This window comes from Mytilus californianus, unplaced genomic scaffold, assembly GCF_021869535.1.
Source record: "Mytilus californianus isolate M0D057914Y unplaced genomic scaffold, xbMytCali1.0.p SCAF_15, whole genome shotgun sequence".
NCBI classification, from domain to species: domain Eukaryota; kingdom Metazoa; phylum Mollusca; class Bivalvia; order Mytilida; family Mytilidae; genus Mytilus; species Mytilus californianus.
The window spans coordinates 14,390,817-14,931,548 of NW_026262637.1; the positions used below are offsets into that span (position 1 = coordinate 14,390,817).

General features: G+C 32.4%; 14 protein-coding genes across 20 annotated transcripts; 2 read left to right on the forward strand and 12 right to left on the reverse strand.

Annotated features, from left to right (window-relative positions):
- Positions 1-840: 840 nt before the first annotated feature.
- LOC127725486 (PHD finger protein 24-like) lies at positions 841-31,896 on the reverse strand. Its single transcript, XM_052232499.1, has 7 exons — positions 31,350-31,896; positions 10,813-10,998; positions 9,940-10,018; positions 7,105-7,304; positions 5,117-5,280; positions 3,041-3,136; positions 841-1,976 (listed from the first exon to the last, which is right to left on the reverse strand). Exons 1-7 carry the CDS (start codon positions 31,674-31,676, stop codon positions 1,820-1,822), a joined length of 1,209 nt encoding a protein of 402 aa, XP_052088459.1. The 5' UTR covers positions 31,677-31,896; the 3' UTR covers positions 841-1,819.
- Positions 31,897-46,808: 14,912 nt separating this feature from the next.
- Positions 46,809-282,734, reverse strand: LOC127725485 (leucine-rich repeat transmembrane protein FLRT3-like). Of its 2 annotated transcripts, none has more exons than XM_052232498.1 (2): positions 282,730-282,734; positions 46,809-48,284 (listed from the first exon to the last, which is right to left on the reverse strand). In XM_052232498.1, the coding sequence occupies exon 2, from the start codon at positions 48,275-48,277 to the stop codon at positions 47,054-47,056; it is 1,224 nt and encodes a 407-aa protein (XP_052088458.1). In that variant the 5' UTR covers positions 48,278-48,284; positions 282,730-282,734; the 3' UTR covers positions 46,809-47,053. The 2 variants fall into 2 exon arrangements, with proteins under 2 accessions (XP_052088458.1, XP_052088457.1); XM_052232497.1 differs by lacking the exon at positions 282,730-282,734 and adding an exon at positions 49,115-49,378 and having other exon boundaries at positions 46,809-48,289.
- LOC127725982 (slit homolog 2 protein-like) lies at positions 53,652-58,133 on the reverse strand. The gene is made up of 2 exons (XM_052233281.1): positions 57,570-58,133; positions 53,652-54,768 (listed from the first exon to the last, which is right to left on the reverse strand). The coding sequence occupies exons 1-2, from the start codon at positions 57,961-57,963 to the stop codon at positions 53,777-53,779; spliced, it is 1,386 nt and encodes a 461-aa protein (XP_052089241.1). The 5' UTR covers positions 57,964-58,133; the 3' UTR covers positions 53,652-53,776.
- Positions 59,918-61,316, reverse strand: LOC127725983 (insulin-like growth factor-binding protein complex acid labile subunit). Its single transcript, XM_052233282.1, has one exon. The coding sequence runs from the start codon at positions 61,314-61,316 to the stop codon at positions 60,075-60,077; it is 1,242 nt and encodes a 413-aa protein (XP_052089242.1). The 3' UTR covers positions 59,918-60,074.
- LOC127725489 (spermatogenesis-associated serine-rich protein 1-like) lies at positions 64,054-83,296 on the forward strand. Its single transcript, XM_052232502.1, has 8 exons — positions 64,054-64,267; positions 65,767-65,917; positions 68,166-68,278; positions 72,558-72,707; positions 73,241-73,364; positions 77,792-77,857; positions 80,085-82,478; positions 83,057-83,296. Exons 1-7 carry the CDS (start codon positions 64,225-64,227, stop codon positions 80,224-80,226), a joined length of 789 nt encoding a protein of 262 aa, XP_052088462.1. The 5' UTR covers positions 64,054-64,224; the 3' UTR covers positions 80,227-82,478; positions 83,057-83,296.
- LOC127725484 (uncharacterized) lies at positions 85,309-88,145 on the reverse strand. 2 transcript variants are annotated; one of them, XM_052232495.1, is made up of 2 exons: positions 88,005-88,145; positions 85,309-87,660 (listed from the first exon to the last, which is right to left on the reverse strand). In XM_052232495.1, exon 2 carries the CDS (start codon positions 87,656-87,658, stop codon positions 85,964-85,966), a length of 1,695 nt encoding a protein of 564 aa, XP_052088455.1. In that variant the 5' UTR covers positions 87,659-87,660; positions 88,005-88,145; the 3' UTR covers positions 85,309-85,963. The 2 variants fall into 2 exon arrangements, with proteins under 2 accessions (XP_052088455.1, XP_052088454.1); XM_052232494.1 differs by lacking the exon at positions 88,005-88,145 and adding an exon at positions 87,911-87,978.
- LOC127725478 (uncharacterized) lies at positions 97,732-106,192 on the reverse strand. Its single transcript, XM_052232488.1, has 12 exons — positions 105,866-106,192; positions 105,415-105,574; positions 104,210-104,380; positions 103,971-104,062; positions 103,323-103,549; positions 101,420-101,670; positions 100,757-100,979; positions 100,553-100,645; positions 99,918-100,126; positions 99,234-99,434; positions 98,477-98,651; positions 97,732-98,001 (listed from the first exon to the last, which is right to left on the reverse strand). The coding sequence occupies exons 1-12, from the start codon at positions 106,168-106,170 to the stop codon at positions 97,865-97,867; spliced, it is 2,244 nt and encodes a 747-aa protein (XP_052088448.1). The 5' UTR covers positions 106,171-106,192; the 3' UTR covers positions 97,732-97,864.
- On the reverse strand, positions 111,353-128,256 carry LOC127725479 (uncharacterized). The gene is made up of 12 exons (XM_052232489.1): positions 127,947-128,256; positions 126,539-126,698; positions 125,014-125,184; positions 124,188-124,279; positions 123,207-123,433; positions 122,533-122,783; positions 121,508-121,733; positions 119,877-119,966; positions 118,917-119,128; positions 118,570-118,770; positions 117,845-118,016; positions 111,353-112,792 (listed from the first exon to the last, which is right to left on the reverse strand). The coding sequence occupies exons 1-12, from the start codon at positions 128,249-128,251 to the stop codon at positions 112,689-112,691; spliced, it is 2,211 nt and encodes a 736-aa protein (XP_052088449.1). The 5' UTR covers positions 128,252-128,256; the 3' UTR covers positions 111,353-112,688.
- On the reverse strand, positions 139,469-175,535 carry LOC127725480 (monocarboxylate transporter 10-like). The gene is made up of 9 exons (XM_052232490.1): positions 175,380-175,535; positions 169,973-170,108; positions 166,151-166,204; positions 160,613-160,883; positions 158,022-158,629; positions 147,557-147,923; positions 145,198-145,304; positions 140,761-140,845; positions 139,469-140,161 (listed from the first exon to the last, which is right to left on the reverse strand). The coding sequence occupies exons 4-9, from the start codon at positions 160,869-160,871 to the stop codon at positions 139,710-139,712; spliced, it is 1,878 nt and encodes a 625-aa protein (XP_052088450.1). The 5' UTR covers positions 160,872-160,883; positions 166,151-166,204; positions 169,973-170,108; positions 175,380-175,535; the 3' UTR covers positions 139,469-139,709.
- LOC127725482 (sex comb on midleg-like protein 2) lies at positions 187,357-219,281 on the reverse strand. 2 transcript variants are annotated; one of them, XM_052232493.1, is made up of 12 exons: positions 219,200-219,281; positions 217,125-217,200; positions 215,858-215,928; positions 214,720-214,954; positions 201,218-201,306; positions 200,410-200,653; positions 196,942-197,127; positions 196,164-196,364; positions 195,338-195,514; positions 193,398-193,544; positions 190,189-190,334; positions 187,357-189,434 (listed from the first exon to the last, which is right to left on the reverse strand). In XM_052232493.1, the coding sequence occupies exons 2-12, from the start codon at positions 217,195-217,197 to the stop codon at positions 189,312-189,314; spliced, it is 1,692 nt and encodes a 563-aa protein (XP_052088453.1). In that variant the 5' UTR covers positions 217,198-217,200; positions 219,200-219,281; the 3' UTR covers positions 187,357-189,311. The 2 variants fall into 2 exon arrangements, with proteins under 2 accessions (XP_052088453.1, XP_052088452.1); XM_052232492.1 differs by having other exon boundaries at positions 214,720-214,966.
- On the reverse strand, positions 276,804-372,740 carry LOC127725495 (serine-protein kinase ATM-like). The gene is made up of 57 exons (XM_052232510.1): positions 372,669-372,740; positions 370,278-370,403; positions 365,668-365,812; positions 364,612-364,776; positions 363,868-364,033; positions 362,291-362,453; positions 361,623-361,727; positions 361,274-361,350; positions 359,206-359,266; positions 355,286-355,443; positions 351,776-351,883; positions 351,092-351,223; positions 349,599-350,526; positions 348,055-348,268; positions 343,897-344,117; positions 342,993-343,075; positions 342,325-342,480; positions 341,754-341,823; positions 340,978-341,108; positions 340,134-340,248; positions 339,459-339,629; positions 338,701-338,861; positions 336,941-337,193; positions 335,602-335,705; positions 334,736-334,862; positions 333,630-333,844; positions 333,014-333,113; positions 332,783-332,863; positions 331,936-332,094; positions 330,942-331,068; positions 329,775-330,012; positions 329,160-329,307; positions 328,386-328,571; positions 327,596-327,767; positions 327,184-327,274; positions 326,160-326,294; positions 325,510-325,722; positions 320,428-320,682; positions 318,818-318,919; positions 317,847-317,966; positions 317,267-317,480; positions 316,549-316,707; positions 314,987-315,109; positions 314,468-314,670; positions 311,943-312,153; positions 311,152-311,262; positions 310,114-310,278; positions 309,623-309,770; positions 308,948-309,039; positions 308,261-308,401; positions 307,573-307,689; positions 306,689-306,853; positions 305,927-306,095; positions 304,959-305,045; positions 302,498-302,612; positions 300,486-300,697; positions 276,804-279,645 (listed from the first exon to the last, which is right to left on the reverse strand). The coding sequence occupies exons 1-57, from the start codon at positions 372,735-372,737 to the stop codon at positions 279,461-279,463; spliced, it is 9,168 nt and encodes a 3,055-aa protein (XP_052088470.1). The 5' UTR covers positions 372,738-372,740; the 3' UTR covers positions 276,804-279,460.
- An 8,472-nt stretch (positions 372,741-381,212) lies between these two features.
- Positions 381,213-388,531, forward strand: LOC127725494 (c-Myc-binding protein-like). The gene is made up of 5 exons (XM_052232509.1): positions 381,213-381,306; positions 384,414-384,486; positions 385,255-385,303; positions 386,184-386,313; positions 388,490-388,531. Exons 1-5 carry the CDS (start codon positions 381,292-381,294, stop codon positions 388,526-388,528), a joined length of 306 nt encoding a protein of 101 aa, XP_052088469.1. The 5' UTR covers positions 381,213-381,291; the 3' UTR covers positions 388,529-388,531.
- Positions 388,532-402,947: 14,416 nt separating this feature from the next.
- On the reverse strand, positions 402,948-528,530 carry LOC127725473 (kielin/chordin-like protein). Of its 4 annotated transcripts, XM_052232462.1 has the most exons (58): positions 528,226-528,530; positions 503,206-503,702; positions 501,473-501,539; positions 488,303-488,463; positions 487,364-487,498; positions 485,010-485,058; positions 484,114-484,332; positions 483,694-483,836; positions 480,351-480,571; positions 478,488-479,374; positions 477,877-478,062; positions 477,204-477,443; positions 476,458-476,700; positions 475,771-475,929; positions 474,316-474,523; positions 473,497-473,606; positions 472,289-472,454; positions 469,763-471,577; positions 468,986-469,080; positions 464,490-464,582; positions 462,186-462,265; positions 461,849-461,942; positions 460,623-460,870; positions 459,746-459,839; positions 459,235-459,408; positions 454,164-454,349; positions 453,669-453,845; positions 452,300-452,479; positions 438,502-438,582; positions 438,061-438,233; positions 437,584-437,769; positions 435,298-435,477; positions 434,397-434,411; positions 431,819-431,995; positions 430,768-431,050; positions 428,906-430,179; positions 428,326-428,496; positions 426,449-426,625; positions 425,728-425,898; positions 425,117-425,210; positions 424,414-424,496; positions 418,723-418,884; positions 418,289-418,382; positions 417,501-417,674; positions 415,256-415,338; positions 414,527-414,635; positions 413,649-413,731; positions 412,936-413,038; positions 412,684-412,772; positions 411,111-411,263; positions 410,667-410,820; positions 409,999-410,122; positions 408,494-408,605; positions 407,534-407,635; positions 406,533-406,697; positions 405,268-405,378; positions 404,656-404,836; positions 402,948-403,750 (listed from the first exon to the last, which is right to left on the reverse strand). In XM_052232462.1, exons 1-58 carry the CDS (start codon positions 528,305-528,307, stop codon positions 403,518-403,520), a joined length of 12,306 nt encoding a protein of 4,101 aa, XP_052088422.1. In that variant the 5' UTR covers positions 528,308-528,530; the 3' UTR covers positions 402,948-403,517. The 4 variants fall into 4 exon arrangements, with proteins under 4 accessions (XP_052088422.1, XP_052088424.1, XP_052088426.1 ...); XM_052232464.1 differs by lacking the exon at positions 434,397-434,411; XM_052232466.1 differs by lacking the exons at positions 475,771-475,929; positions 476,458-476,700; positions 477,204-477,443; ... (9 more) ...; positions 503,206-503,702; positions 528,226-528,530 and adding an exon at positions 475,540-475,558.
- Positions 444,765-448,238, reverse strand: LOC127725481 (uncharacterized). Its single transcript, XM_052232491.1, has one exon. It carries the CDS (start codon positions 448,207-448,209, stop codon positions 446,497-446,499), a length of 1,713 nt encoding a protein of 570 aa, XP_052088451.1. The 5' UTR covers positions 448,210-448,238; the 3' UTR covers positions 444,765-446,496.
- Positions 528,531-540,732: the final 12,202 nt, after the last annotated feature.

Genomic DNA, 540,732 nt, shown 5'->3' on the forward strand with positions numbered 1-540,732 from the left:
TGAACAAGCTTTGGTGTTTTAAGAGGATTTACAATGAACTGGCGTTGGTGTTAAAGTGGAAATGAAAATGAAATGACTGCGATGTTATAGTGGATATTATCATTTTTGTACAAAAGTTATTAAAATATTTTGGTGACAATATTGAGCACAGAATATTTAAGAAACCGAACTGCATTATAAAATATCCCCTTGAGATGAACGAGTATGGTCGAATTTTAAATTTACACGGTCTAGAGATGTTCTTTCAGATAGATTCATTTGATAATATTTGTTAAAAAGACAATATATGTCGATGGCCTTTTTGTAAGTTTATTCAGATAGAAATAAAATATTTAAACTTGATCTTACATTGATACAGTGCTACCCAAATATAACCAGATACACGCTTCATAAAACAATATAGATATTTACTTTGTAAACATAAAAATGCCTCCATGTTTGCACTGCTTTAGTTACAGTTGATAAAGTGACAATAAGATTTCTAAAACTTTAATGGGACATTTTAGTTATAGAAAATATTCCTTGGTGATTAGTTTTTAAAAGTATTGATATTAACTTCCATCATGTTTTCGGTTTTGAATTGTTCGATGATACTATTGTGATAAAGTGGAATATAATGTTCAAAGGTTTTACTCTTCAATGAAAAGAGAATATGACATCGCTTGTATTGACCAGAAGTACCAGCGCTAGCGCAGATTTCTTTGGTAAGATTTTATTTGTATTTATATCTGTTATAATAATTATGTTTGCAAATGCTATGTATTGTTGTGACTTGTATCTTGTAGACAAAACATGTAGTTTCGCCAGTATGTTTAGATTCTTTTATTCATACAGCGACAATATATCTTGCATATTTATTAATTGTTTGTAAAATAAATTATAACAAAAAGACAAACGGTTACATGCTGTAGTCTGTACCATTATTTGCTATTCTGCATAACTATTTCTTTTCAAATTTACTGCTTGAATTGTATGATGAAGAAATGTACATTGCTAACATGTATTTATGTATTTACATGATATTCGTACCAGATTAAAGAATATGTTGCACGTTTGGAATAAAAAAAAATAGCCACCATAGTAAGTGGAATGGGTATTATTTCCGTAATCATTCTTAACACTAGGGATGTCAACTCGGTGAAGAATTACTAATCGAGTGCTCGTTGGTTTTACAGAGCGATACTCGAGTACTTGATCGGTAATATATCTACAAAATGGGAAAACAAACAGTACAATAATGTGTCAGGAACGTTACCGATATTGCGGGAATGGCTAATAGCTCACTAAGCCGACAGTTTCGGCCCAGAAAAGCTGTTCTCGTGTGTAGCCCACCACTTTAAAAGATACATCTCGTGACTCCGTTATTATGTCCAAACAGAAAATTTCTGAGGCATTTTTAAACGATAATGTAGAACAACACATGAAACATACTAGAACTACGATTAATCAGTGATTACTACTTGACTACTAGTATCTGGTTTGCGTTCACTAGAAACTCAATTTTATGAAAACAGGGACACTGTCCTAAACCGATTAGTCCTGTATCATTTTGATATTCTATACTCGGTTCTACCGAACGATACTCAAGTATTCGAGTACTCGTTGACATCCCTAATAAATACCAACAAAAAAAAAACATTGAAAATATATTAGATATTTGAACGATATATAAGCTAAATCTGTCATTTACTTTCTCATATATTAATGCATTCATAGTGTTAAATATTGCATAAAAGTTTAAATACTGCAACTGTCTTGGCATCATGGAATATTTTTAGTGTAACCTTGAATGTTACAATATTGTCAAGAGAAATGAAAATCATAACGAAGTCCGTTTAAGATCACAATCCATTTCTGTTGAAACAACTACAGATTTAGTCCATTCGGAACCTTCTACCGGCACTGGGCTTATATTTGAACGTGCCGCTATAATGTATATTGCTAACTCCAATAGGTAATCGTTCCATGACATTGTCCTGAAGAAAAAAGGAAAACATAGGATAATCTTGCTGAAAACGTCTGATGCAATATTTGAAGTAGCTGTCTAATTATTTTTTAGATAACAAGTACGTAATATACTAATGAAATAAAAAGAAGGAGGTGGCCTTAATATGTAAAATGTGAAGGGACAACGGTATTAAAATTGTGCTGTTGTTTCTTTATTCATATGTTCATATTCAAAGCCATGAACAAATGGTTGCTTATCAATAAGAAAATTGACACGAGATATAATAAAAGTACACAAGTATAATACATTAACCATGTTTTAAATGGTTATATCAGGATGTGAATTGTCTCCAGACTAATGTAGATTGGTCTTACATTGTTCCGTCTAGCCGTATCCTCTCAATGCAATTGATCCTAAATCTTAATTATATAATGTTGCAATATATAGACGACCCAGTTCATGGATATGTACTTAACGTAAACTCTTAAGTTGTCTGTTGTTCGAATACATCAGTAATATATGAAACTTGATTGTCAGTTTGTTAAGCATGCAATACCGAGTACGTGTAGTATATATTTTAGTGACTAATTCAATTTAATATCATATGCGGGTTGTCATAATTGTAACAAAAAGTCTCATTTTCATCACATTCTTTTACTTGAACGTATGGCATACGGTAGGGTTTGCATGCTTCTATAGCTGGATCTGTTTTAGCTGGATCTGTTTTAGCTGGATCTGTTTTAGCTAAATATTTCGTTTTTTCTTTTTATTAGACTTTACTTTTCAATAAAATTGAGAATGGAAATGGGGAATGTGTCAAAGAGACAACAACCCGACCATAGAGCAGACAACAGCCGAAGACCACCAATGGGTCTTCAATGCAGCGAGAAACTCCCGCACCCGGAGGCGTCCTTCAGCTGGCCCCTAAACAAATATGTATACTAGTTCAGTGATAATGGACGTCATACTAAACTCCAAATTATACATAAGAAACTAAAATTAAAAATGATACAAGACTAACAAAGGCCAGAGGCTCCTGACTTGGGAGTTTACTTGATTTTTATTCTACAAATAATCTAGTGTGTAAGATACCTTTCGCTGCTCGTTTCATCGTCCATTGTAAACGTTAGATTTTCTGTTATCACCTTTCCTATATCTTCTGTTTTCACTTGTGACATTATTGCATATCTAAATAAGTAACAAAATTGTACATCAGTTAAGATTATTCTATTGTTTACACCCAATGTAAAGCACCAAGTTATATTCCTTTGTAAAATTCTTTAGCAAATTGGCAATAGCGACTTTAGTGATTGAAATAAAGAAAGTCGTAAACAAATTTAAGACTCAACTAATCTTATCTGAAAAAAACGTATCAGAAGGGTCTGGACGCAGGAATATTCAGCGATATTCAGACAGTAATAATTTTTCAGACATTTAAATTATAAAACCATTTTCACTGATAGGGCCAGTCGATTGAGCCTAGCCGGGCCACCCCTTTTGTGGGAAAAATTTGGTTGATTATATAGGGAATCACTGAAGCATGACTGGAGCGGGCCTCCCCTTATAAAAAGTTCTGGATCCGCCACTGTGTCAACATGCATTTTTCAATAATGGATAAGCGTCTATATATTATGTCAAACTCTCCAATTGTCGAAAAAGTTGTAAATAAATATAACCGAGCCTATCGGAGGTCTACACCATCAAAACTGAATTGTCAAAAAAAACAAAAAAAGCTTTAAGAAATGACAATTGCATTCATTGACGAGTTTACTTGCCCCAAAAGGCACATAAAAATATAACAGATATGTCTATATATAAATAGTCGTCACGTTTGTCTTCGAACTACACTTGTTAGTATCTGTCTTGTCTAAGCCTTCTTAATATGTCTATATAACAAAAACGTTATGTCTCAAATCGTTTCTCATCGTTCGGTAAATTATATCCATCAGAAAGAACTTGGTCTCGTACTCTTTGGAGTTCATGTGCTTTCCTTGTTTTTAGTTATTTCTATCTTAATTATTATAATGAATTTACGGGATGTAAACATTGGTAAGCTACGGTTGTCTGTTCTTTTATTGGAAATACTATTGATGAATTTATCCTGCTTACTATTAAATCAATAAATAAACAAGTATCTAGAGGATAGAAGAAGCTTTTCCTGGGTTACGTTCTATTATATAACTTAATACATAAGAGTGGTAATATTACATTAACACGCTTAAAAATTCTAATATATCATATAAAAGTAAGTGCAATGTATGCGACCACGTCAACGAATCGTCTTGAAGCTTTAAAGAAACTTATTTTTTTTTACATTTACTACAAGTTCATTGAGATACTTGTAAATATTTTGTGAAATGTTTTAAGAAAATAAACGTCAAAGGCTATAATGAGAAGATATATTGAAGAAGTTACTGTGTATAGCATGCTGCCAACAAGCATAACAATTATAAACTTTAGGGTTCACAGCTAGGAGTATTTCCCCAGTTGTATAACATATTGGAATAGATTGCGAGTGCATTATGATCAACAATAGAGTAGTCATTTATTTTTCTCCAATAAGCCTTTTTCAAACTAAAGCTTTACAAAGTGCTTTTGAGTATAATTAGGCATACTCCAATTCTTCATTTCTATGAAAACAACAATTGTTTTCTCTCCGTCTGTCATGTTGTTCTGTCGCATGCTATTGCAAGGTTTCATATAACTTTTGGGGATTTTTTGTTTATAATTCTCTTTGACCTCGTAATTGATTCGGCCTTCAAAATGATTTGATTCAAGAGCCACTAACTAGACTTGTGTAAACGAAACGCACAGCTAGCGTTCTAAATAATTGCTTACTCTGGTATCATGAATAAATGTTTTTACGAGTGCTATATCTTGTAAGAAATTGAAAGTGGTTGGCAATGTAAATGTGTAGATATATTTCAGCGTTTTTAAAATTTACATCGGCTTGGAAATGATAAGTACATAGACAATATTTGCATGTTTGCAAACATGCAAATATTGTATTAAAATTAAATTGAATAAATTTTATTTATGAAATTAACAGGAAATATTTGATACTACATTAGAGAAAATGTGTATATTATTTGTGCAGAAATGAGTCTATATAAATTCAAATTATTCAAATTTTAAAATGATATCATAATATTTGAAATACCATATTACCCATTTAGTGCTTCATCTGGTTCAAGAAACAATGTATACCATGTTGCTATGGCCTTTCGTGCGTTGTGCTCTGATATCACACCACCATGTTCCTCGTCATAAATCTGGAATAGTCGTCTGACTAGTTCTATCTCCCGGTTGTGTAGTAAATGTAGCAATGAATTCTGAAGTTATATTAATATTCTATAAGCCATAAACACGAAACAACTATGAAAAAAATGTATACTTAACGCAATACAATGACAATGTATACTTTAGGGCTTTTATAGCTTACTATGCAGTATGGGTTTTGCTCGTTGTTGCAGGCCGTACGATGACCTGTGTTTGTTTTAACTTCTATGTCATTTGGTCTTTGATGGAGAGTTGTCTCATTGACAATCATACCACATCTTCTTATTTTAATATTTTCAATTATAAATTTTGTTCATTTGAAATATTTGATATCACTGTGGGCACTTAATGATTCAGTCAAGAAATACACAGTTTATTTTGTGAACTTGAAGAATAAATTTTGTTTAACTTTTAAGTGTAAACATAAATATTATTGTTTGTGAATAATACACATTACAGATATCAAACCACTAATTCTGGTCTGGTCTGAAAGAATATATTAAAAAGGGAGTACATATTTTAAACAAAATAGTTCCTACACATAGCTGTTACTTTATAAATAAGTAAAATATTTAGATAAATTTGGTATCAAATGAAAACCTAAGGATTTGGGGTCACTGTAGAACCCTTGTTGAAAGTTTCTTTTGAATAATAAAAAAAAATATGAAATTGAAGTAAGAGGGTATAATTTGCCCGTTTCTTACATCAGAAGTACCTGTGTTTGCACTACCAATATTTCAGGAACCAGTGCGCTCTTATAAAAATTAAAGGTATGCTCATTTTTTCATTTTTGTCATAAAATATAGTTTTGACATGAACGGACTGTCACTTTGTTTAAACTGAAGGAAAAATAACTATGAATGTCTGAAATTCGAGAATTTAACATAGAAAGCAATGGGCTATGCATTAATGGTTTTATACCTACTTTAAAGTGAAACATCTATTATTCATCCGATTACATAACAGAAGGCTATATCATTACTGTGACGTCACCAACCACTACTATAACTTTTGTATTTAACCTAACACATTGCTCTATTTTGTACTTTTATTTTCTCCGGAGCTAATTATCAGGTATATATTGGGAAGAGCATACATATATCAATGATTTATGATGCACATTGACACCTTTTGTTATATTCCATAATGTAAAATCTACTCAGACGTTAGAAATCAATATTTATTGCCAATGAAAGAAAATAAATGCTGACATTGTTCCTTAAAATAGACACTTAAATATATTTATGTTGTATTTAAACAGTAAAGTGTATTTTCGTCTGATAACATATATATGTTATGATCTATCTTGGGTCAAGTTAATTCTGATTGCCCGTCTGAGTGACAAACTCGTTTAAATCATTGCATTCACGTAGAGTACTACAGAAACGATATGTATTGACAAGGTCAAAGAAATCAAACTCGTAGTCTTTGAAACAAGTCTTGAAAACAAGATAATGTATTTCACAAGCAATAAAGAAAAGTATGCCCTTTTAAGGATTTAAGGCAACTAGTGATTATAAAATTATTATTTATATATAATACATATACAGCAATAAAAGCTCTGTGTCTTTGCTTTATGTGTGTTTTTGCTGTGGGTGTACTGATTTTGTGTCGATCATGGATGGATACCCCATTTCCTTTGTTTTTCTATTATATATATACTACAACTTGATCCTCTTTTTACACTTCTTGTCCCTGTGAAAATGTCGACAATAGTTATCTGTCCCTATGAAATCTTTTCACGGCAACTTTGTAAATTATCTTCAACTATATGCATGTGAAACTAGTAACGTGTCCTAATAAAGATTTAAATTCAATGTTCTGTCCGATTATCACAAAGACTAAAATTTACTGATACAACTGCTGCTTTTACTTACTTTATGTCTTTGTTGCAATATTCGCGTTGTTTCAAAATTAAGAAACTCCCACCACGTGATTGATCCAGTGTTATCTTTATCAACCCGGTGGTATGTCCTGGTTTCTTCTTGAATTTGCCCACGTTCCATTTCAGAATTAGTAAGTTCGTTAAACACTCTTTTTCGAAAATCTAAATAATCTTCTAATGATATACTGGAATCTGAAAATAGTAAATAACCGTACATGAATACTTTGCTTAAAAATTTTTGGAGGTGCTAAATCTACAAAAGTATTTGCTCTTTTGATGCAAGCGCCGATGTAAACAATTTGACATCTATTATTGGTAAAAAAACGATTTTCGGTCAGAGTTTTTCTCTTAATGAATATAACCCCCTTCAAATGTAAAGGAAAAACATGTAGATATACTAAGAAAAACATTGGTTTTGCTCATTGTCGAAGGCCGTATGGTTACCTGATCGTTTAGGTCTTCTTACTTTGTTTTTTGGTGGAAAGGTGTTTTATTTCTGTTTAAAAACAATAGTTATTGTTTCAAAAACTTCCGGTAGAAGGAAAAATTACTAGTAAATGACGTCATAAAAGCGTGTATGATTAAAACATTAATGAGATGAAAAAATATATTATATGAGCACTGTAGAGCAAGTTAGATGGTGGACTACATTAGCTTGGTAACCATTACCGAAATTGAAAATCATCATAAATATCCTATGGAAGATTTTCAACTAAGTATTAAGTGGAAAATATGCTTAACGGTGTGTAATGTTGGTACAGTCAAATCCGTATCCATGATATGCATTCGTTTATTTACATATTAAGTAAGTGGTGTAAAATCCCATTACCGGCGACAGAAAATAGTTTATGTCTGTCTGAATTATTTCTCATTTTTCCAGAATTATCCGTTCGTACGAGATTACTATACGAAGTACATGTACACTCCTCTAAGAATATAGACGGCGAAAGTAATTCATGTAAACGATGACAGAGCTCTTGTGTGAAAATAATTCACCTTTTCTGGGTTAACCAAACTCATCAATGTGTGTTTTTTTTTTCATACAATAATAACGCTGTAACCTCGAAACTTCCATAGATTGTACATATTTTTTTGTTAAGAATGTCAGTGGCGTAGACATTTTAGAATGTTTGAGTGACAGTACACTATTTACTACAAACCTAATTATCTTTGATTTTATTATCAATGAATGAATGTCTTCTTTGTCCCTGTTTTATCGGGGTTTTTTTCTGACCATCGATAAAATAGTCTTCTATTTTTTTCATAATTTTTTTTCTGTTTTTAGCTTACAGAACAATTACAAGTTTCTTCACTTCAAAATAAATCATTAGCAGCTGGATCACGCTGCACATATTTTCAATGATGATGGGATGATTTTATTATAAAACGCGGTTCTTCATTGTCAGACTAGTTTTCCTTTTTTTTTATCTATTTGTATATGCTTCTGTTCGTTAATAGTATCACAACATTGTTTCTTGTTCAGTATCTTGTGTATTTTCTAACTTTACCCTTTTTCTAAGATTCTAAATCTGACAACGGATCATTCTATTTTCTGGTCTTCTATTTATTACATCCACCAATGAAATGAATATATTTCATAAATTGTGAAGTTGTGTATCATGACGACCAAACCGAAGAATTCTTTTATAGGTACAAATATTTGGTGTAGTAGTTTGGCTGTACTTGTAGAAAACTTATTACAAACGTAATATCCCATCCTCATTTTTTTGGGGATGGTATTTATAGAGTCCGTAAACTAAGATACAATCCATGTAAGTTTATCGATCCGTTGAATAAACTTATTCTTGAAAGTTGTCAATTTAACACAGTGACTGTAATAATATCTTTGAATATTGTTTTATCGGTACTAACATTGACTTTAATGTTCTAAATTAAAGCATAACCAAAAATGCATTCTTATACAGTAATAAATATTTACGGTCCTCCATTTTGTCCATACTTATATTTTCGCATTGCACAAGGTTTGTGTCTTTTGTCCTTCTAATAGTTTTTTGTGCCGAGTAACGATTTCGTGAGCCCTTTCCAAATATATTTTAGTTTGATTTTCATAAGTGTCGTTACACCACTGTCAAAGGTTAGGGGAGCTCACACACATGTTTAATCCCGCTAGATTCTTTATTTTCCTGGCCGAAGTCAGGAGCCTATAATTTAGTGGTTGATGTTGGTTGCTACGGTTGCTACATGTCTGTCATTTTTGTGTTTCGTTTATGGTTTTCTTCATTTGAATTGTTTTACTTTTTATCAAGTCGCAATTTGGTCTCTGGTGGATAGTTGTCTCATTGACATTCATATTATGTCTTCTTCTTTTAATATTCAGACGAAAAAGTAAAAGAGAGCGTGGTCAAATTCTTGAAAACGATGCATGAATCTGTGTTTTAATCAGATTTGGAATTTCCATTTTAAAATCAAACCTAAGTATTTTAGTGTATTTTAATCGTTTAACTAAAGTAATATTCATTACACGATTAGTTAACCAATAGGGTTAGGTACACAGGCATTTGTCTCAGAAAAAGTGTTATATTAAGGTATATAGGAAATTTTTTTTCTGAGACAAGTGCCTGTGGTTAGGTAATAGCGATGAAGCATGCGACTTGTTTGACACTTTCTTGTTCTACAAGCAATAGAACAAAGACAGTTCTAATATCTTAACCTAAAACAAACAATGCAATAATTATATTTGTAATTTTGTAAAATTATTTACTGTTAGAGTACAGCAATTATAGTGCAGAATCTATTCCACATTACAAGGACAGCAAAAGTAATAATATAATTACGTCTAACATGAAATGTTGTTATACATGCCTACCTCGCATGACTTCGTGTCGTTCAAACAATGACATTAAATTACCCATTTCTTCTTCTGTTAAAACATTACTCAGGTTATCCTGTCAAAACAGAAGGAGATAATTATTCTGATTCGAAATATGGTTTAACCGCCATTTTTATGTTATTTCAACATTGCTATCACTAATTCAAATGTGTGGTGACTATGTTGATCACATCTTATCCCATTGAAACTGAAATAAATATACTACAGGTACAGTTAATTCATAAATTGAGAATGGAAATGGGGAATGTGTCAGAGAGACAACAACCCGACCAAAGAGCAGAAAACAGCCGAATTTTTGTCATTCATCTATCAATTGACAAATGAGAAAGCTGAGAACTAAACTTTACGACGTTAGAGATCTCTTCGATTTACCATTCTGAACTTTCCATTTCCAGCGGTTTCTCAAAGATCCTGTAATTGCCTTTCCTATCGTGATTAATTGATAGATGGTCGCTACTTACAGAACAAAGGGTTCTTATTGGCAAAGTTGATTTCATCTCTTCAAAAGATTTACGGACAATGGTATATACAATGGATATCCTACTAAAGACGTAACGCTACTTTCATTTTGGTGTACAACCAATGAAAAAAAGCCAAAGGTCCTTAAGATTCTTAAACGAAGAAATTTTATATAACCATTCGATCTGCAATTTTAATGATTGTATGGAAAAAGCACCTCTAAATAACTCATATACTTAATGGGTTGACTCATCTATCTAATGGGTTGACTCATCTTTTTGTTGATTTGACATCTGCAACACATTTATTTTTTTTATGTAAAGATAGTTTATACTTGTACTGTTAGCAGTATGAGCAAAAGACTGATCACGCTGGACATTTCTCACTTACACATTTATGACAGCTCCATCCAACAGGTTTCACGGCTCGTTTTAACAAGGCTGAGGAAGCAGGATCTTTGCACTGTCCTAGTTTCCTTAGACAGCCTTCGTGGTAAACTTTATAGCATATACGACAAGGGTACGTCTCACGACCGGTATAGACGCTGCATACATGACAAAGTTCCTCTGGCTGTACCTGAAAAGAAATATGAATGACAATTGTTTTATTCAATCTGTTTACGTCAAAATTATCTGTTTTCTAATGTGTATTTTCATCAAGGTCGAGGACAATCTTTTCATACATTTATGTTTGAGGGGGTGGGCAGGGGGTACCTTTCTCCCACCTCCCGCCCCTATCTCCCACCTCCCACTTTTAGAATCTTTTTTCTCTCCCACCTTTGTTTTGTCTCCCACCTACCGCCCCCTTCCTGCCACATCCTGCCCGCCCTTTTCCCACCTCCCGCTTCCCCTTCTCCCACCTCCCGCCCCCACCTCCCACCTCCCTCAAAAGCTGTCCACCCCTCATTTTTATCAATATTTTCTTTTTCGTTTCACGTTAATTGAGTATTTCTTACTTGATTACTGCAAAACTAATGCACTTTTTTTTTGGGAAGATGCAGAAAAGACTAATTACATGTTATTACTGTGCCGAATTGTTTTCGCTGTTTTCATTTCCATACCAAAACAATAACTCCACCGTAATTCTTGGACAGAATCCTTCATTGTTTGATCATCGTATAAATACGTATTCTCTTTTAGACAATATTACTTTTTTCGTAGATTAAAGATGAAAATTGCGTGATTTTATGTAATATTACATCATATAGACGATATAGGAATTCACTTAAGTGTTGCTGCAGTTCACGCGGGAATTAGTAATAATAAAGATTGATGTTTTGAACCTGTCGTCTGCTGAGGAAAAACATATACAATATTGCATAAATGAATTTAATCATTCCTCACGGGTACACGTCTTAGAATGGTGACTAGATGATTTATGGAACTACTGCTGTGTTCTGTTTTCTTAGAATTCTCATTTGTTATTCTTTTCTATTAGATAAATTAATGTGTCTCTATTTGGTTGCACCGTAAATGGTCAACACTGCTTTCACAAAAGGTCACTATGACAACATTGTAAAGGTTAAGAAAGACGAACTTAGCGTTTCCCGCTTTTCCTGGAATTGTTTTCTTTTGATAAATGAGTACCGCAATAAATACATCACTATTTCTTTCGTCCTTCAATTGTAAGATGAGCAGTTTTTTTCAGTAAGCATTCAACTTTCACCAATGGATTACTACATTTATACAGACAATATTTTGTTTGGCACTGATATGGAATTATTTCAAGTATTAAATTAATAGACTTATGTATCGTAATACGATATTTTTACAAAAAGAGATTGTCATGATAAAGAGGTTATTTGCTTGTTTATGCAATAAATAAGAGGAGATATTATTTAGACACGTACCATTCGTCTTTTGTGGGCATGCATGAAGAAAATATGGTTCGATTCAAAATTTCTTGGGAAAAAATAATTAATTATTAGAGGGAAGTGAAAAATAGTTTGTTTCTGGAAATTTAGGTAAAACAATCATTGATTTAAGAAAATGTTGTTCCTGTTATTGAAAATAAATTGATTTGATTTTTTTTTTTAAAGGGGGGGTGTCGGGGAAAAATACATCCGCCAAAGTTGAATGGTTGGTTCCTTATGTGTTTATGTGTTTAGGGAATTTAAACTTATTTTTCTTTAAGTCAATACCAGAATACCAGATTTTTATCCCGAGACTCCTAGATAATTTAAACCGAAATAATTGTCAAACAAGTGAAAGGTTTAGAAAGTTCTTGCTTCAAGACAGAACTATGTTTCCTTGTCGATCGTTTTAAAGTGATTTTTAAAGTGAGTGACCAGTGTTAATGGACATGGACTTTTTGGAGATTGAATATTTTCCTTCTAGTACTTGTACATTTGTTGATATTAAATTTGTTAAACTTGTCACAAAAACACAATGTGTGTATCTTTTAGCCATGTATGTATGACTGATAGATTCACATTTAAATTAAAGTTTTTCCGTCAACTGAAATAATACAAAAGTAAAGTGGCATTGTGAGTAAAGCTCACATATTGATACCCAACTCCCACATAAAGGAATGACAAAATATATGGCTCTCTTGGAAAACTTTAAAAATAATTCGAATCAAGAAAGAAAAAAGGGGGTGCACAATGGCTTTATATGGTTACGAATCTGAGAAAGTTTCACTAAATCATAAAAATGGTTTAGGAGAATTTGCAATATAAAAGGGGACAACAGAAACAGTAATGAAAAGTCCATGATTTGCTGTGGCAAACAAGAAAGAAAAAAAGAAAGAAAATAGGATTTACAAAACCATCATGTAAGTAAGATTCTGTTGAGAGTTTCAAAAAATTCTGCCGAGCTGTTCAGGAACAATTGCGGATACAAAAGTTGGACGGGAGGCCAAACGGACAAACAAACCAACTAACGGATTCCCCATTACCAAATGCCTTCTGGTTCAGAAAGTGGGGTACGAATGAGATGGGTAAAGATTGCAAGAATGACTATAAGTCCAAATGTCGAACATTATATATCAATTATATGTAATGATCACCATCAACTATCTGACTCTTTAATCCGAATTATATTGACAATGATGTATCAGCTGCCCAAGGAATAAGGCATCATTATCTTCGATCAACAATAGTATCAAGTATGGTAAATAAATCTGAACTAAACTTGGAGAAAAAAATCAAGAGTTAACCTGATGTCTGAAATGAATCAAAGATTGGGAAAAGGTGGTACTATTTTATCTCGTCCCGAGACATAATTTTAAATTTGAACAGACAAATTTAAAAGAGGAACAATATCCAAGGTGGTAATTAAATACCACAAGTCAACAGGCAGCGCCATTGTCATAAATAAAAACGACGAAAAGACAACAGTCAATAAAATAATTCAGAAAATGCTCGAAAATGTATTAAGATTACAATTTTGAGCCATCTGTAGGCATCTACAATATGACTATATATATTCGAAAATATGATTAAATAGTGTTAAGAATTCAGTTCACTATGATGCAGAAATAGTCTGAATTTTTATCCAATTTCAAAAACTGGAAAATAAATTTGTTGGTAAAAAATACAGGAAAAAAAATAGCTTCAATCTAACAACTAAGCATTCGATCGAATTCGACGGTTGAATATGATACTCTGCCTCTACGCACTAAGAACTAACATGTCTATTAATTTGCAGTGACGTCTCACATTTCAATGAATGAAATATAACCATCACTAAAACGCTTTTACAACGAAAAAATGAATATCAATCATTGGTCATAAACTTTCTTTAAATGTAATAACAAATATAAGGACTTATAATGGACGTGTAATTTTACTTGCATGAATGTATTGGCAAATTGATGCCTATACCAATTTTTTTTAATTATTTAAAAAAGAAAACAAGTACTATCTTAAAAAAAGATATCTGACGCATTCAGATGTGAGCATAGAGTTTAAAACAAACCATGAATCAAAACACATAATTCGCAATTTGGGACATGACCTTGACTTTTGACCTTATGACCTATGTCAAGGTCATTGGTCCACGATATCATTGCAAAAGAACCCATGGGTCTAGAATCTTTGGTTCAAGAGTTAAAGCTAATTTCGTCTTTTCAAAAACAGTTAACGGAGGTTATACCTCTTACAGATAGGTCAAATCTCTTCGGTCAAAATGTTAAAAAGTTGCGCCTTAACGACCCAAATATTTTTTCACTATTCATGATTTCTGTAAGTATAATGGTTTGTGAGATATCCCATAAAAAATGAAAGGTCAAAGGTCAAGGTCAACCTTAAAAAGCTTTAAATCACAGTTAAAACACTTTACGTAAGGTCAAAAACACATAATTTGCTATCTGGGACATGACCTTGACCTTGTGACCTTTGTCAAGGTCATTGGTCCGCGATGTCATTGCAAAAGACCCCATGGGTCTAGGACCTTTGGTTTAATAGTTAAAGCTAATTTTGTCTTTTCAGTAACCGTTCACGGGGGTTATGCCCCTTACGGCAAGATCAAATCTCTTCGGTCAAAATGTAACAAAGTTGCGCCTTAATGACCTAACATTTTCCACTATTCAAGACTTATGTAAGTATAATGGTTTCTGTGATCATCCCATAACAAGGTGTAAGATCAAAGGTCAAGGTCAACGTAAAATTTTTACCTTGAGGCATTTTCAAGGTCACATGAATTGATGATCATTGGTGAAGATCATAGGTGGTTACGACTTACGGTTTCTGAGTTTTAGTGGCCAACCGACATCGGTTAATTTTCAAATGGCATAACCCTACCAATGAGTCGTTAAATCTTTTCGATCCAAATGTAACGAAGAACCAGGGGCTGGTCCTGAACAAATTCCACCCTTTGGTTTTTTTCTACCTATAATGGTTACGGTGTTTGAATAATAACAAGGTTTTCGGTGTTAGGGGAGATAACCGCTATGAAGGAAATGTTACGGCGTGGTGCCCTAACCACAAAATAGCTTTTGGTCAACCAATACTTGATACCTAATATCATTTCAACATGTCGCGTACTTTTTTTGGGAAATGTCGTTAAAGTTTGGCGGAAAGAATAATAAAAATCAGAAGAAATTCAGTAAGGTCTTTTCTTATAGAGAAAGGAAAGACCTTAATTAGAGATACATGTACAACCTATTTCGGTGTGTATATCGGGAACGGACGGACGCCTGAATTTATTTTTTATTTATCTGGATAATTTCTTTTAAGTTTGATGTTATGTCCGTAATGTTTTCCTTTTATTGTAGAATATATCTTTTTGTTGGTTTTTGTTCAATTCCGTTATTTGGTCCAATCCGAGTAAAGATTTGTGACATCATGCATGCCGTTACCATACTGACTGCGTCAGAAAAAGAAGTTTAAATTTGTCCTTTAAATCTTCATTTTTAGGGGTCTTAAATCGACAGCGCAATAGGTATACCACTGTTGTTCAACCGTATTTTTCGGTATTGACATTATGATAACAATCTAGTGTGGACGTTATGAATGAGCGTTATGTCTACACAGTTTATGACGTAACCATTTATGAAATCTAGTTAGAAGTGCAGCGACCGATAGTTTGCTGTAAAGTGACTAAAATCATATCAGCTCGGTCGTATGTAAAATTTCTGTATAAAAATAAGGAGATGTGGTACGATTGCCAATGAGACAACTATCCACCCAAGTTCAAATGAAGTGGATGTATGCAATAATAGGCAACCGTGCGGCCTTCAACAATGAGAAAAACGCATACCGTATAATCGGCTTTAAAAGGCCCCGACATGAAAAATATGAAACAATTCAATTGAGAAAACTAATTGCCTAATTTATAACAAAACAATTTACGAAAAACAAATATGACAGATATGAACCAACGACATCCACTGAACTACAGGCTCCTGACTTGGGACAGGCACTTAAAATATGTGGCGGGGTTAAACATGTTTGTGAGCGCTCAACCCTCCCCTAACCTAAGACAGTGGTGTTACAGCACAACATAAGAACAAACTATATAAAATTCAGTTGAAAATGGATTAACTCATCAGATCGATACAAAGCATAAAAACATCTAACAAAAACACAGACCTGACGTGACAGGGTATTTATACCCCTAACAAAAAAGACACAAAGTACAGATCTGAGAGTACTCGCAATTACTGACTGCTAGTTCAAAGCCAATAAAAACTAATAAAAAAATCATGTATCTAAGACTAATATATCAATCAGTACACATCCAACATCCAATGGATTTAGTGTAAAGACGTCATTAACAGTCAGAGAAAAACACGATCTTGTGCAATGCCAAAGTATAGGTATCGAAAGATTGTAGTACGGTGAAAGTGCATATGTGTATAATAATACTATTCAGTATAGTTTTAATTTACTGATAACAAAATCAATATGTATACCAATAAACAAAATATTCAAATATCTAATTACAGTGTTGAATTGGTAACCTTTTAAAATATGCATGTTTCAAATAAGGAAAACCCGTATTTTGCCTCGGGTATATTTTAATTTTTTTTTTTTGTGTTATAATTTTTTAAGTTGATGTCTCATTGACGTATATGCATGTCTGTCGCATTCCTTTAAGGTGATTAATTGTTGTTTATTTGACGTCTAGCGGCAGATATTTCATGAATATTTCAATCTGAAATAGAATTTCAAAAGTTTCATTTGCAAAGTAAAATCAGTCTGTAATAAGCGAGATTGTGTTAACTGGGAAAAGTTAGCTATTTTATTGTACGCAATGTTAAGGTAAAATATAAAAATAATCTAAATTAAGTTATATTTAGTAAAAATGTCACATATATTTACCAATCAACGGAACCTTCTTTCAGCATGAACTCAGAAGAATTGATATAACCAGAAAATACTTTCCAGTGTCAAGGACATCTTGATTTAGAAAAATTACCCTCGTCACATACGAACGTAATGGACTGCTTTGCCATGTGAATAACTTCATTAATTGCGTAATTAATACTTTTTAATCTATTTCAATGACATCAAATTTCTATAAAGTCAAACTTCTGGTGTATAAATAGATCTATTAAAATGTAAGTTAGGTTGAATTTAACGTAAACTGCCACAAAGGGACCTCATTGCATTTAACTTCTTGATTTTTTATAATCCAATTTATCAAGCCTATACTTAATGTCGGTAATGTTCATTATTTAATGTATAATAAAAAAAATCTTTTATACAACGACTACTAGATAAATTTTTACTCATTTTGTTTGGCACAATTAGGTTTCCGGAAAATTAACACAACCATTTTAGGTTACGGCTATGTGTTTTACTGTAACGGAAAGACAACCAAAAAATTTAAACTTGATACACTAAATCATTATTGCTATACTGTACTATGCTTCACTGAAAAGTTGTAACATGTAATATTTCAATTTCTTTAAATGTGAACACTCTACATACGCATCTTTTAAATGTGAACACTCTTCATACGCATCTTTTAAATGTGAACACTCTACATACGCATCTTTTAAATGTTCACACTTGAGATACATACGCATCTTTTAGATGTTCACACTTGAGAAACATACGCATCTTTTAAATGTTCACACTTGAGATACATACGCATCTTTTAAATGTTCACACTTGAGATACATACGCATCTTTTAAATGTTCACACTTGAGATACATACGCATCTTTTAAATGTTCACACTTGAGATACATACGCATCTTTTAAAAAATAAAAAACACTCATATGACAAAAAAGAGGCAGAAAATACCAAAAGGGATAGAAAAAATCATAAGTAAAAAACAAGGACAATACAACGGCAAAAACCCGAAAAATTATGAAAAACAAATCCGTCAAAAGGAAACAAATCCGTCAACAGGAAACAAATCCGTCAACAGGAAACAAATGACAAGGATAATAATGCATGAATTTGGTCCTTAATTACAGTAGAAGCAGTAGTAGTAGCAGCAAAATAGTTAGTAATGGAATATTTGTAGAAATTGTTATAGTAGTAGTTGTAGTAGTTGTAGCCTTGGTTTGGTTACTTCAATACTGTTCTTTATTTTATATGGAGATTAATTCTCGCGTTTAAAATCATTTTATTACTTTTAATTTCATTTTTGCGTAATATTGTTTTTCAACAATAACCACTATTAACTATAATGTAATATGTTTATAATCATTGACGTCATATCTTGTACTCAACATCTCGAGATTCCAATCCAAGTAAAGATCACAGCTCTCAAACAAACTTTTTACTATCAATTGTTTGTATTTTGTCTACTTCGGAATTTCTGTCGCCAAAAATAATTGTGGTTTTGTGCCTAAGTTCACATTAGGCGTTTTTCTAAGAAATTATATAACCCTATTAATGAATTTTATCAAATTATGTTACCGAAACATTTTTAACACTTTCGTCATTTCAAAACCCACGGATGATCATTTGCAAAAGATTTTTTTTTAAATCTTTTCCCCATTTTGATATATAGCTGCTGTACATTGCATTTAGTTTTCAGAAGTTGTTAGTAAATTGCATTCATATTGTAGAAAAGCTTTGCCTTGAAAAAAAGTTAATTTGATAAGTAATTCGTATTAACAAGTGACTAAAGATATATGATTTGCGATATAGCCATGTTGACAGAAGTGAATTAAAATTACAACAAAGATGTAGAATTGTTATTAAGCCAATGGTTGATGAATGTCTACAACATCGATACATAACCTTAATTATAATAGTTATACTTCAAAAGGTTGTATTATTCTTGACCTCTGTCCGAGCAAAATATACATCTATGTCCAACGTGGTCAAATGATAGACATTAATAACTTCCTCTATACAATTAGGAATAGAATACAAGTAATCTCCTAAAAGCGTACAGTCAAGACATTGAATGCACAAAAGAGAACTTTACCTCAACATAACACTTGGTTCTGATTTATTAGATTTTCTTATTACTACAATAATAACCTTCAATGTTTATTCACATTCTTAATACACTAATGAAAAAAGGACGTTGAGAACTCAAAATATCAGTTAAACCCCCTGCATCTGTCCAAAATCAGTATCCTCGTTAAAGACCGTTTTTCTTTAGACATGATTGTATCTCGGTACTTTCTTGTAGTTTCGGGTATTGGGTTTTATGACATATCTTTGTGTAGTTTCGGTTATTTGGTTTTATGACAGATCGTTGATAGTCTCTGTTGGTTTTTTTCATATCTTTTTTTAAGATTCAAGGGCGATTTAGAGCCGATGTTTTGAATCATGATATTAAAATTCCCACTTTCTGTATTCTAAATAATGATGTTGAAATTCCTTTTTTTATTTAAATCATGATGTTGTTCCTTTTTATTAATTTTCTTCAATTCCTGAAACTATGTCATTTGTATTTAAGTTTATTAGTCATTGTTGTTTATTCCTTGTGTTTCCGAATACCATTTCGTGATGGCTGATTGCTTTATGACATAAAATAATGGTATCAGAAAACCTCACTAGGGAAGTAATATTATAAAGTAGGATGCTAACTTATTATTTTCATAGTTCTAAAATTTATCTTTCATTTTCAAAATGAATCACGACACGCACGAAATTAATTGAAAGAGTGTTTTCTGGCAATTGAGATAAAATCAGTTCTGTGACTTGAGTACATTTTTCAAAGGTTGATTTTTGACTTCTAATCGTCGAACATAGTTACTAAACACTCGCAGTGATTTTTTTTAATTTTTAAGCAGAATATGCATCGTAGACAATTTGTTAGATTCTTACAAGTAAACTCCAAAAATCTGTATGTAGTGGTGCTAATTAGAGAACATATTTCTGTACTTAAAAGTCATGGCAACAAATTGAATAAATAAAATTACAGAGTTTTTTTTCACTTTTAACTAGCTATAAATCATAGGAATACCCTTTACATTAGATAACTTGTTTAAATTTATTTTGAGTTACATTAACCATTAACTGATTTGATATAACTGGTACTGTAACTGATGAAACATTAAGTAGGAACAGAGATCTATTGTCCGTCGAAACAATACAAAAATAAGGCTATATTAGGATGAAAATGGTAAAAATAACTTTAATGATTTACTCTACGTCTATCTAATGATAACGGTTTAGGAAAGAGAATCCCATAACACTACTAAAAACAAACTGCAATATTGCTGTACCTATTGCTATCTGGTGTAACGAAATCAAATGTGATTAGTGTCTATTACCATAAATATCAATCAATAAAAGGTGTTTATCTACTGGAATGGTATACATACCAGACCAGGGTGATTATATTTTGACGAATAGTATTAGACTAAGTATGTTATTGATCTATATATGTATTTTTGTTGGGTTGCTAAACAAATTTTAGTAAATGTTTTGTTAATGGTTTTTTTTTTGTCTGTCTGTCTTTTCGTTTTTGTCATATGAGTGTTTGTTAAAATATTCCGACAATATCTTACAAGAGATTCCACCTACCATTAATTATGGGAATACCTTGAAATGAGAAGTTCCACTTTGGAACTTATACAAAATGCAAATTACATTGCAGTAATGAACAAGTCTTTAGACATACATGGTTATTTCACCAACTTAATGTATAATTTTTGTAAATTTTATTCGTTGAAAACTGATGTTCTTAAAATAAGTCCATCATAAGATATATCTTCCTGTTTTTAGCCCATTTAATCTAAATTAAATCTAAAGCGCGTGCAAACCTCTCATCTAACCCTTGACGATGGATGTCCTTCCTTCATTATAAGTACCATTTGACAAATTATCATATGTTTCAACTTCAACAAAAAGTAATTTTTTGAATAAGTATAACAAGTGTTAACATACATAGAATTAAAAACCAATTTTTGATTTCAATTATTATTGTGTTCTTACTTTTTTTTTATCAATCTCAAGAAAGTAAATTATTTTATTTTTCTTTACGTTCATAACTGATGAAATCACCTAGCAATAAGATTTCTTTGGAAATGTTTTGACCTAAATTTTGACATGGAATAGTTAAATTTCAAAAGGATGCGATTCCAGTTTTTGTATATCTATATATTGAAAGTCTAATCTTCGTTTGGGATTTTATAATCTGCATTAAAAACATATCTTGTTGAATTGATGTGATACTTTTCAATGAACCTTTAAAAATCAACAAATCAATTATCCAAAGAAGTAAAATCTAATGAATTGTGTACTGTCCTGGTGCAAAAAGAGCTAACTGCAAGGAGTTAGTTATGGTCATTGTACATTTGCCTCTGGGTAGTTTAATATGTGTTCTACAATGAGAAGCATAAAACATTGCAACGCTAACCGAATTCGAATTAAACTCGAATGTTTAGCGTGATGTTTTGTAAAGCTAATGACCTGTCTGTGTCAAATAGGTTTGTTTGACTGGTCTCGTTTTTTTCTCTCTCTCTTCTCTTTTTGTTTACATCATATCCCGTACGCATGCACTGCAATCTAAGTACGCTTAATACAGAAAACGAATTGATAGACAAATGCCCTGTATAACATAAAAGTATCAGTTGAAAAAAAATAAAGGTATTGAAAAACTTGCAACTTTCATCATGTAACTGTGTTATAACAAGCACCCATTCGTGCCTTAACTATTATTCTGCTTGAAGATCTTCAAAGTGTCAAAAACTAAACATGATAAATCAATATAGAAATAATAAGATGTGGTATGATTATAACATCAACCACGATATTATGTTGAATGAAGACGTTTCCCTTGGCGGTAGTGTACCGATATCAGTGGTGCGTTCAATAGCATAGCTACTGAACGTATAGCTAGCCTAGCCGCTAAATAGATCTAGATAGTCTAAACACTTCATGCTATCTAGAGAATCAAAAATGGCGTCGAATAGGTTATTATTAATGACCTAGCTACGTAGCATATCGTTCAACATAGATAGATATCTAAGACATAGCAGCTATACTAGCTGCTATGATATTGAACACAACCCAGTTGAAACACAATTCAAGATAACAGACAAGAAAGTCAAACAATCTATTGAGTATGAACTCATAAAGGAGTAAAACGAGACACACCCACAATGTAATAAAACATCACCGTCAAACGATCCCAAAGTCACACCCAGTACATTTGCGCTGGCTTTAGAAGTTTATAGTATACTTTTGTCAGCGAAATCGTCATAATGAGGACATTCCTTAGAGCCCTCAGAATATCAAGTACATTAAAACTGAATAAGACAATTTAGGCTGTGGAATATGATATGTAACTAATCAAAAGTAGGACATTTACAGAGGGAAACAGACTATATACCCTTGTTAACTCATTTATATAGATTTGACAAAGTGGTATTTTGTCTCGCAAAATTCAGAAAATATAATGAAATTTGAAAAAAATGGAGAAGATGTATTATACACAATGACATAATGTGGAAAGGTCCCACGGTTGAAGAATGTGTGAAAGGATCATATATCTTATTACATTGCCGGTGTGTCTTGTTTTAAACATTGCAGTTGATAGTAGTTGTCTTGTGTTTATGAATTCGTCCCGTTTTTCCAAGTTCATTCAAGGTCATTACATATTGAATTACAAGGTTATCTTATTCGATATATTTATGTATAATCGTTACATAGATATAAACACATTGTGATGAACATATAACACGGCCTTGAATCATGCTTTATCTCTAGACATCTCATCAACCCTGTACCATATTGGATATAAAAAAACTGTATTGCATTTTATTCAAATGTTTACAAAACGTTTTCATCAATAGATTTTTGTACTTAGTATAACATAAAAATATGAGAGTAAGGCGCTTTAATTTTATGACTCCAATAATTATTTCATGATTGATTAATCAACCAATAATCACTCCAATAAATAATAAAACGGAGAGAAAGCATGCCATTAGATACTAAATTTTCTCTGAAAGTTCAATGAAATCAAGTCTCTGGTTTGGAAAACGTGACAGCTACAGTTTGAAGACTGGCAAACGAACGAATAGACAAACAGGTGGATGAACGGATAAAACTATCACTGTAGACAGCTTTAGTAAGCTATCACTGTAGACAGCTTTAGTAAACTATCACTGTAGACAGCTTTAGTAAGCGGGCGTTATTCAAACTTTAGACTTGGAAATTAATAAATATATGACATAACAAAGAAAGATCAAGATAGACTGCCCAGAATGTATTGATAATGGAAACAATAATATGACAAATACAGCACCATGAGACAGACACATTACCTTGTACCAAGATAGGTACGAACAAATATAAGGTGGGGGATAACACGTTATTCAGATGATTAGAGGCAATACTGTTAGACAAACTATCTTGATGATAAACTCTAGTTCATGAAAAAGAAAACAGTATTGTGAATGTATTTTCAAATGCAAATTATGTTTAAAAATAAATGTTTTTTAAAGTAATTAGTGACATCTCGTAACATTAGCGAGAGGTTACACAAAAAGTACTTGAACTTTTCGAAGTTTTACTTATTGGTATATCTACCACTTTTCTGCATATGCATGAACTATTTGCAACTAGACGTGAACCGCAAATCAATCAAACCGTCTTATTATCTTTAAAGGAAGACTATTAGAATTAATATAAAAGTTAAAATCATCATTCTGAAAGCTGATACAGAGTCAGTAGTTAAAACCTTGCTCCCATGGTGAGTTGTGGTAATGTCTATATCGCCATTAATCTCATAAATTGTTATTTTATTGTTTACATATACAAAGTCATTCGTCATTCGAAAATACACATTGTATACCTATATAGATACAGTTATTGGCACTTAAAACTTTTGAATAGATAAGATCATAAAGTATACGTCTGCTCTGCCTTATCTAATTGATGTAATTATATCCTTTATAACTCATTTTAACAACATTGATTTCAAAGTTTCTGAAAGTATATAGGACTGATTTAAATTCTAGTTGTTAAAATTGAAGAAATTTTATTTTAAGGTTTTTTGTAGTGAAAAGAGTTATTGTCATTACTGTATTCTTAATAATTCGTCAAACATAAACAAAAAAGAAGACATAAAACTTCTAAGATTCCCGAAGACCGAAGGAGTTGTAGCTTTAGTTTCGTGAGAAAAAAAACTTAATATTTCAAATTATCATTTAAGATATATATCATTTTCGAAGCGTAAATATTCCAACATAAAAACACGCATCAAATAGGACGAGAACAGTGGCGGATCCAGAACTTTTCATAAGGGGGGCCCGCTGACTGACCAAGGGGGCCCCGCTCCAGTCATGCTTCAGTGATTCCCTATATAATCAACCAAATTTTTCCCACAAAAGGGAGGGGGCCCGGGCCCCCAGGCCTCCCCCCCACCCGCCCCTCTGGATCCGCCTATGGAGAACCCCCCTCATCACCAACCCTCACCAAAGTTTAAAAAAAGAACAGTCACAGCTGTTTATATCAATATAAGGAGATGTGGTATGATTGCCAATGAGACAACTATCCACCAAAGTTCAAATGAAGTGTATGTAAGCAATAATAGGCAACCTTACAGCCTTCAACAATAAGAAACACCCATACCTCAAAGTCGGCTGTTAAAGGCCCCGACATGAAAAATATACTATAGTCAACTATACAAGATAGATCTTTATGCATATATGTAGCGTTCCTGGTAAAGGTACATCCTGGCACTTCAAAGCCCACATGTTATTTATATTATATATTTATGTTCAGTAAATATAACCTGAACATTTTAAAATGAAATCTAGTACACCTGAAGAATCTCTGGTAATAACACTGAAAATTTAAGGTTTGATATGGCAAAATTAATTGAGTCTTTGTAGTATCAGCAAAAAAAGCTTTAAAATGGGGGAGGGAGGGAAAATATCATCTTAGTGTGGTGACCAAATAAAAAAACCAGAAAAATAGAACAGATATCATATAGTTATTTTATAACTGTTTGTTGTATATAACAACGTGGTTTTTTTATTTATTTTATCACTACTGTTATCATTATATCTTTGTTTCTTTGTTTTCTTGTTTAAAAAGTAAAATAGAACTTTTGTTTAAAAAGCAATATGCTTATCCCTATGCAAGAGAGAAACTTATACCTAAAAGGCATTCTTCAGTTAGACATGATTGGCACAATAACACAACCCTTTCTTTATGAATATGACATTGGATTTTGTAGTGTTTAAAATCTGATACATTTGTCAGAGAATACAGAAATAGCGTGATGAATGGTTATTTAAACTCATAACAAATGTAATTTCTTTCTAATATGATGTTTAGTTTCGGATTAAATCTTTTAAACAACATATAATAGTATCAGATAGTATTGATACAATTCAAATTATTAACTTTTTCTATTTTTGTGTGAAATCAATCAAGATTTAATGTCAACTTCACTCAAACCAACCAAAATGGATTATTTTGTTTATTTGTTATCGTACTTTCTTCGTATTTCAGATATTAAAATAGAGTTATCAGTTTAATATGTGTTCTATATTAGGAATTATAATGGTAAAAAAATACGGTCTTAGTGTTATATAAATCTCGAGCGGTGTCAAATTAATAGTCACGATAGTTATACATGAAGAAAAATTAAAAGAGATGTGAGATGTGAGAAGTACCCATCAAAACAAACAATCAAAAGACATCTAGAAATCAACAAAGAATCTTCAACAATGAACAGATGTTTACACAATATTTCAAGCCTTAAACTCATGCTCTAAATTGTCTACATTATGGTCCTACATTATCAATTCAACAGTGATGACCAAGATCTGGTGTAACAATCCTATAGCAAATTAAAAGTGAAACAGCGACTGCCGAGATGTAACGGTGTTCTTGGTATCCATTACTATCACTAATATTATGATCATTCGTTGACAGTTTTTAAAAAATTCTAAGTGAAACAAATGTAAGAAAATCAGTCAATCAAAGCAACCAAGTCTGTAACATAAGCTTCAGAGAGGACAAACAAATCTTAAAGGTATGCACAAAAAACTATAAGTAAGTTAAGAAAATGTTTGAATTCCTAAATACACTTGATCTAGTAAAAATGAAATCATGTCTTCTTATCATTCTGATATCGGTCACTGTATTTCTTAATTATATTACTTACAGAAATGTTATAAAATTATAGTGAATGAAAGTAGTACGTTGTGCAACGTTCATAGTTCTGATAAAAAAGACAATTCCGGAGAATTAAGGGTGTATCAAAATATTACTGAATCGACATTTAGTCCACAAACCCCTACATTATATAAGCTTTAAACGACATAGGCACAACTAATATCTTACAAAATTCGTTTTGAAAGTTTGTTAATCCGAACCACCTGTAAATAAAACTAAAAAGTCTAAATTATTCAAACAAGGTAAGCGTGTAACTGTCACGCTATTATATTGTATTACTTTCATCTTATCAATAGAATAATTCAGAGCGGATGGGACTTTGGAGGAGATGAAAAATACAAAAATGAAGAAGAAATTGATAATGGAAAGCTAAACCAATAAATCAAAATACGGAACTGAATTTAAATGATGCTAAGCTAAAGGCAAATTCGGATGAAGAGGTGTATCACGATTCAGATGGAAAGTCATATCTGCCCTGCATTTTATGGACTCGTTTCTTCAGTTATTGTTCAGTGGTCATATCCAGAAAAAGCCAAGAAAAAAAAGCAAAAAAATATTTAGCTATTTTCCTTGAAAAGTTTTTTAATGATAAGAAATAAATTAAGTTTTCGCACATGAAATCAAGATTAAAGAAAAATAACGCGGTTTTGAGTGATTTTAGAAATTGCATTTGAATTTTGTGCCAATTAATCAATTTGAACAGTGGTTTATTGCCGCTCAAAATCTAGTATGTCGATGCAAAATGAAGTTTTGGATACTTTTAAGAGGATCATGTTAACGATTTCAAGATAATTTCGGAATTGGGTATAAAATGTTCTGAATACGAAAAGAGCAGCATACATTTTACTCAGACTTCATTTATGATACATAATGATCCTTAAAATTTGTTTGCATTTGTTTTTATATCCAGAAACAAGTTAAACTTTACAATTTGGGTTTCTCCCGATCGTATCCATGCTTAGTGAAGCGGACCGTTAAGTCTAATGTTCTTCTGTCCGTCTATCCGTCCGTCCATATTGCAACTGATCATCTTAAACCAATGACGAGATAAAGCATGAGAAAACAAGAGCTTTGACTATGTACACAAGGGAGAAGGTTTTTCATATTGCAACTACTCCTATTTTGATTTCAAACAGCTTTCAATGTAACTTTCTAAAATAATGCCGAAATAATTCAAACAATCTACAAAAGAGAGAAGAGACTTTACTTCCGAGATTCTCTTATTTCAATGAAAATTTCGCAGAATCTTCAATACGAAATACCATTGTGAACAAGAGGAGACGTGCCGTATATTTGTATTCATAAGGAAGATTTTTTTAATTTTATCAATACATGTAGCTTTTAAGTATGTATAATTTAGCACACTCAGCATTGTTAGTACAGTTAAAGGTCAAAGGTCAAAATGTAACAGCTGGTATTTCCTTCCTCCTTTCCTATGACATTTCAATGTGTTGTACTGTTACGAGTATGCATCCTTATTTGAAATATAATTATCTTAGGCCTTGAATATGTACTAGTTGGTCTTACATCTGATTTTATATACTGAAGAACTTGGTTGTTTGTTAGCTGTCAGAGGAAATTTACAACCTTGTTTTCTCACATCTCATTCTCATTATATAAACATCAAAACAAAAAAGTCTTTTTTTTAACACAATATAATTTCATTCATGACACGAAAATCAATTGTTTGTTCCATGGCTTTCATCAACTACTATCTCATAATACTCCAGATTTCAGTGTACATATGAGCATACATATTTGTAGGCCTCATGTTATTACGTCTACTTGAAAGTACACCATTACTGTAACTGTCCTAGATTAGTGATATACCGAGATGCCTTCAATTTTCATCAGTCAAAAATGTGATCTCTGGTCTTTTTTCATTAAAAATACATTTATGGAATCGTTGCCTGCATATCAAAGTGTTCAGTAAGACAATACACAACTCTTTTGTGTTCTTTGAAGCGTCCAGTAGCAAATATTCCATCAATAGGTTTTAAAAAGGACAAAAGTATCATTGAAGATACATTACTTTGGGTTAACTATATATAATTTATCTCAATAGTCACAACACCTCGTCCATTAAAATATGTATTTCGCATAGTAAATACCTTTCCATAGATTAACCTTTACTTAAAAGTAATATTTCTAAAACCTGAAAGTACTTAACCAAGGATATTCAAACAATATATAAAGATTTAAATTCCTGTATAATAATTGTGAATAATCTTCAACCTGTCAGTGTTTGTTCAATTAATTGTCACTGGATATTATCGGTAGCAACTACTGTCGTCTCGGACAAATATGTAAATAAAATATAACCATATTCTTCTTCAATGGCACGAGGGAAGTTAAACTATTTAGTGTTTACATTCATAAATACAATTAAATATTTGTAAAATCAAGTGATATCATTACAATTTTGTAGAAATATATCAGTTTCTATGGGATTTCAAGGATATAGTCGTATTTGAAACAAATAAGAAAATAAATATTTTGACATCTCAACAAGTTAAATAAAGTTCTGCTAACGTTTGGCATAAGACCTTTTTCAAAAGCTAATATCGACAACCAATATAATAGAACAAACGTCACCTCTTCTGTACTCTGTCTTAACCGAATATGATTTGCTTGGTCATCTGTTGGACATGATAGATTTGTTTACTATGATTATGATTAGAATATATCGTTCCTATAATATACATTTCAGTCTGGAAGACAATGATTTATTACTTAGTTGTTATTGGCTCTGAACTAGCTTTCAGTATCTGTGGGTATACTCATAGAATGGTACTTTGTGTCTTTAATCTTTGTGCTATTATTTTTGTGCTTCGTGTCGATCTGACGAGACTAGCCATTTCCAAAATATTTTTACAGTTTGTTCTTATGTTGTGCTGCTACACCACTGTTCCAGGTTAGGGGAGTGTTGAGCGCTCACAAACATGTTTAACTTACCTCATTCTGTATGTGTCTGTCCTAAGTCAGGAGCCTGTAATTCGGTGGTTTTCGTTGGTAGCTTGTCTATTATATCTGATATTCGTTTATTAATTTGTCATAAATCAGGTCGTTGGTTTTTGTTGTTGTTTGAATTGAGATGATTATACGGTATGGGATTTGCTCGACGTTAAACCTCGTAAAGAGGCCTATATTTGCTTACATTGACGTCATTTTAACTCTGTTGAATAGTTGTCTCATTGGTAATTATATCAAAGCTCCTCATTTTATATTTTGTATTCTACTTGCATTATTTCGAATATTACATTGAAACACCAACAGTGAAGTAGATGGATAAGATCAAAATAAAATGAACTTGTGTTTATGGTTTCTCTATATGCCTCAATATACCGTTGCATACCCTTAAGTTTTTATTTGGACTTTCAGTAGGGAATCATGACAAAATTTCAGGTCTCTTCATAATTACAATCAATGTCAAAAGAATTAGCAAATTGAAAAAAAAACTTTCAATATCTAAAGCACCCTATTTCGTTAATCAGGAGTTTGCAGCATATGAATGTTGAAAATACTTCAGTATGTATTGCTTAATATGTTAAGACAAAACAATAAAACACAAGTTACTGAAGTTGACATATTGTAATCCCACCGCGTTCTATTCTACATGTACCTCAATCGCAAAACGTCAACTTACCGATTAAAACATGCTAAATAAATATTTGATCATTTGAATGTAATACTTTTTTCTTTTGATATCTAAAAAGTAGGCTGTTTTGGAGGAATCTGATATAGATATTGGTCTTGCATTGTGTAATAAAAAAAACAGTGTAAGGTAAGCAATTAGTTCAAATTACAGAATTACTCTGTGTAAATTTTTCTTAATCTGGGTGAAACTGACATGATACATAAAGATCTCCCAGAATTTGATTGGAATTTTGATACCATATCACTTTCCGTCTAAATCTTACTTTGGAAACAAAGGGTTTGGTTAATCATCCTTGTGTGCTGGTATTAAGTTCGTGACATTCAGAACATAGTACAGTGATCTCGGAAAGAGTTCTACGGAATCGTGAGATAACGATTAGGACACGTGTTAAGTCGACAAGAAGGATTAAAGTATATAATACACAAGAGGAAAACATAAGAATCATTTCAGAAAAAAAATCAACTGTAACATAAAGTCCTCTCCAAAAGTCAATAAAACAATAACAGCATTTTAAGACCAATAATAGAAACATTTATAATCTGATTACTCCGTGTGACATCGCTTAATAAAGGCAATGTCTTGTTGTTGTTGTTGGCTTTCACGACGTATCCAGAACTTGCTTTTGGAGGATTACACCAAATCGGTGATTTAAAGCAAAGACATAAAAGGTCAAGGCACGAAATGACTCTTTCTAATAATAAGAAAAGACATTTTTAACGACACGGTTAAAAACGACGATGAGATGGAAGATAATTGTATCCTTGTGTTTTAAGGAAGTAGTCAACATTTAATATTGAAAGGAATTTGATTTCTAAAGATAGACAACATATCGAATTCCGGGACTGAAATTTTAAACGGGAAGTTTTTACATAACTTGAATTAATATTGATTTTTATCTTGAAATGGTAACAAACTATATACATGTGTATAATAGAAAAGAAAGGGTGTATTGGTAACACGTGTTATACAGTCTTTGTATGTCAAATTATTCTGTTGAATTTGCAATGTATGTAAATTTATAATTATTTATTTCTTGTTATTCATTTTTATAATAAAGACTTGAAAGGAAAGATATACAAGACACACTCCAGAAAGTCCCATAAGGAAGTTCTAAACTGCCTTGCAAATTATAGTTATATATTTGAAGGGAATCCCTTATGTTACAACATCATATGTTAATAAATGTACCAAAATAGAGAAATAGTAAAGAAGAAAGATATAATTGGAAATAGAATAGATTACATATATGATAAAGAATAAGATCCATACCTTTTCTGATGTTATATATGGAATGTCAACTGGTTTAATATCATCCTCATCTAATTGAGTTTTGCGTGTAATCTTATTGAAATCACTGAGTCTTAAAGACGTATCCTTTACGTGTAACTTCGATAAACTTTTTTCTCTTGCACGATCCCATCCAGATTGTTTACTTCCTTCACTCTTTCCAATCTGCTTTGTTTTACGCTTATCCAGTGGAGATTTTCTTTTTTCCCTGTGTTTGCGTCCAGCTGATTCAAAAGCTGTCACTGCTTGAACTTTGACCCTGATATTTGTTTGTTTTTCTTCATCTTCTCTTGAAACTCCTGTACCCATATTTAATACACCATAGTATCCAAAAAAAATAATCACACGTGATTTGACGACACGCTTCACATAATCTCCTCCTACAACCTTCCGCTTTCAAAACGAACACTGTCTCTCTCCGTTGTTTTCCCAGTCACGATATTTAGATCAATACGTTGAATTCTGTCGGTAATATATAAATATTTTTAACCAATACAATTAACTGCTAAAGTCATGAAAACATTGTCAGAAAGGCCTTTGTATTCTATTGAATTAGTATTTAATTGAGTATCTTTAAATGTGATAATATAATTTCCGTTTTCAATGTCAAAATTATTTATAAAACGTTATACAAACAGCTCTTCAAATTTAATTTGATAGAAAATTTAAATGTTTCCGTGATTAAGATGAAAATATTTCTATAATATCAAAGCAGTGTGTTTATTGTTCACCCCACGTAAACAAATCAAAATATTGGAAATTTTGATATACATGTATTTGGTCTTGTATACATTCATTCATTCATTTCCACTATCAAAAGATTAATATTAATTAAGAATATACCACCAAGATCTTTCCTGCTTAAAGAGTGCTTTAAACACTTTCTTTACGTTAATTCAAAAGAACAATTATAAATCCAAGACTATGTGAGTGTTGACTGGAGTTATCGAATTCTCCAGATTCCCAAGTTATTTATAAGATCTTCAATTCAATTAGAACCGAGATGACACTGTAATTAAGAATGCTATAATTTTAAACTTAACTGAAATGCAGCTATGCAAAATAGAATTAACCGAGCTTAGAGTTAACTTTATTTTGTAGTTACTGATACAACTGAATGTATCTTATTTAGGTCAGGTTAAAGTAAAATGGTGTCATACATTTTCATCAGATTTTGAAAACCAATCAACTTAGCCACGCTCAAATTGAATTTAAAAAATAAAAAATAATACATTTTCTTTATATTACGCATGAATTCTAAAAAATAATATTTGATCAGAATGAAAATAATTTGAACTAGCTTAGTTCTACATGTTTTGTGCTTCGTGCCGCTATCATGAGTCAACCACGTTTTCCCTGAATTTCAGTTGTGCTGTTACACTCCCGTCCCTGGTTGGCAGGAAGAACGAACGCGAATAAACATGGTTATTTTTTTTTTGTGCTTCGATCTGATGAGTTTAGATACTGTTACATCACTGTTCCAAGTTAGGGAAGGGTTGGCGCACACACAAACAGTTTTAACCCGACACATTATGTATGTGTCTGTCCTAAGCCAGGAGCCTGTAATTCAGTGGTTGTCGCTGGTTGATGTCTGTATGTGCCTGTCCTAAGTCAGGAGCCTGTAATTCAGTGGTTATCGCTGGTTGTTGTCTGTATGTGCCTGTCCTAAGTCAGGAGCCTGTAATTCAGTGGTTATCGCTGGTTGCTGTCTGTATGTGCCTGTCCTAAGTCAGGAGCCTGTAATTCAGTGGTTATCGCTGGTTGTTGTCTGTATGTGCCTGTCCTAAGTCAGGAGCCTGTAATTCAGTGGTTATCGCTGGTTGATGTCTGTATGTGCCTGTCCTAAGTCGAGAGCCTGTAATTCAGTGGTTATCGCTGGTTGTTGTCTGTATGTGCCTGTCCTAAGTCAGGAGCCTGTAATTCAGTGGTTATCGCTGGTTGTTGTCTGTATGTGCCTGTCCTAAGTCAGGAGCCTGTAATTCAGTGGTTATCGCTGGTTGATGTCTGTATGTGCCTGTCCTAAGTCAGGAGCCTGTAATTCAGTGGTTATCGCTGGTTGATGTCTGTATGTGCCTGTCCTAAGTCAGGAGCCTGTAATTCAGTGGTTATCGCTGGTTGATGTCTGTATGTGCCTGTCCTGTCAGGAGCCTGTAATTCAGTGGTTATCGCTGGTTGATGTCTGTATGTGCCTGTCCTAAGTCAGGAGCCTGTAATTCAGTGGTGATCGCTGGTTGCTGTCTGTATGTGTCTGTCCTAAGTCAGGAGCCTGTAATTCAGTGGTTATCGCTGGTTGATGTCTGTATGTGCCTGTCCTAAGTCAGGAGCCTGTAATTCAGTGGTTATCGCTGGTTGTTGTATGTATGTGCCTGTCCTAAGTCAGGAGCCTGTAATTCAGTGGTTATCGCTGGTTGATGTCTGTATGTGCCTGTCCTAAGTCAGGAGCCTGTAATTCAGTGGTTGTCGCTGGTTGTTGTCTGTATGTGCCTGTCCTAAGTCAGGAGCCTGTAATTCAGTGGTTATCGCTGGTTGATGTCTGTATGTGCCTGTCCTAAGTCAGGAGCCTGTAATTCAGTGGTTATCGCTGGTTGCTGTCTGTATGTGCCTGTCCTAAGTCAGGAGCCTGTAATTCAGTGGTTGTCGCTGGTTGTTGTCTGTATGTGCCTGTCCTAAGTCAGGAGCCTGTAATTCAGTGGTTATCGCTGGTTGATGTCTGTATGTGCCTGTCCTAAGTCAGGAGCCTGTAATTCAGTGGTTATCGCTGGTTGCTGTCTGTATGTGCCTGTCCTAAGTCAGGAGCCTGTAATTCAGTGGTTATCGCTGGTTGCTGTCTGTATGTGCCTGTCCTAAGTCAGGAGCCTGTAATTCAGTGGTTATCGCTGGTTGCTGTCTGTATGTGCCTGTCCTAAGTCAGGAGCCTGTAATTCAGTGGTTATCGCTGGTTGATGTCTGTATGTGTCTGTCCTAAGTCAGGAGCCTGTAATTCAGTGGTTATCGCTGGTTGATGTCTGTATGTGTCTGTCCTAAATCAGGAGCCTGTAATTCAGTGGTTATCGCTGGTTGTTGTCTGTATGTGCCTGTCCTAAGTCAGGAGCCTGTAATTCAGTGGTTATCGCTGGTTGATGTCTGTATGTGTCTGTCCTAAGTCAGGAGCCTGTAATTCAGTGGTTATCGCTGGTTGATGTCTGTATGTGCCTGTCCTAAGTCAGGAGCCTGTAATTCAGTGGTTATATCGCTGGTTGCTGTCTGTATGTGCCTGTCCTAAGTCAGGAGCCTGTAATTCAGTGGTTATCGCTGGTTGATGTCTGTATGTGCCTGTCCTAAGTCAGGAGCCTGTAATTCAGTGGTTATCGCTGGTTGATGTCTGTATGTGCCTGTCCTAAGTCAGGAGCCTGTAATTCAGTGGTTATCGCTGGTTGATGTCTGTATGTGCCTGTCCTAAGTCAGGAGCCTGTAATTCAGTGGTTATCGCTGGTTGCTGTCTGTATGTGCCTGTCCTAAGTCAGGAGCCTGTAATTCAGTGGTTATCGCTGGTTGCTGTCTGTATGTGCCTGTCCTAAGTCAGGAGCCTGTAATTCAGTGGTTATCGCTGGTTGATGTCTGTATGTGCCTGTCCTAAGTCAGGAGCCTGTAATTCAGTGGTTATCGCTGGTTGATGTCTGTCACATTTGCTTTTCGTTTATTGGTTTAGCATAAATCAGACTGTTGTTTTTTCTCGTATATTTTTTAAAACATTTGTTTACGCCAGTGCCTTTTATTGCTTACTATACGATATTAGATTTGCTAGTTGGTGAAGGTCTTACCCGAGCTTATAGTTACTTTATTTCACAGTAACATACATTCCATCTAGGTCAAGTTTAAGTAAAGAGATGTCATACATTTCGATCAGATTTGGCGTACAACTTAGACACGTTCAAATTGAATTAAAAAGACTAAACGAATTGTTGTCTCATTGGCAATCATACCACATCTTCTTATTTTTATAAAAGATAATGCTTTTTCATAAATTGTAATCATAAATTTTGTTTAAAAACTGAACACTTGTATAGAATGAACATACTTTGAACTAGCTTTCAGTTACTACAAGGACTGTTAAATTAGTACTATGAGTTTTTTTTAATTTTTATTAGTTGTAGTTTGTTTTTGTTTTTTTGTTTGTTTGTTTTTTGTTTTCTTCATGCCGATCTCAAGTCGTTCCAGCTGATGTTTATTCTTATGTAACTGCTATTACATCTCTGTCCCAGGATAGAGGATAAAAAGCATGTTAAATCCCGACATATTCTTTATGTGTCTGTCCCAAGTCAGGAGCATGCAATTCAATGATTATCGTTTGTTGCTGTCTGTCATATTTATGTTTCGTTTATTGTTTTAGCATAATTTATGCCGTTGGCTTTTCTCGTTTAACTACATTCTTAAATTAATGTAGTCATTTTAAATAATTCCTCGAAAACCTTGGATACAAACTACCTCAGACATTTAACACTATTCTCCTTATGTCTGCTATGGCCATTATGTACATCGTTTTCTTTTCACTACATTTGTCTTAACATTTGTGAGGTTAACCCACTTTCCCATGTTTTGGGGAGACGAGTACCTACAATCATGTGAAATTCCGCCACATTCTTTTGGTCCCTTTTCAAAGCCAGAAACATGTATTCCAGTGGTTGGCGTTAAATAACGTCTTTTATTATAGTTTTTCGTTAAATGCTATATATAGCTTATCAGGGACATTTATAGCCTTCTGTACTGTTTTTGTTCATCGTTGAAAGCCGTACGGCTCCCTGCAGTTGTTTACATCGTTGCCGTTTGGTTTTATTGACAGTTGTTTAATTGACAATCTTCCACACAGTTTAATTTTATATTTGAAGATTATTTAAGGCAATCGCTTTTTTAAATTTATTTGTTTGTTTGTTTGAATTTTTAAGTCGTTTGTGTTTTATGTCTGTAATGTATGTTTACACAGTTTTGGCTGATGGATCCCAATTATTGTTACCTTAACCTATTATATCTGTTTTGGTTGTTAACCCAATTTTGTCAATATAACGGAACTATAAACAATTTGCCTTGGAGTTCGTTTTATTTTTTTATTATTACCTTTAAGTTAATAACCGGATTGGTGATGAGTAGTTTCAATAAGAACGAAGTTGTATACAAAATTTAGTTTAACACTTCTGGTCAAAAGTTGAGCAAAAAAGGTAACGTTATAGTCAGAATTCATAAATGGACAAAAAAGATCTAAATGTCAAAGCTTTGGAACATAAATCAGTTGAGTATAAAAGATAAAGTAGAAACCGTTCTTTTATTATTCGGGATTTCTCTTGTAGTTATAATCCATCTAATGGTGTCCAACACATCATGGATATTGTAGCTAAACTCTCCGGGAAACTATGTTATAGGTCTACTTGATTATTTTTCCAGGTGGCGAAAAAAATCTATCGAAAAGATACTATTGTTTGTGAATTGTCGTACCGAATGTTCAGATCCCTATCAACCACCCATAAGAATAATATACAGTTAACAAAATGGAAAGTTTGATTGATTGAAGATAAACTGCCTATGAAATTATGAAAAAGAACCATTCAATTCTTATAATAACAGTGCTATGCTACAAATTTGACAATTACGAGCTTTACTTTTGTTTTCATATGCATCGGGGTGACGTTGAGCATCATAGGATTGGGTCTGAATGAGGTTTACAGAATAGATAATAATGGATCCATACTACAGAATATTGGAACAAAGAATGAAAGAATAGAGAAAATCAGGCAAAAAATAAAGAATAGAGAATAATGGGTAAAAATTATAAAGAATAGAGAAAAATGGCTTTAAAAAGTAAAGAATACAAAATTGAGGGACGCATATCCAGACCCCATGGGAAGCGCTTGCAGTCTTGAATGTTGCATTTTATAGGGAATTCCATCGCGATCGTTGTCTACCAATTACAGATTATAATGAGGCATACATGTAAAGTAATTATAGATATCTAAAAAGCATTTTCCATATATGATCATGTAACAGCAGATGTCACTCAAAACAAGAATGAGAACTTAATCTCGATGGGCTGTTATATTTGTAAGTGGTTAAGGCTGGAAACATTGAAAACATCATGTTATTAACTATTTATCAATAATTCACCGTCCAAAAAAGTAAAGCTTGTGATTTCCGAGTTGGAAAAGTAATCTCTTTTGTCGTATAATTTAGTTTCCATTTTGTACCAATACAGTTATGTCTACAAATGAACAATATTAACTGTTATTCTGTTATTATTTGTACCCATCGGAGTTCCGATAATTTGACGATATAAAGTCTTGGTATAATAAACAAAAGTGTAGATCAAGCAAAACATTCGAAGCCTTGACCTGGAACAACTTATTTCTTTTATATTTTAAGAAGGACCAATTTTAAATACAACAGATGAATCAAGACCCGGTTTATGAAAAGCTCATTCAATACATTACAAAGATTATTTTTAGTGGAAGTGTTGTGTAAAAGGTAGAAACACCATAATGTTCTGTCAACTAAGTTGAATACATGATCAATAGAAGAATCCAGAATATCGTTTGACATGCGAGATATATACTTTATATGAAGTTACCGTTTAGAGTATAGTTTATACATATACATCAAATTGAAAGTTCACAGGTAAAACATCGAATTCATCTCTTGTATCATTTAGGTTGTTCTAAACCAATCTGCTCTATTGATTTCTATGTGTAGGTATAACGGATGAGACGTTCTTTAGTTTAATTTCAATGGAGTAGATGGAATTCGAATTTTTGAATTACTCATTGAATTGACATAACTTATATAGTATAGAGTGAAATCGGATAATATCGATAGCTTCTGTTTGTTTTTCTCGAAACTCGTGCATGAAGTCTCTTCAAATGAATGTAGAATCACGTCTGCGAAAAAATTAAAACACATTCTTCTGTTAGAATCCGAGGGTTATGTTACAAAGTAAAATTTGACCTTCTATTTGTATGTTACATTGATCGATCGTTCTCATGCAGTCGATCTGAACTAATTGTTTTAGCATGTCTTCATTTTGATTGAGGAATATTTTTGTAAAGGATATCGATATACTTGCTGAATTGATTTGTAATAATGATGAGCATTTATATCGTGTAATTTAATAGAATTTTAGATTTCTAAAAGTTTTTCGTATGATGTACACCATCCCAATAGAAAATACAGTTTTGAAATGCCTCTGAAGCTCAGCTTCTGCTTAAATATTAAAGTGATTTGGGAACATTTAGGTACAACATACGACAAATCCAGCAATGTATAAAGATGATATATTCACAGAATATGGGTTTCCACCAGAGTGAAGCAAGATTCCTTTTCCTTAATTTTGATTGAAATTCCAAGGAACAAAATAATGATTGTCCAGGATTTCCTTTTCGTAGGTCTCGTCGGCGTATATTTTGGATATTTAAACAAATTGTAACAAAAGAAAACATGTGCTTTTATAAACATTTCCATAAAACTGACTCCATAGCATAAGTAAAAGTAACATATAAGTACATCTATATGCCTTTACTCGCCACCAAAACACTCTCCAATATGGAAAATACTGTATGTTTTTCTGGAACGAATATCTCATTAAGTTAGATACCAGTAATCTTTTTTTATTAAGGTGATTTCAAAATCCAAGGCGATCTATACTTGAAAAAGGAGTTATGCAATTTTTTGTGTAAACTTTTTTTTAACTGTAACATAATTTCATAATAGAAGAGATGCTATTTTAATTTACTTAATAGAACACTGATTTAGTCCTACTCATTGCAAAATGAAACAAAATAAATATGACAATAATAACGCGAAGACATTTTATTGATTTGTTCGAAACAAAGTTTTGGCAGCTCAAATTTCGCATCCATCGTTGACTCTTATTTTGTAATTATGGAATTTGTTTGAATTTCGTAACAAGAACTGAACAGATGGTTTTTTTTTAATAAATCAGTCCGATTTGAAAGCATAATTATGTTTAGGAAAGTACAAAAAAAGAAAACTGTTAACATTAATTTTTATCAAATGCATGATATAATATTATTTCCATTTACTGGGTGTTTGATAAACAGTAGTTTTGTGCGTGTACAGCATTTTGCGTTAAATCGCTCTGAAGTTTATCAAATGAATGTAGATAAAGAGGACATATTTGCATCCGTTGGTTCGAAAATTGACAGTCGTAGATATTTATACAGTGGCAGTATTATGTTGAGTATTGTAAAGACTTTATTACTTTACTGTTCGATATTAGATTGTATTGAAGATGATGATTTGGTGTTTAACATCGAGTAGCAAATATTATATGCATATCCAACCGACAGCATATGCAAGTTAATAGGGTTTTAATATGAACTCTGTTGTGTACACGCTAAGATTCGGTAGGAAGACATGTCACATTACCAAAACACATTATTTAGGCTCGACACGACTATTCTTTGCTCATATTCCTATAAATACCGCTAGCTTTTCAATTTGTATCATTGAGTTTAATGTAAAATGTTTCATTTGAAAAGCTTAAGTAATTCTGTAAATTTATTGTGAACGAAGTTAAAAAAAAGATGTTAAAGAAGTAAAATAAAAAATAAAAAATAAATTAATCTAAATTTTTATGGAGAGAACAGTTTTTAACACACTTTGTAGGTATTTTGGTCAATGGATGATTCTGTTTTATAGTTCTCGTTGATTTAACAGAACAATGGTTCGGTTTACTCAATTTGGACATATCAGACCGTTGATTTGACCATCTTGACCATCAACTTAATGTAGCATTAATCAATGGCACATCCAAGTGAAACTAATATATATCATTGAATTATGAATAACAATTTGAGGGTCTATAATAGTATGATTAGGTTTCAAAATTTTATCATGAACTGGAGTTTAATTTGTTAGAAATATGACAGTTAATTTTAATTATTTCATCCGTGATGTCTGATATTATATACGGATTTTCCTACTGATTTTGATATTGAATTTTCTCTACATCTTGGATATTTTTCAACTTTGGTCTTGTCTGCAGATATTTTAAAAAACATGTTTTAAAACATAATTGATAAAATTCTAATATCTTCCAAAATAACCAAAGTAATAATGATGAAACAATTAAAATATTTGAAAAAAAATATATCCTAACTGAAGAAATAAAGTATTTAAAATGGTATTTTAAGCAAGCTTTTCGGGTGTGTTCATTTTATGGCTTTTGTTTTTCGATGCTAACTATATGATGAGTTTAACATGTCTATTTTCTAGATGAACTTGTATTATTAAGTTGTCGTCTCGTTGAATTTTACACCTCTTCTCCTTTAATTCATGTGTTTTTGTTAAAATTACGTGATTGCTATAATTTGAGTGGTTTAGTTTATTTTCACAGAATCTTACTCCTTTAAGGGCATTTTATTTAATATTTCTTAGTTTTTATTAATCCTCGATTTCTTTGATTAGAGATTTCTACTCAGAACAGAGGTTGTTATGAACATTAATTTAGTCATTTGTTTTTCGAGGAATCATATGACCGCAATTAATATACTGCGATAAATGATCCCTACTACATTGCAATACTATTGGTGATAAAAACATTGTAATAGATATAAGCATATACGTACAACGTATTTAATTCTGATAATTATAGTTTCTCGAAGTATACCCTTATGTTGCAAAGGAGTCTTGTTCATTTTTCTTCTTTTTTTTTTTTCTTTTTTCTTTTTGCATTTACACTTTATATTTGTCTTATGGCTTTGAAAAAACATATACTTGTCAACCGTACTTTAATATCTTTTCACCAATGCAAATTAACTTTACATCAGCATTGATGGTGGTTTCAAATGACTCCCCTCTTGATCCTAAGATATGAGATTGTCACTGTGGATAGTGTTTTCTTCTTTAACAAAGTATAAGTGATTGATTTCTGAAGTAAAAACTGACCATAATATCATTGATTTCTGAAGTAAAAACTGACCATCAGATCAAATTGAATTATAAATAAGATGACAATATTACAAATTATAGAAATAACTGTAGATATTGTGAATATATCGGATTTGTAATTAAGAAACACTTCTAGCGATCAGAGAATACAGCCGTATACCCCAGCGACTCATTTTACAAAAAAATCTTACGAGAAATTTCGATAATTAAAATCATTATATTGACAAAAAAATCATCATCACGTGTTCTTAATTACAACAATATGACCGTCAGAGTAACTGAAATTTGAAATCCATTACAAATATTCAATAAAAATGACAATAATGATCTCAATCTGCAGGGAATCACATTTTTCAAAAATGATTCTATGTTAGTGCTGTTACATCTCATTTGGAGTTGTGTTGTATGTCACCACGATTTTTGATTCCCTAGTGTAAATTTTCCCTTTTTAGACGGCGAAGTTCCTTTGGCTCCATCATACGGTGTTTATATATCCCAACTCGTTCGTTATGCCCGTGTGTGTAGTGATGTCATAGATTTTAACGAACGTAATCAATGCATCACTGGTAAATTATTAAGTCAGGGATTTCGTTACCATAAATTGCTTAAAACTTTTACTAAATTATTTCATAGATACATAGATTTGATTAGTAAATTTGGCTGTACCTGTAGAAAACTTATTAAAAAATATCACGGTAATTTTGTACTAAAAGCGCGGAAATCACTATGTGATCCGTGTAAACTCATCGAACCTTTAAACAAACTTATTAGTAAAGGTTATCTTACCAATGTTGTAATTAGATCTTTGAATGTAGTTTACATTGGCACAAATATCGATTTTGTCATCAGCAAATTAATACATGACTAAATTTGTATTCTTTTCAAACGGTTTTTTGGGATGTATAAATACACATCCACGTTCATCTTCTATATAGAGATTACTCTATCTATATATTACATTATTTATATAATAGTTATTGAAGAACTGGTCATTATCGTGATATTTGGACTGCCCACAGGACAGTGGTATTGACTAAGACAGCGATAATGACCGAGCCGTTTATTTCATTGAGGAACCATGTTTTTAAAAATTCTCATAAATTCAAATTGTTCAAAGCAAACTCGAGTTATTGTACGGTTTCTATAGGAAAGAGTGAAGACCAATCATAGTGATAACTATAAGTCACTGCCATTCATTTAAGTGCAATTTTTCAGTATTTGAATACTAAATAAAGTTTTCTATAATTTTATAATTCTTGTTGCTGAGTAGTTTGACTCTTCCAGCATCGGAAAGTACGGCAAAACGATCATTTGAGTTGTCTGTAGCAGACGTGCATTCCAGTTCAGCCATGTTCCAAACGTCTGAATCGCGATTGTGTTTTATTAAAGGGACATCACTCTAAACAGAGAAACCACGCCCCACTGGTCATTAACATGTAAAAGTCCGTTAACGACTGGTTTTTTGGTTCATTTTTTCTGTTAAAGACTGATGGAATTTTTTACTAAAGAAAAAAGAATGTCATGTGGCCCCTTGTTATCCAATAAGAGAAGCTTATTCTTAACCGATATGAAATAAACATATTTATTAACAGGTTAACTCCGAACTATCCCACTGCCTGTCGCTGCTTTTATTTTTGCATTGCACAAGTCATGTCTTCTTTGACTGTCCAGGACGTTAAAACACTAAATCCCTGGGATATGTCTTAGTTGATTTTAGTCTCTGATGCATGATTTTTTATTATTAATTGTTTTTGGCTTTTAACGAGCTTTCAGTAACTGCAAGTACTCTCAATTCGTAGTTTCGTGTTAATTTGACCTGTTGATACAAAGTGTTCAGTATGACGATAAATTTTCACTTTTGTTCTCGTACTAGAAACAACAAAATTATTTATTTTGTCAAAATTATTTCCGTACTCCATGTATACCTTTCAACAAAATTATTTTTATTTACCTGTGTACGTTATTTTTTTGGCGGCATTTTGTCCAAAGTTATGGTTGTCTTTTTGATATTGTTTTATATCTAACCCCCTTGTTTTATTATACCCCACGCAACGAGTTGCGAAGGGTATAATGTTTTTGACCCGTCCGTCTGTCCGTCTGTCCGTCCGTCAGTCCGTCAGTCCGTCAGTCCGTCAGTCCTATTTCTTGTCATCGCAACTCCTCTCAAACCACACAACAGAATTTCACGAAACCTTTTTAGATAATAAGGACATACTATGTAGTTGTGCATATCGACAGGAAATTACGATTCAATTTTTTTTCCAGGAGTTACGCCCCTTTGAACTTATTTGCCAAATATACTACTGCAACCTTTTGTCATCGCACCTCCTCTCAAACCACACAACAGAATTTCATGAAACCTTTTCAGATAATAAGGACATACTACGTAGATGTGCATATCGACAGGAAATTAAGATTCAATTTTTTTCCAGGAGTTACGCCCCTTTGAACTTATTTGCTTTAATGTACTACTGCAACAGTTTGTCATCGCAACTCCTCTGAAACCACACAACAGAATTTCATGAAACCTTTTTAGATAATAAGGACATACTATGTAGATGTGCATATCAACAGGAAATTAAGATTTTCTTAGTGTTACGCCCTTTTGAACTTATTTGCTTTAATGTACTACTGCAACAGTTTGTCATTGCAATTCTTCTGAAACCACACAACAGAATTTCATGATACTTTGTAGATAATAAGGACATACTACGTAGATGTGCATATCGACAGGAAATTATGATTCAATTTTTTTTCTAGGAGCTACGCCCCTTTGAACTTATTTGCTTCAATGTACTTTTGCAACAGTTTGTCATTACAACTCCTCTGAAACCACACAACATAATTTCCTGAAACTTTGTAGATAATAAGGACATACTATGTAGATTTGCATATTGACAGGAAATTATGATTCAATTTTTTTTTCTTACACTTATTTTATTTCTCCAATGACAATGTGGGGACGTGGGGAATGTGAGTGCGCTCACTAAGGTTCTTTAATTAATTTTATATTTACATTGTGTCATAGATCAAATTTATTCGTTCAGTGTATGTTCACTTTATTTGTTAATATGTCTTTGATTGAGTTAAGCCATTTCAATTGATATTTTATAGCGTGTCTTTCTATGTTGTGATGTTACACTATTGTTTCAGGAAGGGTGAAGGTTGGCGCCTAAACGTTTAAACCCGATGCATTTGTTTTCACCTGTTCTAAGTCAGGAACCTGATGTTCAATGGTTGTCGTTTGTTGATGTGGTTCATAAGTGTTCTCGTTTCTCGTTTTTTATATAGATTAGACCGTTGGTTTTCTACACTAGTTATTTTGGGGGCACTTTATAGCTTGCTGTTCGGTGTGAGCCAAGGCTCCGTGTTGAAGGCCGTACTTTGACCTATAATGGTTTACATTTACAAATTGTGACTTTGATGGAGAGTTGTCTCATTGGCACTCATACCACATCTTCTTATATCTACCTAAGTATTACTATGTTCCTCTTAATAAGCGACAACAGTAGCTAACCGGACAAACTGAAAATCGATTTTGAATATACATATTCTAAATAAATAAATTAACGGAATCGCATCAACTCAAACGCAGGGAGACAGGTGCTTTGACCGGGTTAGCGTCTTCTGCTTTTCTGCTACATTCTTGCATGCATCATCCGGCAAGCGAATCCAGCCCCAATCAAAGTCACAATAGAGAATATTATCACACAAACGGTAAATTAACAGATCAGATGACTTTTCTAGTATCTTAAGATCTAAGACTGCAAAAACATGTTTGTCATGAGTTTTCATGCAGACACATCGTTTCGATCAACCAATTTGTGCTGGCTACCTTAACACTTGCTTAAGTCGATTTCAGTTGTCCCTTCTGGTTCAGTTTTTTTTCTTCTTCAGTTTAGTGCATGTCCCTGTTAATGGGATCCGTTTAATGTGAAAATGCACGACCGTTACATATCATTTGAGATATGAAATCGTCTTACGACGGGACTGAGGGTATCTATTGGAAAATAAAGAGAATTTAAGAATAAGAAAACTGAAATCGTCACATTAATACTACTTTAAAGTTGTCTTTCTGTGTCAATTTCAAGAACACTACCTATAAAGTAGACTTTTGAGGTTTCGTTATAGCGTATGGCCAGGTTCACTAAGACGAATGATATTCAATCACTCAATAGTATGTTGGATAATAAGTGACAGGACATAATGAATTTATATAAGCGTTTAATGAAAGAACCCGGCAAGATGCTTTTTCTTTTGTCAATGAGATGGTTTTGCATTATTTCCATTTCATACAAATACAAAATCGAGAACGAGCTATACATAGTAGCTTTTAGATGCATATTAGCTCCTTTGGGCCCTCTACTTTTCAATTATCTTAATCTTAAATAACATGCTAACATTCGTGTATTGGACAATTCCTCAGTTAAATATATGATTTTTTTCAACAATGAATAGTTGTTTCATTGGCAATCTCCTTATTTTTATATTCTTCAAATTTCTCGAAAATCAGAACAATTCTCCTAAGCGATACTGACGTGAAGACGAATATAGCACTGCTTTAAGTCTAAATTTCAGTTTTTCATATATACATAGATTTGTGAGTGTGATAAATGTTTTGATTTGTTCAGTAACATTCGCAAAACACACATTTCTTTGACTGTCATATCTATAGTTCTGTATAGTTTAGATCCACACCATTCATCGCCATTTCAAAACATGTGTTTTTCAGTTGTCTTGGTGAATATTTCAGGCTTAGAAAACCAACGACTGATCAACACGAACCCCAACGAAAACCGGGAGTTAGTAGATCCTCTTTGTTGTTTTTCTATAAAATACGTTGAAATATTTTTTGATTAGGCATCAATCAATAGTGGATTGCCAATTGACTCTAATCTAACACTAACACATCACAAAATTCGTAAAACATTGGTCGGTCACGACAATTTTCCAACCAATGAACTTGACCGAAAGGGAAATTTCGATATTTAACACAATTTTTCATGACATAGGATAGACAAGACCATGATCAGTAGAAACAACACAGACATTGAAAAAATAAAACAGCACAAAGTAAAACACTGAAAACTTAAGCAACACGAACACGTCTTAGACAAAACTAAGAGCAATTTTAGGTACTCCAGAAGGGTAAAAAGATCCTATTCCACATGTGGCATCCGTTATGTTAACCGATGGAAATAAAATCTTTCTGTGTCCTCATTGTTGTATATGATACAATATATAATTTTGCAATACAATACCGTTCTTTAACAAAAGAAATGTTAAAAGTGACAGGTCGATTTTTAAAAAGGCAAGTTGTGTGCCAAAAAAATACAAGGACTGTAAGAAGTTATAAAATAAAATATTAAACTGATGGAACATTTTATGTTCATGTGAAGGTATCAATTTAAATGTTCAAGCATACAATAGCAAACTTTGGTTCGTTTATGATTTTTTTTTTTTTTTTTTAATTTGTAATTTGGAGTTATCATACCGTTAGAAATAACCGTATAATAAAAGTGATCTCGTTTAATGTTTAAAGAACGATAATTCATTTTCAACTATTGAAGGAAAAATAAAATAAGTTTGGTCTGCACAAAAATTGATTTCATTGTTTCTGATCTAAGAATGATATAATGAGGGCTAAGTAAAAACTAATATGTGTTAGATTTTATGCTTTGAAAACTGATATTGAAATGAAATTTATATGTAAAAGATATAAACCATGTTTTAAACACTGATTTCAACTTAACACTTTATTTGCATACGAAATCCTTTGGTGAGAGCACATCCCATGACTTGCCGGCAACTGGCGGTGGTCCACTGCAAACGGAAAGCCCTGTATCCTGAATCAAATTTGGATGATCATTCATCATTTGTCGGAGCCATCTTATATGACAGTCACAAATCCAAGGGTTAAAGTCTAAATAAATTACAGAAAGGTTTGGGTTGTATTTCAAATCAAATACTCCCTCTTCAAGTGTTGTTAAATTGTTCGAACTGAACCAGAGTTCCTGGATATCCGTCATTCCATGAAACGTTCCAACTTCAATTTTTGTTACTTGATTTGAATCAAAGAAAAGTTGTTTTAAAGCAGTGAGTCCATTAAAAGTGAGATTTGTTAAAACCGACGAGACGTGGTCTTCCATAAAATCTAAAATTGTTAGCTTATTAAGTCCATAAAATGCGTTGTCCTCGATTGTTGTAATAGCGCCTTTCCATACTTCTATAGTTTGTAGGTTTGTCAATGTTCGCAGCGCATATGATGGAATTACTGTTATCTGATTGCCCACCACATCAAAATGCTGTAAAGTTCTAGGGAAGTATGTTGTATTTGGGAAAGTCTTCAGAGCATTAAATCTGAATTCTAAATTCAATAACTTCTGATTCTTTACAAAAGCTAATGGAGAAAAACTACCATCTACAAGTTTGTTAAAACTGATATCAATTTCAGAAGCATTTACCAACGGATCAAAGGCATGGTCTTCAATTGATTTGAGTTGGTTGTATCTTAGTTCGAGGTATTCAATTGAAGATGCATTCACAAAACTATTGGCTGTTAAAGTTGTTATTGGATTATCAAAAAAATACAGTGTAGTAAAATTTGGGGGTAAACCTTGTGGTATTGTCATATATGATCCACCTGAGAGATCCAAAGTTTGAATGCTTGGTATGTTAAGGGCGCCATTGAGAAAACTGGTTTCTTTAAACTGGTTACCACTCAAATCTAGATTCTGTAGTTGTTTAAGACCCGTGAATGTATCTTTTGGTATGGAATTGATGTTGTTATATCCAAGGTTTAAGGTCAATGTATTTTGGGGTAAATCTTTTGGAACCTCTGATATCCCAGTTCCATTACAGAAAACTATAGTATTGTCAGCACGGCAATCACATGGAGAAGGACAGTCGTCTGCTATAATAAACGTCAACCTCAGTAATGATATCAACACGCATGTAAATGCAGAGTGCACCATGGTCATTTTGGTCCTTAACTGAAAATTTGGAAATTTGGAATTGTGTATTTTAAGTAACAATGACGTTGACTGACCTATGGTAATCTGTAAATCAGTATGATATCGATAAGAATACTTATCTATATATATATATATACATGAAGAAAAAGGAACATTTTTTCAAAATATATATTTGGCAAACAAAACAAAATACCTTTGCTTAAATTAATAAATTATCATAGAGAGGCGAAAGATACCAAATGGCCATTCAAAATCAGTTTGATCAAAACTGCGATTTGAAACTATTTATACTGTTTATCCATATCCGATTTGAACCAATTAAAATATTTTGCTTACCTTAGACACTTGACTTATTTATGAAGAAAAAAGTAAAATAACAAAAATACCGAACTCCGAGGACTCTGACTTATTTATGAAGAAGACAAATGCCTGTATATTGAGACAATAATGATACCGATTGCCCTAAAGTCACATTATTTACCTTACAACCTTACAACAGATAGATAAATACTAACAATTCTTCAAGGTTAATACATGTTCATCTTACCACGTCTAGTATTTAAAGTGATTCAACCTTCACAAATATAGATAAAATGTCATCAACACACAAGCATTCCCACAGTTTTATATTTACATTTATCATAAATATAACTATACCCCCTCTTCACAACTAACGTTCTGAATTTTGATAGAAAGGTTCATGTCAGTATGCTATACTCTATGATGCCTTTTTACATTGTTTTATTGATTCACACTTTTCTTGGGCAGCTTTGGTATGTAAAGGACCAAACGTATCCTGTGTCGTCTATCTTACCTTATTTCGACCCTGAATAAGCCACTTACCACTTGATCATGAGTGTGTGATAGTATGACTGGTATTCCGTTTAATGCAGGATATGCTTACTCTTTCGACGTTCCGGTTCTTACTGAGTTTTATCGTCATGCGATATCTGTTATTTTAAGTCCTATATTTGTTGTTTTTGTATATTTATACTTCATCTGTATTCAGTATTTGTACGTATGTTCTTGTCACGAATAATCATGAAATGTTTGTCATGCGATATTCAGAAGACAGTAGTTAATCCTTTTCCAGGTTCTATTTAAAAGAAATTCTAGCATAACTTATAATTATACGAAACAGTAGGCACAACTTTGTAGGATTTGATATCTTCAAAACAACGTATTTGATTGCATTTATGTTAAAAAAAATGCAATAAATACACGTATTGCTCTTACTACTTTTATTAATGTGTGATACATTTGAAAAGGTTACCTTTCATGCTTAACAATATTGACATGAAATTGATAGTCAATTTTAATATTACCTGTAGGCATACTGGTTTTGTCTGAATAACAAAATTAATTTATGTAACTCCTTATTTAAGTACATTAAGTGCCAATCTGCATTAGAATCAGGCAATGGTGAAAACTTGACAAACTAAAACCCACTCAAGTTGACATCAATTTATGTTCAAAATGTATAATGGTGCACGAATATAACACTCTTTTCCTTTTCCTGTTCTGGTAATTTAAGATATAATTTGGTTGAAACGCACGAGAAATTTACAATTAAGTGGAGCTAACTGCGTAATTAGCTATCATTCTAACTAAAAGATATCTTGAGATTTCTCGAATTACCAGACACGCAAAACGAAAGACCTACCATTTCTAACTCAGGATGAGGGTAACTCCAAAATAGGATGGTTAGGTTAGTGGGTTTTTTCGGCCATGTTTTGATTTTTTTTTCAAAATTACCTGATTCTTACAAAGACTGGCACTCAAAATCAATAAAAAAAAACCAATTTATATTTTTCCTGACTCTAAATCGCTCAAACTGTTTAAGTGTTAATTTTGTGATCAGCACAAACGAAGTCGTTTGGTTGTAAGCTATCCCAAGCTTTTCCAGCCACTTTTGGTGGTCCACTACACACTATAAGATGTGGATCCTGAATTACATTAGGTTCATCGTCCATTTTCTGTCGTAACCATCTAAGATGACAGTCACATATCCAAGGATTGTCGTCGATGAAAAGGGCAAATAACTGTGGAACAAAAGTTTTGTTAAGAACTTCTGGTACAAGTGATGTTAGTTTGTTGGAACTCAACCACAACTGTTGAATGCTTCTGGTAGATTGAAACGCTCCAGGTTCTATTTTACTTATATTATTCAAATCCAGGAATACATTCTGTAAACCAGTAAGACCATTAAATGTTAAATTTGTAATAGACGAAACATGGTCTTCCATCATGTCTAAGTATGATAGTTTATTCAAACCATAAAATGCATTATTTTCGATGTCGTTTATCGCCCCTTGCCAGAAAGCCATTGAAGTTATGTTTGTGAGGGTTCGGAAAGCATAAGCTGGAATAACTTTTATCTTATTGCCAACGAAATCCAAACTTTGAAGCGAAACTGGAAAATGAGAAGTGTCAGGAATTGTCTTCAAATTGTTGAATCTGAATCCCAAATTTATCAACTTCTGATTCTTTACAAAAGTCATTGGACCGAAACTTCCATCGACTAATTTGTTGAATGCAAGATCGATTTCAACAGCATTCACAAGCGGATCAAATGCATGATCTTCAATTTTGTTAAGTTGCGTGTTATCTAAGTACAGAAATTGAATAGTAGAATGATTTACAAAACTTGTTGCTTTCAACGTTGTTATTGGGTTGTAATAAAAGTATATTCTGATCAAGTTAGGCGGCAGTTCCTTTGGTATTGTTATAAAGGAATTATGCGTCAAATCTAACACACGAAGACTCGGTATATCCAAGGCTCCCTTTTCAATGCTACTTTCTTTAAAATTATTTCCTGAGAAATCTAGCCAAGCTAATTTAGTGAGGCCAACGAATGCAGTTTTTGCAACAAATTCTATCGGATTATTTCCAATATATAGAGTCTCAGTGTTTTTAGGTAAATCACTTGGAACATTTGTAATACCGGTCATATTGCAGTATACAGTTGTGTAGATACATTTACAAGGTGATGGACAGTTTTGTAACAATACAAAGTCGGGCACTAATATGAAAACAATGACAAGTAAGGAACCAGGTAACATCATCATTATTTATATCTGGAATGGAAAACATGTCCAGATTATATATTACAAATTCAAATATTTAACTTATTACAATGACTCAACGATTTCTACATTTGATATAAAGTTTATATTTCCAAGTAAGTAAAAACGATAATTCATTGGGGTGTGTCATTATCTCCATTATAGAGGACTTCTTTAAATGGAGGTTATTGAACTTAGGGTTCTTGATGGTGGAGATTAAGTCATCTTTCCGATAACAATCTAAGGACGCCACCATTATTTGTTGGATCGGTATGGAATATTTATGTCACAGATTACCACGGATTTGCTGAAGTTGTCGGTACCATAATCTCCTTCAAGTTGACTTGCATACATTGCGTAGAAATCATTATTCACAGCCATCTCTCAAAAGAAACATGTTTCGAAGCAGTTGAATTTTCAAATTAAAAAAGTCGTTACCAAAAAGTTTTATGCTAACAGATTTGTGTCAATTGATATATTTTTTTTCAAACTATCTTTCATCAACAAATACTGTATAATAAATAATGGAAAACTTGGTATGAAAACATTAATTCAAAATAAATAATATCATAATTGTTTAAGTTATAAAGACAAACTTACTATTGATTAAGTCTTGTTTCATTGAGTTATCTTTCAAAAGTCCCATTAAGGTATGTTTGTACTTGTTAAGGCCTCAAAATAGTTTCGTTGTCTTCAATAATATAACAGATAAATAAAGTATGTATTGTTTGGTTATTTGGAGATTTATATTTTTAACTTGTTATGAAATTCCAATGATATACGAAAGATACAAAATCCTTTAAGATACAAAATCGGAAATTCAGGGGTTTATACATATGAAAGTGTGAAATGAAATCGACAGAAATTATATGAACAGACATAGAGAGACGTGTATAGATCCAAGATTCTACTTTATTTAAGGTTTTGAAATAATAGTATTTATTGAATATAGGAGGATTTGCTTTAATAACATTTTGATAACAATATCTACAAGCTAACTCATTCGCTCAAACAATACTTCTAAACCAAATCGGTCTTCATGATATTTATTGTAGATATGTTCTATATTGATTGACTGGTGGCTGAATAACGTCCAGTGCATGGTATAAAAAATATGCTTATTCAGAGCATTAAGGTGTTAAGAATAAATAAATTTGGGATAGGGTCAGACATTTTGTCTTGCTACCGGCCAGCTACAGAACTTTGAGATAGTGGTTGTTCTAGTTCTTTATTGTGCAGAGATCGTGACACTTTCCTTACACGAAGCATTCAATGTCCCTATTGAGGCCGGATGTGACTACCAATTTTTACAACTCTTATAACCAAACGTTCAACACGTGGCGGTGTTAAACTAGTTTGTTGGCGCCAACCCTCACCTAACCTGGGATAGCGGTGCAACGGCACTACCCAAAATCGAACCATACAAAACAAGAAATGAAAAACAAATTTGAGAAACAGCAACAAACGACAACCACTGAATTACAGGCTCCTGACTTGGGACAGGCACATATAGAATGTGGTGGGGTTAAACTAGTTTGAAGGCGCCAACCCTCCACTAACCTGGGACAGTGGTGTAACAGTACAACATAAGAACAAACTATAAAAATCAGTTGAAAAAGGCTTAACTCATCAGATGGATACAACTAGAAAAACAAAAACACAGAGTGGACGTGGATGGGTACTTATACATCCCCACAGTAAAAAGTCACTAAGTACAGATCTAAGAGTACTCACAGTTGCCGACAGCTAGTTCAAAGTCAATAACAACTAATTAAAGAAGTCATGCATCTAAGACTAAGCCCAGAAGCCCAGGAATGACGATATGTATATGCCACAGTCAACCAGAAGATGACATGATTTTCAGCATGCTAGCTACAATGGTAACAGCCAATATTAAACCCCTATCACTATAACTGGAACCATTATACTGACTCTAAACCAACAAGTATCTGATCGCACTCTAACCTTTGTGTGCTTGGTGCAGAAAGACCTCTCACATTAATGGTTCGCACGCTATAACGAGAGAACCGAAGTAGTAAATTCCAGTTTGGCTCAGTCAGAAATCAACCCAATGACCTCTCCCATTTACGGTTACTAAGCTACAACGAAACAATCGAAGAAGTCCTTGAAATTAGGGAATTAACAATTGATTGTTTGTGTAATTCAAAACAGTGTATCATATTCTTTACAACGTGCGCTATTATCCTTTATATACTATAGCAGGAAAAGAAATAATATACAGAAAAAAATCTCGAAAAACTGAGTCTAAAATGTAGAACTTGACTACAAAATAAAATGTATATAGTGTTGTCCTAAACACCTATTAAGTAAAATTTCAACAGTCAGGTGTATTAACCTTCAAAATTACAATGCAGTATACTATTAATCACATCTCTATATACTTTTAATCAAAATACGATTTTTAATCAACAGTTTCAGTCTATTTGCAAACAAAGTCGCTAGGTTTAATATCGTCCCAGGCCTTTCCAGCTAACTTAGCAGGTCCATCACACGTAACAAGATGTGGATCTGGGATTCTAAATGGACCTTTGTCCAGAATTTCACGTAACCATTTCAGGTGGCAGTCACACATCCATGGGTTACCGGTGATAGACACAGCTACCAGATGTGGTAGAAACTGTGTATCTAGCACACCAGGTTCCAATGACACAAGTTTATTGAAGTCTAACCAAAATATTTTGAGGTTTTTTAACGAATTAAATGTTCCATTTTGAATTTTGCTGATATTATTACCCGACAACCATAATGTCCTCAATGAATCAAGACCGTTGAATGTCATATTTGTTATTATTGACACGTTGTCATCTGCGATGTCTAATTCGTACAGATTGTCCAATCCATTAAATGCGTTATCCTCTAATTTTGTGTAAGCACCTTCCCATAATAACAGGTGTGTGAGATTTTTTAGCCGCTTGAAAGCGTTTAATGGAATAACGGTAATATTGTTTCCAAGGATACTAAGCATAGTCAACGAAGAGGGAAAATATGACATGTCTGGGAGGGTTCTAAGCATGTTGATACTTAGATCTAAATGTGTCAGCTTGATATTTTTCATAAATATGCTTCTACTAATGCTGCCATCTAGTAACTTATTTCCACTCAAGCTTATTTCTATAACACTGGATAAAGGATCGAATGCATGTTCCTCAATAAACGATATGTGGTTGTCATTTACATACAAATAAATGATGGACGTAGCATTCACGAAATCGTTTGCTTTTAGACTGGTTATAGAATTATAGAAGATGGTCAGTCTCAACAAATTAGGCGGGAGTTCTCGTGGTATTGACGTGAACAAGTTCGATGACAAATCGAGAGTCTCTATAGTAGATATATTCAAGGTACTTTTTTCTATACTGTTTTCATTCAATTGGTTTCCATAAAGTTGAAGATTTTTTAGTTGATATAACCCTTGAAAAGCAGTTTTGGGTATATGACTGATTTGGTTGAAGTTTAGATTTAGATTCATTGTTTCTTTTGGTAAATCTTTAGGCACTTCGGTCATTCCTTTGCTGGTACAGGTGACAGTAATACCAAAGCAGGTGCACGGTTGTGGACATTTGTCTGCTATTATAGTCGTCGATATCAGAAGGCACAGGACTGTTTCTTTTTTTATAAATACCATCTAGAAAATGTGTAAGTAGATAAGAACCTGTAAGTAATGAAATTGTGATATCAATAACACTACAAAAAGTATTTAGTTATGCCCGTTCAAATATAATTGATGTTCTTTTCGAATATAGTTATACCTTATCACCAACCTAGTAGTCAGCACTTCTGGGTTGACATGAATTACCATTCATATGGTCATAATCATAAATAAACAGTTTATTTAACAAACAAAAAATAGAAATACTAAGGATGTTCTACCCCAGATATAGATAACTTTAGCTGCATTTGGCAAAACCTTTGTAATTGTGGGTTTTCAGTGCTCTTTGACTTCGTATTTTATTTGGTCTTTTACATTTTTTTTTATTTGAGCGTCACTGATAAGTCTTTTGTAGACGAAACGCGCGTTTGGTTAACTTTAAACCTGGTATGTACGATTAGTTAATTCGAGAATTGAATGCACAGTATCCTCGTTTTTCTTTTTTGTTATTTCAGCTCTTGTAAGTTTGACTATTCGGATGCCCAAATATTTTAGTCTAAGCAGGCATCGATGTCTCAAGAAACGTTATTTATCGAAATGCAACTCTGGTCCATCAGAATAGCTTCCAGATAAATGATATAATTGCAATTGGTTTAAACCTCTGGTGTGAACCTATACACCCCAAGGGTATCACTAGTTAGTGATTAAGCATTATTTCGGGTGTCTAAATACTAAATACGTATGTTACATTAAAAATGTATAGACAAAGTTTTTGAATTCATTTTTAATAGTTTTTTATCAATGATCACCCTGAATATGCAAAGCTCCGATTCTGAAATTTATATCGAACAATTTACCTACTAGTAGTTTGTGGTTTCTAAATACTATGACAGGTATTACATGCATAACAGATATTTGTCCAAACACCTGGTTCCAACTCCATTTGTAGGTAATGCGGTTCATTCTTTTTCGTTGCAACACAAGTAGCCTGATTTATGAGATTTTAATTGATATTGATCTACCAACATCAAAACAACCACTTACGTTTATATTTCTAATACTCCGTTTGTACCGCTGCTGTGAACTGTCAACATACCGAGGGTACCATACATCCAATATACAAAGTTGGTCCAACCAAGAGCTTGCACGAGGTCGATACCGCAGCTGGGGCATCATTCATCAAGTAGCCAGAGCTGGCCTTATCCGTCCAGGAGATTGCATGGGGTCGATAACAGTGCTGGTGGACTGTGGGAAAGCTATGGTACCATCCATACAATAGCCAGAGCTGACCTGATAGACTCCGAGCTAGCGCTGGGTTGATACCGCTGCTGGTGGACTGTACATAAACGGATAGTACCATACACTCAGTACCCAGAGCTGATCAAAGTGATACATTTTAACTGCACATTTACAGTTTATAGATTATGTAGCTGTTCTGTTTCAAATCCCTCTGGCAATGTTGATCGTAGATAATTCCGGTTGTTTATATGTCATTGTTTGTTTTTATTCACTCAAACGATTTACTTATGTCCTTAGTTTCCAAAATGATAGCATGTTGTGGGCACTAAAATGCGGTATTTTGCGTTTATATTGACTTACTAGTAGTATATTACCTTGAAAAACAATATTTCGCTAACGCTATCAACGCTTCAAAAATAAGTTTCTACTTACAGAAAAGGTTAAATTCTTCGGATCTACAACTGAACCAGTTTTGACAGCCTTACACGATACATTTGTCTTATCTCTTTACAGTATATAATAAGTCTTTAATGATATAGAACCTTTTCACACGTAGAACACTTTTTCTCTCCATCGGAATTGAAATATTAAATTCATAAATAGTTGTATGTCTCATATATAGCACATACTATTTTAACAGTAAACAAAAGTTTATTCGTCAAACTGTTGATACGTCCAGGAATGCTTAATAAACGTATAATAATGAAGATGTAAGTGGACGCATTTCTACATGTGCCGGTCCCAATTTTGTATTCCATGATTTGTTGTTTTTGTCATAATAACATTACTAAGATTATTGCATCAGATGCGCATTTCGACAATTAATGTCTCGTCAGTGAAGCGAGGTTAACATTTTGGTAAATCCAAAAAACCTGATACATACGCTAAAGAGCTGATCACCGAAAATTGTTCAAAGTATAATACTAAATTTTGTCATTAAAAGTCTTTTTTTTTTATTGTTTTCCGTTTGTTTTTGGTTTTTTTCGGGGTTTTTTTTGTTTGTTCGAAAGCTTTCATATCTTGTTATATTATGTGGGTATTTCCTCATCATTGAAGACCTGTAGAATAGCGTGTTCACTTTCCGATCCTCATCGAAAACTATGTCAAATTCATGTTTTAAACTGTAGCAAATCTCGTTAACTAGTATTTATGCATTTCTTTACAAAATACCATAAACAATGAGAACAATGTTCATACTACATGTTCATAAGAACCTATACATTAGCTTTAATTGGATTTATTATCATCTACTTACTTTACATAGGTTTTTTTAATGTTTTATTTTATAAATTATCTATAAAAACCAAAGACGCCATTCCAGCGGCTCTAACAAATTACTTTTCAAATAACTTGTCATTAAAGCATATGTAATTAAACTGAAATTAATTTTCGCATACAAAGTCATCGGGTTTCAAGACATCCCATGCCTTTCCTGCAACTTTGGGTGGTCCACTGCAAACAATAATATGTGGATACATTATAGTGTATGTTGCATTGTCCATCTTCTCCCTCAGCCATTTCAGGTGACAGTCACAAATCCATGGATTAAAATCCATGAATACTGAAGACAAACGTGGCATAAATTTGGTATCGAGGACCCCAGGGTCGAGGGTACTAAGCTTGTTATCACTCAACCATAGATCTTGTATGTTGGTCAAGGAATGAAATGCTCCTGTCTCTATTTTACTTATCTTATTGTCGGCAAGGTATATTGTTTTTAATGCTGTAAGTCCATCTAATGTATAATTAGTAATCTTTGACGAAATTTGATCGTCCATAAAGTCTATAATTGTTACTTTTGTTAATCCGAAAAATGCATAGTCAGCTAGCGTAGAAAGAGTACTGTCCCGAATCTCAATAACCTGGATGTTCGGAAGATGTCGGAAACCAAACGATGGTATTACAGTTATGGGATTGCCAACGAAATCAAAATTTTGTAAAGATGCAGGAAAATATGTCATGTTTGGAAATGTTTTAATATTGTTGTATCTCAAAGATAAATACGTCAGATTCTGATTTTTGAAAAAGGCTGTTAGAGGTATTCCACCATCCTCCAACTGGTTAAAGCTAATGGCTATGTTTATGGCACCGGTCAGTGGATCGAATGCGTGTTCTTCAATCTTGCTTAGATTTGTATTACTTACGGTTAAATACTGAATGGAAGGGTATTTAACAAAACTTGAAGCAGTCAATGTTTGAATTGGGTTATAAGCTATCGCAAATCCAATAAGTTTAGGAGGTAGTACTTGTGGAATTGAAGTGAAATCATTAATCGATAGATCCAAATCGGCAATGCTAGGCAAATCAAGTGCACCATCTTGTATACTACCTTCTTTAAACTGGTTATTTGTAAGATCAAGTGACTGAAGATGAATCAATCCTGTAAATGAATCTTTTGGTACTCCTTTTATCTGATTTGATCCGAGATTTAAAGAAATTGTCGTTATTGGTAAATCCTTTGGTATTTCAGTAATCCCTGTCCCATTACAATACACTTCGGTATTTGTGTTCTGACAAGTACAAGGGGAGGGACATTCGCCTGTACTCGTGGTAAATAACATCAGATGGAGGTACAGGGTAAACGTTTTAACTGTCATCATACTTACATTGACCGTTCAAGTGCGCTGAAATAAAATTAACTTTGACTCTAAATTATTTTGTCTATATCAGGCAACATTGAACTTGCACAGTTTTTACCGTTAGTAGGTTTTTTTTCCATTACAGCAGGGGTATAAATATCATAAATTGGTTAAAGGTTTTACCAGACAGTATCATAAAAGAGATTTTAATTTTATCTGCAGGAATTCACAAATGTCATATTTCGCATCAAGCTTTTGCGATCTTTAAGATATTTACAAAGTTTAGGAATTGCTCTTCAAATCTCTCCCATATGCCATAAAAACTAACTGGTATTGTAAATAGATTATAATGAATATACAATTGGTTGTTTTCAGTCTATGCATTTTTTGTATTATGGGGGATAATCAGAAATTCGCTAATGACTTGTTTGAATCAATACTACTGGTTGTACTCTCTAACGTTTAATGGTTTTAAATTTCTAAAGTTTTGGTTCCGAGCGTACTTGATAAAACACGTGTTGTAAAGTCATAGTATTTATTTTGATATCAATATATTTTTTTTGAAATATAAAATTACAAAGCAGAACATGTGTGCCTTCTAAAAATGTGCTTAATGCTCAATATGTAAACTACTCTTGAAATATGACGTTACAAGGTAAACCGATTTCATCAATATTACATTCACAGGAGCTTTTCTTCAGGGTGTAGTCGTCAATATATAAAATCGCTTTTAGTATAAAGTCGGTGATGGTTTTTTTTCGTAACTGCATTGTGACCTTTAGACAAATATCTACAATTTCAGTAGGACATAACACGTTAAGAGTATCTCGGTTGAAAATAAACAAATATTGAGCAATGCATAAAACTTTTTACTTTAGAGAAAAACAACGCGAAAACATAAACATATAAGTTACGTCCCTCTTATGCTGATTAACTTAAGATATAATGGTATATACATCGTAGCAAAATATTAGAATAACTTAATATGTACACTTACATTGTAAACTTGTGTCAAAATAGATGTGTATAGTATATACTATTATCTTTATTTGTTAAACACTCTTATTATAAATATATACACATATCTAAGATATATACACAAAACCCTAAGTTTATATATCACAAATTTAACATACCAGAGCTAGACCTTTTGCCATAAATTGCTTTACAAAAGCGATTATAAAACTTGTATATTTATGAAGTCTTTAAAACTTGTTGAAGAGAGCTTGTATTTTTGTTTGGGGCATTTTTAATTTTTTATTTTAACTCATAATTATAATAATAAACAAGAATTCGTTGTATTTTCTGTTTTATTTACATACAAAGTCACTTGGTTTAAGGTCCGTCCATGTCTTTCCCGCGACATCGGGAGGCCCTGCACAGTCCGTAAGAGTAGGAGAGCCTACTTTGTAAGAAGCATTGTCCATTTTCTCCCTCAGCCATCTTAAATGACAGTCACATGTCCATGGATTTCCGTAAATATAAACTGCTGATAGTTTCGGAATAAATGTTGTATCCAGTACAGCAGATTCTATAGTCATCAGTTTATTCTCACTAAGTCCAAGTTCTTGTAGATTTTTCAAAGGGTGCAAAGCTCCTGCTTCAATTTTAGAAACGTTATTTATGTCTAATGACAAGCCTTGTAGTGACACTAAACCGTTAAATGTTAAATTTGTTATTGTACTTGACAAGTGTCCTTGAGTTAAATCTAAAAACCTTAGATTTTGTAATCCAAAAAACGCGTTGTCTTCAATAGAGTTAATAGTTCCCTGCGCTATTGCCAGGTTTGTTAGGTTCGACAATGATTTGAATGCATGTGACGGTATAGTTGTTATCTTGTTACCATAGATACTTATTTTTTGTAAAGAACTTGGAAGATTTGATGTATCTGGTATTGCTTGTAGCTGATTATAATTTAACCTCAATTCATTTAGCTTCACATTTTTGGAGAACGCTTTAGGTCTTAAACTGCTATCGTTAAGACTGTTTGAACTTAAGTCGATCACTCGAACATTAATCAATGGATCAAAGGCATGCTTCTCGACTATATCAATTTGATTTGCTAGCATGTTAAGGTATTGTATGGACGTTGCATGTACGAAACTATTGGCCTTAAGTGTCGAAATAGGGTTGTTGTAGAAATTCAAAGTTAAAAGTTTTGGTGGAAGTTCCTGTGGAATTGAAGTAAATAGATTTGCTGACAAGTCTATCATGTCTATGCTTGACAAATTAAATGCTCCTCTTTCAATGCTATTATCTTGTAACTTATTTCTTGTCATGTCTATGTAACTAAGCTGGTAAAGTCCATCAAATGCGGTCTTTGGTATGTGAGAGATTTCGTTGGACCTAAGAAGCAATGCTATCGTATTTCTGGGTAAACCTTTTGGTATTTCTGTTATCCCTGTTAGGTTACACACAACAGTTGTGTTATTGTATAAACACCAGCATGGTGAAGGACAAGGATCAGATAAGCTGTACTGTAGACACAGGAGAACTAAAATGACTGCAATTTGCTTCAATACTGTGTACATTCTTGTTTGTACTTTGGACATTTCAAGTATCTGCAACAGATTATAATAACATGAGAGAAAAAATGCTTTTACATTTGGCAATACTAGTTTTTATCAGTATCAGTGTATATGAAAATATATACTCCGATAAAGTACCCTTGGAAGCTGGCACTCTAATTTTCCATACGGACTTTGGGCATTGGTGCATCCTTAAAATGTCAAGCTGCAATATCTAAAAATATCTAATGACATGTTTAAAGCATCTATACCATACATTCATTTTTATAAATCGTCTTGATTCTAGACAAGTTGTGGAGAAATCTAAAGAGACCACCAAAGATGTGTCATCAAACACCAGATTATTTAAAGAATAAACTCATTACGATATACATAAGACAACGCGTTGATCAGATCTCCCACTTTTTATATTGTGGGTCAGCTAAAAAAGTTTATGGAATAGAAGACAATAAAAAGGTATCATTTGATTAATGCCAATCTTTAATTATGTCAGCGTTGCATAGATGCCTCAGTCTCTGTTCAGTGCCTTCTTGGTTTTGGGTGCTTTTATATTGTTATTTAAAAGGTATACTTATTATTATTATTATTTGAAAGGTAGATGTTTTGATTATTATCATTAAATATGTAGATTTTTTTGTTATTATCATTTTAAAGGTAGATTTGATGAGGTTGACATTTTCACTCCTTAGCTTGAAAAATCTGAAGCAACGCCGCATACACGAGTCAGGTCTTCTGGCGAAATATTCTAGGCAGTGAAAAATTAAAATAATGTATCAAAAATCCCGTCAATGTCAGTTAAAAGAAACTTGGCCTTCTGAATAGCCGTGTATTGCTTACTTCAAGAAAAAGGGGTCTTTCTGGGACTACAAGCGTATTCAATCAATTACAATGTATGATTTCTATGTATATTTATACTTACGAGCCTTGTTTACACTTCTATTTCGTTTAATGTCTTATCTCTCTGAGTAGGTGCTTATCCCGTTATATTATAGATAAAGTTCTTAATTTTACAACGTGAGATGAAGCATTTTAGATTTTGTTTTTGAACTTTAGTTGAAATCCATAGGAAGATTTAGGTGTGTTTTTGGAAGTATGATACGCAAGAATATATATATTTTTTTTTTTTTTTTTTTTTTTTTTTGGAGGGGGGGGGGGGGGGGGACTTGTTAAGGAAAATCTGTCTTCATAAGTTGTGATCACAGCAGAGTGGAAGTCAGTTCTTCTTCACCCCTTTTTGAAACCCTGGATTTGTCGTGAATGTTCACAATTCAATATTTGGATGATTATGTGGAATATTGGAGTCCCTTTTGACACATCTTCCCTTATAAAATTAGTAAACGCTCAATGCAATTTAAAAAGCGTTAATCTTTGTTTCTCTATTACTGATATAAGATTGTTGCTTTCGATGGAGATTTTGTTTTACAGGTTTCCTTTACAAGTATTTAATAGATGATTAGAGATTGTAGCTGCCGAGGAAACAGTTTTACTTGGCTTCATGACCAGGGTTTAATTTCTTCTTACCAGGACGCTTTTGTTGAGATTTCATAACAGAGATAAATGGCCGAACAGAGGGGTTGCCTTTTCAATGGTGGAAGGCAAATGTCCATGTTATACTGGTTTTCAAGCGGGAAATTTTATGACTGCAACCAAGTGTTGATCAATCATTTCAGAATGTTATAATATACATAAGCAAAGTGAGAATTGTTTTTTTTTACATTTCACAATCACAGTAATTCTTATTTTAAAATACATTCTGCACTTAATACTCAATATTTATAAGTTTTATTTCAATTCAGACTCCAGTAGGGAAAAAATGCAAAAATTAAAATCCTTGCATACTTCTATTGTGGAGGTCACTAAATTAAGCATAATCAATCAGCTTTGTTTCGCTGAATAGACATTGAACGAAAAATTCAGATGAAATGGCACTAATATTAAAAAACGTCAAACGGGTAACACATTAAAAGCGGTGGGTTTTGTTCCAAAAGTATGTAAATAAATCCTAAAAATTATCACACATCCTTATAAATTCGTCGTTTTTATATTAAATGAGCAAATTTCGGGCGTCAGTTTTCTACAATCCAAGTTTTCTCCTTTTATAATTTTTATCCATCTTACTACTTCTAAATTGTCAAAAATTAGGGAGGTGTCAGTTTTTGAGTCTGGCTGTAGTCCCACCTAGGTTCTAAATGTAAAAATCCCTTTTCTATAACCATGCCAGTATAATCTCTTATGAAACCAGGGACCTGTATGATATATATCTCTGATAAAACCTAGGACTAGTATTTTTCTACATTACGGAGAGAAAAAACTATTCTGGGGCTTAAAGGATGAATCTACTAATTTGGTCCCATTACAAATACAGTAAAACATGCATATTATTATGTCTCTGTCTAATAAAAGCAATAAAGTCATCCATATGGGTGGTGGGATGACTGTTTAATTTGACGTAAGTTGTAAATATCTTTCATATTATAGATTTAAAATTTATGTATCCCTTTGGGAGTGCTCCTAAGAGAGGAGGAAATTACCTGTAACAGTATCAGTACCAGTAACAGCTTTCAATGAATTTACGTTATTGATTCAAAGCTTTTGAAAATAATCGCTTTTCTGCTAATTTCGGAATATTGTGTTAATAAAACCCGGGACTATAGATGAAACCTATATTTTATAAAGTTATTCAAATTGCGGATTTAGTTTGGAGTTACTTTTCCTGAAATCAATTAAGAGTGAAACGTCCGTCAGATGTCGTGAGTGAAAGTACCTGTTCATGCGTGTAAATCACCAAGGTCACGGCTTCCTTTCCGGCACATGGCGGTGTTTAAACTTTTGTTTACATGTTTACAAACGAACACGAATTAATTATAAGTAAAATCAATATGTAACGAGAGTCAATATTTAGGTTCAAACGTTTAAGTAAAACAGATACAAAATGTTGCACGTAACAACAGAAATTGGAAGACCGGGAAAGAAAGGTAAAAATAATATTTAATCAGCTGATCCAGTTGAATAATTTTCCTCCAGGTAAAAAGATAATTAACAAATAAGCTTCATTAAGAGTGGACATGGTTAACAAAACAAGGACGTAACATCAGCTCTATTGAGCTTTTTACCGACATATCAGCCTCGGCGAGATGCGGATCCACGATTTTGAAAAAAGGGGGGGGGGGGGGGGGGGGGGGGCAAACTAGGCAACATTAGGAGTGTTAAAGAGTAAAAAGTCTACTCATTAACCATATATGTAGCTCCATAAGAGGGACATGGACCCCTTGCTCCCCTTAATCCACCTCTGTTATAGCAAGTGAGGGAAATTTCATATGAATTTGCTCAAATTTTTTAACATGTTGATTAAATTAGAAACCCGACATGGCTTAACATGGTTTTACATGAAATTTGACACTAGTCGCATATTTCTGAGGGTATTTAGTTTTATGGGACAAACTTATCTGTTTTGGGATTCTGTGTTGGGATCTATTTTCTGACTTGGCCGCCAACTGAGTGAATCAGCAAATTGCTCCTGACAAGGATCTCAAGAAATATGGGCACAAACTCTTTTCAGATCCCACAATGTAACACGACAACAAGGAAAGAGTCATTCTACCCGAGGACCATCAGGAATTGGAATGCCTTACCCTCCTCAGTTACATCTGTCAGCAGCCTTGAATCGTTCAAGAGGCTCCTGACAAACTAATAAATCAAAAGCCCTTGTTTTTAATCCCCACTGTTAAATATTTGTATAGCACCTTTTTTGTTTGTTACTTTAATCAAAATTATATTTGCGCACACCCAAAAGTGACAGAATAGTCAACATGATGACGGTGGTCACTAACTGGTAGAAGTAGAAGTAGAAGAATCTCAGTCAGGATTAATGTCAAACAACCTATTTTCACTACAATTAGCTTCAAATTATCACCCAAAATATTATTATCATCATTCAACGAATTATTATTTTAGTAACTGTTTGTTTTAAAGGGGTAAACTATTTTTCGTTGATGTTATTTCAAGCAAAACTAATGTTGTCACTCTTATCACATGGCAAATGGGGAACCCCAGTATTACCCTCATTTCTTGTCTAATATTACATTTAACATGTTTATGAGTAGAAAATTTTATTCAGAAAACACTGGATATAATAAAATTCAGAATGGAAATGGGGAATATGTCAAAGAGACAATAACCCGACCAAAGAGCAGAAAACAGCCGAAGGCCACCAATGAGTCTTCAACACAGCGAGAAAATCCCGCTGGCCCCTAAATAAAAATGTGTACTAGCTCAGTGAAAATGGACGTCATACTAAACTCCAAAACATATAAATGAACTAAAATTAAAAACACATACAAGACTAACAAGGGCCAGAGGGAAGGGATTGAATAAATAATGATATGTACATTGTATATAAATTATAATATATGTGAAGTTAACTGGTAATCACAAACAGTGGAAAAGATCTTAAAAATCTATTTTTTTATTGCAGAACGTGAAAAGCGACACTATCCACAGCTACAGAATGTTTGTACTGATTATGGACCATATAAACCCAGAGGCAGACGATATATACCTCATGGATATGGATTCTACGATGAATGGACACCACATAACCAGAACATACAAGTTCAATATTCAGAGTAAGTTATATCTTGCACCATGTAAGCAAACCAACAAAGTTACAAAAAGGCAATTAGGTTTTTTTACTGCAGATTTTTTACACAATTTAAATGTGTATTTTACTACAGCATTTACATACATGTACAAGTACCATGTACAACATTTATAATAATATACATGTATATGGATATCAAAGTCTTGTCTTAGAAGATACATGTAATCTGATCAGTGTTCTAGTCAGGATTTGAAAAGGGCAGGGTGCTAGTCAGAAAAAGGGCAATTTTACGTGTAAATGTCATTGAAAAAAGGGCAATTATTTAAGCCTCATAATTTATTAGCATACGTCATAAAATACATATGTACATAACATTACAAACAAAATACTCTATATAACTCAGGCATTATTGTAAAATCAAGTTTCAGTTAAAATGGAGTAATAAAATTCAATACTTTTGGCACAATTTTCTGTTTGACTTTAAAAAACTTTGTTACAACATTGTCTAAAATTGAACAGAACATGTCATTATGACAGTTAATTTTGATATGTAGCAAGTTCTCAAGTGTTGATTGCTTGAGCCTATTTCTATGATCACATTTGATCAGCTTTACTTGAGAAAACACTCTCTCAACCTCAGCTGTGCTCAGTGGCAAAACTGCTGCCACACTCATAAGTTTCAAAATTTTTAGATAGAGCTCAGTCAATCCTAGTGTTTCATTCATGAGCACAGTTATGCACTTCTGGATTGATCTGAGCTCAGCTGAAGTGTCCCCAATAAAGGAAATGAAAGATGTCCATTCATGCATGTCATGGACAAGATTGTCACTGTCTATTTTAAAGTGGTCAGGCAGATCCATCATCTCAGTAAGACCATATGTGCAGGGAATTTCTTCAAACAAGGTCAGGTCAATATCTTTCATTTTTTTTTAATTTGGTGGAGTTTAGTTAAGCGACGTAAAACATTTCAAAATGATAAAAATAATTTCCACTTACATAGTAAAGAATGATGTCAAAGTTTTATTTTCGCTAGCATTCTTTTTGGTTTCATCTTTCAGGCGTCTATCTCGAGTCGACATTGTGAAAATAATGATTTAAAATTTATTTGGACTTAATTAAGTTCTCAGTTTAATTCTAATCACGAAATCGATCGATAGTCAAGGTTAACACTTTTTATGCAAATTTTTATGCTAATTAGTTATAGGTGGCACATTGCGCATTGTCAACAAGGAAGAAAAATGGCAACGAACATTTCGACAAAACTCATCCCAGAAAAAGCAAATTTCATAATAAAAACGACAGGGCACCCGAGAAACAGCAGAAAAAAGGCACGGGCGTCAATAAAAAAGGGCGGGCGCTGCGCCCTGTTCAAACTTTGTAGCTAGAACACTGCTGGTAATGTTTTGGACATCAGTAGTCTTGTCCTAGGAGAAACATGTAATCTGATAGTGTTTTGGACATCAGCAGTCTTGTCCTAGGAGATACATGTAATCTGATAGTGTTTTGGACATCAGTAGTCTTGTCCTAGGAGATACATGTAATCTGATAGTGTTTTGGACATCAGTGGTCTTGTCCTAGGAGATACATGTAATCTGATAGTGTTTTGGACATCAGTGGTCTTGTCCTAGGAGATACATGTAATCTGATAGTGTTTTGAACATCAGTAGTCTTGTCGTAGGAGATACATGTAATCTGATAGTGTTTTGGACATCAGTAAACTACTGTACCTGTACATACATGTAGTATATTTATTTCAGACAGATTTTTTCCTTCATGGTCTTTTTTAATTTTCTGGTTCAAAACATCTTAATATAATGTACCTGTTACATCTGGATGATTAACCCTATGTTACTTGTACTTCAATAAAACTTAAAAAATAAAAATTTAACTAGCATCTTAATTTTTAATGTGGTCTTTTCAAATTGAAAAAGAATTCAATAATGTTAAACTTTTCATCTGATAATATTTTTATGATTATCTGATTAAAATTCCAGTTTCATTATACACACATTTTTTCATGAATTATTTAAATTAAATGCAGTTAGGAATAACATAAAACATGATAGCTAGGAAATGTATGTAAACAGATAGTGTTGCATACTATTTTATAAATTAATATTTAATAAAGGAATTGATACATGTCATGTATTGAAGTTCATTAAATTTGAATATGGAATAGCTAGTGTGTATACTACACATGATTTCATGCTGTTGGCTTGTAAGTTATTGATTGCCAATAGAAAATAATCTTATGTTTTATTTATCACGAACAGAGCTGGTCCAGATTGGTCTTCCAAACTGAAGTATATAGATCATCCTCAGAACCCAAAATACCCAGCAGCAGAGATCTTCCCTGAGAACTGGAAAGCTATGAGGCCATACCCATGTAAGTACTTAGTGGTCTTTTTGAACTGTAATGATTAAGCCAAGTGTGTGTAATTATTCAGCTTTGAGGGGTGAAGCTGCATATACATGTACTGTCTGTTTTGATTTTTGAAGGTTGTTGTTCTGATACATGTATATAACATGTTTAAATGAATAATTTACAATCAATGAATGGTATTTACTAATGATTCTGCAATGATTCTTATATTGCATGTCAGTCAGTCAGCACTGTGTCAGTACAGGGTTCTCACTAGGAATTTTTCATGGTGAGTCCTGGGACTCATCACTTTTAGAAATGGTGAGTCCCAATAGATTTTGATGAGTCCAGGATGCATGTAATTTTTTGTGTCTTAATATAATGAAATATGACGAAATAAAACTAATACAATGCATGTTGGATTGGTAGCTTTTATTATATCAATAAAATTTATGATCTCTTTACTTAATAGTTATTGTTCATTACAACATATATGTAATAACAGACTTCTTTCTATGTCTATCAATTCTTGGTGTAGTGGATCATTGACTCTTGGTCTTTTACTTGGAACTGATGATTCAATGTCATCAGGTTTCCTTTTGAAGAAGGACTTTAACTTTGAACTTGACTGACTCATTGTGATACTGATGTCATTTTGTTAGACAAGCTAGTACCCAGTTAATTATTATTAATTAATTTTAATTATATTTGATAATTGAGTTACATGTAATAATCATTTTGATGTTTGCATCATTATAATTATTATAGTCTTTAATAAAAACAAGCAAATCTAAAGTGAACACTGTTCATAATAATGAGTTTGGCTTTAATCATTTTTTAATCCGATCTGTTTCAATTTCAATACATTTTTATACGACCGCAAAAAAATTTTGCGGTCGTATATTGGTATGACGTTGGCGTCGTCGTCGTCCGAAGACACATTGGTTTTCGCACTCTAACTTTAGTTTAAGTGAATGGATCTCTATGAAATTTTACCATAAGGTTCAATACCACAAAAGGAAGGTTGGGATTGATTTTGGGGGTTATGGTACCAACAGTTAAGGAATTAGGGGCCAAAAAGGGGCCAAAAATAAGCATTTTTGTAACTTCCAGACATAACTTGTGTGTTAGTGTATGGATCTCTCTGACATTGTACCACAAGGTTCCATATCACACAGGGAATGCTGGGATTAATTTTGGGGGTAATTGCCTCAAAATATTAGGAATTAGGGGCCAAAAAAGGGGCAAAAAACATTTTTTTAGTTTCATGACAATAACTTGTGTGTAAGTGTATGGATCTTTCTGAAATTGTACTACAAGGTTCCATATCACAAAGGGAAAGCTGGAATTGAGTTTGGGGGTAATTGCCTAAAACGTTTAGGAATAAGGGGCCAAAAAGGGGCCAAAAATAAGCATTTTTCTAGTTTCCAGACAATAACTTGTGTTCAAGTGTATGGATCTCTCTGAAATTGTACCACAAGGTTCCATATCACACAGGGAATGCTGGGATTGATTTTGGGGGTAATTGCCTCAAAATATTAGGAATTAGGGGCCCAAAAAGGGGCAAAAAACAAGCATTTTTCTAGTTTCAAGATAATAACTTGTGTGTAAGTGTATGGATCTTTTAAATTGTACTACAAGGTTCCATATCACAAACGGAAAGCTGGAATTGAGTTTGGGGGTAATTGCCCAAAACGTTTAGGAATAAGGGGCAAAAAAGGGGCCAAAAATAAGCATTTTTCTAGTTTCCAGACAATAACTTGTGTTCAAGTGTATGGATCTCTCTGAAATTGTACTGCAAGGTACCATACCACAAAGGGAAAGATGAATCATAAGGGGGTTCAAAAAATTTGGGGGGGGGGGGGGGGGGTTTTTTCCTTTTTTTTTTCTTTTAAAATTTTCCATTTTAAGTTGGTTATTTCTGTTTTATATTTAAAAGCAAATAATAATGATATGGTAGGAGATACACACCAAACAGGATGTGTAAATTATTATAAAATAAGTATTGTGCAATAGCAAGAAATTTTCAATTGCACAGTATTGCACAATAGCAAGAAATCTTCAATTGCACAGTATTGCGCAATAGCAAGAAATCTTCAATTGCACAGTATTGTGCAATAGCAAGAAATATCCAATAGCACAATATTGCGCAATAGCAAGAAATTGTCAATTGTACAGTATTGCGCAATAGCAAGAAATATTCAATTGCACAGTATTGCGCAAAAGAAGATACTTCGTATAAATTGCATATTTCTTGACCAATTTCAATGGGGTTTTATTCTTGAATTCTTGGGGTTCTTTAATATGCTGATTCTAACCGTGTATTAAGTTTTTGGATTTTGGGCCCCGTTTTTAAATTGGTCCACATTGAGGTCCAAAGGGTCCAAAATTTAACTTTGTTTGATTTCATCAAAAATTGAATTATTGGGGTTCTTTGATATGCCGAATCTAACCGTGTATTTAGACTCTTAATTTTTGGTTCTGTTTTCAAATTGGTCTACATTAAGGTCCAAAGGGTCCAAAATTAAACTTAGTTTGATTTTAACAAAAATTTAATTCTTAGGGTTCTTTGATATGCTGAATCTAAACATGTATTTAAATTTTTGATTATGGGCCCAGTTTTCAAGTTTGTCCAAATCGGGGTCCAAAATTAAACTTTGTTTGATTTCAACAAAAATTGAATATATGGGGTTCTTTGATATGCTGAATCTAACCATGTATTTAGATTTTTGATTTTTGGGCCCCATTATCAACTTTGTCCACATTGAGGTCAAAAGGGTCCAAAATTAAACTTTGTTTGATTTCATCAAAAATTGAATTCTTGGGGTTCTTTGATATGCTGAATCTAACCATGTATTTAGATTTTGGATATTGGACCATAATAGTTGAATGTCCAATTTAAAATTTTTAAGTTCTTAGACCACATTCATTCTGTGTCAGAAACCTATGCTGTGTCAAATATTTAATCACAATCCAAATTCAGAGCTGTATCAAGCTTGAATGTTGTGTCCATACTTGCCCCAACTGTTCAGGGTTCGACCTCTGCGGTCGTATCAAGCTGCGCCCTGCGGAGCATTTTATTCACCTTTGTTTACGATCGCGATGTTCAAAATGCACAATACGAGAAAATGTTATTTGAAGACCAGTAAAATTATTTTTAACCGTAAAATTTTATATCTGCAGTGCTCTATTTTATGCATAGTAGCAACAGTTATGAAATATTATATCATTTCATTTCAAATTCTCAAACAAAATTTACTTTTTTGTTTCAATCCATATGTACGTGATGTTCAACACGTGGAAATATTCACGCTTTTCAAATACTCGTAAAATTTTTAAAAATCAGTGACTATTTCATATTTATTAATTAGTTTGAACAGAATTATTATATTTAAGGATGAAATATGTTTAATTTTTAAAATAGTTATCAGTCAAGAAAAATATTGATCTACGCATCACATAAATTTTTCAACATAGACTACGGTTTAGTTTCGTGTCAAAACAATGTCGACAATCATGAATCTTCCAGGCAAACCGATGTGTTTGGGACTCAGGGGATACAATAAGGACGCGTCCCAGGGACTCACAGGTTTCCAAAATGATGCGTCTAGGACGCGTATACACGTCTTAACGAGAACCCTGTCATTATGTCTATTAAATTCCATTATCTGTGCCATCTGCAAGCTGCAGTAAAGTGTACTGGTGCAAGATCAAGGATTCAGCAGAGAATATTATATCCTCAAACAGTAATAAGATTGAGTCTGTTGTTATGAACATGATTAACTACATGCAAGAGATCACTGTTAGCTATAGACAGCAACCAAACAACACAAAGTAAACATATGTATGTGTAGATCTTTAGAATTTAGATTCATATTTATTGTACTAAGTACTGGGGATTCATTTTCTTCTTTGGGTACTGATTTTATTATTTTCCTGGATTGTAGAAAATTGTCTTTTCACAGATATGTAATTTTATGGTTGCATCAGAAATCTGCAAACAAGCCATTAGACAATCTATTTAAATTCTTGGTTTACCTGTACCTATAAAATTGATCCCCAAGAATATCAATGAATCCACAGTACACATAAAATGTCTTGTTTACTAATGAATAAAAGGAGTGTGTCAATGAGACAGCAACCTAAAAGCACAATAAACAAAAATACTTAGAGATCACCATACGGTCTTCATCAAGCTCTAAATTGCACAGGGTCTAAACAAGTTGTTGTATATTACTACATATCTTATAGTTATAGCCGCTTCTCTGTTGATGTAATGAATGAATGATTCTGTTTATTTCAGTTACTTATAGGAGGTCAGATAATGAGTGGTTATTAGACCCTGGACTGTCCAATAAAGGAATGAAATGTACATTTAATGGTGTTCATAGAGCAACTGATACTTCTTCTGATGAAATAACACATAGAATGTTATATGGAAGAGGCAGAAGGGGTAATTCTAATGGATAATGTAGCTTAAGTTGAAATTAAAGTTTGTTTGACACTCGAAAGGGGTAATATTGTTGAAAAATTAAGCTGTACCAGGTTTGGATACATAGTAAAATATGCTAAAAAGATGTTATAAATTGTGAAAAAAATGGACCAAAACTGACTTACAACATATAATACAAATAATGATTAATTAAAGGTCATAACTTAGAAATTTTTAATGAAAATATTGTTTTAAAAGTAATATAACAACAATTTTTTGTGAAATTTATAGTATTTTGACCTGATTATAAAAAAATCAAAATTGCTGTTTTAGTCATTTGTAATTAGAGAGAAAAAAAATATCAGACAACTTTTTATGATTGGAATGAGAATTTATGTTTTGAAAAAAATTGAATGTCTGAAAAACTTGAGTGATAATTTTTTTATGTACATTCTTTTACTACATGGTACTTAATATTTTAAAGGAAAGTATATCAGTAAAATACCAACTTCTTGGGAAAATATTTAAATCTTGTGTTTATTTTTTATTTACAGAAGTAACCATAGATAAGAGGAATGGTTTATCCTATGCCTCTGAGGGAGACAAGAATTATCAGGCTCCAGAATATAGTTCTGGCTTCCATAGAGTGGGATCTTCACTTCCACTCGCTCAGTTCGGGTAATTATTTATTGATATGTTTTATCCTAGTGTTATACAAGTATTTCCAAGTAAATTTTAAATTCAGAAGAAGATGATTCTTTTTGGTCTTAATGATGATTTCAATGTGGATAATAAACAAATCGGTGAAAACAATAAAATGTTTATGTTAAAAGAATTAATGTGTAAGAAGGGAGATAACTTGAATTATTCTATAAATTTTATTTTTGCAGCACTGTCAGGTAGTTACATTCTGTCAATTAACATACATTTGTTTGTGTCTGTGTGTTGTAACATAAGTAATCCCAGTTATTGTCCTTTTGTAGAACCAAAAAATGATATATTTCCCTTGTCTAATGAAACCACAATATTATAAATGTCTAATGACATAAATTATAAAATAGGCACTTGGTCACCTCACTTAAAATCGGTTCAGTTAATCAAATAAATTATCTCTTATTTAAAGCATAATTAAATTTTATTGAGAATGTTTTCAGTTCAAAATTCTTTGCTTAAACATTCATGGCAGTATTACTTAATTTTTTAACCCCAATATACAATGTATATTGCCAGTGGCTAAACCGATGACAAAAAACAATAGAAAATTCACTCTCCATATGATAAACTCTGAACGTCAATCCTACATTTGAAAGAATTATTTGTTAAACTCACTTTACAAGAAATATACATGCAAAGACACTATGTTTTATATAAAAATAAGTATGATTGCCAATGAGACAACTATCCACCAAAGTTCAAATGAAGTGGATGTAAGCAATTATAAGCAACCATACAGCCTTCAACAATGAGAAAAACCCATACTGTATAGTCGGCTATAAAAGGTCCTGACAGGAAAAATATGAAACAATTCAATAGAGAAAACTAACGGCCTAATTTAAAACAAAACAATTTATGAAAAACAAATATGACAGACATGAACCAACGACAACCACTGAACTACAGGCTTGGGACAGACACATACAGAATGTGGCAGGGTTAAACTAGATTGCTGGGGCCAAACCCTCCCCCTAACCTGGGACAGTGGTGTAACAGTATAACATAAGAAAAAACTATAAAAATCAGTTGAAAAGGACTTAGCTCATCAGATCCATACAAAGCAGAAAACATCTACCGGTAACAAAAACACATCCCACAACAAAAAAGACACTGAGTAAAGACTGTTTTATTATTTATAGAGATAAATGCACTAAAAGCTTTAACTGAAATTTAAAAAATGTTAATCTTTGCTGCATATTGATAAAAAAAAAATGGAAAAAATCCTGTATATATACAAAATCTAAAAATCTTTAAGGTAAAAAAATAATTTTGGAATGTTCCATATAGTCCTAAGCATGTTACAATTTCCCAAAATATACCTATTTTTCACATCTTAAGTTTTCAAGTACACTGTTCTGCTCTTGTCACATGATCTTTCAATATAGAAATGTTGTCTTTTTATAAATATTACAATTTAGATATCAAGTCTGTGCAGGTTGAAAAATAGAAATAAATATTTTTTTTAAAGTAGGTTTTCCTTTTAAGGATTTTTACTATTTTTTATACATTTTTAAGTAAAGGTCGTCTTGATATCTGTGCATGTATTTGCGGTTTTCTCGATATTCACATTCAATGTTTACATCAGGATAAAGTTTGTTTGAATTTGCTTAGTAACTTTATTTCAAAATTGTTAATCTTTGCTGCATATCAGTCAATTCCTTTGAATTTTTTCCCTGAACTTCTCTGATCTAGCTGCATATATATACAGATATTTGGCATGTTCCAGAGAGGTATACAGCCAGTACAAAAATAAATTGAAGTCGGTACTCCAGGAATTTATTTGCATAGCAACATTTTAAACCAGTTTTACATCAAGCTTCTATAGCCTGCTGTATTCTTCGTTTGTTATTAACAGAACGTTTTTTCTTGTGAATTTATAATTAATAGCGTCCTTGCTAAAACGAGACAAACATCGAAAAGATCAAGAATTCTGTGTTCACAGGGGAGGTAATATTTTGTCACTAGATTTCCCACTTTTGCTATTTAGTACCCATATTTTAAAGGGTTTGAATTTGTGGCTTTTAACTGACAACCTCCTGCCCCTACAAAAAAGGGAAATTAACAAAAAGCATTTTTAGATCACCTGACCTAAATGGCCAGGCCTAAAAGGCCAAGTGATCTGTTCTCATCACTTGGCGTCTGTCGTCGATAACTTTTATAAAAATCTTCTCCTCTGAAAATACTGGGCCAAATTTAACCAAACTTGGTCAAATTCATCAGAAGGGTATCTAGTTTAAAAAATGTATCCCATGACTAGCCTGCCAACCAACATGGCTGGCATGGCTAAAAATAGAACATAGGGTAAAATGCATGTTTGGTCTATTATCTTGTAAACCCCTATGAATTGAGAAAATCTGTCGGAGCAAAAATGTTTAGAATGATGAGATCTGCATATTGGCTATTTACTTCAAAACTGTCAGACAATTTCTTAAAGGAGTTACAGCCCTTGAATGACGAATTTCACTGATTTGTTTTTTAAAGTTTGCCTTATATCTAAAAAACTATAACAGATAGAGAGAAACTGTATGTACCAAAAATGATCAACAAAACAAGATCTACAAATAAGTCCAATGGTCGAAATCGTCAGACGACTCCTTATTGGAGTTGATGCCCTTCAATTTTTTTTCGTTTTTGCCAAATATCTGAAAATTTGGAGTTAATGCCCTTTGATAATGATTTTTACTATTTTTGCCTAATATTTGAAAAACTATAATAGATAGATAGAAATCTAAATTAGGAAAATGATCAGCAAGACTTGATCTACTAAAAAGTCAAATAGCTAAATCATCTCTTTAATGACGATTTTTACCAATATTTTATGCTTTTGACTACTGTCTTGAAGACTATAAAAGATAGATAGACATTTTGAATAGCAAACACCTTGCAGAAATTGTTGGTTTACTCTTTATAGGAGTGATTGCCTTAATTGATATTTTCTTGCTGTTTTTTGTGTTTTGGGCAAAAACCAAAGAAAATAGAAACTGTAAACAGAAAAAATGATAGCAATTCAAGATCAACAAAAAGAGATTTTTGTCATGAATTCTATTCTAGTCCACAATGCTAGAGAGAGTCCATTGTTGAAGATGCTCATAGACCTAGGTGAGCGACACAGGCTCTTTTGAGCCTCTAGTTTTATTCTGTAAAGAATTAAGCATGTGAAAAAGTACTTTTATTTTAAATAAACAAATCAATTATCATGCATCAATTTTCCATTCTCTGGAAAATAATATAAAAAAACTTATGTCTAATCTCACTTTCTTATTAAAACATGAGAATGACAACACATTACATTGATGTAGGCAACAATATAAATAGAATATAAAAATCTGATATGATTGACTTTGTAGTATATGTAGGTGGAAAACACCATGGCCATTTATTATTCACATCCATGACTAGTAAGTTCCTGTAGAGATCTACATTTATAGGAAGAAGGATAATCTATAAATAATTTAGTTAGACTTTTATGATTTATGGAATGTTTTTTGGAGATATGTTAATTTCTTAAATTCAATTTTATTAATATGTTCTTTTTTCTTTCTTTTTGGGGATTTAGATACATGTATTTTGTAATTTACAGATTTCCCTTTTGAATTTATTACTGATAATTGAACTTATTTTATATTAGATATTAGATTTGAATTAAAATGAAGTTAATAGATACTAATTAATTAGGTCTAATGATAACTACAATAACAACATCAATATTATATGTATTTATAATATCTGTAAAAGATAAATTGTGTTTGCAATCTCAGTTTTGCTTCTGAAATTATTTAAACCGTCCCATCAATTAATTAATGCTTCACAGTATTAAAAATTAATAAATGTTTACAATTATTGAAAATCGTTTCATTAATTTTATTTGAAAACAAAATGTTATTATGAATAAATAAAAGAAATGACAAGAATAGTCTACATTTAAGTGGATTCCAAACACTGGTCCCTTTGTAGAACATACATTTGTTTTATCCTTATGTTGAATGTTATAAATGTATTAATACCAGTTGTATTTCAGTCTCCTTTTGGTATACCAGGAATTTGTTGACACCTGAATTGTTAAATTATTGAAGACAAGTAACACAAAAATATATGGGATGTACAACAATGTAGCTTGTATCTGTATTAGAATAGAAATGCTGTACATCAATCTGTTTCTTTTAATGATCCAAGTGCACTGTGCTCTTTGTATTTAGAAGAAACCTTTTCAAAAGCATTTTTATTATCAGAAAGATATTAGCAATTTTGTTTATTTACTTTACTCAATGAAATGTGTGACTACTTTTGTGAAAAATGATAAATTCCTGGTTTACCAAACAACAAAACCATTCCTAATTTAACCTTGAGTATGTGTTTAATATTGCTTACCATGTGTTGTGTGTTTGTTGCAGTGCTAATTTTGGCAAAAAACAAGTAGATACATTCGTACCCCTCCAGCCTTTACCATCTGTCAAAAGGTACCATATCTTTCTTATTAGCATGAATTTGTAGTATAATCTTTTAGCATGCACATTTCCTCTTTCACATGTTATACTTTGTTTTATTTTTATTGTTACTCTTTACTGCATGTGCCATTCATATACATTGATTTATGTCAGCTGTATATTTCTTGAAGCCTCTGGGGTTTTCAAAACTGGTGGCAATTTGAATACTGCATTTTCTTACTTTCCTATGCTCATTTATGAAAAAAATACTTTTAAATCTTGGTGAATGTAACACATATATTTTCAGCTTACTTTTGACTTAATTAACTTCTTACTTCTGTTTGAAAACCTTGGTTCTTCAGTGTATTATTCTAGCATGATCAACAACTGCATGGTTAATAGAAGTTTACAGTATATAAATTGTGATTTAGATACACATTTTTATTGGTGGTGTATGGTGATTGATTATTTTGTACAAAAGTACTTTTATTTGTGACCGTATGATGTACCTCTATTTGAATACAGAACAGGAGGCAAAGATCTCAGAAAAATAGTACAGTTTTTTAGGATCATGCATGGTCAGTTTTGTTAAATTTCTATTATTGTAGCCCATTGTTACCATCTGTACTGAGAATGCTGAGGTACTAGGACAGTGCAGAGCATTATGTCGGCATGAAATTTCTACTATTCTTTGTTATATATCACCACCAACAGTAATTTTAACTGAATCACCATTTATGTACTTAATGGTATTAGTTAATCATATTATAATCAAATGCAAATATAAGAATTTATTTATATTACAACAATTCAAGTTAAATTAAGATATAAATGTTACATGTAATAGTCATGATTTTTAGTTTGATTTCAATGTAGATAGAATTGAAAAAAACTTTTATTCAACACTTTAGTCTAACTTATTCAAATTATTTTACACTTCAAACTTGGGTCTTTATTATCTGAAGTTTTAGTTAACATATCTAAACATTGCAGGATTACTGCCAAATTATATAAATATACATGTTAGCAAAATTGTTTTTTATAAATTATGTGGTTAGCTTTCCCGTTTGAATTGTTTCACATTCTTCATGTCTGGGCCTTTTATAGCTGATTATATGGTATGGGTTTTTCTCATTGTTGAAGTCCCTACAGTGGCCAATAATTGCTTACATCTACTTCATTTGAACTCTGGTGGATAATTGTCTTATTGGCAATCATACCTCATCTCATTATTTTTATATTAATATGATTTAAAGCTTGCTATATGGAAAAGACACTTGTTTATTGTTAAAGATTACCTTTTTTACTGCAGATGTTGTATTTTGGGGCTTTCTATTGTGTTGTTAGGTTTGTGTTGATGTCTCATTTGAGTGTACACAACATTCTCTTTTAATCATATTTAAATGTTCTTATTGCCCAAAATTTTATGAAAATGGAAGTTATCTGCCCCTTTATATTATGTTCAGGGTATCATTTCTGATAAACTTAATGTTGCTTTACAATGCCTGTTTACAGCTGATGAAGATGATGATTTCCCTTGTTATACAATTAACAGAACAACATGTCTTGGAATATTTTTGTTATACTGTTTGCATTGACTGGAGCTTGAAAAATGAATTATTGACATACCAAATTGATATCCATTATAGAAAATTTTAGAAAGAACTTTTTATGCCCCACCTAGGGGCATTATGTTTTTCGGTCTGTGCGTCCGATCGTCCGTTCATCCTTCAGTCCGTCTGTCCCGCTTCAGGTAAAAGTTTTTGGTCAAGGTAGTTTTTGATGAAGTTGAAGTCCAATCAACTTGAAACTTAGTACACATGTTCCCTATGATATGATCTTTCTAATTTTAATGCCAAATTAGAGTTTTGACCCCAATTTCACGGTCCACTGAACATAGAAAATGATAGTGCGAGTGGGGCATCCGTGTACTATGGACACATTCTTGTTTTATTAATAAATTCAATATATAATTACATCTTTTTTTGTCTCATGATGATATGACTGTTTTAAAAAGTTAATTGTTGTTTTGGTAAATTAACAAATCAGTTTATTAACCCTATTTTGATTATTTATACTTTTTCTTTCAAATTTAAATTTTGAAAACCATTACTTATATATATTTTTTTATTTATAACATAGTAAGGGAAATACTAAAAACATACACCAGTACATAAAAATTTGAAATAAATATTTGTTTTTGTTAAAGTATTTGTAATCAAAAAGCTTATACTAAATAGTTTCATTTTTTTTTATATAGAGACACATTTAGAGAAGTAGAGAGAAGAAAACAGAAAGAAGCAGAAATCAATGTAGTGAAAAATTTAGATGTATGGAAACCTGCCACACCGCTGAACATTATACAACACAACGAGGAAGTGGCTGCTGCCACCAAAAAATAATGATGTGCTACCACTATTAGGCCATATTATTGGTTTTGGCTGCCATTTAAATAGCAATGTTCTGCCATAGTTTTCTTATCAGTATTATGACATCCTATCAGCTATTTTTTTAAGTTTTCATGGCATCATGAAATAATATTATATTTTTGATAGCAAATGAAATGCAATTTGAATTTATTGATGTTTTGTTATCCAACATTGATTATGTAGTTTCTCAAATCTTTTTTTGCAATAGAGCTCGAAAATGAATTGAACATTCCCATTCTGTACCTTTTTCTTGATCAAATCTTCTTATTAATCATTTGGTGCAATGCATTTTGCTGTAGACTATCAGTGTTGACAATTTTCTTTTTCCAAATTTTAAATGCTAACGTAGATGTAATTAAAATTATTTGAAAAAGGAGTTAATATACATCCCCCATGGTAAAATACTGCCATATAGGGTAAGGCAATTCAGATTTTATTCAAAGGACGATAAACTTATTCTGACATAGATTTTGGTAGTTAGTGTTAAATTAGTGCTCACAATTACAGTGAAATTGTATATGTTGTCAGTTTCTGTTCTACCTTCCAACATCTGCCATCTGTTTTCTTTTTGTATTCAATTTTATTTTATGAAGTAACTAATTTATTGTCAAGAAAATGGCATTTGACAATATAAACATAAATGTAGCTATAAATGACTAAAATCAATGCTATTTGAGTGAGCTTTACAGCTTTTTACCATGGTTACTGCCCTTTTGAAACATAATACGTATTCTAGATTGTCCTCTTCATGAAATTTCCCTTCTATCCTAATTTTCTGTTTGAATCACTATAGTTCACAGTCTTCATACTGATATGCACAATAGTTACATATCATTGTATTCATAAAATACAAATTTACTTATATGATTTGCTCAATTATTTATTTAAGTATATAAGATATTTATGTGTTTATGAAAGATACATACAATGTATGATTGAAATAATTTTGTGACAAATGTTTTACATGGTTTAAATTGGGTTATGTAGATGTTTGCTTAAAAGTAATGATACAAAAGAATTTGTCAACACCAAGTGAATGGACTTCATGTGATAAAACATTATATATGTTCAAATATTGATTCGATGTGTGTATGTGTAATATAAAAAGATTAGGAAAGACTAGGTTCTGTCTTACTTTGGGCTACTTTAATCTTAGTTTTATGCCATATAATCTTAAACTTCTTAGACCAAAAGAATAAGAGTTTCTTATTTTTCATAAGTTGACCAACAATGCACAACAGCTTCCGTATAGAAACTGTAATTACAAATGACATTATACTTGTACTGATTTCTAACATATCAGTATATGAAATGCAAAAAAACAAATTTTACCATTTTTCATTCTTGAAAAAGTGACAAATGATCAAGATATTTTGTTATGGAGCCCGAGAAGTATACATTTTAATACTTTTGACTGACTGTATCATCAGTAGGTGAAATAATTGTTATGTTACTAAAGACATCAATGTTATATGTTTTATGACAATTGCTTTCTTGTTATCAGTATTTAAATATTGATATTACAATCTTTTAGTTATTTATTTATTCATTTATTTATAATTCTGTTTTTTATTTCCTTTTAATAGTGAAAATATTACTTTAGTCTGAATTCAGAAAAAAAAATCCAAATTTATTGTGAATGATTAAAGATGATTGAACATTTTGCGTGTTGTATTACGTTTTTGATTTTATAACATCTCCTTTTATTATTCAAAATACTTTAAGCTTATCATCAGTATTAAAGCTTTAATGTGATATATTTTATACCGATGTTATCATGTATGTTACAGGGTTTGATGTAAAGATAGAGCTCAATATTATCAAAATTTACAATGTGTGAGAAATATACTTTTCAAATCAGTTTGTTTGAATTTAGAAATCTTTTATTTTTGTATTTTCGTGTTATGTTTACATAGATGTGATATATTTACATGTTTGTTCTTTGTTGTTGTAAATAAACAAAGTTGTCTACCTATATTTACGATTTTAAACTATGCTGTTATTTATTTATAAGTATCTGTGATAAATTAAACCATTCTTTACAACGCAGTTTGTTTGTATGCTTTTGGAAAGTAAATTGCACTGGTAATTTTCATAATAAATAGATTTTTTATTGGTAGTGAAGTTAAAAGCCTGTACTGGCTCCCACTCAACTTAAAACTTACATTTGTTAGAGTTCAATTGAGAGTAAGATAATGACTTTTTATTGGAAAACAAAGGAGTTGGTCAGGTAAGGGCTGATTTTGGCCTCAAAATTCAGGTTCATCTGATGAAAGATTTTGGACACTTTTTAAACACTTAAGTGTCTACTTCAGTCGATTCAATTAGTTTATGTGAAAGATTTGAACTGATTTAGTCATTAAAGACGCTCAAATTCAAGCTTAAATATGAAAAATCTATCAAATATGCCATAAAATGTCACTTTTCAGATGGTTTATGTCAAAAATGAAAGTGGCCGCATTCGTGTTCATTCTCAACCTTTATATATGTTATGAATTATCATCAAATACAACTTACATTTAAATATGAAGAATGAACACAAATGCGGCCACTTCCATTTTAGACGGAAACTGTCTAAAAATTAACAAAAATGCTAAAATTTCGAAGATTTCAGTAATTTAGCATGACTTAATGATGCTAGTACCCGATACATGTGCATTGTATTGTCAAAAACAGCCATTATTTATGTAACAGAAGTATTCTTCTTTCCAATAAATAGCTAAAAATTTACATTTTAACAATTTTGTAAAACTGCTATATTTTGGGGCCAAAAAGGGGTCTTACTGGTCCTACTCCTTTATAGATGACATACTGAATATTCCTATATCTATCAAATTGATGAAAATTGCAGGAATAAATGATTCTCTGTTTTAGAAAAATGAGTGGATATTTCTTTAACTTACATAGGTCACTAAAGTTCTTCAGATTGTTTCTATTTAACGATTATATTTAAATATTTCTAATTATCTATGACAATGTATTTACAGAATGTATCTGATTGCTTATTATCATAATGCTTCAATCATTTTATTCTTTATTAAAATTTTAAGAAAATCAAAAAATTCTTGTTTTAAATAAAAAATAGGACTGGGATGGCAATTAGATAAGTTGAAATATCTAAGCATTAACCAGAAATGTATGTCTGTAATTTTTTAGAGTTGGATTTATTAGTCTGTGATAGATATGGCTGGTTATCATATATATATGAAAATAATAAGAGGTGGTATCATTGCCAATGAGACAACTCTCTACCAGAGACCAAATGATGTAGAAGGTTAGCAACTTATGGTCACAGCCTTCAACAATGAGCAATATAGTGTATAAGAATATATTTGATTTAAGCCTGATTCATGTTAAATCACAATAGTAAAATTTCTAAACCAATCTATCCCCTTATAGTTAAGAAATCTTTGCATTATGGGATGTTAACAATTCTCTTATTTAGAAAAATCTGAATCATTACAATGATTTATTGTCTCGCCTTGACGGAGTCAAAAAGCGAGACATAGGTATGCAGTTTCCGGCAGCTGCGGTGGCGTCAACAATGTTAGGTCTAGTTTATGGTGAACCACAAGTGGTAGGTCAATGATTTTTGGTATGCAGTTGTATTAGCATTGCCACATGTCATTTCCATGGAGATTATTTACCCCTGCCCCCTCAGTCATGGTCTATTGACTTTGAAACTTTTGCTTAGTTTACATGTATTAGTTTGTGATTAGGTCAGTTTATGGGGAACCACTAGTGGTAGGTCAATGATATTTGGTATGCAGTTGTATAAGCATTGGCATATCTTATTTCCATGGAGATTATTTGGCTCCGCCTCCTCAGTCATGGTTTATTGACTTCGAAAATTTTGCTTAGTTTACATGTATTAGTTTGTGATTAGATCAGTTTAAAATGAACTGCTAATGTTAAGTCAATGATATTTGGTATGCAAATTTCATGGCACTTGCAAGTATTGTTTCCATGGAGATTATATAGCCCCACCCCCTCATTGGATCATTTCATTGACTTTGAAACTTTTACATAGTTTACAAGTTAATGTTTGTGTTTAGGTTAGTTTAAAGGGAACAACTTATAATTAGTCAATGGTATTTGGTATGCAGTTGTATTAGCATTGGCACATCTCATTTCCATGGAGATTGTTTAGCCATGTACCTTCAGTCATAGTTCATTGACTTTGAAAATTGCATAACTTACATGTTCAAGTATTGCTATTTTAATTTCAACATTTGCATAATTAAAATTACAAAAAGGCGAGACATATCTCTGTGATAACAGTTTATAAAAGTAGGTATTACAAATGAGTGTTGTAAAATTTCAAACTATCTAGTTCTGCTAACAGAGTGGCTGTATGGCAGATGTAAACATTTCTTACCCACTACAACTCAACATTATGAAGCTGTAGACCAAATATAAAAACTTGCCCTTTTACAGAAGCCAAGAAAAGTTTGACGAATGAAGTGTGGTAAACACTCGGTAAACAGGCAGTGTCTGTACGACAGATGTAGGACAGTTTACCATGGAGTTTTGGTCAAATTATGATTTTGGCCCTCATTTCAGGGTTCATTAAACATAGACATAGAATAGTGCAAACGGGGCTTGGTTAGCCTGACCTTGTCTTCGTTTTCATGTTTTCGTGGCAAGGACATATTTTCGGTTATTATAGATAAAGGATAACTATATCAGGTAATAAAATTCGCTTACAGTGTACATTTCCGTCTAGCATGGTTAACTTGAAGTCATTTTCATACGATTGCTTATCCTTCCGAAGCACCTGATCACCCTTAGTTTTTGGTGGGGTTCGTGTTACTCAGTCGCAAGTTTTCTATGTTGTGTTTTGTGTACTGTAATTTTTCTATTGGTCTTTTTCTTTTTTTAGCCACGGCGTTGTCAGTTTATTTTCGACTTGTGAATTTATATGTCCCTTTGGTATCTTTCGCCTATTTTTTAACGATGATCCACAACACAACTTCTATAAGATTTATAAAGTAAAAATATACTAAGCGTAGAGAAATACGACTTTAACAACTCAAGACTTCATATCGACTAATACAAATTCAACAATTTAATTTAAAAGACATTTATAAGTACATGTAAATATGCAACTTGGTAGCCAAATAAAACAACGAACTCAAATTTATGGCTGAAGATAAAAACAACGTACTGTAAATACAAGGAACATATACAACTCATTAAAAGAATTAAATCTAATAGAGCATTTCTTTTGTGAACATTCAACATTTTTTTCTTATTTCTAAATGTATGTGGATAGACATATTTTATAATCGAGGTGTTTTTTCATCCTATATTCCGTAAGAAAACTGGTTACAAATTTTATGCACATGACGTCATTAACACTTGGTTAATAACAAACAAAACTGTTGGCCTGTTGTAAATTTACGTCAAACATTTTAAGTAAGAAGTAAGGATGAAAAACAATTATTTGTAAATATTAATATGAAGGCAACAACCACATGTCAAACTACTTGCGGTTCGTGCAAAGTTTGCTACGCAATCTGATTTATATAACTTAAATCTTCCTGATTCTGCGCTCAACCCTAACATTAAATTAGAAAAATATTTAGAAATCACGTTCATATTCACTTAGTAGTTTTTTCGGTACAAAATGTTATTTTAAAGAAATGACCGAACGAAAATTGATACTTTGTACAATTACATGTTTCTGTTTAAAATGGTTCATTATTACTCAGTTTTGAACATGGTAAACATATACACACTCCCCTCCATTACTAGTTAGTACCAGCTCATTTGTTCTGTTGTTGAAATTTACATGAGAAACACTCGCTATTCCATCCTTTTCTGTCAGGACAGTATTTCGTTCGCCAAATCGTAGTTTATATAGTGTATTTGTTATAGGCTCACACACGTAAACACCACCAGACGCATCGCTTGCAATGCGACAGTTGTTCCTAACGTCGCCGTTTTTGTAATATACCGTGTTTTCCCCAGTAACTGATACTTCTGAGATTTCTTTCCGGTCTTTGTGAGTGCAGATGAACGAATCGCAGCGAAAATTGATACACATATCACTTATATCAGTTTTTAAAGGGATCGATTTTAATATTTCACCATCAAAGTTTATTGAACAAATATAAGCGGAGTCTTCTCCTTTGATACAACACTGAATACACACCCATATCTGGAAGCCTCTTCCAAATATAAATGAACATTCGCTATTTTGACTTGTGTCTTTTCCAACAAGACTTTCAATGCATGGTCGAATATATTTCCTGTCTGTTGTAATTGATTGCACATCAACCACAACTATAGGTAGTTTGTTCTTACACGTTACTAAAACACGTGATTTCTCAAATGAACACAACTGGTTTGGTTCCTCGGGTAGTGATATTGAAACTCGTCCAGTCTTCCCAGATTTGATATCGAAAATGCTAAGTTTGTATTTTGAATCCCATTTTGATTCTGTTAGAACGATTCGATTGTCTTCAGTAAAGCAACATGCACCAAATATGAACCCTTTAGTAGGCGTTAGCGTCTGTATTTTGGTTGCTGATATGAATTCTGTAGATATTTTGCCATGGATATGCAATTGTTTTTCGTTTAACAAGGAATGATCGGTATATCCTGTTTCTTCTAACGATGAGATTAAATCGGTCAATTTCCTTGCAAAATTTGCTGGTATCATGTTAAGTTGAATTGATTCAAGTTCTTGCTTTGTTTTTACAATATCTTTTTCGTTTGCATCCTGTATTGTTCTGAGGTGTTGTAACATTAGGAAGAAATGTGTTTGATTAGTAATGTAATTAAGGTGATCTGCAGTTTCAATATTTGAATCTAAATCACTTTGTAATGTTTTTAACTTGTTCTCAATTTCTGATATTTTGTGATTCTGTTGGCTAAATCTGCATAATACACCTTTTTCTATTTGATCCAACTTTCCATTAACTAACTCACGAATTTTCAAAATTTCATTTAGGACTGAGATCTTCTGTTGCTGCAATTGTTCAGAACGATTTGATATTTTGATTACGACATCCTTTGCGTGTATGTTCAATTGTGTCAACCTTTCTTGTAAACCTTTTAAATCAGATCCATCTTTTCGTTCCTCTGAAGCATTTTCTATGGATTGTACATTTTTACATTTACTGTGATTTTCAGAAATACACATCTGACATAAAACCTGATCATGGCACTCACAGAATGCCTTTAATGCTTGACCGGCATGTCGATGGCATAACTTTGAAACAGTTCTGTCCATCATTGAAATTTTCTGGATGTCATTGACTTTATGAGGAGTTGAAAATTTTCTGTGGACTTTCCCACATGGTTCGCATAATGCTTCTAAACAATCATAGCACCATAAATTTGCCTTGTTCCTCTCATTGTCTCTAAGACAAGCCGCGCAATTCTCTGACTCTGGCATATCTGAAATGAATTTCGATGTGATTAACTAATAAAAAATTTAGTAGTTCAATGAGTATTCCTCGACTGATCAAAATATTCAACACAAAAAAAGGTTTGTATTATTAAACAGTGCATATGTTTACATAGAGATAAATATATAATGATTTATTACAACCATTGTCATATAACACAGTGATTTTTCATAACTGTGGCTTTTTTCTGTTAACAATACAGGAATATATATGATATATAAAATATTTGTCGTACTAACCACACATTCGATCATATTTTTGCGTCTAAAAAAGATGTTCAGAAATGTCACAGGTTCATCATGATACACAGTTATAGCAATTATAATTACTTACCTTCTACGGAGATCCTGCAATTAGTTCAGTCTAATATTCCAGGTATTCAGATATCAGTCCAGTACTGTGCTAAGTTAATTACCTATATGTTTGTATTTACATGTAACACGATAGAAAATTGTATTTTAATTGTACAGTGACGTCAATATAAGGAGATTTCAAATGTAGATATATAAAATGTATAATAGTATACAAATAGGGTATTTATAATTTACACACCTGAACAATATTTCATTTTTATGTAAATAAGGGTTAATAGCTAGCCATAATCAATCCTTAGATATTAAATATCGTTTGAGACGTAGTACAAGTTGGACGTTGGTTCTTGTGATATTATGTAAATCATTTTATTGTTCTTTGCTCAAATCATGACGCAAATGAAATATAGATTACATTATACGATTAATACCACCATGGTCACGTGTTACCTGGTTATCTTAGTCCATTTTTTTAAATGATTTATCATTTGATATAGTAAACGAAGTTAGAAAGTAAATCAAAAGTATTAAAACAAACAACGTAAGCCAAATGTGATTGTGATTAGATTAGGCTGGAGATATACAGCGCCATAATTTTTAATTTCCTTAATAATTTTTTATTTATTATCTTTGCTTATTTTGACAGGAAAAATTCAAAAGGAGTACATGATGTTATATTTTAACTATATGTATGTTAGGGCTTTGCACTCAGGGGATGAAGACGTTTATGATAGTACGTAGAACGTTTTTGACTGCGTTTTGTGTACCAGTAGTAAAAACCTCAGAGATTTGGGAATCTTGAATTATAAAAAAATCATAAATCATTCATTCAATGGAAATTTTAAACATACAAGTTACAAATGTGATATATGTACAGAACTTATTTAGCGAAAACAGAGTAAAATTGTAAGTGCAGAATGATATCTATATTGATGGACTGCTGTCTTATTGACGTTTACCCTGCCTGTACAATTTATTATCATGGCTTTCGGTATAGTTAAAAAGGCTATCCCATTAGTTACTGCATAATCTGTAGTCCGAGCTACAAGTATTTGTGAGACAAGTTGTAGTCTTATGCTCTGTTTTCCTAACTTTGTGAAATTTATTAAAATTAATTCCTTCGCAACTTGGGTCAATTAATGTGTATCCAATTTTTAATAAATCTTTTCACTTTTCCCCGTGATTTGTTGCTCCCATATAAAAATAAGGAGATGTGGTATGATTGCCAATGAGACAACTATCCACCGAAGTTCAAATAAAGTGGATGTAAGCAATTATAGGCAACAGTACGGCCTTCAACAATGAGAAAAACCCAAACCGTATAGTCGGCTATGTTTGTTACCTAATGGAATTATTATCTATGGTTACATGAAGTTTTTATTTGGTTTATCTATGAAAGTATTATTTATGGTTTCATGTAGTTCTTATTTGGTTTATCTATGGAAGTATTATTTATGGTTTCATGTAGTTCTTATTTGGTTTATCTATGGAAGTAACATAGACATATCGTCAATCAATATAATATTTCCATGGTTTAACTGAACTGTTGTAAAATCAAGGAGTCTTTTTTAACCTTTACCTTTTAGTCCCTTTGATGAAAGCTTATATAAACTATATAGCTTTTTTAGCTAGCCATAAAACCAGGTTCAACCCATCATTTTCCTCAGGAAAATGCCCATACCAAGTCTGGAACATGACAGTTGTTTTTCACTCGTTCCGTTCGTTGGTTGATAACGTTGCATTTTGTCAGTTTTTATTGAATTCCTTTTTTTGAATTTACACTGCAGTTCGGTATTTTTGTTATACTTTTATAAAAAAAAACCAACATGTGGTATGATTGCAAATGAAACTGCAGAGTCCACATGAAGCGGACATAAGCAACTATAGGTCACCACAAGGCCTTCAATAAATAGCAAACCCATACCGTATAGTTAGCAATGAAATGCCTCGAAATGATAAAATGTGAAACAATTCAAACTGAAAACAAAAAAGACAGACAGCAACCAACGACAACCACTGATTTACAGGCTTTTGACTTGAGACAGGCATATAGCTTGTGGCGGGATTAAACATGTTTGTTGTTGGTGTAGCAACACAGCATGAAACAAAAGATTCTTTTGGAACTTTGGTTAATAAAAGTCCGATGAAAAAAGCTCATGGGGTCATAAAGGGTGATAAACCATGGTTTGTTAAACTCATGTAAATTGGAAATAAAAAAAAATTCACTCGTCAAAATATAAATATAATAAACATAAAAGTATAAATAATAAGAAGTCACTGAAAAGAGCAAGTAAGGAATATAAAACAGAAATAAACAATTGTTTTCAAAAATATCAGTTTAAGACAGAAAAGGAGCATCGTAATATATAAAAAAAAATAACCGAAAGAATTTTGGAAAGTTTTAAATAGATTTTCCCCGAAACAAAAAAGGGAAAGTTCAATTTCACTACAAGTAATGTATGACCATTTTAAGAAGCCTAATGCAAGTGAGGTAAACGATGAGAGAGAGTTTCTTCATACAGAATTAAGTTGGTCGGTGGAAAAATACAGCAAAAGAGGATCGTATATGCTGTCATTGCGATTCAAATAAAATTGGTGACGAATATCATTATGTACCAATGAACAAATTATGTCATTAAGAGAAAGGTATATAGATATAAGAAGATGTGGTATGAGTGCCAATGAGACAACTCCCCATCCAAGTCAAAATTTATAAAAGGAAACCATTATAGGTCAAAGTACGGTTTTCAACACGGAGCCTTGGCTCACACCGAACAGCAAGCTATGAAGGGCCCCAAAAATTAGTAGTGTAAAACCATTCAAACGGGAAAACCAACGGTCTATCTTTTTAAAAAACGAGAAACGAGAAACACTTATGAACCACATCAACAAACGACAACTACTGAACATCAGATTCCTGATTTAGGACAGGTGCAAACAATTGCAGCGGGTTTAAACGTTTTAATGGTATATACCTACATATTACACAAAAAATCCTTCCCAATTAAAATTCATAGGTCTATTGTCACAATGTAATGTGCCAGTTCTAACAAAACTGGCACGTTTTTAAAACATTTAGAAAAGATATTTTATAATTTATTTCATGTTACAATGTAGTATTAAATTAAAATTTTATTCACGTTGCAATTCAAAATATTGCAAAAAAATCAACCAAATTTGGTATATTTCAATTCTACTGTATGCTATCGCTAATTTATTTATTGTGTGTTTTGCTTGCAAATATATAATTATGTAATTGTTAATGGATAATTATAATCCTCTTGTAGCACCATACGTGTGCCTAAGTTGTAATAAATTGTCTTGTCTTAGAAAAGGACAACTACTGCTGTTTATGTTAGATTTATTTAAAGTAAGTTCCTTTGGGTAAATTTCGGTAGTATATTTAAAGAATTCTGGATTATTTAATGAAAAAATATCATCAAGATAGCGGTGGGTTTTGTTGAATGTGTCAACTTAATGTAACAATGACGTGTCTTTACTGATTTTGGCCATAAACTGTGATTCATAGCAATATGGGAATACATCTGCTATTAAAGGGGCGCAATTAGTGCCCATGGGAATACCCACTACCTGTCGATACACTTACTAGAGATAAAGGATACAACAGTTAAGTCTGCCTCATATCATGACTTACATCTAGAAATTGACAATGAGGGTCGGTTGAAAACAAAACTTTACGACAAAAGAGATGATTTCAGCTTCCCAATTGTGAACTTTCCATTTCTGTGTATTAACATTCCAGCAGCGCCTGCATACGGAGTATATATCTCCCAACTAATACGATATTCCTGGGCTTGTATTTCCTATCATGATTTCCTTGATAGAGGGTTGCTGCTCACAAGTAAGCTATTAAACCAAGAGTTCCAAATGGTGAAGTTGAAATCATCCCTTCGTAAATTTTACGGACGCCATCACGAGTTGGTTGACCGTTATGGAATATCCGTTTCACAGATGATAGCGGATATGTTCCTAATGTCGTAACTACAATCCCGTTCCCTTTTCACGAATGTGACCTACCGAATTAGACTATTTACCGGGTTTGTACTTACATGAGCAACACGACGGGTGCCACATGTGTAGCAAGATCTGCTTACCCTTCCGGAGCACATGAGATCACCCCCAGTTTATGTAGAGTTCGTGTTGCTTAGTCTTTAGTTTTCTATGTTGTGTTTTGTGTACTATTGTTTATCTGTTTGTCTTTTTCTTTTTTAGCCATGGCGTTGTCAGTTTATTTTCGATTTATGAGTTTGAATGTCCCTCTGGTATCTTTCGCTCCTCTAGATCTTTTATCGCCGAAACGTACATATATGTCGTCAGGAAAAAAGTTAAAGCTTCAATCATATCTTCACATTTCCAGTAAGTGTATCTAGCATACTTTCCTTTTTCGTTACAGAAATAGGCTTTAAACGAGTTACAGCAAATAAATTTGCAATGAGATTTAAGTTCTTTTAAAACATTGAAAAATGCTTAGTATCGGCAAACAGGAAATTTGTGTCCGATAGGTCCAAAAAGTGCTCACATTATCAACGTACGATATCTACATACGGTCAAATTATCCGTGTGTTGAAATACTTGAAAAATGCTTGTATACTATTTTATCTGCAACATAACATAGAGAACACCGCTTAAAAAGTGTCACAAAGGGAAGTAATGCTAAGCTTACAAATGATCTTACATATTAATAAATGCAAACTTTTATGTAACACGTTGAGAATAGTTATGGCGTTGGTTGTTTCTTTCAGTCTGGACATAAAACTTATTTTTTGTATGCATGTCGCAATTTAAAATATAATTTTGCATAAAATACAACATTAACTGATTCAAAAAAGCTTTCATGGTATTTATAGAAAATGAGCGAATGAGATTATTGAGTCGCGTTAAAAATTACAATGATAGAGTGCATGCCTTTCCTTTGGCGGCAAATTTATCAAAAAACAAATGCCATTGACTTCAATGCAAACTTATTTAAATTTAATATATACCTGGTAAACCGTTCTTACTCTTACTCTAGTTCGTTCAACTCCCTCAGTTTGTGTTTGTTGCCTTGGTTTGTCTGTTCTCGATTGGATTCCGAGATTTGAATGTCGGTTAACTACTGTCGCTTTTCTCAACCTTCGGAAATCAGACGCTTTGATATATCATTAAAGAAAGCACAACTCGTCGTTTGCATCAAGCAAAGCATAGGGTGATGCGGCATTTTGGATAATTCACGTGGCCTCGTTTACAAACATGGTAGATTTGCACTAAATTCTTATATTGACCCCAATTACTTTCCAATCCTGTAGTTGAAATTAAACTGCATTCCGCATTCAATTTTATAACCCTAGTTTTGATTCATCTTATAAACAAATTTACATTACAAACATTATCTACAAATCAGTGGAGTGTTTTCCAGAAAGATCTCCAATTGGGTGTTCTTTGATGATGACAAATATTCATTTACTGAGTTTAGCCTTATATTCACTATTATGTTTTATTTCTGTTGTACTCAAAGGCGATTTCCATCTTTTCGTCTTCAATTATATCAGGGGTTTAATTTGTTTGTTTGATGAATTAACTATGTATAATGCAAATAGTCAGTCGATGTTTTAGACAACTAGCTATAAGTGTCATAAACGTTGACTTCGATGAGTTAAGTACGGTTGTTTATTTGCTATTTGAATTGAATTTAAATTATTTTTTTTTGTCTTCTAACTACAGTTTTAGTATATCTGTCAGGAATGATAATACAAAAATGATCTTTTAATGAGATTTCCATGTCCGACTTGTCTGGGATCTATGTAGTTTTAAGATAATTGTAAAGGAGAAAGGATTTCGAAGCTGTCAAAGAATTAACCATCTCTAATGTGCAATTATCAAACTTAACAAATTGGCCACGCTACATTGAAATAATTACATAAATTGACAATACTTTGGTATGGGCACCAATAATTTGGAAATATAACTTACTGCAATTCTCTTTAGCTTTTTCGTCAATGGTAGAAATCTACCATTATTCTTCAGAAGCACAAATGATTTCTTAGCGGCATCTAAAGCAATCTGTCTGTAATCCTCACTCTGGACTAATGACATATCAAGATAATTGTAAGGGTTCATCCTCAAAGGATCAAACTCTCCTAGCTTCATTCTGGTGTAAAATAATGGCTTCACTGATTCTAAAACTGTTTCTTTTGACAATTTTCCAGCTTTGATTGCTTAGTCTTTCGTTTTCTATGTTGTGTTTTGTGTACTATTGTTTATCTGTTTGTCCTTTTCTTTTTTAGCCATGGCGTTGTCAGTTTATTTTCGATTTATGAGTTTGAATGTCCCTCTGGTATCTTTCGCCCCTCTTTTATCGCCGAAACGTAAATATATGAACCTTTAATTCTGACGTAACGATCCTTTTTAATTTGAATCCAAGAAGGAAGGCAGAAGACAATTGAACTAAAATATAAAACCAAATACCTGCCCTCCCAGTAAATTGATTATGCTTGTAAATATAACAAGTGTGAACACAGAGTTGTGTTGTCTGATGAGATAATTTTTGTAATGACTTGTGCAGGGGTTGATTCTGCAATTGCCATAAAACGCTTCGTTTTATAAATAGTATTATTCACTACAGATGAATAATGTAAGGGTTTTGATCCACCACCTGTGTTCCCACGGTGATCCAAATTGTTTTAATCTTATCTTCAGTTACCACAATCTGTGGTAGTCATTTATATATATATTTGACAGTACGGTTGCCATAATCAGTGATTTGCCGGTAACCTCATATTTTCAGATATACCACGGACAGTAAAATTGCCAGCGATCTGCGGCACATACATATATTGAGATTACTTATATACAATATGTATAAATTTAAATAATATTAAAGGTTGTGGCTAAATACTGCCAAGTTGTTGTTGGGTTTTAACAAGCATCTGGGATAATTGAATATCGAAGACAAAAAAGTACACGCATTCCTCCAGATAGTAGCTGTATCTATATTTCGCCCAGTTTTATGCAAGATATCATGAACATTGAAAGAGAAGAGAGGTCCATGAAGATTGCACAGACCTTGACTTGATAAACTTGGTTTTCATCAATTTAGGAATCAAAATGACACTTTGGGTCTTCCATAATGAAGATAAAACGGAAAATCTATTCTGATAAGTTCTGTATTTAAACCATGTCAACTGGTAAATTCAGTAAAAAAATATCCCGTCCACCGTAGCACAAACCTACTTCCTGAATCAAATGTATACCTTGTTTGCCTATAAAAATCGGACGCTTTCAAATATCATTCTTTAAGTACAAATGAAGCCCCATCTCAACTGTCAATAACAAGAACTCAGACTGCAGAAATTGCTAATAAACCAACATCAAAGCGATTTCTTTGTCCAAAACGGGGCAACCAAAAATGAAGTAGAAAAATGTATAAAAAATGAAACCAAAACCGACTTTGACCAAACTGTGCATTAAAAAAATTAAAGAAAAAATTTACACCATCAAAAGCAAATTTAACACAGACATCTAAGTACAAATATTTCAACTACAGTTTTATAGTTAAACTTAAAGGCTTACTTATCCTGAAAATTTTTCCGAAATATCTTTCTAATAAGAAATGCAATGAATTATGTGATAAACGTACGATATCTACATACTCAAATTATCCGTGTGTTGAAATACTTGAAAAATGTTTGTATACAACTTTATCTGCAACATAACATAGAGAACACCGCTTAAAAAGTGTCCCAAAGGGAAGTAATGCTAAGCTTACAAATGATCTTACATATTAATAAATGCAAAATTTTATGTAACACGTTGAGAAAAGTTATGGCGTTGGTTGTTTGTTTCAATCTGGACATAAAACCTATTTTTGTATAGACCCCATGCTCCCTCTCACGGTATGCTTAGTGCGTCCATGCATGTCACAATTTAATACTAGTATATAATTTTACATAAAATACAACATTAACTGATTCAAAAAAGCTTTCATGGTATTTATAGAAAATGAGCGAATGAGATTATATTGAGTCGCGTTAAAAATTACAATGAAAAAGTGCATGCCTTTCCTTTGGCGGCAAATTTATCAAATAAAATTCCATTGACTTCAATGCAAACTTACTTAAATTTAATATATACCTGGTAAACCGGTCTTACTCTTTTTGTAGTTCGTTCAACTCCCTCAGTTTGTGTTTGTTGCCTTGGTTTGTCTGTTCTCGATTGGATTCCGAGATTTGAATATCGGTTAACTACTGTCGCCTTACTCAACCTTCGGAAATCAGACGCTTTGATATATCATTAATGAAAGTACATCAAGCAAAGCATAGGGTCATGCGGCATTTTGGATAATTCACGTGGCCTCTTTTACAAACATTGTAGATTTGCTCTAAATTCTTATATTGACCCCAATTACTTTCCAATCCTGTAGTTGAAATTAAACTTCATTCCGCATTCAATTTTATAACCCTAGTTTTGATTCATCTTATAAACAAATTTACATTACAAACATTATCTACAAATCAGTGGAGTGTTTTCCAGAAAGATCTTCTCCAATTGGGTGTTCTTTGATGATGACAAATATTCATTTACTGAGTTTAGCCTACTATTCACTATTATGTTTTATTTCTGTTGTACTCAAAGGCGATTTCCACCTTTTCGTCTTCAATTATATCAGGCGTTTAATTTATTTGTTTGATGAATTAACTATGTTTTATTTAGTTACAAACATTGCAGCTGCACAATTTCAAGTCAGCAGAAAATGAAAAAAACACATTAAATAATTTCATGCGTCCGAAGCGCTTTTCTGGATTTACCTTTATTTAGGAACGCTCAAAGCCGAATATTTGAAAGCCGAGAATGTATAAGAACCGAAACAGTTGAAGAGCTATGTGACAAAAAAAAATACCTAAAACATAGTCAAATCCATCTAAGGTCAACTTTGCCTGAGGGAGTTGAAAAAAGTAAAATCAAAAGCTCAAGACATCAAACGAATGGATAACAACTGTAATATTCCTGACTTGGTACAGGCATTTTCTTATGTAAAAAATGGTGGATTAAACCTTAGTTACTTTATAATTTCAAAATTTATAAACGGACAATTTAAAAAAAGTTTGTTATAAATAATGTCAGAAGAATCTGTTGGAGTTTGCTCTAATTCTGTAAAGCCGTCTTCAAGGAGTTTGGAATTCAAAAAGCGGACGATGATGTAAGACAATACAACTAGTGCCATCTAAACACTGTCAGACAACAAAACAAATAATAGAAATAATAATACTCAACAATCTCTTATCTATCTCCATTCAATCTGATTAAAATAAAGATCATGTGTCCACGCTTCGTTTACAAGGATCTGAAAACACTCCATTCTTCTTTCTGTTTAAACAAATTTTCGGATCCTCAGGGTTTCTCGTAATGATACACACCTTCAAAAAATTAGAGGCAGACATACATTGGTAGATCTAAACGTGTTTAGAACAGAAAGTAGAACGGAGTGTTGTCAGAACATTGTAAGCGAAGCGAGGACACAGGATATGTAGTCCAATCAGATTGATCTCTATTTAAATTTGAGAATTTTCCGATTATGATTTTTTTCGTTGACAAGTCAAATCTTGTATATTCTGTATACTTGTATATTCTGTATGAAAACCAAATCAAATATTGATTGCCATTAGTTGTACCCACTTTCAACTAAAACATTTCATGAACAAAAAAGAAGCATTAAAATACAGGTTGGAAATATACTTAAAGAATAACTTAAATAAATAAAAGATGTTTATTATATTGGATAAATGAATGAGAATTGGATCACATTTCCATCCATTAGTAATTTTCAAATTATATGTAAATCAATCTATATTCTATAAAACAAAAGTTGTTTAACAAATTCATATGCTACGAATGCTTTGGCATCTCACTGTATTTATTAAGGACTTTTCTGTCTATTATAGTGAATTGCCTGATAAGTATATTTGAAGATGTAACTCGAGATTGTCCAGGTTGCTGTCCGCCTATAAATAATTGTATCTTTCCTGAAAAAGAAATAAAATACTTTTTTCTTACACACTTTTCTACATTAATATGCATAACTGTAACCTATACTTGTGAAGTATATCGCCACAAATTCAGTATTGAACAGATTGCATCAGAGAAAAAATGAAATACCATTTTATATAGCTTAACATAAGGTTTATATTTTTTGCTCAAGTATTGAAAATATCTATACGTATAAAAAAAAAAGAAAAAAAAACAACAGCTTTAAAAGGGGTTTGGAACAATTCATATTTTTCAAGCCAAACACTTTCAGACAGAAATGATTACACACAATAGTTAATGCATATAATATAAACAAAGTACATTGAAGCACATTCAGTTTATAAATTGCCTTTTAATATACACATTTGAACGTTTCAAAGACAAAACAAAACATACAAGAACCTTGCAAATGATCTTTGTATTTCTATTATTCTTTAGCATTATAGCAATATCAAACAAAATAAGAAATACCTGGTTCAATAACAAATCCTTCCTTGTCATCCCACACAGCCATAGATTCAGGTGATATATATAACAGAAAATTCAACACCTGTTTTGGTTCAAGATGTACTCTCCTGAATGACACTAACTGAATATTTGGCATCTCTTGTGTGATGTTTGTCCATTTAAGGTAAATCTGTACTATCTGTAACAACAAGACTCAAACAAAAACAATGTCTGTTCGTTGTGTCCATACCCATAACGTTACTACAGTCAGTAGTATAATGTAAATCTATCTTTCTTATTTATTTCTTAGAGTGTTTGCAAATTACCCATAGATCTATGAAAATGTTTTTTTTTTATGATACACTAATTGCGTTTGCATGCAAAGTTCAATGGTGTTGTAATATATAAAAAGGAATAAAAGGATCACTCGGCTCCTTTGAAAAAAAAAGAAAATCAAACATGACATATGACGACAGAAGTAAATCCTGTTGCATCAACAAGATTTCCGTGGAATATAAAATCACTTATGTGATATACAAGTAAATGATCCGTTCTCTTTCTTGTAGAAGCGTTATAGTGGTTTTTATATTGCCAACTGTATATATATGTTGTGTGGGTCAAGATCTAAAAGAAGGTTTCTGTCAAATCTATTTTCTCGTGTTTTCTCAATTCATTGATAGACATATCTTGATACACAGAAATTGAAACATGTTTAGCATGTTCCTATTGTTTAAGTATAAGAATACTATACAGAGTATAAGTATACTTTAATTATGTTTACCTCATCTCCGGCATATGGACCATTATTGCCAACTTCAATTCTAATCCCTTGTTTGGTTCCAGCTGTGATAGATGGTTTCATCCATGCGTTGTAATAATAAAATTTGGAATATGATAATCCATAGCCGAATGGATATAGCGGTTTTCCTGTAAAATATCGGTAGGTTCTCTTGGACATGGAATAATCTGTCATTGATGGAATCTGAAATATTACATCTATATGGATTCAAATATTGGAGTGCTGTGAACTTCATTATCCCATAAACAAAACTACGACAATATAAGGAATTCACGAGATGTTTAGTTTCAAATCTACTTTGAAGTTGATTTAACACTTATAAATTAGCTTCATTACTCATCATTTATTGAATCTGTATTGCCATCACTATTAAAAGAGAATGAGGAGATACCAAAAGTGTAATGTCATAAAAGTTTTTCGTACACGTGATTACAGAGGGTTTCTGCGAGCTCTGTACCATTTCATGTCCTTTGTGCAGAATTGTTAAAACTGTTTTAAATCATGAATTACCTAGCAGCAAGTTCATACTTTATCCTTCTTTCTTTTAATATGTTTTGTTTTTAAAACAGTAGCTTGGTCACTATTGATGCCCGCAAAGTTGAAATATAAAGTTAAAGTTTATCAAATAACAAATATGTGGACGATGTGAATTAATAATAAAATAACCTGGTTCTTATACATATACCACGTAAATGGCAGCCTTCCTGCAGGATTGGAGTTGTTTCCACTGTTGGTTAAAACCTGTTTAATGGCCTCACCAGTCGCTTGAGCAGGAAAAAAGCATTCCATAATGGAATAAATACGCGGATGTTCATCCATCCAAGTTATATTTAATGGACCAGCATTGAATAGCAAAAGTACAATTGGACTTGATCCTAAAGAAAAATAGAACTAAAAATCTTAACTTAGATGTACTAGCGTTCCATCAACTTAATGTACATGTTGAAAATTAGGAATTCCTACAGTTTGAAATCACATTTATTTCAGATGGTGTATGTTTGTGTTTAGGTAAGGGATGTTGCCGGATGGAATGGTCTGTTGCACTGTCCAGTTGTTTTGGTACTTCATGTTATTATTTTAATGTATTTCTATTAATACTGTTGGTCAATAGGTCTACATATGTACATTGGCATTGTATGCTTTTCTGCAAATAATGTGGCATCCGTTACTAAATTTAATGGTCCTCTTTAAACTGAAAATAGATACTTTATATTTGTAAATTATATACACACTGGAATAAACTTGCTATTCATTGGCTGTTGTGACATTCTTATAAATGACATCATTTCTTATTCAATTACCAGAAAATCGAATGGCGTCTTTAACAATTTGAGACTGATTGACCGGAAGCTCCATGGACCTTCTGTCGTTATCTTCACTTTCTATTTCTTGTCCTGCAATAAAAGGTGTTGATAAACAAGACGAATTTATCTCAATATTCTTTTAACACGTTACATTATTTTAATATACAAAGTTAAATATAATACATAAATGCAAAAACCAACCTGTTCCGAGACAAATAAATATGACATCAACATTTTGCACTGCTGAGTTTATTGCTGAACTGCTGTAATGGGTGCACCTGTTGTCTTTACATCCGGCTGTGAAGTTAGTGACATCTGCCAACTGCTTCAGACCACCCAATGGAGTTGTGGTATACATTGGCATAACATCTGGGTTGTAGTTACCGAACTGCTGGTTTATATTATTTGCCATGGGTCCTAAAACCTAATTACAAAACAACAAACATCTTTTGACCATCAATTCAATCATGTCAAATAATGCAGTCAGTCGATGTTTTAGACAACTAGCTATAAGTGTCATATTCGTTGACTTCGATGAGTTAAGTACGGTTGTTTATTTTGCTATTTGAATTGAAATTATTTTTTTGTCTAACTACAAAACATCTGAAACTAAATTTGTTTTGGTATATCTGAATGATGATACATAAATGATCTTTTAATGAGATTTCCATGTCCGACTTGTCTGAGATCTTTTTAGTTTTAAGATAATAGTTAAGGAGAAAAGATTTTGAAGCTGTCAAAGAATCAACTATCTCTAATGTGCAAGAATCAAACTTAACAAATTGGCCACGCTATATTGAAATAATTACATGGAAACTGAAAATACTCTGGTATGGGAATAAATAATTTGGAAATATGACTTACTGCAATTCTCTTTCGCATTTTCGTCAGTGGTAGAAAGCTACCATTATTCTTCAGAAGTACAAACGATTTCTTAGCGGCATCTAAAGCAATCTGTCTGTGATCCTCACTCTGCACTAATGACATATCAAGATAGTTGTAAGGATTCATTCTCAAAGGATCAAATTCTCCAAGCTTCATTCTGGTGTAAAATAATGGCTTCACTGATTCTAAAACTGTTTCTTTTGACAATTTTCCAGCTTTGATTGCATCAACTGATCAAAATAAAATTGTACTAGTATATAAATCCCAGTTTTCGATATCGCAGAAAAACACGAAAATCATCTATTGCCAAACTTTCTACACAGTTGGGATAATTTCATACTAGACAGAAAATTAGCAAGATGTGTGATAACAGTGAAAGACAAATACATGTTTAAGACCTATTGAAAACCAAAATGAACTTGTTTTAATGTTTATTTGAAGGTCTCTTTATATCGGGACAAAAGTACCAACGAATTAGCTAGACATGTACTTTTACATCAAGATGGGATCACGGTCTGCTTCAAATAGAGTGTTGTAAATTGGAAAATTGCTGCGCACTTGTAATAGGAAATTCTAATTGTTCAAGAAGTTCTTCCCCTTAATGAATTCTTATAAAAACTGAGAGGAGTTATCAAGGGGCACTCAAAAATCATTGGTCTAATAAAAACAGATAACACCATGCTCAAAAATCATTGGTCTAATAAAATCAGACAACACCATGGTCAAAAATCATTGGTCTAATAAAATCAGACAACATCATGGCATAAAAGGAAACCGTCGAATGGACAAACGATAACAGAACATTAAACAGAAAACTAACACGAACCTCAATAAAAAAAACCGGAAGTGAACTCAGGCGCTAGGAAGAGTTAGCAGTCCCTACACCACATATGACATCGGTGGTGTTGCTCATGCAAGTAACAATTAGGTGATGAGTCGGATCAGTTAATGTCACAATCGAAGAACAGATGATGGAATTGTGGACAGGTCAGTGGTAATATGTGACAAAAACATTCCTTAATGGTGAACCAAATCATGATGGCGTTCCTGCAACTTTCGAAGGGATGACCTTAACTTTACCGTTTGGAACTCTTGATGCAATAGCTTCCTAACTTACTTGTAAGTACTAAAATAGAGGCGGAATATACTAATATGATACTCAAACTCATCAGTTGAAACCAGACTGACAACGTCATGGTAAAAAACGAAAAACGACCACCAGACTATTAAACAACATTCTACAAAACACAACATAGAAAACTTAAGACTGAGCAACACAAACCCCACCAAAGACCAGGGGTGATCTCAGGTGCTCCGGAATGGTATGCAGATCCTGCTCCACATGTGGCACCTGTAGTGTTGCCCATGAAAGTAAAAATTAGGTAGATCAGTAAGTAAAGAGGACGGGATTGTGGTAACGACAATTGGAACATATCCGTCCTCATCTATGAAACAAATATCCCAAACGGCCAACCAACTCGTGATGACTTCCGAAATACTCTATCAACGAAATCATGAAAAAGATACCACGCAAGCCCTTGAACAGCATATCAACTGGGAAATATATACCCCATATGAAGCTGCCAGTGGAATGTTGCAACAAAGAAACATAAAGTTCATAATGAGAAAAATTGAAATCCTCGCGTTCGTCGTGAAGATTAGTTCTCAACCGACCTTCATTGAAAATTGCTAGATGTAAGGATATTAGGCATACTTTACTGTATGTTTTTGTTTTGTTATTTCAAGTTCAATGCGATAAATGCAGGCAATATAGCCACCGAACTTTGAATCATTCAGTGAATGGACATCATCTATAACGGAAAGTGAAGTTAAAGGATACTTTAAATATCAGTGTTGTATTTTCATAGAAAAAAAATCTTACGCATAGAAAAATAGATAGGTTTCTCCAAGTTGGTTGACAATTCCAAGTTACACCCTGCATTTACACACAAAGCTACTGTGTCTATAGAGTTATTGGTGTAGTGGTGATAGTCTATGATGTTCTCTATAGCAGCCTGGTCACTCACCACGTAACCTGTAAATCCAAGCTCTTTACGGAGGATATCTGTCAGGAGTTTTCTGTTACCACATGCTGGCACCCCATTTATCCTTCAATATGACTGTATTCTTATAACATTGCATTTAGTTACACATTAAAATGTCATCATTTGGTAAATGATTTATAAATAAAAAGAGTTTTGGCATATAAATTATATAATCCAACAACACAATAAAAAAAAACATCTTGAGGTGAACATACGGTCCCACAGGAATAATGCCTTAGAGTATGTCAAGCTCAAAGTTGTTCCGTGTAGTGAATAATCTTAAAAGGGACAATAATATTTAATTCTCCCCAATGGACAGAAAACACCAAGGTATAATCACAGAAATTTGACTTTTCCTTTCATGAGATACCAAGCCTATTCCTTCAAATTACATTTTAAACAATTTTTTGTCGTTTTAATAAGCTTTAAGCAAACCTTTCGTCATAAGTTTATTTTTCAGCAAACTATGGCTTATTCATCTATACCTATTGAAGCTACACATGAAACTGTAAGTTCCAGCTTCCACACACTTTTTAAAAGCAGGTAGAAATGTCAATCTCCAATCCCTTTCCGTCACCTGTAAAGATAGATAAATATAATAAGTAACTTAATCAAAAGATTAGGATAATGATGATATATTCACAAAAATACATTAAGAAATCTTAACAATTCCACATCGCATTAATATAATTTTTTTTATTGCAAAATAGATATATTAGCAAACCTTTGCGTCAAATGAGAATCTAGATACAGGAATATTTTCCGGTCCCCCATGGACATCCAGGTGTTTACAGCCAGCATTAGTTCTGACATAACGTGGATTTCTTCCTTGTAATCCCTGGACAAAACTATAAGCTAGAGTTCCTGACAGGAGGGGATCTTCTCCATATGTCTCCTGAATTATGAACCAATAATTATAAGAAAAATATAAGCTTTTTTTTTAAATATAGCATTTTCATAATAAAATCAGTGATACGTGATAGATCTAAATAGAGTCTAGCACTCATGTTATTAACTACTGTGAAAACAAATACGCAATCGCCTTGACTGCTAATGTATCTGGTAGTAAAATCCATGTTTGGGGCGTTCATATGCATGTCCGTTACAGGAAGCCGATGTCTCCTGTAGGGAACACACTCTCTAAACGATACAGAACCCTAGTAAAAACTCTTTGATTCTTTTTGGGCCATGTTATGGTATGTTGGTCGGTAAAATTCTGCTCTATCCAACTGACACTTCTTTTTAGCAATGGGACTTTTAATACACATCTTTCGACCCACTTTGCAGAACATATCTGGTAGATTCATTGTTAATTTCTTCCCGTCCCTAATATAAATGTAACATTTGCCACTGTACATAGAACAAAGTACAAATATTTAACCTATCACAGAATTTAGCTATTAGAAATGCACTCTTATACAAGACCACCATTTAATTGAATTGTTTAAGCAGTAAAGACTAAACTTTTTCTATGTTATATATTAATATGATTTTAATGTCACCACGGAATGTAGTTAATTTAAAACAATTAAAGGAATGAAAAGTTGACAACGAAAAGATTTTTTTTTACTAATACAAGGTCTAAACTTAAAAAGACATGTGGTACACTATTAGTCAAACTATGATAATGAATTGATGTTCAGTGTCCAATGGCAAATATTACATGCATAACGAGACGAAAACATGTTAATTTGATATTGAAATAAAGCCTGCTTTGTACATGACCGACACGCTTTGTCGGAATTTTAACGTGCTCGTTATCAAGATTAAACAGAGGCATGTCATCCTATCATTATTCTTACTCCGGGTCGATCAGTCTCCTCTTCAAATGTTGCGTGCGTACTTACCATATACACAGAAAAAAGTAATTATCAAGACTTTGGTAAATTCAGTCGGGTATCGAATCTACGACCTTACTAAGAAACTTACCTGATTCCGTCCCCATAGTGGATGTCTCATAATATTAACTACAGGACTAAAACAACTGATTCCCTTGTGGTCACCATAATGTTTATTTTCTCGAAAGAAGTTATATTTAGCTCTAACTTCTATACTTGTAGCTTCAGCAACGTTGTGGATTACGTCTGTGCTACATGCAAATAAAAATTCAAACTTGTAAAGAAACATAAATGTACTAGTCTTAAATGAATAATACAAAATTACAAAACAATTAAAATACACGTACATTGTTGAGTGACAGTTATATGTAATATAATATATTGCAACATACCAGTTAAATTAGAATTAGCTAATCCAAGTCTGACTAGTACATGCGTTACAAAGTATTAGTTGTTTTCTAAACAGAAAAGAGAATGAGCGTCCACTCTATTTTCTATTTCTAAACACTTCTTACATATTTCTTTTAATATCGCGGACATACCTCCATGTAGCAGCTAATCCTAACGCCTGTGGAAAAGCCGTGGCATTACCAGAATTCCCATCTCCACGAAGACATTCGGTATTCCAACTCCAAGGATCAATCTTAAGTCTAGGTATAGCTGGTGCTGGACCACCATGGGGTCCGGACCCACCTCTACTCATCTGCACCATTATTTCTTCTATTGTGAGTCGGTTGATAAGATCGTTGACTCTGTCATGCCATGACAATGAGGTATTCCGAAATGGAAGTTCTCCGGCGGTAACTAAAGCAAGCGTTGTTACAAACAATAACAAAATATCCTCCATTATGAAAAATGTATAATCACATGATAATGAATTGATGAACAAAAGAAATGTGTAGGTGTCAAAATAAATGTCATTTCAGTTTAATACGAGTCAAGATCATCAATTATAAAACATTGTCACACATAAAACAATCATTTTGTTTTTATCCTACTTTACGGAAATTTTAATTTGTCTACTGACTAGATTTGTATATTGTGTGGAATTATATATTTTCGTTTCAAATGTTTCCTACTGGTTTGAATAGAATATTTCAGTCAATTTCCTTGATTATGTGGACTCTATTCTTTTGGCATCGTACCTCTTTACTTCTATGAAAGTAGGATTTGCTCTCTGCCAATTTCTCCTTCAATAGATTCCCTGTTATGAATTCTATGCGAAAGCCTACAGCTAGTTTTCAAATTTTTCTGATTACCAATGTAGAATTTGATCATGGATATAAAGCAATGTGTATGTGATATATATAATGGCTTTGCTCCTTCTTTTGAAAATCGTATGGGGTTCCGCGTAACCATGTGTCTCGCCTACGATTGCTGCTGTCAGTGTTTAAGTGTAATGTTGACTTAAAAAGTGAGTCCATTTATCAGTAAGATACAGAATTAAAAAAAATATTCAAACTTTTTCTTTAGATGCTATTTCTTGGTCTTGAAGATAAGCTTCTGTCCAAGTTTCATAACAATCCATGAAGGTTTACAAACTTATCATGTCAAAAAATTTAATCCCAGACTGTCTGTAAATGTTAACTGTAAAAAACTGAGTCCATCTATCAGAAAAATACTGAAAATGAAAGTATATTTTCAAAAGTTTGCTTCAGACATTATCTCTTAATCATAAAAAAAAGCTTATGCCAAAGTTTCATAAAATACTACAAAGTATTCGATGTGCAACAAACTTTAACCCCAGACTATATCTACTTGTTAACAGTTACTGTAAAAAAACTAAGTCAATTTATCAGTAAAATATGGAAAAATGAAGAATGTCTGGATACTGTTATTTAGTCATTAACAAGCTTCTGTTCAATTTTCATAAAATTCCATGAAGCCAAGGTTTGACAAAGTTAGTGATGACTGAAAAATTTCAACCTCAGACTGAATCTGAATGTTAAGTGTAAAGAAAAAACAAGTCCATTTATCAGTAAAATATCGAAAAATGAAAATAAATATTTTCAAAATTTTGCTCTGAATACTGTATTCTGGTCATAAAGAAGCTTCTGTCCAAATTCCATAAAAATCCACGAAGGTCTGACAAAGTCATTGATGTATAAAAAAAACTTTAACCACAGACTGAACCTAAATGTTGAAGCCGACAACGTAATCTAGGATCGCTATGTCTCGCTTTCGCGACATAAATGTCGCAGACTCGACAATAAACTGCTTTGCTGAGCGCAGCTGGATACGCCCGCAGAGGTCCAACCCTGAACAGTTGGGACAAAAATGGACACAATATTCAAGCTTGATACAGGTCTGAATTTGGATTGTATTAAATATTTGACATATTATAGGTTTCTGAATAAATGTAGTCAAAGAACTTGAAATTGGGTATATGAATTGAATTTATATTCAATTAAAGATTTCTTGATGTTGTGCAATACACTGTGCTGTTGCGCAATACTTAGTAAATCTGTTGTCAGACTATAAACAAATAAAGTTCAATTAATTCTCAATGTCATATTAGAAATTTATGAAAATGTAAAGGGAGCTTACATCAATAGATATGAACAATTCACCAAAGTTTCATGAGATTTGCTGACAGCATTTTTGAGTTATTGTCCGAAAACTGGAAAACCCCACAACTCAGAAACGTAAAATGTAAAATTTATAAAATTCTAAACAGAGCTTACATCAATAGATATAAACAATTCACCAAAGTTTCATACAAACTGCTGAAAGCATTTTTGATTTTTTGTCCGAAAACTGGAAAATCCCCCTTTTTTTATGAATAAAACCCTGTAACTCGGAAACGTAAAATCTAAAATATATAAAAATCGAAAGGGAGCTCATGTCAATAGATATAAACAATTCACCACAATTTCTTGCAAGTTGGTGAAAGCATTCTTGAGTTATTGTCCGAAAACAGGAAAATCCCCCTTTTTTTAATGAATAAAACCCCATAACTCGGAAACGTAAAATCTAAAATTTATAAAAAATGAAAGGGAGCTCACGTCAATAGATATAAACAATTCAACAAAGTTTTATGCAAATTGGTTAAAGCGTTTTTGAGTTAATGTCCGACATGTTGACGACGGACGGACAGACGGACGGACGGACGGACGGACGGACAGACGGACAACGGTAAACCATAATACATCCCGTAAACGGGCGTATGAAAAATTTCGAATGGTTCCATTTCTATAATATAAGGTCGAAACTATGTTTAACCTATACACAATTACTTAAACAACGTGGTCTTGGGTGTATTTCAAATAATCCAAAGGTTTTTAGCCTAATACTGCCATAAAGACTTATTTCGAGCAAGCTTGGAGTCATGTTTTTTTTTCCACTCAATACCTTGATTATGGGAAATACAAGACTATAAGAAGTCGATCTATAAAAAAAATTAAGATAACCTAACTATAAGTTGTTGATCATTTAAGCTGTTCGTTTTCTCTATATCTACATATCTACTATATAGTTCTAAAGCTAATAGTCAAAACGCACAAATAGGTAAAATTTGTCATCTAAGGCCAGAAACTCCTATAAAGATTTGACAGTTTCAGTTATGTTGACTTATTACAGATCAATTTTTACAGGGAACAGTCTGTTTTCTTATCCTATTATAGTTATCAAAATAGCCATAAAAAATGCAAATATTATTTTGGTGATCATTTTTGTTGCTTAGTCTCCTTCTATCCACCCCGGCACTGAAACATCAATTGATACCAGATCCCATCATATTTTTCGCCCAAAACACCTAAGTATCGGTTTTTACCGTCATATGAGGGCAATAAATGCAATGAGGTGACAATTACTTATTTCTGTCATGTTGAGGCATTTGTAGATCATCAGTTTGCTTTTCAAGTTTCTGATGAATCGTTTTACTTTTCAAGATAATAACCAAAAAAATCCAGAAACCAAATGTTAAAATCGTCATCTTATGGCAATATCTCTTAGTTGACTGTTAGCAATTTGATTTTATTCCTAGGTGTTGCCTTGCTGATCATTTTATCTCTTAAAGTTTCTCTCAATCGCTCTGTTTTCACCAAAAAGGTTGAAACAAAAGCATTCAAGTGGAACAGCTCCTATTTGACTGACAATTCGGTTATATAATTTTTTGGAGATTTTGTCTTGCTGTCATTTTCTGCTGGTGTGTTTCTTTATATCCATTGTGGTTTTGAAGATTACAGCTAGCACACAAAAATGATAAAAAAAATCAACATGTAAGGGCACTAACTCCTATAAGAAATAAATTGGAATTTCAATCGTTTTGATTTATTTGTCTTGCTAGTCATTTTTTTATCCATAAAAGTTCAAGGATATAGCAAAAAATTCTGAAATTTGGTAAAAAATTTATATCAAGGGGCAGTATCTCCAAAACCGATTTCTGATTTTTCTTATAATTTCAGGGTAGATACATCTTGATCTACTAATCATTTAGATAGTCAATTGTTCTTACTGTTTAGGTTTTGGAGATACTAGCCAAAACCGAAATTTTACCTCTATGTTCCATTGTCACGTAGTAGCCATGTTTGTAATCTGATAGGAACAAAATGAGGATCGTTGTACAGGACATGCCATACATTATTAATGTTAAACTTAAAAGTATTTGGCATTGTGTTTTCAAAAGGGGAACAATGTACAATGGATGCAAATTGATGGCATAAGCTCACATGGCCCTCAAGAGCCAGGTGAGGCATATATCATAAAAGTACAGATAGAAAAGCTACTGAAACAATCAGTTAATTACAATTTCTTCTTACAACAATAGTATTGACTAATAATAAAATAATTTGCTAAATAAAGAGAGGTGAAAAGTAATCAATAAGGTTTCTGTTTGACATACTGGCACAATGCTAGAAATCATTTTACTTTGAATCATGTCAAGTCAAAATTAAATGGTTTTTCACAACTTTATTGCCAGAATATAGAATAATCTTACAGTTCATCTTGAAAGATTTGAGTATTCTTTAATAGACTGATTATATGTTATATTGATTGATTGATTATTGGTTACTTAACATCCAGTGGCAAATAGTTCATGCATGATAAGGACGAGATTATATGTTATAAAGTTTACCCAATGCTTGGAACCACTAAACACAGACTGAGTTGTAATTTAACACATTTGATATTTGTTGTTCCAGAGTCTTCAATGATGAACTTAGACAATTTGCAAGAACTTAAACTTAAACACTTACTCCAATTGTTGTTGCAAATAAAATAATTTGCTGAACCCTGATGTCTATTGTATGCTGGAACATTCTTGTGCAAAGGCATGTTCTTTTCCTTGTTTATCAAAAAGTCAAGGTACAACAAAAGACCTGAAGAGTTAAAACTCATAAATTGTTGACACAGAGATATGTCTTTCCTGTATGTAATTTTTATAGTAAAATGCACATGTTGAAATTAAAATGACTATTTTGAAATATAAAATATTCAAAATCCATGAACTATGACTGAAGGCACAGGGCCAAATAATTTTCTTAGAAATAAGATATGCCAATTCTAATGCAACTGCAAACAAATATCATTGACTTTAATATCATAAGTGGTTCCCTTAAACTGACCTATAAATCACAAACTTTAACATGTTAACTATATGCTACAGTTTCAAAGCCAATCCCCCAAAACTGAGGGCGCTGGGCCAAATAATCTCCATGGAAATAAAATGTACCAACGCTTATTCAACTGCACACCATATCATTCATTGACTTATCATAAGTGGTTCCCCTTAAACTGGCACTTGTTTGAAAGTCTCTAGACCATGATTGAGGGGGTGATGCCAAATAATCTCTAGGGAAATGAGATGTGACAATGCTTATCCAACTGGTACCAAATATTGTTGACTTATCATAAGTTGTTCCCCTTGAACTGACCTAATCACAAACATTAACAAATTGCTGCCATCACCAATGACGTCACCAGAAACCGCATACCTAAGTCACATATTTTGACTCTATCAAGGCAAGGAGAGACAAAAACTAATGTTTTTTATTAATCTTAATATATATGAATAATCAAGTAAATAATTTCATCTTCATCAGTTTATTTGTTATAAAAAATATTCATTTAATAATTCATAACAAAAAATAAGATAAATCATCATTAACAAGATATGATTTCAGAATCTGAAGGACTGTAATTAATGTTGTTTGAACAAAATGAATACAAGATTTAATCATTGGATGATTATCTATTTTTTAGGGAGCTGCTGTTCTATTCAGAACTTTTTAATGTTTCGCTCATGAAAATATTACCCAGAATGCTTCAGAATCTGAAATGGCAAATTACAGGAATTATCACATAATAAACAGAGATCACTATAAAAGTTTAACAATAGAATAATTAAATAATCTTTAGTGAAAACTCTCACATACCACATACCCTCATATAAATTATGATTCGAAACAGCAATTTTGTAATGCAAAAACCTTTTTCAAGTAATTTAGACCTTGACCTGAGACAAACTGACTTGAAAATCAATAGGGATCTTCCTTTTCATCTTCTTATTATATGTGTTAGATTGCAATCCCATACATGCATCCTTAACCACTTTTTGCACAAATTTCTGTCATTTCTTTGTAGCTAGATTAACCTTCATATGTCTCTTGTATTCTGTGACACCTGTCACGGGTGAGACAAAAAATTGCACTTATCTTTACATTCATGATAAGGATTCATGCAAAGAAGAGAAAATATATGACAGCAAATAAATATTTGATTATTTTGTTCCAATCTGATATAAATAATTTGAGTTAGCATCATGAAACGAAAAAGACTGACAGACTGTCAGATAGGTCAAAAACTTTATAACCCACTACTACTTGGTATGCTAAAGTATGTCTATACAAGACTAGACCAGGTGGGATTGTGAGCATCTTTGACTAATTATGACTGGATGTTGTGTAATAATCTGCTGAATCAAGATTTTATTGCAAGTATCACAAATGCTTAACATTGCCCAATGAATAGAGCAAATAAAGACAAGATCAGGTGAAGCCTGTCATCCAATGAACTTATCTTACAAACATTTAATACACCAAATATGGTTGACTCATACTTATAGAATCTGAGAAACAGGTCAAATCACAAAAACTCCACGAAATGAGGTAAAGAGGTCAGGTGAACACTGTTTGGCAGACATGTATATACCGGTAGTTTGAAATGATTCTATATTAAATATAGTTGACCTATTACTCATCATAATTAAAAGGATAACAAGACAAATCATCTAATACAGTATATTTATGTAGTCACCAAACCCTAAAAATCCTTATGTCTTGTATTCCACAACTTTATGGCAGGCAAGACAACATAATACTTTAAAAAATATAAAAAAATCCCCTCTATATCAAATCCATCATTTTAGTGTCTTGCTTCCACAATTTTAAATGTAGCAGTGAGAACATTTGAAGGCACTGTCTTCTTCTGGTTGGGTAGCTGTCCACCAACATATACTTGTATAGAGCCTGTAAGTATAAAAAAAGACCTTATTTTAGAAGTTATAAGACAATGTGTATATTGTCATAAATGTATGCAACTTTTAACTTTGATCTAATATATTAGATATATATATTTGATAAAAACAATTTCTGTTCATTATGTTTCAGATATTATCTGCCTTAAAATAATGTCAAGCAGAAGGATGTAACTAAAACATCTTATAAAATTCAGCTTATTTCCATCCTTGAATCTGAACACTGGTTTATGTTTATATTTAATTTCAATTTAATTATTGTATTTCCAGTCTATGGAAGAAGCGAATCAATAAAAATGTTTCTTATATGAAATAGCGATATTGTCTAATATGAAATTGTAAATATGCACACACTCCATGTGGAAAAAGTAGTTTTTGGCAATGAAAAATATGTTTCATATTTTTAAAAATCATTCAATAAGTCTGGATTATATAACACGTCGAATGGAAGTTTTATAATAAATCACTAGAGCTTAAAATCGACAATACCCTGCTTTTCAAGGTCGTTTTGATGGGAAAAAATCAAGTGCACCAGTTCAACAAGAATTGAGGTAAGATTTTGTTAAGAAAATATCAATTTTAAAACATATTGTTCAAATACAAACAACAATTGAGTCTAAATATATATTCAATAGTTAGTTAAAAGCAAAAGTTTATGTCTGTGTAAAATTTGAAGTGCTGTGTTTTTCTTATGTACATAAATAAACAAATACTATAAATTCTAATATGGATGCGGTACTTTTAAAATATGATAGCAGTATTTTTTTAATGTCACTATAAGTAACATTGTATGTTAATAAGCAGTTTTAAGGTCACTGCTAAACGTCAAAATGTTTTTGGTAGCATCTTTCCAATTTCTTTTAAATTGGTTTTTGAAGCAAAATTAATCAAATTAAGGTTTTATAAACATCGTCGTAATTAAATAGCCAACTATCAAAATAATTGTTCACATATGTTACATCTATTAAATTTCTTTATGAACGCATCAAAACAATACATATCCGATATTCTCCCTACACGTATGGAAGCTTTTATGATTAATTTTTTTAATTTACAGGTCCTGGAAGTCTTTCTGTCTACAACTCAAGCTAATTTAAAATACAACTGTTTTTACGCTTGCAACAACACAATTTGAATTGCCATCATTAAAAACATTTACTTTTAGCAAAGTCCGAATAGATATTAAATCCGTCAATTCAGTAGATAGTCGCTCTTTTGGATTGGAAAACGTTGGAAAGTTTTCATAGCCAAAACAATTTACGTCTCCAAACTTTCCTCCTGTGTTCAGTTTTTTCAAGTCTATACTCAATTTATATGGACTATTGGAGTGTTTTCGTTTCTTGGCTATTGTTTGTATTTGTGGTAACATAATGCCTGGTTGTTTAGAACACTCTTTTATGTCAAAATCGACAGAATCAAGACTTTCTTTACTGGGAACAACTAGAGGCTCTAAAGAGCCTGTGTCGCTCACCTTGGTCTATGTGCATATTCAACAAAGGACACTCTCCAACATTGTAGACAGAAATAGAATTCATGAAAAAATCTGTTTTTTTTATCTTGTATGGCTGATAATTTAGCCTATTTAGTTTCTCTCTATCTTCTTTAAATTTTTGCTCAAAACACAAAAGAGGATAAAAAAAATCCTCATTTAAGGGCAATCACTCCTATAAAGAGTGACAGTCTACTAAACTATATCGGCAAAATTTGACTTGTTAGTAGATCTTGACTTGGTGATCATTTTTGTGATTTAAAGTGTATCTATTATAATTTTCTATCATATATGGCAAAATGCAAAAAAAAAAGTGAAAATCGTCTTTAAAGGGCAATAACTCCAGTAAGGAGTTGTCTGACCATTTCCTCCATATTGTCATCATTGTAGATTTTGTTTTGCTGATCATTTTTGCCTAGCTAAGTTTCTATCTGTCTATCATAATTTTAAGATATAAGGCAAAAACACAAAAAATTGGTCAAAATCATCATCAAAGGGCAATAACTCTAATAAGGAGTCGATTGACCATTTCAACCATGTTGACCTAATTGTAGAACTTGTCTTGCTGATCATTTTAAAGTTTCTCTGTATCTATTATAATTTTCAAGATAGTAAGCAAAAATGAAAAAAAATGGTAAAATTTGTCATTTAAGGGCAATAACTCCTATAAGAAGTCATCTGACAGTTTTGAAATGTACAGACAATTGGTAGAGCTCAACATTCTGAACATTTTTGCTCTCGTCAGATTTTCTCTCTTTATAATGGTTTTCAAAATAATAGACAAAACTTGCATCTTATCCCCTATGTTCTATTTTTAGCCATGTAGGCCATGTTGGTTGGCAGGTGGGGTCATCGGACATATTTTTTTAACTAGATACCCCAATGATGATTGTGGCCAAATGTGATTAAATTTGGCAAAGTAGTTTCAAAGGAGAAGATTTTTGTAAAAGATTACAAAAATTTACGAAAAAATTGTTAAAAATTGACTATAAATGGCAATAACTCCGTAAGGGGTCAATTGGTAATTTTGGTCATGCTAACTTATTTGTAGATCTTACTTTGCTGAACATTATTGCTGTTTACAGTTTATCTTTATCTATAATAATATTCAAGATAATAACCAAAAACAGCAAAATTTACTTAAAATTACCAATTCAGGGGCAGCAACCCAACAACTGATTGTCTGATTCGTCTGAAAGTTTCAAGGCAAATAGATCTAAGCCTGTTGAACATTTTATCCTATGTCAGATTTGCTCTAAATGCTTTAGTTTCAGAGATATAAGCCAAAAACTGCATTTTACCCCCTATGTTCTATTTTTAGCCATGTTGTCCATCTTGGTTGCAAGGCAGGGTCATCAGACACATTTTTTAAACTAGATACCCCAATGATGATTGTGGCCAAGTTTGGTTAAATTTAACCCAGTAGTTTCAGAGGAGAAGATTTTTGTAAAAGATTACAAAAATTTACGAACAATTGTAAAAAATTGAATATAAATGGGCAATAACTCCTTAAGGGGTCAATTGACAATTTTGGTCATGTTGACTTATTTGTAGATCTTACTTTGCTTAACATCATTGCTGTTTACAGAAAATTACCAATTTAGGGGGCAGCAACCCAACAACAGCTTGTCTGATTCGTCTGAAAATTTCAGGGCAGATAGATCTTAACCTGATGAAAATTTCCCCCCCCCCCCCCCGCGCCCCTGTCACATTTGCTCTAAATGCTTTAGTTTCAGAGATATAAGCCAAAAACTGCATTTAACCCCTATGTTCTATTTTTAGCCATGTCCGCCATCTTGGTTGGCAGGCAGGGTCATCGAACACATTTTTTAAACTAGAAACCCCAATGATTGTGGCCAAGTTTGGTTAAAATTGGCCCAGTAGTTTCAGAGGAGAAGATTTTTGTAAAAGTTAACAACAAACGACGGACGCAAGTGATTAGAAAAGCTCACTTGGCCCTTTGGGCCAAGTGAGCTAATAAAATTAACTTGTGCCAAAGATTTATCACACTGTCCTCATTTAATTTGATTCCACAAAATCTGACCTGTATTTTTCAATCCTGACATGAATCTTAAAAATATTCACTTAAATAACTGCTTTCCAGTCCTCCATAACTGTCTGACTACTTCATTGTATCGCATTGCACATGCATTTTCAGTAGTGAACCAGGTAAGAACATCAAGAAATAACTGATACAATATGTTGTTAAAAGGGAGAAGTTTATTGGCAAGACATCTGAAAAGAAGCGTTTAAGCGGCAAGCTGTTTTGTTCATAGAGATATCGAATTGCCAACAGGAAAAAGTCTTTGATATCTAATAAGAACTGATTTTCCTTGTCAACAAGTTTTTCAATGTTAATAATAAATACATCTTCTGTTTGACAACATTTTTCATTCGTGGTATCTGAAGTTGTTTTATTTATAGTCTGAGGCTGTGCTCAACTGGACTTTTATTACTTGTTTTAAGTTTTTTATTAGGATGACAGATGGTATCTTCAAAGTTCAGGACAACAGTAATTGTACATTTTTCTTTGTTTGGAATAATTATTTTTCCATTTGAATATTCATTTCCAGGTGTAATTGGGAACCGTATTGGATTGAATTTTTTGTCTGAATGTTTTTTTCTTTTAAGAAATAATATTTCTTTGTCTTTGTGGATATTTACAGCATGACCTATGATAGAATCAAATAGGTCAGTAGAATATTCGCAGTAGCCACATTTAAATTCGCCATAGCATCATCACTGAAAATAGAGTTACTCGGTATAACCATATGATCGAAAATAATGGACTTAGCAGGTTGTTAACACTGTCAACTATCGATAGGGTAAAACAACATTTTTTGACATAATTAGTACATTTAAGCGTTAATTTTGAAATTTTAGTGATACTTTGCCTATAACATTTAACCTGTCGTGAAATATAATTGTGATTTATGTTTCCGGTTTTCTTGACTTACATTGTGACTTGTTACCGTATTTATTTTATATGAGAAAACTATCGCAGTTATATTAGAAAAATATTGCATTCATATTATAAAATATAGCAGTATCATTGAATTATAGGTGATTTTGGTTTCGAAAACAATTGATTTCATCGAAATTGCATTCCACTAATTTGGTACATGATATCAATTGAATGTGTACATCTACAAATGATGAATAGTGCATTTATGTTTCATTTAATCAACATATCGATTTTCTCGTATTAATACAACTTGCTTGTTATAATATTACACAATTCATGAAAGTTATAAAGGCAGACGTTTGTCGTGTTAAATGTTACCCGGTTTTAAGAAGAATAGTCATTACTTTATACTGAGAAATCTTCCTTTCTTCATACAAATGTAAACATTCGTCTGTGATTTCCCACAATGCAACTCGTTCATATAAGACAATATTGCTATTTCATATAAGAAAAGTTTTTATCGATTCTCTTCTTCCATAGACTGATTCCAAAGTGCTTTTAAGCACAAAAGAACTTGTTTTACTTAAGGAATTTAACTTTGAATTAATGTATCCTTTCCCTTTTTCAAAACAATCTTATTCTGTACAAACCTGGCTCTATAACAAATCCTTTATCAGTCCACACAGCCAGACTTTGAGCATCTATTGTCAGTTTGACTGTAACATTGGTATGTCTTTGTATAAACACTCTATCTAAAGTTACCAATTGTAAATTAGGCATTGGTTCCTTTGTTGTCAACCAATGTAGATATACTTGCACTACCTGAAAATGTGAAATGTATTGAGCAGAGCACAGATAATAATCATACTCTCCCCAAATTTAAACAAAAGAGACCAAGTCATTGCTTTGATATTGGAAATCTCAAAAATCATTCAAATAAAACACTATAACAGGAGATGTCCATTGCTATTAAGGAGGAAAATTGTATAATATTCTTTTGAGAATATGTGTGCACTGCTTGCACTACCACATTTCCATGTTCAGTGAACGATGAAATTTGGGTCAAAACCCTAATTTGGTATATACTTTTTAAAAGTCACATCATAATAAACATATCTAATAATTTTCAAGTTGATAAGACCACAACTTTATGGTAAACTACACTAACAATTTTTACATGATACTGGACTGTGTATGCAAGCACTGCGCAGAAAATACAATCCCTCCCTTAAATGTTGTAGGATGGGTCTATAAAATCACTTAATTTAAGGTACTATAATATAGTTTTATATTTTTTGTGTTATTTCATTCTTTAAAATGGCATCAGCCAGAGGACATACTTTAAAACACATTCTTTAAAATACTATATCTTTACCTCATCTCCATCAAATAAACCCATATTGGTAACAGTCACTTGTACAGGAACTGGATCCCCAACTTTTACTGAAGCTGGTACCACTAAGTTGGAATAGTTGAATGTAGTATAGGTTAATCCAAAACCAAAAGGATACAGAGGTTCTCCAGTAAAATATCTGTAAGTCTTCTCCTTCATACTGTAATCAACCATTGAGGGTATCTGTAACAAACAGAATTTGACATGAATCTATTTTGTTGTTATTGGATAAAAAATTCTATATTCAATAATCTCAGGCATTTTTTGTCTAAAATTCGATTATTTAGAAGATAGAAGTAGAAATGCAACAGGTAAGTCTTTAATCTCACCTGATCAGCATACTTGTACCATGTGTAAGGTAGACGCCCACTTGGATTAACACTATTATTGACTGTTGTAAACAAAGTAAGTAGAGCTTCTCCGGTGGCTTGAGCTGGATAGAAACATTGGAATATGTTAACAACATTTTTGTTTTCCTCTGCCCATGTTATATTGACTGGTCCGGCAGTAAATAACAGTAATACTACAGATACATCACCACCTGGAAATAAAGTAAATATAAACTTTAGTGACCAAGCTCACCTACCCAATCCCCCTTCCCATAAAAAGAAGAAAAGCTAATAGTGACCTGATTTTTTCTGTTTACTTATCATGATTCATTTCTGTTATGATTTTACACAGTGATATATTGTCTTACACAATCTGTTTTTGGTTTTTGACATTGACCTTAGACCAAGTGACCTCAAAAGCAAAAGGGATTTCCTCTCATTATATGTGAGCACATATCAAAGTAAGGTTACAGTCCTATATGTAGTATTTGATTAAGCATCAAATATAAAAGACAAAGTGAAAAATATGAGATGAGACATCAATCTTAACAAAATGAATATGTGTCTTTTCCAAGTCAGGAATCCCTTCAGTGTTAATATACATACATGATAAATATGATGGATGATGAGGCTTACAAATACTTTGAATCTTACTGAAGAAATATAAGGATATATTTTTCAGCCAAATGTCACAAGTTTAGGTTTTACAAAGATATGCATTGTAAATTTTATCTTATCATTTCAGAAAATATAATTTGAAAACTTGAGAGGCAAGACTAGGAATCACATGGTTTATAATACTGTCAATACATACATATTATATTTTGCTGCTAGATGTTCTATAGACTGCATTTTATCAATTGTAATTCTGAGATTATTCAATGCCAAAATATTAATTTTATTCATGAACTTATTCAAGTTGAAATAATTTCAGCTCTTTATAATTCAGGCACACCTTACCATACTTAACAGCATCCTGTAACAATTGAAGCTGTTTCCCTGGTAACTCCATATCTCTTCTATCTTTTCCCTCTGATTCTATTTCTGTACCTGTAATATGAATAACAGAAGATGTAGGATATCTGTCAATGAGACAGCAACCCAACAAGATTCTATAAAATAACAAAGATACATCTAGAGGTCAACATATAATCTTCACCAATAGACAGGTGTAAGACAATTATCTTCACCAATAGACAGGTGTAAGACAACTAGATATCATTGAGATGGGAGCCATCTCTGTGGGCCCCGCTGTGAATAATGTGTGGTAAAACATTTGTATCTTTATCATTGGACATGGGGTTGTCAACTGAAACCGAAGTTTATGACCTTAACCTTTGACCTAGGAAGTTGTACATAAATTATGACACACCCTCTGGTGTTTGTTTATATACATGTCAAGTATAAACTTTGAAATCATAACGGTTCTCAAGATATAGAGCGGACACGATCTTAACCATAGAACATGGGGTTGTCAACTAAAACCAAAGTTTTTGACCTTGGCCTTTGACCTAGGAAGTTGTACATACATTATGACACTCCCTCTGGTGTTGGTTAATATACATGTCAAGTATAAACTTTGAAATCATAACGGTTCTCAAGATATAGAGCGGACACGATCTTTACCATAGAACATGGGGTTGTCAACTAAAACCAAAGTTTTTGACCTTGACCTTTGACCTAGGAAGTTGTACATACATTATGACACACCCTCTGGTGTTGGTTAATATACATGTCAAGTATAAACTTTGAAATCATAATGGTTCTCTAGATATGGAGCGGACACAATTTGTTACGGACGAACGGACGGACAGACTGATCCCTATAGGGCGTCCGCTATTCGTAGGGGCCCTAATTATCTTCACCAATAGACAGGTGTAAGACAATAATCTTCACCAATAGATAGGTGTAAGACAATTCAGTACATTTTGATACAAATGTCTGTTTTGATGTTGGACCTACCCTGCTATTTTTATTCAGGATTTCTTTATGCTATAATTTTTAAAGAAATGAACTAAAAACTGTAAAGTTTATTTAAAAATTGATGCGTCTTTTTATAATTTCATTGGGGTGTAAAAACATTGACCAAAGCACATTTTGTAGGAAACACAAAAGTGCTTCATTCTAAAAACATGCTCATGATCAATGCTTTAACAACCCTATAAAATCATAAAAAGAAGCATTCAATTTTTATAATCACATTTGTATGCTACAATTCATGATTCAATAGTTATATCAAATTTTTCTATGCATTGTTTTATCATTGTCATGAATAGCATGTGAAGTCCTAGCTGTTGAATTTTATACAGAAATAAAATTTGATATTGGAGTGCCTTCAGTTTGTTGTCAGCTGATCAAAATTACGTAATGAAACATACATGTAATGTAATTATTTTGTATTACAATTTAATTTATGTTCAGTAATTTTCTTTTTCTTTAATAAATGGTAAATAAACAGCTCTTTATCAAAATTATCTATTAAGTTTCTTTCACAAACAGTGTAGTAAAAATGATAATAAAAAAATTCTGAACACAGCATCTGCTTCAATAATCTATGAAATGGCATTAAAATCTATTTCATTTTTGTTTACCTGTCCCAAGACATACAAATACAATATATGAATCTTTAACAGCATTCTGTATATCTGATGGTGAATACTTGGTACATTTGTTACCATCCTTACAGCCTGCAGCATAGGAGGAATTTACTGCCACTTTACGGAGACTCGCCCAGGGTGTGGATACAAAACGTGGATCAGCATCTGGGGAATAATCTCCAAACAACTGTCCTGTGTTGTTAGCCATAGGTCCTACCACCTGAAAAGTTCACATTCTTATTTTCTTAACATGTGTATTGAGGTCTGTAAAAATTATTAAATATTGTCAAGTTTCCATTATTTTATCACTGTGTTAAAACATATCATTGAACATACATTTTCTCATTTAGACTGGCAGACTACCGTTATGCTTTGAACTAAATTTTGTATTCCAAATAAAGTACAGCATCCATATATGCACATAATGTATGATAAAATTTCTACAATGTTGGGAATATTTATATTAAAACAAATTAGAAGCTTGATTTAACTTGTAATTTCTTGTTTTAGCACCCAAAGGTTTTTTTTTTTTAAATTGAATGCTTCTTTTCTTGCAATTTCATAATTATAAATTAACTGTTTACAAAACTTTGAATTTTTGAAATACCAAGGCTTTTCTACCTCAGGAATAGATTACCTTAGCTGTATTTGGCAAAACTTTTAGGAATTTTTGGTCCTCAATGCTCTCCAACTTCGTACTTTATTTGGCCTTTTTAACTTTTTTTTATTCGAGCGTCACTGATGAGTCATTTGTAGACGAAATGCGCGTCTGGCGCAAATACAAAATTTCAATTCCAGTATCTATGATGAGTTTATTCATAGGATTGTATAAGTGATGACTAGATGTGTATTTAAAGGTAGGCATCATACAAAATGTGCTTTAGTCAAAATCTTTACAACCTAATTACACTACAAAAAGAAATATTCTATTCCTAAGTAAAGAAAAAGTATAGCCTTCCATATCAATTTGTGGTTTTCCTTCTAGGTATTTATCCTGCAAGAATAAAAAAAAAACTTACTGCAATTTTTGGTATTTGTTTAAATATTGGCAGCATAGTCTGTCCTCCCTTTAACATGACAATAGATTTAGTAGCAGCCTCTACAGCTAAATCTCTATGTTCTTTACTCTGTATAACAGACAGGTTTAACTGCATGTAAGGGTTTGTTGATGGGGGATCAAATTCTCCTAGCCTCATTCTGGTATTAAATAATGGCTTTACTCTTTCTCTCACAGTATCTTCGGTTAATTTCTTATGTTTAATAGCATCCACTAAAAGTAAAATGAGAAGAAAAACTTTTAAAGTTTTACCTCAAAATCTGTATGAAATTTGCACTAAATACCTATAATGTATTTTGTATTCATTCAACAAAAAGGTTATGTAAACCCTTTACTATAATATAAAAATGCCTTTTAATGGCTTAAAAAAACTTTGGAAATGACATTTTATTTGAAATATGAAAATTCAGCATGCTTAACAATAGAAGTTATAATTTCAAAAAGGGGAATTTCAAGATTGGGTTTAGTTATATAGCATGATTAAGCATATTTGCTAGAGATGTTTTATTTTTTTAAAGATGAATCACCTTTGATCAATGAATATTGCATAAATGTTATTCAATTATACATATCACTTACACATATATAGATACACAGGTTTATAAGAGTTCCCTGACAATTATACATATCACTTACACATATATAGATACACAGGTTTATAAGAGTTCCCTGACAATTCTAAATTACACCCAGCATTCACACATCCCGCCACTGTATCAATAGGGTCCAGATAATACTGGTGCCAAAACATTATGTTTTCTATGGCTACCTCATCACTGACAACATATCCAGTAAAATTCCATTCATCTCGTAAAATACTTGTTAGTAATTTACTGTTTGCACATGCTGGCACCCCATTTATACTGCAAAATATATAAAGCATCTTTAATCTCTAAAAACCATTTCTCTAATTCTTTGGCCATTTAACAATTTCTGGACCCATTGTATAAAAAAATTTAATCAATGTGTGGTTGCCGTTGATCTCAGAAGATGATTGGCTGAGTTTGAGGGTTATAACCTTTATCAGCTCACTGGATGAATCTAAATGTTCTAACAGGTGTTAGAGAAATTGACAACTTTGTGGAATGTGGAAGACGTTTGAAGGGGATTTTCATTCATCAAAAATGAAAATTTATTTAATAATCATTAGAGAAACAGATTCTTACATAGTTACTCGTGCATTATCGGATTTATCCAATCTCGATAGTTAAATTATCAATTTTAAAGTCTGAGCCTTCTTGATTGGATAAATCCTATAATTCACTGGTACCAATGTAAGAATCTTTATGTAACATATACAAAATAGATAATCAAATTTGGATGGGATCAACATTATTTAAGAAAAACTTCCATAAAAACTTTTTCAGATTTTATTGATTAATTTTGCCATAAATACAGTTGTTGTTTCAAAAAAATTACTGCTGAAAAAATCTGACTTTCTGTAGAAAATGTGGGAAAGGTGAAAGAAACAAACATGAAGGCTGTACGAATGCCGAATGCCGTTACATTGTTGTAATTGATTACTTCCATTTCATTTGAACTTTGTTGGATAGTTGTCTCATTAGCAATCACACTACATCTCTTTATTTTTGTACAATCATTAAGTTAGAGAACTACCTGTTATAACTACACATCAGACTGTAGGATCCAGCCTCTACACACTTTTTGAATGCTGGTAGAAATGTTAGTCTCCAATCTCTTTCTGATACCTAAATGTAATACTGTATATATCTACTTATCTTAGACTGTAACAAATACTACTACATAAAACATAAGTACACATAAGAAAGTTATAAAACCTGGCAGAAATTTTAGTCACACATATTTCTCTATGTTACAGTTCATTGAATTGGGATATATTTTGGCATTTAAGTACTATACAGTTGATTTATTCAATTAAAATTGACACAAAAAAAATAGCTCTGCAATGTCTATAAACCTTAATTTTCTAGAAATGTTAGAACCTTGACAGCTGATTTTGCTCTAATGGCGGCCAAATCAAAACTATGTTGAATGAAGACTGGATGAAAGACTACAGCTTTAAAGTATGAAAGTGCTGAAATACTGTAATAGATGGATATATAAAGAAAAAATAATGGCATTACTTCATGTTAGGAGGTACTAAAGCATCTACTGTGTTCAAGGATTTCTGGAAAAATAACTGTACTATAGAAGTATTCTAGAATATTTTTATGTTTGTTTTAAAAAAAAAGGATTTGGTTAAAAAAAATGTAACTATGATTTTTTTGTCCAGTTAAGTAGAAACATTTATAGTCATGTCACCACACAATTGCGAGTTGATGTTTCAAAATTTTGAACATTTGTAGATCATTTGAAAACTACACGTAATCTCCATATTTAAATGTAGCTACATAACAACAGTATATATACTTTTATAAATTCTGTTTCTGCGCCACAGAATTATTCAGTCAGAAAAACTTACCACAGCATTAAAACCAAATCTAGAAGATGGAATATCTTCTGGTCCCCCATGGACATCAAAGTGTTTACACCCAGCATTAGCTCTGATATATTTTGGATGATCTCCCTGTAGACCCTTCACAAAACTGGTGGCATACAGTCCACTAAGGTGGGGATCCTCTCCGTAAGTTTCCTAATATACAAAACAAAAATATCATAAGCATCTTAATGATTTAGTCCATATGATATAAGCCTAATAATTTTTATATTTATAAGGTGCACTCTGCTCATGCTTTCAAATATGTTTTATGGTAGTTAACCTTGTCTTATTCTTGAGGTAAACAAAATAATAAAAAGTAGCATGTGTTAATACATTACAACAGCAAACTTGTTGGTTTGCAGATTTTTGTTGTTGTTTATTTCTACTTTTCCCACATTTATGTAATCTGACAGCTGTTTGAAATCTGATGCATCTGACAACTATATATATACACAGTTTTGCAAGTTTGTGATTTAACTATGACAGACATTAATTTTGCAGAAATTTAAAAATATGGATAGTTTAAGCATGTATGAATAGATGATGTCAGACTCTTGCTACATCTTTTTTTTTTTTACCTACCTGTAACATCTATGTTATGTATGCACCTATGTGGTAATATTGTATTTATATTGTGTCATAGGTCAAACTTATTCGTTCAGTGCATGTTTACTTGTTTTTGTTTAAATGTCTTTTTGATCGAGTTAAGCCATTTCAATTGATATTTTATAGTGTGTCTTTTTATGTTGTAATGTTACACTGCTGTCCCAGGTTAGGGTGAAGGTTGGTACCTGTTAAAACGTTTTAACCCGCTACAATTTTATGCACCTGTCCTAAGTCAGGAGCCTGTTGTTCAGTGGTTGTCGTTTGTTGGTGTGGTTCATAGGTGTTTTATTTCTTGTTTTTTATATAGATTAGACCGTTGGTTTTCCTATTACACTAATCATTTTGGGGCCCTTTATAGCTTGCTGTTCGGTGTGAGCCAAGGCTCTGTGTTGAAGGCCATACTTTGACCTATAATTGTCAACTTTTTATACATTGTGACTTGGATGGAGAGTTGTCTTATTGGCACTCATACCAAATCTTTTTATATATATAAACCATTTTAGCCAATGCACTTCTGAACATGATTAAAACATAAAGCTTAAATTCATTTACCAATCACCTAATGAGATTCAAACTGTAAGAAGGCAAGTACATTGTTCATGTAAATATTCATATAAAAAAAAATGAAACTACAATCTTCAATCAATATAAATAGTAAAAAAAACCTATAAATTGAAATATACACAGAGTGAGACATATGTTTTTACCAAGACTTTCATCTATTAAATATACAGAACACTTTTAATAATGTCTTTTTTCTGTTTTCATTGTGTTCTTGTTTTGCTATGTTTTTTAAATATTTATATACTTCTCAGCTTTTATTTTCATCCTTAAACATGTTAAACAAGTACATGAAGTAGCAGTACAGTTACTGTTAAAAACATCATTCTTGTTTCATTACCTGGTTTCTTCCCCACAATGGATTCCTCATAATGTTAATAACAGGACTGAAGCAGCTGAGTCCAGTGTGATCATAGTAATAACCATGTCGTATGTCATTATTGTGTTTGGCTCTTACTTCCTTGGCTGTGGCCTCTGCCACACGGAATATCAAATCTGGACTAAAAAATGAAAGGTTAAATGTATTTTTCTAATTTGCATTACACATTTGTTAACTCTTTTCAGATCAAAATAATGCAATAATTTGTAAAATATTGTTATTTTAAAAATAGGATATTTCCCCATACAAAATGTGGGCATATCAGGGGCGGATCCAGCCATTTATAAAAGGGGGGGTTCCTAACCCAGGATAAAGGGGGGGTTCCAACTATATGTCCCCATTCAAATGCATTGATCGTCAAAAAAAAGGGGGGGTTCCAACCCCCGGAACCCCCCCCCCCCCCTGGATCCACCGCTGCATATAAATAAAACAGCATACACCACAAATTCTTATTTGAAATAAAACTGCCATTTGCATCAACAATTAGTTGCAGAATCATAGGTTCCTTGTGTTATCAACTACAATTCCTCAACTATTTGATATTATTATACCTCAGTATGTTTTTTCTATATAAAAAAGAATGAAAAATTCATGCTATTTCATTCCACAGACTATTTGCCAGTCAATAGTTTAATAAACATATTTCCCGTACTTTTTCATACTAATTTTTCATTGGACAACAATAACGTCATCGACTAGTCTGCTTTGATTTGTGCGTTTGGCAAACTTAAACTCTGAAATACCATAAACGGTATGATCTGTATGTGTCTGTCATTGTAATTTCAAATTAATATACTACTTACCGAAGTAATTAAAAAAGAAAAAGAAAATATCTGCGACATATTTTAACACAACTGTATGTTATGGGTCTGTCGTCACGGCATCTTCATAATTTGGGATTGCTTTGGTGTACGGTAGCTAGCGTTTATTATATGCACGGGAATTTTTACACAAGGATTTCTGTTCTTGATTACAGTAATCAAAATATTGACAAATACCACATGGGCAAAAACAACCCTGATAATTCATCTTGTGCATGTTTATGTGACTATTTTTTTCCTATTGGTGTATGCAGATCAAATTTTTAGAAAGTTGTTTTGTTCGGTATAATAAAACACTTAATGACTGGTTATGAGTGTAATAGCAAGTTTGTAGTCCATTTGATACTAACTATTGCCCTTGGCTTCGCCAAGAGCAAAAGTTGGTATCTTAGGGACAACAAACTTGCTATTAAACCTCATAACCAGTCAATAGGTGTATAATATTATCTTTTTCTTTTAAATTCTCCTTCAAATGAAATGATCAAAAGTCATATCATTCAACAGATGTTCAAACATGTCAAAAGAAGAAATAAAATCTGGACAAGTACCTAAAAGTTGCAGCTAAACCAATAGCTTCAGGAAACGCTGTGGCATTTCCTGCCATTACATCTCCCCTCAAGCATTCTGTATTCCACTGGTAAGGTCCTATGCCAAGTCTGTAAACTGCAGGGGCTGGACCCCCATGTATTCCGGCTCCTCCCCTAGCCATCTGATACATAATTTCTTCTATTGTCAGTCTACTAACTAAGTCGTCTACTCTTTCCTTCCATGATATCGATGTATTTCTAAATGGATAATCAGCTGTTATGCTATTAAACAAAAGAAATCCAAGCAGAAAGTAAACAACATCCATTCCGGTCTTATGACCAAATGAGATGGAAAACTCTAGAGAGATACCAAAATATGGCGGGATTCGGAGTTCACTCCCCTATTTAAAAAATTGAACTGACAACTTCTAATTTTAAGTAAAAACTGTTTTCATTAAAATTTTCTTACAGTTTCTTCAAATGATAAATCTTTATTAATAAGTAATTAGAAAAATCTGAGAAATACTTTCAGTTATCAATTCTCATTTGAGTTGGACACCTTGAAGGCTTATTGTAGACTAAATGATTGTCTATATTATGAGTCTAGCCCTTTTCAATGGATTTTAATAGTTTGCTTATATGTGTGCTGTTGCAATACTGCCCAAGTTTAGGAGGAGGGTTTGACGCCTTCAAACATGCTTAACCACAACACATTCTGTATGTGCCTGTCCCAGTCAAGACGCCTGTAATTCAGTGGTTGTTTGTTGTTATATACATAAATCAGGCTGTTGGTATTCTCGTTTGCATTTGCTTTATTTTTGCCATTTCTGAGCTTTCTATTGCTCGCTTAATAATGCAGTATGGGTTTTGCCAAACAGAGACCTATAGTTGCTAACATCTACGTCATTTGGTCTCTGGTGAAATTATATAGTTGTCTCATTGCCAATCATACCATATCATCCTTATGTTATATATTTGTTGGCTGAGTGGTCAAGGAAGGTATCAACATCTAATGTACTTATGCAGATCACTTTGGCCAATATACAACCTCAATTCACAGACATTTTTTTTATCTTCTCTATATAGCTTCAATAATATAACACAAGGTACTCAACTTTCATTTTTGTGAAATGACACTTAGTCAGGACTATTCAGTATTTTTCTTCTCCAAGGTCCTCTATCCTTGATAATGTTTGATCGCACTATTTATACAAGTTCACAAAAGTGAATATTGATCCCACCTCTTGCTATAGAAAAGGTGTAAAACTGTAATCATAATTATGGGCTTTTGCGTGCATTCATGCAGCTAGCTTCCTTGTCTTGGTCTTTTTCAAAATCATTGGTCATATCCATGCATTAAATCATGCTTAATGCTTTTTAAATATTGATGTTAGACAAACATTAACTTGGCGTCTTCATAGCAGTTCTGTCCTCTTTCTGTTAACATCGGCATATCATTCAATTTATTACTGTATAAATAATCATCCAGCATATTTACTTGCATGGGTTTGTTAAGCTTGATGAACTGCCCATTATCATATGGATACTGTATTATATCAAAGATATTTTCTAACAATATATTATTCAAGTGATAACAACAGAGATAAGCAGCATTGTGACAAGGAAGATAACCACCACATTGTGACAAGGGAGATAACCACCACATTGTGACAAGGAAGATAACCACCACATTGTGACAAGGGAGATAACCACCACATTGTGACAAGGGAGATAACCACCACATTGTGACAAGGAAGATAACCACCACATTGTGACAAGGGAGATAACCACCACATTGTGACAAGGAAGATAACTACCACATTGTTACAAGGAAGATAACCACCACATTGTGACAAGGAAGATAACCACCACATTGTGACAAGGGAGATAGCCACCAGTAAGCAACAATAAATCAATAAATTTTAGGATTTTTTGTTTTGCAGTCTTTCTAAAACATCTTTATATCCATCCCTTTTATGTATATAAGCCATGCTTAAAAACTGAGCATTGTTGCATTATAATTCACAATGCATTGCATTTTAAAGTTTTATTGTTTTGTATAATGCTCAATATACCACAGTTTGGGTCTTTTAGAAAATCTCCAACTTGAATTTGGCTTCACAACCTGAAACCAATATTTAGGACAAGAAGAATGTGTGCACTGACATGCTTAGCACACTTCAACTCATAATTTAAAGTATCAGAAAACAAGAAGTATGTCTCTGACGGAACGTTAGAGTGTACAACTCATCACTCTCTAACTAATGACCTAACATGAAGTCTGACTCTCTAACTAATGACCTAATATGAAGTCTGACTCTCTAACTAATGACCTAATATGAAGTCTGACTCTCTAACTAATGACCTAATATGAAGTCATTCTCAATGTAGTATTGAGGAATTATATGACTAAAAGAAAGTATCAGCAAACAGGAAGTAGATGTGATTAAAATATTTGTTGGATGAATGAACGTACAGAAAAACAGACAAGGTGATTGCAATATAGTAATCACAAACAATAATACTACATGCCTCCCCTGTTATTGCAAGTAATTCTAGGATACTTATACTAATGTATAACTAGAGGCTCTAAAGAGCCTGTGTCGCTCACCTTGGTCTATGTGCATATTAAACAAAGGACACAGATGGATTCATGACAAAATTGTGTTTTGGTGATGGTGATGTGTTTGTAGATCTTACTTTACTGAACATTCTTGCTGCTTACAATTATCTCTATCTATAATGAACTTAGCCCAGTAGTTACAGTGGAAAATATTTTGTAAAAATTTACAAAAATTTACAAAATTTATGAAAATTGTAAAAAATTGACTATAAAGGGCAATTACTCCTTAAGGGGTCAATTGACAATTTTGGTCATGTTGACTTATTTGTAGATCTTACTTTGCTGTACATTATTGCTGTTTACAGTTTATCTCTATCTATAATAATATTCAAGATAATAACCAAAAGCTGCAAAATTTTCTTAAAATTACCAATTCAGGGGCAGCAACCCAACAACGTGTTGCCTGATTGGTCTGAAAATTTCAGGGCAGATAGATCTTGACCTAATGAACAATTTTATCCCTGTCAGATTTGCTCTAAATGCTTTGGTTTCAGAGATATGAGCCAAAAACTGCATTTTACCCTATGTACTATTTTTAGCCATGTCGGCCATCTTGGTTCCCGGCGGGATCATCAGACACATTTTTTAAACAACATACCCTAATGATGATTGTGGACAAGTTTGGTTAAAATTGTCTTAGCAGTTTCAGAGAAGAAGATTTTTGTAAAAGATTACAAATATTTACGAAAAATGGTTAAAAATTGACTATAAAGGGCAATAACTCCTTAAGGGGTCAACTGACCATTTTGGTCAAGTTGACTTATTTGTAGATCTTACTTTGCTGAACATTATTGCTGTTTACAGTTTATCTCTATCTATAATAATATTCAAGATAATAACCAAAAACGGAAAAATTTCCTTAAAATTACCAAATCAGGGGCAGCAACCCAACAACAGATTGTCAGATTCATCTGAAAATTTCATGGCAGATAGATCTTGACCTGATAAACAATTTTACCCCACGTCAGATTTGCTCTCAATGCTTTGGTTTCAGAGATATAAGCCAAAATCTACATTTTACCCCTATGTTCTATTTTTAGCCATGGCGGCCATCTTGGTTGGTTGGCCAGGTCACTGGACACATTTTTTAAACTAGATACCCCAATGATGATTGTGGCCAAGTTTGGTCAAATTTGGCCCAGTAGTTTCAGAGGAGAAGATTTTTGTAAAAGTTTACGGACGACGGACGCCAAGTGATGAGAAAAGCACACTTGGCCCTTTAGGCCAGGTGAGCTAAAAATGAAAGTATTACATACATTTCTTGTGATGTGACAAGAGGCATAAACACAACTAAAAGATACCACAAAACTCTTTGTATAATTGTGACAAGGGAGATAATTTAAAACACAGCATATTCCCTTTCTTTGCATTTTTCATTTTTTGGACATAACTGCAATATTTTGTAAATACAGGAATGTATTGGTTTCCAATTCAAGATAAAATACTGCTAAATTATGCCTATGCTATGTCATATTTTGTTGTTGATGAAATGGTTGCAGTAATGTTATAAAATGTATGATATGTCTTCCCGATGCATAAGGGGGAAAAATTTTCCCCTGCTTCAGAGACTGCGGCTCCCTATACGACTTCTGTGTGCATAACATGTGTTTCTGGAATAACCGTCACATCAAATGGATGTGTAGTAATCAGGAATAATAAACAAAGCAATAGTTTATATATTTAATGTCTGTTAACTTAGACACCAGCAAAAACAAAAATCTGAATTCAAAATATAACATTATATTTAACATTTATAAAATTTAAGGTCATACGCAACAGTTTTCCTATATGGTACATATGTGTTTTTTTTTCATAGTTTAAAAAGATAAAAATAAAACCAATTCACTGAATCCTTATCCTTTAGTGATTAAACATAATTCCTTCCTAAATGAAACTGATAGTTATATCTGTTCTCCCATTTTCAAAGTATAAATTGACACTAAATATACACATAATTTTTTGAAATACTTTAATATATTTGTATAAGGTAAAAGTACCTATTTGGAACTGTAAATTTATAGGAAATTAGAATAGTGCACTTTTTTTTATAGTTTGTATAAAAAAATCTAGAAAAAAGTTAAGCGAAGTATTTACATGCAAGAATGTGTTTGGCCATTTAAAAATAGTGTTGACAATGTTTTAAACTATGATTTCCTCATATTGTACTTACTACTGTTATACAAACAAAATTTGAAATATATAACAATTGTCATTTGGCTGATATTACAGTAGGGGCAGCCGTCGCACAATAGTATATTATCCTAATGCAAGTATAAATTTTTTTTATCAATGAACAAATGAATAAATGGGATAAATAAATACCCTGCCACGTCAAGTCTGAGTTTATGTTTGATGTTTTTCTGCTTTGTATTGATCTGATGAGTTAAGCCTTTTTCAACTGATTTTTATAGTTTGTTTTTATGTTGTGCTGTTACACCAGTGTCCCAGATTAGGAGGAGGGTTGAAAGCTCACAAACATGTTTAACCCAGCCACATTCTTTATGTGCCTGTCCCAAGTCAGGAGCATGTAGTTCAGTGGTTGTCGTTGGTTTATGTCTGTCATATTTGTTTTTCGTTAATTGTTTTTGTTATAAATTAGGCCGTTAGTGTTCTCAATTGAACTGTTTCATATTTTTCATGTCAGAGCCTTTTATAGCCGACTATACAGTATGGGTTTTTCTCATTGTTGAAGGCCATACGGTTGCCTATAATTGCTTACGTCTACTTTATTTGAACTTTGGTGGATAGTTGTCTCATTGGCAATACCTCATCTCCTTATTTTTATAAACAGTGTATCATTTCAGGATAAAAGTTTTGGTCAAATTTTGTTATCTTTTGATATTTAAAGAACTACGAAGCTACGAAAAATATAAGACATCAATAATTATGAAGTTTGAAGTTACATTTATTGACAAAAATGCCCTATCAAATATATAATAAAAGAACACACAACTGGAAAAAACTTGTGTAAGACCTTAAAGCAAGAGGATTTCTTCTATAATATTCACTGCATATAATCATACAGGATCTATAATAATTTAAATTTACAAATCATTTTATAAAATAAAGGATTTCTTGAGTATACAAATTACTATATGTCCTTTCGAAATATTGATGGAAATAATATCACTGAATTCTATAGGAAAGATATGACAATTGTCAAACTTTTAACATCACACTAACACTCACACCAAATAATTGGAATTTCATGTTCACTTGATGTTTTGAAACAAAAACAATTATAAGCTCCAAATTATTTTCCAAAATGCTTGCAAAAACTCATTCAACACTGCATTTAAATAAAGTCAAAAATAGAAAAAAAAAATATCCAGTACATTGCTGAAGTCAGCACTATAGAAGGCAAATGATTCATGATTGATTGACAGGACTTAATGTGAGCTTTCCAAAATTTGGAAATAAATGAATAAGAATCGAATGATGTATGATCTTTAGGCTAGAAAAAGGATATATTAAGATTTTGAGACAGATTTTATTGCCATATACTTAATACATATATGTGATATGTCTGCTTAAACAGTTTCTTAGAACAATTTTGAAGAGAAACTCATTCAAACTACAAAAGTAAACAATCACATCAAACTGTCAAATTAAAGCTTGCCCTATTAATACTGACAAATCAAGGAAATGTAAACTAAAGTATGCAAAACTTAAAAAAAAAAAGATTAAAAATAAATGGAAATGTCTTTTATTTCTCATTTAATGAAAATTCCTTTACACACGAAATCAGCACCATTTATACATTTTCATCAATTATTTCTAACATTAAGTACTAGTATAAGAACATTTATTATGCCTTACAGAATGTTTTTAAAACACTTGTGCTTTACGATATGTTTTTAAAACACTTGTGCCTTACAGTATGTTTTTAAAACACTTGTGAATTATGTTCTGCTACTTAATCATGTTAATTGTTAAACAGTTACAGTGCATCGCCATATGTATCATCACATTCAATCTTTTATATGTAATTCATATCAAAAACACATTTGCTTTGAAGGCATTTATGGTTGGATTTTATCAAACTATGTGTTACAAGACCCAGAATTATTTGAAATTTATTTGTTTCCTAAAACATAATTTTGCCATATGTTAGGTTTTTTTTACCATTTAATTTGAATGAAATATATATAGCAAATTTCCATACAAAATATAATATTTGCGTTAATTTGAATTTCTCAGCTATAGATTTTTTTGTTTACATACATGATACAATCAACAGAAATACAGATAGGAAAACAATCACATCTGATGTATTTCTAATTCCTTTAAATTTCAATATTAGCTTGATATAAATTCATTGTTGCCGACCATCAAAAATTCAAATTTATGAAAATGTTGCTTCAATTTTTTCAAATACAGTATATTAGATTTTCGGAATCAGGCAAATAATGAATATTTTATCAAAACGATTCAATATTCAGAATTATTTTGTTCTTCCATCAACAATCATATTATTTTCTGTTGACAAAGATAATCTGCTTTTAATGTTTGAAGGACTATATTTCTTGTTTTAGGAAAAGTGCCTGCCAACATAATCTTAACTATACTGAACAGTAAACAAATAAGATCCAACTTAACAATTATATAAATATAGAGCACAATATTAAAATCAAACAATGATAAATTCAAATCAACATATAACACAAATAAATAATAAAATTATTAAATAGAAAAAAACTTCATAAAAATGAACATTAATAAAGACTTATCACATAAGTTTCAATTCTTTTTAAAATTTATTTCATACGATAAATTAAGAAATCATTGATTCTTTAAATTCATAATTAATAATCAATAAAATGTTAATATAATACCAAAAAAGCATCTTAAACATTCAGCACTGTGAACCAGCATTAGGTAAGGGCAATGTAGTTTCCATATATAAACAAGCACAAAATCTACAGTTTTAGGCAAGGTACAATTAAGACCGGTTTCACTGTATATTTCAGGAATTTTGCTTCTTAAACATACAACTCATTTTCATTTTTTACTTTATTTGAAAATATCTAAAAGGAAATAAAACAGAAAAATTTAAACAAAAATAAATATCTAATTTTAGAGCCCATATGAAACAATATATTCAACAACATATCTGTCAACTCTGAGCAAAATAGAAAGCAAATCAGCTTACACATGTTTCCATGTGAAAAACACAAATATAGCCATGTTTAACATTGTTCTTATTTCGTTTTTTACACACAAAGTCAAAATGGAAAGACTAGATACACAAACTGTCAATTCAGGGAAATGTAAAATAAGAATGCAAAACTTAAAATATTATAAAAAACAAATATAAAATGCCTCTTTCTTCTCGTTTAATGAAAATTTCTTCACACACTGAACCAGCACCAATGGATGCATTGAAAAAAAACTGAGTATTTTAAGATATGAGGTATCTTCCAAATAAAGAATGAACATAAATTAATGCCCATTGAGATTGACTGGACTTTAATATTTCACTGAACCCTTAAACAGATAGTAATAAATGGGCTTAATATGATTTTATAAATTTACACACAAACAAGAAATGATTGTAACAGGATGCTGTTACGAAGTCTCCCAAACAAAGTTCCCATAATAACAGTCATTCCCATGGTCGACGGACATTGGGCAAAGTCCAATTAAAAAATTGGTTTGGTCCAGTAAAGTGATATGCATTAGTAACCCCTGGGGACTGACCCTATATATCTTTCAAATCTTCGTGACATGACGAACAGGAATATATATGGTTTAGAGGTGGGGATCTTGACCATTTACAAGATATTTGAACATATTCAAATGACAGGGGGTGGGGATGACCCCTTGGGTCTTGCCCTGTATATCATCAAATCATCTTGGCATGACAAACCAGAATATATATGCTTTAGGGGTAGGGATCTTCACCATTTACAAGATATTAGAACTTTCTCAAATGGCAGGGGTGGGGGTGATCCCTCGGGACTGACCATATATATCATTCAAATTTTGGCAACATGACGAATAGGAATATATATATGGTTTAGGGGTGGGGATCTCGACCATTTACAAGATAGTAGATCATTGGGGGTCGGGGGGACCCCTGGGGACTGACCCTATATATCATTAGAATCTTTGTGACATGACAAACAGGAATATATATGGTTTAGGGGTGGGGATCCCAACCATTTACAAGATATTAAAACTTTCTCAAATGGCAGGGGGTGGGGGTGACCCCCTTGGACTATTCCTTTATTTCATTTGTTGTGCTGTATCATGACAAACCAGAATATATATGGTTTAGGGGTGGGGATCACGACCATTTACAAGATATATGAACACTGGTTTTGGGGGGCAACCCCAGGGGACTGACCCTATATATCATTCAAACTTTGTGACACGAAGAACAGGAATATATATGGTTTAAGAATGGGATCTCAACCATTTACAAGATATTAGAATTTTCTCAAATGGTAGGGGTTGGGGCTGACCCCTGGGGACTTACCCTTTATTTCATTTGATGTGCTGAATCATGACAAACCAGAATATGTATGGTTTAGGATTAGGGATCTCGACCACTTAAAAGATATTAGAACTTTGTCAAATGGCAGGGGGTGGGGTTGACCCCTGAGGACTAATGATGTGCTTTATCATGTAGAACATTTTCAATTAAAAAGATTGTGTCTATCACTAACTGTTTTCAAGTTATAATCATTTGAAAATAACAAAAATTAAAATCCCATAGGGTTCTATAGTAAATCCCTCTCTTCTTTTTGCCCTGCAAAGTACCCCTTTTTAGACCCCAATTCACAAACGAAACCCTGATTGCACCACTAGACATGTCAGTCTAATATATTGTGAAACCTCAAGTAAATCTGGCTAGAGGTTTTGGAGAATGGGTGCAGACAAGTTCATTTTAAAAAGCGGCGGAAGAAGATGAAATAATAAGTCTCCAATAACTTTGTTTGGGAGACTTAATAAGCAAGAATTGTTTCTGTTTTCTTAAAGGTAATTCTTTACACTTTAACATGTAGTCAGGTGATTGTTGTGTGAATGAGATAAAATTACCTGAGGTACATAAATCCTTATGATTGACAATGCAGGAAGGTAAGACCAATCAAATGTGTACAGTTTCACCACCTTGAAGAAAACATCATGGACACTTTGCAGGATTACGTTCTTTTGAGTCATTGCATGAAAATATTTTTTGGCACATATTTGATCTTGAAGTTTATTGTGTGCAGTCATTCTTGCATTCTACAATCAAGTACAGGGTTACATGTATCTTTACATCACTGAATTCAAAAATGGGGATTTACACCCCTCTTTTTAATGATTCCAGCCTAATTTCTGATGGCAGTGAGAATTATCCTGTTTGAAAACAAACAAAAATATTATATGAATAATTTTTTAATGCCTTAATTGTCTGACAAGGACATGATTAATTTCCAAAAAATATATGTTTTAGAAAAATTAAGATTATTTGAGCCTAGATGATTTTTGAGAACAAACATTAATTTCAGATTAACAAAAAATTCTGTATAGTCTGTTACTGACAAAAATGACTACGAAATAAATTATAATTGTGTCTGCATGGTCCTCCATACACAATAAATAAGGAATACAATTATTTTTGTTAAAAAAATCTTAACGATGTATAATAACTATTTACTTTTCAAGTACTTTTTATTTACACATGAAAGCACTCTTAATTGCAACATAAAAAAGACATTCAGAAAAAGTTATGATTCTCTATTTTCACACAGTACTAAAATTTAGGGATAACTTTATGGAAATATTATTAGAAGGGTAAATGGACAGAAAGTCACAAAATTAATACAACAAAAAGTAACAATTACTTCGTTTACAATTTTTTAATATTTAAGAGAAAATTCTGTAAAAATGTTATTGTTAAAATAATATGTGACAAAATATTTCATCAGAGGGATGGATGGAGAGAGGGACAGAGGTAAAACAGTAAACCCTCATCCCTTGGAGAAGGGGTACAAATATTAAGCAATGTCTAGCTGTCTATTTCTTATGAACTTAAACATTTGTAGTTTTATTGGTGCTTACATATATTTCTTTTATTCATAATATAAACATATAATTTGCTATAATGATTCTTTAAACATAATGACTAAAACATTCAAAAACAAAATAAGCCATAAACAAGGAGTAAAAATAAAACTACTGGAAAAAAGATTCAAATAAATTTGGAATGGTTATAAAAATAGTTGCTGCAAAAGTGAAAAAAAATTACCGGTATCCTAAAATTACCTGGGCAACATTCAATGTACATGTATAAATGGAAAAAAATAGAGGATGTTTTAATGATGGGAGCTAGTAGGAATAGGTGGTTGTGGTATATACATCTTTAAGTTAATAAATCTATGTGTCTCAATTTGTGAGGTTATTAGGTATATATGTAATATATATCAAAACACTTTTAACAATAAGTTTGTACTTACTAAGACCTAGGAATTGTACCATTTAACTCTATAAATATTCTTCCATTTATTTTTTTTTTCTCTCTGAATGAAAATTTTCCAGATATAAAAAAAAAACAAAAAACATGTGTGTTTAATGTTCCCTGACCAAACCAAATTTTTGAGAGCTAACCGTAGCTTTTTTCACTGAAAATTTGGCAAATTATATTTTTTGCTAGTATTTTAAACACTCAATAAATGCTTAAAATTGTCAACAATTATTGTGTAAACTGAGTTAAAACATATCTGACTGACAAAAACAACTTCGACAAATGTCAACTAACAAGAAATATAGGAAAATACAATACCTGATCCAATTGTGTAACGGAATAAGGCCATTTTGGTGTTTGCCGATCAAATGATTTTTTTTCTTTTTTAAAATTTTTGCCAACCTATAGACCTTTTATTCAGCAGGTGACAGTAAACACACATATATTAGGGGGGGGGGGGGGGGGATAAAGCATGATTCAAATACCATAAGTAACAATAGCAGAGATCTGAGACAGAAAATTCATTTCAAATAGTGTCATAATGTAAATAATGGTCAGATACACTGTCTGATTTACATCAACATGTGATCAAAATCTTCAAATATTGCACAATATGATTGAAATGACATAAACAAATATTTGGACAAAAGCATGTTTAACAACAAAAACATATAGGCAGTGACAAAAATGATGAATCAATAATTTTCTATGCTTCTGAAATTCCAATACTTTTTAAAATATCCTTAGCTAAACTGTCATCTGTTGTATCACTGTCAGTATGAGAAACATTTGATAATAATTTTTGTTTTTCCTCTGATTCGGCTGTGTTTTCCATTCTGTCCTTTATTTCTGCCTCATTGTTACTTTCAATGGGCTCTTCTGAAATTTGTTTGTCTTTTTCTAAAAGCTGCTCATTGTCTTCCATTTTCTCTAGATTTTCTACTGTGTTTCTTTCTTCATCTCTGTTGTGATTTTCTACTGTTTGACTTTCTCCCTCTGCGTTTTGATTTTCGTTGTTATCTGTTGACAGAGATCGATCAATGTTGGCAGATTGTCCTGTAGTTTTCTCACCACCCCATAACTGACTAGCATGTACAAGTTCCAGTTCAGTTTCTGCAGGTCCACCACCTGAACTCTTCTTACATCTCTCTATCTGATCTGTAATTCAAACAATTCAAGTGTATTATATATAACTATTTTTTCTAACACATACAAAAGATGGCATTTTAAACATTACATTATCTTCTATGTTAATTTCAACTAGACATGAACAGAACCTGAATATTTTTAGAACATTAAAATTACATTTACAAATCGGTAAGAACTGGTTTCTTAGCATGTTAGTGCAGGAAAAGAACTTTTAGCAAAAAATAAGAAGAAAATTATATAACACATGTGTTTTCTACTGATATGTTCATTTTTAACAATTGCATTTATATGATGAGCTGTTAGCATCTGCTTATAACACTGACCAGCTACTGATATGTTTATTAAACTGGTCATTAGAATTTTTTCCCTGTATTTTTTGGCATATTCAGAACTTGTTGTAATAACAGTTCTTCCTCTATGTGTGTTGAATTTATTCCCATTCCATCTTATCTAAAGAGAATGGATTTAACCACAGCCCATTGCTTAAGACTATAGAAACCTTTTAATTAGATGTTTATATTTGGAAACATGTTAATTAATATTGCTGTGTCATTTTAATTCATTCAAGATTCCCATTTATTCATATGTAATTACTAAAGCTACTATACCTTTGAAATGTTGACTACTGACGTGGTGAATATCTAACAGAGAAATGGATGCAAAAGTCTCTGCCTCAGTAGCTGCAGGGTAGTGCTGAAAATACATCAAGTCAAAATACATAATTCAACAGAGAAAAATATTTAAAACCCCTTTCACTGATTAATCAATAAACTTGTTTTTATTTCTTTTCATTTTTTGTGGTTTTGGGTTGCTGTCTCATTGTGGTATATCCTACATTCATTTTAATTAAAAAAAAACAATACATAACTCTATGGTGAACATAAGAACTCCACACTTTACAATCTGTAAGTAATTTAAAATAAATATTTTAGAGATTATACTTTCATTATTTTAAAACTATCTTACATGGTTCATATTAATGCCAAATGATCATTTAGAAGTCAAATAACGCCTGCATACTATACAATGAAATATTCTCTTATAAATCCTTTAACTTAATCTTCTCTTTACTCATGGGGTACCTTTTGTCATTAGAAAACCAACAACATGAAGTTTTAACTAATCTATTTTTATATGTTTCTATCTATCAACAGTGACAAGTATCTGAAGATCTCCTTCTTGAGAAATTTTTACATTCAGTTGTGTGATTTGTTAGTTCATAATTTCTTATCATCCAAAATAAAGTCAAGTAGATGTGAGTCACAAGAAATTCACCACTCACTGCATGCATTCCCTAAACACTACATTTCAAAAAACATTCCTGTGAGTTTTTTTATGACTTTTTATTTTACAATGAGCACTCTTTGTGAGATTTACTGACATATCAAGGTAAACACATATATTGATTTCAATCTATAGAGGAGATAAAATCAAAATCACATGCATTATCATTACTGACAGAGGAATGGAAAATAAAACCCCTGTAAATTGAAATTCTTATTATCTTCTATTGTAATGTTTCATTAGAATACAGGTTCAATTTACAGCCAAATGGACAAATCTAGGTTTACATTTATCAGTCCCGTATTAATTCTCGCCAAATACCCTTAATATTTTACAGCAGTTACCCAACAAGCATTCCCTATTCCCTAACCCAGCTGAGATCTTTTCCTTGCTTACAATATGGATCACATTACAGACATATTAGTAAATTTGGTATTTAACTACTTGTTGTTGAGTGCTCAACCCTCCTCTAATCTGGGACAGTGTGAAACAGCACAGCTTAGATACAAACTGTAAGAATAACTTTGAAAGGGCTTGATTCATCAGATATGCACAAAAACCAATTATAAAAAGACAAAAGAAATACAAAATACGAAAATAATGATCTAAGCCTACACACAGTCACTGAAAGTTAGTTCAAAGCCCAATTTCAAGAAATAAATAAACCATGTTTTCTCAGACTAAAATATCAATCAGTACACCTCTAATAGATTTAATGTGAAGACGTCATAAGCAGTTGGAGAAAAGCTAACCTTGTGCAATGCAAAAATAAGTGTCAACAGGATTTGTGGTCGTATAAAAATGATCCTGCAGCAGCTGTTATGAGCAGATTAAAGCAAGACTTTTAGGAGGATACAAAAATAATAAATAGGGAATGTGTCCATTGGACACAGATGATGCCCCCGCTTGCATATAACGTTAAAAAGGAACATAACTCAAGAACTGTAAAAATGATGCTACCCAAATTTGTACTTGATCTGAGTTTTGTGGTAATTAGCATTGTGTATACGTTTCATAACATTTAGTTGAGGCAAACTTAAGAGAACGGAAACGAGCAATTTTTCCATTTGTAAAGGGGCATAACTCTAGAACAGTAAAATGACGCCACCAAAATTCAATCTTGATCTGTGTTTTGTGCTAATTAGCATTGTGCATAAGTTTCATAACATTTGGTTGCCTCAAACTAAAGTTAAAGAATAGAAACGAAAAAATTCAACAATTTTTCCATTTATAAAGGGGCATAACTCTAGAACAGTAAAAGTGACGCCACCAAAATTCAAACTTGATCTGTGGTTTGTGGTAATGAGTATTGTGTATAAGTTTCATAACATTTGGTTGAGATAAACTAAAGTTAGAGAATGGAAACGAAAAATTCAGCAAATTTTCCATTTGTAAAGGGCATAACTCTATTACGGTAAAATTGATGCCACCAAAATTCAAACTTGATCTGTGTTTTGTGGTAATAAGCATTGAGTATAAGTTTCATAACATTTGGTTGAGGCAAACTAAAGTTAGAGAAAGGTAACCAATTTTGGGATGTACGTACGGACGTACAGACGGACAAGGGTAAAACTTAATGCCCCCTCCGCTACGGCGGGGGCATAAAAAATCTTACAGCATAGCTTGTTCTAGCTTAATATATAATACTAATCTTTGTTTTAAAGCATTTGCTACTTCTGTGTTGTAAAAGTGTATGCAAAAGTATGAAGAACAAAATAAAGAGACACTAATAGATTCTCAGATTTAATTGAATCATTTGCATCTTTTGTTATGTACATATTAATTCTAGCAAACATTTTTGTTAGCACTTCTTCATGGGCTAAAGTCAAGAACTTGCAACTGTAAACTTGTTGAGAATTTCCCTATATTTCACATAGAAATTCCCAGTAATAAACTTGAGTATGAACTTATTTTTAATGGCAAGAACTTTTATACTGTATATCCTACTTGAGTCAAATTCCCTTGACCATTATACATGTTATACTTCCATGTGTAATTCAAAAAACAAGCCACATCAGAACCAAAACTTTGAAAAATAGTGCACACCATTATGTCTCCTAATGTAGAGCAGGTTTTTTTTTACTTTAGGGTTCCTATTTCATATACAGCTAAATCTGAATCATGTAACCTTTAAAACTAAAGATCTTTATAAAATATAAAATCTGAAAAAAACTTAATCTAGTTTTCTGTAAATGATTTCAATTTTTTTCAGTTTATCAAAAGGTAAGTTGTAATACCAGCAAGCTTCTGTTATCATTGTCAAGTTTCATGAATTATTTTAAATGGAAGAAAGATTGAGAAAGAAAGAAAACACAGAATACATCGGCTTCAATCTTTTTGTGATGAACAAGCTGTTTACAAATGTGATGAGGATAATACACAAAATAATTCTCTTGGATGTCATGTTTACCTACCGATTTGTCTACCTGGAAAACAACTATATAATTAAATGTTTGTTTTAAGGAAAATTTCCGTCCAATGTTTATATTAAGGTTTCTAAAGGGAAATGTTTTGCTTAAAAACTTATTTAGAAGCAACTGTCCTGAAAATTAAGCCTATCTATACAAAACATTGGATGTCCAGTGAAATAATTCACACATGTATATACAGTGGTGTATATTATGCTGTCATATTTCAAGGTAGCTATATTGTTTTTTCTTTGACCTGTGATGTTTCTCTAATTTGAATACCAAGATTGAAATGAAAAAATGGTATAGGAAAAATTCTATTATTCGGGATAGTGCTCGTCAAAAGCCCTGGAAAATCAGTTTGTTGAAAAACCAACGGAAAGTTCTATCCTTTATTACAATGATCAATGACAAAAACTTGAAATGTTACCTATATTAATAGTGAAATATGTGAATAAATGCTTCCATAACTACCTTCATATGTTAAAGATAAAGTATTTTCAATTTTAATGGATTCTAAAAGGCAAATATGTCTTCTTCTCATTTCTTACCTGCTTCAGGTATATGGAATGGTGCTGTAGGCAAAAAGCACCAGTTCAAGGTCAGGTCATTGGTGAAAATTTTCCAAAATAGATTTAATAGGGCTTAATAAGGGATTCTGTGGGAGCGCAATAAAGAAAATTGTTTCAGACGCAGAATTCCGAAAGGGGTTAGGCAAACTAAGCATCTTACCATTTCTTTATAATTTCTCTGACATATTGTACTTCATCTTATCAAGTTTTCACTGAATTTACCCTTCATCAATAACAAGTCTTCATTTTAAGGTAGATAAAACAGGTTATTGTTCTAAACGTATATTTCATCTATTATATCAAACAAATGTCACTGACCATACTATTCAATAAGCTTAAATTGTTGATAATTTGTCACTGAACTGATCTTTAAGAGTGTATAGCCTTTTAAAACTATTTTTCAAATTATTGGTATTGTCATTCCTATCTATGTTAATAAACAGAATCTTACAATAATATTTATCTCCTTAATAACCTTTGTCAAACCATATTGATCTCTACAATCTTGAATATATTTGACAATTGTTATGGAAAATAAGCAAATTTTCCATATACATGAAGGTAATTTATGCCCGTTTCAGCTATTCATTAATAAACGTAAACAAATGTCTATTACTAATTTATAATGTGTGGACACTGACAAAGCCATTCTGTGAATGACTTCAGAATTTTAAATCTTTCAAAAAATTTGTTTTCCTTTATCTCCTATTATTCTTAAACCAGATGACAACCCTGCACTGGTAAGTATAATAGCACAAATATTATAAGAGAACTGACTTACCTGTTTGACCTTAGGAATAAGGAACATCAATATAGCACCAAGTATAGGAGGGGCACCTGCTGCATGGAAAGCTACTTTATAACTACCCATACTGTCATATAGAGCACCTGTCAAATATTGTAATGTAAAGTTAATATAGCACCAGGCCAAGTATCAGAGGAGCACCTGATGCATGGAAAGCTACTTTATAACTACCCATACTGTCATACAGAGCACCTGTCAAATATTGTAATGTAGAGTTAATACATCATCAAGTATAGTAGGGGCACCTGCTGCATGGAAAGCTACTTTATAACTACCCATACAAACATGTTTGTACATGTATATAATATGAAAATAAGATGTGGTATGATTGCCAATGAGACAACTATCTACCAAAGTTCAAATGAAGTTGATGTAAGCAATTATAGACAACCGTACGACCTTCAACAATGAGAAAAATCCATACCATATAGTCGGCTATAAAAGGCCTTGACATGAAAAATATGAAACAATTCAAATGAGAAAACTAACGGCCTAATTTATGATATAACAATTTATGAAAAAAAATATGACATACATGAACCAACGACAACCACTGAACTACAGGCTCCTGACTTGGGACAGGCACATAAAGAATGTGGCGGGGTTAAACATGTTTATGAGCGCTCAACCCTCCCCTAACCTGTCTGTCCCAAGCCAGGAGCCTGTAATACAGTGGTTGTTGTTTGTTGCTGTTCATCATATTTGTTTTTCATTTATTGTCTTTAAATAAATCAGGCCGTTAGTTTTCTCATTTGAATTATTTTACATTTATCATTTTGGGGCATTTTACAGCTCACTATGCAGTAAGGGTTTTGCTCATTGTTAAGGCCATACGGTGACCTATAGTTGCTAACCTTCTAGGTCAATTGGTGGAGAGTTTTCTCATTGGCAATCATACAACATCATCTTATTTTTCTAATGAACACCAGAAGAAACTATTATCAATGATAATCACTACCTATCTATAGTTGAAAAGAGTGAATACATTAAAATGTCTTGCCTGCATAACTGATTACGGTATGTTTGAATTTTATGCTGCAACTCTTTTATATCAAGGTCTTGTTACAGGTATAAGATGACGATGATGAGGGGGGGTTTTAATGACTTTGACTACCAAAGAGGGTCTCGCACGGTTGTCCCTGGCTAACGCCTTTTTGGGCATTTGATAATTTATTTTTATCTTATGGTAATTAATATAATTTGAGAGACAAAACATAACATAAATATTGTAATAAAAAGTAAAATATAAAAAATGTAAATGAATAAATAAATTGATGAATAATAATCATGATAATTGGTAGATTAAATAATAAATAAATGGGGAATGTGTCCATGGGACACAGATGATGCCCCCGCTTGCATATCATATTCAGTTATAAAGGGACATAACTGAAGAACAGTAAAAATGACGCTACCCAAATTTGTACTTGATCTGAGTTTTGTGGTAATAAGTATTGTGTATAAGTCTCATAACATTTGGTTGAGGCTAACTTAAGTTAGAGAACAGAAACGAAAAATTCAGCAATTTTTCCATTTGTAAACAGGCATAACTCTAGAACGGTAAAAGTGACACCACCAAAATTCCAATTTGATCTGTATTTTGTGGTAATTAGCATTATGTATAAGTTTCATAACATTTGGTTGAGGCAATCTAAAGTTAGAGGACGGAAACGAAAAATTTAGCAATCTTAATGTTTATAAAGGGGCATAACTCAAGAATTGTAAAAGTGAGGCCACCCAATATCGAACTTGATCTGTATTACTGTAAATTCAGAAATTATTGCGAGGTTTTTATTATTGCGAAAAATGCGACTGAGTTGTAAACGCAATAATTTAAACTCGCATTTTGAAATATTTTATATGAATTAAACATGATTTTTCTCAAAATCGTAAAAATTAAAATCGCAATTTAGTCTAAAATGACAAAATCGCAATAATAAATGCACGCAATAATTTCTGAATTTACAGTATGTGGTAATAAGCATTGTGTATACATTTCATAACATTTGATGGAGGCAAACTAAAGTAAGAAAACGGAAACGAAAAATTCAGCAATTTTTCAATTTGTAAATGGGCATAACTCTAGATCATGACCAGACGGACGGACGCCCGGTATTTCCATGTCCCCCACAACACGTTACGCTGGGGACAAAATAAGGTGCCACCAAAAGCCGGAACATTTGATTCGATCTAAATTTGATTTTATCTTTCCTGTTATAATTAATAAAAGATTTACAAATGTAACATAAATAGGAGCATAATAGTTTGGTCTTGATATTTCATGTGTCAACTGCTTAGTAACAAGAAAAAGTTTAGTTAATTAACACCCAATTACCTGCCACTGGAGGTCCAATAGTGAAAGGTATAGCAAATATTCCCAGCAAAAATCCAATAGCTTGTGATGCTTGATACTGTCCAACAATATCAAAAGCTATGGGACCAATCAAACAAACAAATACTCCGTCACTCAATCCTAGGACCAGACTTATAGCTATTAGACCACCAAAGCTTGACGAAAAAGGGATGCATGCTGTAGTCACACCCATCACCAAGAACGCTACTTGCTGCATTGTAACACGATTTACAAATTTCAAGTCTGCTACCTTGCCAAATACGAGGCGACCAATGGCTGATGTAATCTGAGTACATGTGATCAAGAAAGCTCCATTTTCACCAGGAAATAAATCTTTGGTATGTTTAACCTGCAATGAAAAAAACACATTTTTATGTATTGCACACATTTCTTCAAAGATTTATTGTGAGTTATTGTTCACTTATGATACCATCACTATATATGTTCAGTAAACAGGATGTTTATAACAGTGATGGATGTAACAAGGTTATAGCATCCTCACATGAAGCTTGATACCATATATGGCAATAATGCACAAGAAGATGAAAGTATTTTGTATATAAAAAGTTGATAAGCAATGGATATGACAACCCTTCTTATTTAATGCTCACACGAAGCTTGATTTGTTGTTCCTGAAAAATTTCATTGGACATACAGACAGACATATGAAAAATCTAATCAGGAGTACAAATGTATACATTCATATGTGGTGTGGGCTTTGCTCATTGTTGAAGGCCATACAGTGACAGTGTTCCAGCTTGAATCTCAGGGCAGAAGGGTGCTAGTTGTCTGAAAGGGCATTTTAGCGTTATAACCTAGATTTTAAGGGCAATGTTGGACAGTGTATAAATTACCTTGAATATTGCTAGGCTCAGCTGGAGACCATTAGTTGTATTTAAACCATATTAAAAAAATAATGTGTTCTTGATGTTGGTTCCAATAAGAATTTTTTTTATCAAATTATCATACCATGAAGCAAAGCATATCATTTTGATGTTAATCTAAACAAACTTGTACATTTGGTAAGGAAAATAGTCATCAGAAATTTCAATGTTTAATAACTTATACCAAAATAGACAAGCAGTTTTGAAAGATGGAGTTATACATGCAAAATTGAATGTTTAATGTAATTAAATTATCTACATTTAAATTACTTGTTCAAACATATAGTATATATGTTATTGAGAGTAATTTATTATCATTTGAATTGTTACAAAAAAGTATTTTTAAGTGCACACCAAAGTGCTCCTCAGTAAGGAGTTTTATAAATATAACAGGTTAGACAGGAGATGATCATATTATATTGATGCAATAATATATTGCAGAAGGTATAAACAGTTACTTTTTTCTCCATCATTGTTAAAAATAAGATTGTTGAGTGCTCTTATGTCAGGAGGATTATAAAATACAAGAAGTAAAACAGGAAGTGAATCTTGTTATGTTCAAAGTACAAATTTCTTTGATTCTTCTTTAAATTCATACTCATGGTTATGAAACAAAACATTTTTTTTTTACCAATTAAGTTAAAACTATGTATGCCTTTAAAATTGTTTAAGATTTTATTTTTTATGTTATGCCTACTGAAATAAATTTTTTCAGGTGTACATGCTGTACATAAACATTACAAATGGATAACATGTGGACATTTCATTCTGTATTAAATATCTAGTATTTGTTCAATTATCTTAAATCCACTAATTAGCAGTAAACAATCATTAACAAAGGTGATAAAACTGCCAAAGCATTAGGTATTTAACTTAATCCCATTGTCAGTTAATTAGTGTTACACAATCAGGTAACAATTTTACATGAAACGCCGGTAGGCATGAAATTTGGAAATTTTATTTTTTTGAAAAGGCAGAGGGGTGCATTCTTTTGCTTTGGAGGGCAGAAGGGCGGGGGTAAGGGCACCAAGGGCGGGCCGCCCTTCTATTTAGGGCAGGAGGGAACACTGAGTGACATATAGTTGTTAATTTCTGTGTCATTTGGTCTCTTGTGGAGAGTTGTCTCATTGGCATTAATCATACCACATCTTCTTTTTATAATTATTCTTTTTCATGTTTATACTTAAATACATCTTACCAAAACAAGAAAATCAAGATCTATTATGATCAACTTACCGGTATTATAAACAAGTTTTTTTTTTTGGTTTAGACAGATTTTCACTTGACAATGATTTTACTTTTTTTCAAATATAAAAAAAAATGCTTTTGTACTTAGTTGCTCATGCTTCTCAAATTTCATGATTAAAATATGTTGGATAGAGAATGTCAGTTTAGAACTTGATATGTTAATGTATTATTACTCTGATAAAAAGCAACTGACTTGAATTACATGATTATGTGATAGTTCAGGGCCATGGCATACATACATTTTTAATATGGTTAGTTAGAATTTCAGTAATGAATTTCTAATTCAAAATCATCTTTCTCAAAAAAACATTTTATTCAGTTTAGAAAAAAAAATGCCAGATGTTGGTTATTTTCACAATATAAGTGCTGAAATCCTCAAATAGGTCTTTTTTTTAATTTACATTTGAACTTTTCTGTAAATGGTACAAAAGTATGCATTTTACAATTTACACCAAATAATATATTTCTTATAAATGGGTCATCACAGTAGACAAAGGTAGAATAGTTTTTTATCGTATCTGGAAATTTAAAGTCTTTATTCATTATAATGGTCAGTGACCTTTCAAGTGAGTGATACATTTGTTTAACAGCCAATATCTAAATCTAAATGTAGGTTACTAGTGTGAAAGGTAGTGCAATCATGTCCTGTACGAAAGGTGGTCCACATGTACAACATGATGAATGCATGGTCTTTTAAAAATATGTTAAATACATTTGTACATGTATGTAAACGTTACCAAAATATATTAAATCCTTCATGTGAAATAAATATGGGACATAACTAGGTGTGGCTATGATCAGATATAGATCTGAGGTATGTCCTTCAAAAATCCTTTATTGTTACTTAATCAAAAATATGTCCTTGAAATTTCTTTGTGCTCTTAAGAGTTTATCATTCATTTAGTGTATGACAAAAGAAAAGTGCAAGATTTCAGATTTCAAATATATATGAAAATGCATTAATTGCAGCTTTAGTTTAAACAACTGATTATAATAGTGTTACAGTACACTTACCAGGTGAACAAAAGGAACAAAGTAACCAAACGGAGATTATCCTAGGGATACTTACCAGCTGAACAAAAGGAACAAAGTAACCAAACAGAGATAATCCTAGGGATACTTACCAGGTGAACAAAAGGAACAAAGTAACCAAACAGTGATAATCCTAGGGATACTTACCAGGTGAAAAAAAGGAACAAAGTAACCAAACAGAGATAATCCTAGGGATACTTACCAGGTGAACAAAAGGAACAAAGTAACCAAACAGAGATAATCCTAGGGATACAGTATACTTCCCGGGTAAACAAAAGGAACAAAGTAACCAAACAGAGATAATCCTAGGGATACTTACCAGGTGAACAAAAGGAACAAAGTAACCAAACAGAGATAATCCTAGGGATACTTACCAGGTGAACAAAATGAACAAAGTAACCAAACAGAGATAATCCTAGTGACACTTACCAGGTGAACAAAAGGAACAAAGTAACCAAACATAGATAATCCTAGGGATACTTACCAGGTGAAAGAAAAGAACAAAGTAACCAAACGGAGATAATCCTAGGGATACTTACCAGGTGAACAAAAGGAACAAAGTAACCAAACAGAGATAATCCTAGGGATACTTACCAGGTGAAAGATAGGAACAAAGTAACCAAACAGAGATAATCCTAGTGATACTTACCAGGTGAACAAAAGGAACAAAGTAACCAAACAGAGATAATCCTAGTGATACTTACCAGGTGAACAAAAGGAACAAAGTAACCAAACAGAGATAATCCTAAAGACACTTACCAGGTGAACAAAAGGAACAAAGTAACCAAACAGGGATAATCCTAGTGATACTTACCAGGTGAACAAAAGGAACAAAGTAACCAAACAAGAGATAATCCTTGGGATACAGTACACTTACCAGGTGAACAAAAGGAACAAAGTAACCAAACAGAGATAATCCTAGGGATACTTACCAGGTGAAAGAAAGGAACAAAGTAACCAAACAGAGATAATCCTAGGGATACAGTACACTTACCAGGCGAACAAAAGGAACAAAGTAACCAAACAGAGATAATCCTAGGGATACTTACCAGGTGAACAAAGGAACAAGGTAACCAAACAGAGATTATCCTAGTGATACTTACCAGGTGAACAAAAGGAACAAAGTAACCAAACAGAGATAATCCTAAAGACACTTACCAGGTGAACAAAAGGAACAAAGTAACCAAACAGAGATAATCCTAGTGATACTTACCAGGTGAACAAAAGCAACAAAGTAACCAAACAAAGATAATCCTAGGGATACTTACCAGGTGAAAGAAAGGAACAAAGTAACCAAACAGAGATAATCCTAGTGATACTTACCAGGTGAACAAAAGGAACAAAGTAGCCAAACAGAGATAGTCCTAGGGATACAGTACACTTACCAGGTGAACAAAAGGAACAAAGTAACCAAACAGAGATAATCCCAGGGATACTTACCAGGTAAACAAAAAAGAACAAAGTAATCAAACAGAGATAATCATAGGTATACTTACCAGGTGAACAAAAGGAACAAAGTAACCAAACAGAGATAATCCTAGGGATACTTACCAGGTGAACAAAAGGAACAAAGTAACTAAACAGAGATAATCCTTGTGATACTTACCAGGTGAACAAAAGGAACAAAGTAACCAAGCAGAGATAATCCTAGTAATACTTACCAGGTGAACAAAAGTAACAAAGTAACCAAACAGAGATAATCCTAGGGATACAGTATACTTACCAGGTGAACAAAAGGAACAAGGTAACCAAACAGAGATAATCCTAGGGATACTTACCAGGTGAACAAAAGGGACAAAGTTACCAAACAGAGATAATCCTAGTAATACTTACCAGGTGAAGAATAGGAACAAAGTAACCAAACAGAGATAATCCTAGTGATACTTACCAGGTGAACAAAAGGAACAAAGTAACCAAACAAGAGATAATCCTTGGGATACAGTACACTTACCAGGTGAACAAAAGGAACAAAGTAACCAAACAGAGATAATCCTAGGGATACTTACCAGGTGAAAGAAAGGAACAAAGTAACCAAACAGAGATAATCCTAGGGATACAGTACACTTACCAGGTGAACAAAAGGAACAAAGTAACCAAACAGAGATAATCCTAGGGATACTTACCAGGTGAACAAAGGAACAAAGTAACCAAACAGAGATAATCCTAGGGATACAGTATACTTCCCGGGTAAACAAAAGGAACAAAGTAACCAAACAGAGATAATCCTAGGGATACTTACCAGGTGAAAGAAAGGAACAAAGTAACCAAACAGAGATAATCCTAGGGATACAGTACACTTACCAGGTGAACAAAAGGAACAAAGTAACCAAACAGAGATAATCCTAGGGATACTTACCAGGTGAACAAAGGAACAAAGTAACCAAACAGAGATAATCTTAGGGGTACTTACCAGGTGAACAAAAGGAACAAAGTAACCAAACAGAGATAATCCTAGGGAAACAATATACTTACCAGGTGAACAAAAGGAACAAAGTAACCAAACAAAGATAATCCTAGGGATACTTACCAGGTGAAAGAAAGGAACAAAGTAACCAAACAGAGATAATCCTAGTGATACTTACCAGGTGAACAAAAGGAACAAAGTAACCAAACAGAGATAGTCCTAGGGATACAGTACACTTACCAGGTGAACAAAAGGAACAAAGTAACCAAACAGAGATAATCCTAGGGATACTTACCAGGTGAACAAAAGGGACAAAGTAACCAAACAGAGATAATCTTAGGGATACTTACCAGATGAACAAAAGGAACAAAGTAACCAAACAGAGATAATCCTAGTAATACTTACCAGGTGAACAAAAGGAACAAAGTAACCAAACAGAGATAATCCTAGGGATACAGTATACTTACCAGGTGAACAAAAGGAACAAAGTAACCAAACAGAGATAATCCCAGGGATACTTACCAGGTAAACAAAAAAGAACAAAGTAATCAAACAGAGATAATCATAGGTATACTTACCAGGTGAACAAAAGGAACAAAGTAACCAAACAGAGATAATCCTAGGGATACTTACCAGGTGAACAAAAGGAACAAAGTAACTAAACAGAGATAATCCTTGTGATACTTACCAGGTGAACAAAAGGAACAAAGTAACCAAGCAGAGATAATCCTAGTAATACTTACCAGGTGAACAAAAGTAACAAAGTAACCAAACAGAGATAATCCTAGGGATACAGTATACTTACCAGGTGAACAAAAGGAACAAGGTAACCAAACAGAGATAATCCTAGGGATACTTACCAGGTGAACAAAAGGGACAAAGTTACCAAACAGAGATAATCCTAGTAATACTTACCAGGTGAAGAATAGGAACAAAGTAACCAAACAGAGATAATCCTAGTGATACTTACCAGGTGAACAAAAGGAACAAAGTAACCAAACAAGAGATAATCCTTGGGATACAGTACACTTACCAGGTGAACAAAAGGAACAAAGTAACCAAACAGAGATAATCCTAGGGATACTTACCAGGTGAAAGAAAGGAACAAAGTAACCAAACAGAGATAATCCTAGGGATACAGTACACTTACCAGGTGAACAAAAGGAACAAAGTAACCAAACAGAGATAATCCTAGGGATACTTACCAGGTGAACAAAGGAACAAAGTAACCAAACAGAGATAATCCTAGGGATACAGTATACTTCCCGGGTAAACAAAAGGAACAAAGTAACCAAACAGAGATAATCCTAGGGATACTTACCAGGTGAACAAAAGGAACAAAGTAACCAAACAGAGATAATCCTAGGGATACTTACCAGGTGAACAAAATGAACAAAGTAACCAAACAGAGATAATCCTAGTGACACTTACCAGGTGAACAAAAGGAACAAAGTAACCAAACATAGATAATCCTAGGGATACTTACCAGGTGAAAGAAAAGAACAAAGTAACCAAACGGAGATAATCCTAGGGATACTTACCAGGTGAACAAAAGGAACAAAGTAACCAAACAGAGATAATCCTAGGGATACTTACCAGGTGAAAGATAGGAACAAAGTAACCAAACAGAGATAATCCTAGTGATACTTACCAGGTGAACAAAAGGAACAAAGTAACCAAACAGAGATAATCCTAGTGATACTTACCAGGTGAACAAAAGGAACAAAGTAACCAAACAGAGATAATCCTAAAGACACTTACCAGGTGAACAAAAGGAACAAAGTAACCAAACAGGGATAATCCTAGTGATACTTACCAGGTGAACAAAAGGAACAAAGTAACCAAACAAGAGATAATCCTTGGGATACAGTACACTTACCAGGTGAACAAAAGGAACAAAGTAACCAAACAGAGATAATCCTAGGGATACTTACCAGGTGAAAGAAAGGAACAAAGTAACCAAACAGAGATAATCCTAGGGATACAGTACACTTACCAGGCGAACAAAAGGAACAAAGTAACCAAACAGAGATAATCCTAGGGATACTTACCAGGTGAACAAAGGAACAAGGTAACCAAACAGAGATTATCCTAGTGATACTTACCAGGTGAACAAAAGGAACAAAGTAACCAAACAGAGATAATCCTAAAGACACTTACCAGGTGAACAAAAGGAACAAAGTAACCAAACAGAGATAATCCTAGTGATACTTACCAGGTGAACAAAAGCAACAAAGTAACCAAACAAAGATAATCCTAGGGATACTTACCAGGTGAAAGAAAGGAACAAAGTAACCAAACAGAGATAATCCTAGTGATACTTACCAGGTGAACAAAAGGAACAAAGTAGCCAAACAGAGATAGTCCTAGGGATACAGTACACTTACCAGGTGAACAAAAGGAACAAAGTAACCAAACAGAGATAATCCCAGGGATACTTACCAGGTAAACAAAAAAGAACAAAGTAATCAAACAGAGATAATCATAGGTATACTTACCAGGTGAACAAAAGGAACAAAGTAACCAAACAGAGATAATCCTAGGGATACTTACCAGGTGAACAAAAGGAACAAAGTAACTAAACAGAGATAATCCTTGTGATACTTACCAGGTGAACAAAAGGAACAAAGTAACCAAGCAGAGATAATCCTAGTAATACTTACCAGGTGAACAAAAGTAACAAAGTAACCAAACAGAGATAATCCTAGGGATACAGTATACTTACCAGGTGAACAAAAGGAACAAGGTAACCAAACAGAGATAATCCTAGTGATACTTACCAGGTGAACAAAAGGAACAAAGTAACCAAACAGAGATAATCCTAAAGACACTTACCAGGTGAACAAAAGGAACAAAGTAACCAAACAGGGATAATCCTAGTGATACTTACCAGGTGAACAAAAGGAACAAAGTAACCAAACAAGAGATAATCCTTGGGATACAGTACACTTACCAGGTGAACAAAAGGAACAAAGTAACCAAACAGAGATAATCCTAGGGATACTTACCAGGTGAAAGAAAGGAACAAAGTAACCAAACAGAGATAATCCTAGGGATACAGTACACTTACCAGGCGAACAAAAGGAACAAAGTAACCAAACAGAGATAATCCTAGGGATACTTACCAGGTGAACAAAGGAACAAGGTAACCAAACAGAGATTATCCTAGTGATACTTACCAGGTGAACAAAAGGAACAAAGTAACCAAACAGAGATAATCCTAAAGACACTTACCAGGTGAACAAAAGGAACAAAGTAACCAAACAGAGATAATCCTAGTGATACTTACCAGGTGAACAAAAGCAACAAAGTAACCAAACAAAGATAATCCTAGGGATACTTACCAGGTGAAAGAAAGGAACAAAGTAACCAAACAGAGATAATCCTAGTGATACTTACCAGGTGAACAAAAGGAACAAAGTAGCCAAACAGAGATAGTCCTAGGGATACAGTACACTTACCAGGTGAACAAAAGGAACAAAGTAACCAAACAGAGATAATCCCAGGGATACTTACCAGGTAAACAAAAAAGAACAAAGTAATCAAACAGAGATAATCATAGGTATACTTACCAGGTGAACAAAAGGAACAAAGTAACCAAACAGAGATAATCCTAGGGATACTTACCAGGTGAACAAAAGGAACAAAGTAACTAAACAGAGATAATCCTTGTGATACTTACCAGGTGAACAAAAGGAACAAAGTAACCAAGCAGAGATAATCCTAGTAATACTTACCAGGTGAACAAAAGTAACAAAGTAACCAAACAGAGATAATCCTAGGGATACAGTATACTTACCAGGTGAACAAAAGGAACAAGGTAACCAAACAGAGATAATCCTAGGGATACTTACCAGGTGAACAAAAGGGACAAAGTTACCAAACAGAGATAATCCTAGTAATACTTACCAGGTGAAGAATAGGAACAAAGTAACCAAACAGAGATAATCCTAGTGATACTTACCAGGTGAACAAAAGGAACAAAGTAACCAAACAAGAGATAATCCTTGGGATACAGTACACTTACCAGGTGAACAAAAGGAACAAAGTAACCAAACAGAGATAATCCTAGGGATACTTACCAGGTGAAAGAAAGGAACAAAGTAACCAAACAGAGATAATCCTAGGGATACAGTACACTTACCAGGTGAACAAAAGGAACAAAGTAACCAAACAGAGATAATCCTAGGGATACTTACCAGGTGAACAAAGGAACAAAATAACCAAACAGAGATAATCTTAGGGGTACTTACCAGGTGAACAAAAGGAACAAAGTAACCAAACAGAGATAATCCTAGGGAAACAATATACTTACCAGGTGAACAAAAGGAACAAAGTAACCAAACAAAGATAATCCTAGGGATACTTACCAGGTGAAAGAAAGGAACAAAGTAACCAAACAGAGATAATCCTAGTGATACTTACCAGGTGAACAAAAGGAACAAAGTAACCAAACAGAGATAGTCCTAGGGATACAGTACACTTACCAGGTGAACAAAAGGAACAAAGTAACCAAACAGAGATAATCCTAGGGATACTTACCAGGTGAACAAAAGGGACAAAGTAACCAAACAGAGATAATCTTAGGGATACTTACCAGATGAACAAAAGGAACAAAGTAACCAAACAGAGATAATCCTAGTAATACTTACCAGGTGAACAAAAGGAACAAAGTAACCAAACAGAGATAATCCTAGGGATACAGTATACTTACCAGGTGAACAAAAGGAACAAAGTAACCAAACAGAGATAATCCTAGTGATACTTACCAGGTGAACAAAATGAACAAAGTAACCAAACAAAGATAATCCTAGGGATACTTACCAGGTGAACAAAAGGAACAAAGTAACCAAACAGAGATAATCCTAAGGATACTTACCAGGTGAACAAAAGGAACAAAGTAACCAAACAGAGATAATCCTAGGGATACTGCCCAAATCACATAAGCCTTGTTCTTAAATATCTTCGTGTTCAGAAACGTTTTGGCAAAGGCACAACAATCGTTCACATGTTCAACTACACTCTCTTTGGAAAGTGTCAAAGCGGCCAGATTAGATTGTTTCGGTATCAATGGCTTCCACGTCAATGTACAGAATACCAGAATCAAGTACATAGCAGCTAACACAACGAATGTATATTTGACTTGTATGCCTTTCAGTAAATATGGTAGTGCTATCGATAAAATAATGGAAAACAATGAGCTTCCAAACGCTACAATGCCATTAACTAGTCCCATATGCTTGTCAAAATAATGACCAAGGATTGTAAGTGATGGTGAATAAATTAGTCCTGCTCCTATTCCTAGGAATACACCAAATGTTAAATAAAGTAATTCTAATTCTGTAACAAACGCACTTGACACCAATCCGACGAGGCCAAATAATGTTCCAACAAATGCAGTTGGTCTGATTCCAACTCGGTCACTGAGAATACTGGATACAATACTCATTAGAAAGGTTAGACCAGTCGATACTGAACCAACAAATGCTGCAATACAAAAGGAAATGAAATTATGAAATTACTTAAAAATCTCATTCTTTTGGATTTATATACATTGTCATGACTGCACATTAATTATATATTCAAAATGGTCTCATGCAAATAATACTGGTACTGGTTAGATTAATTATTGCAGCATTCAAATTTTGCTGTGTAAAGAGTCACAGCATGTTCACATCATGTATTGTACAGTTTTTTGTACTATAAATGCAGTTTTTTATGGTTCTATTTTATTTTGTTTTTCTTGATCAAATTTTATGAATATCGTAATTGGTGTTCTCTTCAACTTACAGGTTTTGAGATTTGCATGAAGAGGGCTAAGAATATGCTATAACACTGTAATTCTCACTCTGGTTGTATCAGAAATGTTTTTTTTATTTTAACGATACTGTCAATTTCAGTAACACAATATGCTAATAATTATCCAAAAATATCTGTAAGCCAGTGTTATTTGAAATATCTGGTGAGAACACTGTCATGAGTAAACTACTTTTTAATCAGTTAATTGTTTGTTTTTTGTTTTAAATATTTTTTTCATTCATTCGTCTTTCTTTCCTTTTTTTCATATAGGAAAACAATATTGTTTACCATATAAACAATGTATATAAATATATCCGTAGAAATGCCATTAAACATCATAAATAATTATAAAGCAGGTGCAAATCTAGGATTCTGAAAAAGGGAGGCCCTGGCAATCCAATGTTTGGAGTGATACTTGTAAAAAGTCCATGCATTTATCATATATGAAGCTACATAAGGGGGCCCGGCCACATGGCCCCCTCCCTAAATCCACCTATGTAAAGTCTTATTCACATCTATGTTCCACCTTAATAATACATGGTTAAATGATAATGATTCATTCATATTGAATTAATGCTGCATCAGCACACATGGCCAATGTCCATGCAAGAGAATAATTATATCCAAAAAGTATATTATTCAATTGGGCAAATTGACCAATCACACTTGTTGGATATTATACCCACCTACAAATCCAAATACATGTATTTATTCCAAATGACCAAATTTCTGATCAATTTAAGTAAACATATGATTGTTAATACCAGTATTTATTTCAAATGACCACATTTCTAATCAATTTAAGTAAACATATGATTGTAAAATATGTTTACTATCAAAATTGAATACTGCTTTTGACACTATGTATATAGATAATATGGCTTCTTCAGATCTATTTATATATGTAGATATATATGACATAAGATGACTTAACAGATGGACAAATGATTGAACACTGTCAACTAAGATAATACTGGTTTGTAAAATTTAACCTTATTGTCATATCTTTATGGATACATATATGGTGGAAAAGTTTTGGTGACCTTACTCCACTTTACATATAATTTATACTTTTAAATGCCTTTATCCCTGTAAATGGGAACTGGTAACAACTATTAGTCTCCATACAGAACTTTACACATTGAATCCTTAGTGATGAACTATAACTAGAATGCTCATTCTTTAATTAACTATCATGACAGACAAAACGTAAAACCACTGCATAAATGGACAATTATTGTAAGTCACCACAATCCGCTTATTGCATTTGCCAGTTCATTAAATTTTGTGGTAAATTTATCGTGTTCATGTTGCTCTATCTTCAGTTTATTGTGTAGTGTTTTGTAAACTATTGTTAAGACCTTCCTTGGCATTTAGACTTTTTTGTTTGGCCATGATTTGTCTTTCCTTCGTCAACATAAAAGAATTTTAAATTCATCCTTAGTCCATTTTTTCTGAAAAAAATGAACATTTCAAAACAACAACTTACATACTTTATTTCTGATTGGCTAATTTGACCAAGAAGTTTCAAGATAATGGTAGAAAATATGAGTTATTCTTCAACATCAGACCACAAGATACATTTGACATAAATTGGTAACAATAATTGAAACAAACTGACAGGGTTAAAAAGTTGTCCTATTCCTCCTTTTGAATTTTTTTCATACTTACAAGTTTTTAAGGATATCTCTGGATCTCCAGCAGCATACTCATCCAGGAGGAAAGTATACAATATACCAAATGTATTCATAATACTAAACACTGTCCCGTTACACAACATTGATGTAAAACAAACAACCCATCCCCATCCGCCATCAGGGGGAGTGAACTCTCTACTAACTGTCCTTGTCAAACCATTCTCTACATCACTTTTAAGAGCCTGCTTCTGTTCCACATCAGAGCTAAAAGAAAGTTTACTCCTCCTTTCCATGGCAATTTGTGTCTACAAAATAGAAATTATATGACTAAATCTGCAAGTACTCAGACATTCTTTATATGTACATTAAACATTGATTATAAGTGTAAAAATCTGCATATACTCAGACAGACATTCTATTTATGTACATCAAACAAACTTCATTACAGTGTTATCTTTTAGTTGATAAACTATTATGAATAAATATATAAATGATCGTATATGTGCCTTTTACCTGATGACTTGGGAGATGCAAAATCATAAATTTATTAAACGCAAATAAATAGTAAATCATCTACTTTTAAAATTAGTTTAAAGTTAAAAATTGCTGTTTAGCACTGAAACACAATGTTTGCCTATCAATAGCTCTTACTATGGAAAACTACACTAACTTTTTCTATTTATCGAAGATCAATCTGTTCCTATGAGCTGCAATACTATGAGTATAACATAAGATTGAAAGATTTTTCACAAATAACCCTGGTGTGAAATAAAATTCATGGGGAATTTGAACCTAGGTACCTCTAATATGTTCTATCAAAATCACTATGAACAAGCATTCTGAGAGTATAGCATGGCAATACATAGTCCCCTACCGGTTAAGAATCCATTGTACTGGAACAAAATGCTAACTTGATCTATAACTTGTCATGATGTAAACTATATAACAAATATCAAGTCAATATCTTCAAGCATGAAGAAAAAAAGTGTGGAAAACTGATTATTTGAGTGAATTTTCTAAGTCCAAGGATTGTAACTCTGCACAAAATCATCAGACCCGAACAAAATTCGAACTTGATCTATAACTTGTCATGATAACTCTATATACCAAATTACAAATCAATATCTTCAAGCACAAAGAAAAAAAGTGTGGAAAACTGATTTGCCGGACTGACGGATGGACAGACAGACAGACAGAGTGCAAACCTCGTGCCCTTTGTCGGTAGGGGACTAATAAAAGGAGATATGGGGTATATGTCAACAAGATGGCAATGTAATGACACAAATAACCAAAAGACTGATTAACAAAAGAGTAAAGTAAGTTATATCAGGTGTTATATCACAATTAGGTCAACTCAGAAATCTGCTAAATGGACATGTAATCAATGAGACAATGTTATAGTAAATGGTTATTGCACTACTATAGGTAATTTTAGTCCAAGGAAAGAACTAGAATATAACATTGTACATTCTTGAAAAAAAATCATGCTTAAAATTCCTCATTTGTATGTGAATAAGTTCTCATTTAACGGTTACCCAGTCTCAGCAGTATTTTCTTAACATTTTCAAATCATATTGTTTTATTTCATACATTTGTTTTTGTTCTTATGTCTGTGATTGGACAAATCATTTTTGCTAGGATGCTAAGAAACTCATTCTGAGAAGCATTTATCACAAAGACATACAGAATTGGCATACAAAAATTGTATCTACTTATTGTACTTTTTTACTTTGATTAAATTTGAGAATGATTATAAAGGCCATAAATTCTTCATAAAAATAATGTACATGTATTACATGTATTATGTATACTTAAAATTATTTAGTTTTACAACAATTTGCAATTAAAGTAAAAAGTGTTTAGAAGATGAAAATCTTTTAGGGTCTGCAATGTTTTACGTAATTTCTAATGCAAATTTATACTGATATAACTGTGTAGTGACTGAACAGTGCTCAGGCATGTAATGACTTAATATATATCTAGATCTGGAATCTTAATTCAAGTTCTTGTGTCAATCATAGGTAACTTTCTGTACAAAAACTAAGGTAAATGTTTAGGGAATGTGTTCCCTAACAAGAAAATGTGTCCATAATACACTAAGACTTGGTCCCACTATCACATTTACATGTTCAGAGGACCACTGCATGGTGAACTACCTTAAACTGGTTCTTTCAAAGGGGAATTCCCAAGCTACTTTTATATGGGTGAAAAGGTTTAACAAAGAAACCAAATTATTGTCCCAATATCAGTCTACATGTATCAATAGCTGTTGTGACATTATCATTTGACCCCAAAATCCAATGGAGCATTCCTTATCCAATTGGGCATTGTCAAACCAAGTTTTGTAAAAGTTGGACCTTTGATTAAAAGCAAAACAATAAGAGACAAAAGCTTTGCTTACATTTCAGTCTATCAGTTACTACCGCAACCTTGACCTTTGTCTATATAGTATATACCCAAAATCAAGGCTCTTTCTCATCTTGGGGCATTATCAATTTAAATGTTGTTTAAGGCTCAAAACGTTTTGTCCAGAAACTGTAATGTTGACAGCTGATCATCTTATTCTTTCAACAAATATTTTGGGAAATTGGTGTAAACAAGAATGTGTCCATAGTACACAGATGCCCCACTCACACTATCATTTTCTATGTTCAGTGGACCGTGAAATTGGGGTCAAAACTCTAATTTGGCATTATAATTAGAAAGATCATATCATAGGGAACATGTGTACTAAGTTTCAAGTTGATTGGACTTCAACTTCATCAAAAACTACCTTAACCAAAAACTTTAATCTGAAGCTGGACGGATGGATGAACGAACGCACAGACCGAAAAAACATAATGCCCCTCTACTATCGTAGGTGGGGCATAAAAATATTAATTATAAAATGAAAAAAATAAATGACACAGTTACAATTTGATTCAAATACAAAAAAGAGAGTGCTTATAATATGAGACAGATGTCACATGTGAAAGAGGAAAATCCTTTTCCTTACATAAACTTTTTTGGTAATTAGATAGATAGATAAATTTGCAGGAAACGTATATATGCTTCACAACATTATGCACGAATTCAGACAGGCCGGGGCACAAGCGGTGCGCGCCCATTAAAATAAGTTATACATAATTATGTACTTTATAGGTAAAATTAGTCACTTCTTGTCAAAATACGATTCTCTTATAAACTCCTAATTCTGTCTTGATAAATACCATGAAAGGTATATATAAATTGGAACTAAAACTAAAACAAAATCAGTGAAAATAAGCAAGACTGTCCCATATACATTGTAAAGTTATAAAATAAAGAGCTGCTCCATGAGCGCATGATACGCCCATCGCTTTTTCAAAGAATAAAGTTCCATAACTCCTCAATGTCATATCAGAAGTTTATAAAAAAAACTAAAGAGAGGTTATTTTCATAGATATAAATCAGTCACCAAAGTTTCATAAAAACTGCTCAAAGAACTCTTGAGTTATTGTCCAAAAACTGGAAAATCACCCTTTTTTAATGAATAAAACCCCATAACTTAGAAACATAATACCCAAAATTTATAAAAATTGAAAGGGAGCTCATGTCAATAGATATTAACAGTTCCCTAAAGTTTCATGCAAATTGGTTAAAGTGTTTTTGAGTTAATGTCAGACATGTTGACGACGGACGGACAACGGTATACCATAATACATCCCGTAAACGGGCATATAAAAATATAACAACAACATTTTTTGCAGTTCTTCTTGATAGTTCAAACAGTTAAGTTATAAATATAGACCTGTAATGTAAATTAGTGTTTCTGATAATGTCAATATTCTTAACAAATTTCTAAGTTAAGCTTTGTAATTTTCAACATCTTACAAATGTAGTTCCCACAGAAGAGAAACAATAATGAAATAAATCATTAACATGTAATATATATGATTCAATTGGTCCTTTTTCCAATCACTCTTACCATATAATAATGTCAGAAGAATACAATAGGGTGCATGTTTGATTATCATAAATTAATAACACTGCGAAAAACAGTCTAGTCAATTTACAATATTATTATGATGAACTTGAAGAGGAACATAACCATTGATAACAAAGCATTCATAAAACCACACATATATCACTTCAATGTCGTTCACTTTTGTCTGAAGATGAAAGTTCTCTATACCATTTTTACTTTATCATGAAATACATGTATACAAGTCTAAATTGAAAACAACTTTCAAACCTATGATTGCGTTGGATAAAAACCGCAATTTTTATATGTGTGCATGTAAAACAAATTTCTTGGTAGAGGGGTCTAAATACAGCACAAACAACATTTTTCAAAAGACCAAAACAGTGAAAAGTATATTTTAACAAATCGCATTTGACTAACAGGTCGAACAACTGATGTTCTTAAACCCTGCTGACTGCCATTGACGATTGCCAAATAAATTGATCACGAGATGTAACATGGATCTTAATTATTAATTTAATACCAAACAGAATACAATAAACTTGCGGAGAAGATGGTAGGTTTACCGCAAACATGAGGTGCAAAAATTTGTACACCATATCCGAATTTCGACAATTAATGTCTCTTCAGTGATGTAAGGGATCGAAACGGTATTTGAAAGGCCATATAATTTACCTCAACTAAGAATAGACTCTTGAGTCGAAATAGGATGAATGGATCATATAAACCCGAAGGAAAATACAATACAAGCCCAAACGATAAAATATAAACAAGTCTAAATTGAAAACAACGTTCAAACCTATGATTGCATTGGATAAAAACCGCGATTTTTATACGTGTGCATGTAAAACAAATTTCTTGGTAGAGGGGTCTAAATACAGCACAAACAATATTTTTCAAAAGACCAAAACAGTGAAAAGTATATTTTAACAAATCGCATTTGATTAACAGGTCGAACAACTGATGTTCTTAAACCCTGCTGACTGCCATTGACGATTGCCAAAGAAATTGATCAGCAGATGTAACATGGATCTTAATTATTAATTTAATACCAAACAGAAAACAATAAACTTGCGGAGAACATGGTAGGTATACCGCAAACATATATATATATATAAAAATGTTGTATATCATCACCTTTGAATAAAGACCAAAAAGACAAGCAAATGCATATACATACAAATTTACAGACAACAATATGACATTTAACAATTGGAAAAGATGCAAGGCAAGCTATAAAAGCAAACTGCATGGTAAACCAAAAATATAAAAAAAACTTCACTTAATTAAACAAAATGGAAAGGCATCTGTAACTTTAATTTTTATTTACGTTTGCAATAAAACCTGGAAAACTCAGGCCAGAACCCCTTAGAAGCAAAAAATATAAAAATGATATAACAGTACAGCTCATAGTTTAAATAAAAGATATTCTGAGTTACAATCTATTTCATGCAGATATCATCTAAATTTTTACATTTAAAAAATTTTTCATCCATATTTATAAATTACTAATGAATCAGCATTTCCAGTTTCCAAAGTTTAATTTAAATAGTTCAATAAAAAAAATGAAGTCATGTATGTCCATGTATATAACATTTTACTCAATGTTCATTATATCTTATTACTCACCTATTCTTAGTTTGAGCTGTATATAACTATATACAATATCTACCTTACATGTTCCTGAAACAGAAATAATATCATCAGATAAACTAATACATTAATCTGTATTGCAAACACGTAATACTATATATATATAATTAATATTGACAGACCTTAATCTCATTACTGAACTGTCTAGATGTGTATATATATGTACCATGGAAGTAATATGGATATGGATCACTAGATACATGTACATAACATAAAGTAATATTGTAGCAGTCTGTTCATAAGGATGAAAATATGCCTTTTAGATATCTATTCTCACCTTAACCTTTACACAGATTCAAATTATTTTGAATACTCAACTTTTCAAGCTCAGTGGGATATTCATGTTAAATCTCAATCCATCACATTATGACTTCAGTTTCAGAATCACATATTATTACAGAAAATCAAGATAAAAAATGGCAGCCATTGTTGGAAGATTGGAAGTAACAAGTTACAAAAAACACACAGGATTTGGTTCACAAACTCATTATTTTGGACCTAAAAATCAGAAAATGATTAACTGCATAATAATGTTGAGAAAATTTGATGAAAACATATATATTAAAATGTCCAATTTATTCAGTATGAAAGAAGATTTCACCAATGGCGTCAATAATGATGTATTGGTGAGGTCATAAATAAAGGTGAATTTCGTAAACACGTGACCCTTTGCATAATCTGGCAAAATATATGACAGTTTTCTGAAATATTAACAGTGGTGCCACCTCTCACCCAAATATTTTTGCTGAAATCTTCTTTATATACCAAATTCTTTACTCTTCAACCAAAAATTTAATAGTTGAAGGGTGCCACCACATATGAAATCATAAAAATTATTTAGGTTGAAAAAGATGACAAATTTCTACAACTAGAGGCTCTAAAGAGCATGTGTCGCTCACTTGCATCTTCAACAATGGACACTTTTTAGAACAAATCATCATCAAAGGGGAATAACTCTATTAAAAGTTAACTGACAATTTTTGTCATGTTGACATATTTGTAAATCTTATCCTGCTGATAATTTTTCCTTTTAAAAGTTTTTATATATCTATTATCATGATTATAGTTCATAAGTTAATACGCAAAAAATGCATAAAAATGTTCAAAATTATCATTTAAGGGCAATAATTCAAATAACGAGTCCACTGAAGATTTCATCTATTATGGCTTATTTACAGATCTTGTCTTGCTGATCATTTGTGCTATAAGAAGTCATCTGACAGTTTTGACTTCAACAGACAATAGTAAGAGCTCAACAATTTGAACATTTTTGCCTCTCTCAGATTTTCTCTATTTATATCAGTTTTCGAAATAATAGGCAAAACTTGCATTTTACCCCTTATAATGTTCTATCGGACACATTATGTAAACTATATACCATAATAATGATTGTGGCCAAGTTTAGCTTAATTTGGCCTAGTAGTTTCAGAGGAGGAGATTTATGTAAAAGTTAAAAGACGAGGACGCCAAGTGATGAGAAAAAGCTAACTTGGCCTTTCGGCCAGGTGAGCTAAAAACTGACATAAACTGTTATCACAGAGATATGTCTCGCCTTTTTGCAATTTTGATAATGCAAATGTTGAAATTAAAATAGCAATACTTGAACATGCATTAAGTTATGCAAATATTCAAAGTCGATGAACCATGACTGAAGATACATGGCTAAACAATCTCCACGGAATGAGATGTGCCAATGCTAATACAACTGCATACCAAATACCATTGACTTTAAATAAGTCGTTCCCTTTAAACAAATCTAAACACAAATATTAACTTGTAAACTATGCTAGTTTCAAAGTCAATGAACCATGATCAGGGGTGGGGCTATATAATCTCCATGGAAACGATACTTGCAAATGCCAATAAATTTGTGTACCAAATATCATGGACTTAACATTAGCAGTTCATCTTAAACTGATCTAATCACAAACTAATACATGTAAACTAAGCAAAAGTTTCAAAGTAAATAGACCATGACTGAGGGGGCGGGGCCAAATATTCTCCATGGAAATGAGATGTGCTTATGCTTATACACCTGAACACCAATTAACATTAGCCTACCGCTAATGATTCCCCTTGAACTGACCTAATCACAAACTAATACATGTTAACTTAGCAAATTTTCAAAGTCGATAGACCATGACTAAGGGGGCGGAGCCAAATAATCTCCATGGAAATGAGATATGCTAATGCTTATACAACTGCATACTAGTGGTTCCCCATAAATTGACCTAATCACAAACTAATACATGTAAACTATGAAAAGTTTCAAAGTCAATAGACCTTGACTGAGGGGGCGGGGCCAAATAATCTCCATGGTAATGAGATGTGTCAATGCTAATACAACTGCATACCAAATATCATTGACTTAACACTAGTGGTTCACCATGAACTAGACCTAATCACAAACTAATACATTGTTGACGACGCCGCCGCCACCGCCGACACCGGAAACAGCATACCCATGTCCTGCTTTTTGACTCCGTCAAGGCGAGACAAAAACGATACCTATTTCCATTTCAGGCTAATATATAACATGTATTAACTAGAGGCTCTAAAGAGCCTGTTTCGCTCACCTTAGTCTATGTGCATATATATCAAATAAAGGACACTCTCCAACATTGTAGACGAGAATAGACTTCATGACGAAAATCTCTATTTTGTTGATCTTGTATAACTGATCTTTTAGTCTGTTTAGTTTCTCTCTATCTTCTTTAGTTTTTGCTCAAAACACAAAAGAGGGTAAAAAATCCTCCTATCAGGGCAATCACTCCTATGAAGAGTGATAGTCTACTTACTATATCGGCAAAATTTGACTTCTTAATGGATCTTGTCTTGCTAATCATTTTTATGATTTAAAGTGTTTATTTATCTATTATAATTTAAATCATATAAGGCATAACAGAAAAAAAACATGTTTCTCTCTAAATATCATATATATATAGTTAACATGATAAAAGGCAAAAATTTTAAAAAATGGTAAAATTTGTCATTTATGGGAAATAACTCCTATAATAATTTGTCTATCAGTTTTGACGTATATGGACAATTGGTAGAGCTCATAATTCTGAACATTTTTGCTCCTTTCAGATTTTGGTCATTTGACTTATTTGTAGATCTTACTTTGCTGATCATTATTGCTGTTTACAGTTTATCTCTATCTATAATAATATTCAAGATAATAACCAAAAACTGCAAAATTTTCTTAAAATTACCAATTCAGGGGCAGCAACCCAACAACGATTGTCTGATTCGTCTGAAAATTTCAGAGCAGATAGATCTTGACCATATGAACAATTTTACCCCATGTCAGATTTGCTCTAAATGCTAAGGTTTCAGAGATATAAGCCAAAATCTACATTTTAGCCCTATGTTCTATTTTTAGACATTGTAGCCAAGTTTGGTTAAATTTGGCCCAGTAGTTTCAGAGGAGAAGATTTTTGTAAAAGTTAACGACGACGGCAGAAGATGACGGACGCCAAGTGATGGGAAAAGCTCACTTGGCCCTTTGGGCCAGGTGAGCTAATAATATATGAAGCAGATATACAATTTGTCTTATCATATTTTTAAAAAAATAATACATTTAGCAATAAATAAACATTCCATTTACTCAGACAATTGAAGATTTAAAACTACACCTTTACAGGACTGTTTATTGGGTTTACTGGCTCTACTCCTTAATATAAAATACCTTAATGACCATTCATGCCAAGTTTGGTTGAAATTGGTTCTGTGGTTTCAGAGGAAGATATTTTTTATTAACAATTTAAAATAAAGAGCATTTTAAAAATTACTCACAAGTATAGTTATAAATCCAATGCTACACCTACATGTGTACTGTATTAATATAAGTTACTATGAGTAGCTTGTGCATCCTAGTACAAATAAAATAACAACTACACCTTGGAATGTTGGACTCTGGATGTGTTACAATCTACAAACAAATAAATGATAAACATATTCAGATATTATTCATTGTATTTAATTACTAACCAAAAACCCCATCCCCTTTTCAAACGTACGTTTTTTTTACCAATATCTACTTTACTTTACAGCTCTGAGTTTCATAGAGTCTAGATGTTCTGTTAACTACAAGTAAATGTAGTTTAATATACTCATCTCAAAGTTGTAATGATTAGATTTAAGTGGAAGCATACTTTTGTTCATATTATGTTGTTCCCTCAACAGGATTTGAACCCATGCTTCTGTGATATCGTGGCAACACAGCCTGCACTTTATAAAACTATAGCTTTCGTTAGTTGAGTAATGCCTTTCCTTGTCTGCTTTATATAAGTTTGTAACACAGTACTGTACATAATATATTGTGGCATGTACATGTACAACATGAAGATGGAAAACGTGTACCTTAAATTAAGGAAACTTTACATAGTGTAAACTATACTCAAAACTAAAAGCAATAGAATATTATAAACTGCCTTGGAAACTTTTAAGACATGAAATAATAATAATAATAATAATAATAACTCTTTATTTAAAGAGGGTTACGTATACACAGTTAGCTATAACACTAAATACAATATACATGGCCTATATGGTGTACATACATTTACAAAGAGAAAAACTCACTCCACTTTTATTTCAAGTGTACCCTATTCATACTGTTAACTTGACCTTGGCTTTTACATATCAAATCCATAAATATATCCTGTATTGAAATATATGTGTATATTGATGTCACATTACCTATCATAAATGTATTTGTAATATGAATGTAAATTGTCGTTTGCTTTTACATCTAGTTCTTTAATTGACCTAGGACCAGATGAGCTGCTTCCAATTGTGCCATCATGTATACCTATCCAGCAGACCATGACTTTAAGAGGCCTTTAAATACCTTAAAGTGATGATAAAATAGTGAAAACTGCACATCTGACATGCACTTTAAATGATTAATTATTCTATTAAATGACACATATCTGAAAGTTAAATTAACAAATTGAAGTCATTTTGTTAACCTAAAATTGCTAGGTAGAACAAGAATCACGGTTGTGATAATTGATAAAAGAATTGACTTAGTGTAAAAAAAATATTTTAAATATCAGTAAGGGCTAGAAGTGTATTGATGGAACAAATTTCAATAATAGACACAACATAAATTAATCAGGAAGATAGCACAATAAGAACAGTCAAAAATATTAACATTGCAAGTGAAAGAAAAACCTGAGATATTATTTAAATATTCTCCTTCTACTCACTACTGGAATTTTAAAAATAATTTTAATCTGAGAGACTTTTTCAAGTCTTAATATTTCTGTAAATATGGCCATGGTTACATATATATACATGTATATATATAAATAAAACAAGCATTCTTAGAGTATTGCATGGCAATACATAGTCCCCTACCGGTTAAAAATTCATTGCACTGGAACAAAATGCTAACTTGATCTATAACTTGTCATGGTGGAAACTATCTAACAAATATCAAGTCAATATCTTCAAGCATGACGAAAAAAAAGTGTGAAAAACTGATTATTTAAGTGAATTTTCGAAGTCCAAGGACCATAACTCTGCACAAAATCATCAGACCAAAACAAAAATTTGAACTTGATCTGTAACTTGTCATGATACAACTATATACCAATTATCAAATCAATATCTTCAAGCATGACGGAAAAAAAAGAGGAAAACTGATTATTTGAGTGAATTTTCTAAGTCCAAGGACCATAACTCTGCACAAAATCATCAGACCGGAAAAAAATTCGAAATTGATCTGTAACTTGTCATGATAAAACTATATACCAATTATCAAATCAATATCTTCCAGTATGACGAAAAAAAGTGTGGAATACTGATTATTTAAGTGAATTTTCTAAGCCCAAGGACCATAACTCTGCACATAATATCAGACCGGAACAAAATTCGAACTTGATCTGTAACTTGTCATGATAAAACAATACACCAAATATCAAATCAATATCTTCAAGCACAAAGAAAAAAAGTGTGGAAAACTGATTTGCCGGACTGACAGATGGACAGACAGACAGACAGACGGAGTGCAAACCTAAAGTCCCCTTCGAATTTGTCGGTAGGAGACTAATAAAATGGGCAAAAGAAGAACTATAAAATTTTATATTGATCAAAATTGATACTGACAAAAGATCATTTGTGATTTTTTTATCCACTTCAAAATTTATAGTTGCTATTACATTTGTATTAAAGGAAGCTGGCAGGTAATCTTTTATTTAATTGCACAGATTTAAAGATAAAGGGTATAAACAAATGAGTAAAAAGCTTTGGAGTAGCTATAAGAAAAAGATGGCCATTTATTCATATCCGTTCCTTTCCCAAAATTACTCCACATTTGTTTTCAAGTACAGAAAAATAAAATATTCCACATTTTCCATATATTTTTGTTCCTTCATCAATCACAAGCCAAAAAAAAACATGTTTGATTACTGTACCCAAAACTGTCAGTAATTTTTCAGAGTGCCAACCCTAACTTTTTTTAGCCGAAAATTTAGCAAATTATTTTTTTAGTTGTATTATTCAGCGATGTTCTTTTTGTTCAACATGTTCAACCTCTAGCTTAATGCCTATATGATATAGGTATATCCGGGGTTTCCTAATAAAAACAATAAAAAAAAAATACCTGCTCCTATCCCATGTATCCTGCATTTTATAAAGGTGTACCAGTAAAATGCAAACAAATTCTAATCAATCTTCATATTAATCAGATTTAAGCTGATTATTATAATGTTATGTTTTGTTCTAAATTCCAGTTCCATCATTCTACAGCTATGTACATGTAGATCATTTAAGAATTGAATGCTTCTTTTTGTAAATTTATTGGGGTGTAAAAGCGTTGACCGAAGTACATTTTGTATGAAGAGCGGAAGCGCTTCATTCTAAAAATTTGCGCATAGTCAACGCTTTTACAAGCCTATAAAATTACTAAAAGAAGCATTCAATACTTATAATTACATTTTTTTTATTAGATCATGAAAACACGATTTCTATCAAGTTTTTCTTTAATTTACCTGTGTACTTTATTGAGGAAGCTCTTGTCATCATGAATGTTACATTTCATTTTGAAATGAAGGTTAATTTTAGAATGACGTGAGATTGCTGTTAGCCAATCAAAATAACGTATTATAATGAAACATACATGTAATGTAATTATATCTAATTAATTGCCCTTTTTCAGAATACTTGACTGCTTTAGCTTCTTTGCCACCTAGCTCTCACAGTCAATTCCATAAATCATCTGCACTGCTTTATATTTTTAAATGAATTTACTTAAAAGTTATTATCCATAGTCCTGTCCATACTTTTCAAAGTCAACATGGGGGATTTTAAGAGCAAGAGGAAATGCTCCTTTTATATTGTCTTAAGTATTTTTAATCTACTACTGTATTGTTTGAATTAGTATGTATGTGCTAAAATACTGCTCAGTTTGTATAAACTCAGGTCAACACCTCTCATGGGGAAATACCCCATAAATTGTTGACAGGTCTGTCTATCAGGCTCTCTTGAAGCCAGTAGTGAAAAATTGTAATTAATCTTGCCTTCAGTTTTTTTCTGGAACATTATTTCTCACATGATTTTCAACACTACTTATATACATATGCAAGATTTTTCAATTTATATACAGCTGTGCATCACAGCAATACTGCACAAAGCAATACATGTATCTTCATGTTGCAATGCCCTATGATATATTTTTCTCGAAAGACTCAGACTTCAGGTCAACCAGAGAAATTCATTCGTAAAGTGGAAATTGAAAAACTCATCTATTGTTCAGGTGTTCCCTTGACATTTTGTATTTTAAGATAAGACAAGATAAGATATTTCATTACAATTAAAGGGTCCATGAAGATCAAAGTAATTTATTACAATCATTTAGATAATTGACACAATAATTTTGATAATCATATATAAATATGAATATAATCATCTCAATTCTAAGATCTTAAACCACAGCCAGATCAGAGCCATATACATATTAGTAAAAAAGCATAATAATTATATTTAATATTAACAGGCAAATATTCTCAATGGGTTACATATAAACATACAAATGTATCTGTACTTATTGATAGTTTTCTGATTATTTATTAATATAAATTGCAATAATTTTCTATACCTCCAAGTTTTCTTGAGTAAAAAGCAAATTAAACATGGCACTTGTGTTTAACATTTTCGAAAATTTTACAACTTATCAAAATTTTATCATAAAACTCTTTTCTCGAGAGATTATAAAGGGGACATTGACATATAAAATGTTCTTCTTCTTCAACTTTATCAAACGTACATTTTTTACATAATCTTTGTAATTTATCTATATAGTTTATTGCATATCTATCCGTCTCTATCTTTAAGGGGTGTGCACTTATTCTGATCTTGCACAGTGCTTGTCTATCTTTAAATCTTTAAATTCCAGATATTTTTCTGTTCCAAAAATATATATATATTTAAATATGTTTAATTGAAAAATAAGTCATGAGTTTACCTTTACCTGACAGTATTTTCTCTAAATTCCCTCCAATAATTCAAAAAACTTTTACATAATTTATTCTGAACTATAACAGAGGCTGATTTAGGGGGGGCCTCCATTTTGTGAGAAAAATTTGGTTGATTATTTAGGGAATCACTGAAGCATGACTGGTAGCGGGCCCCTCTTAGGCACAGTGGGACCCCCCCTTATGAAAATTTCTGGATCCGTTACTGTCTAGTACATAATAGACCAACACTTACAATTAAGTTTGATAAGTCTATAGTTCTTTCATTAAAAAATCAATACTAGAAAACCATGTAGTAATAATTTTTACATGTAACTTTTTATTACAAATATATGCATCATATAATAAACCATCCTTTGTGTTCTCTCACATATGAGCATATTTTAACATTGCCAATAAAATTGAAAAATATATAGGAAATCTTCTTAATTCAGATATAACAGCAAAATTACTTGCTTTTCTGTTAACCCCAAGAATATATTTCATGAATTTTGTGTGACTGTATTCGTTCAGCTCTCTTTTGCCTATTTATGTAAGATGGAATGCGTTTCATTTACAATGTGAACTTACAAATATCCTTATCAGCTAATATGTGTTAAATTGTTGCGGTGCCCTAGATATTTTAACTTTATATTTTTTATCTAAGGTGTCAATGACCTTGCCCAGCCAGTGTAACCCTATGAGAGTGTAACACTGTGACCAAATACAATATATCTACGTACCATTATAATTCATGCCTTGAAGACACACGGTGTGTTTGTTAGCAGGTTAGATAGAATTGATTGATCACTATTCCGGTCAATCAGCAGATTAGAATTGGCTCCAGTTGCAAGCAGATCAGCTGATCAACGATCACTTACCGCAATCAGCTGACTTTGTTGTCTCCGAAAGCATTCATGCGAAAATCAGCTGACTACCCAATTTGGCCTCGATTGTATCAAAAAGAACCAGTGTTCAACACTGATCTTGCAACAAGAACCTGATACTCGTATGTCTTACCTCAATTATTTATATTCTGGAGTCTTCGATAAAAAAATATCGTTGCTAGTTTCAAGAAGGGAGATAATCCATTTATTAATCATGTGAGAATAGCTTTCCCGCCAAAATATTATGACAAGTACTAGCTTTTATAAAATAAAACCAGACATTATATAAAGACATTATTATGTCTCTCGAGTCTGATAAAACCTTTAATTTCATTGACCACTTGTGATTAACAGAATTATGATAAATGGGCTAATAAATTAAAAAATAAGAATAGAAAATGATTTACAAAAAATATAAAGATTAGAGGAAAAAAGACTAAACAAATTAAAGAATATAGAAATTCGGATACCCTAACCATTACAATAATTTTGAACGAGGATATTGCCCGAATTTGAACTGTGTTCAATCATGGTTCAATGAATTATGTTCTTGTCATAATATTTTGATTTCTTAACGTAATCCATCCTGGTAATGCAAGTGCCGTAACTAGCCTCGTAATTATAACTATGTCAATTCAGTGTTTATAACACATTTTAATGACTGCTTGATGTAGTTCCTAACTGGGATAGAAAGGTAACACTCAAGGTAGACCAGGAAAACGGTTCTTAAGACCTCATTGCTACATTTTTGTGCTGTTTTGATATGTATACCGGCTGATTAATGTCGGATCTGTCTGTTCTGGTCTTGTATTGTGCTTATTATTGACTTTAGTGTAATATTTTTTGTGACTTTGAAATTTATTCACAGCTACTTTAAGTATCACTTAAGTCGATGCTAGGGGTCGTCTTGATCTTGCTGTACTAACCTACAGTAGGGTATGAATGATTCGTTCATCGTTGAACATCCTCCAGCGACTGAAGAACAGGAATTGCCAAACCACACAACCGTTCACCCGTCATTACTGACCACTTCGACTATGCTATTTCGATACTTTTTTATTTTTTTATTATCAATGTTTCATAGCACATACCTTTTCATTGACTAACCGATACATATTTTTACAATTTAAAGTAGTTTTTTTGAAAATAGACAAAAGGTCCTTGAATAAAATAAAACTCAAGTTTAAAACAAAATTACTTATTTACAAATGAAATTCAACACTAAGACAATAGTCATAAAGAAGGACAATCAATGAACAATTAAAAGACAAACCCGGGAACAGATAAGACACATAACGACAAACAATAAACACTGAAAACTAAAAATAAATAAGAAACATGGATAAAAATAAACAGTGGCGACGTCAGAGGGTGTCTGTGACAGAACTTGTTTCTTGTAAGACACTCGCCGTGAAAACAATCTGATATGAAGACAAGCTTTAATGCGACTGTCATACAAGTGAGAGGTTTAGCTAGCTATAAAACCAGGTTTAATCTACCATTTTCTACATAAGGAAATGCCTGTACCAAGTCAGGAATATGACAGTTATTTTCTATTTGTTTGATGTGTTTGAGCTTTTGATTTTGCCATTTGATAAGGGACTTTCTGTTTTGAAGTTTCCATGGAGTTCGATATTTTTGTTATGTTTCTTTTAATTTCAACTTATTATTATTTTTTAAATTTCCAATGTGAGGCATTTGCCTCATTTGCCTCAATGTAGTTACGGGTTTATGCTGCTCTGATGTCAATAGTGGAGCAGGGACTACCTACCCTTTCTTGAGTACCTTAGTTAATCACTGGTTTTGGTGGGGTTCATGATTCTCTTATGTCAGAAGTGGAGCAGGAACTACCTACCCTTTCTGATTACCTTAGTTAATCACTAGGTTTGGTGGGGTTCATGATGCTCTGATGTCAGTATTGGATCAGGAACTGCCTACACTTCCTGAGTACCTAATATAAGTTAATCACTAGGTTTAGTGGGGTTTATGCTGCTCTGATGTCAGTATTGGATCAGGAACTACCTACCCTTCCTGAGTACCGTAGTTAATCACTGGTTTGGGTGAGGTTGCTACTGCTCTGATGTCAGAAGTGGAGCAGGAACTGCTTACCCTTTCTGAGAACCTTCGTTCATCACTGGTTTTGGCGGGGTTCGTGCTGCTCTGATGTCAGTAGTGGAGCTGAAACTGCCTACCCTTTCTGAGAACCTTAGGTAATCACTGGTTTTGGCGGGGTTCGTGCTGCTCTGATGTCAGAAGTGGAGCAGGAACTGCCTACCCTTTCTGAGTACCTTATATTAGTTAATCACTGGTTTTGGTGGGGTTCATGATGCTTTGATGTCAGAAGTGGAGTAGGAACTGCCTACCCTTTATGAGTACCTTATATTAGTTGCTCACTGGTTTTGGCGGGGTTCGTGCTGCTCTGATGTCAGAAGTGGAGCAGGAACTGCTTACCCTTTATAAGAACCTTCGTTCATCACTAGTTTTGGCGGGGTTCGTGCTGCTCTGATGTCAGAAGTGGAGCAGAAACTGCCTACCTTTCTGAGAACCTTAGGTAATCACTGGTTTTGGCGGGGTTCATGATGCTCTGATGTCAGAAGTGGAGTAGGAACTGCCTACCCTTTATGAGTACCTTATATTAGTTACTCACTGGTTTTGGCGGGGTTCGTGCTGCTCTGATGTCAGAAGTGGAGCAGGAACTGCTTACCTTTTCTGAGTACCTTCGTTCATCACTGGTTTTGGTGGGTTCATATGCTGCTCTGATGTCAGTAGTGGAGCACGAACTGCTTACCCTTTCCGAGTACCTTATATTAGTTGATCACTGGTTTTGGTTGATTTCGTGCTGCTCTGATGTCAGAAGTGGAGCAGGAACTGCTTACCCTTTCTGAGTACCTTCGTTTATCACTGGTTTTGGTGGGGATCCATGCTCCTCTGATGTCAGTAGTAGAGCACGGTTAATCATTGGTTTTTGTGGGGTTAATGATGCTCTGATGTCAGTAGTGATGCACGAACTGCCTACCCTTTCTGAGTACCTTAGTTAATCACTGGTTTCGGTGGGGATTCATGCTCCTCTGATGTCAGTAGTAGAGCACGATCTGCCTACCCAAGTTAATCATTGGTTTTTGTGGGGTTAATGATGCTCTGATGTCAGTAGTGGTGCACGAACTGCCTACCCTTTCTGAGTACCTTAGTTAATCACTGGTTTTGGTGGGGATTCATGCTCCTCTGATGTCAGTAGTAGAGCACGATCTGTCTACTCAAGTTAATCATTGGTTTTTGTGGGGTTAATGATGCTCTGATGTCAGTAGTGATGCACGAACTGCCTATCCTTTCTGAGTATCTTAGTTAATCACTGGTTTTGGTGGGGTTAATGATGCTCTGATGTCAGTTATGGAGCAGGAACTGCCTATCCTTTCTGTGTACCTTAGTTAATCACTGGTTTTGGTGGGGTTAATGATGCTCTGATGTCAGTAATGTAGCAGGAATTGTCTATCCTTTCTGTGTACCTTAGTTAATCATTGGTTTTGGTGGGGTTAATGATGCTCTGATGTCAGTAATGGAGCAGGAATTGTCTATCCATTCTGTGTACCTTAGTTAATCACTGGTTTTGGTGGGGTTAATGATGCTCTGATGTCAGTAATGGAGCAGGAATTGTCTATCCTTTCTGTGTACCTTAGTTAATCACTGGTTTTGGTGGGGTTAATGATACTCTGATGTCAGTAATGGAGCAGGAATTGTCTATCCTTTCTGTGTACCTTAGATAATCACTGTTTTTGGTGGGGTTTTGCTTCTCAATCTTTTTGTTTTCAATATAGTGTTTTGTCGAGTGTTGATGTCTTTTCACATTCTTTTATTTGCCACGCTGTTGTCTGTTTATCTTTGACTATTGGTTATTGATTGCCCCTTTGGTATTTTTTCCCCATTTTAGTGATAAAACAACTTTCTATCTCACTGATACCAATGGGTTATATTACATTTACTTTACTTCTTTCCCTCTTAAGTACAATGTAGACGTTAAGTGATGTTTTGTGTTTTAGATTACTGTGGATTCTCATCATTTTTTAGTTGGAATCAAATTTTGTAAGAAAAGATCTTATTCAAGATTTCCTTATTTGGTTATTACATCATTTGTTCTTATCAAAGTAACTACACATTCACATTTTGTTCAGTATTAGAATGAATGGTTTTCCCTAGCCAAGAAATCTTGGTATCTCATGCACTAGGGCTTGAGGAGTGGACCCCTCCTCCCTTTTTTCGTCTTTTTTAAATTCATTAAATTTGAAAACTTTTAATTTCTTTAGTATTTTAACTTATTTCCCCCCTTTTTAACACGTTCTTTCTTATGTCTTTAAGATTTAACAATAACAGTAGTATATGAGCAATTCCCCTCTAAAAATGCAAAATAAGAGTAGAGGCAGAGTGGCCTCCCTTATATAATACTATTATTATCAAATCATAACTAGAGGCTCTAAAGAGCCTGTGTCGCTCACCTTGGTCTATGTGCATATCAAACAAAGGACACAGATGGATTCATGACAAAATTGTGTTTCGGTGATGGTGATGTGTTTGTAGATCTTACTTTACTGAACATTCTTGCTCCTTACTATTATCTTTATCTATAATGAACTTGGCCCAGTAGTTACAGTGGAAAATATTATGTAAAAATTTACAAAAATTTACAAAATTTATGAAAATTGTAAAAAATTGACTATAAAGGGCAATAACTCCTTAAGGGGACAATTGACAATTTTGATCATGTTGACTTATTTGTAGATCTTACTTTGCTGTACATTATTGTCTTTTACAGTTTATCTCTATCTATAATAATATTCAAGATAATAACCAAAAGCTGCAAAATTTTCTTAAAATGACCAATTCAGGGGCAGCAACCCAACAACGTGTTGCCTGATTGGTCTGAAAATTTCAGGGCAGATAGATCTTGACCTAATGAACAATTTTATCCTTGTCAGATTTGCTCTAAATGCTTTGGTTTCAGAGATATGAGCCAAAAACTGCATTTTACCCTATGTACTATTTTTTAGCCATGTCAGCCATCTTGGTAGGTTGGCAGGGTCATCGGATACAATTTTTAAACTAGATACCCCAATGATGATTGTGGCCAAGTTTGGTTAAATTTGGCCAAGTAGTTTCAGAGGAGAAGATTTTTGTAAAAGATTACAAAAATTTACGAAAAATGGTTAAATATTGACTATAAAGGGCAATAACTCCTTAAGGGGTCAACTGACCATTTTAGTCACTGGGACTTATTTGTAGATCTAACTTTGCTGAACATTATTGCTGTTTACAGTTTATCTCTATCTATAATAATATTCAAGATAAAAACCAAAAACGGCAAAACTTCCTTAAAATTACCAATTCAGGGGCAGCAACCCAACAACGGGTTGTCAGATTCATCTGAAAATTTCAGGGCAGATAGATCTTGACCTGATAAACAATTTTACCCCATGTCAGATTTGCTCTAAATGCTTTGGTTTCAGAGATATAAGCCAAAATCTACATTTTACCCCTATCTTCTATTTTTAGCCATGGCGGCCATCTTGGTTGGTTGGCCAGGTCACCGGACACATTTTTTAAACTAGATACCCCAATGATGATTGTAGCCAAGTTTGGTTAAATTTGGCCAAGTAGTTTCAGAGGAGAAGATTTTTGTAAAAGATTACAAAAATTTATGAAAAATGGTTAAAAATTGACTATAAAGGGCAATAACTCCTTAAGGGGTCAACTGACCATTTTGGTCATTTGTCTTATTTGTAGATCTTACTTTGCTGAACATTATTGCTGTTTACAGTTTATCTCTATCTATAATAATATTCAAGATAATAACCAAAAGCAGCAAAATTTCCTTAAAATTACCAATTCAGGGGCAGCAACCCAACAACGGTTTGTCCGATTCATCTGAAAATTTCAGGGCAGATAGATCTTGACCTGATAAACAATTTTACCCCATGTCAGATTTGCTCTAAATGCTTTGGTTTCAGAGATATAAGCCAAAATCTACATTTTACCCCTATGTTCTATTTTTAGCCATGGTGGCCATCTTGGTAGGTTGGCGGGGTCATCGGACACATTTTTTAAACTAGATACTTGAATGATGATTGTGTTTAAGTTTGGGTGCATTTGGCCCAGTAGTTTCAGAGGAGAAGATTTTTGTAAAAGTTTACGGACGACGGACGCAGGACGATGGACGACGGACGCAAAGTGATGAGAAAAGCTCACTTGACCTTTCAGGTCAGGTGAGCTAAAAATAACAGCACGAACACATTAAAAATGGAAAATTTAAGTTAAAATACTAATTTCTTTTTTTTTACTTTACACGGAACTAAAAAAAAAAAGTGGGATGAATGAATCCCAAGTATGTCATGAAAAAAAGTTACCAGATAATCAATAGTACTAATAAAAAAAATCTTCAAAAAGCTTGTGATGGTCTTCCTTAAATTAACACTCTTAAAAGATTGCAGGCATATGAGAAGTCAAACAGTAGATTGAATTCCTTTATTAGGATTGATGACAACACTGAGTTATAACACTGTACAAGGTATCTTGAAAACAACAGATATAGCTTAACACTTGCATAGAGTAGTATAAAGTAACGAATAACAAATGTAAATTGTCAGGCTATTATCTGTTTTAACTAATTTTACAGTTATATATTTAAAACATCTGGACATCTGTTTTTCAATTACAAACCATACCTATAGCCAGGGGGTCTCAAGGGATTTAAATGTACCCTGCACTGAAAACAAAAAAATATTTGTAGATTATTAAAGTTGGGATTCCCATTAAATTTTAAATTCTATTGAAGTCAGAGCTTTGTGACCCCAAATAAAAGACTCATTAGTAACACTTGAATCAGAAAAGTTAAAAAAGGCTAAACAAAATTCGAAGTTGAAGAGCATTGAGGACCCAAACTTCACAAAGAGCTCCCTGCACTATTTTTTTAAGGAATGACTGTAATATTTTTTCTGTCTATGAAGAAATAACATCAAAAATGTGGTGCACACTGAATAACCCATGTAGCGGGTTATTTAAAAGTGTGGACCACATTTTTTAGGTTATTTCGAATAGTTAGAAAAAAATATTACAGTCATTCCTTATAATTTAATTCTTAATTTAATTTTTAAGGAGTTAATCATAAAAAAAATGTTGATGTCACGATTACATGACAAAATTTTGTCTATTAGCTGAAAAACAAAAAACTTTCAGCCAATCAGAAGATGTGTTACATCCTAAATTAAATTATTCAAATTTAACAAGATATTTACTTTAAAGTTAAGCTGCAGATTACCCTGTAGAATATAAGTCATTTCATAACTGATGCTGAAAATATTCTAAAGATTTATTTCAGAAATCTATTTTGATTAAAAACTTACTGTTTGTCCTTCAAAAGGATCTATGAACAACAATTAAATGAAAAATGAGATAAATATGTTTTTTTTTCTTATTCAAATATATAATACATGTTGCAAAATTATTATCTTTAAAAATTAAGCAAATGAGGTGGAATTCTGGGTAGAATCTAAATGCAATATAACATGATAAAATGTTCAAATGTTAGTGGTTACATTGAATGAATGATTAACTGACTAGTGGATGCTTAATGTTCAGTGACAAATATTACAATTATATTCATGATTACATGTTAATTTTAAATGAAAATGACTGACAAGATGAAAAAGATATTGAAAGTGTAAGCTCACAAGTTCACTGTCCCAAGATATGTCATCCCCTCTTGACACTTTGTTCTGACTCTAAGCTTATCAGTCTGTTTTAACTCTCAATCACAGGCACAACAATTTGAAGTCTGGTTTGAGCCATTGATTGAACCCATGACCTCCCACATTCCAGGAGATTAACCAGCATGAGACCACAAGGCTGATCATTGTCTTATTGAAAGCAACTTGTAAATGGTCAATGGGTGGCACATTATGCAAAGATTTAAGGTGTAAGACATGGGGGTTTAAATGCACCCTTCAAACATCATTACCGAAGGTACAGCCCTAAAATTGTATGCTTCCATTAATTAAATGGCTATCAAATTCATTGCTTATGTATAAGTGGAATAGAAACTAATAAATAAAGAGCAAAAATATATAGCAGGTTTTAAAAATTATAATACATACATTATTGAAAAACTTGTAGATTTCCTATAAAATAAAAGCAAGGCTTTGGTTTATATACACAAAAATAACATAAAATTTGAATTAATTTTCTCTTCTCAAATCCAATGTATTTTAAAAAAATTTCTTAAAAACCTTAATATATTACATTTTGTAATTTTCCTGATAAGACAGATTTTTATTTCAAAATTCTTATAGTAGGTTTCTATTTTACAAAATTTGTTTGCTAAAATGTATACCGGTACCTGATGCTACAAAATTTGGTACCATAGGTCCACCAATGGTAGTTATTATACATTGTAAACAAGTATATATTTTGAAATTAAAGCATTACGATTTATCATTGATTTAAATCATTACATAGATCTACATAGACTGTACATTACAAGAATCCAACACAGATTTTGAGTGCTATAAATGATAAGAAAGTAATATTTCCCCTGTGCTATATCAATTACATTCACATCGCTAAAACTTTAATATCCCAAATTTATGATCAAACCAGTGACAGAACTCATATTTCCTTTTTAGAGTTCTATAAAACACATTAATTAAAAAATGTGTCACTGATGTTGTTACAAAATTTCATATCATTAAATTCAAATTCAATTTCTTTGGATACTTCAGGAGTCGGTTTCACAAAAAAACTTACGACTAAGATTGATCGTAAGTCATGAACAATTCAGTATACTTACGATCAATCTTAGTCGTAAGATTTTTGTGAAACCGACTCCAGGACTCTTAAACATGGTTTTCAATATTAAACAACTAGGAAAAAAATAAGAGTTGAATGTCAAACAGCCCTACACTAATATAATCTCTATACCCATTGTAATGTATTAAAATGGAATGTACACTAATATTTCATTATCACTTTTATCTGACAATTATAGAATATCTAATTGAAGAATTCAAATATTGAAAAGTATTCAACAAGTGACCGAAAACAACACATTAATTCACGAATGCGCATAGCACATGAGTTAATTATCAGTGTTGTTCGGTCACGAGTTGAATATTTTTCGATATTTGAATCGTTTGATTAGTAAGTCTGTTTATTACATTGACAATGGGCTTTTTAATGGAAATAAAATAGAAAATGCAAGGAACTATATTTTTTCTACGCATAAACAATTTTCTTTGATGCCACGACATTGACAACACTTTTTATTGTATGACTTCAGAGGAGTGAAATTATCGAGTTTATTTCACATGTGAAATTATCGGTTTTTATTTCACTGGGAAATCATGGTATTCATTGCCATCAATGTAATAATTAGAGTTATCTTAAGTATTAAGTTTATTAATTACAGTTTAACATATTGAAAAAAATATTGCCTAAAATGATATTTAAAGAAAATGTCCAAAATGGTAAAGAGCAATGAACGTGTCCAATGTCTAATACATTACCGATTTTTCTTCTTTTTTGATATTAAAAGACTAAGATATTAAAAGACTATCAATGCAAAGTTCTCCCATCAATTCAAAATTCATAAAAGGGTAAAAAACATTATATGACCAAAGGCGAGCACTGACAAGTTCACTGACTTGTGAAAGGCAAATGATTATGTGCCAGGGTTAAATTAGTTATTTGAAAACTTAACCCTTTCCCTTTTAGTCCTGATCAGAGAGACATAGTAAGACAGGCAATATATAAAATGTATTTTGGTTAATTCTTTAGAATTTTTACTATGAACATGATGAAAACTTCAATTGATTCACTATTTAAATAATGATGACATGAATATCCATTAGTGTAACTATGGAAACAGTATCGCTTATGGTCCTTGTAATATTTTAATTCTATGGTTTGCAAATTATAAAAAAAAAAATATCACAAGGACCATAAGAGCCATGGTTCTACAGCTACGGATAGTGTTGACATAATAAGGCAGGTGTACAAAAATGGCAACAACAATACATTTATAAACTTAAAAGAAAAAGACACTAACAAATATTTACAAGTACAAGTAAACAAGTGCATACATATAATAGTTTATACAATGGTTAAGCACTAAGTAAGCATTCAAAAGCACTGAATTGTTAATAACAAAGCTTAAGATTAAAATTACCAAGCTGGTCAGCAATTTCATACGTCCAATATGACCTTGAGGGATCAAAGAAATTACTGGATTTAACTGTACACTAAAACCTGTCTTAAATAAACCACGGATAACCTGCAAACTCAAGAATCTTTATCATAAAACAATCTAACTTAGAAACAAATGTAAGTAACAGCTGCATAAAAAAGTCTTCAAACTTTGCCCTATCTTCATTAATGTCTTGCAGAAACATAATTGTTTGAACAAATTACATTTATTTATTTATATGAAATTTTCACTGTTTATAATTTGGTAATTTAAAACAGGTTTAACAGTATTTGTCATTGAATTGTTATATACATATAGACGATAAAAGCCCTATATACAGTAATATCACAATAATACACAACCTTAGTGACTATCTACAGTGAAACACGTTCAAACATATTGTTTTCTGGAAATACATGATTGAAATAGCAGGCTGTGAAATATCAAGTTTCAATATTCAAGAACCCGTCCTTTTGTGGTAACATACCAACTATATACAGCAACATAACTACAGGAAATTGATCCATATCTGTGTTTTCCTTCTTAATAAATCAACCAATAATTACTGTAAATTCAGAAATTATTGCGTGCATTCATTATTGCGGATTTTGTAGAATGGACTAAAATGCAAGATTATTTATTGCGATTTCAGAAAAATCTGCATACAGTTATATGTATCAGATATAAGAATTTGGGTTCTTATTACTGCAATACTCATCCAGTCACATTATTCGCATTAATAAAAACCTCGCAATAATTTCTGAATTTACAGTACATGTTTTAATCTGAGGTATTAATCCATTCAAAAGAAATTCATTAATTCTTCTTTAATTGAACAACGTCCCAACCCTATGATTTTGTTCTGTTACTTTTTTTCTTTCTTTCAAAAAACCTAAAAGTTTATATAATATTGGCTTTTCAAACTGTGATTGCCTTATTATTTTGTAACACAAGAACATATTTCTGTGTTTCAACAGAAAAAAATCATTTCAATTCAATTACTGTGACTTGACTGTAAGCATGGTTAGTGTTGCTCTCCATCTGTTGCAGTTTATTCAAAATTCTGACCAAATTGCAATTTGTTTTATCAAACCAAACTGTTCAACTGGTTAGAAATTTTAACAAACTACTGTAGAAAACTACAGTCAAGCCGTGAAAGTGCAAGGTGATAAAATAAAGCATACTTCCAATTCTATTAGACTTTTTAATTCCACTTCATTGATATTTTGAAAAGTTTATAAGGGAGATAAGATCAATATTTCAAAACATCAATGATTTTAGATTATCTCCCATGGAAACTTATATATATTAACAATGTATTGTAAGTTCACATATATTTCAAGAAATATAACATGGTTTCATTCACATTGATGTCTCATTCTTATGAATTGAGAAGATTTTTGAAAAGGAAAATTGTATGAAAGCTTATTTTAGACATTTTTTTAACAATTCAAAAATTACTTCCTATCTCCTTTTGAATTACAATTACAATAAAAGAATGTATAGAAATTCTTATCGTCATTTTCAAAAATTTCAATGAAGTGGAATTAAAGTCTAATAGAATTGTTAGTATGCATTATTTTATTACCTTGCACTTTCACAACTTGACTGTAGTTTTCTACAGCAGTTTGTTTTAATTTCTGACCAGTTGAACAGTTTGGTTTGATAAAACAAATAATTTGGTCAGAATTTTGAATAAACTGCAATAGGTGGAGAGCAACACTTTTACAGTCAAGTCACAGTAATATCACCATTGTCAAATTTTCACCTTTGTTATTGAAGAATTTTAGAATTATCTAAACCACAGTAGATTTATTTTTTCATCCTTAATATTTTACGTCCATGAAAGAACCTGCAAAAGGCAATATTTTTTATAATAAAACAAGAAATATTATATTAGCACCAATGGAATATATAACTACTTTTGCTGTAGTACTTTCATCTTAGATGAAATAAAAATTGCAATCAAGTTCACAAAAGTGTTTAAATCATCATGTAAATAGAACTTGCCTGCAAGTATTAAACAGATGTTGTTAAAAAATATACATACCGTAACATTGCAGAGACATTAATCATCACCGTGACAACTGTTCATAACATTTAAACAGTAACAATGAATCAAGTCCTTATTAACAAAAACATACACATTTACTGTGAATTCATTATAATTTATGGGATACAAAATTTTGTGGATTTCCTTTGTACAGGCTAACCACGAATTTAAATGTTTAACAATTTACAAATTGTCTAAAGGCTTAAGCTTGTATGCAACCTTTGGTAAAACCACAAAATCAAATATCCTTGAAAATGTAAAGTTTTCCTCAATCCGCGAAAATTTGTACCCACGAAAACTAATGAACATATAGTATAATACAATTTAATGATTAAGTAAACGATGGATAGTTTTATTATCTAGCAGATCAAAGTGCATTTCAATATTCATTAATAAAAAATATTTAAATGATGTGACTTGACATCAAGTAAAATTAATATACAGAATATACTATTGGTACTTTAAATCCACATTACCCAACCTTAGGCACAAGAACTGGTCCTTTCTATTTGTCAACTATTGGTAAACCTTTTGCTATAACATTTAACACATTTATGGAAAAGAACTAACAAAGCAGTTGTCACTAACTTTGCAAAATTATTCCAATGATTTGGACATGGTCAACTTAAAATGAATAAAAATGGTGCCTGTTTTATAGTGACTGTAAAATCAGTGATGAATATTATAAAAGAATTCTTGAAAGTCAGAAATAAATAAGTGAATTTATATTCACTCATATTTTAGAAATGCCTTAGGTAAATAAGAGAAGGCGATTTAAGCTTGAGCTTTAAAAAAATTAACTTGGAGACAGATTTGTAAAAGGAATTTTGCATGTTTCTGAATAATAGATATTCATTTCAAGTGTATTAAATTTATGTGAAGATTTATCTGAATAAATATTGTTTAAATTAAGGCTTCACATATTGTATAATCAACTGCTTTTAAAACACATGTTGGGATCGTGTTATTGAAATATATACCCTACATTTCATATTGGGTTTTTTCATTTTCTGTTGAAGTTTAGTATGCCCAAATTATATACAAAATCTGATTAAAATCCATATTATAATCATCATCAATTCAATGTTCTTTGACCTTTACCTTTATACAAAATCACAAGGTATTCTGTGAGATTATCCATTCACTGTTACTTGATCTGAACATTGAATTAACAGTAAAGGACCCTGCCTAAAACGGGTAAACAAATGTCCACTAGGCTTTTCTTAGAATAAACTTTATCCTTGAACTGTTACCACAATGTTATCTTCACTTTGATCCGTGCCCTCATGTTAATGAATGCTATCAAAGGATTTCTAAGTAAGTTATTCTGGTTTTGAAAGTTTAACCTGTATGTGGGGGATTTCTTAGACTGATCAACATCATATAAACTGATACCAAAGGACAGATAACTCCATCTGTCAGTCTTTTATCTATTTTATTTGAAGAATGCTTGGTATTTAACAACTAAGAGTAAATTTTTTCAGCTGTCATCATGAGGTCCAGGTCCAGATCATCTTTTGTGTTTTAGCTTTTCTACAATGTTACAAAGTTTTAGCACTGGTCCTAACTTAAGTCCAAGATATTTCATCATCATGTCACTATTCAATAACAAAAATGCACGTCCATCTATTTCCTGGAAATAAAAATATAAAATTAAATGATTTTGATTGAGATTCAAGTAAGAAAGGACATGGTATGATTTGTAGTCAAAATGGCCATTATAACTGTTATATGCCTCTCTGTTATTTCAAAGGTAAAATGATCTTTTCTCATATATACTATTTTATCATCAATTCTACTTTTAATCATACCACACGGCCATCCAGTGATGAATTATATTCTCAAAACGAAGAACATTGTATAAAACAATCATTCTAATGCCATATGATATGTATTTTTGATTGGATGATGTCTGCTGTCAATTGTTTGATTGAAGGTTGAGGCACAATAGCAGTCGATGTTTCCGAGTAATTTTCAAACTTCAACTAGTATCTCATTATAAAAGGAGAAACAGTAATGTGTTTGAAGATGTGCCACCATCAATTTGAGATGTGATGGTTACAAACATCTGTTTTTAGTGTCTACACTCCCTATGTCACCAGTAAAATTGCATTTGTGACTGTCAAATCCCAAAGTCTGAGATTTTAATAACTATCTCAGTCCTTTATGTTCAAATATCAGAAAAGACTACCGTATATGACTGTTTCCAGATATAGGGTCTGTGTTTTTGGCATTACTTTTTATTTGTCATAATTTTTTTTATATATACTCCAGAGGGGTATACTTACATGTTTTCTGAAGAGTTCTGAATGAGTATTGAGGGCCGGGTCTGTTTCAGTAATATGTTGTATTACTTCGTCTATGGTCCACATTGTAGGTATACTTACATGTTTTCTGAAGAGGTCTGAATGCGTATTGAGGGCCGGGTCTGTTTCAGTAATATGTTGTATTACTTCGTCTATGGTCCACATCGTAGGATCTGAAGGAAGTTTCTGTGGAATTGTTGGCTTAGTATCTGATGTTGTTGAACTTGCTGCAATAAAAAATTATCATACAAATTATATTTTTAACTTCAGGTAAAAGTAGTTAATTATTTTTCAATTTATAGAAATTGATTGATCCGTTGTTGGTGTTTTTCAGCACTCTTGGATATATCATGGCGGCCAGTTTTAATTGGTGGAGGAAGCCAGAGTACCCCAAGAGAACAACCTACATTAGACAGGAAAACTGTCAATCATTGACAATTAAGACAGGAATCAAACGCACCTGCCATGAGCAGGATTTGAACTCACAAACTCAGTGTCAACCATCTAGTGATAACAGTAGAGAGATTAAGAGAATGAATCCGGTTGAGATAAATGCAGGGTTATTTATTTTTATACATATAAAATATCAATGAGAAAGGCACAATGAATTCACTATTAAGCCCAGTCCACAACATAAGGATCATGTCTGATGTAACAGGCTATGAAGACAAACCCCTAATTACTGTCACAGATGAAATAAAATGATCCACTGGGTGCAGATTGATACGACCGCAGAGTTGGAACCCTGAACAGTTGGGGCAAGTATGGACACAACATTCAAGCTAGATACAGCTCTGAATTTGGATTGTGTTTAAATATTTGACACAGCATAGGTTTCTGACACAGAATGAATGTGGACTAAGAACTTAAAAAAAATTTAATTTACCTATTCAAACCATATCATTATTATTTGCTTTTATATATAAATTAGAAATAACCAATTAAAAATGGAAAAATTTTAAAGAAAAAAAAAAGGAAAAAAATTTTTTTGAACCCCCCTTATGATTCATCACCCCAAACTCAATCCCAGCATTCCCTTTGTGGTATGGTACCTTGCAGTACAATTTCAGAGAGATCCATACACTTGAACACAAGTTATTGTCTGGAAACTAGAATAATACTTGTTTTTTTGGCCCCTTATTCCTATACATAGTGCAATTACCCCCAAACTCAAACCCAGCTTTCCCTTTGTGATATGGAACCTTGTAGTACAATCTCATAAAGATCCATACACTTACACACACATTATTGTCCTGAAACTAGAAAAATGCTTATTTTTTGGCCCCTTTTTGGCCCCTAATTCCTAAACTTTTAAGGCAATTACCCCCAAAATCAATCCCAGCCTTCCCTTTGTGGTATGGTACCTTGCAGTACAATTTCAGAGAGATCCATACACTTGAACACAAGTTATTGTCTGGAAACTAGAAAAATGCTTGTTTTTTGCCCCTTTTTTGGCCCCTAATTCCTAAAACTTTGAGGCAATTACCCCCAAAATCAATCCCAGCATTTCCTTTGTGATATGGAACCTTGTGGTACAATGTCAGAGAGATCCATACACCAACACACAAGTTATTGTCTGGAAACTAGAAAAATGCTTATTTTTGGCCCCTTATTCCTAAACGTTTTGGGCAATTACCCCCAAACTCAATTCCAGCTTTCCCTTTGTGATATGGAACTTTGTAGTACAATTTCAGAAAGATCCATACACTTACACACAAGTTATTGTCATGAAACTAGAAAAATGCTTGTTTTTGGCCCCTAATTCCTAAAATTTTGAGGCAATTACCCCCAAAATCAATCCCAGCATTTCCTAAGTGATATGGAACCTTGTGGTACAATGTCAGAGAGATCCATGCACTAACACACAAGTTATGTCTGGAAGTTACAAAAATGCTTATTTTTGGCCCCTAATTCCTTAACTGTTGGTACCATAACCCCCAAAATCAATCCCGACCTTCTTTTTGTGGTATTGAAACTTATGGTAAAATTTCATAGAGATCCATTCACTTTAACTAAAGTTAGAGTGCGAAAACCAATGTGTCTTCGGACGACAACGATGACGACAACGCCAACGTCATACCAATATACGACTGCAAAATTTTTTTGTGGTCGTATAAAAAATTAAAAAAGTAAAATAGCAGGTGCAAAATGTCCTGTAGAAGAATATATACAAGTTTGGTTGTATTCTGTCCAGTTATTTTCAAAATGTTGTAGATTTTAATCAAATCGATATAATAAGAAATATCTTACTTTAGTATCAGAAACCCCAAAAATCACATTAGATGAAAAATTAATAGCATGTTCTCAACTTCATGTCTTGTAGAAGAATCTGTGCAATTTTGGTTGAATTTTGTCCAGTTTTCTTCAAGGAGATGCAGTGTGACTTACACGAAGTCAACAGAAGTGATCAGTATGTGACTCTAGTGATATCTAGACACTGTCAGCGACACAATAATTCTCATTGTGAGCTCAATTTTTCTGAATTTTTGAATTCATGGTACAAAATAATGTTTAATAAATGGGAAATGTGTCCATGGGACACAGATGATGCCCCCCTTGCATATAATGTTATAAAGGGATATAACTCAAGAACTGTAAAAGTGACACTACCCAAATTTGTACTTTAAGCATTGTGTATACGTTTCATAACATTTGGTTGAGGCAAACTAAAGTAAGAGAAAGGAAATGAAAAATTCAGCAATTTTTCCATTTGTAGAGGGGCATAACTCTAGAACGTCAAAAGTGATGCCACCAAAATTCAAATTTGATCTGTGTTTTGTAGTTATAAGCATTATGTATAAGTTTCATAACATTTGGTTGAGGCAAACTAAAGTTAAAGAACGGAAATGAAAAATTCAGCAATTTTTCCATTTATAAAGGGGCATAACTCTAGAACGGTAAAAGTGACGCCACCAAAAATTCAAACCTGATCTGTGTTTTGTGGTAATAAGCATTGTGTATAAGTTTCATAGCATTTGGTTGAGACAAACTGAAGTTAGAGAACAGAAACAAAAAATTTAGCAATTTTTCCATTTGTAAAGGGGCATAACTCTAGAACGGTTAAAATGATGCCATCAAAATTCAAACTTGATCTGTGTTTTGTGGTAATAAGTATTGTGTATAAGTTTCATAACATTTTGTTGAGGCAAACTAAAGTTTGAGAACGGAAACCAATTTTGGGACGTACGTATGGACGTACAGAGGGACAAGGGTAAAACTTAATGGCCCCTCCGCGACAGGGGGGGCATAAAAATTAACTAAATCAGATCAAAGAGATTATTATTTTTCACCTTCAGCTTCAAATGCTGAGAATCTGCGTATTTTCTGTTCAGCCTTTTTTATTTTCATACTATCTGTCGATTCTGTTGACCATCGCCGTTTCAATGCTTTGTTTATTGCTGTTCTATTCTCTAATTCTTCTTCTGTAAAGTTGAACACTAAAATAAATGTTTTCATATAAAATCTATTTTTCTCCAACAAAACAATTTCTGGTAAAAATAGATACCTTATGACATTAGTGAGTAAAGAATTCATTTATTATTGTTGTTATAACACCAATTTCAGCTTTATGACTTAGACTGTGGATTCATTATTATTTCTGGGATACCAATTTTCGTGGATTCAGTGGGTACATGTGAACCATGAATTTAAATGTTTAATGAAGTACAAATTTTCTATAGGCTTGTACAAACAACATGTTGTAAGCAAACTTTTACAAAACCATGAAATCAAATATTCACAAAAATACATTTGTTCCTAAAAATTGGTACCAACAAAATTAAATGAATCCACAGTAGTTTATTTCACTTGGAATATTACAGCTTTCATCTCACAAGACAATTTCTGTTTTAAAATTTTGAGTTTAAAGTTAAACTTTCAGATTCAAAATCTTTTTTTTTTTTAACTTTTGATTTTTTTATTTCCAACAATTACAACATATACATGACATACATACAATATAATACATATAAGATATATACAATGTCATTATTATAAATACATCTTAATTGGAAATATTTTACATTTTCTATTGAAAAGATAAAAAAAAAAAAATATATATAAAAATTAATAAATAACTAAATAAATAAATAAATAGATAAATAAATAAATAATGATAATTAACAGATTGGAGTTAAGAGTAAGGAAGAATGAAAAAAAAAAAAAAAAAAACAAAATAAAAAACAAAAGGATTATCCAGTTACATCCTTATCTATATTTTAAATATCACATATTTATGTTGAAAAATATTTGCAAAATTAACTAGACATATTTCTTTCGTAACAGCCATCAACACAGATCAAGTACATAACATGACAATAATATTTTCTTTAAAATAGATTATAATTAAATAGTCATAAGTTATTGTAACAAAAATAGACATTAGCTGGTATTCAATAAAAGTTTTTCAAAAACATTCCATATATTGTCAAATTCAGTTATCTTTTTATTTTTTACAGCTATCATACTCTCTAATTTATACATATCTTTCAGCTTTATTATAGCTGCTTGCAATGAGAGATTCTTTTTAAAGCATCTAGAATTATACACATATTGCTTAATATAAAGAAAAATCATGTTGTATGGGTTGTTGGGGAATATCTTGGATAGGTCTCCAAAAAGAAAGTTTAATTTATTCATTGGGAGACTTATTCCACCAGAAAGGAATCAGTTATTAATATCCTGTATAAAATTTTGTACAGTATTGCAATTCCAAAATAGGTGTTCTATAGACTCGTTCTCTGATTTACAAAATGTACATAAAGGGTCATCGGTCAATTTTATTTTAACTAAATACTGATTTGTTGCAATAATGCAATGGTTAATCCTATATTGCAACCACTGTAATTTACTATTTTTTGTAACATTCAAAATCTTGATAACATATATTTTTTATTTTTATTTTGAAAATTTGTAAAAATAAAGATTTAAAGCTGTGTTTTGAAGGTTTATACGAAATGAAAGCCAGAACCAATCACATTTTAAGCAAGTAGGGTTACCGTACTTCATTCAAAAAGTTGATGGTCACTTGCTTTCATTATATATAATTTTCAAAAAGCAGCATTCATTTCTATAACCAAATTACATTTACACTATTAAATGAAAAGGACCTTTGACATTAAAGATCATATTATGTTAAATTTTTAGAACTGCAATTTTTTCTACATTTTGACCCATTCAGGGATCAGTACACTTTCCAATCCCATGTTCATTACTATATAAGTTGACCTACCAGATCTAGGATTTCCACTACGACTACACTTTGGACAGCTACCATGCAATGGTTGACTAGTAAATAAGTTTTCACAGCACCCTAATTCTTCCAGCATCCTCTCTATAAACCTCCATAATGTGGATAACCTCTCTACAGGAGGCAGTCGTTTTGTATGTGTTTTGTTCCCTTGATTTGCTAAAATTAAAAAAAAAAATTGAAGTTATTAAATTGAGAATATTTAATGTGTGCAGTTATCATTGTATACTGTAAATTCAGAAATTATTGTGTGTTTTATTAATGCTAATAATGCGACTGGGCGAGTATCGCAATAATAAGAACTTGCATTCTGATAAGTGATACATACATCTGTATGCAGATTTTTCTGAAATCGCTATAATTAAACTTTGCATTTTAACTATTCTTCAAAAATAGCAAAAATAAATGCGCACAATAATTACTGAATCTACAGTATCTATGACACATAATGAATCTGTGAGGTGAATTCTCCTTTTCAGAATTTGAAGCATTCAGAAAAATAATGCTATTGGCCAACATCCTAAACAACGAAAATTGATGTCCTGTAGATCCTGTAGTAAGATATTTCCAACCATTGCCATACACTGATAAGATCACGATATCTGGAAACTTTTAAACTTGTACAATATCAAGATACCATGTGTGTGAATTAATACACATACATAAGCATAGTAAAATTTGTTCCTCAAAAGATCAATAGTTTTTTGCTGCATTTTTTTAGATAAAAAAAGTCGCACACCTTTTTTCAATTTTACCTACATGGTACACTAAGAACAGTGTGAAAACTAGCATACAGAATCAAACATACCTGTGACAATAACTTTTCCACTTCCCTCTCGCATCATATTGTAAACCTGTTTTTCCTGCAAGGCACAATCTATACAGGCCTGAGCAACTTCCCTCATTACCTTGGCAATAGCCCCTGGTCCATACTGACTTGGAAGTTGACTAACTTTTCTAGGATGTAAGTAACCTCCACAGGAACAATTGTGATTTACAAATACACAAACTGGAATATTCAATTAGACATCAAAATAAAATGCTGTATTTGTTAACTGACTATGTAGTTTTATTTACCAACATAACATAATAACACTACTGTCTACATATATTGTCTGACTTTCTTTCAAGCCTTTTTATAAACTTATGTTTTCAGTTATGACATGACATTATTGCTGGAAATTTAACTCTTTCTATGACACATTTTTAAAACTAGATACCCCAATAATGATTGTGGCCAAGTTTGATTATATTTGGCCAAGTAGTATAGTTTCGCAAAAATACTTACGACTAAGATTGGTCATAAGTCATGAACAATTCAGAATACTTACGATCAATCTTAGTCGTAAGTTTTTTTGAGAAACCGACTCCTGGTTTACAAAGTAGGTACTTGCAATCAATAAAGACATTGTAAAATGACCTCTAGATGTTAACTTTTTCTCAACTTTTTTTGTTGGGTTGCTGTCACATAAATGTTTTCTCCACGTTTCTTGTTTAATTCATGCTAGCAATGTTCACGAATAATACTTTAGTGTCATAAGAAATAATTCTTCTAATTACTTTGATTGAGTGAAATGACTGGTTACCTGTTGTAAGACTAGGAGAACTTGTGTCTGGTTCCGTGACTTGTACAGATGACTCAGGTTCCTTTTTTGGAGACATGGGTTTATCTTGATTAGGACTAGGAGAGGGGGAGGATCCACTCTGACTTGGCAGTGAGGGAGTTGGTGTGGATTCTTTAACGCCTCTATTTCCTTTATATTTGCTAGAGCCTAAAAAGAAAAGTGAAGAAATTAATCATAAAAAATGGTCTTAAATGACATGTCTAAGCTATGAAAATGCCAGTTTTTCTTTCTTAACTTAGATATACATGAATAGTACTGATTGTCAGATTTAAAAATTTTTTTGGTCTGTTTAACTAATAAAACTAGTTGAATAAGTATGAGGGTAACAAACCCTTATCTAAATGTTACAAAATTACATGTACACATAATAAAGGTAAAACGTGATGACTTTTGTTGTCTTACAGTTCATATCTATATTGACAGCCCTCAAAATAAAATTTTTTTTGCCATTTGGCCACAAGATATAAAATTTCAGTGGCCAATTCAAAATTTTAGTGGTTAGACAGTAGTTTCATGTTGCCTAATAAATTAGCTATGATAGAGCATAACATGACTAGCCATTAGTCTCTTATAGAGCATATTACTTAATATTTTTCTCTAGAATTGAAGTATAAATCTTATATGATCATGTATGGTGGTTGTCAATAAAAATTTTGAACAGCTTATATCCGATGGTTATTGTGTACTAGGTAAAAAATAAAGTAAGTGTGTTTCCTGTTGCGTACCCTAAAATAATAGGGTAGGTAGGTGGACTAGTGATTTTTTTCAACTTTTTTTTGGCCAGCTTGCATTGTGTTTTTTGTGCACCTGAATCTCTCAACACCACAGAACAGCATTCGCGAAAACTTTACCTAGACCCCTTTCTCCTGTTTGACAGTCAGGGGACTTACTTAAATGAGTGATTTTCTAAATCACTGATTGAAGTAACATTATGTCCATAAAGGTTGGAAGTAAGAGTTGTCTTTCTTTAATAATCACCTATTTGAGTAGTACAAATTAATCACTAGACTAAGTGATTTAATTTTATTGTAGCTTTAAATATAGAATACTAATGATCCAGGGACTAATTATGTTGCTAAAATTATCAGAACCAACATCTGTGTTGAAAGGATGACCGGGTCATGTCAGGTGATGACCTTGTACTAAATCTAGGATAATGACATAAAAATCACTTGTTTAAGTATATCATACCTCAATTTCCTTCCAAAAAATCACTTCTTTAAGTATCATTATTTTAATAACCCCCACTAATTTCAACACCCCCGAACAGTGAAATTTTGATCGCGAACAGTAGAATTTTATTACATAATCTTATAAGATGAAACCTTGAATTTTACAGGAAAAATACTCCCACTGCTGGAAAAATCTGTTAAGAAAGTATCAGTTCATTATGTAAAGCCATTTTTATAGCATTTTTTCAACTAAAATAGAATTTGCAGCTAAATGATTGCATCAAAGGCATAAACCTTGCTGCTTAAAAGAAGCAAAAAATTCGTTTTTTTCAATTTTACTAATGAAAAGATATTATCTAAACCTATGTGTTTAAAATTTTGGTAAAACTACAAAATCACAATTTGTGACAATACTTCATGTACTTCGAATTTGCTACTTAAATAAGTGATTTAAAAATCACTTATTTCAATAAGTCCCCTGACTGTTTGAGGTGTTTTTCATAGTTAATCCTTTTTGTCTCATCTACAGCAGAATAGACAACAATACCCAACATATTTGTCTCTGTTCCGCCACAAAAATTATGATCATATCATTTTAAGGGATAGTGCCCGAAAAAAATCCAGAAGAGATTTTTTTACAGTAGCCAGTTTTAAAAAGTTATGTTCGCCAAATGGCAACCAACAGTGAATTTTAGGTCGCCTGTGGGCTTTTAAGGTCGCCCCGGCGACTGCTTAAGTAGTCAAAATTGAGGGCTGATTGATCAGTCCAAAGTTAATTTTGAAACTATATTACACTGAAACATTATCAAAACTAAAATAGAATTATAAGGGAACTCACTAAATAACACCCCTACTTGCAAATTCAATTAGCTCCCCTTTTACATGTTGGACAGGGATTATATTCCTCCATGGACATCTTCAGGTAGTACTCTACAATTGTGTAAAGTTTCAACCATATCTGTCCATCTGTTGAGGAGGACTTGTACTTTTGAGAGACTATTACAGCATATTGTTATATTGAAGTAAGTTAGTTGGATTATCTCCCCTTTAACTGGAAGGACTAGTAATATATTCATGTAAGCACATCCTGAGGTAGTTTTCTACAACTGTGTAAAGTTTCATCAATATCCGTCCTACAGTTAAGGAGTTGTGCTTCAGAGATAACCCTGTTAGCCAAGCTCTGTATTTTAAGCAGATTATTACAAATGATTAACAGTTAACAAGGTTGGTCATATGTACAAATTATTAAAAGAATCTGAGCTATCCAAATCATGCCCCAAACTACTGCATTTTAAGTAAAGATACAGCTTACGCCAACTTTAAAGCCTCAGGTTTAACCTTGCCAAAGATAACCTACAATCTAAAATCGAAGCACATTACCTTGAAACTTTCACTAGTAATCAAATTTTAGTCATAAATGGTTATGTTGGTCTTAACAACATAGGAAAGGTCTGAATCTATAAACGATAAGTCTTGTTAATATTCAAAGATTTTTGTGTTGTACTTTTAGTACTGTACAGACATTTTTCTTGTAGTCAATCCAGTACTGTTCAGTAGCTTTTCATACAATTCAGTTTGTTGTTGTTTTATACAGGTAAATAACAACAAATGAACAGTCTGAACATAGACTGATCTTAAATAACAACTAATGAAGTCTGAACATAGACTGATCTTAAATAACAACAAATGAACAGTCTGAACATCGACTGATCTTAAATAACAACAAATGAACAGTCTGAACATCGACTGATCTTAAATAACAACTAATGAACAGTCTGAACATAGACTGATCTTAAATAACAACAAATGAACAGTCTGAACATAGACTGATCTTAAATAACAACAAATGAACAGTCTGAACATAGACTGATCTTAAATAACAACAAATGAACAGTCTGAAAATCGACTCATCTTAAATAACAACTAATGAACAGTCTGAACATAGACTCATCTTAAATAACAACTAATGAACAGTCTGAACATAGACTCATCTTAAATAACTGCAAGCCAATTGCCTGAAGAGTACTGAATTTACTGCAATGGATAAGTCTGAAAATTGACTAAAAGACTGAACATGACTTAATAATGAATTATTCAGTCTTTAAAGAGCTGTTCAGTTAAAATTTGATTTCCTAGTGTATGAAGAATGTCCACAACATCTAATCGATCAGGAATTCCCTTTGAAGAGTCTCCATCATGTGAATAATGTAACATCTGGGGATGGAATTTCCTTTGAAGATTATAATGTTTAAAATACCTTTCTGTCCTGGTGGTTGTATAGGATGACCACTTGCATTACACCATCCCACAGGAAATATATCTCTGGAATCAAATCTACACCAATAATCGAACGCACCCCTCCATCCATCAAATGTGACATGTATCTGGTCACCATTTACAGCACCAACAGAAGCAGGACAGAGTAACTGAGGATTCTTTCTGTCAACAGCTTCTAATTTCTGACCAATTTTAAATTCATTATTTTTTGGAGTAGATGGTTCCTGTAAAATAAATAATATGGACAATTTAAAGGATTTAAAGTCAAATGAAACAAGTTTTTGGTATATTATTGTTAAGGAAATTATTGAACCAATCTATGCATATCTACTTAATTAAGTCATGTACATGTGTGCACTTTATTTTACATTTACATGAAATCCATAATGTAAAATTGACTAAAAAAATTCCATTCAGTCATTGTTGATCGAACAGTTAATCTACTAATTAACTTTAGAGTTTTGTTGCAGAAGTAAATATGAACTATTCGTCTAAAGGTGTACTACAAATGTAATTATGATTAATCTTTTTCAAAAAATCTCCATCAGTTCCATGTAGATCAAGGTTAAATTACACATCAAAAATAGATTATTTATTCACTTAATGCAATTTTTTTTTATCTATAAACATAATCAAATTGTCCCTTTTCAACAAAAAAAAAACTGTTCTAAAGTCCCCTTCGTCTCAAACTATGTTCATCTTCCCTTTAAATCCTAGCTAGAACACTATCACTAATATTACATTCAATACCATATCTACTGTAAAAAGAATTTCCCATCTAAAATTACCTTTTTAAAGCAACTGTCAGGTGCTACAACTGCTCCAGTAAGTGTTTTCTGTAGAAATGATGGCCAGGATGAGGGATTCATTCTGAAACCTGAAATTTATATTGAACAATTGAATCAATATTTTAATTTCCCTGGAGATTTTTAATCATTTCAAGATGCAAATTTCATAATAAACAGCATTTGGTTAATTTTAAAGAAACATAAATTCTGACAAATGGACATTATCAAATATTTTAAAAGAATTCAATGTAACAATTGCATTTAATTCATGATTATTCTAATTTATTTAAGAAACAACTGGTAAATAAAAAACAAATCTCTAGGTCCTACATTAATATACTGATTTTGCTGTCTACTGATGTGACTAGAAAGGTATTTGAATCTTACACTGGTAGACCTATTTGGCAAATGACCGCGATTTTTGGATAATCTGCGCGGAACGGAAAATAATTAGAGGTTCATTGTAAATTTGCTGTGTCACAGAAAATTATGCATGTCATCCGGAGATTTACCGTGTCGGCGGGAATTTGCCGTTTGTCCGATAAAACTGGTGTGTATTGAGTCATTGATAGAACCAGTGATGCGTGAGCGACGGTTATTAATAGATCGTTGTATATAGATGTTTACATAATCCATTATACAGTGTCGACGGGAATTAGCCGTTGGTCCGATAAAACTGGTGTGTATTGAGTCGTCAATAGAACTACTGGTGCGTGAGCGATGGTTATTAATAGCTCGTTGTGATATATACAATGTTTACAGTCAGATAAACAAAACTGTCTTATTACTCTTTTCAGTCGAGATAATAAAGTTACTTACGATTTAAATATCGAATTTGGTAATTGTTCAATAAAAAAAAATCTATTTTAATGTGACCAATGAACAGGATGAATACACAACTACAAATATTCTCACCTTATAAAATTCTTCTTTATTGTCATGTTTAGAAAAGAAATCAGTTCCTGTACTAATAGAGTCTTTTTACTGAAGATGCAGTTATCCGGCAAGATGTCATACTGATTTGACACTTGTCCTAGTGTAATTAACACCTGCTGTGATATTCCTTGTACAATACAAGTGGAAGGTCGTAAATAATTCAATCTGTACCCGATTGATCAGAATTAAATTTTACCTGTACAGATATTTACTCTTTATGGAGGATATCATAGATACATGTTATATATTGTATTGTATTTGATGAAGATAATTTAAATACATTATATAATAAAGACCTATTTGCATATACATCGAACATGTTCATTCCAACCAAGAAGGTTTGAAATCGAATATTTTCATCAAACTTGCGATACAATCAGTCCCGTAAATTATATATACGAGTCATTCGTTTATGGTTACACAGTTGTTACCCTTCTATCGTCTTATTTCTTTGTGCTATTAAAAGAAACTCACAATTTTCCATATCAGATCGACATATCGTACGAGTCCTAAAATAAATAATTGAATAATCTTCTTTTTACTTTAGACACCACGTTCCCCACAAGAGCCTCAAGGTCTAATCATACCTGTCAATCATTAGCCGCAAGTTGAACATTTTGGTCAGCCTTTCTATTTTGACATCGTTGCGAATTTTTTTAAATTGATATGTGATATGAATAAAGTGATGGGAGGTTTATATACGGCCGATCAGAATTTTTTTTTTATTCTAATAAGATTTTTCTTAGTGTCAGAGTCTGAATTCGTAATCGTCAAAATAGCATGCTTTACAAAAAGATCGGGCAATTCAAACGTTTCTTTACACATAGATGTTATTAAATACGTCATACAATACATGCAAATAAAACATTTGAGTTCATTTTTTCTGTATCTATATTCAATATATCAAAATTTAGTTCAAAAGGTAAACATTTATAATCATTACAAAGTTATAATTTGATTTTTATTTAAGTCGGTTTATTGAAACAATATAATGACATCGTCTTTGCAGAAGTATTAATCCAGAAATTAACGTATTTTGACTTCCCATTTGTTCCAATGTGTAGGATAATTTATTCACGAATTGCATCATAAATAATTACTAACAAAACAGTTGCTGAAATGCAAGTTGTATATTTATAATTTTACTAATATGCGTTTTGGTTCCGTTCAGATTTGCTGTTATAGCATGTATTGATTCCTCGATTTTTAATTATTTATCTAGTTTTCAGTTGTATATACTAGTTCCAGTCAGTATAGGGCTAAATATTTTGCCTTCCAACAAAGCCAACAATTTAGCATCAGACGTATACGTGATTGCGTATTTATACATTAATCATATATCTATATGTAATATCAGAAGTAATGGACTCCTAGTATTTTGTCCTTTTATAGCTGGCTATGCGGTATATGCTATGCTCATTGTTGAAGGCCGTACGGTGACCTATAGTTGTTAATTTCTGTGTCATTTGGTCTCTTGTGGAGAGTTGTCTCATTGCCAATCTTACCACATCTTTTTTATAACGGACTCGTTTAGCAATGTTATATCATCACAACAGATGAGATAAAATGCTTCGCTGGGCGCAGCTTGATACGACCGCAGAGGTCGAACCCTGAACAGTTGGGGCAAGTATGGACAAAACATTCAAGCTTGATACAGCTCTGAATTTGGATTGTGATTAAATATTTGACACAGCATAGGTTTCTGACACAGAAAGAATGTGGTCTAAGAACTTCAATTTTTTTTTAATGTACCTATTATGGTCCAATGTCCAAAATCAAAATACATGGTTAGATTCAGCATATCAAAGAACCCCATATATTCAATTTTTGTTGAAATCAAACAAAGTTTAATTTTGGACCCCAACTTGGACAAACTTGAAAACTGGTCCCATAATCAAAAATCTAAACACATGTTTAGATTCAGCATATCAAAGTACCCCAAGAATTCAATTTTTGTTAAAATCAAACTAAGTTTAATTTTGGACCCTTTGGACCTTAATGTAGACCAATTTAAAAAACGGGACCCAAAATTAAAAATCTAAGAACACGGTTAGATTTGGCATATCAAAGAACCCCAATAATTCAATTTTTGATGAAATCAAACAAAGTTTAATTTTGGACCCTTTTGACCTCAATATGAACCAATTTGATAGCGGGCCCACAAATAAAAAATCTAAATACATGGTAAGATTCAGCATATCAAAGAACCCCATATATTCAATTTTTGTTGAAATCAAACAAAGTTTAATTTTGGACCCCAATTTGGACCAACTTGAAAACTGGGCCAAAAATCTAAAATCTAAATACATGTTTAGATTCAGCATATCAAAGAACCCCATATATTCAATTTTTGTTGAAATCAAACAAAGTTTAATTTTGGACCCCAACTTGGACCAACTTGAAAACTGGGCCCATAATCAAAAATCTAAGCACATGTTTAGATTCAGCATATCAAAGAACCCCAAAAATTCAATTTTTGTTAAAATCAAACTAAGTTTAATTTTGGACCCTTTGGACCTTAATGTAGACCAATTTAAAAAACGGGACCCAAAATTAAAAATCTAAATACACGGTTAGATTTGGCATATCAAAGAACCCCAATAATTCAATTTTTGATGAAATCAAATAAAGTTTAATTTTGGACCCTTTTGACCTCAATATGAACCAATTTGATAGCGGGGTCCACAAATAAAAAATCTAAATACATGGTTAGATTCAGCATATCAAAGAACCCCATATATTCAATTTTTGTTGAAATCAAACAAAGTTTAATTTTGGACCCCAATTTGGACCAACTTGAAAACTGGGCCAAAAATCAAAAATCTAAATACATGTTTAGATTCAGCATATCAAAGAACCCCATATATTCAATTTTTGTTAAAATCAAACAAAGTTTAATTTTGGACCCTTTGGACCTTAATGTAGACCAATTTGAAAACTAGATCCAAAATTAAAAATCTAAATACACGGTTAGATTCGGCATAACAAATAAATAAATGTGGTCAAAGATTTTACAAATCTAATGCGCCATACTGTGCAATTAAAGATTACTTCTTGAAATTTTTCAATATATGAAATTTGAAAAAAAAATAATATTTGAAGAATAATTCTTTTTAATTTCTGAAATCTGAAATGAGAAAAAATTGACGCCCCACAATTTCTTTTTACCCCCCCCCCCTTTTTTCCCCCAAACCATAATTACCCATTTAAATTTACCATAGTGCTAACTTAATCTATTTTATAATAGAATTTAAAATATAGTGTCAAATCTTTCATATGGATTTTTTTGTAAAAAAAAAAGATGCAACATTTGCAGATATTTTTACTGGTCTTCCTTTATAAATATGCATTTCTTTAAACATAATTTAAAAGCAGTGTAAGGGAAGTAACCAAAACGTTGTATTTGGATTACCTCCCTTACACTGTTTTAAATTATCTTAATTATTTATTAACCATTACTTTATACATAATTTAAAAGCAGTGTAAGGGAGATAATTTCAATGATGTATTTGATTTATCTCCCTTACACTGCTTTAAATTATGTTTTGTACTAAAGTATTTGTCCATTAACCAGGACAACCTTTTTTTTGCCCCTAATTCTTAAACGGTTTGAGCCATAACCCCCCAAAGCAAATCCTAACCATCCCTTTGTGGTATGGAAACTTGTAGTATAATTTCAGAGAGATCCATACACCGTTCCACAGTTATTGTCTGGAAACTAGAAAATGCTTATTTTTGGCCCCTTTTTGGCCCCTAATTCCTTAACTGTTGGTACCATAACCCCCAAAATCAATCCCCACCTTCCTTTTGTTGTATTGAACCTTATGGTAAAATTTCATAGAGATCCATTCATTTAAACTAAAGTTAGAGTGCGAAAACTAATGCGTCTTCGGACGACGACAACGATGCCAACGTCATACCAATATACGACCACAAAATTTTTTTTGCGGTCGTATAAAAAACCCCATGGATGACAATTGTCTATATCCATGTCAACTGGGGTCAGGAGCGACACATATTGATTGTGTATGTTTATGAGGGTCTGGATAGGATTTATAGAAGAATAGAGAATATAAATGGACAAAAAGTGCACAACAAAGGGCCAAATAAAGTGAAGAAAATAGACGCCAAGAAAATAAGGAATAGAGAAAAATATGAAGAATAGAGAAAAAAATGACTTACAAATTAAAAGACAAACAGGATTGAAAGACACCCCTTTCCACCAATATTCAAGACCCTCGTATGTGAGAAAATCTGCATACGCTATAGTTCCTTGCTATAAAGTTACGTTCTCAAATGTTATTTGCCCAAGCCTTTTAAATTAATCAATTCAATTTAAAAATCGGCTCTTTCCAAGTCAATTGGAACGTAGTAACGCTCTAGATAACTCATATTATTGACAATTCTGTGTTAAGGGGGTCTCAAATTCAGTTAGACAGCTTCAGACGTACTAATATTTGACCTTTTTTAACTGGACCAAATCACTACTTAACATAAAGCTTCAGCACCCAATTTTTTTTAATATGTAATTTCATCCACTTACATAAAATTTCATGCATTAGATATCAAGAAATAAATTGGGAAAGTGTATTATAAAAAAAAATGCTAGTTACACACTGTTCACACCACGACTCTAGGTAAACAAAAACCAAAGAACGATAACTGTGTCCTCGGACCATGTAATGACCTAACTCGAATTATTCAAGCCCTTAACGTCTCCGATTCTCTCCACCTTAGTTTATTTTGGCACCTTCTGCAGGAACGAAAAAAATGAATAACAAAATCTAGTAAAGTTTTCAATATTCTGAAACTTAAAATGCATTTAAATTTTATTTATCTAGGTCCTGCCATACTGAGGGGGGTAGGAGGGGTCCTGATCCCGAAATCCCGGGCTTAAAAACATGGAATCCCGAGGTCCCGAATTTAAAAAAATGTAAATCCCAACATCCCGAAATTCGAAAAAAGAATTCCCTTATCCCGAAAGGATCAATCCCGAAATCCCGAGCTTAAAAACACCCGATCCCGGAGTCCCGATAAAGGTCCTACCCCCCCCCCCCCCCCCCCCCCCCACCCAATACTCTAAAACTTTTCAAGATGCACAGGTTTGTCTGTACTCAGAGTGAAATTTGTAGTGTAAATACGGCCCTATTTGCGAAAAGGTTATGATGAACATTAACAGTCAGCAAACTGTCACACAAGAAATAGATTTAATGTCCGAAAACATGTGAAATAGACCACCTTTGTGAGGACATATAATAAAATATGTCGCATATATCTCAACTCCTCTTCGTGACATGTCATACAGAATTTTAATTTATACCGTCTTAGATGACAATTTATCATCGAGGCTGCTTCAATGGTATATGCATAATATAAACTTCATACATTAGTCCCATTTCTAATGTTGTCTTTTCGTCCTCCCAACATTTTTTTCAAAATCCGGGATCCGCACTCCACTATATTATGGGAGTCTATCAATGGAGCCAGAGATACATCATAACAAATGGAGGTTTCAACGACCTTGACTGGCTATACAGCCCTTGCACGGTCGGTAAATACATTATACACAGATACACTGGCTAGTTAAAGGGACAATAAACGGAAGTATAAATTGCCCCAGGTATTTAAAGTCATATATTGTGTGTTATGTGTACACCGCCACGTGTGAGTGATTTCAAAGATAATCAAAATGATGTAATTCATGTAGTATCTACCATGCAGCTACGCATCATTGCACGTAATATTGGACATCGCAAAAACCTAGTATTTTTTTATGTGCATTGTAAGATATTTAAAATGATATAACACACATCAAATGAAAAAAGAAATGTTGAAGATGGACATAATTTTCTGATTTACTGGTGAATTAAAAATTCTATAGAATATCTGAAATGATTTTAAGGAGCATGCATCTCGTTTATATGGGTTTTTTATGCTAAGTTAGTATAATAAGTCAAAGTGTTGATCGAATTATAATTGTGTTTTGTCTTTTAAAATGTGTAGCCGTGTTATTTTGTTTATAGAACGAGGACAAATTGAAATTGACACAAAAGAAAAATAAAAAAAAACAAAAATAAAAGTTATTACCGTACCATAAGTTGATTAATAATCATAAAAACTGTAAAATACTGTAAAATGAAATATATTTATTATACCTATTCCGACACATATGAGGCCACACTAAAAAAATATTTTAGTTTGCCCAAACCCTACCCAAAGGTAGAGACAGTGGGTAGGTAGGTAGGTAGGTAGGTAGGTAGGTAGGTAGGTAGGCATTTTCTTTCTTTTTTCGGCAAAGAGAAGTTGAAGTATCAGATATGTTTTAGTATACAGGACTATCTGATTTAAAAAAAATTTTTCAAATCAAGGCAATAAAAGATTTTGAGTAGGCAGCTATTTTCTGGATAGGTAGGGTTAGGGCAAACAAACATATTCTTTTTTATGGCCTGAGTTCAATTTATCAATCCCTCAAGGGATACCAGCTACCAAGGAGACATTTAATTTATCGGTACTCAAATCACTTCAATATTTTATTTCTCCACGTGAGTACCTGATGAAGCTTAGATTATTTCACATAGACGGACCAAGGATTAAAAAAAATAAAAGTAGTAAAAAATATATCATTTATTAGCTAGCACACCAGTGGCGGATCCAGAAATTTTCATATGCATTGGCTGCCTAAAAGGGGGCTCGCTCTAGTCATGCTTCAGTGATTCCCTACATAATCAACCAAATTTTTTTTCCAGAAAAGGGGGACCTGCCCCTTCTAAAACCGCTTCTGCCACACTATATTTAAAACTATATTGTATTTATACATTCGGTCTTCTTGCATGGTGAACTACTATTAAAATTAAATCGTACCACAGTCTTCGAGCTTAACCACGAGTCCTACAGCCATGGCATACAGAATTATTTTGGGGCTTGTAAAATTCTTCTCTACATGCCAACAGATTCCAACTTAAATGTTCGTAAAATTGAGCTTCCGGCTTGTGGATTCAAAAGTTTATCGTGAAGACTGGTATCCAGCCACTTATTTTTCAAGCGCATCTTTCCCGTTTGACAGAAGGGCCTAACATGCCTTTAATTTTATGTTTTATTACTTATGAATTAAAGAACACTTTCATTAAGAGTTAAAACTTTGTCCGTCACTCCCTATATCTGAAAAGAGGGTGGTAAAGGGTTATTTTTGTGCAACTTGTTTTGCCATTTTTATTTCACGTGCAGCTGTGAAAACAGGTTCGTTATTCACCGTGTTTCGTGAAATCGGTAAAAAGATCAACATGCAAGACATTTTTAATTGTTCGTTCATCGTGAAATGGCAATGTTATTTCGCGTTCTTCCGTGCAGGAACGCCCCCTTTTACGTCCCTCTGAAAAAGCTTTCATTATTAAATAATAATAAAAAAGTTCAATCACCATTATCTTATGATTAATTTAAAATGGCCATTAATTCTCGCTCATTGATAATCCAAGTTTAATTAACCACTTGACCATGCACCAATACCCTGAAATTTCATATTACTATACAAATCCTATGGTACAGCGTTGACACGTTTATTAGTTGGCACATCCAAGATATTACCTTCACAGCATTTTTCTAGATATGTTTATATCTATGACCCACTCTTTGAGACCTAGCCTAAGTATGACGAAAGTGCTATATATAACGAAAACAGCGGAGAAATGGATTAAATAGACTTGCTATATTGTACAAACTAAAGAAGGTCGGAGTTGAACTAAACCCGAAAAATTCAGTCTCTCCCCGTAATCGATTTCTCCTATATACTTGTTAATGAAGTAATCGTAGATCGGCGGAATATAACGACTGAATTATTAGGGTAGGTGAAAATAAAAGTCTGAATTAACCAAATATGTAGTTTCATAAGGAGGGACCTGGACAGCCTGCCACCACCCAACCCCCCTAAATCAGCCCCCGAGTTGTCATACGTATTGACCGTTCTTGGCGCACACACGGTTTTCATTGCCTTTGTGTATTTTTGTACAAATAAAAAAAATGATTATAGTACTTAATTCAATCCATTTTCTTGAGACATATTACACGTACACGAATCATAAATTTTCTACGTTTTTATAATTTTGAACACAGCGTATGTCCTGGGACCTGACCTGAAATATACATGAAACATAGAAAATTCATGATAGTAACGCGTATAGGAGAAACATTTAAATTCAAAGGGTTAGGGGGTTTGGTCTGAGTCAGAAATCATTTGGAACACAACGTTATTCCCCACTGCTACCAAGCAATTTTTTTCTCAAAATAAACGGTATGGGGAAATCTGGAATTCAGAAATATTTTTTTGTCATCTGCCTGACCACAATATTTTTTTCTCTCATCAAATTGGGGATCAGAATATGATTTTATGAGGGGAAAAAAGCAGTCTTCCACCCCTTTGAAGTTAAATGGTTGTCTTAAGAATTAATTAAATTGATATAGGTATGGTGTTTCAGGGGGCTATCAGGGATTTGGAGTACTTGTATTCGGGATTATTTTTATAATCGAATATAAAATAAGTGGTACAAATATATAATTACATTAGATGTATGTTTCATTATAATACGTTATTCTGAGTGGCTAACTGAAATCTCGTGTTATTCCTTAATCAACTTCATTACACAATGAAATTTATCATTCATGATGACACTAGATCCAACAGTAAAGTGCACAGGCAAATTAAATAAAAAAATGATAAAAATCGTGTTTTCATGATCCTAGCTAATTAACAATGTAATTATAAGTATTGGATGCTTCTTTTTGTAACTTCATAGGGGTGTAAAAGCATTGACCGTGCGCACATTTTTAGAATGAAGCGCTTCCGCGCTTCATACAAAAGGTACTTCGGCCAACGCTTTTACACCCAAATGAAGTTACAAAAAGAAAAAGAAAAAAAAAACATTTGGAAATCAACTTGACAAGATATCAGAAAACGGGAGCGATGAGAGATCGATTTTTAATTACATTGAAGTTATCCTCGACATACAAAAAATAACTAAATAAGTTGTCTAATTTGTTGACAAATATAAATATTCGTGGTAAAAAAAAAGACAAAACATTGCGTGTGAGGGTCTACATGGAGTTAACAGAATAGACAATTCGGGCAAATCTGATGAAAAAAAAACGAAAATTTGTAGTTATAGGAAATTAACCCAACGAACAGCAATTGAAATCTCCTCCCCAACAAATTGTACCTCACGACCTGTATAATGCTGGAAGTGGTTTAATGTGCTTTTGGAACACCCTTTAAAAATATGAGTAGGGTTCTGCAGGCCACGGCTTAGGTAGCACTTCACAGTCAGAAAATAAAATTAAAATTGAGCCACAGAATGTTTAATAATCTTCCAATCCTGGCCTTCTAATACATTAGGCCAACTGCAGCGCTTGTGTCATACATGCGAAACTACACACCTATCTATGGAGTGCTACCTTACTCAAATGCTCCCGATACAGTTATGCTGATGAAGATATAATGAAATTAATAGAACCGAGAGTTTTTAACGACCTTGACTGGCTATACATTGCTCGGTCGGCTATATAGGGGGAATGGCACGGTGCCCACCCCCTTTTTGTGGGAAAATAAATGTTGATTATATAGGGAATCACTTAAGAATGATATTAGCAGTTAGTGCCCCCTCCCCTTATATAAAAAAATCTGGATCCGCCACCGAGAACAAGTTAAACTAAAACAAATAATGCCGAAAATGGAACATCTCAAGTATATAAGGTAATCACACTAATTTGAATCCCTGCCTCCAAATTGAAAAGATACGAAAATTTCGTCTTCTAATTTGAAATTGCCGCCAACAGCATGAACAGTGGAACTTATTAATAGACTACTGACGTAGTTTTAACACGTATTGACGACAAACAATATTCCTACGACTTTTGCCATTTGGGAAATCTAAACTACTTGTCTTTAAAGATTTTCGGCGATTAAATATTTCATACAATTGTTCTTTGACATCTTAGCCAAAAGCACAGGGGATAATAAACTACATAAGGATTCCTAATGTGCTCTACTTCCTATGTGCAACTTCAAAACTTTTGGGTGGTTCGACGATCATTTAAGGTTTTTTCTGGTCATATTTTTGTAATCCAGAATTAAAAGTATGAAAAAAACTATTCAATTAGTTATAAATAACATTATATCCAGCAAGATAATAACAATGGCACGTATTTCAGCATTTATTGGGTAGAACACAAATCTAGGGTGCTCGCATAAGGCAGCTTAACTGCCTAAAAAACCGTCATGTTATTGCAATCTAATAACAGTTATTTAATTCGCTTTATTATTGTTTTCATTAGTTTACAAGTTGTGACCTTCGAAATTGTTTAATTAAATTTTCCTATAGACTTTTATGGTAACCCCCTTTGCTCCTAAAAAACAAACAAAATAAAGTTTCCCTCCCACAAGATTCAAAACTTAAACGTTGATTTGAAAAAAAAACTTATTTTAGATTTTCGGTTATAAATTGAAATGAACCTTCTAGAGCCTCAACTTTAACGCGCACAATAATGTCAATCATTACACATCAAATTTAACCCTAAATTGACATTCCACAATCGGTCAGTAACATCACCTGTGTTTATAGTTACATGATATTTGCCGCCGTTGGAAAATCTCGTGCAGTCGACACAATTGATCTGAGCTATTTTTAACATTCTCTTTTGTGAGCGAAGTCAAGTTTAAGATCAATTTGATTACAGATATTTTTGGCGTGCATTATTTCATTATTTAAAATTTTCGGTCTACATTCGTTACAGTCTAATTTTTAATTAAAAGAAACGTAACATCATTTCTTTTTTTTTTGTTGGCAATTATAGTAAATTAATCTCATCCCGGAATGTATATAATATACACTTTAACATTACACCTGAAAGTGCTTTATAATAAACGGAGAAACTGTCTAACAATTAAAATTTAAAAGAATATTATCTCTCAGGCATATTTTAAGATGAGTGATTGTTGGTTGCTTAACTTCCAGTGGCAAATATTCCATGCATGTCAGGACGAACTTAGTTTTAAGATCGCACTCTCAAAAATAATTGAAAAACAATAATGATCAGAAAAACTTTTATTCATGTAAAATAACCCTCCAATCTTTTAATTAGAACTTATTTATTTTTCACAATGTAACAGATTAGTTTACAAGACGTGCATTGACGTATACATGTACGCAACTTTCATATCTTTTAAATGGAACTTTTTTGTCTAAAAGACAACCTACGAGTTAGCGAAATCGAGTTTGAAAGGACTGCATTGTGCGTTAATACATATACATATTATGAAACGACGGTTGGTGTATTACCAACATACTGCTATACCAGTTGACCCCTGATATCAACTAAGGTTAAAACTTTCCCCTGTCCGTCAGAAATGTAAAGCTTCAATTCAATGTTGACACCTGTATCAAATAAACAGATGGTTCATTGTATTTTAGTTCCAATAAACGGTTCTTTTTGTATAACCACAGTTGAATAGTAATTCAATAAAACAAATGACGGATGAACTAATTAATTATGAATATGAAATAATGTCCAAATGTTCCTATATACTAGTATACACATTCGGACTACAATTCGCAACTTGTTATTATCTCATTGAATCATATTGTTTTGTTTATATATGCCTTCAACCCCTAGGAGTATAAATGTGCATTTCATTAATAAAGATTAATGGATCACACAGGTAAATCAGATCGTAGTAAAAATTCATATTTGCCAATGAAATTTAAATGATCTCTGGCCTCGGACATATACATATATTTTTCTATTAAACAAGTGTCAAATCAGTATGTGACATCTTGCCGGATTACGGCATCTACAGTACTAAGACTATTAGTACAGGAACTGATTTCTTTTCTAAACATGACAATAAAGAAGAATTTTATAAGGTGAGAATATTTGTAGTTGTGTATAGCAAAGTTACCGCGTGTATTCATCCTGTTCATCGGTCACATTAAAATAGATTTTTCTTTATTGAACAATAACCAAATTCGATATTTAAATATTAAGTAACTTTATTATCTCGACTGAAAAGGGTAATAAGACAGTTTTTTTTATCTGACTGTAAACATTGTATATATCACAACGAGCTATTAATAACCGTCGCTCACGCACCAGTAGTTCTTTTGACGACTCAATACACACCAGTTTTATCGGACCAACGGCTAATTCCCGTTGACACTGTATAACGGATTATGTAAACATCTATATACAACGATCTATTAATAACCGTGGCTCACGCATCACTGGTTCTATCAATGACTCAATACACACCAGTTTTATCGGACAAACGGAAAATTCCCGCCGACACGGTAAATCTCCGGATGACATGCATAATTTTCTGTGACACAGCAAATTTACGATGAACCTCTAATTATTTTCCGTTCCGCGCAGATTATCCAAAAATCGCGGTCATTTGCCAAATAGGTCTATCAGTGTTATCTAATGTAATTCTACATAACAACAACATATTTCCAAGTGCTTTGTAGAGCTTGTGGTTGATTCTTAATATTAATAATTTGTACAACTTATGTATAATTACAAACCTAATGGTGGTTGTAGGAGACCATCGTGTTTCTCACAGTATCCTATTGGATGTAAATCTGATGAATCAACCATCCTCCAGAAATCATTCTTATTGTCACTACCATCCAACCGAAGTCGCAACCGAGGCCCAATCATTCCAACAACAGTGGCTACACATATTGATGTCAGATTCCTAGGGTCCACAGCTTCTATCTTCATGTTAACTCTGAATTCATTGTCAGATGGTTCTACATTCTGAAAGGAAACCTGTTAATATTTTACACCAGAAGCAAGTACTGAGCTACTGAGCTTGTGATACTTTCAGCCAGGGTTAAAAAGTCCAGTAAAGTCCTCAGAAGATGTATCAATCCAGTGCTTATACATTTGTAATACAATAAAGACAAAAGAACAAAGATGTGAACATTGACTCCTCACAGCATGGCCTTCAACAATGAGCAAAACCATAAGAATATTAGATTAGTACCTGGTTACTCAGGGACTACACTGGCCTCCAACAAACTTTAAATATATATTGGTTTATATTACCATTACAGTCAACTTTTGAATGATATTAGATTTCCTGGAATCATATATTTCTTTGTATATTTAGTTGTAGTAACAGGTGTAGCTCTAGGCATCACTAATGTCTCAAAATGAATTTTAATTTCATCTGACATCTGAGTCAATATTTTCCTGTCAAAATACAACTAAATATACAAAGAAATATCATATGATTCCAGGTTTTTTAAGTTAAAACATTTGTATGCTTGTGAAATATAATATCGTTCAAAAATTAATTCAAACTTCTGTTAATTTATTCACAATTTAAGTGGAAAGATTTGTCACAGCTAAATTGTATTTAAACACATTTTTTAATATACAAAGCACTGTTAAAAAATTTCAAAGATAAACTCTCTGTTTGAAATGGCATCATGAAAACAGAATTGCTTTCTGCATCAAACCAGTTTCAGAATCTAAATTAAGGTTCATTTTATTTCCATCTATGATAGAAATAGAGGGATGAAACTATTTTGGATCTGTTTGAAAGATTTTATATTTTGGGATGGCAATTAACGGTCTGTTAAGGAGGTGCTTACTCCTGCCTTTATAATACTTTTGTTTGTGTATTAAGTTTATCTTGTATCATCTCAAAATTACCTGCTTAAAACAGCTTTGAGGTGCAGCTTCTGCCTCACAGTCTTTCAAATACTGGTCCCAATCAAAACCTCCTGAAATAGGTAAACATTTCATTTTTAATCACATTAATTATCATCCTTATTGAATATGAAGTTCAATTTTGTATAAGTTTGGTTGATCATTGTTTGCCTACCATCCAGTGAAAATATTGCATTTTTAGGCATATTAAAAACAATCATATGATAGTGTCGAAAATTACTTATAACACAAAAGATACTTAGTTCTAGTTGGTAGTTGATTACAGAAATTTCCAGTATTTCCAGAAAATTTTCAATCCGACAAAATTTGAGTTGGAGTTATTTCCCATAATTGTCATGTAAGAGGGCAAACTAACAAGATTAATACAGTCCCTCTCTGTAATCCCTCTCTCCTAATTAAGAGGGCCTGAAGTCCTAACACAATAGAAACTTTTCACGAATCCTGGATTTTGATTGGTGCCCTGTGGGAGAGGTGACCAATCAGCAATCAGCTCTATTTTTATCAAGATAGATAAATCCTGAGCTTATTCTGAATGATTAATTGACAATTTTTTTTATTGTATATGCATTCAGGTGTTAATGTAACAATTATAAGGCAGGGAAATATAGCGACTGAATTATTCAGGTTAAGGACAAACTGGTGGATTTTCTTATTTGATTGTAACTTGCTTAACATCCAGTGGCAATTTTTCTTATTTGACTAACCAAATTTAAACATGTGGTACAAACAAGTGAATGATCCTTAATATATAGCTGAGATGAATTATACCAAGCTTAAACAAATGTAAATTGTTTAAAAAGAAAATTAAATTTGTTCACTTTGCCCTCCAACACACTGTCATTGCCAAGAGGAAATAACTCAAATGGAAATTAGGAAAACTATCTACAAACAAGTTAACATCCTTATCACTATCTGATATATAGTAATTGCTCTTTATTATTTTTCTTTAGCAAAGACAGAAAATGTTTCTTTTCCTAAATGAATCATTCATTTTAATATGACCAAATATCATGTAGTTTGTGAAATTCAATCTACAATTTTTGTACTTTTTCATACTATGCTACAAATTTTACATTTACAATTAGCATAATTAATAGCTATTTTTTCACATTGTTTTCATGGTTTCAAAAAAAGATTTCAAAGGATTTTTTTTTGGCTCTGCCAACAATTATTGAAAATGTTTACATCTCACAAAAGTATGATTCAGAATGAACTCTGTGATGTCTGTTGTAGAGACCAATACAGTTACCTAAGTGAGTAGAAACCAGTCCTTTACTCTGTGGAGAAACTGACATATTTCTTTTACTTCTTCTCATGAACATCAACTACAAAATATTTTAAGGTTTTACATATTTACCTTGCAATATATACTTGTACTTCATCTAGCTGACAATATGATATGGATTTTGCTCATTTTTGCGCCTGTCCCAAGTCAGGAGCCTCTGGCCTTTGTTAGTCTTGTATGTTTTTTAATTTTAGTTCATTTATATGTTTTGGAGTTTAGTGTGACGTCCATTTTCACTGAACTAGAACACATTTTTGTTTAGGGGCCAGCTGAAGCCCGCCTCCAGGTGTGGGATTTTCTCGCTGTGTTGAAGACCCATTGGTGGCCTCGGCTGTTTTCTGCTCTTTGGTCGGGTTGTCTCTTTGACACATTCCCCATTTCCATTCTCAATTTTATGTGTATAAATCACCGATTTCTTATAATGACCTTGTTGAAGTCATATAATAATATATATATATATTTATTGTAAAAGACAAAATATTCAGTCAGTAAACTACAAACTGATTTTTTATTATACTTTGTAGGGAGAGGGTACTACTCTCTGTGTGTGAGTATAAGAAGGTGCTAGACATCAGTGAATTGAAAGGCAGATTAACTTCACTATTTACAGCAAAGTAAAGCTAGTGGACCTCAAAGAGTGGTAGGCTATTATACAGGACTTGCCTAGTAGTGTGGGCACTAATTTTAAATAACATTTAACATCCTGTTGACTAAGAATATATTGTACATGTCCATTTAATCTATACAAGTGTATAATTTTGACTGGTTATATAAGGAAGTAGACCTCTTGCATCGTCTTGCTCACAGGCAATGTTTATATACAGGTTGTTTGGCTTGTTAAATTTGTTCTACATTGGCGAGTGCAGACAAATAAAACTGCTAAAACATTGCTCTTGATAGCTGATTCTTCTATAATTTCAGTGTATATATATACATGTATATATATATAGGCAGGAACCTGTTTCAGTGGTTGTCGTTTGTTGATGTGGTTCTTAAGTGTTTCTCGTTTCTCATTTTTTAGATAGATTAGACCGATGGTTTTCCTGTATGAATCATTTTGGGGCCCTTTATAGCTTGCTGTTTGGTGTTAGCCAAGGCTCCTTGTTGAAGGCCGTACTTTGACCTATAATTGTTTACTTTTTACACATTGTGACTTGGATGGATAGTTGTCTTATTGGCACTCATACTACATCTTCTTATTTCTATATGTATATCTAGTGAAGTGACAAAGGCTTGTGTAGAGCACCACCAAAATTCAATTTTCTTCATTAGGCTATGGCCCTTTTATAAGAATATTTCGTCATTTTGTTTTGGCAATTATAATTATTTATATTTCTCACTTTCCTTATTCATTATTTTTTATAATATTTCCTCAGCTTTCATTGTTTACTTGGAATAAACAAACACAACTTTCTGCTCATGACAGAGGGTATATCAGTCTGTGCATATACACATATATTAAGTGCTCACGGATTTGTCAGTCACTGATATCAGAAAAATGATAAAAAAGGGTTAGATATGTCATAGTCCAAATAATTATGAAGTCTTGAAACCGATACTTTTACTCCTCTATCATGTCTATGCTACTGATAAGTACGGCCTGAATTTTATAATTTTTATATCAGATATTCATAAAATATATACAAAAGCACAACAATAAATAAAATAGACTTTCAAGACATCATAATTATTTGGACTATTATATCTGTCACAGTCACTGAGTCAGTGAAGAAAAATAGTTAATTTGTTAATTGTAAAAAATCAGAAACTTGCAATTTTTATTTACCCACAAACTTAAAGGCATATGTGTAAAACGAAATCTTGTCACTACTTATGGTTTCCCTCATGTAGTTTCCTGACTGATGATCAGGAGCTTTCGGTTCTACATGTAAATATAGAACTTATGTAAACAAACCGGATTGTTTCAACTTCTTACTTCAACTTGGGACTATTTTTGTGTTTCCCTTTCTCTGTTTACTATTTGACAGTAAAGGAAGATATAATATTTTTTTAAATATCAGAAAATATACGATTTTTACCAATTTATAGGCTGTCACATAAAACAAATCTCAAAAACATTTTCATCGATCAACATCTTCAACAAAAAGCGCCATTTTTGCGATGAAAATTATAATTTGAAATCGATTTTCGGTCACAGACAAGATAGATATTACGGTAAATTCTTCAAAGTAAGACACGTATGGTTAACAAAATTTTTTGCAAACACTCCTAAGAATATCGACAAGAGTTCCATAATATGGCAAGGGAACAAAAAAGCATGGTACAGTTTATTCCGAGCATCTTCTTCTTCTTTATGTGTCTTCCTCCTGTATCCTCCTCCTATGGTTAGGAGCATATCACATTCTTGATTTTATACCAGCCGCTTAATATTACAAACATGTACTATTGACACGGGCGAAAATAGCTAAAATCACTTATACAATATAAAACGCACTTTCTTATTAAAACGATGGGCTTATTATACAAGGACGATATTGAAAGAAGTTCACCTCGTTGTAGGTTGAAAGCTCTATCAGTCTAACTAATTGTGTAAGATCTAAAATGATAGTCAGTGTGTAACAGTAAATTTGGTCCGGTAGTAAAATTTGTCCGCCAGACTTTTTTTCCTAGTTAAACAAGTCCATGACCGTTATTTTACTAGGAATGTATGTCCCAGGACAAATTTTCCTAGGAAAATAAGTCCCGCCATAGCTAGTAAAATATGTCTGGCATTTATTTTCCTAGGAAAAATTGTCTTAAGACTTGTTTTTCTAGTAATTTTTATTATATTATAAAAATTAATGAAAAAAAAAAACAAAACAAAAAAAAACATATTTTCTTAGTTAAAATGGGAAAGTTTAATTTGTTCCCTACTAAAATAAAGGACATGGACGTTATAACCTAGGCATGTTAATGACATGGACATGATTTCGTAGGAAAATTAGTCTGGGGACATGAATTTTATTAAGATATTAATGCACAACTCTTTAACAATATTAAAACATAAAAATTAAATTTCCAATGTTTACATATAAATAATTTGTTTCATTAGAATTTTCCTTTTGAAATAAAGGACATGGACGTTTTTACCTCGGCTTATTCATGACTTGGACAAGATTTCCTTAGGAAAATTAGTCTGGGAACATAAATTTTATTAAAAAAAATGATACACAACTCCAGTAAACAATATTAAAACATAACATTTATATTTACCTTTTAAAATAAAGGGCATGGACGTTTTTCATAGGAATATTAATGACATGGACATGATTTCCTAGGAAAATTAGTCTGGGGACATAAATTTTATCAAAAATATAAATACACATCTCTTAAACAATTAAAACATAACATTTAAATTTCCATTGTTTAAATGTAAATGATTTGATTCATTAATATTTTTCCTATAAAAAAAGGACATGGACGTTTTTACCTAGGGATATTAATGACATGGACTTGAATTCCTAGGAAAATTTGTCTGGGGACATAAATTACTAACATCGGACTAAAATTACTAGTAAATTCTGTAACCATGGACTTTTATACTAGTAATATGTATCCGCCCGGACATATTTTACCAGGACAAATTTATCTCTTACAGTTACAGCACGTGGTTTACAGCTGAAACAAGAAAATTAATGAAAACGAGAGACAGACTTTATAAAAAGATGAAAAAATCTGGAAATGACAAAATGAGAAACAAATATAAGCAAATTAAACATCAGTTACAAAGACAAATCAGACAATCGTACTGCCGGGCAGTACATTGAAAATAGGCACTGGCTACGGTTACATTGAAATGTAACAATAATAAAAAAGTTATTGCTACATTGAAGACTAATTGCCGGAATGCAGGGTTGGGTAAGGAACCGATGAATTACGAATGTAACAATAATATTTGTGTCTACGGTTACATTGTGTTATTGTTACGTTAATGCACATCAGTAACTGCTTGGACTAGTAATATGTATTAAAATAAAACTTGAAAACTTGTATTTGAATTTTGCAATATTGCATACAATTTTTTAAAATTTTTATTAACAATGGCAGTTTTTACACATGCAGTATGTTGTTTTGGAAGCATGCTTCAGTCCGACGCATTTTTTGTGAAACCACTCTAGGCTGTCATCACAAACGAGTGATGCAGCAATTTGCATGTTGGTTTTGCAGACTTTACAACTCCACTGCATCCATTGTTCAAAGTATATGTATATGACAGTAATAAGGGTTTGTGTGCACAGCAGGGGCGGATCCAGCCATTTATAAAAAAAGGGGGGGGGGGGTCCCTAACCCAGGATAAAGGGGGGTTCCAACTATATGTCCCCATTCAAATGCATTGATCATAAAAAAAGGGGGGGTTCCTACCCCCGGACCCCCCCCCCCCCCCTGGATCCGCCACTGGCACAATACTAGTATAGACTGTCCCTGGTGTGCAGTTAAATACATAGAAGTAAACTCTTTTCTTCTTAACATCGAACCATTGAACTATATTTTTCGTCTTTGGCACTACTAAATTGTAGTAGTATCTTGAAGAACATTAAAACAATTAATACTTAAAACTATTTAAACACTATTTGTTGTATAATACTACTACTACTACTAATAATAATAATAATGATATCATTATTATTATAAAATTATTATTACTATTATTATCAAGTACATATCGAAGAATTAAGCAACAAAACTATAGAAGGTTAAAGTTTAATAAATCTAACGTAACAATAACACAACGCAACCGTAGAAACGAATATTATTGTTACATTCATAATTATCGGTTCCTTACCCAACCCTGCATTCCGGCAATTAGTCTCCAATGTAACAATAACTTTTTTTATTATTGTTACATTTCAATGTAACCGTAGCCAGTGCCTTGAAAATATTGTTACACCAAAACCTGATGAAAACAACTTTTCCAAAATGAAAAATTTTGGTCTTATATTAAAAGCAAAAAAAAAACTGACTACAGTGGAATAACATCACTAAAGCAGAATGGGAAACTTATAACAGACACAAAACAGAAATCCGATGCCCTCAACAGACAGTTTCAATCAGTTTCCTCAGAACCAAACATAATCACTGCTACTGAATTTGAACACAACCAGTACATGCAACAGAAAACAGCTTACCTTACTTTTCAAAACATAAACATAACCATCCAAGGTATCTCCAAACTACTTCTAAATTTAAACCCATCAAAGGCAAGTGGACCAGAAGAACTTAAGCCACGCCTCCTAAGGTAGTTAGCACATGAAATAACACATATTCTATGCCTTATATATATATACCAGAAATCATTAGACACTGGCGAAGTCCCCACTGACTGGCGAACCGCACATGTCTTCCCCATTTTCAAGAAAGGGTTCAAATATAATCCAGAGAATTATAGACCTATTTCTCTACACGTCATTACAAAATGGCAAAATCAAAAGCTCAAACACATCAAACGAATGGAAAACAACTGTCATCAGGGGCGGATCCAGTCATTTTTAAAAAGGGGGTTCCAACCCAGGATAAAGGGGGGGGGGGTCCAACCATATGTCCCCATTCAAATGCATTGATCGTCAAAAAAGGGAGGCTCCACCCCCCTGGATCCGACACTGGTCATAATTCTGACTTTGTACAGGTATTTCCTTATGTAGGAAATGGTGGATTAAACCTGGTTTTATAGCTAGCTAAACCTCATACTTGTATGACAGTTGCATAAAATTCCATTATATTGACCACAATGTGTGAACAAAACAAACAGACATAATAGGTAAAAATGTCAAAAATAGGGGTACAGCAGTCAACATTGTGTTATAATCTTGATCACTATAAAAACAAACAAATATGTCAACAAAGAAAAACAAAATGGCATATAGACAAAGCACACAAGCAAAAATGAAAGACAAGAATAAAAAAAATGACCACAGAGGTAGGTCAAAGTTAGAATTCTAGTTTTTGTTATAGCTTTCTTTGTTTCTCCTGAAATTTCTGTGGCAGTTTTCCAAACTACATGTTTTTCCCCATTACTGATAATGTCAATACAAATACGATTTAGAGTCGACTTCTCTGTATACTAAGTGACCAAAATGTATTGTTCCAAAATTTGTTTATAGCAGAACTGACAATTTATTTTTTCATTTTACTTTTGTTGGGAGACTAGCTAGAAGCTCTTCCAAGTTCGGTAGGCTATATTGAAATAGGATATTTCCAGTTCTATGGAGAAAAGTTCCATTGCATATTTCTATTCGATACTAACGTATCAAAATATCCTTTAAGTTTCGATTTTCAGAAGTACGAATTGAGTGCAGAAGGCTTTTCAAATTGTCTTTGTGTAGCTCTTCTTCTATATGGAGGATACCAATTATCATTGTAGTGAGTATACTGCTACTCAGATGCTGTTCTTGTTGGATATTTTTCAAAAAGGGATTTGGAAGTCACCCAAGGCATTCATTTGGCCAGCAGTAAGAGGTAAAACTCCAATGCTGTAGAGCAAGCGGGGTAATATGTAGCTTTTATAAATGTTGTGTGTGAGATTATTGCATTTAATCCACTGGCTCCATGTACTCCTGCTGACATCAATGAATGGAAATTCTTCGGGCAAGAATTATGCGGTCTTCCATATTTATCAGTTTTTTCATTTCTTGATGATCTTAAAATCTCGAGATGTGAAGTCTTGTCTGTCTCAGCTATGAGCCTATCCCCAAGAAACCAATAGCACATACATTTTTTGTGCAGTTTGAAAAATGTTCATTTTGATTGATAAGAACGCTCTTTTCTGGGTGACTTTTATATTGGTGCTCTTTTGAGTAGAAATCTACTACGTTGGGCATGACTTGCATTTATTCATCCGAGTTAGATAAGAGTAAAATGTCATCTGCACATGTAGGGTATCCTGAATGATTAGTGCCTAAATTCAAACCAATATTTGAGTCTTCCAACTGCCTCAACAAGTCTTCAGGGTATATTTAATCTGTTGTACCAGAAAGCTAGTGCTGTATTGACCTTTCCAAATAACACTTCATGTTAGGTCGTTATACATTTCATATATAGTTTCCCAAATATCAGGTGAAATATCTTTTTGGAAAAGCTTGTCAAGAAGAATGCTGTGATTTCATTTGCATTCATTTGTGCTTGAAATATCAATAGAGCAGCCATAGAAGGGGAGAGGCCAGAGGTAAAACCAAACTGTTGTGATGATAGATTTGGGATTTGGTCTATATTATTTACAGTAGATCATGTTTAAAGAATTTTTCTTTTACATAAGAGACTGTTATAGCCCGACAGCTATCTAGTATTCTGCCATCGTTACCCTTTTTGCAGACTGGTGTTATTATGCCCGATTTTGAATTTTTCCGGGGTTTTTCTCTTTGATAATATTTAATGGAAGAGTTTCTGGAGATACGGTATGATTGTTTCTTCAAACAATTTCAAATGTTCGACAAATAGACCATATTTGTCTCCGGCTTTTCTTATATTAAGATTTTCGATGGATTTTTTTATAAATTTTCCTCCGTAAAATTGATTTAAGTTTTAATAACATTTCCCGAAAGTTCTTAAATTATATTATAGCAGAGCTAGCACATGTGGAGATATTCCTCATTAAAATTGATGTCGTTTTAAGGCGTGGCAAGATTTTTGTAATAATCTGCAAGAAATTTCTTTTTTTTTTTCAGTATAGTTTAGTAATATTTATGTTGTTTACATTATATAATGCATGGTCACATTCAATTTGTATTGTTTTATACTTTCTATTGCGGAGAAGACTTCATAATATGATTTACTTAGAATATAGCAAAGTGCTCTCGACCAATGAACGTGTAGAATTTGGTGTTCCTTAATTATGAAGAATGACTGTAAACATGTTTTTAGTAAGGGATTATCCTATTGTTTAGGCCTATTTACAGTTCAAAACAAAGAATTTATATAAATGAGTCACAACTGCCGAAGCACATTTATCAAATTGACAATATTATTAATTGAAAGTTGAATTTTGAAAAAAACAAAAAATCAAAATAAGTTTGAAGTTTTAGGAAATTATCTAAAATTATGGAATGTATCTCCCTCATGCAAAGCTCTGATTCCTTGTCCGGCTTTGGCTATACTTTTTGTCCTTTTTGGTTTATAGCTCTTCATCTTTTTGAAAAGCTTTGGATTTTCAAATATTTTGGCCTCGAGCATCACTGAAGAGACATTGATTGTCGAAATGCGCATCTAGTGGAGAAAAAATGGTACCGTTTATGTTATTACTTATGCAGTACGATTGGTATCGTTTATGTTATTATGTTAATATTTATAACTTCAAAATTACAAAAATAATAAGCAATAATTATATCAAAGCAATGTGAAAGGAGAAAAAGAAAAAACAATCTAAAATTAAATTTAACCTAAATCTTTAGCTAATACGCTTACCAAAAATCAGATTACTGTATCCGCAGTTAGTAGAAATAGTCATTTCCAATATACCGGTATATAGATGAAATCGAATTACAAATGTAACTTATGAAATTCTTGAGAAAAAAAAAACATTTTCCTTTCATTGTTTATTTTTTTTTCTTCTTTCTTCGTGTCATCCAAAGTTGGCATGCTGGTGTTTATGATACATAATGTATGGTTTTCTAACTCTTTGATTTTTACAGCCATCACTCGAGAGTTACCACTTGAAAGTTTGTGAATAAATGTATTTAGAGAGGTTGGTCACATGATTGCTGTACCTACTTGTCCTCGACGCGCTTTGAAATGGTATGGGATCGTTGCCGTCGTGAGATCGGGAATAAAATAGTATGAAATGGAAAATTCTTTTCAAAGAAATTCTTTTCGTATCCCCATAGCCAATTTTCTTGCAAGCAAATAATAAGATTATAGTCTCTGGCAATGTCTCTCAGATAGTTTAAATGTGTTTTACGCCCTCAACATTTAATTTCGTTATCTTTAATCCCGGATTCCTGTCAATGGTCCTGGCTTATGATTGGTGATTTCTTGCAAGGCGTAAGGTATAAAATATGTCATAGCTCTTTCAATAATCTCTGAACGCTTATAATGTAAATCCGTTTGGGTGTGTATTGATTGCCGGATACTACAACAGTCACTTGGAGCACGGTACCCTTTTATCAGAGACATATAATAATTGTTTTATATGTCTCTGCTTTATATTTCTCTTTATGTGTGTGTGGGTTTAATTTGTTCAACTAGAGGTTTTTCGGATTTTTTTCTTCAAAACATTCCCCCTTATATTAAATGTGTTCTTACTCTTATCCATACAATCTTACAATAACAATATAACATATATATATAAATACACAAGTGATAATACATAAACATAAATATATAAGCAAATTTTTGGCAAACATCCGCCTATTGAACTATAAATTTAATCAAAACGATAAAATTTAGAAAGAGGAGGGATGGTGGGTAATTTCAACGTAATATCAAAAACTTTGCAATAGTATAAATAAGAAATTTACAACAGAGGATAGTAAGAAATTTACAACAAAGGATAAATAAGAAATTTACAACAAAGGAAATTTATATATCCAATAAAAAGAGCGAAATAAACTAGCGAGTAGATATCAATGCAAGAGTATATACTAACAAAATTCCTGTTTAAACCAGTGTGATCACTGAAGTGTAAAAATAGAAGTTTCACTGCTTTGCTAATTAAATAATTTAAATCTTAAATCAAACCAAGTTGAACAAGGACAGCACTGTGGGAGACATAAATAGTGTTACTTCTATGTCATTTGGTCTCTGGTGGAGAGTTGTCTCATTGGCAGTTATGCCACATCTTCTTATTTTTATATTGAATCATATGAGGAGCAAGAAGACATCGATTTCATAAAGCCAGTAAATGTAAGAACACGATCACTAGTGAACAAATTTTGATCTGAAACTGTCATTTTGATCTGAACAGCTTTTTAAAGACTGAATTAGATAATGAATTATTATTAAGTCATTTTCAGTCTTTCAGTCCATTTTCAGATTTATCCCCTGCGGCAAATTCAGTACTTATCCGCGAAAATATCGAACAAAATTCGAAACTTTCCAAGACCTTTCCCGATCCACCCGTGCTGACTTTCTAAAGACTTAAAGATGTGTTGATGATGGCTGATTTACTTTCAAAAACCAGGCTCTTCGTCAGCAGGCTCTTGTAAGGGTTGCTGGAACAAACGATGTCTGACAAATACTGCACACAAATAATTTCCACAATTCGAATTGTACCAGTTCATATCGCACATTACTATTCTTTTTATAAGTATATCTATGCAGTCTCTGTTGTAATACTTAACCTATGTCATTTTTGAATTTTTTAGAATTATACAAGCATTGTTCGGTTTTTAATTGTATAACTGTAAAGATTGTTTTAGTTAAATCAGAACAGGTTGATATGATTCATTTTACATCATCATAATCATATTGGTGAAAGGTATCTGTTATCCTAAATATTTAGATAATTACATTTTTTGTTTCCTTTTTTTTTTAATATTGGTGTTGTTTTGCACACTTTTTCAGGCTATATATAATTTATTTATTGTATACAGAATAGTTTCTCATAACGATGCAGCACCCTCGTCAGAAAGATCGTTGACTAATATCTAGACGTTATATAAACGTTTAAACATATGACAACTTTACGACAGACGTTTTCCATCGGATAACCCATGGTTTTACAGGGCTAACACCATAATATATATATATATACTTTGTCTCAAATTTAGCCCAACAATGTTAGATCTGCAAATTTGTGTTAGCAAATATTTTGTTCTTCCCTCAGCGGGATTCGGACCCCTACTTCTTAGACATCGTGGCAACGCCTCCTGCGCTGTGTCCAGCGCCCTAGACCACTCAACCAACTAGGCTATACAATATGGCTTTTGTTAGTCGGGTAATGCCTTTCCTCGTCGGCTTTATCTTGGGTTGTAACACAGTACATGAGGTATAGTAGATGGTGTACCTTTCAGATCAGCTATGTTTTGTCTGTCGTAAAGGATGATATATACAGTCTATTGCGACTAACTTGCATGAACTTATATCAATGCTGAATTTCGAATGACTGGAGCTGATGGATAATTAATACAGATAAGTGGTTAATGTCATATTATTTGAATAATTTGATAACCTTACCCAACAATTCGATTCACGTTTTATATAAAGTAACTTAAACTTGATCAATAGATCCGATACTTATTAAATTTATTTGCTGGTTGTTTTCTATAGACTCTTATATATATGTTAGTGTTCAAAAAATTCACTGAATAGTTTCATATTTTGTTATCCCATGGCTTTTTAAAGCTTACTTTTTTTAAATTCTCCGATAATAAAATTAGATATATATACACATATATATATATATATGGCAACTTAACGCCGGAAGTATACATACTTTATGTCAAAGAACGTTTCGTCCTTTTTCTAAAAATGTTCATCGGAAGGTACCGAGACCTTGATGATAAATATTCCTTATCAACTTCACAAATAATACATGATGGTCTTGAAGTATAGACCCTAGGTAATGACTTAGTTTATCATCTTCATGACGTGTTATAGTGTTCTTGTATTTGTCTTTGTATATTATTAACCTTTACTGTTTAGTCCATTTTTGGTAATATCCTTTTGACGTGGCTCGTTACTTATACATCCCGCCATTGTGTTATTGTGCTATGGTCATTTTTTGTATTCTTGTCTTTCATTTTTGCTTATGTATCTTTTCTATATGCCATTTTGTTTTTCTTTGTAGACATATTTGTTTGTTTTTATAGTGATTAAGATTATAACACAATGACGAGTTTTTTTTTAACGACCTTGACTACCCATGAGGATCTTGCACGGTCGGGACAGCTGTACCCCCCATTTTTGACATTTTTACCTATTATGTCTGTTTGTTTTGCTCACACATTGTTGTCAATATAATGGAATTTTATGCGACTGTCATACAAGTAAGAGGTTTAGCTAGCTTTAAAACCAGGTTTAATTCACCATTTTTCTACATAAGGAAATGCCTGTACCAAGTAAGGAATATGACAGTTGTTTTCAATTCGTTTGATTTTTTTCATTTGATAAGGGACTTTCCATTTTGAATTTTCCTTGGAGTTCGGTATTTTTGTTATTTTACTTTTTGTTTAATTATTAAATAGAAAATGTTAGTCATCACAAACAGGAATAAAACACATGTAAATAATAGTAAAAAACAAACTAAGAACATCTTCATTCCAGGGCATTTAAAGAAAAGATTTTAAGCTTAAATGCATTAAAAGTACAAACTCTTATCTATCGATAGATAGAAGATCAATAGATCGATATAAGATTGAAAGAAGATCGAAAGATCTATAGACAATCGATTGATCGATAGAAGATAGATTGATCGGTAGGTCGATGGAAAGATTGAGTGTCATGCGTAACATATACATAACTTTACCTCAAATGTTCATGGATATGTTATTAAATTGGAAGATTGTTTTTAGTGGCATTGATATGAAATCAAAGACAATTTCCCAAAATTGTTTTTTAAAGATTTGGGTTTAGTATGTATATTGATTTTATACGAAACTACAGTTGGGCTTAGAATAGAAAAGGATTATTATAAAATCAGCAAAAGACAGAATCTATTAACAATTAATTTGTTTTATTTTTTTTTTCAGTTATCATAATGATTTTTTAATCTAATATAACAGCTACGTAAACATATCTGGTATTTTTTTACACAATTATCCATGTTTTTTTAATTCCTTTTCGTATTCGAATCAGATTGCTTGGTGTACAATTTCATTTTAATTAATAATTCAAAAGGTCACTAGCCTTAAAACACTTATAAATCTGTTGTACGGATAATTTGCTAAGACAGTGTATAGTTGAGAAGTACCATGTCAATACTTGGAATCTTTCTCGTTTTACCGGTTATAAATGGATTTTCCATGAAAGAATATTGTCACAAAAAGGATTCCAGTTGTGAACAACCATTTTTTAATCAGCAAGGAAAACTTGAGTTTGGACGATGTAGTTCAAAAAATGTCCTCCGCAGGTTGCCAAGATTCGGTACGATAGATTGCGTTAGAGAGTGTCTGGTAACTTCACAATGTAAAGGCATTAACTACCGACCAGACTGGCAAATGTGTGACGTTGTTGGCGAAATAATATCCGAAGACCTGGGACCAGAGGATGGATGTGTTCACAGCAATATATCAACCTGGCCAGAGGTAACTAATTACGTTTAGAGGATCTTTAATTTTTTCACTCGTATGATTTCGAAAAAAAAACTTTAATATAATGATTGTTGGGAGGACTTAAAATATTATTGGAAAAGATTTACATGCATTTTTCAATTACATTTATAATAATTTTTGATTGCAATACTTTTAATTGATCGTTTTAGCACCTTTGTTTATCAGCTCAAGTATTGGTTGGTGGATGAATACGTACCAATGTTTGTCTTCCCATTGTCGGTACGAGATTCATTAGCACCATCGACAGGAATTCATATCTAAAGTTTTACTTCAATTTGTATAGTGAATAATAGAATAAGTACAAAAAAATCATTTTATGAAGTTAACAGATCGCATTCAAGAATTCTGTATACATATTTATTCTGTTTACAAAATACATATACAGCATTTCATGATTGCAAATAAATACATAATATGCAGCATTCTGCGATCAGATTTGCTTTTCGTTAACTTTTATTTTCTTCTTTTAATAATTATAGAGTTTAGCAGGAGAATGTCGAAATTATGATTGTGCTGACGGTGAAAAATGTTTATTTGAAGAATACAAGGTTCGATGTGAACAAGTTTGTAAGTAATTGATGAATTGACTTTCTGAAAAAAAAGAGGCGGTAATTTCCCTGTATTATTTTACATGTAATTTATAAAAATATTAAAATCTATAAAGTATTTGTAATTTAAAAAGTCCGTAATTCTTAACTAAAATTTATATCCTCATAGCGTCATAAAAATATTTTGAGGTTTTTGCATTATGATTTAGTAATACTGAATTCTAAAATAGAATAATTGAATATCCTGAATGAAAAAAAAGTTTATCGCACTCTTCCTAGAAAACATATCTTTTGAAGTCATAAAACCGAGTTTTCTATAGTATCAGTTTATTTTCTGATGATAAATATGTGTTCTTTGCCTTGTAAACACGACCACAGCATTATCAAACAGAAACGTTTTGTTTTTGTATTAAAAAGTATTGCGATAAATGTTGGTAGAATTATATCTATCGCAGTCGCAATAATTCATTTAAAGCGATAGAATAATATTATATTTGGACATGCAAAAAACGATTTTAACGTGTTTTTTTTTATAATTGACAAGAAGAACACAATTATTCGTTTAGGATAAAGTATTTCGTCACCGACAATTGTTTTGTTACTCCAAAGTAAACCTACTCTGTCCGTCTCTTCGGAGATGTGTAACTTTATGAATTTCAGTTTATAACAATAAACAAAAAAATATATAATCGACAGCAACTAACGACACTCATGGAGATACATGCTTCTGACTTGGAACAGGCACATACAGAATGTGACGGGGTTAAACATGTTAACTTTGCGAAAGCTAAGCCCTCTGCATCGGAAAGTGGTGCAACATCACAACATAAGAACAAAATATAAAAATCAGTTGTAAAAGGCTTGACACATCAGGTCGAAACAAAACACAAAAAGCAACTACCAAAAAGATTAAATTAAGTGGTTGTTGTTTGCTGTCTATCAATTTTATTCTTTTAATTTTTTATACAGTAATGGGGCTGTTGGTTTTTCTCGTTTGAATTGCTTTACATTTTGTCATGCCTTTTAATTAAGTTTGCCTACATCTATCTACGGCATTTTGTCTCTGGTGGATAGCTGTGAAAATAAGAAAATAAAAAAAGAAAAAGAAATTGAAGATACTTCCAAAACATAATAGATCTGGAAACTAGAATAATTGAGAAATGAACAAAGTAAATCTTGGATGCAATATCTACCTAAATTACACCTTATGTAAGAATCCTGGGTTTTGATTGGTTGATATCCAGTGTATTTTTCACCAATTTACTGATAGCAAATGAATATCGTTCATTTTTTAACGCCGCCGGTGTATATGCAAAAAGGATATGCCTTTTTTACCCTCTCTGCCATGGTATTTGCCAAAAAATACTCTATCCGACTGGACGCTTGTAACGTCACGATCATCAATGTGTTTTTGAACATTAACATTCGGTGTAATTAAACAGATATAGCATGTTCTTGAGGGGTATTTGCGAAAAATACCAGTCTTGAGAATGAATTTCCCTCGCCTTACGGCTCGCGAAATTTAACATTCTCTCGACTGGTATTTTTCGCAAATACTCCTCCTTAACATGATATATCTGTTCATAATAGATGTGGAATGTTAATATTACCATATGTTCTCATGTCATGGCAAAAGTCATTTATAGGAATTGAATTATCAAAGTTAAACATTTTAGCAGATATTTCCATATATATATATTCTTAATAATTAAAATGAATATTCATTTATTGCATTACAGATTGTGTGAATAATCCAAATGTAGATAATGCTATTTCCGACGAGAAGTTTGGACATCATAGAAATCTCGGAGCTGGCTTTAAATTCCGGTGCAATGATGGCTTTAAACTTCAAGGACATCCCTATTCATTTTGCATGCATTCAGGAAGATGGGAAACTCAATTTCGATGCATTCTAAATGGTACAGGTGAGTTATATTTAAAAGTAATAAAAGAGTTGATATTTTCTACATTGTTAGTAATGGTTAGAATGAAAACGAACGAATATGTTTACAGTTATTTACGATAAATAATTTACAAAACCAATCCAAAGGTGTGGTATGGTTTGTATCTTTGTCTGGTATTCGTAAAAGCGGGAGGTTTGGCTAGCCATAAAAACAGGTTCAACCTACCTTATTTTCATAAAATGTCTTATAGTTGATGTGTTTCCTCCGGTTTTAGTTTGTTACCCGGATTTGTTTTTGCTTAATCGAATTATGACTATTGAACAGCGGTATACTACTGTTGCCTTTCTTTATTCATATAATGCTGATGGTTTGTATCTTTGTCTGGTATTCATATAATGCTGATAGTTTGTATCTATGTCTGGTATTCATATAATACTGATGGTTTGTGAATAGATAAATACCGACAAAATATCAGTGTTTATATTCAGTTTTCTGTAATTACGCCCCCTTTCAAGAAATCCCGAATCTGCCCCTTTTTATACATTTCTGATTCAAATAATCAGTATGGCTGTGTACCTAATAAAAAAGAAAAAAAAAATGACAAAAAACCTACGATGCGTTATGTAATAACGAAATTTTAATTCCACAAATCAGGGACAGATTGAAATACATTTGACAAACAAAGGCAACAGTAGTATACCGGTGTTCAAAAGTCATAAATCGATTGAGAGAAATCAAATTTGGGTAACAAACTAAAACCGAGGGAAACACATCAACTATAAGAGGAAAACAAAGGAACAACAGGAACACTGAAATGCAACAAAAACAAACGCCAACATACATAGAAACGAACTATTTGATAAACAAAAACTTCTATTTCTTTTACCACCGAGCATGATGGTTCCATTATTTTGTGTAACATTTTTCATCACAAATCAATCGCATCTAAAGTTCCTTCGTATTTGTTTAATTATGCAATTGGGTCCACTCAACTCTTATACCTATACTACATATCTTGTAACCGCGTCTGTGCACTGAATGATGTTGTGAGATTGCTAAATTGAAAATATTCAACCCAAACATTTGATTTCACCATTGCATGGTTCACGTTTATGTATTATATGGGAAGCCACCTTACAACAGGTTACATCATAATTGTCCTTAACATTTTTCTACCGTATGTGTTATAATCTGAACTCTGAAAAACCTAAACGTTTTTTTTTTCTGTGATATTTCTATACAATGCGTCATTTCGAAATCCAAAGGACAGTACATACTTCCAAAATGTAATTATTGTTACGTCATTGGTTGAATTTCCGTTGGTTTTGACCAATCCCAACATTCTGGTGTACATTTTGAAAAATATTACCCACAATGCTTTATATTCTGAAAAGGTAATTTCACAAACCATTTAAAGAGAAGACGCAAATACACTCTCAGTTTCAGGGCAATGCGTTGATATATACGAATGAAAATTTAAATTCGTAACTAGAAAATCTAATAAATTCTTCAATAACACTTACAAAAGAAAGAATCATAAACACTCATAGATTTGTTTAATGCCCCTTAGGATTTCGGATCTTATAAACAAACTTCTCTGAAGCAAGTGCATGAAAGTAACATCATTATGATCCTGAGTGTTTTTACTGACAACACATCTGTTAATTTCTAAGAATTTATTTTCAATACACAGTCGACATCTCAATTGAAACTAACATTGCACCTTCTCTCGACAAAATATTCTTTTATTCTCAGTACAGAGCACATTCAAGAAGAACTTCATCTATTGATGCCCTTTCGCTGAACAGTTCCAAGTTTGAATATTATATTGATATCATCTTTCCCACAATATCCCAGAACTAACATTTCGTATAACGAATTCCTTGTGCATAGGAGGTTGCTGCTTACGAGCTAAGAATTTGAATATCCCTTTAGTATCTTCCGCCTATCTTATGATAGTTGCTTACTAAACCTCTTGTAGCAAATATTTTATACATATCCAGGACGAGAACATATAAACAATTGATATATTAGGAAGATTTTGAAAAGTAAATCGACCATGATGAAAGGCGGGCAATTTGGATTGCCACTGGAAAATAAGGTTGTGTCTGAAAAGGGAAGTCATGTTGCCTTGAAACAGATGTTTTAAGTTAATTATTAAATTATAAACGAATAATACATACAAACAGTGTTTGCACCATAGTCTCATATTTAGGGACTAAAGGAAACTTAGATTCTGTCATAGGGGAATTTCGAGATTTTTTGGGTATCCATGCTTATATTAAATTACTGAAAACAAAATGCAGAGCATCCCGTGATTCATTCTGCAAAAATGAAACATTAAACAAATCAATTTGATTGTTCGAAAGGCTTTTTCATAAATGAATTTTCGAAATGTAACATGTAACAACATCCAAACATCTCCTGCATATGGAGCATATATCTCCCAACTACATTCCATTGCATGGTATTGGGAAAGGACAAATCCTTTTAAATCAGCACAGTAACAGTTTTTAACCCTATATTATTACCGGATTTGTACTAACATGAGCAACACGACGGGTGCCACATGTGGAGAAGGATCTTTTTACCCTTCCGGAGCACCTGAGATCACCCCCAGTGGGGTTCGTGTTGCTTAGTCTTTAGTTTTCTATGTTGTGTCTTGTGTACTATTATTTGTCTGTTTGTCTTTTCTTTTTTAGCCATGGCGTTGTCAGTTTATTTTCGACTTATGAGTTTGAATGTCCCTTTGGTATCAAAAGATTTCAATGGTATACGCGGTGGTGTTTGTATTCTTTCAAAGCAATTATAATGTATGTGCGTTGTATTTGAAGATTGTGTCCTAGTTTTAGAAGTACAGCAACATTTTCTATGTTCGTTAAATTCACAGAAAAAAACTATGGAACCTCAAACGTTTACACTGACTTGAAGAAGGGATGTACATCCTTGGTAACCTAATGTTTTATATGTGACAACATCCCATTCATGACCATTGTTTTTTTGTTTTATATGTGACAAACATCCCATTCATGACCATTGTTTTTTTGTTTTATATGTGACAAACATCCCATTCATGACCATTGTTTTACTCCCATTATTATAAAATAATAGACAACCATCAACTAGATACCAAATAACCTATATGATAGCAACTAAAGGTCAATGTACGGCCTTCAACAGTGAGCAAATCCCAAACCGCATAACAAGCTATAAAAAGCCGAGACATGACAAAATGTAAAACAATTCAAACGAGATAACCAACGACCTGATTTACGTATAAAACAATAAACGAACAACACATATGACATGCAGCAATATATTATCAAATTTCACCTGATTTCTAAATTTTCCACTGACATCGATATTCTATTCATCAGTTTTATTCATAATTGATAGAAATCAGCAATGAATTTCCAAAGGATTGCAGTGATCTTTCAAAAGGGAGCAACAGTGGTGTTTATGTCGTCCGTACCAACATAAAGGTATTCTGTGATATGGATACTGACTCAGGTGGCTGGACGGTATGTTTATGCTTTTAGATTTCCCTTACCATTTTGAAACTTATGATTCCATCGATAAGATCATCTGTTTTTCAAATATGTTCCAACTCTACCGTTTTGATACTGATTTGATATTCTGTTTTCATAGAATTATTGAAATTATAAATTGTTCCGTGCAACATTATAAGTACATTGGCAGTTTTAGCTTAAATCCTTGAAATGTTTTCCACTATACTGTTTTAACGGAACTGTTAAGTTTTCTATCCTTTATAAAACAAAATGTGTTTAGCTTGGTTACAAACGCGAATATAAACTAATCATAGATACCGGGATGAACATTGTGTTATACGCGCGTTTCGTCTAAAAAGACTCATAAATGAACCTTGAAAAGGCCAAATAAAGTATGAAGTTGAAGAGCAATTAGAACCAAAACTTCCTAAAGGTGCTTGCCAAATAGAGACAAGGTAATCTATTCCTGAGGTAGAAAATCCTTAGTACTTTGAAAAATTCAAAGTTTTGTAAACAGTTTATTTAGATTTATGACCATATCAATGATACTTCATGTCAACAGAGAGGTTCTGACTACTGGGCAATATATATGAACGTTATTAAGCGCCCAACATTTGTATCCATAGGATAAAATCAATTATTATTCGTCAAAATAACATTTACTGACAATGACTATTTCCGATAACAAATATTTAAAAATAATTGTAAGTATTTTCTTTCAAATAAGATATCTAAAACAATTAGGAAAACCTTGTTAAATAATCTATTCAAGGAAATGCTCTGCTAACAACACACACAAACACAAACGTTATAAAAATGAAAATAGTTTTTAACTATTATTTGCTGTAAATAATATTCTATTTTCAATAAATCTCTGCAAGTTGAATTTGATACTTTTTTAAAAGGTAATACAGCATCGCTTTAATGGGACGCAAACATTCGAAAAGAGCTGGCATGAATACAAAACTGGGTTTGGTGATGTTTCCGGTGAATTTTGGTTAGGTAAGTTTATGTGAATACTTAAAAAAACTGACATGAATAGTCGTTTTGAAGAATCCTGGAATTCTGGGTTACATTATTCAATTTTAAAAATGATGTCTGCACATAATCTCATTCCAAGAAATATAATGGTGCTGTTTAAATCAAATATGCAAGGGTTGTTACTCGTGCTGTGTGGATGCAGTAGAATGTGTCCCCGTGCATGTAGTGTATGCCCTTATATTTTTACATTTAGTGTTTTTTGCTTGTGAGAGAGCTGTCTACATATTCCATTATATTAATGTTCTGTTTCTTTCATTGTATTTTTCTTTGTCATTTGGTCTCTTGTGGAGAGTTGTCTCATTGACAATCATACCACATCTTATTTTTATAAATAAAAACAAAATGATTTATAAAATCAAGTACCTAAACGGTTCAAGACTTTTGTTCGTGGCAGTATCTGTATTCAGTCTTTAAAAATCTTTGGATAGAATGGTTCCATCATAGCAATTCTGCTGCAGGATCGTACTTGGATGGAACTACTATGCATGTTTCGACTAAATCGTGTTGGTGTAATAAGTCGTTTAGACGCATCCATATCTTTTTTTCTGTGTTCTTCAAGTGATGTCCATTCTAATTGTTTCTAGCATTTCTGTGACAGACAAATTGATGTGTTATCTGTTACCCTCTGCCCCATCGTATGGTGTTAACATATCTCAGTTGATACTTTATGCTTGTGCATGTTCACACAATACGGAATCATATACAGGTGTGTGCTCCTTATGCAGAAACTGCTCCAACAGAGTTATGAGGAGGAAAGATTAAAAATGACACTCCGTAAATTTAATGGACACCATCATGAATTGGTTGATCTATCCGATGTGTCAGTGTCTAAAATAACTAACGACATTTTTACCACGTCTTAATTTGTGGTTTACCATCTACGTCGTATGGTCTACTAAGTACCGAACGTGACCTATTCCCGAATATGACTGTTTTGCCGAGTGTGAATTCGAATTGCTATACGACGTGTCTCGGTATTTATACATCCAACATTCATATATTTATTTACGATTTTTCTTTTGTAAGTCTGGTTAGATATTATGTTATGTCATATCGTTTGTGGTTTGAATTCTGTATTTTCGGTACATTTCACATATGTCTTATTTGTCAGTACAGTCGAGTTACTCGTGGTTCGTCTACAGTGTTTTTGTTTTATGTTGTTTGTTTTCAAGTGTGTTTACTGTTTGGTCTTACATGATCTTGCCTTATATTACAGTTATTTTCTTTTTCCTTTTCTGTATGTATGTAAAAGTTAAAATAATTAATCAGCTATTTCATTTATATGATTTTTAGTTTAAAGCAACTATATGCACAGGATTTTTTTGTGTATACACAATTTTGATTTAGAAGAAAAACCGACATGGTTAGAAAACCATTACAAACACAATTCCACTTTAATATTCTTGTCATGGATAGAAAATACATAAAATAACACTATTACAAACTCAATCTTATATTCTTGTACGTGTCTACAATAAAACAAATCTATTCTATTTTTAGAAATTTACCTGTGATAATATAAATGTCACAAAAAATACGTCACTTTTTGTGGCGTTGATACATTCGTATGACGCACAGTTTATAATTCGTTTGTGGTGTCCTGGTGTGCTGTCGTGGATTCATGGGAGGTGTCTGTTGTTATTATGTGGTTTACATATTGTAATGTACTATATATTATTTATTCATGTGTTTCTCTGTCCTGAGTGTTCTTGCGTTTATTTGTACTGTATTCCTGTCACGTAATGTTGTGATCTTAGCGGTATTTTTAACATTGCCATATATTAAGCGGAAGGTTTGGCTAGCTATAAAACCAGGTTCAATCCACCATACCAAGTCAGGAATATGGCAGTGGTTATCAAATAGTCCGTTTCTATGTACGTTGTCGTTTGTTTTTATAGCAGTTCAGTATTTCTGTTGTTCCGTTGTTTTCCTCTTATAGTTGATGTGTTTCCCTCGGTTTTGGTTTGTGACCCGGATTTGTTTTCGCTTAATCGATTTATGACTATTGAACAGCGGTATACTACTGTTGCCTTTTTTTAACGTATCTGACAGTTCTTTGCTGAGCCATCTCAAGTAAATCAATATCCTCCTTCAGATATGGATCCAAAGCTATACAAGTACATTCCACAGTAGATCAAACTAATGTTGTATATGCTCATTCGTTTAGTGTTGTGTTTCTATTATTTTTAAATTTTGATTTCTATTTAAGAAGCAACAGTCGATTTAACGTTTTCTGGCATATCGTTGATGTGGTATAAAAATAAGCTTGGAGCCTAAAACGGATCCCTGGCGCACCCTGGTTTCTTCCTCTTAATATCCTGACGATTCTCGATTTAGACTTAAGCTTGTTTTCGGTCTCTCGTGATTCTTTACTTCTATATGTTTGTGCTCCCATAGTGGTCGAAACTTTGTCGAATGCTTTGCTGAAACCCATTGTTAATCATAACATCAGATTTTTATATACGTCATCTAGGAGTCTACTATAGCTGGGTGTGACAATGCAGTTCATTCCGAAAACCATTTTTTTTTGTGGATTTAAGATATTTTGTTGATCAGCAAGAGCCATGTTGTTAGTAGTTGCAATCTGTTCCATAATTTTACAGGCAATATAAGTCCGCGACACTGGTCTATAATTTACTGCTTCAAATATATTTCTTTTGTTAGATTAGCATAGATTTGCTGATCTCCATATGCTGGGTACTTCTCTAATGTTTATGACTCTTTAAATATCAAAGTTAGAAAGGGTATAATTTCAGCAGACATTTTTTTCAAAATTCTAGGTGTTATGTACGTTGTTAAATCCACCATTTTCTACATGAGAAAATGCCTGTACCAAGTCAGGAATATGACAGTTGTTTTCCATTCGTATGATGTGTTTGAGCTTTTGATATTGCCATTTGATAAATGATTTTCCGTTTTGAATTTCCTTGGAGTTCGGTATTTTTGCTATTTTACTTTTTAAGTTGTTTAGTAGTCTGGTAGTTTGGTGACTACATGGTCAGTGATATATTTATGTCAGGCATAGTTGTAAAATTCCTTCCGATTTAAGGTAAGAACTAGTCTTTTTAAATATTTTTGTGATTGATGCAAGTCTGAAAGCGCTTCGTGCAATGTTAAGTGCTGTTTTATGAGGTTTGTTGTTCTTAATACTCTCTTCTTACTTTTTTTGGAATTTTCCACATATTGTCTAATGACATACCTTCATTTATCATATCGTGTAATAAATGATCGATTGCTTTGCTGTTATTTCTTACATTCTCTCATTTGCTTGGCCATATAATGGTACTTGGCTAGGTTTATGTTGATGTTTAGCTGGTGTAATGTCCATTTCAGTATTCACCATGTAACGATCTGATTTGCATGTCATTATCTCAGTTCTACGAATACAAGATTGATGGTTTCTTACTTTAAGATCTAAGATGATGCTGCATCTAGTGTGTTCTTCAACTAATTGAGTAAAGTAGTAATCATCTAGTAAATGTAAGGTGTATATTAGAGTACTAAGTATTTGGTTTTATTGTATTGTTCTTCCGATACCGTCCTGGTAGGTTGAAATCTCCATCAGCCACTATACATATATTGTTTATCGTTGGTGCCCTTTCTATGCTCCTGCCACACTGATACATTATTTCTTCGTTTGATTTCCTAGGGTCGTAATAGGAGGAAAGATAGATGGCTTTGTATCGAACGAGCTCTATTTTACACCATACACAGTCAGCTTGCAATCTGAAACAGATGTGGTTATATATTTGTTCTGATCTGCTATAAAGACGCCTGATACGTTTCTGTAATTTCTAAATATATTATATCCGTTCGAAAAATGTCTTAAGAGTTTTATTTGCTAGGGTGGACTCATAGGTGGTTTTTTATGTAAGGAGTAATAGCCCCTTCAATAGAGTATTATATTGGTGATGCAATCCTTATTTGATGAACATAAAGGACTATTGATTATTGTGTATAGTGGTTGTAATCTTTGTTGATGATGGTCTGTCAGAACATCTGACAGCTTAGCATTTGTATAATAAGGAGATTTATATTCACATGATTGTGAGTTCATGCTGTGTATGTGTGTTTGCTTTGCCTTTCCCACTCAATACTCAACGAAAAATTGTAAATTTGAAAAATTAAAAAAGAAAAGACGGAAATTTTGAAGCAGTTTAAAATTTCGTTCACATCGCGCGCATGCACACCAGACCTTTTATAACGTGTCTAATACATTCTGGATAAAAGAGCACTCTTACTTTTAACGACACGATTACAAGATAAGATATCGTTAAGTCTCCTGTTTATTGTGTCTAGTACGGCAATACTGAACAAAATGGTTGTGTCTGGCTGTAAGGCGTTTCAAGTTTTGCTTTCGTCACATGAATATATTTGAGAGAGGACTATCATGCCAGCCGTATGTGTGAGTAGATGTTGCGCCGTAACCTGATTCATCTCTTAACTTTCATTTACCAGATTCGTACTATGTAAGAAATATGACTGAAATAAAACAGTTGTTGCAATAACGATCGCTTATAGAAATGGTTTATAATAGCAATTGCTTTATTTTGACTTCCATTTATTTTCCTGTGTACACTGACGTTACGTGTATTTGTTTATCAATATTTTTAAAGTTTCTTGTGCATGTTGTGATTCCTTTATTTTGGGGTAATTTTACCAATTTTATTAATTCAATACTTCGAGTCGATCAAAAAGGGATAAATATTACAATTTACCTGATTTATTCGTGAACTATAAAACATCACTGTTAATATTCATTTCCTAGTTGATACACACAAACTATTAAAAAGTCAATGCTGTTCTAGTAGTTTATTATACCATTACTAGTTATGTCTAGGTCGAATTTGAAAATAACACTTAAATTTAAATTTCAAGCGTTTTCTGCACTTTTCTGGCTTTACCTTCATCAGGAACGTTGAAACTTTACATAAATTATCTTTCATTCAAAATGAAAATAAAGCAACACGTTGTTACTCTTGGCAGATTTAGAAATTTTATGTGGATTTCAATATATTTCATTAATACATTGTGTGATGAACTATAAAAATTGGTACGAGTGTTCAATAAAATAGTTACATAGAATTGATCTGCCAAAACTATAAGAACGATATCGTACAGCATTATAACAAAGACACTGACGTGTGAACTAAGGTATATTTGATAAGATAAAATATATAAATGAAAAATAATATCTATTCGTTTAAGGAAATGATAATCTGCATGCCATTTTGTCACAACGAGAATATAAAATGAGAGTTGATTTGGAATATTTCGATGGAAATAATGCTCTAGCGGTATACTCAGGTTTCAACGTTGGCAACGAGTCCACTGGCTATAAACTGTCAATATCTGGTTATTCTGGAACAGCAGGTAATATCTTGTTGGTAGAAGAAAGCGTAAATAAACTCATCATAGATACCAGGATTATAATATTGTCACCAGACACGCGTTTCGTCTACAAAAAAATCAATAGTGACGCTCGAATCAAGAAATTTAAAAAAGGCCAAATAAAGTACGTAAAATTGTCTTTCCCTCTTATATATCTTATGACTACCTTTAACTTTGTATTTGATTTGATCTTCCAACGGTTTCGATTCTAGCCCCACTGATGAGTCTTGTAATACATATTCATAATAGTATATACAATAAAATACACTGCGAGCAGCGTTCACGAATCCCTACTAGATCTACTCTGTAGAGAGCTTACGCACATATACAAGATTTACTCTGAGAATAGTTTACGGAACCAAACTATATGAACTGTGATTATTTTGATGTACTCTGTATATAAACTCATCATAGATACCAGGATTGAAATTTTGTGTACAAAAAACTCATCAGTGAAGCTGAATCAAAAAACGTTAAAAGAGCAAATAAAGAACGGAGTTGAAGAGCGTTCAGGACCCAAAATTCCGAAAGGTTTTGTCAAATACAGTTAAGGATCTCTATTCATGGGGTAGAAAGTCCTTAGTATTTCGAAAAATTCAAATATATTAAAAAGATAGGTAACTACCCTACACAGCTCGACACAAATCCGAGTCACTATTACTTTAAAACGTAATATAAACGCATGAAATGGCATTCTTCTAAACGAATGAAAGAAGATTAGAGATACAATCATCACATCAAAACAACATGAAAACGGTCTTAAACAATAGAAAAGAATCTACGTATACAATGTCTATACCCTATAGCGGAAAAATTTTGACAAGTTGTGATTTCTTCCATTTGCGCATCTGGTGCAGAAAAATGATACCGTTAATGCTATTACTACCACTGGGTCGATACGTCTTCACCCCGAGGTATCATCAACCGATTTGCCAGTACTTCGGTACTAGCATGAAAATACGGTTTTTAAAATTTGATGTTTGGAAATTATTTTAAATTAAGGAATATATCTCCATCATGCAAAGCTCTGATTCCTTTCGCGACTTTAGCTATATTTTTTTGTCCTTTTCGGTTTATACTCTCTTCATTTTTTTATAAGCCTCGGATTTTCAAATATTTAGGCATCGAACATCACTGAAGAGACATTTGTTGTCGAAATGCGCATCTGGTGCAGAAAGATTGGTACCGTAAATGTTATTATACAGATACTTACTACACCAAATTCTGTTACAGGCCAAAACAACAAAGATAACCACTGACGAGGTCCCTGACTAAGGATAACCATTTTTACATCCACCGTGATAAGAAGTTAATTCTATGATTATTAGCCCTTCGCTTTTGTATTTCTGTCATTGCAAATACAAAATATTCAGAGATGACTTCACAATAAAAATCGGTTAAAAAGATTCAAAAATCATGCCGTCTTACAATTATATATGAGCCGTCAGACTTTCAAGCAGAATGTTTAGAGCAACTTCGTTAGCAATCGAGAAAACACAATACTCCGTGCAATGCACCCAGCAAATCTGGATAATGTATTGCAATATAAAATATACCAATAATTAAAAATAACTTCCAGTATTTTCTGTTCTTTTATAACATGTTCAAATGATGACTATCTAATTGACTCAGATGTAGAAAGTATGATCTGAAAGGGTTTTGTAGTTGTACAGTGTATTTTTAAGTTAGAAAATTTAAAAATAAAACGCTAGATTGTTTCCGAATCCTGCCAATATTTTCATGTATGTATTTATCAATATATGATTAATAGTTTTGTGTAAGCTTGCAGAATAATTATTATCAATATTTGTATAAAGCCGAACAAAAGAATTTAAAAATTATTCTTCTTTGAATATAAAATATGGATGTAATTTATTTGATATTAAATTCCTGCGATCAAAATATACATTGGGCAATTCTAGTTTACATTCTAAAGTTTTGTGAATGAAAAATTAAAAATAAAACCATTATATGATACTTTGAAAACACACAAAACAGCTGCTGACTGGATATCAAAGTAAGACATATTGACCATGTCATCAATAAAGCACTTTTCTAGTTGACGCTTGTCAGGTTTTGGGCCAAAAATTAATGTATTGTGACCAGAACAAACATATACTTAAGGCTTTTTGACAAAATGTATGTTTGGGGGGTTCAATAAATACACTTTTGCACACTGTACAGTCAAGAAGTAAAGATGATTTAGTTCGTCTGAAAAGTGGAAGCCTGTGTTTCAACCATTTTAAACTGAATTGTATCGTTAAAAGGGGATGGTATGACGGACTTCTCTCAGAACAGTCTGAATGGAATGAGTTTTTCGACTGCAGATAGAAATCAAGACATGAGTGAGGTATACGACTGTGCTGATTTCAAAAGGAGTGGCTGGTGGCATAGAGATTGTACGAAAGGCAACGTCAATGGTTTATACCGCCCAGGAGAACAGGGAAATGACGTCATGCATTGGCGTACACTGAATGGCACATATTCGTTAAGTATGACGAGAATGATGATAAAACCAGCACTAATTTAAAAAAAAAAAATATTTGGATTTCGGATCAAAACATGGACGGTTTTAGTTGTGCGATTACAAATGAAAGAAAAACATGATGCTATACATGTAATAAAACTGTTTTTTTATTAGTTGACACTTTTTTGTTTTATTATGACTTACATAATTTGTGAAAGGAACATCGGTGGCCAAGTGGTCTAAGTAGTCCAACTACTGTATTACTAGCCTGTAAATACTATGGTTTTGAGTTCGAATCCCGCATATGGCAGGTTCGTTCGACTCCAATCTTAATTGAATAGGATTGTCAGTATTCCTACAGAAAGAGAATCTGGCACTCCGGCTTCCTCCATCAATAAAAACTAACCGCCATGAAGTAGTGCAATAGTGCTGAAAGAAGCATTAAACACCAATCAATTAATCAATCAATCACAATTTGAGACTTATTATTAAGGATTAGAACAAAACTTATCTTTTTAGTAAGTCAAGTTCAATGAAAAAAACAAAACTCAATTGTATTACAACGCGTTAAACCCCAATCAATTAATCAATCAATCATAATTTGAGACTTATTATTAAGGATTAGAACAAAAATTATCTTTTTAGTAAGCCAAGTTTATCGTATTACAATAACTACGTGTTTGTTAAAACTATACATTATTATAGCTCTTCCAGTGAGTATCGATACTTATACATCATTGGCTTTCAAATATTTGGCTTTGAGTGTTCCCGATGAAGGCAAATTCAGAAAAGCGCTTCGGACGCATACAATTTATAAGTTTTATTCAATTTTTTTATATGCAACGGAAATTAATGTATGATTGAAATAATCAAATGGTTCTGGTAAATGACTTTTCGAAAAGCTCGTCTCATATGTTTTCTTTTAACCTGACATTAAAAGAAAGAAGGCAAAATCTTATTTGTCGCAGCCGTATCACACTTTCGCAGACTCGTAGATTAGAAGTTTGAAGCGGGTAAGCCGATATTTATGAAAACATTCAAAGATATGAAAAACTGATGTCCGACAGACTAATGTCTTATGAACATTTGATGGATATTGTTTGGTAAATTTATAATTTATAATTCGAATTGAATGTTCCTTAAACGGGCCTTATCATACCTTTGGACTTTTCAAGTTGTTATTTGACGGTTGTGTTCCACATTATTGTAAGCAATGCTAAAAATCTGTCTGAAGTGTAGTCTGTTAAATCGATATAATAGACGAATTCAATGTCGCTACAATTTACAGCTACCTATGAGCTTCAGGGATTGACAGGGTAATTAAAATATGGTCTTCATTTGACTTCTCATGTCAGGCAGTAAAACCCGAGCTAAACTGCGGCGTCCGTTTCACGCTCTATGCACGGTAACGGATCCTTGTAACAACTCGCCGAGGGTCCATGATTGGCCAGTTGCAAATCAAATCAAATTAAATAATTTTATTGGTGTAAATTCCAATACAGGAATAATACCAGCTGACATTTACAAATTACAAATACTAAAATAAACAAAATAAACAAAAACAAATATACAGAGACATATTTTCTCAATGATAAGTGACACATATCTACAGTGAGTGGAGGTGTTAGTCATGCTATATAATCAAGCTATTACAATAAGCAGTAATACAACAGCAGTTCTTAACAACATTATGTTTGCTTTAAATGAATGTTCCTTTCCTACATGTCTCTTATTCCAGCTACAAATACTGTACAAATGCCAATATCACTACTTTTCAAAATGAAACTAAATCTATCTTGTTCAGACATATTAACAAACGATGGAACTATATCAACTGAATTGCAAAAGAGTAAATTTCTATTAAATTCTACCGCTTAACATTTAACGAGGAAATGGAACTAATCTTCAATTCCATCCTTGCAAAGTGAACAAATTCTCTGTGCTAAAGCGTTCTAGTATATCTGCCAACTTCTATTAGTAATTTGCTATAACTAATTCTATTTTTTACCATTTTAGAAATAACACTTTTGTTATGGTCTAGTAGGAGATATCTTTCTAATTCGAAATTATTTTTTAACTTTGAGATACGTTCTTAGTTTATTACCATGACTATCTTTATAAGAGTCACAAAAGAGCTTGCTTTCAGGATATTATGCATTCCTCCTCTAATCTTTTTTTGAATGAAAAAAAGTAATGTCTTTGACATGGTTTTTTGATTTTACCAAAAATTGTTTACCTAATAACACTTTTATTTTACTGCAAAAACTATAAGACAGGTTAAAATTTTCACTGTATGCTTTCATTCCAAATTCTCACTATTCATATTAAGTTTTCCATGTATCAAGTATTCCCTCCCTTTCCCTTGGCAATCTCAAGTTTCAGCCATTCATCCAGGTCGATCTACTTTGCCGAACCTACCTATAATAATTGTAATAATTGTTAATTTATCTTCGTCCTGAATATACTTGTCCTAATTGCCACAGTCTACTAGACATAAATGTAGCTGTAAATAATAATCTTTAAGCTTTCAATTCACATATGTCACATTGGCATTATTTAAAGGTCTCATTACGTCACATTAAACGTAACTTGCTATGAGGGTCGGTTGAGAACAAAACTTTAAGACAAGAGAGATGATTTCAGCTTCAAAATTGTGAACTTTCCTTTCTATGTTGCAACATTCCAGCAGCGCCTGCATATGGACATGATGGAGTATCTATCTCCCTGTTGATACAATTTTCCAGAGCTTGCATTTCCTCTCATGATTTACTTACATAGGGTTGCTGCTTACAAGAAAACTATTTAACCAAAAGTTCCAAGTGTGTAAGTTGAAATAATCCCTTCGAAAATTTTACAGACGCCATCACGAGTTGGTTGACCGTACATAATATCTGTTTCACAAATGAAGACGGATATGTTTCAATTGTCGTTACCTAAATTCCTTCTTCTTTTCTTCGAATGTGACCTACCGGGTTGTACTTATATTAGCAATTCGATGGGTGCCACATGTGTAACAGGATCTGCGTAATCTTCCGGGGCACCTGCTTTCCCCGCGGTTTTTGGTTTGTTTCGTGTTGCATGTATACTGTTGTTTATTTTTTGATGGTTTTTTTTTTGGCATAGTGTTGTCAGTTTGTTTTCGACTTATGAGTTTGAATATCCCTGTTGTGTTTTTTGCTTCTTATATTCTGAAAAACGGAATAGCATGAAATCTTAACTAAGTGAAGCATTCACGTGTTGTATTGACTTATCTTTTTGATCATATGAATTTTGTATATACAATGTATACTGAAAATAAACTCTTCATCTGCACAAGTATATATCTAATTAATCTGGTATTTAGTACATTTAGTAGTTATATAACTGGGAAAACACACCATTCTTATTCTTATAAAAAAAGACAACGAAGAAAAAAAAAGCCAAAGGTCAACCTTGCGTTTGGGAGTTGGAATCTCCGTATTTTCGAAATAGAAGGCTACCAATTACTTGTGCAAAAGAAAACAATTATGATCATGCAATTTCGTAAATACATTCAATGTGGATCAATTGTTAAAGCAGAGGTTTATATCTTTATTTTTGAAAAATTACATAGTTAAGTCACAATTATTCGGTATCACAAGTAAAAGAGTTTGTAAATTGGATCAGACGCATTAACATTGTTTAAGAAAACCAGTGTCTCTATATCGACTACCTTTTCTCAGTGGTTTCATCATTATTTATTTTCAAGAACAATATTTTTTTGCTTAACAAAAAATAGAACTGTCATCATCTTTCCAAACTTCAATTCTTAAATGTCATATTTCCATCATTTAACTTGTTTTGTCTTTATCAATTTCGATGATGGATTTTCAGACAACGCAAAAAATCGTCAATAACACAGCTGTTGCCGTTCATCTTAATGTTGGAGATACCCTATATATTTAATAAAGGCAACAGTACTATACCGCTGTTCAAAAGTCATAAATCGATTAGGAGAAAACAAATCCAGATTACAAACTAAAACCGAGGGAAACACATCAAATATAAGAGGAAAACAACGGAACAACAGAAACACTGAACTGCAATAAAAACAAACGCCAACATACATAAAGACGGACTATTTGATAAAAACTGCCATATTCCTGACTTGGTACAGGACATTTTAAGAAAAAATAGTGGGTTGAACCTGGTTTTATGGCTAGCCAAACCTCACGCTTATATGGCATTGTAAAAAATACCGCTAAAATGACAACACTAAGTGACAGGAATACAGTACAAACAAACGCAAGAACACTCAGCACAGAAAAATACATAAATAAATAATATTACAACATGTAAACCGCAGAATGACAACGGACATCTCCCATGAATTAACGACAGTACAGGACACCACAAACTGCACGTCACATGAATGTATCAACGCCACAAAAAGTGACGTATTTTTGTGACTTATATATTATCAAAGGTAATCTTGAAATTCATACAAATATATGGAACGAGATTCAAAAATTCACAATTAATTTCACAATACTAGTCCAAACAATTATCATGGTTATGACGGTCTTGAAATGCTATTTTAAATTAATGCTGTGACGACGTCATAATTATTTGGACTAACACAATACTTTATCCATGGAAAATGGAAATTAACTCGACTATACTGACAAATAAGACATGAAATGTACCGAAAATACAAAATTCAAACCACAAACGATAAGAGATAACACAATACCTAACCGTACTTACAAAAGAAACACCATAACTAAATACATGAATGTTGGATGTATAAATACCGAGACACGTCGTATAGCAATTTCGAATTCACGCTCGGCAAAACAGTCATATTCGGGAATAGGTCACGTTTGGTACTTAACAGACAGACGACGTAGATGGTAAACCACAATCTAAGACGTGGTAAAAATGTCGTTAGTTAGTTTAGACACAGACACATCATATAAATCAACCAATTCGTGATGGTGTCCATAAAATTTACGGAGTGTCATTTTTAATCTTTCCTCCTCATAACTCTGTTGGAGCAGTTTCTGCGTAAGGAGCACACTCCTGTATATGAAGTCCGTATAGTGTGAACATGCACGAGCATAACGTATCAATTAAGATATGTAAACACCATACGACGGAGCAGAGGTATGTTACTGCTGAGAAATGGGAAATTGATAATTGGGAAGTTATCCCGTTTGTCATAGATTTGAGTGTGAAGTTGTCCATCTGTGTCAATATGAGGAAAAGATCAAGGTATGAAACAGTCCTTCTAGTATCAGTAGTATCATTAATTTCAAGTTAACTGGGATATATGAGATGCAAGTACTGACTGAAACATGTGTTATTCAGTGATAAGACATCATCAATATATCGGAAAGTAATATTAAAGAATTTCGCAAGGTTCTTTTCAGCAGACCAAGGCTCTCATTCTCTAGTGGACTAATTACATTCCAATAGGAATCCAGTCCTTAGCAAGGAAGAAGAAGAAGAAGGCAATCTACTATTTGACCCATCTTCATGCGTCATAATTTATCAAAATATGTAAAATCCAATATTGATTGAAGCAAACATTTTGGTAAACACATTTCCCAATATCTATTTCTCAAAATGAATAGTACGTTAAGCAAGTAACACTTACACTACACTTACACTTACACAGAAATATCATATTGCTTTAAACCTGAAATTATTCATATTATATTCGTATTTTATATGAATAATTCTGCTTTCAGGTTTAAAGCAATATAATATTTCTGTGTAAGTGTAAGTGTAGTGACGATATGTCTTTGAAATATAAAGCAGTAAAGAGATCATACAATTCATCTTATAAAATGAGAAATTTGCATGCATTATAATGATTTAATTTCAATGCCTGCTTGATTTTCTGAAACAAAGATTCGACTCGACTTCCCGTCGTCACCACTGGAGTTCAATGAACTAAATATTAGGCAAAACGTCGGGTGTTACAACGTTCTTCTTCTCGACTACCTCATAATTATTCTTCGGTAAATTAAGGCCTTTCCGTTAGTGCTCCTACACCAAGTATACGTAGTCAACCCATAAAACGTTATCTATTGTTAAATATTCAGTTTTGGTTTTGAATGGGTTTCATGGTAATTGGTATCGTTTTACCTTAGAGCAATACTACATCTGTGTTTTTCCTTCCACCTTTTTTGATTCGATGGCAACTGGTGAGTCTTATGTAGACAAAAAGCAAATCTGGCATACAAAATTATTAGCGTGGTATCTTTGATGAGATTTCACCAATTATTGATCTGCATAGAAGTGTTTAAAACGTGTGATATGATCTCCGAGTGCACAGCACATGTTTCTGAAATAACCTTCACCAGGATCGATCAAGAAGAAAGTCCAAATATGATGTGTAGTCAATCATTCTCGTTGGTGTTATATTTCGAATACTTAAATTCGTGATGTTCCGTTTTAAACTTATTCCACGAAAATTGATATCCAGTGAATATTTATGATTGTAAGGTAGTACGTTTAAAAATAAAACATAAACAACTATTTAAGATAAAATTGGCGTAAGAAATACATAATTTTATGAATAGAAAATAATAAAATGGGCAATTGAAATCATGCTAAACACTGAAACCACTGGCTAACAGTTCCCTAGGGGACTGATAATCCTCAAGCAATGGTACCAAACCAGTGGTTGTAAAACGTTTTATTTGAATTTCATGAGCGTAATACGTTATTTTGCGATAAACTCCACCAAAAACGATCAAGATCAAGCTTAGTCCAGCTAAGAATTTGCAAACAGTTGTATAATTACTATTAAGACACTATCGAATGATTGGATACTATGTTGGATGCAGTTATGGATTCCGAATTGAGATTTAGCAAAACGAAAAAACGGCATTGCAGTTTCTATGACTATACGACAGATTTATTACTCAGTGGACATTTGACATCCCATGATATCGCTTAGGTAGATCTCAGACAACTTTTTTTTATTATTATCATTAGAGAAAAGACGGTTGTTTCATGGACAAATCTCTCAAAAACGATTTTGAAAGAAGAGATAAAAAAAAGCGCCAAATGGGATCATTAAAACAACGCATGTGGGATGTTTAGTTTAAAAAATATTTTAGTTTTTAAAGGTGCACACATTACAATTATACAATGAAATACTTATATAAATCCGTATCTCTTAACAAGATGACAACATTGGGAACATAGTGTAAAGAAAATTATATATTATATAATATAATTTGCAATTTACATTACATGTTTACTCTGTGGTTTGGCAGTTTTAGAAGTCAGTGGGACCATTAAAAAGAAATAATTAGTAGCGTGTAGCACAAACAACGCATGTGGGATGTTTGAGTATACCCACAGGTCCGATGGGAGATGCTGATTTAGAGTTGCCATACTAAATTAAACTAAAATATCTGTCAATCAAGCGGAAAGTTTTGTATCTGCATGTTTCAAGTCAGAGCTATGACAGTCTTTCGCTTAAATTTGGAATCATTTGGTGTTATTTTCCACTAGACGTTGGTGTATAAAAAAAGTTATCAACGATACCAGGCTAATAATTTTGTACGCCAGACGCGCGTTTCTTCAACAAAAAACTTATCAGTGATTATCGATTCAAAAAAGTTAAAAGGCCAAATCAAGAACGAAGTAGAGGATCATCGAGGACCCAAAATTCCGAAAGGTTTTGCCAAATACAGCTAAAGTAATATATTCCTGGGGTATAATATCCTAAGTATTTTGAACAATTCAAAGTTTTGTAAACAGTTAATTTATAAACATGATCATATCAATGATATACCTTCGGGTTCGGTATTTTCGCCCATTATTGTACATATATTTCAACTAATTGTATTACTTTTTTTTGGCTGTTCGAATGTTTGTGAGTTACAATATGTTCCTGCTTGTGTTAATACTCATTCGTATGATTCTCGAGATAACAAACAAAAAGAATAAATTTTCGCCAAAATAAAAGGTTGAGTTTGAATGTTGTTAAAGATAAAAATGGATGAATTATATGCACTGGTGACCAGTTAACATCAGGCAATTGTAAATGATGGAAGGTTTTTGTTATTCAAATAAATATTGACATATAACATTTATTATTCAATATCATTTTGCGTTTATTTTTTTGTGATTCATTTTTGTGTTATATTTTTTGTTATTGTATTAAAATTGTTTAATCTGAAGATAAAGAGATGTGGTATGATTGCCAATGAGACAACTCTCCACCATATGAAATAGAAGTTAGCATCTATAGGTCACCGTATGGCCTTCAACAATGAGCAAAACCCATACCGCATAACAAGCTATAAAAGGCCCCGAAATGACAAATGTAAAACAATCTAATATATAAATATAAAGGCCATATCTATTAACAAAACAATAAACGAAAAACAAATATGAATGATATACAGCACCAAACGACGACCACCGAATTACTGGCTGCTGACCTGAGGCAGTGGTGTAACAGTACAATATAAAACAAACTATAAAAATCAATTGAAAATTACAAAATACAAAAACAGTTAACAAAAATACAAAAGACAAAAAGTACAGATCTTAGGGTACTCACAGTTACTGAAAGCTAGTTCGAAGCCAATAACAGTTAATAAAAAAAAATGTGTTTCTAAGACTGAAAACATCATTCAGTAAACATCCAACACCCACTGGATTTAGTTAAGAGGCATAATTAACATTCAGAGAAAACATGACCTTGTGCAATAACTAATAAAGGTACCGACAGATTGTAGGACCAATATAGCAATAACATTTAATTTGGTTTTTATTTTCTGAAAACAAAATCAATATTTATACCCATAAAACAATATCCAAAGATTTAATTACAGTGTTGTATAAGTACAGTCAAACTTCCACGTTCCCTTGTCACCATCTTACGGTGTTTATATATCTCAACTTATACGATTCGCTCGTGTATGTAACAATGTTTTAGATTTTAACGAGAGAAATTTATGTATTACTGAAAAATTATTACACCAGGGTTTTCGATATCACAAACTAGTCAAAACATTTACTAAATTTTATCATCGGTATAAGGACATCATTCGTAAATATAGCTCAACATGCAGACTTCTTATACGTTCAGGTATTTCACATCCAATTTTTTATGGAAATATTCTTTATAAAGCACAAAAATGTCAGTATTCACCTCTGAAACTAACAAAACCTTTAAATAGACTTATTAAGAAGGGATATAGTTACGATACTGTTGTCAGGTCATTAAAGATTGCATATTTTGGCGTTAATATTGATTCACTTATAGGGTCTTTGCATCGGCACTAAACACATTTATTTAAAAACCAGTTGTTGGCATGACACGGGTTATGTTCTTCTCATATATGTTATGATGGTATGATACTAAACCCCTAACGGGAAGGATTGTGCCTGATATTCATATGATGAAGACATAATCTTTCAATCAGTTTAATTGAAGTCTGGAGCTGGCATGTCAGTTAACTGCTAGTAGTCTGTTGTTATTTATGTATTATTGTCATTTTGTTTATTTTCTTTGGTTATATCTTCTGACATCAGACTCGGACTTCTCTTGAATTGAATTTTAATGTGCGTATTGTTATGCGTTTACTTTTCTACATTGGCTAGAGGTATAGGGGGAGGGTTGAGATCTCATAAACATGTTTAACCCCGCCGCATTTTTGCGGCTGTCCCAAGTCAGGAGCCTCTAGCCTTTGTTAGTCTTGTATTATTTTTAATTTTAGTTTCTTGTGTACAATTTGGAGTTTAGTATGGCGTTCATTATCACTGAACTAGTATATATATTTGTTTAGGGGCCAGCTGAAGGACGCCTCCGGGTGCGGGAATTTCTCGCTGCATTGAAGACCTGTTGGTGGCCTTCTGCTGTTGTCTGTTCTGTGGTCGGGTTGTTGTCTCTTTGACACATTCCCCATTTCCATTCTCAATTTTATTCCAAACCAAATCTTTGTATTTATGAAAGAATTTAGTGAAGGTTTTAAGTAATTTGTGGTAACGAAATCATATGCATTTTTTATAATGTTTTGTATCTAATAGTAATTCAACGAACGTGTAAGAATGACTGTTTCTAGACTTACCAGCCGAGTGGCATACCAAGTATGTCCATCATTCACATATATCAACGTACAATTATCCCCTATAATTAGCCACATTTGTATGGAGGGTTATACATTGTGGATGTTAATTTCAAAAATCTGTATTCTTAAAGACCTGGAATTACAAGAAACGTCAATTTCAAATGCCTCACTTGAAAGTAATTTATATAAACATGATTTAAAACAGGAAGATACTTTCCAATGGGTTGTCAAATGAAAGGTATTTTCAGTTGAAATAAATAATTGATTTGGAACTTTTCAGTTTATTTTATGTTAAATTGAAGTTGAACGTAAAATAGAAAAGATGATTTTAAAATTAAAAAATTGTTAGACTAAACACATTGATTATTTATTTGAATCAAACTCTTTTAATAAGAAATTAAAAGTGTCAGGATACCAGGACAAGTACGGAATAACATTTCTGTTCAACAGTAACTATTTTTTTTTTAATTCCTTATCATATTTCGAAGCATATTACTAAAGATAATTTGATTGACCTATGACGGTTAAAATGGAATTTTATCATAAATTATGTACTTTTTATTTATTCACATGTTTGAATATAAATTAAAAATCAATTATTTTGTTGCTTTAGTTCGATAAGTTTAAAAACATAAGGAAGCGAATTAAATTGAAGATCCCTTAAAATGAAGATATATCTTATTAAAAGAGAGAAAAGATACACAGGGTGCAACCACAAATCATAAGCCTAATTAAAACACTTTGGCGAAAATAAACGACAAAAAGGCAAAAAAACAATAAAAAATCCCAACACAGAAAACTTAAGATTGAGCAACACGAATCCTATCGAAAATGGAGGGTGAACAAAGATTATCCGGAAAGGCAAGTATTTCCTGTTCCGATAATAAGTGGCAATCGTCGTTTTACTCATTGTTGTGCAATATTGTTTTATTTTGATAACAATAGTAAATATTAGTCCCTTTATATACCATAAAGCTATATACAGTAATAATTTTTGTATTTCTTCATTTACTTTTTTATAGTATGACAAAATAAACCGAAATAGTGCAATCACAATTTATCATCTAACGGTCGTTTTTTTTTTTAAATATATCCATAAATGTTCTAACTGAATTACTGTGACTTGACTATAGGTGTTGCTGTTTATCTTTACCTATTGTTCAACCTGATTGTAAAATTGACAATACAATTTGGACATTTAAATTGACCTGTTGGTATTGTTAGAGGTGATGAATAGATGATCACTCATGCATTTAAAGTCTACCTGTATGCTGTCCCATCACTTCACCTGTTCAATTGTAAATGCTGCAATATAACTGGGATAGGTCTTTCAAAAGTTATCCATGTGGAAAACTTATTTCATGTTCTTATATTTGCTAAAGTACTGCTAATTTTCAAAAATTCATTTCCCCATGTTTTTCATTAGAGAATTCTAAAATAAGTAATGGAAATGAATGTATTCCTTAAAGTTATTGGCCATACAATTGCCAAAGAAACACAACATTTAGAAGGAAAAAGAGATATTTTTAATATACTGTCATTTCAAATTTTAGGAGTAAGCAAGCCGGAAAAGAGAATATGTTACACCATTGTTTCAGATAAGGATGAAGGTTTGGTACCATTAAAACGTTTAAACACGCTGCAATTGTTTGCACCTGTCCTAAGTCAGGAATCTGATGTTCAGTAGTTGTCGTTTGTTGATGTGGTTCATAAGTGTTTCTCGTTTCTCGTTTTTTATATAGATTAGACCGTTGGTTTTCCCGTTTGAATGGTTTAACACTTGTAATTTTTGGGGCTCTTTATAGCTTGCTGTTCGGTGTGAGTCAATGCTCCCTGTTGAAGACCGTATTTTGACCTATAATGGTTTGCATTTATTAATTTTGACTTGGATGGAGAGTTGTCTCATTGGCACTCATACCACGTCTTCTTATATCTAAATATGTTTCTTTTTTTGCAGGATATTTAATTGCATATCATATAACAATGTATAATGCACTACATTTCCTCTAAATGTTTTCATAGCTTGGATTTCTTGTATATTGTTGAAAAGACCTTTTATCTCTTTGGCTGTTTCTAATGGGAGATAACTCAAAATATTTTTTTTTACGCTTGTGGAAATCTAAATGTTTTTATAATTTCCATAATTTTCCAGGATTAATAAACACCAAAACAAATGTGTGCATTCCTTCATTTAGACATTTGTTCAATACTTATTGACATGAGCCTTGTACAAAGTCTTTATGCATAGTGAAATATCAAAATAATAGATATGAATAAAATGTTTTATTTATTTATGTATTTATTGACACTGGTATTTAATATCCCATCCAGTATTCCAGTTTCACTATTTGAAATAATTTTAGAATATTTTTATATTTTTGAATTATTTTCATACATTTTTCACCATATCATTAGATTTTTCTATATCCACAGTATGCTGTTTAATTAAACAGGTGCAGAGTCTTTATATTAGATCCAGAATTTTGTAATTTTTGACTATTTCTAATTTCACATTCAAAATAATTATCTTCACTCTACAGATTTTTAGGAATATTTTATCTATATTTTTCACTACATCACTTGATTTTACTATACCTATAGTATTCAGTTTTTATTTCATTTTCCCTGATATATGTCCCAATTTAACAATATCGGATCCAGAATTTTATAATGATTATTTCCAATATCACATTCAAAATTGTTATCCTCACGTTATGGATTTTTTGGAATATTTTAATTTTTTTTCGCTTTATCACTAGATTTGACTATATCCACTGTATTCACATTTTATTTCATTTTCCAGGATATATATCCCATTTAAACAGGCGAATCATCTTCATATTAGATCCAGAATTTTATGATGATTATTTCAAAATCACATTTAAAAAGCCACAGAAACATGTTGGATAAACTTAATTTTTCCTACTTGCATTCCAGTTTTGAATTTTTTTTTTTACCTTTTAGATAAACTAAGTCCAATCTTATAAAAAGTGAATTCTCATGAGTGAATACACTATTTTTATGCACAAAAATCCTAATAGATTTTAGAGAAAAACACTGTAAGGTATACTCCAAAAGTATTTTGAATTTAACATGCACATAATCCTGTGAAAGCCACACAAAACATTTTGATTGAATTATTTCTTCCTTGATACATTCATGACAATCCATTCATGGAAAAAAGCAAGTCACATTTTAAGAAGCAAAATTAGATGGCATCTAACATGCCTAAGAAGTGAATTCAAATAAAATAAGTCTCAATATTTTACGCACATTGATTCAAATAGATTTCAAACACTGAATAATACTCTAAAATGAAAATTTTGAAGGGATATATGAAGGAAAGCATAAAATATCCATCTGAAAACTGACACTGAAAACACCTGAATAGCTATTTCTTTTCTTACTGACAACAGGACAATACTATGTATGAGGGTTAAAAATTTAAAGATTCATTTATTATGTAAAATCAGTTTTAATTTTCATACATATTAACGTCCAGGAAAGAAAATCCCTGACCGTTAGATTTTTGGGTCAAAATTAGATTATTCATCTATATTGGGGATTTATAACAATGAAAACATATGATATTTTCTTCCCTATCAATTTTATAATAGAATAACCGTAGGTGAAGAAAATCGTCAGGAAAAAGCATGTTGGAAGGTTGGGTTAGGTGAATAAAAAACAGGTACCATCAAGGCAGAATCAACTCAGGGGCGGATCCAGCCATTTCTAAAAGGGGTTCCAACCACATATGTCCCCATTAAAAAGCATTGATCGTGAAAAAAAGGGGGTTCCAACCCCAGGACCCCCCCTTCCGGATCCGACACTGCAACTCTAACAATACCAACTGGTCAATTTAAATGTCCCAATTGTATTTTCAATTTTACAAACTGGTTGAACAATAGGTAAAGGTAAACAGCAACACCTATAGTCAAGTCACAGTAAAAATATATATACATTTATACTGGTTGCACATCAGATTGCGTTAACATTAACAATTCAGATAATGCTATTTCTGACGGGAAGTTTGGACATCATAAAGATCTTGTAGTTGGATTGAAATTTCAATGTAAGGATGACTATAAATTTTGGGACATTCTTCTTCAATTTGCTTGCATTCGGGAGAATAGGACAATCAGTTTAAATGTTTTCTGAAAGGTATTCTATTCTGAGTTGTAGTAAAAAAACTAAATACGAATACAATGTGAATTATTGTGAAAAGGTTAACTTTGTTAAAAATAGGTATTTTAAGAGTTTTTTTTATATTTATCTAGTTTTATTGCAAAGGAAAAGAAAATAATAATTATATCTAGAAAGTAAAATTTGAACATGTTGAATATATGTTGGTTAAACTGTTGTTTTTGTTAATGAGAAACGATAAAAATTCATTTACGATACCAGACGTATAATTTGGTAGGCCAGACGCGCGTTTCGTCTACATCATACTAATTTATGGCGCTGGAATAAAACATTTGTACTTTATTTGGCTTTTTTTACCCTTTTTTGTTTCCAGCGTCACTGATGAGTCTTTTGTGGACGAAACGCGCGTCTGGCGTACAAAACTTCAATCCTGGTATCTATGATGAATTTATTTGAAAGGCCAAATCAAATACGAAGTTGAAGGGCATTAAAAACCAAAAATTCCGGAAAATGTGTCAAGTTCGTCTGAGGAAGTCTTTGCCTGGTTGTAGAAAAACTTTAGTTTTTCGAATAATTCAACAGAAATTTACAGAAAATGAAAGAATCATTGATATTTCATGTCAACACAGAAATGTTGACAACTGGCTGGTGATACACTCGGAGACGAAACGCCCACCAGCAGTGGCACCTACCCAGTGGTTACAAAAACTCGTCAAAGATACCAGTCTATTTTTTCATACGCCAATCGTGCGTTTCGTCAACATCAGACTCATGAGTGACACTCTAGTCTAAGCATTTTATGTCTAGGGGTAGAAAAACTTAGTGTTTCGAACACATCAACAATTTATGTACAGTGAATTTACAGAAAAATGAGCTTTGAAAATACTTACATACGGTTGAAGTGATATCTGTTTCACCGAATCAGTAATTGGTCTAGCGCCGAAATGTTTAAAAATTTGTAGATATTTTTCCGTTTATAAATTTATGAATTATAAACAAATTAAGGTTACAATGCCATCTGACGACGACGACCTTAGATGGATTTGGCTATTGTTGGCAAGTCCCATTTGAGGGCATACTTATATCAATCGTAGTTTGTAAAAAAATCTCTCTGATTCAAACAAAAAATTCTCTGAAACTGACATTATCTAGATGCTTAATTTTTTTATTGATAACATATTTGTCATGTTTGGAGGACGTGTTTTTCAACAAACAATCGGCATTCCCATGGAAACCAACTGTGCTCCTCTTCTTGCCGACTTGTTTCTTTATTCATATGAGGCTGACTTCATACAGGAACTTCTTAGGAAGAAAGAAAAGAAGTTAGCAGTATCCTTTAACCTCACTTTCCGCTATATAGATGATGTGCTTTCTCAAAATATTTCAAATTTTAGTGACTATGTTGAACGCATCTATCCAATCGAACTTGAGATAAAGGATATAACAGATACAGTTAAGTCGGCCTCATATCTTGACTTACATCTAGAAACTGACAATGAAGGTCGGTTGAAAACTTTACGACTAAAGAGATGATTTCAGCTTCCCAATTGTGAACTTCCCATTTCTATTGAGCAACATTCCAGCAGCACCTGCATACGGAGAATAAATCTCCAAGTTGATACGATTTTCCAGGACTTGTATTTCCTAGCATGATCTCCTTGATAGAGAGTTGCTGCTCACAAGGAACCAAGAGTTCCAAGTGGTGAAGTTGAAATAGTCCCTTCGTAGATTTTACGGACGCCATCACGAGTTGGTTGACCGTTATAGAATATCCGTTTCACATATGACAACGGATATGTTCCAATTGTCGTAACTATAATCCCGTCTCCTTTTCCCCGAATGTGACCTACCGAATTGGACTGATGACCGGGTTGTACTAACATGACCAACACGTGTTTTGTGTACTGTTTGTCTTTTTCGTTTTAGCCATGGCGTTGTCAGTTTATTTTCTACTTATGAGTTTGAATGTTCCTTTGGTATCCTTCGCCTCTATTTTCATACTTCATTGGCGTTCAAATATTTGACCTTGAACGTTCATGATAAAGATATACTAGTATCCAGAAAAGAGCTTAGGTCGCATACAATATACGAAGTGTTCTTTTAAATTTCTAGAACAATGTTAAAGAGCAACAAATATAATTAGCAATGTGAAAAATAAGATGACAGCCTGACGTGCTCCTTTTCTGGTTATCTTAAATAGAAGCCTCTACTACACTTAAGATGTTTTAAAACAACTTGACACAAACACCCCTCATTCTGAATTAGAAAGATTGAACAAAATTGTTCCAATTGTTTCATAAAAAAAGAATGGCCAACATTGATATAGATATACTGTTTAAGTCGATTAGGACATTTTGACTGATTGTGAATTTCGCCGTCACTATTCACAGTTTGCTAACTTAAGTTTGAAATAGGTAGATATGTTAGACCAAGGGAATCTCTACAAGATCGTTTGTTTATTTTTTTGTGATAGCGGCCAAATTGAAGATGAGGAGCACTTTCTTTTTATTTGTTGCTTTAACTCTGATATTAGACATAGATTATATATCGAAGCCTGTCTTTCAAATGTTGATTTTGATTATTTATGTGATATTAAAAAACAGTTTTCTTATGTGTAATGAGAATATGGTCCATCTTATAGCTAGTTCCCTGTATTCTATGTTTTACCGAAGGAGACATGTAATCTAGATATTATTTTTTGTATATTTACAAACTAATTTTTGTGTGTAAAAATGTTGTCTTTTTACTTATGTTTTAAATGTCTGTTTTTATGATAGGGTCTCATAAGTCCTTGTAGGCTGGCATTTTTTTCTTTTAATGTTAGGTGTTTATGACATTATGTATATTATAGATACTGTAATGGATAGTGACACTTATATAAAATAATTAATCTATCTTATCTAATCGATTGACGAGATGTTTACATCGGTAAACTACTATCGCCTTTATTTAGCAAAGGACCAATCATACTTTATCAAAAAAACATTACTCATTTTAACAAAAGTTATCTGAGACTAACACCATCAAGATGCTTGTATTGTTATTGCCACTGTTAAGGGGGCGGGTCAACAGACACTCGGAATTCCTATTGGATTCAACTGAAATCTGCTCATCGATACTCCGTTCATTACTCATTTGAGCACAATTGCAACATTTGCGTCTCATGAGGATAGCATTGTTCTATTATTTTATGTTTCGTTATATAGATAGATGAGGCAATCTCTTTGAAAAATATATAGATTGTAACTTTATCGATCCCATGTATCCGATTGAATTTAGAATAAAGCATACCACAAATACAGATATGTTAGTTTCACATCTTCGTTCGTCTAGAAATTGGTAGTCAGTGTTGATTGAGAACTACACGTTATTACACTTTAATTTTTTTTGTCAGATGATATGGTATTCCAGGATTTGCATTTCCTATCGAGATTTTCTTGATTGGAGATTTCAGCTTACAGTGAAGCTATTGAACCGAGGGATATCAGTAATAAAATTGAACACATCTATCTGAAAGTTTTACGGACATCCTCGTGATTTGGTTGACCAGTATGGTATTCCTATGTCGCAGACGCAGCGGATATGTTTCAATTGTCGCGTTCACTATTCTGTCTTTCATCGTTTATGACATCACCGAATGTAAACGGATATTTGCTTATCACGAATTGACCAGAAACTCTTGACCCTTTCGACGCAACTGAGTTTATTCCAGCATTACAACAATTTTAATTTTAATATGAAATTGTTTTATCATCTGGCGTTTTAAAATACAAACGATTTTCTGGAGATTTCACATTACATCAGAAATTAAGTTTATTTATCAGAGCAACACGACTTTAATCTAAAAAAACGAAAGTGTTATCCATGCTCCGAAAGGATAAATACTTGTTCCACTATTGGTACCAGTTTTTGATGCTAAGGCGTTGTATTATAACCACAGAGGAATAAAACTAGTAAAATTGACATCCACCTATACTGCTAATTTAAAAGGAAACAAAAACAAAATATACAAAACACTATCAGGTTAAATTCAGAAAATAAGGACCAAACATTTGGACCTCAAAGGGCTATGTCAATAAATATCGAAATCATAATATAATAAAGCTACCATACTGCAGACTAGTAACCTGAAGTTGAACTTGAGACCCAGGTTCCATGAAGAACGAATACGTAGCGAATAAGTAACAGGGTATTAGTCCAGTAACGAGACGGATACATACGCGCTAAAAGAGAACATTTGCATCGAAGAACTTAGAACTTACATAGGACAGAGAAAAATAGAAATGAATAAAGTCATCAAAAAGGCAAGTTATTAAATCCCGATAGTATAACCTTGAGACGGTAAACACGTTTTACATAATGATTTCGCCCTGAAGTAGGTTTACTTGTGGTTGGCACACCTTCCTCTTCCAAATATCTCAAAAAGTCGTTAAAATTAAGAAAAGAATTATCAAACCAAAGAAAGTTCTAAAAAGAAACAAACATAACAAAAAAGTAGCGAATAAGGAATAAGTTACCAACTTGGTGACCCTGGTTCCATTCAAATAATATGGACCTAAATTGAGCCTAATGGGTGTACTTGTACCATTGACTAGTTCCTTTTTGTTTAATAGAAAATAATGAACAGGCTTTTGATGTATCAGAAGGGGAAGGTGTATAATTATACCAATGGGATTGCAACCCATGGCATCATAAAACTTGGAAATACATACGGTTTCAATTTGTGAAGAAATTAACATATACAAAGAGAAGCACTGAAAATTTCGGATTGGAACCTTAGAATTTTTCTATCATATTAAATGAAACACATCTTTAGGATCTGCTATTGTCTCGCCTTGGCGATTAGATTAGCTTAAGAGAACCACTAATGTTAAGTCAATGATATTTGGTATGCAGTTGTATTAGCATTTGCAAGTCTCTTCTTCATGAAGATTATATGGCTCCATCTCTTCATCATGGTTCATTGACTTTGAAACTTTTACATTGTTTACAAGGTAAAGTTTGTGTTTTGGTTAGTGCCAATGACACCACTTATGATAAGTAAATGGTATTTGGTATGCAGTTTTATAGGTGTTGGCATTTCTCATTTCTATGGAGGTCATTTGGTTCCTCACATTAGTCATGGTTCGTTGACTTTGCAAGTTTTGCATAGATTACTTGTCTAAATATTGCCATTCAATATTTGCATTATACTACCAAAATTACAAAAAAGGCATATATCTGTGTCAACAGTTAATGAAACTGTATTTTGAATAAACATTGTATTCTAACTATTAACGTAGGACCCAGAGTCCATCATAATAAGTTCAGGTAAAATATTAGCAGACAAAGCTGAAGTAATACAATAATACTGCTTACATTATAGCTATTGAGCCAATGGTTCTTTTCAAAGGTTTTTCGGACATCATTATTTGATTAACCGTTACGTGGTGAGAGATGAACATCCATGAATCTTAAGTGAAAACAGGTCTAATGCATATTTTTTTTTACAGAAAGTGCAATACGTTTATCATAAATGTTATTTATTTACCTTTGTGAAAGACCATTGACGTACTCCTTAGATATAAATATGGATATGATAAGTATTTTAATTGCGTTTTCAAAAGGTTTTGTAGAAGTGAGATGTAAGTTAATTACACTCTAAAAACATGTTCTTATTTAGATATCACACGCTTCAATCAATTAAGGTATTTCAATTGTAAATGAAATGTAACTTTCTGATGATGAATATGAAAAGAAACTTTCCACCAGAGACCAAATGAAGTAGATTTTAAAATGTATATATCAGTATAAGGCCTTCAACGATGAGCAAACCTATACAGTCTTGTCTTTCGCGATCAAAATAACGCGTTGCCTGATCTTTCACGATCACTTTGTATTAAAAAATCAGTAAAATCCTTCTTTTGAAAAATAGTCTTAACCTTTTCAAGGAAAACATCATTTTCATTTTACTATACTATATGACAAACAAAAGATTTAGTTTCAAATATATCATGATTTATTGGAATGTGGATATTGTAGATCCAAAACGTGTTTTATTTAATGATTCGCATAAGGTTATGTGTCGCCTTATGTGTTATCTTAATACGTACTGCATTATATCTTTACCTTAGTGCACCGAACTTTTAAGGACATATTTCTGCCTGTTGATAATACAACAGATAGTTTCCCAGATTTTGCTGTTGAATTGTATTTAATTGCTGTCATGATCGAATCGCTATGTTTGACCGCCGTTCGCCGTTAAATAAATTTGAATATTGTACAGTAAAGACGAAATGGATTACGTTGTTTATAACGTCTGTTTTCGAAAAATGTTTTTCTAGGACAGATTTTTCACGCAAAAGAGACTGTCAAATGGTTAAGAATGATACAGAGTCAAATCATAGCATATAGACAGCAAAATTGTCCGTTTATCATTGGCTTACAGGTGTTTTGTGTGCGTATTTTAAAAGACACAACATGTTACTCGAGCATTTTAATTAAAGGACAATCGTAGCAAAACAAACATAACGTGAGTATGTAAAAATGTAACACGACCAGCAGTTCATACGGTTTCCTTGCACTATACAACACATGCTCTCCTACACCCTGCAAAAAAAATATAATGCAAATGTATTCGTATATGAAACCCCTAAATAAGACATTGAATATAAGTACAATGCAGTTGTTGTTGTTTTAAGTCAGCGACAACTAATCTAGCTGATTTTTTTCTTTTCTTTAATGCCGATTGTTGCTTGTTATTATATTATAGCGATTCTTAACTGTTATAATTTTCTGGCTCGTCGTAGATAGATATATAGAAAAACTTATATTTAATTATCTGACTGGTCCAGTGTAGTGATTGTATGTACTAGTGTCGTTGATGGATTTATAGACTTACTCATATTTAATCATCTACCTGGTCCAGCAATTGTAACTTACCTTTATTATCTACCTGGTCTAGGTATTGTAGTGGTGGTTGTTGGTGCTGGTGTCGTCGTTTTACTTTTGCATCTTCCTTCTACATCTGAATTTGAAATAAAAATTAACCTTATATCAAACATGCACAAGAAATATGGATGGTCTGTCCTTTTTGAAATATAATAGTGGAATCTTGAAAATTACTTTTGTAGAATACTGTTGTTTAAACAATAGCACACACTATTAATTTTGAAGACCAATTAACTAGCCATATATTTATTAAAGTACAGAGAACTCTGACACAGCGGATAAATGTAAAATGGGCCTGTCAGATGCACATGTTCGTTCTTTTCTTAACCGTATGTCGGGACCATAAAAATTAGGTCGAGAAGATATAACAATTGGTTTATCTCAGACATTGTCCTTTGCTTAACGCCAGTTTGCATTTCATTTCCGCCAAAAACAATCTTTCATTTGCGCCACAAACCATATTTTTTAGACTAAAATAAAATATTTCATTTCCGCTAAGTATACAGTAAACAGTATAAATAATATATATATATATACTGGAGAGAGACTTTGAATAATAATAATGTTAAAGCACAAACAAACATGCACTTCACTTAAACTAACCACTGGAGAGTGAAAATGAAGCGAAAGTCAGGTAACAATTAATCGGTATGGAATTAAGAACCTCACCACCCTTTTGTAAGCCTGGATGAAAGTGGAGGTAAGGTATCAAAAGAGATTGTTATCATCGTATGCCGGCGCCAGAAAAGTAATAACTTAGTTTTGCCAACCGCGACCTTTGTCACAGGCAAGACAATAAAAGCATAAATGTTGGATACTCTTTTATCTATTCTTCAAATAGATTCATATATGTATATATAACATCATGTTTTTATTGATATGACTATAAAAAGGGGTCAACGAACATTTACTTAACAAAGCATCGAGGATTTGTATAACTTTAGGTCATGTAGATTTAGATGTTTAATTTTTCATGAAAATGATTTATGACTATGATACACAAAACAACAACACAGCACAAGTACAATACTTCCACATGGTATCGAGAGAATCAGCTGTCAACATTATTACACTGTCTGAAAAGAACTATATGTGATAAAAATCTTATCAAAATATGTATATATTATATCCAGTTAGATTAATCTCAGGTGGACCTCCAATACTGCTATGAATAATATTAAAAACCAAATTTTGTCCAATGTTGGTAAAAAATATCAAGCTTTTCTTCATTATTTGAATGTTCAAATTCTTTTCTCTAGCCAGACTTTAAATCGAACTTTCATATGCTGTTTCTACTTCTGATTATTGAATAATAATAATAATAATAATAATAATAATAATAATAATAATAATAATTGTCATTATCATCATTATGTCGTAAGTGACATATAAGGTAGCAAAGATCTAGGAATACAGTCAGAGTGAAACCGAAATAACACGTATAAGCGATACATCATTTACACTACATTCAATCTAAATGTTTACATGTCCTACATTTTAGGCTATGTACATCTCGATGTTAAAAAAAAAAGTGACAGGTGTCCCCGAAAGATTCAAATCTGTTATACAAAATAGAATATAATTTATCATTTGATTCGGGTAGTTAGTCACCGAGAAAGAAATAATAAGACGGGAATGGATTTCGTTCAGAACAAACTTATTTATATTCAAACATTGTGCACCTCACTACATGATGATAATATTTCAATTACAAAATATAAAGCATTTATTTCATTTCATACGGAACATGTTTACGAAAAAGGAATTTCATTTTGTTTTTCTATTTCTGACTTATAAGATAATTCGACTGTATAACATAAAAGAAAGAAAAATGAAAAATAAACATCACTGCAGACATAAAAATGATGTAAGATCTAGTTTTGAATAAAAGTCGAGATTAAAAATAAAAAAAATATAATAGTGAATATATCGAGGTTCATTTGTTATAACTGTAATAAAAGGAAATGTACCATAAACGTCAATGAGACAGCAACCCAATATCACACAACCAAAACCGATGTAGCTAGAAGTCAATACATGGTATTTAACAATGACCGCGTGTCTACACAACTTACATAGTTCTGACCGAAACCAACCCGTTCGAGTGCAAAAAGCTTTAAATTGAATAAACGTAACAAAAGTTATCAAATTGTCTGAATGCCAAAAAACATTTAGATCTGACATAAGACTACCGAGGTTCATGACTTGGGATAGGCATGTGAACTTGGTTCATTTTCAATATACCAAATTAATTTTGCTTTACCGGAAATGATGATCATCCCTTGACATAATAAACATATTTTGTCCGATATTTTGAAATCCTAAAACTTATTTATACAACACATAAGTAAATGATGTGCAATCATTCTAATACGAAATGAAAATAACCAAATTATATATGTCGAAAGCAGTAAAGTATACTTCTATAATGAAAAACTTCTTTTGATCAATGTTTGTTGTGAGCAAGTGTGATCAGAGGACCGAATAATGTCTTTGTTTACTGTTTGGGAGGTTTTAAAGTCAACGAAAGGCTAAGAGACTATAATCAGAAATGAAACGTTAGATTATAATCAGAGAGGGAATCAAAGGTCAAGATACTACAATTAAAAGCGCTATGCTTGAATTAATGACGCAGAGAAGTATACATAATTATCAGTAAGCGACTGTTATCAATGAGTGTAAATATAATAGAAATAAGGGAACACACAAATTTTCTAACAGTCGTATTCTATCACTGTTGCTAATTTACCAAAGACTACAGCGAGCCAAATGCTTCCCTTCAATCTCGCATATCTCGAATGGTTATACAGTGTCTCAAAATATCGTTACATTAAATAAAAGCAAAAGTCAAACGCACATATTTATCCCATATCATTTAGAAAATGTCTAATTCGGTGCATGTTTCATTTGCTTTTTTACCAAGTTTATCATTGGACCCTGATTTTTATTAGTCAAATTCCTCTAACAACTGTGTGACAGGTGTTTAAAGGGAAGATCAAAGGGGTATAGTGTAACAATTCGTAACACAAAATTCTTACACATAATTGACAAAACCAAAACACAATGGTTTGCCATGGTAAACAGTTTGTATTGGTGGCCTACATTTCAACATTACAATGAGGCGTTTTTCCAAAACATTTACTGGTCATAAATGTCTTTGTTCAAGAATTGTTTAAAATTCATTCCGACGTTAATTAGATATATATTCATTTGCAAATCAATCATTCTGTAGCCACAAAGGACAAAATTGGGTAAAATCTTGCCTTTATTTCTTATGAATATTTTTTTATCACTCACTAAACATCGCAAAATAGGCAAACAGAAGAGTACTCAACTAAAACGTGCAGTAAAGAGACATATGTAGCGTGTGAGAACACAGTCAAGAAACACTATATCCCTTCTTTAAGTTCTCTACACCAAACCTTCGTTATCAGAACACTTTGTTATCCCGGTGATTTCACAGTTACATTAGAGATGTTATCGTCCTTATAAAAACTAGAATTGTATCTTATTGGACAAAATTAATTACCGGTAAAGAAAGTAAGCTCGCTGCTGTAATGTTTAGATACCTTTTCAAGTTGGCACAAGAAACAACATTTCGATCGCGATCGTTAGACAAGATGAAAAGTATTCTAGACAATTGTGGATTCTCTTACTTATGGTCATTCCAAAACACATCACCTAACATTAAATCTATAATTAAACAAAGACTAGAAGATCAGTTTACACAGTCATGGTCAGGAAAGGTGAACGATTCGCCTAAAACCCTGAATTATCACCTATACAAGACATCACATAATTTCGAACACTACCTTAACGTACTTGATGATAAAGATGTAATTACAATGTCGCGGTTTAGGACAATGAACCATAAACTGCCGATTGAAAATGGTAGATGGCAAAACATTCCCCGAGAACAGAGAAAGTGTCCTTTGTGCAGAGTTGCTATAGGTGACGAATACCACTATGTAATGGAATGCAGCAGTCTCCTGACAGATAGAACACTACTTATTGACAAGAAATACCTAACGAACTGTAATGTTTTAAAATTTAATGCTATTATGAACCAAAAACAGAAATCTAAACTTCGAAAATTGTGCCAATTTATTAGAATTATAAATGACAAACTGGATTCTCTCTGATGTTAACCTGTCGGCTATACTGATCATACCGTTGTAAAATAACTCATATTTAATGCTTCCTCGACAAATGTACAATGCAATGTAATGTAAATTAATATGTTTTTCTGTATACCTTTGTTCAACTTAGGTGATACCAGAATAAAATGATATACTAACAAGGTTATAGAGATTTAAGAATCACTGACAATATTACTTATTGTAATATAATTTGTTTTTTTGGTGGGGTTCGTGTAGCTCAGTCTTTAGTTTTCCATGTTGTGTTTTGTATTTTGTGTACTGTTGTTTGTCTGGTGATCTTTTTCTTTTTTAGCCATGGCGTTGTCAGTTTATTTTCGACTCTGAGTTTCAATGTCATTTTAGTATCTCGCCTCTCTTTTAGTACTACACAGGCTATTCGCTTGCAGGCTGTTCAGCACTGTTTAGTAGTTTTTCAGACAACTAAGTATGTGTACAGTCTGAACTGATCTTACCTGACTGCAAGCGAATTGTGTGAACAGTCATGAATTTACCGCAGTTGATAAGTTTAGAAATTAACAGAAAGAATGAAAATTACTTGATAATCTATTGTTAAGTCTTTATCTGTTCAGATCAAAATGACCGTTTCAGATCAAAAATGGTTTACTAGTGTACTTTATGTCAATAGGAGATCTAATAACATAATAGGTCGACATAACTGGTGTTACTTCGTTTTGAATGCATGCGATATTATTGGTTTACTGTTCTGTCCGTCTGTGTACATGGACATACAAACAACATATAAAACATAATTAAAATCAACACCCAGATTGTTAGAAAAAAACAAAAGAATTGGGAACTAAAATAAATCTAACATATACCATTTATCAGATTGTTGAAAAAAAGAGAGAACTGAAAATTCATTGAACCTAAACAATGAAAGTGGATTTAAGAAACTGTACACTATTATAAAAACCACTATGATGTGCACTTATTTAATGTTTATATTATTAAAGCGCTCTAACTTTAGCATTAATAGTATGAGAGCGTATCAACTTGGTTTGCTTATACGATATAGTATGAAAGCTTTCTAACTTGTTCATTTATAGCATGAAATCGTTCAAACGTATAGTGTGTATAGTATGAAAGCGTTCAAATTTATTTTGTTAATAGTCTGAAAGCAATCAAACTTGTAATGTTTATAGTATAAAAGCGTTCAAACTTGTGTTGTTTCATATCATGAAAGCGTTTTAGCTTATAGTATTTATAGTATGAAAGTGTTCAAGCTTGTATTGTTTGCAGTATGAATGCCTTCAAACTTGTAGTGTTTATAGTTTGAAAGCGTTCAAACTTGTTTTGTTTATTGTATAAAACGTTTAAACTTGTTTTGTTGATAGTATGAAATCGTTCACACGTGCAATGTTTACAGCTAAGCTTTCTAACCTGTTTATTCATAGTATGAAAGTGTTTAGACGTATAGTGTTGAAAATACTAAAGCGTTCAAACTAGTTTTGTTAATAGTCTTAAAGCGTTCAAACTTGTAGACTAGTGTTTATAGTATGAAAGCGTCAAACGTGTAGTGTTTATAGTATGAAAGCGTCAAACGTGTAGTTTTTATAGAATGAAAGCGTCAAACTACAACCTTTTTATTGGCGTCTTTGATAGATTTATTTTGTACATGTATGTTTGTTCGATTCTTTTAGTCAGTTGTGTTGTATGTCTGTGATTTTTGTTAACACAGTTTTGACTAATTGATTCCAATAATGGTCACATGAACCTATTATGTCTGTTTTGGTTGCTTACCCAATTTTGTCAATATAACGGAACTATACACAACACAACTTTCATACAAGTGGGATGTTTAACTAGCTATAAAACCAGGATTAACCCACTATTTTCTTTGGAAAACATCTGTACCAAGTTAGGAATATGACAGTTGTTTTCCACTTGTTACGTTGGTTGATAACGTTTGATTTTGTCAGTTTTTATGGACTTCCTCTTTTTGAATTTGCCTTGGATTTCGGTACTTTTGTTATACTTTTTGTAGTTTTTATAGTATAAAAACGTTCAAATTTGTTTTGTTTATAATATGAAAGTGTTTTGAGTTGAAGTGTTTATAGTATGAAAGCGTTCAAACATCTAGTGTTTATAGTAAAAAGCGTTCAAACTTATAGTGTATATACTATGAAAGCATTCAAACATTTTATACTTATAAGCGCTTTGAGTCGGAAATTGTCAAAAGGCATAAAAAATATTAATAAAAGCGATCTTTTTTTTCTATACTCAAAATTGTAATTTTAAATTTCTTAAATAACAATAATAAACTAACTAAAAGATATATAAACAATTCATATGATTTATAAATCATACTGGAACGAAACAATTAATTAGATGCTAAGAAAGGGGATACAAACAAACATTAATCTACAAAAAATGAAAACAACACGTTATAAATATCATGTGTCCGAAGCGCTTTTCTGAACTTACCTTCATCAGGAACGCTTAAAACCGAATATTTGAAAGCCAAGGAAGTTTAAGAACCGAAATATATCAAGAGCTATATAACAAAAAAGGGCATAAACAAATAGCCAAATCCATCTAAGGTCAACTTTGCCTGAGGGAGTTGAAACCTTAGCTTCTTTAAAATTTATAAATTCATAAACCGACAATTTTAGAAAGGTTTGTTATAAATCATGTCAATACTAAATACTGACTACAGAACTGATGATACCCTCGGGGACTAATAGTCCGCCAGCAGAGTTATAACACTTGTACAGGTTTGTCCGATGCGAGAGAAAAATATATAACAAACTATCAAAATATACCCTTATTAGGAGAAATAAAATGCAAGGAAGACTTAAACAAGGTACAAAATGTACATTTGTCTTTGACGAATATATTTTTTTTAGATTTGAGCTCTATTTTTTGTAAAAACTGTAAGATGTTCATTAGAAAAATTACTACTGCATCAACCCTATATAATTACGAAGCTGTAATATAATCCATCTTACCTGCAACAGTAAATAACAGAATCATAAAACATATCACATATAAAATCCATAGAACATACAATGAGGGTTTCATCTTCGTTTGTTTTTGGCCATAAATGTCTCATTTATTTTCCGGTAATAGTGATAAATACAAACACAGAAAAAAAATCAAGTAAGGGGCGTTGACCTCAGTGATTTACGCTATACGAGAAATCAACATTGGAGTTTTGCATTTAGTATTCAGTAACATGTCATAGTAAATTTAAAATTCCATTTGCTGATAATATGATAGACAGATACACCGAACCTGATACATACGGGTTTAAAGTAAAGGGAAGGAGGTACCCGTAAAATGAGCTAAAAAGACACACGAGACAGACATGAAAATACAAAATTCAGCAACCTTGTTTTTTAACAAATATTTTTCAATGTCGCCATTGTTTGCTCATAAATATTTAAATAACTTCGCACATAAATTTTGTTTATCAAATAGTTTCACTTAATCTACGCTGTATGAGGGGATACCAGTGTTAAATAATGCTAGAGATATTATAACATAACGCATAAATCATAATCTAATTTCTACTTAAGATAACATCTGATATAGTCTTTCAAATTAATTTTTCGACTACTTTAACTTAAACAAATAATTAGATTTTGATGTGTTTATTGATTTTTAACGTCAATTCTCGAACAAAATTCATTCGCGTTATATATGATTGATGGTTTTGTACCTCTTTACATAAACAAAAATACTGTTTCCGTTTTGCATGCTTAAAATAATCCTTTAATATCTCTACTCTTTTTTTTCGGGTTTCTCTACTTGAAAATGGGTAAAATATTTGCCACTGGAAGCTAAGCAAACTACAAGGAATCAATATCACTGTTTTAAGCAAGCATTATTAATTGCAAATATTACAATTTTGTCTTCAATGAGAAATATGTCAAAGAAAGAAATATGAGGCAAGGATTTAGTCAAAATTAGTGTATTTCAGAGCTCCAAGATTCGAATCCAGGATATCCATAAAACATTGAGGACCCTCTTTAATATTTTAGGACCACCATTATTCGAAATCATGATATCCTTTAATATTTCAGGACCGCCATAAATAATTGCTTATTTATGGTGGTCTTTAATATTTCCATTTATGGAGCTCTATAATTACCTATTTCAGGACCTCCAACTTTCCACAATTATTTCAGGACCTCTACAGTTCGAATTAAGGATATCATGGAATAAGTTCGATAATTATTTTTGAGACATACAACAGTTGGACACTAACAATTTACTTTGATACAGATAGCGCACCACAAATGAGATGTAAAATAGTCTGCTTTGTGTGTCACTGACAGTCAAATCCTCGCCTGGACCACTTCTCACGTAAATTATTGTAGTAGTGAAATATAATTGATATGTTATCAGTGAAATGAACGTAATCCCAAAGCATATATTTGAAGGTACAGAACATGGTCAAATCTATATACCAGACTGTCTGCAAATGAAAAATAAAATTGTCGATCAAAAGAAACTGCAATAAAGTATAAAAGGTTTCTTATCAGAGCATAAATTCAACACTAAACTTTTCAGATTGAAATTTCTAATTGCAGGTTCCAGAAAATACGAGGGTTCTTTTTTTTTTGGGGGGGGGCTAGATTATCATTCGTTTGATGTATTAGAGCTTTTGATTTTGCCATTTGATAAGGGTCTTTCCGTTTGAAATTTTCCTTGGATTTCGGTATTTTTGTAATTTTACTTTTTTAAGGTTTTAACTCAGCAAGTTTGCTGAAAAGTATGGACTCATTACATAATGATCAACACTAAGGGAGTGTGTATCATAATGAAAGGTTCAAAGGTATTTTTTTGAATTAAAAAGATACACGTTGTAAACAATCCTATAGAGTGGTAGAGAGGTTAGATTGTCTAAGCTAACTTGACATTAAAAAGGTGTGAAAATAATCTTTTGATGAAAATATTACTGCAACTGATTGTAATACATTGTTTACTGAAAATACAATTATTATGAGGAAATTGTTTCATTAAACCTGTGTTTTTTTAATCTTACAGTGCTTTTGAATTTGAATATTTTCTTGAATTATGAAAGGTCCTATTTTGTAGCATCAAATACACAGTTCTTGGTATTATGAATATCTTTAAATGAAGGCATAACCTATTCAATCTAAGTGACAGCTTACACAATGGTACATTCTCCTGTATTTATGTCAACATTAGATGATGATCCATCAAAGAATCGTATCTAGAAAATCAAAAAAGACATTTATTATTTAGAGGCCAGTTGAAGCCCGCCTCCGAGTGCGGAATTTATTCGCTGTGTTGAAAACCCATTGGTGGCCTAGGGCTGTTTTCTGCTCTTTGTTCGGGTTGTTGTCTCTTTGGCGCATTCCTCGTTTCCATTCACAATTTTACTTAAAACTTTTAATGACACACACTCCAGAGATGAGCAATAATTATACTAAATATGATTTACGCTCTTCCAAAGTTTTCAGCCAGAGGCAACCTTGTAAAGTCAGGAATATGACAGTTCTTTTCTATTTGTTCGATGTGTTTGAGGTTTTGATTTAGCCTTTTGATAAGGGACTTTCCGTTTGGAATTTTCCTTTGTGTTCGGTATTTTAATATGTGCAATGAAAAATTTTAACAGCATTTCTGATTTAAACATTTAAGCTTGATTTTCCAATTTTGTTTGTGATCACATCCACTGGTAATAGGCAACAATTAACTAATAAGTAGCAGTAGTATTCTTAAGTCATTTAACAAATTCAGGGGTAGACACTACAAATACATGTAACCTTTTTTTGTCTGAATTAAGTTTGTGACCATAACCATGCAGGAAGTTTATATTCCAACAGTTTTCTGGACATACTTCTAGTGATAGGAAACAATGAAGCACAATAAACAGTTCTTTGTCTGATTATCAGTCCATGAAGAGTTCCTCAACTAAGTGAACAATGTTTCCATCATTTACCACATATGTCTAAATTAGACAAAGTTGACCATTGGATATATAGTTTTTCTTCAGATTGACTTTTGCTTTAATCATTCTGGTCACATTAAATATAAAATGTGCATAATAATGTGCTTGTTCCAAGTTTTATGCCACATTCTTTGGGGGTTATTAGAATTTAAAATAGATGGCAGATTATTGATTTTATTCTTTATATTAAATTTCATAGATCCTGCACAATATAAGAGCTCCAAATTTTATTTAAAAAGAAACATGTCTATAGTTCAAGACTGTATGCTGCCTGGAGATTTCTTTTGCTTATTTGTTGTTGGGTTGCTGTTCATTGAAGTATTACCCTACATCTTCTTTAATTCATATTAAAATCAAAGAACAACAAAAATAGTTTATACAATTTAAATTTGTTTGAAATGCTGTGTGATATGCTGCAATAAAAGGCAGCATTTAATTTAACAAATATTGAAACATGATCTACCAAACTATAAAATATGAAATAGCACTTTCACCAATCTCATAAATTTGAACACTTTTTAATGTGATAATTCAAGCCATATACATTTAAGATAATATTCAACTAAATTTTATGAATGTTTGAACTATAACAGATTTTAAAAAAACTCTTGGCATAAATAAAGTGAACAAATGTCAATAATATAAATCCAATTTCTGGTTAAGACAGAAACAGCATGTTGTCAATTTGTCAACTCGTATTCTACACCAAGAATAAAATGTAAATGTCTGAAATGCCAATCAAAGTTGAACTTATTTAGAAAATGTATGACTTGAACCAGTCAAAGCACCAGAATTTCTTCAATTACATACAATTACTGTCTTTTGATGAGGTAAATATGTGTTTTTAATGACTTTTGGAATTAAGCCACATATTTACCGAAACATCAGACAGTAATTGTTTTATTCCTTAAACCTAGACAGAAAGTGCATTTATTGACAATTATTTACCAAAACCATTTGCACATTAAACATTTTACCTTTACTATACAAGTAAAAGCATGTAATGTTTAGCTAGGTAAATATCACTTTTCTTCAACTGAATATGCTGTTTCAATCAAAATACAATTCTTACAGAAACTTTTCTTACATAATACCAATATGGAATAATATACAATTACTGTCTTTTGTTGAGGTAAAAAGGAGTTTGATTGACTTTTGAAAAACTGATATTCACCGAGGCCACTGGCAGAAGTGCATATCTGTTTTTCAAAAGTCAATTAAAACCACATATTTACCTCACCAAAAGACCGTAATTGTTTATTTCGTATTTCGAGAAGGAATATGTATGTACTGACAATTATTTCCAAAACCAATTGTACATCAAATGATTTTACCATAATTAAATGTAAATATACGGGACGTTTGGTGCGGTGAATATACTTTTTTTTCTGCAGGGGAATATGCTGTTTTAATCCAAATCCAATTTATACAGAAAAACCTACTAAATTTCTATCAATATTGAATAACATCTGATATTTGTCACATAAAGTTGTCCATTGTTAACTCAAATTTCATCCTCCCTAAAATTGGACTTCACTACAAAATTGATATGACAGAATTAAACATGAAATAATCCTAAGAACATTCCATCAGTTATCATAAGATAGCATTAGCTTTTTTTCACTGTAAGAAATCTTAATCATACAATATTGACCTCATTAAAATAAAAGCAAGCTCTACATTTGAATCAAATTCATAGATTTATTTCTGAATGTCTCTCATTTAAATGATACACAATGAATCTTTTAATTATGATAAACACTGGCAAATTGAAATGTTTTCATGAAAATCACTTTTTTGTGTACTCACTTAACTCGCATTTTTCGCATCAATAGGTGCAATACCAAAAGCTATAAAAAGATGACTCAAATTCTAATAAACTGTTATCACAGAGATATGTCTCGCCTTTTTGTAATTTTGATAATGCAAATGTTGAAATTAAAATAGCAATACTTTAACATGTAAGTTATGCAAATATTCAAAGTAGATGAACCATGACTGAAGGTACATGGCTAAACAATCTCCATGGAATGAGATGTGCCAATGCTAATACAACTGCATACCAAATACCATTGACTTATTATAAGTCGTTCCCTTTAATCAAACCTAAACACAAACATTAACTTGTAAACTATGAAAAAGTTTCAAAGTCAATGAACCATGATCACGGGTGGGGCTATATAATCTCCATGGAAACGATACTTGCAAATGCCAATAAATTTGCATACCAAATATCATTGACTTAACATTAGCAGTTCATCTTAAACTGATTTAATCACAAACTAATACATGTAAAGTAAGCAAAGGTTTCAAAGTAAATAGACCATGACTGAGGGGGCAGGGCCAAATATTCTCCATGGAAATGAGATGTGCTAACTATACAACTGAACACCGATTAACATGGGCCTACCCTTATGGTTCCCCTTGAACTGACCGAATTACAAACTAATACATGTGAACTATGAAAAGTTTCAAAGTCAATAGACCTTGACTGAGGGGGCAGGGTCAAATAATCCCCATGGTAATGAGATGTGCCAATGCTAATACAACTGCATACCAAATATCATTGACCTACCACTAGTGGTTCACCATGAACTAGACCTTATCACAAACTAATACATTGTTGATGCCGCCGAAGCCGGAAACAGCATACCTATGTCTCACTTTTTGACTCCGTCAAGGCGAGACAAAAATCTTATTTTTTGTTTACCAAATATTGCCTTCTGCATGATTTTTTTACAATAAAACTTCATAAAAAAGCTTAAAATAACTCTTCGAACTAACCAGTCAGTGGTTATCAACATTAATATGACTTTGTTTAAAAGGAAATATTCCTTAGTTGATATTACAATAATCTACAGAAAAATAACAATTAAAGTATAGCACAGTTAAAGTCTCTTCAATATTCAATCATAATACTGTTACTCTTATTTGCATATAATTTTTTCAAAAAAACCAACACATTAAAAAAATATCCTTTGATTTGAGCAGTAACTTCTTTCCAAAAGGAAGTTCATTATGTCATATTCATATATAAGGTTGCCAGCCAGGGAAGAGTTTAGCCAGGTTTTTAGGATCTCTTGCTTGCTGAATGAGTAGATTGACCTGTCCAGATACACTCAGTTGTACTCCATCTTCTATACCCTGTAACTTCTGATGCAGTCTCAGTAAAACTCTTTCTGCTAACTTATTTACACTTTCTGTGTTCTCAACTGAAATTAAAAAAAAAACATTTTTTGTTGTTAAATAATCACACAAATATATCAGCAGAAAAACTAGTGCACATTTTACAGTTCAAAATTGGACCATTTATTCCATGTTCTTCACTATTTGTATAAGCATATCACATAAAGTTCCCTTATAGAAGACAAAGTCATTATTGTTGCCTGTTCCGCCAATATACCAGCCCTTTTAATGTCATTTTTAATAAAATATGTCCTTAAAAATCATTCATTGAAAAACTGCTAAATATGCAGTTAACATATCCAGTACAAATGGATTTTTCATGAATAATGTTTCAGGTACAACTTTTTCTCAAGTTTACAAAATAAATTAAACACTGCTTTCAAACAAACCACATTCTATGGACTGTGTCCTGTTTCATAGGTACCAGTAAAAATTATGCCTTGAAATAGGCCACCTTGACAGATCAAGAGTAGCAACAAAGGTCATTTATTGTTAAGAGAGTGTGATAGCATATAACAGAAAACACACATATACATGTATCAGTAAGGCAAAGACATGGCTGCAAGGTCCTCGGTTTGGATATGCAAGTCCCAAAAAAACTATGTGGTGATGTTAAACTTCTATTTGTGTTTACAGCCAAGTTGCATTATCAAAACTAAGTGTTAAACTCAACTGACAGAACACATTATTTTGTTTTAAAATGAAATGTTATTGCTGTGAACATTTTCATCTTAATGATGTCAAAATATCTGAAATATTTCCAATTAAGTATACTTCACCTTAAAAGGGCTGATTCATATTTCATAAAATTTTAAATAGAAAATAAAGTTTTGAAACATGTTAGTTTACAAAAGAATTTCAATGGTAGATAATGAATGCAAATAATTATAAACATTAAATCATATCTTAATTATTGCATCACAATGAAACTTTGGAACTTTTAAAAAGAAATATCTATAAAAATTGACAAACATGCACTTTTTGTAAATAAAATTATGAACTGCAATTCAGTTCATCAAACTTAAAATTATTGCTGTATTTGTATCTTTCAAATGAAAAAAATGAACTTATATTTGAAGCATGAGGTAATTATAAATTCTATTTATGTATTTTTATAGCTTTATTTGTTTCTTTCAAATGAAAAAAATGTACTTATATTGATGCAATAGGTAATTATACATTTATTTCAAAAATGTTTTATGCTTCAGATCAAGACCACATCTTAATAAACTGTTAATTTGGTAATTAATGTGGTTAATGGTAAAACTTATTTAGTTAATTGACAGTATCATTCTGATACAACTTGTACATGATTTGCTTTAATCTACCCCCATCTTATTTTCTATTGTTCACAACACTAAATGATGAAATGAAAAAGTAAAAGTACACTGAGCTGTTACAAACCCACATGGTACTCAGTGATCTTTAGATAATAAGGCAAAGGACATGCTAAATTAAGACTAATATTTGTCACTCAAGTCAGGTTTTATAATCTTATCAAGATATTATATTTTATAAATGTATGAGTGGATTTATAAAATACTCATATCATTTACATTTTTTTTTTTTTAAATCTAACTGATGTTTCCTGTCAATATTCATGCATAAAAGAGACCAGAACTGATTACTTAGAGAAAAGTTGTTATTTAAAAATTTAACTCCTGAAAAAAATCAGATCTAAATGGTTGAGGAATAAAAACCCTAATTTAAGGTCCAATTGCTTTCTGTGTTTAGTTTTGCAAGCATTCATAGCTATTTATTTGTCTTAAGTTTAGAAAAAGTGGCATTCATTTCATGTCAAAACTACACCTTATCCTTGATTGCGCTGACAAATTGAATATTGTTATTTCCTTTAACTGCATATAAGAGTGCACACTCTAGGGAGTAAGGAAGTACAAAAACAAGTATTCTGAGCTGAGCAGCAGGAAAATATGCCCCCATCAAGGATTTATATAGTGAGACATTTTACAAATCCTTGCCCTCATATATCAATTTGATATATTTTTTTATATTATTTGAAAGAAAGTTTCAACAAGGATTCTACAATGATCCAAAATCCTTAAGCTTTCAATTTATACCAAAACTACCCAAATATTTTACAAATTTGCAGTCTCATACCTAAAATAATGCAATTTGTGGATAAACAATAAATGAATAACCATGGACTTTATTCATATGCAAAATGCCCTATAATAAATATTATTTTAATCTTTAAGTGAACTCCAGTATTTAATTTAGAAGGAGTTTCAGATATGGACCAAGAAGCTGGATTTAATGAACAAATGACTTAAAATATTGTCAAAACATGATATGCTTACAAAGAATGGATGAAGACAGATTTTCTTTTTGATTTTACTCTTTTTCAGTTCAGTTTATTTACTAGCACTTGGACTATATCACTGATGGTGAGCTATTAGTCCATAAAGGTATAAGCAGCTTAGTAGTCAGCACTTCAATACTGACATGATTTATAACAAATTTTTTTCAAACTGTCTATTCTTTTTTTCAGAAACTACTAAAAAACTTTAAGATTACAAATCCCTCATGCAAAGTTGACCGAAGCTAAATTTGGCTATTCTTTTAAGGTCATTTATTTTTACATATTATTTATCCCTTTCTTTCAAATGTTTGGGTTAGAGTGGTCCTGATGAAGGACAATCCAGAAAAGTGCTTTGATAGCACACAAATCATAGAATTATTATTTTGATCAATTCCAAAGGCCTGGCTGGTTTGTCAGATTTAATTTTAAGGTAAATCCAATTGCATAGATAATTTGAACACTACGTTTTGTGTAAACTGACCCCTCTGACTTATTTCAGAGGAGATTTTTGAAGTTTCACATAAGAAAAGGTGCAGACTTGATGTCATGTTGACAATAATTCAAATAGTACTTTGGTCATGGTGAAATTAGAATTAGAAAAAAAAATTAAAAATAAAACACTTACATGAAATTTCATAAAACATCAAAAGACCAGAATGAATATTTTTATGGTAACATTTGTTGTTTTTTAATGTATGTGATTTTTTCTGGACTTAAAGATAAAACAAATCTATAAAAGAGTTATTCACACCAGTAAAGATATGCAGAAACCAACACCTGAATTTTTCACCTAAACACTTGTATCACATCACCAAATTATAAACTTGTTCATATTTATAGGAGATTGACCCCAATTATAAATTCTAATGGAAAGATTCATGCCATGTTTACTATATCAAATATACTTGTTATCAAATTACAAGCGCTTCTGAAAAGAAAACCATATTTTCATATTAGATATTTAGACTAATTGTCAGTCTTAATGATGACTATTTGAAAAGATTTTGAAGAGTATTAAATGATATCTTTTTACAAATATTTACCTTTTAATAGTTTAGTATTGAAGAATTGGATATAAGAATTACTTGTCACTTTAAATCAACTGACAAAAAGGTGAAAAAGAAAGACTAGAAAATGGGAAAAAATTCATTAACAGTTTTTTTGTTACTTTGGGTGTTCATAAGGTCAATGTCATCTTACAATACTATACAAAGATGCAAATTGTGATGATAAGATTTTTATCAGTACTTATATTACAACTAAGTAACTAAGATATATAAAACTTGAATGAAAATAAGGACATATGGACAATGGTGTGGTATAATTGCTTGTTGTTTGTATTCTATTGTCTAATAGTGTATAATTTACCATAGTCTCATTGTGAATATAATTTGTGTAGTAACAATTGTTAGATTGACTAAAAACGTTTGTAATTGTATATTTATGCATAGTGGTCTACGAATACTCTTTTTCTCATGTTTCTTTTTTAAGTGAACAAAACATTCAAGGTCACTAATGGTAGGTTTACTAAATATTTTGAGACATATCTACTTTACCTTACCCAAGGACAACATAGTTTCAGCATGCAAGCCTTTCATTGTAAAAATAAATATCCACTAATTACATCAACCTGTGTTTTTAAAACTTATGTAATTCCATGCATTTATTAGTTTTGTTTGTATTGGTGAGAAATTCCTGGACAATCAGTCCTTGAAGATTGACTTTGTCTGATTATAAGTAAAACTTCTCTAGGTAGACACAACTTAATCCATAATAATCATCATAACCCACAAATGCTCTCATAGCTAGTTTCAAAATAAAATAAGTTACTGTAAACTCATAAATTGTTTGTGTGCACATATTTATTGTGATTGTCGAAAACAAAAGAAAAAAATGCAAAATTAATTATTGCTATTTCAATAAATGCTGCAAATAAATAGTGCTATTACTTTTTTAAAATGCCATTTTTCATTTTTGTGAAATCTATACTTATCATTTTTACGATAATAAAACATCTAAAAAATTTCTGAATTTTAAAATAGTATAAGATGAACTGAAAATTTTGAAAACATACCATCAATTAAATTAAGGGTTGATTGTGTGTAAATCACAACATAGCCTTAGCAAATTATACTGACTAAAAGCAGATATATATTTTATAAATATATCAACTAATATTCCACCATAACATTTTGGCCATAGCGAAACACTAAGTATACAAAATAAATTTATAATTTGATAAAGTTTGTCCCATAAATACTTTCAGATTAGTCTTATCCAGCCATCTGTAATTTTCAAATTAGGACTGGCAAATTAGTTTGATTTTTATGGTAAAGGAAGAATAGTTGTAAACATAAAACCTCCATCCAAAGAATTGGTTTCAATTTCCAATTTTTATTTTAAAGGAATTTCACAGATCATTATATACAACTGCATAGAAAAAGAAGGGTGTATACTCTATATATATATATATATATATATATATATAATGTCTGAATCCTTTTAGACTTGCTTTATATACTGTAAAAGCAGAAATTTTCGTGGAGGATTTATTTTTGTTTATTTCGTGGAAAGGATATATCCACGAAATTAAAACCCCCACGAAAATTTAACCTCCATAAAATACCACTTACATTTAAGGAAACCCAAAATTAAATCCCCATGAAATCTTATAGAAAGACAAAACCACGAAATTTTAACCCCACGAAAATTAATGTTTCTACAGTGTATATATATATATATATATATATAAATATGTATAAGAAAATTAATAAAAGATAATAACGGTTTCAATTCATCACATTTACTAGCGCTTTCACTGCTTTTACAGATCTTCATGTGACTTGTATACATAAGTGTTATGTATATATATATATGTATAGAGGATTTTTTTATACTTACAAGTTTTTTTTATACCTGTCTTTTAGTGTTGTAGAATCCAAAATGTTTTAAAAGCATAAAATATGTCAGCATAAATAAACTTTTCAAAAGAATAATTTCTACAGCTCTTGCAAGTACATAGGTATAAGGAGATGACGATGCTGATAAAAACAGTCAAAACACTAGGAAACTACAAAAATAGAGAAAAAGTAGTATTTGTTCAGAAATACATACACTGTTTTACAAGCAAATGTTAATAAAATTTCAAGCAATTACAAGCACTGTTTCTATATCTATCTGCAATTTACCTTGAAGGTAAATATTTGAACTATATCCTATATTATTATTTTCATATTAAAAACAAATGAATATGTTTGCTGTTGTACATATGCTTTGAAATGCATTAAACTTCATGGTGGTCTATAGATAAATTTTTATGTTTTTCTTCTGTGGATGCCTCATAAATTTGTAATAAAAGAGCTCATAGCTCTGAGGTGGAAGAAGATACATAAAAGGATAACTTGAATTACAATGAAAACAGACCACACCAACCAGCCTACTCTCTGCCATTGTTGCCTTGACATAATTTAACTTCCAAAAATAACATACTTACACATGTCTCCACCAAAACTGATTAAACTAAATATAAAAATTTCTGAATACTGTTGGGCATTCTGACTTACTTCGTCAATTAAAACCAAACCGGGAACCAAGATTTTAGTCAAGTCTGCACTTTCAAAGTGGGGTTTAACACCAACCATCAATCAATCAATCATGAATTGTTAAAGTTTTTCACATTCAGTTGTTTTATTTCCCAATTAACATATTTTGAAAAGTGCTAAATATATCCTATGTAGAGTTTGGATGTTGGCTAGTCCAAATAATTATGATGTCTTGAAAGGCTATTTTATTTTTTTTCTGTGACGCCTTCCTAGCCAGTAGGAAGGCATCACAGAAAAAAAAAAAAGCCTTTCAAGACGTCATTATTTGGACTAGATGTTGGCAAATTTTAACACTTAAGTCTCCTCCTTGAGCAAAACTAACCCAACAATCAATTGTGACCTGTTAAAGTTGTTATCAGTTGAAACTTTTCAAAAGAACAATTTCTACAGCTCTTGCAAGTACATAGGTATAAGGAGATGACGATGCTGATAAAAACAGTCAAAACACTAGGAAACTACAAAAATGGAGAAAAAGTAGTATTTGTTCAGAAATACATACACTGTTTGACAAGCAAATGTTAGTAAAATTTCAAGCAATTACAAGCAATGTTTCTATATCTATCTGCAATTATTATTTTCATATTAAAAACAAATGAAATGAGTTTATTACATTGACATATTTGAAGTGGTTCAAAATCCCTCATTAACTGATTTTTTATGTTTTTTCTTATGTTGTGCTGTTACACAATTGTCCCTGGTCAGGGGTTTGGTTTTGAGCACTTTTTATACGACCGCAAAAATTAAAAAATTTTTGGTCGTATATTGGTATGACGTTGGCGTCGTCGTCGTCTGGCGTCGTCTGGCGTCGTCCGAAGACACATTGGTTTTCGCACTCTAACTTTAGTTAAAGTGAATGGATCTCCATGAAATTTTACCATAAGGTTCAATACCACGAAAGGAAGGCTGGGATTGATTTTGGGGGTTATGGTACCAACAGTTAAGGAATTAGGGGCCAAAAAGGGGCCAAAAATAAGCATTTTTGTAACTTCCAGACATAACTTGTGTGTAAGTGTATGGATCTCTCTGACATTGTACCACAAGGTTCCATATCACAAAGGGAAGGCTGTAATTGATTTTGGGGGTAATTGCCTCAAAATTTTAGGGATTAGGGGCCAAAAAAGGGGCAAAAAACACATTTTTCTAGTTTCATGACAATAACTTGTGTGTAAGTGTTTGGATATTTCTGAAATTGTACTACAAGGTTCCATATCACAAAGGGAAAGCTGGAATTGAGTTTGGGGGTAATTGCCCGAAACGTTTAGGAATTGGGGGCCAAAAAGGGGCCAAAAATAAGCATTTTTCTAGTTTCCAGACAATAACTTGTGTTCAAGTGTATGGATCTCTCTGAAATTGTACTGCAAGGTACCATACCACAAAGGGAAGGCTGGGATTGAGTTTGGGGGTGATGAATCATAAGGGGGATCAAAAAATTTGGGGGGGGGGGATTTTTTTTTTTTCTTTTTTTTTCTTCTTTTTTTCCTTTTTTTTTTCTTTTAAAATTTTCCATTTTAAGTTGGTAATTTCTGATTAATATTTAAAAGCAAATAATAATGATATGGTAGGAGATACACACCAAACAGGATGTGTAAATTATTATATAATAAGTATTGTGCAATAGCAAGAAATTTTCAATTGCACAGTATTGCACAATAGCAAGAAATCTTCAATTGCACAGTATTGCGCAACAGCAAGAAATCTTCAATTGCACAGTATTGCGCAATAGCAAGAAATATCCAATAGCACAATATTGCACAATAGCAAGAAATTGTCAATTGTACAGTATTGCGCAATAGCAAGAAATATTCAATTGCACAGTATTGTGCAAAAGAAGATACTTCGTATAAATTGCTTATTTCTTGATCAATTTCAATGGGGTTTTATTCTTGAATTCTTGGGGTTCTTTAATATGCTGAATCTAACCGTGTATTAAGTTTTTGGATTTTGGGCCCCGTTTTTAAATTGGTCCACATTGAGGTCCAAAGGGTCCAAAATTTAACTTTGTTTGATTTTAACAAAAATTGAATTTTTAGGGTTCTTTGATATGCTGAATCTAAACATGTATTTAGATTTTTGATTATGGGCCCAGTTTTCAAGTTGGTCCAAATCGGGGTCCAAAATTAAACTTTGTTTGATTTCAACAAAAATTGAATATATGGGGTTCTTTGATATGCTGAATCTAACCATGCATTTAGATTTTTGATTTTTGGTCCCCGTTATCAACTTTGTCCACATTGAGGTCATAAGGGTCCAAAATTAAACTTTGTTTGATTTCATCAAAAAGTGAATTCTTGGGGTTCTTTGATATGCTGAGTCTAACCATGTATTTAGATTTTGGATATTGGACCATAATAGGTGAATGTCCAATTTAAAATTTTTAAGTTCTTAGACCACATTCATTCTGTGTCAGAAACCTATGCTGTGTCAAATATTTAATCACAATCCAAATTCAGAGCTGTATCAAGCTTGAATATTGTGTCCATACTTGCCCCAACTGTTCAGGGTTCGACCTCTGCGGTCGTATCAAGCTGCGCCCTGCGGAGCATTTTATTAACATTTCAAACCCTGTCATTTTCTGTATGTGCTTGTCCCAAGTCAGGAACCTGTAATTCATTGCTGTCAGTCATATTTGTTTTAAGGGCATATGATACAGTTTTGATCCCATAATGATTTTTTTACGAAAATTTGCATACAAGCTATTTTTTACCTAAGCAATTCAAATATGTAATAAAAAATATACCTTCATGTGCTACTTTTAGAGATAGACATTTACTCAAAATTTCAGTTCTTTGGACATTTTTATCCTTTGGATAGACACGCCTAACTTTTTTATTTCAACAGATAAACACAAGCGGATTTTTTAAGAAACATTATGAAAATCTTCTTCTTATAAATATGTTCTTAATATGTACAACAGTCCTTTTAAAGTAATTAATTTTTAAAAAAAATTCAGGATTTCTGGAAAAAACGACTCTTTTTGCTGTATGTTTATCAAATTTAAAAAAAATTTGAATATTGACTTTTTTATTATAATTGGTACAAATAATCTTCATACCTAATCACACCTAATGCCATTTTAAAAAAGAGGGGTCCATGTACTCGTTTTCAAGTGAAATCAGTTTGAATGATAAAAATCTGTCGAAAAATGCATCTTTTCCCGATATGTCACAGTTTGACGTAGCGAAAATAACATTTTACGAAAGCAACGTCATTACCTCCCCTGTAACTGTATCGTATGCCCTTAAAAGGGGATTTATTTTCAGCCTAGACTCTTAATCCCTAAAGGGAATTGCTGGTTCCATAGAAATGATGAAATTCCTCAATTCTGCATATTAATTCCTATGCACTGAACTAGAAAGTAGAAAAAGTCTAGTCTAAATAATTATGACATCTTGAAAGGCTATTTTTTATTTTTTGCTGTGATGCCTTCCTACAATGTCCAGATCACAAGATTTTCAGGGTGTCAGTTTTCTACAAGTGATCTGGATATTAAATTATTACTTCCAATATACTTCTTTGATTAAGTAATGTTTTCAATGAACGGTTAATAAACCAAGGGCAGCCACCGGTTCTAACAGTAACTGGCAACCAATAGTTTACAACAATAGTTTACGTCTCAGTGTAAGTGATAAGATCTTCCTATTTTTCTATTTCTGTATAGCTTTAGTAAGCATTCCTGAAAGTTAAACCATTATTAGATAACATTCAACTTCAAATGTTTGACTGGTTTTTGATAAAGAAACTAAAAAATGATACAAAAACTAAATGACGAAGACACTAGAAGCAAGTAAACAACTCTGCTTTTTTTATGAATACAGATAGTACTTTGAGAACGTCAACTCAGCACGGACACAACTTGGCCACTCTATAAATAAGAAAAAATATAATTATCAATGAAGAGAGTAGCATCTGCAAACTGACTCCAAATGTATAATAATAGTGGTCTCTTCTTACATTGTTGGAGCTGTCTATTTTAGTGGCAAAAGTTTCATTTTTATAAAAAGGATAGCAAAGTAGTCATGTCAAATTGTCACTGTACTTTCAATTTTCCTCAAATTCAATTAACCCATGCATTCTACCTGATCTACTGTTAAAAACATCCAGTTACAGTAAATAGAAAATTTTGAATTACGTAAGATTAAGATACATGTTGACGTACAAGAAAATAAAATACAAAATTTATACTAGATACTCTGAAACTCATTCGGCCCAAGTTTGGCTGAAATTAATTCATCAGTTTCAAAGGAGAAGATTTTTTAAAGTAAGCAAACTAGATGAACAAATTGTGAAAAATTGTCTTTAAAGGATAATAACTCCTTAAGGACACATTTGACAATTTTGGTCATATAAAACTTATTTGTAGATCTTACTTTGCTGATCATTTTTGCTGTTCACAGTTTATCTTTATCATTCATAATATTCAAGATAATAACCAAAAAATGCAAAATTCCTTAATATTACCAATTTAGTGGCGGCAACCCAACAATGGACTGTTAGATTCGTCTGAAAATTTCATGGCTGATAGAACTTGGCCCAATGAACATTTTAACCTCTCATCAGATTTGATCTAATTGCTTAAGTGTTTGAGTTATATTAGCCAAAAACTGCATTTTACCCCTATGTTCTAATTTTAGCCATGGCGGCCATGTTTTTTTAAGAAACAAAAAATAAAACACAACGTTTATTCTAAATACCCTAAGGATCATTCAGCTTAAATTTGGTTGGAATTGGTTCAGTAGTTTCAGAGGAGAAGATTTTTTAAAGTTAGAAAACATGATAAACAAATTGTGTAAAATTGTCCTCAAAGGGCAATACTCCTTAAGGGGTCAATTGACAATTTTGGTCGTATAAAAACTAATTTGTAGATCTTACTTTGCTGAACATATTTGCTGTTTACAGTTTATCTTTATCATTAATACTATTCAAGATAACAACCAAAAACTGCAAAATTTCCTTAAAATTACCAATTTAGTGGCAGCAACCCAACAATGGGTTATTAAATTCATCTGAAAATTTCAGGGCTGATAGAACTTCACCTAATGAACACTATTACCCCATGTCAGATTTGTTCTAACTCCTTTGGTTTTTTAGTTACAAGCCAAAAACTGCATTTTACCCCTATGTTCTATTTTTAGCCATGGCGGCCATGTTTTTTGACAAAACAGAAAATAAAAATCAAACTTTATTCTAGATACCCTAAGGATCATTCAGCTTAAGTTTGGTTGGAATTGGTTCAGTGCTTTCAGAGGAGAAGATTTTTTAAAGTTAGAAAACATGATAAACAAATTGTGTAAAATTGTCCTTAAAGGGCAATAACTCTTTAAGGGGTCAATTGACAATTTTGGTCATATAAAACTTATTTGTAGATCTTACTTTGCTGAACATATTTGCTGTTTACAGTTTATCTTTATCATTAACACTATTCAAGATAACAATCAAAAACTGCAAAATTTCCTTAAAACTACCAATTTAGTGGCAGCAACCCAACAATGGGTTATTAGATTCATCTGAAAATTTCAGGGCTGATAGAACTTCACCTAATGAACACTTTTATCCCATGTCAGATTTGTTCTAACTCCTTTGGTTTTTTAAATACAAGAAAACTGCATTTTACCCCTATGTTCTATTTTTAGCCATGGTGGCCATGTTTTTTGCAAAACAGAAAATAACATACAAACTTTATTCTAGATACCCTAAGGATCATTCCGCTTAAGTTTGGTTGGAATTGGTTCAGTAGTTTCAGAGGAAAAGATGTTTGAAATAGTTTACACCAGACGGACGAAGGACGACGACATCGACGACAGACGCCAAGTGATGGCTAAAGCTCACAGTTCCTTCTGAATGGTGAGCTAAAAATGAGGAAATAAAAATATGAAATGTCTTATAAACCTGATGAAGTTTCCCTTTTTACTATATTTTTTACTAGTTGAGGTCAAAAAAGAATGAAATTATCACACAAATTTACCCAGAAATGAGAGATAGCATATCATGTCACTAGTTGATAAAAAATTTGGTGTTTCTGGTGTGGTTCATGTACCTCAGTTTATAGCTTTTTGTAAAGTGTTTTATGGACTGTTTGTTCTTTTCTTTTGATCATGGTGTTGCCTGACATTCCTTAACTTGTGGCTTTTAAATGTCTAGAGTGGAATCTTCTCCCATTCTTTTTTTATTTTCAATTCTTTAGTCTATAATGTTGTAACTTTATTTTTCTTCTGTGACTTTTGATGCAAGTGTGACAAAAACTAAATCAAGACACTCTTTTTATCATTTAAATATGATGTACAGCCCTGAACAGGTGAAAAAAGTAAAACAATTGCATGGACTAACCACATGAATGAAACTAACAAAATGGAGTGTATTCTCAATAAATAAAATATTCAACTTCAATAAGTACAAATTTTCCATTAAACAAGGGTCCGTTTCTGACAAATTGAACAAATATGCATAAAAATGATATTTTACGATGTATATATGAAGGGTGGATTCACCAAGCAATTTATGATTTCAGCAGGATATATAAAAGGAACATATAGTTATTTAACAGGCCATTAAAACAAAAATATGTGAAAATTATGCTAATTCTCATTCTAGATAAAATTACTATGTAATACCTCACTGTGCATCAAAGCATTATTTAATATTTTCGTGATTATTTTTTTTTCATTTTTGTATTTTACAACTCAATAATTTTAAATGCACATTTTATAAAATAGAATTTAATGTATTAACAGAATGCATTTAAATCAATTTGAACTTTTACATCTGATTGAGTTTGTTCTTTCTCAAAAGGAAATTCCACATTATAAAGAAAAAAACATAATAAGAAAATAAAATTGAATTTTTTCATAATGATTTTTCAATTATATAATTAATTAATATGTTTGACAAATTAAAGGTGTTATACAAATCTAAAAGTTAATTTGACATAGCTACAAAAAAAGTTCACCTAACATTGGAAAAAAAGTTTTATTTACCTACACGCCCAGGTTAGACATTTCAAAAACATCCATTTAAAAGCATATAAAAATGAAATTATAAGAAACTTTTCTCTTTGGTGTTAAAATATAATTGATTTTTCCAAAAAAACAACTCTATGGATATTCTTTACATAATTCTTGCATGCAAAATTAATCGGTACAATTTTATTTCAAAAAATTTGTTTGTTTCATTTGAAATTTTCAAATTTATGCGAATACTCTTTTTTATATTTTGTTTGATGACGTCAAGGAAGTATTAAAGATAAAATAATGCCACGAAGGCATGAACTGTATCATTTCATAATAAAAAGGAACAGTGTAATATCAAACATATTGACAATGATTCTTGTCAACAGAAAATGTATAAAAAATGTTCTCCTAAATCAAAATTAAATGTCACCTAAATCAAAGTTAGAGTAATTAAAAAAAATTCTTTTAAATCCCTATCCTGAGCTTCATTACATGTTATAAACAGCAGCAAAATAAAAGTCATTAAAAATGAATTCTTTTAAATCATTCACCAAGTACTGGAGGTCAATTACATGAAATGAACAACAGACATTTTAAAATGTAAATTGTTTTAATGAGAGTAATTAAAATTAACATCGGTCAATATTTGGGCAGTTGTTGACATTTGTTTTTAAGTTATAGAGATTTATTTGCTGTTTTAAATTTTCCACTTCGATAGTCCTCTTATATCAAAATTTCAATCATTTTCCACTTGTGTGAATCCATTTCTAAAAATACATAAAAAATCTGATAACCATCTTAAAAAACGTCATCACTCTAGGGTGTGATTATGAACTTTCAATCAACATAAAAAATGTATTTATTTCAATATGTTTAGTTCATCCAACATAAAAATTTGTAATTTATTATTCTTTTTTATATATTCACCTCTTTTAACTTTTATATCGACGCTTTTTGTCTAGATCCATACACTGAAATTTTTCATTCATTTTTTTTTAATGAAATAAATTTGTCCTGCTGTAAAACTAGGGTTGATGGTAACAGTGCAAATTCATCAACATAATCCATTCATAAATTATCTTTTCAAAACATAAAAAATCTGATAACCATCTTAAAAAATGTCATCACTGTAGGGTGTGATTGTAAAACTTTCAATCAACATAAAAAATGTATTTATTTCAATATGTTTACAGTTTATCCAACCTATAAATTTGTAATTTATTATTCCTTTTATAGATCCATCTCTTTTATATTAATGTTTTATATGTCTAGATCCATACACTGAATTTTTTCATTCATTTTTTTAATGAAAAAAACTGCTGTAAAACTGAAGTTATTGGTAACAGTGCAAAATCATCCACATAATCCATTCATAAAATACATAAATTAGGATTTTACACTCAAATTTTATCTTTTAAGGGCTATTTAAAAGAGACCACTATTTAATTTTATAACATAGATAGCATAAAAAGAGATTTGGGGTGTATTCTAATGAGACAGTAACCCAATAACACAAGAGCAAAAAGGCCTCTTTAGGAATTTACTTGTGTGATTGCCAAGTCTATATTTCAAAATTTTGGTGAGCCCCACTATTCAATTGATCCTGTTTTCAGAAATGTTAATGAGTCCCAGCCAAAAACAGTGAGTATAAGACTCATCAAGTGCTTTACTGTCAGCCCTGTCTCCAGTTTTTATGCATGCAATTTCAAAATATCAATATTACACCAGTTACATCTGATAGTCTGCAAACACAGTAGAGAATTCATTTAAAATACCTTCAATATTTTGTAATACAATCTCCAGATCCTGTTGGGGAAAGAGGTGAAATGGGTAAGAACTAGAAAATATACATATTGATTTTGTCATATAACTTAAATAAGAAATTACTGGCCATAACATTTGATGAACGTTGAAGGCTATCTCACAGATGGGCTTTTATCTGTATGCAAAGGGGTATGAGTATTACAAGATCATATGAATCAACTAGCAATAAAATTGATTGATAGATTTGAGCATTAATCATATTATGTATTTCAGATATTCATTTAGATATATTATGACTAAACTAAAATGTTTTACAAAGAACAAAAAGTTAAATTTGATGCTGAAAATGGCAAAATTATTTTTTTTAAATCTAAAAATGTTGAACACATGCAAAAACCATGTAAATACTTCTAAAAAGGTTTTATTCATACGGAAAGATGCAGAGTTATAATATCTGGTTGGTCCTAACAATGATTCTACATTCTTTGTGATAAAGCTGAAAAACATTGTAATAGTAAGGGCAATGTTTCTACTTTTAAAGCCATTTCTAAAGTTATATCGAAAAACAAAAACAGAGGATACATTCTATAAATAATTTAAATTTAGATTCTTAATTTCACAATTTGAGTTTGAGAACATATCAGAGTTCGAGAACAATTCAGGTTGAAACAATATCTTAAGAAATTCTTATTCAAATGTAAAGGTTACCACACTACTGTAAAATGTAAAATAATATACAACAGAGAGTAAAATATTCTCATTTTCTCTATTGAAGTTGGAAATAACAGTTCTTCTTCACACGTGAGATAATTATATTTAAAATTGCTATTTGCCTAACCTCCTGTGGCAAATATTTCATGTATATTCAGTGTTAAAGTGAATAGATATGTTAATTCTATTCCGTTTTCATATTTATTTTGAGAAATGCATTACTGCTTAAAAGTAAACCTAGGATGAGAAATGTCAAATCTTAAATTACACTAAATTCAATTTGCCAGTGTCCCTTTAAAACATACTTAAAAAAATATTTGAAGATAATCGTATAAACTAAACTTCACAGAAATATAAGAAATTCACCTTATATACATTTCATTTCCTTTGTAATCAAGATTCTCTTAAAATAAAAATTCAACATAAGCAATTGTTATTTAATAGCACATGTACATTTTAATTAATAAACATGCAAGTCATCTTCACAGGTTACTTATTTGTTACAGGTGTCTTTAATTGTTCTTTGATTATATCAATTTACAGTCATGTACTGAAGATTGTTTGTCTGTCAATAAAGACAGGTGCTACTTAGGGTATTCATTCCTACAGTGCAATTTTAGTTGTCTGCCATCGATGGTGATGGTGGCATTTATGTAGAAAAAAAGAATTGTGGCATTTTTCTGAAGTAACAATATCATCATAAATGTAATTTCTGCTTAAATAGTAAAGACTTTATCATCATATTCATGTACCAAAAAAAAGTCATTAAAGTTAAAATAAAGAGTTTCCGAAGGTATAAATGTCTCTTATAACTCTTTATTTAGGCATGAATACATCAGTAAATTACAACACTGGACTATTAGTAAATGTAATGTGAGATAAGTAAATGTAAATGTTGTAAATGTTGAAATATGAGTAGAATTTAACTATCAAAAATTAAAATATGAGTTTTAATCATTTCTTCTTGTTACACTTTGTATATTAGTAAAATATCAATTTATTTTGGACAGTTCAAATAATTCTTTAAATGGCTTAAAAACTATATTTTCAAAGGTTTCCTAAAAATGTTTACCATTAAAGTATAGCAAATACTGTCTTATTACTTTCATTTTTATAAATGCTTAATTTCATAAATGAGTTTTCTTAAATCCCGTAAAGTTTCAAATATTTTACCTTTGTAATTTTAAAGAAGAAGATTAATGATGGCAAATCAGAATCAATTATTTGATAACCAAATCAGGATCATTTGTAGCAAACCTTCCATATATCATTCCTGCCAAATTTGATTAAAATTGGCCAAGAAGTTTCAGAGGAGATACTGAAAATGTGTTTTTTTTTATTGGGTTTGGATTGGAACTATGTGACACCAATACAAACATGTTTACAACCTGCAAAACATTAATTTGAAATTATTTGTAGAAATCTTCTAATCACCTATATCCAAAGGTTTCAAAACAATCAGCTTTGAAGTTGCAGAGAAATTTTAAATAAATGAATTAGAACCAATGATTCATTCTTTCAGCACTGTTTTTCATTACAGGGAACCTTCAATGTATAACTCTTGCAAAGTTTAGTTAAAATTGAATACATGGGTTACATCCCCTTCATTTGAACTTTGGTGGATAGTAAAATGTCCCATTGGCAATCATACCACATGTCCTTATTTCTATGTCAGAGAAGAAGATGTGAGAATTTAATGGATGATGAAGGATGCGAAGTGATGACATCAGTTAATAACTAAAAATTGATAATTATCCACTTAACTATTTTATTATTTTACTGCCTACCAATTAATTGTCAATTATTTTGGGTGTTTTTTAAGACTATTACACAAATGACATCTTCTACAATTGAAAGTTGTCATGGCTACAAGTTCATAGTATTTTTATAATTAATATATGTGTACATGAGGCATTGACCTGATAAATTACTCTAATTCTCAACTTCACAAAATAATATAGGATTATTGCTTGAGAATGGTCTAGAGTAGATTTTTATATTATATAATATCAATTAATATTAAAATAAGAAATAAACAACAACAAATACACTGCCTGGGTAGAAAAACAAATAGAATGTTTAACTTTTGCAGCATAAGTGATATTTAGTATTATAAAAATCCAAATTTTTTTTTACAGCCTTAGAGACTTGAACTTTAATGGTATAAACAACTTATGTTTGCCTTATTGACATGATATTTTGGAAGCTTTCCAATAGAACTTCAAAAAAGAATAACAGATCGTGTGGCATTTGAATGTTGGGAGTAAAAAAAAGACATATCGTGTGGCATGTGAATGTTGGGAGTGAATCTTACGTAATCAGATCTTTCGATCAATTTACCGTGTTGACAGAGTCATGAGACTTGTGTTTAGGGTGTAGGTGGTAACATGACAGATAGATCAACGTCAGAACTATAGGACCATGATTTAACAAAAATTCATTATAGTGCAAAACACCAAATATTCTACAAAATATGATCCCTCTATATAAATCATATTTATCTGAAATCCAATAACAAATGATAATATCAAATTTATCAACAAATAATTAAATACCCCAATTATCTTTCAAATTATATCATCAATAAATATGAAACTTCTATTTCATAATTGTATGCACTCCAAAACTTATAATTATAAATCATAATTTTGTGACTCCTGTCCATTTAATGTCAAAATTTAATAAAACTATTAATTGACTTTATGCTATAATTATGTTATTTTTTTATTTTTTGCATGAGCCCGTGTCAGTCACTCGAAGGTCGTGTCATTAGTATTGAAAAATCACCTTTTCAAACTAGTTAATTACAGAAAAGGCAATACTCCTTTCCCTGTGGTTAAGAAGTATTATCTTAGTTTAAACAATATTTTTTTCAGATAAATTATCACATAACGATATAATACAATTGAAATAAATATTTAGGATTCAGAAACAAGCAAATTTGCTTTTACAAATCTGTCTCCTTAAATGTATAATCCTATATGTGTTACTTAATTTTCTCGCTTCCGGCCATTCCTTTCATCAAAGGAGTAGAGATTATAGTGAAATTTGACAAAATTGTCTGGATTTCAACCAAATTTTGTGCTATGAAACATAAAGCACAGCAATCAACAAACTAAACTTTCAAGTACTTTTCCTTGTTCTTATGCTCCAATTTCAAAATGTTTCACACAAATGGTATATTTACATTGAAAACTTTGACCCCTGGAATTGACTATTGTTAACAATTCACATAACAACGCTTAACAAACATCTCTATCATATTTGTTTGTAATAAGTTTATTTGTTCTCTATAACAAGATTTTTTCAGCAACTCAAAAGTAACATCCCTCACAGCCAGTCATATAAATGAACCAATCAAAATTAGACTATTATATTGGTCTTGAGCAGTTCTGAAGAATTTTTTACATACACTCCAAAGTTAAGAACATCTTACTGGTAGCAATATGGGTTGGCTGATTAGCACCAAAGTAAGAACACATGGTAATTTCTGTTCAATCTTAAGTTAGTCAAATTTGGTTTAAACTGATTTGTTTGTCATCGAAAAGAAATTAAACTTTCCAAAATGCAATAAAAATCCTATTACAATGGCAATTCTTGTCAACTGGTAAAAACAGAAGTAACTTTTAAACCCTTTTAGAAAACATTTATGTAAACATCAGTCTCGTTTGCTTTTCAAGTTCAAAACATTTATTATTGAAGAGACTGTAACAATAGAGCATGATTTTACTTTCCACTGTACCAGCCAGGGTTGAACCCTGCTGTCGCTGGCACAGTAAGCTGAGTTAAAGGAGAGCATGATTTTACTTTCCACTGTACCAGCCATGGTTGAACCCTGCTGTCCCTGGCACAGTAAGCTGAGTTAAAGGAGAGCATGATTTTACTTTCCACTGTACCAGCCAGGGTTGAACCCTGCTGTCGCTGGCACAGTAAGCTGAGTTAAAGGAGAGCATGATTTTACTTTCCACTGTACCAGCCATGGTTGAACCCTGCTGTCCCTGGCACAGTAAGCTGAGTTAAAGGAGAGCATGATTTTACTTTCCACTGTACCAGCCAGGGTTGAACCCTGCTGTCGCTGGCACAGTAAGCTGAGTTAAAGGAGAGCCTGATTTTACTTTCCACTGTACCAGCCATGGTTGAACCCTGCTGTCCCTGGCACAGTAAGCTGAGTTAAAGGAGAGCATGATTTTACTTTCCACTGTACCAGCCAGGGTTGAACCCTGCTGTCGCTGGCACAGTAAGCTGAGTTAAAGGAGAGCCTGATTTTACTTTCCACTGTACCAGCCATGGTTGAACCCTGCTGTCCCTGGCACAGTAAGCTGAGTTAAAGGAGAGCCTGATTTTACTTTCCACTGTACCAGCCAGGGTTGAACCCTGCTGTCGCTGGCACAGTAAGCTGAGTTGAAGGAGAGCCTGATTTTACTTTCCACTGTACCAGCCAGGGTTGAACCCTGCTGTCGCTGGCACAGTAAGCTGAGTTAAAGGAGAGCATGATTATACTTTCCACTGTACCAGCCATGGTTGAACCCTGCTGTCCCTGGCACAGTAAGCTGAGTTGAAGGAGAGCCTGATTTTACTTTCCACTGTACCAGCCAGGGTTGAACCCTGCTGTCGCTGGCACAGTAAGCTGAGTTAAAGGAGAGCATGATTTTACTTTCCACTGTACCAGCCATGGTTGAACCCTGCTGTCGCTGGCACAGTAAGCTGAGTTAAAGGAGAGCATGATTTTACTTTCCACTGTACCAGCCAGGGTTGAACCCTGCTGATGCTGGGACAGTAAGCTGAGTTAAAGGAGAGCATGATTTTACATTCCACTGTACCAGCCAGGGTTGAACCCTGTTGTCGCTGGCACAGTAAGCTGAGTTAAAGGAGAACTTGGAGGGTGGTTATACATCTTTTAGGTCAAGGGAAGCACAGTTACACTTTACCAAACTCAAAAGTTTTTATACCGTAATGAAGATATCCACATCAAAACCATGCTAAACTCATAAAATCTATTATTTACAGTGGGTTTTCAGTTGGAAAGAGGGGGGGAGGGGGGAAGTCAGAAGTAACAGGAGAGCATGGTTTTCTCTGAACCGGGTGGGATTCAAACCCAGTTTACTTGGCACAGTCAGCCAACCCTCTACCAACTGAGCTTTAGTATTCCACTAGTGCAGCTATTGAAAAGCCATTAGACATTTACTAGGTTAAGGGAAATACAGCACCATATAGTTGAGAATGACAAGTGATGGTAAGTAAATGTTAAGATGCTTTTGATCAAATAATTCTAAAATGTAAAAGAAAATTTAAAATCTAGGTTTCACAATTGTGTTGAAAAAATGAACTCTTGTTTCATCAATGCATAATTTTACTGATAACACAAAGGGACAACTAGAGATGAAATTCAAACACACACACACACATATATATATACCAGTATGTTTCAAAGAATTTTTTCCTCTATTATGATGGACATAAGTAATTAGAGGCAGCTAACAATTTGGGCTAAGAAAGTTAAAACTAATAATAAAATCAAAACTGACCTGGTTCATTAGATTCAGCAAATTCTAGTACATCTTTGGTTGTGTTAAGTTCTGAAGCATCAGGATCATTCCTATCCCTGCGATGTTGGAGAGCGTAGGCCTTAGCAGGGGACATACACCATGCATACAATGGATCATACAATAATACTTCTAGGATCGTTAATAAAGCTTCCTGGTTGTTATGCATGACGTCCATTGTCTTCTCACAGCATCTGAAAATATAATGTATGCTTATTATCTCATCTTCATTCAATTGGAGGCTGTAAATATCTGACACCCAACCACAACAAAATGACGACTTTTTTAATAGATCTCCCAGTTATCATTTATAACAATTTTAGAGATGGCAAAGGCTCATACTGACTCTTTGTGCAAGGTGAGCACATTTGAAAGTATTACAGTTTTTAATATCATTTTTCGGCTACACTAAACTAATTTTTCATTTCTCTTTATTTTTCGGAATACAAGGTGATACCTCAACAACAGAAAACAATGGGCTCTCAATATACAAAGATATATCTAACAATTGAAATGTTAAATTGATTGATTGGTTGACTGGTGTTTAATGCCACTTTCATCACTATTGGCTATTTTGTGGCAGTCACTTTTTATTGGTGGAGGAAGTGCCCAGAGAGAACCACAACCTTTGGCAGAAAAACTGACAATCCTAGTCAATTAAGATTGGAGTCGAGAACAGGGCTTCCAAAATTATTTTTAGCCAGCCGGACATTTTATATATTATCCCGATTTGAATCCCTTAAGACTAAATAAACAAAAGGCAATTATGGTAATCAGTTGCCGAGTTGGCCATCCCAATGATTGACATTAAAAAAAAAACGATATTAAACTTTCTTTGATTCAAATTCGAAGTTCTGACGTAAACTGTTAAATTGGCAGTGCATCATTATTCGAAGTGTGCAACATCAGCGTACTTATATCTGCCTTAGACTCTTTATTTGTGCAAAATAACGTTGTCAAAAACTTTACTTTCGTTTTTAAACATATACCGGATGTTATCTGGACAATGGTAAAACATGGACCAGAGACAGATACGTAAATTCTGTGTACGTTTGCAAAGCATGAATGAGTGTAAGTAGCTCTTTCTACGTTATTTCTTTAAGAAAATATTCGAAATAAACGTGAGATAAAGGTATCAATGACAATTTTAAGCATTTTTTGAAGAAATTAGGATGCATAATTAAATTTCACACCTGCGCACACGTGTACTAGTTCAAACAACGTGGTTATGACGATTTTTCATTTTCACCTTTTTAATTTTTTCATCAAATCATATTTGTAAACGTATTTCTGATAATTTAAATCTTTTTGACTAAATTAATTAGATGCAAACCACTGAAATGTAAGAAAATAACTTTGAATAGACCGATCAATGTCCTGTTCAAAATAGTTTACCTGTCACCTGAACAGGTCAATTTCAGCTGTTCCACAACTAATTAGCCTTGATTAAAATGAGAAGGTATTAAAGTAGGGGTTGTTTTGATAGTACTTAATGATCATGTCTATTTTATGACCGGAAATGTGTGGCTGTTAAAGGCAAAAGGTTTGGTCAAAACGATCGCGAATTATGTTAAAATGACCGTCTCTTAAGAAAGCCTTGCTTAAGAAAGCCTTGAAAACTAAAAAGTAGATGACCTTTTCATGCTTTGCCCAGCCGGACTTTTACCGGACATTATACAAATGTCCAGAATATATGACCGTTTTGGAAGCCTTGGTCGAGAACCTGCCACATGAGGGGTTCAAACTCTCAACCTCAGTGTTCACAGGCTAGTGATGGAGTAGTTAGACTACTTAGACCACTCGGCCCAGGAAATGTTTGAAACAGAGTTTTGATAATGATTAAAAGTCAAACAGTATCTTTCCATGTATTCCTGAAATTTTAAAACTTGAATATTCTGTATTTGTTTATAATTGCATGGATCCTGGTGATTGGTAGGGAGAAATTCATTCATCTTCACTTGTATTATGTTAACAGATATAATGAAAATCAATACCTTCTGAAGACTCCTTCAACTCCAGACACACCCATACCATCCACTATGTCTCTGGTCAATCTAAATGGTACCGTTTCTGGTGTGGGTAAAATTTTACCTTGCTCAAAGGCAACACCTGTATAAAAAAAGTACAGTAATTAAATATTCAATTGGAAAAAAAATGGTTTCATGTATTTTTTTCTGTGTCCATGTACAATAAGCTATAAAGTTCCTCAATCCAAAATATCAGTATTTATAAAAGTTATAAATATAAATTTTAATTATTGAAATAATTCCAGCTTTATAAATGTTTATTTAGCTAGTCATTTCTTGTCCATAAACCCTTTTCATTTTAACCAAACTTTGCACACTTTTGCAGACTTACAAAATTTTTAAACTTTGTACATGGGAGATACTCTATAATATTTATCTAAATTACTATACTCACCTAGATCAATATGTGCTTGTTCTGCTGTGTTACAGTCTATTAGTATATCCTGTACATGGGAGATAATCCATAAAACTTACATAAATGACTCTATACTCACCCAGATCAATACTTACTAGTTCTGCTGTGTTACAGTCTATGAGTATATTCTGTACATGGGAGATACTCCATAATACTTACATACATGTGATGGACTGTGAAACTCAGATCAGGAGATTGGGAAATTTTGGTCAGGAGATTAGGACTCAGATCAGGAGGTTTTTAATCGACATCATTTTTGTCGTAAATGTAACCGTGTGCTGTAAAAATTGTCTTTTAAAGTGTGTTTTCTTCAACTTTCCATCCAATGTATTATGTTTATAGTACCCTTGTACTTATAAAGTTTCTCTATCTTTATATTCTACATGTTCAATCTAACATTCTTTTTTTTTAAGTATGTTCTTTAAATTTTTTACTTCATATCTTTTATACCATTATTCTATAGAACAATCATTGCAATAAGGACATTTGTTTAACTATCTGCAACTAGTTTTTATTTGCATACTCAGAAAATCATTTTAACTGTAAATGATGATGGGAGTTTTTAACGACCTTGACTGGCTAAACAGCCCTTGCACGGTCGGTAAGAAACTGTAAAGTAAGGGGTCATAGTTATTATATAAATTTTAATTTAAGCCTTGAAAGGAAGTATAGAACCCTCAAATAATTTTCAAATTATTATTTTATTATTTGTCCTAAGAAATTTAAAATCATTTAATTACCATCCTTTTATGATTATTTGTTCAATTTATATTTTATTTATATTCTTTTAAAAATTTTCATTATTTAAAGGAAAGTAACTTAAAACAGGATAAATCAAGGGAAGTAACCCAATAAATACACAAAGTTTTTATTACACCTGAGGTAAAAATCGTTGATTACCAGTATGTTTGACACCCAAGCTGACAGTGAAGCCATATAATTATGCATGTTAATTGATTTACAGGTAAAATATAACTTCTGGTAATGTCAGTTACACAAGATGCCTGAGATGACATGTTGGGCAGAAATTTTTCATTCATGAAAAATTTCATAAACGGGATTTTTTTCTCTTCAACGGGAGGTCGGGAGGAGACCCCTGAAAACGGGATTATTGTACTCCCGTCGGAAGGTTCACATGTATGTACTTATATAAATTACTATACTCACCTTCATCGCTATGTACTAGTTCTGCTGTGTTACTGTCTATGAGTATATTCTGTACATGCGAGATAATCCATAATACTATATAAATTACTATACTCACCTAGATCACTATGTACTAGTTCTGCTGTGTTACTGTCTATGAGTATATTCTGTACATGGGAGATAATCCATATTTCTTGTATAAATGACTCTATACTCACCCAGATCAATATTTTCTAGTTCTGCTGTGTTACTGTCTATGAGTATATTCTGTACATGGGTGATAATCCATAATACTCATCTTAATTACTTTAATACTCACCCAGACCAATATGGACTAGTTCTGCTATGATACAGTCTACAAGTATATTCTGTATATGGGAGCTCGAGATAATCCATAACAGTTATCTTAATTACTCTAATACTCACCCAGACCAATATGTACTAGTTCTGCTATTTTACAGTCTATGAGTATATTCTGTACATTGGAGATAATCAATAATACTCTATATCTCTATACTCACCCAGATCAATATGGACTAGTTCTGCAGTGTTACAGTCTATGAGTATATTCTGCATATGGGAGATAATCCATAATACTCACCCAGATCAATATGGACTAGTTCTGCTGTTTTACAGTCTATGAGTATATTCTGTACATTGGAGATAATCAATAATACTCTATATCTCTATACTCACCCAGATCAATATGGACTAGTTCTACAGTGTTACAGTCTATGAGTATAGTCTGTACATGGGAGATAATCCATAATACCCAGATCAATATGGACTAGTTCTGCTGTTTTACAGTCTATGAGTATATTCTGTACATTGGAGATAATCAATAATACTCTATATCTCTATACTCACCCAGATCAATATGGACTAGTTCTGCTGTGTTACAGTCTATGAGTATATTCTGTACATGACGATCACCAAGCCCCAGTATATAACCAACTAGAATAAACAATAGCCATGCATTAATGATCATTTCTGGTAAGAAAATGTTTCTTCACACAAAACAGTGGAGATGTATTATAACACAGGAAAGAAAAGTGGAGAAGTAATGTATTATAACACAGGAGAAAACAGTGTAAACGTATTATTATTAAACAGGATAAAATATCTATATACACTTTTTGATATTTTGTGTTTTGTGCTTCAAGAGGTGCATGACATAATTTGTGAAATAAAAGCATATGATTAGCTATGACTGTATGGAATCAACACTGGTATGATTGATCCAACCATGAGTGTGACAAGGTAAAGATTATTCACATTATGTAATAAAATAGAGAATGGAAATGGGGAATGTGTCAAAGAGACAACAACCCGACCAAAGAGTAAAAAACACAGTCGAAGGCCACCAATGGGTCTTCAACACAGCGAGAAAATCCCACTTCAGCTGGCCCCTAAACAAAAATGTGTACTAGTTCCGTGAAAATGGACTTCATACTAAACTCCTAAACATATAAATGAACTAAAATTAAAAAACATACAAGACTAACAAAGGCCAGAGGCTCCTGACTTGGGACAGGTGCAAAAATGCAACAGGATTAAACATGTTTAGTGAGATCTCAACCCTCCCCTATACCTCTAGCCAATGTAGATTAAACAAACACACAGCAATACGTACAGTAAAATTCAGTTTAAAAGAAGTCTGAGTCCGATGTCAGAATAGGTAACAAAAGAAACTAAGCAAAATGACAATGATAAAAAAATTAACAAAGGACTACTAGCAGTTACTGACATGCCAGCTCCAGACCTCAATAAATCTGTTCAGCAAATGAATGTGTATGATTACATTATATGCACATATTTTATCATAAAATACAAACCTATAGAGTTAGTAGCTACACTTTTAGTATAAGCAAGCCTAGCTTCAAACCATACAGCAGGATCTCTAAATTTCTCCATGAAAAAATGTCTGAATACTGGCAGAAACCTTTTACAAACAGCCATGAAGACTTTATACTTCTTAACTGTATCAGGACTGGCGTGTACACCCTGTAATATATGATTCATATCAGATATCTTTCTATACAATCAAAAGTCAGAAGTAGAAAGGTTTGTTTCAAAATTAGATAATCTATATAACCTTGTGCATTATCATTAAGTGTGGGGGTACCAAATACTGGATTTATTGGTTCCCTCTAATAAAAAAAATACCTAATTTTCCATTGCATTTGAAAATTGTCATAATCAAACCAGAAAAATTAAAACCCTCTGAATCCATGACATTTTCACAAACCATGAAAATTGATACAAGCTAAAAAAAATGCTTCCACAGTAATTGATTACTGTAAATTCAGAAATTATTGCGTGCATTTATTATTGTGATTTTTGAAGAATGGACAAAAATGCTAAATTAATCTTTGCGATTGCAGGAAAAACTGTATACAGATATATGTATCAGCTATCAGAATGCGAGTTCTTATTATTGCGATATTCACCCAGTCGCATTATTTGCATTAATAAAAACCTCGCAATAATTTCTGAATTTACAGTACCTGCTGTCTAGTGAAAATCATATTTACTCTATTGGTATTCATATTCAATATAAACCTGTCCTTCAGACTTACAAAACCACAAAAACTTACACTCATGTGTCTCCTACAGTCAATCGCTGGATAATCATCTGGTCTATATCTATAGTGGGCCCCGGGTTTCTCATCTCCTGGACTGCTGGCTACTAAGTATTCTCCTATAGGCATAGTCCCTTCACACCATTCTAACAGGCCACTCATTTGCGATAATGGTACAACCTTAATAATTAAACAAAGAGGAAATATGAAAGAGTTTTATAACCTTAATATAAAAAGATGAAGCATGAGTTAATCCTCAGTTTTCACATCAATGATTTGTGGACTATTTCTTGTCTTTTCTCTTTGGTCATGATGATGTATATCTTTCTTGATCTACTGATTATTCCCTTATTATTGCAATTTTGTGTATTTTTCCTTTGATTTTTTTTGTGATAATTTTTCATATCATGCTCCTCGCTTGAGATGGAAAATTATCGTCAGAATCTAAGGGCGCAAGTGACTATGTCAATGTAAACATCAATGAAGTCACAGGCAAAATAGCGATAAACAGATTATCAATGGTCTTTCAAACTCGAGGATGTTTCTCGGACACATCTCATCTCAGGGCTGTCACCCTTTGATGAGATTGTAGCTGAGAAACACCCTCTCGTTTGAAAAACCATAGAAAATCTATAATTATCTTCAGCTTTTCTCACCACTCCTCATCCCCACACATGGGTAAAAAAATTCAAAAGTAGACTTGATATAAACATATGAGATGAGATATGATTGCCAATGAGACAACTATCCCTCAAAGACCAAAGGACAAGGATATAAACATTCTTATAACTGTCTATATGTTATTTTTTCAGCATTTCAATGAATTGTTGGGACTTGCTCCCTTGTAGTGTAACATGTCCAATAAATTCTCCTTTCATAATATTTATACCAGAACAAACCTTATACTGTCTGACATGAAGCTGACGTTTTCTGGTTTCTGAGTTTTTCTGTAGAAGATTGTTAACCATACAAAAGACTTGCTGCATCACTGCATCCTGTCGTAGATCATCTCGTCCCTATATAGAAAAACAAACAGTTCTTTTAAAAATTACACCATGATTTTTGTTGTTTATTCTAAGTTTAAAGTAAGTATATTGTATATATTTCATTTGATGGGCCACACAGTTACAGAATGTAGTTACTTGAGTAACTTGGTACCCTGAGATCCTCCACCAATAAAACTGGCCAACATGATATAGCCATGAGAGCTGAAAGTAACTTGGTACCCTAGCTTCCTCCACCAATAAAACTGGCCAACATGATATAGCCACAAGAGCTGAAAGTAACTTGGTACCCTGGGATCCTCCACCAATAAAATGACTGCCATGATATAGCCACGAGAGCTGAAAGTAACTTTAACACTAATAATCAATCAATCAATCATTACCATTTTTTAGATTATACTACTACAAGATCACATTACTAACTTCTATACATCCAGCCAAATATCCAATGAACAAAAAGATAAATAGAGTTAAATTTTTGCGCTCAAAACTGTTTTTTTTTGTACATTTATACAATCACAAGGAACAATTACCAATTCATATGAAGTCATATTTGATATAAAAATTAAATTTGTGAACTAACCTTAACTAGCTGTCTCCTAGTTTTACCATCAGTCCCAATACAGCTGATTATTTTTGGTAGGTTTACACCTCCTGCCAGCTTAAATGTTGGATTAAATCCCTTGACACATGTAATGTTGTTGTAGTTACCTTTAGGATCAACCTAAAAAAAACAAATCTTCAACATTTTTAGCATGTTAAACTAAAGAATTCATTGGAATTTGTATGCAATTGCATCATTTATTAATTACTGATTTTGCAGTATAACAAATCATCACTTGTGTTTTCAGTTTTGTGTTTCAAACTGATTATCTTTGTTTTCCCTGCCTTTTATTCATGCAGTTACCCTTTCAGAAAACAGTAATAAATATTTCATAAAATATGTTTCAATAGCACGACAATAGACTCTCCACTCCATTCTTTCAGACTGCGTTGTCTCAACAGCATTTATATTTCTCTCAACGTCCAATTTTACTGTTGTTTGGTTATAAGCGAAATATAGACTAACACAGTTGGAATCTCTATTGAGTCTGTAAGAGGTTTAAGGCAATCTATATTGTGTATTTAAAATAAACACTGACTGACCATGCATTAAATATACACAGTTAACATGTGTTCACTTAAGCTTTTAACCAATGATATTCATACAAGTCTACAGGAGGTAATATAATACATCATACAATCTGCTACTATTCTAAGTTACACATACCTTGATATCAACTGTTGGTACAGCAACATTGTGAAGGTCTTTTATCTTAGTTATCAGCAAATTGTTCTGTACAGATTGTAACTGGATTGGTCCTTTATGGTAGAAAAAAACCTCAACTCAATACCATCTTTTCAAAATATATAAGTGATCACATGACATCAAAGTTTACCAAGCAATGGCCTTATTTTACTATACACATGAAATGCTGAAATGAACATCAGTGGTATTCAAATAAGATGCATATAAAAGTTCCTTGCAACCAGTATTTCTTTGTTAGGTGATAAAAACCAAAGACATAAAATACATATGATGCAGTTCTGTCTTGATTTATTTAAGGGACACATTATACTAAACTTGCCCTTACACTAAACCTTACCATAACTCAAATCATAACCCTAACCCTGAACAGAAACATAACCTTAAAGTACAGGGTCATATAAAGTAATTGAGGCCTGCACTTCTACTTGATGTCCTTTTTGTAGTTTACAGGCAAGAAATGTTGAAGAATGTTTTAAGAAGGGAATAATTGATTTTAAGTGACAATTGCATGATATATATTAGTTGACAAGTTTACAATGCATTAATTGACAGCTTGCACAGAAAAATGGATGCATGATTTCTAATTACTCTCAGAATTCAGATAATAAATACTTGAGCTTCTCTACCGAAACTTACTTGTTTCCTTTTTATATCGTTCAACATTAACATTAGCCAGCTGTATATAAGCTAAACATAATTTCTCTAGATCTTCCACAATCTTAACAACAGGAGAATTCTTGTTCTTCAATCTCAGTATCATCAGTTTGGCTGCTTCAATTCTACCCTAGAAAAAAAAGTATATACAACTTATATTAACCCTGTTACAATGGGATTTTCTATATTACAAGCCTACCAAAGAAATAACCAACTGGTAAATGGAATATCAAACAATTAAACCTTTTCCATAAATCATAACTTTAGTTGAAACTTATATTGAAAAAAATATATGAGTTAGAAGTTACAGAGAAGGGAATGACCCACAAAGCCCTACACAGAAAACTAAGTGTTTAGCAGAATAAACCCCACAGATAATAGTGTGTGTGAACTATGTCTTCAGTTAGGAAAAACAGTTCTGACTCTGCTGGTGACAATATTATATTCAATTATAAATTACATAATGGTTTTACCTCATCTTTACTTGGATCTGATGTTGACTTAGACAATTTAGATCTTCTATTAGAAGTACTAGCTGTTGTTGGATTCATAATCTCTGTATCTTTTTTGGCATGAGCCAGAGCCAGTACACATAGTAATGTATGGTGTGGATGATCTTTAGCTGCTCTCTCTATCATCTGCAATAACATAAAATTTATAATAAGCCAGAGCCAGTACACATGATAATGTATGGTGTGGATGATCTTTAGCAGCTCTTTCTATAATTTACAATAATAAAGTTTGATAATGAGCTAAAGCCAGTTTACACAGTAATGTGTGGTGTAGATAATCCTTACATGCTTTCTCCATCATCTTCAATAACAAAAGTTTTATCATGAGCCAGAGCCAGTACACACAGCAATGCCTGCCCCAAGATTATCATCTTCAAGAGTTTGAGCATGAGCAAAGTCCAGAATAACAAGCAGCAAATTAGTATGTATAATCTTAAGCTGTTCCTTTTGTCATCTGTTAAAAAACTGAAGATTACAGGTTTATTTATGACAATACAAATAATAAAAAGGAAAAAGGAAATAAATGTATTGGTAAGCATAGGGTCATGTTTTTCTTGGACTTTTTATGATGTCTTTGCACTGAATCAATTTGATGTGTACTGATTGATTTGTCTGGAAAACATGATTTATTTATCATTTGTAATTGACTTTGATCTGGCTTCTTGTGGCTCTGAGTGCTTATAGATGAGTGCCATTAGTCTTTTTATAATTTTTTCTTGAGTTGAGGGCTTGAGTTTACTTTTAACCCTGTGTATTCTGTGTGTGCCTGTCCCAAGTCAGGAGCCTGTAATTCAGTAGTTGTCGATCATATTTGTTTTTCATTTATTCTTTGGAACATAAATCAGGCTGTTGGATTTCTTGTTTTAATTGTTTTACATTTAGTCAAAAAACAACAAACTAAAAAGACAGCTACAGGTCGCTATTGGATCTGATGTTTATATTGAGTGACAAACTTTAGAAGTGTATACCTTCCTAGCCAAAAATATACTAAATACTTACATTATTTAATGTAGCTTGGAATGATTGACTCTGTGCTTTTGTGTCCATTCTTGCTGCTAACTGATACATCAGTGGTATAAATTTGTAGGACTTCAACGTCTTAATACTCTTCTGCAAATAAAGTCAATTCAAATCAGTCACTTACATAGTATTCTGAAGTGTTCATTATGTTTCAGACACCTTCACCAGTATTTCAAGAAAAAAGATTAAATAATAACCTCTTGATATATACAAGATGTCAATTGTCTTATTTACATCAATTCAAGATTTATGCATCTTAAACAACTCTTTCATACAGACGTCATACAAAGTTTTTAATTGTTAACAGGAAACATCAGGATCATCAACTACCTCTGCCATTTAAGTTGGCAATCTGTACAGAGGTACTTTGATTATTGAAATACTGACTCTGATATCAGTTTGAAAATTTCAAGGTCACATTTATCTTTGCTAACTACAGATATCATAACATTTAAGGTTTGCCAATAAGGGATCCTATATCATCCCTTAATAAGTATGTCAATTACTTACTCAATATGATACCTCTATAAGAGGTTTGAGATCCTGTGCAGATGTATTACTGACAATAGAGATATTAACTTGAAAGTCCTCAGGTAATGTTTTTTCTAATGATTTTTAACCCCCTTTTCATACCTCTATAGTGTTGAAATCCTGTGCAACCTCTATAGTGCTGACATCTTGTGCAGATGTATTACTGAACCACAGTGAGATCAGTTTAAAGATCCTCAGATCATGTTTATCTCCCCTAATTACATACACATTATCAATACCTCTATAAGTGTGTTGACATCTTGCACAGCTGTGTTACTGAACCATAGTGAGATCAGCCTGAAGATCCTTAGGTCATGTTTATCTCCATATTTCAGACATTTGAGATAGTTCTCCACTGCCTTCTGTAGGTATTTAGTCTTATCTTCATTCATAGCTTCAATTTCTGCTTTATCAATATCACTTTGCTTGGAAAGGATTTTATAGTATCGACTAAAAAATATAAATGTAACTTCATAAAATGCTTTTTATTTCTTCCATCAACTGTTTTTGCAGGGGTGAATCTAGAGTTTGAGGAATTGGCCTTAAAAATATCATAGAGTGTAGTAAAGCGAATTACTTTTTGACGATTTATGCCAACAAATTTTATTTTTCCAAATAAAAGGGGGGGGGGGGGGGGGATGATGGTGGAGTATGCCCTATGAGACCCCACCTGAAATAGCCATTTCAAAATAGGGAAAAACTCAAATTATAAAAAAATAAATAAGAATCGCCCTGTAAAAAAATATACATCCCTTTTAAAACAAGAGTGCACACGCTGAAATGTCTCGCCTTCTTTACTAATCATTGATATTATGTTGATAGTCCTAAATATAAAGCTTAATTACAACTGTCACATAAACTTAATATTAACCAAGAAAACTAAACATTGACCAATGAACCATGAAAATGAGGTCAAGGTCAGATGAACCATGCCAGGCAGACATGAACAGTTAACAATTCTTCCATATAACAAATATAGTTGACCTATTGCTTATAGTTTAAGAAAAACAGACCAAAACACAAAAACTTAACACTGAGCAATGAACCGTGAAAATGAGGTCAAGGTCATATAAAACCTACGCGACTTACATATAGATCATAAAATATTTCCATACACCAAATATAGTTGACCTATTGCATATAGTATTAGAAAAAAAGACCAAAACTCAAAAACTTAACTTTGACCACTGAACCATGAAAAAGAGGTCAAGGTCAGATGACACCTGCCAGCTAGACATGTACACCTTACAATCATTCCATACACCAAATATAGTAGACCTATTGCATACAGTATAAGAAAAACAGACCAAAACACAAAAACTTAACTATAACCACTGAACTATGAAAATGAGGTCAAGGTCAGATGACACCTGCCAGTTGGACATGTACACCTTACAGTCCTTCCATACACCGAATATACTAGACCTATTGCTTATAGTATCTGAGATATGGACTTGACCACCAAAACTTAACCTTGTTCACTGATCCACGAAATGAGGTCGAGGTCAAGTGAAAACTGTCTGACGAGCATGAGGACCTTGCAAGGTACGCACATACCAAATATAGTTATCCTACTACTTATAATAAGAGAGAATTTAACATTACAAAAAATGTTAACTTTTTTTTCAAGTAGTCACTGAACCATGAAAATGAGGTCAAGGACATTGGACATGTGACTGACGGAAAATTCGTAACATGAGGCATCCATATACAAAGTATGAAGCATCCAGGTCTTCCACCTTCTAAAATATAAAGCTTTTAAGAAGTGAGCTAACGCCGCCGCCGCCGGATCACTATCCCTATGTCGAGCTTTCTGCGACAAAAGTCGCAGGCTCGACAAAAATCGTCAACATTAGAGGGGCATCAGCTGTCAAATTCATGTTCACCGATTTGACTCAAATTCTCATATTTGATTTACAACATACTAAAATGTATATCCAAATTACAAAATGTCTAATATAAACAATTAACAATGCATGGACTCAATAATATGTATCAACATTCGTGTGTATTTTTTGTCTAAACATCATCGAATTAACCATCGAGATGACCTCTGAAGACTGCCGACGGTCATATAACCCCATATTAAAATAAATATAAACAGATAGTGACCACGTGCAATTGGATTTTTCTTGGTCTGTTTGATTTCATATTGTAGGTTAAGAGTATGTTTATCATCAGTTCATTCACTGTATAAGAATGATTTTTTTGTGGATCGAATTAGTCAATTAAATGGTTCATCTTTGTTTCAATTTCAGTGTTGACATTCTTTTCCTTTTAATAGCTGAATACATGTGTAGCCCATGTCCAGCTAAGGGGTTAAATTGAAGGTCACATGAATATGGATTCAATGAGGTCGAATTATTCACTTGCAAGTGAATAATTCATCAGCAATGTTTCTTAGCTTATTTTGACAAAATCGAACTGAATTGGCTGCTAAAAGCGAATTATTGTTTCACTATTTCACTTTCATTAATGATTGAACAAAATAAAATCATATTTTAATTCTTTTTATATCTCGAAATAAAAATAGAAATAAAATAGAAAAACAAGACATTTAGTAATGTAATGCCATTGATTTTTTCTTTATAAGTACCTGACTGACTAAGAAAATACTGAAAAAATATTATTGTAATTAGTGTTATAAATTTTATGTTGACAAATATTACTTTTCTGGAAACTAATACAAAACTATATATTTTTTTTATAAACACATATGATTTTATATCGGTTATGTCAAATCATTAAGTATCATTACACTTACTCCTTGCTTATATCTCCCAGCTGTTTTAACGTCTCCATTTCCATTTTGGCCTTTTTCATCAGAGCTTGCTTAGCTTCGTATGTATTGGATTTCATGTAGTTGACTATATTCTGGTACTGGTTGTCTGCATAACGAGCTAGGGATAAATAGGCATCCAGTGCAACATCACCCTGCTCATTCAAAGATTCTAGAAGACCAACAGTCTGTAAAAGAAAATATATTTTGAGAGACACAAAATTAACCTGGTAATTTCGTTCTCATAGAAATATACTGGACATTTCAAATTTTGCACCAATAAAAAAATAATTGAAGTACTTACACAAGAGAACCTTTGAAATGCAGTAAACTCTCGTAGTGATAGAAAAGTACCTGTACATATGATTTATGAAAAGTAAAAAGATCAGCACCCATTTGTCTCCCATCTTCCAATTTTTGTCAAAGGTGAGGCGAAAAATGAAAAAGAGTTATCAAATATAATAAGTAAAAGACTTTAACTGAAAGTAAAACTTTGCTTGTTACCTTTTCAAGATATTCCTCCATTATGACATTAGGGTTTTCTGATCTTGTTTCTGCTAACCAGTTACCATAGATACTGAGAACTTGGGGGTAAAATCTGGCAGCATCAATATTCTCATCTTGTAGCTGTAGCAATAAAAAAACTAAATACAATTTTGTTAAAAGTTGTGAATTTCCTGCTTTGTATTATATAAGCTGTGATAAATCTTAAAACTTTAATTTCACTTCAAATGTTCTTATCCTATAGTTATCTGTAATAGCAGATATCTCTTTACAAAGTTTGTTTTATTTCAACAAACAAAGACCTCTAGTTAGATACTCAACTAATATGAAAGATGAACTATCTATTCTTAACTGAAGTATTTTTTTTACCTTTAATTAATGTTGATTACAAATGACATATCTACATAAAAGAAATCTGTATTAAACTTTAATTCTATACTGATTTTATTTCAACTTAACTGTAATACAGTAATTATTATTTTGTAATAAATTTTAAGCAACATTTTCTTTTATATTCCTTTTAAGAATTATGTCAAAGATACTGTTTATTTAAAGAGGATGAATTCCTCATAGCAGAAATATCAATATAAAAAATGTATAAACACCATGAACAAATACATCCAAAATGGTTAACAGTTTTCTGTCTTTCACATATGCACAGTAATCCTCTAAGGTTTTCATTGGGATTTTTGGGGGGAAGGGATAAAACATCATAAAAGGCCATACAAATTCCTTGCAAACTTGTTTATCTGATAACCAAAAAGAAGAATGGCAATACCAGTTCTTAGATTTCGTTCTCTCTCTCCTTTTTTATTTAACCTCAAATGGATTTGGTTATTCTTTAAGGTCCCTATAGCTCTTCATATGTTTAGGAACTTATACATCCATGGCTTTCAATTTTTGGGGAATGAGAGATTCTGATGAAGGTTAATCCTGATAAAAGCTTTGGACACAACAAATTTTTAGTGTTATTTTCATTTCTAAGCACTGGGTAGATACTGCAGCATTACTGTACTGCTTCTAGTGGAATGTTAGTCCCCGAGTGTATCATCAGCTCAGTAGTTGGTAATTCAGTGATGAAATAATTTATAACATACTTTTGTAATTAAATTCTCCGATGATAAATTAAGAATTATTTAGAAACTAAGGTCTCAACTCCCTCAGGCAAAGTTGATCGTAGATGGATTTGGTTATTCTTTTAGGTCCCTTTCAGTTATATAGCTCTTCATGTGATAGGGTACTTTTATATCTTTGGCTTTCAATTTTTGGGGTATGAGCATATGAAACAATTACAGGGCATTGCTTTATATTGATATTTGATTAATAATAAATATTTAAAACATACAAGAAGTTAAAATGAAAACGTAAATTAAAATTTGAAATATATTTCAGCAAATACTTCACCATTGTGAACATTTGTAGGAAACTGGTATATGTTATAGAATATTAAAAGACCATGTAAATAATAAAATTTAACTGTGAAAAGTTTGTACCCATTACGACCTTCATTTTCAGAGGTTGACAGGTGTGAATACTGTAATAAACTATTGTCAGATTATTACCTTTTCAAGCTTGGTCATTAGGTTTTTCATTAGATGTTTTGCTGTGTTTTGTTCCTGTCTTGTCCAGTAAAGATTAGCTTCCTCTATTAACTTTGGAATGTAAAGTTTTAAATCATCAGTTTCCATTTGTTTCAAATTAAATATTGCCCTTTCTGCAATCTGAAATATAGAGAAATACTAACTTGACAGTGTAATTCTACAAGCAGACATATAAAAAATGACAGCTCCCATTTTGTGTTCTGTATACAATATGTTGTTGCTATACAATAAAACATTATATGGGCTGTTCAATCAAGAGAATATTTTAGTATCAGCTAACTTCCTGAAATTTGAAATATGGCAATTTTGGCCATTTTTGTTTTAAAAAGTATGTGATTTTCAGCTTATTGTAAATGATATATATTTTGCTCCATAGCAAAAAAACAGACCTTTTTCATAATGATCTGTCATATAACTTTGGATTAATTTATTTTTGTGGGTATCAAGTTTCATGGATTGAGGAAAACATGCATTTTTGTGGATGTTTCATTTCGTGGTTTTGAAAAATTCTACATACATTCCTATAGAAAATTTGAACTTTGTTGCACATATAAATTCGTGGTTCCCATGTATCCCAAAAAAATCCACAAAAATTGGTATTGAACGAATAATAGAATCCACAGTAGATATTTTCATTGTCAACATTTGTTATAGATAGACACCCATAGAAAGCCTATACCTGATGTCTGTTACTTTCTCTGGCCAGTTGAGCCAGTTTTAGTAGTTGATGTTGTAAGCAGATATTAAGAGATGGATCGTCATGTTTGAGTTGTAACATTTTCAGTATGGTGCATCGTATATTCAAGGTTGGCTCTAAAAACATGAAGTCATTGTCTGTAAAACGGTCTTCAGAGTTCCACCTGGTGGTCAAGTCATCATATCCTTCCTTCTTCCTATAACGATCAATATTTTATAAGAGAACATTGTATCAGTTAATTAAACAAAGTACTGTAAATTCATAAATCTTTGCTTGTATTTATCATTGCTATTGTTGAACAATGGACAAAAAATACAAGTTACGACTATAGGAAATGCCTCATACAAATAATTTATCAATTATAATTTTTGGACACCTGTACCGTTGCAATTTTTGCAATAATATAAACATTGCAAAAATGTCAGAATTTTCAAAAATGTTCAGAAAAGTAAGATGGACAAAAAAACTGAACGCTCAACTGACTGTTGAATAATTTGTGGCAGAATATCTTTTTTGTTTATATTAAATACAATGAATAAAGTTAAATATTACAAGAACTCACAGAATGTTATATTGTAACACGTTATCTATCTGAGACACACACTGTAGATTTGCTAGTATTGGATACAAACATCTGGCACTCTCCATGGTACTGGTAGATATCTTCTGCATTGATAACATCCTGTAAAGATTTTCAAGAATTAATACTTTTTCTTTTGAAAACATATTAATTAAAAGAAAATATTTAGTAGAAAGCCACTGACAAGGTCCTAATATTGTGAAATATTTCCAAAAGCATCATGAAGCTAAACCTTGTGTATTGTTTTCTCTACTAACTTGCAATAGCCATATAAAGTTAACAAATACACCCGAACTTGATTTACAACAACACTGATGCATGGGAATACTAGGTCTGAACCTGCGTTACTGCATGCAATTAATTGAGGTTGCATGTATACTGAAGCATAGCTGAAAATTCCCTTTCATTGAAGCCAAGAAACTGTAATGAATAAGAATAAATTCCTGATACATTAAGTGCTGCAAAATTTCAACTATCTGCAAACAGGAAGTGGCTGTACAGCATATTCAAAAATTGCCCACACACTACAACTCATCAATATCATGCTGCAGACCCATTATGAAATCATTACCTACCAAAAAAAACAAAAAAAGTTGGACAAAAATTTTCCTTGTACAATGAATGTTGTAAAATTTTAAACTATCAGATAACAGGAAGTAGCTGCACGACAGATGTAAAATTGCTTACATGCTACAACTCATCATTATTTAGCTTCAGACCAAAAATAAAATCATTCCCTTCCATAGAAGCTAAGAAAGACAGATAGACAGAGAAGAGCAGTTACTAAACCTATTTTCGCCTTTGGTCAAGAAGATAAAACTTTGCTATATAGCTAGCAAGTTAGATTAATTTCTGTCATGTTGAGTTTAAGTTGCAAATTAACAAAGTAAGACAATAATTGATGGCAAAGAAATGCATTGGATATTATTTTCAGTATTCTGTGATTTACATACCTAGCAATACCCATACTTCTCTCAGCAAGTGAACAGTGACCATCTTTAACAGCTGTCAGGGCGGAATATACTGCTTCATTAAAACTACAAGTTTCTTCTAACCTAAAAATTTCAGTAAGACTATAAAAGTATGTTGTCATTTCTATATATAAATATAATCATGTGTGTGATAATGCTTCAAGGTTTTAGATGTTTTTTACAATTTTTCTTTAACTTCATAGACACAAAAAACTGTTCTGTTCATGTTGATCAACCATCAAGGCTTTTTACAAGTAATTATGAAAAGATCACCTATTATTGATACATTGGTATGAAGTTTAAACCTAGTTGATGTACAAGGGCATAAGATGAGCAGACATTCTGAAAAGCATTTCATCAAAGATTGACTAAGATAGGATCTGCATGTTTAGAACAGAAGATCTGTCACACATTTTAAGCTTTCAAAACAATCTTTTAAAACAGAAATCAGAGTTGACACCCAAACAGTAGATTGTTCAATTTTTATCCATATACTAGCCCAGTGGTTTGTAAGTAGAAACTATTTCAAAGTTTACCATTACAGTTTAATAACAGCAAGTTATGGCAAAGTAAATATAAACCAACTGGATCAAAACAATATATAGGAAAGATTGTTTTGGTACACATACCTAGAAGTCGTCTCTATATTCCACTGTCCAGTCTTCAATGCAGCTTGGAACTGGAGATCTTTGATATGATTGGGTATCTCTGCCTGACTTGTACTTATAAAGGTATACATACCTAGAAGTCGTCTCAATATTCCACTGTCCAGTCTTCCATGCAGCTTGGAACTGGAGATCTTTGATATGATTGGGTATCTCTGCCTGACTTGTACTTATAAAGGTATACATACCTAGAAGTCGTCTCAATATTCCACTGTCCAGTCTTCCATGCAGCTTTGAACTGGAGATCTTTGATATGATTGGGTATCTCTGCCTGACTTGTACTTATAAAGGTATACATACCTAGAAGTCGTCTCTATATTCCACTGTCCAGTCTTCCATGCAGCTTGGAACTGGAGATCTTTGATATGATTGGGTATATCTGCCTGACTTGTACTTATATATAGATTCTACCACTGCATCGAGTGTGATACGATATTTATCCACTCGAGACAGTTAAATTTTCAAATTTAAAATTTAACTGTCTAGAGTGGATAAATATCGTATTACACGAGATTTGGTGGTGGAATCTGTTTCTCTAATGATTTTCAAACAATACGCAGGCAAATTTATTCCTTCTTTTCGAATGATCTGCAAAAAGATGTGTTCTTTCTATGTGACGTCATCAGGCATGGTCGCCTTTTTTCATGCCGTCACATTAGGAAATTCAGAGGAAAGCAAGAAAATTCGACTTCATAATCGGATTTAACCAATGAAGAACTGAGATCAAACGAACCACATGTTGATTAAACTTTTTTTATACAATGGGTGCTGAAAGGGATAAATTGACGAAGAATTAGAGAAAAAGGTATACATACCTAGAAGTCGTCTCTATATTCCACTGTCCAGTCTTCCATTAAGCTTGGAACTGGTGATCTTTCATATGATTGGGTATATCTGCCTGACTTGTATTTATAAAGGTATACATACCTAGAAGTCGTCTCTATATTCCACTGTCCAGTCTTCCACGCAGCTTGGAACTGGAGATCTTTGATATGATTGGGTATCTCTGCCTGACTTGTACTGGACATGGTGTGGAGATACCTCTCTAGTAAGTGGTTAGATCCAAAGTTCTGTAGAGCGTGTAACAGTTCATACTGGGGTACTGATGATGGCTGACACATCTCAATGTCATAAGTTATCACAGCCTTCTCCCACCTATTCTCATGTTCATATGACTTTACCCTGTTAATAGACAATTTCATAAGTTATAACAGCCTTCTCCCATCTTTTCTCATGTTCATATGACTTCACCCTGTTAATAGACAATGTCATAAGTTATCACAGTTTATTCTCATGTTCATATGACTTCACCCTGTTAATAGATAATGTTATAAGTTATCACAGCCTTCTCCCATCTATTCTCATGTTCATATGACTTCACCCTGTTAATAGACAATGTCATAAGTTATAACAGCCTTCTCCAATCTATTCTCATGTTCATATGACTTCACCCTGTTAATAGACAATGTCATAAGTTATAACAGCCTTCTCCCGTCTATTCTCATGTTCATATGACTTCACCCTGTTAATAGACAATGTCATAAGTTATCAGTCTATTCTCATGTTCATATGACTTCACCCTGTTAATAGACAATGTCATAAGTTATCACAGCCTTCTCCCATCTATTCTCATGTTCATATGACTTCACCCTGTTAATAGACAATGTCATAAGTTATCACAGTCTATTCTAATGTTCATATAACTTCACGCTATTAATAGACAATGTCATAAGTTAAAACAGCCTTCTCCCATCTATTCTCATGTTCATATGACTTCACCCTGTTAATAGACAATGAATGTCATAAGTTATAACAGCCTTCTCCCATCTATTCTCATGCTCATATGACTTCACCCTGTTAATAGACAATGTCATAAGTTAAAACAGCCTTCTCCCATCTATTCTCATGTTCATATGACTTCACCCTGTTAATAGACAATGAATGTCATAAGTTATAACAGCCTTCTCCCATCTATTCTCATGCTCATATGACTTCATCCTGTTAATAGACAATGTCATAAGTTATAACAGCCTTCTCCCATCTATTCTCATGTTCATATGACTTCACCCTGCTTATAGATAATGTCATAAGTTATAACAGCCTTCTCCAATCTATTCTCATGTTCATATGACTTCACCCTGTAAATAGATAATGTCATAAGTTATAACAGCCTTCTCCCATCTATTCTCATGTTCATATGACTTCACCCTGTTAATAGACAATGTCATAAGTTATCGCAGTCTATTCTCATGTTCATATGACTTCACCCTGTTAATAGATAATGTCATAAGTTATCACAGCCTTCTCCCATCTATTCTCATGTTCATATGACTTCACCCTGTTAATAGACAATGTCATAAGTTATAACAGCCTTCTCCAATCTATTTTCATGTTCATATGACTTCACCCTGTTAATAGACAATGTCATAAGTTATAACAGCCTTCTCCCATCTATTCTCATGTTCATATGACTTCACCCTGTTAATAGACAATGTCATAAGTTATCACAGTCTATTCTCATGTTCATATGACTTCACCCTGTTAATAGACAATGTCATAAGTTATCACAGTCTATTCTCATGTTCATATGACTTCACCCTGTTAATAGATAATGTCATAAGTTATCACAGCCTTCTCCCATCTATTCTCATGTTCATATGACTTCACCCTGTTAATAGACAATGTCATAAGTTATAACAGCCTTCTCCAATCTATTTTCATGTTCATATGACTTCACCCTGTTAATAGACAATGTCATAAGTTATAACAGCCTTCTCCCATCTATTCTCATGTTCATATGACTTCACCCTGTTAATAGACAATGTCATAAGTTATCACAGTCTATTCTCATGTTCATATGACTTCACCCTGTTAATAGACAATGTCATAAGTTATCACAGTCTATTCTCATGTTCATATGACTTCACCCTGTTAATATACAATATCATAAGTTATAACAGCCTTCTCCCATCTACTGTAAATTCAGAAATTATTGCGTGCATTTATTATTGCGATTTTGTCATTTTAGACTAAAATGCGATTTTAATTTTTGCGATATTGAGAAAAATCCTGTTTAATTCATATACAAAATTTCAAAATGCGAGTTTAAATTATTGCGATTATAACCCGATCGCATTTTTCGCAATAATAAAAACATCGCAATAATTTCTGAATTTACAGTATTCTCATGTTCATATGACTTCACCCTGTTAATAGACAATGTCATAAGTTATCACAGTCTATTCTAATGTTCATATGACTTCACCCTGTTAATAGACAATGTCATAAGTTAAAACAGCCTTCTCCCATCTATTATCATGTTCATATGACTTCACCCTGTTAATAGACAATGTCATAAGTTATAACAGCCTTCTCCCATCTATTCTCATGCTCATATGACTTCACCCTATTAATAGACAATGTCATAAGTTATAACAGCCTTCTCTCATCTATTCTCATGTCTATAAGACTTCACCTTGTTAAAAGACAATGTCATAAGTTAAAACAGCCTTCTCCAATCTATTCTCATGTTCATATGACTTCACCCTGTTAATAGACAATGTCATAAGTTATAACAGCCTTCTCCCATCTACTCTCATGTTCATATGACTTCACCCTATTAATAGACAATGTCATAAGTTATAACAGCCTTCTCCCATCTATTCTCATGTTCATATGACTTCACCCTGTTAATAGACAATGTCATAAGTTATAACAGCCTTCTCCCATCTATTCTCATGTTCATATGACTTCACCCTATTAATAGACAATGTCATAAGTTATAATAGCCTTCTCCCATCTATTCTCATGTTCATATGACTTCACCCTGTTAATAGACAATGTCATAAGTTATAACAGCCTTCTCCCATCTATTCTCATGCTCATATGACTTCACCCTGTTAATAGACAATGTCATAAGTTATCGCAGTCTATTCTCATGTTCATATGACTTCACCCTGTTAATAGATAATGTCATAAGTTATCACAGCCTTCTCCCATCTATTCTCATGTTCATATGACTTCACCCTGTTAATAGACAATGTCATAAGTTATAACAGCCTTCTCCAATCTATTTTCATGTTCATATGACTTCACCCTGTTAATAGACAATGTCATAAGTTATAACAGCCTTCTCCCATCTATTCTCATGTTCATATGACTTCACCCTGTTAATAGACAATGTCATAAGTTATCACAGTCTATTCTCATGTTCATATGACTTCACCCTGTTAATAGACAATGTCATAAGTTATCACAGTCTATTCTCATGTTCATATGACTTCACCCTGTTAATAGATAATGTCATAAGTTATCACAGCCTTCTCCCATCTATTCTCATGTTCATATGACTTCACCCTGTTAATAGACAATGTCATAAGTTATAACAGCCTTCTCCAATCTATTTTCATGTTCATATGACTTCACCCTGTTAATAGACAATGTCATAAGTTATAACAGCCTTCTCCCATCTATTCTCATGTTCATATGACTTCACCCTGTTAATAGACAATGTCATAAGTTATCACAGTCTATTCTCATGTTCATATGACTTCACCCTGTTAATAGACAATGTCATAAGTTATCACAGTCTATTCTCATGTTCATATGACTTCACCCTGTTAATATACAATATCATAAGTTATAACAGCCTTCTCCCATCTACTGTAAATTCAGAAATTATTGCGTGCATTTATTATTGCGATTTTGTCATTTTAGACTAAAATGCGATTTTAATTTTTGCGATATTGAGAAAAATCCTGTTTAATTCATATACAAAATTTCAAAATGCGAGTTTAAATTATTGCGATTATAACCCGATCGCATTTTTCGCAATAATAAAAACATCGCAATAATTTCTGAATTTACAGTATTCTCATGTTCATATGACTTCACCCTGTTAATAGACAATGTCATAAGTTATCACAGTCTATTCTAATGTTCATATGACTTCACCCTGTTAATAGACAATGTCATAAGTTAAAACAGCCTTCTCCCATCTATTATCATGTTCATATGACTTCACCCTGTTAATAGACAATGTCATAAGTTATAACAGCCTTCTCCCATCTATTCTCATGCTCATATGACTTCACCCTATTAATAGACAATGTCATAAGTTATAACAGCCTTCTCTCATCTATTCTCATGTCTATAAGACTTCACCTTGTTAAAAGACAATGTCATAAGTTAAAACAGCCTTCTCCAATCTATTCTCATGTTCATATGACTTCACCCTGTTAATAGACAATGTCATAAGTTATAACAGCCTTCTCCCATCTACTCTCATGTTCATATGACTTCACCCTATTAATAGACAATGTCATAAGTTATAACAGCCTTCTCCCATCTATTCTCATGTTCATATGACTTCACCCTGTTAATAGACAATGTCATAAGTTATAACAGCCTTCTCCCATCTATTCTCATGTTCATATGACTTCACCCTATTAATAGACAATGTCATAAGTTATAATAGCCTTCTCCCATCTATTCTCATGTTCATATGACTTCACCCTGTTAATAGACAATGTCATAAGTTATAACAGCCTTCTCCCATCTATTCTCATGCTCATATGACTTCACTCTGTTAATAGACAATGTCGTAAGTTATCACAGCCTTCTCCCATCTGTTCTCATGCTCATATGACTTCACCCTGTTAATAGATAATGTCATAAGTTATCACAGCCTTCTCCCATCTATTCTCATGTTCATATGACTTCACCCTGTTAATAGACAATGTCATAAGTTATCACAGCCTTCTCCCATTTATTCTCTTATTCATATGACTTCACCCTGTTATAAGATAATAAAGATAATTTAACATGCATAAAGTTTGACAAACAAGAAGCCACGGTTTAATCTTCAACATTGGCTATCTACATTGTAAGACATTCTAAATCAACAAATTTACTTTATCAAATTTCATTATTTAAATTTGAGAAATGACTTCAGTAGAAACCTTGCTTAATTAACAGATAAACTAAATCTTCTTTTGTAATAAAACTTACCTTGAAGATGTATCAGCCAGTCTACCAGCCCCACACCCATATAATCCATCAGGGTCCCCTATCTCTTGATAAGTTTGGAGGAGTAGGTCCTGGACATTGATTGTAGTTGAAGATGATGATGAAGACCCTAGAGAATCAATCATTGTGGTCTGACTGAAACTTTGGGAGAACCCTGTACCTTTCTGAGAATCTCCACTGTAATCCTGCTTTTGTCTGAAAACAATGTTTAGACAGTCTAAAAGTTTCAACTGTTTGAAGGCTGTTCTTTGTTTTGTTTAACATAAATATTTTTCAAGACTTTTGAAAAAATCCAAAAAATTTGCTCCATAATTAAAACAGCCCATTTTCTAGATCATAGATAGAATTTGTCAATTTTTAATTTGTAAATAAAGTCTATCAAAATGTATTTGAATTGAAGTTCAAAATGATTATATAATATATCTGACTTGTTCAACACTATCTTCCATATAAAAAAAAATCAAAAAGTTTCCATTAATATATTGCATGTTTATATATGACTTAGTAAAAAGCTAGTGAGTGACAAAACATAAAACTAACCATATACCAGTAAAACTTACATAAGCTTTTTTACTTTCTCTTATATCCAAAAGGTGACTAGGGTTTAGAAAGAGAAAAGCACATAGACTTACCTTTGAATATCACACCAAATTTCTGCAAATAGAATGGCCGAGAAGTGAGCAGAACAGTACATAGCTGCTTTAGCTATGTGTAGAAAGTCTGAATCTAACCAGAAATTGTTGTCCCAAGCTGTCATCTGTTGTCTTCTGTAAAACAATAAAGATATAGATATTAATACATATAATTGTCTGTTTGTTTGTAAAGTCCTGTTGGGCAACAAATGATCAATTTATAAGAACACTGCACTACTTTTATATACTATTCATTGACTACACCTGAGTTTGATTCTTCAACGAAAAAGATACCATTGGGGCTATATTTTTCTTGTCAAGTATAACTTTCTTAGCTCATGTTAGAAGATCTTCCAGCAAAAGTCAAACAGACAAACATCATTAAAAGTACTGCTTCTTTTTATTAAAATATAGAAAATCTCAGACTATGATACAATTTTTTTCAGGAGGTTACATACTGCCTTGTCTATTACTCCAAATCAACCTATTTAAGACTTTTCCTTAAATCTAGATGCAGAATATAAAAAAATCCCAGACTTTTGAAATTATTAACAATGATAAATATATTTCAAATTTGTAGGTTTAGAGAAAAGCAGAAGAATGCTTATTGTTCCTTAACAGATATTTTTGCTGTTTGATAAAATATATAAATTACTTATTATATTTTGCTTATAATGGTCTTTTGTCCCTTAATTTTCTCAGCTTGGGTACTTGTCTCTTTTTTTTTGGCAGGGGTTGTAATATTCTGACAAACCTCACTAGAACAGAGCTTTTAAAGGCTGATATCAACTAGTCCGACAAGTAAAATTAAGTGCTTGGTCAACATTTTTAAGCATTCACATGTCAAGAGTTTGCGGATTCATCGTGCATGTTTATTTTTTTAATAAAACTGGTACCCCATATAGGTAACAGTGATTAATGTTAAATTAACCGGAACACAGTATTTAAAATTGAGAACGGAAATGGTGAATGTGTCAAAGAGACAACAACCCGACCAAAGAGGTTAAACTATGTTAATGTATACCCTTGGTTTGGTCTGTCTTGCTGCCTTAAATACTGAACCACATTCAGCATACTTCTTATTGAATCTTTGTTTCTGCAGACTTCACTTATATCTGTAATTAAAAATCCATATTTAGGAAAAATAATTATGATATAATATATTGAAATTAATATTAAACTTATAGAACTTAATCTAGCAATTTTCACTCTATTTTAGTAATACATACTTATCCTGAACAACTTTTCAACCTGAACAAGTTCTTACAAAGTATCACTGAATTCACTTTTCTAAAAACAAATAAATACATTACATAATAAGTTCATATAAACTAGTATCATTTAAATAATCAAAATATATATATTTTTTTAATATAATTAACGTTAACATCAATAAACATTTCAGACAATGGTAAATGGATTTTTATATTACTAACCCCTTGATGACATTGACAAGGCTGAATGTGACATTGATACACTTCTATCTTGTTCACAGTGAGAAGAAAAGAATCTTCTGATATGACTTGAGAGTACTTCTCTATGTATTGGCTGGTCTTGTAGTAATAAATCATGGATCACTAATGGTAGAACAATCTCACTAAACCTTGTCTGAAATAAGTCAGAATTGCAAATGTAACAAACCTGGTCTAAACATTGTTTATTAAGTCTGAATAAGAAACATTAATCGAGAAACATCGCAGCAAATTGAGTAAAAATTCTGCACTTTTTTTTACTTTCCTCCTTTTATTTTTTACTACATCATACATACTTCATGTACAATGAAATGTGATGTTCTTAATCCTACAATCAAACTGAGTTGGTCATATCTATTCTGGATAGTTTTACTCTAAATCAGAGCAAAAACATGAATCTCTGTCCATAGGACACCATGCCCCCCTGCATTATATTTCTATGTTCAGTGAAACGTGAAATTGGATTAAAATCCTAATTTGAAATATAGCTAGAATAGTTCACATCATACTGAAGGTGTGTAATAAGTTTCAAGTTTATTTGACAAGAACTCAATATTTTACCAACTTAAACCAAAATATTTTACGCTATTACTGAACGAACTGACAGAACAAATAAAGGAAAGACAGACTGATGGGTGAAAAAAAGGATGGACACAAAGCACTTATCCAAAAATTAAAATGCCCCTCAACTACTGTAGGCAGGGCATAAAAAGGTAATGAAGTTGTTATCAGTTGATTCCACTTAAATGAGTACCTTAATCATACATATTGGCTGCAATCTGCTGAGAATTTCATCTTGTACACCTGCATTAATTAATGTACAGGTGAGATTGTGTATCCAGTTGTCATGGGAACAATCAGGGGGTGTCCACAAGGTTTCCATATCAACCACCCTTTGGAATTCCTCTACACTTAGGGTTTCTTCTTTGACTGCTTGAATCTACAAGACGCAAAAAGTAAAACTTACCGCATACATCTGACCTCAACTTTAATTTTGTCATTTCAGAAAACTTTCTACATGTATATACTATCTGTTATGAATTTTATAAGTAAACAAAATCTTTGCTGCAAGAACTTCATACAAATCATACACAACTGCTGAATTCAATGTAAACTTTTTTTTTCAACAACCTGGTAATGAAGTTACTTGAATCTAGAAGGGATCCAGAATGTTGGCATTTGAATTGATGACGCAACATTCTGTATAAATCATGTTTTAGTCTCACATGAGCTTGATTTGATATAATTTATAAATTTTTAATCAAGTGTTGGTTTAACCAAGACTTCAACAACTTAACACTTTAGATAAGGATTATGTTAGACCTTTATCTATGTTAAACTAGTAAAACTGTCTGTCTCAGGTTCATCAAAAACTGATTTGTGATGAACAGTGAAAAATAGGTGAGCCACTGCACCTAGCTGTTTGTACAGAATTCTTTTTTTTATCTTACTGACTTGTAGAAATCCTGACAGAACAAGGCTTACATAATGAATGTAGTTAGAACTGGAAGGTTACTGAATGGCATACCTTTTTCCTAGGTCTGAAGGGATGTAGATACTGGAACAGGAAGTCTTTATCTCCTAATCTTTCCCTGTATAGATTGGCAAACTCTAGCCCTGTCTTTGTACTCAGTAATGTTTTCAACACATTGGATGCTGCTTCTACTACAGACATACTAAAACAAAATGAAAATCAGAGATAAATCTTCAAAAATAACATATGCTATTGTCAGTCATTATATTTCTAAAAAAAACAATACAAATTTATGATTTGTCTGATTTGTCTTAATATTCAGGAATTTGAATTACATATCTTAATGACAAATAAAATAAAGACCATATCCAGTATTGCATGTCCCCTTACATGCTAGTTTAATCTCTCAGCTTAATGTTTTTTTTACCTTTATATAATTTTTTTAATTCTCTATACTGTGGATTCATTTATTTTTGTGGGTACAAATTTTCATGGATTGAGGAAAACTTGCATTTACATGGATATTTAATTTCATGGTTTCAGCAAAGTCTGCATATATTCCTTTAGGAAATTTGTAATTTGTTCAACATTTAAATTTGTGGTTCCCCTGTACCCAGGAAATCCACGAAAATTGGTATCCAATGAGTCCACAGTATATTGATAACTTACTCATTATCTACAAGGTACTGGTTTAACATGTGGAATATTTTACAATAATTTTGTAAGTTTCCGGTGAATAAACTGACAACTTGATCGACTGTGTCCTCAACTCTTGGCAAGCCATTCTGTTCTAAATCTACAGGTCCAATCTCTCCTAAACATTTAGATATCTCCAGAGTTACTTCCTCGTTAGCTCCTTGGTACACTTGTACTAATTTACATATCAGCTGACAAATACTGTCCTTTTCTGTTTTAAAAGAATAAAAATTAAATACAAATTACAAAACACTGTATTAAATATGCCAATTACTAATTTTGATGTATAGATAATAATAAGATTAGAATTATTTGACAGTTAGAAAAGCTGTCTCGAACATTGATTAATAATTATATCAAGGTCGAATGAAGAGAACCAGGTATATCAAAAATGCTTGGTAATCTCAGTTTAATATGAATGAAAGAGAGTGACCATGGGCCGAAAAATTTCTTGTTTTGCACCATTGTATATCCTATATATTTAATTACAATATTACCTCGACCTTTCCCCAAAAAGTGATAAAATTTAACATTTCGAAACTCAAAAATTACTTAAAACTTGTGATTACTATTAGTCTCTAAAAGCTTATTATTTGAAAAAAATCTTTTCCAAGTCTACGAACCACAACTCCTGAAAACATTGCTCAATTCAAACAATGTCAAGTTCCATCTGTAACTTCTTATTCCATGACTATAAAGAAATATCAAATCAACTGATTTTAAAGGCATTGCAGAAAAAAGTGGGGAAAATGTTTAATTTCCAGCAATTTTTCTATTTTCAAGGGCCACAACTGCAGAAATTGCTCAACCAGAATAAAATTCAAATACAATCTGTAACTTCTTATTATATGACTATATACTAAATATCTAATCAATTGATTCAAGCATTGCAAAAAAAAGTGTGTTGTCAAAACCTACCGGATGGACAACGTGCAATCCTATAGTCCCCTTCAGTTAACAGAAGTAGACTAAATACAAAAATAATGCACATGTCCAAGAATATACAGGATTATAGAATGTGTAAAGAAATATGGACATCCTCTAAGTTGTTATTTATTATACTGTTTAATTATGCCCACCTCAATAGCATTATACTTGTGTGTATGGAAGTTATGTTAAACTGCTGTTTAAACTTCATACCTGTATCTTGTGATGTAAATTGGCACAGCTGTTTTCTATTCTCATGAAGCTGTTGAGACAGATGTTGTAATCCTTCTTTCCTGACATTACAAACTGAACTAGCAGATCTCATAAAATGATTAATTTCCTAAGAAAACAGAAAAATGTGTAAAAGATCAATTTTATACAACTCATTGCATACAGATTTAAAATATTACAGCCTTTGTACATATTTTTTTTCACTGTGCTTCTGAAAATAATCTTTGAACACAGGTTTAGGTCCTCCCTTCATTAGATTACTAGCTTGATATACTAAATAGTTGTCTCATTGTCAATCATACCACATATCCTTTTTTAAATATATGTCAGGCAATTTGAAATTTAAAGATGCTTTTATCAAGCAACTTACAATCCATCTGTTGTTGAAAACCTTATGTTGATCTGAAGATGTCTTTTGGTTATTATAGTGATGTTGTCTCATTGACATATACCCTTAGTTTTCTTTCATACCCCTTATCTCTATTTTCCGCTATAACTGGCCATCACAGGCATTCTTGAAAATGTCTGACACAAAAATGCAAAAGTGAATGTTGAATGACAGTCAAGTGAAGCAGATTCCAAAATAGCCACAAGGTCTGTTTACATCAGGTACAATGATCCAAGTATGAGAGGAAACTTATAATTTCACATAGAAAATATGTTGTAGGATGAAGGGAGACAATCCACACTGTTTTTAAGATATTGCTTGAATAAATGTACAGTAATTATCCTTCAGACATTATGCATGAATTCATTAAAAACACATCTAAAAGTACCTCTTTAGTGGACCAAAAATACTATCTTGATTTTGCTGAAAAATTTAGTTCATTGTTGATGCTTGAGACTACTATCATTTATAAACTGTGGAATACCTTTTCTTCACACCTAAACTTTTTATTCTATAAGCTCACGTCCCTTCCTGGCTCATACTTTAATCCAAAAAGGTTACAAAATTTATTTTTTCAAGCATACAAACCTTAACTAAAGTAAAAGGTCCATCAGCATATTTCAGTCGCTTGTGTAATGTGGATAACTGATGAAACTTCTCCTCACTAGGGAATGGGTCTAATGAGATTATAGCTTGACGTAATGGTATATAGTTGTCTATGATGAGTAACTGTAATAGTAAGTTAGCCTGAAAGAGACCAAAAAAATGTTCAGCTGGGACAACTTTTCAGTAGACCTTTCAGATGAATATACAAAATTTTTACCATTTATATGACAACTTTATGTTAAAAGTTTTCATTGAAATTAGATAGTAACATTAATTTAAAATATTGTTCTGTAAGTACCCCATTCATGGTAGACAAAGAGCAATCATATATAATATTATAGAAGTCCCTATTGCATAAATAGCATGAAGGTATCTAAATCAATAAGGGCTATTCCAGAAAAAAAAATATGGGGAGGTTGGAAGGCACTTTTTTTAATGTGGCCATCACCCATACAATTGCATTTTACTTTGTATACATAACCACACAATTTGAACTTCGTAACCTGCCCCCACCCATAAAAAAATATTTAAAGTGACTTCCAACCCTCCCTCTCACCCCATCTTTTTTTTTCTGGAATAGCCCTAAACATATATAGTGTATTTTTTCAGATTTTCTAAAGGCAAGAAATTCTAATAATTTAAAAAAAGATGTGTTTTTTCCCATTTTTTCATTTTGAACAAAATGTATTACACTGAAAATTTATTGGTATTAGAGGTTGCACTGTAAAAAATACAACTGAAATCAAAATGAAGGATGCTGAGTATTTCTGATTAACTGAAAAAAATCCAGTTTTAAGTATTTAGTCACAAAGACACCTCTCCAAGTTACCTCGTTTGCAATATCTTCTGCATCTGATGTGGCCATCTGTACAATGTTACCAACAATGAAAGGCAGGTATTTACTTAGCTCCTGAAAAAAACAGAATCATTATTGGTTTTAAGATATTGAATTTACATATATGTTTTCAACTTAAAAAATAACAACATGAAAAGGATGCTGAATGGTAATATTTTCGATCCTATTCGTATGTCCAGTATGTAAGGTGTGATTTATACTGACCTCTGGACAAGTTTCCAGTCCTACAGTACATATCTCCTTTAGAAGCTGTAATGACATGCATATGATGTTCTTACTGTATCCACAATCATTGATACCATTCCTGGAAAAAAATGATATAATACAGCTCTCATAAAACATTTTAAAACAAGAGGCTTTCAAAATGACAGCAAACAGTATTTTTATCACATTTATTAGTGGCATTATCAAAGCAATTAAGAGCAAGAACTCCAGTATGGCACAAGTGAAATTTGTCAATATCAAATTTTGCCATCAGTAACAACATGTTAATTTTTAAAAAGCATTGGTTGAAATTTTCTTAACTTATTGCAGGAAAATTACTCAAAATACCATATTCCAATAAATAAGGACCATAACTCTTGAAAGGCAAAAGTAAAAATTGTAAATATTGAACTTTACCTCATTTATATTGTTATTAGTAACAATATATCAAATTTAGGAAAGCCATTTTTGAATGGTTCATAACTTTACATAAGTAAAGATCAGGAGATACTGAAAAACTTAACCCTAGAAATAACATCTCTCTTTAAAAATTATGAATTTGCATGTGTGTTTTTTTGTCTTTTTGTTTTAATTTCTAAGCTACTTTAGTACTTACTGATGAATTTTGATAACATCACTAGCAATGTAAACCAATCTATGGATTGTCTCCCTTAGTACATAAGCCCAACTTCCTCCCAGCTGTTGGCTGAACTCCATCAGAAGTAATTTAACAAACAGCTGGTACATCAGAAATAGCCTTCTCTTCTCATGAAGTCTATGTTCTGTGTTAAGCTTCATAGAAATATCCAAAAGAATCTTCTGTATAGAATCCTTCAATAAATATAATAACGGAAAATTTTTAAGATTTTCAAACTGAAATCCATTTTAGTTTTTAATGCAAGAAAATACATGCACAAGTTTTTCAGAAATAGCAAAAAGCACTTTTCATACTGCTGAAAGAACCTGTACAGAATAGAATATGACCAATTTTAAAAATTTTCATTTTTATAAGTATGGTAAAATCCATGTTCTGCAATTGGAACAGCAAAAATCATTAATAATGTTGAACTACAATAAGAAGTTCATAATTGTGTTTCATAAGAAAAATTCTACATCTAGATGTTTTTGTGTTGAAGGGTTGCTGTCTCATACTGAAATCTAGTCTGTAGTTCTGTAGAATGCCAAACTTCTCTTGTATATACAGTAAAGTCCATGTTTTTAATAGTAATATAAATCAAAAATTATGTTAGATCTAAACATAAAGTTTAATATACTGACTGTTAGCAAATACTGAAGCTTTTCTGAAAATTTCATTGAAATTCAGTCATGTGTTTATTAGGATTTAAATGTATCATAAATGGAAGATTGATGAATGACCAATAAAATAATGATATCTGTTCATCCAGTTGAAGTGAAACAAGGGGGAAATGCTTTGGTTTTTTCAAAATTTCTTACTTTTACTTTTTCTACTTGATTTAATTTTGGCATAAAGCAAAAGCTAGTAAGAAATCAATTGATATTGTGTCCAAATTTTTAGACAACTTTCTCATTTTAATGGAATTTGGGTTTGGGTACACTGATTACCTGATTGATTTTTTATAGGTAGAAAGTTCATGATTACCTGATTTTTTACAGGTAGAAAGTACAGATTATCTGAATGTTTCTGGGTAGAAAGTACACAGATTACCTGAATTATCTACAGATTGAAAATAAACTAATTACCTGATTTTTTGACAGCACATCAACTAATGTCCTAGCATTTCCAGAGAAACTGTTGGTTACATAGTCCAGAGTACATCTGATCATGTATGGGTTGTAACATGGTGGGTTTGGCTCTGGATCAATATTTCTAAAAATAGAAAACAAGAATTCTAGACATCTAAGGGGTGTATCATCAACTCAATTGTTGTACTTATATTTAATGCTTGCATTTGATGCTTTATCATATAAATAAGGTCTGTCTTTATAATCAGTCAAAATGTATTCTACACTGATCCCCAGTCCTTCATCTTTCATTTGATACCATTACTAACACAATGTTCTTGTTAGTACTGTATTTTGTAATAAATATGTATCTCTTCCTGACTGGGCAGTATAAGTGGTTTTACACCAAAAGGATAAAAAATGTATTTGTTCATTGTTTTTTACTCCACATATATAATAAGGTGTCATGGATCATGACACAAAACACTTCAAATAAAGAATACAATGTTAAATCTAACGGTATTTTGTAGTAATTTCTGAGTTGGTAACATCTGTTTGCGAAATCAAATACTAAATAACTTTTACATCATTTGGTCTCTGGTGGAAAGTTGTTTCATTGACAATCATACTACATCTTCTTCTTTTTTCAAAATTGTAAAAACCGTCAAGCCATTAAGTTTTATTTCACTTCCAAGTAATAGTGTTTATCAGGTATATCTATTTGGAACAAAGTTCAGGACCACAGAAAAGCTTTGACTAATGAAGACAAGCAATTAACAGAGCTTATGACAATGAGAGATAATTGTATCAAAAATCTAACACTACACCAATCAACTCTTATTTCACATCCACGTTAACAAATCATTTACGATAAATTACATTACCTAATACTACCAGTTTTGACAAAATCTTCCTCTGGGTCATATAAACATTTTAATATGTTTACCACAATCTCATCTAAGCAGGATACAATTGTCTTCTCTACAATCTGTGACAAAGAATTTATACAATCAATTCAAAAATGAAAGAACCTATGATGCCAAGCTTAAATATCCAACATCAATAAATAGGTGCAAGAAAAAAATGTCCATGTAAAATGTTCAGATAATCCAATGCATCCATTGTTTTAGTAAGAGTGAAACTTTGCTAACATTTGAAGTGATCCAACAAGAAATAAAAGCTCTATTTTTTGACAATTAAAGTAACTCACACATTGTCTGCACCTGTGTAAAGGAACCATGACATGAAAACATGGAATTGAACAACAATGACATGACACTCTAACTGATAAAAAATAATATTAAATTTGGTAGTTTAAGTGTAATCATCACATTTATCTAAAGTTCTGAAAATGCATAGAAATATTTAAAATTCGTAAGGGTTCCGCGGAACCCAGTGTCTCGCCTACTTTTTCTGTTAATCCAAGACTCAACAAAAATGAGGAAGTAAATCAATAAAAATATTCCTCTTGATACTATATTTTGATTGTAAGAAGCTTCTGTCCAAGTTTGGTAAAATTCCAGGATCATAGTTTATGATTTAAAACAACTGTTTAAAAACTTTAACTGCAGACTGAATGTAATGTTAACTGGAAGAAAACAAAATTTCCTTCTAGATACTAGCATTTGATCATAAACAAGCTTCTGTCCAAGTTTGGTACAAATCCAAAATAGTATAAGAAAGTTATTAAAATTTTAAAAACTTTAACCACAGAGTGAATATGTTGTTTCCTGGCAGAAAATCTAAGTCCATTTAAAAGTAAAATACGGAAAAAATGGATTTATTTTTTTACAAAATTTCCTTCTAGATACTAGCTTTTGATCATAAACAAGCTTCTGTCCAAGTTTGGTACAAATCCAAAATAGTATAAGAAAGTTATTGAAATTTTAAAAACTTTAACCACAGAGTGAATGTGTTGTTTCATGGCAGAAAATCTAAGTCCATTTAAAAGTAAAATAAGGAAAAAATGGATTTTTTTTTTTTACAAAATTTACTTCTAGATACTATCTTATGATCATAAACAAGCTTCTGTCCAAGTTTGGTACAAACCCAGGATAGTTTAAGAAAGTTATTAAAATTTTAAAAACTTTAACCACAGAGTGAATGTAATATTTACCGGCAGAAAAACTAAGTCCATATAAGGTGCAATATATACTTGTTACAATTTCTCTCGTTACCATTATAAAGGTTACTGTATATACACAATTTACAAATAATAATTACCTCTTTGGTGGCCTCCTTCGTAAGTAGATCATAACAAGCTGTAGCATGAGCTGTCCTTTTCTTCAAAGTTTCATCAACGGGTGCATTCCCAGTGTTGGCTACAGCAAACAATGGTAGCATATATATCACTGTATGAGGAATACATTGTCTAAGGATGACATTCCATGATCCTTTTATTTCAGTTACCACTTCCTTTGCATCTAAGACATTCTTTTTCATTATCAACTGTGGGATAATAACCAGACAAAAATCTCTGAAAAAATTAATTCATGATTAATTTTCAGTTTTCCAGTTTTTTGCTTTTTTTCCCCATACAGTAAGTGCTAAGATATTACCAAATAAGAACTTTATCTTGTTACAAAATTCAACAAAATTCCTATGGTATATTCTTTATGAAGATTCAATTATAAGTTATATAACTAAAAAGTTGCCATGCAATAAAACAGTATGTGCACCGATCTATGGTACAGAGCATTATTTGCACTCCCATGCTCTTGTGATATCATATGATTAAACACCTTTCTAAAGGAATTTATTGATGTATAAGCTGGACCAAGTCACTCACAAACAAATAAAAGTCTGAAGGACTTTTATAATATGTTTGTGAGTGACTTGGTCCAGTTTACACACCAATAAATTCCTTTTAAAAAGGCATTTAATCCTTATAATTCTTTAAAATTGGAGATAATTAATTCAATTTCCCCACCCGTAACCCCTATCACGCGTAAATTGGATATTTGTGTCATTGAATTGGCCTGACGCATGAATATACTTTTTGGTTAACGAAAAAAAATGTATTCCAGGAAATTTGATTTCTGATAAAAAAATGAACTACAAAAATATCTTATTATCATATTCAAATGAATGTTTTGTGTAATTATATAATTTAACGACAAATGTGAAGTGAAAATAAATATTTTTAACGTCGAGCTGGTTTGTGCTATCATCACTGCCATCTTGTTTACATTGGTTACAAAAAGTAGTTCCATCAACGTTGTCTATCGAAAAATAAATAACTTCAAGAGCAACTACTGGAAGCCCTCTCGACCAATCATATAAACATATTCCCTAATATGCAAATCATATAAGAATTATTATAATATAGCACCAATATTTTTAGGTCAAAGTAAGACTATATATAATTATAACTGCAATAAATCATATATATCAATGATTTCCTAGAATAAAATGTTGGCACAGATAAATGTCTCACCATTATGCAATTTTGAATTTATAATACAAATGTTGAAATTAAAACAGCAATACTGTAACATGTAAAACATGCAAAACTATCAGTCAATGAACCATGCCTGAAAGTGCAGAGCCAAATAACCTCCATGGAAATGAGAAATGCCAATGCTAATACAACTGCACACCAAATATAATTTATTGTGCATGCTTGTTTCATCTTGAACTGACCTAATTACAAACTTTACAAAGTAAAAGTCTCAAAGTCAACAGACCATGATTAGGTGTCAGGGCCAAAAAAATCTCCATAGAAATGAGATGTGTCAATCTTAATACAACTGCATACCAAATATCATTTACCTACCACAAGTGTTCCTCTTACTAATACATTTTGTACATTGTTAATGTTGCTGCAGCTGTCGTTGCAACCATGGCTATGGCTAGAAACAGCACCCCCAAGTTCTGTAAACTTGAACAAAATGCCAACTGATAAGGGAATTTAGCTACAGGATAATTCAATCTCTACCATTGGTTCAGAACAAATGGTATATGATAAGACATATAACATTTACCTGTAAAAGTTCTTTAGACTTGAACAGAATGCCAACTGATATGGGAACTCAGCTACAGGATAATTTAATCCTAACCACTGGTTAAGAACATATGGTATATGATAGGACATGTAATGGTGACCATCTTTGTACCCAAGTATATAGGATACTTTCTGTAATACCTACAAAATATTGTAATAGAACTGAAAACAATATATGAAATTCCAAGTTAGTGCTATCTTTCAAAATGATTATGATTTTTTAATTGTATTCTTTGCATGGAACCTATTTGAAATTTATTTGTTGACAAAACTTTGTTTATAGAGCACATTATTTCTTGACTTTCTTTGTGTGTGTCATTCCTTAATATAAGAATAATTCTAATCTACTTATTGTAACATTGTACTTAAAACTTATTGGTATTGCTTTGATTTTCCAGATTCAAATTTTCTTAATAGTTATTACTAAAGTGAAGCAACAAAATAGTACATGTATGTAAAGTTGTACGTACTAGAAATGAGGTAATAGCCATTTTAAAGTAAAACTCGTAAAAAAATTATCAAGTATATAAAAAATTTCTTACCATGCTGATAGGAATTATTTGGAAATGATTGGGTATTCATTACGGCCCTTGGACAAAACTTTGAACTGATTTTGCTACGATAAAGATAAACCTGACAGTCCAACTAGTGAACAGTGAGGTCCACCTTCAATGGAACTTTGATTTTATCATTTATACTATATCACAGCAAAAGGAAAGAAAATAAATAAACATTTACATTGTAAACCTGGTTGATGTCAATATCACATTCCCTGACCAGCTGACATAAGGCAAAGATAGCTTTGTTCTCACAGACAACACTAGAACACATAATATTCCCCACTGTGGTCAGGGCACTAGCTGTCCGGTTGTTCTTTTCGTCCTGAGCTCTTTCAGCAGTCAAGCTACCCTAAAATCATATCACATAATTAGTTGAGAGTGGACATATATCATACCTCACAAGATATGTTAATGTGAAAATCAAAACAGATAAGTGACAAATTAAAAGTAGGTAATGCCAAAACACATAGTTAACAATGCCTTGTGATGATTCACAGCCTGGCCAGTTTCTGTCCTTCATTGACCTTCATCGGAGGCAGAATGATGGATTATATAGTGATACACTACTTATAAAGTGTCTGAAAATTTTCCCTTCAGTTAGATATCTCATGGAATTTTCATCCATTGCGGTAAACCTCATTCTACTGATTTTATACTTATGATAAGCATAAAATCTGATGATAAATGTTACACTAAACATCTTACCATAATTTAGACTTCTATTGGGACCATTTAAATCATTACAAATGGTAGTCATGCAGTCTTGCAGTCTCTGAAAAACTTTACAGACACAAAATTTAAGTGCTAGTTATGTGTAATTTTCCCACAAGTAACAGTATAAAAATCAACTGACCTGTTTACTCCTGACATCAATGGTTTCATTAATGATGACATAGATTTGATCAAACAGCTGATTCTGTTGATGTCTATTGATAGGAATGGGTTCTTCACAACCAGTTACATACAACCTGAAACAACACAAATGAGGAGGTTTGATAAGCGCCACAATTTAGCCCCTAAAATTGCAAAATTACTGAACTTCTTCTATCTTTTCCAAATTCTGCAGATAAATGAATAGGATGACATTATTATCATATAATCTGGTCATTTCTGACCAAAAATTCAATTTTGATATCACTATGACACATAAACATGTTGAAATTGTTGTATGTTACCTAAAATGGCATTTTTACACATAGTTTTGGGTAAAATTAGTAATAAGCCATGGCCACACCCAAAAAGATATTTTAACCACAATAACATCTTTCTTTATAAAATCTTGTGGCAAAATATCATTTCAGGTTGAATCTTGGCTAAATATTTTTGACAGTTTCTCAAAATGAGGCTATTTTGGCAGATTTTGTAGTTTTGCAAGAAGACTTGAACTCTGATATCCCACAGTCAATATCACATTATCTTTGACATTTAATGCATACCTTCTGACAGCTTGCGAAGCCTATATTCTTATGTCATCGCTCATATCACACATGGTCTGTATTATCTGACCTTTTACTTTTAATACATACCCACTGAAAGCTTGTGAAGCATACATTCTTGTCATTGCTCAGGTCACAAGCGGTCTGTATCATTTGACCTTTAATACATACCTACTGACAGCTTGTGAAGCATACATTCTGACATCATGACTCAGGTCACACATGGTCTGTATCTCCTAAACTATGACCTTTAATACATACCTACTGACAGCTTGTGAAGCATACATTCTAACATCATGACTCAGGTCACACATGGTTTGTATAAACTCAGTACTAATAGCTGACTGGTCTTCCTTTGTGGACAGCAGAGCCCATTGTTGCTTCGGGTCTGCCTAAAAACATTTCAAATATTTTTATTTTCACATTTGTTTTTCAGTATATAAGAATAATATGTTAAACATTTTTTGTAATAAAAGTAAAAAGAATATTGCACACACACATTTGACTGTAAAAAAGTTTTAATTATACCTTTCTGTGACAATTTTTTATTGTTTCATTCTAAAATCAATCATGACAATGACAGATGTGATACAAGGAAATTAATTTGTTGATTTCCTTTTTCTACTGTGATATGTACAAAGCTGGAACTACAGAAAAAATCAATTCACACCCATCTTAGAAATGCACATTTTTGTTCATAAAACTATGACTTACAGACAACAATGGGTCTGGAAAACTTTGTCCTAATAACGTAACCAAGTATTACAAAAATAAGTGTACACAACTACATGACATATGATCAGCAGACTTCTACATAGAAGTATTAAAGTACCAAAGTACCCTGATCTTATCACAAACAGATTTCGTAAAAGACAAAAGCAACATACAATATGGGGAACATAATAAACTTAATTCTGGATTTAAGCTTTTGACTGATAATTACTAAAATTTATTCTGTATTTCATTTTTATTTGATTTTTATTAATCTTGATTTTAATTTCTGTTATTAAATTGCTGTTGTCAACAATTCAACTTACCTCAATAAATGCCATCATACATTTAGCTGTAGTCAGTCGTACTTTGGATGAAAACTGGTCCTGTAGGTTCCTAGTAAAAAGGTCATAGGGAATTAAAACAAAACTTACAAATTCTATCATCAATACAGAATATGAATAGAGACCATGAGAGTAATCAAAACACAAATTTCACTCCAATTTTAAGACCATTGAAGTACCATTAAAACTGGCAGATGGCAATTCATTTTTTTCCGATATTCATTACTATGTATCTTTTTTTTTTATAACTGATTGATTATTATAGAAACCATTCAAGAAACCTAATATTATTTCAGCAAAGTTTCACCAAAATAACTTCATTTTATGTCATTTAAGAGCTGGAAAAGGGAAAGAAGAAAAAAGAAACCTCTGCAACCATACTGATATCATGGACTGACCATTAACAATTAGATGGGAACCCCAGAGGCTAAACAAAAAAAAAACAACAGATTAACCACCAATGTACAGCTGGCAAGTCTTAATGAAAATTTGATGATAATAATTCCAATAACCCTTTACAGTTTGATACCAATTTAATTCCTGTAAAACTTACCAGAAAGCAGACAATAGATGGACAGTAATTTCTCTACACTCCTTGATGGCTTTAGATGGCATTTCATCATTACCTAGGTAACTAACAACACTACCAAGAAGTTCCAAGCACATACAGCTGATGTTATGATCTCTTCTTTGTTGCTTGGCGACTCTCCTTTCAAAATATAATTTATTTAATAAATACTTGTTTATAAATATAGATCCATCACAGTTATACTTTATCCACTTTGGAAAATTGATTTCACAGCATTTAGTGTCTTATCAAATCCTTGCATGATCCTGAATTTAATCTAAGTTATAAAATAATTTCCTAAAATTATCTTTTAATTCTAAATGTTATAGTCTGAAGCAAAAAATAGGTTCTTAATGATACCCTTGTAATACTGTTTCACCTATGTCTGTCCTTCAAATGAAATTTTTTGTTGCATTACTTTGAACAGCTACAAATCAGGACCTCCTGAATGTCATGTGTGCATGCTATACTGTGTAATGCATCTTTACATCCATTGCTTATCAACTTCATGTTACTAAATACTAATAGCGGGGTATTGCTAGTGAACAGTAGCTCATAATTCTTGTTCTTATTAAAAGCATTTGTTTCCTTATCAATATGAGAATACAGAAAGTGCTAGTTAAAATTAGGACTAAAAAGCAGATAAGTTATACCTGATAGCATCTACCATATTCTCCAGATCAATATCACTAACTCTATGGTTACCTGTAGTCAGACCAGATACAATAGCGTGAAGCTGAAATGTACATGTACATTATTATAGTGAATAATATTGACACCTTGAAGAATCCTCAAAATAGCATATTACTGCCTCTGACTGTGAATTTAAATAGTTTCAGATGCAAGAACAAATCTTAATTGTGCTTGCACTTTTTAAGTCTAATATGGCATTTACCCATGTGTACTTCTGAACTTGAAACCTTTAAAAATATGTATCTATTTTTCACTTTAGCAACAGTTACCTCCTGCTTTACAGTAAAAGGTTATTTAGCCACTTTTATAACATTTGTATTCCGAAAACAATTGGTAAAGAAATAAACCATCAATTTCAGCAACAGTAATTATGTGTATTCCTGCATTATTACTGTCACGAAATATATCACACCTGAAATATTCTACACAAAATAATTTTCACAAGTGATCTAATTATGTGACATTCTTAAGTTGGAAAATAATGTGAATACAATTTGTTGCAAATTTGTCAAACTTGAATTTTCTTTTATAAGTTGGAAAATCCCAAAAACTAAATAACTGCAGAGTTTGCCTGAAAGGGCTTAAAAAAAATTGGTTTAGAGGTAGTAAAAAAATAACAACAGGAAAGATATGCCCTTAGGGCTGTTCCATAAAAACATACATGGGACCCAGGGAAGACACTTCCAAATCGCAACTATGGGTGGGTGTCATCTATGTTTTTGCATAGTGGAAATGTAAGTGAAATTTTTATTTGCCTCTATAGGTGGTTACCCCATTTTTAAAGTGCCTTCCCTGGGTACCATGTGTGTTTTAATGGAACAGCCCTTATTATTCATCACCAGTAAATCTAAATAAAGTAAATACCATCTGTAGATCAAAAGCCTTATTACTGTCAAGTTCCTCCTCATCTATTAACTCCTCCATCTTAGTTCTGATATATACTGGATCACCGTTAGTTTCTAGTGGTAAAATCTCCTTCATCTCTGATTTGTCGTAACCACACCACAAACATAAAACTTTTATAGCAGTCAGTCTTATGGTCTGTCCTTCTGTCAAGCTGGATGAACTCAATGGTGACTGAAAAGCTGAAAAATGCTAAAATAGATCAGTACTTCTTTTCACATAAATTCTATGACAAAAATCAAAACTAGTTACACTGAAATATTCATGACTTACAAGTATTATTTCTCATAAGTTTTTTTGTGAAATGAGTCGCAGTCGTGCACACTATGTTAACATTTTACAATAAAATGCTTCGCTGGGCGCAGCTTGATACGACCGCAGAGGTCGAACCCTGAACAGTTGGGGCAAGTATGGACACAACATTCAAGCTTGATACAGCTCTGAATTTGGATTGTGATTAAATATTTGACACAGCATAGGTTTCTGACACAGAAAGAATGTGGTCTAAGAACTTCAATTTTTTTAATTTACCTATTATGGTCCAATGTCCAAAATCAAAATACATGGTTAGATTCAGCATATCAAAGAACCCCATATATTCAATTTTTGTTGAAATCAAACAAAGTTTAATTTTGGACCCCAACTTGGACAAACTTGAAAACTGGTCCCATAATCAAAAATCTAAACACATGTTTAGATTCAGCATATCAAAGTACCCGAAGAATTCAATTTTTGTTAAAATCAAACTAAGTTTAATTTTGGACCCTTTGGACCTTAATGTAGACAAATTTAAAAAACGGGACCCTAAATTAAAAATCTAAAAACACAGTTAGATTTGGCATATCAAAGAACCCCAATAATTCAATTTTTGATGAAATCAAACAAAGTTTAATTTTGGACCCTTTTGACCTCAATATGAACCAATTTGATAGCGGGCCCACAAATAAAAAATCTAAATACATGGTAAGATTCAGCATATCAAAGAACCCCATATATTCAATTTTTGTTGAAATCAAACAAAGTTTAATTTTGGACCCCAATTTGGACCATCTTGAAAACTGGGCCAAAAATCTAAAATCTAAATACATGTTTAGATTCAGCATATCAAAGAACCCCATATATTCAATTTTTGTTGAAATCAAACAAAGTTTAATTTTGGACCCCAACTTGGACCAACTTGAAAACTGGTCCCATAATCAAAAATCTAAACACATGTTTAGATTCAGCATATCAAAGAACCCCAAAAATTCAATTTTTGTTAAAATCAAACTAAGTTTAATTTTGGACCCTTTGGACCTTAATGTAGACCAATTTAAAAAACAGGACCCAAAATTAAAAATCTAAATACACGGTTAGATTTGGCATATCAAAGAACCCCAATAATTCAATTTTTGATGAAATCAAACAAAGTTTAATTTTGGACCCTTTTGACCTCAATATGAACCAATTTGATAGCGGGCCCACAAATAAAAAATCTAAATACATGGTAAGATTCAGCATATCAAAGAACCCCATATATTCAATTTTTTGTTGAAATCAAACAAAGTTTAATTTTGGACCCCAATTTGGACCAACTTGAAAACTGGGCCAAAAATCTAAAATCTAAATACATGTTTAGATTCAGCATATCAAAGAACCCCATATATTCAATTTTTGTTGAAATCAAACAAAGTTTAATTTTGGACCCCAACTTGGACCAACTTGAAAACTGGGCCCATAATCAAAAATCTAAACACATGTTTAGATTCAGCATATCAAAGAACCCTAAGAATTCAATTTTTGTTAAAATCAAACTAAGTTTAATTTTGGACCCTTTGGACCTTAATGTAGACAAATTTAAAAAACCGGACCCAAAATTAAAAATCTAAATACACGGTTAGAATCGGCATATCAAAGAACCCCAATAATTCAATTTTTGATGAAATCAAACAAAGTTTAATTTTGGACCCTTTGGACCTCAATGTGGACCAATTTAAAAACGGGGCCCAAAATCCAAAAACTTAATACACGGTTAGATTCAGCATATTAAAGAACCCCAAGAATTCAAGAATAAAACCCCATTGAAATTGATCAAGAAATAAGCAATTTATACGAAGTATCTTCTTTTGCACAATACTGTGCAATTGAATATTTCTTGCTATTGCGCAATACTGTACAATTGACAATTTCTTGCTATTGCGCAATATTGTGCTATTGGATATTTCTTGCTATTGCGCAATACTGTTAAATTGAAGATTTCTTGCTATTGCGCAATACTGTGCAATTGAAGATTTCTTGCTATTGTGCAATACTGTGCAATTGAAAATTTCTTGCTATTGCACAATACTTATTATATAATAATTTACACATCCTGTTTGGTGTGTATCTCCTACCATATCATTATTATTTGCTTTTAAATATAAATCAGAAATAACCAACTTAAAATGGAAAATTTTAAAAGAAAAAAAAAAGGAAAAAAAGAAAAAAAAAAAAAAAAAAAAATCCCCCCCCCCCCAATTTTTTGAACCCCCTTATGATTCATCACCCCCAAACTCAATCCCAGCCTTCCCTTTGTGGTATGGTACCTTGCAGTACAATTTCAGAGAGATCCATACACTTGAACACAAGTTATTGTCTGGAAACTAGAAAAATGCTTATTTTTGGCCCCTTTTTGGCCCCCAATTCCTAAACGTTTCGGGCAATTACCCCCAAACTCAATTCCAGCTTTCCCTTTGTGATATGGAACCTTGTAGTACAATTTCAGAAATATCCAAACACTTACACACAAGTTATTGTCATGAAACTAGAAAAATGCTTGTTTTTTGCCCCTTTTTTGGCCCCTAATTCCTAAAATTTTGAGGCAATTACCCCCAAAATCAATTACAGCCTTCCCTTTGTGATATGGAACCTTGTGGTACAATGTCAGAGAGATCCATACACTTACACACAAGTTATTTTCTGAAAGTTACAAAAATGCTTATTTTTGGCCCCTTTGTGGCCCCTAATTCCTTAACTGTTGGTACCATAACCCCCAAAATCAATCCCAACCTTCCTTTTGTGGTATTGAACCTTATGGTGAAATTTCATGGAGATCCATTCACTTAAACTAAAGTTAGAGTGCGAAAACCAATGTGTCTTCGGACGACGCCGGACGACGCCGGACGACGACGACGACGACGACGACGACAACGACGACGACGACGACGCCAACGTCATACCAATATACGACCAAAAAATTTTTAATTTTTGCGGTCGTATAAAAACAATGAAGAGAACATTTTTTAGCTCTTTAATCCACTGACATTGACTATTAAAACCTAACTTAAAATTATTGTACACCTATCAACTAATGGTCAAGTTTATAATTAAGACTGATACTAACATTCATTTATTAACATATTTCTTGCAAAGGAAGTTTTATCTAGCTTCTAAAAGAATGTTTAATAAAAAGACCAATACCCTGTCTGGGCCTGCATTGCTACAAGCAATTGATTGAGGAAACATGTATAATACTAAATCATAACTGGTCATTCCCTTGAAATATTGAACCCAAGAAAACTTTGATGAAAATGTTCACTGTACAATGAGTGATGTAAAATTTCAAAATATCAGCAAACAGAAATTTGCTGCATGACAAATGTAAAAATTACATTCACGCTACAATTCAACATTCTCAAATGCAGACCAAATATAAAATCATTCTCGTCAAAAGAAGCCAAGAAAAGTTTGACGAAAATTTTCCTTGTACAATGAGTGTTGTAAAATTTCAAACTGTCCGCAAACAGGAAGTGGCTGCACAGAGGATCTTAAAATTGCTTACACCCTACAAGTCAACACTATCAAGCTGTAAACCAAATATAAAATCATTCCCTTTCATAGAGGCCAAGAAAACTTTGACATAAGTTTTCATCTTAAGGTCTTTTGAAAAGACATATGGAATGATAGACAGAGTTAAGTTGTTACTAGACCTACTTTTGCTGTTGGCCATGCAGGTAAAAATGATGTTAGCAGATGAAATCAGAAAAGTTTTATTCAAAATATGATTAACTTTTCTAATAAGAAGAATAGAATTCATCAGCTGCAAGAATATTTGTTTACAAATGAGTGATCTTTGCTGTCTTATATAAAACCTAGCTTTACCATCTACATTAGAATCTTCAGATTCCTGAGAATCTCCAAAGTCGTCATCTAAATCTTCCTCCTCCCCTTGGTCCCTGGCTAATGGCTGATCAAACTCAAGGTCCATGTCGTCATCCTCGATTATGCTCCGTGATGTGGAAGGTCTGTTTCTACTCTTTAACTTAATATGACCAATATCTGATTTGGAATGACTAGCTGGTGGTTGCTTACTTAACTGAAATTATATAAAAAAGTTCCAGTTTGACCATTTTATCAAGACAAGACATTTTTAACATATTTACCGTATATTGGGGTTTTTTTGCGTGTGTTTAATTTCGCTTTGTTCGCGGCACCTACAGAAACGGGAAAATTTGACCCCGCGTAAATTTCCCTCCCTATTCCTGGATTTACAGCTGTTTAAACATTCCATAAATAAACTACTAATTATCGAGTTTACACAAAATTGATTGGTAAACTCATTTCACCCTAAAGGTGAAATTACATTATATACAAAATCAGTCTTTTGTGTTGATCGGTAGATCACAAGAGTATGTATAATCATTTAAGATATCTGTTTTTATAATAATTAAATTGGCTTATCATACATGTCATACCTTTTAACAACACAGCAGACAGTGACATGTTCAAAAATGTTAATTATCAACGTCTATTTATTGTTGTCATAACCCGAACATTCTTCATTTATTGTAAAAATTAAATTAAAATAAATCACAATTTAACGGATATTTACACAAATATGCTTTCAAAATGCTCTGTTATACCAGTACAAACTTTATCAAAACCTTCATTGTTTACCATGCCGCAATGAACTTGATTTTAACGATTATTAAAAGATATCCGAATATGTGTATTTTAGTTTGTAGTACACTGATTTATTTGTTATCAATTATCTGTCAGTCAATCAAATTTATTTTGTTTACATCTTTAACAATACAATACGGTGATTTTTTTCACAGGTATTTTCCCATTCAGTGAAAATTATACACAGCGAAAATTTAACTTGCCCGTTTTGTCATCAAATTGCCCAAAAAAAAGCCGACGCGAAAAAACCTCGATATACGTATATTTTTACCTGTATAAAGATATCAGTAGGACCAATTTATTTCAAGGCTTTTTTAAGATACATGTAAAAGATAAGATAATTCTTACATGTTCACATAATTCAGTAATTACGGTAACATACATTAAATGAATTTGTTATTTATCATATCATTTTCCTGTTTTTTTTAATCTAAAAATTAACATATGCTCCTTTTTGAAAGCTGTACTGTGACCTTTAATTGATTATATCCTTGGCCTTTGGTCTCTGGTGGATAGATGTCGTATTTAGAAATCATACCACATCTTATTTTTTTCCACTATTAATTGGATTAGATTATAAAGTCTTGACAAATAGATGACTCTCTTTTTAAAACTCCTATAACTATTTATAAATTAACCTGACTAAGTTTAGTGACACTGAATTATACTGATATAAATATGCATGTAGTTTTGCTTTTGTTTTTTTTTTTTGTTGTTGCTTGAAGCATTTTTTCTGTTCATACCTTGTTAGAAGCTATTCCAAGTAGCTGATCTACAATTTTAGCAGGAAATAAGCACTGTATCAGTCTTGCTGCCTGAATACTAGTTGTTCCACCAGGAAATTTACTGTCATATAAACTCAGTAATTTCATCAAAATATTCTGTAAAGGTAGGCATCCTTCCTTCTGCAAGATCTCACCAAGAAACAGGCCAAGTTTTTTGTACAGAACTTTTAACAAACTTACAATATCCATTGTCAACAGAGATTCACTGTTTACAACACCATAATTCAACAGCCAATATATCAATTTTGATAAAAGACAAACATTTGACACAACTTTTTCTATATGCTGCAGTTGTACATCAGTTATTTCAAGGAAGACTGAAACATCGTCTTTTAACATTTTCTCAATTTTGGAAATGATTACTGGCAAATGTAGAACATCATTACAACTTTCCTTGGAATCTTTTGAGCACAAAAATGTATTTGACATTGGAAAGTCATGTGACGATTGCAAATATATCATTTCTAAATCTGTAACGGGTGAGGATTTTTCACAATGTTCACTTTTATTTAAAACTGACTGATTCTGAATCATAAGTAAGACTAAAACATTGGCTACACTCTCTGGATTTATATCTGAATTATTAGCCAATGAGCTTCCAGAAAAACCTTCACCACTGGGCAGTATCCAGTCTATAAGCTGTGACCTTAAGGGGTATTGCATCTCATTGTAATTAGCAGAGGTCAATACACTTGGCTGGAACTGTTCTGGTAAACTAAATTTTTGAAGAATGCATAACAGAAATTCCACAGCCTCCTGGGTAGGTGGACTGATGTTTGGTAAGAAAAGACTCCACATATCTCTATCAGGATGGATAATGTCTTCCACTACCATAGCTTTTAGAAGTTTATATCCTTGTGGTGTGGCATGGTTCAAGCTTACACATCTGAAATTACAATACAGAATGATAATATATGAGGTCCTTTTCATATCGTAATATTGATTTTTTTTTTGTTTCATAATGTAACTATCAACAGCACTCTGATTAGCTTAAAGTACCTTTAATGTCCATATTTTTCTTTTGTTTCAATACAGAGGTTTTCTGCGTAATATTTTGTTGACTTCTGTTGTCTGTTTGACTTTTTTGTTTTTCTTTGACTTACCATATTTGAGCATGTATCATACGCACGAATGTCTACTATACACGACCTAATACGGTAATAGGTTTTTTGTTCTTCAGAATCTTCACCTTCTTTTCCACGAATCCATAGTACACTGATTATTTTGAAGTACATGCACTTTTATTTCTTGGTGTAGACAATCTTTTGCTTCCTGAGCTTTTACATTACTTGATTAAACTAAACAATCAAAAACGTCAAGAAAACTTTTTATGGCTATCTATGTTGTTAGTGCCTACATGAAGCAAGGCATTTAAAGCTGAAATATATTTTCTGGTGGTTTTTTGTTGTCTTTGCATATCTGTGTAAAGTTATTGTTTTAAGTTTTTATACCTTAATGTTGACATCCACATTTTCCTCCATACTGGACCACAAAGCTCTTCAGTCCTTTGTCCTAATTTGATCTTCTTCCAGTTGACAGTAAAAGCCTCTGCACATGACAAAAGGTATTTGGATATTTCAACCCTATAAAATAATTAAATTTCTTCAATGTAGGTATATCACAAATATTATACCCTTTTCAGCTGATTTTGTACAAATGTTGTATAGAAGGAAAGTTTTTGATTTCTCTGTTGCATATTGAAAAATTTAGTGAAATTAAAAACAAAAAAGTAATCATAAAACCAATGCCCTAATAATTTCTTTTAACAGTTCTGTTTATTTTTCAATCATTCTGACATTGCAACTTCACCTGAAAAGTGCAACAGCCTTTATGCAAACAAAATCAATCTAGACAATCATAGATAAAAGTTAACAAGCTTTGTATGGTTTTTTCTCTCTCTCAATTTCAATAAACAGTTAAAATTTGTGTTTCACTTCAAGGTTATAATGTATTAGATCTGCAAGATGAATACAATCAAAGAAGCTGATTATGACTGTATTGAAAAAAGCAGAATCCTGTCTAAAGCAAATGAGCTTTACCTTTACCGGTAATTGTTCATTCAACTAAGCAGTGATCAATGATTAAGATTCTATTATTTCTGCTAAAAAGCTACGCAATTTTAAGGATGACCTTACTTTTTACTTTCTGCTATAAGTGATGATAAACAGTTAAGATAAGGATAAGTTTCATCTTCAGCCAAACTTCCTGGAAACTTCTCCATAACCCTTGTTATCAGTTGTAACCTGTAACAGTTAAAAAGTTAATGAATTGAATTAAAGGTCAATTTCTGAAACATTTCATTGAATTAATTTTTGTAAGTGAAAACCAAGTACATGTACAAATTTTCTATATAAATTTAACTATTGTCCATTCAGTAGAAATCCATCAAGAAAAAAAGTTGTACTGCTTTAATAATGTCCCTAATTGCTTTCATCCTGACCCTAGTCATAATTGTTCTAGTTCCAGGTCTGTCAAACGGGCTGTATATTCACTACAGTGGAATCATACTGTATGATCCACTGATGTAATGTTGCCTCCAAATATCATCAACCAAGACTCCAATCTACATTTCTTACTTAAAGATTTATTCTAAGATCTGTAAAGTTACCATGGTGATTAACTGTGCTTTTTGACCCAGTGATGTTATCATACCTACTGTAAGTCTGACATCATTATCTGTATGCTTACCATGGTGTGAGTTGTACTGTTTGTCTCTGTGATGTTATCATACCTACTATAAGTCTGACATCAGTATCTGTAAGCTTACCATGGTGTAAGTTGTACTGTTTGTCCCTGTGATGTTATCATACCTACTGTAAGTCCGACATCATTATCTGTAAGCTTACCATGGTGTGAGTTGTACTGTTTGTCCATGTGATGTTATCATACCTACTGTAAGTCTGACATCATTATCATTAAGCTTACCATGGTGTGAGTTGTACTGTTTGTCCATGTGATGTTATCATACCTAATATAAGTCTGACATCAGTATCTGTAACCTTACCATGGTGTGAGTTGTACTGTTTGTCAATGTGATGTTATCATACCTACTGTAAGTCTGACATCATTATCTGTAAGCTTACCATGGTGTGAGTTGTACTGTTTGTCCCTGTGATGTTATCATACCTACTGTAAGTCTGACATCATTATCTGTAAGCTTACCATGGTGTGAGTTGTACTGTTTGTCCCTGTGATGTTATCATACCTACTGTAAGTCTGACATCATTATCTGTAAGCTTACCATGGTGTGAGTTGTACTGTTTGTCTCTGTGATGTTATCATACCTACTGTAAGTCTGACATCAGTATCTGTAACCTTACCATTGTGTGAGTTGTACTGTTTGTCCCTGTGATGTTATCATACCTACTGTAAGTCTGACATCATTAACTGTAAGCTTACCATGGTGTGAGTTGTACTGTTTGTCTCTGTGATGTTATCATACCTACTGTAAGTCTGACATCATTATCTGTAACCTTACCATGGTGTGAGTTGTACTGTCCCTGTGATGTTATCATACCTACTGTAAGTCTGACATCATTATCTGTAAGCTTACCATGGTGTGAGTTGTACTGTTTGTCCCTGTGATGTTATCATACCTACTATAAGTCTGACATCAGTATCTGTAACCTTACCATGGTGTGAGTTGTACTGTCCCTGTGATGTTATCATACCTACTGTAAGTCTGACAGCATTATCTGTAAGCTTACCATGGTGTGAGTTGTACTGTTTGTCCCTGTGATGTTATCATACCTACTATAAGTCTGACATCAGTATCTGTTAACTTACCATGGTGTGAGTTGTACTGTTTGTCCCAGTGATGTTATCATACCTACTGTAAGTCTGACATTATTATCTGTAAGCTTACCATGGTGTGAGTTGTTCTGTTTATCCCTGTGATGTTATCATACCTACTGTAAGTCTGACATCAGAATCTGTAACCTTACCATGGTGCGAGTTGTACTGTCCCTGTGATGTTATCATACCTACTGTAAGTCTGACATCAGTATCTGTAACCTTACCATGGTGTGAGTTGTACTGTTTGTCCATGTGATGTTATCATACCTACTGTAAGTCTGACATCAGTATCTGTAACCTTACCATGGTGTGAGTTGTACTGTCTCTGTGATGTTATCATACCTACTGTAAGTCTGACATCAGTATCTGTAACCTTACCATGGTGTGAGTTGTACTGTTTGTCCCTGTGATGTTATCATACCTACTATAAGTCTGACATCATTATCTGTAACCTTACCATGGTGTGAGTTGTACTGTCCCTGTGATGTTATTATACCTATTGTAAGTCTGACATCAGTATCTGTAACCTTACCATGGTGTGAGTTGTACTGTTTGTCTCTGTGATGTTATCATACCTACTGTAAGTCTGACATTATTATCTGTAAGCTTACCATGGTGTGAGTTGTTCTGTTTATCCCTGTGATGTTATCATACCTACTGTAAGTCTGACATCAGTATCTGTAACCTTACCATGGTGTGAGTTGTACTGTCCCTGTGATGTTATCATACCTACTGTAAGTCTGACATCAGTATCTGTAACCTTACCATGGTGTGAGTTGTACTGTTTGTCTTTGTGATGTTATCATACCTACTGTAAGTCTGACATCAGTATCTGTAACCTTACCATGGTGTGAGTTGTATTGTCTCTGTGATGTTATCATACCTACTGTAAGTCTGACATCAGTATCTGTAACCTTACCATGGTGTGAGTTGTACTGTTTGTCACAGTGATGTTATCATACCTACTGTAAGTCTGACATCATTATCTGTAACCTTACCATGGTGTGAGTTGTACTGTTTGTCCATGTGATGTTATCATACCTACTATAAGTCTGACATCATTATCTGTAACCTTACCATGGTGTGAGTTGTACTGTTTGTCTCTGTGATGTTATCATACCTACTGTAGGTCTGACATCATTATCTGTAACCTTACCATGGTGTGAGTTGTACTGTTCCTGTGATGTTATCATACCTACTGTAAGTCTGACATCAGTATCTGTAACCTTACCATGGTGTGAGTTGTACTGTTTGTCCCTGTGTTGTATCATACCTAAGGTAAGTCTGACATCAGTATCTCTAAGCTTACCATGGTGTGAGTTGTACTGTTTGTCCCTGTGATGTTATCATACCTACTGTAAGTCTGACATCAGTATCTGTAACCTTACCATGGTGTGAGTTGTACTGTTTGTCCCTGTGATGTTATCATACCTACTGTAAGTCTGACATCAGTATCTGTAAGCTTACCATGGTGTCAGTTGTACTGTCCCTGTGATGTTATCATACCTACTGTAAGTCTTACATCAGTATCTGTAACCTTACCATGGTGTGAGTTGTACTGTCCCTGTGATGTTATCATACCTACTGTAAGTCTGACATCAGTATCTGTAAGCTTACCATGGTGTGAGTTGTACTGTCTCTGTTATTTTATCATACCTACTATAAGTCTGACATCAGTATCTGTAACCTTACCATGGTGTGAGTTGTACTGTTTGTCTCTGTGATGTTATCATACCTACTGTAAGTCTGACATCAGTATCTGTAAGCTTACCATGGTGTGAGTTGTACTGTTTGTCCCTGTGATGTTATCATACCTACTGTAAGTCTGACATCAGTATCTGTAAGCTTACCATGGTGTGAGTTGTACTGTTTGTCCCAGTGATGTTATTATGTCCCTAATGGATGTCCATCCTGATTCTAGTCTACGTTTTTTAGCTCCATGTCTGTCTTCAGTGTCTGTTTCACTGATTTGTGTCACTTCTATTGCATGTTCACTTGACTGAAATAACTGAAAGAACAATTTAATAAAATTGAGAATGGAAATGGGGAATGTGTCAAAGAGACAACAACCCGACCATAGGGCAGACAACAGCCGAAGGCCACCAATGGGTCTTCAATGCAGCGAGAAACTCCCGCACCTGGAGGCGTCCTTCAGCTGGCCCCTAAACAAATATGTATACTAGTTCAGTGATTATGGACGTCATACTAAACTCCAAATTATACACAAGAAACTAATATTAAAAATGATACAAGACTAACAAAGGCCAGAGGCTCCTGACTTGGGACAGGCGCAAAAATGCGGCGGGGTTAAACATGTTTTTTGAGATCTCAACCCTCCCCCTATACCTCTAGCCAATGTAGAAAAAACAAACGTACAACAGTACGCACAGTAAAACTCAGTTTAAGACCAGCTCCAGACCTCAATTAAACTGATTGAAAGATTATGTCTTCATCATATGAATATCAGGCACAATCCCTCCTGTTAGGGGTTTAGTATTATACCGTCATAAAATATATGAGAAGAACATAACCCGTGTCATGCCAACAACTGGTTTTAGAATAATTATGTTTAATTACGATGCAAAGACCCTATAAGTGAATCAATATTAAAGCCAAAATATGCAATCTTTAATGACCTGACAACAGTATCGTAACTATATCCCTTCTTAATAAGTCTGTTTAAAGGTTTTGTTAGCCTTTGAGGTGAATACTGACATTTTTGTGCTTTGTAAAGAATATTACCATAAAAGATTGGATGTGAAATACCCGAACGTATAAGATGTCTGCATGTTGAGTTATATTTACGAATGATGTCCTTATACCGATGATAAAATTTAGTAAATGTTTTGACTAGTTTATGATATCGAAAACCCTGGTGTAATAATTTTTCAGTAATACATAAATTTCTCTCGCTAAAATCTAATACATTGTTACATACACGACCGAATCGTACAAGTTGAGATATATAAACACCATAAGATGGTGACAAGGGAACGTCACCATCTAAAAATGGGTAATTAACGATAGGAAATGAAAAATCATCTCTTTTATCATAAATTTTTGTATTAAGCTTCCCGTTAATGATAAAGATATCAAGATCGAGAAAAGGACAGTGGTCATTGTTAGTATTAGCTTTATTTAAAGTAAGTTCAACAGGATAAATTTCTTTAGTATACATACTGAAGTCGTCATTATTGAGAGCCAATATATCATCCAAATATCTAAAAGTATTGTTAAATTTTTGTATCAGATGTTGTTTCGATTGGTCTTTGCTGATTTTAGTCATAAATTGTAACTCATAACAATACAAAAACAGGTCCGCAATAAGTGGTGCACAGTTAGTCCCCATTGGTATTCCGATAACTTGACGATATACGGAATCTCCAAAGCGAACAAAAATGTTATCAAGTAAAAATTCAAGGGCAGATATAGTATCAAAGCATGTCCAATTGACATAGCTCTTTTGTTTGTTGCTACTAAAAAATGACCTAAAAGAGTTTGAACATATGTATTCGCATTCCGACTTTTTAAATGCCCATTAAATTAGGTGTGTGAATTTTTTCTTAATAAGAATATGAGGCAACGTGGTATATAGGGTAGAAAAATCAAAACTTTGAACAGATTCAAAATCACCAATATATGCATGCAATTTATCAAGTACTTCCAACGAGTTTTTGACACTCCAAAAGTAGTTAATTCCACTATTCAAAGGCCTTATTTGAACAATTTATTATCAGGTTTTCGATTGTACCAAGTGTACTAGTAAGTAGAATAGACAATTTAGTAGTGGAACAATGACTTGAAGACGAAATAAATCTATATTTGTAAGGTGATTTGTGTAGCTTCGGAAGCCAGTACATAGTTGGGACTTTCATTGTATTTGGTTCTGCTTGTAAAGAAGTAGCTAATAGTTTATGTTTGTTACAGATATCGTTTTCTGAAAATGAAGTCAGTTGGAATGTTGGTGAATTCGTGATTTCCTTTTGCAGAACCTCAATGTAAAATTTACGTCAAACTATAATGATATTATTAGCAGCTTTATCAGCCGGGACAAAAACAAATTCCTTGGCTAGTTCTTTTAGTTTATGTTTGATACGAGAGATAGGATTTTTATGGTTGTTGTTAAGAGTAAAATGTTCTTTAAAATGTTGTATACGTATATCAACTTTCTTCATTACTGAATTAAAAAAAGAGTCCAAAGATTTTTTGTCAGCTTTTTCCCGTTTTATCCATTTCAAACAGTAAGCACGAAGTGAGTCGTGGATGATATTACGACACTCATTCCAATTAATAATTGATGGGGGACGATATTTAGGTCCTTCACTGAGGAATGATTTTAACTCTCGGTCGCGAATGATGTTAAGGTCTCCTGTTATAACATGGGAAATGGGGCCATAAGTGTATTCGGAATTACTACAATTACATGACGGAGGTGTATTTTCACTGATATTTACATCTTTACAGACTTGGCTATAATTAAACACAAATTTTCGGGTAGATTTCTTGTAAATATAACAAATAAGAGGGAGTTCAGTAATATCAAAATATCTAGGAATTTGTTCTTTAACAGAATGGTCGTTAAAAATACCGGCAATATTTACAAAATCAAAACCTTTATTAACATACTTTATTTTAATAAAATGTTTTTTATGATCTTCAGGGCGATCAATTTTGGGAAACAGTTTAGAATAACAATATGCCATTATAATTTGAATGATTTCATACTTAGGACTGCAATATGAAATTGTGTTGCAATCCTCTAAAATTTTATTTAATTTATTTATAGGTAAAGAACAGAGCTTGGTTAATCGATAATGTCTGCCGTTGTTTTTTGAAATAGAAATTAGGTCAGAAATATTTGTATGGTTGGTCCGAAATTTTCTTTGATTGCGATTTTTTCTACGCCCATGAGAACGGTTTTTACGAACAGTTTTAGAAACTATATCCAAAATGTTAACAGAATCAGTTCTTGATATATTACAAATTCCCATGATATTATCATTAAGACCGAGAGGGTAGACTGTCTGTAATTTTTTAATCCAATTTAATTCAATTATTTTCCGCGATCGTACAAACTTTGAATGAGATTCACCAGGCTGCTTATTTACTACTGTTGAACTGTTAAATATTTAATAGGATGATTGTGCTTTTTAAGATGTTGATAAATGATACTTTTGAATTTATTGGGTCTTTTAAAACGATACAGGTGTTCTTGCGTGCGTTTAGATAAATATCGTCCTGCTTCACCTACGTACTGAATACCGCATCCCGGTTTGTTTCATGTGAGTAAATAAATAAAACTGTTTGTTTTTCAAGTTATATCAGTTTCAAAATTTAAAGAAAATGTGCGACCATTAAACGTAGACCTTAACGTATTGTTGGTGGAAAGACGGGGACATGTAAGTCATTTTTTGGCATGACACTTATCGATAGAAGGGTAACCACGATTTTTATTGTTAAAAATGTTAGCGATGGTAGTATTTTTAGATAAGCGATTTTGAAGATTGAGACGTGTAGATACCCTTTAATGTTCATTTATGAAGTTAATTAAATCAATTGCTCTTTATTAGCAAATAATGAAAACTTCAATGTAATTGATAGTAACTGTAGTCATAGTATTTCTATTTGTGTTGCATTGGTGGTTGATGTCTGTCTGTCTGTCTGTGTTGTACTGTGCTGTATTTTCAGACATTCCTGTTATACCTTTAGTTTTTGTGTATTATTCAGTATCTGTGTACTGGACAATTGTTCAGTTGGAGAAAGCCCTTACCTGGTTACAAACTTCAGCAGCTAAGTCCACATAGTTTGGTGGCAGTGATGCTTCTCTAAATCTGAAACAAAAAATATTACACAAGAATAAAAATCACCATAATGACCTTTAAAAATGAAATTGTATAATGGAATACATTCATTAACAGGTAAAATCAGAAATATGGTCAAAGACAGCATTGAATTCATTCTCCTTTCCATGATATATATATATCCATACATCATACATACTACAGAGCATACCATTCATGAAAAAATAAAACTAAAAAAACTTGTCTGCAGAGCTCACAAAATCATTTCATCTGAAAATCAAGTTACTGGTTCAATAGATACTGATACAAACTGACTAACTAAAATAAATCTAATAGAGAATAAAATATGTGATGTACACAATAGTGTGATGTCATTAAGATACCTTGAATGTTATATTGATTTAAAATCAGTCGTTTCAGAGGTATTGCCTAAAATAAAAATAAGAAGATGTGGTTTGATTGCCAATAAGACAACTCTCGACAAGAGACCAAATGACACAAAAATTAACAACTATAGGTCACCGTACGGCCTTCAACAATGAGCAAAACCCATACTGCATAGTCAGCTATAAAAGGCCCCGAAATGACAAATGTAAAACAATTCAAACGAGAAAACTAACAGCCTAATTTATGTACAAAATAATGAACGAAAAACAAATATGATACACAGAAACAAACGACAACCACTGAATTACAGGCTTCTGACATGGGACAGGCACATACAGAATGTGGCGGGGTTAAACATGCTTGCAGGCGCCCAACCCTCCCCCTAAGCTAGGACAGTGGTGTAACAGTAAAACATAAGAACAAACTATAAAAATCAGTTGAAAAAGGCTTAACTCATCAGATGGATACAAACAGAAATACATATAACAAAAAAACAGAGTAGACATGGCAAGGTACTTATACATCCCCACAACAAAAAGACACTAAGTACAGATCTGAGAGTACTCACAGTTATTGACAGCTAGTTCAAAACCAATAACAACTAATAAAAAAATCATGCATCTAAGACTAAATTTATTATGTTAGCAGATATGGCTAAATCTATGGGTTAAATTTATAATGCTGTCATTAATAAAAAGACAATTTTAACTGGCTAATTATCAATGCAAATGATTGTCTCCCTTGGGAAAAGTTCGAAGTTAGGAACCAACAAATTTTTCATGTAATTTTTTGGCAATTGTGTTTGGGAGCTATTTTCACAATCATGATTATTCATATCAATTACTGAATAAAGAGAGGTATTTCATATATATCATTTATATAGGAATTATTTATGCCAGTGTATTTTTTTTAAAATTTGAGTCCAATGGATTTTGTACTCCAAGTCTAAAGGCTGTATCTATACTACTAAAATAATGAGCTCCAATTTGTTAGCCGGCATGACGTAAAAAAGACGAATCAAAGAATTCAACTTTATATATAACTAATATAGCCTTATAGGACAATGGAGTTGACTAAAAACTACACCATTCCAGGCCCTTTTGTTTTCCACATAATTAATATTACCAATAATTTACAAGTTCCAGGTCAAATCTGATTACGATATCAATAGTATATGCCATATGTAGTTTCTGGTTGTAGTAAGAAAACTAGGACAGGTTCAAACAGAAAGATTTTGAAAGCAGAGAAAACTGTGCACCTTATAATCAGCATGACTTTATCAGTTGACAATATGAATATTAAAAATACAGGCTAGAAATAAGGTGTAGGTACTTCAATGCCGTCACAGACCCACAATGTCGCGGGTGTGTTCTAGTTTAGATTTAAAAAAAAGGTCAACAGGACAATATTCTCAGATTGTTTGTTATTACTTCATATATGACTAACAAACTGAAAATAGGATATTTACCAAGAAATCTGAAAAAAACATACCATTTTCACCTTTGTATCTACATGTTTTACTTCTAGTTAGAGCAAACACATTGAATGGAACAGAAGAAGTGAAGAAAAACAAATTTATTAGGATTAATAGACATAATAAAATACAGAGATCTAACATATGTTTTCTTTATTTTATACTATTAAACATACCCTCCTGAAAATCTTTTTCTACCACCCAGTTGCTGAAAATCTCCATACATGACTTCATATAATTTTCTCAGATGACTCTGGAAGTCAAATTATAATATAAGACATTTACAATCTAAATTAAATGTCAAACAACTGTAACTTTACTGCAATATAATGTACAATATATTATTATTAAAATCCACACAAAAAAGTTCAATTTATTTTCAAAAAGGAAAATACAAATTAATGATTGTTGCTGGTTTACAATACTTTTTTACCAAATTCATCTACTTGCTATTTTTAATAATTCTACCCTATGTGAAATATCAATTGAAAAAAATACAAAATCAAACATCAAGATGTCCCTTACCATCCAAACATCCCAATCTACTGCAAAAGCACCAACTGCATCTCTCTTACACCCACCAGGATGATGGGCATGCATCTGTATACTTAAAAACTCTATCAATTCATTCTGTCAACAATAAATAAATAAACATTAAATTACCATCATCCTAAGGAATTAAATAGAAAAAATATCTTCAACAAAGTAAGAAATAAAATACAGAAACACCATGGATGCACAAACCAATGTACGATCCTTATGCATTTGGAGTAAATACTTTATGTAGTTAAAATTGTTCATTAAATTTCTTTGCACTGAATATAATGGTGTAATTAGTATTGCATAAGATTTACATCTACATAGTAGTTTTAACATTATACTATAGGTTTAACAGCAAAGTATAGGTTTAACCACATAGTATAGGTTTAACCACATAGTATAGGTTTAACAACATAGTATAGGTTTAACCACATAGTATAGGTTTAACCACATAGGTTTAACAACATAGTATAGGTTTAACCACATAGTATAGGTTTAACGTAACCACATAGTATAGGTTTAACCACATAGGTTGAACAACATAGTATAGGTTTAACCACATAGTATAGGTTTAACCACATAGGTTTAACAATATATGCACTTTTCTGAAACAACATCCTTTGTCTAAACTACTTTTTAGAATTTTACTTTACCTTCAGTAAAGGTGTAGGTCTGTTGTCCCAAAGAAACAACATGTTTACAAAGACTGTTTCACCAAGTTTACATATTTGTGTTCTGGAGTTAGTGGCTATGTGTTTAATAAAGATGTTTAAGGCACATAGCAAATTCTCTATCACAACCAATGTTTTCTCTTGTCTGAAAAAATGAAAAATAAAATTCATCATAAATATTTAACTCTAAAAAAATGACATTAGTAGAACAACATTAGTTATTCATACTTTCAAAGGGATTGGTAGGGGAGTGGTCTAAGTAGTTCATCTACTGTATCATTAGCCTGTTAAGACTGAGGTTGTGAGTTCAAATCCCGCATGTTACAGGTGCTTTCAACTCCAATCTTAATTGACACGGATTGTCAGTTTTCCAGTCCAAAGTAGCAGTTCTCTCCAGTTACTCAGGCTTCCTCAACTAATAAAAACTGGCTTTAAACAACAACAACAACAATCAATCAATCAATCAATCAATCAATCATTCTTTAAAGACAGATTGATACCAATAATTTAATTTTTTTTAATTTATTTTATTTTCCCATTTATTCAGACCACATATATCAAAAGTCAATCTTAAAAATATAAGCTAACCATACTTTGGAGTAATGTTTTAAATTAATCGAAAATGGGAAAGCCTTTCTTCAGTGAATTGAGGGGAAGAGATTGATCAGGTTAAAAACTTTCAGGAAATAAAAGAAAAATGGAGTTATCTGTTAATATCTGCTCTTAATATTTTCCCAAAAAAATCAAAACCTGTTTGATTTGCATTATATCCAGTTGAATTACCTCTACCAAATTTTACAAATATCTGAACTACTCCAATTGCCAAAATACAGATTTGTTTAAATCATTTTTTTCGTTAATGATATTCTATCATCCAATAATAGTGTATTAAACATGTTTTTCTAAACAAGACCAGGATGTTGTAAATAGGTACTTACCAGAATTTACTTATTTGTAGCTCACAATCCATTCTATTAATTTGTGGATTTAATAAATAATGGCTTATTGAAAACAGCACTGTTCAGATATATCTGTATGGACTTGTCCCAAGTCAGGAGTCTGTAATTATGTGGTTGTTGTTTGTTGCTGTATATCATATTTGTTTGTCATTTGTCATTTTGTACATAAATCAGGTCGTGGCTTTTCTTGTTTAAATTGTTTTACATTTTGTTATTTCAGGGCCTTTTTTTAGCTTGCGTGGAAGTTCATGTTTTGCTTATTGTTGAAGGCTGTAGTGTGACCTATAGTTGATAACATCATGTCATTCGGTCTCTGGTGGAGAGTTGTCTCATTGGCAATTATTCTACATCATCTTATTTTATATTGTAATGTATTGTCTTTAATTCAAATAAATTGTAAAATTATTTCCAGAGTGAATCAGAGACTTCAAAGTGTGCAATTCTACATGCTGAATGCAGAAATTGCATTTGTCTTGATTAACCAAGTCGTCTATTTTCATCAACTCTATATCTCGTTAATATAGTGAATATGAATCAAAGGAGAAATGAGACAGTAACACAATGAATTTAGAAAAAAATCACCTTCTCTCCAAATTTTACCTGATATTTTTGAAAACTTCAGTGAAAAAGTTCAACAATCGTTTTGGTCTTAAATCACACTGAACTGTGGCACCTGAGATTAAGGTGGAGATAACTCTTGACAACAGTGTTTTATCTATACCATACTCTTGACTTGTATACATCTTCACATATATACCTATTAGGTCTGAAATGCAGAAATACAAATTATTAACATATGGTTTCAAGGTTATTTTCTATATAGAAGAATGACCTTAACCTCAACACATTAAACATATATTTAAAATGTGCAGACAACACAATCACTTGAACTCACATTTTTTTACAAAATAGTGTTGTTTCTTTTAGTAAAAGTAAATTCCAATTCAACAATAAATACATATACTTACTGGTATATTTAATAGCTAAATTATATGGGTTTATCGGGAAATAACCATTAGTCAATAAAAAGAAAACAATATGTGATCATTCAAAGACTTATCTAATAATTTTAAAAATATCAAAAAGTACTACTAAAGTTAATGTTAGAGGCAATCTTGATTTATATAAGATATGAGCTGAAAACCTGCCAGTAACGGCTGAATGAAAAGCATTGTTTCTCTAAAGTACTGTGGTTATTATCACTTTATAAGTCTTGTAAATCTATCCCTCATCCTATAGATGGCTGAGAACTAGTGCAAAAAAAAATATTCTACACTCATTTGTTCAATGATTCCTTTTAAAAAGCCATGCATTCAAGAAGGTAGCATGAAGCACATAACTTACTATGCCAAGTCGTTGGTGATATTTCTGTCCAATATTTCCTAACACTAAGAACATTTTTGAGCAAAACATTACTGTAATCTAAGCCATATGCATGACACATGTATTCATCTTGTAAGATTTCATCTATGTGGTTCAACAATGATGAACATTTTAATCTAGGTCCACCTGAAATTAGAAGGACTCATATTCTAACATCTTTGACAATTTTAAGTTTTCATGATTTCAAAATCAATAATTATATTAACACATTTACTAATATTTCACAAACTCATTAAAATGTTCTAGTAAGAAATTGCATTTGATGTCATGCAATGAATACCCTCGCTCATAATTCCATTCTCAGTTGGTATAATAAAGAAAAATTGAAAGTATTTACAACCATAAGGATCTGAAAATCACTTTTGAAGTAGATGTGTACAACTGATCATCACAGAGTTCCAAGCAAAATATCAAACCTGTCCTTGACACAGAGGCTGTATTATTTGTAAGATGAATTGACAATGTGATTGCAGTTTACCATCAACTCTGGATAGGAGTCATAATAAATACCTTTGGTGCCTTTAGAATGACAGAACTCATTCAATAAGTACAATGAGGTCAAAGATAAAAATCACATTATTTCCATAATATATTTGCTAATAGTGCATACGATGCATAATTCTCAATTAGATATATATATAATTCAGTCTGTTTGACATAAAAAAAAATCAAGTCAATTAATTCAGCCTTCACGGTTAACTTTTAAGTCCACAAGCCTAAAGCTCAATTTTTCAAAATTTTAGTTGGATTCTGTTGGCTTGTAGAGAAGAATTTTACAAGTCAGAAAGCAATTTTACAAGCCAATGTCGTAGGACTTGTGGTTAAGCGTGAAGACTAAGTCATATAAAGTTGTGTGAATTATCTGACAGAGACACATAATCATTGATTTAACTTACCTCTAACTTTTCCTTTGATCAAAGAAGATAGATTCTAGTTTGACCTAACTTCATGCACTATGTCTGTCAGTTATGCCCATACTATAGATACATTTGTTTGATATGTATTAAATTTGCTTACGCTTATCAGCTTGTCTGATGACAAATTTCACCAGATCACTGACTTCCTTTTTAGCTTTTTCCTTCCTGGTTAAGGTTGCAGCTGAAGGCTGTTCTTTACCTTGCTGTAAATGTTGTGTCTCTATCAGAACATACTTCGCAACAGACTGAAATCACAAAATCAATCACAGGGATGACAAAATATTTCTCAATTCATATCTAAGTAGGATCTACTTAACCTTCAGGAGCACCTGAGATCACCCCCAGTTTTTTGGGGTTTGTGTTGCTCAGTCTTTAATTTCTATGCTGCATTTTGTGTACTGTTGTTTGTCTTTTGGCCTTTTTCTTTTTTGAAATGGCATTGTCAGTTTATTTTCAATGTATGAGTTTGAATGTCCCTTTGGTATCTTTTGCCTCTCTTATATCATATGGATGAAAAATTGTAGTGCCAGAACATACTTACTAATAGACAATAATAACAGATTCCTTCATAGGATAAAACATTTTACACATTTTAAAGAATACACTTTCAATCCATAGGTTTTGATAAGTATTGAATATCAAAATGCACTTCACTTTCTTAATTTCCAAAAATCTAGGAAAACAATAAAATATAATAGCAGTAGTAATATTTTAAAGCTAACATACATTTTACAAACATAAAATTAATGCTGAGTTATCTTATAAATCTTAAAGCTCATACTTTAGCTATATGTATCAATCAACCAGTATTATTAGAAAACTAAAATCTGTAAATTTTAGAATCTATGAACATGTAACTTTTGCTCAAACCATAAAAATATATACCCATGAATAAAAGTACTTTGACAGTATCATGATTATTATAAATGTAAAGTAAATAACTAAGACAACAAAGTATATCCAGAACATATCATATCATGTATTCCTACATATCAAATGTTGATAATGCCATTATTTTCTTGGATGTTAAGCAAACAAAAATCACATGAATCAACCATACATGGTTTTTCTTTGCATCTTTTAAAACAAACAGATTATGTATTTAGTAGAAAGTAAAATATCAAAATTACCGAACTCCTAGGAAAATTCAAAACGGAAAGTCCTTTATCAAATGGCAAAATCAAAAGCTCAAACACATCAAACGAATGGAAAACAACTGTCATATTCCTGACTTGGTACAGGCATTTCCTTATGTAGAAAATGGTGGATTAAACCTGGTATTATAGCTAGCTAAACCTCTCACTTGTATGACAGTCGCATAGAAATCCATTATATTGACAACAATGTGTGAGCAAAACAAACAGACATTATAGGTAAATGTCAACAAGAGTGCACACGCTGAAATGTCTCATCTTCTTTACTAATCATTGATATTACTTTGATAGTCCTAAATATAAAGCTTTATTACAACTGTCACATAAACTAAACATTAACCAAGAAAACTAAACATTGACCAATGAACCATGAAAATGAGGTCAAGGTCAGATGAACCATGCCAGGCAGGCATGTACAGCTAACAATTCTTCCATACAACAAATATAGTTGACCTATTGCTTATAGTTTAAGAAAAACAGACCAAAACACAAAAACTTAACACTGAGCAATGAACTGTGAAAATGAGGTCAAGGTCAAATAAAACCTGCGTGACTGACATATAGATCATAAAATATTTCCAAACACCAAATATAGTTGAACTATTGCATAAAGTATTAGAAAAAAAGACCAAAACTCAAAATCTTAACTTTGACCACTGAACCATGAAAATGAGGTCAAGGTCAAAAGAAACCTGCCAGCTAGACATGTACAACTTACAATCATTCCATACACCAAATATAGTAGACCTATTGCATACAGTATAAGAACAAGAGTGCACACACTGAAATGTCTCGCCTTCTTTACTAATCATTGATATTATGTTGATAGTCCTAAATATAAAGCTTTATTACAACTGTCACATAAACTTAACATTAACCAAGTAAACTAAACATTGACCAATGAACCATGAAAATGAGGTCAAGGTCAGATGAACCATCCTAGGCAGGCATGTACAGCTAACAATTCTTCCATACAACAAATATAGTTGACCTATTGCTTAAAGTTTAAGAAAAACAGACCAAAACACAAAAACTTAACACTGAGCAATGAACCTTGAAAATGAGGTCAAGCTAAAAAAAAACCTGCGTGACTGACAAATAGATCATAAAATATTTCCATACACCAAATATAGTTGAACTATTGCATATAGTATTAGAAAAAAAGACCAAAACTCAAAAACTTAACTTTGACCACTGAACCATGAAATTGAGGTCAAGGTCAGATGACACCTGCCAGCTAGACATGTACACCTTACAATCATTCCATACACCAAATATAGTAGACCTATTGCATACAGTATAAGAAAAACAGACCAAAACACAAAAACTTAACTATAACCACTGAACCATGAAAATGAGGTCAAGGTCAGATGACACTTGCCAGTTGGACATGTACACCTTACAGTCCTTCCATACACCGAATATACTAGACCTATTGCTTATAGTATCTGAGATATGGACTTGACCACCAAAACTTAAACCTTGTTCACTGATCCATGAAATGAGGTCGAAGTCAAGTGAAAACTGTCTGACGGGCATGAGGACCTTGCAAGGTACGCACATACCAAATATAGTTATCCTATTACTTATAATAAGAGAGAATTTAACATTACAAAAAATCTGAACTTTTTTTTCAAGTAGTCACTGAACCATGAAAATGAGGTCAAGGACATTGGACATGTGACTGATGGAAACTTCGTAACATGAGGCATCCATATACAAAGTATGAAGCATCCAGACCATCCATCTTCTAAAATATAAAGCTTTTAAGAAGTTAGCTAACGCCGCCGGAGGATCACTCTCCCTATGTCGAGCTTTCTGCGACAAAAGTTGCAGGCTCGACAAAAACAGACCAAAACACAAAAACTTAACTTTAACCACTGAGCCATGAAAATGAGGTCAAGGTCAGATGACACCTGCCAGTTGGACATGTACATCTTACAGTCCTTCCATACACCGAATATACTTGACCTATTGCTTATAGTATCTGAGATACGGATTTGACCACCAAAACTTAACCTTGTTCACTGATCCATTAAATGAGGTCGAGGTCAAGTGAAAACTGTCTGACGGGCATGAGGACCTTGCAAGGTACTCACATACCAAATATAGTTATCCTACAACTTATAAAAAGAGAGAATTTAACACACATTACAAGAAATGTTAACTTTTTTTTCAAGTAGTCACTGAACCATGAAAATGAGATCAAGGACATTGGACATGTGACTGACGGAAACTTCGTAACATGAGGCATCCATATACAAAGTATGAAGCATCCAGGTCTTCCACCTTCTAAAATATAAAGCTTTTAAGAAGTTAGCTAACGCCGCCGTAGCCACCGCCGCCGCCACCTGATCACTATCCCTATGTCGAGCTATCTTCAACAAAAGTCGCAGGCTCAACAAAAATTGGGATACAGCAGTCAACATTGTGTTACAATCTTAATCACTATAAAAACAAATAACTATTTCAACAAAGAAAAACAAAATGGCATATATACACTCTATAGACAAAGTACATAAGCAAAAATGAAAGACAAGAATACAAAAGATGACCATAGCACAATAACACAATGACGGGATGTATAAATACCGAGCCATGCCAAAAGTATATTTACCAAAAATGGACTAAACAGTAAAGTTTAAAAATATACAAAGACAAATAAAACGACCACTATAACACGTAATTAAGATGATAAACAACGTCAGTACCTAGAATCTATATTTCTAGACAATCATGTATTATTTGTGAAGTTGATACAGAATATTTATCAACAAGGTCTTGGTATCTTCCGATGAATTTTTTAGAAAAAGGACGAGACGTTCTTTGATATAACCCTGGTTCATCAACTTGATTGATTTTGGTTGACCAATTATAATGGATCATCAGTTGTCATTATTAAGGTAGCTGGGGTGTCTTCCTCCATCTTCAATTTTAAAGTAGCAGATAACAATTGGTCTAGATCTTTAATGAAATGTGCAAATTTTGAGAGTAGTATGTAATTCATGTGTAAGATTTTCCATGTTAACATAGAAAATTACGGCTGTTTTTTCTAAAAAACACATTATTTTTGTTTGATTCATTTTTTTTCAACTTTGCCACATAAGGGGAGATAACTCAGATAAAGTAATTTTTTTAATAGAAAGTGTTGTGAATTTACCTAATTTAATATGTAGCAAGAAAACAAGTCTGGTGACCCCATTTTTTCTTTTTCTTATCTGAAAGCATGTTATAAGAGCTATCTTCTCACATTTTATCTTAAAATTCTATGGTGTAGTTTTCTTTTTATCACACAAAATTGGATTTTCCATGCATAATCTATACAAAATCTGACAATTTTGCACAACCTGTGGCGTGTAAAAAAGTCCGGTGACCCATACTTTTTATTATATTTTGGAAAAAAGCATGATTAAAACTACATTTTGACAAATTATCAAAAAATTCTATGGACTTTAATTAAGACCCCTATCCACCTTAACAACTAAACAACTTAAACTTGCCCAATAATGTAAACACTAAAAAATTCCCCTCCTTTAGATCTCATTGATTTACTTACTTTGAAAACATAATCCCAAGTTAACTGTTCATCAGAACTTCCAGCATTCTTACTGTCTGTATGTCTATCCAACGCTTTGATAACAGTACTCTTACAAAGTAACTGACGAAATTTCTCTGCACTTTTCTGAAATAATGACACCAAGTAAAAGCAGATAAAGCTAATGCCCCTGCTCTATAAATGAATATACTTCCGCAAACATTGGATTTAACAAACAGTGATGTTGCAGTACAATTTGAAATGGTTGTGACTGTACGAGGCATTTGATACCCCTTCCATAGTAATGAATTAATCCAGAATATAGGAAATTAATTGGTGTTGTTGATCCTTTCATACTTATCAAATTCTAATGAATTAACAAACTCATGTGTGCCAGGTCAGGAACCTCTAGTCTTTGTTAGTTTTGTGTGGTTTTTTTTTCATTCATATGTTTCAGAGTTTAGTATGGCATCCATTTCGGTGAAATCATATACATTATTGTTTAGTGGCCAGCTGAAGCCTGCCTTGGGGTGCAGGATTTTCTTGCTGCATTGAAGACCCATTGGTAACCTTGGGCTGTTTTCTGCTCTTTAAAAAAAATGTGAATGTAAATAATATAAAAATGTGCATGTTAAGTACAATATCCAGTTAACAACTGTTCATGGTCAATGAGGGACTGATGTTATGAATTCTATTTATCAGATTAAAAGTCATCATAAATGCATTTTAAACCACTGAGTAATGACAAAGGTAAACAATTGGACTTTTTGTCATAGACATGACAGGTTCATAAAAGTGACAAAGTTCAACATCCTGTCACTTACGGAGATTTAAAGAAAAAAATAGGGACAATATGCACACCCATAGCATATGTTATAACAGACTGCATAATATAAAGTTTCTTGCTTGAAAACTGTTGGAGTAAGCTAGCAAACTGGCCAACTTTCAGTTTCACGATTGATTAGGGATTTCCTCCATGAAAGGTATTGACCTGAATTTTTATATTCTTTATTATGTAAACTGAATATCTCTAAATAGGCATTACAATGATTTAAAAGGGTAATTTAATAAGCACATACATATTCATTCAAACTATAGCGTATTATATTAAAAACACTTATGACAGTATCAGAGGAGGATAAGGTCCTCCTGCGCTGAAAATCCCCCATGGAGATATTGAAAAGTTGGCAGGTATGAGCTAGACAAACATTATGCCCAATGCATAATTTTACAGAAAGCAGACAAAGTTCAACATTCTGTCATTTGTGAAAAATTTGAAGAAAATCAAAATCTTCACATTGTGCACACCTGTTTTATAAGTACTAACAGCCTGCATAATGTAAGGGTTCTAGCATGAAAACTGTTGGTGAAAACTGTAGGAGGATTTAGCTGGACAAACCATGCATGTACCCTGCATGTATAATTTCCCCCCAAAATGAAAGTTCAACATCAGGTCATTTGTGAGGAAGTTAAAGGAAATAGAAATCCTGATAACATGCACACCTTTCGTATACATGTACTAACACCCTGAATAATATAAGAGCTTGAAAACAGAAGGAGGAGTTAAGTGGATAAATCATGTGTTCACCCTACATGGGACTTACAGTGGAAAACAATATTTACCCCCAGCATTTTGTTTCATGGCATTAAAATTAATTGATTGGTGTAAAATCAGCATGTGTTAAGTGCAGCATGTCTGTACAGTCAGTGTATTCTGGTCTATTCCATAAAAGAATCCTTGTTTATGTAACTATCATTCAAGTAAGAGGTGTGGTGCCTTAAACCTCAACTTAACCATCAGTTTCCAGGGAATTGGGATATCTCACTTTTGAAATTACTTATTGCTAACCAAATGAAACTTTACCACAGAGTCCTATTGAAATTTTTTTTTTTGTGTTTGACAAATAAAAACTGGAAAATGATGATGTTTAAATTAAGGCCTTCTTAAATGTATTCTGTAACTAAAAAAAATAAAAAATGCAAATTTCAATAGGAACAATGGTAAAATAAAATTGTAAGAAAACAACTTTTTATGATTTAATCAGTGTTTATATTGAACAGATTGAAAAAAATATTATTTATACTGAAAAAATACAACAGCAAATATAGTTTTATGAGTAAAAACATGTATTCTCATCTTTTAGAAGATAAGTTTTTTACTCTGGTAAATTAATCAATGAGTGATGGATTTCTCTTAGAAGAAATTTAAAGGTCCCAGTGAATAAACTACACAGAGAACAATAGCTATTGTATTAATTCAATGGGACAATAGAACTGACAAAAGTTTAAATAGATTGACCAATAGGAGAAGACTCTGGAAAAGTTTCATTTGGTTCGCAATAAAGGGTTCAGTAAATTAAAAAAAGAATGTTTGACAAACATAATATAGTTGTTGTATAAAAAGATACAAACCTTTCTTTCTGTTACTTTATCTAACAACAATCCACGACAGCAGGAAATCACATCTGATAAGCTATCCATTTGTTCATGTTAATGAAATGCCAATCTAAATTGAAACAAATAGTTAAGATTAAATATTGTTTTATAATTGAAGAACACTCAGTGAGCAAGCTCCATATATATATAAATAAAGAGTAAGAGCTTAAAGATAGTCCCAAAGCAAAGAAATACAAATAAAACTTATAAATTTTTACGAGGGACAAATTAATACGGCCATCAATTCTGATGTCTGCTCTCTCTCAGCATTGGAATCCTGAATAAATAATCAATAGCAGAAAATGATACGTTGATTAAACTTAAATAATGATATCTGTTTACATACTTGTACAATGTTCTTATTCTTATGTATTTCTGTTACTGTAGGAAAATAGATAGAAAAATGAGTACTTTAAAAATTGAATAGCTGTAACTGTATACCGGTAATATCATAACTACTTGTTGTAACTTGGAAGACAAAAACACAATCAGTAAACCTCAACTAAACAACAGAAGGCACACATAATTTTAAGTGTTATAATTTACCAGCAAAATTCAGTGCATGTAAAGTCAGAGTACAAAATTTATGAGGTGCAAAATCTATGATTTTACTAGTTTGAAAAAAATTAGTTTCGTCTATGTTATAGAGTTTAAACGTCAAGTTCCGTAATATAGATTTACTGATGTAAACAAGATTTCCACAGCTCTGACTGCAAGGGATTTCCTCCTGTTAATGTGATTTTCCATACAGTGTACAAGTATATAAGGTATGTAACTTGTTTATTTAATCAATGTCGAGATTATAGCGGGATAAAGTTGTTCTTTAGTTTATACTTTACCATTGTCGACGTTGGCGACTTCAGTGATGTCAACATGGGTGCTTATTGAGTTGTTATTAAAAGTTTTGGCTGAACAGACATGTTTACAGATATCTTAGCATAAACTGCCACATTTTAACCTCTACATTTATGGTGCCGTAACCAATGGATTTAAACAAGCCCAAATCGATAAGATCCGGGAACAGAAGCGCTGTCACCAAACTATAACGAAAGATAGAAGATGCGAAGGAGAAAACAGATTTTGATCCAGAAGAATTATCCGCAACATTTGACAATCTTATACAGAAACAAAAACTACTGAACAACTTGAATGAACAGATACTCAACCTAACGGAAACGGAAGATATAGAGAATGAAATCATAGATTCAGATGAGTACTGTGTAACTTTAGAAACAAAAATCAGACACATACGCAACTTTATTCAAAATGCTAAAACCACATCACAGACATGTCAGAGTGAAACATCATCGCAAATATTAAACATTGAACATCAACTGTTCGTCACAAAAAACCTCACAGGAAATACATGCACGAAGTCATTCGAAAATCCATTCACTCAAGCTAGTACCACAGTTAGTACGCATGTAAATTCACATACATCCGCTAGCAGTCAGAATCACTACTTACCCAAACTCACACTTCTGATATTCACAGGGAACATATTAGAGTGGCAAATCTCTGGGATTTGTATGAATGTGCCATACATTTAAACCCTTCATTGACAGATGTCCAGAAATTTAATTACCTCAAAGCACAATTACAGAATGAAGCATTACGAACCATAGCAGGCTTTGCACTTACTAAGGCAAACTACGCAGATGCCATTTATTTGATTCGCATAAACACACAAAAGTACATGCAAGCACTTTTAGAAATTCCATCATCAAGAAATCACCTTGTCAGCTTGAGACAATTTTACGATCAAATGGAAACTTACATAAGAGGGCTAGAATCTTTGGGACAATCACAAGATTCGTATGGAACATTACTTGTACCAACTAGATATCATTGAGATGGGAGCCATCTCTGTGGGTCCCACTGTGAATAATGTGTGGTAAAAAATTTGTATCTTTATCATTGGACATGGGGTTGTCAAATGAAACCAAAGTTTTTGACCTTGACCTTTGACCTAGGAAGTTGTACATAAATTATCACACACCCTCTGGTGTTGGTTTATATACATATCAAGTATAAACTTTTAAATCATAACGGTTCTCAAGATATAGAGCGGACGCGATCTTTACCATAGGACATGGGGTTGTCAACTAAAACCAAAGTTTTTGACCTTGACCTTTGACCTAGGAAGTTGAACATACATTATGACACAACCTCTGGTGTTGGTTAATATACATGTCAAGTATAAACTTTGAAATCATAACGGTTCTCTAGATATAGAGCGAACACGATTTGTTACGGACGGACGGACGTACGGATGGACAGACAGACGGACAGACTGATCACTTTAGGGCAGCCGCCAATCGGCTGGGCCCTAATTATTTTGAGTATTTAATTTTATTACAGGGAGAAATTAAAAAACACCTTGCCCATGAACATGTAACAGAAAGGGGGTTATTACGAGACCTCTGAAAGAGAATCTTTAATGAAATAAATATAATTGACGCAGGACAAGACATTTAAACTTCACACAATATACCAAGTACTTCGTCCTTCTTTACAGGGGCAATATCAAGAAAACCCTGACAAAATCAAGCTCTAAATACGAGAAATACGCACCAGAATTTGGAAACTAAACCTTGTGTATTCTGTCACAATATACACGCACCAGCTCATTGCACGAACGTGTCCGATCCAGAAACATAAATGAATATTGTAAAACATAAGAAATTATGTTTCAACTGTCTAGGCACACACTGTATAAACGAATGTAATTCAAAACAGTTTTGCTGTAATTGCAAGTCTGTGTACTGGACGCCAATTTAAAAACAGCATTAACCATGATAATGACACTAGTAGACGAATTGAGCAAAATACAAATGACAGGCCACAGAATATGAATTTTCATGGTAGCAATGGACATTGGCAGAATTCACCAGTTTGCAATCAGACATCTGAACCTCTTATAAATGATCCGAATAAGAAGGAAGAGGACACTACAATTCTACACTCATCATCAGCCGAGATACGCACAAATGTACTTTTGAAAACTGCAACCGTATGATCAGATCACTTATGTAAAGATACACATATACTTTTTGATGAGGGAGCATAAAGATCATTTGTAACAGAGGATTTAGCGAGAAAACTAATTAATGTACAGAGGGAACTGAAATTATACAATTATCGTCATTTGGAAATGGAGACAAGAACGTACAACACTTAGAGAAATCAACAGTTCATGTACAAACAGAAGCCGGACACGATACCCATAAATGTTCTGATTGTACCTATGATTGCCATACCTTACAGAACAATATTCGCCACATTAACAGAGAATTGAACTATTTATGGGGACTAAAGCTAGAACATCCAGTAACGTAGGAAGAGTCATTTGAAATCTCATTTTTGGGATATAGTCGAGGATGAAGTATTCACAGGAAATGGTCTAACCGCCGTGAAGTGTAAATTAGGCTACTTACTTTCCGGTCCTATTAGGGACAAGAGAGAAATCTTGTTGATAGGTACCAACATATTTAACATTCTTGTTTCGCACAAAATAAAGGAACACGATCTACAAACATCTCTAAAGTATGAAGACACAACGCACAGAAGTACTCGACTGAAATGATTAGCGAGTGTGGAGGTCCGGAAGATACGTAAGTGGATAGGCAATGTCAAATGAAGTAGTAGAGAATTAATAAGAAGTAGTGGATTCGTAAACGATAATCAACGAGCGACTTTAGTCGCAAGTTGATTATCGTTTCCGAATCCACTACTTCTTATCAATTCTCTAGCTTAACCCATTTCTAGTAAAACGACTGTCTGTTTTACGTTTTGACAATGAATCAACGATATTTTACAAAAATAGTTTCGTAATTTGTCTTTTTTATTCTATATAAGCTGGAATTGATTATATCCACACGGTTCGCATCTGTATTTAGACATTTGACAAGTTAACATAAGTTTAATATAACTTAAATGGGGTGTTAGCTCCCCTTTTTAACACCAGATTTTATTTTTGTATATTCATATTTCATTTAATGTTTAATCATTACAAATTATTGACATTGAATAGATTTTGGTATATTCAATTTAATCAAAAAGACATATATTAATATACAGAATTTATTTATCTTGTTTTGAAAAGGTAAAAAATTTTAATTACCAAAATTTAGAATCTTCAAAATTTATATATATACTATTTAGCAACATAATTTGGTATATTGAAGACTAAACACCGTTAAATCGTTCTTAGTCAAATAAATATTTTTAGCGTAGATTCCATAAATCAGCCATTTCATAATGCTCAAATTCATGTTGTTTTCCTAAAGTATTAAAATTATGTGCTTACGATTTAAATTGAACAATTATATTTAAATTTTGTTTAAACTGTTTCCGTTTCATTAAGTTAAGATTATTTTCACGTTATTACATTTGGCATATATCGTTCACCGGTCTATAATTATAGATTATCGTTGATCATCTCAACGAGATTGATTTTCTCGCTTGAGCCGGTACAGCGAAAGCGAGAAAAGCAATCGAGTTGAGATTACCAATGATCATACTCTGTTTATCGCTATTTTACCTATGACGACTTTGTTAATTTCATGACAACGGGCACGTGGTCCTTAGTTTGTAGCTATAATTTTCATATCATTCGACTCCGCTGAGAAAGAAAATTATCAATCAGCAAGATCAAAGGAAAATTTCGTAAAATAGCGATAAACTAGTTTTATCTGTGGTACGCATTCTGAATCCCCATCAGAATTGCTCTTGCTACGGATGTACAATGAATAATTATGTTGATTTCATAAACATACCATCAAGCTGTTCATAGCCGTGATCGTCTAGTCGTTGGTAACGAATGTCATAACGGTGATATTAACAGTGCAGAGTTCGAACCTTGTACCCGGAATGAAATTTTTTCATTGTAATTTCTTTTCTTGACCAAAAATATTGTTTTAATCCTAGAACCTGTAGAAGTATTATATAATTCATTTTCATAAAATGGCGATGATTTTGTTTCCGTTTTTACTGTCAAAGAAGTAGTTTTAACCCATTTCTTTAAAAAAAATAATAACCCCCAATAATTCAATAAACATGAACAAACCAAGATATATATATTTCATTAGATTACAAAAGCGAAGTATCAATGAGACAGAAATACAGTTAAATGACATGTATTGACAATTAAGCGCTTTAAGAGTACTATTTATATTAAGATTGATGTCAACCATCGTGGTCTAGTGGTATCATGCATAGACTGAAGACTCTATTGATTATGAAGAAAATACGCGCGGGTTCGAATCCTTCACATGCCACTCGTTTTTGAGAGGATAAAAGATCGTAAGTTAAAACTTTAAAGTTATAATATAAGTTCTCTTAAGTTAATACTGTGGTCAGTGGATTCTTGAAAAATAATCTACAGTCAGAACAATAGACTGACGTCAGAGAAATGGGTTAATGTAGATGAATTTGATGAATAAAGTCTATTAAAGACTAACAATTGTTTCGATCCGTGATTGATTCAAATTTTCTTTTTTGTCAACAAGAACTTAGTTGACTTAATTCAATTTAGAACATTTATGGAGGCAGAGACGCTTTAACTTAATTTATTTTCAAGTATGAACAGTAAATGTGAAATTTGTGATAATTTGCACTTTTCAGGGCCCCCAGTATGTCAAGATTGTCCATGATAAAGACGTTCTTTAGTTTATACTCTACCATTGTTAACGTCGGCGACTTCAGTGACGTCGTCATGGGCGCTTATTGAGTTGTTATTAAAAGTTATGGCTGAACAGACGTGTTTACATATCTTAGCGTAAATTGCCAGTTTAAACCTCTACATTTTAGCATATATACAAATACAAATACAAATACAAATATTTTATTGGCACAAACTCATTAACAATAAATGGTTAAGACCTATTGTATACATATAATTATATTAATTGACATGGTAGAATGAAAAGTTACATGATAACATATCATTATAGAATGAAAAGTTACATATTGGTGATTCATATTAGTTCACTATTTCTTATATTTAGACACTCTGATATGAAAGAGGAAGACAGTCTTAGTAATAATGCTGAGCTATTGTTAACCAATAGAGATATTTTATCATCAGTGGTAATGTTACGCTGTATTTTAAATATAACATTTATTTTATTTTCTAATATTTCTCGTTTTGAGGTAAATCTATTACATTGTAATAAGAAATGTTGTTCATCCTCAATTTCCCCATTTTTGCAGACAGGACAGTATCTTTCCTCTCTAGGAATGTTAAGATGTCTTCCCCTTTCAATCATTAAAGAATGTGCACTTATGCGTATTTTGCATATTGCTGCTCTATCATTTACATTGTTTAGTGAATCAACATATGATGGTCTTTGACCCATTTTGTAGACTCGACGAAAGAAACTGAGTTTAGAAGATTCCTGTATGTTTGCATTTTGATTTTGCAAGCACTGATCATAAATTCTTTGTTTTACTTGTCCCAAGTGCTGCTTTGTTAAACAACTTTTTTCTACAAGATATGAATATCCTAATTTTTGTAAAGTGCATTTAGTTTTTTTGATCCAGGGGTTTGACAACCTTGTTGCACAGAAAATTTGATTTACAAGTGTATTTTCTGATGAAAGTATATGCTCTAAAAAATTTATGCTTGAAAATATAATTTTATTTTTGAGTGGAATTCGACCAAGCTCAGCACGACAAGCATCATTTGAAGCCTTGCAATGAACACCAAGTGCTTCTTTGATAAATTTAATGTGTAGTTTTTCAAAGGGTTCAGAGTCCCTTAAGGATGAGTAAACACCCCAAATTTCACAACAGTACATAAGTATAGGTGATATTAATGTATCAAACAGTTTTTCAAGTAGTCTACATGGATTATTCAGACCAACAGTTTTCTTTATTTTGAAATAGGCTTTTCTTGCCTTTTCCATAAGAGTATTAATGGCTAAATTGAAATTACCATTACATTTTATTACAATACCTAAATAAGAGTAATGACTAACAGTTTCAATACAAGAATCATTGTAAGTAAATTCGTCCAAAAAAGTTTTACCATTTGAATTAAATACAATAACTTTGGACTTATCTGTGTTAACTTGTAGTTTCCAACAGTCACAATAATCATATAAAGCATTAAGACTGTTTTGTAGTCCTTTTTTACTTTCAGACAATAAAACAATATCATCTGCATAAAGAAGAATATTTAAAGAAAAGTCCCCAATTACAACGGGATCAGAATTACAATTGATTAAATCATTAGTGAGGTCATTAATATAATAATTAAAAAGTACAGGGCTCAGTACATCTCCTTGTTTTACTCCTCGCTCAGATAAAAATGCTGAACTGAGTCCATTTGAAAACTTGATTCTGCATACTGAGTCAGTATACATTGAATAAACAATTCTAAAAATTCTATTTGGAATATCGTGTATCAAAAGTTTATAAAACAATCCTATTCGCCAAACTGTATCAAAGGCTTTTTTGAGATCGATAAAAGCTGCAAAAACCTTTTTGTTTTGTTGTTTATAATGATCAATTACTGATTTTAGTGTAAATATGTGATCAGCAGTGCGACTATTTTCTTTAAAACCAATCTGATTTTTGCTGATTAAGTTTTTACTATTTATGAAGTTGATAAGTCTGTTATAGATAACTTTATTAAACAGCTTGCCAATGTTGGAACTGATGGATATGCCCCTATAATTACCAGGGTCAAATTTGTTTCCCTTTTTGTGGAGAAGAACTAGAAAACTTTCATTCCAGGTCTTTGGAAAATTTCCACTAGTAAAAATAAAATAAAATAATTTATGAAGTGGTTTAATTAATACTGGTATAACATTTTTCAACATTTCATTTGAGATCATATCAGCAGATGAACTCTTACCATTACGGAGCAATCTTTATACATATATTATACATTTTTCGTATTTAAGCACTCTGACTTTGTCCCTTTCGTCCCTGTGTAATCTACCCGGCAGCTTGCACCAATGAACGGAATAAAGGGCGATATGGACTCAGTGACAACAAAAAAAAATGAAAATAAGTCACTGACTGACTGGGACACTGAGGCCAGGGCTAGACTGCCTTGCATCATATCCTATCATGACCTAAAGTATCAAATTAATATTAATGTTTCATACATGTCAAGAGCAAAGGGATAATAAAATTAATGGTGTCATATAGCCACCTGAAGCAATTAGTAATTCAATCCTTATAATACCGTTGAAAAATTAGAGAAACAGCACTCGATTTGAAAATGCCTCCAAAACACAAAAACAGACGAATTTTTTTTTCTACACTCTTCAAATCTTTTCATCAAATGAATGGATAAAGTTATCATTTCCGAAAAGCGGAAGTTAATTTTTACCATACAAACTAAATGATAACTACTTTGTCATTTTTCATTATTACAAGAAAAAATATAATTTTCTTTCCCATTTAAGCATCAAAATTTTTCTTCATTGAACTTTCAAATAGATTGGATCGTTTATCACAATTGTTAAGTTTTATTTCAAACATGTTATCATTTAGTATCTTAACCGGTCACTGCGCATGTTACAGAAACCTTGATAGCAACCATTCCTAACTGGACCTGTTTCAAACGAGATTGAAGAACGACATCATGACAACTTACAGGGTATGCTTTAATTCAAAATTGTCGTAAAACAGTTTTCTTCACTGTTTAAATAACTATATATTCAACGGACGAACTTGAAACTAATATTGTAAAAAGCAGGTAAAGGTGACCCAGGGCCAGGTTCCTTATTAACAACCTTTTCTTGTTTTCAGTCATATTGCATTGGTCTGACTGTTATTCTACCCTTTTAAAATATGCGAATAATATTTAAAAAAGTGTTTTTTGGTAAATAATAGTATAAGAATTTAGTTGAAATGGTAACTAGTGATATGATTGTTATGAATATAGTAATGTCCTTTCAAGGAAGTTATGCAAAAATCAATGTTAAGACTGTTGTGGTCTCACCAATTTGCCATTTCAAAATCTAAAGGACTATGGGTAATTTTATTGTTAGTACACCAAAATGAAAAGACGTAATATCATTGTTTAGGACGTTTTGAACCAATCATAACATTTTGGTGTAAGATTTTGAAAATATTATTCAGAAAGCATTACTCCATTAGGTTCTGAAATACTGAATAAGCGACAAGATAACAAGTTTAGCAACTAGAAGACAAATTTTGCATCAAGAAGTTTTATATTCTCATTCAAACAATTTATAAAAAAAAATTTAATGAAATATAGTTTGTGATTTGTTGTTTTATAAAGTTTCAATCATGTTGCTTTTTAAACTATGCATTGATTTTCTGTAACATCAAGGACGTTTAACTAACATACGTCCTTGGTAACATGTAGTAGCAATAAAGGTTTTTGAAAATTTAATAGAAATAATAATAGTTTTCCTGTTTGATAGACATGATAGAATATGGTGGAATCTTATAAAAATATTACAAAATATTGCTGAGAGTTCAAAAAAAGAAGCATAGTACAATTTCTACTATATCAGTGTTCTTCCCAGAAATTTTGGATAACATCACTTTGGCGTAAAAAAATAAATAGTATTTTTTTTCAATGTCATTTGTTGCGTTGCGACGATGCTCCATTTCCCTTTAAGTAATGTTTATATTGTTCAATTCATAACTGAGAATACAATTAAAGTATAACAGTTGTTTCAGTTCGTGACTTCAATATTCATTTACAGTTACACAATTATATATTTCCTCTTGTCAGAAACTACCAACTAAATATCTAGCACATAAACAGAACTTTTTTGTCGAGCCTTCGACTTTAGTCGAAAAAGCGAGACATAGCGATCCTACATTCCGTCGGCGGCGGCGTCCACAAATATTCACTCTGTGGTTAAAGTTTTTGAAATTTTAATAACTTTCTTAAACTATCCTGGATTTCTACCAAACTTGGACAGAAGCTTGTTTATGATCATAAGATAGTATCTAGAAGTAAATATTGTAAAAAAATAAATCCCATTTTTTCCTTATTTTACTTTTAAATGGACTGAGATTTTTTGCCAGGAAACAACACATTCACTCTGTGGTTAAAGTTTTTAAAATTTTAATAACTTTCTTATACTATTTTGGATGTGTACCAAACTTGGACAGAAGCTTGTTTATGATCAAATGCTAGTATCTAGAAGGAAATTTTGTTTTCTTCCAGTTAACATTACATTCAGTCTGCAGTTAAAGTTTTTAAACATTTATTAGATTCATAAACTATCCTGGATTTTTACCAAACTTGGACAGAAGCTTCTTACAATCAAAAGATAATATTAATTTTATCAAGAGAAATATTTTTATTGATTTACTTCCTCATTTTTGTTGAGCCTGCGATTAACAGAAAAAGTAGGCGAGACACTGGGTTCCGCCGAACCCTTACAAATTTTTTTATATCAAAAAGGAAAAGAAAGTATAAATAAATAAAATTTCAATTAAAAAACTATTCTGTTTGTCATGTTTATGAAATTAATTGTTTCCTGGGACTCAGTGTATTAGTCCCAGTTGTTTCTCATCAAAAAGATATATATTTTTAACAAAGTTAAGCTACTTTAATCAGTTAATTGAAACAATGCATTTACATAGAAATAAATACATTTAGCAAGGAGATCTAATAAATAGTCCGTTAATGCGTGTGGAATGGTGTAATTTTCCCTTTTGGGGTCGTTATTATTCTGTCAGCTATGCCATTTGTGGGTCTGTAGTTATTATCATAAAAATGCTGATTTTGGTAATAGCTGGTCCGCTTCCGATGAATCCCGCAATTGACCCGTAGTTTGTACAAATATTTCAAAAATTTACGAAAATGAACAATGTTTGACAAGCAATTTGGAATGAATATGATGCTTTTAATGCAATAAATGAATGAAACATTAACTAAAGGCAAATATTAATTTTCATCACATTCTAATGAAGGAACAAACTTATTTTGCTGAAAATCAGATGTTTATCGTACGCTCTTGAGTAAGAAGTACTGCAAGGGAAAGAAAATACTTCATAAAAAGTTATTAGTTTGAAATAACATACGACCAAACTGTAAAGTCAATGCTTTCACCTCTTTTCTAAAGAAATAAATCATTTATATCTTTAAATTTCTTTACTTATAAATGAAAAATTGCTGTTTCAAATCACTCTTATTTGCCTCTATTGTCCGACTTGAAGGGATTACAATTAAGTTGATATAATTTTTATGATCACAGGCGGTTATTAGATGAAAGTTGAAAAATTAGGACATCGATCGATTTTGCAGCAATGTATAGAGACAAGAAAAAAAATAGCATCCTCAAAATAATTATAGCGTCACGGAAAAAAATTATAGCGTCCTGGGGAGATCACTGTATATGCCACAAAATAAGAGCATCGTATATAAAGCATATCAATGATATGACCAAAACAAGAAATTATTTGAATTGGAAATAATTTTGAATTCTGGAGAATGGCTCTGTGTCAACAGTTTATTTGTATTTATTTTAATATCAAAACTTATTAAATGTGAAATTTGTCTTTTGTGAACATATTCCTTTGCTAGAAATTATATTCTTCTGAATAATATTTTACGAAAAATGCAGAAAGACAGTTTTAATGTCCCCATGATGTTGAAGGTTTTTAGGTAAAGATTCAAATGAACATGAATAATGATGGTGTTTCCTTTGAGACAAGAAGACTCATATCTATGAATTTCTTGCAATGTTCACTTATGAAATAAAATTTACACTGTAGGGAGCTGACAGCAAGAGAGAAGAGTTCAGAAAATACTTAGAGAAAGCAGGTGTATTAGATGCCTTAACAAAAGGTATGATGTATATAACATTAATTAATACATCTTTTAGCAATTGCATACTTATTTTTTTGTTCTTTTAATATGCAGTGTATTATTTAAGTTAGTTTAAACAATAGAAAGCTGTTTAGTTTAGTTTATACATATTTTATTTAGTCAAAGTTAAATGGATTGGACTCGTAAATCATACTTATCATTGCTTATGAGATCTGCTCCAACGTAATACAGTTTATAACAATGCAATGTTAAAATGAGCATGCAATATTTCAAACTATACAATAATTTACGAGTCTAGCAATTGACAAAAAATGGCAAAAGTAATAACTGGAAAATTGGTAATGATGATGATGTGAATGAACCGCAAATACACTATTAGGTACAATGTATAATGTGACAAGAAATCTCTCAGACTTTTTAATAAATTTATCTCGAGGTCCATTATGAATTTTACTTTAAGCAGGGATCTTAAAAATGGCATGATTTTGAGCACACAATTGGAACCTACTGTTTTTTTAAATTTTGATCAGTATAATAACTACATGTACATGTACATAAAAGAATTTTAAATGAAACATGCAGAAAAATCACTGAAATCTTTTATACTGCATGGTATAGTAGGCAGCAAACACAAAGAAATTAGTATGTTTGATATTTGTAATGTCATTTTTGAGGTCTTCTATTATTTTCATACTACATACATATATATTTTAAGTATAAATTTCTATTTGATAAATTTATGTAATAGCTGTATTTTCTTTTATGAATTAAGGTTTTCTTTTTTAGTTTTGGTTGGGTTGTATGAAGAACCAGAAAAGCCAAATAATGCATTGGAGTATCCTTGAACTAAGTCTATGGGCTGATTTGAATGTAATTAAATGTATTTTATGGTTAATTGAAATCATTAAAAAAAACCATTTACAATCAGATTTAAAGACAGATTCTGTTCACTGTACATGTAGTAAATTCATCTTCCGTAATATGCTATGATAGTAAGTAGGGGCATACTGTTTAGTGGTCTCTGAGTTCATCCATTAGTCTGTCTTATATCATGTTAAATTTTCTGTTTAAGGTCCAAGTGACATAGATCAACTATTGATCAAGGTATGGTCTTCAACAATGAGTAAACCCAAACCATACATGTATATTCACCAAAAAAAACCTGGCATGACCTTAAATTTGACAGAATTCAAAGGAAAAAACCAATAAATGAAAAACAAATATGACAGACAGCAACACACAACAACCACAATTACAGGCTTCTGGCTTGGGTAAGGCACATAAAGAATGTGGTTGGGTCTTAAATTGTTTTTAAGGGCTCGACCTACTATGTAACCTTGGACAGTGGTGTTCATAAGAACATTAACAATAAAAATCAGTTGGAAGTAGTGTGACTCATCAGATTGGCACAAGGAACATTTTCTCTATGATCTTATCATAAAATGTATACCAAATTATGGTGTTGATCCAGACTTGTCAGTTTACTGAATATGTAAATATGCAAGTATGAGCAGGAAATGGTGTTATATAAACATATATTCTTGTTAAGCTTGATTTAACTTTTACTTGTATGGTTTTACAGGTAAGGTGTATTTACATGAATTAAAAGCTTCCTTTTAAAGTTTTATTAAAAAAAACAACATTTACTGCACTGTTTCTGTCAGTTATAATTTTAGTTGATCATAGTAGTATAATTTCCTTAACCAGTTATTTAGCTTTTTAAAACAGCATCTAGGAGCTTCAGGTCCAGAAACAGCCGATGTGGAGGCCTTAAAATTAGAAGTAACAGAACTTAGACAGAAAATAGAACAGTTGACAGAGGAAAACAATGAATTAAAAACAAAGGTAAAGAACATTTGGGAAGGTTGTCTTAAACATGGTCATTAATAAAGATATTTAAGTTTAACAAAAAAATTGCATGTTGAGTAAAAGAGAAGTTGAAAATGAAATTGATAGATTTAAAAAAAAACACAAAAAAAGCTTACCTTTATGGTTTGTAACAACTGTTCATAGAAAAATGGAGTTCCAAAAAATGTATGACATGTTCTGTACTACAATGTACTAGGATGTCATAATGCTGTTTTTATATTTAATTAAATTTAAAACAAGAAAATGACAAATTCTAGATGAGGGCAAAACACTGGCCTACGGTCAAAGTTTCCTGTTGATATATTTTTTATATATACATACATGACTAAGGTTGAATACTTTAATTTATATCAGATAGCTAATGTAAGTATAGTCCTTAAAATGCTATACATGCTATAGAAATATAGAAATCCTCTTATTCTGAAGCTCTAAAAGATCTAGGATTACTAGCTTTCAGATCTCCAAAAGAGAGAAAAAGATCTTAAGGATCCTGGAACTCTCCAGACTTGACAAGAGTTGTTGGAAATTTTATATTTAATTTAAAAGTATTTATGGGACAGATTCAAAAATAAGGAGATGTGGTGGAGCAATATATGTTTTCCCCCAATTTGCAATAGATACCAAGGATTCTATGTATATAACATAACCTAGATAGCTATTGTGTGATGGCAAAGAAAAATAGTTATTTTGAATATGGTAGCTAGCTACATTTTTGGAGGAATACTTGCAAACACAATCTATATAATTGTTTTCAAATATTTTCATCAAATATCTATTTTCCACTCTTGTTGCTGTTTATACTATAAAGCTTTGTCATTTCTAGCGATCTTTCTTCAGTTAGTATAAGCCAGAACAAAATTTTATGTAGATTCTCATTTTGTGGTGTTTTGATGATAGATATAATGCTTGTGTAAATGCTCTTTTGTTCCGACGTTGGAAAGTTCCGGGTGGAAAGAACTAACAAGCCGAAAAGTTCCGGAAGGAACTTATTAACCAGTTACTTTGTTCTTCCTCTGGTTTAAAAGTTCCACCGGAACAAAGTGACTATTTGAAAAGTTCCAATGGAACATATCAACTAGTTAGAAAGTTCTTTTTTGCCAAATTAGTCAAAACCGGAACTAACAAACTAGCCCAAAAGTTCCAACGGAACTTATCAACCAGGCAGAAAGTTCCATTTGGAGAATTGATGCAAAGTAAAAGCGCAACATATTATATTTGAACCTTTCAAAGGGAAACCAAGATACTGAATATACCATATTTCGTCCTTTTTGCAGAAAGAGGGGGAAGAATGAGTATCAGTATATATAAGAGCAAATCATTAATTTACAAGAATACCCAATGCACTGAAAGGGGTTTCTTTGGGGACAAATATGCAAAATTTAAGTTGTATTTCATAGCTCACATAAAACAGAATAAGTTGCATTATCATGCAAATTTAGTATTCATAGTACCCTCAAGAGAGGGAAGAATACCCTCCTCCTCATGTGGTTCTTTGCATCAATTCTCCAAATGGAACTTTGTGACTGGTTGATAAGTTCCGTTGGAACTTTTGGGCTAGTTTGTTAGTTCCGGTTTTGACTTATTTGCCAAAGAGGAACTTTGTGGCTAGTTGATAAGTTCCTTTTTCGGGAACTTTTCGACTGCACTCGAACTAGTTGGAAAGTTCCATCGGAATGAAATAACTAGTTGAAAAGTTCCGCCGGAACAAAGTAACTGACGGAACATAGTGGCTGTTACACTTGTTCTGAGCTATGCGATTCATTATACCAATTTTAGGGCAGAAGTAAGGTATATTTTTTTTACATGTTAAAGGGCTATTTCAAAATGAAAATAAAAAGTGGTTGTTCATAATTATTCAACAGATACAAAAAAAACATATTCAATTTCAGAATCATAAAAATTGAAAAAAATCTTTTCCTACTATTTAAAATGCAAATATGGCAACTTTAATGTCCACCTAACCTCTCCATATTTTCCATTATATGCACACACCCAAATTATTTTAACACAGCTTAAATTGAAATGCTTTGAATATGAAATTAACAATTGTAAACTTATATTGGAGATAAAACCAGGTGCCTAATTCTTAGTTTTACCATAGAATAAGAACTTGAATATGTTCATTGATGTCAAATTACATGTATACTTACAGGTACAACAGTATGAGCCAGAAGGACAAGAAGCTCAATGAAGATACTAAAAAGACATTTTATATAATTTATGATAGAAACTGTTTAAGGTTCTACTTTAGTTTTATTCTATTGGCTAAGAGAAAACTGCCAAACCCTTTGTATTTATATGTAATTTCCTGAAGTCAAGTAAAACATTTGATTTTTTTTATCAGTTTGAAAAATTAAAAAAAAGATACAGTTAAAAACTCGAGAAAATGCTATGGATATGATTTTATTTATTTTCTACGATATCCATATTATAAAAATATAAATCTTCAAATATTATCTTTAATAAGATTTCCCACCAGTAATGAGAACGTGTTTGTTGATTTTTTATTTTTTTAAATGTTGTTTCTGAAGTTTTCTCCAATCAACTATCATTAGAACTGGGGCATCTTAATTATTGTTCATGATTTCAATTTCATCCATACATGTGTACGTTTTTACGTGGTTGTTAGTTTTTTAAGTATTTTTGTTAAGTGACTTGTTAAATTGTACACCTATCAATTGATACCTTCTAGCGGGGAGTTTTCTATTGGTATGCCTGTGATTAGCATTAATGTATATAGAGTTACATAATGTCCAAAGACAGAAAGATTGTTTCAAAGGAATGTCATGTTTGGTTTTAAGAAGAGTGAAGGTTTTGAGAGGAATGATGGTATATTTTTGGATTATCAATTTTATCTCATTATAATAATGATAAAGGCAGGCCTTTTATGTATACACTGTATATTTATGCTTTTAATGGCAGTGATAAACTCTTTCATTTTACCTTAGACAAAATTTTTTGCATTTTATTGTACATGTATATGCACAGGTTGAATACATTTCCATGTACATTTGAATACATTGAGATGAAGTACAATAAATCTTTTTGTTTATTGTGTAAAAAACAGCTGTTTTATGGCCATATTTTAATGGTACAATGACATGTAAGTAAACACATCTTAATTTATCCCCTTCTATGACGAATGAAATATTAAATTGCCATTACCTTACCAACTTGTAGTCAATTTGAACTATGTTTAGGAAATGATGTTTTATTGTGTCAGACGAACCATTTTGTACAATGTACACTGTATGTGGACCAATAAAAAATGAAAATTTGGGTAATTAGATTTGAGTAGTATGGCATTATGAAATGTTTTTAATTCTGTGCCTATATGTTCCTGTAGAATTTCAGTTTGTCAATCTTTCCTGTTTCTGGTGGTCTATAGTGATGATTTAGATTTCAATGAACTTAATATTTGTTCATGGAACTGGTAATTTTTTAAGTTCAAGGTTTTTTTTACCACAAATTACTTGATACAAATATTTGGTTAGGAAGTTTGGCTGTACCTGTAGAATTCTTTTTACAAACGGGATGTAGCATCTGTATTTTTACAGTGATGTTGTTAATAGAGCCTGTAAACTTAAGATTCGATCCATGTAATTTGTTAAGTTATTTATTCTTTGTTTAATATAAAAATGAGGAAATGTCGAATGTTTGCCGATGAGACAACTTTCAACCACAGTTCAAATGAAGTGGATGTAAGCAATTGTAGGCAACCCTCTGGCCTTCAACATGATACCTTTTAGTCCAACCAGCATAGCCGACATGGCTAAAAAAGAACATAGGGTAAAAATGCCTGTCAGGGGTAGGTATGTTCAGGATGTTGAGATCTACCTACTGTCCATTTACACCACAACTGTCTGTAGTTATTGACTTTTTATGATGAAGATTATTGCCTCTAAATGATGATTTTAACAATTTTTGCATTTTTGACCGAAAAATAAGTAGATAAAAAAACTTGTCAACAGCAAAAATTATCAGCAAGACACGATCAACAAAAAAAGTATTATAGTTATGAAATAAAGTCTCAATTTTGAAAGTGCACATTGATTAAAATGAGTGACACTGTCTCAGTATTTGAAGAGAAACCAAATGGAGCACTTCTTGAAGGGGTTCCAAACTGATACAAATACATATATGTTACCACATTTATTTCACCAGTATAATAAATTCAACATTAGCCACCATACCAGTTGTGTACAACCATTAACTATCGTGATTATTACTAGTATATGGTATGATTAACCAATAAAGACTTGTTTTCATTAATATATCCCTTACACCCATGGGGTGATCCTCAGAATCTTTTAGATCCAAAACAAAAAGAGAATATATTTTTATGCTCATGAGAACATGCATGCATAATATTTCAACAAACACAGTCATTACCAAATCCTATCAAATCAAAATCTGAAATAAAAATAAAGAATGTGTTTATGGAACACAGATGCCCCCACTTGAAATTATAGAGCAAATTCTGCAAATTTTCAATTTACAAAGGGACATAACTAAAGAATGAAGAAAGTGACTCCACCCAAATTGAACTTGATCTGTGTTTGATGATAAAAAGCATTGTGTACAAGTTTTAAAAGATTAGGTTGAGACAAAAACTAAAGTTAGTGCGGAAACGGCAAATTTAGCAATTTTTCCTTTTGTAAAGGGACATAACTCAAGAACTCAAAGTGAGACCACCCAAATTCAAACTAAATCTGAGTTTGGTGCTAATAAGCATTGTGTATAAGTGTCATAACATTTGATAGAGGCAAACTAAAGTTAGATTGATTGATTGATTGATTGATTGTTGGTTGCTTAATGTCCAGTGCAAATTAAAGTTAAGAGAACAGAAATTAATTTTAGGACGTACAGCCAGAAGGGTAAAACTTAATGCTATCCCCACTGTGGTGGGGTATAAAAAATGTATACCGGTATATATTATATTTCCTGGCGGCAATTACTGCATCCTATCAATAATCTGCAGTCATCTGCGCACCATTCAACTTGATTTGTCAAGTGACTTTGTAGTTGTAAGATTATAGGTGTATCTTGTTTCATTTCAATTTAACTCTTAAGGACTTGTTTAGTCTATACAATTTGATATTTACCTCTAACTGCCTTTTTGTTATTTTTGTCTCGCCTTGACGGAGTCAAAAAGAGAGACTTAGGTATGCTGTTTCCGGCGGCGGCGTCAACAATGTATTAGTTTGTGATTAGGTATAGTTCATGGTGAACCACTAGTGGTAGGTCAATGATATTTAGTATACAGTTGTATTAGCATTGCCACATCTCATTACCATGGAGATTATTTGGCAACGCCCCCTCAGTCAAGGTCTATTGACTTTGAAACTTTGCTTAGTTTACATGTATTATTTTGTGATTAGGTCAGTTTATGGGGAACCACTAGTGGTAGGTCAATGATATTTGGTATGCAGTTGTATAAGCATTAGAACATCTCATTTCCATGGAGAATATTTGGTCCTTACTCCTCAGTCATGGTCTATTGACTTTGAAGCTTTTGCTAAGTTTACATGTATTAGTTTGTGATTAGGTCAGTTCAAGATGAACCAGTGTCTAATGCTAAGTCAATGATATTCGATATGCAATTGTATTGGCATTTGCAAGTTTCATTTCCATGGAGATTATATAACCCAACCCCCTAATTATGGTTCATTGACTTTGAAATTTTTACATATTTTACAAGTTAATGTTTGTGTTTAGGTTTGTTTAAAGGGAATGACTTATGAAAAGTCAATGGTATTTGGATTGCAGTTGTATTAGCATTGGCATATCTCATTTCCATGGAGATTGTTAAGCCCTGTACCTTCAGTCATGGTTCATTGACTTTGAATATTTGCATAACTTACATGTTAAAGTATTGCTATTTTAATTTCAACATTTGCATCATTAAAATAACAAATAGGCGAGACATATCTCTATGTTAACAGTTTATTTGTCATTTGGCTATAATTATATAATAAAAATATAATAATAAATATGTGAATTATACCCCACGCAACAAACTTGTGCTGAGTATAATGTTGGTGACTTATCCGTCAGTCCTGTTCTTGTCATCAAAACTCATCTGAAACCACACTACAGAAATTTTGAAACATTATAGTTATAAACATAATATGTGGATGTGCATATCGACAGGAAGTTATGATTCAATTTTTTATGCCCCCGCTGTAGTGGAGGAGGCATTAAGTTTTACCCATATCTGTCTACGTCCCAAAATTGGTTTCTGTTCTCTAACAAGTTTGCCTCAACCAAATGTTATGAAACTTATACACAATGCTAATTACCACAAAACACAGATCAAGTTTGAATTCTGGTGGCGTCACTTTTACCGTTCTAGAGTTATGCCCTTTACAAATGGAAACATTGCTGAATTTTTCAATTCTGTTCTCAAACTATAGTTTGCCTCAACCAAATGTTATGAAACTTATACACAATGCTTATTGCCACAAAACGCAGGTCAAGTACACATTTAGGTAGTGTCACTTTTACCGTTCTTGATTTATGTCCATTTATAATGTTATATGCAAGCAAGGGCATCATCTGTGTTCCATGGACACATTCCCAATTTATTTTTCTAGGAGTTATGCCCGTTTGAACTTAAAATTTTGGCCTAAATATACTACTGCAGCAGTTTGTCATCACAACTCCTCTGAAACCATACAACAGAATTTCATGAAACATTGTAGTTAATGAGTTCATAATATGTAGATGTGCATATCGACAGGAAATATTTATCTGCTGACTTTTTTAAGAGTAATGAGTCTTTGAACTTGGGAATCTGGTGAGATTTTGTTTTACCAGTGTCAATGTGGGGGAGTAGTATGTAAAAGTGCTCACAAAGGTTCTTTGATTATCATAAACCTTCTTCATACATGACTAAACATTTGAAACTGTTAGTTATTTTCTTGTTTTTACAAAGCATAATAGTACTACATATGTTATATGCCCTTTCAAAGACGATGTATAATGGTCTAACAATGTCTGTCTGTTAACACTTTGTAAGATAACTTAAATTTACTTGACCAATTATCATAAAATTGGATCAACTTTAGGATTGACAGAAGAAAGCTTCCTTTTCAATTTGAGAATTTTTGGCTTTGTCGTTCCAGAGTTAAGAAACTTCTAACTGTTTGAATTAAGGCAATTTTATGTCAATAAATACGTTACCATAATAAATTCTGAGTACATCCATCTGCGCAAGTCTGACAGGCGGAAAACCCCAAATAAAAATATCATCCAATGAGAAGAGGGATGACCATGCAGTGCCCATATAACCATGCCTTTATATCATCCATCTAATTTCCGCCTGCGCATCGAGACACACGTGTTACAGAGAAGACTTTTAAGTTTTTGTTTTTTGATAGTGAATATTGTAGGTATCCCCATACCATTGTTTATTAATTATTATTTCATCTTATTGTTATAATATTGTATTTTATAAGTATTTAACTTCATAATTATTTAATTATGGAGTTTACTGCTTCCAGTCCTTTCGAGGCCATTACAGGTAATGATGTTTTTTTAGACGGTTCGTTACCCTTTCCTGTTACCGCAACAACGGTAAGGCAGGGAACCCCTCCTAATAGTAGTCGACTAACCAACGTTTTTACTTCGGTGACTACTAAGACCGGTCAGCAGACCCTCTATGCAGGTTCTGTCGGTTATGATGGAGGTGTCCCTACCATTACCACTGTTACGCACACACTTTATAGGCCAGTTGACACCACTGGGTCTATTTCATCCTACCCTGGTATTTCTATGGGTCTAAACTTACCTGGGTCTAGACCACCAGCGTCATACTGTGACTTCACTTTACCTGCTTCGGCTAGTAACGCCATGTCTTGGTCTAGACCTCCTTGGTCTCAGGTTTATCCTTATTCAGGCTTTCATGGTCAAGGGTTGCCTACTCCGGTTTTTCCTAGTCATGTTCCTGGTCAGTCTTTCCCAGGTTTCTGGCCTTATTGTGGACCAGTTACCACACCAGTTATTGTTCCTCAGGGTGCTACATCTAATCTGTCAGTTCCTGCTACTCCTTTAGCAGTGTCATCTAGTAGTTGTAGTAGTGTATCTGTACCTGCTGCTCTGCCTACCTCTTCTGTTAGGCATCAGTTTAATCAGGTTACTGACTCTGGTCCCTCTTTAGATGAGTTCAAGAGTATTCTGGACAACTTTCGTCAGTCTATTTCTTCTGAATGGACGTCTTTCGCCAACCGGCTGGGTACGCTAGAGAACAATGCCAATAAATCCAATTCTCCAGGGACTTCACTCCTTCCAGATCATAAAATTGGAAGTGACCCGGAGGACAGTGATGAGGAAGAACGCTTTTCGGTGGCCCCAGGCAGTCAGGAAGAAGGTTTTACTTCTGATGAAGAAGGCGATAATCCAGTTCAGGTCTCTCAGAATGTTTCTCAACCTTCTGTTCCTGTGTCTATCTCTTCTTCTGTAATTGGTCGTTCTTCTACCAATTCCAGTAAGGATCCTGAGGCTGAAGATACTCCTTCTACTTTGAAGGATCTTAGAGATTCGGTTAATACCATTATGAGAGATGTCAACAAGGTACCATTTCAGTCTCCTGCCAGACCCAAGAGACTTACCTCTACTTTCGAGGCTTCATGTGGTCTGTCTATAGACAACACTAAGTCACATACTAGTTTTCCACAATCCAACCATATGTCTACTTCTCTGCAGATCATCAATGATGGGATTGTGGCTAATGAGTCTCAATTTTCCCAAGTGAGTGGTTTTGGTCTTGCCTCATTTACTGAGCAGTTGCGTTCTAAAGATTATTATATCTTTGATTCTACCTTGGGTAAATTGGTACAGGAATGCCTCTCATGTTTTAGGCACTGCTGAACACTTTTTAACTGCAGTTGCTCCAGTACTTAAAGACTATTCTCTTCCACCAGAGGTCAAGCCTTTTCTATTACAGGTGGACAAGGCTTTGGGTGCCTCTTAGTTGTTGATTATGGGTTCTATAGCCAACTGCACTTTATCCAAAAGACCTGAAATTTTGGATACAGCAAAGGTTTCTGATAATCTTAAGGATGCTTTTATTAAGTCTCCTTTAGATGATTTGATTTTCGGGTTGCCACTTAATGAGGTACAGAAGCATCACAGTCAAACCCCAGCTCTAGTGAAGGTGAATGTATCTCTTTCTGGAAATAATTCTAAACGAGGTAGTTATTCTTCCGCTGGAGGCTCATCTTATAATTCTCAAGAGAAGAGGAGGAAATTGACTAATGATGGAGGTAATAAAAGTGGTCCTACGAAGTCTTCAATCTCTAGGTCTAAACCTAACAGTTTTAAGAGAGGTGGCAAGAGGGTCAATCCCTCTTCCTAGGAAGTTGCCCCCTCGTACGTTACTGTCAGAACCCAATCCAGAGATGTACTACAAAACTCCTCTTTCTCAATTGCCAGTACGGGGAGGTTAACTCATTTTCTAAAAAAAAAAATGGACAAGTATTACCTCAGATTGTTAGGTTCTGGCAGTAATTCGAGGGGGATTGACTCTTCAATTCAGAGAACAACAACCTCTTTCTTCTGTACCTATCCCACTGTCCAATACTCAAGATCCACAGAAGTTTCTTCTTCTGTCAACCGAAGTAGAGACTCTTTTGACTAAAGGGCAGTGGAGGAAGTCCCTGTATCTTCAATAGATCCAGGTTTCTATTCTCGTCTCTTCCTTGTTTCGAAGAAGACAGGAGGAATGAGACCAGTCATCGATTTGTCTATCCTCAATTCTTACATGATTATTCCCCTTTTCAAAATAGAGACCAATCATTCAATCAGAGCTTCTATTCTTCCAGGTATGTGGACAACATCTCTGGATCTGACAGACGCTTATTTTTATGTTCCAGTTTGCCATTCATACCGCAAATTCCTTCGGTTTGTTTGGAACAAAAGGGTTTACCAATTCAGAGCTCTCCCTTTTGGTCTGTCAACTGCACCACTAGCCTTAACTAAACTCATGCAGGTAGCTCACCTTCATTCACAGGCTATTCAGATTCATTCTTACCTGGACGACTCACTGATCAAGGAACTTTCTCCCGAGAAACTCCATCTCAATACCGATGTAGTCATCAGATTGCTTCTCTCTCTGGGGTTTCTCATCTCTTGGAAAAAGTCAGACCTGATTCCGTCTCTGGATTTCATTTTCCTAGGCGAACATTACCTTACTCATCAGGGCATAGTTCGACCTCCACAGGAAAAGTTTCAGAATCTTTGTTAAAAAATTCATCTGTTTCTATCTCAAAAAAACAGTTACTACTCGCCAGTTTTCACAACTGCTAGATCTCTTGAATTCGCTAGCGGATGTTGTTCCACTTGGTCGCCTCCACATTCGACCTCTTCAATTTTATCTACATCAACATTGGCTCCCAGCTACACAGGATTGGGAATTTCCAGTTCCAATCATTCATCAGCAACTGTATCCTCATTTGGTTTGGTGGACTTCTCAAGCAAACGTTTTGAGAGGCCAACTTCTGTCCTCTCCAGTTCCAAATCAGACTCTGTTCACAGATGCCTCCAACCTCGGTTGGGGAGCTTATTTGGAAGGTCTTTCAGTTTCGGGGGTGTGGACTCCAGATCTTTTGAAGGAACACATCAACATACTAGAAATAAAGGCAGTTCTTCTTGCACTGTCTCATTTTCAGTCCCTACTGCAGACCAAATCTCTGGTTCAAGTATCGGACAACACCACAGTGGTGGCTTATTTGCAAAACCAAGGGGGAACTCATTGTTACGAGCTGTTCCTTTTAGCAAGAGAAATCCTCCTTCTTTGCAATCACTTTCATATACAGATTGTAGTTCGTTATGTCCCAGGGAAACTCAATATGTTAGCAGATGCTCTGTCCAGGACACTTACCCCAGTCAATACAGAGTGGGAACTTCTCCAATCAGTATTTCAGACAATAACACTTCAGTGGGGGTCTCCTCATGTAGACCTGTTTGCAACAAGCCTCAATAACAAAGTTCAAGTGTTCATGTCTCCTGTACCAGATCCGAAAGCTTACGCAGTAGACTGCATGAGTGTTCCTTGGGACGGAATGTTTGCTTACGCCTTCCCTCCGTTCAGATTTCTGTCAGAAGTTCTTCGGAAGATCTCTTGATCATTCTTGTTGCTCCAGGTTGGCCCAAACAAGCCTGGTTTCCAGATCTTCTTCATCTGTCTTGTGCTCGTCCACTGGTTCTACCAGTACGACACAACCTTCTGTCCCAATTCAAGGGCAAGATTCTTCATCCCAATCCAGAGAAGCTACATCTGTTCGCGTGGCTTCTCTCATGGATAGCTTCAAGGAGAGGTTTTTCTGAATGCGCAGCCAGACATCTCTCCCGAGCAGTTAGAGATTCCACTAACATCGTCTATGATGCCAAGTGGACAATCTTCAGTAGTTGGTGTATTGAGAAGGAAATTGATCCTTTCCAAATTTCTGTACAGCAACTAGCAGACTTTCTGATCCACCTTTTTGAAGAGAAATGATTATCTCCCTCTACTATTAAAGGCTATAGATCAGCTATTTCTAGGACGATTCAACTGTCTGGAGGTCCAGACTTTGGTAATAATGAATTCATTTCTCTTTTAGTTCAGAATTTCACTCTTGAACGCCCTAGACAGAGAGTTTTAATCCCGTCTTGGAATTTGAGTGTAGTTTTATCAGCTTTAAAACCCATCCTTTTGAACCTGCTGAAAAGGTTGAAATCAAGTTTTTATCGTATAAGTGTTGTTTTCTTCTTGCCTTGGCCTCTGGTAGAAGAAGTGAAATTCATGCATGTTCCACTGCTGATTACTGCCTTCGTTTTAAAAGGGATAAGTCATCTGTTACTCTATTAACGGATCCAGCTTTTTTAGCCAAAAATCAAATTCCGGGCAGAGGTTCAGAACCGATAGTGAATCCAGCCCTTCCTAATGATTCAAGTTCTAAAGTACTCTGTCCTATCCGAGTCTTACTTTTATATCTTCAGAGAACATGGAATCTGCGCACCTCCTCAATTCCAGGTTATTTATTCCTATTAACAAAGGAAAACAAGATTTGTCTGCTAAAACCATTTCAACTTGGATCTGTAAAACTATTCAATTAGCTTACAATTCTTCTAATGAAGAACTTCTGAATAGTGTGCACATTAAAGCCCATGATGTTTGAGCTATTTCTACCTCCTGGACCCTTTTTAATAACGCTTCTTTAGAGGAAGTCTTATCTGCAGGTTTCTGGAGAACTGAAAATTCTTTCAGTTCTCACTATCTGCAGTCTTTGTCTACTCAAGCTCAGAGTTTGTACTCCTTAGGACCTTTAGTTTCCGCACAAAGAGTTTTCCTCCTGCATCTTCTGGTTCAGGGGATTCAGCTTTGCGTTATCTAGATTCCATATTTTACTCAGAATTTATGATGGTAAAGTATTTATTGACATAAAATTGTACATTTTTAAAGTAAAATGAGATTTTATTAAATAAATACTTACCATCATAAATTAAAGGTCCCTCCCAACCTCCCCTTCATCCCCTGATTTTTTCCTAGGGCTTCTTGCTTACTTTAGGAAATTAAATGGATGATATAAAGGCATGGTTATATGGGCACTGCATGGTCATCCCTCTTCTCATTGGATATTTTTATTTGGACTTGCGCAGATGGATGTACTCAGAATTTATGATGGTAAGTATTTATTTAATAAAATCTCATTTTACTTTAAAAATATACAATTTTTCTCAAATCCAATACTAACTCCAGAATGCTTGTATTGATATCCTTAAAACTTTATATTATTGTTGGGATTATAAAAGGAAGCTCCTGTTAATTTTTTAAAGTTTTTTGATTCATGATTTTCGAGTTATGAGACTTTCACATGTTGTATTATAACTTGTGTTTGCTTTGACTGATTAACTGGAAACTTTACATAATTGTTGGAATTGGTGAACATAATACACCCTTCAATTTAAAAAAATAATTCCAAAGTTAATGTGGCTTTGACTGTCTTTCGATTTTGAATATTCTCTTAATGGAAAGCTTAATACTAAAATATATGATAAAAGAGATGATTTTTCATTTCCTATCGTTAATTATCCATTTTTAGATGGTGACGTTCCCTTGTCACCATCTTATGGTGTTTAGATATCTCAACTTGTACGATTCGCTCGTGTATGTAACAACATATTAGATTTTAGCGAAAGAAATTTATGTATTACTGAAAAATTATTACACCAAGGTTTTCGATATCATAAACTAGTCAAAACATTTACTAAATTTTATCATCGGTATAAGGACATCATTCGTAAATATAACTCAACATGCAGACATCTTATACGTTCGGGTATTTCACATCCAATCTTTTATGGTAATATTCTTTACAAAGTACAAAAATGTCAGTATTCACCTCAAAAGCTAACAAAACCTTTAAACAGACTTATTAAGAAGGGATATAGTTACGATACTGTTGTCAGGTCATTAAAGATTGCATATTTTGGCTTTAATATTGATTCACTTATAGGGTCTTTGCATCGGAATTAAACATATTTATTCTAAAACCAGTTGTTGGCATGACACGGGTTATGTTTTTCTCATATATTTTATGACGGTATAATACTAAACCCCTAACAGGAGGGATTGTGCCTGATATTCATATGATGAAGACATAATCTTTCAATCAGTTTAATTGAGGTCTGGAGCTGGCATGTCAGTAACTGCTAGTAGTCTGTTGTTATTTATGTATTATTGTCATTTTGTTTATTTTCTTTTGTTTCCTATTCTGACATCGGACTCGGACTTCTCTTGAACTGAGTCTTACTGTGCGTATTGTTATGCGTTTACTTTTCTACATTGGCTAGAGGTATAGGGGGAGGGTTGAGATCTCAAAAAACATGTTTAACCCCGCCGCATTTGTGCGCCTGTCCCAAGTCAGGAGCCTCTGGCCTTTGTTAGTCTTGTATCATTTTTAATTTTAGTTTCTTGTGTATAATTTGGAGTTTATTATGGCGTCCATTATCACTGAACTAGTATACATATTTGTTTAGGGGCCAGCTGAAGGACGCCTCCGGGTGTGGGAGTTTCTCGCTGCATTGAAGACCCATTGGTGGCCTTCGGCTGTTGTCTGATCTATGGTCGGGTTGTTGTCTCTTTGACACATTCCCCATTTCCATTCTCAATTTTATAGTTTGTCATTCATGAGTTTTAGTACTTTTAAGTCATATTTGACACAATATTGATAGTCTGAAGGATATACTCATGTCTGCTTTCATTTCAATATGCACAATAATGGCATACCACCCGATCTTAGCACAGCTGTTTATGAGCTATACTACATGTACTAGAAAATATCTTTGGTCATCATTTGAAAATGGTCATACTCTGATTGGGCTCACAAATGAAATATGAAGCATAAGATAACTGGCTAAACTGACAATTTCATTATAAAATTATATTGTGAAAGTACATTTACATTGTACTTTATGTTGGTAAAAAATTTTCATCGTTTGTAAAAATATTGTGGTTAATTGTACTCGATGGATAAAATGTCTTTTGTTTGCTACAAGATTTCTTGGTTAGTCTAAGGGACGTCCCATCATTCAACCATGAAATACAGGAAAATTAGTACCCCATGAACAATATATTTATACAGTAGAAGATGTTCCTTTTTTAAGGTTTCCATGTAAATACCTTGGATGCTGTATGTTATAAACTGTAAGGCAAACAGATGAAAAGACAAAAGTGTATAACTACATTTAATGTTAAATGTTACAGATTTTACAAAATGAAATTTCATACAATCTTTAATGAAGTGAATAAATATTGCACAAATACTATAATATAAAACTTCTAACATAATCAGACTGTAATGGCTCATACACATTACTGTATCATGTAACATGGACTTGTGTTGCTAAAAGTGAAAAAATACAATTAGTCTACAATGGCTTGTACAAATGATTATAGTAACAATGTTCTGGTAAATGCTATTAACTCAGGCACCGACAATTCATCTTTTGGAGGATGCATGTTTCTTTTTAAATAAATTATGTAATTATCAATTTCTTCAAATGTATTACTTTGTTTCAGAAGGAAAGTAATTTTTTTTTTTTTTTTTTTTTCCATTGAAATTAAGGGGAAAAATCAATACAACATAGGTGTTTAAAAAAAAGTTTCTTGTTTCGGTATGTTATTGAAAAAATTAATTTGTTTTTGAACAGAGTAAAAATAAATTATCTAAAGAAACCCCCCCCCGCCCAAAAAAAAAAAGCTTAACATGCAAATTTTCATTTTGAAATTAAGTCTACATTATTATATAAAAGCCCTGTTTTGTGAAGTACAACTGATAGGATTCAAAACTTAAGAATCTGTTCATATAAATTTACATTTCTACTATAACAGACAATTCAGTTGAACTTGTGGAATACAAAGCATGCATTCTATATCATAAGGCAAAACTATAAATAATTAAGCATACAACATAAACAAAATTACAATGAAGATATATGAAAGCAAAACAAGCAATCTCACAAAACAAAAACAACTTTGGTGATTTAACATGTGCATTTACAAAACTAACAACCTTGGATTTAAAAGTAAAAGTATACATAACTGTGGGACATCCAATACATGTACCACCATACAAGATTTATTCAAAACAGTAGCCTCTCTGTAGGGATTGCACTTCTTTGTCCCCTTCCCTCCCTGAAGGCAATCAAACCCTACCCTCCCTGAAGGCAATCAAATCATCATATCACCTTTTGTCAACTTTCAATCTTTAGTTTACATGAAAAGGTTTATATTGTCAATGATTTAGATTTTGTATTACATACATTCATTTGGTGACTTTGTAAGCCTCCGAGCACACAGCAAGGAAAATATATTTAATCAAAGATTGGAAAGAGTAAGAATTTTATTGAAAAGTCCATTGTTCCATATTACTGTAACTTTCCACACATAAATAACTGAATTCAAAATTCGATGTTTTTTTATAGCCTTAAAACCAGATTAATGAAATGTCTTTCTTTTAAGCATGCAATTCTTACCCTCGTTCAGTCATGTCTCCAAATGGTAAATTCATTATATAAAATTAAAGTATATGTGTATTTCAGTTCAGGTTACCATGACAATAGTGAAAAATTTAAGTTTCACAATAAAGAACTAAATCTACATCTCTATAAAAATATAATTTAAAGCACTATAGTTTGCTGGTGATAGATAACCATGAGGTATAGTATTGTGTTTTGATTACACCATTAATGCAGCCACTGTAAAAATTACATTTTACAGTAAGTTCCATGAGTATTTAAAATTCCAGACCAAATCCACTTTAAAAGAACATACCTTGCAAGGAAAAAAAACCCACATCAAATACATTATAATGTAGCAGTTAATGTTTTAGTGTTTTCTTCATAGTGGGTCTCATTGGGGTCTAAGCGTGACGCGGGATTGCCGATTTTTTGTAAGCGTGACACGTGAAAGTCAAATTATAGTGCCGTGAAAACGGGAAATGAAGTCTAGCGGGATACAGGAAATTACAAAAAAATGAGAATTGCTTACGTAGATAGTGTAAGCGGGATACGGGAATCTGTCAAAACAGTAAGCGGGATCCGGGATCAAAACCCCCCAATGAGACCCCCTTCATAGACTGAATTAAAATTATTTGACTGAATATAGATCAAGCCTATTTTTTTCAGTTACATGTTTGATCCAAGATGCTTATATAATTTTTGTTCTATCTTTGTTACTAATGGGAGGTTTACTGAGTATTCAAAATATGGTTTCCTTTAAGTCAAATCTCAATTATTTGCTGGATTTTGTTTCCTTCACTTGTTAGTGCTTTTAAAGTGGAATGATCTTCAATATTCTGAAATATTTTGTCATTTTCACAGAAAGTATACCCTCTGTGCAACACACATAAAATATAACAAGAAATATCTAGTACAACATACAGTATCATTTAATTTAGTGATGCCTTTCATAGGACAATCATAAATGCCCACAAATGGTTATTTTTTTTTAAATGAGGTGTATTTCTGACACTTGGACATTTTCTATCATTCTTTTATTTTCTTCAAAAAGCCGATTTCTACCTTCAACTTGCTCATTCAATTAGCTCAGTGTAACAATTATCATGAAGTTCATGAATTTACATCATTTTAACATTTAATACCCAGAATAATATCATCATGGTGACTTAAGTTTACAATCACCGACCATTCACAGGAATATCTCCACGGTTATTCGGTGGACATTTTGTTGGATTAATACATCTGCCTTCATGTAAGACTTTATCTGCCGGACATTGACAGCTTGCTTCACATGGTTTATAGCACTGTTCTGGCATATCACTAATGGGTGTCTGATAATTAGAACAGTCACGAGGACACACAGGACCACACTCATCAAACACAAATCCTTTCTCTTCTTCACAGTCAAGTGCTGAAAATATTTAAACAAATAAGGTCTTTGTAATATCTAAAAAATATTCTACCATTTGGGGAATTTGGTATCAATGGCTAATCTTTGATAGCCTGTTTGTCTCAAAGCTCTTTTATAAATTTCATGACCGATTAGAGCTGGACATAATGTAGACACCTATCTATTCTTAAAGATGATGTTGACTTCTAAACGTCTTTTTTATGTTGTTGGGTTGTTGTCTCATTGATGCATACCTAACACCTTCTTTCATTCAAGTTAGGTAATCTGTGATCTTGAATCATACCCCTAAACCTTGCTATAATATTTTTAAATGTTAAAATAAAAGAAAAGGTCATTATGACATGATTTGATGATCCATCTAAATACTCATTGCATGATAAAAGTATTAGTGAAAAAAAACCTTCAAATTTGACACATTAGTGGAGAATACAATGTCAGTCATTGTGACATACTAATACTCAGACACAAAAATGAAAAAGGCTCTAAAGGGTGCAACTTGGTTAAGGTTTGCCTTTTTTATGAGGTTAGTGTACATTAGAATTTGCACTTGGAAAAAAATAGAACATAGATTTTTTGGGAAAACAGTTTTTCAGATTTCATGAAATGTGATAAGAACGTCTACGTATGATGATAATGATCAGCATAAAATATCAATCATCTAGCAAGACCATGAGTGCAATTTCTTTGATAAAAATGGATGAAAAACAAATGGATGAATTCTGTGATTAATAAAAAGAAAACACTGGGCTACTCATATTCAATCTAGATCCCTAATATTAAATGGTCCAAACATAGCTTTCACGTAATTATCGATTCAAAATTGATACCTTTAATTAATGATAATATCTATTTTAAACCACCAAAAAATTATATTCCCCTAACAAGACCATCCTAGATAAACTTACCACATAACCCTTCTGACCTCCATTCCAGCCGTACACCATTCCTAGCACACTCCAACACATAGGCCTCTAACAGTTCACATAAACATGACTCCTCCACACCACAAGCACACACATCATACACACAGGAAGTGAAGAAAGCTTGAGGATTAACTACTCTATGACATCGACTAAACTTTGGTCCCTGAAATGAACAATCCACATATTTATCTTAGTTCTGAGAATTGACAGAAAATTCAAGGAAAAAGTGCATTCCCCTTTTACAACTTTTTTTCTCTCTTTCATTATTCTGATTTTTATTTTCTGCTGACTACTGAATCCTATCCTGTTATTCAAGGATTGTCTTAAGCTGCCTAGGTGGCTTGGAACATATTATTGTCTGAAATCTTGTTTAAAAACAGTTTAGATTCTTGGGGTCTGTAGATATGTGTAAAACTGAAATTTCATAAGATCAGTAAAACCCTATTTCATAATACCAATAAAACATTTTTAGATTCAATTATTCTTTTTTGTTTGTTCTTGCTTTCCTTATTGTTTTTTGCTCATTGGAAACATTCTCATGAAGGCTGTTCTACCACACACACTAAATAATTAATTTCACATTTGATATCTTACTGTTAGTACAGAACATTGTTGTTGAGCATATTTTCTGGTACGGAAGATTTGAGCATCACATGGATCAAAATCCTCTGCATCTCTACACCTTGGATTCAACTGAGATTTAGTCTGGAATAACAATAATTATAAATTGCTTAAAGACTCAATTTTATTTTATGACAGAATTTTCATTAGATACAGTCTGTACACTTGTTTAAATAAATTTTTATTTCCTGCAAACACATTTTTATAAATTTCAGAGAAAAATGAATCAAACTAGAACTGAGTAAACATATGTTGGACAAGGAATATATTCCTTTATGCACATTTTCAGGAAGTGTTCTATAACTGTTGACCATTTCAATATTCATCCACTCCGTTAGGAAAAGTTGTCCTTACAAGGCACATGGATAGACAGACAAACAATGGAGATTCCTATATAGTCCCAAAAATTTTGTTTGAGGGGTGTATAATAATGTAATGTTCATGCAGGTTTTAAATGCCTTTCCAATATAGGATAGTATTTCTATGTCAATATCTGTATCTGTATAGCTATGTTGTTGACAATAATACTGGATTTATTACGAAACTTTTCAACTGTGTCTTCACCTTTTTGTTCATTTCTTTGATGCCAGGTAACCTTTAAAAGATTGACCTTCCATGGCAACACATTTGAAAAGATTAGTATATCCAATATCCAAAAAGAAAGGTTTATTTGTCTATCAATAATAATTGTGTAAGGTAACACTGATGTCCAGTCTTGCATTATGTCTTCATGAAACATTCAACCTAATTTCATATCAAAATAAAATTGAGAATGGAAATGGGGAATGTGTCAAAGAGACAACAACCCGACCACAGAACAGACAACAGCAGAAGGCCACCAACAGGTCTTCAATGCAGCGAGAAATTCCCGCACCCGGAGGTGTCCTTCAGCTGGCCCCTAAACAAATATATATACTAGTTCAGTGATAATGAACGCCATACTAAACTCCAAATTGTACACAAGAAACTAAAATTAAAAATAATACAAGACTAACAAAGGCTAGAGGCTCCTGACTTGGGACAGGCGCAAAAATGCGGCGGGGTTAAACATGTTTATGAGATCTCAAAAGTTTGCTTATTACAGAAATGGGTAAACTTATGAACTTCCTGATATATAGTATTATCTATCAAGTAAATGCACTATTGGTACAGGAGTGTTACTTAATTACAAAGAATCTCAATTCAAACCATGCGTGTTTATAAAATCAAAACCTAAAAAACTAAAAAAGAAAACCTACCTTCCAACTATTGCCAAATACACTTGGTGAGTTGGTTATCTGCATAGAAGAAGTTTTCATATCATCCTGATCAAATCCATTGAAGTTACCACAGAGACCACATAATTGTCTCTTGTACGTCCCTGGTACTGTTAGTGCAGCATAACTCTCTCCATTCCATACAAACTATAAAACATAAAACAATTCAGCGTAACTCTCTCCATTCCATACAAACTATAAAACATAAAATAATTTAGCATAACTCTCTCCATTCCATACAAACTATAAAACATAAAACAATTCAGAATAACTCTCTCCATTCCATACAAACTATAAAACATAAAACAATTTAGCATAACTCTCTCTATTCCATACAAACTATAAAACATAAAACAATTCAGCATAACTCTCTCCATTCCATACAAACTTTAAAACATAAAACAATTCAGCGTAACTCTCTCCATTCCATACAAACTATAAAACACAAACCAATTTCAGCATTTTGCTAGAGCCGAGTTTTCTTTGTTGTGTTTTGTGGACTGCTGTTGTCCGTTTTTTCTTCCACTTATGGGTTTTGATTGACACTTTGTATCTTCTCCTTTTTTTCTTCTTTCAAATTTCAAGCAAAAGTTTGCATTTTACTATCTATATCAAGTATGGTGTTTGTTTCTTGGATCATTCTATAAGGGAGACAACTGCATATTGATTACTGTGGATTCACTTATTTTTTGTGGGTATCCATTTTGGTGGATTAAGGAAAATTTGTATTTTCATGGCTACTTGATTTCATGGTTTTGCCAAAGTCTGCATACAAGTTAATAGATAATTTGTAGTGTGCTGAGCATTTTAATTCATGGCTAGCCTCTCCCCACAAAATCCACAAAACTTGGTATTCAACAAATAACAATGAATCCACAGTATATCATTTCTATAACTTTTTTCACTATTTTATAGGCATTGAAATTTGTTAACTTTTATTTTCAAACTCTCCTATCAACTTTAGAATATGTCCCTCATCTCACCTGTAATCCTAAAGTGGTATCCAACAGTATTGTTTGATCTTTCACATCGATAGTAAAATCTCTTCTACTTTTGTAAGGCAGATTCATTGGCAAGCCATCCACCTACAGTAAGTAAGTAATGCTATATATAATTCTATTCATATACTGCAAACACAATTACTCAAAATACAAGAACAAAAGTTCTAATGCAATAAAACTAATTTGTTTCATCATGGAATCATTGGATGCTCCCTATATTTTCAGCATCAAAACCTGGGCTATCAAGCATGCTTTGAAAATTGACAACAAATGGAAATGCAAGTTCCTGCACACCTTCAAGTAGAATATTAGAATAAAATTTTGTCATGCAAGTATGAATTGGGATCTTCATCTTGTCCAATTTTTCACTTTGATAAATGCAATAGATGATGATGATGTTGTATGGCTGCTTAATGTACAGCGGCATATTAAAATGCATATTCAGGACAAGAATATTTTAATGTAAAAATGCAATAGAAAAGACAAGCTTATCAATATTCAATTAAATGCTCTGCGGGGCGCAGCTTGATTTGACCACAGAGGTCAAACCCTGAACAGTTGGTGCAAGTATGGATACTACATTTAAGCTTGATACAGCTCTGAATTTGGATTGTGATTAAATATTTGACAGAGCATAGGTTTCTGACACAGAATGAATGTGGTCAAAGAACTGAAAAATTTGAAATCGAAATTTTACCTTTTATTGACCAATATCAAAAATCTAAATGCACAGTTAGATTAAGCATATCCAAATACAACAAAAATTTAATTTATTTTTTCATTAATGGAGGATATCAGCTATAAAGTTTTTTTGAGAAATTTATAATAATTTTTTTTTTCTCAGATTACCTTGTGATACATTTATAACGTTTTTTTTTCCAGGCTTAAAAAACTGTTAAATACTTAGAATACAAGTTTTTGTAAATGAGTGAAACACAGTACCCTGACTTCAAAGTTCTGTAATAAATCAATCCTTGTTCTTCCAATAACAATAGTAAAGTTTTGTGCCCATGATATTCCTGAGAATCCTCTGTCATGGTGTGTAACCTCTACCCTGAAAAGACAGAAAAATTTTCTTCAAAAAACACGTCAAAGAATGTGTAAGTTGCATTCTGTTAAATTAGAATACAGCAAAGTTTTGTATCCATCATACATCCGAAAATCCTGTGCCATAAAATGTGTAACTGTTCATTCTAATAACTGGTTATATGACCATGAGCATCCTAATTATGTGAAGTTGAAATAGACTTACTGCGTCACTGTGACTATTTCAATATATAACAATTTTTCATTTGATGAGATAGGTTAAATGACTGCGCTTGGACAACTTTGAAGGGTCATTTTGGAGCCTCAAACATTGCAGTTAACTCTATAAATAACATCTATTCATACAAAATCAATATTCATTTTAAATGTTAAATCTTAATGTGTTCAATTACATTTCCTCTTCATTTGTTTGAGATAAAATGTCATTGAATTTTGATTACAAATCAGAAGAATCTATTTGAATCAGTGCTCCGTGTTGAAGGCCGTACTTTGACCTATAATGGTTTACTTTTACAAATTGTGACTTGGATGGAGAGTTGTCTCATTGGCACTCATACCACATCTTCTTATATCTATCCAGAAAGTAAAGTGTCAAATAACTGTTGAGGACATTGGTTTTTTTCTTTTGACTGCTTTACAAAATTAGTTTTACAAATTTGATAATGCAATGCTGTTAATAATTCAGGACCAAATTGGTGGTCTTATAGTATTAGTCTGTCTTCCAATGTGAAACTTAAGGCTTTGATTCAAGGTAGGGTCAAACCAAAAACCTTGAAATTGGTATTTGCTGCTTCTTACTCAAGCATGTTGCATTTGGGAGTAGGAACAAAGACTGGCTAACACAAACTAAGAATAGTGTGTATAAGTACTTGGATATGTATTTCTGTCCACTGTAACTGTGTGAGCTAACAAGTTAACAATATTTAGCATGTCAGTCTGATTAAGGCAGGCTATATCAATAGCTGTTAAACATAAATTATTGTCCTGAATGTGCATCATCAGTATTTGCTGTTGCACATAGAGCTGCCATAAAACAATCTAAATAATTCACTATTCATTGCAGAAAAAACCGGGACCATTGCAGTCAGGTCAACAGTTTGCTTAAATATGTGACACAAGGCAGAACATTTTCTGACATGGAGATTATGTTTCTATCTAAGATATCTTTCTTGTCAACATTTCACCAGAAACATTTTTAAAATTCGCTTATAATCCTACCCTTTAATGATAAATATTAACGATTTACCAATGAAATGGTCTAATTCCATGAAGTGTTGCAAATGAAAATGGTCTAATTCCATAAAGTGTAGCCAATGAAATGGTCTAATTCCATAAAGTGTTGCCAATGAAATGGTGTAATTCCATAAAGTGTTGCCACTTCTTGTTACATACAACAGTACCTGAAATCTCCTGACCCTTCACAATCTTCAGACATTATATATCTACAGTTGCCTTGGAAATGGACAGTGTTTCCATCAAAAGTCTGATAATGGGGATCACCATACACAATACAACTACCTGGCTCTAAAATAAATATATTTTGAGACTGAAATACTAATATATACATATTTGTAATATATTTTTTAGATTATAAGTAAATTTCGATTTCCTATTTTTAGTAGTGCATTGTAGGTATGAATTTAAGGTAAATGTGAAAGCACCATCATAATTTCATCCATGCACAACAATAAATAAAGGTTGCATTTAAGATTATAAATTCTATATGTTACTTAAATGTAGCATTATCCTTCAAAACTTAATACCATTGATTATAATTTTTCCTGTTTACATTTTTATGAAAAAACTAAATTATTTCTAACTGATTGATTGATTTCTAATATTTTATGCCACTTGGTTTTATCAATACGGCCAGTTTTTAATGATAAAGGAATCTGGTTTACATGATTACTCCTGCATGTGTTTCATTTATAAAATATACAATGACATTTGATAGATTCAAAAAGTACTGCTGAAGTCAATGCGAGGGCTTTTTTGACAGGTTGTGTAACTTAGAAATGATCCGGGATATAGTCAGGATTTTTATTTGCTGAAGTTCTAAGATACCTACGTAAGACACAGACAGGACAACATGTTCCAGGTTGTGTAACTAAGGAATAATCTGGACTACAGTCAGGATCTATACACTGCTCCTTGGTACATTCAACACTATCTCCATAGCATTTACATGTTGTACATGCATCTTTCTTCCAGGTTTCTCCTGACTGAAATAAAGAAACTCTTATGTCTCAAAGTCTACTGTACTGCATGATTTAACTAGGGCATTGCAATATGTTATTCTTCCTTTTTCTGTCCGAGGGGAAAATCTAAAGAGGTAGATTTTGAAATTGAAATAATGTTTTGAAAATCCACAATTTGATGAATGAAGTCCATGAGGAAACTAATTTACTTTGAAAGACTTCTTTTCTTGTAAATTCCTTTGTTTCATTATTGCTTCTTTATAAAAACATAGTGTTCATTTATTGTGTGTTACTATATTTTGTGACATTAGTACCTGTCTAGTGACACCATCATATTGACATGGTGTCTTGGGATATTCTTCACAGACTTTACAACATTCTCCTGGTGGTCTGACCTCTCTTTCATCTAGACGACAGTTGAGAGTTCTACATCCAATCAACCTGCAGCTCTTGCTACCAGCTTTGTCCTAAAATAAAAAATATAAATATACAAATTTGAAATGAAGGACCTAAATCAAATGTAGACCAATTAAGGTTGTATCAATAGATTATAAATTTGTAACCATTATTTAACTTTCCATAATTCTTATATGATTTTCATCACAGGAATGGTTTGTTATAGTTGGTTACAACTTCTTCCTGTGGCAATTATTTTTGCCGCTTTTTTTTGAGACAACATAGTGTCTTTTATTCACATTACATATTCAAAATATGCAATCATTAGCTATGGTTGACAGTAGTTGAAAAAAAGAAATTAAAAGAATTTAACGTATTTTTTCCAAACATTTGGGAGTGATTTGGCTCAGTTTACATCAAATATTTCCAGAAAGATGTAATAAATCCTAAAAATATTATCCTATAAATTTAAAATATAAAGTATTTTGAAAATTAAAAACTTTTAAATTTTACAAAAGTGTATAATATATAATCATGATAATATTACTATAATTAAATACTGAAACATTACACAATAAACAAGAGGCTCTCAAGAGCCTGAATCGCTCACCTGTATTTCAGAGGAGAAGATTTTTAAATGTTAGCAAACTTGATGAACAAATTGTGTAAAATTGTCTTTAAAGGGCAATAACTCCTTAAGGGGTCAATTGGCAATGATGGTCATATTAACTTTTTTGTAGATCTTACTTTGCTGAACATTATTGCTGCTTACAGTTTATATATATCTATAATAATATTCAAAATAATAACAAAAAACTGCAAAAATTTGTTAAAACTACCAATTCGGTGGCAGCAACCCAACAATGGGTTGTTCGATTCATCTGAAAATTTCAGAGCTGATAGATCTTGACCAATTGAACAATTTTACCTTGTCAGATTTGCTCTTAAAGCTTTAGTTTTTGAGATATAAGCCAAAAACTGCATTTGACCCCTATGTTCTATTTTTAGCCATGGCGGCCATGTTTGTCGACGGATCAAAACTTTGGATACAATTTATAAACTAGATACCCTAAGGAACATTTAGTTAAAGTTTGAAGGTATTTGGCCCAGTAGTTTCAGAGGAGAAGATTTTTTAAATAGTTTACGACGACAGATGACGACAGACGACAACGATGACGACTTCGGGCCCGGTGAGCTAATAAGGCACAATAATTGCTGATTTCATAAAAAAACAAAACAGAACAGTATAGATGGGCAGAAGGACTTTTCAGGGACGTCAGGATTGGGCGTATTATATTGCTGTGATTTGGATTTACACTTATCGGGACTCAAGAATTAATGATTAATTTTTTAGGATTTAGGAAAGAATGATTTCTTTTTTAGGAATTCAGGATTCAGTGTTCATTTTTCAGGGAATTATAATTAGGGAAGACACCCTCTCCTAACCCCCTCAGTAAAGAACAGCTGCAAAGGTATAATGGTGTTACTTACAACACATCTACATTGTAGACATAGATTGTCTCTGTCTGTCCATACATCTCCTACTCTGTAGTATCGATCTGTTGTAGTATCATGGCAAGCTGAAAATATTTCAATCAATAGACTTGAAAATGTACTGAAACTTGCAAATAGAACAAATATTTTTAAAACTAAGTATTTGTTTATTTTAAACTTAAAGATAAGTTTGGAAATTTAGTGAGCTTAAAAATAGCTCTTGAAATTAAGAGAGAAATAAGAACTTACGTGGACATTTGGGACAGCATTCTCTGTCTTCTTTCATTTGGACAGCTGGTGGACAGTTCAACAATGGACACACTTCTTTCCTACAAATCCAGCTCAAGGAACTCTAAAATGAAATGTTGAACATTGATTTGAGTATTCTGCAAGTTTTTTTTATTTTGAATTGTCATGGAAACAGGTACATTTGTGTCAACAATGGCCAACAATTACAAATATCCCCATCCCTTCAAATTCAGTAACCAAACAGTAAAATTAAGAGTACTTCTTATTTTTCATATTAACAATTCTTATTGTTTACTAATACAAGAACTCTATGAAAATATTAAAAAAATCAAACACTGTTATACAATTTGCTAAAACATGCGGATATTATCTTGAATTTTGAGACAAATAACATGCTAAAAAAGTGTCATCCCAAATTACAAGTGCATCTTCCAAAAACAATAGATTACTTGTAGTTTTATTACAATTTATCACATCTGTTGTACAATTCCGACTTTCAACTGTCATGTGATGAGCAGATGATACAATGTTAGACCCTCCTACTTACGGTACACTGGTCATGTGATAAGCAGATGTTACAATGTTAGACCCTCCTACTTAGGGTACACTGGTCATGTGATGAGCGGATGTTACAATGTTAGACCCTCCTACTTACTGTACACTGGTCATGTGATGAGCAGAATGATGTTACCATGTTAGACCCTCCTACTTACCGTACACTGACAGGAAACACAAGGATCACTGGGTTTAGGTAGAATCATCATTCCATAAGTCTCTCTTGTACAGTTCTGTCCACCTGAAAATTAAACTTCATAATGTCAATATAAAGTAAAACAATAATTTGTACACATTATCACATTTCCAAGTTAAGTGAACCACAAAATATGGGTCAATACCCTTAATTGGATTTTAATCTAAATTCACATCATATTTAACAAGTGTACTACATTTCACATTGATGTGACTATAACTTCATGGTTAACTCCCTTAAACTAAAACTTTAACCTGATGTGCATGGGACATACAAAGGGATGCACCCTCATAGACACAAACACAATGACCTGTACTATTGTAGGCATGGCAAACACATACATGTTTAATTTATTGGTAAATGGACTGATTGAGAAATTAAAATGCCATCAGAGTAAATTACTCTGTGCTTGCTTAGAGTTCTAATGAATGGTTCTATGTCCAAAAAAGAAGCATTCAAAACAATAAAACATAATAAGACATGAAAGGCTGTTGAAAAAAAAATAGATCATAACTAATATCTAAAAATCACAAAGAACAAAATGGCAGTATCATCTATCTAGTGGGATTGTAACATATTCTGACATTATTGTATTTCAACATTCTCAAATCAACTGGGATAATGATCTTACCAGCAGGACAGTTATATCTGTGGGAGTACACTGCAGATATTTTTATCATGGGATACAATTTTTTAATAATTTCTTGGTTAGGGCTTTGTACCTGATTGAGCTAGATTTTTAATTTGCAAGTCTTTGGTTTGACAGGGAAAGGCATCCAACCCACAACCTCTTAGGCTTGACGTCAATTAGATGTGTTGGAGAACAACATAAAAACTTACCTCCAGAACAAGTCGGGCAACATTTCCCTACAGATGGAGATATGATCTGGTCAGCTGGACAGTTGGATGTCTCTGGGCACATCACATAATGGCAGGTCATTCTTCCTCCCTATAAGATAGAAAATAAACCATATCAATACTGAATGCCATATCAATCTTCAATGCAAATTACATTTTAAGAAACATATAATTTATTGATTTCTAAAAGACACCTGCATCAATACTTATTTGTTTCCATAATCATAAATTACCATAATAATCACTTTATGAGAACAAAGTTAACAGACACTTTGTCTCTGTGTCTACTCACCTAACCTACAAAAAAATTTCATGGAAATCTGTGGAATAAACTTATCAAAATCCCTGTATCTTTCATCTCTATGTGTGATTACCTTACATGCAAGTATATATTAAAGAAATTCTTGATGGACTGAACTTGACACTAACACTGTATTCTCTTTATTTCTGTGTTCTCATCTTAAATACACATTGATCTAATGAGCATCCTGATGGACTGAACATGTCACCATCATTGTAAACTCTGTCTCATTGTGTATTCACCTTACATTCACATATATTACATGGACCTCCAGAAAGACTGAACATGTCACCATCACTGTAAACTCTGTCTCATTGTGTACTCACCTTACATCCACATAAATCATATGGATCCCCAGATGGACTGAAGGTGTCACCTTCACTGTAAACTCTGAATCTTTGTGTACTCACCTTACATTCACATAAATCACATGGATCTCCAGATGGACTGAACATGTCACCATCACTGTAAACTCTGTCTCTATGTCTACAGGCTGAAACATATTCAATCAGATTTAAAGTAATTCATTTTTATAATTGTTATTATTTACAGTAGATTGGCTTAATCTATTACATATTTTTTTATAGGAAAAGGAATAATTTAATACATAAATGTGGATAGTGTCCACATGTGGACACAGATGATGCCCCCGCTTGCATATCATATAGTTATAAAGGGACATAACTGAAGAATGGTAAAAGTGATGCTACCCAAATTTGAACTTGATCTGAGTTTTGTGGTAATAAGCATTGTGTGTAAGTCTCATAACATTTGGTTGAGGCTAACTTAAGTAGAGAACAGAAACTAAAAATTCAGCAATTTTTCTTTTTGTAAACACGCATAACTCTAGAACGTTGTGTATATGTTTTATAACATTTGGTTGAGACAAACTAAAGTTAGAGAACGGAAACGAAAAATTCAGCAATTTTCATGCTTATAAAGGGACATAACTCAAGAATGGTAAAAGTGTCGCCACCAAATTTCGTACTTAATCTGTATTATGTAGTAATAAGCATTGTGTATAAGTTTCATAACATTTGGTTGAGGCAAACTAAAGTTAGAAAACTAAAACAAAAAATTTGTACTTGATCTTAGTTTTGTGGTGATGAATATTGTGTATAGGTTTCATAATGTTTGGTTGGGGCAAACTTAAGTTACAGAATGGAAACTAAAAATTTTGCAATCTTTCGATTTATAAAGGGGCATAACTCAATAATGGTTAAAGTGACACTACCCAAATTCAACTTGATCTGTGTTTTATCAGTGGAAGTCAAAATTAAACATTGCATTGTATAAAGCATTGATTGCAGTTGATTCAACTATAATCATGGACAAAGGAAGATAACTCCAATTTTAAAAATTACTTGATATTAAGAAGAAAATAAAAATTTAGCAATTTTTCCATTTATAAAGGGGCATAACTCCAGAACGGTTTAAGTGACGCCACCAAAATTCAACCTTTATCTGTGTTTTGTGGTAATAAGCATTGTGTATAAATTTCATAACATTTGGTTGAGGCAAACTTAAGTTAGAGAACGGAAACTAAAAATTTTGCAATTTTTCCATTTATAAAGGGCATAACTCTAGAACGGTTTAAGTGACGCCACCAAAATTCAAACTTGATCTGTGTTTTGTGGTAATAAGCATTTTGTATCAGTTTCATAACATTTGGTTGAGGCAAGTAAGAGAACGGAAATCAATTTTGGGACGTACGTACGTACAAGGGTAAAACTTAATGCCCCCTCTGCTACGGCGGGGGCATAAAAATTCAGAAATTTTTCTGAAGTTTTTCTATTATTGTAAAAATTGGTACAAAAAAAATTGTCCCAAAAGTAAAAACTTGCGCATTTCAAATTTTGAAAGCATTATTTGTATTCAGCATTTCCTAAAATCACAATAATTAAATTTGCATTTGTGTTGATTGTTTATCAATGGCAAACTGTTTTGTAAATTGGAACAGTGAAAATGATATTTACACATAAACTTATGTACTGTTTTGGCCTCACATGACAATACAGGCATGCGATAGAGATTGAGTTATTTTTCATACATGACTACTTGCATGTAAAGACAGGACAACACAGGCCCAAGACTTTGATTGAATTGCTGGATGTTGTCAAAGACTATTTACTTGAACAAACAGAACTGCACACAGGATTTTTCTTACATAAACAGATACTTTCGATTCATTATTATTTTTAGGATACCATGGGTACAAGGGAACCAAGTATTTAAATGGACAATTTTTATATTGCCAGATGTGGGTACAGGATTCTGAAAAAGGGGGGCCATGGGCCCCCAAACTATGTGGTATAGGTAAAAAGTCTAAACTAACCATAAATGTAGCTCCATAAGAGGGCCCGGGCACCCCCACCCACCCCTAAATCTACCTCTGTTTGCTGCATGTACTTAATAACTAACTTGGACTAACAGAGCAATAATATGGGATTTTGTTTTATTAACAAATCAACATAGGTCAATGACAGTGATTCGGTAATCACATGTTGTGTGGGGCCACTGACTCAAGTAGGCAGGATAACACAGGGCTAAGACAGAAATAATGTTGGTTTGAGTTGTGTGGGGCTTCTTCATTACACAGGAAAAACATGACCAGGAAAACTTATTGGGTAAAATTTGTTGTTAAGTTCTACTTACTTGGACAGACAGGACAACACTGGCCTGGGACAGTGATTGGGTTGTCACATGTAGAAAAGCAGTGCATCTCCATACATGTAACAATACCCCCTCTACATGCACATGTTTTACATGGGTTGTTGTCTATTGTCCATGCATCTCCATCACTGTGGTATATACCATTATATCTACATCCTGTAAGTATTTAAAAGTTACATCATACAAGTGATAATAAGATAAGTATAAAAAAATTTAAAAACAATGTCATGAATAAACTTTAAATAACTGTCAAAAGTATATATATATATATATATATATACCCTGTGGATTCATTTAATTTCGTGGGTACCATTTTTTGTGGTTGAAGGAAAAATAGCATTTTCATTGATATTTGTTTTTGTCTGCATACAAGGCTTTAGTAAATATGTACTTTGTTGAACATTTAAATTTGTGGTTTATTTGTACCTATGAAATCCACAAAATTGGTATCATACAAATAATAATGAATCCACAATTTCCAAACAAACAGTCGTAATCAATGATCTTAAGATTATTCACTATTGTTGACAGATCATTTCAAATGTTTATTTGTAAATTACATATATGAAACCATTCAGGAAGATGTTGGACATAACAAATTTTCACTGACAGTGATCTTCTTCTAATTTCTGATATAATCAACAAGTCATCTACAAAATATGTTGTTTTTTTTCATTATCTATAAAAATGATAATTCTTTTAAAAAATCCTTTCTTGGAAAATTAAAGGTATTATGGGACTAAAAATAAGAAATAAATTATTGAATTTACCAAGGCAAACATCACAACACTGTCCGGGTAATTTCTCAGTCCGTGGGCATGTCAGTCTAGGACAAGTCTGTGTCAGACATCCTACATTACCGCCCTGTTATCAAAATAAAGAAATAAGTGTTAAAGACAAAATCAACATAACCGATAAACAGGAAAGTCTTTGTACTGAAAATATTTCTCAAAACATTTTTCGAGACAATATGCCAATTGAAATGATTGAATAGCAATTCTGAGAAAACAAAATGGCTGTTTAAGCTAACATAAATATCAAATTTTCTGGAAAATCTGTTATTCAAGCGAAAAACAAATTAAGAATTCTGTAAATACAACTACCTTTAAACTAATGATAATATTAATATCAAACATGTGAAAGAAATAAAACCATTATTTTAAAAAGATTTGAAAAACACAAATGGATTATTATAATATCATACCTGACATGAACAAGTATTACAAGGATCTGGTTTATACTGGTCTCCATTTCCAATTAATCTTCCTTCATACATACAGTCATCACAAACAGGGCAGCAGTCACCCTGTCTAGGGTGTGTACAACGAACATCACATGACACAGCATCACATCTCACTCTTCCTGCCTACAAATAGTATAATCAAAGCGCGAAAGCGCTGTAAAGGCAGTTAATTACAGGTTGTGTGTATTTTTAGTCCAGTTTTATCATTATCTTGCATAGTACATTGTACTTATCAATGGTGGCTTTCAGTATTTAAGATTAAGAGTTCTCTAATGATATTGAACAAATTTTATGAATGTCATATTCTGAGCACTATATGAAGGCAATTGTTCTCACTTGTTTATGAACTAGTGCATTATGTCCAGTTTATACCTTTTTTATCTATGTTTATACTCAAATACTGTTTAAAATAGTTTGGCATTTTCTTTTTAGTAATAAGTAAATGTTATCAACTGTATTTTATTCAACTTTGCAAATGTGGTTTGTTACTGGTAAGTACAATGTATGGATGATAGTTGTTTCATTGGCAATCATAACACATCTCCTTATTTATATAATGATCTATATTCAACAACCTCAGGTACAAAAAAAATATATGTAACTAAGCTATGATGGGCATCCATATATAAAGTATGACGCATCCAGACCTTCCACCTTCTAAAATATATAGCTTTTAAGAAGTTAGCTAACGCCGCCGCCGGATCACTATCCCTATGTCAAGCTTTCTGCGACAAAAGTCGCAGGCTCGACAAAAAGGAGTTCTTAATTAAGAAATAAACTAATTCGCTAAGCGCAGCTGGATACACCCGCAGAGGTCCAACCCTGTACAGTTGGGGCAAAAATGGACACAATATTCAAGCTTGATACAGGTCTTAATTTGGATTGTAATTAAATATTTGACATATTATAGTTTCTGAATAAATGTAGTCAAAGAACTTGAAATAGGTTATATGAATTGAATTTATATTCAATTAAAGATTTCTTGCTGTTGTGCAATACACTGTGCTGTTGCGCAATACTTAATAAATCTGTTGCCAGACTATAAACAAATAAAGTTCAATTTCTTCTCAATGTCATATTTGAAATTTATGAAAATCAATAGGGAGATTACATCAATAGCTATAAATAATTCACCAAAGTTTCATGCGAACTGCTTAAAGCATTTTTGAGTTGTCTAAAAACTGGAAAATCCCCCCTCTTTTAATGAATAAAACCCCATAACTCCGAAATGTAAAATCTAAAATTTATAAAATTCTAAAGGGAGCTTACGGATTGATAATTTAGTCTTCGATGCAAGATTTTTTTATCAGTTGTTAGTGGCTTTGAACTAGCTGTCAGTAAATGCGAGTACTCTCAGATCTGTACTTAGTGTCTTTTTGTTGTTTGGATGTACAACTACATGTACCCGGCCACGTCCACTTGTATTTATCCATCTGATGGGTTAGCCTCTTTCAACTGATTTTTATAGTTCGTTCTTATATTGTACTGTAACACCACTGTCCCAGGTTAGGGGGTGGGTTGGGATCCCGCTAACATGTTTAACGGTTAAACTTTAACCCCGCCACATTCTGTATGTACATGTATGTGCCTGTCCCAAGTCAGGAGCCTGTAATTCAGTGGTTGTTGTTTGTTTATGTGTTGCATATTTGTTATTCGTTCATTTTTTGTACATAAATTAGGCCGTTAGTTTTCTTGTTTGAATTTTTTTACATTGTCATTTGGGGGCCTTTTATAGCTCACTGTGCGGTATGTGCTTTGCTCATTGTTGAAGGCCGTACTGTGACCTATAGCTATTAATTTCTGTGTCATTTGGTCTCTTGTGGAGAGTTGTCTCATTGGCAATCATACCACATCTTCTTTTTTATATTTACATCAACAGATATAAACAATTCACCAAAGTCAAGGTGAGACAACAAAACTTAGTTGTAAGATCTCTGAAATTTTTTACACGGTACAAGTTTTTCTCATTGTTGGAGATTGTACGGTGACAGTAACACCTGTAACTGCTTAACTCATTTCTTATGCACTTTGGTTCGATAAACTCACTGAATATCATACCACATCTCCTTATTTTTATATGCATTACAATTTACATGTGCATGTAATTGTAAATATATATATATATATATATCTTGGATGGAGAGTTGTCTCATTGGCACTCATACCACATCTTCTTATATCTATATCAGAACAAACTTCATTGCGTCACTTTTATTTATGCATCCTTTGGCACAATACAAGTTCTAAAATTACACAACATAAAACAACTAAATGTTATTTCAGATGAAAGTTTTGTTTCAGTTCCATTCATAGGATTTATTAGAATTTTGTATGTTTTGCCAAGTCCAATAATTAGCTATATGTGCATGTGTTAATTGGAGACTTTTCTATCCCGTATAAGAGTTTTGGAACTAATTCTGTTTCTTTTTTTGAAAAAAGTGAGCAAACAAATCTTGCACATTTAAACCTTTGTCTGCCATCACACTGTCACCTGGATCACATAATTGAACTATTCTACATCTTTCAACTATTTCACAGTCACTGGTACAACCAACACATGCATTAGAGACATAGTTGACTAAACCACCAGGTGTCGAACATACAAGTATTTTCAGTGTTTCTGTTTTTATATGATGAAAAGATTGCCTGAGCTCTAGGAGCTTTAGGTTTTATCACGGGATATTCTGTGCTGTCAATAACAATCCAAGTTGTAGGAAACTTTAATTTGAAGTTGGATGGCGAAAAATACCTGACTAAACCACTAAATGGCCAAGTGTTAGCCTCACGCCACTGTTTAGACATAAAAACAATCCATGTTTACACAATATTCTTAACACTAGTTTCAATCTAGAATCTAGACAGTTCAAAGTTGGTTGTATAATGCCTCAATTTCATCAAAGTCATAAAAAAACTGATTTTCAAATGACACCCTATCAATTTGAAAATATATGTATCTCAAACAATGTGCTGCTGGACCAAGTGTGGTCAAAACAAATACAAATTTAGTATACAACTCTAAACCGGTATAAAAATGCATGGCTGTGTCACGTGTCTTCATTTCAAATTTCTCTGCTGAAAATATAGGCATTGATGGTGTTTGCGTAATTCCGTCTGTGAAGCTCAACATTAGCTCGGCAGTTGGTGGTGGACAGTCATAAATCCTGTCTGCAGTATGAATGACTTCCTCAGGAAAACCAACTTTACAATCAAAACTTTCATCTAGATTTCTACTACAATATTCATCAAGTTTAGTTCTTTTGTTTTCACAGGAAACTGCCCTGATTTTTCTTTTTGCGGCTGATTCAGTCTCTTGCTTGGTCCAGAAAAATAGGCTTGGAATGGCAGTAGACTTAAGTCTCTGTATGGTGGGTTTGTGCCCTGAAAAAGGTTATAAAACATTAGTTTTTTGATAATTAAATGAACTTCCATTAGCAATGCATACTTTGTACTACATTTTTGTACCTGGCAAAATATTAACTAGATTTATTCATTACAATCTGGATAAAACTATGTTTGCCTGATTCAATGTATGTTATGTAAATCCAAAGGACAAACAATGAGAGATTTATGCAACAAACGTACATTGTTTGTACCTAAATAACTATAATATAGATGAGAGCATGTCATTGTTTTGTTCCTGTTAACATTGTCATTGATATTTTTCAAAGAAAATCTATGAGGCATAGCTTATGCATTCCTGTCATTACTACATTAGCATAATTACTGCTAAAATAATTCTCAGTATGATATACCTCTTGTAAGAAATCATTATAATTGTAGCAAGCACCAAAAAATCTCAAACAGATCACATTGAATCGTAATCCAAAAAATTATGACGTCTTGAATTAACCACCCCCTTTTATTCTAAAACGATAATTGCGGTTGTAAACAGACTTTGGTTTATTCGCATGGCGATTACATATATATAACTATATATTTTAAAAAGAAAATAGAGTTTTACCATGAATAGTTTCCTGCACGTAGTCTTTTTCAGTAAAATGTGCCTTGCAAACAACAGCTGATTGAGATGGACTCCACGATTTCATCGTGTTCTCGTCCAATCTGCCATGGCGTTGATCCAACTTTTCCTTCTTTTTAAGTCATTTGGAAATGCATGTCCTCCTCTTAAATGACATCCAGGTACACAACAACAAGTACTTGGCATCGTTAATTAAAAATGCAACTGTAATAGTTGCACAGTTGCACAGCGCAGAAACTGGAAGTTTAAGTACAGGATCGGCTACCACGGCGCCACCTATTCAGGAACGATAATTTGCTATAACTGCGAAATAACAATAACGTTAGACGGGTTCACGTGCATAAACAATAAACAGAAATGCGCTTTAAATTGTATAATTTAATTCATGTTCAGTCGACCTTTAATTATTATATCAACGACTGAAATGATTTATAAACATCTAGATTGCAGATAACACTCGAAATTAACCCGACCTCTTTCCACACGGAATTCAAATAATTCTAGTTTGTCAATCGGTTGACTGCTTATAATGCAAAATACAAATATATCAAAAGTTTTTAAAACTCACAAAACACAATGATCGTTTCTCTATTTCCCAATGTAAATGAAATGAAACAAAAAACATTTTATATCAAAATAAGAAGAGGAGAGAATCAACATTTTCCGGATCTACTTGGAGCCTAATGACCCCCAACGTAGATAAGTTGGATATCGCGGAAAGAAAGATCAACACGGCAACTAGAAAGGCATTAAAGCACTGCCTTTAAAAACAGTGCATAAGTATTTTTTCTAAGAGCTAAAATCAGGTGTCCTTTTGTAGTCAAAACTTTATATCATATGGCTCTTGTACGTATGAAGTATCGTAATTAACTGTAGCTTTTTAAGAAAAAGACTTAACTAAAGAAATCAGATTTACTGAGGTCCAAAATTTAAACTTCACCGACGAAATTTAATTCACTAATGTCCAAATCTGTAAATGCTCCACATTGTTCTGTTGCATTTTGTAAATTGTATATGAAGACCTCAGAGACTTTACCATTACAAAGACAGATTTCAGGTGGTCTATTAGTTAGAACCATAAATTGGCTATGAGTTATATAAGTCAAAGTCCTTCAATACAATATAATTAATCTGTCTCTGTTGTGAAAGTTAACATATTTAGAAAAAAAAATTAATTGTTGTCCAGATTTGAATTCGACTGAAAAATAAAATATAAATCATGTTCAAAGTGATTTCTGCTTTATTGAAGTGGCAGTGATCTGTCAACTGCCTGCTTGTCTTTAATCAGCTAATGAATGTCATGCCAATAAACAGCATTTCAATTTCTTTAAACAAAAAACTTAACAACACTTATTACATGGAGTCTACACTCTAGATCTATTTTTACTTAGGACAACAGTTTTTTCTCAGTCTTTTCCTCAGGTCCTTGGTCAAATAAAACAGTGTCTTTGTCCTGGACCCCAGAAAAAACTGATGTTGAATGTTTTGCCACGCAACCCATAAATAAATCAATTAGGATTTATTTCATATTCTGTGTCTGCCTACACAAAATATAAATATTATTTTAATCTTATCAAAATTTTGATTGCAGATATTATACTAACCCTACATGTGCAGGTCTGACATTTGTCTCTTGGATTACTGAATATTTGACCATCACCTAATATACTTACCCTACATGTACAGGTCTGACATTTGTCTCTTGGATTACTGAATGTTTGACCATCACCAAATGTACCACCATGGAACTGACATACTGTGTTAATAAAGAATATATAACTGTTATAACAAATATTAATGTTTTAAAATGTCAGCTGCAGAACAAAGATGTTAAGTGAACAGAAATCCTGTCTCACTTTTTATCAGCTATTGTAAATTATTACTCTACTATATAAATATCAACAGATAGTAGTATCTTTTTTATTTATTAAAATCTTGTTTTAATGCATGAAATATAAACCAACAATTAAATAATCAATAATTTTAATATAATATTTTAGCCTCTGTATAATATGAAAAGAATAATCGGTGTACTTCAGCCTACAAAAATGTAAATGCAAACTATTTTTCTTAAAGTAGTTTACAATAGAAAATTGTTTTTTATATTGTTTTAAAAGGGTAACATTTTTTGTGCATTTTGTGGTTAATCCTCCAACCATAATAGTTTAATACCCAGTGAAATGCACATTTTCCTTGAGTTTCAATATGTTTGAATCTAAATACCATGAATCAAAAAGCTCTTGAACCAATGATTTTTGCACGAACTTCAAAAACTGACACTCTCTGAAGAATAGTATGTTCACAGTATTTCATTATCATTAAATAATCTAAGGAATATTAAGGACACATTGAAAAAAAAAAAAACTGAAATCCTACCTGTGCAAACAGGACAACATTCCCCACGATTAATCACTGGGTTGTCACATTTAGGTACAGGACATATTACAGTTTCACATACTATATTTCCATTCTGTAAAACAAATCTTTTCTGATATATTATGTATGTAAAATAAGGCATATTTTTCTAAACATTTAAAAGAACAACTTCCACATGGATCTACCTCTGACTTGAAGGTAATTCTAAAAGCCCACACTTTACAACAGTCTGTGGACTCACAACTTGCCTCAAAAGAACATCCATGTGAAGTTTCTGCTCATTTGGGAGTAATTATGAAGGACCTATTCTTAATAGCAGCATTCACTACTATGAAAACTGAATGTTGTCTCACAACTCTGACAATCGACAAGAACAATTTTTATATGGGTCTATATTTGACTTAGAGAAGATAGGATTTGAAGGACTCCATCTTTTCAACTGTTGTCAGAGGATTTATCCAAAACAATCATAATAGATGGATAGTTGTCTAATTGGCAATCATACCACATCTCCTTATTCTTATATAAGTTTATTTCTAATTTTAAGGTAATATATTATGTGTGTGGACTTAATTTATTCATAAAAAGTTCCTATAAATAGCAAAACTTACCCGACAGGAACAACTTCTACATGGATCTACATCTGATTTAAAAGTGACACCATTCCTTTGGACCTTCCCTTCATAGAAACAGTCCCTACATACAGGACAACAGTCTGTGGTGTTTGCAGGATGGTCACATGTTTCTCTACAAGTAATTCTGGAACATCGAACATTACCATTCTGTAAAGACAGTTATGATCACGTTTAAGTCTGATCAGGTAAAACTGACAGTCATCTTATATTGCAATTATAGAGAATTAACCCGCAAGAAGTAGCAACTTTAGGTCACTGTCTTTTTTTTTATAATTGCCAATACAACACAATATAAAAACATTGATTGAACTGATCAACTGATTTTTGAGCTGATATTTAAAGTGTGGATAGTCATAACTTTCATGCAAAAAATTAAATAATCATTGATATAGACCTTTTATTCAGCTGAGATAATAAGAAAAATAAGGAAATGAAAATGAAAGTGTCTAGTATGTTAATGAAGATTGTATAGTTAATAGTAATCTACATGTTAGATGTGTATACAAATGACAAATATGGTTCTCATATGGACAACCTACTGCAATCAGTCGTTTTAGATACTGATCCTGAATTTTCCTAACTACAGAACTGTAGTCATGATAACGCTTTAACATAATCAAGGTTTCTTTTATGGTACAATATCCTTAGATATAGAATGAAAAGACTATACCAACCATATATTGTTATTCTACTTTACCTGACATGAACACTGTTGACAAGTATCCTGTGGATGTCTGAATCTTTCTCCATTAGTGTACACACTGCTCCTAAAGTCACATCCTGTACAGCTCTGACATCCACACTGGTTCTCTGTCACAGGATAATCACATGATGCTGGTGCACATGTTTTCCTTGTACAGATCATACTGCCAAACTTAAAAAAAGAAAAGACATTCACATAACATAAAGTTACATGTTTTCCTTGTACAGATCTTACTGCCAAACTAACTTGAATAAAAGAAAATGATTGGTCACATGACAAAGAGCCACCTGTCTTCTTTTTAAATATCATACTGCTAAACTGAAATAACAGTGAAGTATCAGTCACAAAGTAAGAAACATGGTATCTTGCCCTTTGTTTTCTAATTTTTTACATTTATTTTACTGCCAAACTTAAAACAAAGAAAAGTCTCAGTCAAATTACAGCTATTTGATACTCCATCTCCTCCTGATACAGTATAATGACAAAGTAGATCAAAATATCAGTCACATGATAGTCACATGAGGATGTATCCAATATCATCCTGGTACAGAAAAAACTGCCAAAGTGTTGCTTGTTTGTCACACCAAATCATGTTAATAAACTGTTAACACAGAGGTATGTCTCGCCTATTTGTTATTTTGATAATGCAAATATTGAAATTAAAATAGCAATACTTTAACATGTAAGTTATGCAAATATTCAAAGTCAATGAACCATGACTGAAGGTACAGGGCTAAACAATCTCCATGGAAATGAGATGTACCAAATACCATTGACTTTTCATAAGTCGTTCCCTTTAAAACAAACCTAAACACAAACATTAACTTGTAAACTATATAAAAGTTTCAAATTCAATGAACCATGATGAGGGGGCGGGGCTATATAATCTCCATGGAAATGAAACTTGCAAATGTCAATACATTTGCATACCAAATATCATTGACTTAATTAACATTAGTGGTTCATCTTTAACTGACCTAATCACAAACTAATACATGTAAACTAAGCAAAAGTTTTGAAGTCAATAGACCATGACTGAGGGGTAAGGACCAAATATTCTCCATGGAAATGAGATATGCCAATGCTTATACAACTGCATACCAAATATCATTGACCTACCACTAAAGGTTCCCCTTAAACTGACCTAATCACAAACTAATACATGTAAATTAAGCAAAAGTTTCAAAGTCAATAGACCATGACTAGGGGGTGTGGCCAAATAATCTCCATGGAAATGAGATATGCCAATGCTTATACAACTGCATACCAAATATCATTGACCTACCACTAGTGGTTCCCCTGAAACTGACCTAATCACAAGCTAATACATGTAAACTAAGCAAAGTTTCAAAGTCAATAGACCATGACTGAGGGGGTCGGGCCAAATAATTTCCATGGTGATGAGATGTGCCAATGCTAATACAACTGCATACCAAATATCATTGACCTACCACTTGTGGTTCACCATAAACTAGACCTAATCATAAACTAATACATTGTTGACGCCGCCAACGCCGGAAACAGCACACCTATGTCTCGCTTTTTGACTCGGTCAAGGCGAGACAAAAATTACCCTTTCCCATCTTTTCCTAGTATGAATTATACTGCCACATAACGCTATATCCAGACTCTTACTGGTACAAACAAAATGTTAAACTTAAACAAAGCAAAGTTGTAAGATGTACAAATGATTCAATAGGTGGCTTGTTACATATTTGTGTATTGTTAATTTGTTCTTGTTCTGAATACACAAGAAATATTTGCCACTAGATGTTAAGCAAGCAACAATAAAGCAATCCTCGACTAAATCAAACTTTTTAAACTTAAGGAAAGGTAAATCCCAATCATTGGACTTCAAGGACTGAACTTACCTGACAGGTACATGTAGAACATGGATCCTTTGAATCAGCTATTGTATTTCCATGCCTGACAAACTGACCATTATATGTACAGTCTGTACACTCTGGACAACACTGACCTTGAACAGGGTCACTACAGGTCACTGCTGGACATTGTTTCTTTACACATCTCACTGTTCCATCCTTGATAGAGAAAGAAAAAGACAGAAAACATAAAATAAATTGCAACATACAGAAAGTCACATAGAATAAACCAATATAAAATATTTTTCTCTTTGTTACAGCATTAATTCAAAAAAAAAAATATGTGTAAAACTTTATTTGGTCATGAGCAGTTTTCTTACTGAAACAGAAAACAACTTTATCATATTCCCAATTCAGAAACGTCTCCAAAATAATAGTAATATCCTGAATATTTCATTCTTCACAATTCAAAAATTGTATTCTTAAAGGAGTAATTTTTCACTTTTTAGTTTGTGCTTGCCTTTTTTTGTTTAATTTATCACACTTCTTCTTTACATTACCAAAGTAGCTCAATTAAATATGAATAGGTATACAATATGTATAGAACAAACTTAATGATGTCACTAACCTGACAGTAACATTCCTGGCAAGCATCATCAGGATCTTGGAACCTGTCTGTGTTTCTGTACCTCTTCCTGTTATACAGACAGTCAGTACAGACTTGACAGCATTCATCAGAGACAGGGTGACGACAGGTGACAGGTAGACATCGTGTAGGGATACAAGTAACACTGCCTTTAGTGCAGGTGCACTCTTCACATCTGTTCTTAAACGTAACACCATCATCATATCTTTTTCCATCAAAGAGACAATCTCCACCACACTGTGGACAACACCTTCCCTGAACTGGATGTGTACATTTTCTACCATTACATTCTTTCCTTGCACATCTGACATTCCCATTGTTGCATGAACATTTCATACAGGGGTCTGACAGGTCACTAAACTGAGCACCGTCTGAATAGAGAACATTTTTATGGTAGCAATCCCCACAGGTTGGACAACAATTACCAGCTACAGGACTGTTACACTGGACAGGAGGACATGACTTCCTACGACAGTTGACATTACCATCTCTACATAAACATTCATTACAATTTTCTGTTGGATCAGGAAACAAGTCACCATTCCTGTGTTCTTTACCTTGATACATACAGTCTGAACACTCCTGACAACAACCTCGCCTCACAGGGTACTGACAATTTGTCTGTACGCAGGTCTGTGACCTACATTCCATATTTCCATTCCTACAGTAACATTGTTTACATGGATCATCGGTACTTTGAACATTGGCTCCATTTCTTACAAGTTCACCATTATATTGACAGTTAGCACACTCTGGACAACAAGTACCAGATGCTGGATTTGAACATGAGATCAAGGGACAATCTCTTGGTGTACATGCTACCGTACCATCTCTACACTCACACACATTGCATTGACTACTGGGATCAGGGAATCGCTGTCTGTTTCTATACACACGATTCTCATAAAGACAGTTATTACACTCCTGACAACATGTACCCTGGACTGGATGTTGACAGGTGACAGACGGACATGGTTTTCTACGTTTCACAATATTGCCACTATTACAAGTACACTGTAGACAAGAATCTTCAGAACTGATAAATCTTTGTCCATCCTCATATCTCTTGTTCTGATACTGACAGCCAGCACAAACAGGACAACAACTGGCCATTACTGGATACTGACAAGAGACAGATGGACATTCCTTCCTACGACACTGAACCTCTCCGTTAGAACATTGACATGTCTGACATCTTTCTGTTGGGTGATCAAAGGATATACCATTCTTATACAGTAATCCATTAAAGGAACAATCTGAAATAGTCAGTTTACATCATATTTGAATAATATCAGTTTTTACAGCCATGGTAATTTCATCAAACATAAAGGATTTTAGCAACTTTTTCTTCATTCCAACATCTTCGTGATAATAAGCTAAATCAAATTCAGACTTTGATCCAAATAAAAGTTTTCTGTGTTTGACGAGCCAACTGACTTGCTAATTTCAGATAAAAAATATTACTTAGCTAATGCTGACAAGTCCAGGTCAAACACATTTGCCATTCACCAGACATTCATATGAAAATTTTCAAAGAGCTCGGAAGAGTAATAGTCAGGGACAGGAAAGACAACTAAGTCATCATTAATTAATATATTTGGAGATATATAGTAGAATAATTGGAATATATAATTTGATATCAATTCAAGGTCATACCATAAATCACTGGCTTCTTTTTTATATTCACCAACACAATAAATATCAAATTTGCAATTGACAACAGAGCTCAAGAAAACTGATTTTACTAACTTAAACCAAAAGCTTTCATATTTATACTCATCTAAATCTTCTGTCATTTGTTAACTGTATAACATAGATCTGAGACCTATTTTCTTTTAACTCACCTACACACTCTTGGCAACATTTATCAGCTGTAAAACTAGGATATCTACACCTGACCTCAGGACAAGATCGTGTCCTACATCTAGGTTGACCTCTGTCACACTGACAGTCCTGACATCTGTCATCAGGGTTGGTGAAGGTTGATCCCTCTGTGAACACAACTCCATTGATGACACAATCCTTTGGTTTACATACAGGACAACAACTTCCAGGTTCTGTTTCTGGGTAAGGACAACTGATGGGAGGACATTCACCTATCATATCTGTACAAGTTACAATACCATACTGAAAATAGAAACAAACTACCAGTTCAAATGAACAACATTTATGGTTACTAATCTTTTTTTTATAAAATAGTTGTAATGACAGCAAGAATGCTACTCTGCAGTTAATATAGAAGAAATTTTCCTATCAATGTACCTATAACTTACAAATAATATTATGTAGTAATGTACATACTGTGGGTCAATTTAATACCATGGACATTGACTTTTCGATGAATAAAGTTCCAAATAGCATTATTTATTGCCGTTTTCCTTTGTTTTTGCAATTCAACAAATTACGAATAGTAACACACAAGCACATTTTGTGCCATATATTCCAGTGACAAATTCAAGAAGTGATCACAAGTTACAACTTATCACTGTCAAGATACTGACCAAACATGAAATAATTCTGTTTCAGTAGTGGTGGGGAAAAGTGTAAGAAAAAAAATGTTGAACTTACACAGAGACGGCAGGATTAACATACAGATGTACAAGGTGAATACAAAATATAGCCCTAGTGTGAGGGCATCATATTGAATTTTGGTGCATGTATCAACTCTACCAAGAACTTTGAGAAATTACATATCTGGCCATCATATGGTCTAATGACATAGATCATTATGTGGGTACCCTTCTATACATATTTACAATGGTTTTCTGGCCAGATGGTAGGGCCTTCCTTTTCCTTGGAAGCATGTTAAATTTCAGGAAATGAGAAAAGCTGTTAATTTCATAACTTTACAAAAGTAATTTGTTTTCTCAATAATCATGTTCATAAATCACATACTGAACAGGAACATTCTACACATGGCTGTCGGGGGTCAATGTATTTCTGTCCATTCAAGATATTTTGTCCATTATATCGACACATAAAGCAAGATGGACAACACTCTCCTGGCCGCTGGGCTGGATGGCTACATGTGACTTGAGGACAACTTCTCATCTGACATCTAACTTCACCATTCTAAAAGTAAAACAAAAATTTAGATCTATCTGATGATATATGCTTTTTTTTGTCAGGTTTTTCATAAACACCAACAACAAAAAATAACGATGATGTCTGTTATGAAGTTTACTACAAAGGTTAATGTTTTTGTTGACAAATAAACATATGAAAATGACATGATGAAACAAAAGAATATGGTGTATCAATTCATGACCCAAAAAATCACTACACACACATGAATGAAATAAAGGCAAAGAACAGCTCTGTTTTTTGTATTTCTTCATGGTTTATTTTCATTTTGCCAGAATTTGAAACTATATTACCTATCATATTTATTCTTACTAAGTTTATTCACTAAACAACAAATTACCAAGCCTTGCTTGTTACCATAAATATTTCATGGAAAATTCTACAGTACCATAAACTTCAAGTTTATTGGTAAGATTTTCTTTAATGTGAAAAATGAAACAGGGTGATCCTAGCAAACCATAGCCAACATTTTCATTTTTTTCTAGGAATATTCTACTATAGCATTTTCATAAATCACATTAATACATCTGAAATTGATCTTTTGTCTGACTGTTCAAACAGTCACAATAATAGATGAAGGAATTTATTAAAATTCTCATGTCCTCAATACAAGTTTTAATAATAGGTCAATGCATTGTATTTACTTAAAATTCAATAATAATGTATGGTGACAAAGGAATTCTAGTCATAAAGAATTTTTAAAGATAGCAAACTTTGGGAACATAAAGAGGGAAAACTTAATTATTTCAAGAAACATGCTGAAGCATGCAGCGTGTAATATACAACACGAAACAATGTGAAAACACAAGCAGCAAGTGAAAAACAATAGAAAAAAATATAAAGATCCCTGAAGATGTCATAGCTTTACAGTTGAGAAATTAGCATTCTGGTTCAGGAAGCAATGGTAAAAGCTTTGTCATTAGAATAAAATGTGTAATTGTCCAATAAAATCTGACAATTCAACATAATGAGGTTTTCCATCAAGAAGCTTACTATTTTCCAAGAAGTGTCTTGTCAAAGTAAAAAATGACTATTATCTAAAGGCTAAATTGAAGAGGCTGTAAAAGTCTGTATCGCTCACCTGGCTTCTATTCATAATGCAGATATAATATAATAACCATTAATGTAAAACCATGTTCATCAGAGGGAAGCCAAGTCATGGATGTGATTTTGTACATATTGTATCCTGAATTTTTTTTGGACCAAGCTAAATAAAATTCCAATGTTTTAATAATGTTCTGAAGAGAACATCATACTGGGTGGTTGGTAAGTAAAATTCTAATAAAACTTTAGTTCAAATTCACCTAAACTATTTGGAATTAGAATTTTTTATCCATTTTCTTTAAATATTCAGTCACAGTGACCTAACACTAAATTATTTGTTTATCATTTTTTTTTAAGGTTTACAGGTAAACAGCAAAGGATACAAGGTGATGGCCACCGCTAACACAGGTCCACAGGTAAGCAAAAAATGAAATTGAAAATATTCAAATATTTTTGGTTTAAAAAGTAAAAAGATTTTTTTCATCACTATCATAATTCATTTTCCAGATCTATGTATAATTGGAGGGTAAACAAGCAAGTAAAATCAGTGTGTAAACATTTCCGAAACTAATATCAACAATGCATCAGTGCTATCTCCTGAACAAATGAGTTTATGTGTTACTGCATATAGCAGATAGGTTAAGGTCTAATGATAGTCAATAAACATTGATCATGGACTGACTAGATTACAAGGGTATATGAAGTATATAACAATTACCACAGTTTATTTAGTATTTCAGAGTAAGGTTTTACATCACTTAATAAATATTTTACATTTTCTAAGAGATAAATACTGTTTTAATTAGTTTTATTACTGTAAATGCAATGTCTAATTTGTTAGGTTAACTGTTAAAGTATTTCATTAAAAGATGGACAGATACTTTGGTTAGATTTACATTTGAAATACCATCACCTCAATTATTTTCAGTTAATCTATCAGTTGGTTATTTATAATTGAAGAAAAATATTTGTCAACGTTACTCCGTTTTTTTCTATGTTACTGATAAAATCAGAAACTGTTTATTTAGCTCAATGTAGACGATAAGAGCACCATTTCAGAAGTACTTTTTTTTAACAATAACAAGAAGATTCAAATTCATCTTTCACTCCACATTCCAGTTCTTCAAGGTGCTTTTGACAGTGAAATGAAAACATTTTTATTTAATTAACTGCATGTACATTTATAGAAAATATTCAAATAAATTTTCATTTTTCAAATGGTAAATCATTCATTTTACACTTTTTACCAATGTTAACATTCAAACATAAAAAGAAAGAGTGTGAAAGCAAGTTAACAGAAAATGCATTCCAAACAAGACAAACGTGTTGCACTGATGATACTCACCCTTGTTCTAGATCTCTGTGTAAGGACCAATCAGAATATAAATATCACATCACAAACAAATACAAATACTACCAGTACATCAATTCTATCAAATAATTATCTCAATAACAAAATTTTAAAATAAAAGAAGAATGTGTCCATGCCCCAGCTTGTAAATATATAGCAAATTAAGCAATTTTTCCATTTATAAAGGGACACAACTCAAGAAAGGTGAAAGACATGCAACCGAACCTTGATATGTGTTTTTTGGCAATTTTTCTAAGATATAAAGGCACATAACTCTAGAACAGTGACTCACTGCCCAAATTCGAATTCTTGTCTGTCAGATTTGGATCTTAGCATTAGAATTTCGATGAGGAAAACTTAAGTCAGAGTGCAGAAACGAAAAAATGAAACAAAACCCCAAAAATCCCAATAACAAATGGACTGATCTGGCACTTTAACCTCCATGACTTGACCTTATATTTGACCTTTGCATACAAAATGTTTCAAGAAATCTAATCCAAATTTACTCATCATATAGATAACTTTAAGGAAAAGAAAAGCTATATCTTTTATGCCTGAAAGACACAATAAAAAGACACAGAAAAGAATAACTAAGTTAGTGTCATATAAAATCACTACAGTTCTAGTTTGACACTATTGAATGACTGGTAGTAACTTTAAAATAATACACACAATGGACATTATATTGTACATATAACACTGATTATGTAATTCTGATACAAAAAAATAAAACAAAATAAAAGCAACATCATTTATATCTCTTTGTTACTCAATTGAAAACTTTCACAAGACAATAAAATAAGATAAAAGCAAAACTGAAATTACATCAAATGAGATACAGTATGGATAACATATATATGTTTTATTTTGATAAAAAGTTGCTATGGTTACTTACTGTGCACATACAGACAGAACATTTGTCTTTAGGATCATCAAACATTTGTCCTTCATTATAGGTCTTGCCCAGTACAGTACAGGCCATTGGACAGGTACCACAGCAATGACCTGGTGGTTTGACTGGGTTGATACAGTTTAAAGGGGGACAACCCATGTCCTTACACTCCACTGTTCCGTCCTATAAAGATCAAATCAAATTCTACTTTTCCATAAATATTTCCACATCAATTGTTTACGGAACACTTAACTGATTACTATAAAGCTAGTAATATAAACAAGACAAGATTTAAGGTAAGAAATACATGATAATAATGTGTGATTAATTGAGTGTTGTTTACTTAACATCTAGTGGCAAATATTTCATGCATAATTAAAGAACCTTTGTGAGCACGCTCACATACCCCACGCCACCACATTGTCACCGGGCAAATAAAGTATCACCAGATTCCTAAGTTCAAAAACTTTTTTAACGCCTACCAATGTCAACTGATAAAAGTTTATTGTAGATATGCACATTTACATATTATGTCCTTATTATCTACAAAGTTTCATGAAATTCTGTTGTGTGGATTCAAAGAAGTTGCAATGACAAACTGTTGCAGAAGTATAAGTAGACCAAATTTCTATGTTCAAAGAGGCGTAACTCAGAGTTCGCGAAAATGGTCGGTCCTGTCGGTCCTGTCGGTCCTGTCGGTCAAAATGAGGCTCGGACCAGTATTTTGAAGGCTAGTGCCGGTCCAGATGACCGATGTAAAAATGGCCGTTGTAGTGCATATTTTGGCACTTTTTTACATCGGTTATTAGATGTACCGCAACTGTTTCCAATAAGTGTTTACATCGGTTATCAGATGTACCCGCTGCCAATTTCCGGTACTGGTTTACGGATTTATTATAAACAAACCAAAGCGGCGATTTACACGTGGCCTACTAAATTTGTTCATAGAGCCATCCCTGGCAAACAATCGGCGATTGAATCCTTCAATGGAGCAAACAAATACTGTAACAGCCGAGAAAGCGATTCAGATGATGAAATGGATAGTGAAGATGACTTTAAATAAGAATAATCAGAAGACCTGAACCGGTCCTTCATTGTTAATTTGCCTGTGGGTGCGAAGAATCAAACTAATATTAATAAAGTTATTTTTCGATAAAATATGTTATTAATTTGATTTCAGGATAAAATTGACAGATTTTGTAGGACTGGCTAAAATTTTGTAGGACTGACAAATAATCATGCTTTGTCGGTCCCATGACCGACGGGTCAAAATAAGTTTTCGTGAACTCTGGTAACTTCTTGAAAAAAAAATCATAATTTCATGTTGATATGCACATCTATCTAGTATGTCCTTGTTATCTACAAAGTTTCATTATATTCTGCTGTGTGGTTTCAGAGTAGTTGCAATGACAAGAACAGGACTGACTGACGGACTGACAGACAGACGGACTTACGGACTGACGGACAGACGGACGGCTGGGTCAAAAACATTTTACCCTATGGAACTGTGTTCCGTGGGGTATAATTAGGACAAGAATAAATCAACAGTAAACACAAAAGGTAAGTCCTGCAATAGTGGATGGACCAAAATGATGGGTGGTAAATTTGGCATGTCACTGAAAAATGAGGGTATGATGGATAGGGACAGTAATTTAACCTATGGGACCCTCAAAGAGTTGCTGCAACTGTTCTTAATATGCAGAAAGCATGGCACTGGCTCTACAAAAAGCATTGGATATAACCTCCAAATTCTGACTGCAAGTGGCTGCTAATTTATACATCCCACACAGTTATACTGACATCCTGCTTTGGCCACAGTTTTATCATACTGCTTGTTGGAAGATGACCAATGGATGACCAAATTTCTATACCCTAGTCAACATGCACTTAAGGTTTATAATATTGTAAATAAAAACAGTCGTCCCTTGATATGAATTAAACTAAATAGAACCTGCAGTCAATATCTGTCATGTAATATTTTTCCATTGACAGAATACCAATAAAAAATGTAGCATATATATATTAATGAGATAGCAACTCTACAAAAACAAGTAATGTTCATTAAGTTAACCAATCTATATTGAGATATATCTGTTGTTGTCTCATTAACATTTCCTTATATCTCCCTTTTTAATTCAATAGAATAAATATGTCGAATTTTCAATATTTAAAATATACTTCAAATCAAAAGTGTTTAACTTTAAATCTAATGCACTCCTTAAATTTTCTTCTTGCAAAGCATATAATCAAATACATCCAAAACAATTTACTAGTATATACTCATCATACCCTACAGAGACATATTTTACAAGCATCTCCACCTGGTGGAACAAACTTCTGATTATTTCTGAACTTCCTTCTCATAAAGAAACATCCTCTACAGGAAGGACAACACTGTCCTAGGGATGTGTCCGGGTGACTACAGGAAGAAGGTGGACAGGTCAGTTTCTTATCCTCACAGGTTACTTCTCCTTTCTGAAAACAGAGCAGTTATCATTATACAAAGGATATATTAGTCACAAAGTGTCAATTTCACATGCACTAGATATAAAAGTTACTGTATAAATTTCATTTAATACAACAATTTTGAAGGTTAAAATAACATATTCATTATTATTCCATCCTTTTTTTTCTTTACTATTGTTTGTTTTACAAATTATATGCTGGAATAATCATTCTGACTTAAAAATATATTCTTTTCGTGTTTGGTACTAAAATGGATTAACTTCAGCTTATTTTGTTATATCTGCCTTTCATATAACTTACATTACACTGACAAGACAAACATGGTCGTTCAGGTGGAGTAAACCTCTGTAGATTTTGGTATGTCTGTCTTCCATACTGGCATTCTGTACAAGTGGGACAACAGTCACCTTGTTGTTGTACTGGGTTCCTACATCTAGGTGGGGAACACTGTGGACGCTGACAATCCACCTCACCTGCAGATAATAAACCAGAAAAACATATGAAATATAGAATAAGGTGATCTAGTTGACCTGGCCTAGTTACCAATAAATATGATGACTATGAATTATACTACCACAGACTTGACCCTCGTACAAAAGTTTGATCAATTTATTGATATATGAATAGAATGATATTGCCATTAAGTGAAGAAATTTCCAAGTATGAATACAGCATTATAAAAGACAATATACAGATCTTCTAGTCAATACCATCAGAATAAAGTTAACCTAGTGTCCTTACCTTCTCTACAGATACACCTGGAACATTTATCTGCTGATATGGTATCGCCATGGAGATAATTTCTTCCTTCATATTGACAACCTAAAAGTATATAAATGCATTGGATCAACAGCTGAGAAAAGGTTTATAGTACATCATGAGAATATGGGTTGCTAATAGCTTACTATACAGTACAGGTTTTGCTCATTGTTGAAGGTCGTACAGTGGGTGACCTATAGTTGCTTACTTTAACTGCATTTGGTCTTTGATGGATAGTTACTTCATTGGCAATCATACCATACTTTTAATTATCTCATAAAGATGGCATATGGGATCGTAAAGATACACTAGACAAAGTGATGCCCCTGCACTCCACTATGAAGTAACTGTATCATAACAAAGTCAATGTAGGACTTTTTTTTGGATATTATTGTGTCTGGGAGACACAAATGATGCCCCCGCAGATGCAAAGTGTTATTTTAAAATACACAAAGTTGAGCATGGGAGCACAAATGTCTATGGTTCACTGTAGGAGGAGTTATTCAGAAACAATATGCACCTTTTATGCAAGTATATAATCCAAAAATGACAAAGTTCAACTATCTCCCTAAAGAGCAAATATTAATAAAAATCAAAACTACACCTTCAATATATGTACAAACAGCCATCAAAGTGAAAACTTCCTAGAATTCAAACTGTAGTAGGAGTTATCCGGAAATGCTATGCACCTCTTATACAAGTATATTTCCCCAAAATGACAAGGTTCAACTATCTCCCAAAAGAGCAAATATCAATAATAATCAAAACCCTGACAACATGCAAACCTTCAATACATATGTACAAACAGCCAGCAAAGTGAAAACTTCCTAGCATTCAAACTGTAGGAGGAGTTATCTGGTATAACTATATACCCATAATGGGACGGATGGATGGAAGGAGGGAAGGACAGACAGGTGGACAGACAGGGTTAAAACAGCATTCAAACTGTAGGAGGAGTTGTCCGGAAACGCTATGCACCTCTTATGCAAGTAAATACTAAAAAAAAATGACAAGGTTCAACTATCTCCCAAAGAGCAAATATTAATAAAAATCAAAACCCTGACAACATGCAAACCTTCAATACATATGTACAAACAGCCAGCAAAGTGAAAACTTCCTAGCATTCAAACTGTAGGAGGAGATATCTGGAATAACTACATCTTGGTCAAAAACCTCTTTTTTTAAAGTTCTCATTATTATGAATGTATGTACCAAGTTTTCAGGTTGATTTTACCGCAATTTCTAGGTTAACTACCTTAGACCAAAACTTTGACTTGATACAGGATAGACTAACTGATAAACCAAGACTTCCTGCTATTGTAGGTGAGGCATAAAAACATGATTTGACCACTAAGCTCTTTTTTTACTTCATCATACACCATGTTTTTGCTAGGCAGACATTCAGGACATATTTCTTTTAAACTAAATACTATTAGGATTATAGTGAGCAAGTTATGTCAAGATTGGCCAAGAGATTTCAGCAGAAAAGGTTTTTGAAAAATTCTTTCATTCAGTTTGTTGTACATTTATCTGCAAATAAAGAGCTGTGCCATGAGCACATGATATATGCCCATCACTTTTTCAATGAATAAAGATCCGTAACTCCTCAATGTCATATCAGAAATTGATTTTTTTTTAAACTCAAGAGAGGTTATTTTTCAGAGACTTGACTGTAAGTGTTGCTCTACACCTATTGCAATCTATTCAAAATTCTGATCAAGTTGCAATTTGTTTTATAAAACCAAAATTGTTCATCTGGTCAGAAATTTGACCAAAATTGTTATCATTGAAGTGGAATTGAAGTCTTATAGGATTGCACATGTAAGTATGCATTATTTCATCACCTTGCACTTTCATGACTTGACTATTGATTTCTACAGCAGTTTGTTCAAATTTCTGACCAGTTTAAAAACAGTTTGGTTTTAAAATACAAATTGCAATTTATTCAGAATTTTGAAAAAATTGCAATAAGTGGAGAGCAACACTTACAGTCAAATCACAGTAATAAATATAAACCTTTCACCAAAGTTTCATGAAAACTGCTCAAAGCACTTTTGAGTTATTGTCTAAAAAGGGGCATAACTCTTTTAAAAAAAGTTGATCATCCACCATTACAGAACTGTCCGAGATATTACTGATGTTTACCTATAGTATAAGTTTTATAAATATCTGGCAAGAATTGTACCCGTGAGAGCGCTAAGGATGCCATTTTCCATAAATTTCATATTTCCAAGGGACATAACTCTTTTAAAAAAAAATAGATCGTCCACCATTTAAGAACTTGTCTGAGATACTGCTGATATTAACTTATAGTATAAGTTTTATAAAAGTCTGGCTAGAATTGTATCCATGAGAGTCGGTCTGTCCGTCCGTCTTTCCGGTCTTGTTAGCACTCTCACGGGTACAATTCTTGCCAGATTTAAATACACCCGGTATTTCCATGTCCCCCGCAAAGCGTTACGCAGGTTACGCGGGGGACAAAAAAACTAGAAACACTTATGAACCACATCAACAAACGACCACCACTGAACATCAGGTTCCTGACTTGGGACAGGTGCAAACATATGCAGCGGGTTCAAACATTTTAACTGCCCACCTTCACCCAACCTGAAAAAATAGTGTAACATCACAACATAGAAAGACACACTATAAAATACCAATTGAAATGGCTTAACTCAATCAAAAGGCATACCAACAAAAAACAAGTGAACATACACTGAACGAATAAATTTGATCTATGACACAATGTAAATACAAAAATTAATAAAACAAGGGGGTTAGATGTAAAACAATATCAGAACGACAACCATAACCTTGGACAAAATACCGCCAAAGAAAATAACGTACACAGGTAAATAAAAATATTTTTTTAGTAAGGCATACAGTGGAGTACGGAAATATATATTACAAAATAAATAATTTTGTTGTTCATAGTATGAGAACATAAGTGAAAATTTATGATAATACCAAACACTTGGAAAATATTAAAAATAGTGAGACGAGATATATAAAACAGTAAATAACAAAAATGCATTACAAATTGTATCAACAGGTCAAATTAACACGAAAGTACGATTTGAGATTACTCGCAGTAACTGAAAGCTAGTTAAAAGCCAAAAACAATTAATGATAAAAAATCATGCATCAGAGACTATAAAGCCCCATAACTCAGAAACGTAAAATCTAAAATTTATAAAAAATATAATATATATAAAAATGTATAAAAAACCTAACATTGACCAATGAATCATGAAAATGAGGTCAAGGAGATAATACCATCTAGACCAACACGTTCACCATACGATCATTCCATACACCAAATATAGTTGACCTATTGCTTATAGTACTTGTAAAAACAGACCAAAACACACCTAGAGGCTCTAAAGAGCCTGTGTCGCTCACCTTGGTCTATGTACATATTAAACAAAGGACACAGATCATCATTCATGACAAAATTGTGTTTTGGTGATGGTGTTGTGTTTGTAGATCTTACTTTACTGAACATTCTTGATGCTTACAATTATCTCTATCTATAATGAACTTGGCCCAGTAGTTCAGTGGAAATTATTTTGTAAAAATTTACAAAATTTATGAAAATTGCTAAAAATTGATTATAAAGGGCAATAACTCCTTAAGGGGTCAATTGACAATTTTGGTCATGTTTGACTTATTTGTAGGTCTTACTTTGCTGTACATTATTGCTGTTTACAGTTTATCTCTATCTATAATAATATTGAAGATAATAACCAAAAGCTGAAAAAATTTCTAAAAATTACCAATTCAGGGGCAGCAACCCAACAACGGGTTGCCTGAATGGTCTGAAAATTTAAGGGCAGATAGATCTTGACCTTATGAACAATTTTGTTTTTGAAAGATTTGCTCGAAATGCTTTGGGTTTAGATATATGAGCCAAAAACTGCATTTTACCTTATGTACTATTATTAGCCATGTCGGCCATCTTGGTTCGCGGGCGGGGTCATCAGACACAATTTTTAAACTACATACACCAATGATAATTGTTTACAACTTTGGTTAAATTCATCTTAGTAGTTTCAGAGAAGATTTTTGTAAAAGATAACAAAAATTTACGAAAAAGTGTTAAAAATTGACTATAAAAGGGCAATTACTCCTTAAGGGGTCAACTGACCATTTTGGTCATGTTGACTTATTTGTAGAACTTACTTTGCTGAACATTATTGCTGTTTACAGTTTATCTCTATCTATAATAATATTCAAGATAATAACCAAATACGGCAAAATTTCCTTAAAATTACTAATTCAGGGGCAGCAACCTAACAACGGGTTGTCCGATTCATCTGAAAGTTTCAGGGCAGATAGATCTTGACCTGATAAACATTTTTATCCATGTCAGATTTGCTCTCAATGCTTTGGTTTCAGAGATATAAGCCAAAATCTACATTTTACCCCTATGTTCTATTTTTAGCCATGGCGGCCATCTTGGTTGGTTGGCCGGGTCACCGGACACATTTTTTAAATTAAATACCCTAATGATGATTGTGGCCAAGTTTGGTTAAATTTGGCCCAGTAGTTTCAGAGGAGAAGATTTTTGTAAAAGTTTACGGACGACAGACGCGGGACTACGGATGCCAAGTGATGAGAAAAGCTCACTTGGCCCTTTGGGCCAGGTGAGCTAAAAAGCTTAAGATTGACCAATGATCCATGAAAATGAGGTCAAGGTCAGGAGAAACCTGCCAGACTGACATGTACCCCTTACAATCATTCCATACACCACATACAGTTGACTGCTTATAGTATCTGAGAAACAGACCTAATCCCATAATATTAACCTTGATCACTGATCAATGAAATGAGATCGAGGTCAGGTCAACCCTGTCTGATGGACATGAAGGCATTGCAAGGAACCAATATACCAAATATAGTTATCCTATTACTCATAATAAGTGAGAAATTAACATGACAAATAAATTGTTATTTTTTTCAAGCAGTCGCCGAACAATGAAAATGAGGTCAAGGACAATGGACATATGACATACAGAAACTTCATAACATTAGGTATTTGTATACAAGGTATGAAGGATCCAGGTCTTCCACCTTCTGAAATATGATGCTTTACACAAATAGTTTACATCGCCACCGCTGCAGGATAGAAATACCTATGTCTTGCATACTACGACTATTGTCTCGCAAACTGTGTCTATTGTCTTGCATACTGCGACTATGCCACAAGCTAGACAAAAACGCCAAATATTGGTAAAATTCATCAATTATGGGTCAATAACTCCTATAAGGAGCTTACCTAGCCTGGGATCTGTGCTCACTGCTCAACAGTAGATCCAGGTGGAATACATCCACATGTATTAGTTTATTGGATGTTATAATGATGCACCATGGGATAGCATTATTTTTTGACACATGACAGAAAATATTTATACTGCCACAAATTTATTAAAAATTATTTTTTAAATTCATAAAAATTGAAAGTCCAGAATTATATAATCCAAACATTGTTGATTAACATCCTGATTCACCTGTTCTGATCGATATATTCATGGTTATAGAACATGCACATTCACAGCAATTTAGTCCTGTTTAGCGCTGAGAAGTGGTCATTGATTGTTTATGTAGGGCAATACTGACACAAAGAGGAGGTCTGGCCAGGATGCCAGGCTGGAGTTTACCAACAATTCTCTCATGTTAGACAAACTGGCATTTTACCCCTATTTTCTATTTTTAGCCCTGTCAGCCATGTTGGTTGGAAAGCGAGATCATTGGATATGTTTTTTAAACTAGATATCCTAATGATGATTCTGGACAACTTTGATTTCAATTGGCATGGTGGTTTCAGACGACGGAAACCAAGTGAAAAAAATAGCTCACTTGATCCTTTGGGTCAGATGAGCTACAAATTGTATAGATCCATTTTAAACTGATGCCAAGTGATGCCATAGCTCTCAATGACTCTTGGTCAGGTGAGCAAAAAATGTTGGAAGACAAAAACCTAAGAAGTTTAAACAAGAGATAAGAAAGTGAACATTCACCAAATGCAGTCTTCCACAATTACTGAAAGCCTAATACTATAAAGTAAGCTATAAAATACCAAAAAATATGTTTTTGTACAGGAAACTATTAAGGGATATCATTTGTTCACATTCTTTGATGGTTTTTTTAGATGAAGAAGTTAAGAGCTTGACATATTGTGTATATTAAACTTGTCTATTGCTTAAGACAGCATTTCCCTCTAGATGGTTATTTTTGTCCTTTGGTTGCTCTCTCTTTGATATATATCCAAAAATTCAGTTTTAATATATTAATAATGTATGAAAGTTGACAGACAAGGAAGATTTTCTACAGAATAACTTCTATTCAAGATATTCACAAGTTTTGCATTATTTACATAGATAATAATAAGCATTACATTTGTGACAGAACAAATCAAAAGTATTGGTATTCAGCTATAGTTATATAACATTCTGAGTTCAGGTCAAATTAAAATTTGGCACAATCAAGATTTTTCACAAAAACTGCAATTATATTATAATCCATATCCAAATCTAACAATTTCTATAAATAAAATTAAATAGTGTATTTTAATATTATCCAGTTTCCAAATAAGTTTTTGAAAATCAAAAACATTTAATATTTTCTTTGGTAATCTAGAGAAAATGTGATTTGCTGATCTTTAATATATTCAACATCTTTCTATTGCTATATAAATGCAATGCCATAAAAGATAAGAGTCAGTTAGCAATGTCCAAAATGAAGTAAATCATGGCAAATTACTGACATTTTGAAGGACTGCATGGCAAAAATATCAAAATATAAATCATGAATCACTTTAACTTCAATCAAGTGTTATAATATGAAATGAATCAACTTTCTTTTTGAATTAAATTAAATTATTCATTAAGTTTCAGCATTCATTTTAAGCAATATATCTATATAAATAAACATAGCGGTTAGTTGTTCAACTTGAAGTAGTGTATTTCTAAATGTTTCTCAAGTTCAGACAGATAAAGAAGTAGAATAGTCTTCCTCTTCCTTTAGATGGTGATAAGATGGTGATGTTCCCACAGATTTTCAGTGGATTGTTTTATTATACGATTTAATGTACATCATGCTTTAGTCCTGATCAGTGTTATCTGCATGAAATCATCCTTTCCTTAATGTTAATTCTACAGTTTTGGTTTGAATTGTTCTGGCATTGTTTCAAGTTACACGATTTAATTCTCCAAGTGCTGTTATCTATTTTTGGATTTCCAGAGTTTCCGAATGTGTTAGAATAGAATGTTTATTCAAACTTTTTGACAGTTCATATTTTCTACTATTCACAGTAATGTCTTCAAGTTTCTCAAGTGAAACAGTATTCAAGGTTTTTATAGTGGTGTAGGTGAAGCAGAACTTTTTCTAATACCCGACTGAGGGTGTCACAGATTTAATGGCTTCTGGTCCTCAAAATTGGTGACACATAGGTCAATGGTCTATCATTGATGATGACTTCTACTTCTGACACAATTGTTGGTAGTGTGTCTAGTGTTACATAAGATGTAGCTAATGTTCACCCGAAATCAAATGAAGAACTTCAATCATTGTCAATGCCATGTGGTTGCATGTCCTTGTAAATGTTCAGGTAGTTTCATATTTTGAAAATGTTAATCTAAATGTGTACAAATGACAAATGTAATGTTAAAGCGAAATTTTTGTAAAGGTTTATATTCATATCTAAAATAAAATGGTACAATTCATCTTTTTGATTCATTCCTTTTCACTGGATACATCTAGAATGTAGTCACTCAATATCACTCTTGTTCTTTACTTATGTGAAAGTCTCTCTAAATCTAACACTGAATTTCTGTTATTTATTTGATTAAAAATTTTCCTTTATATGCTCCAAGTTTTATAAAATTTCAATTGTTATAATCAATAAATATATGAATTGAATTGTTTCTTGTTTAGCTATGAACAATCCTTTATTAGTTTTTACACAGTTTTAAATCACTAGAATCCAGAATATTCCAACTCATATAGTTTGGCTTTTAATGTTTCTGGGCTTTCTCTTTTATTTGAACATCCTATATGCATATGTCCTTCTGTAGACAAAGCAAGACTACATGGGTATATTATTCCAATGTCATTGGCATTATAATAACCAATATAGTTCCCTTCACAGTTTAAGATATGTAGTGTACCAGTGCAGATATCTGTAATAACAATATTATCTGCTGGTGTTGTAAGCAGGTTTTCAGGTAAAAATAGCTTTTCTTTATCATTGGTTTTTGGATGACCAGTGTATACCTGTTTGTTTTCTCCTTCCTTTCCTAAAACCATCACTCTTCCATGATCAGAATCTACCACATCTATGACACAGATATAACCATTTTTGGTGCTGGTAATGTCTCCAGGGCATGTAAATAATTGTTCTTTGTTACTGTCTTCTTCATATTTTGCCAGATGTCTGCCATCTTGACTCATCACTATCACAGCACCCTTTGTTTTCCCTCTTCTTACACCTACTATAACTCTGTGATCGTTGGTAATATGAACACATTCAGGTAATGCTTGTGATGTATATGGTTGAACATCATAATTGGAATCTGTAATCTGTCCAGTGGTACTATTGACTATTTTAAGCCTTGTTTCACCTGCAGCTACTATAAGCAGGTTGTTGCATGCATTCATTACTACCATCCCAAAAACTTGTATGTCCAAACCTAACATAACCTCAATATCATCTTTATTAAATTTGATATGTTGTATTTTTTTAGAAGTATTATCAGATATCCACAGAGTACCATCAGAACAACTTTCAATCAGATGAACATTCTTCAATTTTGTGGTGAATTGTTGAGCAACTTTAAATTCAATTTTAGGATGCTGTACTTTGAAGTTTTCACCATTCTCCATTGATCCAAAGTTCAAATGTGTAATTTTGCCTGGCACGAATCTTCCTAATAACGAGAACTCAAGGATTGACAATGGTTCATCTTTGCTTAATGAAATAGCTAACTTATCAAAATCATCAAAGAATTTGACAAAATCTTTGGAAGTGATGACACTCTTTATAGAGTTACTGTCAGTCTGTAAGTTTGTAAATTTTTTATCAATCTTACTTTGTTCTGCTCCAATGACCCTGCTATTTGATTTCCATGTCTGCTCCAGATTTTTAACAAGATTATCAGCATACTGATCAACTTCATTCTTTAAAGCTTCCCTATGACTTACGATATCTTGCTTTGTTTGTCTAAATTTGGCATCTTCCTGGTCTTTTATTTCCTGAACTTTGTCTAAAGTACTGGACAAATCATTAACACTTCTATCTACTTTCTTCTGTCCACTTCTTATTACCTTCTTTTTATCTTCGAGCTCCTCTTCATCTATAAAAGTATGTCCATTGTGGACTTTGGTAACACACTTCACACAGATGACTTTTTTACAAGTCATACAGTAGACACAGCAAACCTGATTAGAATGCTCCAGACATTTAACATCACTAAAGTTAAAAGTGTCAATTTCTTCATACTGTCCCAGTTCTTCAATGTTTTTAACTTTATGATCACTTGCATTTTTAAATCTAGAATGGACTTTGCCCTTACACTTACTGCACATAAGAACTTCACAGTCCAAACATTTATATTCTATTTTATTCCCACCATCACAAAGTTCACAAACCACTGGAATTTGTCCCTTTCGTAAGGACTTAGACAACGCCATATTTATTCTATTAAGATGTCTGACTTTTATGCTTCACTGTCTATAATTTTAAATAGTACTATATTTATTTTTGTTGATATTGTATATAAAACAAAGGTAGCATTACTGTCTATCTAAACTTTTTGCTGTGTCATATACCCTATATATATATATATATATATATATATATATTGTCATGGTAGAAAGGATATGAATACCCATTTAAATATTTGTTAAAAACAAAAGAATGGTAAAATGTGCACTGCCAAATGGTGTAGTTAATGAATATCTAACATAAAATGTTATTTTCTTAATGCAGATAAAAACAGGTTCCGCAATCGGCCTTTGTGAATAATCTGAATCATAAATACACAATGTATTAAAAAAAATTAGCCCTGTAAAACGTTTACATTATATTATGTTATATTAATCCTCTTGATATTAATTGTAAGCACAAAAGCACTAAGGCCATACAAAGTAAATACTGAGTTCCTTGGATAACCCACGTGTTTAAAAAGGTAAACTAGAGGCTCCCAAAAGCCTGTGTTGCTCACCTCTATCTACTAAGAGGCTCCCAAAAGCCTGTGTCGCTCACCTCTATCTACTGTTGTTTTTCGAAATCATGTAAAATAAGGTTAAAATCATAATTAATAGTATTAGATACCCTAATAAGGATTGAGGCCAAGTTTGGTTTAATTTGGCCCAGTAGTTAAATTAAAAGCAGGTCATCCCATTGTAGGCTTACAATAGTTAATGAAGACCCCTTATCACTATTCAAATTAGTTTTCAAGTTGTGACCATTTTGAAATTGTTTTATTAACAATTTTCCCTTAGACTTCTATAGTAAAGCCTTATGTTCTATTTTTAGCCATGGCGGCCATGTTGGTTGGATGACAGGGTCATCGGACACATTTTTCAATAAGATACCCTATTGAAAATTGTGGCTAAGTTAAATCCTATTTGGCCCAGTAGATTAAGTGGAGAAGATTTTTGTAAAAGATTACAAAAATTTAAGAAAAATTTACTATAAAGGGCAATAACTCCTTAAGGGGTCAATTGACAATTTTGGTTATATTGACTTATTTGTAGATCTTACTTTGCTGAAAATTATTGCTGTTTACAGTTTATCTCTAACTATAATAATATTTAAGATAATAACCAAAAACTGCAAAAATTTCCTTAAATTTACCAATTCAGGGGCATCAACCCAACAACGGGTTGTCTGATTCGTCTGAAAATTGTAAGCCGGATAGATCTCAACCAGATTAACATTTTTAACCCTTTCAGATTTGCTCTAAATGCTTTAGTTTCAGAGATATAAGCCAAAAACTGCATTTTACCCCTATGTTCTATTTTTAACAATGTCGGCCATGTTGGTTGGCAGGCGGGGTCATCGGACACATTTTTAAACTAGATACCCTAACGATGATTGTGGCCAAGTTTGGTTAAATTTGGCCCAATAGTTTCAGAGGAGAAGATTTTTGTAAAAGTTAACAGACGACAAACGACGACGGACGACAAGTGATGACAAGTGGTGACCTTCTGCTGTTGTCTGTTCTATGGTCGGGTTGTTGTCTCTTTGACACATTCCACATTTCCATTCTCAATTTTAGTAGTCAGGTGAGCTAAAAATGCATTCTCATCTTAATTTACATTGCAAAAAAATGTCAGTCAGTTGTTAGTTTGAAAGTATCATCATTCAAACACTATATTTGACAATAGGACTGATCAAGATTTAAAAATTTTAAAAAAGCTTCTGTCCAAGTACCATAAAATTCCATGAAGTTTTGACAAAGTTATTGATGCCTGAAAAACTTCAACCTAAGATTGTCTCTGAAAGGGAGCATTATCTGTCAAATTCATGATCACTGATTTGACTCAAATTCTCATATTTAAATTATAACATACTAAAACGTATATCCCAGTTATAAAAAGTCTAAAATAAACAATTTACAATGCATGGGCTGGATAATATGTATCAGGATTTCATGTGTATTTTAGTCTAGACACCATCTAATTAACCATCGAGGTGACGTCCGAAGACTGCCGACGGTCATATAACCCCGATGTAAACATAAATATAGATATAAATAGACAGCGAACATGTGCAATTGGATTTTTCTATGTCTGTTTGATTTCATATTATAGGTTACAAATATGTGTTAATCATCTTGTTTACCTGTATAAAAATGAGTTTTTGTGGATCGAATCAGTCAATCAAATAGTTTACCCTTGTTTCACTTTCAATGTTGACATTCTTTTTCTTTTAATAACTGAACACTTCTAATTCATGCTTCACTCAACTCTAACTAAGGGGTTAAATTGAAGGTCACATGAATACGGATTCAATGAGGTGGAACTATTCACTTGCAAGTGAATAATTCATCAGCGATTTTTCTTGGCCTATTTTGCCAATTTGAACCAAACTGGCTGCTAAATGCGAATTATTATTTCACTATTTCACTTTCATTAAAGATTGAACAAAAAAAAAATCATATTTTAATTTTTTTTTATATCTTGTAGCTAATGCCCCTTTTATGTTAACTTCGAAAAAAAATTAAGTCCATTTTTTCAGTTAAATAAGTAAAGATGAAATAAAATATTTTCAAAATTATGCTGTGGATACTGTCTTCTTATCTTTTAAAATAAAGCTTCTGTCCAAGTGTTATAAAATTTCTTGAAAGTTTGACAAAGTTATTGATGTTTGTTAAACTTTAACCCAAGATTGTTTCTTAATGCTTACTGTGATACAAGTTAAGTTTCTTTATCAGTAAAATATGGAAAAGTTAAAATATTTTCAAAATTGAACTCCTGATATTGTCTTTTGATAATTAAAAATTTCTGACCACAAACTGAACCGAAATGTTGCTGATGCCAACACTGGAATATAGGATTGTTATGTCTCGCTTCCACAACAAAATGTTGCCATCACTATACCAAATATATTCTTAATTGTCATGACAAGACTGACAGTACAAAACAGTTTCTGTCTCTGTGGGTCATGCTTCTCCCCCTCATACTGTAAACTGTTATAAATACATATATTCACCTCCAAAAAATCATAAAAACTGTTCAGATCTCCACCCAAAACCATAGATACTCTGAACTGCCATGATAAGACGTGTCCAGTGCACCAAAGCTTTTATTCCTGAGGGTCATGATCCCACCCCTCTCATATCATAAATTATCAAAATATCTGTATAACTGTTCAAAGGATAAAGTTCACTTTTTGCAAAATATGGCCTTGAGTTTCAACATTATCAAAAAAAAATATCAAAAGGTCCACAATTTGATTCTTAAATGGATCTGTTTCAAGAGTCTTGTTTCTAGGTAAAGCAATTATCTTTATAAGAGTACCTTTATAGGCTGTGAAGTCAGCACATTTTTATTAAAAATTTGTACTGTTTTGGATAGCTAAAAAAAATTTTAAATCATGGGGCCAATTCTAACCCTTCATGAACTTCCTTTGCCCTAAACACCTAGACTATATATGTTTTAAATTGCTTGTCAATTGATATTTACTTCAGCTGTGGTTTTGAACATATCAAAAAACTAAATTAGGTAAATATTCATTTCATGCAGATTCATGTAAGTGAGTACAATCTGTCAAACATGTGTAAAAGATATCACTATGGTGATTTCAATACTGACACCTTATTCTAATCATAGCAGTATATATATTTCAAATGTCAGATACAAGTATACTCCCTTCAATGAATCAAAATGCCAAATACTGTTTGTCTGATTAGCATAATTATTTGAGGAGTAGTGGAAGAAATAGTATACAAGGACATATTCAAAGGGTCAGTGACAGAAATTCCATGTGAGAACGTTTCCAATGGGACAGGAGTAGAAAAAAGGCATATAAGAACGGACAGTCATGAAAAAAGCATGAGAGAGCATATTAAGAGGAACACAATTAGAAATAGATAATGAGATCATATTCAGAGAGGTAATGTTACAAATAGCATGTGCAAACATCCTTAGACGGACAATGGTAGTAAATAGTGTGCAAGATTAGAGCTATTGGGGCAGTGATATATAATAACATTTTAAACAACACCAGAGCCTTCATTTAAAAATAATGTTCTCCATTTATGCAATTCTTTACCTTTACAAATAGGACAACATGCTCCAGGAGGGGTCTCTGTAACTCTACATAACAATTGTGGACATATTCCGGTTCTTTCACACCTGACATTACCACGGTTACAGGTACACTGCTGACACCTGTCTCCTGGTTGTGTAAAAGTCTGACCATCTCTATAAACTCTCCCATCATACAAACAATCTGAAATTATATTTTAAATGAATTTTAAAAAGAATGCAGCATTTGATTCCTTAAAATGCTAGTCATTTTCAATAACATTAAAATCAAATACTATCTTAATCATAGCCTTAATATCAGAATTAATCACCAAATGAGAACTAACCAAATGTATTCATAAAAAATACAAAGCCAAGAGAGTAGATGGACATGCAAATAGAGGAAGGGATAATAATACTTATAGATACAATCCATGGTATGACTTTTTTCTCTGGAATTACTGTGACATCAAGTGACAAGAGAGAGTGATCATACATAGGGAGAGATGCTACAATACTGACAACTTTCACCTTTCCTGAGGATACCATGATAACAATTGAAATGATAAGAGGGTGAGATGTTTATACTTACTGCTTCAAACACGGCAACATTCTCATAGCCTAAGTATAACATGAGAACATTGCTGAAACAAAGGGAGAGACGTCAAAACTTACTTCTAAATCATGGCAATACTCTCCCCTCCTGAGAATACACTGAGCACACAGCCAGGACAGAGATAGAAACGACCATACTTACTGCTACAATCCTGGCAACATTCACCCCTCCTGAGGACATCATGAGAATATTGACCAGAGAGAGAGAGAGATATCTATACTTACTGCTACAATCCTGGCAACATTCACCCCTCCTGAGGACATCATGAGAATATTGACCAGAGAGAGAGAGAGATATCTATACTTACTGCTACAATCCTGGCAACATTCACCCCTCCTGAGGACATCATGAGAATATTGACCAGAGAGAGAGAGAGGCATCTTTACTTACTGCTAAAGTCCTGGCAACATTCACCCCTCCTGAGGACATCATGAGAATATTGACCAGACAGAGAGAGAGACATCTTCTTACTGCTACAATCCTGGCAACATTCACCCCACCTGAGGACATCATGAGAATATTGACCAGAGAGAGAGAGAGACATCCATACTTACTGCTACAATTCTGGCAACATTCACCCCTCCTGAGGACATCATGAGAATATTGACCAGAGAGAGAGAGAGAGAGACATCCATACTTACTGCTACAATTCTGGCAACATTCACCCCACCTCAAAATACAATATCAATACTTACTATTGCAGTCTTGACAACATTCTCCCCTCCTGAGGATATCATGAGAACATTGACCAGACAAAAAGGAAGATATCAATACTTACTACTACACTCCTGACAACATTCTCCCCTCCTAAGGATACCATGAGAACAGGTTATAAGACAGATCTGTTTGTTTCTACAACTGACCAGACCATCAGAACATTCACAAACTTTACATGGATCTGTTGATGATGGCCATGAGTCACCTTCAGTATAGTCCACACCATTGTCCCTACACCCTTCATAAAATAATAAAAATAAATCATAATTATCTGCAGAATACAAAATTTCCCTTATCTGGGGCTTTACTTACAAATCCTTGTTTTTTATACCTTTATTAGTCAGAAAACATGACATGAGAAATCAGGCCAATAGAAAAATATCTGAGATCTTAATTATTTAATTTAGAAGAATTTTAAGTTTGGAGAGTTAAAATCTGTCAAACAGGATGACCAATTATTTGTGAGTAATAATCATCTTTTTAAATCCATCAAATACATATTTACATGTATTAAAATATGACAAAATGATTTCTTTATACAAATGAATTCACATACCTGGACATTCATAATCACAACAGTTGGTTCCCTTTCTGACTGGATTCCTGCATGGATAGTCCGACAATGAGCAGTGAATAGGAATACATCTGACAATGGAGTTTTTACAGGAACAGTTTAAGCAAGGATCATAACTAGCAATAAATAAATCCCCATGTTTCCACCTTTTCATATCATAATCACATCCTGAAACATTTACAACAGAATTATAAAGAACATACTGGCATAATCCTGAAACATTTACAACAGAATTATAAAGAACATACTGGCATAACCCTGAAACATTTACAACAGAATTATAAAGAACATACTGGCATAACCCTGAAACATTTACAACAGAATTATAAAAAACATACTGGCATAATCCTGAAACATTTACAACAGAATATAAAGAACATACTGGCATAACCCTGAAACATTTACAACAGAATTATAAAGAACATACTGGCATAATCCTGAAACATTTACAACAGAATTGTAGAGAACATACTGGCATAACCCTGAAACATTTACAACAGAATTATAAGGAACATACTGGCATAACCCTGAAACATTTACAACAGAATTATAAAGAACATAGTGGCATAACCCTGAAACATTTACAACAGAATTATAAAGAAAATACTGGCATAACCCTGAAACATTTACAACAGAATTATAAAGAACATACTGGCATACAGGGCTCACACTGCTTCAAAATCATAGGGAGAAGTGACTTTTCTTTTTGAAACTGGTAGGGAGAAGTGGTGAGATTTGAAAGAGAAGTGCTTGTTCGCTTGCGGCGCTTCAATGTTTGGTTTTTACTATAATATAAAGGGCCATATGTATCCTTTTTTTTATATATCGGTGTTCAATTCATACCTGAGTCAATTAAAGTAACAGTTGTTTCAATTTATGTATTAAATAGTCATTTATAATTGCATAATTATATTAATCCTCTTGACAGAATCTACCAACTAAATATCTAGCACTTAAAAGAACTTTAATATCAAAAAAGGAAAAGAAAGTATCATATATCAATAAAAATGCAATTAAAAAACTATTCTGTTTATCATCTTAATGAAATTCGCTATTTCTCATTAAAAAGATATATAAATTTTACAAAGTAAAGCAACTTTAATCAATAAATTGAAACAATGCATTTACATGGAAATATATACATTTAGCCAGGAGATCTAACCAAAAGTCTATTAATGTGTGTGGAATGCGTATTTTCACTTTTGGGGTCATTATTCTATTGTCAGCTGTTCAGTTCAGTTCAGGCGTCTGTAGTTATTATAGTAAGAATACCAATTTCGGTCATAGCTGGTACACTTCAGATGAATTCTGCCTCCGATCCGTGGTTCGTATAAATATTTCAATGGCGGATGAAGAAAATTTACGAAAATAAAGAAAGTTTGACAAGCAATTGGGAAAGGAATATGACGCTTTTAATGCAATCAATGGATCAAACATTAACTAAAGGCAATTTTGATCACTTACTAATTATAATGAAGTAAAAAACTTATTTTGTCGATAATCAAAATGTTTTGATATACGATCTCCAGTAACAAGTACCGGAAGTGAAAGAAAATACTTCATAAAAGTTGTTTCTTTGAAATAACATACGACCAATCTGTAAAGTCAATACTTTCACATCTTTTCTAAAGAAATAAATCGTTTATGTTTTTTAATTTCTTCACTTTTAAATGAAAAATTTGCTGTTTCATTGACTTGATAAGAAGCGGAAATTACTGATGACGAAAGCGACTGCAAGCGACTATTGTGAACACCAGGGCGACTAGATATCGCTTTTGACGGTTGGGCAAAGCGAAGTGATGGACTGGAAAGCGACTTTTTCGCCCTAGTCGCCCGCTAACGTGAGCCCTGGGCATAATCCTGAAACATTAACAACAGAATTATAAAGAACATACTGGCATAACCCTGAAACATTTACAACAGAATTATAAAGAACATACTGGCATAACCCTGAAACATTTATAACAGAATTATAAAGAACATACTGGCATAACCCTGAAACATTTACAACAGAATTATAAAGAACATACTGGCATAACCCTGAAACATTTACAACAGAATTATAAAGAACATACTGGCATAATCCTGAAACATTTACAATAGAATTATAAAGAACATACTGGCATAACCCTGAAACATTTACAACAGAATTATAAAGTACATACTGGCATAATCCTGAAACATTTACAACAGAATTATAAAGAACATACTGGCATAACCCTGAAACATTTACAACAGAATTATAAAGAACATACTGGCATAATCCTGAAACATTTACAACAGAATTATAAAGAACATACTGGCATAATCCTGAAACATTTACAACAGAATATAAAGAACATACTGGCATAACCCTGAAACATTTACAACAGAATTATAAAGAACATAGTGGCATAACCCTGAAACATTTATAACAGAATTATAAAGAACATACTGGCATAATCCTGAAACATTTACAACAGAATTATAAAGAACATACTGGCATAACCCTGAAACATTTACAACAGAATTATAAAGACACATACTGGCATAACCCTGAAACATTTACAACAGAATATAAAGAACATACTGGCATAATCCTGAAACATTTACAACAGAATTATAAAGAACATACTGGCATAACCCTGAAACATTTACAACAGAATTATAAAGAACATACTGGCATAATCCTGAAACATTTACAACAGAATATAAAGAACATACTGGCATAATCCTGAAACATTTACAACAGAATATAAAGAACTTACTGGCATACAGGGCTCACACTGCTTCAAAATCATAGGGAGAAGTGACTTTTCTTTTTGAAACTGGTAGGGAGAAGTGGTGAGATTTGAAAGAGAAGTGCTTGTTCGCTTGCGGCGCTTCAATGTTTGGTTTTTTACTATAATATAAAGGGCCATATGTATCCTTTTTTTTATATATCGGTGTTCAATTCATACCTGAGTCAATTAAAGTAACAGTTGTTTCAATTTATGTATTAAATAGTCATTTATAATTGCATAATTATATTAATCCTCTTGACAGAATCTCCAACTAAATATCTAGCACTTAAAAGAACTTTAATATCAAAAAAGGAAAAGAAAGTATCATATATCAATAAAAATGCAATTAAAAAACTATTCTATTTATCATCTTAATGAAATTCGCTATTTCTCATTAAAAAGATATATAAATTTTACAAAGTAAAGCAACTTTAATCAATAAATTGAAACAATGCATTTACAAGGAAATATATACATTAAATTAGACCGTTGGTTTTCCCGTTTGAATGGTTTTACACTAGTAATTTTTTTGGGGCCCTTTATAGCTTACTGTTCGGTGTGAGCCAAGGCTCCGTGTTGAAGACCGTACTGTGACCTATAATGGTTTACTTTTATAAATTTTTACTTGGATGGAGAGTTGTCTCATTTGCACTCATACCACATCTTCTTATATCTATTTAGCCAGGAGATCTAACCAAAAGTCTATTAATGTGTGTGGAATGCCTACTTTCACTTTTGGGTCATTATTCTATTGTCAGCTGTTCAGTTCAGTTCAGGCGTCTGTAGATATTATAGTAAGAATACCAATTTCGGTCAAAGCTGGTACGCTTCAGATGAATTCTGCCTCCGATCCGTGGTTCGTACAAATATTTCAATGGCGGATGAAGAAAATTTACGAAAATAAAGAAAGTTTGACAAGCAATTCGGAAAGGAATATGACGCTTTTAATGCAATCAATGGATCAAACATTAACTAAAGGCAATTTTGATTACTTACTAATGAAGTAAAAAACTTATTTTGTCGATAATCAAAATGTTTTGATATACGATCTCCAGTAACAAGTACCGGAAGTGAAAGAAAATACTTCATAAAAGTTGTTTCTTTGAAATAACATACGACCAATCTTTAAAGTCAATACTTTCACATCTTTTCTAAAGAAATAAATCGTTTTATGTTTTTTTAATTTCTTCACTTTTAAATGAAAAATTTGCTGTTTCATTGACTTGATAAGAAGCGGAAATTACCGATGACGAAAGCGACTGCAAGCGACTATTGTGAACACCAGGGTGACTAGATATCTCTTTTGACGGTCGGGCAAAGCGAAGTGATGAACTGGAAAGCGACTTTTTCGCACTAGTCGCCTGCTAGCGTGAGCCCTGGGCATAATCCTGAAAAATTTACAACAGAATTATAAAGAACATACTGGCATAACCCTGAAACATTTACAACAGAATTATAAAGAACATACTGGCATAACCCTGAAACATTTACAACAGAATTATAAAGAACATACTGGCATAACCCTGAAACAATTACAACAAAATTATAAAGAAAATACTGTCATCATCTTGAAACATACATACAATCAATAAAAATACATAGCTAATATAAAGTAGAATTTTTACTATCAAATGGGAGATGTTTCTTTGGAAGTATAATGGTGCTTCCTCTAATCTATCAGGTTTATACAAATCATTCATGAACTATGCTAGTGGAGTAATTAATCTCAGTTATCAGAGCAGTGGCTTACTGTTCAAGGGGTTTTGGGTTCATTTCTTAGCTGTTATAGTGATAAAACCATATTCTACTGTTACAGAAGGTTAGTGTTTTGTACTGGAAGTCAATATAAACACAGGTGAGTCTATATCAGTCACAAAAAGCTGTTTAAAAGAAAAATTACATGAACATCATGTGCACATAAGCTGAGTTGCTATCTTTTTGGATTTATAGTAGAAGAAACAGATTTTTTAACGATAACATACTGTCCAAGGCTCAATTTAATCCCATATTTTTGGATATCAAGATTGAAAAACTTACTTAGCTTTCATTTAAAGAAACATACGATTTCAACATTTGGCAATGCCAACGTATATTTGTTTCCCCTAACAGGAGGTCCCCAGGAAACTTTGTTATAAACAATGCCATAATATCTGTTCTTGTTGAACAAATATTCTATAATATTTATTCTAATGGAACAAATATTACAAAATATTTCTTCCATTTGGAACTTATGTTATGAAGGAACTTCTATTTCATGACAACGATGTGTAAGTATGATGATTACAACTTACCGCTATCACATACTGGACAACAATCTCCAGGTTGGAATACAGGACTGTCACATGATGCAGGAGGACATTCTTTCTTAGTACAATCCATGTTTCCATGGTTACATCTACAGGAAGAACATTTATCTGGATTGTGGGTGTCACCATCTTTAATAACTTTTCCTTCAAAGTAACAAGCTGAAAAAAATACCAATCTGTTAAAAAGTATAAATACCTATTCAAGGAAAAGCTTTTATTCAATGAGGGGATCAGAGGGAGTCCAATCATGAAATCAAAAATGCATTTTTTTTATTTTATATTTTTCAAGTTATACTTAAGGAATAATCAAGAAAATGTATTCTGCACAGATAAACTGTTTAAAACATTTTGTTTAAGGATCTAGAGAGAAATATTGAAGCCAAAAAATTTTGAACTTCTTGCATAGTTTTCACCACTAAAATCATAGCTTAATCATTGGCCATACCATAGATGAACAAAAAATTATTCTTTGTGTATCACATCTGTGTTAACTTACAAATACATGTAGGACAGCACTCCCCTGGAGGTGTATGTGGGTTGTTACAATCAGGAGGGTTACATCTGATAGTATGACATTGTTCTTCTCCATTCTGGAAAACATTGCATGTACATATACAGAATTTTTAAAACAAATACTCTGGTAAATAGAAGCATGTGAAGAATTTCACAGTTTGGGTAAAATTTCGAACTAAGTGTACAATTTGATTTAATGAAACTAATTCCAATTGTATCAGACATTTAATAAATTGCAATAGGTGGAGTGAAATACTGACATTCAAGTCACAGTATAAGTACAAATGCATGTTATCTGAGGAAAATTAGTCCAAGTAAGGTGCTTTACACATGATCTTTTTCCATTTCCTGTCACATTGCTGGCACTTATCAATAGCTTTCAATACCATTAACATTATTCCAAATAGAAACGGTAAAAATATGTGATTTCTCATAATTGGTTTTTTTTGGGGGGGGGGTAAATTTATTTTAAATTTCTACTTTCAATCACAGTGAAGCTTTGTTTAATGACTGCTTTGATCATTTATCCAAAATATTTTCACTTTGTCAAATTTATACACAATAAAATAATCCACTTAGACCCCTAAATGTTTACTTACTAATTGTCTAATCCTTATGTTGAAATTCAGCTTACTGTGGATTCATTATTATTTGTGGGATACCAAGTTTTGTTGATTTCATGAGTAACGGTAAACCACAAATTGCAAATGTTCAACGATGTCCAAAATATCTAAATGCTTGTATGCAGCCGACTTTGGCAACACAAAGAAATCAAATATCCATGAAAATGCATTTTGTCCTCAACCCACAAAAATTGATATCCACAAAAATAAATGATTCTACAGTATAATTAAACTTACAATACAACTACAATGTTGACATGGGTTTTGTCTCCACCTTGTTCCATTCACCTTGTTACCACAATCCATGCAGGTAGGGCAACATTCTCCTGGCAGGGTAACAACAGTTTTACATCTACCAATATCTGGACAAGGTTTTCTCTGACATGTGACATCACCACGGTCACACATACATTTCTTACAGGAATCGGTCATCGGTACAAATGTACTTCCTGTCACATAAATTCTACCTTGGTATAAGCAACCACCTGAAACATGTACCAAAATAATATTTTAAGATCATCATAATAAGCTGAATCAAGAAATACCAAAAGTAAACATGGTTTTGACTGTGTTTTTAGTCCATGAACTGAGATTCTTTGTATAAAAGTTTTTATGCAAAATTTATTTCATAATATTAAAGTTTCATTTCTTGAAAATGAAAATAAAATTTGTGCGTTCAAAACATTTTTCTGGATTTACTTCATCAAGAATGCTCAAAACTAAAAATTTGAATGCAGGGTATGTATGGATACTTGATAATCTATTTATCTAGAATGAGGCTTAAACGGATGAGCCTAATCCATATAAGGTCATCTTTGCCTGAAGGAGTTGACAGATTATTTTTTTTAGTCTCTAAGTTTATCAAAGGAAAATTAAAGAAACATATGCTATAAATCATGACAGTGACTTAAAGCTGACTACTAGTCTGATGATACCCTCAGGGAAGAATAGTCCACCAGATGCAGTAGCCAACCACTGCTAGAGCATGAAAATGTTCCACTTTTATGCATCCAAAGTGGACTTTCACTTAAAAAAAAAGGGGGGGGTCCAGTATATTGGATAGGGGCAAAAATTTAGCCTTGCAATAATTCACCTAGAAAACTCTCAACAAGTTGTGGCAAGGGATTTTGAATGTGTAGAGTAGAGGGCAAGGCACTCTCCAAAAAAGCATATGGTTTAACATCCACACTGACTGGAGGCGAGTGAGTATTTATGCATACCACATTGCCAAATGATCCCTACCTCAGCAAAGTTCTTACTACTTGATGGGAGAAATCCAGGTCATCAAATTTGTATTCAAATCAATGTCAACTCTCTGTTTCAATTACAACATAAATTACAGATATTCAAAAATATTACAGGTTGGTCTTTTTTTCTCAAGTCTGTAATTTTTAATTCTCTAATGAAAAATTAGTTGAAATCTGAAATACCTTACTTCACATTGGGTATCTATATAAACCTACCTTCACAAGATGGACAACACTGGCCAGGACTCTGTATAGGGTATCTACATCTAATAGGTTCACAATCAGTTTTTCTGCAGGTTATAACACTGTTCTGAAAACAAATTTACCAAATAGATCAAAACAATATATCAAACGCTAAATTTTTTATCCCTTTTTGTGATGCAAAATTCATTATAAAAACTTTATTGATAAAAGCATACAAATATTATACTAATATATAAGCTTATGATTTGGAAATTTGAGCAACAAAATAATCTTTTTTCAGCGTACAACCATTTTTGTTGTTTTTTAAGTAGTTATTTGGCCTTTTTTTATTATATAATTTATTAACTACCTGACATTGACAAGTATCACACTCAGATTTCCTCCACGTTGACCCTTCAACTCTATCTAAACCTCTTTCATCTATACAACCTGAAAATAAAGGTAAGACAAGGTTTCAGGATGTTTTATTAAATGCGATATGACAATTAGCTTCTATTTTCTAGATCAACACCCTAAGTCATACTGTTAAGCTTCTAGCTCATAAGGTAACAGTATGCAGGAAGATTTGCCTCGCTACCTGAGAATCTCCAAGTTAAACCAGATCCTCTTATTCCTAAATGCTATGTGTATGGAGGAGTAGCAGAAAATATATTTTTTTATAATATTTTGTTTGAATCATCCTGAGATAAACCCATGGGTTCCTACAGTCAAGGTGAGAATGTTGCCAAGATATCACAAACTAAAGGTAGTTAAACTTTAGCTACTGTGGATTCATTATTCTACGGATACCAATTTTCATGGATTTTGTGGATAAAGGTGAATAACGAATTCAAAGATTCAACGAATGACACATTTCCATTCAGGTCATATGCAGACTTTGGCAAAACCACGAAATTAAATATCCATGAAAATGCAAGTTTTCCTCAAATTACAAAAATTGGCACCCAAGAAAATAAATGAATCCACAGTATTTGTAAAAATCTCACATATGAATTCATATCCTATTTGTATTTGTATTTGAAAGTTTGATAATTATATGCATTTTGTAGGCTGGAAAATCTAATTCTATAAGATGCTTCAAATTATATTAAAATTGACAGAAATGATTTTCAGCTTCATCTAAAGGATGGTATCAAATATTTCCCATATTTATATTAGAATATTCTTTACAAAAAACTCAAATTAGAATGTTGGAAATGTTTTGTTCCATTCAAAAGATACTTGGAAATTTCCTACTTCTCATTTAAGAAATCACAGTTTAATACAAAATCTTTTGAGTGTTGAGGGGATCATCTGTGGTACAAATTCTTTTAGGCAATATGATAGTGTTCTTAGCACTAGCACTAGGTATACAGCCTATGGTTTGACATTACTGATCCTATAACAGCCTTTGTAATACATAAACATTTCTTTCCCTTTGATAGTGTGGTAATGGTTTAATATTTAACCAAAAAGGCCTAGGTTGGTTATGAGGCATCATAAAGACAATTCGTGCCTATAGTGTATGATAACATTTTTGGAGTAGATAAATTGTGAGGGAATTCGATGTTTGCTATACCACGGTTCATTTCAACGCACTTTTTGACAATACCACTATACCAATCAGAAAGAATTTTTTTGCAGTGTTTTAAGAAATAATTTTACTTTGTATCCAATTATTATTTGTTAAACATTAAATGTTTTAAAAGGGTGAATTTTTTGTATTAAGTCAATAATTATGTAGACTTTTGAAGCCCAAACTTTCTATTGCCTTAAATACGCAAATGAAAGATCCGAAAACTATACCAACATGTTTTTGAAATTATAGCAAAACTTTTGGTTGACAAATTTTAATTTGTTTTTGCAAAAAATTAATTTAAAAATCTGTCATTTCCTCCCTACCCAGTTTACCCCAATCACAATGATGTGGACCGGTCATTGTAATTGAATCTTGCGCAATTTGATTGGATTAAGTTATTATTAGTTTAACTGCAAACTTTTTATTTTTTTTTCATACATGTATATTGATTCAATCAGAATATGCATGAATATGTACAGTAATTTAAATGACCTTCAAACTGGACACTGGACGAGTCCATATTATTTTTTATCAATGAAACTAAAGGTATAAAAGGTAAGAATTGCCACTTCTTATATTTTCACAAAATTTTCAACATATAGAGTAGATAAATTATTTTTAATAGCCTATTCCGGAGAAAAAGAGAAATTTTACAAATTAGACGTTTTATTCCATTAAACAAGTCATTTTTCGAAGAGAAATGCTGAAATACATTTTACGCACGGCCACACCAGGTAAAATTGTTGTTTATCTTAAAAAAAAAAAAAAATTCAGTCTCATTATAATGTTATAATAACAATTAATCGGTAGTCGGAAGATAAAGTCAAAATATGTCCGATCTGCCTATTTTCTTACATCAAAATTCAATATGATCGCTTTAAGGTCAATTTCGTCTACCTCACAAAATCTTGTTAGGCACTATAAGTGTTTTAGGAAAGTACTGTATAAGTGTTTCAGTTTTACTTGAATTTGACATGAACTGCTGTTTGAAATATTGGATCTAATAGAAATTCTAGATACTGATAAAGTAATTATAAGTGGAGAAAAATGTAATGCTTGACATAAAAGGGGAAATCCTATATTGTATGTACCTACCACTACATTGTACAGTTTTACCAGTCACCACATTATACCATTCTACAGAACAACTTCCACAACGGTTTACTCTACACACAGCATCTGGTATACCTGATAGTAAAATAAGACAACTCTTAATACAAAATGATGCAAAATTATAATCAATATGATATCTCTTTAATAAAATCAGGTTTCTTTGCAATTATTAAGTTGTTTGTAATTTAACTGTACTTCATACTGAAGTAAAATGATACAGAATGTAACATTATAAAGTATTTTCTGGGTCAAGGATTTTTTAATTAGTTGAAATTGATTTGACGAAATAGTCATCTTTACAAAACTTCCATGTAAATTTTGTATGATTCGGAAGATATCTGGAGGTAAAATACAAGAATATATATGGTTTATGGGTGGGGATCTTGACTGTTAACAAGTTCTCAAACAGGAACGGGGTGGGAGTGTCCCCAGGGGATTCCCTTTTATTTCAATTGATTTGTTTTATTGTCCCGTACAAGAATATATATGGTTTCGGAGTGGGGATCTCAACTTTTAACAAGTTTTCAAAAAGATGGGGGGTGGGGACGACCTCCATGAACTTCCCCAATATTTCATTTGATTTGTTTAATTGTCCAATACAGGAATATATATGTTTTCGGGGTGGGGATCTCGACTGTTTACAAGTTCTCAAACAGGAAGGGGGTGGGAGTGACCCCAGGGGACTCACCTTTTATTTCATTTGATTTGTTTTATTGTCCCGTACAAAAATATATATGGTTCAGGGATGGGGATCTCAACTGTTTACAAGTTCTCTAACAGGATGGGGTGGGGTGATCCCCACCCAGGGACTCCCCCCTATATTTCATTTGATTTGTTTTATTGTCCAATACAAGAATATATATGGTTTAGGGGCGGGGATCTCGACCGTTAACAAGTTCTCAAACAGGAGGGGGTGGGGGTGACCCCAAGGGACTCCCCTATATGTCATTTGATTTGTTTTATTGTCCCATACAAGAATATATATGGTTTAGGGGATGGGAATCTCAACCATTTACAAGTTCTTAAACAGTAGGGGGTGGGGGTGAGCCCCAGGGACTCCACTATATTTCATTTGATTTGTTAAATTGTCCCATACATGAATATATATGGTTTATGGGTGGGGATCTCGACCGTTTACAAGTTCTCAAACAGAAGGGGGTGGGATCCAGGGACTCAACCTATATATGATTTGATTTGTTTTATTGTCCTGTGATCATTATTGAAGACTGCCTGTGTCTATCACTTACTGTTTTCAAGTTATAGTCATTTGAAAATTACAAAAAATTAAATCCCATAGGGTTCTATAGTAAATCCTTCCCTTCTGTAGGCCCCTCAAAATACCCCTAAATAGACCCCAAGAAGAAAATAATAAGAACTGAGCAAAAACAAGTCTCCAAACTTTGTTTGGGAGATTTAATAACAAATAGTATATATACGAATTTTGTTATAGTCCAATTTTGTGAGGCCGATTACCTAATAGGCCGAGTTTGTTATAGTCTGAGTCTGTTTATTTTCCTGTGATCATTATTGAAGACTGCATGTGTCTATCACTTACTGTTTTCAAGTTATAGTCATTTGAAAATTACAAAAAATTAAATCCCATAGTGTTCTATAGTAAATCCTTCCCTTCTGTAGGCCCCTCAAAATACCCCTAAATAGACCCCAAGAAGAAAATAATAAGAACTGAGCAAAAACAATAAGTCTCCAAACTTTGTTTGGGAGATTTAATAACAAATAGTATATATACGAATTTTGTTATAGTCCAATTTTGTGAGGCCGATTACCTAATAGGCCGAGTTTGTTATAGTCCGAGTCTGAGATGAGATACCAGTATACTTTCGATACACTCGGGCTTTTACGTCTTTAATAAACATTTGTAAAAATCGTAGTAAAATAGCGTCGAAAAAAGTTCACTCATGAAATATTTTAAACACGGTATTCATTTTCTCTTCAACCGGAGGACGGGAGGAAACCTCTGAAACCGGGATTAGTGTACTCCCGTTGGGAGGCACACATATGTGGATCTCACGCATGTCTGAGGAATACTGATAAAAAAATAACTTAGAAACTGCTGTCTAGTGTAGATGTGTATTGATTTTATTTTCCGCAGAGCGCAGATCCGCGAAGTAGTGTTTGTGATAGCCATTTTCAAATTAAGTTGAATTCATTTGAATTATCGATGAGCATTCAATTCATTTTTATTCAAGCTGTAAGCTAATAAAACTAGAGGCTCTCAAGAGCCTGTGTCGCTCACCTGATTCTACTTTGGTTTTGGAAATCATGTAAAAATAGATTAAAATCATAACAGATACCCTAATAATGAGTGAGGCCAAATTTGGTTTAATATTGGTCCTGTAATTTAATAAAAAAATCCTGGTGGCCATCTTGAACAGTAAATCGGCAACAAAGTAGCAACACTTAATCAGCACCTCATAAGAAACATTTATGCCATGTTTTGGTTTCATTCTATTCAGTGCACCTCTAGAAGAAGCATAAATTGTATGTATATCCAATAGGGTCTTATGTTAAAGGAAGTCCCCCCATTGGCGGCCATCATGGATGAAGGATCAGCTTCAAAGTAACAAAACTTAGTCAGCACCTCAAAGGAACATTCATGCCATGTTTGGTTTCAATCCATTCAGTATGTGGTTCTCTAAAAGAAGACATTTGTATGTATTGTCCATAGGGTCCTTTGTTAAACATTGTCCCCATCTGGCAGCCATCATGGATGAAGGATCAGCTTCAAAGTAACAACACTTGGTCAGCACCTCAAAAGGAACATGCATGCCATGCTTGGTTTCATTCCATTCAATGGTTCTCTAAAAGAAAACATTTGTACGTATTTCTCATAGGGTCCTATGTTAAACTAAGTCCTCCGCTGGCGGCCATCTTAGATTATGGATCAGCTTCATAGTAACAACACTTGGTCAGCACCTCATAAGGAACATTCATGCCATGTTTGGTTTCATTGCATTCAGTGGTTCTCTAAAAGAAGACATTTGTATGTATTTCCCATAGACTCCTATTTTAAACTAAGTCCCCCGCTGGCGGCCATCTTGGATGATGGATCAGCTTCAAAGTAACAACACTTGGTCAGCACCTCATAAGGAACATTCTTGCCATGTTTGGTTTCATTATATTCAGTGGTTCTCTAAAAGAAGACGTTTGTATGTATTTCCCATAGGGTCCCATGTTAAACTAAGTCCCCCGCTGGCGGCCATCTTGGATTATGGATCGGCTTCAAAGTAACAACACTCGGTCAGCACCTCATTAGGAACATTCATGCCATGTTTGGTTCCATTCCATTCAGTGGTTCTCTAAAAGAAGACATTTGTATGTATTTCTCATAGGGTCCAATGTTAAACTAAGTCCCCTGCAGGCGGCCATCTTGGATTATGGATCGGCTTCAAAGTAACAACACTTGGTCAGCACCTCATAAGAAACATTCATGCCATGTTTGGTTTCATTCCATTCAGTGGTTCTCTAATAGAAGACATTTGTATGTATTTCCCATAGGGTCCAATGTTAAACTAAGTCCCCTGCAGGCGGCCATCTTGGATTATGGATCTGCTTCATAGTAACAACACTAGGTCAGCCCCTCATAAGGAACATTCATACCATGTTTGGTTTCATTCCATTCAGTGGTTCTCTAAAAGAAGACAGTTGTATGTATTTCCCATAGCGTCCTATGTTAAACTAAGTCCCCCGCTGGCGGCCATCTTGGATTATGGATCGGCTTCAAAGTAACAACACTAGGTCAGCACCTCATAAGGAACATTCATACCATGTTTGGTTTCATTCCATTCAGTGGTTCTCTAAAAGAAGACAGTTGTATGTATTTCCCATAGGGTCCTATGTTCAACTAAGTCCCCCGCTGGCAGCCATCTTAGATTATGGATCGGCTTCATAGTAACAACACTTGGTCAGCACCTCATAAGGAACATTCATGCCATGTTTGGTTTCATTCCATTCAGTGGTTCTCTAGAAGAAGTTCAAAATGTAAAAAGTTAATGACGACGACAGACGAGACTCTGTCGACGGACGACGCCGGAAGACGACAGACGACGGACGACGGATGCCAAGTGATGAGAAAATCTCACTTGGCCCTTCGGGCCAGGTGAGATAAAAAGAAGTAACTCAAAATTTCAAAAAAAATTTTGTGTTGTTGAATTGCGGTTTCATTGACATATATTCCATATCTCTCTTTATTTTCATCTTTTCATTATCTAATGCTTCAATAGTTTGTCCTTTACAACATGCAGGGAAAATTCTTGAAGTAGCCCCCATATTATAAAGACATTACCTAATGTCCTTATCAGCAATATATTGTTCAAAATTTCAAAAGTAAGTATTTTAAGAGTAAAATTCTTCAAATAGTAAATCTTTTTGTGCTTTAAAGTATAAATTGTTTGATATATCTCTTTTTACAAAATGCTAGACAATCACTACTCAAACTGGATATTTAATATAAAGCATACCTGGACATTTACGATCTCGACAGAGGTCATTATTACAGGTGACAGGAAACCTTCCAATTGGACACTTGGAATAATAATATGTAATGAAACATAACCTTCAAAAGATAAAAACTAACAATAAGATAATTAGGTGGGAATTCATTAAGTTAATCAGGTATGTTGTCAATAGTATTATTGTGTCATATCTTTGTTTTTTTGTCATTTTCAGAACTTGGTGCTGATGACAGATCCTTGATATTCTCTGTAACAAAGTTATTGGCAACTCTCTTAGACTTTAGACAATTGAGATCTTCACAAATTGTACAGTTATGCGTTTATTGTTGAGACACCTAATTGACTAAATAGTTGTTCTTTTTTTATATATTTGTGTTGTTGAGTTGCTATCTCATTAACACCTACCTTTGTTTTTTGCTGGAGGCAAGAAACAGACATATATATTTGTGTTGTTGAGTTGCTATCTCATTAACACCTACCCTTGTTTATTGCTGGAGGCAGGAAACAGACATATATATTTGTGTTGTTGAGTTGCTATCTCATTATCACCTACCCTTGTTTATTGCTGGAGGCAGGAAACAGACATATATATTTGTTGGCCTTAGACAGACTGTGTTCAGTTTACACAATACAAATACTAAATCATGTAAAAATATTCTTTGTACATCTTGATGCAAGAGCTCACTTTGTCTGATCTGGGAATTTTAATTTATTTTATAACATCATCTGCTTTTTTAAAAAATGCATTAGAATTAGATCATAAACATTAACCAGTATACCTACCTTCGATCTGATTCAATAGGTAACCAAATTCTCTCATCAGTAATACTAGAAACACGAGGCATGTAATTTGGATCAATCTGGTGTAGTCTTTGTTGTTCTTCCTGTAGTCTCTCTATCAGTAAAATCTGGTCCCCTCTGTGTAACCAGTTTGTTGTGTATCTCCATGAAGGGTAGGTACTGACAGCTGGACAAATTCTTACAATCACACGAATGGTCAAATTGTTAGCCTTGTTTAACTCAATTTCAGCCCAGCGTTTAATTAACACATACATTGGTCCCAAGAAATAATTATTGCATCCTTTGAAATCAAAACCTTTTGAGTTGAAACCAAATACATCAAATCCTTCCCTATCAAAACCATATTTGTTGAAACCATAGCGATTGTAGCCAGATGAATCAAAAATATTTTTGTAATCACTGAAAATCCACGTACTGTTTTTGTTAAAACCAAATGGTGTCACTCCATTGGTGTCAAAACCATATCTATCAAAACCCCATTTATCTAAACCGTTGGCAGCGAATCCGTCCAAGTTGTACATGTCAATGTAGAATCCAAATCTATCAAATCCAGTTTGGTCAAAACCTTGACGATTGTAACCATAGCGATCATATCCATTAGCATTGTATATTCCTCTAGTATCAAAATTTCCTGATTTATCATAACCTTTTACATCATATCCATTTTTATCATAACCTTCTCTGTCGTAACCATGGCGATCATATCCATAACGATCAAAGCCAAGAACTGGAATTCTAATATTACATATCAATCCTTCTGTAAGTGGCACATATTTGACACATAACTGTGATTCTGATTCTAAAACATCATCTGGAGTGACATGGAATGGAGCCATGGGAACATAACGATGGGTACTGGGATACAGTAATAACCCTTCAGCATGCTTCTTCTGCCATGTATCCCAAATCTTATCAATGAATGCTAAATGTGATAGAAATACTGGATCATAGGGACTGAAGTCTGACCCCATGTGACCTCCGACCCATGACTGGAATAGCTGAGATACTACTTCCATCTGTAATCTAAAGTTTGTATAGGATGGATCATTCAAAGCTAGTTGAAGATTTACAGCATCTGGCAGACTTATATCCTTATTGAATTTTCTCCTCAAACATGGGATCCAGTATGGTGGGTTATGTCCCTTGAATGGATGGAATGGCACACAACCTGTGACTCCTTCACCATTTCCACCAAAATATTTGTTTGACCAGATGATTGATTTATCTGGTTTTCCAGAATCTATTGTCCAGTCATAATAAGGAATCGTTAAATCACAATCTAACTCCTGAAGTTCTTGTTCAACATATCTCAAAAAGTATCTATGCCAGGGCAGGAAAGCATCACTGCCAACTGCCTGTGGTTTGTAATCAGCATACATCTGAGCAATCTGAAACCAACGTGATGGACATCCGGTTTCCATGGCAAGTCGTCTGACATTATTCTGATAGCGTTGGATTTCACCATCACTCATTTCTCTGATTTCTTTACGATTGTATGTTTGTCTACAAGCACATCTCAATACTCCTTTACTGTCACACAAGCATTCCTGGCAACCAATACTGACCTTTGCCCCTATTCTATATGTAGTGTTACCATAGTGACAACCACAGGACTCCCCACAATCAACATCTTCACACTTACGACCTTGACTGAAGGACACAACTTGATGATCTTTCTTCTTTTCTACAGATTGACATTGCCTTAAGGTCAATGACCTACACTTGTGATTGTAACCATAAGAGAGTCTGAAAATATCATAGCCTCTTCTGTTGTTACCAAGACAACTGTATCCAGCTCTAGAAAAAAGGAATTCATTAATTCTATTTTATTTTCGATAAGGGTTAATTTTTACATAACAACTTTATCAGAGTTCATGGCAATGTATAGACTTCAAATGTCTATAATATTTATGACAGCCTTTTTGTGCATTAACATGAAGCAATCAACAATCAACAAGCAATCAAATCTTTAAAAAATTATCATTAAGACCATTTATGACACCACTTCAACTAAAATGGCTGTGATTATGATAAAACTTTATTTAGATGCTATGGAAAAGAGCACCAAGGTCCCCTTTAAAAATACAAATAATGCACAAAAAGAAGGTTTTATCTGGATATTTCATCAAATAATTTGATTCTACTGTTTCTGTTTCTTATCATTTTAGTATAACTTTAACCTCATGAAAATACTAACCCTTGGTTCAAATTAAGATATTTTAATTACAATTACCCCTGAACATGGCCAAAACTTGAATTTTTGCCTTTTGATAAAAAAAACTATTTTTCCAATCTTAAGGACATTTCTCTATTGCAAAGTCATGAAATGTGATATATATAGTTGCAAAAAGTAAAATAACTAAAATACCGAACTCCAAGCAACAAACGAGACCAGTAAAAAGAAAATATAAATTTTTAAAATTGTGGTAATGACAATTTTTTTCTTATCACAATACAAAACAATATTGCTAGCAACAGACCAGAACTTTTCATGAGCATGGTTCGCACCTGTTATAACCCTCAACATTATAGCCATCTTTATCATACTCTATAATTCCATCATATTCTCCAATTCTGTTATATCCTAGGATGTTAAAGCCCTCTTCATCATATCCTTCCTGGTTATAGCCCTGTCTGTCCAGCCCCTGTCTGTCATACCCAGCTTTATTATAACCTGAAAAAAACACAACTGTAACATTTTACATCAACTCATACCTGTTTTATAGTACTTACAACTAAAACTAAATGATGCCATCAGAAATGTTTTAATTTACTTTGGATTTGTTATTGTTCATGGGGTATTAATTTTCTTTGATTTAGTGGATATTGGTGACCCTGATTTCAACTGTTCAAAATATATAAATATCATATAGGCTTGTCATTTCTGTGTCATTTGTTCTCTTGTGGAGAGTTGTCTCATTGGCAATCATACCACATCTTCTTATTTTTATATTGTATACAGAATTTGTCAATAAATTCAAGTATCCACAAATATACAATTTTTCATCAAACCAAAAAAATGTATACCCACAAAAATAAAAGAATACACAATATGTTTTTTCTACCAAATTTAAACTGTATCCCACTCCCTATCATGAGGTCCTCACATTTAAGTAGCCTTATTATAGTGGTCGCCTCAATTGATAAGTTGAGTGGGGTATGACATGACTGGTCTAAAGTAAATAAAAACAAAACTAAATCAATGTTAAATATTTGTATCTATAGATTCCTCTTTTCATGTTTCTTGTATCAATACTGCTTCGTTATTCAAATTAGATCATATGTGATTGCTTCATGTAACCACAAGGATGTGTTAAAAGGCCTTGACTGACCTTCATCAAATTTCTTGCAAGGGGAGTTGATGGGATGCTGTCTCATAGATAATCAAGTAGTTCTATAAAATTTGATAGTCATGAAGCTATTAATGTTTCTTTTATAAAAAGTTTTAAGCTATGTCATCAATTTTATATTGCAACATAACTTTTCAACAATTGCTTCTTTTGAAACCTGAGAAGGTGGAGTGAATCAGCTAAAACAAGATGTGTCTGAACAACACCAATGGCCCTGCTCGCAAAAAAAACTTGAAGCCATTCTTAGGAATGGAAAAGTCTGTGAATCCATAAAAATTGGGTATTACTTTACCCAGCATACTGATATGGACAATACAAAAGATAAGGTATAACTCCTATATAAAGTGCATATCATTAAACCTTTACCTTTTCTATCATAACCATAACTGTTATATATCTGGTTCCCTGATGATAAACTGTTATTGTAGGTCCTAACTTCTCTCTTCTTGTTAAAGCCATCTACATTAAATCCATATCTGAAATTTATGAAAAAGTCACAATGTCAAATTTCCTACTGCATATATGTTCTATTTGGTACCTACTTTTATTTGTTTGTTTTTTTTATTAGAATCATCTAACATTCATACATTTTTGCTCTTTGTTTCCCAAAATGAGTTCAATTCAAAATAATAACACAAATGATATGGTACTTTTAACCAGAGCTTTTGAAATAAGTATGGAGTACAATTCCATGTAAAGCATGACATGTTATTTTTATTTTCAAAAAGAATACCTGAATAAACATTTAATTTGCCACTGGACGTTAACCAGCCATCCATCCATCAAAAAGAATACAAAGTCTACTGTTTAAAAGTAATTTCTATCATATAGTTTATCAGTCTGCATACTAATGGCATTCAGGAGCTTTACAAGATTTTACTTCTAGATGAATACCCTTAAATGGCATATTCTTACTCATAACCAAACCCTCTCTTATTTCACTGAACTCAAGTTTTCTTAAACAACAGGCTAGTATTAAAACTGTTTGCTCAGTGAGTATCCTATCCTGTCAAAGCCCTTCTCATCATAGCCAACTGCTGTGTCTTTGAAAACAGGATATATATAACAACAGGCCATTATCTACATTGCGCCTGACAGAAAACAGGATATATATAACAACAAGCCATTATCTACATTGTGCCCAACAGGTAACCAGTTTACATATCCTTGTTCTGTATCCCTTACCTATCATAGCCTTTCTCATCATAGCCGACCACTTTGTCTCTGAAAACAGGATATCTATAACAACAGGCTCCTATCATACATCTGGTCTGACAGGAAGGATAATCAGGGAAATTGTTAGAGTTGCCTCCACATCCAGTATATATAAACTCCTCACATCTCTGGGTGACATAGTTATAATACCATCTGGTTACTCTCCTGTTACAAGAACCTAAAATAGGAAAGAACATGACTATTCTTATCATCACGAGTACAGCTTTGAAGGATGACATTATAAATTCCAGCAATTAGTTTCAAATCGTATTCATGATGAAGTGGTTTAAAATTAAAATAACAAGAACCCTGTTTTGAATAGCAGATAACCCTGGCTCACAAGGTCAAAACTCAGCAAAGACACATTACACCACTTTGATATATTCTGATTCCAAGCCAAGCATTCTTTGGTCTTATCTTTTTTAAAAATATTGCATATATCTAACAAATATATACATGTAACAAAAAACTAAATTCCAGTATCCTGTTTGACTTGTTAAACAAAAGATTTCTAGACCTTGCAAACTCAAGCCAAGAACACAATTACCCATACTATAGGCTACACGTACATTTACAGTTTTGTATTTCAACTATGAACCATCTATTTATGTAGGACCAGTCTGCACCAAAATCTTTTCCAACTACTAGTTCGAAAACCAATATTCTGACATTTTTCTTATGTGTCCAAACAAAGTTTTTGAAAATACTTGCTAGTCCAAATAAAATTGTACTAGTCAAAAGCATCTGACTAGTGGCTAAAGGTGCAGACTATAGGACACAATTATGTATAGGGTACTTGTTTATCTTACCTGGACTAACAGGTAGACTGCAGACTTCTATAGCTTTGTTTTGACACAATTATGTATAGGGTACTTGTCTATCTTACCTGGACAAACAGGTAGACTGCCGACTTCTATAGCTTTGTTTTGACACAATTATGTATATGGTACTTGTTTATCTTACCTGGACTAACAGGTAGACTGCAGACTTCTATAGCTTTGTTTTGACACAATTATGTATAGGGTACTTGTTTATCTTACCTGGACTAACAGGTAGACTGCAGACCTCTATAGCTTTGTTTTGACACAATCATGTATAGGGTACTTGTTTATCTTACCTGGACTAACAGGTAGACTGCAGACTTCTATAGCTTTGTTTTGACACAATTATGTATAGGGTACTTGTTTATCTTACCTGGACTAACAGGTAGACTGCAGACCTCTATAGCTTTGTTTTGACACAATCATGTATAGGGTACTTGTTTATCTTACCTGGACTAACAGGTAGACTGCAGACTTCTATAGCTTTGTTTTGACACAATTATGTATAGGGTACTTGTTTATCTTACCTGGACTAACAGGTAGACTGCAGACTTCTATAGCTTTGTTTTGACACAATTATGTATAGGGTACTTGTTTATCTTACCTGGACTAACAGGTAGACTGCAGACTTCTATAGCTTTGTTTTGACACTTTGGTCCATCAAATCCTGGTGGACACTGACATGTTACTAGGTGTGGTTCATTTGTCCAAACTGATGGGACACAGGTACCTCCATTTAAACATGGATTTGGTTCACAGAAATCTGAAACAAAATAAAGAAGAAGTTTGTATATAATCCGTAAACTCCCCTGTAAGATCTACCAAAACACATGAATTAATACAGTATTACTTTCGCTTAACATCAATAGGAATCTGTCACATCAACAAGTACATGAACATGGATTTAATTCACATATGAAACAAGTGAAACTGCGAGCTACTGCTCACTGATGATACCCCCGCCCAAATATGTATTTGGAATATTTAAAGTGTAAAATGATGTAAGTGTTCGGTAAACAAGAAGTTGTTGAGTGATGAATCTGAAAACGCATCACACGGTATAGCTGACTTATATAAATCCTGAAACCAAATTTCAGAAATCCTTATGATGTAGTTCCTGAGAAAGATGCGAGGAAAAATATTCATGGGAAGGATGAACGGACTGACATTGGACGGACTTTTTTAAAGAGGGGGTATAATGATAAATCTATCAAGTTTAATTTCTGAATTGCAGACCTAATCCAAAAACTTAAATCTGACCTCTGAAGTATATACTAGGAGTTGTACCTACCTCTTTCTTCCTGACAATTCACCCTCCTCCCATCCAGGAACCACACAGCTTTACATTCCCTACAGAAATCAATATAACATACAGACTCCGGGTAGGATGGACATGAGGTTGTCTGGCATGGGTTCTCTGTACATCTGGCAATACTATCACATGCACATAACGATAGGAATGAGGTTGTATCAAAACAAAACCTTGAGGATGGTAAGGTTAGAGGTGAAACTGGTGTCTGTACTGGTACCATGGCTGAAATATAAAGTCAAGGCTGAATAACTTTGGAGACTACAGACAACATATTAAATAGAATCTTGATGGATGGAAGGAAAAAAGGTAAACTTAAATCTTGAATGATACCATATGAATGAAGTTCAAGGTTGACATAAAGAATTAACTTTATAAGAGCTGACAATTTTCTTCTAAACAAAATGTAAAGGCTTTAAACAAGTAACAAGTCTACATTCCACTATTAAGTTCATAAAATACTAACGCCACAAGTGGGGTTGAAACTCACAACCTCAGTGTTGACAGGCTAGTGATACAGTAGTTTAACTACTTAGACCAGTCGGCCAAGGTAACTATTGTAGTCATAAAAATATTAACAATAAGTTAAGATTTCCATCAGTATGGATTTTGACTTAACTGCTCATAGGAATGTTTTTAATTAAAGGGAAGTTACTCATCGTTAACTTTTTTTGTTGGTAAAATTTGCTATACAGCATAGTTAACTGCAAACTATATAAAATACTAACATGTGACATCCTTGATTTGTCCCATCCAAAAGTGACTTGCCCATTCAGGTGTGACTGTATTTAGCCGTGGACACATCCTAGGTACTGACATAAGAAATCCCTTGTCCTGTGATGATAGTATCTCCCAAACTCTATATGACTGTAGTGCAACAAAGGGTCCATTGAACAGGTAGTTACAATGACTTATGTCATAACCTCTAACAGTGAAACCATACTTATCATAACCTTCTCTGGACAAACCTGAAAAAGAAAAGTGATATACGTTACTCTCTTTCAAAAGTCAATGGGTTAGTTTGTATCTACATTTATTTAATATGCCTACAAGTACTTGTAATATATTTGCAGCATGAAAAAAATATCTAGAAGAAGTTGTTAATTGGTTTGTTGGTTTCTATCAAATGTTTTTGGCAATTCCTGTTGTTCTTCTTTTGTATGTAATTCATAAGAAACTATTTTTGTGTTTTGCTGTCCATGCCCAGATGACCATTTGAAGTAATGTAAGCAAATCAGGAATTTGTTTTGTTTATTTTTAAATTGAAAACTGCAAAAAATTGTGAAAAATTGTTAGCTATTTATACATCACATCTTTTCTGCAAAATAAACTTAAATTTTTTCTTTCTATTACAGTAAGTAACTTCATATATTTTGAGCGTTCAAAGTGGTTCTTACATACCTAGCCTGTTAGAACAAAAATCATCAAAACCATCATCACTATAGCGGCCAGATGAGTCTGGATTACCATTGACATCATATCCATTTCTGTTGTAACCATATATAGAATAGCCTTTTACATTGTAACCATAGCGATCATATCCTTGACGATTATATCCATTCAAGTTGTAGCCATCTCTATTAAAGCCTATGACAAAATATTAAGATTAATCACATACAATGATGCAGTTGTCTCCTTGAAAAAGGTAAACAATATACATTTATTTTCCTTTCCTTAAGAAGATATAAAGTTTATTCACCCTAAAACATGCAATTTTCCCAAGGGCATCTCAGGCAAATATGATATTTAGACGATGAACAAATCTTCATATTTGAAGGCAAGGGGAATATTTTCTTTGACTTCCAGAAAAAGCGTTCAAGAACATTTCTCATAGCCCTAGATTTTCTAATTATATTGCATAAATAGTATATCTATCATTGATTAAATTTAACAAGATATTTTTTCTGTTTTGATTTTAAAGAAGGAATAAAACAATTTTATTTTATTTTATTAAACATGATATGAACAATAATTTGGCTGTGTAAAATAGTGTTTAAAGATGAAAACCTTACCAGATCTGTGGTAACCATTCCTATTAAATCCACTTCTATCAAATCCTTGTTCATCATAGTAAGAACTGTATCTGTCTACAGCATTAGCTGGAATATCACCTCGATCTTCTGTGTCCTCTCTTACATCATCTGTTCTATTACATGGATGACCTCTGGAGGTCAAAGCATAGGTCACACAGAGGTCATTCTCAGAGTCAAGAACACCACTAGGTTGAACATTGAATGGAACCATTGGTATATTACCGTAAGCAGCAGGGAATTTAAATTTGTTGTTACCTTGTTGTTGCCAATCCCAGTATAGTTTATCAATGAAAGCGTGAATAGCAAAGAATACAGGATCATAGGGGGAAGTATTTTGACCCATATCCCCACCAATGTACTGATGGAGGTAGCTGACATAGGCTTCCAAACATAAACTCATTTCTGTGTAATCCTCACTACTGATGGCAAGAGCAAGTTCAACTAGAGAGGGAAGTTGGATGTTTGAATTGAAACGCCTACGTATACAAGGTCTCCATGACTGACCAAATGGATGGTCCGGAACACAGCCCTGTCTTCCTTCACCATTCCCACCAAAAATGTTTGGCTGCCAGATTATGGCATTAGCAAAATCCCCAATATCTGTTGTGAAGTCAAAATATGGAAGAGTTACTGTACAGTCTACTTCTTGTATAATTTGTTCTAAATTTCTCAAGTAAAATCGATGCCATGGGAGAAAGAATGCACTTCCGTGTGAGAACATGCCATGATGAATATACATATCACGCATCCTGTCCCATGCATTCCCAGGTCCAGATTGTTTGACCTGTTGAATAGCCACTTGTAATGAGATTAGTTCATCTGAAGTCAGGTCACGAATTTCCTTTCTAACTGATGGTCTTTCACAGCTATAAATAGAATAAAACAAGATCATAGAATATTTTGCTTCAATCATTTAGAATAGAATTTTATGTAACAAAGAAAAAAAAATCCTTGTCAGTATCAAAGAAAACAACATATAATGCAACTCTTTGTTTTGTTTTTTTACTTTCAAGTTTTGAGTAAAAGCTTTTATATTGAGCAATATTTTGCTAATCAAAATAGGTTTAATATATAAACAAGTGCATTTTAATAAAATATAGAAACAGCAACATAAAATATCATTTGGCTCTGAAACAATGGATTAAATACTTGCATTGCACACAATGTTTTAACAAAAAATTGGCCCTATAATGTTATAGAACCCAAATTGCATTGAGTACCCAATTTACACCCATTTTGCAAAAAAAGCGACAGAAATCTTATGTTTTTCTCAGAAACTTAACAACTCATATTTTTATTGTTTGTCATAATACGGGTCTTTTAGCATTCTCGGGTAAATATTTTTAAAGATGCACAAAACAGTCACTTTTTATATCAACAAGAGGTGTCTCCAGTGAAAAAAGTAACATTTACAGAAATTAAGGTACTCCTCATTACAGAATCTTGGATCTTTTGGAGGTTGGTTCACACCCATTTTTCTATGATTCAGTTTGGATTTAAAATTAAATTTGGGGAACTATATAGTAAATAAGGATACATCTACAAAATAAACACAGACGGAAAATTGTGTCTGCTACTTAAATAAACGAAGATGAAACCACTGTAAAAAAAAGTGCAAATTTGTTACCCTCACATTATATGTACAAGTGGAAGATGCTTTTTCCTATGCTAAAACATGTCTTATTTTTACAAATGAGGTGTTGGCAGGAAGAACTAAATTCAAATTTCACATTTTCAGCTTGAAAACTTCCACATCAAAATTATGGACACCATACATTCAAACGATAGATGAAAGATAAGTATACATGTCAGGGAAGTTGTGAAACAGTTTGAAAGGTTAACCTGCATATCCATAGATTGTCCACTTCACAAGTACATCTCTGCTGACATGACTGTCTAACTTCTCCTGGTTTATACACCCTGTTACCATAGGAACAGCCACTAGGAGCTGCTGTACATCCTGCATCATTACATGACAATCCAGGGAAGAATCCTATGACTTCTGTTGTATAACCGCTAAATGTTTTCCTATGGACACCTTTACATTCCCCTAGATTTAATACCTGTCAAAATTACATGGAAATACTATTCATGTATAGTTGCTAATCATCATAAATATACATTGCTATGTATTTTTTCATGTTTTTTTTATATTTCTTTTCACAAAGTGAGACTTGTATTTCAGGTTTCTGATATATCCAAATCTTAAACTTTAATCCTTTAAGTAAAAATATTGGAAAAGTCAAAATTCATAGATATAAGAAGATGTGGTATGAGTGCCAATGAGACAACTCTCCATCCAAGTAGGTCAAAGTAAGGTTTTCAACACAGAGCCTTGGCTCACACCGAACAGCAAGCTATAAAGGGCCCCAAAAATTACTAGTGTAAACCATTCAAACGGGGAAAACCAACAGTCTAATCTATATAAAAAATGAGAAACGAGAAACACTTATGAACCACATCAACAAACAACCAAACGACTGAACATCAGATTCCTGATTTAGGACAGGTACAAACAATTGCAGCGGGTTTAAACGTTTTAATGGTACCAAACCTTCACCCTTATTTGAAACAATAGTGTAACATCACAACATAGAAAGACACACAATAAAATATCAATTGAAATGGCTTAACTCAATCAAAAGACATATTAACAATAGTGAACATACATTGAACAAATAAATTTGATCTATATTACAATGTAAATACAAAATAAATAAACTAAAGGAAGTCAAAATTAAGTAACATGTTATACCGCTGTTAAATCAGGGCTCACACTACTTCAGAATCATAGGGAGAAGTGACTTCTCTTTTTGAAACTGATAGGGAGAAGTGGTGAGATTTGAAAGAGCAGTGTTCCTTCGCGCGTTGCGCTACAATGTTTTGATTTTACTATAGTATAAAGGGTCATATGTAAATAATGTTCTTTTTATATTGTTCAATTCATATCTGAGTATACAATTAAATTAACAGTTCAAATTCAAAGTTGTTTAAGTTTAGGTTCTTGTGAGAAACTACCAACTAAATATCTAGCACTAAAAAGATGTTTTATCAACTTGGTAAAATTGAAAATGTCCGATGACGAAAGCGACTGAAAGCGAGTATCGTAAACAACAGGGAGACTTGTTTTCGCTTTTGAGGGTCGGGCAAAGCGAAGTGACGGACGGGAAAGCGACATTTTCGCCCTAGTCGCCTGGTAGCGTGAGCCCTGGAAATGTTAAACAATTTAAGAAAAACAATATGCTTGAACAAAAATATCAGCCATTTGCAAATACATTAATTGTTTAAGATTTTCATAGCTAGAAATCAGAATTTTTTTACTCATTTGCATACTGCTTATTCATGCACACAGAAATTTCTGAATTTAAAGTACTCATCATTGTGCTTAATGCTTGAGGCAAAATAAATTATATAGGACATTCAGAAAATTCTCAAAAAAGTACTTACAATCATTTTCCTGAAGTTCAAAATGGAGTGCATTCCAAAATAAACAAAATGTGGTTTACACAATTTTATTGGAGGAAAAACTCAGAGTGCCTAGGGTTTCTTACAAATGTTAAACTGCATGGAAATGAAACATGAATAATGAAAAATTCTAAAAGTTTTACAAGAAGCGTATTTGTCTTAATTTTATTTCAAAGACATTAACAACATAGGGGTTGCTTAAAAAGGGACAAGGTTAACTTTGACCAAATATGTAAATTTGAACATTATCATTCAACATCCAAAAGGCCATAATTTGTTTCTTAAATTGATCTTTTTCAAGAGCCTTATTGCTCTGTAAAACATATTTCCTCATTGGAGTACATTATAGGCTCTACAGGCAGCACATTTTAAAAATATTGTCAAAATACAATGATATTGTGCCTTTTTTCGGTCATAAAAGCTTTAAGAAAATATACAATACAATAGAACAAAAGGTACCAATCACTATATTTGATCTTACCTCCTATACATTTCTAGGAATATGATTGGTTAAAAGCAACCGCGTGGAGACCATGTATATTTCATATGGGGTTAGTAGGTGGGGCTTATTTCAATACACGGTTTGTAGTGGTGTTACGTCCCTTTGTAAAAACATCACGGTTATGAGGAAAAATCTGAAACGTTTCTCCTGGACAACAGACGAAGAAATTGATGATGAACGATTGAATTATATGCTGAAAACACATTAAAAGCTAACAAGTTGTTATTGTTGGCATTTGTTTTTGTATAGACCAATGGATGTAGGTTCTTAATATTGAAGACTTTATCACTTTGATAGGCCACATGTTCAGATAGTCGGTAAGATAAATTCGTTACACAATGTGCTAGTGACCCAATAAGATATATATGGGGTCAATAAATTCCATATGGGGTTCGAGCTTCGCTCTCATCCCATATGGAATTTACTGACCCCATATATATCGTATTAGGTCAATAGCACACTATGTAACTAAAAGTATCCCTGGACACAAATATTTTCTGGATCAGGAGTTGTGGCAAATGTAAGTTATGCTAAAAAAAAATTTATAAATTTTGGTGAAATTGGACCAAACCTGACGTTATTTTGTATCAAAAGTAATATCACAACTATTTCTAAGTGAAATTTGCAGTTTTTTACACGATTTAAAAAACATTAAAATCTGAGGGTCAATTTTAATAATGAACCTACTCCTTTGTTCTTGTAAAGACTATATATAGCAAGGAAGCAATTTACAAAAGTTAAGGTTAAATTGAAAACTTAAATGTCGCATCCTTCAGTACATTTAAACATTTCTTTAAGGTAACAAGTTTAGCAGAAAAGTGTTCCAATGATTAATTCTTATAAGCCATGTCACTAAATTGTATATATAACCTTAGTGTGAAAGGATGGTCCTTAGTGAAGTAATATTGCTTTAACCTTAGTGTGAAGGGATAGTCCTTTAATATAGTGAAGTAATATAGCTTTAACCATGGTGTGAATATATGGTCCTTAGTACTGTTCAACTTAAATTAGATTATCAGATAAATCATTGTTAATACATAAATGGGGGGTTTTATGACCTCAATTATTTAATATTATACACATGTTAAAAGTTCTTTTGAATAGGGAATAAAACCTCAGTATGAGACTAAGTATATGGTTCACACTGTAATGCTTTCATATTTTGTTGTGTATGTATTCTGTACGTCATTGATAACAACAGTTATAAAGTATTATTACTTCACATCTTTTGTCCTCTTTCTGGTCACTACTGATGACTGATTGTATGGTAGATTTAAACCTCCGGTAACAACATGCTCCTCTCATGGCTAGATCTTGACATGCTGATAGGGTCAAAAAATTATTGGCATTCCCTCCACAACCTGGAAACATAAATGTCATGATATACCAACATTTAATTTTAAATTTTCATTAAGAACGGAACAAGAAGAAGACAGAAAAAGTGTTAAATATAATATTATTTTTTAAATAAAACAATAAATTTTTTTGTGATTTTCAATTAGTAACTTATGGTTTACTTATTGCAGTTCTACCAGGGAATAAGCAATTTCACTGACTACTTAGTTTCAAAAGAGGATAAATGGTCCTTTCAAAGTATTTGGAGGCAGAAAAGGATATACAAACAATTGACCAACCTACCTGTAAAATTAAAAGGCAAACATATCTCCTCAAATCTGTCATAGTAGTATCTCTGTACTGTCTGGTTACAATTCCCTGGCTCTGGAGGTAGTACACAGGGGTTAACTCTGACTTCACATGTGGGGCCATCCCATGGAGTGATGCATATACACTGGTAACTGTTATATCCAGTCTCTCGACAGTAGCCATTGTTCTTACAAGGGGCACTGCTACAAGGGGCTACAAAGACAACAAATAATAAACAGCTTGTATTTATACAATCGGCATCATAAAACTATCAGTAGAAAGACAGACAACAACATGACCAAAGAAAACAGATAAACAAAAAAAAACAACTGTCCACAACACACTACACTGAAAATTAAGCCGTACAAAAACCAGAGTTAATCTCAGATACTCTAAACAGGTAAACAGTTGCAGGCTGGTCCTATATCTTAAGGTAGATAAAGGGAGATAAATCCTAAAGTTAGTAAACTAGATTAGAAATAAGCATAAAATATACAATTTTTATATTCATAGAAAGAGAAATATTGGTCTTTGTCCATTGGTGAAGGTTGTACATGTGATATATAAATAGTTCACTTTTTTATCCCTTGGTTTTTGTTGGCTTATTGGCTTATTGCCTGTATACCAATTCATCTCCTTAATACTGTAGAAACACTAATTTCCGTGGGGTTAAAATTTCGTGGTTTTGTCTCTATATAAGATTTCACTGGGATTTAATTTCGTGTTTTCCAATAAATGGAAGTGATATAATATGAAGGTTAAATTTTTGTGGGGGTTTTAATTTCGTGGATACATTCTTTCCACGAAATAAACGAAATTAAATCCTCCACACAAATTTCTGCTTTTACAGTAATTTGTACTTTGTATTGTAAAATAATGTGACTACTTACAGGTACAGTTTGAGACATCAGATCTTGTCCTACATTGTGGTCTGCCTCTCTGTCAATATAAAGAAACCTTACAGCATTGGTAATCAATACTTTCTTACTATTATGTATAAAATAATTTGTTCAAAGCTTTTATTTTCTGAAGACAGTAATACATAATAGAAGAACTTCTTACAAAAATAATATGCAAATGCTGAAAATCATGACATGTCCACCAGAATTTAAATTTTCTGCAATCATATACATTTATGAAGTTTTAAGAAGTATGAGATTTAATAACTTTTTACTAGAATGTAGGATTTATGTAACCTTGAGTTTTAAGGTACCGAATTCAGGCTTGTACAGTCCGTCGTTTTATTCTCCAAAACTGAACCTGCCAGACAGGGGTGCGGACTATAGGGTACGATAAGCAAGAAATAAGAGAAAAAAATCGATTTCGCAGGGTTTGTTTACGTTCCGCCATGTTTGTTATTGAAATTATAGAGGGCACTCTTATCATTTTCAAAACTAATAATTTTACCTAATCCATATTAATATGTAATTTTCATTCAATATCAAATATAAACTGTTAAATTTCAAAATTAAATGCATTTATATGTTTAGGAGTTTAGTGTGACGTCCATTTTCACTGAACTAGTACACATTTTTGTTCAGGGGCCAGCTGAAGCCCGCCTCCGTGTGCGGGATTTTCTCACTTAGTTGAAGACCCATTGGTGGCCTTTTGCTGCCTTTCTGCTCTTTGGTTGGGTTGTTGTCTCTTTGACACATTCCTCATTTCCATTCTCAATTTTATTCACTACAAATTTCTTGTTTCTTTTCACTGCATTGCTTAAAATAAACTGCGATCTGCTTGAATTTAACGGAACGAAAAAAGTGTACAAGTCAACCAGGAACCAGCTTATGCATAACGATGTATAAACTACAAAACGTATTCGGTTATTAATGTTCTGTTTTGGTGTTTCATACTGACGCATGTGTTTTGTTTTAGCTTAAGATCCTTCAAACATTAATGTGATAGATATGTTAAACATTATTATACTCAAGGATGGAACTGTTTTACTTTCAAAGTCGTATTCTAGTGATATCTATTAAGTAAGGATTTTCTGTACACTCTCATCGTATTTATTTTTATTTACACGTTTTTCGAACTTCCGGTTTAAACATACACAAGTTTCTAAATTTTTTTTTTGGTGATTTTGACTTATTTTAAAGCTCGTGAAGTGTTCTAGAATCATTTACAAGCATTTTCAACTTCTATTTAATGATGGAAAATGAGTTTTTCCATTAAAATACCGCAATCGACCACACACGATTTGAAATTACTGGAGTTTTATTAGACATTTTCTAACAGTTACAAGAAGTTTTTTCCTGAATTCTAGTGGCAAGAAGGGGGGGGGGTGCTGACGATGTACTAGTGCGAACTATGCAAGGCCGATTACGGTATCCCAAACACCTATTTTGGAGAAAAAGGAACCCAGTGTCTAGCCTACTTTTGCTGTTGTCTATGTTTTCAGTGTGATAGGGGAATGCACATAATAGATTTACAGTAAATGAAATAAAACTTTTGAAATGTATGAAAAAAGTTATGCTTGTACAAAATGAATACAGTGTGCAATCAAATCTATAGATTGACTGGAAGACAAAAGTCGCAGGCTCAACAAAAATGGGGAAAAAATTATTAAAAATTTTCCTCTAGATACTATCTTTTGATTGTAAGAAGCTTCTGTCCAAGTTTGGTAAAAATCCAGTTTATGAATCTAATAAATGTTTTAAAAACTTTAACTGCAGACTGTATGTAATGTGAACTGGAAGAAAAACTAAGTCCATTTATAAGTAATATACGGAAAAACAGGAAATAATTTTTTACAAAATTTCCTTCTAGATACTAGCTTTTGATCATAAACAAGCTTCTGTCCAAGTTTGGTACAAATCCTGGGGATAGTTTAAGAAAGTTATTAAAATTTCTAAAACTTTAACCACAGAGTGAATATTTGTGGACGTCGCCGCCGCCGACGGAATGTAGGATCGCTATGTCTCGCTTTTGCGACAAAAGTCGCAGGCTCGACAATAAAGGATATCTTGAATAAACAAAGATACTGAACATTTTCAGTTATTTAAAGTAATTAATTTACTGAAATTCAGTTCACAACAAGAATTCTACAAAATGCTTGATTGCTAATACATACATCCAGTCTTAAAGGTGTTTTTTGAAAATGTGAGAGATATGAAATAGCATGCAACCCATAAACAAGACACATTACATATTGTCTTTATAGATAACAATATGCAATAATACATGTTGAATAGTCATCGTACAGAAATTCTTAGTAGATTTTGAATAATACTTATATACTTACTCTACAATTACATATGACACAACGACCTTCCTCCCAATTTTGACTTTCATCATATGTTCTGCTGCCAATAGTGCATTGTGGGTAACATACACATGTATCTTCCAAGTGTCGTACTTTGGATCTTAAATCAGTATTCTGAAATTAAGCAAAGAAATAGTATACAAACGATATAGATGGTGAAGGTACTCAAATATTCCCTTTAATTTCTTTGAAAGAAATAGCAATTTTGCAACCAAAGTACTTTTTTATTGGGATTCTTAGTGAAAGAAGCTATTTCTTTTAATCGATTTCAAAGTCTATCAATATGATCAAAAGGTCTCTGTAAATAAAAAGACAATGGAAAATTTAAGTGTTGATTCTGAATATTCCATGTCCGCTAAGGGTGAATATGTATGTTTATCAACAGGGTTGTCTGTCATAACTTTCAAATAAGATTTTATAATAGAAAGAGAGGGACACACAATATCGCTAAGAGATACCGTTTAAAATAAAGCAAGATTTATTGAAAAGGAATAATAAAGATCTGTGCTAATTAGATACAGCTCGAAACTTAATTTTCTGAAATTTTTCATGACTGAGACATGCAACACATGCACATGCAGAATATTTTACAGCAGCCAAGAAATCACTTGTAGTGTTATTTTGAGACTTTATAAATACATATCTCTGAAATGCATTTGACAGGCAGTAGAGTTATCTTATACTCTGCCAGGAACTAATCAAGTATTTAAAATTATACAGAAGGAATTGCAATAAAATTGATAAATTCAGAGGCTGTAAAATGAAAATAACTTTTAAACTTCTCCCTCAATATATCAAGTTTTATTTAAATTTAACCTTTAAAACAGCAGTAAAATGCCAAGATGTCCAAACCTGTTAAAATTTGACTTAATATCTGTCATAAAGATGATGTAATATCTCATTATCTTAAGATTATACCTCTGTAGTTAAACTATCTACAGAAAACTTTAGCTGAGAAATTCTATCATCTTCCAAACTATTTCTGGAGACCTGGATACTGTTTGCTAGTAGAGAGTTTAACCGCTTGTCTGTGGTACCAAGAGAATTAAATATTCTGTCATCATTTTGAACTAGTTCCGCTGAAAAATAGAAGTATTTAAGTTTAGTGATTGTAAGGGAATGAAATAATTGTTTTAAAGAGTTTAGCAGTAACTTATCATTAGGCCTTTTCAGCAGAAAAAATAAGGACTGTGATAGGATGGGCCTCATGTGAAGTTGTGAAATACAAACAAATACTGAAAATTTCATAAATAAAAAATGAGAAAAGCTTCTACACGACTATGGCAAGCCGTTTTTATATTTATTTAATTTCAAGATATCTTATAAAGAAAATAAGATATCTTATAAAGTATATAAGATATCTTCTAATGTTTATAAGATATCTTATTTAATTTGAATCTAATAAGATATCTTATTTATTTTATAAGATATCTTATTAACTTTTAAAGATATCTTGTATTGTTTATAAGATATCTTATATCTTTTTAAAGATATCTTTTAAACAAATACTTTATGAGATATCTTGTATAGTTTATAAGATATCTTTAAAAGTATATAAGATATCTTATTTACTTTATAAGATATCTTATTAACTATATAAGATATCTTATTAGTTATACAAGATATCTTATATGATTGATTTATCAGATATCTTATTTAGTTAATAAGATATCTTATTTAGTTTATCAGATATCTTATTAACTATATAAGATATCTTATTTAAAATAGCATTATTAAATAAATTCAACAATGAACGCTCCCTCTTGAACTACGAGGCAGTAAATAGATCATGTGATCGCACTTTCAAAATGGCAGTTGAGAAGAGTCGGTCATTAATAAATATTCGAGATGTTAATATCCAGAAAGCATATGGGTGTAATAATACTATTAGAAATGACAAACTGCGACCTGAATTAATTCTTGGCCTTGAGATTAATCGCGTTACAGACACGTTAGCTGTTTCAAAAAGTGTATATTAACTTTTGCAATCAGAATAAAAACGATTTTTTGGCGTCCTAAAGTATGGTTCTTGAGCTCTCTTGTATAGTTTATGTTTGATGTGTTTGAGCTTTTGATGTTGCCATTTGGTTAGGGACTTTCCAATTTGAATTTTCCTCGGAGTTCGGTATTTTTGTGATTTGGTTTTTTTTCAAGCTATTTGAAATATGACATATCATCTAAAAAAAAAACCAGTTACTGTATATAAAATCTGTTGACTTTGATGCAAGTGATAATCAAGGAAAGATCGTGATGAAAAACACCATCAAAATATAATAACCGTAAGCTTACAAAACGTTTTTTGTCATATTTGGATAGAATAAAAGAAAGGTATGGTTAAAAGAATATAAAGTATGTTCATAAAAAATGTAGATCAAATATGACCATGCCAGCACAAGTGACTTCTTTAAAGAATTTGAAACATCCCCTAGTTTTTGTATCATGTCAGTTTGTGAACTAAGTCTCATTCCTGTTACTATTTCTGGCTGCCGAATTCTGAAAGGAAGAACATTTTGAATTTATCAAAGAAATCCCCCCCCCTCTCCCAAAAAAAAAACCCCAAAAAAACAACTGGAATTTCATAAAATATTTTAATTCTTGATAATAATTTCGTAAATTCTTATTTCTAGATAAACAGAAAACAGATTGAAATGAGATTGGCAATACATTTTAAGTGAGACTTATATAGATATATTTCATTTTAAATAAAATATCTTTTACAGTAATTAAGATATCTTATATATTAAATAAGATATCTCATTCATTAAATAAGATATCTTTATTATTAAATAAGATATCTCATTTATTAAAAAAGATATCTTAATTATTAAATAAGATATCTTAATTATTAAATAAGATATCTTAATTATTAAATAAGATATCTTATATATTAAATAAGATATCTTATATATTAAATAAGATATCTCATTTATTAAATAAGATATCTTAATTATTAAATAAGATATCTTAATTATTAAATAAGATATCTTATATATTAAATAAGATATCTTATATATTAAATAAGATATCTCATTTATTAAATAAGATATCTCAATTATTAAATAAGATATCTCAATTATTAAATAAGATATCTTATATATTAAATAAGATATCTTATTTAACAAATAAGATATCTCATATATCAAATAAGATATCTTATATATTAAATAAGATATCTGATAAACTAAATAAAATATCTTATATATATTTCATATATCAAATAAGAATCTACAAAACAATAAACAATTATAATTAACTCTTTTTGATATTAAAATTTTCTTTACTGGTAGTAAACTGTTACTTTCATATCATTGCAATTTTTCCTGCTTGAAGCACATTAAACAAATTTCATTCATATTGATAGGGAGCAAGGAATTGCTTTTTTTTCTTTCGTTTATCGTGAAATGATCATTAACAACCTCCGTGGAAATGCACATACACCTTTCCCCCCCCCCCCCCATTTTTAGTAATTTGTATGTCAACAACAAGCACTTCCATTTAATACAGCCGTGAATAAATGTTTGCCAATAAAATTTAAGGCTTAATTGATAACAAAAATGGAGAAAACAAGTATTGAAATAAAGCTAAAGTCCATTGAAGACCTGTTGGTGACCTTCTGCTGTTGTCTGTTCTATGGTCGGGTTGTTGTCTCTTTGACACATTCCCCATTTCCATTCTCAATTTGACTAAAGTGCACAGTAATCATTTTGACATAATGCGGATGATCAGGTATCATCAGTTGTAATCAAATCAAATAAACCGTTAACCAATTAGAAATTTTGGTTATTATATGGGTGCATGCGAATTAAAATGAAAGATAATTTTCTCTTTTTATTGTGAAATTAAATATTAATTTTACATAACGGTGGCGAAACAGAAGTCATTTTTCATGATATATTATTGTCAAGTGAGTGGTAAAGGACACTTAATTTTTTATTCTACTCCATTGGAGGTGTGCCTACACTGGCAGAATCTATAATACAGATACAGATACAAATTAGCAATATCGATCTGAATTGCTATTGATTTTATGATTGGTCAATCTCTTTTCCAACATAAAGGGATACTTTATTTCAAGTCTTAAAAAGAAAGGAAGATATCTTATATAGTTAATAAGATATCTTATTTAGTTTTAAAGATATCTCATTAAGTTTATAAGATATCTTTATAAGAAACTATATAAAAGATATCTTATATAGTTTATAAGATATCTTATAAACTTAATAAGATATCTTTTAAACTAAATAAGATATCTTATTAACTAAATAAGATATCTTATATGTTAAATAAGATATCTTTATAAACAGTTTAATAAGATATCTTATTTAATTATCAAGATATCTCAATTCATTTATAAGATATCTTATTTGATTATAAAGATATCCGATTTAACTTAATAAGATATCTTGAAAGTGAATAAATATAAAAACGGCTTGCCATACACGACACTAGTCAATAATTGAACAGATGTAAATGTATATCTTTTATTTGCTACATTTAATTTGATAATATATGTACAAGTGGAAATGAGTCATATTATTTACAAACAAATAGTTTAAACATTAAGTATGTTAATTATCCTCTAACATTAGAAATCAATACATTAAAGCACCCCAATGTCAAGTTTTTATCCCCTGAACACCTGGCTTAACTGACAAATGCAATACACAGACAGGTAGACTTGCAATACACAAGATTATTAACTTTGTTGTAAAGACCATATTACCTCTGGTTATGTAAGGGTATAGACACATTAGATATAAGTCTCTTGATTTATTACACTTGGTGTCAGAATTCTTTAGTTCTTGTGAAATGCTTAGATCTTTGATTGTTTTACATGCAATCAAGGTGTAATAAACGAAAGTTGTATAATTGATGTTGTTTGAATATACAATCCATCTGAAGTATTGGTTTGATGTCAGTGTAGCTAGACAGACTTCATCAACAATTAAATAACAAAAGTCAAAATAATCTCCTATGTTGCTTTTCAATTATATTTCAATTTGGGCTTCAAAAGAATAACAAATTTGGAATTGACATTCAATGATAATGTGCAAATTCTTGATTATATTGGAGTATCAACACTTTAACAATATTACATTTAGATTTTTTTACAAATTTATAAGAATTTAACAAGATTCCCTCTTTGGAACTGCACTTTAAAAGTTATTAGTGCTCTAGTTCTTATCATCACCTGGAATCTTGCTGATTCCTAAAAATTATTCTATTAAAATATTTTGGAGTTTATTCATCTACATGCACCTGAAGTGTTTTTTTATTGATCAATTACTTTAAAGAAAAACACTTACAAAACTGCTGAAATCTACTTTACCTCAGATAATTGTTAATCAAAACGTGATACAATAAGCATATATCTTATATAAACAAAATATAACTGTTGAGTTCATTGCAAAATCAAATGTCCAAATAATTTTCTTAAATTGGTTATATGAATCTGTTCTATGCACTAGCAAAATGTTTTTGCGGTCTTAGATCTTTGGATACCAGTTTTGTCATCCCAATATTTTGTCCTTTTCCTGATTGTGACATTTTGACTGTGTGTGAATTTGGATGGCGGGTGATGCATGGGTAGCCTGTCAATGATTCTCTCAGTTTTTTGTTCGTTGCCTTGATTTGTCTCACTAATCGATTTAAGAGAAACCACTTTTGCCTTAATTAATGCCTTTTTTATTTTGTTATTGCCACAACTCCATTGTCATGACATCACAATGTTGTAAACAGTCTGGTTAGAAAAGCAGTTTCTTTAGATATGTTTCTGATCTGTCCATCATTCTTTCTTTTTTATTGTAATTTTATTGTTTCAATGATTCCACTCTACTTATCTTTCCCATTTGATGTCTATGATCACTTCATGAATAAAATATAAAATATCTATTAAATTGGGAACAACACAGAAAACATTACGTTTTAAGATCATATTCAAAGTGTATGACTTTTGAATTTAACAACCTACAGCACTTTATATTCAAAATAGACTTTTCCTTACACCAGGTATCCTGATCCAAAACCTTGGAATGATCAGAATCCCGAGGAGCAATTAATCAAAAGTTTGTAACAGTGGGTAAGTAAAATCTGGATCTGATTCCCACGACGGAATTATGCTCCGTGGGAATCGGATTCAGATTTTACTTACCCACTGTTACAAACTTTTCATTAATTGCTCCTCAGGATTCGGATCCCTCCCCAGATTTTGGATGGGGATACCCAGTGTGTTCCTGGATCTAACATATTTGAATGGAACATTACCTTGAAGGGATTCCCTGACCATAGTAATGTATAATGCACCCTTGAACTGATTTCCTAACCATTGTAAGGTGTAAAGTACCCTTAAACTGATTCCTTATCCATAGTTAGGTTAATGTTACCTTGAAGGGATTCCCTAACCACAGTAATGTGTAATGTACCCTTGAACTGATTTCCTAACCATTGTTAGGTGTAATGTACCCTTAAACTGATTCCTTATCCATAGTTAGGTTAATGCTACCTTGAAGGGATTCCCTGACCATAGTTATATGTAATGTTTAGGTGTATTGTACCGTGTAACTGATTCCCTGTCAATACTTATGTGTAATGTTTAGGTGTAATGTACCCTGGAACTGATTCCCGGTCCATACATATGTGTAATGTCTACGTGTAATGTACCCTGGAACTGATTCCCTGTCCTACTTATGTGTAATATTTAAGTGTAATGTACCCTTGAACTGATTCCCTGTCCATACTTATGTGTTATGTTTAAGTGTAATGTACCCTGGAACTGATTCTCTGTCAATACTTATGTGTAATGTTTAGGTGTAATGTACCCTGGAACTGATTCTCTGTTATTACTTATGTTTAATGTTTAAGTGTAATGTACCCTGGAACTGATTATATGTAATGTACCCTTGAACTGATTCCCATTCCATACTTATGTGTAATGTTTAGGTGTAATGTACCCTGGAACTGATTCCCATTCCATACTTATGTGTAATATTTAAGTGTAATGTACCCTTGAACTGATTCCCTGTCCATACTTATGTGTTATGTTTAAGTGTAATGTACCCTGGAACTGATTCCCTGTCCATACTTATGTGTAATGTTTAGGTGAAATGTACCCTGGAACTGATTCCCTGTCCATACTTATGTGTAATGTTTAGGTGTAATGTACCCTGGAACTGATTCCCTGTCCATACTTATGTTTAATATTTAAGTGTAATGTACCCTTGAACTGATTCCCTGTCCATACTTATGTGTTATGTTTAAGTGTAATGTACCCTGGAACTGATTCCCTGTCCATACTTATGTGTAATGTTTAGGTGTAATGTACCCTGGAACTGATTCCCTGTCCATACTTATGTGTAATGTTTAGGTGTAATGTACCCTGGAACTGATTCCCATTCCATACTTATGTGTAATGTTTAGGTGTAATGTACCCTGGAACTGATTCCCATTCCATACTTATGTGTAATGTTTAGGTGTGATGTACCCTGGAACTGATTCCCTGTTATTACTTATGTTTAATGTTTAAGTGTAATGTACCCTGGAACTGATTATATGTAATGTACCCTTGAACTGATTCCCATTCCATACTTATGTGTAATGTTTAGGTGTAATGTACCCTGGAACTGATTCCCATTCCATACTTATGTGTAATATTTAAGTGTAATGTACCCTTGAACTGATTCCCTGTCCATACTTATGTGTTATGTTTAAGTGTAATGTACCCTGGAACTGATTCCCTGTCCATACTTATGTGTAATGTTTAGGTAAAATGTACCCTGGAACTGATTCCCTGTCCATACTTATGTGTAATGTTTAGGTGTAATGTACCCTGGAACTGATTCCCTGTCCATACTTATGTTTAATATTTAAGTGTAATGTACCCTTGAACTGATTCCCTGTCCATACTTATGTGTTATGTTTAAGTGTAATGTACCCTGGAACTGATTCCCTGTCCATACTTATGTGTAATGTTTAGGTGTAATGTACCCTGGAACTGATTCCCTGTCCATACTTATGTGTAATGTTTAGGTGTAATGTACCCTGGAACTGATTCCCATTCCATACTTATGTGTAATGTTTAGGTGTAATGTACCCTGGAACTGATTCCCATTCCATACTTATGTGTAATGTTTAGGTGTGATGTACCCTGGAACTGATTCCCTGTCCATACTTATGTGTAATGTTTAGGTGTAATGTACCCTGGAACTGATTCCCATTCCATACTTATGTGTAATGTTTAGGTGTAATGTACCCTGGAACTGATTCCCTGTCCATACTTATGTGTAATTTTTAGGTGTGATGTACCCTGGAACTGATTCCCTGTCCATACTTATGTGTAATGTTTAGGTGTGATGTACCCTGGAACTGATTCCCATTCCATACTTATGTGTAATGTTTAGGTGTAATGTACCCTGGAACTGATTCCCATTCCATACTTATGTGTAATGTTTAGGTGTAATGTACCCTGGAACTGATTCCCTGTCCATACTTATGTGTAATGTTTAGGTGTGATGTACCCTGGAACTGATTCCCTGTCCATACTTATGTGTAATGTTTAGGTGTGATGTACCCTGGAACTGATTCCCTGTCCATACTTATGTGTAATGTTTAGGTGTAATGTACCCTGGAACTGATTCCCATTCCATACTTATGTGTAATGTTTAGGTGTGATGTACCCACAATTAAATGTTTTGATGTTATCGCCTGCTCTATCTAGTTTGCAGCTGAAGCTGAACATAAAACAGTATGATATAATCAATTTACAAATCATTCTATTTCTGGTTCACAAATCTATTATAGATGATATCTGTTCAAATAAAAAAACACAAATATAAACTGTGTAAACTATATTTTCTTAACATCAGGAAATCATTTACAAGTGTAATTGGCGCTATGATGTTTGAAAGTGCAAATCAAGTTCATATTCATGTCACATTAACATGTTTCCCTTTTCTATGATTTCAACAGTATATGTATTATGATGTCAGACTCCTTAAGTACCCTTCTTTATAATAAAGTATGATTTCAACTTCAATACAATGACATCAAGGGAAATCTGATTTTACACCAGGAAATCCTTTTCAATTAAGCTACTGCAGCTTTAATGTTTTAAAGTGAAAACTAAGTTCATATATTGATGTTCATAGGGTATTTTGGTATAGGGTCTACACTATTAATCTCTGCACGTGTGAGTTAAACAGTCAGGATTTGTGTTTTGGGACATTATATCTATCATATAAATGTCATTTTATGATGGCATAATTCTTGAAAAGATAATATTGTATACAAAGTAGTAATGTTTCATTGAAGAAAATAGCTTCAGTGTTTAATTGAGTCTGCTAATTAGAAAAAATTTGAACGTTATCTGATTTTAGGGCCAATTTGGCACCAAATCTTAACTTCTTGCAGTAAAGTTTTGATAAGTATTGATGAATGTGGAAAAACAGCACATGCAAGAACCATGTAAATATTTATATTATAGTCAACTCTGTGTTTAAATATCTAGGTGGTTTCTCCTGTGCAATCTATTTTAGCTAATACCAAACCATCTGAAAATCAACTTAAATCAAAGCATTTCACAAAAAAAATAATATTCAAGAGTTACATTTCTATGATGCATTTTGTTTTTGTTTTATTAAGATTAGAGTTATGCCTATTCAGCACAAGCATAAAAGGATGGATGAATGGATAGGCACTTAATGTCTGGTGAGGCATGAAAGAAAATCTTAAATCAAAACTTCTAATTTTTATTGAAAAACATACAAAACTAGAGGCTCTCAAGAGCATGTGTCGCTCTCCTGCATCTTCAACAATAGCCAATCTTTAGTAAAAATCATCATTAAAGGGGAATAACTCTATTAAGAACAATTTCAGTCATGTTGACATGTTTGTAGATCTTATCCAGCTGATAATGTTTAATTTTTAAAGTTTCTATTTATCTGTTATAGTTTTGATGGTAATAGGCATCAAATGCATAAAAATGTTAAAAATTATCATTTAAGGGCAATAACTCAAGTAATGAGTCGACTGAAGATACAGGCCATCATGGCTCTTTGTAAATCTTGTCTTGCTGATCATTTGTGCTAGTATTTAAAGTTTCTATCTATCTATTACAGTTTTCAAGATAATAGGCAACAAGTAATAGCTTTTCGAAAAAAGCTAGCCGTCTCTTAGCTGATAAAAGTGGAAAGTAACCTCGCTTTGTAGATTAATTCATTCAGAATAGCCTTGCATATTAATCAACACATTTTGCCACACACGTTATGAAGCCGTAGTATATCGTTTAATATTGTGTGTCAAATAAGGTCCTTATCGTACTAATCCTTCAAATCATGGTTGTAAATACTTTACATGTTTGTCAAACAATTCATTCTCTCATCATGAAATATCATAACCATGTTCAAGTTTTCTTATGTTTTTCATGTATAAAATGTACGTATAAACAGTGAACGACTGGATTCATGGATTGAATGTGAAACAATCATGTGCGTGTTAACAAAACATCAGGAGATTCGGCTATTTATAGATAAAGGTTACCTGTGTATCGACATGCATGATTTGTGACTAGGCAAAATCTAATTGCTAAAATAGAGAGTACAAATCCGATACTCTACGGGATTGAAAGACATTTACTAGGTTTGGATTGTCCCAACCAATCAACGAGCTTTAATTATTCAAGTCTCAGTAATATCTTCCAATCAGGTAGTAAGAAGCATTCAGCCCGCAGATTGTACATCGTTCAATTCTTAATAACGTCTGAAGAGACGTTAACTAGATGCTCTAAAGAGCCTGTGTCGCTCACCTTGGTCTATGTGCATATTCAACAAAGGACACTCTCCAACATTAGACGAAAATAGAATTCATGATAAAAATCTCTGTTTTGTTGATCTTGTATTGCTGATCATCTAATCTGTTTAGTTTCTCTCTATCTTCTTTAGTTTTTGCTCAATACACAAAAGAGGGTAAAAAAAAAATCCTCATTTAAGGGCAATCACTCCTATAAAGAGTGACAGTCTACATTTATATCTGCAAAATTTGACTTGTTAGTAGATCTTGCCTTGCTGATATTTTTTTTGATTTAAAGTGTCTATTTTTAAAGGGCAATAACTCCTATTAGAAGTTGTTTGACAGTTTAGACGTATTTTCGGACAATAGGTCAAGCTCAACATTCTAAACATTTTTGCTCCTGTCAGATTTTCTCTATTTATAAAGATTTTCCCTCTTTATAACGGTTTTCAAAATAATAGACAAAACTTGCATTTTACCTCTATGTTCTATTCTTAGCCATGTTGGCCATCTTGGTTGGCAGGCGGGTAATCGGACAATTTTTTTAAACTATATACCCCAATGATGATACTGTCCAAGTTTGGGTAAATTTGGTCAAGTAGTTTTGACGACGATGACGACAGATGACAGACGCCAAGTGATGAGAAAAGCTCACTTGGCCCTATGGGCCAGGTGAGCTAAAAATGGGAAAAAATTGGGAAAATCGTAATTAAAGGGCAATAACTTCAATAAGGAGCTGACTAAAGATTTCAGTTATGTTGACATATTTGTAGATCTTGTCTTGATGATCATTTTTGCTGTTAAAGTTTCTATCTTATCTATTATAATAATGTTTTTAAGATATTAGGCAAAAATGTGTTAATGCGATTCCCTCAGTATATTTAACATTCAGATCTTGTTTTGCTGATCATTTTCGCTTTTTAAAGTTTCAATCTATCTATCTATTATAATTTTTTAAATAATAAGCAAAAATTTTTTTTAAAGGGAAAATTTGTCATTCAAGGGCAATAACTCCTATAAGAACCTGTCTGACAATTTTGACATAAATGGACAATTGGTAGAGCTCACCATTTTAAACATTTTTGCACCAGTCAGATTTTCTCTATTTAAAGCGATTTTTTAAATAATAGGCAAATCTGGCATTTTACCTTTATGTTCTATTTTTAGCCATGGTGGCCATAGGACACATTTTTTATATTTTTAACTAGATACCCTAATAATGATTGTGGCTAAGTTTGGTAAAATTTGGCCCAGTAGTTTCAGAGGAGAAATTTTTTGTAAAAGTTAAAAGACAACGACGGGCGATGGACGCCAAGTGATGAGAAAAGCTCACTTGGCCTATTGGCCAGGTGAGTAAATAAAAAAAGAATGTGTCCATGGGACACAGTGCCCCTGCTTGTAGATATGCAAGAGTCAATAAAGGGTCACAACTCGAGCAGTGAAATTGACAAAAATTTCCTTTTCATCTACTGTTTATTCAGAAATAAATTTGTGTGTACATTTATTGTGACACTGGAACAATGAACAAATATGAGATATTAATTATTAAGATTTCAGGAAATTTTGTATTCAAATAAAGGTATCAAAATTTAAATAGAAAGTTTTTATTTTGTGCAAAACCTTTCCTAATATTTTTGAATTTACCATAATTTGCCATGTAAAGTACGCACCCCTTTCTATCCCTCCAAAATCGTGAAAAAACGTTAAAATGTTAAAAAAAGTACACTAATGAAACATTTAATAGTATTCAAAGTCTTACAATGATAAATCTAGTTTTTTTTTAAAGAAATAACCCTTACACTGTACATAATTTTTTTTTAGTAAACTTGTGTTGCTGGGTTGTATTCTAATTGATATTTACATTCTTATCTCCTTAAATTGATATTATTTTCATTGATAGCAATAATTTAGAAAGTTATAGTCCCATCCAAAACCCTATAATGTTAATCAAAGTATCTCAGACAGATAAATAAACTGTTGACAGAGATATGTCAGCATAAAATTCACAAAAAGACAATGGGATGGACAGCAACATTGCTAATCAATTCAAAGTCACTGGACCTTGATCTAGGGGTTAGGGCCTGAAAATGGTCGACAAACTGAGATGTACTGATTGTAATGCAACTTTATAGAAAATATCATTGATTTATCACAAGCAGTTCCTATGCAGAAAACTTAGCATTGACAATTGGTAAATAATTCTAAGTCCTTGGAAAATGCTGGAAAGCAACACCTATGTCTTGCCCTTCACAACTTTTGTCACAGGCAACACAAAAAGGACAAACTAAGAAAAGATAAACAATAAATGCAGTGAAAGATGAACAGTGAAAGAGTGATGGACAGAAAGAAGGCAGATAAACAGGAGCAAAAGTAATATCCCACCATTTGAGAAGCATGAAAAATACCAGATTCTATCAAATTATTGCATGCATTCCTAAATTTCTGACATTTGGAATAGTTTGGAAACCAGTGAAGAAATCTGACCATCAAACATTCATTTCTTAAAAACAGATATAACATTTTTCAAATTTTTGACAAAATATGATATAAACCAGAAATATAAATTTGATAGGAAATTTAACCTTTTCACTGATATTTCTGTTTCTAGCATACAACAGAGTTTAATTACTGGATTTCTGGTTAATAATTTCTAACTATATGTGTGATTTCATAATTGACATGTTTCTTTTCTATTCTTCAAAATTTTCTTTTATTATTTGCACCATGATACCATCAAATTTAATTGGATATCCTGCATAATTTTTATCAAGCTTAACCATGAAATAAGGTTAAATTGCTATAAGACCTCTCCCTAAATTATTGAAAGGTATCATTTTGCAGTAACCATAATATCATGGTGTATATAAGATACACCAGATCTGGTTAACCCCCTCATGGGTGTATCTTATACATACATACATATATATTAGAATGGATGAAAGACCTGTTGGGGAAGAAGTGGGTATTTCAGTATTCAATAATCTGAATTAACCCCTCAGTAGTCTTTTGGAAGTATGCTGGCCTGGTCAAAAGAGGTCATTGGTTCAATCCCTAAACATGTCAAAGATTTTAAAATTGTTATTAGATGTTTTCCTAGCTGCTACAGAAACAAAATTTAGAAGCAAGATCAGACTGGTTTGCTAAGATTCAGAATAATACGTCCAGGTTGGATGGATATGCATGTAATATTTGCCACTGCACATTGAACATTCATCAATTTCCTTTTTGTCTATATCAGTGGCCTAACTGCCATTGGTCAACCTTTAATTTGTTCTGAAATTTCAAAATTTGGTTCAATTTACATACCTTGTTCAGGACACTTGAATTTTTGTTTTCTTATATAACTAAACACTTTTGATTGTCGCACTTCTCCCTAAAATTAAAATATAATATTTACTTCATAGCATTATCATAGTAGGTACTGCTCTTGTGATTTTCAGTGTGTTTAGTTGTTCTATAAATATTCTGGGGTTTTTTTTCTCACCCAGGTGTCATTTAGGAATTTATAATCTAGTCAGTTTTGTGTCTATTCCCTTTTGATCAAAATAATATTTATTTTCTTTGCTGTCTTTGGTTTCTATTCATCTTCCATATCTTGTTATATCTTAAATTAGACATGATTATTTGTGTTACACAAATCTGTCTAAACTTCTTTTTCAAGACACTAACAGTTTTTTTTCTATCATAACAAGGTGTTATCTTTTTTTTTTTCAATATTATTTTTTTCTAGCAGTTTGACATTTCTCGCCTCCGATGTGAGCTTGAAAAATTACAGGTGAGTCAAAGATCATTTAATATTTACTTAATACAGAGTGCTTAAGATATCTCAGACAACTATCAACATTAACTGAAACTATGAGTTCTTTCAATGATGAATAGATTATTTTCAAGTTACAAACTTTCGACTCCGGAGTATATAATTTTTTGACAGGTTACAAACTCTCTAGTTGAACATTCTGGTACTCAGCAAAGTAAGAGCAATTAAAAAAAGTAAAATCAAGCTTACAATCGGTGCAATTTTGGGAAAAGATTAGTTTTTTTATGTTTTCTCTACATAGCAAAATCATCAGAAAACAGTTAATTTTTTCCCCAAATTGCACCAATTGTATACCTGATTTTACTTCTTTTAGTTGCTCTTACTTGACCAAGAATGTCCTATGAAAGATAAGGTAACCTGTCGAAAAATTATACACCGGAGTCAAAAGTGGGTTATATGAAAGTAAACTATTAGTAATTAAAAGTACTCATAGTTATGGCAACTAATGCTGATAGTTGTCCTAAATATCCTTAGCACACTGCATTTAGTAAACATCTACTCTGGAGTCAAAAGTGGGTTATATGAAAATAGTCTATTGCAAGATATCATGATAAATCATCTTCATATATTGATATCAAACTGCAATCAACCATTTGTTGATGTGGTTTCCAAAAGTTTGCTAATAGAGACATGTCTACAAGACTTCATGATGTTGAATTCCAGATGCCTTAAACTAAAACATCCATGTAAAGAGAGCGCCACCCTTCATTATCTGCCAAATATCTAACCTTCCTACATGTTCACCCTTTGTATCAACATTGAATTCACCATATATTGTTATTTCAGAACCTTAATAAATTGATGTATATGTTCTGTGCTTAACATACAAAAATGTTTACAATTGCCTAACATTTTCTTTTCTTCTACATTTATGTTTTCAAATTACAGAACAAATGTAATCATGGTAAATGTTTAAAAGAAAAGGCAGTTTAAAAGCTATTTGGTAAGGTACCTTTTGAATACAACATAAACACAGTTCATATTTCATAAAATATGTATTTGTTCCACAAAAATATTACTTATTACAGTGAATACATAAATCATACAAAACAAAGTAAACTCCAACAGACTATTATTAAACAGCAGCGTGAGAACTTTTATTTTGACAGTCCCCTTTCTAGCATTTGAAATGTGAGAAATATGTTCCTGTATTTCACCTTCTCAACAGACAGTGTAATGAGAGTTCTATGTACTACAATAATTTCTATATTAAATTACAAACCTGAAATTTCTGTGAGCTTTTTCGATTCTGAAGAAAGATGATTGCATTGTGGGAAAATCTTGCCACAGGTTGTCGAAGTTTTACAGTACTAAGAACACAATTACAATTAAAAGTCACATGAGTACTATTATAGTAAATTAATAAATTTAAAGCACTATTTCCTCCAGAATGGAGTGGAGTTTCTATTCTTTGGAATGACACTTTTCCTTGATATCTAAAAACTAACTTGTCTTTGTTAACATTAACAATAAGTTCTAAATATGGTAATTCCTTCTTACGATGAAAAATACTTAAAATAGGTACATCTATGTTCACTAGAGAAATATTCCCAGAGAAATAATATGTTAACTGGTTTCTATATGTTTTGATGAAACGTCTTCCATTTCTTAATTTTAATTTTGAAGGCGTCCAATCACTGTTGAACTTGTAGCCTTTTGTCCGCAGCCGTACTATTCCTGTGGAATTGTATCTTCTCACATTTGACAGTACATTGTAGTCTGAAAAAAAAGAAAATTGTTAAAAAAATTTAATAATTTAATATTTTCAAACATTTATCTATCCAGTATAGTAACTTATCAAGTGTGGACTTCATTTTAATTGCCATCATGAAAATTTTAATTTCAATCATGAAGATGATTTCTTCTGATCATTCAACAGATTTTTCTGTAAAAATAGCAACTTTCAAAGTGTTCAAAATACTTTCTTTTTTTCATGGTATCTTTATAAGATTCTAACAAAATGTAAAAAAATTCTAACTGTAAAAACATGAAGCATGCCACATGATAAACAAAACCTTTTAAACTAAATATATAAAAACTAGAACTGTGAGTGAACCCATCATAACTATATGTTAGGGATACAACTATATGTGGTAAAAATATGTGTATAAATTTCATGTCATGAAGATTTTCCACATAAACAGTATACAGAATCAATGTTTCCAATGATTTGATGTCTGTCCCAAAACTTTCTCATATCCTTTTCTATGCATTTCTATTGATATCTACTATAATAAATGGTAGATCACGGGTCACTGTAAAGAAGGTGAACGACTCTTGACCTAAAAATGACCACAATTTATTAACATTATTTGGGCTTTTAAATAAAGATATGATGTTAACCACTGTCTTTAAATCTCATTATCTATATTCCAAATTCTGTTTACTTATTTAACTGTTAGTACTTTACAGATTTCAAAATTTCAAAATGTATTTTCTCATATGATCTTTTACTAAGACAATTTAAGAATAATGACAATCTGAGAAAATCTTGTTAAATGATTATTCATTAATACTAGGAATACCAAGCATTTCATATTATGAGCCAAATCAAAAGGTTTTATCTCAATATGATGAAAACTTGATGTTATTTACAAGAAGTTTCTGATACACACACTTAGCTGTTATACTATACATGTATTAACATTTCAACAAGGGTCACCAAAATTGGCAAACTTAAACCCCCTATTCATTATTGACTATTTTCTAATGTGGCAAATTGAAATATCTCTTACTGCAAAGTTAGTGCTTTCAAATAAGTAAAAAAAATTGCATACAGTGATTGGTTATAATTGGATAAGCCAAATTAATATATATCCAGTTTTTTTTTTAAAAGTTAATAGGAACAGGAATGACATTCCCAATCTGCTTACACATTACAAAGTTCCCTAAATATGCAATAAAACATCTTTACAGCCAGTCTGACTAAAGTCAGCCCCCACTATCCACTTGCACAAGTGGATAGTTGGGGCTGGCTTTAGTCAGACTGCTTTAGAGCATATTTCAAGTTATTCTACATGTATACTGTAACCATTCAGAGTGCAATCTAGCCTTTCAGAGTATATATTTATAACTAACTATTATAGATTATGAAATTTCTTTCAATTTATCTAGTTGGATTGCTAACCAATTATAATCAATCAAGAAAACATCTTTATTCAATGTCAAACTCTAAATATTATACTCAATGTGATGTATTATACTCAATGCGATATATTATACTCAATGTGATGTATTATACTCAATGCGATATATTATACTCAATGTGATGTATTATACTCAATGTAATGTATTATATTATACTCAATGTAATATTATACTCAATGTGATGTATCATACTCAATGTGATATATTATACTCAATGTGATATATCATACTCAATGTGATATATCATACTCAATGTGATGTATCATACTCAATGTGATATATCATACTCAATGTGATATATTATACTCAATGTGATGTATCATACTCAATGTGATATATTATACTCAATGTGATGTATTATACTCAATGTGATGTATCATACTCAATGTGATGTATTATACTCAATGTGGTATATTATACTCAATGTGATGTATTATACTCAATGTGGTATATTATACTCAATGTGATGTATTATACTCAATGTGATGTATTATACTCAATGTGGTGTATCATACTCAATGTGATGTATTATACTCAATGTGATGTATCATTCTCAATGTGATATATCATACTCAATGTGATATATTATACTCAATGTGATTATTATACTCAATGTGATGTATTATACTCAGTGTGATGTATTATACTCAGTGTGATGTATTATGCTCAATGTGATGTATTATACTCAATGTGATATATCATACTCAATGTGATGTATCATACTCAATGTGATGTATTATACTCAATGTGATGTATTATACTCAATGTGATGTATTATACTGAATGTGATGTATCATACTCAATGTGATATATCATACTCAATGTGATGTATCATACTCAATGTGATGTATTATACTCAATGTGATGTATTATACTCAGTGTGATGTATCATACTCAATGTGATATATTATACTCAATGTGATTATTATACTCAATGTGATGTATTATACTCAATGTGATATATTATACTCAATGTGATATATTATACTTGTTGTACAAATTGTTACCCTATATTCTGTTAGCTTGGACCATTGATCTCTTACCTCTGATCCTGAAAATCAATATAAGTATTTCCTCTTCTCTGGGGAATTTATTATACAAAAGTAAAATCATGGATATTGTTAAGCTGGTATGTTTATTAAAAGGAATTGAACTGAACCCCAGACTTTTATATCTTTCATTTAAAAATAATCATCATCTCTTCATTGCAATTATTTGTTACAAGTTTGATAAACCATTCAGCATAACCTCTAACCTTAAACAATCACGAGGTTAATGTCAACACATTTTGACTAATTACACTGTCTGATGAAGATTAACTAATACATTGGTTTACATCATATTGACCTTAATTGGTCCTAGACCTTCGATCTCAGCTTAACCTTTGACCTCAAATATCTAAAATTAAAAGTTTATGTGTTATCCTGCAGATTGATTATGTGTGCAAACATTCAGAGTGAACTGTTAATAACAATTTTTTCAAAGGCATTAAAGACACAGATTGATTCACATTTTGTCCATATTAAAACATGTTCAATACATTCAAAGGGGAAGTAACTCTATTCCTCTATGAAAATAAAATTTATCAAAAGAGTTCACATTACAATCAATAGCTGTAGGTCAGCGAAGTAAGATAGTTAAGGTTGTGATTCTTGATTTCTATCAAACAATCTTCCACTATGAACCTTCAATCAGATATCATTTATAAGGTATTTTCTAAATGACTTGAATCATTTATCCGAGTTGATAACAATCATGTACTTTTGATAACTAATAGTCCATGTCAGTAATTTTATAATCAGCATTTAATCGAAATTTGACATGCTGTTTTAAATGTTTTGTTTTTTATTTTGTTTTTTGCTTACTAGTTTAAATCGTTGGGAATGGTTTCATATTTAATTGATATGCACAGGTTAGACTGCACTTAACAAATTGTGTCAAGTCATCAGCCATACTGTGATCGTTTTTCTTTCATACTCAAAAAGTATTATTCTTTGAAGCTTACAAAGTTTAGAGTCAAAACAAAAATTGAGCAACATTTTCAATTTTAAAAAACTTATGTTATATATGTTTATATGTATTGCATCTTTTAAGGCCATTACCCCACCATGTTCCTTGATTTGACAGCTCATGATACACTGTGCAATAATTATAGTACAAAACAGTGAATAACTGCTATAAATCGTTCCTGATTTTATATACATGCTGACTTCTAGATGTGTTTGTGCTTTGCTGCTTTCTAATTTAAAATATATATCCCTACATCTACTGTACTTCATAACAGAAATCTAGGAATTTAGTTACAGATTCCACTAAAAAGTCAGAATGATCTATTTAACATAAAGTAGGCTAACAAATTCAAGGTTTAGTTAAGATAAATAGTAGTCCAAAACATTTTTTTAAATTATGTAACTTATGATAGGTTCTCATTCAGAACTTCCGACTTCTTTTAGGTTGAACAATTTGTATGAAATGAAGGACCAATTCAAACTTAAAGAAATTAATTTCATTCTCACAAACAAATCTAGGACGATTTAAATAATTATAAATTCTGCGTTTAACAACACATTTTTTCTACAATTTGGAGGATCCATTGGTGTGAAGAAAGGTTTTCATCAATTACTTGTATGACTCATGATATATTGTGGGTGACCAACACATTAACATATAGATTTTACAGTCCAGGAGAAGTGTACTGCTGATGTACACAATATAAATGTCTCCGTTTTCTATCCATTCTGAGGTTAAGTTTTTAAGACTCCCTGCTTTCTTTATAATACCTAAATCCTATTTGACGAAATCTTGACACTTAACAAGATTATTCTATCTATATGCACTGTTACAATCCAGGTATTCGACCTAAGTCACTTCATTCTTTTGAAGTATGTGATCTGAGAAATGACAGTTTTGGGGGTATATTGTATGATCTGCCTAAAAAAGATCTACTCATGAATAACTTGTCAATAGATCTTAACAGTATTGCTAAAAAGTGTTTTCACCTTTATAAAACAGGAAGATTTAAAATAGATTCATTATAAACTTCATCGACCTTCCATTCAATGTTTGAAATTTGCATTGATATATTGAATATTTATAAAATTGAGAATGGAAATGGGGAATGTGTCAAAGAGACAACAACCCGACCATAGAACAGACAACAGCAGAAGGTCAACAACAGGTCTTCAATGCAGCGAGAAATTCCCGCACCCGGAGGCGTCCTTCAGCTGGCCCCTAAACAAATATATATACTAGTTCAGTGATAATGAACGCCATACTAAACTCCAAATTGTACACAAGAAACTAAAATTAAAAATAATACAAAACTAACAAAGGCTAGAGGCTCCTGACTTGGGACAGGCGCAAAAATGCGGTGGGGTTAAACATGTTTATGAGATCTCAACCCTCCCCCTATACCTCTAGCCAATGTAGAAAAGTAAACGCATAACAATACGCACATTAAAATTCAGTTCAAGAGAAGTCCGAGTCTGATGTCAGAAGATGTAACAAAAGAAAATAAACAAAATGACAATAATACATAAATAACAACAGACTACTAGCAGTTAACTGACATGCCAGCTCCAGACTTCAATTAAACTGATTGAAAGATTATGTCTTCATCATATGAATATCAGGCACAATCCTTCCCGTTAGGGGTTTAGTATCATACCATCATAACATATATGAGAAGAACATAACCCGTGTCATGCCAACAACTGGTTTTTAAATAAATGTGTTTAGTGCCGATGCAAAGACCCTATAAGTGAATCGATATTAACGCCAAAATATGCAATCTTTAATGACCTGACAACAGTATCGTAACTATATCCCTTCTTAATAAGTCTATTTAAAGGTTTTGTTAGCTTCAGAGGTGAATACTGACATTTTTGTGCTTTATAAAGAATATTTCCATAAAAAATTGGATGTGAAATACCTGAATGTATAAGAAGTCTGCATGTTGAGCTATATTTACGAATGATGTCCTTATACCGATGATAAAATTTAGTAAATGTTTTGACTAGTTTGTGATATCGAAAACCCTGGTGTAATAATTTTTCAGTAATACATAAATTTCTCTCGTTAAAATCTAAAACATTGTTACATACACGAGCGAATCGTACAAGTTGAGATATATAAACACCGTAAGATGGTGACAAGGGAACGTCACCATCTAAAAATGGATACTGTAAATTCAGAAATTATTGCGAGGTTTTTATTAATGCGAATAATGCGACTGGTGTATCGCAATAATAAGAGCTCGCATTTTGATATCTGAAACATATATATCTTTATGCAGATTTTCCTGAAATCGCAATAATTAAACTCGCATTTATGTCCATTTTTTAACAATCGCAATAATAAATGCACGCAATAATTTCTGAATTTACAGTAATTAACGATAGGAAATGAAAAATCATCTCTTTTATCATATATTTTAGTATTAAGCTTTCCATTAATGATATAGATATCAAGATCGAGGAAAGGGCAGTGGTCATTGTTAGTATTAGCTTTATTTAAAGTAAGTTCAACAGGATAAATTTCTTTAGTATACATACTGAAGTCGTCATTATTGAGAGCCAAAATATCATCCAAATATCTAAAAGTATTATTAAATTTGTGTATCAGATGTTGTTTCGATGGGTCTTTGCTGATTTTTGTCATAAATTGTAACTCATAGCAATACAAAAAAAGGTCCGCAATAAGTGGTGCACAGTTAGTCCCCATTGGAATTCCGATAACCTGACGATATACGGAATCTCCAAAGCGAACAAAAATGTAATCTAGTAAAAATTCAAGGGCATATATAGTATCAAAGCATGTCCAATTGACATAGTTTTTTTGTTTATTGCTACTAAAAAATGACCTAAAAGAGTTTGAACATATATATTCACATTCTGACTTTTTAAATGCCTTTATGCACAAGTTAATTAAGCTGATGTCCCCTTAAAGACCTAGTATCTTATTTATGATGAACAAAGACACTTACATAAAGGGGTAAATCCACTAAATGTACAAAAAGTATGCTAGTTCAGGAATACACAATTTTTTAATAATTATAATTTTCCCCTCTTTGTTCTCATTCATACACATTTATTTGAATAATTTTACTTATTTTTTTTAATTTAACCAAAAAAAATTTACCAAAATTTCCAGCTATGCATATGTACAAAAAATTCTTTCTAAAGAATCTTTAACGTCTAACTTCTTCACATTAAAACGTTCCAGACGAAATCTTTTTACTCAATAAACTGTTGACACATAGACATGTCTCGCCTGTCTGCAGAAAATTCAGAAAAAGACAATCTGATGGACAGCAACATTGCTAAACAATTCAAACTCACTAGACCAACAACTATTGGGCAGGGCCTCAAATTGTCAACAAACTGAGATGTACTGATAGTAATGCAACTTTATACAAAATATCATTGATCTATAACAAGTAGTTCCTATCAAACTGACTTAAGCAGAACACTTAACAATTATTTACTGTAAACTCAGAAATTATTGCGTGCATTTATTATTGCGATTTTGTCATTTTAGACTAAAATGCGATTTTAATTTTTTGCGATATTGAGAAAAATCCTGTTTAATTCATATAAAAAATTTCAAAATGCGAGTTTAAATTATTGCGATTATAACCCTGTCGCATTTTTCGCAATAATAAAAACATCGCAATAATTTCTGAATTTACAGTAGTCCTACGACCTCTCTGGAAAAGCAATACCTATGTCTCACCTTCTGCAACATTTGTCGCAGGTGAGACAATAAAATTATCATTACCTTTTGTATATACCCCAACATTCTCTTATAGCAAAAATTACTTTTTTTCCACATTCCTCATGCATTAAACCCTTGGTTTTATAATGACATAAGTAATAAAGTCTTTGATTATAAAAATGTGGTTTATGGGTAACTGAGCTCAATTTATAAAATTTTCAATTTCTTTTTATGTCAACTTCAGAGTATCGTTTTTCTTATTCATCATTGTAATATGAGTATGGCTGTCCATAAAACTTTAAGTTAAAATTTAAAGATATGATTCTGTATTTATTAGGCTGGGCAAAATTTGCAATGACTGTCTGTAATAATGACATTCCTTTTGAGGTTTTTTATCTTTAGCACCTGGTGTCTAAATAACAGCTTCACTTACAAATATATATGTCAAGTGCACTGTAATTCTGGTAAATTTCATATGTCATTATAACAGATTCAGTTCTTAGGAATTACAAAGATTTCATTTTTGCAACTGTTTAACAACAGACAAAATGCAAGATTAATTATTACGATTTCAGGAAATGCTGCTGACACATAATTAACATTGCAATATTTTTTGAACTTGCAGTATTCTGAATTCGACTAATGTATAGTTATATCCATTCTGGTTAACTTGAGCAAAAGAGAAGTGGAAAATACTAACTGAGGCTCTAAAGAGCCTGTGTCACTGACCTAGGTCTATGTGCATCTTCAAAAATGAATACTCTCTATCTTTGTGAACTGGAATAGAATTCATGACAAAAATCTTTTCTTTGCTGATCCAGTCTTGCTGATCATTTTTGTTTATTTAAGTTTCTAATATAGTTTTTCAGATAGTAGGCAACAATGCAAAAAAATGATAAAATAGTTATTAGAGAGAACAAATCCAATAAGGGGTCATCAGACAATTTAAACCATGAGGACTTATTTGTAAATCTTGTCTTGCTGATAATTTTTGCTTATTTAAGTTTCTATCTATCTATTATAGTTTTTCAGATATAAGGCAAAAATGCAAATAAATTCTGACAGTGACCAAAAGGTACATCTCATCATTCCAAACATTTTTGCCCCTGACAGATTTTTCTGTTTATAACGGTTTTCATCAGATTTTCTCTATTCATATTGGTTTTCAAGATAATAGACAAAACTTGCATTTCACCCTATGTTCTATTTTTAGTCATGTCCAACATCTTGGTTGGGTAATTGGACACATTTTTTAAACTAAATACCCTAATGATGATTGTGACCAAGTTCGGTTGAATTTGGATCAGTAGTTTCAGAGAAGAAGATTTTGTAAAAAGACGACGAACGATAAGAAAAGCTCACTTGGCCCTGTGGGTTCAAACATGAAATAAATTTAACTGCTTATAGACCATTATTATTCTAATAAAATATTATTGTCCCAGGACAATCCATCTCTGCTTTTTCTTTTGAGAGCCCTATTAGCATGCCAATGGTAGGATTTAAATCTTGAATAAATGCCAACGGCTTATTTCTACCCTACTTTCATTTTGGCCAAATCACTACTTTCACTTTCAACAGCAAATTTTTCCCACATGTTTTACTTATTTCAATAGATATGCAACTGATAGGACCACTTAAATAGTAAACTTTTCAAAGAAAAAACAGTAGTCAGAATTTTTTTTTGGCCCTCCCCCTTTTTTCCAAAATCCGTTATTTTTTCGTTTTCTATTAATTTCAATTATTTTCGCGTTTTTCTGTATTATAAGAACATAAATATACTACAAATAACTTGTATTTGCTATTTACTATCAATTCTAAGTTTACTATCCACAGGGGTCACTGATAGAGCTATATAATATATCAGTGACCGTTGTGGATAGTAAACTTGGAATTGATAGTAAATAGCAAATACAAGTTATTTATAGTATATTTATGTTCTTATAATACAGAAAAACGTGAAAATAATTGAAATTAATAGAAAACGAAAAAAAACAGATTATGTAAAAAAGTGAGAGGGCCAAAAAAAAATTGTCCTGTCCCCAAATGTGAGCAACTTGAACCCCATCAAAAACCTGGAAGTGATCTAAGATGCTGTGGAAGGGAAAGCAGATCTTGCTCCACATGCAAAAATGTTATATCTGATGACAAAAAGTAAAAAATAAGGAATGATGAATAAGATACATAGTGAGAGACAGCAATCCAAAAACACAAGAAAACCAGACAAGATTTTTGTTAATAAATTTATCAAAGACCACGAAAGATCTGTCATCAACTCCAAAACAAAAAAACACATATATGTAAAAAAAAAAAAATAGACAAATTACCACTGACATGGTTTCTTGACTTTTGACAGGAATAGGATGGGGTTAAACAAATTTTATAAGTACATCTCGACCCTATCCCTTTTATCTCAATCATACTTTTTTATCAGGTAAGTAATTACCTGAAGCTAACTTGATCTTATTTTCTGCCTTTGCAATAATCAGCACACAATATCTACCATTTATAAAGACATCTTATTTTACTTTGCAACAACATAAGAAATGTTTATGAATCATAAACAATATAAGCATGATATCTCAATCATACTTACAGAAACTTAGGCTAAAAAAAGGTTTTAAGGTTTTTCCCCAAAACACATATGCAGATAAAATACAGCAAAAAAAAAACCCAAAACCTTACACTTCAATATATAATATGCTTATTTCTGAGTACTTCATGTAACTGTCATCTGATATATAGAGTATAATGGCATTCTATATTGTGATACTGACTTGATCAGCAAGAATATCAAGCGAGCGTGCGAGGGCAAGATGATATTCGACCTGATGAAGTCAGTATCAAAAAATAAAATGCCATTATTCTTTTTATCAGCAATTTGTTTTAACTGTATGATTTTTTGGTTGAGAATATGAATTTTCCATATCTGAAATTTTTTAAAGTAGTAAATTATCCACCTTCGTAGTATATGTATAATCAACCAATGATGATTTTTTTTAACTAATGAGACATTCCTTCAATAACTAATCTTCCAGTGGGATTTTTACAGGATATATATCATTTTTGTTCAAATTTAAACAAACATTTTAATCACTTCAAGTTTACCCTTACATACATTTATATTCATTAATAAAGATAATCAGCAGGTGGTTAGATAACAAGCACCCTGACTTAGTTTTGACATCAAAATACTTAGGTCATTCTAAAATTACATTTTAAATATAAGATAAGTAACTACATAATATATCTTATCAGATTTAGAAATATATTCCCCCTTGTACATTGTCATAATATAAATGCCTTTTTTACCCAAGGAACAGATGAGGTGGTATGTGGTATATTTTCATGACAAAACCATATGAACCCATTTTCATGACAAAATCATATGAACCCAACTGCACTATTTAAACTGAAGACAAAACTGAAAAAAAGGACTTATCCTAAAATTAGTAAATAAGAGTATTTGGTATTTTTTCATGACAAACCATCATATTCTATTTGAACTGAAGACGACAGTGTAAAAAAAAAAGCTTATACTAAACTTCCATTTAATCACAAAAGTTAAAACGATCCTTGTGTCAATGACGGATATGGAATTCTAGAGTAATTATACCTACCGAGTAAATAAACCTTAAATTTACCCAGTAGGTTTAGTATATCCTAAAACAAACTTAAAACCTATCTTAAATCATCAGTCTTGTATTTTTGCTACTAACAAATTTCACATTCTTAATATCAGAATGATGAATGTATACAATCTTGTTATAAGTTGAATTTTTTTTTACTGATAACCAAAGCATTAATTTTTTTAAATTCACAACTTTATATTTACTGTAGCAATTATATTTAGTCACAGATACCATTGAAACAAGACATCCCAGTAAATGGGTAAATGCCATATATATTCTTGACTTACATTTTCCCTTAACATGTCATAAACATAGAACAGATTTTCTGAAGTTAGCCATCTTTTCCTAAATGTCAAATTACCTTTTGAAACAGTACCACTAATAAACAGTGATTCATTTTATCACTAATGTGAACACACCCCTTCCCCCTCCCAAAAAGTTCAAAATGTATGAACTAAGGGATAAAAACATAGAAAGTTAGCCATCTCACTGATATATACCTCGAGTCTCCTTCTATTCATATTTATGTGTGAAGCAAAGAGTCCTCCTTCTGTGTAAGCAAAGACTATATCTTTCCTTTTTTAACACATTACAAATTCTAATTTTTAAGAAGCATTAAAAGGCTTCAATTGGTATCAGTTTATTGCCTATTAAGAAGTGCAGTTTACGATTTAAGTAGGTCCAGGATCTGTACAATACTGAGTAAAGTTTGGATACTTTGGTACTCTAGGTATATAAATTGATTATAAATTAATAGTCTCAAAATTTAAAAGAAATCACAATAAGGCATTATGATAACTAAGTGTAATTTAAAAGAAATTTTATCATTGTTTAAATATTTATACAATTTTAATAACATTGAAATCCATGTATCATCTGTGTGGCGTCCATAAAAGACAACAATCGCAGACTAACATTGACATAAAATACTTGTAATACATATACAGGGTCAAGACAACTTTAGATTTATGTGTTGATTTAATATCTTTAAATATTTCTTTGAGTATCTGATATCTTCTTGTCATTTAATATTTTCATAAACGTAACAATTAATCAGGTTCTTTCTTCACCTTAAGTTACAACTGTATCATCTTATTGTAAAAATATCATTAAATCTTCATTGGAATAATCAAAAGTAATGTTACATATTAAAGTCATATAAAGAATTATACTTCAATCAATATATATGTCAATATTGAACACTAAGTTTAAGATATAAAAGGACAGAAATACTTTAGAGAAATGTAGAGGTCTAGAGTTCTTCAATCATAAAATACAATCACTTCTTTACTATATCATGTTTTTTTAAACTTAATGATCAATGTCCTTTTTTAAGATTTTTTTAAGGGAGCCATTAAAGTTTTTGCTTAGAGGGGGCAATTTAGATTATTGTCAATACCTCCTCTGTAGTAATAGCTTATTTGGAAGGGTTGGTAAATCCTCCCCCTTTTTTCCCTTTATATTTTTGTTTAACATTTGAAAAAATCCTGAGTCATTATCAAAATTATCAAAATGAAATTAATAAGATCAATACCTTGCCTTTGTTTTCAAAAATCTAAATAATCAAGTGGGTGAACAGCCACCAAACCCCCTCACCCTTTTTATCAAACACAGATGTCATCAACTACCCAACTCTTCTTAAAACTGTCTAGATTTATCTAAGACAATCCACAATATCAATTATTTTTTAATTTAAAAGGAATATTATGAATATACAGGACAGGATCATTTAAGTCTGACCAAGACAATTTTTTCTGAGTAATTAAGTTTAAACCAGACAGACATCTGACTAAACTGTGATAAATATATCCCTTGTATTTGTGTAAGACTCAAGAAGGTAGAAAATGAAAACAACGAAACTTTATTTAAGATTCCTGACAAGCAATTAATTGTATGAAATGGTACAAAATTTAACTTAAGAAGGCCTGTCAAGATGAATGACCACAAGACAAGGGTAAACAACCTTCATTTCAAATGTTTAAGACACCATTATTAAATGGACATTGATAAATTAAAGATCACTGCAATACAACCCTGATCATTGCTGATGAAGATCTTGTATTTATTTTTGATGATAGCAAATTAAATATGATTTGTATCCTGACTTAAAGTAAATATAACATATCAAGTATTCCCAACCAACGGTTATCCTCCCCCAACCATTCTACACCAATGGGGATCAATAAAAAAGTAACCTCAGGGATAATGGGTTCTTCAGATAATGCTGGTAACAACACATGATCTAGTAAGGCCAGTTGTCACTGTCAAAGTTTTCTTTGACCAAGAAAATATGGTCAAACTTTTTGAAGGATTTTTGATAGTGACAACCATCAAAGAAAACTTTGATCAAAAACTTTGAAGGACTTTGATAGAATCTCATCTTATTTTTCTTAAAACTTGGATGGATTTTGATGAGAATTAGCCAATCATAGTTAAGTTTAAGATAATGATGTAATGTTTTTTAACAAAACAAAACCACATAGCAAAATTGGCCAGACATAGTAGGATGAGTTCCAGTTAAATTGTCAGAAAATTACTTCATAAAATGATAGATGAATCTATTGACTTTAAGTTGAAAAGAACTTTAATTTTACAAAGAAGCAGATAGAATGTCACTTAGGGTGAAGTTCACATTGAACTCTCTGTCTTTTCTTTAACCAAGTTTTTGGTGATGAACTTTCAGTGTCAACAGATGACTTTGATAAAGTTTTCTTGTTCAAACTTTTCTTTGACCAGGTTTTTAATGGAAACTTTGATAGTGACAACAGGGCTTTAAAATTTTCAAATATTTCTTACTTTTTTATTTGTATACTATATTAATTTTATCATAAAAGTATATGTTTTATGACTTTGTTTTATTTCACTCACTAAAGTATGATATATATATATATATATATATATATAGTTAAGATCACTTTAAACAGGAAGATGTATTTCCCCTGATTAGTCTATACCATGATACAGTGATGGTCAAATTATCTTTAACCTAATCTCCTGAGGGAGAAATGATTAGATCAATTACTTTATAGTTAGTTACTCTCAGATTAATGAAAAGATATGGAAGATCTCCTGTCACTTGTAATAACATTATCAACAAGTTCTTTTACCTTTTAAAACTGTGTAATACCTAGTCATGATTTTAACATTAAATTATGTCTCAGTAATCCAATAATTTCTTCAAGGCAACATATAAACTCTGCACATTTTTCATCTGATTATCCCCAGTTTTAAGAGATTTCTGCATCATATAAAGTATTGCATGTATCTCTATTTTTTTCTGAATATATCTGTGACGCAAGAATCATCTTAACAAAAGTTTGATGATTTTCATTTAATGTTTAAGATGCCAAAATATCACATTTATCTATTGTAAAGTTTGTGCTTATTATAAATGTGCCTTATTCAGCAATCACAAGGTCAAGCCTAAAATGAACTCTTTGCATGAATAGTTAAATATACTGAGCTACTACCAAACAATATATACCATGATAGCATCTGCCCAATGTGGATTAAAGCAAAGATCCATCTAATATACATATATACCATCATTCACACTGAGGGTTGAATCAAATGTATCAAACAAAGACTGAAACTGGCTCACAAAAAAGGTCGGTAAAAAGATCAAACTTATTTGCCCACACTGTGAAATACTATTGTAAAATAAATTAGGATAGCAGGTAGCATATTCAACGTGTTATTTTCTCAAGTTCCAGTGAAACCATCATAAGGATTGAATACTGCAAAAATTTTGATACCTCATTTACATATATATTGTAAAGGTTTTTTTGCTTGACAATTATTCAATGTACGGACAGTGAAGAATTTACAAAGATTTGATAATACTGTCAAAACCTGCTATAAAAGACACCTCTATTAAGCAAAATCATCACTCATTAATAACTTTATGATATAATGCATTGATTGCAATCTCTCAAGATCCTGCTTATCCTCTACAGATAAATGAACTTCCTCCAAATGCTGCCTTAAATGAACTGTTATCTAACAACAGCAAATGCATAGGGAACTTTATCTTGGACTGTGATCGTATCCGAAGAGAAATTTTACTTTAACTGTTGTGTTTTCTAATAACTTAGCCATTCGTCCAAAACTTTTTTTTATTTATTTATCAAATAGATTGCGTTTCAATTTGGCAGTGCATCGTAAGCCAATTTGGCTCGCCACTGGCTGTAATGTAATATTGTATTAATATGTTATTGTTGTATACATAATTATACAGGTTGCATTATAATAAACCATTCATTCAAATAATGTTCAAACTTACTTTTTGTAGTCACTTGAAGGTAAATGCAAATACTGATTCAAAAGGCTGCTGATAACAAACATTATAAAAAACATTATAGAAAAAACAAGGTAAAGAAAGAGAATCAAGGGGTAATACAAGTGTTTTAAAGTGCTGAGAAACACAATTTAGGCAAAAAAAAGGGATAATGAATATACAGGGGTCTGCTTGGTTGTAGACTATTTTTTTCTTTTTTCTTTATGTACAAAAATGTATGCATCAGGGATTGATCCAATTTGGAAATGTATGGTTCAGGTGTTGTAGGTGTCCCTCTAAAAAAGGGGGGGGGCACAGTCTGATGTTCCACAATTTTTATTAGCTTTACTTAATATTTATTTTAAAATAAGATAAAATAATAGTTGTTTCCTGTGTATACCTTTATTTAGTCCAAATTGTTTTAGTTATCAGGAAGAAACTTAAAATAGCTTCAAGTTCACAGGGCTGAGAACTAAATAATTAGGGTCATTTTACCTTTTAAACTTAAGATTTATCCAAACAATAGAAAAAGAAAATGTTTCATATTGCAACTCAACTCTAATACCTCTGTGTATGAAATGAGCAAATATATGGTGTTTGTAGACAAATATTTGTTTCTTTGAGATAAAAAGGTGTTTGTATGGTGAGATAGCTTGATGTTTGTATGTTTACAAATAAGACTTAATGCTTGTCTAATTTCATCATAATTATCCCCCATATATACTGATGTAACAAGGCTTCCTGATAACAATCAGCTTTGTGGATTTTGACCTTCTATTGTCCTAAGGCACATTTTATTTATCTTTGGATGAAAAATTTACAATTTTCTTATTTATTATATATATGAATAAATTAGTGTTGACTTATGAACTATGAATGAATTACAAAATCTAATATGACTTGACAATAATACCAAGAATATTAAAAAGGGTGAAAAACATACAAGCTATCCCCAGGTGACTATGAATATTAAAATTCACATTTTTTTGTCAGAAACTCTTGACACACTGGTTGAAAGTAAAGTTATATATAATTTAGCTATGTCATTTCTTCAGTTCATCCTATATAAATGGGTTGATGTTTTTGACCAATTTTATGCACTTATATATAGTACACTCAATTTTGGCTGTACTATATACAAAATTTTCACATATTCAAGACAGTATTTCCCAAAAGTCATTACTTCTAACATGCCTATTAAATCAAAGTATGTAAAAAAGATACAATATACATTTTTTTCAGAATCCCTACATTAGTTGTCAGAACTGCAGTCCTTCCTCGTCTATCTTTTCAATTAACTACTTAATTTATTAGTTACTTCGGCAAGTTACGGTTGATATAAATTAAAGGGGTAAACATTAATGAGAAATCAACCTCACATCACAAAAAAATCAAAGACATCTACGGTAGATGTCAACATAGGTATCATCAAAGACATCTATGGTAGATGCCAACATAGGTATCATCAAAGACATCTACGGTAGATGTCAACATAGGTATCATCAAAGACATCTACGGTAGATGCCAACATAGGTATCATCAAAGACATCTACGGTAGATGCCAACATAGGTATCATCAAAGACATCTACGGTAGATGTCAACATAGGTATCATCAAAGACATCTACGGTAGATGCCAACATAGGTATCATCAAAGACATCTACGGTAGATGCCAACATAGGTATCATCAAAGACATCTACGGTAGATGTCAACATAGGTATCACCAAAGACATCTACGGTAGATGCCAACATAGGTATCATCAAAGACATCTACGGTAGATGCCAACATAGGTATCATCAAAGACATCTACGGTAGATGTCAACATAGGTATCATCAAAGACATCTACGGTAGATGCCAACATAGGTATCATCAAAGACATCTACGGTAGATGCCAACATAGGTATCATCAAAGACATCTACGGTAGATGCCAACATAGGTATCATCAAAGACATCTACGGTAGATGCCAACATAGGTATCATCAAAGACATCTACGGTAGATGTCAACATAGGTATCATCAAAGACATCTACGGTAGATGCCAACATAGGTATCATCAAAGACATCTACGGTAGATGCCAACATAGGTATCATCAAAGACATCTACGGTAGATGCCAACATAGGTATCATCAAAGACATCTACGGTAGATGTCAACATAGGTTTAGTTGGTTTACTAGATAGATATTCCTTATGATGTTGAATTTATATACTTTACATGCTATATGAGCTTATCAAACTGTAATGGATGGGGTATACAGGTTTTGTCACAATATTATGTCAAGGTGTTGTGTTGTAAACAACTTAACATGCCTAAGCGCTACAGGGGCAATTTTAATAACAAGATTTAGTGTTCAAGTACATATTCCTGATATCCTTGAATTTGCCCTGCAAAATGTCAACAGATTCCTTTACACAAATATGAGATCATTAATACATTTAGTTATAAAATTTCTTTTAATCTGAAATAAAACAGACAGAAATATTCAGGAATGTAATTTGTATATTAAATTTCAACCATAATGTATATTTTGACACTTACATAACTAATGTAAAGATAAGTATATTAAAGTGGGTACATTTGAGACTTCAATCTTAAAATTTTATCATCATAGCAGGAAAAAATCTAACAGCTTTTTTCATGAGAACATTGTACATTTTTTGCCAATTAAATGTCAAAACAAATCTCATTACCTGTGAGCAGGTAAAAGCTGTAAAATTAAAACTAAAATTATCAATATTCATCTGCATGTATATGCACCATCAGAATGATGCATGTGCATAATATTAGGTGCATCTGCATTTTATAGTGCACTGAAGATGGATCCGAAATTTATCATCCAAAATTTCTCAACCAACCTTTAGCAAATCATTTTCTAGTTAAAAGTAATTTTCTTATCAAATAAATTGTGTTAAAATATACAAATGGTTGTAATTACTGCTTTACTTAACTGACAGAAATTATCTCAGAAAATTTATAGTGCAATTACAACATACCGTTAAGAAAAAAGTAATTAATTTCATTTATAAATTGTAACTTTCACTAAAGTTAAGTTTAAATTTCCCTACTTGATTTACTCCTCAATTAATCTTAACTTTATAATAATCTGATACTGAACTCAAATATTTATAGAAAGGAGGATACAAAATATTATTCAATGAGAACTTACAGGGGAAAAGACAGCTTTATAGCTTTTGCATTGATTTAAAACCTTGGGATTTCTATATAGTACAACCTTTATCATACTGCAATCTTATAAGCAGAGATCAGCCTGAAAAGTAGCATAGCTTCTCAGTAACTAAGATCAGTCTGAAAGGTAAACTAGCTACCCAGCAAGTAAGATCTGTCTGATAAGTAACCTAACTACCCAGCAAGTCGATCAGTCTGAAAGGTAAACCAGCTACCCAGCAAGTCAGATCAGTCTGAAAAGTAAACCAGCTACCAAGCAAGACAAATCAGTTTGAAAAGTTAACCAGCCACCCAGCAAGTCAAATTAGTCAGAAATGTAAACCAGCTAGCAAGCAAGTCAAATTAGTCAGATAAGAAAACCAGCTACCAAGCAAGTCAAATTAGTCAGATAAGAAAACCAGCCACCAAGCAAGTTAGATAAGTAAAAAAAGTAAACCAGCTACCCAGCAAGTAAGATCAATCTGAAAAGTAACCTAGCTACCCAGCAAGTCAAATTAGTCTGAAAAAAGTAAACCAGCTACCCAGCAAGTAAGATCAGTCTGAAAAGTAACCTAGCTATCCAGCAAGTCAAATTAGTTTGAAAAGTAAAACAGCTACCCAGAGAGTCAAATCAGTCTAAAAAGTAAACGAGCCACCCAGCAAATCAAATTAGTCAGAAAAGTAAACCAGCTAGCAAACAAGTCAAATCGGTCAGATAATAAAACCAGCTACCAAGCAAGTAAGATCAGTCTGAAAAGTAATCTAGCTACCCAGCAAGTCAAATAAGTCTGAAAAGTAAACTAGCTACCCAGCAAGTCAAATCAGTCTGAAAAGTAAACCAGCTACCCAGCAAGTCAAATCATTCTGAAAAGTAACCTACTACCCAGCGAGTCAAATCAGTCTGAAAAGTAAAACAGCTACCCAGCAAGTAAGATCAGCATGAAAAGTAACCTTACTACCCAGCAAGTCAAATTAGTTTGAAAAGTAATACAGCTACCCAGCAAGTCAAATCATTCTGAAAAGTAACCTACTACCCAGCGAGTCAAATCAGTCTGAAAAGTAAAACAGCTACCCAGCAAGTAAGATCAGCATGAAAAGTAACCTTACTACCCAGCAAGTCAAATTAGTTTGAAAAGTAATACAGCTACCCAGAGAGTCAAATCAGTCTTAAAAGTAAACCAGCTACCCAGCAAGTAAGATAAATCTGAAAAGTAACCTATCTAACCAGCAAGGCAAGTAAGATCAATCTGAAAAGTAACCTAGCTACCCAGCAAGTCAAATCAGTCTGAAAAGTTAACCAGCTACCCAGCAAGTAAGATCAATCTGAAAAGTAACCTAGCTACCAAGTGAGTCTAATTAGTCTGAAAAGTAACCTTGCTACCAAGTGAGTCTAATTAGTCTGAAAAGTAAACCAGCTACCCAGCAAGTCACATCAGTATGAAAATTAACTTATCTATCCAATAGATCATGTCAGTCTGAAAAGTACCAAAGCTTCTCAGTATGTAAATAACTGTTCAAAAGTAACCTAGCTATTGAGGAAGTCAAGATTAGTCTGATGGCATAATAGACAGGCGAGAGTGCTAATTTGCTTTCATATAGCAAGTACATGTAAATACACCAATAATCAGGATTATATGAGAGTGTATTGGGAAGGTTCCTTTAAAGCATTAAAATCAGGTTATTTTGAAATCAGACTTATTAGGGTTAGTTGATACTTTAGAGAATTCTGTAAAATTAATAATCAGTGGGAATGGGTCTATTTAACGAACCCTGAGGAAGGCTAGGAAATTCCCTGTCTATGTCGCATAAAACACAGTGGTCTATATATATATGTGACAAAAAAATCCTACCAGTTAAAGCTAAATTTAAATTATTCAAAAAAATCAAATTCTAAAAAGCAAGTCCATTCAAGAAATTAATTCTTCAAAAAATGTAATCAACTGCATAATACTTTCAAAGGATGAGGTATTCTGTCTACATAATACATCACAATAACAATAGGGGAATTAACTCTTACAGGTGTCAACAGGTTAATCTGGATTATCTCCACTTGATGAACAGGAAATAACAACAATTCTGAATATGTTTACTTTGGTCCCTTAAAAAACAATAAAAGAACTCAAGAGTTATTGTAAATAAGTTATATTTACTGGTAATAACTTAAAAAGGGAGATTCTTTAAAATAAATAGGAATAAAATCCTGTGCTCAATGGTTTCCAGTTCATCTTTAACATAACTCATTACTTCCTCTTTATATTGGCACTGGGGTTACAGATCTAATTTTCCTTTCATGTCAAACTATAAAATTTTTCAAATAAACTTTTAGATACAAGATTGCTGCTTTCATTGCATTAATATAAAGAATCAAATTTTATCATTAACATCTGTGGATTTTCATCAGCATTTTCTCCTGAATCATACATTTAGTTAGCACTATGTTGTTACATTTTATTCCTAAGAAATAAGATTAAGTTATACTATGCATATGATCTGAAATGCTTTCAATGAAAGTAACACAAAATTTCAAGGAATTAATTGTAATCTTTACAGTAATAAATTTTGAATGTAGAAAAAGAATAAAACTAACATTTCCAGCAATTTAATAGAGTGAAAGGATATATATATATATTATGCTTCACTTTATCAGAATTTTTTTTTATAATAAAGGCCATTCCAGAAAGAACAAATATGAACTAAATCCACATTTATCATAAAAAAAAACATAATTCACTTGATTGAAACACTTTTACTATTTTGGTAAGAAACCACAGATTTTTTCCCAATAACTAGCAATTAGAAAATCATGTAAAAAACAGTTATAAATCCATAAATAAATTTTCTTTTACTATTGGCATTTGTACAATGCTGTCAGCAGCACAAATATCAGCATCAATAACATGTATTTACTGTTAACAAATCTATTTTCTGATGTTATATCAATCAACAAACATTAATATACTCCTCAAGATTACAAAAATATTTCAATTATTTTCATATTCTGTATTATACAAGGTCATACGCCCAACTCAAAAATAAATCTAAAGTTACGCATTCTTACAAAGTATTATGCATTTTCTACTATTTAAGTATTTGTCTGCAGGGGGCCATGAATTTACATTATTATCCATTTATATAAAATATCTTCTTCTAAAGCTGCTGAATCACCAAATTTACTATACATGTAATAAACTACCTCTGTAGTCACAGATCTCAAACCTTGTTTAAAAAATCCTCTTTTAATATTTAATAATAACAGCTCAAACATTTCAATTAAAAAATGATCCGTCAAAAAGTTTCAAGCCTAAGGTCTTCTTTATAAAAGAAAGATTGATTTTAAGCTTTTAATGTGTGAATTTTTATTTAATTCATATATTCAATCATATAATGTAAGACAAGTATAAGGGGACATGTGACAGTTTAATTTCAAATCATGAGTAGGGTTATATGTCACACATAAAAAAAGATATATTACCATGGTTTCGAGGTAGGGATTAAGCACCCAGTATGTTAAAGCAGTTAAAATTCTTTCTTCAAAAAACTGTACTAAGGTTAATATAAATGTACTGAGATTTTTATTTTATTTTTCTGATTTAAAATGAACTGTCCTTGTAAACACCATGGTAAGAAAAATCTAAATCTTCTTAAGATACATTCAAATTTGACAGAATTTTTCAAGTGAGCTGAAATAAAAGAAATTTGGATTTGTCAGGAAAGGGCAAAAGTTAGATGAAATAATTAGCTTTCGTAGATAAGTGAAGCCTAAAAATAGGATATATGTTGATCTACTTGAGTGGTAGCAGTCAATTTGAAAATAAGTAATTCAATCAATGCAAACAGCATAACATGGCCAATCTGAGCACAAAGAACCTGATCAAATACCTGAAACACATCAAATATACATACTTAAGAAGCCAACCAACTTCCTTAAACATCCAATTATCATACAAAAGAAGCCAACCAGCTACCTTAAACACATCAAATATATATACTTAAGAAGCAAACCAGCTACCTTAAACATCCAACTAAATTATCAAGGAAGCCAACCAGCTACCTTAAACACATCAAATATACATACTTCAGAATACAACAAACTACGTTAAACACATCCAACTAACATACCAAGGAAGCCAACCAGCTACCATAAACACATCAAATATACATACTTAAGAAGCCAACCAGCTACCTTAAACATTTAACTAACATACCAAGGAAAACAACCAGCTACCTTTAACATATCAAATATATATATACTTAAGATGCCAACCAGCTACCTTAAACATCCAACTAACATACCAAGGAAACCAACCAACTACCTTAAACACATCAAATATACATACTTAAGAAGCCTACCAGCTACCTTAATCATCCAACTAACATACCAAGGAAGCCAACCAGCTACCTTAAACACATCAAATATACATACTTAAGAAGCCAACCAACTACCTTAAACATTCAATTAACATACCAAGGAAGCCAACCAGCTACCTTATAAACACATCAAATATACATACTTAAAAAGCCAACCAACTACGTTCAAAACATTCAAAATATATATATCTAGGAAACTGACCAGATACTTTAAACACATCCAATATACATAACTAGGAAGCTGACCAGGTACCTTTGACACATCCAATAAACATATCGGGGAAGATGACCAGATACTTTAAACACATCCAATATACATTTCTAAGAAGCTGACCAGACACCTAATACACATCCAATATACATAACTATGAAGCTGACCAGATACCTTAAACACATCCAATATACATATCTAGGAAGCTGATCAGATATCTTAAACACATCCAATATACATATCTAGGAAGCTGACCAGCTACCTTAAACACATCCAATATACATATCTAGGAAACTGACCAGATACCTTAAACACATTAAATATACATATTTCTGAAGCTGACCAGTTACCTCCAATAAACACATAACATGTACAAATCAGGTAAAGTTTGAGTTTCTTAAGTGCTAATAACTAAATAAATTCAAATCTTAAATATGAATAAGTGCATACTGATGCAAATCCTGAGGACACATAACAATAGTTGCTACAGAGCTAACTGAAAATGCATAAACTTATCTCGAGATTTTTAAACTTCTATATATATTCATTCCCCAAGCACCTTTATAACTTTTACTATATTTTAATGTACAATAGAATATTACTTCTTTCATAAAATATACACAAACTCCTGATGATGAAGATCACAGTGATTAACTATTGATAACCAAAGGGCATCCCAGTGTTACAGAGTGATAACTAATGAAATATGAACTCAAGTCAATTTATCAAAGATTTCACCTATTTATTATTACTTTAAAATTATACAGCATATGTTCTATATATCACTAAAGGATGCAGGTCATACCTCGTTTTTTATTTCGGTGTATATAAATGTTTTACACAGGTCACTTCACCCTGTGGCTGTATCTTTACACAACATGCTTCTGTGATCAGACCTGTTAATCACCTACATACATTTAATTAAATTTTATTACTGTCGGTAATTAGAAAATGTGCTGATGTGCTCTTTTCACATGTACACTTTCCAGTGAGATACCACTTCTTTTAAGCATCTGGGTTATGTCCATAAAACATTGCAAAAGATGAAATGTATATAAATTCAGCCCCTGGTTCAGACATGCTTAGATATATCTTAGGACTTGTCACATATAAAATTATTCCTAGTATTTTTGTCTGTGTACTAAGTTCTTTACTTTAACGTGAAAACAATCTTCACATAAATGACATAATATATCTTGGTCCTATTTTTTAACAAATATTTATCTGGACTGATTACAAATTTTCTTTATATAAATTGTTGATCTTAAATGTTTGAGTTCAATATGTAAAATAAGTTTAATAAATTTTAATTATAGTACCTATAAACTACGGTAGCATTATATTTGCATTTTGAGATTTCAATTTTAAAAATGGTAACAAAGAAAGTTCAATGTTTAAATCTCTAGTTAAACATGTTAAAGGCTGAAACCTCATGATTATTTTAACCATAATTGTTAAAGAGAGGAATTAAATCAAAATCTCATTTTGAGGGAAATGAAGTGAGATACTTTTCTCAAAGTTTAACACACATGCATCAAATTTGATTTTATAAATTACATATACATGTAAAGAGGTTTTGCTATGAAAGCATTTTTTTTTTAAGTATTTCCATTTTCAAAATAATATAATAGCTTTCAAGCAAATTTATGCATTAAAATTAATAATTAAAAAAATTTCCTACAAGCACCTGCTACTAAGTAAAGTGTACTAACTTTTACTAGGCTTACCTCTTTTATTTTTACAATAAACATTACATATGATGGACACTATGACAAAAATAAACGTGATCCTCAATGAATTTAAATCCATATTACTTTAGTCTCCATCATATAGGTAAAAACTTCAAATAATAATCATCGTTTTATCTCTCTCTAAACACAGACTGTCGGATTATTCACACATGTGTTATGAATGAATGTATACAACACTTTTTAAGAGATATTTAAACTGATAGCTATTTATAATTGCAGTGGGACACCCCTAGTCGTCACTCCACCTTGACCACAAATTTTCTAATCAATGCATGTTAACATTTCCATGTTTAACAAGAAAAGACAACTGCACAACAAGATAAATAAGAAACTTAATACTATTCTCAGTTTATTATTTGAAGCTCTGAGTCAATTAATTTACAATAAGATTTTGTTTAAGCATATGGTTTCTAGGTAATCAGTTACAAATTAACCCATACAACCATGGCAAACAAAGTTTAATTACCTTTCTCTAATACTTAATTATTTTATTATTTTTTTTTCAAAGGAATTTTTATAGCACACTTTACAAACTTTTAAAGCACTGATTTAAGTAAATACCACAAGTCTTTAATTATGTGCATGTTTAGGAAATGAAGTTGAGATATTCTAATTTCTAGTTTGTTACCATTTGAATTAATGACACTTCAGACAAAGAAAAACATGGGTCAAACAAAAGAAATATTTATCCAATTTAATTTAAAATTTTGTGCAGAAATAATATGCACAAAGAGTATATTTTTTCAATCTGAAGGTCTTATTTAATGTAGTTGTTGGGTTGCTGATAAAATTAACTATACAAAAATCTATTTGTCTGCTTAGTTACAACTGTTAAACTTTGTTCATATATCTTTCGAACAAATATTTATCAAATCATATCCGGAGAAGAAAAAGAGGTTGTCTACTCACTCACCAGAGTAAGGCATTGGTGTGACATTTACAGGTTTTAGTACGAAAAATGTTCCCCTTTACTTTATAGAAAGACTGATGTGGTATGGTAAATTTCCTTCTGTATTCATACATAATCATACCCAAGTGTGAAGACTGTGTATCAACAGATAAGATGGCCTTTTACTACAACGGTATCTTACTATATGTTTGGTTGGAAACTATGATAATTATTAAGATTTTTCTTTACATCTCCTAGAACATATGTTCAAACTATTTTGTCAAGACTTCCATTGAGCAAATACTCAGGGCAAACATGAAAAACACAAAAAGTCTGGTCAATGAAGATCCCATCACAATTTTTGGTAGGACTTCCTTTTGAACCCCTCTTCATGTATGTATTTCATGAAGAGGCGGTTCAAAAGGAAGTCTTTTTTTCAACATTTCTCCCCTTATCCCTTGTTTGGAAGATACAAAAAGATGGTCATCTAACAAAGTAACTGACTATTCATACATTAAACATATATTAAACAGATGGTCATCTAACAAAGTAACTGACTATTCATACATTAAACAAATAAGGTGCATCTTCAGAATTTCAGAGGTGTGCAACACTATAATATCTTCCATAGCTTGACAAAAAAATGTATATATATATAGTATACATATTTATATAATTCTTTTGATAGAAAAAACAAAATAGGTTGTCAAAAGCAGTGCATTACATTTGCGCACATTACCATTACATTTGCGCACATTACCATTACATTTGCACATAAAAATCATTAAGTTTGTTCGCTGCTTTTGATTACATTTGCCTGCATTCATTTACTGGTAAAACACAGTGAGATAATACTCATTTATCTATTTATTAATTTAACTTCATTTGTCTAGTCCTCTGCTAACCAATGAGGATATTTACAGATAAAATGTAAAAACATAGCAAGTCTTAAGAGTAAAAGTACCGATTTTACATTTTGGTACTAGCTGAATATTTGAAGCCTACTGCTTTTAGAAAATGAATTGTGTCAATTTCTCTGTTCTGATATTTTCGGAATCGTGCCATCAGATACTTTGTTTTCTCTTTCTTACTTCTACACACAAGTGCTGGTGCATCAAGCTTTTTTTAGATTGGAAACAAAATGGTATTCACATGCAATATTCACAATTAAGTAACATGTACGATCACTTAATATAATTTTCTACAATTCAGTATGAAAAATATATAATTAAAAATGATAAATATATGTTCAAAATTAATAAATAACAACATATTTATTGTCTTATATTTACCTGTATTACCTGTTAAATAATTGCACGCAAATGTAATAAAAAGCTGCGAGCAAACGTACCAAATTTAATCCCATATGCGCCCAAATGTAATGTGCCCGCCAAAAGACTAAATTGGTTGGGGGCTTTGCAGTACTCGTTGCTAGTGATTTCAAAGGCCAATTAAATACTAATGATTTTACTAACATGGTTGATTTGCTTTACAGAGAGCATCTGTTTGTAAAGAAATGTGATATGCATATGTACTGATTTCTACAGATTAAAATAAATACATAATTATATTCTACAAATTTTGATTGACTTATTGATTGTTGAGTTTTACGCCACTTTCAGCACTATTGGCTTTAATGTTACGGGAAGTTCTTATTGGTAGAGGAGGCCGGAGTTCCTAGACAGAACAACCGGTTTGGCTAGAAAACTACAAAGTTTGAAGGCTAATTTATGTTTATGGCCAACTTGAAACTGCACGACAAACTTACACAAAATAAGTACATGTACCATGATGCAACGTGCCCAAGAATATACACTATTAGAAATTAAAAGTTATAAATTAACATGGGTACCTATGTTTCTGATATTTGACAAGATTCAGTCACCATCTTCTACAAAAATATATTGTATTCTTGTGTGACAGCAGCTTTCCCGCCATATTTTCTTATCGATAGGGAGTTTGCTCCCTTTGTGTGATATAATTCTACTCAAGTTGAAAATGAGATATTAAATTAAACCTGGGACTATTATACTCAATTTTGTCCCAGATAAAACTGACTGAATTTTTTTAGCATCGTTTTTAAATTGCTACTGAACCATCTCTTTTCATATGAGTACACAACAGGGTATTCATATAAATGTTTTAGTACATATAACAGTGGGTAACAAGCTTGGTACTAGTATATAAAATTGTAAATCAATTTTCCCTTTTGGTAATTTGCATGAGTGTTTAAAACTCAGTATGAAGACAAAATTATACCAGATATTAAACCATTATATATTATACGTCTCTTTATATAGTTCACACAGGTTTTCGCTGGTTCGTTTCTGTAACACACAAAATAGAATTTAAATCAAACAGCGTGACACAACTTTTGTTGGAATGTGACTATGGAAATTTGTCACCAGATCGATGACCATATGAAGATACTTATCTAAAGGCTCATATTTAAAAGCGTTGAGTCAGTGGTGTCGTCTGAACTTTTTCATCTTGGGCGGGGATAAATTACCAAAAAGTAAATCTCTTTCTATAGCCAGCCATCCCCCGTCAACTTCTTTTCATTTCATTCACAAGTGTATATATCGCTTTTCTTATATACTGAGGTAAACCATACATATGTTATTTGTTTGTAAAATCTTGGAAACAATTTAGATGAGAAAAGATCCAAGGGAAGTAAAATTGACTCGTTTTTATTTTGAATCAAGATTATTTTATCCATGTTTAACTGGGACTATATAGCATGTGTCAAGTCAGTTTGTTGTCAATATACAATATAATGGAATTTTATGCAACTGTCATACAAGAGAGAGGTTTAGCTAGCTTTAAAAACAGGTTTAATCCACCATTTTCTACATAAGGAAATACCTGTACCAAGTCAGGAATATTATATGACAGTTGTTTTCCATTCGTTTGATGTGTTTGAGCTTCAGTTGATTTTGCCACTTGTTAAGGGACTTCCGTTTTGAATTTTCCTTGGAGTTCGGTATTTTTGTTTTAACTTTTTAATATCCCCAGCTAATCCTTGCAGGGACAGTCTTAGTGTGAAACTATACTATGAAAAAGACACAGAATGTTATTTCCAACAAGAACAAAGGGATACAGTTTAGGCCCTTCTACAACATTAACTACACAAATGCACGCGGTTTCGTGTACTGTACATAGCATAAGCACCGCGGCTAACCTATGGTCATTCATGCTAAGATCGAATTATACTCCATTCGCAATCAACTGAACTCTAAAATACCGAAAACATTTAGAAAGGAGTTCAGAATAATGGGCTTGTGACAGCTTGTCTGGTTACGGAGTTCTCCAAATGATAATGAACTGTGGACACACAATGCAATTAAGGCTCTCCTAAATACCCACAGCAACCCAACGACACGCGGTTGCTTGAGAAATCGACTAGTACGAAAATCAGTACACGTCTTCATACTAATCTCGATATCAATTTAACAACTTCGAGTCTTAACCTTCCGATTGCACCTGTACTATAAAATTAAGAAGATGGTTGATTGCCAATGACACAACACTTCACCAAATGACATATTAGTTAACAACAGTATGGGTCACCGTACGGCCTTCAACAATGAGAAAAACCCATAACGCATATTCAGCTGTAATAGACTCCGAGATGACAAATGTAAAAAAACTAACGGCCTGATTTATGTATAACACAATAAACGAAAAACAAATATGATATACAGCAACCAATGTCAACCACTGAATTACAGGCTCAATTTAGCGGATTTAAACATGTTTACTGGCGCCAAATCCTCCCGCTAACCTGGGATAGTGGTGTAAAAATACCACATAAGAACGAACCATTAAAATCAGTTGGAAAAGGTCCTAACTGATCAGATCGACACAAGACACATAAAAACACTAACAAAACCACAAAATAAACATAAAGTACAAATCTGAGAGTACTTGCAGTTAGTGACAGCTAGTTCATACAATCTAAGTCTTTTTCCTCTGGCAAAAGTATTAAAAGATTTGACTTTTCCACCCTTTACACAAGAATTCCAAATTCCGAACTGAAAGAAAAAATGAAAGAATTGGTACTGTTTTGTTTCATGAAAAAGAATGGTCAGCGTAGATACAAATATCAATATAATTAAAATATATATCTTTGATTTCGTAATACTCATATGAGACGCAAGTTACAATTGATCGATATTTTAATTCGATGGATACAGATATCTGCGCCTTGAATTTGTTTAAGGTAAGGATAACTCGCTCTTTGTAAAAAAAAAACGCACTCTGATTCAAACAAAACATTCGACGAAACTGACATTATCAAGATGCTTGATTTCTTGATTGACAACAAACGTGTTACGGTCGGAGGACAACAATCAATCGGCATTCCCATGGGAACCAAACGTGCTCCTCTTCTTGCCGACTTGTGGCCTTATTCATATGATGCAGACTTCATACTGGTCATAATCAACGCATCTATACAAATTGAACTTGAAATAAAGGATACAACAGATATTTTTAATAGATATATAGGAAGATGTGGTATGAGTGCCAATGAGACAACTCTCCATCCAAGTAACAATTTATAAAAGTAAACCATTATTTAAGTCTGTCTTATATATGCAATTGACATGATATTCCAGAACTTGCGTTTCCGATCACGATTTTCCATAATAGAGGGTTTCAGCTTACAAGGAAGCAACTAAACCAAGAGTTCCAAGTGGTGAAGTCGAAGTCATCCCTTGGAAAATTTTACAGACACCATCACGAGTTGTTTGACCACCACAGATGACGACAGATATGTCCCAATTATCGTAACCATAATCCCGTCCTTTTTCCTTCGAATGCAATCTACCGATTTGAATTATCACCGGGTCTGTACTTACAAGAACAACACTACGGTGCCACATGTGGAGCAGGAATTGCTTACCCTTTCGGAGCACATGAGATAAAACCCGTTTTTTGTGGGGTTCGTGTTGCTCAGTCTTTATGTTGTGTTTTGAAGACTGTTGTTTGTTTTTTGTTTGTTTTTTTTTTTTTTGCCATGTCATTGCCAGTTCGTTTTCGACTCTTCTTGCTATTGTTTTATTTATAGTAACGTCGGTAATCTAGGTTGGTAAATCATAGTATCAAGTAAAGTTTAAAGTAGACACCATAAACATGCTATGGGATAATTGCAGCTTAGTTTAATACCATCTTACCTAGATCTTATTCTACCAAGTTTTCTATACACGACTTCGTTGGCCAAGGGTTACGATCAGGTCCCTCCCTACTCGTTGAATAGTAGTGGACCTGATCGTAACCCTTTGATATGGAAGATGGACAGACACATACTGACCGAGAAAAACGCACCTTAAGGACTAAATAATGCAATGGAAGCTGTGAGAGAAAATTGTCCACTCTTGTGCGAAAGGCTGTTATTGGATTTGTTATATAATTTCTATATGGAAATTTCTTATAAACTCTTTTCAGCTAAATCCGCCGCGATGATAAATGCTTTCTTCTCGCTTCACAAACTGATGATATTGGTACAAAGGATGTCGGCTACAACTTGCGACATTGAAGATTATTTTACCAATTGTGTCCATTCACAGTGAATTGGGGTTTGAGTCCTGCATAATCATGCCGTTGATCATCCTTAGAGGATAACAGGTAATAACAACTTCACGTCATTTGACAAACATACCACATCTCCTTATCTTTATATCTAATCTAACTTCTTTCAAAAGGGTATCACCAGCGTGTATGGAGTTCAAAATAATATACCTAGTATTTTTAATAGATGGCCTGTTAAAGGCAAAATTTCTGTTCTGTCCACGTCAAATAAAACCTCTTTTCCGATCTACGAGTAACAGTCTAAACTTCTTGCCCTAAATCCATCGCAATCACATGGCAGAACCTACGTTTTTGATTATATAATTAACTGTAATTTGTTTTCTTCCGAAAAATGAATAATTGACGTAAAGAAACAACAATCTATTCATAATTCGTCAGACATAAGATATGTTTTATCCTGAAAGGAAACAGTACGTCAGTGTTTTGCTATTCATTTTATTTCTTTGGAATTATTACAAGATTTCCATAAACGATCATGAAAAAGGGCAAAAGAGATAATGTAATGCAGACAATTCGTTGAAACCAACAGACAAATTTTCAGAGCTGTAAAAATGAGGACAGACCGAGGACATTCAAACAAATTATTTAATGATGCCATAGTTTTTTCTGCATGTTGAATAGTATATATTCTCATAGAGATTTATCAATACAAACAAACTGGATGTTACTATTACGTTATACCAAAGGTTTTTTTTATAAATTATATCAAGCAGGTCTTTAGAAGTTGTCCACAAAAAAAGTTGACAAAAGACGTATTTATGGCACACAGTACCATACGAATATTTTAAAGACAAGAGGATTAATTGTTTCGCACTTCGTTTAGATGATGATGATGGATGGGGGTTAAATATACAACGACAAATTTGACATGAATAAGAGAATGAGAACATGTTGATGTGATATGAAAATGAACCTTGCTTCGGTCTAGACCCACATGATGAGCTGGGTTTTTCACATGCTTGTTAATAACAGGGTATAAGTTATGTTACCAAACCTGGTAGCATTATTCTAACTACAAGAGCTTAGTGGCGAAGAAGCAAATTGCCAATTTAAAAGTCTCTTGTTTGACACAGATGAGGAATGAAACCAATAACCGGAGGAGACCGGCACCCTTCCACAAGATCATGGAGGTAGTTCTTCGTTATTTTTTTTTATAAATATGATGTCATGGTTCATACATATTCAACAATACCATCTTTTAAATGGGATACTAAAATTAAATAGAGTTGATGATTGTCTGAGTAAACGGTCCAAAATTTATTTCGATTTTAATCAGGAGGTGAATAAAATGACCTAATAATACTCAAACCAGTATTGCACTCTTAAATGCCGGTCATGACCCTTCAAGAATTCTCCCAGAAACCATGAAGGGGCTATTATTATGCGAAAGTAATTAAAAATTGGCAGTCAAAGATAGGGAAATAAAAAAAATTGACCTGCAATAAGAATAAAATTGCATTGAAGGAGGGGGGAAATAATTGGGTCCCTATTCCATATTGTGACATGGGAGATAATCATTAAATGCTTAAACTGAAAAAAACCTGAATATTGTGACAAGGGCGATAATTATTAACTGCTAAATCAGAAAATACTGAATATTGTGACAAGGGAGATAATCGTTTACTACCTAATCGGAAAATACTGAATATTGTGACAAGGGATATAATCGTTTACTGCTAAATCGGAAAATACTGAATATTGTGACAAGGGAGATAATAAATAACTGCTATATCAGAAAATACTGAATATTGTGACAAGGGAGGTTATATTAACTGCTAAATCAGAAAATACTGAATATTGTGACAAGGGAGATAATCTTTTACTGCTTAATCAGAAAATACTGAATATTGTGACAATGGAAATAATTATTAACTGCTAAATCAGAAAATACTGAATATTGTGACAAGGGAGATAATCGTAAACTGCCTAATCGGAAAATACTGAATATTGTGACAAGGGAGATAATTATTAAATGCTAAATCACAAAATACTGAATATTGTGACAAGGGAGATAATCGTTTACTGCTTAATTGGAAAATACTGAATAATGTGACAAGGGAGATAGTTATTAACTGCTAAATCAGAAAATACTGAATATTGTGACAAGGGAGATAATTATTAACTGCTTAATCAGAAAATATTGAATATTGTGACAAGGGAGATAATCGTTTACTGCCTAATCGGAAAATACTGAATATTGTGACAAGGGAGATAATTATTAAATGCTTAATCACAAAATACTGAATATTGTGACAAGGCAGATAATCGTTTACTGCTTAATCGGAAAATACTGAATATTGTGACAAGGGAGATAATTATTAACTGCTAAATCAGAAAATACTGAATATTGTGATAAGGGAGATAATCGTTTACTGCCTAATCGGAAAATACTGAATATTGTGACAAGGGAGGTTATATTAACTGCTAAATCAGAAAATACTGAATATTGTGACAAGGGAGATAATCTTTTACTGCTTAATCAGAAAATACTGAATATTGTGACAATGGAAATAATTATTAACTGCTAAATCAGAAAATACTGAATATTGTGACAAGGGAGATAATCGTAAACTGCCTAATCGGAAAATACTGAATATTGTGACAAGGGAGATAATTATTAATTGCTAAATCAGAAAATACTGAATATTGTGACAAGGGAGATAATCGTTTACTGCTTAATCGAAAAATTCTGAATATTGTGACAAGGGAGATAATTATTAACTGTTAAACGAGAAAATACTGAATATTGTGACAAGGGAGATAATTATTAACTGCTTAATCAGAAAATACTGAATATTGTGACAAGGGAGATAATCGTTTACTGCTAAATTAGAAAATACTAAATAATGTGAAAAGGGAGATAGTAATCTAATGGTACAACAGAAAAACAGAATATCATGACAAGGGAGGCAATCATTAATTGCTAAATCAGAAAATAAGAAATATTGCGACAAGGGAGTTAAGGATAATCTAATGCTTTACAACAGAAAATGCTGAAGGTGTAATACCATTCAAATCATAGTACGTCACATCCGGTAGCATATGATAAAGAGTCGAAAAAAATATTCCCTTGAATTTGACAGTTGTATGAAATTAATCATACATTTCATTGCAGTAAAATATTTCTGAGTCATAAACATATATCTTGGGTGTTTCAAAGCACCACTCTTTTTTTTATTTGGTGTTTCTATAAAATCTTTTTGGAAACTTGAGGTTACATGGTTACTAAAGCTTGTAAACAGGTAAAAAAGGGGTGCAATTTGATTGGTTAACTTCCAGTGATGGTTATTATCTTATATGCAATGAAATGTTATGAGAAATTTGGTCTGTAGTACTGGACAGGATAAAACTTTACTCATGCCAAGTATTTCTTTATTTGAAACAAAGATAAATTCTGAATATTTTTTTGAAAAGTGCCAATTTAACTAATAAGGGAAAAACAATGGTGGTATTACACCTGAATATTGTGACAAGGGAGATAATGCATTTTCCATAGGGTACCAGCGGTGTTCCATTTTTTTCCCTCAAAGACTACATAAACTAGAAAACAAGTTGTTTTCTTTAAAAAAAGAAAAGCAATACGTGAGCCCAACACTGCTGACTGGTCACCAAAAATTGTTGCTGAATTTTTGTTTGCTTTTGAATTGAAATAATTGACTTGATTGATTGATTGTTGGTGTTTTAACACCACTTTTAAGCTACATTTGGGCTATTTCGTGGCGGCCAGTTTTTATTGATGGAGGAAGCGGGAGTGCCCGGAGAAAACCACTGACCTTCGATAGGAAAACTGACAATCCTAGTCAATTAAGATTGGAGTCGAGTGCACCTAGTGTCTACAAACCGGATTTCTAATGCAAATTGCACAAACCAATCGCAATATAAATTTAAGCGCTCAGTTTGCTTTATAATCTGGATGCATTTATTTTATCTATCATATCTTCATATTTTGTTTCCTGCATGGATGTCTTCAAATTATTCTCAACTCGTTATTGAAGCTGTCTGAACTCATGGTAGATGTTGTATAGATAAATTTTAAAATCTAAAATTTATAATAATCGAAAGGGAGCTCACGTCAATAGATATAAACAATTCACCAAAGTTTCATGAAAACTGCTCAAAACATTTTTGAGTTATTGTCTGAAAACTGAAAAATCCCCCTTTTTTAATGAATAAAACCCTATAACTAGGAAACGTAAAATCTAAAATTTATAAAAATTGAAAGGGAGCTCATGTCAATAGACATAAACAATTCACCAAAGCTTCATGCAAATTTGTTAAAGCATTTTTGAGTTATTGTCCGACATGTTGACAACAGACGGACGGACAGACAGATGGACAACTGTATACCATCATACGTCCCATAAACAGGCATATAAAAAAATCTAAGTCCATTTATCAGTAAAATACAGAAAAATGAAAAAAAATATTTTCAAAATTTTGCTCTGGATACTGTAATTTGGTCATTAAGGATGTTTGCTTCTCTTGTTTTAGAATTTTTGCCAGATATTCGGAATCCTCTATTTTTATCCATGTAGTGCCATTAAAAAATTTTGCCCACTAACCCCTACTTTTCTTTTCATAATATCATTACAAAAAGTTTAAAAAGACTTATTTCAAAATCTTATAAAATCCTTGTAATTTTTTCATAGTTTTTGAAAGATAAAAGGTGCCAATGTTAAATGTATGAAAAGTCTAGAGAAAATCATTTCCCGCCAAATTTTCAATGGCTTATATCTCGAAAACAAGCACACGGACCCTTAATTTTTATCTGCTTTTTAAGTTCCTTTATGTATATACTATCGATTTATTATAGTCTTTCAAAAAGCTTGTTATTTTGAAACAGAGTAGCGCACATCCTTAACAAGCTTCTGTCCTAATTTCATAAAATTCCATGAGGTTTTGACAAAGTTATTGATGTATAAAAAAACATCACCACGGACTGAACCAAAATGTTGATGCCGCCAATGCTGATGCTGAAATCTAGGATGGCTATGTCCTGCTTTCACGACATAAATGTAGCAGGCGAGACAATGAATGGGCACTACACAAAAAAGTGACTTTGTGTGTAAGTTTGATAATATTTGGTTAAGGCAAAGTAAAGTTAGTGAGATAATTAGTATTAAATGCTACAACAGAATATAATGCAATATTGTGACAAGGGGGATAATTATTATCAACTGCAACAGAAAACTTTATTATATTGTGACAAGGGAGATAATTATTATCAACTGTAACAGAAAACATTATATTGTGACAAGGGAGATAATTATTATCAACTGCAACAGAAAACATTATTATATTGTGACAAGGGGGATAATTATTATCAACTGCAACAGGAAAACATTATAATATTGTGACAAGGGGGATAATTATTATCAACTGCAACAGAAAACATTATAATATTGTAACAAGGGGGATAAATATTATCAACCGCAACAGAAAACATTATTATATTGTGACAAGGGAGATAATTATCAACTGCAACAGAAAATATTATTATAATTGTGACAAGGGAGATAATTACTATCAACTGTAAAAAAATTTATTATATTGTGACAAGGGAGATAATTATTATCAACTTCAACAGAAAACACTATTATATTGTGACAAGGGAGATAACAAATATACTACTTAAAAAAATCACATTTCCCACTGGTCTTTGTTTTCTTGTCTGTCTAATTGGCAATTTAAACATAATTAATGAGTAAAAGAAGACCTTTGGTATATTTCAATAAGACAGCAATGCAACAATACAAATATCCCAAAAAACATCTAAAAGTTAAAGGAAATAACAATAGACAAATGTCAATATAAATTTGTTTAGATATAAATAGTCTCATGTCATGTGACCCTAAATCCCCTAAAGAACAAACTAATTAGTAAAAGACAATGTGGTTATATACCACTGATGAGGGACTTGGGAATATCAAATGAATAGGTTTTTGGTTTAGCTATTTTTTCTTTTTAATTCTCAACCATCAATCTTTTAATCTAAATCACTT

What these genes read in the sequence shown, in the direction of transcription:
- LOC127725486 (XM_052232499.1), bottom strand. Translation starts at nt 31,676, where the DNA reads ATGGGTACAGGAGTTTCAAGAGAAGATGAAGAAAAACAAACAAATATC. An exon ending in ACGACACGAAGTCATGCGAG is followed by an intron (nt 7,305 to 9,939) that starts GTAGGCATGTAT and finishes TACTATTTTCAG; the next exon opens with ATTCCAGTATATCATTAGAA. An exon ending in CCAGATGAAGCACTAAATGG is followed by an intron (nt 3,137 to 5,116) that starts GTAATATGGTAT and finishes TTACTTATTTAG; the next exon opens with ATATGCAATAATGTCACAAG.
- LOC127725485 (XM_052232498.1), bottom strand. Translation starts at nt 48,277, where the DNA reads ATGACCATGGTGCACTCTGCATTTACATGCGTGTTGATATCATTACTG.
- LOC127725982 (XM_052233281.1), bottom strand. Translation starts at nt 57,963, where the DNA reads ATGGACGATCAAATTTCGTCAAAGATTACTAATTATACATTAGATGGA. An exon ending in TGACTTTGTATGCGAAAATT is followed by an intron (nt 54,769 to 57,569) that starts AATTTCAGTTTA and finishes CTGCTTTTCAAG; the next exon opens with GGTTATATCAACTAAAAAAT.
- LOC127725983 (XM_052233282.1), bottom strand. Translation starts at nt 61,316, where the DNA reads ATGTCCAAAGTACAAACAAGAATGTACACAGTATTGAAGCAAATTGCA.
- LOC127725489 (XM_052232502.1), top strand. Translation starts at nt 64,225, where the DNA reads ATGTTGCACGTAACAACAGAAATTGGAAGACCGGGAAAGAAAG. An exon ending in TGGAAGACCGGGAAAGAAAG is followed by an intron (nt 64,268 to 65,766) that starts GTAAAAATAATA and finishes TTTTTATTGCAG; the next exon opens with AACGTGAAAAGCGACACTAT. An exon ending in CTTCCACTCGCTCAGTTCGG is followed by an intron (nt 73,365 to 77,791) that starts GTAATTATTTAT and finishes TGTTTGTTGCAG; the next exon opens with TGCTAATTTTGGCAAAAAAC.
- LOC127725478 (XM_052232488.1), bottom strand. Translation starts at nt 106,170, where the DNA reads ATGGAGGATATTTTGTTATTGTTTGTAACAACGCTTGCTTTAGTTACC. An exon ending in GATTCTCATTTGACGCAAAG is followed by an intron (nt 104,063 to 104,209) that starts GTTTGCTAATAT and finishes CTATCTTTACAG; the next exon opens with GTGACGGAAAGGGATTGGAG. An exon ending in AGACGCCATTCGATTTTCTG is followed by an intron (nt 100,127 to 100,552) that starts GTAATTGAATAA and finishes ATTTTTCTTTAG; the next exon opens with GATCAAGTCCAATTGTACTT.
- LOC127725479 (XM_052232489.1), bottom strand. Translation starts at nt 128,251, where the DNA reads ATGGATGTTGTTTACTTTCTGCTTGGATTTCTTTTGTTTAATAGCATA. An exon ending in CTGATGTGTAGTTATAACAG is followed by an intron (nt 123,434 to 124,187) that starts GTAGTTCTCTAA and finishes TATATTTTGCAG; the next exon opens with TATAAATGGGGTGCCAGCAT. An exon ending in ACCTGTGTATCTATATATGT is followed by an intron (nt 122,784 to 123,206) that starts GTAAGTGATATG and finishes TTTTACTTTTAG; the next exon opens with TGGATGCTATTAAACATAAG.
- LOC127725480 (XM_052232490.1), bottom strand. Translation starts at nt 160,871, where the DNA reads ATGGAAAGGAGGAGTAAACTTTCTTTTAGCTCTGATGTGGAACAGAAG. An exon ending in TTGTTCCTTTTGTTCACCTG is followed by an intron (nt 147,924 to 158,021) that starts GTAAGTATCCTT and finishes TTTTCATTGCAG; the next exon opens with GTTAAACATACCAAAGATTT. An exon ending in CAGTAGTCAACATTTCAAAG is followed by an intron (nt 140,162 to 140,760) that starts GTATAGTAGCTT and finishes TTTGAATTACAG; the next exon opens with ATCAGATAGAGAGATGTAAG.
- LOC127725482 (XM_052232492.1), bottom strand. Translation starts at nt 217,197, where the DNA reads ATGTTCATGAGAAGAAGTAAAAGAAATATGTCAGTTTCTCCACAGAGT. An exon ending in ACTGGTTTCTACTCACTTAG is followed by an intron (nt 215,929 to 217,124) that starts GTAACTGTATTG and finishes TACCTATTTCAG; the next exon opens with GAGGTTTTGATTGGGACCAG. An exon ending in CAGACCTCTTCAGAAAACAT is followed by an intron (nt 189,435 to 190,188) that starts GTAAGTATACCT and finishes TTTTATTTCCAG; the next exon opens with GAAATAGATGGACGTGCATT.
- LOC127725495 (XM_052232510.1), bottom strand. Translation starts at nt 372,737, where the DNA reads ATGGATAGCTTATCAGATGTGATTTCCTGCTGTCGTGGATTGTTGTTA. An exon ending in TTGATGTCAGGAGTAAACAG is followed by an intron (nt 339,630 to 340,133) that starts GTCAGTTGATTT and finishes ATATGATTTTAG; the next exon opens with GGTAGCTTGACTGCTGAAAG. An exon ending in ATTTGGTGTGATATTCAAAG is followed by an intron (nt 325,723 to 326,159) that starts GTAAGTCTATGT and finishes CATTGTTTTCAG; the next exon opens with ACAAAAGCAGGATTACAGTG.
- LOC127725494 (XM_052232509.1), top strand. An exon ending in ATTAGATGCCTTAACAAAAG is followed by an intron (nt 384,487 to 385,254) that starts GTATGATGTATA and finishes TTTCTTTTTTAG; the next exon opens with TTTTGGTTGGGTTGTATGAA. An exon ending in ACAATGAATTAAAAACAAAG is followed by an intron (nt 386,314 to 388,489) that starts GTAAAGAACATT and finishes GTATACTTACAG; the next exon opens with GTACAACAGTATGAGCCAGA.
- LOC127725481 (XM_052232491.1), bottom strand. Translation starts at nt 448,209, where the DNA reads ATGGCGTTGTCTAAGTCCTTACGAAAGGGACAAATTCCAGTGGTTTGT.
- LOC127725473 (XM_052232462.1), bottom strand. Translation starts at nt 528,307, where the DNA reads ATGGATTTAAATTCATTGAGGATCACGTTTATTTTTGTCATAGTGTCC. An exon ending in TGATGTCTCAAACTGTACCT is followed by an intron (nt 484,333 to 485,009) that starts GTAAGTAGTCAC and finishes TTGTCTTTGTAG; the next exon opens with CCCCTTGTAGCAGTGCCCCT. An exon ending in GAATTGTCAGGAAGAAAGAG is followed by an intron (nt 475,930 to 476,457) that starts GTAGGTACAACT and finishes ATTTTGTTTCAG; the next exon opens with ATTTCTGTGAACCAAATCCA.